At 40.8% G+C, this 576716-nt stretch overlaps 7 protein-coding genes and 1 long non-coding RNA gene across 17 annotated transcripts in view; 7 read left to right on the forward strand and 1 right to left on the reverse strand.

The window, feature by feature from the left end:
• Window positions 1-7779, forward strand: part of mal2 (mal, T cell differentiation protein 2) — a 7904-nt gene extending 125 nt beyond the window's left edge. The window contains exons 1-4 of the mRNA XM_034611858.1: window positions 1-209; window positions 2529-2699; window positions 4669-4857; window positions 6345-7779. The exon at window positions 1-209 is cut by the window's left edge and continues 125 nt beyond it. Coding sequence (XP_034467749.1) covers window positions 90-209; window positions 2529-2699; window positions 4669-4857; window positions 6345-6416 — 552 coding nt within the window. The 5' untranslated portion in view covers window positions 1-89 and the 3' untranslated portion in view covers window positions 6417-7779. The remainder of the gene's footprint in view (window positions 210-2528; window positions 2700-4668; window positions 4858-6344) is intronic.
• Window positions 7780-9771: 1992 nt separating this feature from the next.
• On the forward strand, window positions 9772-59419 carry LOC117776705 (protein MTSS 1-like). 6 transcript variants are annotated; one of them, XM_034610884.1, is made up of 17 exons: window positions 9772-10313; window positions 12699-12760; window positions 18328-18401; window positions 42084-42168; window positions 43224-43315; window positions 43431-43505; window positions 45027-45038; window positions 49927-50084; window positions 50299-50406; window positions 50562-50659; window positions 52273-52537; window positions 53929-54039; window positions 54897-55154; window positions 55389-55601; window positions 56188-56347; window positions 56430-56700; window positions 56861-59419. In XM_034610884.1, exons 1-17 carry the CDS (start codon window positions 10242-10244, stop codon window positions 57402-57404), a joined length of 2658 nt encoding a protein of 885 aa, XP_034466775.1. In that variant the 5' UTR covers window positions 9772-10241; the 3' UTR covers window positions 57405-59419. The 6 variants fall into 6 exon arrangements, with proteins under 6 accessions (XP_034466775.1, XP_034466779.1, XP_034466781.1 ...); XM_034610888.1 differs by having other exon boundaries at window positions 52408-52537; XM_034610890.1 differs by lacking the exon at window positions 54897-55154.
• Window positions 59420-62407: 2988 nt separating this feature from the next.
• On the forward strand, window positions 62408-100539 carry LOC117776851 (transmembrane protein 65-like). The gene is made up of 8 exons (XM_034611196.1): window positions 62408-62598; window positions 63011-63328; window positions 79055-79099; window positions 83140-83207; window positions 84028-84082; window positions 90724-90766; window positions 97023-97128; window positions 97918-100539. The coding sequence occupies exons 2-8, from the start codon at window positions 63052-63054 to the stop codon at window positions 98065-98067; spliced, it is 744 nt and encodes a 247-aa protein (XP_034467087.1). The 5' UTR covers window positions 62408-62598; window positions 63011-63051; the 3' UTR covers window positions 98068-100539.
• On the reverse strand, window positions 98254-117493 carry mboat1 (membrane bound O-acyltransferase domain containing 1). 2 transcript variants are annotated; one of them, XR_004616497.1, is made up of 14 exons: window positions 117209-117493; window positions 116238-116383; window positions 115722-115799; window positions 114256-114351; window positions 111589-111644; window positions 110760-110814; window positions 109561-109753; window positions 108433-108625; window positions 108239-108342; window positions 108085-108149; window positions 107853-107985; window positions 107175-107326; window positions 105342-106194; window positions 98254-98385 (listed from the first exon to the last, which is right to left on the reverse strand). XR_004616497.1 is itself a non-coding variant. In XM_034611195.1 (13 exons), the coding sequence occupies exons 1-13, from the start codon at window positions 117302-117304 to the stop codon at window positions 106044-106046; spliced, it is 1518 nt and encodes a 505-aa protein (XP_034467086.1). In that variant the 5' UTR covers window positions 117305-117493; the 3' UTR covers window positions 105217-106043. The 2 variants fall into 2 exon arrangements, 1 of the variants encoding a protein (XP_034467086.1); XM_034611195.1 differs by lacking the exon at window positions 98254-98385 and having other exon boundaries at window positions 105217-106194.
• Window positions 117494-120035: 2542 nt separating this feature from the next.
• Window positions 120036-132801, forward strand: LOC117777132 (transcription factor E2F3-like). The gene is made up of 8 exons (XM_034611678.1): window positions 120036-120624; window positions 122592-122712; window positions 124059-124189; window positions 124331-124419; window positions 126047-126205; window positions 126617-126731; window positions 127990-128131; window positions 129050-132801. The coding sequence occupies exons 1-8, from the start codon at window positions 120343-120345 to the stop codon at window positions 129340-129342; spliced, it is 1332 nt and encodes a 443-aa protein (XP_034467569.1). The 5' UTR covers window positions 120036-120342; the 3' UTR covers window positions 129343-132801.
• A 557-nt stretch (window positions 132802-133358) lies between these two features.
• On the forward strand, window positions 133359-362372 carry cdkal1 (CDK5 regulatory subunit associated protein 1-like 1). Its single transcript, XM_034611257.1, has 16 exons — window positions 133359-133496; window positions 135750-135913; window positions 136207-136319; window positions 167283-167367; window positions 199859-199955; window positions 205337-205385; window positions 212208-212328; window positions 230281-230384; window positions 260974-261140; window positions 271290-271435; window positions 295392-295572; window positions 306489-306551; window positions 342918-343001; window positions 347258-347422; window positions 360658-360891; window positions 360971-362372. Exons 2-15 carry the CDS (start codon window positions 135756-135758, stop codon window positions 360817-360819), a joined length of 1695 nt encoding a protein of 564 aa, XP_034467148.1. The 5' UTR covers window positions 133359-133496; window positions 135750-135755; the 3' UTR covers window positions 360820-360891; window positions 360971-362372.
• Window positions 362373-454029: 91657 nt separating this feature from the next.
• sox4b (SRY-box transcription factor 4b) lies at window positions 454030-459044 on the forward strand. The gene has a single exon (XM_034610483.1). It carries the CDS (start codon window positions 455067-455069, stop codon window positions 456318-456320), a length of 1254 nt encoding a protein of 417 aa, XP_034466374.1. The 5' UTR covers window positions 454030-455066; the 3' UTR covers window positions 456321-459044.
• Window positions 459045-466000: 6956 nt separating this feature from the next.
• LOC117776517 lies at window positions 466001-525425 on the forward strand. Of its 4 annotated transcripts, none has more exons than XR_004616456.1 (4): window positions 466001-466375; window positions 479306-479490; window positions 521638-521774; window positions 522021-525425. It is a non-coding gene; the product is annotated as an uncharacterized LOC117776517 (long non-coding RNA). The 4 variants fall into 4 exon arrangements; XR_004616455.1 differs by having other exon boundaries at window positions 466001-466371; XR_004616454.1 differs by lacking the exon at window positions 479306-479490.
• Window positions 525426-576716: the final 51291 nt, after the last annotated feature.

The raw sequence follows: 576716 nt of genomic DNA on the forward strand, positions 1-576716 counted from the left end.
TTGTGTAGCGCAGTGAGTTGAGTGTGGGAGCCGCAGGGTGAGAGGCAGAGGAGAGGGGGACACACAGAGGAGAAGAAGGAGAAGAAGAGATGTCGGAACAACCAGCCACAAACCCCGCTGCCACCACGTTCCCTGCCCCGACGATCTCTCTCCCCCTGGGACTGGAAGTACTCAGGACTTACTCTGGAGCTCTGGTCTGCTTAGAAATAGTGAGTATGTTGTTTTTAAAATCATATATAACCGCAAGGTTGTTTTCTTACGTTTATCTGTAGTCACTATTTCTTTATTATGAATTAATGGCCTCGTCCTGATCGTGTCTGTTGTGTCATATATGCCACTGACTATCAGGGTTTTTACTCTTAGTCTAAGTGTTGACAAAACACTGATGCTCACTGGCTTCAGCTGAGATCAGTGTTTATTTTTGACAACCAAAGCTAAAGAGTTGTTGCCATGTGTGTGGCCTCTTGGATCGAGCGCCTGTCTGTGCCTGCAGGCCTTTACAATATCAATAATGACCTGGATATCATCCACAGCAATACAACTAGAGTCCAATATGTATTATGTGTTGTGGAAGCACATAATTGATCGACCTCAGATTTGTAAAAAAAGTGTTTGTCCTTCTCTGAATATCATAAAAGACGAAGTGTTGAAACTGAAACCTTCACTCAAAATTAAAAGAAACACTAATATCATTTATCATGATAATTATCAATATCGATTCATATGAAATGATTTTATCTTAATATAATATTTGGCCACATCGTCCCGTGGAATGTGTTCTGAGCATCATCTCCCTGCATCATATTGATATTGACTTCCATTCATAACTTCTGGTTTGAGCATCAGCTTTATTGTCCTTTCATGACCTGCAAGGTGACTTCTACCCACCATGTACCAAGCTTATGACTATTCAACTTATTATAAGAGGTCAACTGGTATGGAAGTTTGAGGTTAAACAATGTGCGATATTGATACACTGGCCGATATATATAATTTAAAAAACAAACAAAATTGGCAATGATTGCTGAGATGTTGGTATCAAACTCTTATGACAAAGAAGTGACGCCGAGATGGAAAGGTGGTGGTTGATATGCCACCAGTGGATAGAAAAAGATATGATTACCTCAGACTATCTAAAGATAGATAATTGATAGAAAATACTGTGACGTACTTGCCAATCATATGGTTAGAAAACGACTACAGGTTTCTCGTTAATCATTTACAATATGCTATCCGTATGTCTGGTCAATATCCAATATAAGTTCTACCCGGTGTATGATTTCGTCCAACTAATGAATTGTGACAAAGGCACTACAAGTAGGGTGCTTTGCTCTGTATTTTTGTTATCGATTAGTCAGACTGGCTGCAGGAGCTGGGCTAACAATAGCCATGTTAGCTATGGCTAGCTTTAATCTCATCTCAGAGTTCAGTTTTTTGCATAGGTCCATATATCTTTCATTGGGAGCGATATGAAAATTATTTCAGTGTCTTTTCAAATGAATCCCTAGAAGGGATGGGGCTTAATGCAATGGCATGACACAGAAATAAAAAATAGATGTATGTATGTAAGAATAAAAAGGAAACACAAATACATAGACCTTGAATTATTTGTATTTACACTTCAGTCATTTGAACTCTGAGTTGTACCAGATGCTAAAACTCTTTTCCAACATGTTCCACCTTTTATTAGCTACAATATATGCTCCATAAAAAGCTGCATTAAAATGACACTTTAGTGCTTTTATCAGTTGTGTTACCTTCATGTTTGCCCTTTTGGAAACCACAAAGATAACATTTGCTACTCTGACATGTATTCTCTAACACAACACTGTATTTTATCCTCATGGCCTCACAAATGACAAAATCTGCATCGCGGGTCAAATTAAGTGCTAATGCTCACAGTTACATTCGTAGCATTGCATCTGAATGGCTGCAGCTGGCTCATGTTACTTCATGTAAAAGTGATCCCAATGACTTGTGTAGATTGAAATAGAGAGAGAGCACTAGTAAAGCTATCCATAGATATCTTAAAGTGGAAGTCTGGTAGTTTTCAACGTCTCTAGCGGCAGCCGCGACACGGTGGCAGCGGCTACAATGAAATCTTAAGGGGCAACTGCGACTGTCCATGAAATGTCAACTAAAAGTGTTTTTTTTCCACCAAAATTGTTATTCTGGGTCTTTGCTTAACACTAAAGTTTCATGAGACGTGGGTTATTGCAGAAGGACTGGGGGGAAAACGTGAAAATTCTCGAATTGTCCTTTAAGCTGAGGTATAGGAATCGGAATTGGAATTGGAAGATAATTGGAAGTTGTGTATCCCTGAGTACAATACATTGTACCAGCACGCATACCTTTGTCTTCCTAATGTATCATAAACTGCTGACAAGCCTGAAACCCTAAACCATGAACATTCAAATGGATCCTGTGTTTTTGAAAACTCCCATCTTGAAGATTGCAGAGCTGTTTGCCAGTATATACACTAACACCTCACACTGTCACCACTGAGAGTCTCTGTTTTTTATCCCCAGTTATTTGGGGGTTTGGTATGGATCCTGGTGGCCTCCTCCAATGTGCCCGTGCCTCTGCTGCAGGGCTGGGTGATGTTCGTCTCCGTCACCACCTTCTTCCTTTCCTCCGTCTACCTCGCGATCCTCGTCACCGGCCTGGCTGACCGCATCAACACCGACTGGAACTTCTTGGTGAGCTGTAGATAAAGGAGCCGATCAGTCTGCCAGTTTGTCAATCTTTACTATCTGTCTGCCTGTGTGACTGATTGAATAGATTTTATTCCTCCTTGATTTGTAAAAATACCAAATTATAGAAAGTGGTGATCTCTCATTCCATACAACGCTGTGAAACAGAGATTGCACCTAAAATGCAAAAAGTCCCATCAGTAAAATCTGAGATGTCTGTCAGTGTTTGATAGTGTTGTTATGGCAGCAGCTCTTGTTTGGTGCATGAACATTAGAGATCTGGTTCAGTGGCAAAACTACAAGTCAATCAATTCCAGATCAACTTGTGCTATCACCTGTCTACATACCAAACATGAACTCTGTGGACGTTAGACGTTAGACAGCTCGGTTATTTGTGTCTTAATGTCATCCATGAATATACAGTATGATGCCTGGTTTAGGCTTTTTCTTTAGACATTCAACAATCACTATTATATGTTTATATATTTCTCCTTTTAGTGCATGAAAAATATGCTTGTGTGTGAAGCTGGGGCACTTCCTCATGCTGAAATGTATCAAAACGTAAATCTAAACCATCAAAGTCTGCTGGCGTCTTCTTTTTCCCATGTTCGGACCTCAGACACGTTGTTACTATGACAGATTCAATTAGTTAAATGCAAACATATCATTGGTCTGAAGAACTTTACTGTACTTGTAGTTTTTATCATCTTGCGAGCAACGTGCAACAGATTTTTTATCTTTTCTTTGTGTCATGCAAGATGCAAAACCTGCAAGACAGCAGAAATAGTTCAGTTGCGGTTGAGTTTGAAAGACTGACTGAAGTAAAGGATATAACAGTGTCTCCTGCTTCCGATGCATTAGTTTCTGGCGCATTCGTGCCATCGATCATGACTCCACGGGGGGAAAAGAAAATTCTAACTCCTCTGGCAAAGGAGTCAATCGCCTGTTTTAGTGGGTTTACCCGCCATTTGAAAAACCTGCATATACCTGCTAATGTTAGTGTAAAAGAGATTTAATTCCAACATGTGGATAATGAATCACTTGCAATGCTAAAAATGAGTAAAAATTAAAAAAAGGCTGAAAACAATATTACAAGACAGTCTCTTAGTATTGCTGTGCAGGGTATTTTCCAATTGTGCCATAACTCTAATTAATAATATACGAACACGATTAAAAGAAATTCAGAAGCTGTCCCTTGTCCTTTATGTCATGGCGTTTATGTCATGGCAGAGGACTGTCTGAGTCTGGCCTCTCAGACAGAACCAGTCGGGCCTCAGGCTCCAGGCCCTGCTCCCTGGAGAAAGCAGGCGTGTGGGGTTGTTTGTCTTCGGCCCGAACAATGAGCGACATGGATGATGAGCTCACGCCGAAGCACAACAAAGGCCCGAGTGTAGTCCCGCCTGGCTCACAGAGTGGAGCGCACAAACCCTCACTGGCCGTCTTTCCTCTCGGACAGGCCCTCGTTCTCCTTCCCTCTCTACCTTTAATTCCTTTCACCCCATATTTTCAAATCACTTCAACCGTTTCACCGTTTTTAATTCTCTTGTGTTCTTTTGTTGTATCTGCCATGTGGTGCTTAAGAGTTTATCATAATGGTCCATTCTCTGTCACATAAGCTGGTTTGTTGTGTGAGTGCTATTGTACAGGTGGCGGCCATTGTCTGATAATTGCACTGTGGGATAACATTTGTCATTCTTCGTTCTCAAGTTTCCCACACTGAGTAGTAGAATTTAAATTTGAACTTTGCAACCTTAGGATAGTCCACCTACGGAGAATATTTCTCACATTTCGACATATTAGTATGCAGAAATAACAGTTAAAGTTTTTTAAATAAAGATAAGTGAATTATATTGGGTAAACTCCCAGAAAATGGATCGAAGTAAAGCGTAACTTTCACTGTGTTTACACCTGAAACATGAAAACAAACCTTTATTTTGTAGTAATTTACCTCTAATCCCTCTCTCCTGTTTCTCAGGATGTGTTTTACCATTTCATAGCTCTGCTGTTCTACTTCGCCGCCTTCGTGTTGGAGGCAGCGACCACAGCAGCAAGAGGAGAGGCCCACATCAACAGCACTGAATGTGGCTGGTGTTCTCCAAACCCTCGAGGCAACATAATGACAGTCCTGAATGAAACGCAGTACGGTATTAATGTGGCAGCCACGGTGAGTGCAGTGCATCTTCTCGAATTAAAGCATTTTAATTCATGTTGTTTCAGTGCGCTTGCAGAACTACCTAGAGCTTTTTTAAGACATGAACTGTGGGATAATGTCTGGAAAATTGGGTCCGGACATTTGTCGGAGTTTGTCTTTCCCATATGAAGAACACAGCAGGCGATTGTCCGCATCACACGCGTTCGCAACAGGAACATTTCTGTAATATTCAGGCGAGGGGCGGCACCTCGATAGATCAAGCAGGAGGCAGGATATGACGTGTAAATTTGGCTGCAGAGACAAAAGTTCACGGCACCCTGACACCGTCGTCGGCCCTTATTACCAAAAGCTCTCTAATCCCGTTGTCTTTCCAAGTTGACATTTTCATCTGTGTCTTCTATGTGAATGGCTCCCCTTTTTCATACGTTGTAGAGTTCAGTGTCCAGACTAGTATCAGTTAGAACTGTCCGACCATAAAACAGTATTATTACTACCATTTACTGCCTCGTGCTTGTGTGCTAACACCGACCTGACACATAGAAGTTTACATCCCTGTCTTTCGAGGCTTGGATATTATATGTAGTGAAGAATTTGAAGGAAGTTAATACAAGATTTTAAGTGTATTTTGTTTTAATTATCATATGAATTCATGAGCTATGGCTAAAAAAAATGTGCCCTTTGACCTTTGTGCTCCAATTTCTAATCAGTTCTTCCTTGAGCTCAATGGACGTCTGTGCCTCCTGCCAGCGTGGAGCCATAAAAATGATAGATATACAAATAAATAATTTTAATAAATTATTATCATATAATAAATTATGTTTTTTTAAGATGAATTATTAGTTGTATGTCACTGGACCCATGTTTGATACTCAAGTCTGTTTTGAGCTCATCAGTTGTAGAATGTGGTTATTTGGACCAGTTTGGAATGAAACTTGTTCTGTATATGAACAGTTAGTACATGTCGCTCTCTCTGTGCATTTCATCTCTTAAGATGTGAAGGTTACCTACAATGTTAGTGTCAAAAGAAAAAGAGCAAATTCTTCTTTTTAGTTACTCCCTTGCTACACTAACATTTTTAGAGAGTTTGATATCAAAGTCGAGATACGGTTTTGAAACAGTCCCCTCGAGAGAAAAGTTCAGATTATTATTTTGAGAAATAAATATATTTTTTTTACAACTTATAAATAAAAATACCAAATACTGGAGTTTTATATTGACATCCTCAGTGGGGGATTCCTATTGGTGGAACACTACTCTAAAGAGGTCATGTGTTCCAGGACATTTTTACATTTGTATTTATTTAAATTTATTATTATTATTTATTTGCAGATTTTGTACAGCTAAAAAATGATAAGGCAAATAATATACAGTGGTTTATTTTAAAGCTTCCTAAATTAAAAAATTAAAAAATTTGCTGGTTAGACTATTTTAAAATCCTCTAGTTAGTTTGTTTTTCTTTGTTTAATTCTTTACAAACTTTTCCCTCCTTCTTTTTCCAGATATTTGCATTCATAGTGACGCTATGCTATGGCTGCAGTATGGTGATGGGCTTCAAGAGGTGGATGGTGTAACCTGGGAAAAAACAACGTAAACAAATTCTACAAACGCTGCGTAACTTCAGCATAAAACATCACAACATCCACCCAAAGCTCCAGAGAAAACAACTGCTACACAGCTTTTATTTGAGTACAAACTCGATAATTTCCCGATGGGAAACTCCTGTCAGCGAGCGATCACAGCGTCAAAGCTACACAGGGAGAGTGTGGAGAAAAGGAATTCTGCCTCAGTCAAAACATCTGTCAAGATTTCTGGAAAATAATATTCCCGCAGGATTCCAATCGTCTGAGGTTTGGTTTCAAGCTCTGTAGGTTGAGTCTGCGTTGAAGGTATTTTGAGAACAACGTTAAAGGAAAAGTAGTTATTGTCCAGTTAGCACCATATGATTTGTATTCCTCTGCTGCTAACCCGATGATTTCACTGCTTTGCCAGGAAAATCTATGTGGGAAGTTTGGGAACGTTGTGCCTTTTGAGGCTCATTCGGGCTCATTTTACGAGATGCAAGTGACGCCTCTGACAGTTGTGGTTTTGTTTTCTTACCCGCTTTGTTAATCATACAGATATTGACCCATTTCCTGAGTCATATCCTCACTGGAGGAAATATTTCCCATCGCCATGACCACAAAAACCCGTCTATGTTCTGTGTATGCAGCTGAAAGGATATGCACAACAAGACCTGATGGAAAAGACCCTGAAAGGCAAAGTGATTGTTTTTACTGTCCTCCAGTTACTTTGGTGCTAAAGTGCCGCAGACCCACTCTAGATTAAACATGTGGCCATTATTTAAACCGTGAGTTTATCTGATGTTTGAATTGCAAAGGTTTGATTACTAGTTAATAGCACTTTTTGTCAACTTTTATCAGTATATACAGCATAAATAATTTTCACCAAATTGTAACTATTGTGCTATTCAGTCAATGTAGTATCTGTTGCTGTTTAAACTTTAATGAGTGCTGTGTGTGACTAACTCTAGTGACTTAGTGATAAATATAACTCGACCAAGGTCTGGATTCATTTGTTTTGAGGCTTTTTACTAAAATCTAATAATCTAATCTGAGCATCAATAAAAATGCTTTTGTCACCTGCTAGATTTCAAATAACAGTGATCGGTGGATTGTTTATATGCTTTAAGTAGTAGGTTTTTACTGTTTGCCCATTATTGTATTTGTATGGATACATCATTACATTTTCCAAATCAATAACTTTCTTAATTTCAACATGATTCATTAGATGTATTTATTGTGTACATTTGTTAGCATAAGGCTATTAACATGTTATTAGTAATTAAAAAAGTTGTTCTAAAAGAAGAAGAATCTGTGATTTTGACATGTGTTGTTTTTAATGCATTGTAGAGCTACAGAAATAAAGGTTTTTGAAGAAGAAAAAAAAGTTTCATAACAGGAATTGTTAATTGGATTGCCTGTCACAGTGTAGTTTTTGATGCCACCACTAAGAGTCGCCAAAGTCAGGAATTCTCAAACCCCACAAACAGGGGCTTCATGGAAGCAAACACAAGGGTACAGGGATGTCCTGCAAAACTTAAAAACCAGGGCAGAGATCCTAAATATAACAGAACTCCACCAGCCCTGTGTGCAACTTGGCTACACCTATCCAGAATTCCTTGGGATTGCATAATAAATCATGTCAGCCCCTTGTTACTAAAAGCTCACTGTTTACTCCACAAATTGCCTTTGCACTTTGATACCTTTGAGATCTTTCATTTACTCTCAAAGCCTCAGCCAATTAGTAATTTATAGATTAGCTTAGTGAACCCAGTGGCAACAAACAGAGTGAAGTCCATTCTTGTTTCTTTGCGTCCCGATGATTTGCTATTTTTCTCCTCTCTGGAAAATGGACTCATTCTAAACACAACCTCGTGCACTTGCCTCCATAGCAGGTGTTTTTAACCTCAGGTATTTCCAGACTGAACTACAGTCCAGGGAATGTCCACTGTACGTGCATCAAATCAGTTCAGTGACAACATTTTCGTTATAAGCATATTTATTTGCATATTAGTATGTGTTCTATTCACTGAGGCAAGCACATTACTACATCTAAGACGTTTAAAACCAAAACAGCAATACTACAGCTTGTATTTTAAGTTGTCAGATAAATGTGTGTCTATACAGCATTACAACGTCTACGTGAATAAAATACAATGTAGTAAGTGAGCAATCATCAGTGATAAAATACCACAAAATAAACTTTAAATCAGACTTGACTGTAAACACATTGTGTCTTTGCTATTATCTGCATGTAGCTGTTCTTGCAGAAACACAACAATGGAAAAGGGCTGAAGCTATTTCTGCTCATTCTTTGTAAAGAATGTGTATATATATTTACTTTCTACTCAACATATAGAACCAGAGCCTTATATTTAATGTGTAATGTGATATAGTAAAGTGCAAAACAATACATTTTTTGTGTTGAGAATTATTTTTAGGCAAATAGCCTTGACACAAAGGTTGCTTGTACTATTCAAACCTATACATCTATAACTGTCATTCTCAGATATGATATTTATAACGCATGCCACACGATTGATTCGAAATTTGCTCCTGTAATTAGAATTTCGGATTAAATTAAAGTGCATCTTAATTTTCCATTCGTACTCCCTGCGGTGATTTTGTATGTTGTAATTCTGCTTTCTACCGCTAGATGTCTTCCGTTATCCACAATTGCTTATCGTGGTTGCGTCAGTTTTCCGCATTTATCTAATGTTTATACATAAATAACAAAACATCAGCATCAACAATAAAAACTATTATAATGATAATATAATAAAATTGTGTTTTTACCCTGTAAACTGATGAGTCAGTAGAGCTCACAGAATGTGAGTTTTGGAAGAATTTGTTTTGACTATTTCACATTTTCATTTGTTTTCTTATAAAATGCAACAAAATGAAAAGCACAGAGAGACTCGTGCACGCGCTTTACTTTAATTTCCCTCCACATCTGGCAACATCAGGGATTCAAGTAGAACACTCTCACACCGGAAGTACTGTAAGCCGTCCTTTATAATAAAATAATATAGTATATATATACATTTTTTATGAGTACAAATTGTTTGCCATGTTTGATTTGTATTGCATTCAAGTAATAAAAACACGTACTTATATAGCTTTGAATCAGTCTGATGTTTTATTTTGTATTAATGGTACATTGCTTTGATAACACTTGTAACACAATGTTATTAACTTCAGTGAAATTGAAACTTCAAGAACAAAAGTGTGTGAAAGATAATATTTTAGAAGGACTGGGCTTGTCAGGGTGTTTATAAAAACTTCATTTAGCAGACATTTTATTTTGTTGTAAAACCCTAACCGGAAGTGTGCTTCATTGTCTCCGTCCCTGTGGCTTGACGCGTGTTTCGGTGTGGAGCCTGTGGAGCCTGTGGAGCGGGCGGATCGGCGGCACTAACACTGTCGGTATTTACCTGTCAGCACACGGGACAACCAGACCAGCCGAGCACCGTTGGATTGTTTCTACTTTAGTTTGCAGCAGTAAACAGCGGAAGAGCCAGACTCGTCCTCGCGGTGCCGACATGGCTCTGACCCGGGCGGAGCGGAGCGGAGAGCGGGGTTTAAATCTCTCCTCTCGTCCGGTCTGTTGACTGGAAGGAGTGAGCGGAGCAGAACCGAGCTGGTGCTTCTCTCAGATAAAGAAGTTGTTCTCCATTGTCCGGACAACACAAACGACGCCACACGGGTTTTCTACGTGTTTGTTCTTTAGTTTTTTTCTTTCTCCCTGGGGTCAGTTTTTCTGAGTGTTTTTCCCGGAGGGGGCGAACTGAAGGCGGCTCACCGAGTCGGGACGGACCGCCGGAGCTGGTCCTGAAAATGGAGGCTGTGATCGAGAAGGAGTGCAGCGCGCTCGGGGGACTCTTCCAGACGGTCATCGCAGACATGAAAGTAAGACTGGTTAACTCTCTGCTGGTTTGTTTTACACTAGTCTCAACCAACGGCTAACTACCCGGGCGAGTTAACTGGTTAACGTGAGCCTGGTGTAGGTTTGCATTCACCTCAACAGGAAACTCAACAAGAACCGTGTTAGTTAGTTTAACTTTAACTTTAGCGAGTCATTTAACTTAAGTAAACTAACTTAAACTTCTAAATTTAGATAGGTGCCACATTAACCTTTTTAATTTAGGTTTAAAAGTTGAAAAAATGCAGTTAAGTTGAGTAAATTTAGGCAACTTTCTCCTATTTTTTTTGCTAATAACAGCTATTATAGTGTTTCTGGTCCTAATATACATTAACCTTGGATTTGTTCTCATTTTTAACAACAAGCTTGTTTACATACATATTCCAAGTATGTGCTCTACTCGGAAAAAAAAACAAAACACTTTAAGTGACAGGACAGGTAAATAAACAGACAAGTAAATAAATGAATAAGTACATTATTGTTTTTATTTAGTTCTAGTTGCTCTTTTATCATACTTGACTGCACCATGCTCCATTTTTACCCGTAAACACATGCGTCACTTGCTCCAGTATGAATAGGATGCTGCTCGATAAAGCCTAAATAAGGGAAATCACCAGTCACAACAAATGGGGGCACCAACCTTTTTTTTTTTTTTACTATTTTCTGACGGAGCTTGGCCGATGAGACAATTAGCAGATCTCCCAGCTGCCAAAGGAATCCAGGGAATGTAGCTGCCAGGGTAGAAAACTACCAACAGGCTCTGAAGGCTCTGACATGTGCAGGGTCAAATGGCCAGCCATCAGGTCTCGCTGGAGTCAGAAGGTTTGTTATGAATACTGCCCAGACAGTCAGCACTTCTCTCTAAGCCATGTCTCACTTGACTGTACTGCAGGTGGCTCACAGGGCCTCTCTCCCTATTTCTGAACTGTCAGGTAACTATGCTGACAGAGGACACCAGTGAGCACATGCAAATGCATAGCGTCATTTGCCTTGTCTTTACATAAGGCATTCAAATCTTGGTCGGGCTCTTTACGTCAGATGGGGTTTGGCACTCACATTTCCCTTGAGCTTAAGAATTTGAACTGTATCTATGAGCAAGAGAGAGGAATGCAGTGACAGATCCTCGGCCAAGGTGCTAGAGTTTTTGTTATCTGCACTGAAGCAGGTAGAGCGGATAGATGCAGACAGACAGACAGACAGACAGACAGATAGATAGATAGATTGAAAATCAGATGGCGAGCAGAGGCAAGGACGAGAGAGAAGGCAGAAGGCATTCAATCAAGCTGCACCAAATTTGCCACACTCATACATATCAGTCCCCTAAATATGCCAGATTTTTCTTTCATCAAGATCGATATATTATTCCTTGAGAAATCAGTGAAAATGTCAAGACAATAAAATAAAACACCCTATTTCTCAATGTTAAAGAAATCGTAAAATTGAATTATTGGATCTATCCCCTGATCTAGAGCCTCATCAAAATTTAATGGGTTCTTCCCTGACCCATACCGCATTCTGTCTTGTCAGACACCAACAAATGGCAGATGAAAACATAACCTTCTTGGTGGAGGTTACAAAAGGAATAAAAGTGATGCAATGGAGACACAAAGAGAGACTGTACATAGAAAGATGGCTGTTGGGTGTAATGTTTGACAGCATTACATGACATTCCTCGGGCCCTCGACAGTAGTAGCACATCAGTGACAAACGTGCTCATGCTATATTCATCACTCTATCGTGTGTGGTCCTACTACCGTGTTAGCCTCCTCTTGTCGGCGCATTAGGCCACTTGTTCTTCAGGTCGGTTTTTGCATTAAAAAAAGCTCTTTTCTACTATTTCCAGCCAAGGACCTGAATTTGGTAAATTTAGAGTCCCATTGGGAACCAGGCTCATTATACCATACTATTAGTGCCCTTGTTGTGGAGGGATCTTTCCAAAAGAGGCCTGTGACCCATTTTACAACCTAACACATGCAGGACATGGTGCTGATGTTTTTTCCCCCATCAATAGATAATATATTAATAAAATAAGTTAAACAAAGTAGAGAACCAGATTTTTGGAAAGGTTCTGAAATAATTTATGATCTCACTCTGTATTTAGAATTACTGTTAAAATCCTGCTGGACTAATTTTCATCCTGTATCGTAAATTCTGAGCTTCCCTCAGGTTCACTGGCTACAATATGGAAAAACATATTTTTGGAGGTGACATAGGGTTACATGTGTGGAGAAGTGTTAGGCTTGGTTAGCTCTGTTTAGCCCTGCAGGTAAGGTGAGGCATCAGTATGGCCTCAGGTTGGTTGAACTGTTGTGTAACAGTGAGAATTCTGAAATCTGTCCTGATGATTGTGTCACTCTTGTTTGTCCCCACAGAGCAGCTATCCTATTTGGGAGGACTTTATCTCCAAGGCCGGCAAACTGCAGTCGCAGCTCAGGTGAGAGTGTGTCTGTAAGCATGTACAACCCATTTCTGTGGGTTTTTATTGATAACACAAACTACTAATAATTACAGTTAAAAAGAGGAGATATCAACATTTTCTCGTATTAATTTAGTTCTTCCAGGAAGCGATGAGGAAAAATGCCATATTTCCAACACATTGTCCTGTTTTTCTTTTTATTTTGTTGGTTTGTTTGGGTTTTGACTAGGGCTTTTATAGTTATTTCATAACAAAGCACCACCTTCTACTCCAATTGTTGAATGGCACCTTGCCACAATATAGTATAATACATGGAAATGTAGATTAATTTGTGAAAATGTTCACACAATTTTGATGTAAACATCACTACAGATACACACAAACTGTGGTGTAAAACAGTATTTAGAGTATTAACCTGGCGAGGGGAAATATCAGTGCGATTGCATAACATCCATGTTGACGTCCTCATACACTGAAAAATCTCATTTTCCTGGCTTTTACATATCGGTGTCAATTGTTCTCCGGGAAAATTTTAAATGGCCACGTGTCCTGAGACTAACGAGCACTGACAGTTCACATAAAAGCCCAATGTCTTAATAATAGTCTCCAGAGTTCAATATCTGTCCTCCTCCCCCATTTAGTCTTCTTTAAGCCTGATTTAATTTGTCTTTCCAATGCTGTAAATTTACACACCTCCTGCCAGAGTCATTCCAAGTCTTGTGCTAACAATGCATGCCAGTCCCAGCCACCTTTGCTAGTTGGTTTTAAGTGGCCACGTGTCATGTGACAAACAACTTATGACAGCTGAAATAATAGCTCATTGTCCAGCAAGTACAGTAAATACGGATATCCTGTGGTCTAAATTACTCTTTGATTAACAATGCATGGCAGTTCTCTAGCCATTTAAGTGTCCACGTGTCCACAGACAGACTAAGACTGACAGTTGTATAAAGGCTCTGGGATTAAGCAATACTTTCCAGGGGGCACTCAGTGTCCCACTCTTCCATTTTCTCAGTATTAAGCCTGATTACTGGTGATATGTTATTCAAGTGTCCCCATCATTCTGGGGTTAAATATGTGACCTTGCCATGCTAAAGCTCAGGGGAGTGTATGTGGCCTTGTTGCTAATGACTGGCTGTTTATCAGTAGGATGCCTGTGTGTCTGGACACCAGGGCAATGATGAAAGAACAATTGTATCGGTTATTGTGCTGGTGAGAAGGTGAAGTTGAACCTACAATGTCAGTGAGATGGTTTTATGCAGTCATAGTAGGTTAGTGGCTGCTTGATGATGAAAATGCAGTGGAAACATTTTTTCTTAAGTCTTAAGACTTAATTTGACATATTTGTTGCCGTCTCATACATGTATGATTCCTCTTTTTCATCCTGAGATATTTGTAGTCTTCCCCTTGGGATCAACAACCCCACTCGCTCACTGGAAATTTTCCTGCTGTATTCTCACATGGGCTCATTTGGACATTTCACTAGGGGCCTGGCCGCAAAAGTTCCAGGAAATGTTTGGACATTTGCATTCTCAAATACAGCCGCTTCGGAATATTTCAGGAAAATGTCTGAAAGCAGCTTGATTCTGTTATTCAAACTAATAAAACAATTGTCCCAGAAAAGATCAATTCCTCCCTAACAGATTGAGTTGAGTGCCATTCATAGAAAGACAACCAATGTTTAAGCATTACACTATGATTAAACTTGGCCTACGCCCTGCTCCAGGCTGCAGTGGTTGTGGCGTATGGCTGTAACGATGCCCTTGGTGCTGAAGCACTAATAAGTGTGGGCTTGCTTACGGTGACCTACAAATAAGACTTTTTGTCTGCTTTAAAGCTGCTCTCAAATGTGGCCAAACTAGCCCTTTTGACTGCAGCCTAACCCCCCACCCAACGACCACTGTAATCTGGCTGGGGACATGACTGCATAGAGGGGCACACACACACAGTAAAACACAAACACACCCACCTTCCCTCCCTGGCCTCGATAAGTGACTAGCCAGCAGTGGAAGCAGCATATGTCTGTTTGTGTAATGACGTCCTGAGGCCGACTACTCTGTAATTTAGCCCCTCTGCTCCCCTCTCACAAAGCAACTCGGAAATCAACCAATTACAGTGTTGGGGCAATTCTGTCATTTTTCTTTTGGTCCAAATATGGTCTTCTGGTTTTAAACAGCCATCACACACATGTCGTATACGGTCTTATACATGTATGCACACAGAAGAGCTTTGAAGAAAGTGGGCTGGGTGGAATATGGACTGGCTGATTTATAATCACAGTCCTCTTTTAACTTGTCAGTGTTCGGTCTGTTTGGTGGGTCATGGTTGATGCAGCTGTGCCAGAGCAAGACTTACTTCCCCGCCTCCCTCCTCCTGGGTTCGATCTCAGTTTGTGGAGAGAAGACCACCCCAAATATATGAAATTCAGCTGAGTAACTGTATGGTTACAAAAGTAATTTGGTCTCAGGAAGGAGGCTGATAGTGTTCAGACAGTAGAGTGACATCAGATTCATACAGATAGACTGGTTGATTGAGTACTATCTCATGAGTCATGCGTCTTGGTATGTGTTACCTGAAGCAAGTGGGGTCAAACACAATCTCTTTCTATGATTCACATAAAGTAGAGTTACATTCTAGTTTCTGTTGAAGTAAGAATAGAATGCATCATTGTCAGAAAGAGCACGCCGCTCTTCGACACGAGGGTCTATGACTTGGTCGTTTGTCTTGAATCCAGGACGGGGGCGTTTTAAGGCCGATGGTTGAAGTCCGGTCATTTTTGAAGTACTGTGTTGTCCGTTAAACTTGTAGCAGCTTTTGGCAGCGATGCCCCTTTCAAACAGAAGTCTAAGACTTTCTGGCTCGCTGTCACATCTTAAAATAAAACATGAGAAGTTCCCAGAATCCACTGTCAATTGAGCAAGAAAACATTTTTCTTTCCTCAAACAATTCTTTGTGGAGTGTAAAACTGTGACTATTCCCTTTCTGTTTAGTGTGCATGAAAGTGTAGTGAATGAATACTCCAGTTTAATATTTTAGGGTTTGTCTCGTAAAAGCATGGAACACATTACAGCGGAGGATCATTACTAGTAGTTGTAAACCACTGCTCACTGTACTTCAGTGCACTGGTGCCTCTGATATTGAAAGCAGGCTTGGGTTCAAACCACTTCCACGCTAAAAACCTGTTTTGAATTAATGTGTTAAACTTGACTGAACAGGACTTTGCTGTGAGTACTTGTAAAGTATGATCCATGGACCAACGTGTACATGTTATAAATTAGTGGAGGCAGATATCAGCCGGAGGTTCCTCTGGTGCCCACACTGGGCTGGAAATAGAAAGGAATCTGTGAGTGAGCCTTTGCGTATGTTTCTTTTTCCACTCGCAGGACACACCCAGGGATCTTCTGGTCAGCTCTACAACAACACACCATTTACTAGCCAATACTACATTGAGTTTGATTATGGATAAAGGAAATGATTGTTGCATCATTGACTGGAAGCTAAAACTTGGAAAACGCTTTTAATGTAGACGAATGTTAAGGCATATAACTTAGTTTAGATCAACTGTAAATTGATGAAAAGGCTGACAACTTGAGAGTCTTGAGACAGTTGAGATTTAAAACAAATTTGTAACTCAGCTTTAGTTTAGATTAATCACAAAAGTCATGGATTAAAAGCAGCGTTTCCCAGAGAATTAAATTGAATCTGTGGCTGACTCAAGGGTGCACATGTACGCGCACGAAGGATACTCATGCGTAATAGCTTCCGAGTGACAGCTACACATAAGGCATGTTCAAACAAATGCGAAAGTGCACCAAACTTGAACTCCACACGAAGCCACGCTATGGATTTGCTTTGCCACTTCCCCCTCACTTGCATAGACTGGAAGTGAACAGGAGGCAAAGGTTCACGACTGCTACATTCACATATGTGTGACCATGCCACATTCTGGATAATTCATTGGAAACACAGAAAAGAGCAGTCCATCGTATTTTGATGTCGGACCTTGGCATGTCAAATTTGTTTACTTACCACACTATTACCGATGTGTTACTGTTTTTACCTTCAAGGTAAAACACACACTGTACACTTTACATTAAAAACACTGTGGCTCCATCTGCAAGTCAAACTTGAGTCACCCCCTTCCAATATTCAGCTCGTGGTTTGCCCAGTTGTGAAGGGTATCTGTCTTGAGTGTTTATGGAAATTCCCAGCTTGGGGTTTGAAGCTTTTCTTTTGGCCCATGGAAGATAACAAGTGTTTTCACATTAAGGTACTTGGATTTAGAACAAACAAGCTTTTGTGGTTCAACATGCCTTGGAAAATGTGCAGACAGTTGTGTTTCTTTGTGTCGCATTCACGACTGATAGATAGTCTTGTCTCTGCCGAGGAGATCCGATATCATGCACATGCACATGCACATGCCCACACACACACATACCAAGTGTCTTTCATCTCCATACCTGTGATCCTAAGAGGTGTGTTGTATCTGAAGTAGACGCCACACCTTATGTTCCCTCCACTGGGACAGCCTGCCGCCAGCTAGAAAAAGTCACTGGTCAGTCAGGAGGCCAGACAGGCAATCAGTTGGGATACCACTAAAATGGTGTCTGTGATGACTGAAACAGAAAGTAATCTTACACCAATCTTATTTCGTCCTCTCCTCAGTTTCCTGTGTATGCAGTATTTTATACTGCCATTTTTCTTGGCAAACCGTGCAAGATGGTAGATAACCAGGTATGAGTTGCAAATGTGCCACAGGCTCCTGCTCCATTTTGGATCTGAACAAGGTGCATCCCACATCGATCATTTCATTGACCTGTAAAGTGTTAGTGTGGCAAACTCAGCTCAAGAGCTGCTGAGCCGCACAGATTCCAGCAGACTCCAAGTAATCACATAGACATTCCTCACACAGCAGGGCACGCTCAAGTTTTCACACACACACACACACACACACACACACACACACACACACACACACACACACACACACACACACACACACACACACACACAGTTAATGTATACACACATCATACTTAATTTTATCTTCCAATGAACATGCACATACTGTTTGTGCATACATGTGCGAGATGTTTTTTAAAGAGGAAAACCCCAATATGATGTTTTCTTCATCTTAATCCATTTATGTCTCTTCCTGCCAACATTGTATGTAATTACTGCAGTTGTTAAGCTCGCACCACATGTGTATGTGCGTGTGTCTCTGTCATAGGTCACTTTCTGGGACAAATTTCAGCCCTTTGGGAGAGTTTGTCCAAGTCTGGACAAAAACTGTGTCTCCAATTGCAAATAGGCTAATTTTTGGGACAGTGGTTTAAGTTGAAGTAAGTCTTCAGGAAATTTATTTTTACATCTAAAATCCCCAAAGGTGACCTATGATACCATGTGTGTGCATTTATTTATCCTTTGACTATCTAGTCCTGCTTCCTTTAAGAGTATTACACTGGGATCTTTGCCTTTGTGTGTACAGTCTATATTGTTATAAAATAAGTTATTTGTCTGTATTTCATATCTGTAAAGTCAGATTTTTTTTTTAACTAAATCCTTTTCTTCGTCTGATCTCCTAGAGCGACAGCAGTTGCCGTGGCTGTCTTCCTGGACGCCTTCCAGAAAGTGGCCGACCTCGCTACCAACTCACGAGGTAGGAACATGCAACCAGATGTAGAGGACTGACAGTTTCTTTCTCTAGCTATACTTCATGTCTTAAAGGAATCAGGACTCATACTTGATAGACCCTGTTGTCGCAGTGTGCTGACAGGGTTGAACCAGTTAACTCAGTGTTTAAGGGTGTGTGAGTCTGGGCACCTATGTGTCAGTGTGTTTGTCTGTGTAGCTCTACCTTGCAAGTCCAGTCTTTCACCCCACCGTGCTGAGAAGCTCTGTGGGTTGTTTGCTTTATCGTATGGGTAGTAAATCCGTCAGTGTGCTGTTTGAAGCTCTGCTGCTGGCTTTGTCTTCGACCTCTACCCCTATTTCCCTCTGCTTTCTGCTCCCCCACCCCCCACCTATACAGCACCTCTGCTACATCTGGGCTCTCCAGTAGTGTCTGCTTCAACTCTCTGTGTGTGTGTGTGTGAGAAGGGATGAGAGGGAGAGTGAGAGATTTCATCTCTCTCTAGCTTTGACACCTCCAGCCTTGCTCCATACTATTAATAGGAACTGAGACAGACACACACATTCATCACCTCACTCACTGTAGAGACAAAGAGAGGGGGGCAGTGCGAGTGAGAAATGGGAGAGTGCAGGGAGTCATCATTCTCTCTCTCCTCTCCCTCTCTCCGTGTAACACACACATTATAAATGTTTGCTGTAGAGGAGTCAGATTCACTGAGCTGAAAAGCGTTGCGTCATCTTACATCACTTTCCCTCCCCATCCTTTTCTACATAATTTGTCTAAGGTAAACACTATCACATAACGCCCTTATCGTTTCTGTGCTCGTTGGCTCATGTTTCACGTCACAGCTGAGCTCTGCAGCAGATAGGAGAGTATGGGTAATGAGTTGTACTGCAGGTAGGTAACCTGTCTATCTGACAGTTGTACCAGGCTATTATAATGACCAGAGTTACAGACCATATTTTCATTTGCTACATTATTGGGCCAGTTTTTTAGGTTTATACCTTCCTAAATGGTTCTGAAAAAATCTATACCCCTGGTAGTGGCCGGTGAGGTACTATATAGTTACCACCTGGACAACTTTGTATGGCAAATAGCTTTTAATTAATATCTTCATCCTCTTATTTGTATAGTTATGTGTTTTTAAATAATCAAATGAAAATGTTATGAGTAGCTGATATGAAATTGGCACTTGATTATTCTTTGCAGCAGCTCAAACATCAATATATCGATTTGGGCTGCTGTATAAATGGAAACTAGATAAACTGGAGTCCCATCACAAACAGTCTTTTAATGACTATCATCCTGCAGATCGGCTTGTTTGAGTTTCCCATAGTTACTAGAGAGTTTTTGAATTGGACATGCTATTGAGAGCTTCACATTCACATGCAAAATTAATTAAAAAATCCGTTGAACACTTACAAGGTAGGAGAATAATAAGATAGTTGTCTTGTTTTAAATATATTAGTAAAATGTTTTTTGTGGTGGCCATGGTTTCTAGTAGCCCAGAGCCTTGAAAAAAATGGATAGAGTTTTAGGTCATTCCTCACAGCAGTCCATAAAATGTATTTGGGAAAGAAAACTTGATCATCTGAGTATAATTTACTGAGGGGTTATTTGTCTACAAACCAAACTGCCCCGTTGGAATCTACTGTATCTACAAAAACTGTTGTTTTGCGCATGTACAGTATTGGACCTCTAGGAGTGACCGGGGTAGTCGTCTTTCTGAACATATCACTTTACTGTATTGTTCACCTACAAAGCAGAAGAGCAGAGAGAAGGAGATGTCTCGAAAGACATCACAGCCTGTGTGTGTCTCTGTGTGTGTGTGTCTCTGTGTATGTATGCTCGCGAGTAGCTTTGATGTTAAAGAGAATCTGCATGGTTTTGTGTGTAGACTGACAGACGAGTCATTTTCTTTTTGTTTGTTACAATTAGCCAGAGGCTGTTAAGGTCGTACTGTATACACACAGTTGATGGTGACTTCTTTCCTTCATACTTTCTATCTCCCCCCGACCACTTGTCCTCCTGTGTGCCATCTAGTCTTAACCAGTTTCCTACAGTCATCAATATGGTACCTGCATTGAAGTCTGTGTTTTGTGTGTGTGAGGCTAAAGTAAAAATATAAACAACTGTTCTACTCGCCACCACCGCATCATAAGCTGCTTTCAGACGTGCACCGAAGTCCGAATATTTTCCTGAAAATGTCCATAGGGGCTGAAGGTGAGATCGTAAAGGTCCAAGTTAGCTCTGAACTTTCTCCAGAACTCCAGCCCCCTAAATGTTCGAGGGAACCAATGTGACAATAAAGCAGGAAAAAGTCAGGGAAATTAAGAGCGAGTGAGTGGGCATAGTGATGATCCTTTCTAACAGACACAAAAGTGGAAAGATACAAATATATCAGGGTGAAAAAGAGGTGCCCTACAAGTATAGGACACAGACGAAGATGTCAACTTGGAAAGACAACGCGATTCAAGAGTTTCGGTGATAAGGGCCAATGCTGGTGTGTATGTGCTGTAAACAAAAACGGAAATCTAATGTCCTGGTTCCTGCATGCTCTACCCAGATGCCAGTCCTTGCCTGAATGTTTTGAAAAGTTCATGTGTCTGAGATCAGCTATAGAGAGGCAGCGTCTGTTAATGTTCTCACGGTAAAAAAAAAAAAAAAGGTAACCAGAGATTTGACAGTCTCTTAATCAAAACTTTGAGCCACCTTTGTAAATGGTTTTGCCGCTTTCGCTTTGAAGATATTGGCTGTGATGGTTGCTCATAAAGATTCAAACGTTTATCTATTTACTCAGAAGACTTTGATATTTGACAGCAATTATGCTGATAGGTGTTCAGATGAAAGTTGCTCCTTCATCAGTGCTATCAGTAAAGCAGCATGATCAGAAAGGGCATCCTTGTTCCATCCTTGATATGGGTCATAATGAAAGTGTACTCTGTGTCACACGTGAACGCAGGGGTAGATAATAGAGGCAAGACTGAAGCTATAAATTGCACAGAATGCTGTAATTTTGACATTAATGCAAGTGGTTTTTGATTTGGATCCACATCCATGTTGATTTATAATGAAAGATGGCAATAATTGTCTCATGTCTCCCTGTGGGATCTTTGTGAAACAAACAACCTTTTAGTGTAAATATGAGTAAATGCTCATCGCATGAGCTCATCATTGTGGTGTAGTAAAAATCCTTTTGGGCTGAGTTTTTGAAATGCGCCAGTGAAAGACTGTTGCTTCTTATAGTTGTCAATTGTTGCATGCTGTTTGTAGATGTGCATTTTGTTTAAGGGCTTTATTCTGACTGATTTATGAGAACCACATGGCTGCAACAAAGAAATCAGAAATCCTGAAAAATCTGAGACACTGCTGGAGTGTTTTTCAATACTTGGACTAAGTCACAGGCATACAGTTAATGCTAGAGAAGAAATGAGGATTAAGATGTAATAATTAGTGTGTACTACCAGAATAAACTCACAATGAGAGAGATGTGAATGTCCTTCGTTTTTGGGTTGAGTTCCAGCTTATTAGTTTACAGTTGAGTGAAATGAAATAACTGGAATGCCAAGTGGGGAAAGTTTGAACAAAAGAAAGAAAAGTAGACTTAAGCTTTCAAAATAAAAGCCTTTCTTTGCCTCTTTTGAGCTCTATTATTCGGGCTCTATTGAAGTCGACAGTGAACACATACTCAGCAAAGACTGGATCTGCTTTCTTTAATAGAAGAAACTACATGTACACGTTCATATTTATGATGTACAAACAACTGCTCGTGAACACAGAGCTGCACGATCGTATCCAAATAGATTACACACCTCTTATGCATTCAAGTGTTTTTTCAAAAATGCACACACGTACAAACACACACACACACACACACACACACACACAGGATTAGCTGAAACCACCTGTTTCACTGTTGGATTTGGACTTTCTCCATGCACATTCACTTTGCCTAGTTGTCTCAGTCTGATAAAGAACATTGGAGTGTGCTTTGGCATCTCACTTTGTTTCTCATTTCTACATTTGTTACAGCTGCCTTTTGCAACACTGCACAACCCATCTGTGTATTTTCCTTATTGTACGTGAAGATCCATGGTTATTCAAGAGAAGTTGAATCCAGGGCAACTGGACCTAGATGTTTCACCTCTTATCCATAATAAGGCTTTGTTTGTTCTGTCTGAACAGTGGGAGGACCCAGGTATGTAACCTCTGTGGGGTCATTATCAAGGCCACTGGTGTCACTTGGTTTGTTAATAAGAAGATAATAAGAAACCAAGTGACGTCAGTGTCCTTGATAATGACCCCACAGAGGTTACATACCTGGGACTCCCAACCAGGCAGTTATTTATTTGTCAAGTTTACTCTTAGAATATCAGTTTCTAAATTGTTCATATATATTCAGCTTTATTCATAAACAGATCTTTTAAATCCTATCCCCGTGTAGATTTGTCTTTCATCCCATTGTTTGCTTTCTGTCTTCTGTGTTTGTCCTTGCAGCCAAGTTTATTTTAGCAGTTGGCGCTAAGCATGGACAGCTTAGCTTTGGCTATTGCATTTGTTTTCAAAAGAGATCCCAAAAAAAATGTCAGCATTTTCTAAAAACACACATTTGTCACTCAACAGTGAGGTTCAACAGACGTGACCTGAACATATTTTTGACCACGTGCATTGATTTACATTCTACACAAACCCCAAGCTACCGAAATATGTTTGTGCCGTCATGTTGACATACCAGCATTAGCACTCACATGGGACCAGTCAAACTATCACCTTTAAAAACCCAATGTAAGATATTCTTATGAGACCTAAAAGGGAGAGACCTTGTTAGAAAGCAATACTTTTTACTTGTAATGGGTAGTGTTGCATGTCAACGTTTCTGGGATGTTTAAAACCTTTGTCCATCCACGGCAGGAGTTCGTTGAATTTTTAAACCCAACACATTCAAATCTGTTGTACCTGCAGCAGTGCAGGTGACACGAGGTCACATCCTTAGTTTGTTTGCTGTCCCTGAACTAATTTACCTATTTCCTGAGGAACTGAATTCAAAACAATTTTTTTTCTATTTATCACCTTTTCTTTGACCTTATTTATCCTCTGTCCATCTGTCTGTCTTTTCCCTTTTATGAACCTTAAACCTGCCCACAATGCAGAAAACATAACATGCTCTCATATTCCTGTACGTATCCATGAACTGTTGGCGCAAACTCATGCCCGCACGTACAGTGTTTGCTGAAATAGGTCTAATGGTTCAATTGGATTTAAACTGTCATTAAGAGTTAATGATTAAATACGTTTTTGGCCTGATTCCATAGAAGTGCTCTGAACAACGTCCAGGAAACTGAAAAACAAACTGATACCAAGAGGTGTCTGTGTAATTGTTGAAAGGACAAATATGATACTCTAATGAATCTTTAATAATCTCTCTATTTATCTTTATTGCTCACGATGCAGATGGCCTCCTTTGATGGTCTTGAATGAGCCACCGACTAATGCAGAGAGGATAAAGACGTGTTTGAGTGTACTTGTTGGAATCTGTTTATTAATCTTGGTCAAACTAAACGTGTGAAAATGAGCAGAATGACGCACATTGATTCACATCACAGTCTGTCCATAATCTCCGTGACTAATTATCACCTCCTCCAGTATGTGATTTCACTGCAGTGCCTGAAAGTAGTCAGCTGTGGAGAGCCCTCCTCAGAAATCCAGAGAAATGGTATGTTTTTGGGATCAGGTCTCAGTTGTCATGATGCATCTACGATCCAATTATTTTAAAGCAGTTGAAAACATTGAAGATGGACCCAGTTAATAGAGGGTGCGCAGAGTTATACACTGCATCATTAAAGTGCTCTTGCATTGTACTCTACCTGAAGGAGTAGAGCATTCCTCCCCTAATGTTTGAGCACATCATTTGCAAAAACACAGGCTACTACATGACCTGATTTTCTAAGAAATTATTTCATTGTTGTTGTTCTAATTTGTATAAAGATGTTTTGTAAAGCAAAACAAACAACCCTACTGTTGTTTTACGATGGTTACGTAAAGGAAGACCAATAGCTACAAAACTTGACATTTCATGTTCTTCATTTTAGCTCCATTTCAGCTGTTGGCTGAGACAAAACCAGAAGGGTTGAACTATGTTCCCTCCATCTGAAAAACTGAGAACTGCCCTGGTCAGTGGGGAGGAATGAAACAAAGCCCTATTGACTAAATGATGAGAGAGAGATAAAGAGAGAACAGAGGAGGCTACTCTGGAGAATAATCCTTTCTCTTGTTTTATCAAGCGCCAGTTAATTTTCCATGTAGTTTCCCGCTTTCCCTCTGTTTTGTGTCAAATCTTAATCGTGTCATGGTTTCCTTCTTTGTATAATGGCCTTGTGTGTGTGTGTGTCTGTACCTCTGTATTTATCTTGTTCCTGTAAATCAGGGTTACCTCTTTGTGGTACTCCGTTTACCTAGTGAGATTTCCACTGCGTCAGCTTCAGAGAAACAGCTGATGGCTAACAGGCAGTACAGAGGGATGAGGTCACTCCACACAACCGACCAGAGAGGGAGAGCAAAAGTTGAAACGTATTTACTCACGTCAGAGCCTTGAGAACTGGAGTATGAGTCAGACGAAAGTATGTTACTGGTATGCAGACAGGGACGTCCTGTAGGAAGGTTTGTGAGCATCTTAGCGTCTCATTAGCTTCATAGAGAGCAAGTTTTACCAGTTTTAATTTGAGACATAATTAGAGGTCTGGCTTTTTTGAGTCTACCATTGACCCATCTTTAAATCCCAGTGTCTGAATCTTGAGAGCCACCTTGGAAAAAACAACAAGGAACTAAGTTGTGTCTCATTTAGAGCTTTTACTCTGGGTTGCACAGTGGTACAAGTATGGAATTAACACAAGCTGCTTTTGGAAGTGTATAAAATGTTAGGGGGATTGGAAAATTACATACCTCTGCTCCTTTTATTGCATATTCACTCACACTTCACAGTTTTAAAAATAACTAGGGCTGTGTCACCTGTGGGTTGACAGCTGTCAGGACACTTGCTCTCCATGTAGAGTGAGTATTCGAGCATATACAGTGTGTGCTTGTAGAATGCGTGTGTGTTAAACCCAGCGACTCTGTCAGCAGCTCTCACATTGGGTCTGTTTGGACACGTCTCGATCAGCAGAGCTGAAATGGACACCTACCTCAAAGCCAGCATGTAGGAGCCTGTTGCATCCATTTGGACCTAAAAAAGATTATACAGTCGTACTTAAGTGTTTCTAGAGCAGATAATTACCCCAACTGCTGCATTCGCCTTTCCAGTTATTCAAGAATAATTAATCGTTTAAAGAACATTACATCACCATCAACAACTCTGATGACTGTAATTATGTGTATGCTACATTAGCACATTCAGTAAGAGAAGACTAGAAGACTACCAATGTAATTTTATACCCACAGTATGATCAACATATGTATTCCTTAGAAATATCTGTTTCCCCAAGTTTACAAGTAAGTGGCTTTTTTATCTTGATGTAAATCTGATCTTGCCAAGCCCTTAAATGAGAAATGAGATCAACCTAGTGTGACACACATCCTGTTTGTTTTGCAGTACACCAGCCCTGGTGCCGTTATTACAATAGCAGTTTTTTATCCAATATGTCTGTTTCCCTCCAGGGTCAGAAACAATTGAGAAAAACAAAGCATCAACCAAACATAAACATTAGTATGTTTCCTAGGAGCAGCCCAGGATGTCTGTGTAAGCTGCAGCCTTTATACAACTTAAAAATTAGGATGTGGTCTATTAGATTTACTTGAATTTCTGGCAAAATGTGCGAGATTTTTCTGTTCATCTCATAATAAAAGTGTAATAGTGTATACTGGGAATATTGTAATCAACACTAAGGTTAGGTGTATATTTAATGAAAGTAATTCCAGTGCAGATTTTTTCATTGGTATTGGTCCTGTATATGGTTTACTGCTCCTCCCCAGTCCTTGCAGATTTGTCAGCTCTTCTAGTTTTGACAAAGTGGCTGCTCTACATCTTTCTTGACCTCCATATGCTGCCTAGCCTCAGCTGATTGTGTAACCTCTCCCATTAATATCAGTGCTGCCCCTCCTTATAGAATAGCTTAGTTCCACTGAGGCCTTTGTGTGCCAACAATGAGTTCAATACCTGAAAATAACTTCCAATTTAGAGGTGTGTGTGTGTGTGTGTGTGTGTGTGTGTGTGTGTGTGTGTGTGTGTGTGTGTGTGTGTGTGTGTGTGTGTGTGTGTGTGTGTGTGTGTGTGTGTGTGTGTGTGTGTGTGTGTGTGTGTGTGTGTGTGTGTGTGTGTGTGTGTGTTCATCCAATCAAACTACATGTGGTGTTTTACTCCAAGTTAAAATGACTCTGAAACAGAAAATTATAAAACGGCAGATTACATGCATGTGGCATAAATAGTTGTTCATGCTGGTTCTGAAGTTCAAGTTGCTGTGTTTAGCAGATAGTCAGAGTAAGTGGAGCCGTAAAGCCCAGATGTCTCTAAGGATTTACCTCCTACTATTTCCAGTCATCTGGTAATGCACTTTGTACCCATCACTAATGTCAGACAGAAGCTGTCACAACTGTTATCTATTATCTATGCCTGTCTCTATTACATGCGTAGATGACATATTCACCTATTATTACTCTTATATTATCATATTCACTCTTAGTAGTTGAGGGTTTGATGTAAAGTTTAAATATGACAGCTACAACATATGACATAGAATTAGGTACATCAATATGTTATTGAATCTCTTAGTGATATGAAGCATTGGAGCAAATGGGTGTTGGAGAGATTAGAAATAAGTGCATAAATGAATCAAGATGATAAATATCTCTGTAAATCTTCGATCTTAATTAGTCCCATGTAAGAGCCCAAACACAGCACATAAATAAGGGTGTATGAGTGTTGTGTGTGTACAGTAAGTACAGATACCCAGTTGATTCTCAAAATGGCCTCTGTTCCCTCGCTCATCCTTTTTTACTGATGCTGGGCCATATAATAATTGAGAGCTAGCATAAATCCAGGCTAATTTCAATGAAAATATATACGTGAACCAGTTCCGAAGTTTAAAATATGTAGGTAGACACTCAGGTTTTATTGTGCCCTTTTTCTTTTGAGCCACTAACTGCGATGCCAGATAATCCAGTAAGTGTCACCTGAATGCAGATGTACACACACACACACACAGACTTTTTGTTCAGTGATCATGTACACACAGACTTGGAATGTACTGAACTCTAAACGTCTGTAACAGACTTATTTCGAGTTCTGTCTGTAATTTAGCTCACTTCTCTGAGCACACTCTGTGTGCAGTGCCATTGATAGGCCCCCATACAGCTCCACGGAAAAACAATCTGGTCCTTTCGTTTCTACCCCGCTCAGTTTATCCCTTGGCCGCTGTTACAGAGCAGCCTCAGATTCTGAACTAACCCACTGTCTCAATGCCTTCTCTGAAAGGGCTCTGTCCTTTTCCCCAGTTTCAGTGAAAGACCAGCAAGGCCCTGAACCTTTCCTGCCCTCTGTCCTGCCCAGACCTAGATACCAGCCCCTGGTCGAGCTCCATGCCTCTCAATCTACCCTCTGTTCTCTTCGGTTCACCATGACCCCATCCTGGGAATCTTACAGATCACTGGAACCAGCAATTAAATCAGTTAATGGGTCAAATACACAGAAACACGCATAGACTCACAGATTATCTCAGGCCTGCACACTCTGATGTTCACATGCACACATGTGCCTGCACAGCACAAGCAGAGATTTAATCATGTTGACCAGAATGCTCAAAATGATCCCAGCCTCTCTTGGACTCGCAAACAATAGATCCCTCTGACAGATATAGTGCTGGTCTTTTCTCTGCTCCTTGAGAATTTATGGGTCAAACTCTTTTGTCACCTCTCATGGTAGACTCATTGAGTTTGCACTATAAAAAACGCATTAACATAGAAAATACGAGGAACTTTCTTCGAAAGATTTATCTGCAACCATCTGCTTTAATACGAACATCTGCCCATCGACAGTGAGTTTGGCTTTAAAATGCCCTTGTCATGGATTTAAGAGTGAAAAATGTTTATATGTGTGAATCACATAGAGGGAGGCAGAGAGGGTGTTTCCGAAACACTGCAGGGAGTTTAGGTTTAACACCTTTTAAGTAAGTTTGAGGCACAGAACTAAAGAATCCTGTCCACTTGACTGTGCGTGCAAGCAGTGTGTGTCTGCCCAAGTGTTTGTGTGTGTCAGCGCTGTTTGCACACTGTTTTTGTTTAAACATAAACCTGGTTAGACCAGTGAGCTTTGGATTTGGAACATCTGACATGCATGCAAACCCAAATTCAAAACACACACACGCACACGCACACACACGGCAAACTGACCTCTTACTTGTATCTTTCTGAGGTTGAAAAAGTTGCTGAACTGATAAACTCGCTCCTGATGGGAAAAAACACATCGTAGCTTTCTCTGTTTTTAATACTCACAGCAGCGAGTTAGTGCCTCAACACTATTTAGTATTGTCCTGCAATACCGTGCACAACCTTACAGACACATGTTGGATTTCGTTTGATTGTCTAAATTCACCGATTTCTTTTTTTTTTTTACATGAACTCTGGCAATCCTTACAGTGTAAACTTATCGTCATGTTGCAGCCAGAAAACATAAATAGAACAAAGTGGTTATATTTGATATCTCCTGAGACAAACCAACACCCTGTAAACAAGCAAGTATGTTTATTGACTTGTTCCCTGTTTCCCCTTCATAAGTATTTCATCACGTTCCAGTCATTTAAGGTTGCCTGTTTAGCCTTCTGCTCCTCCCTGCATTCCTTCTTTCTGCATATTTGTTCTCCTTTTTATTGTCCCTTTCAATTCCTCTCTTTCCCTCGTGTCCTCTCCTCTGCACCTACACCCTCACCTCCCGTCTGTGTCCAGGCTGTCGAGACCAGGTGCACACACAGCCGGTCTCCGTCAGTAACACCACGACGCCAGAGTAACGGGAATAATAAAAGCTGGGTTGTGATGGGAAGTAACAGAAATAAAAAGGTGTGTTTGCGGGCTCAGGTTTTTCCACTCGCTGATGTGTCATACTTGAGAATAGAGTGCAACAGCTACACATTTGCATAAATCCACAAAGATTGTGACACACATGCACAGTGGGATACCATCATCAGCTTTCTGCAGTGTGACTGGGCTCATGAGCCATCTGCTGCGGCATGAACTTTAAAGGTGAACTTGGAAAGTGTCAGGTCGTACAGACCTTCTGTTATCAAACATTTTTATATTTGTATAAGTATACTTTAAATATTAAATATGACATTACACTGCATATTATGTATGTCTAATATATGGCTGCCATAATGTAATCAATGACTCAGTTCAGTTAAAATAATTTTCTTTCCCTTTTTTTCCATGGGGAGAAGAAAGATCAATCATTTAGATTTATCCATTTATTGGAGAAATAGCACCAGATTATTCAATGGGAAAATATCTATTAATGGTAGCTGGAGTTGAATATGCCTATGTGTTCTTATCTAGTTTTAAGTATTTAAAATTGAGGACTATAAAGTGTTGAGTGAATGTGTTGTAAACTCTGCTGAACATGCACGTAAAACGGTGTGCTTTAAATAGAGTCAATAGATATGAGTTTATCATTGAGTGTGTGGGATAATACAAGCCATTGTATTGGCTGATAGATGGATAAATAATGGTTGTGTTCAGTCCATTCAAGTTACTCAGTCGGTGGATTTGACTCGGTGAGCTCTCAGTGACTGGATTGTTCCCCATCGTCCCATAGACACTTCATAAAACACTCTGAATGAATGATGTGTTTGTGTGTGTGTGCTTGCGTGTGTAGAGTGTGTGTGTGTGGGCGGGTGGATGCATGTGGGGTGACATCAGGGTGGAGAATGTCCCCCTTGGTTCTTGTTGGCAGTAATGGGACTTTTACACAAGCACACACATGCACATTTAGACGAATCCAGGGGTTCAGACACACATATGGTGGATGTAATCTGGTGGTCATTATTGCAAACAAGGTAGTGTTGTGTTGTACTGACAAACAGTTCGGCCTCTCTAGAGTGTCTCTGGTTTAAATTATCACCAGTATCTCCCAGACTAAAGGCCTCTCAGTCTCACTCCCTACAGGGAAGGAAAGGTCACATGGTTATTTAGGCTACATCCACACTAAAACACCTTGCTTTTAAACACTTTACTCATTACTACACTTTACACAACACAATTGCTGAGTTTTTGAGTCCCTTAAATGGAGACTTTTGGAAACACTATGGACCCTGTTTCAGGAAAAAATGATGTTGTTCGCCTATTTCGTTTCCCTGGTCTTACTTTTCGCAATCACTTATCACAGTATTTTCTGTAACTAATCCATTTCCGGTTACATAGATATGTCTGGATGGAGATTGTTTCAGTTTTCAAGCACTGTTTTAAAATGAAAACGTATTTGTGTGGCTGTAGCTTTAGATACCAAACCTTGTTGAAAGCAGGTTTTTGTGATGCCCTGTTTGGTTTCAAGTAATGTGAGAAAACCTATTTAGTCAAGAACCTTCATTGCTTTCATGTGTCTGTGAATTATCCCACAGAATGCTGTCTTGTTTCTAACTGTGTTAAGGAAAACGTGTTACTGGTAATAAATGGAACGAGTGTCACACTTCTGAAACTCACATGGTCCACAAAGATACATTCATCATACGTTAAACTCATCTGTTGTTGTAGACCAATTGAATATTGACATTTGTCCAATCGTAAAAAAGTTTCATCTCATCCTCCTTTTGTCTTTTCCAAATTCTAAAACCAGTCTTAATATTGATTGTTCAAATTGATAAGATTTACTTGTCCACCCTGTTACAACTAAAGTCGATTTGACTCAGCACCAGTGCTATGTAGTTGTTATTTAATAGTATACTGTACATTTTATTCACATTAGATACATTTCGCATATTTCCTTATACAGTTCATTGTTTAGACTTATACCAAAACTACATCATAAAAAAAAATAGCTTCAAAATTGCTGCTTTCAAGTAAATCCCTTGCACAAGCCCCTTAATGGGGCATTGACACTGACAAGCCCTAAAACTCTTCTCAAGGCTTTTCACAAGGTCTGTGTCTGTGTTTTAAGTATGATGTCTCCACCCTGCTTACTTGCATTACCTGTTTTTCTCTACACATGTTTGTTGTTACAATTTGTTTTTCTTTTGCTGATATTTTTAGTAGTTGTAGAAATGTTATTCTGGGGTGTGTTTGTAACCTTTGTTCTTAGTACAAGCACCTACATTTTGAATTAAATATCTCCAGCATGTTCACACTTAAAAGAATTGGAGAATTATGATCTAAACTGAAAAATGCTGAAAAAGGCAACTCCAGCTGCGACGTCTCACACACAAGACGAACGTGACTCAAACCCTGTGACTCAGACTAGAGTTTATTCAGTTGTTTCTGTCTTCAGTTATTGCTGTTGAAATATGAACCTCTGCTGTCTTCACTGTAAATGATTAACTGTGACTTCAGACCCTTTGCACGTTATGACCATATGGTTACGTGACACTTGTCTGGTGTTTGTAGCAAACAGTGTCTCATTCGTCCACCAAGTTTAGAAACAGTGTTTTAACTTTCGCTTTTATGTTTATTGGGTTTTTATGATTTGATTGTCATCATCATAGCTACTGCCTCACAGTTCTGCATACCACACATTTGGATGGCAGTAGTCACCCAAAAAATAGCACTGAATTCATTGGTAGAGCTCCTAGTAAATCCTTTCTATCTGTCTGTGGAATGTGTGTCAGACCATCAAGGAAGATTAGAGAAAAAGTGGGGCACCAGAGCCTGGAAAAGAGCAAGAGTGGGCTCACGGGTAATCTATCCTCTCTCTCTCTCATTCGTTCTCTCTGTGTCTCTCTCTTTCTCTGTGTCTGGTTATCTTATGACATGCTTAAACCCCCTTGTTGGTGGCTTTAATTGGTTAGATTCCAGGCACTAGACTTAAAGCTTCTGCTGAGCTGTTACATGCTGTGTAGAACAAAATGCAGGCACAAGATATCAGTGAGTGAAGCTCTATGACCACAACTGGCGTTGTTGTTGCACTTGAAGCTTTTACAGGTCAGTTATATACATTCCACATTGGATGTGTTGAATGCTGACGATGCAGAAATGCAATGGCACTTGTGGTAATTGCTTTTTTTTCCCAAAGTCCACTCACTGTAGCCTGTGTATTTGTGTTCGGTCACCCATGCATACCAGAGACTGGGCATTTTGCCGAAACATACACTGCCCCTCATTGCAGCCAAATATTCAAGACCTGACTGTGCCCTTAAACATGCAGCTCTGAAGACCAAGTCATATAGCAGTATATTAGGGGTGGTAAAATACCAGAAATACGCTGGTACCAATACCATTGGAAATCCATGGATTCTTCATACCAAATTGGATTCCACAGCCAAAAGTAGAAAACAACCGAGGCTGCTGCACACACACTCATTAGCACACATGCATACACATCCATATAGTCAGTGTTCAGTAGCTTAAATTGATCTCTACAAATTTTTTGACTGATGCATGAGAACATTCATTTAAAAAGTCATTGAAGTATTTAGACGGACTGAACAGTTATAACAGTTGCCCATCAAATGCCATGAACTGTCGCTACATTAGCCTTAACAAGATAACATTAGCATGTGGGAATGTTGTCTGGAGCATTGTTACAACTGATTAGACTGTTGAAATTCACAAACAATAACGCCAACGTTTCAGGATATGAACATTTTGACAATATAAGTTTTATAACTGAAACTCACTCACCCTCAATCTGTTCATAACCACATTGAAAATGCATTGTAGCATCATTTTTGCTTTTAGCTGCCATTCCACATGTTGTTGTATATGCCTTCTTCTCTCCTCCTTTTTCTTCTTCTTCTTCGACTTTGAAACTACTGCTACTTGTAGGGTTATAAGGCTGTCCTCTTCAGTCTCACAAAAATCAATGCCTACGACATCTATGATACCTTCAAGAACCATCCGAATTTTAGCATCGACTTGACACCAAAGTCGATTATCTTTTATACGATGGAATCTTTAAGATAATAGGCAGACCTTTCATTAGTAAGAGGAAGGATATTTGCCAAGTATTTTCTGTTAAGACAACACCATGAAACATTTTTCATTATTCATTCAGTAGACATAACATTTGAAGGAATTCACCAAAATACTCTTCTTCGATCATGTACTCTCCCATGGAACACTTCTCTTTGCGCGCCTATTTATGTCTTGACTTTGACCGCCCACTGAACTGGCCAACTGCTTACTGACTAGATTAGTTCAGGCACCATGTTAACATTATGGTACCACATTCACAGACATCAGAGAAGAGGGGTGGGAGCGGAGGATTAAGTTGGGACAGAGAGAAACCAGAAATAGAGAAAACTAAACCAAGCATAGAGAGATCGGGGTATGAGATTGAGAACTAGATCAGAGAGGGAACCGCTCAAAGGAGGAAATCAAAGGAATACAGTAGAATGAAGAGGGGAGGGGGTGAAATTCCTCCATGACCTACATTTGAATTGCATTGCACTGCAGCTGAAGTCAACATGTGCACTCATGGCATACTACTGTACTTGTACAGTGAGCCAGTTTGCATAAATTAGCATATCAAATCTGCCTGGAGACTGTTTACTTGTCTATAGACCACCCGCGTATTCTTCTTGTACAGCATGTGAGTTCTAGTGATTGCAGTAATAAACTGTACTTCACCTCTCAACAGCTTGTCTCCAGGCAGAAAATGTCACACTCTTTTATTTCTCTCACAAACATTACTTATTTCATGCCTTTAAAGCAGCTTCCAGACATGCACTGAACTCAGCAGAACTTTGCATGTGTGAATGTAAATGTCCAAGTGAGAGCCTCCGATGTGAGAACACAGAAGGTGATCCTCCACTGGATTCATCAGAAGCGAGTGGGGGGTTGATGACACAAAAGAAGAAAACAAATATCTCCCGATGTAAAAGCAGTGTCATACACATAGAAGACCCTGACGAAGATGTCGAGACAGTTTGCGGTGATAAGAGCTGATGACAGTGTTGGGCTGTTATGCATGAACTACACAGATCTACTCAGGTGAGGTAAATGGACTCAGACTGTCCAAAATATCCCACAGTTTAGCCATAGAACACCCTTTGTTTGCTTTAGCTGAATGCTTAGGATGATCGTACAGCTGCATTGTCCTAAATCTGGGGGATTCTGTGAATGTGTGAACACGCTCTGAAAACTGTATTATTGCACCAATGAGAGATATGAAATGCGGACAAATGCATTTCCAAATGTGAGAGTTTTAATGAAGATGGATTGGGCACTGTAAATAAGTGGATCTGCAGTGAACATGCACACCACAGTGAAAAATTAGGGTTGCATTTTGCAGACAATAGCAATGCCGTCTTGTTATCTTAATTGGCTGCTATTCATTGCTTAAGCATCATTTCGTACCACAGGGCTTTGTGACAGAAAGTCTAAAAGAGGGCGAGGATAACAGAGTAGGGAGGTAGAGACACGGCAGCACAGTAAGCATCCAGATGAGGTGCATTTGTCAGCCATCTTTTATTGTTTATCTACGGCCTCAAGACCATGTTAGCATTCACACTGCAGAACCACAGAGGTGGCATAATGTCCTCTTTGTCGTTTCAACTCTCCTCTCATCACCTCTTCAGACCCAAGTATCTATGTCTTTCTGTTCTCTAAATAGCATCATGGGAACAGTCAATTGTTTGGAGAACTTTACACAGCACTACAGAGGCACACTGACACACTGTTACCAACAATAGTTACTACATCAAAACTCTTTGCTTCACACCTCTAAATAATCTGTGTCTGTGTAATCACTCAAAAGGCCCTTGTAACAAATCTTCCTGCTTCTACTTTTCGAACCGATTGTGACAAGGCAGAATATACTGTAGGAGTGCAGGAGGGCAAGGAAGTAAGAAGAAATAGAATCGGGTCAGAAAGGGAGAGAGAAGTAGGAGCACACAAGGAGGAGAGAGGACAGGAGAATATTTTTGGGGGGGTATACACTTCAGGAGAGTAATGTAGTGGAGAGAAGGGTAATGGGGGGTGTTATGCACAACTATCCAGGGTACATTTCACTGCATTGCAGTGGCACACTGACACACATTCACAACTGCAGTTTACAATAAGTATATTGTGGTTTCTTTCGAAGAGTACAGGTTGTGAGTATATTTGTAGAATTGCATTCAGTAGTAGATCAGTTACACTGTTGGCAAATTGCCTTTAGTAATGGATATTATCACCAAGTGACACTTCCATCTTCCATTCACTCTGCATAAAGACACCCAGATGTTAGCCTGCTGTTGTTTTGGTGCGTCGTTTCACTTTGAAGCTGACTATTGAGAAACACCAGCATGGGTTTAAACATGGATAATGATCTGTCTTTCTCTTATCTCTCCTGTCAGTATTCAGTGAATATGGTGTTTTGTAGTAAAAAAAAAAAGTGGTGTCGTTTACAATACTCATTACTTTGCTTTTAAGTCCTTTTATTGTGTACTTTATGCTCATGACCGTAGGTTCAGTGCTGAGTGTGGTAACACATGTTCCAGCGCTGATGTAGCAAATGAAAAAAGGTCTCTTTTGACTCTTATTTGGTTGAATTCAATGCATTTTATTGTGAATCAATTGATACATAACCAATAATGCTACTGCTGTTTTGTCACTACCTGGATCTGCCAATATGCAGCCATACTTAACATATATAGATGTTATATGAAGGAGAACATTTTTTTACTTTAGTTCAGTTGTAAATACTCATTTTATAATCTTTACACGATCATAAATTGGTTTCTCCTTTTTTCTTTCTTTCAATATCTCTGCCTTTTCATCATCTCCTCCTTGTCTCCCCTCTGTCTGTGGGTGACAGCTGCTGGGAGCTGTAGTCAGACAGTCCAGAGTTTGTGTGTGTCAGCACTGGTCACATTGCAGCAAGTGTGTGTGTGTGTGACAAGCTGACTCCTGTTGGTTCCCAAGGTAGTCAGGCAAATTATTAGAGGAGATTATTATAAGCCCTTGACCTTGATCATTCATTATTAACTATTAATAGTATTGTCAATTTACTGAGATCATGTCAGTCGTTTTACTAATCTCCCATTATATTTATTGGCGTTTTTTTGTCAGCTGCCAGATTCACGGAACCCCCTCACAAGCAGCCACTTAGTTGATCTTTTATTGAAAAAAAGTGTAACTGTAAACGTACAGTATTACAATAGTGTGACAGAGCAGGCAAATAAATCAATGAATGAACTGTAGTGTGTATAGCACAGCTAGGTGGGTGGCTCCATCTGGACATGCCAACTGCTCATGTGCGCGCGTGTCGAGTCTATAGAATGATTCAGGTTTCCGATCTTTCTTTAGCACAGTAACACTTTCTAACCGTGGTTTCTGTTATAGAAAAAACATATAAATATAAATTTAAGCATTCATTTCAGCCACCTCTGATAATGTGTTTACATTTTGCTTAACACTAACTTTTGGTGTTCTCGTTGAATGTCTGTTGTCAGACACCAATATAAGTATAACATTGTTTTTTTTGACTAAGTGTCTGCTGTGATTATTGCAATTTTCCATAAAGACAGCTGTGTTATCATGAGTTAATTCTTAGACATAAGCTTTAAATGATATAGATGAATGCATGTTGCTGACAACTTTATTGTATAATCAGTTGTATTACCCAGAGGCAACAAAAGTCTAGATGCTTAACATTACTGCTACATAAATAATCATTTTAAAAATGTCAAATGTCCTTTGATGCATGAAGAAGAACACCAGATCTGGCCAATTTCAAGAGGAGAAGATGTGTTTTTAAACGTTCCCAACGCAGAGTAGATGCTGTCGTAGTGTTTTCTCCAGGTCTCTAATTAACCAGTGAACAGATCGCCTTACCTCTGTCCAGCTGGGTTGTGTGTGTGTGTGTGTGTGTATGTGTGTGTGTATCCAGCTGCATGGTCTGCAGTCTCTTATCAGTGTAACCACTGGCCCATGGTTAACAGCGACCATCTGGGACCCATACACAGAGTTGGTTTCTTGTCAGGACTACCAAAGCCAAATAACTCTCCCTTCTTTCTACATTTACTTTCTCCTCCTTTTTCTGCAAAGTTTTTTTTCTCCTCCATCTACCTTTTCTTCCATTTTTTATCTGAATCTATGCAGCTTTTTTAACATTCACATCTTAAACTATACTATCCCACTTTGTTTCTCTTCCTCCCTTAATCACTCATTTGTTTCTCCTTATATTAGCTTTCGCTTCATCCGCTAATGACAAGCTGAGATCTGCGTGAAAGATGCATATGTGTGCACCACATGCTTTCTTCACTGGGTTTGCCAGAAGTGAACCGTGGGTTTTATTTTTAGAAGGGGTAAACCACAGGATCTACATGTAAATTAGTACCTTCTTAGATGCACATTACGTGTTTTTGGAAAACATGAAGATGTGTTAAAAATGTGGCAGGTTAAAGAAGTTAACAATCTTAGGTGCAGTAACGTAAAAAAGTAAAGAGTTTGGGCCATATAAAGAGGAGGATGATCGATCTTAATTGCAGAATAGTACCTACGTCCTTTTATTCAATCTTAGAGAGAGGGGTCAGTGAGTTTATTTCAACACTGTTCACGCTCACAGGGCATCTTGCTACTGCACTCTGCTATACACCTCCAGAGGACTATGCATCACAATAAGAGCCTCCCTTCTTTCTAATGCTTTCTTACAACACACACCCTCAAACCCTCTGTGTCAGCACAGTGTGACATTCCAAAGAACAGTCTGGACGGGGGTTGAGGACAGAGACAGACTTGGCAACTCGACATCAAATTGCCATCCCATCTCTCTTGCTCTCTCTCTCTCGTGCTCACACACACACAGAGACAAACGCACACTGAGAAAGAAACTATCACCTTTGTCACAAATGTCCCAATAGACATTGGTTCCCACACAAAGTTGTAACACCAGTCCCCAAGAGACAAAGCTTGGATAGGAATAAAGGAAAAATTAGCAGGGCACCATGTTAATTATACAGTTAACGTGTTGTCTATTAACTTCATGTTGTTCACTTTCTACTCTGGGACATTGTGGATTGATGAGGCCTGTGACCGTCGGTGTTTTGGAAACACAAACCATGCACACACCATCCACAATCCTGTGAAACATAAACACAGTCTGTAGCTGAATTAGCTCTTTTTTTTTTTCACACACTTAGTCCTGCTCACTTGCATTTTATGTTTTAAAAAAGTGTTAGTTACGCATGATTCGTTCCCAGATGCACCAACAAGTGGAGCTTCCAGTGTGTGTGTGTGTGTCTGTGTTTTCTGCTGTTTAAGTGTTGGTAGTGCAGGGATAATTACAAGACTCCACAACAACCATGGCACATAGCAGCTATTTATACTGAAAGCCAGCTATGCCACTACACACGCAGCATTAGTCTGGTCTCCTGCTTATGTGTGTTTATATTTTGCCCTGCATATACTGTGTGTTTTTTATGTGTGTGTGTGTGGGGCAGACAACTGGAGCTGCCAGTGCAGCTATTTCCATCCAGGGGGTCGTTCGGTGCTAGACGATGGAGTAGCCGATGAGTGCAGCCACTTTATCCTGAGAGCAACATAACAACTTTCCGCCAACTGAGCAGACTGACCTGACATGAAACCGATAACACTTTCAACTGCATGTGATGTGTGAGCTGAGTGATTAATAAATAGATAATTTAGTATATTATGCAAGTATGCAAAATCAAAACTTTACATCAGACAAATCATCTGACACACACACACACACGCAGAACAACTTCACTTTTATATTCCATTATAAGCTGATAAAATATTGAATCCCAGTTCAAGCTCATGCTGCTGTGCATTATTACACTGGACTGCCTGTCCAGGTAGTGTGTGTCGTATCCTTCCTGTCAGTCACTTTACATGTGGCAAAAAACAAGGAGGTCTTGACCTAGAAACATTGCTGGATCCAAGTCGGATTGTAGCAGGCACACACAATACACGCACACACACACACACACACACATGGATATACGGTTACCACAGCAACTGGCAGTCATGGTAGAGGCCACATTGCCACTACCTGCTGGGAGAGGGAGAAGTGCATGAAAGAGAAACAAGTTTCTTTTATACATAGAATATGTGCTGTGGCTGAATTATTTATGACAACGATTATCATGCTGCTATGGTGTAAACAGTTTTTAGTTTCGCGGCTCAGTTTTCTGGAACTTTATCCCTTTTGTGCTCATGGCATGGGAGGAGTCCATTTGCCATAACCACATTATAGGCAATTCTAACATGTTCAGACCAATCTCTGTGCAGTTTTGGTCCAACTTTCAGTTTATAACCTCTGAATTCATTGAAACGCTATTCAAATGGAAAAGGGGGAATTGATATCTGACTTGAGTTTGAGTTAGAGGTAACCTGCAGTCAGAGTGTCATGTTTCTACTCCCATAATGTTGCATGCAGCCAAGAGCATATTGTGGTTCATATCAAATCCAGTAGAGTGGGTGGGGTTGAGCCAAATATATTATCAACTGAAACCAAACTCTTCCCTCGAGCATAAGCCTGAACTCTACAGTAACTTTCTAATGAAAAACTCACTGTCTTTATTTTTCTAATTTTATTTTTTACTCTTTTTTTATTTTTTTACCACTGTGGCATCTATCAGCCACGCCCTCTATAATAACACGCAGTTATGGTAAGCGAGAGGTGGCCAGATGGAAGGATGGATGGATGGATATGGTGACTAAACAAGTCAACGCAGGAATGAATGAGCATTATGGTGTTGTATAACAGAGAGGTCTTTTATGCCATGTAGTAGCCACACCCTCTGCAATAAAAAGTACGCACGGTTAAAGAGGAGCGGATGAATGAATGGATAGAGGGAAAGCTCTGAGGTCATAATGGGCTCAGTGGGATTGACATTAAATTATGTATTGTTGAAAGATGCGGGAAAGTTGTAATTTATTGTATAAAATAGCCTAATTCGGTCTTTTCACTGAGCTCTCAAAGGCTCAGTGAGCTAACACTGGTCTTTGAGAAGAGGGAGAGAAAACAGTTCTGCTTCGGATTAGAAACAGACAATTTAAAACAGAACCTCTCGTATCGTGCTGGTTCGCACGTTTTCAACACAGACACAGAAGAGTCAGCATCTATGTGACAAGATTTATTTGAGGGGTACGAAACAAAAACAACAATTTATGCGCCCGACATTTCACTTCACCATTATTCTGTTGAATTTAGACACATGAATCAAGCTAAAAACAAGACGACACAGTTCACACAGGGTGGCTCCAAAAAAAAATCTTTCACAAGTGTAAGATGTTGTTGAGTCTGAAATACAGTTGAAATTTGTCATGGAAATTTGTTTTGGGCTGAGCCCTAATCACATTACCACCCACAAATATTAGCTCCATTTGAAAACTTGAAATCACAAATTCACTTTGAAAGCTATTCTCATTTTACTATCTTTTTCTTTTTTTTGTGGCACCCCAGTGAACAAGAATAAGTCTTGTAGGTCAAATCAATAGACTCTTGCGTTTGCCCTGCCTAGCCTCTAACAGAGTAAAAACAATTTTGTGTGTTGTAAATCTGAGTGTGAGTGGGTGTGAGTGAGTGACAGCTCTGTGTGTGTGTCTCCGCATGCAGCAGGGACTGTGCTGACAGCAGAATGGCCTGCTCGGTTGGAAGGGGATTCACAGCCACACACACACATACACACACACACAAACGGAGAGTATCACACTGTCGCTGAACAGAAAGTCAGGAGAACTTCACACAGTTTCATACAAGATCTCTGTGCCCTCTAATGCACAACCAACACCAGCAGACACACACACACACGCACACACAGTAGTGCCTCAGTCCAACAAAGAACCCGACCAGTCCCACTGAGCAGCCAGACAATGGTTCTGTCAATCAACGTCAAGTCCCTGCTTAGCTGTCCAGCCAGAGGCCTTCCAGTGGACAGCTAGTTAGCCTGTGTGACAGAAACTGACATGAGCCGCGAGCACTTTTTCCAGACTCCAGCTCCGACGTCCCATCCGGCATCTCTTGACCTGAATATGTGCACAGCTCTCCGAAATCTGTCCTTCCCACTGATTCCCACAGTTTTCGGCTGCAGTGGAAAGAGTGGGGTCAATGAGGGTTCTTTTTTTTCCAGCAGTGAAGTCACTCCCAGTTTCGATGGAAGTTAATGACTCTACAGCATTAGCTGCCTGTGACTATTATGTGCTTCACTTAAATATTCAAACAGCTTTTCATTCAGTGTTTACATTGTAGATGCAGCCACCTAGTCTTTATCAAAAGCCCATTGTGTGTTCAGCTCTGTGGAGTCTCTGTGGTTACCTGTGTAATTAGACGTCTCACTAAATGATGCAGCTGCAGACGGTCCTGATGTTCTGCTGGTTTGACGCAAATTGCAGCAAACTTTCTGTTGTAAATGTCTGATCCTTTTGAGGTTAAAGTGAATATGACACAACTTGATTTCTGTTTATTTGAGCTTCTATGGGCATCAGTGTCACTTAGGGATATTTGCCCTTGACCCTTCCTCTCTGGATTCTCTCTTTTCTTGTTTTATATATAGTTTGGTTAGTTAGATGATTTGACAGTTTTGTGATTTTTACATTAAAAGCTTGTTTTTTTCTTTTCTTTTTCCTATCTTTCAGGTGGAACCAGAGACATTGGATCAGCTTTGACCAGGATGTGTATGAGACATCGCAGCATAGAGGCCAAACTGAAGCAGTTCTCCATGTAAGTAACATTTTGCACTAGTTACAAAATACAACTTAAATCTAGTTTTGGTGAATGCTATAAGAATAACTCATAATTATTGCATTTTGACACAAGCAGTTTCTCAGTGCAATATAATGGTCTGTAATTGAATTATAATCTCAACATACATCACCTTATCATGGTATTTTGTCTGTGGGGATCATGAGCTGCTGGGAAAGAGACGATTTGTTTGGCATTTATAATGTCTCAGTGAAGTCACCCTCAACATATCTCTCTCTGTCTGCCCCTTCTCTCATTCTCTCTCTCACACACACACACACACACACACACACACACACACACACACACACACACACACACACACACACACACACACACACACACACACACACACACACACACACACACACACACACACACACACACACACACACACACACACACACACACTCACGATACAGACAAGGGACTCTCTAATACGGGTGGCATTTCAGCAGAGATTCCACTTGGATCTCCATAGCAGGGGTTGTACAGCGGGGGGCTGTGGTCACCACCCACCCTCTGACATACACACACACAGTCTCTGGAGAAATGTCTGCAAGAGGGGCAAGTCTAATTTTAGTTGCATGTACTAAGCCTGCAGCTGCCCACCTCTCACACTCGCAGCCTCTTAAACACGCTCACAAACACAGACATGACTGCACAAGCTTCTTACCTTCCTCCTGTGACACACAGTCAGACATAAGCAGACTTTTTCCTTCTCAGTCTGTTATTCTCCCTTTCTTTCCACCGGTTAATGATTGAAAGAGTGACAGAAAGGCAAGCTAGACCTAATGGTTTAATGTCTGCTACAGAGACACTTATAAACCCTGTAGAGTGAGTCTGTAAGACATGAATACAATGACACAAGATTCAAAGGTTCTTGACAGGTATTTTATAGTTTCAGTCTATAAAATTTGTTTTGGATACAAGTGAAAAGTTTAGATTTTAAAGGTTTAGTCTACTTCCTCCTGAATGGTTTAACGGATGAGGCTGACCTGAGATCAGAAGTGATTAACCTGTTGTTTTCGCAGAGGTTTCCTGGAGTGTCTGATCAACCCTCTACAAGAACAGGTGGAGGAGTGGAAAAGAGGAGTAAATACTTTGGACAAGGACCACGCTAAAGGTATTTCAAATGAATACAAATACACTGGTCCAGAAATCTGTTTACCAACAACGTATATCTCAATCATTTGCAAGCAATGACAAGTTGTTTTACTTTGTCCATCTTTGTCATTAAGAATATAAAAGAGCTCGGCAGGAAATCAAGAAGAAATCCTCGGACACCCTGAAACTTCAGAAGAAAGCAAAGAAAGGTAAAAGAAAACGTTTCGTTTTTGTTTGAAACCTGTTAATCTGTTAATGATGGAAACAAATCCTGGAACAGGATTTTTTTATTTGTACCCACAAATTAACAAAAAGAAATTGACCACAGAGAATGAAAACCAGAGGAACTTCACACTACACAACATACACAGGGTTGTTCTCTTTATTGTGCAGGAATAATAACTAGCTAAGTGTAGGGTTAAAGGGTTTTATACATTTTGGGCATTGCTTGCTAAACCAAAGTAAGACATCAATCACGCCTGTCAGAAAATCAGAAAGTGGGGAACACACTACATGATAAGTGTATTCATTATACACAGTACTCAGATTTTTTAAGTGAAGGAAGGAAAGGCTCGGCTTCTACAGCTTCAGTTTTTGCCTTTCCCATAGATGCTGTGTTTTTGCCATGAACTGGACTTAAGAAAGATGTGGTTTTCATTGACGTCTTTGAGAATTATAATCATCTTTTTCCTGGATGCCAAAATTAGACATCTCTGGTCTGCTTACGTCTGAAATGAAAACAGGCAGTTCATAAGCTGCATTGCATCAAACTTTATTTTTAGCAATCTTCTACTGTACTGGATTAAAGTTGTGTGTCTCCAAGAAGATAACAAGCAAGACTAAAGGAAAAATCAGGTCAAAAGGAAAATGGGACAGTGTCTAAACTGTATGTATGAGATTTTCATTAGACTGCTGTGTGTGTCTGTGTCTGTGTGTGCGTGTGTGAGTGTGTGGAAGAAGTTTATCCTCACTGATTAGACATGTGCAGATCTATGAAGGATAAACATTACCTTACTTGGTAAACACTCTTTGGTGAGAGTACAGGGGCTGTTTTTCTGCAGTCCTCTTGGCTCAGGCTTTCATATGCATTCACCCAGACAAAAAAATACCATCGACAAAAATAAGGAATTAGATTAATATCCACTTTGTTTTTTGGGTGCTGACGTTTTTAAGTTTGATTCAGTGAATGTCAAACGGTCCTCATGCTGATGTTCAGGCAAGAGTACAAGAACCTCATGCTTCTTCTTATTCTTATTGATCAGTCTATCAGTGAAGAAGAAGCGTTAGCCATAGCATGTTTTATCTTTTTGTTAGTACGGACGCAGCAACACATCAATATACTTCACATACTGGTATTAGTTAATGTGATATTTGGCATTTTCTGTCAAATTAATGTGTCAATCAAAGTCACTTCTAATCAATTATTATAATTTTGACTTTCTGAATGATTTTACTTCAACTAAGGCATTTCTGTAAAGTTGAACCTGTTTATGCTCTTATATGTTCTTGATTTTAGACAGGAAACACACACTTATTTTGTTTTTTAAAAAATAGATTTGGCTTAACTTTTCTTTGAGTATTATGGAGCTTAAACAGACATCCAAACACACAAACCTGCAACTGATGAATGAGTGTTTAGCGCTGGCACTTTTTCAGTTGACTTAAATCTTTTTCCTCTCCCTGTCCCCATGTGGTTCTGATACAATCCTTCGCCTTATGCTGCACTGCAGCTGATAATCTAGGTAAGTCACTGTCCAGGGTGCTGCTTACGCTGCAATGTTTAACCAATCATCTTAGTTTCATTATGAAAAAGCCATGAAAGAAATTGATTATTATGAAAAAATCTATATTTTCATGCTCAAGTCTCTTCTACAGTTATGGAACACTTACAGTCTATGTCTACAACATATTGACACACTAAGATTATTAATGCTAATTACTATCTGGTTCCTTATAGGTTTTTATATGAGCATACATAAACCCAACGTCCATCCTGAAGCCTCTTCTACTTCCACTCGTAGCTCTGCATAAGTGGCCCCATGTTTATATGCCTGAGAAGTTATGTGAAGTAAAGTGCTCTCAGAAAGGAAATTGAACAGGAAAACAGGAGCTGCAGCTTCATAACGGTAACCCAGTTGAGGGCTGAAATAGAAGAGCATTTCTTCATTGAGTTAGAATAACAGTAATGATAAAAACATGCTGCTTTTGAAGAAGAAAGAGAGGTAAGGAGGTAAAGTGGAGGCCTCAGTAGACTTGAGATATGATCGGGCACTAACTGGTCCAGTGGGTGGTTCCTCTCTGCTTTACTGGTCCAGTTCTCTACTGTTCCATTCATTTCTACAAACCGTCTGTTTCTGCCAGCTCAAGAACCCTTGTAAGTGCACTACATGCTTGTACGCTTTTGTGCCTTTGCTTTGTTCACTTACATAAACATACTTTCTCCATTTTCTTCAAGCTACTTGGCTGTCAAAGCAATCAAAAGAAGTATTACTGGATTGAAACTTTGACTTTGACTACAACCACACTACAGAATTGTAAATAAAAACAATAACAACAAAAGCACGTGATTCAGAAACTATTACAATTTTTAATTATATTTATAATATGCGTACTTTCATTTAATTTAGCAGCTATCTTCCTTCATGTAATTGAAGATAACCAGTAAAGCTTAAGTGCACCTAGATCACCCAAAGTCACACCTCAGTGTCACAGAATACACGCAAACTTTTAAATCAAATTTAGAAATAGGCCACTAGTCTGAGTCACACCACTTAAATGAAGAGCCCTCCTTTTATGCCCTGAAACAACACCCCATCTGTCAGCTGGTGTTGGTGAGTCTGTGATGTTTGATATGTGTCTTGTGAGGGTGTTTTTCTGACCTCGGACCCCGGCCTCACTAAGAAACAGCCTGTGACTGCATCCTAATGTAATTATTGGTCATGTGTAAGCTGGAGCACTTAATCTCATTTGTGTGTGCACATGTGTGTACATGTGTGGAGACTGTGGGTTATTTCAACAACCCACCACCCGTCCACCATATACATCTTGGCTCAGTCGCTGGATTTCTGGCACATTGAGTCTGGTGAAAAGAAAAATAGAGAATATCAGTAAAAATGTTTAATCTTATTAGAACGAACACACACACACACACACACACACACACACACACACACACACACACACACACACACACACACACACACACACACACACACACACACACAGTAGAACTAGTTTTCTTTGCTGCTCCGACTGCTGTGTTGATGAGCAACTTAGCTTAATATTAGTGGTTAAGTTCATCAATATACATTATTGTGTTTGTTATGATATTTCCATATTTTGGACACTGCCGTGACAGACATACACACCAGGATATCGACAGTATAACATTGTTGTAGATGTGAAACCTTTGGACTGTAATATAATAAATCATCCAATGGGAAAACAAAAAACATTGTCACAAGACCTAATTGTCTTTAATTGGTAACGGAAAGGAGTTGAATAATATGTTAGTGAGGATTTGTTCACAATTGCAGTCGGTGACCACTGATCTGCAGTAAACCCCAATGTTTGTCTGCGGTTGGAGAGAAAGAGGAAGTAGCAATCAGGGCCTTGTCATTCACATAGTTGCACAAGTTACGGCACAGAAACCGGGAATGTGGACAAATCAAGGAGCAACCCACAGCTCAGACACAGTTGTAACGTGACAGAGGCTTAAGTTGAGCACTAACAACCTCCTCTGCTCACCACAAGTTGATATTTACTCGCCTGCATTGTCTTGACACACGTGTGCCAGGGTGTGTGTGTGTGTATGCGAACAGTCTTTTCCATCCGTGCCTCTTACATTAACACTCATGTCCGTCTCAATCTGATTGAGTAAAGCATATGGCTTTTGGTTGAATATGAAAACATATTTTTCATTCCATGTGTGGTCAGAAAGTACTTTGTAAGTATTAACGCATTATGTACATTTTCACACTCGATGGATCAGCCTTTAACAGAAATAGATGTAGACGTGAAGTGATGCCGATTGTTATTGTGTCGAGCACAACTCTCATGAGCACTACCAAAACGGCAACAAAGAAAATATTTGGCTTTCCATCTGTCTGAACAAAGTTCCTCAACTTTCCAAAACCACTTTGGTTATGTCGAGAATACTGACTGCCAATGCTTGAACTAGCGGGAGAAACCAGAATGCAGTATGCTCCCTCAATTAACCTCGTGCCAAGGAGACACCACAGCATCGCTGGCACTGGAGCTTGAAAGGCTGTTTTTCTACATTGAGCTCAGCTAAAGTCTGAAGTTTCAAATGTTTTTTAGTCGTCTTGAAACAGATTTAAAGAAAAAAATTGATGCGATTACAAATATTTTGGGATCTTATGTGACATATATAATTTAGTTGCATTGATTCCCTTTTTTGTACTCATGGCAACTATTAAGCATTTTATCATAAAGATTTGAAATTCTCTAGATGCAGCTGTTTGCAGTTTTATTTTATGGATGCACTTTTTACATTATTCCTTAGCAATACCATTGATCAGCTGTGTATAACTAGTGATTACAACATCATTGACATGCCAGCACATCAACAGGATGAAAAGGAGTCAAATTAATAACAATGAGTTTGGACCTGTAGTGGCAGCCAGACCAGTGAGTAAAGCTCGAAAAAGGCAGCACATCCAACTCTCTGCTAAACCTTGTAGAATGTAATGGTATTCGTGTCTGCTCAACAAGCTGCCATTGGATGTAAATGAGACAGAAAATATATACTGCAATTTGGACTTTCCAGTCTGGCCTCCACAGTCCATCAACTCTGCCGTGGTCTCCACAGTGCAGTATAGTAGGAACTGCAATAAACTCACACCCAACTCAAATTCCACACAGTCCAACATTACACACACTAAAACCAGCTTGGTGAATGGATTCTCTTTTAGTCCGTTTGCCTCATTTAGTCAACAACCAGTAAGTAGTAGTGTAGTTTTAGTATATTTCATTAGTCAGTTTAAACTGTTAAACTGCATATTTTAGTCCCTTGTAAATCTACAATCCAGATATATTTACATAAAATGAAGATAAATTTTGGTATTTCGTTAAAACACTTCCTCAGATTGGAGATGTAGCTGCACAGACTTCTCACTCTGGTTAAACACATTGTCTCAGAAGAAATGGAACCACCTTAATGACCTAGACCCAGCATCAACATTCACATTGTACTTCAGTGAAAATATGTCATTTTGAGCTATTCTGATGATGGTGGGGGCATCATACAGACTTTCCATTTGATGTGCTTTTCCAGTTGTGGTATTTCTGTGCCTGCTGAACATCATTGGTAATTGTCATTTTTATTTTGGTCTACTGAACTGTTGGAGAGATGAAGCAGTGGAAACAGAGCTTCCCACATGTATAATGTATAGACTGCACTTACATATCAGGCAGGAAAGAGCTGGTGGTTTGTCCTTGCTATAAGATGGAGATTCTGACGTTTTACGTTTGTGGTGAAATGATTTGCGTGTGAAACTTTATCTGTGTTACTTTACTTCTGGTTCGCATGATAGAGGGGCCTCACGTCGAACGTTCAACAAAATACACTAGTTTGTTATCTTTGCCCAGACAAGAGAGCAGACAGATAGACCACAGAGTTGTTCTCTGTCGGTTTAACCTTCATGTACCAAAGTCAAGACTGTGTGTGTTTGGGTGCAAGTGCAGTTGGAGTGGTAAGATAATGGCTCGGAGGCCCAACTGTGTGTCAACTTGGGCAGTCGCCAGCCTTCCTGCCTCCAGAGAGAACTCGAGAGGGCTTGATTTGGCTGCAGGGTATCCTCACTTATAATAAGACACACACACACACACACAGAGCAAAAAGGCACATATAGTGCTGAATAAAAGGATAACCTTGGGATTGTCATGACTGTCCTAAAACCTTCTCAGATTTGCATATGCATATTCAACACACGCACACGCACACGCACACACACACAGACACACACAAAACAAGGTCCAGATGGTCTTGTAGAAACTTTGCACTCTTGTTAGTCATTAAAACACAAACACACACACAGTCGTTCTTCTCGCTGTCAAGAATCTCCCTCTCTCTGAAATGAATAAGTTTAACAAAGTCCGGCTGAGAGATAGTCAAATAGGGTTCTCACGCTTTGAGTAATGCGTCATAGACTGAAGTTTTCCAAAACAAGCAACAGAGTAGCGCACAGGAGATAGTCTTCCTGCCTCCGCTGAACGATAGACAGGAGACACTTCAGTGACAAGAGTGGCCATTCATGCTGAGGTGATAGCCCAAAAAAGTAGCAGAGACTTTCAAACAGTAGCAATTAATAAAGCATAGTCTACAATGAAGAGATAACACGTTGAGCAGTCGTAACAGATGAGATGAAAGTGATGACAAATCTAGTACTTAAAATGTTCCTTCATTGTTTCACAGTCATATTGTTTGTAATTATTCATGCATGTTGTGCTTTTTAGTATTTCTTTTCTGAAGGAAGCTCTGCTGTCAAATTTATCTCAATACATTTTTCTAAACATTGTGCCGTCATAATTAGACCAATTGTGTGTTTCCAGTTTCCATGTAGATTAATTTTTTTGTGTCTATGTTTGTGTGTCCTCTTTGTTTCCAAGGTCGAGGAGATATCCAGCCCCAGTTGGACAGCGCCATGCAGGATGTCAGTGATAAATACATTCTGCTGGAGGAGACGGAGAAACAGGCCCTGAGGAAGGCGCTTATAGAGGAGAGACAGAGATTCTGCTGCTTCGTCGCCATGCTCCGGCCTGTCGTGGTGAGCACAGCGAGGGAGGGAGAGAGGGAGAGAGAAATGAGCTGTCAGAAAGTCATCTCACTCCGCAGTGTTGTTGCTTTTTGTTTTAATGCCACAGACTGAAAATGTGCTTATTCATGCTCCATTCATGCTGCATTGCTTCACTCTTGTTTAAACTCTTAAACACAATCTACAATCCAAAAAACTCTGGTCTCTCTGTCGTTAATCCTTTTAGGATGAGGAAATTTCTATGTTGGGAGAGGTCATCCATCTCCAGGCCATCTCTGATGACCTCAAAGCCCTGACCTCTGACCCACACAAGCTTCCGCCTGCCAGTGAACAGGTGAGAGGAAACACTCTGTGAACACACAAACTAAACAAGACACTTTAATGCGCCCTACGTTCCTCTTTTTGTGTTTATTTAAGAGGCTTTGCTTAATGTCTCTTGACGTCACAAGTACAAATATAAAGTGTGACTCATATTCTCCTCCCTCTCAGGTGATCATGGATCTGAAGGGCTCAGACTATGGTTGGTCATATCAAACGCCCCCCTCTTCCCCCAGCCACACCATGTCCAGGAAGTCCAGCATGTGCAGGTAGGTTCCTCCAGCCAATAACCAGAGTACAGCCATGAATTAGTAAAACAGAGAGGCTACACATTTTCCCATTGTACCCATAAAAATAATTATAAAACCTGTTTGTTATGCTGGAGGTTATTGTAGGGTGTAGATTCTTACAAGTTGGAACAAGGAGCTCAAACAGTTTGTGATGTATTGTTTTGTAGTTGGATGTTATACAGTTTTATAGCTCATTCATACATTATTATAATAGCATGAGATATGTACACGCTAGATCTACAAAACATGCAAATCTCTCATTTTTCCCTGTTGATTATTACGAAGCTTCTTTATGAGACAGCTTATATCAGTGTGAAGGGGTGGGGAACAAGGACATAGAGGAAAACACTTAATTGTGTTGCCCAATCTATGTCTGCCACCCAGTGGTCAATATGAGCTGCACTAGTCCTTTATCTTAGTTAATATGTATCGTAGCTGCTTTGTATTTATTCTAATCCTCTTTTTTTAACTACAAGTTTTTAGTTTATAGAACTGGAGAAATACAGTTAAAGTAGACATTTTATTGGAGAAAAGAATATTTGGATGAGAGTTTAGTGAAGTGTTGAAGAATTTGGTTCTTGTTTTTGTGTCTTACTCTCACTGCTTCTTGTTTGCATCCCAATGACTGTTTTTTGCTTAAAGGAAGAAACTGTAAATCTGGGCTTGGCATTGCTTTGCATTTGTCCTGTAAAAAATCTTGTGACACCAATTTAGGGGTTTTGTGACGTCTGTGATTCAATCAAAACTGTAAAATGATGTTTGAAGGCCACCTTGGCTGTTAAAACATTCCAACTCCAGTCTGGAGGAACAATATACATTTTATGTCTCAATCATAATAATGATGATTTCTTCGCAGATTCACTATTGTCTTCTGTGACTGCAAATCTTTTGGTTATCATGCTTTAAAAAAATCACTCATGAAATCCATAAATCAAACCAAGAAAGTCACTTTTGCATTATATTTATTTTACCTATTTTGTGACTTGCCTAATACACACATTTGTGTATTGTTTGTGCATGATAGATTAGCACCACTAGCTGCTTAAACTACGTAAATATTACCTTTGCCTGGTCCTGTTGCATTTTTTGCATTGATTGTACATGATTTAGTACAATCATGACCCCAAAAAATGCTATCGTAGATTTTATAATGTACTATTTTTATATTTGCTTCAGATGTTAAATTTATTGCTGCTCAATTCCCAGTAATTTCTCTCAGTGTTGAAATAGTTTTTCCCTTTTTGTGTGAATATTTTCAAAGGGCTGTCTGAGGGCATGAAATCCTGTGATTTCCTGTCTGTAATTATTCTCATTATGATTTTGCGCCTCTTATGTTGGTTTGTGTTGTTGTTTTGACTGGCTTGGCCTCAGTCACTGCTTGCTGCATCTTGGTGTGGTGTGTTAATTGTTTCCCACCCTGTCTCCTCCACATCCCCCCCCCCCTCCAATCCTCTGCCTTCATCCCTTTTTTATCTCTCCTTTACCCAACTTTCTTTCTTCAATCCATGTCTTTGGGTGCACTTGATTCTCTTTACCCCGCCCCCCATCACTGCCAAACCTCTCCTCCCCCTTACCCCCTTCCCCTTTCACAGTAGTCTGAACAGCGTTAACAGTAGTGACTCCAGGGGATCCAGTGGCTCCCACTCTCATTCTCCTTCCTCCTCTTCTTCCTCCTCTTCCTCACACCAACTCTTCCAACACCATCACCCCCGCCATCGGTACCGTAGCTCCACGCTGCCGCAGCCGGCCCCAGCTCGGCTCTCGAGCATCTCCTCCCACGACTCGGGTTTCATTTCCTCATCACAAGACCAATACATGTCGTCCAAATCATCCTCGCCTATGCCAGCTGAAACAAAGGTAAGAAAAAATCTCAACTACCCACACGTAACCACAGCTTTGTGTCCAAGTATGTACATATGGTTGAGACAAGACTATAAAAACCACATACGCTCTATGATTCACAAGTTATTGTAGTCTGGACGAAAACCCCAAATCAGCAATCCACACAAGTCTTTTCTCACACATCTCCCCAGCATCTGTGAGAGGCAGTTAGCTGGCAGCAGTAAGTTTATGTGATCATGGTGAAGTAATTTCACTGCTATTATTATAGCATAAATGCAAAGGAAATTAGTCTGCCTCCACTCTGGCCCAGGGCAAAACAGGTCAGCCCCATCCTGCTATTAAAGAGTTGACTGCTGTGACAGACTGTGGTTGGGTTCAAGTTGCAGAGGCCTGAGCGTACTGCATGTTGTATTTTCATTAAAGGCATCACAGTTGAAATGACATGTTACAGTGACAACAGTATGTTTTATAGCCACTGAGAGCCTGTCTCTATCAGCAGGTCCCATTCTGTCACTTTTTATCCAACCAATCTGACAAACGGTCGCAGATAATAATCAGTGATGTATTCCAGCGGATTGTCTGGTGGGGTTTGGGGTTTGACATCGACCACAGCGGCTGTTTTGTTTGCAAGCCAGGCGATCAAAGTTCCCCCTGTCCAGAACGCACTGGTGTAGTTCTGAGGCAAAGTTTTTATGATGCAGTGAAGGTGGTTTGGCAAGACTGTACCTGACCCTTTTTACAGCACAGTCCTGGGAATCAGTCTGCCTCATTCCTGCTCTAGTTACATTGGCTGACGTTTGAAAGGGAACAGTCACGTCTCTTAGCAGGGACTCACTCCTTAACTCGGGGTGAATAAAGGGGCTACGGCTTACACTTAATGTGGATCTCTTTCATTTCCATTCATTGTCAGTACCCACTACTATGCAGGATGCTGTAGTGAACCCCAAACCATAATCTCTTTCTGGAGGGTAGCATGCACAAATATGATTTCCTTACAGACATGGATTATGTATCATGTTATTAAAGTTAATAAAATAACCAGGGATTGGATTGTTAATATTTCCTCAAAGATATCAAGAGTCTGTGAGGATATTTTTGCCTGTGCTTCCCTCGAACAAGTCTCTAACACAACACTGCTGATGTCCATGCAGTTAATGCTGTTATTACTCCCAGTGCACCTTCTCCACTTTAAGTCACTTGGCTGTACTCCTGACTAACTGCTGAGAACTATGGAAAGTTGCCTCTCCTCCTCTAATAATCCGCTTCTCTTTGCTTCTCTGTGTCTTCCTGCTGACATGTCCGTCTTTGCGATTCTCTCTCTCTCTCTCTCTCTCTCTCTGCACATGTCTGTCTCTCTCTCTCTCTCTCTTGTTGCCTGCTTGCTGCTGCTGCCCTCGCTGTCCCAGGCTTGTCCCAGTTCCAGCTGCTCTGAGGTGTCTGAGACTGGGCAGCTTCACAGTGACTGCAGCGCCCCCTCTCCTCTAGCTGCTGCTACTGCACCTCAGCACACTGACAAGGTGACACACACTCATCCTCCACCGTGAACCTCACCCACACAGAAACCTCTGGGCTTCCTCACACTAAACTCCAACCTTGGCTGTACATCACACTTACTTGGGTTTATCACAGAAATGTTAAAGGAAAACAAAAAACCCTCCAAACTCCCTGGCATCCGTTTCTTCAGTTTTCACACAGTTATCCATTTGTGACCATTTTGTTTGTTCTGTATTGACATGATCAATATTGCTTACTCTACGGAGCCTCCAACGGGTCACTGGGACATTTTTTAAAGGATTACTTTTGTGTTACCTCGCAATATTTTCCTTCTTCTATTCCTTCTGAGCCATATGTATCCCATATCCACTTGTGTCCCACGACAACCCTGCAGTATGGATCAGCTTATAGAATTTTAGTTTGAACTGAGCATGCAGTATTCTGATATAGTATTAGCAAACTGCTTAATAGGCATAGTTGTACAATTAGTGAAACTTCTTTAAATACTAAGATCAAGAGGTCACTCCAGAAGAATGCAGAGAGTGATCTGCATGATGCTGTCGGACTCGTGTGGAGCCTCTCACTTTGCCTTTAATGAGATGATGATGTTGCATGATGACAATGGGAAACTATTGGGTGATTACACGAAACTTATTGCGAGGGAACGCAAATTTAATCCTCAAAAAAGTTATTGCCATGACCCATAGGGGGCTCCGTACTTCCTCATTCTTTTTTGTGTTCATTTTTGAATGATTTCTCCTCAGTGATGTTTTTTGTTTTGTTTTGTTTTGTCATGTTTTTTTATCATTTCAATAATTTATCCCATTGTGTGTTTGTTTCTGTTCTCATCCGTTCCTCCCACCGATGCACACACATCCAGTTGTCCAATGGCTTTGACCACTACAGTCCGGCCAGTTCCCCCTACCTGCATAGCAACGGGGGGAGTTTGGGCTCGGGGTCGGCCACCGCCTTCCCGTTCTACCCTCCCTCCTCCTCATCCTCCACCTCCACCTCCACCTCCACCTCCTGCCCCACTCGCTCATGGTCCCGTCCCGCCTCAGCCTTGCTGCCAGACTACACTCAATACTGCACGATGGGCTCGCCCATGGTGCCGTCATCTCAGGTCCCAACCTGGAAGGTTTGTTCAGCGTAGTCCCATCCTCCATATCCAGTGTTTGTTCGACATGCAAACCTGGTTTATTGGTTTTATTGTTGTGTCATGTGTAAATACATTTGATCAGTTTCCATCTTTTATACTCTAAGTACATTCTGCAGGCTTTCAAACTGAGATGATATGAAGAGATGGAGCTTTTAAATGTTCAACAGAGAAATGTTTAGTATCATCAGTAATCGTTGACGTCTTCCTTCTCAGGACTGGGCAAAGCCAGGGCCTTACGACCAGCCCATGGTCAACACACTAAGGAGGAAGAAAGACAAGGAGACCCCGGCTATAATCGACAGTAATGGTAACATGAACAGTGACGGCTCGATCTCGTCCTCAACACCAGCTCGGGCTGTTCTACAAACACCAAGCTCATCGGCTTCTGTGGTAGAGAAAAGCAGGACTGTGGCGGCACCTCTCAAGGTCAGAGTCAGTCTCCATCTCCTAATGTTTGTCTGGGTTTGACACCTCAGCTCTGAAGTAACAATTTTTTCTGAATTATTTCCTCATCTATTCTTATTTAGATTAATCTCAACATTGGGAGTTTTAATAAGTTAGTCTTTTTTGGAAGTTTGCAGTGAGCTTGTAAAACATTAAGTCACTTTGTTCGACCTGATTTATACTTATAAAACTCCTGTACTCTGCTGCAGCCAGAGGTAAATTCCCCCCATAACAACATGAGAATTATGCAGTGATTCGTTTACATCTTTCTTTCTGCCAATACCTAATCTACACAAACACAGGACAGTCGACATTTTCTGGCAGTTGTGATGATTGAGTTTCAGATGACCTCTCATTCAACTTCCAGCAGGGTCCATGTTTTTGCCGTCGTGGGATTTAAACCACATGAGTGAGGCTCCCCCCACTAATGTTCCCATTTAATGAGTCTAATAAGTTGTACCTAATGATTTTAATGGCTTCAATAAATTAAACCTGGCTTTATCCAGACGTTCAGACTCTGTTACTAAATGTTTTTTGTTTGTTTTTTTCATTTGGGCGATTGTTACAGGCTGGTGAATTCGAGGTCCATGAGGAACTGGCCCTAGTCTTGTCCAGAGGTCTGGAGCTGGACACCCAGAGGTCCAGCAGAGACTCCATGCAGTGCTCGAGTGGCTACAGCACCCAGACCAACACACCCTGCTGCTCCGAAGACACCATACCTTCACAAGGTAACATGTACTTTCCAGAATCAGTCCAACACCAATTTTGAAAAGTGCACTCCTAACCTCTCTGTCTTTCTTCTCCCTCTAGTATCAGATTATGACTATTTCTCAATGGCTGGAGATCAGGAGCCTGAGCAGCAGCATTCTGAATTTGACAAGTCCTCCACCATCCCCAGAAACAGTGACATCAGTCAGTCCTACCGACGCATGTTCCAGACCAAACGCCCAGCCTCCACAGCCGGTCTGCCCAGCACACAGGCTCCGTACCCTGGACAGGGGGCCTACCCCGCGGGGCCTTATCCTCCCACACCGATCCACACAGGAGCTTATCCATCTAACCCTACAGGTAAAGGCTTCACTGATCCTGTCATAAACTTATATCTTTACATTTTTATCTTTTTGACCTCATCAGATGAATACTTCAAGTCTTTTTACTTCTGCTTTCTTGTATAATATAATAAAATGTACTTAAAGGGAAATTCACTTTATTTATGGATGACATCATTGTTCTCGTTGTGTCATTGCAGGCCCATGTTCAGGTCAATCGTTTTATTCCGGATCCAGCTCCTATAATGCCTCTGGCTCCTATCCTACAAGCCACGGCCCAGTTATGGTCACCCCGGGGGTTGCCACAATCCGTCGCACCCCGTCCTCAAAACCTTCCGCTCGCCGCTCAGGCTCTGTCGTGGGCACAGGCCCCATCCCTATTCGCACGCCTGTCGTCCCGGTGAAAATCCCAACAGTCCCTGATATGTCTGCTGCGGTTAACGGGAACAGGAATGCTGAGGAGAGGCGAGGAGGAGGAGAAATCCCATACTCTCCAACATTTACAGGAGGTGAGGATGTCGACACGTTGCCTGTGATGTCCTGGAGCGGTCAGGCTACGACCAACCCCCCCACCGTCCCGCTGCCCAACCAGCTGACCCAGCAGCACCTTCAGAGCGAGACTGGAGGAGAGGAGGCGAGGGAAGGGGGGAAGGGAAACATGCTGGTGGCCATTCGCAAGGGGGTCAAGCTCAAGAGAACCCTCACCAATGATCGCTCCTCACCGCGCATCGCATGAGGACATCATCACAATATTCAGAAACATGACCCTGTGTCATAAAATTGAGGCTCCCCTTCATTATATTTGTAAATGAGGTTAAAGGCTTTAAAAAAAAAGTGTTGCTGCTAGAGATGCAATGTACAGAAAAGACTTCTAATGCTAGCTTGAGAAGTCATTGGCACCTACTCTACATTTCTAAGTGTAAATTTCCATCTGTGAGAATCTCTCACTACAGAATGAGAGGAAAACATAGATATGCAAGCTCCAAGTTTCCTAGTTTGGCTTAAGATGCCACAGAAAACACATAAAACGAGGTTTGTTAACATATGGGTTTGGACCTGAAGTGGATCACAAGCCCATTTAAGGTAGAGCCTTAGTTAAACAGTCTGTGTGAGACAAAGAGAAAAGACCTAATTTCTTACATACATCACAGAATATAGGATTCTGGCCTAAGCAATAAAATGTATTTGCAAATCCGAGCCGTTAACTGCGTAATCCCAGTGTAAAACATGAGGACGTTTCTGTTGTAATAGCAAGAAGCACAGAGCAGCGTCACCTCACACTGTGTCCATGTCGTCAAGAGAACAGTAAAGACGCACTTGTGTTCAGTCTTGTCCCTGAAGACGCGGGTTGGACGAGGACGACGTGGACGTGTGTCTGCCTCTTCTCAGCGTAAGAAACACTGTCTAAACACCTCTTGTTGCCGGAGTGCATTGTACCACAGAGGGATGAACAAGCACTCTAGCTGCATAGTGTCCTGGCAGAAGAAGCACAACAGCCACTGCAAGAACAACACAGCGTCAAGAGAGCAATATCCAGGTGCACTAGAGGAGTAATGGCTCCATTTGGCAACTCCCGGACTGCAGTGGCCGCTCACTTGTTTAAAGAGACCCCTGATGGCTTTAGGAAGCTGCTGTGTTGTCAAAACCGTCCTCAACTCACAGTTCAAATACTAAAACACGTCCACAGAGCTCCACGGGGCAGAGGTGCGAACAATAGAGACATCTCGAAAAGTAAAGGACTCTGTCGCCACACGGGTGATGCGTCACTCTGTTTGTAGTTTCTTTTAGTATTAACATGATTTGTAAATAATTATACGAGTCTCTTTCCCTGAGGAGGGTCACTGCTCCTCACTCTGTTTCTTTGCCACATTTCCACCTGCTCCTCTGTGCCAACTTCATTCAGTTTCACATCTATATACGTTTATACGACGATCATCATACCCCAAATGCCTCAGGATGCGAATTGGTTTTCTTTTTCATTATCGCCTTCAATATGATTCTCATTTAATCTGCAGTATCTACGTGCCGAGCGGTGTAGCTACTCCTCAGTGGTTTGTAGTTATATATTACTCCTTATATATTAGCCTCTTCTTGTTTTGTAGCATTTATTAGCCACACTGCCGCCTGTGCATTGATCGCTTATAACATTACTATATACATATATAGTATTAAACATTTTTATAGAAGTTGATGAGGCAAAAACAGTTTATGAGTTGTCAGTGGTAATCCCACACTGTTTCTATTCTTCTGTCTGGTTGCTGTCGAACTCTTTCCTCTTTGAAACGCATATAGCTTGCATGCATCTTTTAATTCATTCGTTTTCAAGTGTCATTAAATTTTTTTGTATTGGTATCATAAACCTTTTCTTTCTAGAAACTCACATTGAAATCCGTTGTGTAATTTAAGAGCCTCATCTTTATGGGTGCATTCATTTTTTGTATCTGAACAACAGGATGTTTTGAGGATCTGAGGCTTTTCCCTCAGATTTATTCAGTTTTAAGACTAAAAGCTAAAAAGCGTTTAGTGTCACTGACTTATCGTCCGTGTTTTCATTTTTCTTTTCGGTTCAAGCACTGTGAGACCATGGCTACTATGACATGTATGAAAGTGTAAATATTATTTAGCTGCACAAGTTAGTCCAGGAGCTCACGCGTTTTTGTAATTTATTTTCTTTATCAGTCTTTAAATCATCTTTTTCGTCTTTCTCAACCTATCACTATTTTTATACTTGTATAAAATATCAGAGTTATAGAGTTGCCTCATCTATTCATGCATGTGCCGATTGTAGCCTCAGTGAAATGTCCGACTGTCCCGCTACAATTCACTTTAAGTCCCTTATTTCACCAACTCATGCATAGAGAGTATTTGAATAATAACAGAAATGCTGCAAGAAAGTGTATTTTTTTTCCTGAGCTGCAGATTCTTAGGGTAGAGAAAGGTCTGGGTTCTGCAGTGGAGACATTTTAATCAGTATTATGAGAGCAGATTTCTGGACGATGCAGGGATGCAGTTTCTATTCAAGAAAATATTTTTTCTTCGGATCTAACCAGGACGTCCTGGTTGTTCACAGTTGGGATTGACTGAGCTGAAACTGGACAGACATCAACCCTGCTGGGAAGTTTGTTGGGAGAGACATGCAGAGCCACCTTGAGGATGGTTACAATTTAAAATGTTTGCACCTCAGTTGTGAAAATGACATTGAACACTTAATCTGTTTGGCATCTTGTTAGATTTGAACAAATGGCACGGTGCCCACAGTGTCTGGCCTCTCTGGCCTCGTATGACCCGAGTCTCCCAGAGACATCTAAGCAAGAAAATCCACTTTGTTTATAGTATTTTCAACATGTCCCATGCGTTTAGTGTATTATTGTATATTATAGAGAGGTTAAATAGGAGGGAAGGCAGCGAAAGAACCGGGGATTACATCACAAAGCACATTTGGCATTGAACATACCCCCTGTGGAAAGGTGGCGTCACTGCTTTGGAAAACCCAGCATTCAGTTCTCGATATTGTTGATGATGTTAATATTCTTGTTTTTCTCTGTTTTTTTTTTTTCTGGCCATCCACTTGTCTAAAACTTGTATTGTCATCCTGTAATTTGTCATATTTAAATTGCTAGCATAAATATATATATATTATATCAGAGCTGCCAAATGTCACTATATCCTATGAATAAGAAGTTTATAGTTTGTGAGGGTTTGAACTTTCAGTTTAACCTGGTTTATAGTTTAGTTTTTATCTTATTGCTCCGCCCCCCCGCCCCCAGCCCCCACCCCGAGGAGAGTTGACCTCTCTCTCTCTCTCTCTCTCTCCTCCCATGTACAGTCTACGAGGCAGTTTGTTTCAGGAAGTGAAAAGGTTGTTATTTGTTTTTTGTGTAATGACAGCTTTAGCGTTATAATAAAAAAATATATATCAATTTTACTTTACCTCTGTGGCTTCTTGAATGTGCAGCCTCCATGTGTCCACCTCTCTAATATGAACTTTTCTTCCAAGGTTCAGTGGTTCACCGTATAGTGTCACCTCGAGGTTCATTTAATAGCAGTTCTATAGTTTCACACAGTTTCACACAGTCCTCGTCGACAGAAAGGAAAAGTAGACCAACTTGTTTGTGAGTCTTCTCTTTCATGTTGAATTAAAATGATAATATAACATAAGATAAACTTTATTGATCCCACCCAGAGGAAATGTACTTGTTACAGCAGCAGATTTATATAATAGGTAAACAAAAGTGCATGAAAAATGAAATAAAGAATAAAATTAAATCAATTAAGGACACAGAGAATACAGAATGAAATATGATATGTGGGGAAATGTACTAGAGTAAGGAGCAGTGGCACCGAATGATCGCACATGGAATGTACTTCATTTGTGCTTAATCAATGAGGAGATAGGAGATTATAAGTGTATAGCCGCAAGGTATGGTATTTGTAATATAATATGAGTATAAAGTGGTATATGTTATGTATAAATGGGTAAAGTTTCATAGTAGTAGACTAAAGAGTAGTATACTGTATATTTTATGACTATAAAGATGTATGTAAATATGATATAATAGGTATAATTTCACTACAGAAAATGATAGATGTGTGGATGCTGCACTCTGATCAGGATATGAACACTTTGTTTTTATGATTCCGGCCACCAGGGGTCGCCCTAGTCTATGCTAGTTTAAAAACCCAAACTCAGTTTAGTTTCTGCTTGGATAAAAGATTTACTCCTCCCTTTCTGAGAGGCCTGAAAACACTCATATACTCTATTAGACAAAATAAACTGAAATGAACCAGAACAGGTCGTAAACAAGTGTTAAATTATGACTAAAACAAACTGGATTTCCTCTTTGTGGTACTGACTGACTTCCCCTCTCAGACAAATAACTTCCACATGGTGTCATAGTTTCTTGGGGTGTGGACTCCAGGCGGAGGTCTGGTTGAATAGCTGAGGAGGGATGGACACACACACACACACACACACACACACACACACACACACACACACACACACACACACACACACACACACACACACACACACACACACACACACACACACACGCACGCACTCTACTGCTGATATCAATATCCTATGATATTTTAAAGATTCCTCATATATATAGTAGCACATTTAAATGGTATATGGATATTATACATTAAAATCCATTATTAAGATGCAGGCGGTCAAAACAACTCATAGTGATTCCCCATGGATGATTGTTCATGTTAATTCATACATATCCAAACAACAATACTCCTGATGCACCACATACAGTAAATACATATGATACTACTACTACTACTACTAATAATAATAATAATAACGTTGTTCTAACCAAATAAATACATAAAAACATAATAATATTATTAATAATGACTATTTATGAAGCAACTATAAAAAAGCCATAACAAAGTGTTTACAAGGAGGAAAAATAAAACAAGAATACAAAACATCAGAAATAAGAAATAAATGAATACAATGTCATCAGCAAATCATATGATACCAAATCTAAAATCACAATCAACAGAACAAATCATACATCTTACCCACTGTTTACATTTTTGCTTTTAACTGTGTTTTGAAAGGTGTAATATAAATAATTTGTTTTAATTATAGTACTTTAAAGAAACAAACTGTAACATAGTATTTTCTGATCAGAATAAAGACACGTTAACATGAACACATCTGTGAGATGAACGTAGCCTGCGTGCGTCCGTCTGTGCCGTCACAGTTACGCACGGAGCAGAGCTGCGCAGCCATTGGAAAACATCTCTCCCCTCCCCTCACACACACACACACACACACAGAGCATCCTGTCAGCCAGAGGTTACAGCTTCTCGGGTTTACGCTCGCAAAGATGTGATTATCTCACTTGCGCACAGAGCAGAAGCAGTTTGGTGGTTTTTCGGCTCCAGGCTCCAGCAGCTCTCAGCAGGTAAGAGGCGCAGCAGCGGCCGCATGTTGGGGGTTTGTCCGGGGGATGGTTGATGGTGCGGGACAGCGGAGCATCGACTGAGGTGCGTCCGATTAGACAAGTTGCAGTTCGGGTATGAGGACTCCTGACGCATCCCTCTCCACCGTCCTCCTCCATAGAGGCGCGTGACACCAGCTGGGATCAGTGTGTGTGTATGTGTGTGTAAGCGATGTGTGGTTGTTGGTGTCAGGCCCGAGGTTTGCCCTGAAATAGCCTGACCCAGGCTGAGGAAGAGGAGGAGGAGGAGGAGGAGGGGGGGGGGGGGGGGGTTTTCATGCGATCATTGCAGCGATGAATTCAAGCTAAATCATGTCATGTGTCGCGATTTGAAGACCAGGTGATAGCCGGGCCCGATGTTCTTCTTCTCCCCCAGGATCCCCTCCGCGTTGCTTCTCCCCTCCCTCATCCCCGGAGATGCTGCCCTGCCTGCGGAGACTCCTGCGGCCCGCCCTCTCCCTGAGAGCCGGCGCCGGGCTCACCAGAGCCGGGCTCGACAGCGGCCACGCTCCCGCCGCCTTGTCCCCGCTCTCCGCGCTGCTGCAGCGGCGCAGCCTGGGCACGCACCCGGAGCCCACGGAGCCGCTCGACTCGCCCCAGGGCGCCAAGGAGTTCATCTACAGCCTGCACCCGACCGAGCGCACCTGTCTGCTGCGAGAGCTGCACAAGTTCGAGTCCATAGCTATAGCTCAAGGTAGGTGATGTGGTACACTGCAACATGTTCACACTCTAAATGGGCTCATGAGCCACGTTACATTAGAGGCTGATTCAAGCTTCAGTCTTTCAGCCATAACTTTAGTTTATGAATCATAAGAAAAGCAGCTTCTAATGGCATGAGCTTCTTGGAAAATACCTCATTGATAATGATAAATGATAAATTCATGGATTGAATAGTTTTTGCACCATGGTGATGATCTATTGCAGATCATAGTCCAGTAAATTAATATGAAATCAAGGGTTTCATGGTTTAATGGTGAAGTTCTGACATTCGGAGCTGGAAAACTCTGGTAGGAGCCTTGTGTTTTATTATGTCATTATAACATTGTGAAGTTACACTGTAATCTCCTACCTGCAACTAAAGCCTGCTCAAGCATGATTGGTCCGACTAGAAATGGGAACCAGAGGGAAACCAGAAGGCTTCCAGTTCCAAACTCTTGTCCCTCGCCTTCTGCATATTCTGCATAATCTGCTTATTAAGATTTCAGACTTTATGACCTGTCCTGACCAGTCCAGTCCCCACAAGGTGCTGAGCTGCGTATTCAGCGTATTCTCCACGATGGAGCGCTTTCAGCTGCATGGTCCGATGTCGCAGCAGTTACATTTGCAGTCTGCAGCATGAGCACGGCATTGATGTTTCATTAAACATAAGAGTTGAATTATGGGAGTAAAGTACAGTATACGAGGAGGAGGAGCACAGGGGATGTCCCACATAGGGAGAGAGAAAAAGGGAGTGGATCAATACTGAGATGGAGAGCAGGGAGGAGGAGGAGGAGGAGGAGGACATGAGTGAGGATGAAGGCTTTACATCATGTAAGGCTCTGGGAGAGTGATGCTGTTCTGAGATCTTTTTCTCCAGCAGTAGAGTATGAAGTTTATATTTAAAAATAGCTTCTCGTCATTCTGTCTCATGGTTTTGTGTTTCATCGCCGCTGAATTATCGGATATTGGATTTGAAATGAACAGTGACAAACAACAAACAGCCTAAAAGCCATTGAGAATATTATATATTAAGTGTTTACTGGAAATCAATGCTGCTTCAGTGTTGTCGGTGAAAATGTCGATATGAGTCCTGTGACTTGTGGGTAAAAGATAAAGCATCTTTTGCTTTGTCTCAGCTCAACTTGTTTCAGCTCTGTGAGGAATAAGTTTGTGTTTACTCTCATTTCTGGTTTCATGCCGGACCAATGATTCCCTGCAGAGACGATTTCCCATTTCAGAGTTGCCATTTTAGTGCTAATGATGTGTTCCACTCAGTAGATGTTATACTCAGGCTGTACAGGCTGTTCCTTTAAAGCAGATATCAACACTCTGCTGAATGTTGAACATACGTGCATATGCTGCTCTGAATAGTGTCATGTCTGTACTGTCCCTGCTCACTGTACAGCGTGTGAGGCTGTGAATAATAATCACCAGACAAGGACATGCACATACATCACAGCCCAGAGTGTCACTGTTAACATTAGTAATATTATTATCCCTCTGACACTGTGGCTTGAAAAGTTCCATCTGTTTGTTTGTTTTACAAGATTTAATTTTTTTTTGTTTTGTTTTTCTCCCAAAACATAAATTAAAAAAATAATACTTTTTACTTTTTATTAGAACCTGAAAGATATGAATTTTGGTGGGTGATGCTGATATTAGTACAAACTTTCCTATACCAATGTATTGGTTGATATATATATATATATATATATATATATATATATATATATATCATTCTTAAGAGTTTGTTTTCAAACTCTTTGTTTTCAAAATCAGTCAGGCTCCTATTTAACATGTAGATTCAGCCTCATCTTGTGTCACAGCAATAAATATAAGTGAGTGATGGGAGCATGCAGCTGTCAGCTGCGTGTGATGGTATGGATCCATACATTATTGATCAGGCCCATATAGGTCACCTCTCTCCATGTGAACAAAAATAACCCAGTTATATTCACAGTTGTCACTGTGGCAGTGTACTGCTGAAAGCGTCTTCACCAACTTCAGTTAGATCTTGGAGCTTGAAGAAGTCCTCCTGGTGTACCACACTGTCTGTTGGCAAGGGTGGTCTTTCCTCCACTGGTTAGGCCCTAGATGCCGATAGGGTACTTCATGAAAGTTCTCACCCATATTGGACCAATGGAAGATGTGGCACGAAAGGGCCTAAAAACCCTCTTCACCAGTGAACATATTATGCTCATATTATAAATAAAATTTGGGTTATTGCTTGAAAAGGTTTTCCTGCTCTAATGTTCAGAAAACACATCCCTTTCCTTATAGTGTCTAGTGCTGCAGCTCCTCTTTTCAGCCTCTGTCTGAAACACTTGGTTTTAGCTCCTTACTCCAGATAAAGCCCAGTCTGCTCTGATTGGCCAGCTGGCCCTCTCTGTTGTGATTGGTCAACTGCTTGAGCAGGCGTAGGGGGCGTGGCAGAATAGCTGCAAGACATGCATAATGCAAATGTGATACGGAAGTCTTGGCTGGCTACTGGCGAAGTGAGAGAGAGGAACTTTGTGCTTTTTAACTTTGCAGATCTTTTACTGACAAAAAAACTATACAACACACTAGAGGAAAGAAAAACAACAACAAACATTTGTCTCTTGTAAAAGCAAGATGACTTGACGTTTTGCTGCAGAGCTGTTGTAATTGTTGTCAAATGTCAGCCTCCATTGAAGCTCCATACTTCTTTTCTCTACTGCAATTGAAAATAATGTGAGGGGGGTGCACTGAAGTGACTGTAACCAGAGGACGTGTACTTTCCTCTGCTCTCACCTATGGGGCCGGCCTGGCTGCAGCTTGACTTACATCCTCACCTTCATGCTATAAAAGACCTCAGGGATTCTCTTACCTCCTGTATATGGGCTGTGGGCGAGCTGAGTCAGTTACTGCTGAACTGGTTCACACACTCTCTCACACTCGCTGACTGAGAGGTGGAGTTTTTTTTTTTGACGGGCTCATCAGCGTCCATCATCTCTGCCCAGTTTGCTGGACACCTGAAGCCAAACCCTTATTTTCTTGACGGTTGTATGCAGGATGGCTGAGTGGAGGAGAAGCTGGGTGTGGTTGAATTCCGCTGACATATCTCATCACTGGACAGTTCTCTGAGGTTAATGGCGTGTGCTGCAGGGCTGTCAGTGAAGGATGGTGGTGTCCATTTGTACTGAGAGCACATTCAGCTTCCTTCCCATGCTCCATTGTGCTGTTAAATGAGAGGCACACTTTGTATTACTAAGTGAAATTAAGATTTTAAAGCCTGATCTTTATGCTCCTGTAAGAAACCCAAAGGCAGTAAAAGTCTCACTTTTAAACCTGAATTAATCAATGATTTGTTCGTTTAGAGGCCGCGCAACAAGCTGGAAACTCCACATTGACATTTAATCTCTTTATAAAGTTCATATGATGCATGTTTTAGGAAATAGTTGCCTATTTAAACACCTTGTAGTCACCACGGGTTGACTGTATATAAAGATGGAAGACAAGACAGCTCCCCAAAAGTGAAACCAAATCATCTTGATCGCCACCTGGTGGATGGCTGCACCTCCTTTTAATGGACGGGACATGGACCAAACTAAAAACGGGATGGTTTCTGTCATTTTGCATAGTTCTTTTCACCAAATGTACGTTCTAGTGTTTAAAGTTTAAATATAATATTTGATGCTATAAAACGGGGTGAAACTCATAATTGAATGATTCGACGGATATGATTGGTCGAGACAGGATCTTTTAGCTTGATTTTAATGAGAGGAAGAGTAGAGATGTGTCATACATATTTATTTATAGTCTATGATAGACACGGAACAACGCCAGCATTTATTTTGAGTTTGTGTCTCGGGTGACTATAAATTAAAAATCCATCTCTTTTGAGCTCTGCTTTTGTTCTCCTCCACCTCCTGAGTGAATGTTCCTCATTGTTCACCAGTTAGTCACTGAGTTTGTCTGTGTGCCGTTTGGTGCTGCCGGGCAGGAAGTTCCCACAGTGGGTTTATCAGAGCTTATTCTGCTTATAGCTGCCCGCTGTGGCAAAAAGAAAATATATCAACTCTGATGACGAGAGCAGTCAGAGTGAACCAGAATATTAAAGATGAAAGCTGTGGGCAGAAAAACAACGAGCTGATGCCGATCGCTCCACAGAGCTAAAGAAAACAGTTGGAGGATTTTTTTAAATAATTGTCATCACGAAGGATCTTTTCATACATTCCAAAGTTCTCTGATTCATATCGGCAGAGATGGATGATTGGTGCTTTTTAATGTCAACCAAAAATTAGTTTTTTGCTATTTGGGCCATATTCACTATTTACCACATGCAGGTTCCCATTCAGGCTACACCGTTCCTAGAGCACTGCATGTTCGCCCACATTTATTTTGTGATATTTGGGCCACATTTGCTAAGTGTGCAACTCGAGCCACAAGAAGGACAGAAGTGCTGCATCCCTGCCTGAAGTGGCCCGCATCTGGGTTGCTGTTCTTTGGAAGTGTTAGTTCAGGTCGGTTGGGCTGGTGCCCGTTGGTCTTTATCCAGTTTCTGTGTCTGAACTTCCATTTCACTGTTTGAAAAGGTTGAAAAGTTTTTTTTAAAGTCTTCTGCAAAAAAAGTGTACTCAGCTTTTTAGGGCCCGAGGGAGCAGCGATTTCCAGCGAAGGTCCTGCACCCTCGTTTCTGAGGCTTGTGGAAATGCAGCCTTGGTCCATTTCAGAGGTTTAACGACCTCTTGTGTAGAAACGACAAGACCTGAGAGGCGATGGAGTAAAATCTGAAGGAAACAAGTGAGGTTAAAGGCTGAAGGTATATGGAGGAGAGGAGTAAACAGGAGGGAAAGAAAGGATGGAGAGGGGAGAAGTCAAAGCAAACAGGGAGCTTCTCTTTAATGAGACTGCTGCAGAATGACTCAGATATTTTAATATGAATATTAATACCTGTTTTACCACTCTGGGACAATCGGGTCAGTCATTTTAGTTCAAGGCAGAAATGGAAAGAAATATCACCAAAATTGAGAAGATATAGACGAATAGACAAAAATAAAGTTCAAATAGTGCAGCGTTAAAACTCTATTACATCACTGACCCTCGAGCAGTGTGGAGCTCGAGGGGTTTTCTTTGTTGTTTCATGGTAAAGAAGAAATGATTTATTAATGCTGGTGCATTAATACAAAAAAAAAGTTATTAGAAATGAGAGACGGCTCCACTGTGGCTCCACTGTAATAATGATGATGAGGATCTCCAGATTCATTCAGTGCACCATATCATTTACACTGAATCGCATTTAGCTGATAAACATCGTAAAAACCAATGAAGCACGAGAAGTGGAAAATGAGACTTTGTTGTTGTTGAATTTTAGCACTAATGTCTGCAGCACACTGGAGGATTTTCAAAATGTAAACCGAGACCACAGATGTAAGAGCAGATGTAACCTATTTTTAATATTCCAATCGTGAGAACGCACACGCTGGACAATCCAGTCCACACACAGGAACACACATAGGGCCTTTAAACAAATGGTTTCTGGGTGGTGATTCCAGAGAAACTCAAAGAAACTGGCATGGTCAGATGTGACTTGAGAATAACACGGGAGCTGACAAAATAAAAGAGCAATAATACTCTCGTCACAATTTCTCCTTCCTTTTCCAATGTCCACCTGGTACGGGAAACAAAAGCCTTATTTACACTGTATGCAGCCATGTTTCTGCTCTAAACACAGGTACGGAACATCCAGGTGGTTTCCAGTCAGCTCGCTCTCAATTTTTTCAGCTCAGTGGCCCAATCGCTGTTTCTGTCATGCCACACGAGTCTCCCCGGTTTCTAATAAAACACGCTTGATGCTTACGATTCGAAGCCTCCCTGAACCCTTCACACTATGGGATCATTTGGCCATCCGTTCAGATCATCCTTGAAGCGGCCACGCCCCCACGATCGTCAGGAATCAAACCCGAAATGTGATCGATTATCCTCTAATATGCCGAATAGCATAAGCTGCAAAATGGCTGAAAATGTTTTTACTGAAAACTGAAACGAAAGAAAAACAAAAGAAGACAGAAAATAAAAAAAATTGGAGTCTCCTTTGTTACAGTTGAAAGCTTCTTTGCATTAGTTTGAATTTAAATCCGTATCACCGGGCGGTACATGCTGATCTATACACATTTTAAGAAGTAGGAAAAGCTTTCTTTCTCCGACAGGCAGCATATATTTGCATATAAATGTATCTTTATGTTCGAAAGACGGGAGAGAGGAGGAGCAGATGGAGAGCGAGGTGAAGGAGAGGTGCAGCAGACTGGTGAATAAATCCTCCTCTGGTCCATCTGGATCTGGTGATCCTGAGCGTTGGGTTACACGGTGACTCAGGGACGTTCTAACGTGGCTTTCCCACAAGGCTGCTGGTGGAAAGGAAAACATGAGATGAGACCACATGGAGGCAATTTCTCTTACTGCACTGCTGAGCGAGATTCATGCTGGGGAGGCCGTTCATTTCATTTTCTTCCTTTCCAACAACCATTTGTTTAGAAGTGTTCAAAAATTCTTCTTCATCTTAATCGACTCAGTGTAATGAATCCACCATTAAAGCTTCCATTTCTTTCATCCTCAGGTTTGTGCATTTCAAAGAGACGCCTAATATATTCAGCGCACATTAGATTGCTTTCATAGTGATGTTATATTCCATCTTTTACGGTGAAAGCTGCGCCCCGTCACCACCAGGCATCTTCCTTTATGTATTGAGGAAGAGGAGCAGCTTTTCTTTTCTTCATTCTGCCTCAGCTCATGCAGTGCAGTTATTATGTGAGTCTGACTCACTGGATATCGACGGCGGGTTTAAGCCTGACATTAGCCGCATGTCTCGTGAACCCTTCCCCTCCCTTCCCACTTCCTGCCTGTCGGGGTTTTCAAAAATTCAAACATTCACAACAACAACTTCCAAGCTTTAATCAATCTTTAAAAAAAACATTGTTGTCTTGTAGATTCAAATATAAATCCAGAAATGTGCTATTGTTGCTCACCAATCTCCCCAATAACCCATAATAATGTGATTGAAATGTTTCCAAATGTATTAAAAATCAAAAACTTTAATCTCATTTGCTAAAATATTCAGACGTCCCGGGTGTCACCTCAAACTGCTGCATCCTGTTTGCTTTGAAAGTCCTGGAGGTGTCATAAATGGAAGTGACAGGACATATTTTAGAAAGGCACACGCCTGGTTTTATTAGTCCCACAATTCACAATGTATGTCAGGACAAAAGCCAAGCAATGAAGTGGCAATAAATCAGGGCAGGGGCATTAAACCATTTGTGAAGCCCTGCGTGTTTACACCAGCAAAGTGGCCTCAATAAATGTGAAGAGGAGGAATTTTGCAACCACGTCAGGACTTGTCAGAATCGGCTGTATGACCAAACTGGGTAACCGGGTGCGAAGGGCCTTGGTCAGGGTGGTAACCAAAATCCCAATCGTCACTAGCACAGAATCTGCCAGACAACCAGCTCGGCATCATCATCCATCAATCAGACTCACCAGAAGCACTTTGAGTAAAAGGCACATGACCGCCACCTTGGAGTTTGTCAAACAGCAGGAATTTTGACAGCATGACAACATTTGGGCACCATGCAGTATTCATCACCTGGCTAATACATCTTCCCCACAGTGAAGCAGTGGTGGGGGGTCTTCTCAGCAGCAAGGACTGGGAGACCAGGGAGAATTTAGGGATGAATGATGAATGTAGCCAAATACAGAGAGGTCCTTGAAGACGACCTGAAACTGTCCACCTTTCAGCCCCGGAAATTACCTGGAGTATAAAACCAAGACAGGTTGGAGCGGTTTCCGGACGAGTGTCTGTCTGTCTGTCCTTGAATGTCCCAGACAAAGCCCGTAGAGCGTCTGTAGAGAAACCCGAAGATGACAGTTCATGGACGCTTCCCATTTAATCTGTGTGAGAGAATCTGTCAGGAAGAAAGAGATAAACTGGCCAAATCCAGGTGTTCAGAGCCTGGAGAGATTGAACCAAGAAGACTGAAGCTGCAGCTGCTGCCAAAGAGGTTTCTACAAAGAACTGAATTAAGAGTCTGGACACTTTTATAAATGAAGGATTCAGTTTTTCAATTTACAATTTGCATTTCTAAAACTGTTTCTATTTTACTGGTTGTGGAGTGTAAACAACTTCTTCTTTAAATTGAATTTACCACACTATAAACGCTGCAAAGTCTGAAGGAGCCTGAATACTGAATCTGGAGAGACTGTGTAATAATGAATAAAAGAAACCTATTTTTTGCATATTGTTCGTCCTTCTCATGAAACCTAAACAGATGGATCAAGGCATGAATTCAATTACACAGGCACCACGGAAGCCTCAGTAATGTTGTTATGCGCTGCGGGATGTGTTTAATATTCAAGGTTGCCTTTGTTTTGTGAGCCCGTCAGTTCGATCACGAGGTCGTGAGCTTCAGCGTCTATGAGACAGGGATGGACAACATGACCTTTAAAGACAACACATACGCACTTCTTGTCACCTCTTTCGTTTCTTGTCCATTTCTCTTCTGTCTTGCCCCTCAAATTTTTTCTTTCTCTCATTCTGTCGCTCCCTTTTACTAAATGTGCCACTGCACATTACTCATCAAACCTGCCCGCTCTTGTCCTTGGTCTGTACCTGAGCTGCTCAGAGGATTTTAAGTGACGTCTGATGTCACCACAGCCCCACAAGGCTGAAGTCAGAGACTGAAGAGAAAAACTGCAAAGTAAAGGAACCAAAAACCCAAACAATGAGCTGAAAGATGATAAAAGGCTCAGTAGAGCTGAAGAGAACAGCAGAGTCAGGAGATGGTGAGGTCGGTTTGTTGGTTTCACTGTTGGTGGTCTCTTTCCAATATATTGACATGATCTATTGCTAATTTTAAAAATATTGGCTGTAGCAGTTTTTTGGTATTTATTCTAAAATCTTAGTGCAACATTAAAACATTAATGTGGCATAAGTGTGCAGGCTCTTCTTTGTTTTTGTTGAATCACTCCGGACCGCCTTGCACCTTGTGATGTGTGTTTAGTTTTTTTTTTTTTCTCCCTCGTGTACCATTAAAAATCAGGCGACTCATCCTCAGGACTCCAGGTCTGATTTAAAGCCGGTTTTCCTGTTGTCCTGTGCTGATTATTTCAGGTTATTTAAGAGGGTCACACTCAGAGCTTCTTCCATTCTCTGCAAAACAAATGTTGTGCAGAAGCACTTTTCAAGACAAAGCTCGTTTCTTTACTGCTCCTCCTGTTTTATCTGCTGCTGTTATTCAGCCGGGACGCCGCAGTCACAATGAATGCTATCATCCCTCCTGCTGCTGCTGTGTGCAGTAACGTGTGGGCACAGCTAAACAGAGCAAAGCCATTCATAAAGATGCACAATCGTCTCACACTAGGATCAACAGACCCTTTTCACTGCAGACATTTTGTCTGGCAACAACAGAATACCAACACTTGTGCCGCTGCTATAATGTGCCAGAAAAGATCTTTAAAAGGAGTCAGGACCATGGTCAGTAACCATCTGTCTCTGTGAGTCATCTGATCCCCGACTACTTGGCACTTAGGAGGCCACATGCAATCAACTGCAATTAACTACAGATAGAAAACATGCCACACTTATATTCATCACCAGGACTGAGAAGTGTTGGTGTGACGCAGAGGAATCCTGCAGCATCTAAATCCTCTGGAGACCAAAACTGAGCTTTACATTTACTGCAAACTTCTGTAGGTGTGTATCACCATCAACATGTGAAGAGGGTGTTCACCATTCGTTTCAAATGCGTGGTCTCTTAGAGCCTTCATCCCTGTGTGATGCTGGGGGGTGTGGTTGTAAAGTGTGGATGTGAGTTATTTCAGGCAGCATTTAAAATCATTTCCCTGTTTTCTCTTTGCTCCTTTGGCCGAGTTCCAGCTATAAGACAAATAGGAACAACACTATTCTCCCTTTTTTCTTCCCCCCTCTTGTGAATTACATTTCATCAGGGGAATATTTGTACTTGATCTTTGTCTGTGTGCTGTTCAGGCCCTCTGCAGCTGCCTTAATTACCACTGTTGGAATCGACCCTGCCAAACACAGTTCACTGAGCTCAAAGGAGAAACGTACCTCACATGAAAGGTGACGACTGCTTTTACTTTGAGCTCTACTCATTATGTTCTCTCAGCCAACAAACAGTATTTGAAGCTGTGATATGACATTTAGATTTATTCCGTTATACTCCTGAGACTCGTAAAGAAGTCTGAACGTCTAAAAACAGATACACAGAAAGGTTTCAACCAAATAAACTTTCATATGCAAATCACGAGATTAACATCGACTCAAATCTTTCTACACTACTTCAGACTATAGTCCTTTCAGTGTGGATTACTTCATACACATTATGGTGAATTTCCTTACATATTAGTTATGTTATATAGTTATGTTTTCAGCCCTGTCAGTTTGTTGGTTGGTTTATATGTTTGTACGCTTTATTACACAATAACTACTCGATGGATTGAGGGAAGAACTCATTGAATTTTGGTGCGGATCTGAATCAGGGGACAGATCTAATTATGTTTCATCCCACTCTTAAACATTGCAAGATAAGGCTTTTTTTTTTTTGTACATTTTCAACAATTTCCAAGGAAATTTTTGATGGATCTAGATGGAAAAGAAATCTGAAACTAATATCGATGTGTGTGCGCACTTTGGTTCCGCTTAATTGAATTTAAGGGGACTATTTGGCCTTGGTGGATTTATGAGGATTTTGTGTAAAATCCAATCACACATTCAGGGACAGTTAAGAACTTGTCACAAAAAAAGTTGTTTTGCTCCACAAACCTGTCCCTATTCCTTTTGTTTTTGACTTACGACTGCTCCAGCCTTGGCCCACATTGTGTGTGTGTGCTGTGTAATTTCCTCTTTTCCGTCTCATATATCATAGGAGAAAAGCAAAGTGCTGCACAGTTGATGAATGGCTGCAGTTGTTCTCATTCTTCTGCAGGAACTCAATTGATCCTGTGCACATCTATGCTCAGTCACACACACACACACTCATAGGTGTTTCCCTAAAATGCAAATAAGGTGACACTGATTCAAACAGACAAACACATGCGTATACACTCACACTTGAAACCACAGAAGAGTCTGTGGTTTTAAAAGTGCTCTCAGATGATGAGAATCCCTTTCTCTCTGTGAGGAGGTGTGCAACTTGAAAATCAATAAAATCCAGAGGGAAAACACGGATGTTTCTTCGTCCACATTGGTTAGATAAAGCCAGAGACACACACACTAACAGAGGCATGCCCACAAACCGCACTGCACTGCTATACACAGACCTGCAATGAAAAATGCCCCTGGAACACTAAAGGCCTGCATTTTCAGAAAATCCTATTGGCTCCATTTGTCATTTTTATTTGGGCGAAGGAAGCTCATCATGATTTTTGCGGAGAAAGAACTTGGCTCTTTGGTTTTTCACAAACTTATCCAATTGACAAAACTCTGTTCACTATTTTTTACGCTATACCCACTTCTATGTTTTTTTTTCAAGGCAAAACGAAGACATAAAGGTGTGTCTATCTAGAATTCAAGCAATCAGAGCAAAAGAGAGCTTGTTATTGGTTTAGCTCTATAAACAGAAGCTTTTTTTCATACATGAACTCTGAGTTTGTCTTTCACATATGGAAAATGCAATAGGAGGTTTAAAAAGTAAACTAAAACTAAATCAAACCAGCAAATAAACCTGAAAATGTTTGTAGATGGACTTTTGTATTTGGTTGTATCCTGAACAAGTTTTTCTTATTGAGCCTTTTACAGTAAATTACCATCTGGTTCTCTGAGCAGGGGACACAGACCGTTCATCATTTGGAGTGCAACAGTTATTTGCTGACCACTTCTGTTTATCCATGTAGGCTTCAGGGAGCAGTTGTAGCTGACATGGTGACGCATCGTGTTGATGCCAGCGCCAGTTGCTTGCCTCGTGGCTGATTCTGCAGTAGGAGGCCACAAGATAAGAGAAGAATGAAACTTGGCTGCTTTGGTATTTAATCATGCTGCTGGTTAGCTACTTATCACAGCCCATTAAATGTTTTCACCACTCCTGTCGCTTGAAATTGGATTTTCTGGAGACGGCAGCTCTGAAACCTCCAAGCAATCAATACTTTGTACCAGCAGTTCTGGCCACCATAGATATTCATGTCAACTGTCAAGTGCTAATAAATGCCTCCGTGAAACTCAAAGGATTGGGAGAGAAATTCTGTTGCTCGTTTCTCATTTTAGTTTTCATGAACTTTTGGAATTTAGTCTCATTCTTTTTTAAATGATGGAACAATATGGCAGGAACTGGCCTCTGTGTCGGGCTACAGACGATATATTGCATTGTTATTTATTTTCAGATTAAGTGGGACAGATTAGAGGGATTTATTCTCATGATCATAAGGCTCAATTCATTTTTAATCAATTTTAATGTTCTGAGATCTGTAAAAATACATTGTTGTTTGCACATGATATCTCTTTAAATTTCTCAAATCTCTTGTGGCTTGATCCCTTTAATTCTTATGAAAAATTATCTAAACAAATATGGATCATAACAGGGTATGTCATGTTTGTAAATTATGGCAAACGTACAAATATAAGGAAACTGTTTCTTACATCTCACAAAGGAATTCCAGAGAGTGCCAGTGTTAACATTTAACCCTGGGGTTAAGATACTGTATTTCTATAGCCCATACATTCAGTCCTTGAGGGTGAGCAGGTTTTAGTGACAATCAATAACTACACCAGATTTACCAGTGATAATTACTATTGTTTTCCTAGGGGCTAATGTTAAGAATTGGTGAGAACATATATGTTGTAGGGAGAAGGTCGACTTCTTAAATGCTGCAGAAAAAGCTAAACACAGGGCACAAGAACACACAGGAGTGAATGATAGTGAGACGGAGCCCCACAGTTTGACACCTCGACCCTCCCATCTGTAAATGACTAATCTGACTGACCTTCATAAATTATTGGTGTGGGATTGACTCGTCTGATATTGATTCAAACTCAATCATTTAACACCTTTTTTCCTCACTTCTGCTAAAATGCCGTTTTCATAAGTCGGCCGATTTTACTTTCTTTAGAAACCTCTTTCTCTTTTTACTATTGAGCATTTAGTTTGTCCCCAAGGGCGTCAGATAATGTCTATTTACAGACAGAAGAGACTCAATAATATACTGTGTTTACTGTCTGTAAGTCAAAATTAAAAAAATAGGCTGTCAGTCATCACTGCTTCAAGACTTACAGTTTTTTAATTAAGTTCTGTTTGTGAAACCACCGTTGCAATAAATGCTTGTATCTGAAACAAGAGGAGAAAAAGCAGATCCCTCTGTATCGTATATCAATTGTTAATGACATCCACAGCGAGTTATTTCATTTCTGGAGGCGTACAGATAATAGTGTCATGTGACTGCTGAGAATAATCCAGCAGCGGTTGTTCAGAGGAGGCTTCAGAGAGGACAGTTGTGAAGTAGAGGCAGCAGTTACTCTGACAGCGTTTGTTCACTGGTGACCATGGGAGGATCACTGCATTCAAAGCATTTAATTAAATCCCCAAACAACCCCTGGATGAGTGATTAGTGGAAAGAAACACGTTCTGCTGCCTAAACGCTGGAGCCATTAGTCTTCTGCAAACGTGAAGCTCGCCTACTGCCAGTTACTTTCTGACTGGTCGTGGGAGAATTCATGCCTCTTCAAAAAACCTGCGAAATGAGATAGTGGATTTAACAGCGTTCATGAGGACATTAGAGAAAGAAAAGCACAAATGGAGGAGGAGATTCAGGTGAAGGCAATGACTTTGCGTGAGCATGAGCACTGACGGTGAACGTACCGAATGTGTCAGCAGTTTACTGAGGTGGACAATTGTGCGTTGTTGTGTCAGCAACATGAGATGAGGGCTGGAGTAGGAAGCTTGTAATGTGACACTGACTCCTGAATGGAAATGAGGGGGAAGAGAAGCAGATGGGAGGGGAGAGCCGACAGGGTGGAGGAAACAAGGCAGATGGTTATTTTCTTCCATTTGATTTTATTTTGCCGCCTGGATTCGGATGTGATCAAGTGGTTAATTTTGCCAGTTTTCTCTATTAAATCATTTAGTCGTTTTCCTACTTCAGTCTTACCTCCAATTTGCAAAACTGTGTTCACAATTTTCATGCTGTACCAGAATCAAGACACAGAACCTGGAATGAGTTTGACTTTTAAATGAAATTCAAGCAATCACTGCAAAGGACAACGTTAATGGTTTTCAACCAATCAACTCTGCATAATGTCTGGAAAATTTGGTCCCCAACATTTGCCTTTCATATATATAAAACCTAGCTGGAGATCGTCTAAGTCAGGTGCTTTCACAACAGCAGGAAAATCTCCACAGCGTTCAGGTGAGGGTTGGCGCCTGAGTAGAGCATGTAGGAGGCAGGACATGACATTTATATCCCTCTGTGGAAATCACACGTGAAATCACACCAGCGTTGGCCCTTATCACTAAAAGCTCTTAAAACCTGTTGCCTTTCTAAGTTGACGTCAATATCAGTGTCTTCTACATGCACGGCTCCTCTTTTTCATCCTGAGATATTTTTTAACTGTTTTATTTTTTCAGTATTGCGTCTGCCACGTGTTAGAGAAACGTCATCCACACAGCCACTTGCTTGCTTTGAGTTCTCTGTACATTCTCCTGCTGTATTCTCACATGGGCTCACTCAGACCTTATCCAGAGTTTCTCCTAAAAGGCTGGCAGGAAAAACTCCGGAGAATATCCGAAGCAATTGTGTTCTTGATGATTTCAGGAGAATATCCAGTTTAGTGCATTTCTGAAAGCTGCTTCAGTGAAAGCAAAGTCAAAGTGTATTCAAGATAAAAAAGAAACATGTCAGATGCCAAAGAAATCTTTTCCTCAGATTCGTATATTTTCCCTCATTATGAAAAGCTTGGAGCTGATTGTGCCTCTGCATGTGCGTGGTTATACAACACCTGTAGAAGATGAAACAGAATTCAGTACGTGGACTCATCATTTTCCACTTTTACATCACAGCAATTTGTCAGTTTTCAAGCAGCCTGCAGAGGAAATAATAATGACTTGTCTTTTCATCCCTAAAACCAGTTTAATAACCTCTTGTCCACGTACGAGTTCACAGTAAAACGAGCGTTGCGTTGATTGTGTCACATCCAGTCTGACACGTGGTTTATTCTGGGCCCTCTCGTCGCAGCTCGACGTCACAGCCCGTTAGCTTCAGTGTCACGCTGTCAGAAACCTGTGATGAGATCTCACGTCGTTTTATTGTCACACATGTTATGTTAGATGCTGTTATTGCTTGAAAACGTGATTATATGAATGAAGAAAACTAAAATATTTTACTCCGTCCCACACACACACACACACACACACACACACACACACACACACACACACACACACACACACACACACACACACACACACACACACTCTTCTGATGCAGAATTATCATTTTCTGATGTCACCCTCGAGGAGTTGGCAACGAGGGAGCCGCTCCTTTCTCCTCCTTCTCTCTGACTCTCCTAGATCCCCTCTGACACGCTGCGTTTCTCCCTCACTCCCCCTCTCTCCCTCTCTTTTTATCTCTCACTCTGTCCTAAAGGTCCCGACCGATAAGCTTTGCCATTTAAGAACTCTGTGACATTTCTGCTGACTTTAAAAACCTGGTGAAAGGACATGTACCTTCTTTATAATTCATTTTCTTCTTCTTTTCTTTTCAGGGCGGCTGGAAATCGCGCCACCTACTTCAGCACAGTTAAGATATGGTAATAAGTCTAATTTATTTATGAATCTTGGTGTGTTTGTGTGTGTATCTCATTGTTGATAAAGTGATGGTTAAGGTAAGTATATTATTAATATTGTAAGACGACCACCTATTGACTTATCCTTCATTCAACCAGGAAGAGCACTGAAGGATTGGTCTTTATTAGAAATTACTGAGCAGGTTGCAGTGGTTCATACATCATCTTTGTTTCCATGGCGACCCCAAATGAAAGCAGAGAACGTGCTGTGCATGAACTTGGCTGATAGTTAAGCTAAGATAAGCTTTTTGTGAACAGACATTAATTAGTTATTGCACCCGACTCAAATTGGTACTGTAGGATAAAACATAAACTTAATTTAATACGAATAAAACTGATCAGCAGGTTTATTTACTTTTTCACATTAGTTTCCACTCATGTGTGTAGTTGTCTTCCTTCATGACTGTAATGACAAATAAAGGCAGATGGTTTTAAGAGGAGTGAAGGAAGCCATCTACGTCAAACTAGAGAAACTATCTCTGAACAGAGGAGGAGGTTTAAGACACCACCTATCACATACAAGCCACATGCAACACAGTCCTGACTTCCATCCCCAGGAAGTTTCACTGCAATTCACACCTTCACACCAAACCTCAGCGACTCCTAACGACCCGACAAGTCAAATACCTGGGACTCAGTAGTCAGTTAGATCTGAAGTAAGCCTCTTGGATGAGAGGGGAAACGTCTTCAAGAAACTCAACCAAGTCCAGTTGACCTGTTTTTTAGCACTTGGAAATGACAAATAGAGCGAAGTAGTCAGCAAACCCCAAAAGCCCTTGACCCAATTCTTGTTGTTTTTATGATTACCTGTCTTCTATAAATGATTAGGAACAACATATTGCACATCCATCTCTCCATCCATTCATCCCATCTGTTCTTTCCATTCATTCATTCTTCCATACCACTTCAGTAAAAAATAGACTGAATTTGTAGATAATGGCCTAACAATGTTCGGATACATTTATTTACATGAGACGTGCAATTTAAAGCTCTTGAAGTAATGTTTGTGATGTGCTGGGTTTCTATGTGAAGAGGCTCAGTGTAGTACAGTGACTTTCAGAGCATGTGCTGCTAAGAATATAAGGTCAAACACTCACATACACACACACAACAGAATATTGGTGCAGGCATCCTTCACTTTACGCTGCTCAGTTACGGACATGACCTCAAACCTCTGAGACTTTCCAATCTCCTCCTCCTCCTCCTCCTCCTCCTCCTCCTTGGAAGCTTGGAAACACATCGTCATTCATCACCTTGTGTTTGTCTTTCTTGCTCACAGCTTTCATTAAATAGTGAGATCTTTGTGTGTCTGCGGGCAGAGACACAAATACAGAATCTCCTCTGGTCTTCCACTGCACTGCAACGCTGGTTTTCCTGCTTTGGCTCCTCAGTAAAGAAAACACAACTTCAAGCAGCCGTCACTACAGCAACGGTGTTGAACACAGCGCTCATGAATTTTCCTCAACTCAGCAGAGTCTTTGTGTTGCTGTGTGTATTGTTGCCTGGTTTTTATCTCAATGGAAGTTATGCATGTTGAAAAAATTTGACTTTCCATTAGTGTAAAAACACTGGAGTCATAACACTGTGACCTAAAGATCACGAAATAAGCTGGAAAACTGATTGTGTGTGTTAGGGCTCATTTAATGAAGTGTGCATGCAATTTGGAGCATGTTGATGTTTCATAAACTTCAGTCTCATATGCCCTATGTCATTTATTTATATATATTATACTTGTCAATATATTGAATTATACCAATTAAAGTTTTAGACTTCCAAGTGTGAGCAGTAACAGACTTTAAGAGTTGACTCCCCGAACAGCTTTACAATTAGTTGTTTCATTCGAACTAACATAGCCAGAGGAGTCCATTTTTAATTTCCTGAAAGAATTGTCCTTAAAGGCTTTAATATGTAAAACAGGTAATGAAGTTTGGAGCAGCTGAGTCCAGGGGAGATAAGGGAAGTGGTGGGAATCCCTTTGTCATAAAACCTGTATATGGACACTCTTAGTTTGAGAATGAAGCTTTGAGTTGATGTTTAATGTTTTAAAATAGAAAGAAACCAGAGGAGTGAGAGGCAAAATATCTCCGCTGCTGAGACGTGTTGAGTTCGAGTTAGTTTTTCCTGCAGAAGTATCCAAACTAAACACCAGGATTGAATTCAGACGAGCTGAAGTGCTCTTCAGAATTCAGTCAGAGTTGGTGTGGCATTTCAAGACGCCTGTGTTCAAGATACGAGTGAGGAGGTGTTTTGTGCAGCGGGGATCAAACGGGGAAAGTAATACATCTCAGTATGTAGGATATTGAAGGGGAGCTGCTGCAGGAAAACCACCATAAACACAAAATTTATTCAGCAGTTATTGTGCGTTAAGCAAACAATTACACTTTCAGCAGCTACTTGAACCAGTGTGAACTTCACTTGAACTTCAACTAGAATAGAACCTTCCGCAGGCTGACATTTAGAATTCCCTTTCACAGCACCAACAGTACAATATATATCTGATATGCCCACACACACACACACACACACACACACACACACAGGGCCTGAATTATGAATGCATAGGGACATACTGTATACATTGTCGACATATTTACATTTTTATAGCTTCCTTTAGCCTGAAAAATAAGATGCTTGATATCTATGACATCGTTTACACTAAAGATCATCGTTTGAGATTCAAGGCTCAGGTTTTGTTTTGCTGCCGTCCTCCGAAGTGGCCAATTGTACCAACAGCCTTGAACGTACAGGAGAAATACGATGTGATAACATAGCCACTAATTTACTGTTTCGCTGTATTTTAGTATGTACTGTATGTACGTTTTGCAGTGGTTAGAACGGTTGCCTCACAGTGAGAAGGTTCCTGGTTCGATTCCTGGTTCGGCCGGGGGTCTCTCCGTGTGGAGTTTACATGTTCTCCCTGTGTCTGTGTGGGTTTTCTCAGGCTTCCTCCTTCAGTCCAAAGACATGCAGATTGGGGTTAGGTTAATTGGAGACTCTAAAATGTCCATAGGGGTGAATGGTTGTTTGTCTCTGTATGTTGGCCCTGTGATACGCTTGTGACCTGTCCAGGGTGTCGTCAGCTTCTCACCCAATGTCAGCTGGGATTGGCACCCCCCACCCTTAAAGGATTAGCCGAATATGTAGCAGACTCATGGATTTTACTGATCCAAATTTCCTTTCTTTCTCTTTTTTCCTGTAACTGTTTTCCTATTTTTCATGTACCTTTTTTTTCATACGTCTGAGAATTCAAGGTTGAGAAACTTTAAAATATGTTCTTCACCCTGTGGCCTTGTACCAAAGTGAAACATTGATCCATAGATAAAGAACTTGAAGCTAAACATGGCCCTCGCATACTGATGGAGGAGACTGACATCTGCATGACTCCAATTACTTCAGCGTCACCTTTACCTCCGATATTTAGACTTATCTTACAAAACATTACATTCATTTCCAGGGATGAATTTTATATTTTCTGTGATCAAATGGATTCAACTAAAATCTGTACACTAAGATTAGTAACAGCTGTTCTTTAGTATGTCTCCAGATTTTGTCACCAAATAATAGACACTCATAAATATCAGTCCCCTAAATATGCCTTTTTTTAAGGCATTTCTTTTTTTTTAAACGCCCTATCTGGCATTTTAAGAAGTCTTGGACCTGCCCCCTGATTCAGATTTGCACCCAAATTAAATGGATTGTTCCTTGGATCCTGTCCCATCCCTCCAAAACATAACCTCCTTGGTGGAGGTGATAAACAACTCATAAATATTAATTTCCGCTTTTATTGTTTCCCCATAATTTTCCTCTGAGCACAGCTGCAGTGTCTATTTCTAGTGAAATCTTGCTCTGGTATCCTCCGTGTTTATTATGTCACGGTTCTGCTCTGCCAGGCTTAATTATGTCTAAGAAGTTGTTATTTATGAATGCAGACCTAAACACAATCTGCATGCGTTGTGTTTGTTTTGTCTGTTGCTGATTTATTGTTTGTTTTTGCTATTTTACAGTTCTGCTGCACAACGCAATCCCTTTTGTTGGATTTGGATTCCTGGACAACTGCATCATGATCGTTGCTGTAAGTGTTAAATGCTGTGGTCCCCCGCAGCTTAGTGGGGACACAGATTTACTCAGTGCTACAGGGGGAACCAGTGCATTCAGAGAATATGTTGTATGGGCTCATGGTGCTGAAGGGAACTTTGCACAGTAGAGTCGAGGGAGAAGGAGAAAAACAAACCCTGTTTGTTTGATCTATATCTGTAAATATTTCTGTTTTCCTGCAAACTGCCTCTCGTCTCTGTAAACTTGCTCAAATAATGAGAACAGAAGAGGAATACATTTTTCTGACTTAATTTAAAGTGTGCTTGCCATCGGGGTTATTTATGTAACTCAGCATGAATTCTTATTCACCCTCTGCAGGGATTTAGGAAGACAAATGGACAGAGAGAGACTTATACACAAGAGAAGCAAACTAAAGAGAATAAATCTACAGTAAATAGAACATTATGAAATGTCATCACTTTGCTCGAAAAGCAATAAACTGCAACATAAAACAAAATATTTAGGCCGTGCAAGTTTAACGTGGGCTCAGCCAACACATAGAAAATGAAATCAATAAGTTATCACAGCTTCGGGATGGAACTAGCTGCTCTGTAAAAAGAATGTGCATTTATTAGGGTGGCATTTATGTGACTGTACAAGCCTGAGTGTTCCCAGGCCGGCCAGAGCCTTTATTATGGATTATAAACACAGTGAGATCATTGAGCACAACTTTACCGCCAGGATCGTAAGACACAAATGTTGCAGTTATCCTCACCACTGTGTTTTCCATTCTTACAACCACACCTCTGTAATCTGTGTGTTGATCTATGTGTTTGTGTGTATGTGTTATTTCTCAGGGCACTCATATTGAGTTATCCATCGGAGTTGTACTCGGCATTTCAACTATGGCAGGTAAGAGAATCCCATTCAATTTTAATGTTCATTAAATTGTATTATCGGCTTAGAAATATGTTGAATCTTTTTCCAAAGACATGTAGCAGACTTTGAATCTGTACATAGAGATGTTTGGATTTGTTTTTTAACTGTTGTTTTCCTTGTATTTGCTATTTGGATTTATATCTCAGTTGTTTACATGTTGAGGCTTCTTTCCTTGTGTGTCTCTCTTACTTGACTTCCTGTCTTTGCCTGGTTTTCCCACTCCTGTAACTGTCTGCACCTGCACTACCGTGTCTCACCTGAGTTCAGTCATCCCCTGCCTCTTGTGTGTATATATTCTCGGTGCTCTTCACTCTTCTCTGTCAGTTCATCTGTTCACATCTCTGGATTTTCCTCAAGCTTCACTTCTACTGGTTTGTGCCCATTTACTTTCTGTAACGCTTTTAATTTGAACTTCTAGTTTGCGTGTTTATCTACCTGCTTTATTACGTCTATCCAGAAACTAAACTAAAATATCCAGTACACAAAGGCTGCCAATCTTTAAGAGCCAGAGTCTGTTCAGTAGCGAACGTGGGACGGAGCCGCTGTAGCGAGGTCCCGTCAATAATGAGTCAGTCTCAGCTGTCAATCTTGAAATCTTGTTTTCATAACATCGAATAACTAATTAAAACATACATCAGTGTGATAGGAACTACCTAAATATCTTTGAGAGAAGTTTATTCAAGTGTTACTTTGACTTTGTAGTTTGGTCCATGTCACATCAATTAACATGGAGGAGACAGGACTTACGACCTATACCGCAGCCACCAGGGAGCATTTTAGACGCTTTGGCTTCACTTTGTTGGAGCAGTGATGTCTTAATATACTCTGTGGTTTAACCTCACAGACTTTGTTCTGGTTCAGTAACACATTTTGCCTGACCACACTCCAAGTGCTGTCCACTGTTTGCATCCTTATTAGAGTATTGTCTGCCAAATTATTATGGACTCAAAACAACAACCGTAGAACGAGACATTTCCAATTCCAGCGTGGTCAGAAGACTCATTGTGAAGCTGTGATTTAACACTAACAGTCTGACCACTGCCCTGACACTAATCCAAAATGAATTGAGATGATAATGAAGCACTGAGTGATAATGATAATTTCATAAATATGATAATGGTGTTCAGCATCAATTTGAGTGGATGGCGTCATATCCACTTAGTTTAAAGAGGCACATTTGCATTTTAATATTCTCACCGGTTCCTATTCTGTATCTGCTGGTAGAGACACTGAGGTTTTTACATTACATTACAGTGAATATGAACAGCACTGATGAAGCAAGAAGATTGTTGCTATTTACATAGTCAATAAAATTTTAGCAGCAGCCAACCGTCCCACTTCCACCCTGCCTAACTCTGCAGGTGTTATCGTTCCTGTTGTTGCTGCTGAGACTCGGTAAACTGATCTGTCTTCAAGACTAAGATGAGTCATAGCTGATGCAGTAAAGGAGGAGAGGATGTAGAGGACTGACATTTTTACCTCCATCACAATACTTGGTTGAATCATGCCGTATGGGTCCGGAAAGAACCCATTCAAGTTTGGTGCAGATCCGGGGACAGATCCAGGATTTCTTTTCTCTGGAGAATAATTGATATTTTGATAGCGCTCATATAACATTAATATTTATGAGTGTGTGCACTTTGGTACAGATGTAAATGAAAATATATAGTGAATTAAATGTGGTTTCACACGGGGACTGTTGGGCCTTGGCAGAGTTATGTGCTTCTACTTTATATTGCTTTTGACTGAGAACTTGCAGGAATCAAATAACCTGACCAGTGCAGATTACAGAGCAAAGAGAAATTGATCCAAGGTGTAAAAGGTCTCTACCTTTTACACCTCTCTAGGTCTCTACCTTTTACACCTCGGATCAATTTCAGTTGAGGCAGGCTTTGAGGTTCTTAATGTGTGTCCAAGCAAGTATGACTTGATCCTACTCCAGATTTCTAATTCAAACCTTTAATTTGGGATCGAGATTTCAATTTTGATGAAGCCAAAGAAGCAATTTCAAGCCTGGTGGGATTTATAGAGCAGAGAGTTATCAGATTCCAAACTCTGCAGGCAGAAAATGTAGAATCCAATTTTCAACTTCAGGCTTCAGACAGGCTGCTCTCAGTTTGACAGGCAGTATGTCATCTTTGCGTAGCAAGATTTGCCAGTGAACTCTTGCTACAGAAATCCCCCCTTCAAAGAGTTATTTGTAAAAACTATAAAACTTCCCGAGAGCCTGTAGAGACACTGATAGATTCATTCAAAACAGAAGGAGCTTCTGTTCTTTCCTCCAGCACATAGCCTCAGCCCCGTTTCTCACTCAGACACACTTTCACAGCAGTTGTTACTGTTACTCATTCCCGCTACGTCAGGGACATTCTGGGGTCTTTGCAAATCAACAGGCTGCCGTTATCTCACCCGGTCCACAGTGATTTAACACTAGTGTCAAGTCTGTAGTCAAGTCCACCAATCACTCGGTCTCCAGGAGGCAAATGTGTCTCAGCTGACAGGAGTGAAGATGGAGGCTGCGCCGGGTCGAGCTAATTACATCATTTAAAGAGAGGTAATGATGTGGAAAATCTCCAAAAAGGACCCATGTCCTTCTCAACCTTCACAAGTATGTACCATACAGTCTGTGGTATGTACATTTCAATTTGATCCACATGAATATATTAGTATTCACATATTAGTAATATATGTTGTGTGTATGTGACAACATACAGGCTGTGGCCTCATCGTGTATCATGGTGGCAGCTGATCATGGATTACTATCACAACTCGATTGCTAAAATATACAATATCTCTGCCCACATTCAATCCCCTATATAATTACAATTCTCATTACAGCTCTGCCTTCCATGCCCGCCCCCCCCCCCCCCTTCATCTTTCTCAGACATTTTCCTTTTGCTTGAATACAAATAAAATGTGATTGATTGATACCGATCTCCTGTTAACATCGTGGATTAACAGGAATAGAATATAGTTATATATAGTAATAACTTGAAAAAACAATGTCTATAATGAGCTCACATGCAGTAAATACACACATAACCTTAAGTGCTAAGTGTGTGTGTGTGTGCCTGTGTAGGTTATTATTGCTAAAATAATGAAATGCTGCAGACATCAATGGGTGTTGCTCACCCTTTTGTTTTTCAGGATGTGAACATCACAGCTGGTAATTGAGCCTCGGAGACAAAAGCAAGAAACCCCAATAAAAAGTTCACACTTTCTCATATTTGTCATTTCACATTATTTCACGGCCCATTTCTCTTTATAGTTGGGAAATCGAGGCATTCAGTTGGTCGAGTTCAGCTTCAGGACTAGACATTTTTGGAAAGTTCCCGAGAAAGAGCTGTCATAAAGTTAGTTTATTCAGTTAAAGGTTCAGTGTGTAGAATTTAGTGACATCTAGTGGTGAAGTTTATATTCAATTTCTGCAAATAGATCCCTTTTACTTAAATCTTAAACACTGGCCCTTAAAGGAGCGAGGGGAACAGGGATGCAAGTCTTTCCTATTGGCTAAATCTCCTAAAATCTAAACATTTCTCTCCATCCTATCTGACTAGAGAGATTATTAAAACTTCCCGTGTAATGACTCAGCCCAGCCAAACTCCTCTACTGCCTCCTCACTCTCTGCCCTTCTCTGGGCTTTACTCCGTCTCCCTTGGATTTACTCCATCTCTCTTTAATTTAATTTGTGAGATCAAACGACGGAGCTTGTAAAACCATGTGAACGTGTCTGTGATGTGTTCATCTACATCTTTTGGAACTGCTCCACTTGTGCGTGGGATTCCGTCTCTCACCAACCTGTGGATGTGGGCTGAATGTGAGAGACAGAATCAGAGCGAGCAGCGAGTTTAAGACCAACAGCCGACCGTGGCTTGTAATTACACCTGAGCTGCCTGAGCACATAATCAAGCTGATTGGATCTCCATTACATATGGCTCCTCGGGGGGGCTTGTTCGTAGACATGATGTGTAACAGTGGGATATATTGTTATTGTTATTACTTAATAAATCTTTAATCTAACCTAATAAACTAATCAGTTCTTCTTTTCATTTCCAAGTGAGAATTGAAACAGCAAAGAGAAATAAGTATATATAAGTATTGATATTACTTATAATGATTTTAATTAAAGTCTAAATGAGAACTCTCCAGCCCACATGGACTCGAATCTACCAAAAGAGTAAAGCTGCTGCAGTGAACATAAAAATACCATCTGCCACAAAAACTCCCAATCTATTTTGTTTTATTATCCATCCTGGAAAAACAAAAGACACTGCATTTAAATGTGTTACCCCTAAGTTACCGTATAACGAACATTAACTTCATCTTTAATCTCACTTAAATCACATCACAATCAATTATTTTTCCTCAAGGACACCATCGTATTCAATGACTCTAGCTGCTTTCAGACATGCTCTTAAGTCGTATGTGAAACTGGTAGAAAACAAATATCACAGGTAAGAGCTGCCATACACGTAGAAGACACCGACGAGGATGTCAAATTGGAAGGACGAGGAAATTTGGGAGCTTTTGAGATAAGGGCAGCGCTGAAATTGTCAAACAAGTTTAAGCGACAGTAAGAGCATTTATACATCATGTCCTGCCTCCTGCTCAATCTAACCAGGCGCCACCCCTCGCCTCAATGTTCTGGAAATGCTCCTGTTGCTGTGAACGTGCCTGACTCAGATGATCTCCTGCTTCATTCTTCCGGCAAACTCAGGAAATCTTTCTGGACATTTTCTGGAGTTCAAGTATAAAAACAGCTCAGACTGGGATCCTGCTCATTTTGCACAGATCCATTGTGTGTTTTGGCTCCAACTGACTGGCCAACAATTAGAAACTCTCCCTTCTAAAGCTGTGATGAGGTCCTGGAAAGAGTGCGCCAGGCTAACATCTGGGATTAGAGCCAAGTACAACTGACCTACAACTTATTAACATTGATGCTTTGGAGCGGCAGGCAGGCGAGTCTCTCTTTGACAAGGTCAGGGTTGCAGGTCTGCTGGGACACAGTAAACAACACTTAGAGATCGCCGCAGCACACATCGATTCCCTTCATCAGACTGTGACTCTGCAGAGGCTTATCTGACTTCCTCTGTGCCCATGAATGTGGCTGAAGCTCCTGTGGATGCTTTGTTCAGAAAGTAGCTGCAGCCGCTGGGTGCTTGTTTGGAGTCATTATTTACTGTTTCCAGCCTCGTTGCCTGAGGAGCTCGAAGATTAGTCTGAAGTGATAGATACTCTCCTCCAGAGTTGGATGGAAATTGTGTCTTGTAGCACTAACAGCACTGCTGCTTTATTTCTGTTCCTCTGAGGGTTTTCTGTGCCGCCGCAGCAGCACTCTGATGTCAGGGTCATGGACAACAGAAGGGACACAAACAAATCACCTCATTCTCTCTTGTAGGAGCAGCTGTTACGTTGACATGGAAAACAACAGAACAAGCAGATTCCTCAAGGCATTTCCTGGTCTCCTACCCCCCTTTACTCAGCGTAGTGACAGAGACCAGAACATACTGAGTCAGAACGAGTGTCCTGTGTAAAAACCAACATGATAATAATAGGTATTTAATGGGTATTGTGAAAAAAATACTGACCCATATGTAGGCTTTGTCTTTTGTATATAGAAATGATTATTAGGCTTTATAGTTGTTTATAAAGGTTAAATATGCTTACTAGTTTAAAATGCTGCTTCTTGTTTATTACCCTCATCAAGGAGGTTTTTGCCGCTGTTGGTTGGTTGGTCAGATTATGTAGGATTATGCCACAACTACTGAACGGCTTTCAACAGAACTTGGAGAACGGATGGGACCTGGGTCAAGAAGGAGCCGTCAAATGGATGCGGACAAAGGGACGGATCTAGGATTTTTTTCATTTTCTTTGTGGGGATATGGCCAATTTCCCAGGGAATAATTCATGGGTCTTGATGAAAGAACTCAGGGATATTGAGGAGACCTGTCTAATGAGTGTGTGTAGTTGTATAGGCTTTGGCGGAGGTATGCACTTTCCTGAGGACCACTACAATCACTGCTGTCGTCCGTGAAGCTAGTGGCCTCTCAGGAGCCATGAGGTGTAATATCATCGAGCACCACAGGGAAGGCCTGTGAAGATAATTGAAGTGCTTATCTCTCTCAGCTCCTGGCCAGCACCTCACCCTCAGCTACAGATGCGTGTCACTCTATGGTCGCAAAATGAACACTGCAGTTCTCCCTCACTCTACACGTTATTGAAAACACTCCCACACACCGTCTTCCTGGCAGTGATTTATTTATTTGTGACGTTTTGGTGCCAGACCTTCATCAGACAAATGGCTTCTGAGAAAGAGCAGCCACCTTAGTATCAGTTATATTCTTTTATTATTCCAAATCAATTCATCCCGATGGGCCCGTTGTTCCCCTTATGTGTCAGATGGGTCTCCTCAGGTATTATTACTTGCATACATTGACATTGAAAGGGCTGAATCTAGTAACCTCTCAATGTGAAGGATGCTGGCAGATGAATCCTGGAACATTCCCGTGAATTGTGCCATCTCTCTCTCTCTTTGTCTCTTTGTCTCAAAATCCTGTGTCTTCCTCCTGCTCATTTTATCCTCTTGTCTATTTCTCTTCTCACATTCTCTGCAGCTGCTGCCCTCGGCAACCTGGTGTCTGATCTGGCAGGACTAGGGTAAGAATATCACACACACACACACACACACACACACACACACACACACACACACACACATACACACACACACACACACACAAACAGGCCGCTATTATATTTAATCAGGTTAGAATATTTTAATTGCTTTTCACTGACATTAAAAAGGTGGAGTTTTACCATCTCACGCTTCTTCCTTTAGTGAAGGCGATGTCTTTAAAATGTTCTGTATTAATAGGTAATTATAGATTTTAGCCCAGAGGAAGATAAGCATGAGCAGCAAGGGAGGAAATGAATGAGCCAGAGGTTTGTGTCCCAGAGGAAAAAGACTGAGGCTGAAGGGAAGTTACCATTAATAAGAACAGACCAGTAATTTAAAGTGATCAGTGTAGTTTGATAAATCAAGAGTGTGAGCGAGGGAAGGGAGATCATACAGCCTTCCTTGACTGGACATTTCGAAGCTGATCAGGAAATGTGACAGGTGTAGAAAAACGGTTGAATAACCAGATATCAATGTTAAACTAGTTATTATCATGTTTCCATCCCACAAAACAACCTCATTTTGGATCTGTTGACACTATCCCTTGATTATTTGATAATTTGTGTGCTCCTCGTCTACTTTATAACAAAGGCTCTTATGGCCCGAGCTCCGAATTGTGTCAGGATCCCATTGTTCTCTTAGGTTTTCATCTTTCTACACATTTTAGATGGCAAAGAAAATGTGTAAACTCACAAAACTTTCTACACTTATCTGGTTTGGCAAAATTTTTTATATTTTATGGGTCTCGTGCATGGGGATGAAGAAATGGCTCAATAGCATCCAGCAGCTTACAAAAATATAAGCCCACTGTTTTCTTTTTGCCCTTGATGTATGAATTCACTTTAGACCCTTAGCCCAAGAGTACAAATCTCTTATTTTGAATTTATTGGTCAATGTTTGGACTCATCCAATTGACACAGACTGTAAGGATGGTGCTTATCAACTCTGGCTCTAGTCTGTACCCAGATCAGTCTGATGAACATGTCAAGTACTGAAACAAATTCAGGTTTTGTGTTGTTTAGATGGACGGACATCTTTTGCACAACCGCACATTGTATTATTCTATCTCCAAAACAAGTATTTACCCCTGTGGTAATATTTAATCATATTTTATTGCTGACATACTAATATTTGACTAGATTAAAAAAATATATCCAGCCAGAATGAAAGTACTTTGTCACCAAGCCCAGATTCAACTATTGTTTTGATTCCTATTTTCCTCCTTATGGTTTCTCCATTTTTATTTTCTTTCCAAACGTTTGCTCTGAAAATGAATTGAAATAACATCTACCAGTCCTGTTTCCAGCAGCCCAACACAGCTTTGTGTAGTATTTGGTTTGGTTTGATCAAAAAGCAAAATGAGTCAATGTGAATCCGCTGATTCTTGACTATTACCCCCACCAGAGCCTCCTAGTGGTGACAGAGACCATGATCACCTCACCCTGCTGCACAGACAACCACGGGCTCTCAGCAACATTTTGGTTTTATCTCAGTGATCATTATAACATAAGAAAGAGATTATTGCTCTAGTTAAAATTCAGGGAGGGTCAGTGAGTAGACAGACAGCACAGAGACTTGCTGCCTTTTCATCGTTTCAGCGTGATGGATGAGCCAAGTTGTTGTGGCCTCTCTGAACGCTCCCAGAAGACACACTCGATAGTTCTTCTGTGCGTGCGTCTGTGTCTCCCACTCAGTCATAATTGGGAAGTGGAGCCCTTGAGGCCAGTTTGTCAAGGTGAGACTCAATTACACCAGACAGGAGAGGGTTTTTTTACACTGTGATATATTTACATCAGAGAGGCTGTTTGTCTGGAGTGTTCCTGGGCGCCTACTCCAGGTTTCCCGCACAACAACACCTACATCACAGCTTTTGTTCATTCAGACAAACAGCTTGAGTCTGCACATATACATCCTTTGCTTTAGATCACTCTGGGAACTGGAGGCACTTCAGTTTGCAGTATCAGTATGCATCCTGTGTTGTTCTCAACCTTTATTTACTGTTAGCAGTTAGTAAATGACAAAATACTTGCATTATGAGACTTTTCTTACCCGTAAATGTATGTGTTTTGTAGGTTGTTTCCTATAATTGGCTTATAATACATTCTCACTCCTTAGCTGTGTCCCCATTCAGGGGCTGCATCCTTCAAATCCAACCAACAACTGCGTGGATCCTTCTCTGGCCACTCTATCCTCTATATATAGAACTTTCATTTTGGTTTCATGCAGTCAGAAAATGAGAATAGTTGTCATGCAGAAATCCCCGAGCTCAGTGTTGTACCTCTAGATCAAAGTGGGTGGAGATATTTACAAAAATATCTACTTCAAATATCTAGTTGAAATATCTAGTTCAAACAACTCAGGAGATCTCCTGAGTTGTTTGAACACATTCAGTGCAGTGGTTTTTTACAAATGAATTGCCCTCATCACTGGTATTTTCTAGTTTCTGTGGATGTAAACTGACATTTTATAGATGTAATTTACAATTTGGCTCGTTAACATCTTAAATTCATTAACTTGAATCCTTCCTATCAAATAATTACTAATACATATAACTTTTTCAGACACACTTAAGATTATAATTTGTTCCACATGATTCTATCAGTCTGACTGAGGACATCGCTATTCTACAAGTGATAAAAAAAGTTTAAACCAATTTAAACTGTAATTTTGTTACTGTCAAACTTTAGATTGTTTTGATGATTGTGTGCAATTCCCACTGTACTGACTCTACAGTTGATGGAGAGACAGGAAACACAGAGGTGAGGCGTGTCGGCCGTGGCTCAGGGGTTAGAGTGGTCATCCTCTAACCAGAAGGACGGCAGTTTGATCCCAGTCTCTCTCATTCCTTATGCCTAAATGTCCTTGGGCAAGATACTGAACCCCAAATTGCCCCTTCTCTTAGAGAAAGTCCTGCACATAGTTGCGCTGTATCAATGAAGCAATGAATGTCAGACTACTGTAAAGCTCTTTGAGTGGTCATCAAGACTAGAAAAGCGCTATATGAATACAAACCATTTACATGTACGAGAGCAGGGCAAAACAAAGAAGACTTGACTCAAATCCTTGTTCCTGTCCACATGAACTGCCTCTGTTCAACGGTGGGATTTTCTCTCAGTTGTGTAACTACACAGCACAAACAGATGTAGCTGTCAACACAACGTTCCCCCTGAGTCTTTCTCGTCAATACTGTAGTGATTACATCGCAGTGACTGTTTGTGAATCCTCGCACCAACGTCTGTTTCCATCATTTGACTGACACTGACTGAGCTCTGCGGCTCTGCCTCTCTGCTCCTGTATTGAGTTTCGGGTGTAATTACCTGTGATGAACATTCCTTTATTTAAACATTATTAAATTATAAAGTTTATTATTTTAATCAATTTTACAAGCTGCTAAGCAGGAAATGCTGCTAAACTGATTATGGTTCAATATGCAGTCACTAAATCTACAAATCTTTCTATATTCATATAAATGTGTTTATGTGTAACTCTAACTCTCTCTACCTTACACCTTTTGAATTCTGTAATAAATTGTAGAATATCTCATATGATCTTTGTATCATAACATGTGGATAAAGACAAAATTACTGAATGATTGACGGTTACATTTCTCAGAGATTGTTTTGTCCGGATCCACGTGTGATACGTCATTGATCCCTTCAGGGAAAATCTCATTCTGCTCGTCGTCCTCTACAAAGGTTTAGAGACAGAATCTGTCATAGACCAGAGGGAATTCAGTGTCAATGAGATAACTCAGGAGGACGGAGACTTGTCTGTAATCTGAGTTCATCCTTTTGAAGGATAATCTTGTTAATGTCATCCCAACACTCAACTACTTGTCTCTTACACCAAATATACCATCAACAACCATCATTCATCACATAGACATTTGTGTTCCCTATAGTTTAGGAACCACTGTTTCCTGCAGTAATGTGAGGGCAGCTGAGCCTTTTAATTGTGACGATACAGCACTATTGTATTATTGTCCACATTATAGGAAATGCCTTGATAATGTTTCTTTCTTTAAAGAAAACAAACTTCATTGAAATGTTTTGATTTAGTTGTTCTTGGGTTTCAGACTTCTACTTCAATCTCATGTTTTTGAAGAATCCCAGGTCTCATCTGAATGTATACTCTCAGTGAATTTCATCATTTGTAGGGTTTTGAATAATGCAGCGTTTTATTTCTGATGCCAACCTAATTTATTTTGCCTTCTGCTGTTGCAAGTGTGTGAAATTGACTTTAAGGCAGGAGTGTGTGTCACTGTTCAGTCGTAAGCGCACACATCAGAGGTTGTATATGAACACAGCGGCTGGCTTTTGAATTTTTGATGAGTTTGTATTTCATTAGTGTAGTGAAAGCAAAACAGTTTAAACAAATGTGACATTATTCATCTATATTTCTCCCCTTTCTGCTCTATTGTGAGGAACGGCTGTGAGCTTCAGCCTCACACACGCACGCACGCACGCACGCACACACAAATACTGTTTCCCTATCTTTGCTTTGAATATGCTCTTTACTACTTATCAATCCCCTGAGTTCGACAGCTCAAGCTGCAGCTTATTTGTGAGAGCAGTGAACTGAGGATCCATTAGTGTTTATGACTGAGGCACTGAAATCCTGTACTGACAGTTTGTTTTTGAGCAGACTCAGTGGACACATGACAAGACACTTAAAGAACAGCAGCTTTCCAGATGAAACAATTACTATTATTATTATTTGTGTTATTGTTTTGGTAATTAAGCTGTAACTGTGTTTGCCTTTGCAGTTTGTTCAGTGATGTGTGTATATCAGCCCGTTTGCCTGTGCTCCTCTGTGGTCTGGTCAGAACTAATTGAGGGAAACCACAGCTCATAGCACTCCACTCAAAATGAAACTTTTATCATCAGCTGAGGTTGGAGAATAAAATCTTTGAATGAAGTTATGTTTGCACAGATTTTTGATTGTGACATATGCCAGAAGCTAAGGTGTTTTTAATGTTATATTTAAATATTCAGATTCTACAGTATTTGTGTGCTTATGTTCAGAATTTGTAGTTGCTACATCGTGATTTCCCAAACAACAACATTAAAACAAATGTTCTACAAATGACAATACAATCATGAAATTACAATTCTGCCTTCTTATTAAACTTAACCTTATTGTGTCATTACATATGTCTCACAATCTTTATGTTTTATATCTGTGAGGGTTCTTTTTTTAATTTATTCAATCATTTATTCATAGATTTTATTCATTTTACTGAACTTTACTGTGAACTTTATATCCTAAACTTGAGATAGAGCTTTGTCATGGACATAGAATAGCAATCTTTTGTCTTCTGTGTAAACCACTGCAGAGTGCTGAAACAGATTTGATCTGTTCACACTGAACCTCTTCCTCTTCCTCTCCCTCTCCTCTTCGACACCCCGCTGGGTTTATGAAAGATGGCAGCGACAAGAAGTCAGAACATTAATTTGCTGATCTGTTTTGTTTTGTTTGCCGTTATTATCGATCACTCTTGTCATTAACTTTGACAACTTTGCCCTGACGGGGGAAGCGTCGTCCCATCGGTGGTTTAATGGATCATGACTAGAAAAGAATATCAAGAGGAAACTATTAGGTGAAAGCAACAAAAGCAATAGAACATTGACACACAATAGGAATTTTAGCATTAGTCCAATCTCAACATGGTGTGGGCCCCTTTTGTTTTCCATTTTTAAGTCTTTGTGGCCATTTTTCTTCTGACGCTCTTTTTCTTAACATTTGTATAAAATCTGAAGCTTTGAGCAAAGGGCTTCACATTCATGTAGCACAGACTGTAAATAAAGTTGGACGGCACGTCTCCTCGTCCTCCCACTATCCATAGTGTGATGAAACTTAAACATAAGACTTAAACCTTCTTTGAGAAAAATGTATTTAACATGCACTTTGTCATAGACCATCCACTAACATGGTGGTCTATGACCTATGCCACAGCCAGACACCAGGTGGCGATCGAGACACTTTGGGAATAGAGATTATATATAACGCCACCAGTGGTTGTCTGAACACGTTCCCTCACAAATTGAGTCTGTAATTGATTCATGTTTATTGTAGTGACCTTTTAAAAAAGTTGCAATTAATTATTTTCTCAATTTATCACAGTTTCTCCCAGCACCTTAAGGGTTCAGTGAACAGAGGTGACTCATTGTTTCAGTCCTATTGTTAACTTTCCTCTTTCTGTTTCTATTCCCTGTCTGTCGCTCCCTCTCTTCACAGACTGGCAGGTTACGTGGAGGCCTTAGCGTCTCGGCTGGGGATGCAGATTCCTGACCTGAACCCGAAGCAGGTGGACATGTGGCAGACCAGAGTCAGCTCTCATTCGGTTTGTTCCTACTACTAAAGCCCCCAATCTATAACTGTCTGCCTATAACTGTGTAATCTGCATCAGCTCTCTAAGTGCCTCCGTCAGTCTTCTGTAGAACAGGACCTAAATGCATGTCTCCTGTTTTTTTTTTTTTACGTGTGTGAAGGACTGAGACTAAACACTCTGTCTGAGTTGATATTAATTAAGCAGGGAGAATTCGATTGGTTGTATTGATTGTGTAACGTATCGTAATCCACCCAGATCAGGTTTCCGTACAGTGACAAACGGAGCAGAGGAAATTAGACCTGAATGATTTTTTAATATGCTGTGACTGCTGAAGTGTGTAATGTATTTAGCTTTAATAAGCTTGAGTGATTTGTGCTGCGCTAAAAGGCTCCTGGCTGGTTGTGAAAGGCCCCGTCAATTGTTCAGACCTGTTTTATTTTTTTTGCAAGCGTATAAAAAAACACGTTGAAGTGTAAAAGGAAATCAATGTGTCAAACAGTTTGTACATTTAGAGCAGTTCAGGCTTGGTCTTCAGCCTTTCAGTCTTAAAGTCTTAAGCAGAACACAAGCGGCATGAAAAGGTTTAGTACAAAACAACGATGATGAAGTTCATGTGCTGTGGTGAATTTAGACCAAACTAATTAAAATTCTCAGGCAAAACAAAGCAAAGTAAAAACACCACGGTTACTTTATTATTCATGGCTGAAATTTGTTTTTTTTTGTGTTTATGATTTCAAGCATGCTGTTCACATGTGTTTTGCCAGAATAAACTTCTCCTTGCTCCCACTCTCTCATCTTTAGGGTAAAGCCATTGGCGTTGGCATCGGCTGCATCCTGGGCATGTTCCCTCTTCTGTTCCTAAAGGACGACGACAAGAAAAAAGAGGGCCAGACGGAGGGGAAGGAGAAATCGGAGTCGCCACCTGCTCCGACTGAGAGCGACGAAAACTGAAACTGTCAACTTGCTGAGGACAAATATTATTTGGAATCCGTTCGAATACTTAAACCTGGGACTGTTGGCCTCGCCTGGTGGACCGAGGTGTGTGAACACCTCACACAGTCTGATGATGTTTGTCACTTTGCGAGGCTGATTCTAACAATGGAAGGTATTCTGAAAAGGGTTTTAGATATTATTTGATTGTACATTTTTAACTTAAGCACAGAGACCTGACCGTCTCTTGAAGAGACATGAGACTGTTTATTCATTGGACTGCTGCTACGTCAACTATTGCACCATAACCTCACCTCGTTTTTGACTGACCGACACAGGCTGAAACTGATTTATCTGACACACACACTCTGCAGTGGCCTCTTTCTCTACCCTGTTAAATGGAGCAAGTATAAAACGAGAGGGTGAGATGGCAAGCAGGTTAAATGAAAGTTAGGGCCCCTCGAAGTATCACAGTAAAGTTTGGAATCTACGCTATCGGAGATAATTCAGAAAAAAACATGCATTTAGTAGAGCACTTACCTCGCCAAGGCCCCACAGTCCCCTCATGAAACAACATTTAAATTCACTGGATCCACATATTTATTTGGATCTGCACCAAATTATGCACACTCATAAATATCATAAAAATCCATGAATTATTCTGTGTCAACATAACTCTTGGAAGAAAAAAAAACTATCACAAAATGCCGAAGAAAGGAAAGTGAGAAAATAATCCTGGATCCTCTCCCTTGATTTGGATCTGCACCAAAATTAAATGGGTTCCTCCCTTGGTCATGACCCACCTCTCAACACAATTTCATAGAAATCAGTTTCGTGGTTTTTGTGTAATCCTACTACCAAACAAACATTAGAAACATAACCTCCTTGGCAAAGATGATTAGTTGGTCACATGGCTTTTTGACGTCGAAGGTTTTGTGTATATCGTCAGTCACTAATAAATGAAGACTGAAAAGATTCCACACCATCACACGGTGCATTTCAGCTTGATTCAGAAGCATTAAGGACATTTAAAGACCTCTCCTGTGTTTCCTAATCAGTCTTTGAAGGTGTTGAGTCATACAAAGAGAGAAATCTAATTTGCATACTATATATATATATATATATATATATGTTATATATATAAACACTGTATACAGTATCGAGTAGAGTACAAGTACTGTAACTTTTCAGTTTTACAAATATATCTCAGTCTTAAAAAGTCTTGCCAGTCTGCCTCATCCACGCTCCAGATAGTTTTTTTGTTACTTGTCGGTGATTCATTTTATATTAAATACTTATGATTTCGCCCCTCAACATTCTAATATTTACTGTGTGCAACCAGATGGACGCAGTGCTGCTAAAGAGCAGTCTGTTACTTTCTCCAGAAGAGTGGAGCTGGATGAGGAGAGAGAGGGAGAGAGGAAGAGCAGCAGCGACAGAAAGATAATAAATCCCATCACTGAACCACCTGAGACCTCTGTCCCATTTGGCTCTGACCCTCTGGCCCCAACATCATGAGATTGATCTCGTCCTGCTCTGCACCAGTCGACATTTAACCGAGCTACAGCGAAACCTCTGCCAGGGTGAGACAGCAGCAAGCCTCTGCTCCAGCTCGTGTTACACTATGATTATTGCCCCGTTTGATTCTGTTAGAAATCTGCTGCTGCTGCTTTCAACACTAACGCACAACTACATATTCTCCCTCTGCACCTTGATGAGCAGTGTCTCTGCTCTACTGCCCTCTACTGGCTGAGATTTGAAAGAGGTTTGTGTTGTATTTCAAACACATACAGGTGTCATTCATCACCTGTTTATCTCCCCTGCTTAGTATTCAAACCACCTCAAAGTCGAGCTTGAAGTTATCACTTCATAACTCTATAATTAATGTTGTTAATCGTTTATTTTGATCTGCAAACTGTAATCTGCAGCATCTGCTCGCCTAGAAACACTGCAGCAGGAGGGGCGTATTCAAGATGATGAAATACTTCCATCAATCCAGGTCTTGATTCAGCTGTTTACTGATTATCTAATTTATCTTATCACTTTTTTGGAACTGAAAACTGTACACCTTTTAGACTGTTTAGAAGTTGAAATGAAGCAGCCACGTGTCCCAAAAAAACCTATTTATTTTTCTTCTAATATTCATATATGTTGCCACTGTATATTCTCTTTATTTATCTCCGGGGACAATGCTAAGAAAAGAATATATTTGTCAACACAAAAACATATTTGTCACTATATTTCCAGCAGCAACAAGAAGGACTCACCATCTGATTGCTGTGTGTGACAGTGCATTACTAAACCTGCTCTGAAAACACTAACACCCCCACAGAGGAGACTTTGCCCTGTATGAGATTGTTTTAGTTATTTATATTGTGCAGAACAGTGATAAAAATGAAACAAAGAATTGAAGATTTATGTAGTTAGGATTTTCTTTGATCTCATTGCTTGATTTCCTTGCATGCACTGCTAATAAAAAAAAACTATTGTACATGTTTACTTTGTAATAATTGAAAAAGTGTGCTCTGGAATAACTTGCTGCAGCAGGATATGAGGTGGTGGAGGGGATGGAATGTGACTGGCTGGATTAACAGGCACATTTCTGATTCGTATATCTTGAATCTCATGATAAACACACATAGTTTAAAAAATAGGATTTTATCTTTTATCTATTTCCCTGCACAGATCTGCTGGGATGTCCAAAATGCAGAGATGGACGGTGTTTGGGTCGGATCAACAGAAAGTAATGGATAGATGACTGTTTGATAGCAGCAGAAGAATATCAGCAATTTACCTCCTTACGATGCATCATTCACGTAAATTGCCCGTCTCTGTGCTTTAGAACCGTCTTCATAGTCAATCATGGTAAAGAAATATATATAAATTTGGAGCTGTTACCTTTTTCCTAGATTCCCTGTGCATCATCTAACTTATTAGTATTAGTGGGAGAAAAGCAAAGAGGATCTTTAGTTGACAGAAGCTCCGAGTTGATATATTATCACGAGTTAATGTGGTTTTATCTGTTATAAAACCTGGTGAAGTGTTAAATCAAGAAGTCTCGCCTCATTAGTGCAGGGGCATTAATGCATATTTTGGAACCTTAATTTATTTCATATCTGTTGTTATTTCTGTATTAGTAAGCTGGCTGCTTGGTTCATAAAAATGCAGGAGAGATTTCAAGTTATTTTTCAGGTCTTATTGTTTTCAGTGTTTAAAGACCTTGTCTCGTATTAAAATACTTCTTCATTCTATGGTCACCACTTAAAATATATTGGGTCTTGTGCAATGAAAATGAGACTGGTTTTCATTTTTAGCTTTTATATCCTGTTGCATCAAAACCTCTGAAGCTTCATCTTCTCTAGAACTAGAAATAAATCTTTGGATTTAACTCTTGGGTTTTACCCACATCACTGAGGTTTGAACTGGTGTCTACACCAATGGGAATTTCTCTTTTCTCTATTGCTCCAACATAAATTCTGAACTTAAAAGTAAATTTTCATACAGATAAAGCACATTGTCTTCTTGGTTGCATCACTTCCTGATTTATGTCTGATATACGGCATTTTTTTCGTTGATGCATTAAATATAAGTAGCTCTTTACATGTGTAAAAAGACGAGAGAAGTTCTAAGGGAAAAACTTGAATGAGAGAACAGAGATTGTTTCTATGAATTAGTACATGGCTGCAAACATGAGGTCCGGTGTGAACTTTACACTCTGCATGGAAACATTACACGTTCCTTTTATTAATGGATAATGACACTTGTCTCTTTCTATTTTGAGCATGTTTAAATGTAAGTTTAAATCAAAGAAATTGAGGCATGTTTTATTACAAACTGAGGCTGGTGAGATTTTTGAAGTTAACAAATGAGATATCTGCTCATTATAATTTTCAGTATCCTCTTAGCTCACAGGAATACGTAGGAGATTTTGGTTGGTGAAATTACTTTTCCTGCTTGAGTCGACCTCTGTTCAGGTGGAGTTGACCTGATGCTGCTGTGAATTAAATGAGTTCAGCAAACTCCACGAACCAATTAGATCAGGGGTCTTCAATGTTTTTCAGGCCAAGGACCCCCAAACTGATGGAGAGATGGAGCAGGGACCCCCTACTATATACAGTATATGTGTGCATTGCTGACTGAAAGATAACGTCTTCTGCCTCCATTTATCCGTTCGGTACAATATGTTGGATTCATGTCAATGTGTATTTAAAGACATTTAAATTTGTGGAATTTTTTTTTTTTTTTAAATACAAAATTGTCTAATCAACCAAAAATTTCACGGACCCCCTGTTGAAGACCTCTGACTTAGACTCAAGGATGACCTGAATTGAATTTGATTGAATTTGGTGTTCAAAGGTCAAAGGTCAAGGTCACTGTGACCTCACAAAGCACATTTTTTGACTTATGAATGCAATATCTCCAAAACTACTTTAGGGAATTTTTTCACATTTGGCACAAACATTAACTTGGACTCAAGGATTCATTCACTTAATTTTATAGCAAAAGGTCAAAGGCCAAGGTCACGGTGGCCTCACAAAGTGCGATTATGTTTTTCTTGAACATGATATCTTAAGATCAGCTTGAGGGAATGTCTTCAAATTTTCTGCCTCGAACCGGCTTCAGCTCAATCCGTATATTTCACTGTTGCGTGTTGTCATCTTCGTCCCATTTTCTTTCCCTCCGGTTGTCATTAGCTTTCCTCGAACACACACTGGATGAAAACATGCACATACACACACACACTAACAGGTATATCTGAGTCAGACGGGAACAGCCAGGGGACACGAGGGACAGAGAGGAAGCGACTCTGAGAAGATCATCAGAGATTAAACAGCTTGGGACCAGTGTCACGTAGAGGAGGTTTGACTTGAGTCCTGTGTTAACAGGTTAAAAACAACAAATACATCTCAATGGCACTTTGTATTATTGCACAGAGGTTTTACTGGTTTCTAAAAGACACTATTTTTGATTACATGGTTTCAAATCATACATGTTCGCCTTCAATTTTTAAATAAGACAATTCAAACTCATGAATAAAAACTCTGATTCATTTCAGCTTTATTTGTTACTCATCGTTTTTCTATACTACTCACTCTTTCCTCCATAGGAACAATACTAAAATGGAACAGTGGGGTAATAAGAAAAAAATCACACACACAGTGCCGACTCTCACATTCAGTACAATTCATCACACGTATGTAAAATACATACAAATATCTTCATAATCAGTATTAAGTCATTGAAATAGCTGCTCATTCTGATAACACATTCATAAATTATATTTCTATACTAATGTCCCTGCACTAAAACACATGCAGACACATGAACATGTTATCTAGAACAAAAACAATAAAGGTTGCAGCTGTAGCAGTTAGGCAAAGGCATACTTGGGAACACAAACACACACACACAAACACACACACCTCTTGAGGAGTTTAGGTGCAGCCAGTGTTCGATCCATCTGGGTGTTAATAATTTCAGGCGTTGAAATGACTACAGATCCCTGTTCACTACTGACACTTCATTAACTTCGATTGAGAGGGACCAATGTGCAGTTAAATATTAAAATAATTAACAAAAAAGAAGAAAGTGATTTGGTCTAATTGGCTGAGGGAGACTGACATGAGGTTAAATTGCACATAGCTACCAAAACTGGTTTTCCCCCTAAAATCTGGAATATTTCCCCTGTGGTATATATTTAATAATAATTGTTAACTCTATAGATAATTCTATATGCATTGTAACTAACCTACATGCTAGCCTGCAGCAGATAGCACCTTCAATAACCAGGCCACTGTGCAGTCGCTTGTGAAAACTCCCAGTGCACCCGAACCTCTCGTGAATGGAGACTCAATAACGAAAAAAAACCAGACTCATAATTAATGATACAACAAACGTGAAGGCTTCGTTTTTGCGAATCACAAAAATCAACGTCCGGTTCACCGTCTTGTGATTGTGCAAAACTCAAACCCAGGTGAAGTGACAGGATTGTGAATTTAGTTGAGAAACTGTACTATTAGTGTTGAGCTCATGGTCGGTGTGAGTCTGCACTGGGAGACGCTGCAGTGTGGCCGTTTCAGTCAGTCCCACATGGTTCACCTTCATTACCTTCATTCAGCAGAGTTCACACAGTTCACACAGGCAGCAGGCGTCTCAACCTGCGGCTGCGGCCCAGCTCCGGGTAATCGACAGTTTTCTTAATGTGTTCTTTCTCAGTAACAGACCAGAGAATGAACACAGCACCAAGCTGCCACTGACGAGAAATACATCTGAGTTCGAAGTTTCTACTTTTTGGTCATATTTTCCACTTTATGTGGACAACTTCACAAAAAAAAAAAGAGAAACTTCTAATGTATTTCCTCTCAGTTTGGCCGCAGCTTTCTGTTCAATTACTCTGCATCACTATCACAGGCTTCAGGCACCGTTTAAATAATAAGTACGAACACATTATGAACTGTGTCACTATTACATTCCCCACTGATTCAGCACAGAAGGACACCACTTAGAGTAAAGTAGAATGATTACATTATTGGAAAAGCCTTTTGTTTTCTATTCTCTATGCTCATATTACAATGTGTCTGTGACTACTATTGACTACTAGTTCCAACTATTGACCTTATTCTGAATAAGACATTATTGCAATTATTATTTTCCATTCCTAGTCCTACATGATACAGAGCACAGTCTGATTAGGGCTCAATATGTCATCCTACTACTTGTTTACACTCAAAATCGGTTGTCGTTGTCAGGCAGTTGTTAACGGTCATGTCGATGTGGCAAAGGGCTGTAAAAACTCCAATAGGACGTTTATAGGCAATTAAAACATATACATGTCTACAAAATGTGACAAAGGTCAGAATACTCCAGGTCTTAACTTGATCATTGCTTATTCTGAGTATGATCTTACTCAGTTTAAGCTCATCAATGCTATTTACATGGCAGTGTCTTATTCAGACCATTTTCCTAATCATATAAATATCAGAATATTGGCGTGAGATGCAAACTGACATGAGCTAAAGCTTGTCGCTTAACTTATTTGATGTTTTACATATTTTTAACCTTTCCTTTGCCTTTTCACGGCTGTAGCATGATCCATTGAAACTAAAACAAAGTGTTTAGAGAAAGGTCGAGTCTCCTCACCAGGAGGAACTGTCATCTCGTCTTAAAAACACTTTTATAGTAGTGGTTTCAAAGGATCGTTTGAGAGCTGCATGGGCTAATATGTATTTCAAGTGACTCTCTACCCAGTGGGAGGAATAACGACACAGTCCACACTTTTATATGGCAAGGCCAACACACACATACACACACACACACAGACACAGAGACACACACAGACACACACTCTGGGCATAGTGGGTGCAACGGGTACACAGGCTCTCTCTCTCCCCCTATGGCATGCTTCTTTGTTGCAGCCTCACAAGGGCGGCCTTTGTGCTCCAGCAGAGTGTGACCGAGTGCAAGCGTGTCTAAGAGAAAATATGTGCAAATTTGTTTCCTAGTGCCTGTCTATGCATGAGTTAGTGTTTTTGTGTGTGCGTCGTGATATTCGTGCCCTCTTCATGAGCTGCTCTCCCACTGCGCTGGCTGACGTCCCACCAGTGGGCAGGACGGTGGTGATAGAGGACAGGGGAGGAGAGCGAGTCTCCTCTCTCTCTTCACACTGTGACATTGTTGTCGGAGCGGGCGGCCCGGTGTCGAGATGGGCATGGAGGGGACAGAGGGTGGGGTGGGGGGGAGTTGAGGGAGGTCAGTTCTTTTCCTGGTGGTAGGACCAGAGATGTTCCTTCAGCAAGTTTTCTTTCCAGTCTTTCCACTGAGCTTGTCTCATGTATTGTCTTCATCTTATAATATGGCAGAAAAGCTCCTCCCGTGTTCATCCAGTGCCAAAGGTTCAAATCCTGTATGGTGTCTCAGAAATGGTTTCCCTTGGAGGATATTCACACCGTGCACTGAGCGCCTGTTGAAACAACGTGACTGGGGGGGGGCGGGGGGTTTCAGTCTACTTTGTCGTTGTTGTTGGAGTGAACAGGCTGGCACTGGGCTGAGTGTGTTTTAGTGGTGGCAGAGGGGTCCCTGGCTTTGTGTTTCTGATGCAGGCCGATCGCAGCCAGAATGCTAATGATGTGCACGTGGAAGTACATAGACCTAAGAAAGAGAGGAGGAAACAGCGAGTGTAACGTTGTCATTAATGCACCAAACTGATGTAGAACATTACAGAGTACAGCAGGAGACAAAATCTGTTAAAAACCCAAATGTGGAATATCTGTCAAAACATAAAAACATCATTGAACATAATATATGCGAGTCGCCAATAGACTGCAATTATTAGTCGATAAATCAGTTAGTAGAAGAACATAAAACAACAGCTGAAAATGTATCTGCAAATATCTTGTTAATCAATTTAGACATTTTTTATGAAAGAGCATCAAAATTCTCTGGTTCCAGCTTCTTATGTGGATATAATTTCTAATATTTTCTTCTTTACCTGAAAATCCTTGCGCTTTTGTTTTGTCTGACTAAGACGTCTGGACACTTGGTCCTCGGGAATTTGACCCTAACCCCCATTGGAATTTATCAATATTTTCTGACATTTTGAAATTAATATAATAATTTTTATATATATATATCATAATTAGTGATATGAGAGAATTATGATTTCAGATTGTGGGACCCTCAGAAATACTTTCTTTGACTGTAAAGTGAGCACATATTAATGAATATCCCAGATACAGACAAGAGGCCAACAAACATATGGATATAATGTATAAATGGAAATCAAATCCTCTCCTTTAAAGTTTTGTTCAAACTTCAGTTTTGACAGGCATACAGAGACACATTCTTCACATGCTGTAGAAAATAAGATTGTGATCTCAAAACAGCAGCAAGAAGAGGAGCTCCTTTGTTTGTTGCATTTAGCTGAGCAACAAAAAAACCCCCACAGAACTGGTGTGTGAGAAAAGCATCAACAGTCTGCAAGGTCACAACTTTTGCTTCGGTCAAAGACGTTGAACTGGAGTCCGTGGATAGATGATGGATTGTTTTTGCATCACACAAACTCATGCAGTCACACGAATGCATCAAGCGTGAACCAGGTCTGATTAGATAATTAAATACGGGGGACGTACCTGTAATAAACCAAAGTGGGCTCTACTGCAAGAAGTAAGAAAGGCATGACGGTGTAGCAGATGGCGAGCTGAGTGGCCACCCAGGTTAGGATGTCGTAAAACAGTTTCAAGTCTGTGGAGGACAGGAAGTTGTGACGAACCGACTTCCTTATCTGGTGGGGAGAGGAAGATGGAGCCAGACGGATAAATAACTCTTTTATTTCACACTTGATGTACTTGAACTACACTATTGATGTTAAGTTATGTGAATATATATGTATGTTCTTTTTATCTTCCTTTAAATGTTTTCCTTAGTTTCAATGAATTTAGACTAAAAGGTTTCTGTATGTTATATTTTGCTGCGGTGTAACATGTATTTTCTTCAACAGGTCAGTGAGATGCTGCTAAACCGTCTTTACCTCACACACTGAGAAGAGAGAAACAGCCAGACCCCAGTTTCGGAATAAAAAGTCAATTCAAGCCCTTCATACACAGGCACACGTCTTTTCTGACAAATACACATTTCTAAAACTTCTTATATATTATCAAGAATGCCGTTACAATAACAAACTTTATATAAATATATAATTACAAGGGCTGGGAATGTAATAAAGCTATCAAAATTACATTTGGAGAAAATACTGACTGTCCTATTTATAGACTTTTCATTTTGTTTTCCAGAGGGGGTGAGGTACTCACTGCTCGTGCTGCCATGGTGATGGGGATGGCGGTGATGAATGTAAAATAATAGCCTGGATAAACGCCGTGCCACAGGGCAGACAGGATGAACGTCAACGCCAACCGGTGCTTGGGGGCTCGGTCGTAACACACACTGAGGAGATGAGAGAAATTAAACATGTGCATGAGAGTGTATGTCAAATGGAAAGTAATTGTTTTCTGTGTGCATGAGTTCATATTTTGCAGAACTCACGTTTTGAGCCAAATTCCTGTTTGAATATTCCAGTTGTCAATGAAAGTCTTGAAACTGGTTGCAGTCTAAAAAAAAACAGGGAACACATAACAGTGACTGGGTGCTCTTATCGTCAGTGGTGGTCTTTGACCCAAATTAATTTCCATGACGGTACCTCGATCCCCATGATGTTGAGGTTGCGGATGAGATCCCATGATGGCTTTCCATTTTCATCCATCCCCATGAAACCATAACCTGCAGCGTTGTTCACAGCATCGGCTGGAAAAGAAAAAAATCACGTCTTACATGGCAATAACAATAATAGTGTATGTCCTCTTTATATTGGCAGTGCACAGACCCTGTGCTCACCCAGTGTCCAGGCGAAGTAGAACTTGGGCCTGGCTGCTTGTATGGAGAAGAAAGCGTAGGTGAGCCTGGTGAGGAAGGGGGCGTGGCTGACAAAGTGGGGGTCCACGTTGTACGTTATGGGCAACGAGCGAGTCACAGTGAGGAAGAACAGCATGCAGCCACAGCAGACGAGCAGCTTCTGACACACAGCGTTCTGCAGGGGAACATGATGGAAACGTGCATCACGAATAGACATGATGAGAAGTGGGCGATACAGGTCATATCAAAATCAGGTCCAGCTGGCACCAGAGGAAATTAGTAGTTATAATCAGTTATATGTACTTTGTATGTTTTGGATGCAAAAGTTTGATTATTTACACCTCTTTTAATTATGCAGATGTTTTGTGATGATTTATTTTAGCCATGGCCCATTATTATAATTCTAATAAATATTATTATCATTATATGTAAAAATACTGCTAAGTGAAGAATGCAATACTCCAGTTTGTGGCACCAGCAAAAAGCCTCTGTAGTTGTAAAACCATTTATTTATTTTTTATTTAGGATACTGAATGTGGTAATGCCTATATTTGGTTATATTTGGTATTAAGTGTTACATAATTAATGTTCACGTGATGCATGTTATAGGGTTTTAGAGCAGTTTCTTTTCTTCAGTTTTTGTGCAAGTCTTTAGCTTCAAACATAAAAAAAAAGCAGAACAGAGACAGAAACAAAACACTGAACCTTTCACCATATCCCTTAAGGCTCAGGTGACATGTTCTTTAAACTGGAACATATTGGACCTGTACACGACTGGATGCACAAATTCTGTTGGCCCTCGGGGACACATTGATTTCAGCAAGTCAACACAAGCCATTTCTTTTTCTGCCAATTTACGTCTACACATCTTAAGTTACAGACCAAACAACAAGGACCAGGGTTAATTACAGCTTTAGGAGGAGTTTAATTAAACAATAGGCCGGGGACACTTTCAGACAATGCAGGAGAACAATGGAGCGACAGTCTGCTGCATGTGTGACTGTAAAGTCTTAAACTTTAATTAAGAGAGGACTGTTCTAGAAAAGAGGCACATGTTATATTCCCAGGATGTGCATTGACTAATATATAGATAAACTTTCATGACCTTACCAGAGGTGACGGGTTTGGCGTCTTGTCGTAGCCGTTCTGTCCGTTACACGTCCCCGAGTGCTGCCTGAGCCTCTGGCTGACGTGTCGTCCCTCGATGAAGTCTATGTAGTCCTTATAGTTACTGCACGGCCCCACCAGGACGCTCAGGAAGTTCAGATTGTAGCTCAGGTACTCGATGAGAGACGGCTTCACTCTGCACAAAGAACAACAGAAGAAATCGCTGAAAAGAGAACAAACCTGGGAACAGACCTTTTATTTTCAGTAATAAAACAGTGATCAATTCAGGTGAAATGCAACAGTGGTGCTCTATGTGTTTGTTTGAGTGAGCTGGAAATGTGAGGAAAGCATGCCATGTATTTTTAAATAATATATTACAATTAAAAATGGTGTAAAACTGTATTGTTGATGACAGATGAAAGGGGTACATACATGTAAAAAAAGAAATACTTTATAAAATTTCACATAGAGACAATCTAAATGTTATAAATTAGATTTTGTTTTTCTTCCTTTGGCTCTGATTAGAACAGTTACAGCCTTTAAGGGAACCAGGGTTTGTTCTGGCAAATACTCAAATCTCAGGAAATCATAAAGAAATGTGCTTTTCAATAAGTTTATTGATTTCTGAAATCAAGTTGGTTTCCACTTGCTGAGCTTTTATCTATATTACTGGTTATTACATTAAAGCTTGTATATACAAGTGGTACAATTGAAACTGAACCCTACAGAATCTGCACAAGCATCTTAGAATAAAGTATCAAACATGAGACAATAACCAACTTTACATGTCCAGGGTTACGGGACGAGAACAGCACTAAGTGTTATAAGTGCTTACTTGTACATTTTTCATTTTCTTTCTATAGTGACATGCATGGGACACTGATGAGTGTAGTTGTATTGATTCACATGCATAACAATTCAGTGTTTTTCATGCAAAACGATGCCTCCTTTCTGAGTTCCCAGCATGCTTTTTTTTTCACATGAATAATCTATTCACCATGATGTCCTTGTCATTGTCCCTGGTGGCTGAAGGAAAAGAAAGTTATTTATATTTATTTATTCTTTAAAATAAGGCGTTCATTCAGAGGCAACCCTCTCTGCTCACATACGCACCCTTACAGTAGGTTTGGGTTTAGAGTAAAACTAAGTCACACAGCAACATATAAAAGTCCTTTGTTTGTTTTACCATATTTAAAACTCACTTTATCGCATGGAGCTCCTGCTCCGGGGTCAGCTGTTCAGATTTCTTACACGTACCTGAAAAATAAGGGATGAATCATCAGTATTAAGCCTGTTTGAAAACTTTTAATTAATCTGACACCACCCTGTTTAATCTTTTCTTATCTATTATCCCCTATTACAGGATGATTCAATTTCACAGTAATGGGCCTTTTTCATGGGAGCCCCCTTGTCATTTCACAGTAGGAGAGGTACAGATATTGCCAGTAAAAATCCCTGAGGGCTGGATCCATTTAGCTGCTTCAGTGCCATGATTTACTGCAGAAAGATTCACTTGCTGTGTCACGAGGACAATTATAGCAGCATGGACACCCCTCCCCCTCAACGGTCGCCATCTTGGCTCCGTTGCAGAAGGTCAGAGGCCACCAATGTATTTTCAAACATGACAAAATGGCAGCTCATTTTAAGGTTGAGCGAGCAAAGTAGATATATCAGACACAAGGCAGTGAGTATACTGTGTAGTGATTGTACTACATGTGTGTGTACTGACTAAAGTACTTGTTAGAATTAAGACGCAATGACTGTCGCAATAATGCATTGGCAGGAGCATTGAAATTGTTATGAGCAACACCTGAGCTTTTCCTGTTATATTAGTTTAGAAAACCTGAAATGAAAAAAACGTATGTTTAATGTCAAGTAATTGTGGAAGTTTGTTGCCTCCACCAGTAAAGGCTGGCAACATCGGTGTGTGTGTGTGTGTGTGTGTGTGTGTGTGTGTGTGTGTGTGTGTGTGTGTGTGTGTGTGTGTGTGTGTGTGTGTGTGTGTGTGTGTGTGTGTTTCCTCTATCTTACCATCATGGAGCTGGAAAGCCAGTGTGGTGATCTTCTGAGTTACTATCATCAGAGGCCTGAGCAGAAAAAGCAGAGGAATAAACTTAGTGAATCCTGAAATGAGAATAAACATGTAGTGTATGAACCTGAATATCTTTTCACATAATACCATTTTCAAATTTCTAACTTACACAAAACTGTACCATGGAATTTGACAGTGTCACTAAGAAATCTACAAAAACAGATGTTCAAGGTAAAGAAACCATGATTTAAAATGTATTAAAAGTAAAACGTAAAGACCATCACAGCTCAGCAAGCAAGTCATTTTCTATACTGACCTTAAACAAAGCACACCCAATAAAACACTGGCTAACTAGAATGGCACTCAGAAGGGCAGTCCCCTTAAACTCAATGAAGCTGCACCAAACGACACAGACTCATTGAAATCAATTCAAATACACCTCCTTGGCTGAGGTGATGAGCCACTGGAGGAAGCAGCAGAATTTATTTTACCTTGAGAATGTCCTCGTTCTTTTCCAGCAGTGCTTTGTCAGGTCAATTATTAATATCTAAATGTTCACTTAAACACTGTCTCTCTTTAAAACCAGACAACCTGATCTCCATCTTGTGAAGCTGATGTTATTGAGAATGTTGCCAGTTACATGACTTCATCCATCAGATACTGAGTTGTTTCCATACCATTTGATATTATTGACTTAAAGGTCCAGTGAAAAGGATCTATTGGCAGAAATTTTATAAAAAATAAATCCTGGTGAGATTTTCACTAGTTTGTTTCATCTAAATTATGCAAATTGTTGTTTTCTTTACCCTAAAATTGGCCCTTTATATATAAATACTTTATATTTACATCTGGAGTGGGTCCTCTCTACGGAGGCCGCCATGTTTTTTACAGTAGCCCAGACTGGACAAACAAAACACGTTTGGAGTTTTTCTGAAAACAGAAGGCTACCACAGGCTCTCTGTCATGTTTGGAAGGGGAGGGTGAGGTGAGGGGTGTTCAGCTGCAACATGGAACTTCACCACTAGATGTCACTAAATTCTACACACTGAACCTTTAAGAGAACATACAATTAGTGTAGAACAAGTCATGTGTGAGTTTCCTTTAAGTCGCACACTGGCAAGTGACACATTTATGGACACCACCAAGTGAGATAACTGCGGAGGACGTTCAGGTCCTGTACTCTCAACTGACAGATTCACACCCCCACTAGTTTCATTCAAAGATAGAGACCTCTCTGTCCAGAGAATGTGAGTGTGTACGTACTGTGAGCACAAGCACACATTTAACTATCTCAAACACACACACACACACAGGAGCCAGTGTGAGGGGCCCGCATTGTGCGCACAGCATGGAAAACTAAGGGGGAGAGGGGCCTGGCCATGAGGCTGGCAGGGCTGGCTCAGTGAGAGCTGGCACCGGGCTTTAGAGAAACGCTTTCAGGGTGCCAGCTGGTATGTGCAGCATCGCACCACTGCAGCCACCACACTCTGTTTTTCCACGAAGACCAAAGTGTTGACCCAGTTTAGCTTCTGTTCTGCAGTGTTTGGAAGTCAAATGGGAGAGCGACACAGATTTTAGATTAAGTGCATGACACCTTCCTACAGGGAAAACAACGAAACACAATCCTGACCCTTCCCTACATTCGCTGTTTTGCCAGAAAGAAAAAGAGTAAATCTCAAATTTTGCTGTACTTGATAATCTTCATCATACGATCATACGAGCACCGTCTCTGTGACTCACAGCCATTTATCTGTCCAATCTGAAAGCTTGACGCAGCTGAATCTTTATTCAATACATGACCCCCACCAAAGGCTGAGTCAGAGGCCTGGCTGCTCGTCACCAGAGTCACGAGGAGAGCGACTGACGCTGCCAGAAAATTCATCCACAGGAGAACTGGGTAAAGACGCTGCTGAATGCAGGAGCCAGAAAACTCAACTGTTAACTTTAGAAAAACTAAGACACACAGAAACGTTATTTCCAACTTTTTTTTCTCTAGTAAAACCACCAATACCACCTCAGGCATTATTCTGCAGAAGCACACGTAGGTGTTGGCAGCTCCGTGTTTAATTTGTGAATCATGGGAGGACTTTCAATGAGAGGTGTTCCACAATGAGATAAGTGGCGTGCTAACAGAATTAATCTTTATCACAGCAATAGCATCCTAGCAATGTGGAAGCAGCTGTGGCGGAACAGCTAACAATACATTTTCAATATGTAATCTTTCACTTAACCAATAACGAGCAATGACGGACGATTCACTGTGTGTCTTCTGTTAGAGGAAATCCCCTCCCACTGTGCTAACTTCTTCTTTCTGATCCTTGGAGGAAATGTGGTATTTAAATGAGGAAAAACTCAGAATAAAGAGACGCATATTTAAAAGCAAACTGTTGTCTCCTAGTTTCTAACACAGTAAAGTTACAGAGCAGGAGGCAGCGAGCACCTTAACTCTCTACCCGGCTGGAAAATGTCAACTGTGAACAATTCCCACTGCTGCTTTTTAATCAGCGTGTTGTATTGACACAAGGCCGGGGCGCAGTTCAACTGATAAAGTAAGAACTGTTCGAAAACTGAGGTGATGAATACGCTCACATCAGTGAAGGTGCGGCACAAATTAAGACCGAGAGGAAAAGAGATGGTGAGGGGACAGATTTTTTTTCTTTTCTTACCCAGAGAAGTCAGTGGACAGTATCCCATAGTTAAATATGACGACGCGGCTCACTTGGCACACTGTCAGGAAGCCCATAGCCGTCACCATGGAGTACCTGCATGTGGAGGGATGAAAAACCAAACAAGATGAGCCACAGAGTGCAGCTTTGTGTCTTTGCCAAAGTAATACTTGTTACTTTAATTTTGAATTCCTTTGGAAATGTAATTAATTCATCACAACATCATTTAACTTTAATCATTTTATTTTATTACTTTTTTGTGGCACCAAACTTTATTGGTGCACTTGTACATTAGAAACGAGTCTCGCTGGTAGCTCCTACTACAGTCTCATACAATACTATCCATCCATCCATCCATCCTTTATCTGTACCGCTTATCCTTTGGGGGTCGCCGGGGGGGGGGGGGGGGGGGGGGGGGGACCCAATCCCAGCAGAGATAACATTAACACTCACATTCACACCTATGGTTAATTTAGAGTTTCCAACCTAACCCCATTTTGCATGTCATAGGACTTTGGAAGTACCCAGAGAAAACTCCTTCAAACAGGGGGAGAACATGCCAAGTCCACACAGAAAGACCCCGGAGGGATTTCAACCTGGAACCTTTTTGCTGTGAGGCAGCACAGCATTGTTTAGATATAATTTCTTAGATGTCAGAACTACTAACAGCAGAATGATTACAAAGTTGACACTGTGTTTTTCTTGCAGGTGTTCAGAACAGGACTGTTTATATCTTCCTCTGCTGGCAGGTAATCCCTTTATACATGAATACCACAGCGACCTACAGTAACCACAACACACTTATGTTGCTCCATTCATGAAGAGAATACAACATTTCCGTAATGTGCTTGAGCCAAGTTGTTTGAATATAGGCCAACACACACACACAAACAAATGTACGTTAAACCTCAGACAGGAGGGAGGACACAAAAAGACTTGTGCACACACCGTCCATCTGTGTTGATGTACCAGACTGGTCTGGCTGGCACGTCAGGCTGATCCTTACAGGACGAGTTTTACATTAAGTTCATGCCTTCAACAGCAGTATTTGAGTTCAGGTCACATTTTAACAGGAGGATAACTAGCACCGTGCATTACATTGCTGTGCTGGAATGTGTGGGAGGGAGTGAATGAATGGGAAGGTCCAAGGGGATGAGCAATGAATAAAGACTTTTTTTAAGATTAAAATGAAAAACGTAGTACCACAACAAATACTTCATCAATATTAATGTCATTAACTGGACTCAACCATCTGCCCGACCCACCACACACACCTATGACTTAAATAGTTTCTGGGCTGATCTTGTCCGACAAGTTTTGCCTCAAGTCAACAGTAACTATCTTTTCACCACTGTCACTGAAATGAGACGGTGCTTAAACATTTCAGTGCTGCAACATTTTGTGTCCATAACATAGCCATATCCCAGACTTTTATGCCGGTCTTCCATTGAAAGGCAAAGACTCACCTGTGCACACTGTCGATATCGGCTTTAACAATAATCACATAGCTTGTAACCACCACTGTCAGGATGTGAGTTGAGTACCTGTAGAAAAGAACAAACACTGTAAGAGAATGTATATCACCAGTATTATTTATTTCAGATGATGGGACTTTGTTCTGTATGCTGATGTTACGATGGTGTGTGTGCCAATAGACCCTTAACACATTTCCCCTTGGGGTCTGTTACTCAAGCCACCACATGTGCATCTGCCTTCTCTGCACTTCTTCTGTCTGCAGCCTCAATGTCCTCCTATGATTACAACCCTGTGGTGCTGGACCCTGCTCACTGGACGTCTGTGTATTCGCCAGGAAGGTAGACCATTGATAACTGAGATGTGCTCAGTGGTAAACTACAGTCACATATTTCCCCCCAGCACACGCTGCTCATCAAGTCACAGCATTGGCTCAGAGTAGAAAATATGAATGTGGTGCAGCGTCATATGAGAGGGGTGCACTTTGTGGGGACTGGATGATGCCGTACCATCCGAAGCAGAAGATGAGGAAGGCGACGCCGAGGAGCGTGGCCACAGCGTGTCTGACCAGGGGGTTGGCATGGCGAGGGCTGAGGTAGAGACGGAACCAGAAGGCGGCTGCCAGGGCGAACAGCTGACATGCCAAAAAGTTCACCTGTGTGGGCGAGACAGAGACGAGGATGGGAGTCCACTGCTGCTAAATATAGTCGACAAGCCACGTGCTTTGAGTAAAAAGACTAAGACAACTCATAGAACTCACATAGGCTGTAACTGTGACAGGTTCTAATAACTTGTCCCACTTGTTTAATCACCATCAATAATAGCATCCCAATACTATAAGGATGTACAGCTCTACAGGTAGAGTATCAAACAGCTCACTGTAAACTTTAAGTAGACCAATTTTAAAATGTTGTCATATAAGCTTTTCTTTATCTATACAGAGTTTCTATAACATAAGCTCAACATGTCAATAGTTACAAAAACCTACAGATCCAATATATAATGTGAAATACAATATTGCAGCATGTCTTGTGGATTAAAGAGTGAGTAAAATATACAACAAGACATGTTATCAACCTTAATATAGCATCTGTCCAAATGTGTAATGCACTTGCAGTTTTTGTGTTGGAAAACTAAAAATAGACACACACAGACAAATATCCATAAATCAAAACTTTGTCACAGCATCTTTGATGAACTGGCATCAGGAGAATTTAAAACCCACAGCCAACAAAATAAAAAGTTATTTTCAGGCACAAACATCATGAATTTTCAGGAATACACAACAAAAAGTCCGTTTTAATCATCCAGCTTCTCAAATGAACAGCACTGTGTGTGTTTGCTGTGGGTTCACTGCAGGTCTCAGTGAGAAGAAGTGACACAACACTAGATAACAGGCGTCTCATTCATTACTCTGAGAGCAGTACATCATGTGTGTAATACCCAACGTTGTGACTCAGCTGCAGACAGAGAATCGTACCTGATCCAGGGGGAAGTCCAGCTGGTCACTGACGGGCTGCAGCCACTTGGATCCGGTCGTTTCAAACGCAGCGTCCGTTTGACGCTCTGCCATCATCCTGCGCTGTTGTTCAGAACCTCAGTCTTCTTTTCTTATTTTATTTACTTTATTTAAAAAATAATAATAACCACCTACTGTTCACTCATTGTTTTCCCGAAAGCCTCCGTGACAAGTCAAACCAGTCCACAGTGTGATAGTCCGGGCATGGCACTCCCAGCTCTGCCTCTCCTCCTCCTCCTCCTCTTCTTCCTCCTCCTCCTCCTCTGCTCCCATCCTACTGAAACGCTAAGAAAATTAATACAGTTTCCGGTAATTGCTACAAAAATAAAAGCAGGGGTTGACAAACGTTCACGGTTAGGTTTTATATCGAAGGCTTTAGAACAAACAGAGAGGATTTTTTTTAAACTTTTGTTTGTTTTATTGCTTAATTTGATCCATTGTCTTGTAATAACTTGTTTAAATCTTTACTTGCATAAACTTGTTTTTGGAAAAGTGCTATATTATTATTATTATTATTATTATTATTATTATTATTATTGTTATTATTATTATATCAGGAGGAAGTTATACTAAAGTTTTTTAACCCCTCACAGATCTGCTTCCATACAAGGACATGTTTAGGGTGTTTCAGTAAAATGGGTGAAAATTATATTTATATATTTAAAGAGACATTGGATTAATCGTAATATTTTCACATATAAAGTTACTCTGCTGTACTTCCGGTGATGATGATGCTGTCTGTGCAGCTGGATGCAACATAAACTGACAAGTTGGTTGTTACTGGACATTTAGAAATGAGGGGTTGTGTTAATGGTGAAAAGTTAGTCTATAAACAGATTAAGAAAACATAACATCCTCTGTGTTAAACCTTACTTAAGTAAAAGTCCATAAATGTTATCATCGAAAGGAAATGAAAGTATGAAAGGCAAAAGTTGAATCATTAATCAATAACACTATTGCACACATATGTTGTGTTGTTGATGTGGTTCGAAAAGATGCAGTAATGTGTAAGTGATTACACATTAAGTGATTACACATTACTGTGGAGATTATTTAAACTACTTCATATAATGTTGTGCGGTTACTCTAGAAAATACATAACATTTTTAAGACGTGTTCATCAAGCGTGTTACATTTGTGTGTAAAAAATCTAACAAGTACTGCTGTCAAATAAATATAATGGAGTTAAAAGTAAAACATTTCCCTTTGCAACGCAATGGAATAATTGTATTATGAAAATGGATGAACACAATAACATCAGAATTGCACTTTAATATAGTACTCACATTTCATTTGTTTATTATTTTGATGAGGGACAGTGCTCAACAGACAAAATAGTGTAAATGAGCCAAGGTTAGCTATAAAAGCTAATTAATCTGTTGTATTTCAAGGTAACCTGAAATAAATTAAAATGACCTATTTTATATAACCTTTAAAAATCTAATGTGCATTATACATCACATCCACACTACCTTATAGTTAAACTTATAAACACCATTTGCCACAGATGGGTTTCTACAGAATTGGACACCAGTTTGCAAACTGAGAACAGTTTCAAAATATGAGGAGATATGAAAAGATGATGACATATATAGCAACAATAGGATTTTTGACAGATGTTCAGCTTTTAGTCAGTGACCTTTTTTTTAAATGAAATTCTGGGACTTTGCTCTATAGTTTAACAAAGTCCCTGCAGGCCTGTACCCCTGCTATGTAAAATTTAATTGGGTATGCTGTCCTTCTAGATACGTTTATTATTGTCAAACTCCTGCTCAGGGTGGACATATAAGTTTTGCTTTGAGTCCAACAATATGAACATTTGTATTTAGTATCATGCACACTTTTTACTCCAGTAGTGTGGCCAACTCATTAAAACTTACCACAGCAATATGAGGAGATGTGTGATTTCTTATAGAAATGCTGATGCTTCTGTGTTGCGTGACCTTCTGTGACTTTGCTTTGCAGTTTGACAAAGTTACTTTGGGCCTAATATATTTGGGCTATCTATAAAATATGTGTAATATTTCTACTTGTTGTCAGCTTCATCCTAAATTTTGCTTTGAGTCCAACATTGTAAAAAAGTATAATGCATATGAAATAATAAAGGGATTATAGACTCCCAGAGATCTGTGTAGAAAACACGATGCCCTAAAAACAAACATGACACTGCCACTGTGGCACACTATGAACAATCTAAGGGAGCCTTTTTTAGGGGGGGAGTAGAGTAGTTTATTTTGTACTTTAATTCATCTTTTACTTTGTATTTAGTTTTGTCTCATTTTGTTACCACATAAAACACTGACCAGTAGAATAGTTTTTAATGATCCAGTATTTATCATGATGTTGTCATTCACAAATGTAACATCCCACAAAATAAATTTGGAAAATTAGGTTTAATGTCACGTGAGTTGCTAAAATACCCGAAGCTGCTTCTCTTGTAAACTTTAGAATAGACACAAATGTTGTAGCATTACTTAACTGCATCAGAAGAAAAGTACAGATACTTCAAATAATACTGAGCTGATGTAAAGTAGATTATATTTGTAAGTACATCGTGTTTTCTGTTTAGTTGTAGGTTGTTTAATTTACCACTTCACTGTCTGTTGGTCAATTGCGCCACCTAGAGCCCTGCCAGGGAACATGCGAGGCGTGACTGGTGACGACGCCTGTTTACAACTGCCAATGAACACGTGGCGCACTAGATCCTGAGCCGCCATTGGTCGGCGCGGCCGTGAAGTGGGCGGAGACTCGTTTCGGACCCGCCAATAGCGCGTGGCATGCTAATTCTGTTTGAAAATTTCCCGGGAAATCTGAGTTTCGCGGGAGGGCTCTTGAGCGCGTAAACCGTATCCCTTCATTCATCAGGCCGTTTCCTGAAGCCATTTCTGGACGGGAGAAACGAGAGTTGCGCTACTTTTTAATCCGTTGCATCTGCCTAAATGCACGTTCTTAAAGAAAAATACTTGACAGAAGTCGATGGATCAGACTTCCAGCTTCACTTCGGTCTGATTATTTTTGAAACTATTGCGGCGGATTAGCGGCCACACGGGCTCGAAAGTACGGAGACGAGAAAGGGGTTACCCCGAGTACGCAAGATGAGAAGAGGGCTCTCCTCGGCTCCGGACAAAGTGATTTTAGCGGGGGTCGGGGGCTCTGCTCTGGACAATAATATCATTTTAACCACGCTCTCGGATCGTTTAAACCCGGGACAATCCAACGCGACGTACATCCAAATAATCACCACCTCACCGCCTTGCAACGTTACACAGACATCAAATGTGTGTTTATCCGAGCCGCAGATAAACAACATTTACACAACTCCACAACAGGCTGCAGCAAACGGAGGGGGACAACGACCGGCTCTGGGGAGACCGCCGGTAATAATCTCTAAACACAGCTCGTTTGAAAACATTAGCTTGCTACTACTAGCCACGAAACACGGCTGAAGGTTAGCCGGCTAGCTTAGCCGAGCTTGTTGTCTTCGGGCAGCTAACGCTACTAGCTACTTAGCCAGGGCATTCCCACGACTCAGCCCCAGCGAGGCGGCTAACTAACCACCGCTAGCTGAGTTACCAGGCTGGGCTGGTGGAGTGGTTCGTCGGCTGCATGGAGGCGAACGGGCGAGTTTGGGTTAGTTTCGCGTTTGTGAGGACGCGGAGCTGTCATGTAATAGCGTGCTAAGCTAACTTCATGGTGCTTGTTTGAGTGCGCTTAACCCCGGCAGGCAGATGGAAACATTGGTAAGAGATGAGTAACGTTAGCGGTGGCCTAGTGGCTGCTTTCGTTTTGGGGGGTTGGGGGGGATTTGTTGGGCAGCTCAGCTCCCAGTTAGCTCATTTTTCTCGCTTCCTAACAACACACGAGGGGCTAAAGTTCCCCAGCTAAACATTGACCCCAGCTTGGAAGCGACTGGGCAGATATTCCTCCCAGTCGTCCCCTGAAGATGCGAGCCAAACTTGGATGAAGCTTGGGAGAAATGTGTTAGCTCCCCATGCTAGTCGCTGTGTAGATTATCAGAGGACAACATTAACACTCGTTGTCGCCCTTGACCTTAATTTTTATCACGGATGTCTCGTGTCCCTTCTCTTCTGTGAATAAAGTGCCAACGCTGTGGTGCCTTTCATGCAAAAAGTAAAGTGAAACTTGACTTTGTTGCTTTTTGGTGCTGCTGCACGTTTCCTGTAATCTGAACATGCACAAACCACACAGGAATAGTTTGATCAGAACTGTTGGGTGTTGGTTGGTTTTGTTTTGTTTGTTTCATCTCTAATGAAGCAAAGCAGAACGTGTGTCTCAGGCTGGAGCCATGAGCAGGCAGGGGGTGAGGGGAGCTGCTTGCTGATATAAAATGGCTGACATTTTGGCTGTCAACAGAGGGCATATTATTTCCTTTATATCAGGTCCACATCAAGGTTTAACCACGAGTAAAACAATATACCATACTGCAGGTCAACTGACTTCTCATCTACCTGGGGTTTAGAGGGAAATGCAGTAAAGCAGTACTCTGAAACTGGGGTGTTGCTCAAAGACACTCAAACAGGGTGGATTCTTGTCAACACATGCATCTTAATGGTTGATGATTATAATTAATCACCAAGACCCCACCAAGTAGCAGTGATGATGACCAGAAGGCCAATGTATACTGGCCGTAGGAAACTTATTCAGTTTTTCACTAAATAAACAGTAAATTGTTGGTTCAACAATGTTCGTCGTCCATTAATTGCAACATAGAGGATCAAGGATGTGGACCATGTTGCTTAAACAGGCCTATACTTGTTGGATTCATGTTTTTAAGTGTACTACTGAATCTGAGACAATGGACATATTTGGTTTAGTCATGGTAAGCTAGGAACTTGGCTGAAGTGAATTTGTAATCATTTTCTAGAACTTGTTAAACACTGGTGACCCATAACTTTGACTTTGAGATGAATGCAGACATCAGATGAACAATAAGCTCACACGTGGCTTTTCAGCTTCCATTGTGAGCGCTATCACCACCTTCGTCCCTCAACGCGGAAAAGAAGAAATCTTTCGGGTTTCATGACGTATCAGACGTGTGTGGGACACGATGTCACCAAGATACAGTCGGATTTTGATGAAAAACTTCTAATGTCCTGACAGATTTGATCTTGTTCTCATGGTTCCCACTGGTTATAGGAAATTAAATGGAAAAGACTGCAAACATGCCGTCTCTATTATACTTGCATTGATTTATGTTCTATCCATTATAAACATTGAAGATAGAGTCAAAGCTAGAGTGCACCATTGTTACCTGTGAGGATCCATCAGATGAAGGCAAGAACACCAATACCTGCTTTTAACCACATCTTTTTTGACTTTCTAGGCAAAAAGGCGGTTGGCGCTCGATGATTCAGATCACCAGTACCAGTCAGAAACAACAAGAACTCCCAGAGGCAGAGGAGCGGCAGCAGCGACCAATGGAGGAAGGTTAAAGACACCCAGAAGTAAGAAGCTATAATAATATGAAATATAATAACTCACTGACATCCAGTTAATACGTTTAAGCCAATATTCACAGCACAGTGATTCAGGGTCGTCCTGTGGGAGAAGTGGACCACACCAGTCTTTATACACAGTAACAGGCTCGTTGCGGCTGCTTTGCACAGTTTAAAAAAAAATTTAACAGATTTACACTCAGCTGAACATGAGTGTTGACCTCATCAACAAGATTCAAAGAACCAGTTTATTCTCAGTTTTTGCAGCATCAGCACTTTTTCTTGTGGTTCATAGTTTCCTGGTATAGTTTTAGTCTTAGAACAAATTGTATCACATTTGAGTCGCACGTAAATAGTAAAGTCTCTGTGGTGTCTAAATTATGTCACAGCACCAAATACAACAATTTAAATGTAAAATTGGTTTGTTCCAGAAAGGTCATTGGAGCTGAAATGAACACACACATTAAAAAATTGTTGATTTAGTCTCTCTGTGTAAACAAAGTTTGGCCACAACATAAAGCCCTCATGAACCCTCAATGGGGAAAAACAGACATGAAATAAATCTTTTCAGGGCCTCTGCCTCCTGCACAGTTTAGTGAAGTTGGATATTATTGGAAAAAAGAAACTTTGCACCCGAGTTGCTGTGTTCATGTTGCGTGGTCACCCACTATATTGCAGTAATGTTAGATATCACTGACTCCAGCCACAGGATGTTGAGGAGATTGAGGTCAGGGGGCTGCTGCGACCCCTGTGCTCCTCTAAAGTACTGTAACTGTTGAATGAGAGGAACTGGTGAAATCAGCTCATAGCTACCGATAACAAAATACACAAACAGCTGGTAAGGATCCAAATGTTATACTTTACTTAAAATGTTTCCAGCCGGTGATTATCAATATCTCAAGTGAACTTCAGTCCGTTGCTTGACCTGTCATGCAGCCTTTGTTCCCCTTTTCATGCAAGTCACACATCCTCAGCTGATTGCGACTGATTGAGTCATTTGCCTCCACCATTTCCTGACGGGGAAAAATAAAAACACAAAATGACCCCATTTTGTTTTCCGAACATTATGATGTGTTTTAGATATTAAATATTTCGTTGTGATCAGGGACAAAAACTGCCACGTTGTTAAACGTAATTCCTAAGAGTTGAATCTGCAAAGTTGGATTTGTTTATACTGTTTTTATTTTTGATGTCTCAGAGATTATGAGAATCCTGTGATGTGACTCATTCACATTTCTCCTGACTTCATGGGATCTTTGAGTTTGAATTTGTCTGCTAAAAGTTAAATATCAAGTACAATGATGTTAAACATTGTCCGTCCTCTCTGTTTCCCTTTGCCTGCTTCCTCATCACAGCACCCAAATCTCCACCAGAGAAGACGCGGTACGACACCTCCCTGGGCCTTTTAACGAAGAAGTTTGTGGACCTCCTTGCTCAGTCTTCTGATGGCGTCTTGGACCTCAACCTCGCTGCTGAAACCTTACAGGTATTTTGAATCTCTTAATGTTTCCTCTCCGTGCATTGGAAAAGAAAATGGGTACTATCAGGGATAAGGTTTGGTTCTTAATTTAGTGGTTGTTTATTTACACAATTAAATAAAAAAACTGTACTTCGTTTCTACTTTCAGGTTCAGAAGAGGCGGCTGTATGATATCACCAATGTACTCGAGGGCATTCACCTCATCAAGAAGAAATCAAAGAACAACATTCAGTGGATGTAAGTGGTCATTTTCTCTCACTTGGTCGTGTTCAGTACATAGTTGATTATCATCTTTTTCGGACAACGTTTTTTCATACCCACAAAAATTGGGAAGAAATGTGAGTACATGATGTGACAATTCCCCTGGTTCCTCTGTGTTTTCTTCCTCCACCTCTGCTCCTTTCTTGTTATTCATACTGTGTCTCCTTCCTTTCCTGCCATCATAATCATGACCAGGCCGACTGTCACCAGGCTCAGCTCTGTTGCATGGTGCACTAATATCAGAAAAGTATCACAACACCCTATAAAATAGATCTACTGAACACAATTTCTAGTTTCAATCTAGTGAAATTAGATCTAAAAATGTAATTTACGGCCAGGCTACTGGATGTGTGAGCGGCACATGTTCGTCGCGGAAAGTCTTGCTTTTCATTTTGGCGCCCATGTTACCAGGTTAGAGAAGCCACACTCCCCTGCGTGAGCCACACTGCCCCTCTAGCGATTCAGGGTCTCGCTTACTTTCTCACATCCTGCAGTTCAAAGCAAAATAGACGGTGAAAATTCAAACGTTTTCAACCCGTTTCAAAATAAACGCAATCAAGCATTTCTGTTGACTGAATCCATTCACTTGCCTTTTAATGTGAGATGTTTGCAGGACCGGTAGATGCAGGACTTCATACTATAGAGTCCTGGTATTTGGTTCAGTACATGGACCTACTTTTATTTGAGGAAATCCTGTAGTCGTACCAGAAACTGCAAGAGTTTCAAAGAGACGCCTGCTACATGCAGCAGATCAGCGACACAGCCCTCATGCACTGCACATGCACCCTGTGTGGCCCCGGGTGTTGATGAAAGCTTGGTCTCTCACTTGTATATCTAAAAGCTGTATCCTCAAACATTACAGCAGTCCAATGCAGAGAGTTTGATCAAAATGCTTTTCACAGTATTTCTGTCACAAAATGTAACTGAGCAGATTGTGCCAGCTTTGCAGTTTTAAAGTTTTTTAAAGTCTCAGGAAAGTTTTTCTTGGGTTGATGTGTTCTGAATGGTTTTGGCCAGTAAACCGCTTCGGTGTGTTCCTTGGGCTTCAGTGAACAGGCGGGCAGGTGGCTGCGTGCAAGCTGTTGCCACATCATAAGGACACTGTGCCACAATCTGCTCAAGTAGAGCAAAGTTAATTATATCTTCATCTGTCCATTTATCACGAAGAGCACACGATGACTAGGAATAGGCCATAAAGCATCCTTGAAAGTATTAAGTGTAGTAGGTGAACCCTGAATGCTTTTAGTATATTGTATCTCTAGTTTCTTTTACTTAAGGCCTAGTGTTGATTTTCCCTTCATTGGTTCATTGATTAATTCACTGTATTAGTCACTTAACCTGCAGATGTCCATAGTTGAATATTTGACTTGAATGACTGTGTAATGAGAAAGCATTTAACAGTTAAATATATTTTGAATTGCTCTTATTTTATGACCCACAACAGATTTGTTACTTTGACTTTCTTCATTGTTAGTTGTGTCCTGCGAGAAGATAAACTAAGGAAAATATTTCCCTGTTGACAATACTGTTTTCAAGACCCATAAGTAAAAAAAGTTCTAAATGTGTTTTAATTTGCTGTGTTTCAATCTTCTCTCACCTGTAGGGGCTGCAGTCTGTTAGAAGTCGAGGGAGCGTTGAGCCAGAGACAGAGGCTGACAGCGGAGGTTTCTGCGCTGGGAGAAGAAGAACAGAGGCTCGAACAACTCATCCAGAGATGCAGCCTGGATATGAGACACATGAGCGACTTGCAGAGCAACCAGAAATATCCTTTTGTCTTTAGTTTACATGTCATCAGAAAGTTAAAAATGACTTTAGTTACTTCAGTTACCTCAGTTTTTAAATGGCCTGTAGCTAAGAGCTCATGATTCTGTAGGTAAACACCATCTTTAGAGAGCATATGAAATATTTTTCGGCTCGTCACTTGCCCTTTGAGCAAATTGGGAAATCTAAATATGGGCTATGCAAATAATATTAGATTGATTGCCACATAAAGAAACTTATTTTTTTTACAGTAAAGTGATTCATCCAACTTACACCAGCATGTTCAGAACCAGTTTGGATAGTTGCCGTCTCGTAATGAACATATTGGGGCATGTGTACACACATTGGTTCAGTGTTAGTATCAACATGTACTCACGTTGTGGTGTTACTTCTTTAACCCAGTCTTCTTCACATATGCCTATGTAACATACCAAGACATGAAGCAGCTGGGAAACCTCAAAGATCAGACTGTTATTGTTGTGAAAGCGCCAACAGACACCAAACTAGAAGTACCTGACCCTGATGAGGTGTGTATACACGAACAATGCACAAAAACATTCCAAACAAAGGCAGTTTGTCCTTTTTATTTCGATGAAATTCCTTGTACCTGTTCACTTCTCATCTGACCCATGACTTGTATTTCATTGAAAGAAACAGTTTGTTTGTCTGACCCGTCTTACTCAGAGAACATTAGTATGAGTTTTAACCTTCCACCAGGTGTTGTAATGTGTGTGGGACATGCATGTCTGAAAAAATAAATCTGCCTCCAGATTCTTAACAAAGTGAGGTGCATGGATCCCCATGCTTCCAGGCTTTATACTAAGAAGAAAGATGTGTCTTTTACTGAACTCAAGCACATAAGCTGCTTTCAGACATTCTCTGAACTCCGGCGATCCTCTGCAGAGGTGTATGTGCGAACACAAATGCCAGAGTGAGAGCCTCCGCAGTTTCTGTAGACTTTCTCCGCCTGGCTCGCTAGTATAATTTCAGCAGAAAGTCTGCAGAAGTCAATGTGAGAACATTGCAGTAGATCCCCCGCTGGATTCACAGCGAGCGAGTGGGGGAACGCGACAGACACACAAAGCAACAAATATCTGTGAGTGAAAAAGTGATGTCACTCACGTAGGAGACACCAACGAAGATGTCAAGAGAGTTTGTGCTGATAAGAGCTGGTGTCAATGTGCAGTAAACAAAATCAGAAAAGGAATTAATCTATACATCCTGCCTCTGTCAGCTGCACCACCACTCGCCTGAATCCTGCGGAGAATTTGTTGTGAATGCGTCAGAAAACCCCCCCGATATGTTGTGTATGTGTGAAAGGAAAACTGCCAGAAAGTCCAGACCCAATTTTACAGAGTTCCACCACAGGACATTTCTGAAAACGGCTACACTGGCATCAAATTTGGACTCTGTGACAGATAGTAAAAAGTTATATTTCTTTAACTTTTGACTGCAAAGTGGTATCTAAATTTTCAAAACTAACTCAAAATGGACACAGCGCAAGTTTGAGGAAGTTAAGTTCCCCCTTACAGAGTGGTTTTACAAGACATTCGAGAATGACATCTCAGTATCTAAAGCTGTTGCATGGTCTATAACAAAAATGCTGTCGCAGTTTGCACAGTTTTGTGTATCAGTTACTATGTACATACCTTTGAGGACCATGTGGAAACCAGACTCCATTTTCTAACCCTTCCAGCATCTGTCTTTCCATCATATCAAGTGCACTTCTGTCAGTTGTCTAACTTGAACTCAAAGATCTATATATATATATTCTTTCCCCTCCAGAGTTTGTCCGTCCATCTGACCAGCACCAAAGGTCCTATCGAAGTCCTGCTGTGTCCAGATGAGGAGAACGACCCCAGGAGTCCTGTAAAAAATGGAAACACAGACATCAACGGGAACTCTCCTTTTCTCAAAGTCCTTCAAGGTTTGTTTCAGATCAACATAGGCAGGTAGCTGTGTTTTACAAGCTGAGGTTTGTTAGACTTAACTTCATCTGCCTCAATGTGTCAGTGGTCAGTTTTATATATACATTATAGAGAATTTTATTTATTTATAAGCAAGAGAGTTGGTGAGATTTTGTCTGTGGCATATCTGCAGCGTTTCCTACAGTATTTATTTCTGACTCTTTCTGATAAGTGTTTTCTGTGTAGCTCAGCACAGGGTCCTTTAAGGCATGATTTTAAGTCATGGGTGTCACGTTAACATTGAGCTTAAAGTACAACGGCGTTTGATCATTACTTAATGATTATTCTAACTTGACATATTGGCAATATACCACTTGGTCTAGTGTTGCTAGATTACCAATCTGGGTATTGACAAAGCCTTTAGGTGTCATCATCTGTATCAAATTTACTGACAGACTAAACAACCAGTACTGTGGCTATAAAGGAGAATTGATTAATTTTCTAACCCTAGTACAAACATTTATGTAAAGTGTTGATACAGTCCTCCATGCTTGTAAAGTCTTACCATAAACAAGTTGAAGTGAATCCACTGATGCCAGTCTTGCCGTTTGGCATTTGTTCTGAACAAAAAAAATCTAATCTTGAATAAAGATGAGCGTTAATTGTGCAATATTAAGCTAAACTGTTGTTAGAATAAAATGTGGCCATGGCTATCTAAGATGGCTGGTTAACTCTTTAATCCAAACTGTTAAATAAACAACTTGCTTGTATCCATGCTGCTGTTCATTAAAAACTCTGATTCACTAGTACAACAAAACAAACAATCTGTGTGACACCCAGAAGTCAAATTTGGTTTCTAGTGCAACAAGCACTATGACACATTCAATCTCATGGCCAGGTAAAGATAATAACCAGTTGACTCCATTTTCATCTCACAGATCCAAGCTGCACGGCCAATTCTCCCGGCAACACCCTGGCACTGCCTTCCTCCACCTCAGCAGTCTCTGTGACGACTCTCTCCCCCATTTCGTCCCCTTACACCAGTCTCCTCCAGCAGACAGAAGACCAGATCCCTGCCTCCTTGGGGCCTTTCTTGAATCTCGGGCCTCCTCTTCTGGACCAAGAGGACTACCTTTTAGGTTTGGGAGACGACCAGGGGATTAGTGATTTGTTCGAAGCCTATGACTTTGATAAAATACCCTCCTGCCTGGATGACCTCCTGTGCAGCTAGCATTAGCTAACAGTAATTCAGATGAAGCGCATGCGAGTGAGGTGGAGAAAAGTGAGGGTTTTGATGCCTGTGACTGACTGTGTAGTTAAAGGAAGCCAATTTTAAATAGATGGGAGAGGAAGCGATGAGCACCCCTTTCAGTCCCGGTGGGAGGAAATGCCATGTTCTCTTACGGTGTGCGAGATGAACAGCCTTGAACCATTTCACACGAAGAAACGACTGATCAGTGTGCAGACATATCCATTAATCCAGGTCTCAGGCGATGTAAGGCCTCCAGTGTAGCTGAGCATTGGTGGACATCTGAAAGCCTTTTCTGTCTGGTTAAGCATAAACAGCGAGGGGAAGGATTTCCACCTTGCTTTGTTGTCTGAGGTTCACGTCACTGTACCGAGAGGAGTTTGAAAATACCCCCACATTACCTGGCATTAACACACATTCTCTGTGACTGGGCTTAGCATCAATGCCCCTGAGGTGCATTTACAATCGGTTAAACACTCTGAACCTTTGGTAAAACCCTCTCAAGAGCAGGGAAGATGAAAACTGTTTACTGTTAAAGGATGCTGCATCTGAGGATTTGTCAGGCTTGTAAATCTGTGTTTTGGCAACGATAGAATGTTGTTAGTTCCCACTGATGCATCTTTTGTCAGTTTTCCAAATTCTTCCAGGTAATCCATCCTGAGACGTAACCGCGAGTTTAAAATGTGTTAATGTCAAGTGTTTTGGGGCAGAAGAGATGCTAAAGACATCTTAATGATTGGATCTGTGATTGACTGCTCATACTGTTGGCTGTTTAATAGGCATTTTTCATTGTTCAAATGTAGAACATTTTAGAGGTTAAAATAAATATGAAATGGAAAATGGGGCAATTCTGGTGCGAATCATCCATGATACAGTTGTTAATTTACCTTTGGGTTAGACAGGGTTAGGCTTTGGTCACCTCTCGTGTCCAACACTTGTCAGGATAGTTCTAAAGCCTATGTACATTAAAGCACTATTTAGAGTGGCATGAGGGACTGTGTTTGATGTGCCCCAGGTAAATTTTCAAATTTAAACTGTAAAAAAAAAGCAATGGTTTGTGCGGCCTAAATGCTCTTAATGAAGACGAGCATGCAGTCTTTTATTTTTTTACCTAACCTGATCAGCCTTACACCTGCTGATCGATTGGCCATCCTGCAATGACAAATGAAAACGTTGAACAAAGTGATGTCTAACCTTGCATAACAGAGGCCAGAAAAGCCCTCCCTCCTGGGTAAATTTGGATTAAACAAAAACACCTGATGTACAAACTTGAAAATCGTTCTGAAGTCGTCCATCCTTATCCCTATTTGTGAATTCAGGACCGAAACTCCCTCTTTCTTGCTTCTTTTCCCACGTTCCTGCCATAGTCATCAGCAGAAGCTGCCATAACAAAAACTTCCCATAAAGCCTCCTCAGTTAGACTGTGTGCTGTGAAATTACACTGTGGTTTGAGCTTATCACAAACATTTGACTTCTAACCACTTGATGCGCACGCTGCCTACTCAGTGTGGACTGAAAGCAGTGTAGGAAAGAGGACAGGTGAGTATTAGTCTTTTTAGGTTTAGTAAGTGTTGAATTTTAATAGATTTTAATACTGTAGAAATATCTAATTATATCATGGTCACCTAAGAAACTGCCACTAAATGAGGCTTGATTGAAGGGCTCTTTTCACCATAACAAATTCAAATTCAGTACAACAAAGTCTTGGTAATATATTGGGGACTTGGTGAAGTAAGAACTGAAAGGATGTGATTATTCCCCCCCCCCCCCCCCCCTATAAGTATGAGGAGAATCTGTTGCTTTTCACGTCTAATAGCTTCTTGCGTTTGACACCATCCCCGATAATAACAGACAACCAACATCTTGTGTGAAACCCTTGGCTTTTAGCCGCAGGACCTATCGCTGCTGTTAGTGCTAACTCCTCCCCGACCTGATTGATTTGCGCTTGAGTACTTTGCGTATGCAGCATGTGTGAGTCAACGTCTAAAGATCGAGCTTGCTAAAGAGTAAGCCTGCCATGTGTAAATTGATGTACAGTTTTCTAAATTTTTCAGTGCACAAGGTACTGTAGGCTACCTCTCACTTAATGTTTGACGATAGTAATAGGGCGTAGAGGTAAATGCCATAGTGTGTTGGAGTGTTTGAATTCCCCCTTTTGTCATAGCAACGACATTATTTTGATTTTGTGATATGGGATATTACATCGCACTTTTGTGTTTTGAGGTGTGCGAGATTCCACTCATGCCCTGATGTAGTAATGAGAATGCCTTTGCTCTTAAAACAGCCTCTTGCTGTCACATCTTAAATTTGAAAACTGGGATGCACAGTCGATAAATGGTTAAGTGGAAAAATGTGTTGCAATATTTCTTTTGGTTTTGTTTATTTCGATGTTTTCCATAAGCTTTTTTTGTCAGTGTTTTTTTTTGCATCTCATTGACCTAATGGATAAGATTTACACATTCAATAATGCAGGTATTTCTTAAAAGTTAGCCTATCATCCCTTTAAGAGACGTAGCCTGTGTGTCTTTATACACCACTGAACCAGGATTGGTTACCTGGTCGCCCATTGCTGACGTGTGAAGGGAGCTTTGCTTCTGTGACACCGTGTGTCCGTTTTACTTTCAGAATGATGTGAGGGAGTCTGACTAACTTTTCCTATTTTTGGGGCTTTTCTGCCATTTTCACTTTCAGAGTTTTGAAGCCTGTCAAAAGAAGTAGTTTCTTTACTAGTAACCCTGAACCGTATCCATGCATTTGAGGAGAAAACACGGTTTCCTAGTCTGCAGAACTTTGTGAAGTTTGTGCCCCTATCATACGTGACTGAAATCGGACTTAAACACACAGAAATGCTGTGTTTCACAAAACATTTTCCTATAGACATATTTATATCTGTATTTTATATGTATTTATGGAAAAGTCTAATTTGTTTCCCCAGTTTGGCCCACTAACCGTATTTCTTGCTATTTTCTCAGTCCCTTTACATCAGGAATGAAATTTCATTCACTCCATCAATTACAAGCGACCAGAATCTGGTCATAATATTTTATCCACTTTTATGTGATGGAAACATGAATTTGGGAATTGGGAGATTGTACCTTTCCACTGGTTTCTAATGGAATGTTAAAAGATTGTAATGCACTGCTAATTAAATGTGTTATGGGTGACTCTTAAAATGACATTTCTAATATGCGATTCTGATGTGTGATTAGACCTTGCAGAAAGTTATCGTTAGGCTAAACGGTCAACTATAGTCCAGATTGAAACAGCATTGTTGTTCCTGCTATTTTTCTTATGGCTATTCTTAAGCTGTTACCAAATACAATAGACTGATCCATGAATATTCTGTAATGGTTATGTGAAAAGTTAACTGTTTGCTGGGAAAGAATTGACTGTAAAATTATAATATTGATGCCTGTTTCCACTAATTACGAGAAAAAAAAACCGAGCTGTAATATCGCATTACATTTTCTTTTTGCAATCTGAAGGCATGGGTGAAAGTATCTGTGTGCAGTTGAATGTTAAACTAATTTGATGTTTTTGACGTGTGTTGTTCAGTTATATAAACGGTTTCTTTAACATCTGTTCAAATGAGGAATATGAGTTGTATTTGTTGCCGGGGGGGGGAGGGTGAAATGGATTTGTTTTTGTACTCTGGGCGTTTGTAATTGAAAATTTGAATAAAGAATATAAATAAGGAATTAAAATCTTGTTTAAGATTCTTCTTTAGTTTGCAATTTGTTTTTCAGGAAATTTATACAGAGGAAAGAAAGCACAATTTGACTTGGATATCCATATTTATAATCCATATCACATTTATGTATATATATTGAAGTTTTTGTTTTATTCTCCTGTGAAGCACTTAAAGTTTGTATAGGAAGGTATTATTATTATTATTATTATTATATATTGCTTCATATATCCTTCAAATTATATAATGCAGGATTAACCTCCCACACGGGCGAAATTCAAACGCGACTAATTTGTCCCTCTTTCCCCACCGTCCCTACGCTCAAATATGGCGGTTTGAGAGTTGTCACAATGTTTTGATGGCGTAAAGACTATATTGTTTTCATTTTCAGACCACACTAACATTAGGAATCCGATTTATCTGAACCAAGAACCACGTTACAACCGAGGTAAGAGACTTTAACAGCGTCTTAACCAGTCTTTCTGCTCAAATTGAAGGGCACGTGGGTAGTAGCTAGCTAGTGAGGCTAGCCATGCTAACAGGTAGCTCGGACACGTTAGACGTCAAAATCAAACTCCAGGTTGTCAAATAACCGTCAAAGTAAACCTGAACACACGTTTCTGGCTTGTATCAGTCAGCGGCAGCTAACGTAAATCACGTAGCGTGTGTGTTCAGCTAGTTTATAGGTGAACGTGGGGTGTAAACAATGACAACATTAGCTGGGAAGGTTAAAATATCATCACAGGCTGGTTAACTTCAGTTTATATCAGAATTAACAGTCCACACCTACGTATCACCTGTAATTATGTTATTAGCTCCACGTGTAGCTAATGGCTACAGCAGCAGGTGTGATAGAAGCTTTTATTTTAGGAGTTACTTGCAAGAAAGTCGAATATTTTCTATAAAACGACAAACACAGTAATTATATGACGAGGTTTCAGTGCCTTAGTTTTCACATTTCTAACTTAAGTGTTAAGAGTTAAACTAAATGCATACAGACGTTTCAGTAAATGGGATGTTTGACTTACTTACCTGTTTGAACTATGGCTTCAACTTCAACTTGTTGCTGGTTCAGCACAGTAATTAAATACATTCCTACACACAGTATAGAAATATGTGAGTCTCAGGTGAACTACAAGATGAGTTAAAGTTTATTTTTGTGTTAGAAGACACAGGTGCTTTGCTGTCATTAGAATGACTAGTTAACTCCATTTGTTTTGGTTGTGTCCCCAGCAGAGGTTTAGAGCTCATGAGACGGCTGCTCTCTCACTGTCAGTCTGCAGATTCAAACGCTTCATACACAAACCTGAGAATCAAACTGTTGTTCACCGAACTGCTGGTCAATCCGCACACCTTCTACATCTCTCTCTATTTGTTGTTCACTAGTGCAGGGCCTGTTCTAAACCTGCCTGTTTGGAACTGGCTGTTTGCTTTGCCTGAGGTGATGCTGGTAGCACATTTCTTTAAGAAACTGTAAAGGGGACCTGTAGATATTGAGCTGCAGCAAGTAGAGACCTGCTGCTGGACAAAGAGCTGTTCACCTGTTTATTCAAAAGTTCAGTCAAGCTCGACTTTTGTGGCTTTTGTTGAGTTCTACTTGTGTCTTTGTCTATAACCTGCCAAATAATAGGAGAAGAGAAACCAGATCGCTTGCCCCCTTATCCAGAAATTATAATAAAGCAAATATCTGCAGCCTAAATACAAAATTACAAGTTACAGACTAAATATACACTTTGGCTCCTACATTAATAGTATTAAATGCATTGAGTGTCCAAATCACACAAATCTGAAACCGCACTTTCCTGGCTCATTATCACTACTGCCAAGTGTAAAGCTGATTCCATGATATAGGTTCCACATACATAAATATAGACAGAGATTATAAGATAAAATAATTCATGTCTATTTATCAGGAAGATATTGTTTACTTAACACAATTTCTAATAACAATGCACATAAGTAAACCAAATGCACATATCAGTTATCTAATAATTTCCACTGTAATATAGAGCTGCAGTGATAAAATGGTTAGATAAAATAATCTGTATTTATTTGACAATTGACTAAATTTATTATATAATATAGAAAACAATTCACTGGATTACCTCAAATGTGAAAAATCTTTTGCTTTCACGTGTCCTTTAGTTATTTAAATATCTTTGCATTTTGGATCATTTTTGTACAGTGTACTGGCAATTGCAAAAATGGATAATTTATTCACTCTTTCCTGATGTTTTAGAGACCAAATGACTGATTAAATCGAGACAGTAATCTGCAGACTAATCAGTAATAGAAATATTAGTTATTGCATTCCACCTTTACTGTGTTAGTCTGACTTTACATTTACAAGAAGTCTGATTAATATATTAATTGTTACACTTACAGTGTTATTGTCATTTAATCTAATGTTGGTAAGCAAGCGTTTTAAGAATCACATTTGTCTTCATTAACGTAATAAACTCACACTATCTTATCTTACTGACCAGATTTTTTATATATAAGAAATGATAATCAACGTACTTTAGAGATTTTAACAGGTAATTAGTTATTATTGCTCCGGTGTTGTAAATCATTTTACAACATGACTTTTTATATAATTACCAGAAAGAAGTTTCTTTGGGTGTCTAAAATCAGTTTTTGTTTGAATTTTGACTAACTATATAAGAGACTAGAATAATGTAAAGTTCTGTCTATCTTTCAGAGCATCATGCCGTCCACCTGTGACTCTCTGATTGAAGACATCGAAGACATGGTGTCTTCTAGTGACCCCACTCCTCAAGAGAGACTGACTGCAAGAAAGAGCATCATGCCAAGGTCCAGGAAGAGAAAAGAGCTTCCGATCAATGAGGAGCTCCAAGCTGACAGGTCAGTCTACTGCTGTCACATACCAAAGAACCACACCAGCGACTGTTAAGGAGCAGACCCAGACCCGAGCGGTGTTGGTCTGGTTGTTTGGTCGGCACCAGAATTTGGTAGATGGCTTCTGATGAGCTTAGCATTAAGTTTGATGTGAAGGCACCGTTATCGTCTCTCCTGCTGTATTTAATAACAATAGATGAACAATGACAATCCCAATCATTTGACCTTTCTGTATGTTAATTTTAATTGCTTTTATCATTTCCACACTTCATATGACAAAGCACATATTTAATTTTTAGTTTGATCCCTGGGACACAGAAGATCTGGATGAAAACATGGGGCTGCAGTCACAACAGCTCAGATGGAGAGTACATGGCTGGACAGCTGGCTGCCAGTGGATACAAGATGACCGGTAAGAATTGTCTAATTGTACTGGTTTATAAATACAATTACTGGAAGTCATTTAACAACAACAACAAAAGTCACACTGCTGTTATTCTTATTTACTTAAAAAATATTTAATTTTCTTATTGTGTACAATGGATGTCATTACTATTTCTAACCACAAGGGGGCACTCTTGCCTTGTCAGTAAGCTCTACCTTGAATTCAGCCCCGAGTTGAGTTTCCCAGTCTGTTTACTACCATCAACAAACTCAACCAAGCAATTATATTTGCTAAGAAACGGTTTATATAAGGATTTGGATCATGTTTTTTTTTTTGTCTGCCAAACCTCAAATATTTGTCTCCCTGCAAATGAGGCTTGATGTTCCCAGTCTTTCAAGCACTCATCTGAGAACCAGCCTTATCTGGGATTTTTCCATGAAAACACTGACTAACATCCATGACCACTTATTTTTTCAATTGGACATGTTTAATGGAATTTGACTTAAATATCAGCCCACCTACTATTTTCCAAAATGGTTGTTAAAGTAAAATCAGTCACTGGCAATGTCAACATTTGGTGTAATCGGGCCAGTTATATTTTGGCTTTCATAATGTGTGATAAACGATAACATTACTAATATACTTGCCAGTAACTGATCATCAGTTATTTAGACTAAGAGTATTATTTATGTTATTGGCAGAAATCTTGATGTTTCTTTCTGATGCTGCTGGAGCATTTTTGAAGGTCTCACTGTAAAACACAGGCTGTCAGACTTGAACACTGTTTTTGATTTGAATATCAAAAGACCGATGATCTGCTCTTTTAATTAGGCATACCCGTCAAAGTGTGTTACTTATTAAGGAATTTAACATGTTTTAAACTGATATTTTGATTTAGTTTTTGTCTATCATGATTATGATGATGTTGAAAGTGAGGATGATGATTATTATCATCAATAGAAGTAACAGTAGTAGTATGTGGTAGGAGTAGTATTAGTGTTACAGATACACTTGAAGTACTATATTGCATCGTTGGGCTGTAATACATCAGAGAGTTGACTGGTGTCAGACTGAAGAAGAGTTTGTATCAACTCTTGAGGCGTTTCTCTCAGCATGGGGTCTCCTCAGCCATGGAAAGACATTAATCACACATTTCAAAAATGCTGATGTATTCATAAACACACATATGGCACAGTTCACTCAAAAACAGAGGCCTACAGTTTTCCCTCTTATCTTGTAGTTTAAACCCTTGATCACTTTATCTTTCCACCTTTCTTTGTTTTCACAGTTGTTCTCGTGTCCCTCGAGCTCCGTTCCGAAACAACCTGTCTCTCTCCCTCCCTGCCTCTCCTCACTTTGTTGTCTCCCACCCTCCCTTTTGATAGCAGATCCTGTGTTAAAGCATCTGCTAAGGCTTGATGTTTGCTCCGCTACTCGTCTTGTCACAGATCTAATTTGAGCCTATAATTTTGTGGATTGGTGGCAGTTGTCTTTCAGGAAGTGAGTGAGTGTGGTGAAAAGCAGCCATATGTTGTTTTCTGCTGGATTTCTATGTGTCGGTCACAGAATCTGACGACAGTACGTCCCCGGATCCCTCAGCAAATAAAGACGCATTCAAAATGGTGTAATAGAAAAATATGTCAGGTTAAAACTTGCTGTTATGGATACTGATATTTAAAATCTTTGGAAAGGTTTGTTTTTGTCTCATTCTCTTCACTTGAACCATCCAATGATCACACAAAGATCCTGGTTCCAGAAAGTGTTGAGAAACATTTACTGTCGCTGTTCAATATAATTAGATTTCTGTACCTGAATATCTGCAGCTATAAAACAACCTCTCCCACCATCCATCTTACAATACATAAAATTATACAATTCAATACGAAATGAATGTCACTTTGACAGCCATCATTCTTCCACATTAAACACCACTTGGTGTCTGTATACCTGTAAGAGAGACACTAAAACAGAATAGCAGAGTCTCAAGAAAGTGGGTCACAGTTGAACTAGCTCAGTTTTGATGGCTTTCGCGTTGCCTTAGCTTCTAATTTGCATTTGAGTACATTCATTTGCAAGAGGGTTTGATCATGTTTCATTTTTTGATGGGACATTGGTGCTTGTCTGCTTGATGTGTACCTCCTGAGTTTGTAGGTTTACCAGGAATAGTAAATACTTCTGTGATTGATACGGCTCAGTGCTGCAGTGCCGTAACCAAAATGTTTCATTGGAACATCTCTAGTCCTTTGTTAATTACAACTTCTTTTAAAATGATTTTTACCTCACTATGTAGATGTGTTGATCTGATACTCTCCCACACTTCATCCTTTTTGTCCTTCATCCTTGTCTTTCTCTTCCTCACGGCCCTCTCAAAAAGTGCTTTAATGGTCAGTGTCTCACTGCTAAAGCGAAACCATTTCTGTCTCCTCCTTGTCTAATATTTATCTGTCTTCTCCCCTTGTTTGCTTCTTCTGTCTCTTTCTTTCTCCGCATCCCTTTTCGTTTATTCTTCTCCCCTACCCCTTCATCCCCTCTCCTTCTTTCGGGGCGAGTATGTTTTTCACTGTGAGATTGTTGGAAGGAAAAATTGCTCGTCATGGCCAGAATCAGGGGAGATTACACTCAGAGCAGGTGGTGATTGTTTTGAATGGTATGAATGCAATGCAATTTCTAGAATGGCATGAAATTGTTAGGAGGGCAGTGAAGAGACTGGAATAGTCTGGAATGACAAGGACAGAAATGGGTTCCTGAAGGATGTGGTGTTTGGTCGTCGGCCAGATTGAACACGAGGACTTTGAGTAATGTTATGTCCTGTTAACAGAAAAAGAAAATGGTGATATCGTATGAATATCAGAGTGATGCCTCCGTAGCATCTGTCGCTCTGCAGACCGGAGTTTGGACAAAGACAGAGCTTCCACTGCCTGTGAAAACATGACATCACCCTCTCTCCCCCCTCGCTTCCTCCCTGCCTGTTTCTCTCTTTCACACGTCTCCACTCCCCCCATCCCTAACTCTTTCTCAAACCATGACATCACCTGATGTGAGATGTAGTAGCAGTTCTTGCGTTGGCCTCTAGGTGGCAGCCTTAGCTCATGGGTGGAGGTTTTTGGTGAACAGATGCATCGCTGCAGTATCAGGATGAGGTCATTCCTCTGTTCTTGTTTATAGTTTTAAAAGTAGAAACTTTTAGACCCACGTCTTCTTTATGAGGTCATTGTTTATGAAGGCTGAATACGTCATTCTTCTGTTGCAGAGCATCGTCACCCTTTTTTTTTTTTCCAGCATGTAGGACATGGGCGTTTATTCATTGTTTTCATCAAATGCTTAATCTCAGTTGCTGCTTTCTTTTGGCATTTTTCACCCATATTTGAATTCAAATGGAAGATATTCTCTTGCTAGTTGATAAATAAGCCACCAGTTCACTTATTAAGTCATGTATATAAAATATGAAATATCGAGTAAATGTGAACCATGTAAAGAGAAGTCTCTCTGTTCTCGTCTCACTTTTTGTCTTGTCCTACCTGTTTTACAGTGAAACAACAACCTGTGTCATTTCTCTCTTCAGCTTTCATTGTCTCCACACTTGTTTTTGTGCCTGTACTTGCTCCTGTGAGCTGCTGCTGTTCCTGTGTACAACCAAAGAGGGCACTGTTTACCCACGATTGTACACTGACACGAATGAACCACATTTGTGTAGCAGAGCAATGTGTCAAATAGTGACTTCATAGAAAGACGTGCCCATGTGCCTACACACACACACACACACACACACACACACACACACACACACACACACACACACACCCTTCATGGAAAGTCACACCAGGATATTTTTGATTGTTTTTGGCTGCTCCACTCCCCTCCCAATCTCCTCTCTGTCAGCCAGCCGCAAACACAGCTATTCAGTTATGATTTTACATACCGGTTAGGCAAAATGACTCCCTGGTACACAGTGTCAGCCAAATGAGGCGTTCTCAGTTCCTGGTTCAGACACAGACGGTTGGAGGATGTTGGATTCGGAGTGAGGGTGTGCGCCTGTTTTGATAAAATGATACGAGGACTTAATTGTTCAGCAGGTATTACAGGTGTTGGGACAGAGCATAATGGAGGTGTCGCCCACTGTGTAATGTTTTTTGGGAACTAGTGCAGTGCCAGCTGTAATTAATTTTTTTAGATCGATATGAAATTCAACCTCAGGTTTAAAACGGCAGCTTTCAAATTATTTCACCACAAAATATTTTTTTGAATCCCTTAATCCTCAAGAAACATATGGCATAGTTGTAGATTTAATTTAGGTGTATTTGCATGAAGTGACATTTGCAGCCAAAGATTTTTTTTACTTTTTACAATTCTGCAAATTAAATATGATATTCCTTATTGACAAGATTTAAATTTAGGCAGAAGCGGCATTTAACTGTTACTGTGATCATTCTGCGTTCGTCTTTCAAGCACTTCTGCTACTCTGTGTGATTGTATTACATCACTGTAGAGTATTCTCACTCTGAGTGTGTGTGTGTGTGTGTGTACCTCGCATACATCTCATTCATAAAACTGAGTGTGTGAGGACCTTCTGATTGGCTGACTGCGTGCTACGCGACATTACACGCCGCAATATTACAGCCAATGGAAACTTACAATCTTCTCTTTCTCCACCCCTCTCCGTCTCTCTCATACACACATACGTACACACACACGTTGCCGCACACAGCCAGCTCACACACTCTCCTCACACATGGTTGCAGACGTGGCGGGAATTGATATTGTACAGAGAAAGTGTGTGAGAGACAGTTCAGTTTTCGACAGCTGTCATTCTGCAAGAGTAGACATAATCATCTGGTTTGCGTACGCGTGTGAGAGAGACTTACTGTGTGCTCGCTCCGTCTTTACACTGTCTTGCAACAGTGTGTGTGCGTGTGACGGTCCCACTTCTGCTGATTGAGAGAGCGAAAGGGGTGAAGGGAAAGGCAGCGTAAGGAAAGACGAGAGGCAGAGTCAGTGGGGATGGGAGGAGGATGCAGGGATGAAGGGCACAGCCGACGGAGACACATGCACTTGATGAAGCCAAAATCAGCCGATGCGATGGTCGAAAAAAAAAAGGGAAACGATCAGGGAGAGCAGTCAGCTGGCAGGGAAAACAAACTAGATTCTGGCACATCTGCAGAACCGGGCAGTAGAGAGATGGATATGTGGAGAAATAATGGAGTCAAGAATGACACTGAGAGGGGAGTAGTTTGAGGAACTAGAAATGATGGGAGAGACATGAGGAAAGAGAAACGGTGCATTGCAGAAGGAAGTTTGCAGGTCTGGAAATGGAAATAAATCCTGTGACACAGCTTTGAGTAAAATAACAAAGAAACAAGCTAAATAACAAACTTGATTAAATGGAATTAACATGACAGAAGTAATCATTTTTAGGATTAAAGAAGTTTTCATCGCTACATGTACACTTCAACTTTAAATATATTACACATGATAACCTCGGAGCAGATGTTTGACAGGTAGACGGGCGGCTAAATATAGATGTGTTAATATTAGTGTGGGAACATGAGGGTTAAACAAATTTGAGTATTAAAGTTGTCATTGTATTGATATTTTACAATCAGACAAAAACAACTACTGAATGACATTTGACTCTTGGCACACTTTCACTATAGTTTTGAACTGTCAAAAGAACATATCAGGACTTCAGGACATTTATGTATTTATTTATGAATGTGTGGATTTAACAGCAATATTGTTGAAATATCTGTGGGATAACCCTCTTCAATTTCTGTTAAATAGTACACACACACCCCCACCCCCCCCCCCCACACACACACACACACACACACACACACACACACACACACACACACACACACACACACACACACACACACAGAGTCTTTGAATTGGTCTAAAGGCCGCAAATAGACCCATGAGTCCAGGCAGTCGTGTGTAACCATTTAGAGGCCAGGAGATTAGAGTGATCCTTAGCACTGCGCCTTGCGTGTGTATGTGTGTGTGTGCACATGCACATGTGTATTTTGGTGATCCTACAAGGTGACCCACATGTAGGCAGCACCCAGCCACCATTTAGAGGCCATGGGATTAGGGACCCCGTCCATTCCTACCTTAAAATTCCCTTGAGAGAAAGAGAAGAAGGAAAACGGGATATCTTGTGGAAAGTAGGGATCACTGCTCAATCTCATCCATTGATTACTCTGAGGAAAGGAATTCTGACAGGACCCGAGATTGACCCGAGGAGAACCACCATTGCAAGAAGAAATTGCCATTGGAATGGAAGACCACGAAATCTGGCTCAGGGATTTATTGGTGTCATCTGTGATGTTTTTGCCACATTATTTAGACTAAATGCCAAGTTACTAATTGTGTCATAAGCAAATAGGTGAACTGGTAATGTTAAAACAACTTGACCTGTCTCTGTTGTCTACATGCCAGATCCCTGCTCGTGATGGATAGAAAGATTTTTGCGAAAGGATAGAAAGATCTCCATTATAACTAGCACTTGTTATACAGTATGTGAGATGTATGAGCAAGGAAAGAGAATTATAGACAACTGAAGGAGAAACCATCCCTTGTTCCTCTGAGAAATAACAAAAAAACTCAACAAAATTGATTCTCCAAAGGTTGGTGATTCCTCATACTTGTTTCACAAACCTGAGAGAAGCAGGAAAGGTTGGAGAGGAAGAAGAATAGAAGCAAGAATTGCTGCGTCTTCCCTCCGTCCATTCATTTGTTCACTCGCACTTTCACGCGTCTAATGAAGAAAGCTAGAGATAAATGAATGTACACGCTGGAGAGGAGTTTCCTTTTGCTGCTTCCCTCTAGAGGAAGGACGCCTATTCCCTATTCCCTGCTGAAGCCAGCCAGCCAGCCAGACACTGTTATCCCAGGAATACTGCCTGCATCCCACAGGGATTGTGAATACCCTGAAGGGATATAATGGGAATATCATGGAGGAGATGTGAGTAATGGGATAAGTCAGGAGCTGAGGGAAAAGTGTGGGGGTGGAGGGGATTGAGGGGGGAGGGACTATGAAACATGGATGATAGGAGGTTGTCTGGGCAGGGGATGAGAGGTGAAGCCAGATTTCACTCACATCCAGTGTTAAACCTTTGATCAAAGCAGGAACAATGACCCTTAATGGTGACCGAGGTGGCCTAATGGTCAAAAATACAAGCTTATGGCCCAGGATTGACTATTCAAATCTCAGACCAACACGCTTACACCACATAGTAGACTGAAGGAGTCATGTTTTCCCTCTCTTTCAAAAAGTTGCATCACGTGACAAGACATTTTAACCCCCAGTGAGCTGCTCATCGGGCTATACAACATGCTGGTGTAACACTGGGCAGCTCCTGGTCGTGTGTAACTTCCAGTAGAATAATGCACCATTACACAGAGCAACAGTCTTCCCAAACTGGTTTCAAGGACATGTCAGTGAGTTCAGTGACCTCCCCAGTCTCCAGAACTGAATCCAGTTGAACAACTTTGGGATGTGGCAGAAGAGGAGATTGGCCGTCTGAATGAGCAGGTGACATATGTGCAGAAATTATGTGACGCAACCAGGTCAACATGGAGCAGAATCTTGAAGAAATTATTCCAACATGTGGTAAATGGACTGTATTTATTTGCAGTTCTTCTCCTATTGCACATCATTCACACACTGCTGGCACAGCCGCCAGGGGCAGTTCAGGGTTCACTGTCTTGCCCAAGGAGACTTGTACATGTGGACTAGAGAAGCTGGGGGGCGAACCACCGACCTTCCGGTTAGTGGACCACCCACTCTTTTCCCCTCTATCTTCCTCATAGATTCTGGAAACTACATATGAAGAAGTGAGTGTGTTTTGAGAGCAAAGGTACGACCTACGCAGTATTGTATGGTGTTCAGGAAGTGTATAGGGAGGTGGTCTAATAGTAAACAGTTCTAATTCATATTAAGTGACATATTTAAGGTTTAGGGCAATAATCAAACATCGATTTAATCTCTTTTGGCTGTATTTATTTTTAAAGTTATCATATGAAATGTTAGCATACATATTTTGAAGATATTTCAGATTTACAACATTTTTATCCAAGTAGAGTTGTTTCATCAGATCTCCTTGTGTAGAGTGTATCTCTGAAACAAAGGTAACGGCTAAATGTTAAGTCAGGTGACTCATGCAGAGTTTTGAATTTTGATCACAATTCTTATCTTAATGCTTTGATCATGGTCAGCCATCGTCAACCTTACTGCCCACATACGTGTTTTCACTCATTTTTCTTGTGTAGCCCTCCACCCAGGACGGTGTGGGCTTCTGAAAATCGAGCAAAGCTTCACCCAACTTCAACCTGATTACAGGTCTAATCAGCCAGAGTAACAAACGTGTATGTGCTTGGTCTTCAGTGACAACTAACAGGCTTTGGTCTGGATTACACAAAATGTAAAAGTATGTAAACATTTTCCTGAGAAGTAACGTGTATTTATTTATTAATTACCCCCTTCTCAAAGGGTCCGTCATTCTACAGCTATAAAGTTGCCTTGACAGTGACCTTGATGGCTGTAAGACACAGCAAACAACGTGTTAATGAGGGTCACCACAGGACAAACTGTCCAAGTTTCAAAATCTCATTGTTTTTTATGCAATTAAAGTGCGTCTGTATTTGTTCACTGGAGTGATGTCAGGGAATCACTTATCTTTCTTATCTTAGAGGACAACCGGTGCAATGTATGTATGCATGTCTGACTTCTTGACAGTCTCGCTGAAAGGACCAAAGCAAGATGAGCTATATTCTCTCACATTTGACAACTAATTGTCACTTTGTCTCTTTTTGAATAATTAGCTTGTCTGTTAATTTCACAAACTGAAAGAGACTTTTTATCCTTTCTAATTTGTCCTCTCCTCTTTATTTTCCCTGTCATCTTGACTCAGCAAGCAAAACAAATGTAATTTCCCTCATGAGGAGGAAATGAAAGCTTGAAAGACATAGTAATTAACATGGCACGCCAGGCTGTTGGTGTAGGTGGAGAAAAAGTGTGGGTGACATATGGATAAAAAGGAAAGAAAGTGAGAGTTAGGCATTCAAGGACGTGTAGTAAAAGACATTTCAAGGCGACATTAGAGGCGTCTCGCTCTCTTTCTCTCTCTCTCTCTCTCCTTTGGCCCTTTTTGTGGAAGATAACTGCTGCTCTCTGTCTGAGTGTTCAGTGATCAACCATCGGTGGCATTACTCACTGACCACCTGCTGAAATGAAAAGCAGGGGTGACCTGTACCGGTGTGTGAGGATGTTCATATGAGGCCACCTGCTGAAATGAAAGTACTGGCTACCTGCGAGTGAACAGAGAAAAGCGTGTGCACGAGTGCGTGTGAGAACCACGATGAGCAAATGATTTAGAGAACGGTTGAAGAATTCCGAGGTCCTCACAAGTAATTTAATACGACACACCAGCGTGTGTGTGTGTGCGCGGGCTTTCCTTTTAGTGTACTTTTGTCCTTTTGTAATAAATGACTTCTACATGTGGCTCTGTCTGCTCTCTCCTTCATACATAAAAATGAATCAGCCATGTGCTAGATTTCCATGTGAGAGCACAGATATTAGATGAAGTGGATTTAAAAGCTGCGGATGATTTGAGCAGTGGGTTTATTTTGAATCATCCCCGGACAAAGTAACCTTGATCACCAAGCAGAAAAGACGACTTGATGAGAAGCAGTGGCAGGACCTTGCTTGACCAGAGAGACACTGTGAATGAATACTGTATAAGTAATTGTGTGTGTGTGGGTGTGGGTGTGGGTGTGTGTGTGTGTGTGTGTGTGTGGTCTTCTACAGGTTATAGGCCTAATAGTTTCTCCGCTGTGCACTCTGCAAGCCACAGTGTCGGTCATAATAACTGAGCTTGAATTGGTTTGACAACGTGTGTATGAATGTGTGTGTGCACAGGAACTTTTGTCCCCTTTCCATCTCGTCGACTACCACTGATTCACTCATATTTTCTGACTGTTTTTCGTGCTTGTGCACTCTGATTCAGCCTCGCTCTCCTCTCTCATGCTGTGGTTACATTAGCACTATAGATCTATACAGGGGGAACGCTAACAGAGTAAATACAGGTAATGTTTAGCCAGGAAAGAGATCGATGGCCGTGTATTGAATAAGCATTAAGTGTGCCCACAAGCCATTTCCTGGTCATTTGTGTGTGAATGTTTGTGTTGTGTTTTTGGATGTGCGTGGTTCCTAAAATGTGTCATGTCGTGTGTTTGTCTCAGCACCGAATAAGTAAGGAATCCCAATAATCTGTGTTTGTAGGATTTTACATGGTTTGATTTAGACATAATGTATAGTACATTAACTAATATACAGTAAAATAACCAAATAAGGTCAACCAAAAGGAAAAGTGTTTATTTTTATTATGAGTGGTAGTTATTTATTCTAAGCTTCTGTTCCTCTCGCTCTCATTTACATTCCGGGCTCAGTGGCTGGATCAAATGCACACGCACACAGATACATGCGCAAACAGAAGTGTGTGAAGTTTATTGATAATCCGAGGCTTTCCACATGGCAGACAGATGGCTCTTCTAATCTTCTAGACAGACACTGCCTTTTGATATCTGATCTGATCTGATGATTACTGTGTGAGAGCTTGTGTGTGGATATCTGTGTTTGGTTTCCAAGGATGAACTCAATAAATCTGTCCTCAGAGAGCCCCTGCTGACTCGTGTGTGTGTGCGTGTGTGTGTGTGCTTGTTCGACCCCTTTTTTGCATGTAACTTATTTTATTGTTGCAGTTTGAATTAGTATATATATATATATATATACTGTTGTCATCATGAGATGTTTGACCAGGAATGTTATGACATATTTCTGAACTTGCCTGTTTCTCGGTCACATATCAGTCATGCTTCAATAATCCGTATCATTTATATGTTCGTAAATGAAAGCATGTGAATAGTTATATCATCTTTCCTTGGAATGGATACAGTGGAAAATGAACGAAAACGTAGGAAGAGAAAAGGTCATTATTTTCTCGAGCTTAAGGAGTTTAGTTGGGCCTACACCAAAGATCACTATTTATGTGCTTAGACTGTACATGGGGTCGGCTCCTCAGGACCAGATTCGGACCCATGAGAATCACGCTGCCTTGGTCACATGTGCTGATTTTGGGGGAATCAACTCTGATAGCTCCATTCTCCCCCTTGTACACTACACGACTCTAAAATTAGTCGGGTGACTCAGAAATCACTTCAAAATCGGGCTGGAATTGCGCAGTGTATACTCTGCTTTACTCTTGATCCGTGAGTATCAATGGCTCAAACATCAACCCTTTTTACTTTAAAGCAGATGAGCACATTTTAAGTAGATTTCTGTCCATGTGGTTCACTATAATCAATATTTCTGCCTAAGCTAACATTGTGTACAGATAGAGCAGATCCACTGTGTGCACTTTCCTAGATATGTCCCTTACATCACCCATCTGTATTACCGCCACACGTTGAGTGTCATGGCGCTAAGTGCAGTGATACTAGTTCATAATAATGTGCTATAGCAGCACAATTGTCTCAACTTGATTTAGCACCTCTGACCTGATATCTGATTAAAGGGACTCGGATGTGTGTAGAAGCTGGATTAGCATATAAAAAGACAGTGACAGGACATCAGATAATTCTGATGCCATCTGTTTTCACTGGAATCTGTTAGAGGGAGATTGTGTGTGTGTGTGTGTGTGTGTGTGTGTGTGTGTGTGTGTGTGTGTGTGTGTGTGTGTGTGTGTGTGTGTGTGTGTGTGTGTGTGTGTGTGTGTGTGTGTGTGTGTGTGTGTGTGTGTGTGTGTGTGTGTGTGTGTAATATGCAACCCCCACCCTTCTCCACTTTTTTAGACCTGTTAGTTGTGCTAAAGATATTCCCTCCTCTTCTCCCATTATTTTCAGGTTTTTTCCCCCAGAAAAAAGCAGACCCATTATTAACAAAGACCACGAACAAAGACATTAATTATTTATAATCAAAAACAATTTAAATTGTTTCCATTTTGTTATGATTTATTAATTAGGAGGCAAATTCTCTGGGATTTGGCTTCATGTCCGCCCCACCTAGCTAATCTATTCATGCACAGATGCATAGAGACACACATGCGAGCAAGCATGCACGCGTGCACAAAAAAGACGTGCACGCAGAAATGCCGTAGGCAGCTTTGTGCTGTTCAAACGCTTACAGCAGTTCCATAGGATTATCCATTGCATTGTGATGCCTCTTGTGATTTCTCAAAACATCTGATTTTAATAAAACCTGCCATTTGGTTGTTCAAATAAATAGCTGGCGTTCAAACAGCAAGATTGAGACTATGCATATTTAATGAGGCTTAGCTGTTAAGAAGTGTTGTGGAAACACTATGCTTCACTCAGGGTGGCCGTCAAGAAATGAGAGGAAATGGATAACATACTTTTGTTTAAATTAGTAAAATCATGAGACGAACACATCAGTTGTAATTTTATTTAATGTTTCTTATTCAGTTTGGCTTTTTACTGCACATTTTGCCAATAATATTTTTAGCTGTTTTCAGACCCAAACTCCGGAAAATGTCAGAAAATTCTAGAGTTCAGCTTTTACATATGAAGAACTCAGTAGTAGATTGTCCAGGCCAGACAGGTTCACAACAACGTAAAAAACTTTGGGAACATTCAGGGGAGGGGATGGAGGTGAAAGGACATGATGTATGAATTGCGCTGTGTTTGCCCACAATACATCAACACCTGTGTCGGCCCTTATTGCCAAATACTCTTGAATCTCGTCTTTCCATCTTTGTTGGCATAACATCATCAATGTGCCCAGCTCGCTGTGATTTTTGCAGACATTTTCCTGCTGCATTCTCACATTGGTTCCAGAAAATGTCCAGAGCAACTGACATTTTTGTTCTCACATACGGCACCTCTGGAAAACAGCTTTACTTGATTCTCACTTTAATACTGTCATGAGACCCTTGCATGTCCCTGCAACTATTACTCTGTCTATGCACTGTTTTTGACAGATGCTGTATTCAGGGTTATTACAATCACAACAGATTATTGGCTCTGAGGTAAAACAAAATGCATGGTGTTTAAAATGCTAATGCACAAACAGAACAGCCAGCGTGATTGGTGTGTATGTAAATGCACTCAGAGGTGGTAAGCTAGACCAGCAATTTAGGCTAGTGAGCGGGTGTGTAAAATGTTTAGGTCCCCATACTTTTAGCAGAACAGCGTCGTCTGTAATCATCAGTTTACCAACCGACATCCCCATTCCTTTCACTGCCTTCACATCAGCAACAAGGCTGTGTTTGTGTGCGTTGAAGGGTGGAGGCTGCGATTAAGAGCTTTGCATTGTTCGTTTTCAATGTGGTGACATTGCAGGTAGAAAGCTCAGGTGATGTGTTCAGGGCACGACGTTGGGTTTCTCTTAAGAGCATTATAGTGATTATTTCTAATGTGGTGGAACAGCAGGTGGAGATGTCGCAGGGTGCGTGTGTGGGTGCACGTGCCATTGGTGCATGTCATCCGAGGAGACGTTGCCAATTGAACAAGGTGGTCCACGAAGCTTGTGTCTCTGTCTCTGGCCATCTTTGTATCTGTGTCGCTCTGTCTGTCATGGCGACTCTCTGATATCTATCCAACTTCCTTGTTTTTTTCTCATCCGTCTCAAAGTTGTCGTCTTCTTCTATCTTTCTCTCTGGTGTCTCCATATTTCTACACATTTCTTCTCTCTCTTTCTTTGACCTGCCTCCTTCCCACATCCATATTTGATCCCTTACTCTTATAGTTTTTGTATTTTTTCCTCTTCTTTCATCTTGACACTGATCCTCTAATCAGCAGTGAACAGTATCTGGGGTTTACTTTTCAAATTACATGCCGTGCCTCCCAATTCTCCTTGTATTCCCCTCTCATCTCCCTCCTCTCATCTAATGTCTTGTGCATCTTTTCTCCTGTCTTTCCTCTCCTCTCCTCTGTCCCCTCTATCCCTTCCTCTTCTATTTGTGATAGTTGGGAGGGTGAATATAAAAGTACAAGAGTCAGGGGAGAGCAACATGAGCTGGCTTCAAACCCACAACATCATAAGGACATGTTAATGTGCTTCTGCCTACGAAGCCACCAGGAACCCCCCCCCCCCCCCCCCCCCAGAAAAATAAAAGCTGCCTGCGTCTGGGCTATTTGCATATAATTTGCATTTGAACCCCAACTGGCTGTTTTTGGAATGCCAAGAGGCTAAATTCAGTATTTATTACCCGGGCCCATAACTAGTTCTCAGTTTCCTCTGGTATTTGCATCTGATTTGCATGTCCCTCAACCTGGATCAGGGAATAAGGGGCCAGATGACCTAAATTGTTTCAATTCCAACCCGAAATAAGGAAGCTGAGCAAGGTCTAATTATTGCTATTAATCAAATTAGGACGCTTAACATGCGGAACGTAAATATGTGAACGTTTTATTGGCTGAAATATCGTGTGTGTGTGTGTGTGTGCGTGTGCGTGAGAGAGACACAGCAACAGTTCATCAGATATAATACTGTGATGCTGACGTACTAATCTCACCAGTACATACAACTCACTATTTTATTCAGTATATTCTGAAATTGTTCTCAGTGTTTTGTCTTCACAGCCTCTGCAGTCCTTTATTAAACATGCAGTGTATCTGAGAGTAACCTCCTCCTCTCCATGTCAATCCCCTCTGAGCAAAGATGATGCTTTCCACTTCACAAAAGGTCTCTCTGTCCTTCTGCTGATAAACACACTGATAATGAACAGGACGCTGACACTCGAGGGGATTTAAATCAAGCTCATGTGGAGTGTTTTCACCTTAACAAGCTAGGGGAAGTAACACACAGCAACTGAAATATTGTTTTTTGGAAATTGGTTGCTTGATTTGCAGTCTGCTCTTTACATACATAATTCATATAAGCTAGTTATCTTTTAAATAACAACGTTTTATTAGCAGTTAAGAAATCAACCTGTCTCCATTCTTCACTCAACAACATAACAGTTGCTGAACTGCACTTGTGTAAAAGTTACTCAGTTTAACTTGTACCTTGTTGTACATGTGAGTTTTTTTTAAAGCAGGTAAACCCACTAAAAGGAAAATCGACTCCTCTCCCATATTCCAGTAGAGGAGTTTGCCTCTGCTTTTTTCACCCTGTTGCGTCATGTTCGACATTACGAATGCACAGACAACTCAGGGGCTCTCTCACCTTCCTGTCTGTGAGTTATTTGACCCGGGAGTCAAGCTGATTGTATTAGTGAGTGTTAGATGGTTTTGAGACCAGAGGAAAAGGGCCTTCAGCCTAACTCGGGTTTGTTGTGGGAATTGAAACTCTCCTGAGAGAAATAGCATATTGCAGCAGTCACTAAGATAACCCAGGAGGGACATAGATTGTCGCCTCCCCGCCTAACAAAATACCTGCCTGGGTGCGTTGGATGAGATGATTTGTTGGATTGATTGTGTTTTTGGCCGAATGGAGTCATCATGGAGAAATGTATCCAGCGGAAACGCTGATAAGATACTGTAATGTGCAGCAATGTGCTGCCGTACTTTTGCAGTCTCTCTCACTGTTTAATGCTCACTGCTAGTTTTAGCTTGACACCCAAAAATGACATCATCATCATCACGTATCTTGCATTGAGCTTTAGGGGCAGTGCACAAGGAGGGTCCAGAGTTACGTAACAACAGTGGCAGGTGTTAACCTTGTTTTCTTCCTCGGTCAGTTGAGCTTTTACATACAGGTGGTTGTTACTCTTTTCTTTACCTCTCTCTCCCTCCTCCTTTGTCTCCCTTGCAGGTGACAGGCGGGTGAAATAGAATGAATACACATACACACACGCACACATTTCTGGATTCCTCAGACTGCTAACACATCCTCTTGTGTACACAGTGCGTGTTCTTCCCATGGCCTATTTTTTAACTTAACATTCAACATGTACACCCACACACACACCTTATTGAATATAAACTGCCATCTCCTAGGGCAAACAGCAAATATAATCACATTTGTAATGTCAGAGAAATAGTGTGTCAATATTTGCGGAGTCTGTTATTGTTGTGAAATGGGGAACTGACTGCGGTTACCATGGCGTGCATGATTCTGACAGTTGGCTTTGAGGCACACACACACGCACAGAGACGAATGATCACACACTTGCTGGTTGAAAAAGTGGTCTTAAAAAATGCCCCTTTAGTATATGTATTATTTTATTTATGGAAAGAATAATAATTTATTCTCAGTTTAAAACATTTACATTGTACATGGTGATGACGCGATTTATTCAAACTGTGGGATAGTAAAGAATAACTAGGAATCAATAAACAGGTCCAGATATATCATCATTTTCAGTAGATATGTCAGATCTATTAAAAATAGATGTGCTTTAACATCATTAGGTGTCTGATTGTATCACAAGGAAACATAACAGCAGTTTACATGGAGACAAACTCCTAATACTTGTGAAGAATTAATGAACATGACGGTCTTTTCTTTGAATAAACATGGATGTACTTGTTGATGACCTTGCTATAGGTATTTTGTGAGTAGCAAAGAATTAGATTAGTTACTTGTGTGTTTGAATAAGCATATAATATTATTGAGTTCAGTGTGAGAAAGCCAGGTTATTCTACAATTTCACGTGATTTGAACTGGATGACAAAACTGCATTGTCTGTCACTTTAAGTTTATCAGTTCTGACTTTTCTCTATCCCCAGCCAGTCTCAATGCTATCTTCATATTTCAGATTGTGCTAATGATGAGAGGACAATTAATCCTGGTCTCCATCTGGAAAGTGAGAGATCGTGTCATGTTTCATTCTGAGGTGTGTGGTTAAAGTGAATTCGCTGGTATATTACTCTGTCAGTCAGTAACCTTCCAGGCCCTTCTTTCTTCCAGAAACACTGACCTTTGTGCCCTTGACTCTAATAATCCCCCTCTCGCTGTATGAAATATCTTTCTTTCCTGCACTGATGATCATAATGGTTTTCTGTCTGAGCTGCAGACTAGTGATTGGCCCCAATTACTGCATGAACCCAAGGCTTCAAATCATCCTATCTATGCAAGGTGAAACACGTAATGGCAAAAATCTATTTAGTCCAGGTTTCCATCCCCTTGCTGTATGCGGCTCAATAACTCACACTTACTGGACATTTAAAATCAGAGGAAAACCACTGCCACATGTTTATCATTACTTTCCTTTGTTGGACATTTTTTCCACATATGCCTCTTATCATCTAGCAGTGATTCCTTTTTAAGTTAACAGCACAAATGTATTTATTTCCCCAGTTCACACACACCACCCATTTCTCATATCCCATTTAATTACAGAATTGTCTCAGCTCTCTGTTTTCAAACATACATTGGCCACTTCTAGTGGATTAAACACTGGTAGAAAGGGGAAAATGTGGCTTAATGTTGCTCTGCTTTGGATTACCAGTCCACTAGTTGTTTCTACTATTTTTATCTTTACAGCGGGGGCCCGTGTCTGGACCCAGGTGCACCCACTGGGTTTCTACGATCAGATATAAGAGAGACAGATTGACTCCAGCCTCTTGCCCTGTTGAGGCAAACTTCTACCATCCAAATTAGCGGTTGGCTTGTCTCACAGCATTCATCATTCCTGCTCCACTTTCAGCTGAGCTTGCCTGCTATTTTTCACTGAGATACCCCCACTTAATCTTCTAATGCTAGATCTCTCCTTTGCGGACCCTTGTTATTTTGTTCTCTTTCTGTCTAACCCGTTGCATTTTTATCATTTTCTCTTCTGTTCCTACTTCCCCTTTTCTTTCATCCAGCTCAGGCTCTACAGGCAACTCCCTAACTCTTTTTTTCCATTTATTTTATCTTTTCCACCTTCCGCTCCACCTCCATTTAAACTTCTTCCTCTTTATTCCTTTCCCCCCTCTCAGTCCTCCATCCTTCTCCTTTCCGTTTCTCTCTCTGACTTTATCTGTCAGGCTGACTCTGCCTCTCCAAAAGAAATGGACTCACAGTTGTTAAGTACAGGAGATAAATCCCGAGTGAATAGATGTTTCTAAGATGTTGTCAAACTGTTGGTGAGAGTGCTATGGTGGGCCCCTGCTGTGCTCAACTTGGCATACACTCCCCGCTTCTTAGCACACACCAATGCACAGTGACACACACACACACGTGTAAAAACACACACCCATACCCTTCTGTCTTTGGGAAGAAGAGGGTATGTTGCACAATTTCTGCCACTTAACTAAGCTGATGTATGGGAGAGATGCTGTCAAGGCCCCCAGTTAGTCTGAGAGGACTGCAGTCTGGTATATTTGGTGAGCGTGAGAGAAAGAGAAAAGAGAGGAACTGTAAAAAGAATGACAGCTTAGATCATGTCCACACCCATGCTATATGTGAAAATGTCTTTTCTATTTTGGACTTATGTCTGTATTAATTTAGCATAATTCCACTTGTGACAACTAAGCTCTTTGAAGACAACATAACGGACAAATTTGAATAAACTTCAATGTTTCCATCATTTTCTTTAAGCAAATGTTGGCCCAAATTTAACATAGGTTTCAAAATCTGCTGAATAAACTTGTACACAGTATTAAATATATAACAAGTTTGGTTGTAAAAAGGCTTTTGAGCCAGAAATGTATATTTATCAGTAAACATTTGACACAATGGATTCAATAATCTGGGGGCTCATTTATTCCTGTTTTTGAATGCTGTGCAATCAATCGAGATGCAAGTTGCAGTTTGTAAGGAGCACTGCCTTTTTAACACTGCATTTACAACAAAATTAGCAAATATATGCAGGTTAGTAGAGGAGTTTGCCTGTTATACTCTGTGAATTATGTTTGAACGCGCCCCAAACCGACTTGGTTTGGTACTGCATGTAATGTGGGAGTGATTTAAGTGATCACAGTAAATTAGATTGTACTCATAAAATACATTTTTTATGAAAAGAAAAGAATCCTGTTAAATCTTCTGCTCTCAGTGTGATTTAAGTGATTGACATTAGATCTGATGAATCCAGTAAGAATTCCAAAAAGGAAATTACAACATCAGGACGAGCAGTGGACAAAGATGGATGCATGGATTGAGTTCCAACAGGACAAACTACAGTTGCAGTAAACCTGTACAAATACTGGGTCATCTGCTGCACTTAGTTCCAGTTCTGTGCTGGTGTTGCTCTGCAGTTGCATCAGAAGATTAACTGCCAATGAGAAAGAAAGATGTGTTTTTGCTTCAGTGCTTTTTGTTTGTTTGTGTGGTGTTTTGGTTATTTGTAAACATCTAACTGCTTTCTTGTCAATTGATATTTGCGCAAATTTTGTTTAGGACAGCAATTAATCATCATTTTCATTGTTGATTAATCTGCTGATTCTTATCTTGCAATCTGTTCAAATAATTATTATAAAATACACACAAATTTCAAGGGTATAAGGATGTAAGAGGTTTAATTTACAATCATTTATGAAAGGGGAACCGCTCACATTGAAAAATCTGCAGTCATGATTAATTGATTATCAAAATAATTGCACAACATTTCTGATAGACTAAGAAATAATTATTGTAACTCTCAATACTTCAGGTATGTATTATTTATGTGCTTCTCACCTCGTCTAAAAATAAGGAGTGATATTAGGACACATGTTATTAGTGGAAATGTATTAATAAATCTCAAAAAGGCGACAATTTTCCACCGGTGACTGACCTGTGTGTGTGTTGTGGAAAGCTGTATTTGTGTGCGTGTGTGTAGCTGCAGTCAATGTTCCCTTAATGACAGTTGATTGCTTTATCATCCACGGCTGAGTGGTTGCTCTCCCTGCTAGACACATAGACCAACCGCCAAAACCCCAAGGCCCCTCTGTGTGTGAACATGAGTGTGTGTGTGTGTGACTGCGTGCCTGTGCGAGCGCTTCCTTATAAAACGTGATAGGAGGTAAAACTCTTAAATTATCTGTGGCCCATTCACAATTTGCCACGTCAGAGAGTCAAATGTACACACACACACACACTCACACTCACACACAGAGACTCCCTGAGGAGAGGGAACCTTTTAGACAGAAATGTTGTCAGCTGGGAATCTGTCTTGTTGTCCTAATCTGACATGCCCAACTTGTCATGCCTCACCCACTCTCACATCACATGCTTTGTGTGTGTGTGTCTGTTACATTTGCCCTTTATGAGTCATCCTAATAGAGACTTGGTTATGGTTATAAATTCTCAGATTGCACCCTTAGAGCCCCATCAGTTGTTATTTTTCTGTCTAGTGGCCTCGTCGTTTAAATAGCAAATGCACTTGTGCCCATCTGAGCATCAGTGGGATTGTTGCTCTTAAAATGAGGTGTGGTCAGGCGCATCGCTGGCACATTACTATCCTGAGGCAGTGGAAAGCCAATGTGACCAACAAAATCCTGGTCTGAAGATGGTGCAATGTTCGCTGCTATTTAAAGGGGAAAACTAATCAAGATAGTTATATGTGCCCACATAGCCAGGTGCATTAAGTGCACACACTGCTTACTTAATACACACAAGGATGATCTGCTTGTGCAACTCATTCTCCTTCAGAAAAATGGCATCTCTGACCACAAATCTTCCCTTTCAATAACAGTCTGCTATGTGCAAGCACACCTGCCTTTTAAAGGGAATAGGAGAGGGCATAGGTGGAGATGGGAGCTGCCTTGCATGTCACACCAGAAACACTCCCATGATTAATTAAGAGACTAAGTACAACTCTGTTGAACCATGCGTTTGGCACAGCGACCCCTTTTTCCAGTGTTACACCAGCAAAAATGGATTTGGAAATGCACTTCAGCCGTGTGCTGCAGACACTGTTATTCCTTAAATGTTGTCATGGCCTGCAGCTGATTTACTGCTCTGTTGACTTAGCTCAATCATTTTGATAGGTGGATATTGTTTGAGCAATTCAGACTTGACAAAGGATATTTTTCTTTCTCAGGGCCTGGTCACACATACATGAATACAAAGTGAATATTGCAGGTCAGAGTTCATCCACTCATTGAACTTCAGGCGGAGCCACTATGCAATATCCTCCACCACAGGAAAACAATGTTTCATATGCCCCCCAGCTTGCAGAGATTGGAGGTGAACGGGAGGTGAAGATTCGCCAGTGAAAGATTTGTGTATGTTTGACCGTGCCCTTATTGTCACCAAGATTATTGTGACACAAGGATAAATATTTTTGTAACATAATCTGTTTCTCTATGTAGTGACCCATTTTTATTCAGCACCAAATTGATTTAGAAGATATAAGACAAGGGGTATGACCTTGGTATGGGGTAGGACTCACAATGGTTAAATACCTTTGTTCCAGTTCATCCAGTCCTTGTACCTGTAGTTGTACCTAAATTACCTACAAAGCATTGTCAGTCTTGCTTAGCAGCAAGGAGTTTTATTCGATCCGGTTATGTCCTTGTAAATCTCACTTTCATGACACTGATCTCACTCTCTGACTTGATTGTGATACCCCACACTGTGGAGTTGGGTCAGTGCCCCACCCTGCCCTGCAGCCCACCTGTCCTCCCAGCCAGTTAGCCTGGCATCCAGCTGTCCGGTCAGCCAATCAGCCAGTAAGGCCATGCGGGGCTTGTTAGCTCAGTCAAGTGTATCTATTCACCCCAAAGCCACCCTTTGCCCCATCATGCTTACCCCTATAAACCACCACTGCACTGTATCCCAAGGTCAGCATGTCCTGTGTGTGTGTGTGTGTGTGTGTGTGTGTGTGTGTGTGTGTGTGTGTGTGTGTGTGTGTGTGTGTGTGTGTGTGTGTGTGTGTGTGTGTGTGTGTGTGTGTGTGTGTGTGTGTGTGTGTGTGTGTGTGTGTGTGAGATGAGAGATGGGGCAGTGGAGGAGGAAAGATGATGTGTTTGAGATGGAGGGTGGAATGGATGGAGGGTAGAAGGCAGAAATAACAAGGGAGAGATGTGTGTGTGTGTTTGTGCGTGCGTGCATGCATGCATGTAGGAATGTATGGGAGGGGGTATTTGTGGGATGGGATTGAAAGTGGGTCATGGTGTGGTCTGTGTGTGAAGCACCAGGAGCATCATATTGACCCCTAAGGCTGCTGTCTGCTTCTTCTCTCTCTTACTTACACACACATTCACAAATACACACACACAGCCAGACGTCTTTGCCCTCATATATCATCTACCACGGCCAAAGACCAGAGGGGGATCCGAGACACCATAGATCTGTTTCTGTGGTCTGGAAAACCTGCACATCTCAAACACTTCTCTGTTGTAGTTTAGTAAAAGTCACTCGTACAGTGGAACATTAGAGGAGATTTCATCCACATTGGATTGAAACTACTGCAAAGACAGTGTGTGCAATTTACAATTGCATTCAGTTCTTGTTGCTTTGTTCTCCTGTACAGTGATAGATGGAACTAATATGTGTATAGCTTGTGTCAGAATGTCAGATAGAGTTTGGGAATTTATGTAGCTCTGTCTGAAATGGAAATTGTGAAAATCCAGTGAAAATCCAGTGAAAGGGAGGTTATGTGTTTGTAGAGTAATCACCACAGAAGCTCTACAGTGCTAGAAAGCAAGATTTCCATTTCATTATGAGTTGCAATCATATCAACACTGAAGTATTTAATTATTTAGATAACAGCGCCATTTACTGAACGTGTTACTGAACGTATTTGTAAATTAACCTATTTAAGGAACAGAGTTAGTTTATACAGCATTATCGCAGTGCAGAGGTCAAATAGGATGTATTCTCAGGGCTTGAGGATTACTTTTTTCCCCCAAAGATACAGGAATGTCATTAAGAACTTTAGGGTTGCAATCTTAAACTTTAGCTTCTGTTACACATCTTTTGAAATAACGACTAAAATATTTCATTCTTTGTGTATTGTCTGCTATCTTTAGCTGCATTTTCACTCTGGCTATTTTGTGTCCTTTTTAATTTAAAGCCCCTTGTGCTGATGAGTGGATTACATACATTTTTAAATGGACAGCATTGTAGTTTAAAGTATTGAATTTCGCAGGACATGTGTGGGTGTGTGACACAATGCTTCATTCCATTTCAAACACACCAATGGTGTATGATCCATTATCTATACCTTCTTTTTCGGAGCAGACTCATTGGGCCTCAGGAATATCCTCAATAGACAGTGCTACATTTTTTTATTTTCACAACAGTGGAGGCAAAGAAGACCAGACACATTATTGTCCTGTTTAATGGTATAAATGCTCTTAAAACCATTTATTTCCCACTCACTGGCTTTTATACAAGCTATTTTAAGCAAAAAACACTTTTCTTCTGTGGTCTTGAATCACCATGGTTGAGGTGAAACTCAATTGTTCAGCTATAAGAGTCAGTTCCTTGTGCTGTGTGTCACCTTTCTCTTGGACTTACACACCTCTGTCAAGTCTCCTCTTGGTAATCGCCTGCAAACCTTTATACATTGATCATTTTGCTATCCACATTTCCAGAATGATAACAATATATTTTACAAAAACAAGATGCTGTTAAGGCATAGCTTGAGCATGAGCTCTGTAGGGGAGGAAGTAAGTGAAACAACACACAAAGACTCCTCTCTCCAGGCAGCAATCCAAGTTTTTAAATGTATTTTATGTTGCAAAGATAAATTACACCTAATAAAGACATACACGTTTGTTTTAACCTGCTGCTTTTAAGGAAACAAGTGAATTCAATTCCATTCACAACGTTCTCACTTTAGTGTGTAAAGGGTTTGTCTGTTTACAGTGAACAACTGCAGCACATTTAGTTAACAGTTTTCAGTTGTGAATTAGCACATCTGCATACAGTGGATACATGGGAGTTGAGGGAAATTAACCTTATTCCCATTTTGGCTGTTATTGTTTGTGTGTTTCCTCTGACCGTGCAGCTGAGCCTCATCTGTTTCCCTGTAGGGTGCCGCTCACACCTGTGGGCAAATTAGCAATAGACATAATGTGCAAACACAGCAGAATACATCATTTTACAGTGTTGCATGAAACAAAATATTTGTATAATTTAAATTTGACAGACCTGACACATGGATGTTGTGTTTAGGCCTCTTGCGTTTCATACCCACTTATCTTTGCATCTGCTTTTTACCAACTCCCCTATTCACTCTTTTCCACTTTCATCTCTTTTTTTATAGTATTTCGTTCACATCTCTTGTCTTCTCACTCTGGCTCTTTTTCTTTCTTCTCATTGTTGCTGACATCTTCGCTCATCCTTAAAACCCTGTTAGGCTGCTGATGATCAGCTGCCTCCACTTCACACTCACTACTCTCCTTTTAATCCTCTTTAAGGTTGACCCTCTTCCATGTCTGTCGTTCCTTACTATTCCTTTAATTCCTTTTGCTTTATCTCTTTTTGTATACAGTAGCTGCCATCTGATCCTCACTCCCGCTCTTTGCTTTGTCCATCTTTCCACCCATACTTATTTGGTGCATGCACCTGCTCCCATAACCCTCTCTCTCGTTTCTATGTATGACCTTGTGCATATGTGTGCGCACACACACACACACACACACACACACACACACACACACACACACACACACACACACACACACACACACACACAAGCGTACACACACACACACACCCCCAGGTGCTGCCTTTTCATCACCCCAGCCTCTTGTATGATTGGTTGTGGGTAGAATTGAGGGTGAATAGCTCAAACACACACACACATGCACACAGATGGACACGCCGGAATAACCTCATGGATTAGATTTAGTCATATGAGTCAGTCAGCGGGGATGTTTTAAAGTGATGAGCTAAGGTACACCTCCATACACACGTAGTTTACCTCCTTATAAATACACACACACACACACATTGAGGTCAATTTCCTCTTATGTATGGTGGTAGTGGGGTCAACTGCTTGAGAGTATTGGAGGAGAAACTCAAATACACACAAAAAACAATTTATTTGGGGGTCAGATGGAATAAATTTCTTATATTGAATACAATTATAGAACAGGCTCCTGGGCTGCAGACTGAGTGAAAAAGTACCATACTGTTGTGTGTGTGTATTTGTGTGTTTGAGAGAGAGACAGAGAGAGAGAGAGAGAGGGAGAGACACTGAGACACACTGAGACATGTGGAGGTGAAACTCTCTGTGTCCTGCTATACAACCACAAGCAGACAGGCACTGAATAAAGCACATTCCTCTGCCAAGGCCCAACAGTCCGCTTAAATTCAATCAAGCTGCACCAAATTCGTCACACTCATAGATATTAGTTCCCTCATCATATGTCAGATTTTTGATCGTTTGTTGAAAAATCCACACAGTGTAAATTAGTCTGAAAATAATACCAAGACAATAATTGTGAGAAGAGCTGGTAAAATCATCATATGTGTTTGCAGGTAAACAATTAGGTTTGTTTTATATGTTTTTTTTTTGGGGGGGGGTACTCAATGTTACATCTGTATAAGGCAGAATATAGAAATATTACACAGCATCTAAAATTATACTTAAAACCTGATCTCACTGTAGGAATGTTCTCTGTCACCTCTTCACACACCCTTCACATCTATCAACTCTTGACACACACACACACACACACACACACACACACACACATCTGCATTAGATCAGCATGTCCAAACACACACATACTGGGATGCTTGTCTCACCCTCTGGGCCTTGTCTTCATCAGATAGAAGATAAAGCCACAGTCTGTGCACATGCTGTCCTCACTACCAATCACATAATTGCCAGATGACCATGATATGCAAAATTAAACAAAAGTCCCCTGCCATTGGCTGCAACCCTATACATATGCAAATCATATGCAAATCTGACATTTCAGAGATTTCCCAATAGCAGCCTTGTCATTGTGTAAATGGAATTTATGGCCTCTAAAGTGCTGAGTCATTGAAGGGTATCTCCAGTTGCTTTCCCACACTGAAAAACGCACATGTTGGGACCAATGAATCAATAACATAGTCTCCTCCACACGGTCAAGATACGGTGTTCTGTGTGATGTTATGGTTTCCTCACTTGAGTTTAACTCTCACACGGTGAAGAATGTTGCAAATGTGAACGATCTGTCTGCACAGTCAAGTCATCTGTTTTTACACTGTTTGTATTTCATATCATAGTTGGCCAAGTTCCCAGAATCCAGTTTGTACGTCCCCTTTTATCTGTGTTTTGGAAAGGATAACGTATGCAAATAGTTTATAAAGATTCAATGATCAATGATGCCATAAAATCTTGGACAATGATAACATAAAAAATATCTATTTAACATAATAGTTATCTATTTTCTAGAATGGAGAGCATCTTAGAAATGTGCCATCTTACATTTTTAACCGTAACTGCTATTACTGCTCTGCAAAGTCTGTGTTATTGCCAATGACAACCATGACTGTATATCTGTGACAGGGACGATAACAGTTATGTCTAGATCATTTCCAAATAACAAAGTTTGCTCAGCAGAAGCAGCTGTCACTGAGAATGTGACAGCCACTGTCAGTGCCACCCACAGACTGTAGCCTTCTTCCTTTTACTGATTTTATGGAGGAATAAGAATTAATCCAGGCAGTAAATTGTGGTGTGAACTGTGGAGATGAAGGATTTCTCATGCCGGCTCTGGGCAATCAATGTCAGTCGCTACTCTCCCAACTGGCACCTGATTCACCTCCGCATAAAGTTACACTAGCATCTTCATTAAAATTGTGAGCGTATGAGACTTTTTTGGAGTAATTTTTTTACATTTCAGAAAACCCACAGACTTGCAGTTTTCATTTTTGTGCATTTTGAGAATGATTTGCAGGCATAACTTCTGAAGTGCAGCCTGATGATATTTAACACCATACACGTGAACATACTCAAAGGAATGTTCTCTAGGGAACAGCATGATTTACAGTTTGCCAGGCCTTAGCAAGTGCTTTGCGGATTTTTCTTGCTGTTTGCTTTAAATGTGGTATCAAGAAGGACCTGGAATTTCTGAGCACCATCTTTTGAAATTGAAGAGGTGGCATGCCCTCATAAAAATGTGTTTCATATTCCCTGTCACAATAGTTCTCTTTTAAGGGTAATTTCAATTTATGTCCTTCAAGTTTAGGTCACAGTATTATTTTCATCAGATTCTGTGTCGCTGGGAAATGTCACCTCCCAACTCATATGTATCTACTGTCATGTTTTTAATGTTTTCTCTCTAGCCATTATAACCTTCTCTTGGGCAAGTTAAAGCAAACATACTCTGCTCCCTTGTTGTGGTCAGATTTCATTGTTTGCTTTTGTTTTAACAGTGGTTTAAAACAAACATAATTGTCCTGAGAAGAGTCCAGACTTTACCACTTCAGTACATTTGACTCTGAACCTCTTTGAAAACACCATCACTTAGTCATGGACTGTCAGTAATATTTGAGTTGTTTAGTAAAAAAAAAGATGAGCGTAGCACGTTTTAACAAGGTGAAAGTTCTCAGTAGTTGCCAGTGGCTTCTGCCATCCATACATTTTTCTTGTGTTCTTTTCTGACATAGAAGCAGCTCCTGTCTCAGTTGATTTCACTGCCTGGTGGAGGCTTTGAGCCTCAGTTCCCTGGCAGCAGTAATTGCACTGACGGGGACATGTGGTGGCTACCAATGTGAAACTGGCCCAGATTTCGGCTGCCTATAGTTTTGACTGTGTCATCCCTTTGCCACTGGACACTGCTTATCAGCTAAGACTGGTGCAGGATCAAGAACAGCTGCTGCCGTTGTCACCTCCAGGACTGAAAGGGCCTTAGAGGTTTGAATCTGAAAATTAGTCATTAGTGTGGGTATTTGGACAGAATCCATGGCTGCTTTGCTTCAGTGATGAAAAACAAGGATTTCAAAATCATGTGAACAATGAGCTGTTGTGTAGCTCATGTCTTGGCCAAGCACAGCATATGGTTATGCTCTCTTAAATTATGCCAGGAGTATTTTAAATAGCATTGTTACTGATTTGATCAATTATCAATTATAGTTTGAAGTTTTCAAAGTAAAAAAAGAAAAACATTTGAAAGACTTGAAAATAATACCTTGTTATATATGAAGTGACATTTTACTGACTATATCATTAATAAATTAAAAATTAAAAAAACTCATCCGAGGATTAGGATCTAAGTAATAGTCCGTTGTTATGCTAATTCATTATATATGAGTTGGTTCATTTAACAAACTGTCACCATCCTCCGCAGGCAGATCTCTGCATAACACCTCCCCTGTCTGTCGTTCGGGCCTTCTTCTGTTGGCAGAGGGGGGTGTCATCTCTTATTCACTTACATCTGGACATCAGAGTTTCCCTCTTGGAAATTTCTGACCACCCATTACTAATTATTTACAATTTTGAATGAGATTGTCCAAACCTGGTGTGGAAGCAGGGGTGACGAGGCCTTTTTTAAGGGTGACAGCTGCCACACCATTCTTCCCCAGTAAATCCACCCTGAGGCTGTTGAAACCCTGTGTGCTTCCGTTTTGCTTTTTAGTTATCTTATTCAGTGTAGTTGTAGTGTATTTGGAAGTTGTGCTGACTCTAGAAAGGATAGTTTAGTGTGTGTGTGTGTGTGTGTGTGTGTGTGTGTGTGTGTGTGTGTGTGTGTGTGTGTGTGTGTGTGTGTGTGTGTGTGTGTGTGTGTGTGTGTGTGTTAATGTGATGGAGAGGTTGTTATTGTCGGTCTGGAAATCCTCCCTTAGGACACAGAGGAGACAGCAACCACACAGCTGAGATCACTCCCACTAGTCCTGTGTTAATGTGTGTGTTTGTGAGTGTGTGTGTGTGTCGGTTGCCTAGACAAATAAAGGTACACGTAATGGCCAGCTGAACTTATTCTCTCTCTCTCTCTCTCTCTCTCTCTCTCTCTCTCTCTCTCTCTCCTTATGAGACACACACACACTAGTTCATAGATATCTTTGTTGGGACCCCTTACTCTACCCTAAACCTTAACAAAACCAGAACCATGGACAAACTACGAGGGTACAACATTTCTTTTAATTACTCACAATGAATCACAAATAACTTTTGACTCTGGGTAAACGATCAATGTCTTGGTTGCACATATATGCTAAGACAAAAGATCTATTGCAGTCCCAGCACAATCACCTATGAAATAATTATCAAGGTGTCTTCAAATGTCAGTAAGTTTAATTAAAAACCTTGTATTATGCTAATTGTCAACAGAGTTAAATAAGCATGATAAGGTAAAGCCCTAATCTGAAAGAGAAAATTCAATCCACATCTTTAGAATCACAATGTTTTGATACTTTTTAAAGAACCTTTAAGGGCATCAAGGTTATATTTCATGTTTTAATGATTCAGCACAGCAGTTTGGGCCTTGGGGTGTTTTAGATGATTGTATCAGGCTGTAAGTTCGACTTAATGATGTCTCATAAAAGAAAAAAGTACAGCTGCATGTCTCAGAAAAGCACTAAAACAACGTGAGTCACATCGGCAGGACACAAATCATGGGTTTGGGTTTGTTTTGTTGATGGTGTTGCGTCATGTGTGTTGCAGGAAATCGTAATTTCTATGAATAGAGTTATCCTGAACAGTTATCCTAAAGCTAACAACAACTGTGTGTGTGTTTTGGTAAAAGTGAAGGCTTGAAAAGCAGATTTAACCAAAGGCAAATTGTGGTCTGGCTGGTAATCTTTGCTTTCTCTGCATCCTGGGACCTGCTGTGTGAAAAATACTGTGCGTGTGTATCAAATTAATTAATGCAGGAAATACTGTGTGTATTTGTGTGTTTGTGTGTTTGCTTGACTGCAGCTGGGAAGCTGATTGTAAGTGAAATACCTGGTTCAATGTAGCGTAAAGGAGCGAGCTTCTAGCTCCCCACCCCTGCCGTGCCATATCCCCTCGAGTATATGTGTCTGTGTGTGTGACAGCTCTCCTGGCAGTGCCATGCAAAGCCTGCCACCATCGCCTTGAGTAGCAGCTGAGCTTAACATCGCATGGAGCAACACACAGATGTGTGTGAGCGTGTGTACATATCTTTCTATGTTTGTTTAAAGGCTGTTTTAAGAGTAGGACTCACTATGAGAGTTAGACTTGGGTTTAAATTTGGGTGTGGGTTGGGCATTTAGTTTTGATAAAGTAAGGGACTTTAGAATTCATTGTGTCCTCACAACTACTGTGTGTGGACATGTGGATCAAACATGTTTAAATTATCTTTTATTCGTCTTAAGTTTAATAACTAAGTAAAACAATATAGGTGTGCTTTTGAGTAAAGCAGATGGATTGGCATTGACCAATCATTTCAGCTACCAGCATAAATCCACATGTCTGAGGAGGCCATGCAAAGCAGAGTTGCAGCTTTTAAAAAAAAGTTTTATAAAACTGCACATATACCTGATGTGCTAGTGGTGCTGGATGGGATCCCTCTGGTAACTTAAAGGGACTTAAAAAAAAAACTTTATTAAGAAACTACATTAAAATAGCTTGTGTTGCTACATTGTTTTACATTTTTAGCAAAAAAACAACAACAATAAACTTAAAATCTTCAGGACAGAAACATGCCAAACTATTTACAGGCTTTCAAACAAATTGCCAACAAAACATTTAGAAATCAAATCGAATCCGTACCTCTTTTCTTCTGGCCTTCAGAAACCTGACTTCAACATTTTTGATTAGTTGCAGGGAAGCCAGAGTGAAACGAGTGACACAGACGAACACAGGTGGAATTAAAGTAATTAAACAAGATGAGAACATGCACAAGAAAAATAAGAGAAAACTCATACCTGTGTTTCTAAATTATAGCTCAAATTCTCATAGAGACCTTTAGAAACTGTAAAGCTTGTTAAAGATTATTCTGTGTGAAGGACACATCTTTTTTTTCACAACTTAAAATAGAAGTGACTGGTTGAAAATTAGTGAAACGTGTGTGATCATTACGGTGTGACACATTGACCCACTGTGCTGAAACCAATTACATATTTCTGGGTTATGTTGAATCTTGTGTTATATGATTAGTTGTGACTACATGTTGATTAGTTTTACATATTTATATGTGTGTATATATAGTGTGTTTTCTTTGTGGTTGGGATTATGTTTCATAAAAATCAATGAACTTTCTCTCTTCCTATAGATGACCCAGCAGAAGCAGACCTGTGGTTGCTGAACAGCTGCACTGTGAAGAACCCTGCAGAGGACCACTTCAGAAACTCAATCAAGTAATGAAAATACACACTTTGCCATCTTTTTGGTATTTTATGCAGTCGTTAGAAGAGTTTTAGTTTTATAGAATTCAGATTCAAATATAAGAAACAAACATCGCTGATTAAAGTAATTAAAACATGTTTTGGCAGAAAAATCAAGCAAGACTACTTTGATTGGCTGCTGGAATAAGAACTAAAGGAAATACAAAAACATTTTCTTTCCACTGTGAAACCACGAGATCATGTTCACAACCAGGTCTGAATAGTTTCCATGTCGTTTTGTATGAAAATATAAAATTCAGTCAGAATTTATTTGCAAATTCAATGTGAGATTAATTACATCAAATCACCAAATAAATATGTAAAATATGAGACGGTTAGAATAATATGAATAACAAAATTCATTTGGTCTACAGCAACATATCCAGCATAGCCAAGGAAAAACACAAATGAATGTGGCTTTTTATCATTTATGCTGTTTCCATTCAGGTTTTGTTACACAAAATGCACTTTCTCTTGCATCAGTTTCCACCTACTCACTGTTCCACTGATCTCGCTCACTGTCGAAATACAGAGCGAGAGAGGCACGCACATTTGCATAAACACAGAGAAATTAAGCTAGAAACTGTTTTACATTTTGATTAATCTCCCTCCATCAGGGGCACACACACACACACACACACACACACTCACAAACACACACATACACAGACACACACACCTGGCAGGCGTGTGCTTTTGTGGTAGCGAGAGAAAACTAGAGTTTGAGTAACAAGGTGATTCTCTATGTAAAATCATGGTTATTGTAGCTTCAAGCTTTACTTCAGTGAATATACTATGAATATATTGACTGTTTATATATCTACTATTCATAATTTATATCCCCCCCAACTCATGTATGATAAAGAAGAGCTTAATTAATTGGCACTAATGATTTTAGTCACTTTTTGACTTTTAAAGCATTTATTTGCTCTTTTCATTGTCTTATATGATAATAAATTGAAGGTTTGGGACTGTTGGTGACGCTAAACAAGATTTTGTTAACGTGGGTTTTTAGGATTTTGTATTTTTTGACATTTTATGGGCAAAGTTGAATTTATCAACTGTGAGAAATGTTTGTAGGGAGAAGACATTACTTGGGCTGTTTCAAGCGCTGTCAAAACAGAAGAGCAAACCTTTAGTTCCACAGTCTTAGCTCTGCAAATAGTTTTGTTTGTTTTGCAGCAGGACAGTTGTCTGACATGTGTGAATGGACAAATTATAGGCTTTTTAATTGGCTGTCTTTATAGACAATTTGCATTGTGGCTAAATGCAAAAAGAAGCAATCTATCATCTGTCGTACTTTATATTCTGGATGTTTGAATCATCAGAATGGAGTAAGTTATCATAAGGCAATATCACAGTTTAAAGGGTGAACGGTTTCACTTGGCCATCTCGATCAGTGCAATCATCCTGTCTTTCTGCTTCAGCCACTTTCTCTTTCACCCTTTCTGTCATGCCAATTTTCATGCAAAGACTTTTTCAATTGAAATGCACAAAATAATAACACACTTCAGGACTTAGGAAATGTCTTCCTTGTTGATGCCAGAGTTTTTCTTTGACTGGAAATCACCCAGCTGTAATGCTAATGCAATTAATGCTCTATTCACAGGGAGGCATACACACACAGGCATGCGGTTGTGCACACAACCCCCCCCCCACACACACACAGTGAATAAAAAGTTTTTTCTGCTTTTCATCACTTGCTGCTTGCATGATGGAGACACAGAAATGAGGGGGTATGGGATCAGACAGATTCCAAATGCCCACTGAATTTTCTTTTTCATTTTTACCCCTGAGAGACGGAGGCAGGCACACAAGCTGCCCTCGCGCTCAGTCATACACTAGCCATTAGGCCTTCACCTCCTGGTACCACAAGCGCCCGCGCGCACACAGAGACACACACACACACACACACACACACACACACACACACACACACACACACACACACACACACACACACACACACACACACACACACACACAGTCTCCATGATTTCAGAGGACATTAGATCCACTTACCTTGCTTTCCTTCAGACTTACTCTAACCTTAACCAAAGTTACTACTTGCCAAATCCTAAACCTAAACCCAATCTTAACCTAACCTTAAAACATGTCTTCATAATGTGACCGTGTCAGCTGATTTAGGTCCCCACAACACGAGTGATACCTGTAATACACACACAGATAAAGGGGTAAAATTGATTAATACATTTAAAACGTTTTTTAAAAGACATTATTATTCTCACACCTCCATTTGCGGCGCACCTGTGCTACTCTGTGGTTGATGAATATGTTTGACATGCACCAAATTTACATGGTATCAGTTAAATGCCTTTTATTGTGTTTCTGTCTGCTATCAAGATGTTCTCTGTAAACAGGATGGAGGTTTGCTCGTGTGTTTGATACAGGTTTCATGGGTAATAATGTATTAACCTTCATCAGGCGTCTGCTAATATGCTTCTGTGCAAGTCTCTCCTCTCTGACTCTAATTTTGACTCTATCTGAGGTAATTGGACGACATTACGCTGCTAAAATATCAAGCTGTGTGCTTGCTGTTCTGTACACACTTGTCTATAATAAAGACATCATTAGTAATGCGGTTACGCTTTGTCACAGTTTAAAGTTAATGTTGAAGGAGACCTCCCTCTATGCTGGAGTTTCTTTTTAATAATATATCCCAGCAAGGAGGGAAGGGGAGGAAACACTTTTGTGATTTCCAGTCAAAGGAAAGATCCGTCTTGACTGACAGTAAATATTAACTCTCCTCCTGTGAGGTTTGGGTTTATAGTGGTTTATTACTATTATTTTGTGTTTTAACACTGTCCACTGAAATTACAATTGTGTGTGTGACTATAGGATGTTTTTACTCCTTTTTTTTTACCTCACATAATTAACTCGGGTCCTGTTTATGTTAAAAAACCCTTTGTAGGCCAGTTTGTCCTTCAGTCCCACATTACTTGTGTGTGTACATTAGTGTGTAAAACAAATTGTCTCCCATGGCGGTGGCGTGTGGGACATTATGTACAAGCAACACACACAAATGCATGGTCACAGAAGCAACCGTGTCCTAGTAAATGAGTTGAGGGGTTTGAAATGGAGGCACAGGGGCTTTCAGCCGTCTTCTCTCATGGTTTCGAGAGACGCAGTGAAAAGGCAGTTTATTACTTCTGGAGGACTGGGGCTTAGTTGGCATCCATGCCAAGTGTGTGGGAAAAAGAGTTTCGTGGGTGTGGGTGTGTGTGTGTGTGTGTATGGGGTTAGTCAGGTGGATGGATGCCCAGGCAGCTTATGTGAAAGTATTTTGTGTGTGTGTGTGTGTGTGTGTGTGTGTGTGTGTGTGTGTGTGTGTGTGTGTGTGTGTGTGTGTGTGTGTGTGTGTGTGTGTGTGTGTGTGTGTTTGAGCATATGTGCCAATGTTGTTTATGTGAGAACTAAGCACATTTGAGTTTCGCATCAGTGCAAGTTAAATCTATAGTGAGTATAGTTATGATTCTCTTTTGAGGACACGTAGAAAAGTCAAGTTTGTTTGTTTGTCTGTTGGATTCAGCTTTTTCAGGTAATAATGTACTAACCTCAAGAGCCGTCTGCTAATGTGTGTCTGTACAAGTTTCCATCTCTGACTCCATTTCCGACACAATGTAAACCAGCATGTGTTTTAAGATATTCTCTGAATGAGAGTGAATACAGATGTTTCATGAAGTTTGTGATTCATCATGAATAATTTGCTGAAAAAAAGAAGAAGCTTGTCCTTAGTTTTGGTTTAGGGTTAAGGGTAGAATAAGGGGCTTTGGCTGTGTGGTAGAGCGGGTTGTCCACTATCCAGCTTCTGATGTCCCCATGACAAAGTGGCCCTGGGCAGGATGCTGAACTCCAAATGGCTGCACTAAAAATATAGCTGTACTGTATGAATGTGTATGTGTGTGAATGTGTGACTCCTACTGTAAAAGCGTTGGTCAGTAAGACGATAAAAGTGCTCTATTAATACAGTCCATTTACCATTTACACTCAGGCCAGTTGGTTTAGTGCTGTAAAGTCTAACCTCTAGAATTCAGTGGTATTAAGATAAGATAAGATAATCCTTTATTTGTCCCACAATGGGGAAATTTGCAGTATTAAAGCAGCAAGGGTCAAAAAGACAATAATAAGTAGCAAGCAATTCTTAGTTACATACAACTTGTGTAATGATAGAAACATGTCTCTCATTTTATATTATGTCTTATTTTACATTCAATTCTCTTCTTTATAGTTGTACCAAAAAAAGCTCTTTACAGCAATATTTCTCGTCATTTGGACGCTGCTGTGTTTTCTTCCACACAACACAGATGCAGGCAGGAAATTTGAACGAGGGAAACACAAACAAACATGGAGGAGAGTGAACATGACACAGAGCAGGGTAATTGTGAACAGATGGACTCTGTGCAACCGAGACAAAATGAGGAGCTACTTCTGTTGCATGGACGTGGTTTGGGTTTGAAAAGTTTGACACAAAACACTACTAACATCTTTCACCACCTATGTAAGAATCCTATCATGCATGTTTATCTGGATATTAAACTACTTCTATCAGGAAATGAGATTATGGTGCCATCACACAGCCCAACATGCAGGGGTGAGTTGACACATGTGGGAGATGGGATTCCTTCCAGCTTTCTTTTTAGAGTGATGGCGTTCACTGCCCTGATGTTCACTCGGTCAGCAAGACTTCTGCATCAGGAGCTAAGTAAGTGGCCTTAACTGCTAATAGTGCAGCTTCTGAATGCTAAGAAGTCAATTAGTATGTATATTTAGGTGCGTATGTGTGCGTGTGTTTAAAATGCTGAAATCTATAACGTAATTCAGTGTCAGGGACCTCTCAAATCAATGAACGCGGAATGCATTACAGAAACAGTTGCTCAACAGCATGTAATTAAACTGCTCTGTGTTTTCAAGTGTGTGTGTGTGTGTGTGTGCATGTGCGTGTTTGGGTGTGTGTTTGTGTGTGTGTTTGTGTGTGTGTTGAATTTCCACACTTGGCTGTCTCTACTAATTTGTATGATCAAGGGAATGTATGCTGAGCGAATTAGAAGCCAACTCGGAGTTCTGTACTTCTATTTTCAAAATACTCCAATTCCCACATTATATTTACATTCATTTCAATACTGTTTTAATATTCATGAACCAACCATAAGAAAGAAAAATCATTAATGTTAATTGAATAGGGACGCACAACACAGAATGAAGTGTTGGAAGAGGGCCAAAGTGTTGTGTGCTGTTCTTATACTGAGTATTTATAACAGATGTGTAGGCTGGGTGGTGAATATGTATTATGCCCGCTGGCTATAGGACAGTCTATTGTCGATTTAGAGTTGTCTTGGCAGAAGTTTCTTTCTAAATTTAAGGCCACTGATAGTAGATCACATGTTGCCAAAAGTGAAGTGGGAGTGTAGTGTGAAAAGTTTGCTGCTTTTCATGCAGGTCATAGCTCACGAATCATATGACCAGATAAAACTAAAGTAGAAAATATCTTTTGTGATCATATCTGAAGAGTACAGCTTCTTTGTTGCAGTAAATTGCTGCTTTTATATCCATGAAATGTTGCTTTTCATTTTTATTCTATTGTGCACGAAAGATTCTTTATTCTTTATTTTCATGGCCTTTTAAATGTCTTGGATATATTTTTTGTGTAAAGACTTCATTTTCGTTTTAGAAGTGTTGGTTCTCTAATGCACTGTCTTCTGTTAAAGAATCCTTGCTGACAGCCATCATATTATTACTAAAGTTGGAGGTCATCACATATTTTGTATCCCCAGGAAATGATCCTGGGGTTTTGCACTAGGTGAGCTAGCGTACGCCCGTGCAGCAAGGTTTGGGTCTAACCCAGCCCTTTGGTGCATGTGAACCCCTTTGTCTGTCTCTGTTTAACACTTTAACTATCCTGTCGATACGGTTGAAGTTCCCCAAAAATATCTTTACAAATATCTTTTTAGCAGTAGGATTGATCTTAACATCTTTAAACAACTTGATAAAATGTTCTTATGGCACACCATAGATTTATACTGGAGTTACAGGTGGTGTAAAGTGTTGCAGCCTAACCCAGCATCTGCAGGGCAAGTGATTTTATGTCATTGATTCCCGGCCACATATTTACCAGAGGCAAAGGTCATGTTTGGCAAATAAAATCATTAAAGGGGAAAATCCACCCTGAAACAAAATTTGCATATGTTATCCCACAGCCCTAATTTTTCAACCTGTGACAGAAAGCACACCAGAGCTCCAAACCCGGAGAGAGCTGAGGCTGCAATCTGTCAGATTATAGAACTTTCAAATGGCAAAACCTGAGCTGCTCCATTAATTATAGATTGGAGATTGGCCTCAGAAAACCATAAACACTGCTCATTTGTCTGGTTTCTTCTTGTAGGAATCAGTCAAAAGTCTGACATTGCTGTGTGGTCTGAAGTGTTTCCTTTTTACACTACTTATAATGCGAGGAGCTACTTGGCCCCACAACATGTAGTTTTAAATGAACTGACACAGTGAAAGTGACTGACATTAAGGCCACAAGTGTTTCCTTTTCATCAGGACATGACAGCATGGAACAGTATAAACAATCTGAAATCTGCAGTGACCTTTTAGAGATGTTTACTAAAGGCAGTTTTTTAACACACACACACACACACACACACACACACACACACACACACACACACACACACACACACACACACACACACACACACACACACACACACACACACACAGAGCTTGCTGCCTCGGGCTGGTTTCGTTACAATTTAGGGATTGGCATTTAATCCGTCAGTTCTGCGGGGCATTGGCCTACATTTTGGGGTCTACGCAGACGATTATATTAAGTTATAGAGAGGGAGAGACACAGTGGCACACACTGAAAAGGGGGGGAAAGAAAAAAGAAATACATAGAGAGAGGGGTTATAGAGGGTGTAGCTGAATTCAGGTGTGATGATATGTTGGGCTGAGTGAGCCTAGGGCTGTAGGAGAACCATGCCAGGGCCAGGGCTGCCTCATACATCTACAAAATTGCACTTAGGCCTGGGCAATAAAACAACATCAATGATTATTATGATATAATTTTCATCAATAGCAATATAACAAATGTCCAATAGATATTGATATAATGCTTATGCATTGTGCAAACACATTGACGGTATAACACATAAATAATGTTCCTCACATTTGTAAAATGTTTTGCTGTTTATCAATTGTTTATGATCCTCTGCTCATAAAAAAGAGTTTAAAACCACAACCTTCACTTAGGAGCAAAAATATGTCTTTTAACTTAAAGACATAATAATGTGACATTTATTGAGATAATTATCAATATCGACTGATATGAACGATTTTCATATTTGTTTTGGCCTGGTAAGTAAGATGGAAGGCAAATGGTCTGTTATGTGTTTTCAAATGGGCCATTCTTTCCTTTTTGTGTACTGTCATTTTGTTATTGATTTGACGTTTGTTTTTAATTTAGTTTATATGACATTTCCATTTTCATGGTGACAAAACAAACTGCAGTTCACAGTTGAGCAAGCTTGCTGACATCAGGTCTATGTAGATGAAACATGCACAGAAGTAAAGCAGACCTCATGAGTCAGGTTATTAGCAGCTCACGTTTCTTCTGTTCCGTTGGCATTGCTTTGTCCTATTTTGTTTTCTTCTTATGCTGTTAAGTCAAATGACCTACGGTCAAGCAGGATTCAGTATGAAGTGAGTGGTCACAACAAGTATTGTTTTCCGTTGTCACCAAATACAACCACGTCACATCTGTCATTTATTCAATGTTAAGATCCTCAGACTTGAGGCTCAGTTCAGTCCCACATGTACAGAAGCTATTATAGAAGTTGTCTTGCTCATATGCTCATATTTCACTGCCCAAGATGCAGATAGACGTGACAATGAAGTTAGCTTAACCCCGGATAATTCCCCTGACCACAGTGCTGAAAGTTCTCCACCACTATGTTAGATCCTCCTTATCCACCTCCAGCTTTGATGTAATTAACATTAACATGAACCTGTAACAATACTTCTATAAAAACCAGGTCAGCGTTGTGCATTCCAGACCAAACAGACTTATCCATTTAAAATCATTTAGCTGCTGTCAGGCTGGATTCCGCTTCCTTTGTATCTGCTTAAACCTTAAGACATTTAACCTCAACAACAAACAGTCAGACCCAATTCTGTGTGAGGAAATCTGAAAGTGAAGTAACGGTCTTACCTGTTTTAAGCTTGTTTATCAGAACAGGTGATAGGCAAAGCAGGCATCAGAAGGGATGAATGTAATGTGATGAAAGGCTAATAATGTTAAAATCCCTGCTCCTAACAGACTTGGCGTTTATCAGCTTCTGTCGGATTTAAAAGACTAGATATAATGTCCTCTCATTTCTGCAGCAGGTCTTTTATACGGCTCCAGTAATGGAGTTTCAAGTCAGAGGTTATTATGCTATTATCTGCTCACCAGCGGGACAGAACATTAATATGGACATTGCATACAGCAGCAGTCGAACAGAGGAATCTTTGCACTGTCTGAACAAGCCATTAAAGTAACTGTGGGGAGGCCACCGCAATTTCATCCTAAAATGCTCTTCAGAATTAATTACCTCCGCCAAGAGTGTTATGTTTTCATCTGCATTTTTGCTTGTTTGTTAGTTAGCAGGATTACACGGAAACTCAACAGATTTCCGTTCAATTTTGTGCAGGAGATTGGTGTGAGGAAGAAGCCATTAAAATATCGGTGTGGATCAGGGGGAGGATCCAGGATGTTTTCTTTCACTTATTTTAACATTGTGAGATAGGGTGTTCTTCAACCTTTTACATTGATTTCTCAGAATAAGTCACTGATTTTAATGAAATAGTCAGACATACTTAATTGACTGTTATTTATGAGTGTGTGAACTTTGGTGCAAATCCCCCCAATTTTGTTTTTTAAGATCTAGTTTATTTAAATTTGGTTTCATTAGAGGACTGTTGGGCCCTGAGTGAAGTCTACTTACTGCCATTATAGTGAATATATGTCTAAGACATTCATGAGACAGACATATTATTAAGTGAAATGTTGCATTTCCCTCTTGTGATTTTGATTTGAAGAGCACAGCGCCAGGATAAGAAACACCCCTAATATACTGTGTGTCTTCAGCTAGAAACCATTTGCACATGAAACATAGAAAATCATAGAAATGCTTTAAGCTAATCTCCTACACACTATTTTTAAATACGCCTTGAAGAACTGTAAACATGCGTTGCCTTCAGATGCAGTCAGATGGTGTCACTGATGGAGATAATTAGTGGACCAACAGACCTCTGGACCAGCACAGCATCTGTAGTTGGGATTAATTCAGACAGGTTTTGTACTGTCTTGAGCCAATGTCTGAACATCACTGGGCTTCTTCAGTTCATATATTCATTGAATTATTCCATCCTATACCACATTTATATGTGCATTTTGATGCTATATATACACACAATGTGGTGTGTGTGTGTGTGTGTGTGTGTGTGTGTGTGTGTGTGTGTGTGTGTGTGTGTGTGTGTGTGTGTGTGTGTGTGTGTGTGTGTGTGTGTGTGTGTGTGTGTGTGTGTGTGTGTGTATCTGTATATCTGTGTCACTGAATTTTCCTCACAAACAACCTGTCACATCTGCTCTAGAAAGTGGGTTTGAATGCATGGCTCAGCACAGTATGGGGCTCTGGTATCCGTGTGTGTGTGTGTGTGTGCGCTTGTGTGCACCCGATTGTATGTGGTCAAAATGTATGCCTGCTCACAGTATGGGACAAAAGGCAGGAGCCATCAACCTGTTAAACCTTCATACTGGCTCCTGTTTCTGAATATCATCTCTGTTTAAATGCCACTGTTGTACAAAACAATTAATTTCCCCCCAAAATTAAACCAACTGCGTATAAATAGATTAGAAAAAAATGGAAATGTTTAATTGTATGTAATAATTGGTATCTCTCCAATTGTGTATATATAGTGAAGTTCTACATGACTTATACCCTCCATTTGTAAATAACAGAAGACATTTTCAGACATGACCCTGAAAAAGTGAGCAAACTTGGGTCTGGATAATTTCCACAGTTTTCCTTTTCACACATGAAGAACGCAGTAGGAACAACAGGAAAATATCTGGAACAGTTAGGTTTAGAGTGGTGCCTGGGTAGAGCATGCAGGAGGCAGGACATGACCATAAGTTGCACTCTGGAAAGTGTTTTTGTTTACAGCATATTGACACCGGTGTTGGCCCTTATCTCCAAAAACTCTAGAATCCGGATTTTTCCCCATCCTTCGTGTATGGCATCTCTTTATTATCCTGAGATATTTATATTCTCCAGTACCCCGTCTGCCGTGTGTCAGAAACATCATCAACACGTCCACTTTTGCTGTGAATTTTCTCTCATGGGTTCACTTGGTCATTTTTTGGGCAATTTACTAAGGGACTGGCAGAAAAGTTCTGGAAAATGTCCGAAGCAGTTGACTCAGACACTTGCGTTCTCACACACAGCCCCTCTGGAAATTTTCAGGAAAATGTCCTGACTTCAGTGCATGTTTATAAGCAGCTTGGTTGGATTATTGATACTGATATATTTAACTGATTTATGGCTTGCTGCTTTCATTAATTCAGAAAGTGGTAGACATTTAGAAAGCTAAAAAAAATACACTATGTTTATGTCTGTGATGTGTGGTTTTACTGCCTTTTTTGTCTGGAATACTGTCTGTTACACATTTAAAACTGATAAATCCACTGCAAAGCATCTTAAGCTCTCTTCCCAATTTGAGGAAAGCTTAAGCCTGCAGGAAAACAAACTGGCATTCTCCACTGTCCCTATTTTGTTGTGTTACTCCAGGGACGTCTGTGCATGAGTGGTCCCTGAAATAAATGGCTGCATAATCACAGCCTGTCACATTGTTGCTGTCCTCATAAGGTCCCCTGCAACAGCAATCACAAGCCGTCCCTGCCTTTCATCGGTTCAGACAGCTGGGCTCTTAAGGCCCCCTACTGGGCTCCAGCCTTTTCGCTGATCCCTGATTGTGGATTTAAGCCATAAGAGGCAAGTTAATATAGGATTGAAGATAAAGGGGGGGACCTCTCACCCTGGTGTTTTGCAAGTAACTTGGTTTCTATAGTTGAATCGCAAGTACAATTTTGTAAAGGGATTGAGTTTGGTTGAGGGGCTTTAAAGAATCTCTTATGAATATAGAATGACTTTATGATCGCGTTGGCCATTTCAGCTTCTGAAGAAATGTATGGGCGGTAAAAGTAGGAAAGTCAGGTCGTCACCTTTATGAATTTTATTAGTTTTCAGAGGAAAAATGTCTTAAATCTCAGCCCACAATCGAGTCAGTCAGATTTAATATGAAAGCCAAATTATCGACATGATTTTCACCATGGTGACTATAATTGACATAAGGAGAGAAGTGGTGAAAGGTTGTGTTTAAAATGTAGAGGGGGAACTTATCCCTGACTTTTCTTGATGAAAGAGGTTTTCAAATAATGGAAATATAGCGTTCAGGCAAACGCAGCAAAGACATTTTGCTTATTTTGTGCATTTTCTGTTATTAATAAATTCCTGAGCAAACCTAAATGGTACCGATCAAAGGAATGTAATTGATTATGTTATTTATTTGTTCATGAGAAAATAGGTTGCTAAACAATTGTATATTGCACCATTAAAAAAAGACGGAACAGAATTAATGCAATATTTATGAGATGATTTGTCATTAAATACCACATTTCTGACGTATGTTAGACTGTATACAGAGACTGACAGGACAACCAGAGAAAGAAGATATCATAGCAGCGTACGTTTCAGCGCGCTATGATACGACAGGATTACCAGTGTTTCATGTTAACAGTTTTTTCTCCTTCTGGCGAATCAGTCTTGGATGTAGGGTGAGCTTTAAAGAAATGAAGGGGTGCTAAATCCCTCGGTTGGGGAGGGGGGTTTGATGGACTTGTCACGCGATTCTTATACTCCTCAGGAAACACTGATGTCTTATTAAGAGATTTGGATACCACTGACACTCGAATTGAACAGCTGGAGAAGGATCGGAGAGGCTTTACATTTCAAAAGACAGTTTCTGTAGGACACTTGAATAATGACTCCAGAATTTGTCATTTATCTTTAACGTTACTTATTTCTTTTGGCTTAAATCTCAGATAACTTGAGTGTACTGTTACCTACTGGATAATCAGTTATTTGCTTCAGTTTTTCTCACCCCCCCCCCCCCCCGTGCAGTGCAGAACTACGGTATCTTGCTCTGTCTGTTGTTGATCGCAGAAAAGTTTTGTCTCTGCAAATTTGGCACATTAGCCTGTCATTATGTTTGAAAATGCTAAATTCTACATCTGCATTCTGTGTTTCTTTTCCTGAATGTTGCCATTATGCTCTAACACATAACGATTACACGTGTTCCATTCACCCTGACCTACAGACATATAGCCAGACAGGATCGCCGTGAAGGACATGTCGGTATTTTGTTATTTTTATTTGAGAAGAAATTAATTGCCATGACATTTTGTTCTATTCATGAATTGCCTTGTGGGCCGGATTGAACTGTCTAGCTGGTCATATATGACCTGAAGGCCGGACGTTCGCCCCCCGCGATGTACCGTCTGCGCTCAGACATTAACAGATGAAAGGTTAATGGATCATTATCTCAGTGTATCTATTGCATCTGTCGTCATCAACAAATGCAATAGTTACATGAGGTATTGTCTAAATAAACTATCCTTTGTCTCAGTTTTACCTCGTCCTTAGTTCCTATTTAAAGAAGTTGGTCATCTTTGTCCTTAGTGGTGATTCAGGGCGGGAGGCGAGCTGCCTGTCAGATTACATAAAGCATTGTAACAATGAGTGTACATGCATTTGTTAAATTGGGGACATGTTACAATGACAGTCAAAATGTGATTCTCTACCCTTTGAGTGAATTCAGATAATTGAGGCCCCAATCTGTGTGATGCTAGTTTGTGTTAGGTGCTTGTTTGCTCCCATAGGGCTGCAGCCACAGGGAATGCTACTGATCATCCTCCCAGTAAATGATTGAAAGCTGAACCAGTGACACTTAAAATCGAAACCTGATCTAGCTGAACCGAGCTGTATGTCTTAGGATGGGACAGATTATATAAAGAGGCCTTAAACCGTCAAACGATAACCAGAACTGCTCAGTTACTGATACAACACTGTCATGACAGTCCGTCATAAGGACCCTTCAGGCCGTTAATTAAACCACATGTCAATAATACCATCACAGCTTTGTGTCGTGTTTCTCCGACATGATGACCCAAATCACCACAAAGCATCACACCCACAGGCACATCATCACACTGACCAGTTTCTTATCAGGCATCCGTGACTGACTCGGACTCTATGTGTGTGGTACGACATCTGACAAGGACGAGGATGAGGAATTGAAGACAAAGGCTACAAGCAACCCGTAAAGAGTGAAGCAGCAGGGTGGGAGTGCGAGATTGAGAGACACTGTCAGTTGTCTGCTATAATAAGAAAATGGTGAAATATGTTGTGGAGATGGGAGTTCTCTCCGCAGAAGGCTGAAAATGTGTTATTTTTATTTGGCCTGTATTGTTGTTCCTGGGAGGGAGCTGAACATTAGTGAGTGATTGTGGCTGTAATGCTCATTATGTTGTTTGATAAATCTGCAGTGATCCTTTGGAAAGGTCATGTTAAAGAGGTCAGGGGTCACCTGAGAGGTTTTGGAGGTCATGCTATCCTCTGCCAGTGATGAATCACCTGGCTGTGTCTATGGGGCTTTGCACATACATATATATAAACGTGTGTGTGTGTGTGTGTGTGTGTGTGTGTGTGTGTGTGTGTGTGTGTGTGTGTGTGTGTGTGTGTGTGTGTGTGTGTGTGTGTGTGTGTGTGTGTGTGTGTGTGTGTGTGTGTGGAGCAAGGATCCATTGATCAGGGGGACTAAGTGTATTGTCCATATGTCTTCATCTGTGTTTGAAGTCAGGGGGTGTTCATATTGGGGTTTGTTTTTGTTGCTTGGATTGCATATATATGATTTATTGTATTTTCAAGATTTTATAATGGTTAACAGGAAAATTTGTAACGTAATCATATCGTACCTTTAAAGAAGACTTCACAAGTCAGCTAGCATTGTCTCATAAAGCAGTATTTCAGTTTTTTCTGTGTTTTTGGAGGTATCTAAACGCTTTAAAACAACATTTTACTGATTATAACAGTGAGTTTCAGGTTCATAGTGCTCAAGTAATATCAGTGGGCGTTCCTGATCAATAACATGAAATGCTCCATTTGGTATGAAGTTATTTCCCATGACAACCCTGCGTGTGTGTGTTTCCACTTCGGACACGTGGGAGGTCAGGGCTTTGCCTCCCCAGGACCCTACTTGCCACTATTGTGACAGGTGAAAAATTAAGACACACACACACATCCCCATCTCATTGCTTTAACACCTGCTTCACTCTTTGCTTTCTCAGTCTTTTACATTAACATTTATTTTTGTTACCTCAGTTTTGTCATCGCTCAACATGCCTGTGTGTGGGTGTGACAAACTAAGCATCTGTTGGCCAGAAGGTGTTTTTCTTTTTGTGGTGTTTAAGATGTTTTTGCTCTGCCAAATTAATTTTTTTAAAGTCGCAAACCATTGTTTGAGAGTAGTCCTTTATTTAACCTCTTAGTAAAACAGTGAGAGTAGGTAGAGCAGCACCCGGCCTGTTAAAGAAGAAGTTTATTTTATTGCTGTGGATTGATGATCACCACCTTATAAATTGTAAGGGACATTAGAATAAAGATTGACAGCAACCGGCTTGAGCAAAAGATAACATAGCTGCATATAACAAACTTCCATGGTTAACTAGATTGGAACACAGTTGGATATATACCTCTGTCAAGCCACAACAATCCCCTTTCCTGACCCATACTGCATTTTTTTTCCACCAAAGCCCCTTTTTCTATTCATTTTTTCGAATCAAAAAGCTCAATAGCACCCACTAACTTCTGGCTTTTGTCTGCAATGGGAATGGATATAATCGTCTTTCACTCCCGGGTCAAATGACTCTCGGCTCTGGCTCCGATCGGCACTGACAGACACTTGACAACCCCGTGAGCGCACGGGGTAAGAGTGAGATGAGAGAGCGCCTCGGTTTTCAGTGCATTCACAACGTCGAACATGATGTACTTCACCTTCTTTCAAGCGTGTTTACCCATGTTTTTTTTTAAAAAAACGTGTTGGTATAAAAGAGGTTTCGTGGAAATCCACTCAGTAGTTTTAGTTTTTGTGTAAACAAACCAACAAACAAATGTGCAGGACTGAAGACAACCTCCTTGGTCAAGGTAATAATTTTGTCAATTTTTTGTAGCGTCTCTTGAGTGGTAAACAATCACAGGATTAATGTGTAAAATAAAAGTTATACAGATACTACGCTATTAATTGAAATGCACGACTTTCATAGTCTCGAAATTGTAAAGAATAACGTTAAGGCAGAACAGTCCAGTTACAGACTCACTCACAACATTTTCACACAATGGATTCGGTTTTTAAATTAAAGCTTGTACTAGGAAAGAAAAGACTGCACTTTAGCATATGAACACAAACAGACACGCACACACAACTTGCTTTTGAAATGATCTTGTTAATATCAACATTATGTGTTGTTGTGCGCCCTGAACATGAAACAAATTTATTGCAAAACCGATGACCTTGATATCTTGGCAACACCGTTTTCATATTCTGTTGTAATAAGGCCGATTAAACTGATTTTACAGCCAGAGAGATAGATGAAGACAAATTACAGAGGAGGAGCAGAAAGAAGAGAGAACGGAGAGATAAAAAGATGGATGAAATGTATAAGTAAATGAGAGTGAGGTTATTTTGTTCGTAATTAATGAAAGCAGAGGACCCACCAGAGTCATTTCGATTCCACTTTAATTAAGTTTAGTTATTTCGAACAAGTAACACATTCCTCATTTGGGAGCAGTCAAAGAGGCAGCCAAGAGGGTAGAGGTGGATGTTGATGTGTTTTCAGGTGCTCCGGTTATCTCCTTCAGGTAATTCTTCTCCCAGCAGGCGATGACAGGCTTTCACAAGGTCACACCATTACCTCTCTCTGTCTATCATCCTCTCCCTCACTTATGTTCCACTTTTGTACCCTCACACACTCCGGTGAGTCTAGTTTTCTCATCTTTCACCTTAATTCTTCCACCTTCTGCCTTGTCATTTCTCTCCCTCTTTGGTGTTATGTTTCACAGTTCAGGTCCCTGGGCCAGTGAGATATTGTAGTTAGCTGTTGTGTGTGTGTGTGTGTGTGTGTGTGTGTGTGTGTGTGTGTGTGTGTGTGTGTGTGTGTGTGTGTGTGTGTGTGTGTGTGTGTGTGTGTGTGAGAGTGTAAACATCTGGAAAACCATACTCTGAGAGCCATGTCTCATGTCAGGGTTGTGTCTTGAAATGATTTATCAGGATTGAATTGGCGCCCGAAATGAAAATGCCTGTCCAGCATTTTGTCAAAGTAGTACAAACAGAGAAAAACATTTCAGAACCACAGTCTGAAGGACTATTTTGTAGTTGTTCCTTGATCCTATTACTTTTGGATTTCTTTATATTTTTTTCACAGTATAAAAGACTTTAAATAGCATTTCATATTTTTAATACAAATATGTCTCGAAAATTAAATCAGCGCTGTCACTGTGATGTAAAATTGTAAAAGCACTGTAAAAGTCATACTGCCTCATACGCTACCTGTGCAATTTTGCTGCAGTGATTTAAAAGCTTTATATATAATTCACTGTAATCTGATTCAGAGAAGGAGCGTGAATCTCATTAGCACCTCATTAGAACTTACATGTCAACAGAGACGGAGAGAGAGAATGATGAGGAGGGGAAGAAAAAGCTGAGCTCAGTTCAGCGCTGAATTGAACTGACTAGAGTCTTGTTACATTAGCATCTCACACCCCTGTTGGAGACGGGATTGTTGCGCCTTTATTCCGCTTCATCGTTCTTTATAAAAGGTACAAACACGGAACAGGGAAACATTGTTGTTCCATGTTTATGCCATAGTGGTAATCACAGAGCCAAGTTCTTGTCTGTGTAAAAAAGGCAGAGCCGGTTTGATGGAACAGATGCCAACGTCATATTTTACGTTATATGCCTCTGATTCCAGAACACTGGCATGCTATGTAAAATCACACATGAGGGCAGTTATATGTTGGCTTGTTTAGGCAGAGACTGTGGTAAACATGCCTGTCTGGAGTGGGCTGTTTGCTTGGCCCAGCTGCTGCACAAAGGGCTGTTCGTCTGTTTAATCAAAGTTCAGTGAGTCACGATTTAAAATGCAGAAGCCTGAACTGGAGAATCAGTATTTTTATTTCAGAACATGACTTAAAACGTATAATGAAGTTATGTCCTAATATGCAGTTTAAGTAATGCTGAGCAAATGTGGCTGTTTTTTGCATCAGCAGGGGGCACAGACAACTGAAATAAGATTATTTGAGTTATCATGTACTGATGATGAAGAAACATTTATAAAAATCAGTTATGAGTGAGTAAAACTAACAGAGGCATGTTCCTCATATTGTTAATCCAGATAATGATGATGAGACATTTTCACTTTGCAAAGTTTACAGAACCCCAATGTTGCATCCATGTCCAAAATATGGCCACATGGTAACTGAGCAGTGTGTTCTTTATATGACACCAGTGGTTCTAAAATGAAAAACATTGATGAACAAATTAAAATTCATTAGTGACTACAACTAACAAAACATGTTCTATGTGTTCAAAAAGCAAACAGGACTTATGGTTCTGTCTGTCTGATCCAGGGGAATTATGCCTGGACTCAGATGTGTTGTTTTGGACCTGATGCAGCCATTTTTGTGATGCGTTGTCTTGATTGATGTCACTTACATTGAAGAGTCCCAGTCCCTGCTGCTACAGAAAGCTGGTCACCTGTTTTATTATAAATTTGCACCAAATAAAAAAATAAAAAACGTCCTCGAGCCCCCAGCAACACTCTAGTCAAGTTTGATGTAGATTGGATGAACAATTCAAGAAATGAATTTACATACAGATTCCTCACATTAGATATATTACAAAAGATTTAAGGGATATTTAAAAAAAAAATTGGCTCAATCAATTCATCGTTTGATCAAGCAAAAATAAGAAAATGAAGATGGATTAATTCCATGAGCTCTACAGTTGTACAAAAATGCCACCGATTTTATGTTTCCAGCTTCTTAAATGTGAGTATCTGGTGCTTTCCTCGTCTATCAATAAATATATATTTTTATTTGTTTGACATTTAGTTCACGTGTTTCCCGGTGAATGCATTAGCTCTGGGTCTTGGTGGTTTAACATTGTTACTCAATGTAGGGAAATGTCAGTGTGAGATGTAGTTGATGTGACAGATGGCATATGGAGAGTACCGGACTGACCCTCTGTTCACCTGCGCTGACACAAGCGCATACACAACACCTGCTGCTCCAACCCGCGCCCTCCCCGGCCATCTCTCTCTCTCTCTCTCTCTCTCTCTCTCTCTCTCTCTCTCTCTCTCTCTCTCAATTTCAGTCAAACTGCCTCAGTGACATGAAAGACTGGGGCAGTAATAGGAGAGAATCTCTTTTTCCCCCCTCACATGTTTGTCTTTCGTGTTTGGACTAGTCTGAAACAGTGTTTCTTTGAAATAAGGGAGGCCATAATGCACTTATTCACTCTGCGCGTGTTTGTGTGTGCCTGAGAGAGTGACCGACTCAGGTGGCAGGTGTGTGTGTGTGTGCGTGCGTAGCAGCCAGCACACCACCTGCCGTGTTCCTATCAAGTATCTTTAGTTACACACAGAGGGATATGACACTGAACCAAACCCTGTGCTACTGTAACATAATCAGCCTGGACCTATTCACCAAATACACTGCGGACACTTCAGCAAACACGCAAACGACACAAATGTATACTCACTATGTACAAATCATGCACACACACACACACACACACACACACAAACACACAGGTGGCCTCACACAAGCCTTTAATGTGTGTTTCAACAAGCTGTTTTTACCTGCCACATCATTTATTAATAACTCTTAACTGTAAGAGAGAAAAGGGCAGGGAAGAGGTGTGCGTGCTCTCTGGAGGAGCACCTGTAAGCTTTTGGCATTTTTCCTTTTGAAGCGTGGTCTTGTTTTTTTTTTTTTTTAGCTCCTGATCCCAGAGGCTTTTTCAGCTGGTGTTAGCGAAACAAGCACTGACCTGGAAATTACTGAGCCACTGAGATACTTTATCCCCGCTGCAAGTTAAAGATGACATTCTCTCCCTCCTCGGAACGAGCGCTCTTCCTCCCTGCACCTCCAGGGTGAAGAATGACAGCCGACTTATTTGAGAAACTTTTCAGTGACACGCACGCACTGATGAAGATACGGACACACTCTCTCAAAGTCTCTCTCAGTGCATGTCACGTCCAGATTCCATAAGTTAAAGTATAGAGACATGCTTGATATACATTAAGTCATGCAAGATGACAGTGAGGACTTTTTGACCTTTGAATGCCTTATGCTTGATCCCTGAGGGGGAATTTTAGAAGCGATGTGCATTGTGGAAGAGAAAGGATTCGAGTAGAGAGCAGATGACGGCATGACAGCTTGGTCAACTTTGGAAAAACAATAAGATGCAGGAGACAGAGAGAAATGTTTTTTTATGTGGAGAGGCTGAATCCGAAGATGATAATGAATCTGTAGATGAGTTAACAGCTGAATTCTTTAACCACTACTTAAAGGTTTCGGTTTGTTTACTTGTAAGTTGATGTCTGTGGTTTTCTATGTGTGTTCATATTTATCTTAGTATTTTTGTTAGTGTGCACATATGTTCCCTGAAGATGTTGCCAGCAAAGCAGCTTGAACTTCATTTAAGAGCGCTTGTTATGTCTAATTTAACTTAACCAGCAGATGGAAAGGCTGCTGTATACTAGCCAAGAAGCAATTTCACCAAAGATTATCTGGAGTGACAAAAGCCTGAGGCTTATATCCAGGCCATAGATGTATACATTCGGTATGTTAAAAGAATGATGGATGCACAAAAATATACATATATATTTTCAGCAAGATGCTGTGCAAAGCATGGGGTCTGTAGGTCAGTACCTTAATATACCAGGCTTAGCCCTTAACTTGTTTCATACACAGACAGACTGGTTGACATTGAAGGAAGGAATGTTGCTGCAAGGATTTGGCATCTGAAGAATCGTCAAATAGTTTCCAGTGAATATTGAATACAATTTTAGCTTGAATTGCCCATCCCCAGTTCTATACCTCATTGTGGTAGTGTCCCTTTCCGTGGGAAGGTTATTTGAGCATATATTACATTTAAAATGTTGGACATGCCATAAACTAGAAAGCTGAGGACACTCACTGATTAGTTGAATGCATAATTGTAATTATTTTTACATTTTGTAAATTAGTTTTACGATGTTAAAAACCTCGAAATATATTCCTGCAGGTGTGAACAGCCTGAATTGAACACAGTGCACATGGTGTTAAATCAGCCTTTCATCTGTCACCTCTGTGTTTATACCTCAATCTCTACTGCCAATGTCGTTTGGATAAAAACCAGATGATCAGATTCATTTTGATGTAACATATAAATGTATCATCAATGTGACTTTAGTGTTCGTGTAATGAAACATTTTCAGTGTGCTTCAGACATCAGGACCTGGATCCTCATTGAAAATGAGCTCTACTGGTTCAAAGTGTGAAAAAAAGAGAGACGTTACAAATTTGGTTCAACAAAAGAGGCTGAAAGCAGCTCTATTCATCCCCAACTGGAAAAATATTCACAATCCCTCTAACAAGCAAGTGTGTTTTAAAAATCACCTCCTCATTTTGTAAAGCCTTTTTTCTCCTAACAACCCCCGCCCATTCCCTCTCCTCTCTTTTCTAACGTAATGAACCTTACCTTGAACCTTCCTTTTAATTGGTGTCGAGTCAGACGAGGTGTGTGTGTGTGTGTGTGTGTGTGTGTGTGTGTGTGTGTGTGTGTGTGTGTGTGTGTGTGTGTGTGTGTGTGTGTGTGTGTGTGTGTGTGTGTGTGTGTGTGTGGGTTAGGGGAGGAAAAAAATGTGCTTTTTTAAACATTCCATAAATTAATTTTTACCAAGTAAGGGAGTCCTGCATAGCAATTTAATCAGACAGTTTGCTTTGTGCAGGCTGCATCCTTGGCTTTAAATGGAATGTTATTTAGGATAAATAAGGCACCGTGGTTAAATAAGAAGGCCTTTTAGAGGGACTGATGAGGCACCGTGGAGCCACTTCAGGCTGCAAGGGGGAGAAGGCATCAGCCAGGGAAATTAACAGGCTGAATAGATGCTTAGACTTTGTAGCTCTATAATGAGTCTCCCATAGTCGGCATAGTCCCCTAATGCACGTACTGTACATGTACTCACATATCTGTTTTCACATGCATGCTCACATATCATGAATAACTCACAGTGCACTGACTCCTATAAACACAAGCCGGTAATCTACAAATATGCAAAACCCATGCATGTAAGTATAATGACGACATATGTCGATTAAACCGAAAATACAGTCAAATGCTAAAGTGTGTGTTAACATACATTATTGCAATTTAGTTTTTATTTGTGCTCCAATTTTTTGTATTTCCTTTCTTTATTTAGTCTTTTTAATTTAATTACAGAAAGCAATGAGAATGCAATGTGTCATGGATGATGTATTGGAGTGGTTATCTTGATGACCAGGTGATAAATGAGCTACCAAAGTCCTTGATGAAATGTATGTAGATGAAAATATGATGCTGTGTCTTCGGTCCACCGACTTCATATTGTAGGACAGTGAATTAACCACGAAGAGACGATCACCAGGCTATCACCATTTGGTGTTGCTCTGAGCCAAGCCATAATATCACAGGCCAGTGCTGATTTCTCAGGCTGAGTGCACGATGGAAAAATGTTTGCTACACTGCAGCTAATGCCGAGTATGGAGCTGTGGACTTGCCACGGTTGTGAATACATGTATACAAACATACCGTGTGCCTCCATGGTACTTTAAAGAAACCGTCTCTTACAATATATAACATTTTATCCGAACACACTGATACTGTGACACTGCTTAGTCTCATCCAACTATAGGCCCTTTTCTCTGATGCAATGAGAATTAGATACTTCTAAGTAAACTGTTGTGTTCAGTGCAAAATAGACAGTTGTCCTACCTACAACAAGCTCCCTGAGCTAAAACCCACCTCTATAGACTATAGACTCAAAATGTGTTTCCATGATACATTTGTCCTCCTGAGGTCTCAATATACACAAAATATTGGTCATATAATTTGGGGATCTCAGACACAATGTCGACTTTAACTCCATTGTGCATTCTGTTTACTGGCTGGCTGTTTTGTTTCTGATGGAATCATGGGTGTTCTTCAAAGCGTACCGTGGTCAAAGTTCAACATTGTTGAAAACCCTTCTCGCGTAGCAAAGGCCATTGAAAAGAGTTTCAGAGCGCAGTGGTGCCGTTTTCACGTTTTATCTTAAATTGCCTAAACGCCTAATCTTAAGTGAAAAAGATTCCTGGATCCACCTGTTTCTCGAGATTTGCTCCGAATTTATTTGGATTCTTACTTTGATCATGTCATACCCCTTCAAAACATTTCATTGAATCACATAACGTCCTTGGCAGAGGAAATGAAATGTTCTTCTCTATGTCTAAAACTATATTTCCGTCTCAGGGTGCCAATTGCCATTTTTTCATCCTTTTTTTCAGTGTGGACAATCATCAGAGGTTTCTTCAACATAGTTTTGACGAATCGTTGGGGCATATACACTGTTTTCACAGGTTAAGATTGGACACTGCTTTCCAATCCATACTTGTTAGAACAGTATAATTAGTTTGGCTTTGTGTTGACTGAAAATAAGAAATATTCCAGGTCACTGAGCATTTGCTGTTCCACTTTTCCAAACCCTTGCTTGTAATAATTTATGACCTTGAAACCAATCATGATTGTTTATGCTTGGACTAATTTTGTTTGAATTCATTCAACCAGGATTGTCCTTTCACCCCTGTCATCTTAGCCAGGATTTCCCCCTTGTCTCCACTTCTGGCTCAGAATAATTGCAGAGACACACAAACATGTGCACATGGACACACCTATACGAACACATGTAAGCATGTGTATGCACTGGAAGGAAAATGCATGTATGCCTGCACACATGCTTATTCGTTTTTCAGATTGATTCACACAGAGGTGAAAGGCCTCATGGGGAGTGGCTGTGGCTCTGAATGATAAATGCCTGTGTGTGCCCTGTGACATGACCTGTTTTGTCTGAGACCCGAGCTGCCACACTAACCGCCAATGCTCCACATACAAGCTAAGTGCATTTAAATTAGTTTAAATAGATAGCAAAACTTAAAAATCATCATTTAGGCAGCACAAACTGTGTATTATCTACAACAGTCAACACATGAATCTGATTCCCAGTGAAACGCTGCACACTGTTTCTTCCTCTAGTCTTACAAATATATCTGACTTAATCTATACATGCTGACATTTGTTCTAATAAAGATAAAGAATAAAGGTATATGTTTTTTTGGTGATAATTCCATCAAAAAAACAATTGATGAACAAAACAATCCTGTGAGTGAACTTGTGTGTGTTGTTTGTCAGGTGTCTCTGGTTGAGGGGTTGCTCCTATACCTTTGTCCCATAACGGCCTCTCCTATAGAAAACAGGACTTTGCATTAGAAATGGGACTCTTGGGACTCTTAGTGGGATTCAGCGTCGGGTTTCCCCCTCTTCACTGCTCATTCAAGTGCTCATCTCTCATGCAATTCCCTGCACATATGTGTGTCTGGATGTGTGTTTTTTTTCCTGCTTTTTATATCAGCATTTTCTCTATTATGAACCATTCAAGCGGCGAATACAACTCATTTACAGTGATGCAATATTTATCACATATTCAAGTCATTTTTACAAGACAGATGTCATCCATTTCACAGCACCGGGCAGGTGTGTGAGGCTTTTTTTTTTTTTAAAGGCCATAATCTGAAAGCCTTGCATTTCCTCTGACCAGCCTTTACTAGGCCCATGTTGGCAATTGGGCTGCATTCTATCTCTGATATACCCGGAGGCTGTGCGAGCCAGTCATAAACCAGCCACGTTATAGGTGTATTGATTGGTCAACAGATTGCCTGTATCCTGTAAAACGCAGCTCTAACGCGTATGCCTTTATTAACCACGCTGGCCATAAACTGAATAAAACTGAAAACAAGTCAGATGTTTTTTTTATTCTATTGTCTTTTATCAGGTCGTCATGGGGTTTCATTGTGGTAACTCAGATTAGGCTTTAGCTCTCTGCTCCTATCAAACCAGTGTTCAGGCCTTTGCATCTTGTTTTAAGGATCTTTAGGGTCACTTACTACAACTCACTTTTATAGACCTGCTTTCATGTAATTATATTGTATTGATTAGATTATACATCCCATTTCCTGCCTTTTTTATTCCGACCTTACCTTGCTTTTATTTGTTCTGTTTTTTAATTTGAGTTTTTCACTCATTCAGTTTTTCTTTTTGGACACCAGCTCTTGGTATCCTGTGAAACACAACAGCGGTTGACGTGTGTACGCTTGTGTGCGTGAGAGAGAAAGAGAGCGATCTCAGGGGGGTTCAGCAGCTTTACTTCTCGAACCTCTCTCTCATCCCTCAATCACTATCTTCCGTTACAGCATCCAAGCTCTCGTCCTCCCTCCTTTATTTCCTGTTAGTCTCCTTTATCCTCCCTCTCCCTACATGGCGATGAAGATGTGCACAGTTTTTTTCCTTCCTTTTACTCCTCAAGTCTTACTTTCATGTTTCTCCCTTTGTCCTATAATTTCACTCCACTTCACTGTTTTTTAAAAGATGCATGCTTTTTTCAGTTTGATGTGGACCGAGACCACCTCTTTCAGGACATACCATGGTCAAGAGGCACCTTTCACACCTGTTATTTTGGTTTGGCCAAAACCAAAGATTTAGACCAGTGGTCGCCAAGCCATCTAATGCATTTCCTGCAATACAAATGTCACTATGGAATGAAGACGTGCATCTTCTGGTTTGTCAATAACAATCAAAGCCCTCTTAGAACCTTAGAACAAAGAAATGGATTCAGAAAGGAAATAGTAAATATTTATTACCACATTCAAGGCAAAGCCTGTATGCAAAACATTGTGCTGCAGTAGCAGAACCTATTGTGGAACTGAGAAGCTAAATATTGTCAATTGAAAAGATGCTGTAAATATGAATTGATATTAATGTAAATATTGTGCATAACTGCCTTTCTTTTAGTATATTTATACTTGTACATTGAGCCTTTAACAGAAATTACAAAAATAACAAATATGACCCTCCTAAGTGTTTTTTTTGTGGAAGATATGGAGGTGGTAGATCTCGGCTTACGTTTGGAATTAAAAGGTGATCTTGGGCTCGAAAAGGTTGCTGACCACTGGTTTGGACCAATCGAGGTGCGAAAGCGCCATAACCCATCCCTGCCATATTTACATGTTTTCAAGATATCAATGCCAATAATATAAAAGTAACATTTACAGGACATATGGTTATGTTTGACCATTTGGGGATTTGTGACTATTTGATTTCAACATAGTTGGATTGATTTTTGCATAAAAGAAAATATTAATAATTGACATATATATTTTTACATTACAAGTATGTGTTCCTTATTTAATGCCCTGAGCTAGATTACATCTTCAGTTTTCAATAAAATGTAGAATAATGTTGGGATATGATTTTGAGAGTTTTCTAGTCCACACAAACCTATTTTTAGACAGGATCATATCATTAGGAAAGGTTACTGTTTAACGCTGAGCTGACTTTGAGACTCACTGTCTCTCCCTCTGTGTCTTGTTATGTTTCCCTGCCTTTTATTTCAGTTTGACACTCACTACTGCCTCGCTTCCTTCTGCTTATCGCCCGTTTATAAAGATGTCCTTTTGACAGTTTCCTGTCGATCACTCAATCACACAATTTATTTCCTCTTTTTCTCTCTCTCTGTTACATCTCTTACAGACCCCTGGTCTTATACATTAACGGCTTTTATTTTGTTCACTTTGTCAGCAGTCAGATCCCTCGGACCCAGAGTTGGCTGCTGTTTTATTTATACTGTTTGTATTTTGACAGTTGTTTGAGGAAACTTTTCCAGTATGCTTATTCACAGAGGAGAGGCTGTGTTTTACATTAGAGTAACTATGCGTGTTTTCTCCACATTTTTTCGGTTTGGGCTGTCAGCCAGTAATGGAGATGCATCTCCTGCTAGAATGAAACACTCAAACAAAATTAAGAACACAAATAAAACATTAAATAAATAAACACACATCATGGCCTCTTAATTAGAGGTAAGTATCAGAGGTAAGTTTAGATATTGGATTGTAAAACAACCACAGAATTGAAATCCAAGTCCTTGATTAGATTGTTGTATAAATGGAAGTTTGTGAAAGTGGAAAATATCCAAAGTAGATGACTGAACACATTTGCTCTGTGACACACTCATGCACACACTCATGCACACACCAGCTCACATCTTAATTACTGAAGCTTGATGGGTACTTAACCTTACCCCTTGCTGCTTATGCTAATGCAGAGAGGTCAGGAGTGTGCTGATTGGCTGGCTCGCTGTCAACTCAGCCAGAAACAACTGTCAGAGTGCAGATGAGGGGATGAGGGAAAAGATGAGACAGAGGAGCAAGGACAGGGGAAATATGGGAGGGGGGAGAAAGTGGGGGTAGAGAACGTAGGGATGTAATGGAAAATAAATCAGTTACACTAGGTTAAATTTGAATGCAGTGATTTTGCTGTAGGACAAAAAGTTTAGCTGAATTAAGTAAAGAAAAATCCAAAAAAGGATATTTAAACATTAGACAGATGGCATTTTAACTCGTTTTCCGAACAGTAGAGGTCACAGAGCACACAGTACACTGAGCTAATCACGATGCAGATCTGTACATCCTAGTTACACCACTCTTACCAGTATGACCTCATCCTTTAAGCAACATGTTTGTTAGGGAGCATATGGCCAGCTCTGTGTGTGTAATGAGCCAGCCCCCCACCATGTAGTGCTCTGTAGGGCTGAGGGTGTTTAGCAGCAGGAAGAGTCATTGAAAGGACACACACACACACACACACACACACACACACACACACACACACACACACACACACACACACACACACAAAAAGTTGTTCTCCATGACTTCAGAGGACATTACCTTATATTAGGTGATGCAATCACAAGTGGACGTCTGTTAGGTGTGAATGCACCCAAGACTCATTGGGGATGCTTTGTGTGTATGTGTGTGCGTAACATTTGCATACGACCACATTTTCTTAGCTTAACGCAAATGTGTCCTGAAGGATTGTCTACTCCGCTGACGTTCTCTGGATAATGGGAGTAATACAAATCTGGTGACAATCTATTATTAACCAACATTTACATTTTTTAAAGGATAATGAGATATAGTCTGTTTGATAGCATTTAATTTTCAAGAACAACCTAATCACAATAACCAAATACACAGAACAAACTTTGAGTTTTACAGTTTTACAGAACTGAAGAATTACAAATAAAATATAAACAAACCATTCTCAAGAATTAATATGAACTCAGTTGCTGCTTTAGCAAAGCCTGAACTCGAGCCTCCCTCCTGGTCTGCGTGTATCTGAACTGGGTGCTCGCTAGCTTGAATATGATCAGACGCATTAAGGGAGATTACTGCAGAGGTGATTCTCATTAAGTTTTAGTTCTTTGCCTTGGGGAACATTTTCACTTAGGGAAGTGATCAGAAGTCGCAGGATTTGTGGGATTTCTCGACACTGCATGCACTCACCCCACCAGGAGTGAATCTAGCAGCATGCGGTCCTTCTGTACCAGCGGTGCAGCTGGGACTCGTACTAGTGACAGACACGATTGGTGGCCTACATGTGGCGACAACTTAAAATGACAAGATTCGCCATGATGATGGCTGCAGAAATGAAAAAAAAGAAAATTCATGAAAATAGCTAGCTCTACTCGAAACACCAGGCACAACGAACAGTCATGAAATGCACTTAATCAATTTGTTTTATTTAGCTAACCACTTACTCTATTCTTTATCTTAGTACATGTACTTGATTTGTTAAAAATGTTGGCCATATTCTTTTACATAGATTAAGACGTTTTCAGACATTTGTTGCAGTTGTGAGAACATCAGCATTGTGGCTTATTTATATGATAATGTCACTGCATTTCCACTGCAGTCATATAAATCCTATGCTATAGAAGATCCAGGCAGGAAGGGTCTCCTTTCACTTCAAGTTTTGTTGTAAGAAAGTTGAAAAGGCCCTTATATAGGTCATGCACTGTGGTCCATCTTAATGCCGAGAGTTATTTTAATGTCATATTTACTACAAGGGGCTTCTCCAAGTCAACCTGATCAATTCAGTTGGACATTTAGTCCGCTCTAATTTGACTGATTCACTGTGTCCACTCAGCTGTTAAAAACCAGTATGTACAGCACAGCCCTCCCTACCATACATGTATACCGCAGAGGTCATACATGTATGCATAGATGACTGTTTGCTGTTTGCCATTACCATCCGTGACCATTGGTATGTGTGTGTATGCATGTGTGGTCTTGAGGCTATAGAGAGCATGGAGTTGACAGGGGGCCATAGAGATTTAGGGCGAGGTGCCAAGGAAGCCAAGGAAACGCGTGTGTGTGTGTGTGTGTGTCTGTGAGCACACCTCGTCCTCTGATCTCAGGGGACATCTGCTCTGGTCCGGGTCACTGGCATCGAGCGCTCAGTCGGGCTCAAAAGTATCACCACGGCAACTGCATCACATAATCCCATTCCATCTCATCCCATCCAGGAACTGTGTGCGACGTGATTGGCCTGTTCCCCCCTGGGGCGCTGAGGCGACGGATCAGGCAGCGTCTGCTTACTCGCTGTGTCAGCTATGGCTCTGGGTGTGTGGGCGGGGAGCAAGTAGCGCATTAGAGGAACGTTTGGCGCATTTTGGCAGGAGACGGCGTGAATTATGCAGACGCACCCCTACTGTGTGTGTGTGTGTGTGTGTGTGTGTGTGTGTGTGTGTGTGTGTGTCTGTGTGCTCAGTGATGCCAGTGTGGGTCCCTCATGAGGAACAGTTTGGGGGGGAACAAGTTACTCTAAGCAGATAAATCCCTTTTTTTGGCTTCATCCGTCTCACTTCACCCAGTCTTGAAAGTTTACATCATTCCCCCTTTAAGTATTTACCAGCATCACGATTCTACTGCTATACAGTGCTCCCTGCCTCTGTGTGTTTTCTGCATGTTTTTACACCAGAACAGAGATTCGAAGTAGCTGGATATTATCCCTTATTTTCTATAATAAAGGCCAAAGGGCTGTTGATAAAGCTATAAACATACATGTACAATAATAACATGCATTTCTGAGGATCAATGGAAGTACAGTTTCTCTGAACGTGCTGTTAGAACACTTTAGTCTGTGGTGAGGCGTCACATCCAGCAGACTTTCTTCCTCCTCCATGTGTCATCTTTTTTGGCATCTTAAGTGATTTGTTGGTACCTGCTCAACACTTAGAGGAATTAGATGAAGAAATAAAAAATGAGGAGACTAAAATAAACCTGAATAATACAAACAGCTCAGAATAATAATCAAAAATAATCATAAAAAAGTTTTCACTATCTGCCTTCATCTCTCCTCCCTTCATCTCCCCACTCATCTCTCCTCGCTTTGTTTGTCTGCCTTCACCTCTCTCTCGCTGTGCTCGCTCGCTCACCCCCTCCACCTCCATCACTCTGCCTGTCTTTGCTTTGCCGAAGAATACAAACACAGCCTGAATTAAAACACAACTGACAGTCTGCATCCAGTTTCTTTGCTCCTCCCATGATTCCTTCCTCACTTACATACCTCCCCACTTTCATCCCTCTCTCCCTCCCTCTCTCTCTCTCTCTTACTCCAACTGTCAGGAGGCTTCATTATTAAAGATTCATGGCGGAGTCTGGGCAGCTCTTCCAAAAGCTTTTGTCAGACAGACCGAGTGTCTCAAATCACACTGCCACTAACTGGAGGTGACATACAGACTCGCACACATCCACATGCGCACACTCGAAACACGCACACATACACTCACTCTTGTTGTGGTTTGCTACAGTATTTACTGTCTGCCAGGCCTTTTAAATTCACATCTTGTAAAAGAAAAAGATTCTTACTGCTGGTTTTCATTTCTATTAATAAGTAATTGTAAATAAATACAGAATGTTTTACCTCACATTGTGTTATACAATATAACATGGCCAGTATCATGAAAATGTTTTATAATAAAGGTTCATATTTATGAACCAATTGCAACAAATGTCGGTACACCCTTTAATATTCATATTCCGTCCTTTAGACTTTATTGTTGATGACAGATTTGATCCTCCTTGTCATGGATGATGCCAGCGTAAACAAATCTGTGGTGAGATTGTCTGCCATTATTCACAGATGATTCCTTTCAGCTGTTGTTTGTTAAAGCAGTCTTCCCCCCCCCCCCCCTTGCTGTACCTTCTGTTTTAAAATACTGACTCCAAAGGTTTTCTATTGGATTGAAGTCAGGGAACACATTTGGTCAGATCATAGTTTTCTCTTTCCTTCTTCTGTAAAGACTCTTGTGTGAACTTTGCATTTTGTTTGAAATAAGGCCCTGTCAAGCTTGTTGCTGATTGGGAGTCATTCCATTCAGTATTTGGTATATGAATTACATTCCCAGTGCAACCTTTACATTTATTTTTCAATGCACCACATTAGGCCGCATTGGAACAAATATATTTTATTTTAATCTGACCAAAGAATATGCAGCCCAGGCCTCTTGTCATGTTCTTTGGCAAAGTTTTATCTTTTAGTTTTGTATGCATTTCTTTTCTTTTTGGAGACCATCTAAAGAGTTTGACTTCTTGCAATGTCCTCCCAGCTTTCTGCTCAGTCACTGAGACACCAATTTCCTCTGATAATCCTTCCAGATAATCCTGTTATTGGCAGCATGTCTCTTCCTCTAAGGCCGAACCACTACAAATGTGTTTCGGCTTATGTTCAGTTGCCTACAGATACTTGTGTACCCTATCCCATTTTTATGAAGTCTCACAATCTACTTTAGTGAATGTTCAGACAGTTTGAGACCAACACCATGTTATATTAGACCATATCAAAACAGAGAAAGCTGTGTTGTTATTTTATAACCTGGCTCATTAAAATTGGCCTTAACTGCTAATCATAGTTGTGCTAATTTAAGTTAAACTGAAGTTTCACTTTGTGGCCTGCATTTTTAATGCAGTCTACTTAGCCTTAATTAAACATTAAATCAAATACCCTACACTTTAAATAAATGGTATTGTTGTGGCTAAAAACAGAGATTTCACCCTTTCCCTACCGAATTTGAATCGGATCATCTTTGAGTCCAAGTGGCTGTTTTGCTAGACGTAATGAAATTTGCTCTAGGCGTTCTTATTGCGTTAACATGAATAAGACATACAGATGGACGGGCTGATGTCTGTACAGACAGGCAACCCAAAAACAGAGTGCCTCTGGCCATGGCTGTTGCTGGAACTGAGGCATACAAAAATCTGTTGTTCCTCTTTTTGATAATCAGACATAACAAACAAACCAATTATCATAGTTACACAGTCTGAATTTACACTGTGGGATTTACCTTGAGCAAATTCTTTTTCTCAAGGGCATTCCATGAGGGAATAGCTCACATGCCACTGGGGAAAACAAGCAGTGTTCTCCTTGTAGCAAGAAACTTTCCCAAACATTGTTTTCCTTTGTCACATTGACCAGAAATGACAACCAACTGGCACTACAAACACCTCAGTGTTGTTTTCAAGCTCTTTTATTTTTTAAATAAAAGCTTGAAACTTTCTGATTGACTTTGCTTCTAAACTATATTTAACAGTTTTAGTTCAACCCATTAAGACCTAAGACGGCAAATAGAAATGCACTCTAAAACCTAAGCGTTGTTTGAAAACAACCACCTAAAACCTGCAGCTTTTCTGAAAAGCTGACAGAATTGCCAACATTAACAAAAACTCCCTTTCATCATTGTTTTCCTCAAGGAAACTGCTGCTGCAATCTTTTCAGTATCGCTTCCCTCCCTTAAATTGTCAGCCATTGTCTGACACGCAACTTCAAAAAACTTTTTTGAAAACCAACTAACTGTATTACCCATACTCTGTTTCGCCTTTCTCCCAAGTCACGATGTGTTTCATCAGTCACTCGATGACATTGTATAAAAAGTTTCATCCTGCTCTAAAGGGAGAAGCACACAAACCTCACATGTGGTCTTAAAGGTATATAAACCCATATGTAGCATCTAAATGGGTTAAAGAAGGCTGAGACTTAGTTGTGCACAATGTTGGTGCAAAAATGCCATTTTATTTACCAATTTTAATCATTTTCTTTGTATTTGTTTTTACAGAAAAGCTCAAGAACAGGAGAAAAAGGTGGTATTAGCAGGTTGCGTTCCCCAGGCCCAGCCACGTATGGACTACCTCAAAGGACTCAGCATCATTGGGGTATGTATCCATATTCATGTTTGTGCATTTGAACTTACTTATCTGACAGCAGTGACCTGAATTTTGTAGGGATATGCTCACACAAAAATATATTTTCTGCCTGGGTCCCTTTGTTGGCCTTTATTTGTGTCTAATGGGTTCACTTTGAGGAGTTCGTACAGGCGCGCACACACACACACACACACACACACACACACACACACACACACACACACACTGAGACTAAGATGGATTGACCTGTCATTCACCTTGCTGCCAACCTGCTGTGTCTGTTCTATTCTGGCCTCCCTGCCGCTTGGTGGATCAATAGACATCCCTGGGAGACAAAACTCCAGACTGCTAAGATGAACAGGGTGGGGAATAGAAAAGCAGGAAGAGTATATGATGGAAGGAGGGAGAAAAGTACGAGACAAAGGGGAAACGGGGAGAGGTGGAATAGAGCCTGAGGACGCTGAAAAGAAAGAAAGGAAGCATGGAGCATTTGAGAGATAAGGCCCAATGGAAAGAGGAAATATGACATTGGCATGAATAACATGGACACCTGTTTAACGAGTCTGCGCCTGCATATACGACATAGATGCCAAAATTAACCGTGTCTAGAGCAGGTCGTCAACCGCAGTGCTGCATGTGAACAATGTTTAAAAGACAACTGAGAGCGCTGAAATTAATTAACTAGAATGTCTCTGAGCGTTACAGGTTTTTATTTTACAATATGCCGCCCCAGTTCATTTTTGATAAATGCTACCAACCCATGTTTCCTACATAAAACTGTCAGCATGAACTTCTCAGTCGGCTTTAATGTGATTAAACAGTAAGTTTCCCACTTTGAGATGCAAACCCCTTTGACACCATCCCATACATAATGCATGGGTTAGTTTCTAGGTCCAACGCCAAACAGGTAAAATGATGCTAAAAGCTGTGCAGTGCTTCTTTTATTTTTTGTATAAATGTAACGGTTTAATTTTTATGTGTTTTTCTTGGCTGTCTTGTTATCACCATATAGAACATTTCCCACCAGGGTAGAAACATCAGGTATATTGACCTCTAAGCTATCTGATGTATTGAAAAAGACAGGGCCAGTGACTGATGTGAAGACCTCATGGCTTAAGGCCCTGAGCAAGAACAGTCTTTCTTTTTCCCCCTTTCTTTAAAGGTATGAATGGCAACTGCACCTCTAAATGTTTGATAGTGTTCTGTGAGAGAGGTGAGGGTTACAGACACCGAGAAGCCAACGAAAAACAAAAATGATGTTGAGGCTAAAGGGAAAACCTCACCATCAGTGGAGTGACAGAAATATGCAGATAAAACAACATCCTTTTAATCAGTTATCCAAATCCCTCTTCTCTACAGTTTTCTGTGACACATAAACGTGATTTTGGCTTTTTGCTAATTTTTCATTACAGTCCCTCAAGTGTTACGTATTCACACAGAACCCTCTGGTGTATGATAAAATGTGATATAGAATTTTGAAATTGTCTTGTAATGTTTGTTTCACCTTAGTTATGACAAGAGGGAAGTATTTTAATAATTGATGATGGGTTTTTATTTGTGTTTTTCTTTATGCTGTCACTCTCTACACCCTGCAAAGTCATTGAGTCTACTTTATTTAAAGTGAAGGGCCTTGGTGGGGCATGAATGAAGTTATTTTTTGTCTGTTCAGTTCTGTATTCAAACAAAATCCCATCAGACCTTCCAACATTAATAAACAATGAGAGGTTTTCCAAAAAGTCCTTGTAGTTGAGCACTGTGTATTAAGACATTTAATCCATGTTAAGCAGAGCTAACTAATTCCTGCATTTCTAAGAACGCCTACTGTTCTAATTAGATTATATCATTCAAATCACCACAGAAAACCTTGATCTTGATTTGAAATAATGCTTGAGTTTATTTGCTTCCATTAGTAAAACAAACTGTCCTGATGAAAACGGGGATAAATCAAACTGTCCAATGTTGATTACTACCTCCTGCTTAAAAATAATGGGGTTGGGGGGGTGGGGAGGTGTCTCGAATGTTAAGTTAAATATCCTTTGCCATAAATAATGTAATTGAATTTAAGTAAACATGCCACTGTGTTACACAATTACATTCAAGTCAAGTGGCATGTATGTGTAATACAATTACATTCAGATAAACTGGTTTATATATGTAATAGCCTTCAGGGCGAGGCAGAAACAGCTGGGAAGTTTACCACTGCTGGTCCTTTCATTGTTATGAGTAGATTGGATTATGCGGTGATACACACAAACACACATTTGTGTATTCCCTTGCCCCCAACCTGAGCCATCACATGTAAAATGCCCAGCCCTAAAACAAGGTCTCACTCCTTAAACAGCCCTATGGAAATTTGAGAACCGAATACATCCCTATAACAATGGCTTCGACTAAAACTGTTCTCACAGCCATAGAAAGACAAGCACACACTGACAGATGCAGGCATGAACAGGCACACATGGTTCACACACCCTGACGGAGGTATACGAGTGTGCACACCCCCCACTTGTATATCCCTGGTAGTTACAATCAGCCTCACAATGGCAGTGACAGTTGGTGGGTTATGCAAATTACATGCAAATAAGCAGTTGTGAATTTGTATATAGTGATTGCACTAACGGCTAGATAAGGGGAGTAGCTAAAAAAAGTGCCTCCTGTTGAATTCATTCGTTTTAATCGAGCTGTGTGTGTGTCAGCTTTGTGTGTGTTTCTGTTGTGTTTCGCCGTCTGCAATTGCTGTGAAATGAATGGCGGTGTATTGTGCGTAAGGTACACAGGCAAGTCACGCAAGTCCACAGTGTTTTGCATGTCTGAACCAGACATACCACTGCCTATATCAGAGATGCGTTTCACACACATGCACAGAGCTCGCAGGGTAATCTGAGAATTACAGTGGGTCAGCAATGTTGTAAACATACATCACGCTTCTCAGTATACAGTGCAATTCATTTGTTAAGTATTCAGACTCTTTAAAAAATGTTTTATTTTGCAGCTCTGTGCTAAGAATAGAAATAAAGAAAAAACAGAGTTTAAGAAAACTGTACAAATCAAGAAATCTGTCTGATGTTGGTGATCATGACAACTGTTCATTTGCGACAACGGGCTGGTTCACAAACAACATCTGATTCTCCAGTTTATGGTTCTGCGTACTTAATCAAGCTTCACTTAAATTGGAACAAACTGGTGAACAGCTCTTTGTGCAGCTTCAGGGCCAAGCAGCCTGTTTTAACTTGCTGTAGCTCAATCACTGCAGGTCACACTTAAAGTTTCAGAAAGAAAGCTGAAACCAGCATCACCACAGGTCAAGCAAACAGACCAATCGAAACAGGCATGTTTAGAACGGGCTCTGCACTCATTTATTAAAAAGGCGAATCTGAAAACAATCACCTTGACATAATTATTCCGCGCATTGCTGTGAAACTTACGATCTCTTTCTGCTATGATACTTGTAATCACTGGAGCTCATCAAGAGTGACCATCTGATTCTCTGTCACGTCTCTTACCAAGGCTCTTCTCCTGATTGCTCACTTGACAACTCACTTCATTCACTTAAGTCAGGCTCCAGAGAGAGTCCTGGTTGTTGAAATGTGTCAAACCTGATGGTTTCTTTTACCGTTTTAGCTCATTCACCTCAAGATTCACCGTTTATTGCATTGTGAGATGCTCCTCTGTTCACCCCAGTTGTGATGAGTGGTTCCCTGTGTTACTACAGCATTTGAGTCAGCTTGAACCAGTGTGGCCTTTTCACCTCTGACCTCAAAAGTGCTGCTCATTGGATGATTTGCTTTTTCATCCCATCCTGAGTAAATTCTATTGGCTGTTGTGTGAAAATCTCAAACCAGCCCATCGGGCAGCGACATTCAGGCAATGGTCAAAGTCACTGAGCTCATACTTTACCCCTATTCTAAGGTTTGAAGTGAATTTTACCTGAACCTCCTGACACAGCTGCCACACGATTGACTGATTAGATAATTGCAAGAATAAGCAGTTCATGGTGAACTGCTTGGTGAGTCTATATATATTCCTTATTCAAACAGAACTCAATGAGCACATTAAGTAGGATTTTAGTGATTAGAATTGACTGGTGAGATCTGAAATAATGGTTAAATTATAAATGATACCTCAACCTATTGAGGGCAGAGGGACACCCGCTGCTCTTCTGAATGGAGCCAGATTGCCTGGCTAGAGGAAAATAGTTCACTTCAGTGTGTAACATGCTTATAACTGCTGCCTGCAAAGCACAGCGTGCATCTGTGTGAGTGTGTTTGAAAGAAGGGTTACACTGGGTAATGGGCCTGGAGGCATTGAGAGCCTGCACTAAGGGTTTGAGCATAGACCTCTAAGAATAGAGAAAGTGAGAGAATTAGATGTAGAGGGGATGCTGGGAGGAATAAAAGGGAAAGTCATGGCATTGAATTATTCTTTTTTTTTTTACTTTCCCCCACTTCTTTTTCCCTCTGTAAACCCTTATATGTCACATCCACTTATTGTCTCTCCTAAGGATAGTAGATGAGTAAAATGAGTGCTTTTCTCAGAATTCTGGCTCTTTAATATCCACTCAAAGCTTCTATTCTGGCTTCTATCTGTGGCCAACATGTAAGCAGCATCTTGCTTGTTTTTAGCTCCACCAAGGAGGCTATGTTTTCATTGCAGTTTGTTTGTTAGTTAGCAGGATTACTCAAAAACTACTGATTTCGATGAAATTGTGTGTAGGGATGAAGCACGACACATGTAAGAACCTATATCAAATTCTGAAGGGATTCGTATAAATAGGGAGATCGTCTTCTTTTAACTTTCTTTAACATTGAGATATAGGGAATTAGCGTCGGTGGAGGTATGTGCTCTCCTAGTGTTCTTTTAGTCTCTCCATCATTTGGTGGTGGTTTCAGAGTTACCTATGGAGCTGCAGGATTTACATCACAGGGGAAATGAGGAGAATATTTTGATTGGTCATAACATGATTCAGTTTTATTCTCTCATATTCGAATGATGTGTTCTTGCTGAATTGTTCCCTCTATAATCATATGTCTGCCATTCTCTCTGCCTCTTTCTTATACTCCCTTTGCTCTCATCCATGAATGCTCACTCCAAGACCGCGTCTCTGTCGATACATAATATACGTGGTTTTACAGCTACATGGACACGCAATGGCATTTAAGAAATCTATACCACTTCATCCTGGCTGGGAAAACAGCAGCGTCTTCTTTTGCACTTGTTTGTCCGTGTGCTTATACCCCACATCGTCTTTGTGTATATTTACATGCCCACCTTGTTTAAGTGTGGATCAGTTTATGTGTGTTTGTGGGTTGTCAATATCAGGCTTTTGTTTGACCTTGTGGACTTGGCTCGTCAGCATCAATAAACTTCTCCCATGTGTGTCTGTATTTCAGGTCCAGCAGATTGATCGAGTGGTGGAAGTCGTGGATGAGGCAATTAAAGGTATTTTGACGCACACACACATACAAAGCACACACACACACACACACCCAGGAGCAGCAATTGTATGAGTGAGCGAGCAGCAACGCATTGATCAGCTAATGAATGAATGAGAATCCTTTTATTATTGGAATGGGAAATGAAGTTCTTGAGTCAGCTACACATATGAATGATTTTCAGTAAAGCAGTCTGTCCACTTATTGACAGAAGAGCAGGACTGAGAATGACTGGACTGTCAAAAGCAGGAATATATCATGGTCCTGTAGAAAAGTACCTAATCAAAAATGATGACCGTGAATTATTATAAGGTTTTAACAACATTTGATTGTGTCATTATTGATGGTGATTGTTTAAAGTGCAAACATTTACAAGAGGGGTCCTAAATTAACACCCGTGAAACATGGGCGAGTAAATCTGAGAGGACTTTCACAGCACTGCAGGGTAAATGTTTGGATCAACATGGCCATGTAATGAAACACTATGCCACACCATAGTCTGTATATAAAGATGGACAACATGACAGCTCCCCAAATGCAAAGACAAAGCGCTCAGATTGTCTCCTGTTGGCTTGCTGCAGTATAGATCATAAACCCTGCCTCCTCCATGTTAGTGGATGGGGCATTACTAAATAGTCAAAGTACATGTTAAATTTTTTTTTCCCAAAGATGGTTTCTGTAATTTTAGTTGTCGTCACTGATGCAAGGTATTTCGTAAATTTTTCCAGAAAGTTTTTGTTTTTAATCTGTTATATGATGCTATAAAAACTGACTTACGATTGGTCAATCGCATGTAACTGCAGGACCTTGATAATGTGGCTTCACTCTGGATTGCAATTGTGCAGACTCTGGCCCCAAAAGTGCAAAATGGCAGTGTTCATATATCGTAGTTTTTCCTCACTCTTGTTGAGGATTAAGGACAGGGGATGTCGCACCTTGTTAAGCCCTTTGCGACAAAGTGTGATTTGTGAATATGGGCTATACAAATATATTTTTATTGATGGAATGATTGATTTGAGGGATGCAGGTCACTATCATTTGTTTGGTATCAGGCTAATCAAAAGAGATATTGGATGAAACATCTGGAAAAAAGAAAGTTGATAAAGCAAGGTTTGAAGTTGTACAAGGCCGGCTACAGTATTATGCAGAAGCTACAGTGAAGAGTTGTTTTGTGTGTCTCCAGTATGCCGAAGACAAAAAAAGAAACAACACCTTTGTCATCTGAAGTAAAACATTGAATCAGGAGGACATTCATGACCATGAACAAAGCGAGTGCCACACTGCTTGTGCGTCTGCATCCTTGAATCAATCAAAGTCTCTATTCTTGTCCCTGAAGTTCACTTCATAGCTGAATTTTAAGATCAGGACTTATTGAATTGTATTTTGGTTTTTATACTTGAATTGAAATTAGATTTATATGCCAGAATAATAAATATATATATATATATATAATGTATTTTACTCTGGTTTCTTCAAGGCTGTATTCAACATAATTTTGATTTTTCTTTCATCTACTAGCCATCTTGGCCAAAAGGTTAGAAAGTTAATTTCGGTCTACAAGAGTCTGTTCTTTGTGTTAAATGTCCAAGTGCAGGGTGACTTGATTTACTGCTTTTAAATTGTATGAAAGTAAATGTATGAAAGTAAATGCACACAAAACTTAACTTGACTACGTTGATGAGTATGATCAGTGATTAGCCCTGACGTGTATTTAAAAGCCGAGTGTTTTTCGAATCTCTCTGTCTTGCTGTCTGAGTAGCATGTTAAGTGGTCATCTCCGTCTGAGTGGCTCACAGCGGGACAGACTCACATGGCAGTGATTAGGTCATCCATTTAAACTGTTAGTGAACCAACGCACTCAACAGTTTAATGAAGGTCAGAGCGAGTTTACAGTGTGAGAGTGTCCAGTCAAGCTGTCATTCACCCCCAGCTGTTCTCTAATAAAGAACAGATTGAGTTTACACTGTGTGCTGTGTGTGTATGAGTGACTAGTTTGCACTGCAGGCCTCACTCTAATGAAGGACAGCTGAACTGAGGATTAATTTTACAGTGTGTCATCAACCCTAAATCGTCTGGCTACACACACACACACGCACAAACAAACACACACACTCACTTGTACACCGTGACCTTTATTTCTTCTTTCTTCTCTATGATTTTTCTCATTCTTTCCTTTTTCTTTCCCTATTCTTTCCTCCACCCATTTCTCATAATCTATCTATGTCTTCCCCTTTTCCTCTTACACTCGACCCTCCTTCCCTCCCCTTTTCCTTCATCCGTGCCCCCTCCATAGAAACTAATTTCCCCAGTATCATTACAGTTCTTTATGACCTCGTATAAACTGAGAACTGTTATTTCAGCTCGGAGGCCTGCGCATAAACCTTTAAGCTCCGGGATTTGCCTGTTGTAATGGCTACTAAAATACTTACTTCAGTGAACGGCTAATAGACACAGTTCTTTGCTGAACCAAAAAACGCTTGCAGGTCTCTTTTCCACATGAGTACTAGTAGGCTTTTATGACCTTGGTTCTTGGTTCTTGAGGCATGAGGCTATCTATTCTGGCTCAAAAAGAACGGATCCAATGTCACTGCACGATCCCTCACTACTGTAAATACTGCATCCATCTAACATAAAGCTCAGGTTACTGCCTGTATAGTAAATACAAGAGCTGGTCTCTATCCTGAAGTTATCTCAGGTGGATTGCTGAGCATGCACACGGTACTTAATATCTATACAGCCACTCACATTACAAGTGCTGCCCGGTCTTGTGGTGCTTGCCACTGTGTAGAAATGTTTTTTAGCTGTGCCTGATGTTAATTTTCTTGCAAACCACGAACACACCTTTGGCTTTATCTTGTTTTCCAAACCAACCAGTAGATCTGCAAAAAATTCTGTAATAGCACCAATGGATACACATTTTCATCAATAGCAATATATCAAAGGTTCAATATATATGGATAGATTGCTTATGCATTGTGTAAACACAGTGAGGAGGTATAACACATAATAATAACACTTGATTTGTCAAATGTTTTGCTGTTAACAGTGTTTGTCATCCTCTGCTCATAAAAAAATACTTTAAAACCACATCCTCCACTCAACAGCGAGAAAAATCTTTAAGCTTAACATAAATAATAATGTGACATTTTTCGTAATAACAGTTATGTAAGTTTAGCCATATTGTCCAGCCCTAGATAGAATGCAACACAAAGGCTTGAAATGTGTTTTTCATGTTTTCAATCTTTAAGGATTGCACACTTCCTTGAAAGTCTTACCTTTGCACCTTTAATAAATATTTTACGTACCTCTTTCTTTATAGTGCCATTTTGATTTCTCAATTTCTTTAGTTGCTCTCCCAATATTGATCTTCCATCACTGCGTTGATAGCCTCAGATGATGCTATTTCACCTGATATTCTTTTATCATCAAAACAGTTTAGATTTAGTGTATGTGTGTGACATAGACACAGGGGGCTGCAAAGGTTAGACAGGCTAATGTATCTACTTAGCTTCAGATCAGAGGCTATATTGGATCCATATAACCTCACGATCCTTATTTCACCAGTATAAACAGACTGTTTGTGTTTGTTAATGCTGAGAAATACATCAGGAGTGTGAAGATGTTATTGAATGGAAAGATTGAATAAGGGAGGAATTGAAGAGCAGGTTCCAAGAGGCAACTTGATGCATTCACATATGTTTGAAGTCATCTGAAGGCGCTGTGAAGATCGTTTAATGCTCAGTGACCTCCCATCTGGAGGTACAAATGCAAGCTCTGTAGTGGAGCTAGTCATTGTCAAGCATCAAAGCCCCGTGTATGGCTTCTAAAAGGAAGCACTCGTTTGAAATATTTGCATTAAGGCACATTGTAGAATTTATAAGCAATGCATTTGATGTGCATCTAAGATATTTTCCATCAAAATTAATTTCCCTGACGTTTGGCCAGAAAATAAGCAGATTTATTTTTAAAGATGATGGTACATATCCAATTACCTGTTATGTTAGGAGGATAAATGACATTGGCATTGCACTCCTTCTCTCCAATTTACCTCTTTCCCCCTCGATCCTGCCTGCTGCTTTACAATCAAACCAGGGAGCACAACAAGACCCACCACTTATGAGACATCAGACCCAGGTCAAGAGGTCATCCTTTTAGCTCCCCACCTCCATGATCCGGCCATCCATCTGGCTCGCCACTACATCTTTCATCTGGGATGCATTTTTTTCTGTCATCATCAAACCATCCATCCATCAACCCTTCCATCCATCTATCCTTACTCCCCTCCCTCCCTCTCCCTAGCATGATATGATGGGCCGTTATGAGTGGATAGGAGGATTTATGTTGGTTTGTATTTATGAAGGAGAGAAAGGAACAACGGAGAGAGAGAGAGAGAGAGATCAGGGGGGGAAACCGCAGGGGGAAAAGAGGAGGCCAGTCAGTTACAGGAAAATGTGGTATGAGGCGCTGTGTGTGTCTCTGTGTCTACGTGGGGTGGCCCATCTCAGCAGTTGGCCTCTCTAAACTCCGTAATTGAGATGACAATTATGCCAGCTTTCTTCAGTCTTCTTCAAGAAGTCAAGTCACTTATTTTATCTCTTCTCATTCCTGGTCCCCTAGGGCCTGAAATTGAATTTGGCTTTTGATACACTCCTGGTGTGATTTCATGCTGGTCGTGAGATTATACTTTGAGTCTTGGGTGGCAGGCACACTCTCAGGGGTCCTGTTAAGTTTTAGAGGGAAAGAAAAGACAGGAATATGTGGGAAATGACAATTTACCAAGTTTTATGAGAATGGTCAATGTCATAATTTGGGAAAACCATCTGGAAAACCAGCACCACACTGGAAATGGCTTTCTTCAGACAAGGCTGTGTAAGCAATTAGGTATGGGTAACTTTATTTTTCCCACAGCTAAAATGATCTGAAACAAATGTACAATATCAACAATCTGGAGAAAACATTCAACTTTTACCACCACCCAATAGACCTTAGCTGAAGCGAAATTACTCTTATGGCTATTTTCAGTCAGGAAAAAGGAGTCGATTGTTTTACCGCATTGTGCTTAGCTATTGTGGTTACGCTTGTTCTGTGAGCTGCTGCTTAGTTTATAGATAAATATAAAATCTTTTCTTAATTGATTAAGTCCACTTTATTGTGGTCTATAATTGTGGGATTTTGTCACTTTTTCATTCTTCATAGCAGACAAGTTGGTTCACATGTCTTATTATTATTATTATTACTATTATATTATTTACTTTTGTTTGGATCTAGTGAAAGGTATAAACAAGATCAAAAAGACATTTCTAAGTTGATCAGATTTATGCCTTGTTGCATAAAAACCTGGAAGCCAAAGCTCTTGTAGGCTTTGATCTAGTCAACATATTTTACTCATCATTATTGATATGTCCTTAACTTTCTTCTCTCTCATACATTTATTGAATGAACTTCTGATTCAATGTTTAAAGCAACAGTTGAGGAGCAGGTGGGACAGTTAATCTCTGTTAAATAATGTATTAATGTATGGATGAACTGATCGATCATCAAACAGAGGGAGAGATGGTTACAGAGATATTAGAGAGCACATTAATTCAAAGTCCTTGTTTTGCTACCAAAGGCGTTTGCACAGACAGCTGGCCCGGAGGAAAAAATGGCCAAACGTGCTCCAAGTCCCAAGCTGTTTTCCACCAGGGAAGTTTTCTCATTTCCTTGCTTGTACTGGGATATTACGACCAGTCACGCCTCACCGATTGGCTCTTTGTCCTCCTCTGGGCCAGATTGTCATTTTTATCTACCAATTGATAGCCATGCTTCCTGCCCTGAGCCCACCCTCCCAGGAGACCCATGTAAAGTGGATGAAAACAGGAAGACAATTCCATCCCTCAGCGGCTCCATCTCGCACGTTTCTAGCTGGTAGCCTATTAGCCGTTCGGGAAGGAGAGACTCCAGTATCCCATTTCCACACACCAAAGCCTGGACATCTTGAGCTATTAGCTATTAGACTCCGTTATCGATTCTCATTTAGTTCTGTAACAATGTTATATCCACTGAGTGATACTTTTGGAATTGTTTGGGTGCAGTTGGTAAAAGATGAAATATCCCTCTTTATTTTGAAGATCCCTTTTTTCTTACCCATCCATCATTGTTTTCACCTCTGTTAACTACTCTGGTAAAATCTGTGGAGTTTAGCTCAGCACAAATATCATGTTCTTTCTCCTCTTCACACTTTATTTATTCATGTTTGCCTTTAATTGATTTCTGGTGCATCTGGTGGCAGGATTATTCCATTTCCTGCACAGTTACACCAGTTAATTTCTCCCTCTTTTGACCAAACCATTACCACATCTGCTCTGATATTGCGAAATACCTCTTCCCCTATTTTCTTCACTTAACCATCATATTTATTAGTTGTGAGAAGTTAAATCAACGCTTTTATTTGACTATCTAAAGCTTGTTATTGCATAATAGAAAGTTTCTAGTTGTTTGTGGGTGAGAAGCTTTATGTAAATGTGTGTGTGTGTGTGCATTTGAGTGTGTTGTAGATATAGACAAAACAGTAAACTTCTCTTTTTATTATGTGTTGTTTTATTTGTTTTTCTCTGTGCACACAAACACTGAATATTGTCATCCAGCAGATTTTCGAACTTATAACACAGTAATATATTCTTTTTCAACATGGACATGCTTTTACTGTATCTGCACACCCACCTTTCCACACACAGCTCTACAGGCTAGTGTGTCACCTTTTCAAGCAAACAACAGAAAAACACACACTGGCCGCAACTGTTTCAATTAGAAAACAAGTATGTAATGAAGTCGTGTTTGTTGTTTTCAGGCCACTCGGTTCGGCTGTTAGGTCAGAAGAAAGATGGAGGCCGGAGGCTCGGAGGAGCGAGACTGGACCTGCCCAAGATCAGGAGGAACCCACTCATTGAAATCATCTCCATTAACACTGGGTAGGACACAGACACACAAACAGAAAACCTCCTGCATAAGATATTCAGCTGCAACTGTGAATTCAATCTGTGAATTCAATTTCACTGCTTGCGTGTATGTGTGAGTGTGTGTATAGCGTCTTCCTTTTGCACAACCACTTAAACAGAGCCCCTCTGTGATTCTAATTTGATCAATTTCACATGGTCTGCTTGAGATGTGTGTGTCGTAGTGTGTGTCTGTGTGTGTGTGCATATAGAGCCACATATTCTTCAAATGTAATCGAAACCCAACAGGTGTCTTATCTTTTTGTCTCTGCTTCCATTTTATTTCCATCATGAAGCAGATACAGAGAAAAACAGAGTTAAGCTGCTTTTACGCAGAGATTCTGCTTTATTCCAGATTAACTTTTATGTTTAGAGTCCGACCGATATGGATTTATTTGGTCTGATGTCGATATTAGCGTCAGATATAACTGCCAATACATATGTCGAAGAAGGAAAAATACAGCACTGATTCCAAAGGTGTCATTATCAAGCCCTTAAGAAATGTACCTCAGGCTTGACCATAAAATGTATTATAAATAAATATAAATAAAACAAAACAAAAATGCAACCAAAAATATGGAACTTGAATTAAGAAAATACACAATCGATCAAGCTCTAGTTACGTTAAGTCACCTTTGATTGTGTAAACTGAACCAAACAAGCCTGCATACCATGTGTGATTTTACATAGCATCTTGTTCCAGAATCAGAGGCGTGACGTGTAACACAACAGTGTCTGTGTCCATCTCTCTGGATATCCATTTTACACAGACATCCATTTGGCTCTGTGACTATCTCTGCTGCCAGGGTAAAGGCATAACAACAATCTACTCTCCAATGCTGTATTCTTACTCTTTATACAGAACTGCAAGGCGGAATAAAGCTACAACATTGCCCTTGTGTGAAACCTGGCTACAGTTACAGATTGAGATAGTTCCTCTTCCATCTTAGCTGTAATGTTGCTGATACTTAGTTTGGATAAGAATACTCACTAAGATTACTGTTGTATATGGTCAAGTTTTATTTTACCATAAACAGCAATAACCCAGATTTATAGTGTAGATAGATAGTTTTAGATAGAAAAGCACAGACATATACACACACACACACACACTTTTATGGGCTAATTTCATGTTGTTTACAGATCTGCGCGTCTATACTAACCCATGTGCTGTATTCTCAGCGGGCTAGTTAAAAAGGGTTACGACAGACTAATTCCACTGTGCTGGGCCTCGACTGATGATAATCCATCAATCATCCCCCTGCATGTCTTCAAGGTTTATACACTAATGGCTCGACACACAAAGCAAGGAAGTAAACAACTTGTGGACACAGCACTAATGTCCTCTAAGACCAGGGCTTTCGTTGTATAAATAAATAACCATTCACTTTTTGTCGTCATTTCCTCTTTTAAGAAAACAAGATTAAGCTTTTTCTAATCATCTTTGAGAAGTTGCATACATTACATGATCAACAATACATCTCTTTGTTAAAGCCTGTTTCGTGTGCAGTTGGAATTTCCATTAGTGTCCTTGAACCTCTTGGGCTAATTGCAGCAACATTCTGGTCCCTGTAACAAAGTGACCCACTGACAACCAGGTTGTGACCGGTTTTCAGGTCCTGACCTGTTATTTATTACTGCGTTACTACCATAGAAGGTATTTTTAGGATTATTTCGGGTGTGAGAGGGATGCATTGTGTTTCTGTGTTGCTGAAATTGCCACATTTCACATTGTGTCAATAAATGTCATCCATTTACCTTTGCCTTGAAATGCATTACATTTCAAATACATTCATTATAATCGATAAAGGCGGCTTATGTTATAAATCTAGCTCTTAGGTTTTATTTTTCTGTCTTTCATGTTAAATTTTTACTCCAACCGCCACACTCACACATCTCATAAGGCAGCGAGTGTTCCCAAATAGTCAAATGTGTCTTAGACGTGTAGAGCTCATTGGTCTTTATTTGTGGCTAAAGCTTCTTAGGTTAGACTTTCATTTAATACTAGAAAACCTGTTAATCCAACTGCTTCTGCTTTTCAGATAAACACCTTTGGTCACAACCAAATTTAGCTTGTTTAAAAAGGCTAAAAGAGAAACATTTGTTTAGTAAAACTGCCAGTGTACTGTTTCAACACTTGTTTTCAAAGTCTTATTCACAACTTCCTTGTCAACCATTCCCGAAAAAATTGGCCACCAGTGTCATGTGATTGGTTTATTCCTGTATTGTAGTTGTTATGAATAGCTTCAATGGAGGAAGACACACTCTCTTTCTGGCCCTTTCAAAGCCTCTGTGTGTCCTTGGGATAATTGTTGATAAATGGATCTCGGCCTCTTTCAGTGCCTCTTTCACTCCTTCCTCGGTCACTATCAACCGAGCGTGATGTGAATATTTCTTGCTTTTTTGTGATTGTGGACCTGCCTGACTGACCCTTTTTATTTGTCTGTGCCTTTGTTGGCCTTCAAGCCAAATCTTTTTGATGTTGTGGTATGCATGTGCAGATGTAAGTCCCTCCTCCAGCAGGGGGTCTGTATCTGATCCAGATGAATTTGATGTTGTTTTTCAATAGGGTCAGTCTGGCTACAAATAAATCCGCCTTCACTCTTTTAAATGAAACTCTTTTAGAAAGGCCGACGGGATTACGCCAATACACTATGTTGACGGGGTGAATCGGCTGTTGACAAATCTCTGCCAAAATAACACTTGTGTCGCTGAAAATCCAGGCTTAATGTGTGCTTTTGTGTGAGTCGGTCTGTCATTAGTGTCACTGATTTGACACGGTTCTCTTAGCAGATGTGTGTGCGCGTATTTGCACGTGTGAGCGCGCCGCGGCAAACAGAACGTCTCCTTTATGCTCTCTGATTTCCGACGATCTGTTTTAAATAGTCCTCTGAGGTAGTAGTGACATCATTGGTGACATTTGTCAGCTGATGAAAACAGAGAGATCTTTGTCTGACACACGCACTCGCACACACATGCACAACATCACTTGCAGTTGTTCTTCAGACTGCCTCTGCGTCAGATGAGATCATTTTGAAACTTTTAATTTGTAGTGTGTCTGTGTGTGGCCTTTTTAACGTCTCAAGTTTGTCGCCAGATTTTGTGTGAACATGTGGGATACATTCATGTAAGCGCCCTCTCTCTCCCCTTTCCCTGTGTTTTCATGCCAAATGTCAGGTTGACGTCATGCTGCAGGACGGAGGGCTTCCACAGGGGAGCAGCAGGGCCGGGAAATGTCTTGAATCTAAAAAAATAGAAATATTAATATATATTTAAATGCAGTTAATAGATTTTTTCCCCCTAGCATATAATACAGGATTATATGGTAAAGAGTATTAGTAATGCTTTTTCATTTGTATCAAGTCAGTAACTTCCAGTGCAGTAGATTCACATTAAACATGAGATTAAATCAAACAAATGCTTAGATTTGGGCCCTGAAGTCAATAACAGATTTAGTACCAAATACAGAGTGATAGTACTTTTAGAGAACATCTCTTTTTGTCATTACATCTGCCAAAGAGGTTATTTTTTATTCAGTGTTTTTTCTGTTTGTTAGCCGGATTACGCAGAAACTACTGGACGGATTAGTTTTAGTGAGGAATCTGAATCTGAATTTATTTTTCACTTTAACATTGCAAAACCTGTTTAAACCACATTTTTGTTGATTTCTCAGAGGTAAGTCATGGATCTTAATTAAATTAGACATATTTAGGAGACAGATATCTAGGAGTGTGTGCAATTTGGTGAAAATAAATACAAATCCAGATCAGGTGGATTTAAATATGGTTTCACAAGGGGACTGTCGGGCCTTGACGGGGGTGTTTGCTCTACTGAGTGTCTTTCTTGTTACCAGATGCTGAGGGGAAAAAAGCAGCTGTTTACCTCTCTTCTATCACAGCACACTGAGCACAATAGCCGGTGTAAATGGATGGGGTCAGAGGTCGCGCTCAGTGGGGCAGGTTAAGGCACATATGTGGACGATGGTGTGATTGGGATGAAACAGACACAGTTCTTCTTCTTGGTCGAATAATCAGCAGAAATCACAGGTCCACCAGAGAAAGTGCATGTTTATATGAAATGGAAGTGAAGTCTCAGAAGGTGACTCTTTGACTTTGTCAACCACAGTCGACAATTAGGTTCACAGTCAGTGTTAAATTAAAGCCACTGCCTCATTTCAAATTGCTCTGCATACAGTCAAATATATAAATCTACTCTACCATTTCCTTCTCTTTATTAGTGCAAATCCACAAAACAGCCTGGCACAGTGTTTCACTTGGGATTACCTATGAAAATTTAATTTCACGTTCAAATTGATTCACAATATTAGTTTCATTAAGTTGCATATTAATTTCATTTGCACCTATTAAAGCCAAATTAGATTGACTTTTTCCTCCCCCACCAAGTTAATTTTATTCCCATCAGAAAATAAATTCAGCTCAGTCCAGCCAGTCCTCAAATGCCCTCTGGCTTTGTATTAAAGGAACAATGACAGGTTCCTCCTGGGCCATTAGCACATTTTGAGTCATCTCTACTTGACACATTAATGAGCCGTGCTCCTAATTCGGTCTTTAAAGTCTCAGTCCAAAAGCAGCGTGCTGCGGCAAAGTTGTGCCTTTTTTTTTTACAGACCACAATTTGAGTCCAATTCATCATTTGAAACATAGTTACTGTTGGCATTTTTCGGATAAAGTTAAATTAATCACATTTAAAAATTTCTTAATAATATAAATAATAATATTTGATATCAACCATTCAATCTCACCACCCTGAATAGACGTCCAAACAACATAATCACTTCATCCTTCTGGTGACCTTGAAAGTTAAAATGCAAAGATGAAGTGACACAGAAGTGACCATAATCAAACAACCAAGGTTTTTCTCTTTTTTTTTTTCAAGGAAGTTATCTACTTTGAAGCAGCTTTTGAAAAAGCTAAACCTCTAGCATAACCTCTGTCATATTAAAGTTTGTATTTGCAACAATACAGCACAAAGCTCTTTCACAGATTTTGTATGTCTGTATTGAGCCGTCAGCGAGAGCTGTAAAGCAGTGGCTGGAATAGCGGCTGATAAGAAGCATTTAAGAGAGAAATACTTGAAATGCTTAAAGCATTAGACAGCCTTTGATAAATGTACCTCTAAAACCTTGTGAAAGTTTGGATTGGCAACTGTACAACAAAAGCTTTTTCACGGGTTGTCTATAGTTAGTGAATGGTCAGCGATGGATGGAATAGTCGTTGATGAATGCGCAGCATGAGAGAGGAAAATACTTGAAATATGTAGTGTTGTCGTTTTTCAACATAGGGCTGAATCAGACATGGTTGCTTTGAATTTGTCCGTGTTCTTGCTTCTGCAGCTGATGTTGGGCTGGTCTTATGGTGCGGTCACCAGCATTTAGGTTGTCTCTTATGTTGCTCCTTCCATAACTTCTTCATGCAAACAGATGAGCCTGAGGGTAGAGTTCATTTTCCATTCAGCCCTAAACTGGAAAAAAGACTTCATGTCTTTCTAATGCTCTGTGTCACAGTTTTAGCACACTTGATGGTAGTAGAGAAGCTGGTGCCTATGTGACTGTTATGCCCCAGGCTACACTAATGGTCCCATCTTGCTCTCTGTGTGTGTGTGTGTGTGTGTGTGTGTGTGTGTGTGTGTGTGTGTGTGTGTGTGTGTGTGTGTGTGTGTGTGTGTGTGTGTGTGTGTGTGTGTGTGTGTGTGTGTGTGTGCGTGCGTGTGCGCGCGCTCTCTGCAACAATAAAAGCCCTTTTGTGAGCAAGTTGAATCGTGATGCTTCAGCATCATAAACAAGGAATTTACTGCCACTCAGTCAGGATGGGTCATTAAACCTGTGTGTGTATTTGTTGCTGTGTCTGATTGTGTGAACCTTTGCCATTAGACTCCTGGCATTAAAAAAAAAAGCCCTTTGTTCCACTGTTACAGTTCATTTCATTCCATTATCGGTGTCTTCCACGTTCTGTATTTAGTCACATTTTTGGCAGTCACAGTCTCTGTCATTGTTATTGCGATGTGTTTAAGTCAGGTGTTAATGATCCTCCGCTCTAACCTGAGCCCAATAACCAACTTCATCATTTGTATCCAGCAGGTAGAGGAGATGGCTCAGAGGGAATAGGCAGTGGAAGCAGGTTTCTTGTAGTGTGAGCGCACTCTCTCAAATACATGAGTGAAGAACTGCAGGCAGGTGAACTGCTGCCTTGATGTGTCATAGCCGCACTGGCAGTTCTTAAATCACAACTATTGGAGGTTGAATTAATATTGACATCAGATGTTTTCAGACATGTTTACCCAAAAAATCTGAGAAATTAAAGTTAATTTGTTAGAATTTTTCCTTGAATACACGAGGAGTGCAGCAGGAGATTGTCCCAGTCAGGTGCGTTCATAACAACAGGAACATTTCCAGAACATTGAGACAAGAGGTGGCACCTGGGTAGAGCATACAGGAAGCACAATGTGATGTGTAAATTACCCTGCAGAAAGCTCTTTTTGCATGGCTTTTGTTTACAGCACATTGACACCGGCACCGGACGTTATTGCCAGAAGCTCTTGAATCTCGTTTTTCCAATCTGACATCTTCTGCACTATGTTTGTCATCCTGAGATATCTGTATTCTTCCAGTTTCTAGTCTGTTCTGTGTTAGAAATCAACACAGCCCACTTGTTTGCTGGATTTTATGGACATCTTTTCTCCTGTATTCTCACATGGGCTCAGTCGGACATTTGACTACGGGGACTGGCAGGAAAAGTATCCCAAGTAACTGAAATTTGTGTTTTTCCCACACTCAGCCCCTCTGGATAAATTTCAAGATAATGTCTCATTTTGTGCATGTCTGAAAGCAGCTATGGAGGCGAGGCCTGCCCCACTGTGGAGTTTATGTTGTAATGAAAGTCAAGTTCAGTGTCTGTGATCATGCATAGTGCAACATTTTTGCATTGCCATTCCTAAATATGTATCATTTTGATTTCATTTTCTTACACATTGTGTGACACAGTGAAAACATATTGCTGATATTGTTCTCATTCACAACCTGCACATTATTCTCCACAAAAAGCTTGTGGGGTTACTCTTACTCTTTTTAATAGAACCAAAGATGTAATACAATAAAATCCAACCGTCTGGATTTTTGTTATTGAGGGGTAGAAACATCCTATTCTCTTTGTCACAGGCCTCACCCATGCAGGGAGTAGAAAAGATAACCTTGGAGCTCATGCGCTATTTTATTCACTTCGCTTTGTTCAGCTCCCTCTTTTCAGTTCCCCCTATTTTCTTTTTTTCACCTTCTGACACTAATAATAACATATTTATCTACCCAACAGAAAGTTAATTTAATCTGGCCATAAAGCCATGTTGAATATACCCTGTTGCCATTGCTGGGGTTTTAAATAGATATTTAATACCTTTTAAACATTCATATTTTGAATGCTTTACTCAAGCTAGAAAGTATTAATCTCTCATCTTTTTTCCCGTGTTGGTTTCTACTCTGTTTGTTTTCTGGGGTTCAAAGAGGCTACTGGCTCATCCCTCACACAGCATTATCTCTGCCAAATCCTTGATTTGTACAATCACAAATAATCACTGTAACAAAATACAAACACACACTGTGTAAACACAGCCGCCAGAGACAGTGAAAAGTGCCTGCGTGCTTGTGTGTTACTTTGCGCTGTGAATATGTTTATGTTAGCTAACTGAGTCTTAGTGTGTTTGCTGCCTGTTTCCTGTGATTTGTGTCTGGCTGCCACAACTTCACTCTCCACTCTCCAGGCTGACACGGTGGAATAATAGCTCTTATCAACGTTGCTCCTGACCTTTACATAGATTTGTGTTAACCATTGTGCCCAAGGTGTAGCGTTCACGGCTGTGGCCGGCTGAGGGAGAAGTAAATCTGAGGTCACAGACGTCTGGATGCATAGAAAAACAATAAGCCTCAGAACAAGCAGGAACAGGGTGAGAAGTTGACTGTGAAGCCACAACCAGAGCAGCAATGTGCTGCATATCAGAGGTAAATTTATTACCATGAAAACAGTACTTTTAGTATTTTACTAGTCCTGTTTAGTTGTTTCCAGACATGTCCTCCAGGGGAACTCCGGAGATTTGGGTCTTGACTTTCTTTTCACAAATGATCAACGCAGTGGGAGATTCTCCACTCGCTTTAGCAACAGCAACAAATGGTATGGAGGATGCAGGTGAGCGGTGGCACAGCAGGCAGAGACAGGACATAACATATTTATACCACCGACACGTCACCGGCTCTTATCAACACAAACTTTGTTGACATGTTCGTCTGATGTCTTCTACATTTATGGCTATGCTTCTTGATCCTGAGATATTTGTTTTATTTTTGTTTTCGTCATCAACACCCTTGCATACCCCTGTGAATCCAGCAGAGGATCCCCTCTTACCTCGGCTCTGGAGTTTCTGCAGACTTTCTCCACCTGCCCCCTTGTATTAAGTTCACAGAAACTCCAGAGGCTCTCACTCAGACATTTGCGTTCAAACATTCAGCCTCTACAGAGAAACTCCGGAGGATCTCTGGAGTTCAGTACGTGTACGGAAGCAGCTTTTGTGAGCAGATGTTAGTCCAGTTAGTATGTGAGGGCCAGAATGAATGTTCACACTCTTTAACAGTGTAAATGGAGACAGGAAAACATTTTACTTGAAGTTGGTGATGAAAATGATGGAAGAGCAAACTGAATTTATCCAGTTGCTGCCAAACAGAGAGAGAGAGAGAAAGAGCAAGAGAGAGTGAGAGTGCTGCTCACAGCTCTATAATGATGCAGTCATTCAAAACACAAAGTTAGAGATCTTTTATGTTATTATTAGTGTAAATACACATCTTGTTTCCTTATGAAACAGTCTAGTTAATTAATGGGAAACTCTGACAGAGCATTGCACAGCTGGAAGAACAAAGAGCAGCAGCTTACAGCACACACTCTCCATGTTTTATCTGTTATCTGTATCTTTCTGATAAGCTTCTGTTTACTTTAGGAAAATCAAAACCTTCTTTGTTTGTCTCCTGTAACATGTGACACAAACATCAGATCGTCTTGAACAGACAAGAAATCTCTTTACAACACCACATCCTGTTCGAGCTGCAGTTTATAACTACTGTTTGATACTCGTGTTTCATATCTACGGCACTTTTTCATACCGATCCACTCTTGGGTTATTTTCTCACCCCTATGTGCAGCACTTTCTTTTTGGAGATCAGTTGAACTCTTTGTGATACAGAGGCCTCGAAACGGCGGGGTAAAAAAGACACAGCCAAACTCATTGGTGACACACTTTGTATGAAAAAACGCTGCGTAAAGAAGAGTAGAGTCACTTTAAGGGTGGAAGAGAAAAAGTGTCAGCGTGAGAGAAAAAGGGGAATTTGGTATAAAGAGGAAAGGGTGGGGGAGTGGGAACTCATTAGCTGGGTTAAAAGCAAATTGAATCAGGCCAACTGTATGTGGTCTTTGTTAATTTGAGTTGCTCTGGCAATTGCAGTGAGTAAGGGAATAAAGCCTAAAAGAAAAAGGAGCCAGTTTATATTAGATGCCACAGAGAGGCACAGGAGAAGTCTCTTATTTTTCCTCTTTTTCATACCAACGCACTAATCGAAACAGCTATATCTACTCCACTTTAGATAATTTGTCCATATCTTACCACCATTTTAAAAGCAAATGCCACTTTAAACTCCTTTACTGAACTGTATTTTCATTCTGTTGATCGCTGGTCAATGATCTCACTCTTATGTTCTTTTGTGTTGTTTTTCCTCCCTGAGGAAAATTCATCATGTGAAGGAAGCAGCTCCACAAACAGGGAGGAAATGTGCTGATGGGCTTCAGAGAAGTAGAGTTACAGAAGAGTGAAGGGTGTTAACACCAGGGTTTCTGATCACGTACATATTGTGGATTATTGTAGGAATGCATGGATGCACAATATACACACAGCATCTTTTATTTGACTTTTAGGCACACATACAAACACACACTTTTTGTTTTGTTCATGGCACATGATCATATGCAGACACTCTTCAAGTGACACACACACACACTCACACTCACACACTCACACCTTAACCACAGTGGCCTTTCCTGCTGTTTATCAAACCAGTGTATGGGTAGTTTTCAGCTCCACTGGTCTGGACATATTATTCCATTTCCCTCTTTCCCACTGCTTAACACACAAACACACAAATACATGCCCTAGAGACACACACATGCACACACGTGCACTCCATCAACTGTCCTCCCTGCACTACACACACCAGGAGAGACTCTGCTCCCCACAGTAAATCCTAAAGATTGATGTGTCTCCTTGGACAAAATGAGATTGTGTGTCATTACAAGGCATTACACTACAGAACCCCTGAGTAACTGAATTAGCCCCAGTGTCATATACATACACACACACACACACACACACACACACACACACACACACACACACACACACACACACACACACACTGATCATCTAACAGACTATTTACACAAACCAGTTTCCTACATGTTTTCTTTCTAAGAGTTAAATGGTCCACAGTTGTCAGACACAAACATTAACCCAGAAATCAGGCTTTATTTCTGTGACTCAGACATAATGTATGTTCTCTTTAAGGGGGGAACAAGGTCACTGGTAACATAATCTTAACTAATGGTATCCTGTGTAATTACCTAAAGACATCTCCGCAGATTCCTATGTCCTGGGGTCCTGTACTGAAGCCATCTTCACTGTCAAACTGTCAATAGGGTTACATCATCGTCAGCTGCAGAATAGTTTTCTCTCTTGTGAGCTGTGGACAGAAAGAAAACACAGAATGTTGTTGCACCAGTGCCTCTGTTGATCCTGGTGCTTTAAAATCATTTTTGCTCAATTCTCCCCTTAGATTTAGGGGTTGATCCCACTTTAAAACCAATGAAACGACAGAGCACGACTTGTAATGGACAAATAAATCTCATTCTGTGCATCAGAGTTACCAGAACTATAAAACACAATTTTTTTGTATTTTATGCTGGTGTCAGACTCCAAGATGTTGTCTGTTCAGATGGTTACGGTGTCAGATTGGGCGATATATGGTTAAAGATTCTTAGCCGAGAGACTTGACAGACTATATGTTGCCCCTGACCAATCTCTGTTTGCCATCTTTTACGATGTGCATGAAACCTTTATTCTTTTTCACTGTTTGATCTCGTCGCCATTGACATCATCATGGTGCTTCATGTATTGCGGCAGAATGCTGCGTTCCTATTGGTCAACGTCACAGAGTTGACAACACCCATCGTGGAAGGATGATGTTAGGATGTTGTTCAGGTGATGCTGCCACGCTTTTTGTTCATTATGACAAATACATGATATAAAACAATTGGTTGCTCTGAACAATACTCATTGATGGTGTCCGAACCCACTCAAAGCAATACCTCTTCTGGGTCATGCCGTTATCCAGCTGATATCGTGTAGTCTAATCCTGGTTTTACAGATCTGTGAAACATGAAATAATACATCACAGCACAAAATGTAGAATTTCTCCTGAAGCCTTCTCTTAACTTCTCTGATACACGTCCAGGTTTAGTGAGTCACACACTTATTGACCAGTGACTCAGTAAAATAGTCAGTGTCATTATTCAGTGGTTTATTAAATGGTGATCAGGTCTGGAAAGTAATCTATTAGTGCATTTTTAAAGTCAGCTTGTTATTTCATGACTCACTCAGTTACACATTACAGGGGTCACTAAGGCAGAGAATCACAGAGAATCAGCTGTCGGAGCATTAAAGTCACACTTCAGATCAGCTCCTCTACCACTTCTTCATCAGTAGACTGGTGGTTCAATAATAAGTTAACATCATACCATTCTTGTCCAGTAACAATGGGCGGACTGATCTAGTACAAACACTGTCTTGAGGTTTTTCCACAGACAAAACAAGAAGTTGGCAAAACAGTCGCGGCTCCTTCGTAGACATGAGGCGGTAGTTTCACACACAAGCACGTGTCATGTCCCTCCAGTCAAAACAACAAGCAAGGCTGCTGTAGTAGTTACTGAAGTCTAAGGTCAGCATGTGACACACACACACACACACACACACACACACACACACACACAGAGCTGTTTCAACGTGCAGCAGTGGGAACGCGAGACTAAATAACAAAATTCAAGAGGTCAGACACAAAGGCTGAATTGAACACTGAGAGAAATGGGCCCCAGCTGCATTGGGACACACACACCCACCCACACACACACACACACACACACACACACACACACACACACACACAGGTCTCGCCACAGATGAAAGGAGAGACACATTCACACGCGCACACACACTTATCCAACACGCACAAATGCAAAAACAATACTATGTGAAATAACGGTGAGAGAACTTCTAAGTCTGACCAGAGATACTTATTGAAAATAAGCTCATAAGTCTTTTTCTGTGTAAACGCTGTGAACAGTAAGTTCAATTTTAAACTCTTTAAACTTGAAATCCTGTCAGCCTCTTCTAAAAATCCTCTTACGTTGTTTGGAATAAAACACAATGTGTGGGTTTAAGTACAAATTGTAAGATTCTGTCTGTCAAATGCCTATTTTGAGAACTTTGAGGTATCAATCAAATACAAGCATTACGTGACAAACTTGCATTGATTTTTGTACACAGAGACATCCGCCATCACGTACTCACCACATCATCATCTAATTACATCCACAAACAAGGGCAGACGGTTTCTGCAGTTTTCTCACAGCTGTATTTATCTTGCTTTTTATTTACTGCTGCAGCTCAGTTTCTCCTTAAAAAACATCGCATTTATTTGCTTAAGAAGCGTGCTGTGCAGGAAGATTAAGCTCCACAAGCAGTAAGCACTGAAACTTGTGTTTAATCCCGAATCCCGATTACAGTTTAACATTCGAACCCCCAACAAGATATAATGAGAGGTATCGTCTTTATCCGAGTCCCACAAGATCATTGCTGTTCATTCAAAGTTCCCATGCAACTTGAATACAAGCAGGTTCTCTCTTGTGACAGTGATATTAGGACTAAACTGGATTTAGCTGCCAACCTTTCTCTGAATAACTAATCATCCTCTATTCTCTGCGCCTAATAGGTCTCTGCTCCTTTGTGTCATTATTCTTTGTGCCTTGACTCCACATTATTTTGCAGCCTCCAACTTTGACTTTGAGATGACACTAATAGTAAACTTACAGGCCGGGCGCTTTGTTCGCTCATATGATCACAGTTTTATGATTTTGTTTTTGCTCATATACTCCACCCGGCTCCCACTCTTAACAATGAGAGCAATGAATAATCTGGCTTTACAATTTACAAAGCGCTCACACTTCCCTGAACAGTTTAAAGCTTTGTTTTCATAATTGCATCTTCAAGCTGACAGAATACATACCCCATGAACACACACACACACACACACACACACACACACACACACACACACACACAACGCTCTCACATTAATGCACACATGGCCCAATTTGTTGGTGCACAGAGCAATTTTCTAATTAATGTGAAGACCCTAAATGCTTATCAGAGGTAAAACCTTTTTCCTGCTCAACTCTCTCCCAAGCTGTGTCTTTAACATGCTGCACATGGGAGCTTGTCTGAAGGGAATTATACTGTGTGTGTGTGTGTGTTTGTTGGTGTCGAGGGAGGTTTACAAATGTATAGAAAAACCTCTGGGCTTTCCTTTCTTTGTTACCTTTTCAAGGCTGCAGCCACACAATAGTCTCCCTCTCTTTTTCCTCACACGCACACACACTGGGGAGGTAGCCTGTCTCATTGTAACTCGTTGATGAACTACACTGTTGTCAGGTACAACAGCTACCTCTGTGGTTTAATTAACTGGGACGAAACAGGAGGGAGGGAGGACAGAAAGAAAGAAAGAAGGGAAGGGATGGGATGGAGGCTTGATAAGGAGGAGAAACATTTGGTTTTTAATTCTTGAAGACATTTTTTTCTCCTTTCCAGTCACATCACTGAAGTATTGTCATCAAGAGCTGCATTATTTTAAACTGCTCTTTACAAGCTGCTGGATGGAATCAAAATACAACTTCTCCTCTCCTCTCCTCCAGCAGATGTGTGTGTGTCAGAGAGAGTGACACTGCTCCTTTCCTTCAGTCAGTGTTAGTCTAAGGGTGCTGACTACTTGTCGCAGTCTGTTTAGGCTGATGGAGAGGTCGAAACTGCTAATGCGTTGTTGTGATACTGGATGAATGTTCAGCAGCAGCACACACACACACCCACACACACACACACACCCACACACACCCACCCACCCACCCACCCACACACACACACACACACACACACACACACACACACACACACACACACACACACACACACACACACACAACTGGCCACTGACTGTCTCTTGAGATTAATGTTGGTGTGATCCACTCAGCTGGGCCTGATCACATTAAGATGGATGGACCCCCTGGTGGTGTAAGTGTGTGTGTTTGTGTGCGCGCATGCAGGGCCCCATCTGTCTGTGTTTTCTCCACAGCGAGGTCCTGTGACCTAGCTGCCATCTTTAGTGCCCTCAACTAGGATAAAGCAATACCCTGTGAGCGAGAGATGGATTGATTTTTTGCCATGGTGACATTAAAAACTGCTCCTGGCGTTTCAGATGTGTTTCAGAATGATTATGAAGATATTGTAGGTGTTTCACTGCGTATTTAATGGAGATGTTACCCGGCCCGGGTAAATGGGGTGAAAAAATAGGGACCAAAACCCGATCGGTTCTTCATACCCCAAACAGGATCGACCTGTTTTAATAATTCATCTTAGTTTTTCATAGATCACATAGTTTTGTATTGCTGCTTTGTCAGGACTTTAGTAATGGATCTGCTCTATTTTCTTTGACGTTTATTTATTTTTCTGTCAGCAGGATTTCCCAAACTACTGCACATATTTTAATGACATTTTCTGAAGGGTTGTGGCATGACCGCATGACCCAAAGAAGAACCCAAGTTTTGGAGTGGATTCGGATAAACTGATGGATTTTTTTGTACACTTTCATTTTAAACACGTGGCACAGGGTACATGTTACCAGCTCAGTAAACAGGATGGTTATGATTTTGAGCTTTTGGGTTTGAATTGTATTATGTTAGTAGTCCAGCGTTTAATCTATATATTATATAAAGTATGCGTGTGTCTGCTCGTCTCTGCCGCTCTTCACACACATACATCGCATTTATTTTTATTAAGTTATTAATCAATGACGTCGGATCATGAATCCAGATCGTTCCAGTCACTTTAACCCTGAGGTCCTGTTGTGTGTGAGAGATGAACTGAGTGTGCACTAAATGTTGGACTTTTTTTCTATGTGTTTAAATGCGTGCCCCATAAACACTGGAGCGAATCAAACAAACACAAAGTAAACTAAAGTACTGTTCAGGTCCTAATAACTTGTTATGAGTATTGGTGTTTATTGTTAAAGTATAAAGTGAGCGCAGGTCAGCAGGAGTGTGGAGGGAGGAGACTCTGACATGGTGCAAACCAACCGCTGCTTTTACTCTGATCCTGAAGCAGTGGCGCTAATCGTTTTGCATTGGAGGTCCATTGTTGAAACCCTGTATTCCAACTTCTTCTCACCCATCTCTGCTTCACTGCCTGCTTGTCTGTGTGTGAGTGAGTGGGGGCGGGGCCTGTGTGTGTGAGTGTAAACTCCGCCTCACTGACTGAGAAGACGCAACTCACTAAAATACACAGAGACAGACCAGCTGAATGTTTGCTGCACCAGTGGGACCAAGGAAAGTTTTTAGGTGAACTTCACAGATGTTGTTTGCGTGTTGTTTGCACTCTGGAGCTTTGTAGAAATGTGAATCTGTAGTGTCGCTACTCCTCATAGAGCGAATAACCACAATAGACTTCAGTCGGTGTGTAGTGGAAACTTGAAGTCAATGGGATTTCTGTATTTCTACACGTCGCAGCGACACTCATCATAGATGGATGTCATACTCAGTACTGATTGTAAAGTCCTTCAGGCAAATGTGTCTTTATGATGTTGAACAACTCTATATAACAGTTTGACTTGACTGTACTTTGACTAAGTACATTATATTTTGAATAGTAAGTGGAGTAGTGAAGTATAATGATTCAACTTTAGCCGAGTGCTCTTATTGATTCAAATGAAATCTGCGTGACGCAACGTACACACACTTCATGTAAACATGACAACAACTGTATCTCGAGTCCAGCAGCAGTTGTGTGTTGTTTACCAGTTTTAGCTTCAGGGGAATCCCTGTTATTCCGCAATGAGGATCTGTCATGGACAGATACAGGGTTTACGCTCATTATCTGCACCAGTCTGATTTCATAGTCTCACAGTAGCTTCCTTATATCACTGCATTTGATGGTAATTAATCATTACTAAGATGTTTCTGTTATTGCACTGGGGTGTATAATCCCACATCAAACACATTTTATCATTGTGATACTTTACTTAAAAGGCCCTTTGTTCTTGTATTAGCAGTGCTGTTAATAGATGGTCATGCTGTTTTCTTTTTAAGTATATTGGAGTTTTTAGGGAAAACACCACTTGGCTTTCTGCTTATGGGAAATGTTTTGTGCTTTGCATCACTGTTATTTTACATGTGGCTCCCTTGGGAGTTGAACTCTTGATGTGGCAGCATTAGTCACCCTCAGCTGAGTTATAGAGAAAACCAAACCCCTAAATTTTAAGGGTGGAGTGGCCAAGCTCACTTTTTTAGCACCACACTGGAACACATGAGGAGACAGGAATGATAAATCCTGACAAATGTGTGACATATTATTTACTTGATGAGAAAGAAGATTTTTTCCTTTAATGTAATCCCTGCAAACACAAATTTAATTAATTGCATTAACTTGTGTTCACTCAGCAGAATCTTCTAGCAACAACTGCAACTAACAACTGTTTCCAGAAATGTTACACCAAAAGTGAAATAATGAATGCGAAGAAATGACTGCAGTGTGTATTTTTACACCAGTATGACAAATTGGAGGTCAGACATTCAACCCTAACGGAGCAAATACCCAAAGTCTTCTCAACAGGGGCCTTTCTTCTCATTTTCAATAGTGATTTTAGAAGAAAAGCCCCCTTCATCCTAAATAAAGACTTGTCCAGAGTTGATTACACGCGATGCTTGTGGATCTGGTGCGAAGCAGCATTTCTCGTTTTTTCTTCTTCGTATTTGGTTTCTTATTAAAAAGTTTCTTGCTCCTTTGCTTTCGAAGTCAATTTGAATGAATCTTTGTCAAAACAAAACAATGCATTGAGTCTAATCTTGCCTCTGCTTGTCTCGGGCAGAGAGAGACAGCAGCTGTCCACTGTTATTTGGGAGCGAGCTGGAGTCCTTATACAGTTTAGCAGAGAGAGAGAGACACTTGTTCTCCCTGCTTCCTTCTCCATTTGTACCAGTAGATTTCATTTAGAAGTCTCATGTCATCTTCATGTTCAATCAATTGATTCAATTGAACATTTCAATAACTGGATTGGTCACTTTTGAGATGGTACATTGTAAATGATTTAAGTCTTTAGCTTCATGGAACGCACAAAATAATGATCAGAAACAAATAAATACTTGTCTAGGCAAGTTTCGCAACCAAGTGTAAAGCTTGAAAACATAAATTATACATAAATTGAATTAAATGACATTTAAGTAACAAGTTACATTAAGTAACAAGTTAAGATACATTGAACTTTATTACATTTTAATTAAATTAATTTGCAAGTGAGCAAAGTTCAGCCCTGTTTCCAACTTCTTACATTTTTGTGAAATATTAGATTGTTTGATCGAGTAAGCGCCAACACCAAAGTGCAATGTGTTGTATTATTCATCTGAGTGAAGTGATGATGGATGAAGAAACTAATCTCATTCTTTCCTTTAAACAGTATATAATATACAGCCATTTTCTCTGTTCTCTTTTTGTCTGTTTCTGTGTGTGTAGGTGTCTGAATGCTTGTACCTACTGCAAGACCAAGCATGCCAGAGGAGACCTGGCCAGTTATCCCATTGAGGAACTAGTGGAGAGAGCCAGACAGTCTTTCCAGGGTGAGTACATTATCTCTGTGGCACATCAGGTGTAAATATCCTCCATCATTTCAGAAATCATTAGAAATAGGGACTTAAATGACAATAAGGGTCACAGAATATCCAGTGATTGACTAGTTTATAGTCATCAATATATTTATATATATTTGTGCTGTCAAACAGTAAGTTCTGCTATTGGATTTAGAGGTTTACTTTATTCTTGGTGAGAAGTTCTTTTTGTGTATCTGTGATTAAATGTGGCTCTTGGAGCTGTTGTCACTAAGTTTTATGTCACTTGCAATTTACTGTGTTTGTTTGTGTTTTCATCATTGGCTCCAGTGTGTTGCAATGATGTGTTGTCCGTGTTTATGCCGGTTTGTGTGTCTGTCCTGTTAAGAGGGGGTGAGGCTTTAGTAACACATGTTGATGTTTTTGTTCTTGGGTAGAGGGTCCGGCCAGTTGGCTCTAGTTCGATGCCAGATGAACAGCTGTTGTGCCCTGGCATCTGTTCCTTGAGAGTAGACTCCCAGAATCCCCAACTGCACAGCAGGCCATGCGTCTATTAGAGCCCCAGGCGGGTCAGTCAAGGGCAAATCTGCACATTGATAACACAAATCTTACTTTGACTAGGTTATAGTACTTACTCTTTTATGTGTTTGTTTGTTTTTTATTGTCATTGCCTGTTGGGTTTTTGAATGGTGTTAAGTCTAAAATCTCTATTGCATCTGTGTAAACAGAGAGAGAAAGTAATTCATTTGTATCTATGATAATATCAACCAAACCTGCTCACGTAATTCATGTCAGATGCTTCGTTTGGGATCTTCATGCCCAGAGAATAACAACCTCAGGTCAATTGTCTCATCCCATTAACATTTCATTGCTCATGCACATGATTTAAATGTCGTTGAACCTGAGAATTTGACCCTGAATGTTTTAGAAGAAGCTTGTTTTAAATATGATCGAATCACAGCTGGTTTCCCTCGTTGATTTTACAGACAAACTTATGTCAGATAATCTCGCAGATCGGTTAGATTAATGATTCATCTTGCAACTCGAATGCACTTGTGAGTGGAATAAAAAAGACTTTAACAGTGATGCAGATAAAAAGCTTAAGGGAAACAAATGTGCTACTTAACATAGAACATTTCCTGTCTCTGCTCCTTCTGAACATCTCATTGTTCATGGTGATACTAAGCTCTCTGCTCAGACATTTATCTTCTCTAACAATGTTCTCGCAACATGTCTGCATCTGTGCAATTATCCCATTTGATTAAAGACTCTGCTACATCTTACTCTCAGTGCATCCTCCACACTTGTTGGTGCAACCCAGTGCTCGGGGAACCTTTTTAATGGCTGACTTTACAGCAGCAAATTCACATTACTGTTTCAACAACGGACCCATTTTCACTTGAGAGGGCAATGCTCTGAGGCAGTGGGATTGAGTCGTCGTCAGATTAATGTTGGCACACAAACGCATACTACTTAAGAGTCGTGATTTGCAAGACTCGTGAACACCATGTTGTTTTTATTCTGGCCTGAGGCTGTTTGCAAACTGACAACATCGCTGTGTCCAAAACACACAGTCGACTGTGTTGATACAGGTATCAGCACGAAACTGAAATATTAACCTGAAGTCTAGAGATGTAAAGATGCTGGAGAGTATTTAACAACTCAGCCACACGGCCAAGGGTTAGGGTGTCTGGAATCTTTGACCGTGCGCTATTGTTGGGCTGAAGATCACTTCAGTTTATATCAGGCTAATGAAAAGTGAGAATATACCCTTGACAAGGACATGGCTTTTTCCAAATCCCTTCCAGAACTCTTTAAAACAGCTGCATCCATACCACTGCAGTGCCCGGGGGTGGGCAGTGAAGGGCAAACTCACCAGCTGCTTGAACTTAGGTCCGTGTGTATGTGTGTGTGTGTGTGTGTATGAGTGTGTGTGTATCAGAGAGAGAGATGTGGGTGACAGTGCAGGGTAAAGATACACCTGCCCTTTAAACTTGTTTGAGGAAAGTTACATTTGTAAAACCTACTGACAAGAAGTTTGTTTTGTGACTCATTACTTTTATTACTGTACCTGCAATGTAAATATTTACCCTTGGTGCTGCTTGTTTGAAAATTGTCACAAAAATTCATCCTAATAGAACTTAGCCACAGCCTCAATGAACAAATGAGTAACTAAATAAATGAGTTAACAAGTGACAAAACCAACATGTGTTCAAACAAACTCTTGACAAACGGGGGGATGATTTACGAGAGTTGTTGAGTACAAAGCAGAAAGTTCAGTTTAGAGGTCAGATATGTGCGTTTGTAATTCGTTAAAACACAGGAAGCATGAGTGTCCCAGACGGTTAGTTGTTTTCAAAACAGAGAAAGAGGAAGCTGGAGGTTAGCGCCTGTCATGATTTACACACAGTTGGAATGAGATGGAGACAGAGATGGGTAACGAGAGAGGACACAGACGAGGTTTCACTGTCTCCCCACTGTTCTCTGTGGTGGATGCAGCCAGAATCTTTCAGTTTTACAGTCAGTGAACCTGTAAAACATTTGATTCTCCCTTCAGAGTGAGCTCTTCATATGCCTACATCTTCATCACTCACATGTTTTGGTGCATCTTAAAAATGTTTAATATTGTGCATTATATTTACTAAAAAGGTGATACTTGTGGAGGGTGTCGATGATCGTCTTCCCCATAAGTGAAGTTGCTTGTACTGAACCATACTGAGAGATACATGGTATTTGTACTGTGTAGTTACTGAGTAGTAATTTACTCAAACTCAAAATGAAATGTTCTAATATTTTGTGATAGTCCTTTTTCCTGTTGTAAATAACTGATGGGAATATTAAAGTTTAAAAATATAAAAAATACATATAAAGGAATATTAAAGTTTTTAAATGCACCTGTACATACTATCCTAATTTTTTAGCATCTTACTCCTTGCAACTTTTATCATCTTATATAAACAAAACACATACATATTTAATGGCCAATGCCCACAGTGAGACTCGCTGTTTTCCAACTCAGTTTCCTGATGCTCGTTGACCACCTTATAGGTGTGTGTCTCCCACACACACACACACACACACACACACACTCACTGGCGAGTGTGATAAGCGAGTTTCATCTCAGGAATAATTGGGAAGAAGCCATCTAATATAGTTTTTGCATGTCACATATAATACATGTCTCTTTTGTTGAACAAATAGAATCATCTGCCACATTTATGAAGCAAAGGGACGCTGTTTACTCTGTCAAATATTTTTGTTGGGTTTGGAATTACATTATGGCAGTGCAGCAGTGCCCCTGTTTCTCCCTCATTCGGAGTCACCTTTTTCTTATCTCAGACAAATTGAGCCCTACAAACAGGCCCTGAAATTTGATTTGCTATTTGATGTCTTTTGAATAATAATAGTGGAAAAAGCTGCAAGTATGAATGCTAATTTTGATTGGGCAGTCAGCCCGCATCGGGGGTATTTGATTGGTTTATCTGAGGGAACTTTGAAAGGATTTATGGGATTTATTCAAATGCGATTTGAGGTAAATAGCTCTCTTTCCATCTGGAAAAAAGAAAAAGTGAGTGAGTGCACAGCTTTTAAAATAATCTGAATTATTCAAATGTATGAATGGATAATTTTTAACATCAGAGAGGTCTGTTAATGTATGCAGGTAATGGAGGCTGGGGATGTCATAGGAAATGACAAGTGTGTGTGTGCGTGTGTGTGAGTGAGAGAGAGTGGGGGTCTGCATGCCTTGTTTTGTGTGTGACAGAGACAGGGAAACTGTGATTGTGCGTGGGTTGGTGTGTGTTTGTGTGTGTTTGTGTGTGTGTGTGTTTTATCAGAAGTGTGTAAAACAGCCAGAAGTAGAGAAATATTTAATCATATTCTTGTGGGTGAGCAGTTCTAGAGATGGCAGTATTCTCCACGAGGTGAGAACAGTAGATGGAAGGTAAACAACCTACATCCACCAGCAACCTGCCAACAAACCAGTGACTGTTCGACTCCCCCGGTCTGTCCTCTTGTCCTCTAAATTTAAACACACCTTCAGCCTCCATCCTTTCCCTTCACTCACGTCTCACTGTTGTTTTTATGTCTTAAAGATCAGCAGTAGAGGTAATTAGGAGCCCAGAATATTTTTGGATATGTTTATTTCTTATAAAATTGCATGTCACAGCATTTTTTATGTCCTTGTTCTGACTGGTTTGTTTGATTGGCATTTTATTTTTACTGTTTTAGAGAAAGTCTTTCTTTGACGTTGTGTTCAGTGAAATCCTCATATTAATCCCCTTGTCAATGCATTAGTTGAACTGACAGGGTTGACACTGGGATGTGAGGCCTGTCTGTCAGCAAGGTTGTTCTTCTACTGCGATGGACAGGCTGCGATACCCTGTAGGGCAACGCAAGGTGTGGGTCTGTTTTGGGACAAGATGATAAATATTCAGTTGCAATACAAATCAAAATCTAACTGTACCTGCCACATGAGAAAGTTCTACTGTCCAAATCCAGCCGTAACATGCAGTATTATGAGTAAAAGCTAATGTGGCTTGACTGTAGTTTTAATATTCTCTTTTCCTAACACCTCTGTGTGATAGAACATGACTAAGTCACTTTTTTTCTGCCCATTCATATTAAAATAGATTTAATCCTATTATTCTGTGTGAGCAGTTGAGGAAATGACAGCTTCCTCTATGAGGTGAGCACTGAAGATACAGAGTTAACAACAACCCTCATGTCTTCTCAATTTAAACTTGATTGTATTAAATGGAAATTGGCTTTTTCCTCTCCTCCTACCAAAACATCTGTGGAAACTATAGTGACCCTATGCTGTGAACACAGTGGCTGCCCCTGAGAAATGGGACAGGAGACGTTGGCCCAGTCAGTCAGACAGTGAGCAGCCAGAGCTGTGTACGAGACAGAGTTCTCTATTTTTGTTGCGGTCCTCAAACCCCCCACTGTGGCTGTCGCCCTGTCAGTTTAAACTGTCAGTGGTGTTTTTGAACCGGCCCTGTCTAAAACAGGATGTGACGCTTCATAGATACAGACTCACTGCTATCACTCCCACATGACAAGCTACATTAGTGTGTGACATGTGTCTAAGCAATCACGACACAGCTTTAATGTTTGGGAGCTGCGCTGAGTGTTGGCATATGACAACCCAAAATTGAAATCTTAATGACCACAATTGCATTTTTTTAAAGGCTGGAGATTTTGTCCCCTGTGAAAAAAAAAATGGTTTGATGCACTATATTCCATTAAAAAAAACAAAGAAAACCAGATGTAAAGCCTGGATTTTGCACATGCAGCTGACAGTATAATCAAATTCTCAGTTGCCTGTTTAATTTTCACATCACCCGTCCTTTTTCATACTAACAGCATACATCTAAGGCAAATATATCCACTAATATCCCCAGATATCAGCTGATTTTTCTCTCGTTTCCACATGACTGATTGCATCAGTGTCCAACACAGATATTAGCAGAAATGACACTGCTTAGCTCCCTGGCTCCAGCTGGATGACATATGACAGATAGCCATAGATAGACAGATATGCGGGCTTGCTTGTTGGCCAGCTCCAACATCTGTGACAGGTGTCAGCTCCTGTTTACCTCTGCGGCTGCGGCTATGTGACACATGGGCAGAGGGGGCTGCCAAAGTTTGCCAGGAACGATACACTCTGGGTCAGCGGTTCCCCCAGGTTGGGTGTTAAAGTAAAATGTTTGTGGGTACGTCTAATTTACACCTTTTATATTAAGTTAGAAGACAAAGAACCAAGCCTTGTGGTGACAATCAGCAGAGAAAAGGCTGCAGGATTGAGAGCAGGAGACAGATTTAACAGATTTACAGGGTCAAAGCAGATGTAAGAGTGTGCATGTGTTTGGTAGCTATTGATAATATCAGGTGTTTTCTCTGCGGAGTGGAGAATGTGTATAGAGGTCACAGGTTCAGAAATCAGTCAGGTTAAAAAGATGGAGGTAATAAGATTAAAAGAAAACCTGCCTCTAATTTGTCTGTTATTGATTGAGATTTGGCAATAGAGATACAGAGAGAGGAGCAGAGAGTCTTCATATTGATAGAAGCACATTGATCATAGTTGAGTCACTGCCATCAAAGTGCCGACTATTGGAAAGGCTGTGGAAAACCGCTGAGCAAGCAAGCACTAACAAATTCTCTGTGTGTGTATGGAGGCAGTCAAATTCATTATCCTCTGGGAAAGCTCGTGTGGAGAAGCTCCAAATAGATTTTCTGAATCTCCGGCTGTCCGATAACTTGCTAATGCTTTTCAGCTACACAGTAGTTTCTTCATGTGCTGTTGCACTGAGAAATGATCCACAGACAGTGTTTCGAAAAACAGGCTGCTGAGTTCAATCATTTGGTTTGTCACCAGTACTAAAGCATCAAGGAGTGATAACTCGTCTTAAGTTTATTCACTTAATTTGCTTCAGATACAGCTTTATTTGTCACTTGATAATACAGGTTAAACCTCACAGGGGAGCAAGATGCTGTACTTGTAACATAAAAACTTTAAAAAACATAAAAAAGAGAGCAGCGTTAAAAACTTAATTATTGCTCTGCAGTTACATACATTTAGCATGACACAGTCAAAGGTAAGGGTTGTATAGGGCTTCAATGTTAAGATATTTTCAAGGTTTGATAACTGCCCCATGAAATATTACAATTTCACAGTATTTTACATTATATATTATGACGCCGGTAATCTGAAACTGAGTTTATTAACTATTACAAACTCAGGAATTATCTATGCCCTTTACTTAAGTAAAAGTATTTATACCTCACTCTAAAAGTTCTCTATTACATGTAAAGGTCCAGCATCGAAATTATAGGTGTAAGTGTTACCAGGAAATCGTGAGAAATATCATCACAAGTTCTCTAAATGATGATTGAAATAGTTTCCAGTTTCTTGTTGGTTTTGCAGCAGCTCAACCAGACTGATCCAGTCTGCGGCCATTACTCACAGATACACTCACCTATCTCAGCCCCCTGAGCTGAGAAGGTTTGTGTCTGTTTCTTTATGGGGTCACAGCAGGGTCAGTGTGCTTCTGCCAAACGATCAGACAACGCAGATGTAGCCTGGAACCATCGTGTGGAAAATTAGTTTGATTTAGCATTTTATGATGGACATTTAAACATGTTTTTTTAGTTAGGGATTAAAGTTATGACCAGAACACATTCTTTGATCTGCACGGATGGATGGTGCTCTCAGAGATGGGCCAACATGTTTGATGTGTTTCCTCCTTTGGCAGCCGGGCTTTACGTCCCCCTTTTATGCAAGTGAATATTCGTCCTTAAGGACAATGTTCGTTTTTGCGATGTCCAAAGGAATCCCATGCTGCAGATTTTCACTTTTTGGTTGGGATGGAATTGGATGATATCGGCCTTTCTTCTCTCTGCCAGTTCCTCTGCTGCATGTGTGTGTTTGGCGCGGACAGGCAGTCGAGGAGGAAGGTTGATGTGCACACGCAGGAGAGTTTTTTAAAATAAATGACGACAAATTTTCATTCTGCGACCAGAGAATGCAACTTGAAAGCTCCTGCACAGTGCAAAGCTTAATGCTGAAATATTTATTAGATAGTCTCGTCCAGCCTTCTTTGTGTATATGAGCCTGTATACCTGCTCTTATCACTTGGACAACCCAAAGTTCAAATGAGCTCGCAGAAAGTCCCAATGAAAGTCAAGTGTTTTGTTAGATAATAGTCTGTACTGAATACATGCTTGTGCTGGAGCATGGTTACAAGAAACAAGTATCCAACAGAAGACACTGAGGAGCCTGTTAGATCTCAGCTTGGTGTGATTCCTCTGTGTTTGCTGGCTTGTTCACACAACAGTGTAATGTGTTCATCAACAGGTACTTTAACCGGCAGTATTTGTTGAATGGGTGACATAACTTACACAGTCAGTGGTGTGGCGAGCTGCTATGAAGTGACTGAAAGCCTGTTGTATACAGGTTATGTTTCCCATTCTGTGTAGCCACGATCGATACGGCGTCGAGAAGCGTTCAGTTTGTTCTGCTCTCCAACTTTCAGTCTGCTTCTTACTGCTTATGTCTGATCACACAAACACTCGCTCTTTCTCCTTCTCTTGTCTACTCAGTGTAAATATTTCATTGGTTGTGTCATTATTGTCAGTTTAATACAGAGCCAGGCGCCTCGCTGTTTGGTAAATGCTGCTTGTCTGGATTTAAACACACTTATTCACATCATGCACAAGGATAGGAAGAACACACACAAACACAATTTCCTCAGGCAGTCTCTTCAGGCAAGGTTTGGACAACCCAGCTGCAGTCTCACCTCCACCACAACTCATTATGCATGGCCATGATGCCGATATTGTGTGTGTGTGTGTGTGTGTGTGTGTGTGTGTGTGTGTGTGTGTGTGTGTGTGTGTGTGTGTGTGTGTGTGTGTGTGTGTGTGTGTGTGTGTGTGTGTGTGTGTGTGTGTGTGTGTGTGTGTGTGTGTGTGTGTGTGTTCTCAGTGACAGCCACTGAGTCACTTACGATTTGAGAGGAAGACAGTTCTTTTCTTTTCTCTCTACCTCCTTCAAACATATTAAATATGTTTTCTTTGTCTTTTGCTCTTTAAGTTGAGCTGAAGCGCGGCCGTCCCTCATTTCCCTGCTCCGTCTTCCTGTTTGACCTCTTTTCATTCTCTTCACAGGATAGACAAAAAGACAACAGAGGGTGGTGTGTGTGCATGCACGTGTGGGTTTGTGTGTGTGTGCGACTGTGCGTGCGCATGTACCGTCTCGTCCTGTGATTTAGTGCCAAGCTGGCAGCGGAGGCTAGTGAATAGGGGGCCCCTTTCACACAAAGGGAGCACGGGATACACACAAACCCACGCGCACACACTCGCACAACTCACAGCCAGTGCCAGACTGCGGGCCACCAACTGCACACCTGGCATGGCGCTATTATGTCACCAGAGTGTGTGTGTCTGTGTGTGTGTGTGTGTGTGTGTGTGTGTGTGTGTGTGTGTGTGTGTGTGTGCGCGTGTGATTGTGTAAGTCCAGCAGACACCATCTGCTCTGTCCTCTGTGAACTCGTGTCCACACCTTTCCTACTTCATTACACTTTATCAAAATGTGATAAAACCTTGGATAAATACCCAATTTTAGTGGTACAACAGTATTTACCCTCTAGTGCTTAGTCCTATTTAATATTCTGCTAGATGAGCGATACATCTATAGCTCTATGTATTGTTTTACAGCTGTTTATTACTGAATGTGTGTTGTTGCAACGCATCATTTTCCTACCACTAAAACTTGCACAGTCAGGTGGACAGTGAGGTGAAGCATGTACTTAATAATGACTCCATTAATAATACACTATTTGTTTGTGAAATACATAAAACTGCTACTAAAATCTGTATTAATGATTTATTTGGGACTTCGGGACTTTTCTCACTGTAGAATATATTGTTTTTAAAGTATTTTCACACACTAGTAAGAAATAAGTCAAATGCAGTAAATGTATTTTGGGAAATTAAGAGGATGCAGACAGTGGGATTCAGGCAATGGAATCAGCTGTAGACAAGAATACATGGTCCTCTGAATACTGATTATTAAGTTGTTTTTGTGGAAACAATTTTTCTTCTTCTATCCTCCATCCATTTCTTCTTCATCATATTCCTCTCATAAATAAAGGTGGTGTATACAACTGTGTTTTGCTGCTGAACAACACTGTGGGGGAGGGGAGGGCAGTAACACATTTAGTCAATAGGTGGCAGTAAGACACTAATATTTAGACTCAGACCATGTGCTCGGCTCACTGGCCTTGTTTTTGTCTCCCTGGCTTTGCACACAATCTCTCTCTCTCTCACACACACACACACCAAGAGTTGGCTTGTGCCTGTTAAAATGTTTAACTGCTGTAAGTCCTCTGACTCACATTTGGCTTTTAGTTTTTCCCCCCTAAAACGCCACCGTCTATGTTTTTGTGTGTATGTGTTTCCTCTCCCACGCTGTGAAAGCTCTGTTGTTTACATACCAACTTCCTCTTTGTTAGTCTGTTAGTCACACATTTTTTTTTAATAAATGGAAATAATTGATATTGTCAAGTGATATATGTTAATATAACCTGGTAAGTATTTGTAATGATCGCCCACTCGAAGACAGTTTTCACAGGTATTTTAGGAAACCCCCTGTTAGTCCTGTTGTGATCCTCCTTTGTGTCCAAACCCAGATTCCACTGGAGGGAAAGGGAAGAGAAATGTGTTTATAAGGGTACTTCAGTCCTGATATTATGATGATATTATCATCATTTCAGCTGTCAGTATATTAGGTCAGGATTATTTTACCTTATAGCTTAAAATGCTGATCTTGCATGTGATCATGGTTTTCTCCATAAAACCAATCTGCCTTTTAATCTCAACTCGTTTTTTTCTCCCTTTCCTTCTGCATCCTATCTTTCTGCCCCGCTTATCTAAAACCTAGTCATAATCTAAATTTTGGTTCCCCATATCTTCCCCCAATTTCATTTTTTATGGATCTGACTCCTTGTAAAATGTTTAATTCCCACTTAGTTTTTTCAGAGATAAAAATCCTTTTTATACAGTTTTTTTGTGTGTTTGTTTATCCAATGTATCATTTTTAATGTCATCTACAAGGAACCCTTTGCTTCCTGGTTCATTACCCGTCACTCCACTCCACTACAAGGTTGTTTCCACAAGCCTCTGTGAGTCATGAGGTTGACATACACACATGTCAACACACACACACACACACACACACACACGTAAAGGAGAAAAAAACTATCCAAGTGGCTCAAGTCCTCAAGTTTGCGTCTGCTTTGAAGTCTAGACTTGGAGTTTGCAAGACTGGAGAAGTAAAGATTAATTGGGCCGTTTAATCTACACAGTCCCTTGTTTGAACCCTTTCAGCTTTTTGGCAGTGCCACGAAACCAAAGCCCTTTAGATACCTGCAGGGATTAAAGTTTCTGCCATGTGGCATTTTTCAGTCATGTGGATTTCTGAGCAGGGAGACTGCATTAGATCAGTGAAAGATACATGATAAAAGGTACAGTTGGATATTAGGTGGCACTCAGTGCTGCAGTTTAATGACTGTTTCAGTGTTTGTCATGGCAATGAACATATCCACAAATGAATGCTGATGTATCACGTGTGTCTGCAGAAAGATTTCATTTCAAAAGATTTCATTTAAAAGCTTGTTTGCCTACATTTATCACAGTCAAGCAGCCTATTTTTCCATCTAACCATTATCTGGAATATGCAAGTACAGGTAACTTGACTCATTGAAAATAAGTCAAGTACTTCAAGGTCTGAAATGTTAGCACATTATTACCTTCAACAGTTGATAACAGTTGCACACCCAGAATACACAGACCAACATTTACATTAATTATGTTTATTTCTGACCTGTGCAATATAAGTTGAATATTCACTCTCCTTTTTGCTCCGTTTCTGTCTCCTCCAACTTCTAAATGAAGTATATAGCTGTTAAGAAACCACATGTTTTATTATGTTCATCATTAACTTTGTTTGTTTGCTGTCAGATGCTGGACAGATGCTTTTCAGAAAGGGAAAACAATTCAAACCACCCCGGCAAAAGCAGTGAGAGTGAATCAGAAGAGTAAAGTTCTGACGTTAAACAAAAAGCAGTGAAGTGAAAGATGTGTCAGTTGTTTGCTCCGCTACCAGCGACCTCCACATTACACATAGTCACTTGGTCCATTTGTTAATATCAAAATATTGATCAGAGAAGCGTGTTGATTGGATATTACCACAGTAAACTTCTGTGTTATGTAAGCTGTTAAAAAATTGGGAGAAAATGTACACTAGTTCGCATTATATATACTAAACAATAATAATTGACATTATCTTAATTAAAAAAACAGCTTAATTTCCTTTCTATCTTACTATGGCCTGAATACATATATATCAGCCCATCCTTTGTCTCACCTTGAACTCTTAACAGACAACATATTTAACACGTTTATCGTCACATGTGCTTATGATTCAAAGACAATTAATTTTTTTATTTGTCCCACGCTAATAGTCTGACATGCAGGGAAAAGGTGAACTCATTTTCTCTACTCGGTTTCCTGAGGTACCGGCCTCCTCCTATCTCTTACGCCCCGCACAGCCTCAAACACACACACACATCGCATGCACATGCACAACCACTTAACACACACATCACAATTAATTGGTTACTCCACCTGTAATTAACTTGAACCTTACATCAATGTTTTGATCAACACAACTCATTTACCTGGTAAAGAGAGGCAACTCAAACGGGGGAGGGGGGGGGGGACCAATGAAAGCCTGAGGAGACTGAAATGTGCCAGAAGGAAAGGAAACAGAATAAATTGTGATAAATCAGCAAGCATGCTTCTTTGTTTTCCACTAGTATAGCCCATGGAGGTTGAAGACAAACTGAAAATGAAAAGCCAAACAGATATCGAGATGATTTGGTTCTGCTCAGTGTAAAAAATTATGCAACTGCCCCACTTTTGCTCTGGTGTTTGTCTGTTTTCCTGTCTGAATCCATTTCATCACTCCCACCTCACTCCCTGTGATGGTTCTGTCTTTCAGTTCCTTACTCTTCTTCCCCCCCCGTCTCTCTCTCTCTCTCTCTCTCTCTCTCTCTCTCTCTCTCTCTCTCTCTCCCTCCCCCTCCCTCCCTATGTCATTACAGCTTCCCCTTCTTTGATCTGCGCTCGTTCATTTTCAGTCAATTCCATCTCTCTCACGTTCTTATCTCTCTATTTTGCTTCAGATCAATTTTCCTTGCCTTTCATTCCTCTATACCTCTCTCTCCCACTTAATCACCTATTTGCCTTAATCAGTCTCTTTTTTAGCTTTTCAGTTTTATTTTCTCCGGTGGTTTCTTCCCTTTCCTGGCGATCTCAGTGTTTGTGTGTAACTCCTCCGTCCATCAGCAGCCGTCTTTCTTTCTCTCTTTTCCCTCACCCACTTAGTTTGCTGCCTGGTATTGAACCACTGATCTGTATTCAGATGGATAAATAACAACATTGCTTATGAAAAGGCTAAACCCTGAAGTTCCTTTCTCAAGGCACATACCATCAGCAGCTCGTTTCATCTCCCATTTAGCGGAATGAATAGAGAAACCCAGAAACAAAACGTTCACCCTGCAGTTATTTGTATTTGCATTTATTTATTCCTCATTTGCAAATTAATTTTTCATGATCCATCGTGTGATGAGATTGTTCCATGATGTGTTGAAATGAGTTATTAACCATGGTGTTATCTGTTCAAGTGGTGTTGCACTGCTTGTTGTGCCAGTCTCACACAAATAAACGATCCAAGCTTGTGTTTTGGGGGAAGTCGTTTAAATGTAACCTTCATTTGATTCGTCTGTTAGCATAAGTGATAAAACCCTTTCGAGCAGGTAGTGTTGCTGCCCAAAGTGTTTCCTCTTGACTTTTTTATTTCTTAACTTTTATACTCTCAGGTAAACAGAGCATGACACAGGGCATGTGCCTGACCAGGGCATGACACATCTCCATCTCACATCAGTTCACAGAAACCACAAATTACTTGAGTACTTCTCAGTTTGAGCAAATGTAAAATACACCTTTCTCCTTGATGCAGCCTGTTTAGGATTAATTTATGTTTTCACAAAAGACACTGCAACTAGTGAAAAAAATACATATATATATATATATATAATTATCAGCTTTTAATATTCATCTCAACTATGACATTTGTGTATCATTTCATTTGATGGCCAGTTCAATGATATTTAAATCAGGGGAGTAAAAATAACGGTGAATACTTCGAGACACAGAACTGCAGCACAGGAAGAACCTGCTTGAGCAAATATGTCCTTTTTCTATTGCTTAAATCTGTTCACTGTCTTGTTCAACTCACCTTTTTCATTCTTGTTTCGGTAACCAAATGGTATGTAGATAATAGTAATGGCAGACATGAAATAAACTGCCTTTAATTTACAAAATATATTTAGAAAAAGACAGCCATATCCTCTGAGTATAATTTGCAGCTTGGCACAGTGTTAGTGTGTGTTTGAGTGCACATTCTTGTGCCTGTTTGTGTGTTTGTCCCCCTGTGGTATATGTATATTTTGATAGCATCAGGGGGTCTCTTCACACCCCCTGCAGGAACCAGTTCTCACATAGTGGACCACCCGTGGCCTCAGCCATGAGCCCCTGGTGTTGGGTGACATGAAAGGGCTAAGGGGGGGGGGGGGGGGCAGCTGGTGCACACGCACTTACTTACACAAACACACACACTGAGACGCAAATGCTGGAAACTACTGAATATGTCCTCGAGTAAATGTTACTTCTAAATCTTGGAACTCTCCCTCTGTGCGCTTCAGGTTGTACATGGCATTGCCCCTCAACACACAACCCCTTTGTGAGGCTAAAAATAATAACTGTGCGTTAATAATGACACACATAACAACCTGCACTTAGAAATGCACATTGTATATTCTTTATGTGAGAGTAGAGAAAAAATGATTGAAAATAACTGTTGGAGATGGATATGTTTTGGCTTGGAAATGATCCATTTTGAAAGGATACGCGACTACACTGAACAATAGCATTACTTTTTCTTGCAGATGGGAACAGACTCACAATGCATTACAGCTTTTTTGGAGTCAAAGGCTTGGATGTGCCTCCTGAAACAATTTAGTGATTTAATGAGCTTTATTGTTATTTTTGCATTAAAAGTCTCAATTATTTTCATTTTGGAACATAACACTCCAGAGAGAAGCCAAAAACACGATCCAAAAAATAATTAACCAATTTAAAAAGAGCTTTTACAGTAGAAGATGAAACTAAATGCAAAAAAAAGTCAGTTCCAATAGCTGCTTAATGTTTTGTACAACTTACTTCCCACAGCAGTTAAGCTACTGTTTGTCAGTTTCTTGGAAGTATGGAATCCAAATAATGAGTCTATGCCTACACGTTGTGTTTATTTTGTCTGTGTTGTCTGCGTGTGCGATTCCATGCACAAATGCAAATCTTGCAGATCTGTTACTACTTTTCAGGATAAATGGATCTGCTGGGCAGGAGAAAACTCAAGATGTAGGACTCTGTGAGAAATGTAAACTAAGAGGATTTTATGAATAGCTCAAATATTTTACAATAACATGACAATTAAAAAATATTCGCCGTGCAAACATTACGGTATGTTTGCAGTTGTTTGCAAATACAACCACAAATACATTAACTGATTGAATTTTTTTATTTCCCGTCCACTCTGAGGACCTTGTTGACTCTGAACAGCAGTTTCCAGTGCAGCAGGAAGAGGAACGTTTCGAAGCATAGAAATGTTACACAAGGGTGACATTGAGTTTATAAAGATCCAGTCCTGTTCAGGGACTAGTGCAGCAGTCTTCACACTATATCATACTGAGATGATCTCCTCAGTTTCTGATGTTCAGGCCTCACTGTAGATGGATAGATTAGTTAGACAGGGGTGAATGAATTTAAACAAAATAATTGTTTCCATAGCAGAAGTCTCAGACACTGCAGCTCAAAGGTGTTCGAATGGGAAGTTCACAGAATGAGAACATAGTCAAACCAGCTGAAGGAACCATATGATACTAGCATGACGAAAATAAATATTCAGTGATAGGTCACTCAGTGATAAAAAAATTATTGGATTTGTCATTTTATGCACGTTTTATTTATTGAATTATTTTGCCCAAACCAGGCATCTCACATGAGATCTGTCGAAGATTGTGTTCTTCATAGTTTACTGACATGGGGAAAAAAAGACCATTAATAACTGTAGCAGCTGAGGAAAATATCTATTTTGGATTTTCTTTCTGTTTTTAGTTAACGTAAGAATAATTGTCTTCTCTACCAAGTGCGAACTATGGCAGGTGGCGTATCATTTGGACGCTGTTGAACAGAATTAGAAATTTAAAGTAGTTTTTACACAACACTCCATTGGCAGCATGACAAATGAACCAGTACACAGAGGAAGCACAGCAGAGAAATCCTCAAACTGAAAGAGCCTGAGAGTAAATACCAGTAAACGGCTGCAGAACATGACAGAAAGATTAAAAAAAGAAAGATAGAAAAAGGAGAGAAGAGAATTAACAGAGGAGGTGTAACAAGAAAAAGCTGAAATATTCAACTGAAACTTGGTGAAAAGGACAATTAAATGGAGAGCAAACATGAACTCAAAAAGATGATGTGAAAAAAATGGGGGTCTGTTAAATAGATGAGTTACACTCACAGATATATTCACACTTTATTATATGTACTGTGTTCAGTGTATAATATTGATTAAAGACTCTCCCTGCTCAAAATTAGAAGAAGCAGTTCCTATGTACAAGGAAGAAGAGATGATCCTGTTGCCTCCCATGAGGTGTGCAGCAGCGTGTGTGCGCGCGCGCCCGCACACACACACACACGAGTTCCACAGTTGGATACATGTCTGTACATGTCTGGTACATGTTAGGACACGTCTCTACTTCTGGTTCTCGGCCTCTTGCTGAAGTGCTTGCTGCTGCGAGTCCTGCACAGTGACATTATTTTTAATTTAATTAAAAAATATATTAAAATAATAAAACAGTAATTACTACAGATATATGACAGTATTTGTTTTATCTTTAAGGGAAATAATCATTTTCAAAATTTGTTTCTTGTGCATAAAACTGAGGACGTACATTATCTGACTCTCACATGCGTCAAAAGGCATCTTCATTCCTCTGCATAGAGAATCTTCTTGTCCATCAACAGCTGTTTGTTCATATCTGTTCCCTGTAAGTCACATGGCCTGAGGAGGCTACAGAGGATGGCTGAGAGGATGAGGGTGTGTTCATGTTTTGGTGTTTTACAGTGACAAACGTATACCACCTAGTGTGAGTTACTGTGTATTTGTGCATGTTTGCAGCTGAGATAATTCAACTAGTGTCGAGAGCAGCGTTTCATAAGATCCCAGAACTTCTTCTTGTATTCTCTTCATTGTGAATATGGATTGAACACATGCAGTCTCTGTCATTATAGATTATGTATGTAAAAGTGTTGTTGTGTGGGAAAGGAGGTAAAAGAGTTGGAAAGGTATTGAGAGGAATAGTTGCATATTCGGTAGATAAGGATCAGATGCACTGCATTCGGCTTATCTGTTGCTCAGCTTGTTATTAGTCTATAGCTTTAATACGGACGCCACCAAAAGTGTTTACTTAAAAATATTAATATTTACATAATAAGACGATGTTTACAGATCCACTCACTAAGTTCACATACAAGTTTTTACATTTGCACATTTCTAAATACAGTTTTACAGTATATATTAGAGTCAGTAACTTAATTAACACACAGACGCACACAGGGTGTGTTTTAAGTTAGTCTGGGTATCCACACACACGCACGCACACACTTACACACACACTCACACTAAGTGAATTAACAAACACAAACATGATGCCTGCTAGTGGGTTATGAATATATTAGCATAAATACTGACCAGACATATTATTATTTATCACATTAGTGGCCACACACACACACACACACAGTATGTCACAAAATTAGGTCAACGGCCTTGAATTAGTTTAGAGTTAAACCTTATTATGTCTAATTAATAACTCAACTGTAGTACTGTGTGTGTGTACGTGTCTGAATATTGTGTGTCAATGAGGATATATGTCAAGCATTTAAGTGTGTGTGTGTGTTTGTGCCTGTGTGTCCACTGCTTTGACTTCTTTGACAGCTGATATTAACCATTACCACCTCAATTACTTTTTAATAAGAAGCCATTTCCATATGTAAGGCCAGTGTTGAGACACATGTCTACAGTGTGTGTGTGTGCGTGTGCGTGTGCCTGCCTAATGCCCAGGGTGCCTTGCAGTTCTTGAGGTCTCTGAAGCATACAGAAATGGGATCTAGCCCCTATAGCTTCCTTTGACACTCTCTGCGCTCTGTGTCTTAGCCTCCCCGTCCGCTAATCCGAGCTCCCCATCAGCCATTCCTCCTCCCCTTGGCCTCAACTCATGTCCTTTTAATGACATACAGTACATGTTCATTATCTTGATAGACTGACATCGGGTTAAATCTCGAGACAGTTTGGATAATCCCTGTTTGATAGATAGCTCCATGCTTCGTACAACGATTTAACTCCCAGTAACACGCTGGAAGATTTTTCGCTGAAAAGATCTGAATAATCAGTAGATCGATAGGTGACAGTTTTGATAATCAGTTCAACTTTCAAGTAATTAATCAAATAAACATTTGCAGATGACAGCCTCTTTGAAATGTGTTGATTTGTTTGATAACTCAGCCCTGGGATCACATTAACATACAGTTTATCAACACGTAAATTCGGCCTATTGTGACAGCTGCATCTTTTTGCTTTCCTGTTTAATTGCGTTTGTTGCTTTTAAAGTGACACTAATGAGAGCATTTCTTAATGAGAGGAGATTCAAAAAAAGTTGATTGCTGACCAAATCATTAATAACGACAGTCTCCTGAAACAAGAGCTCTCACACAATCCCATTTATCATCTCCGTTTTTCAGTCGTTATCTTTCCTACTACTTTGTTTTCTCATCTGTGTTGCTCTGTAATAGTTGACTCGCTCTAAGAGGCCTACACAGTGGCCACAAGCTTGGACATTGGGAGAGAGGTCGGCCAAGATGTGAACAGGCTTGTGTCTTTGTGTTTTTAGGTTTTTTCCTTATGTTATTTGAATCTTTGTACTTCGGTAATAATGATGTAATGTCTGTTGTTCTGCTTCAGGCAAGAAAAAGATATAAACACTTTGAAACCTCCTGTTTCCAGTGGAACAGTTAATTAAGCCAACATTAATAAACAATCAATTTCCCTCCGTCTGTCCTGTCCATTAGTTATAACTCCTCTGAGTTCACAAGGAAGTTACCAATGACTTGCAACTGTACGGGCAGTTAAAGGCCTCATCTCAGTCCCTGAAGATTCCCCTTTTCTTCTATATGTGGCAGTGCTTCTGCTTTGGTGGATTCACAAGATGCTTCCTCTTTGACAACACACACACACACACACACACACACACACACACACACACACACACACACACACACACGAAAAGATGAAAGAGGGGATATAACTTCTCTTATCATGATTGTATCTTATCCTCTCACCCAATTACTCCCTATACATTTATATATACATACTTCACACACACACACACACACAAACAGGCTCGCTGCCAATTACTTTTGATATTTCCATACAATATGTTTGACCCATATAAAGTATGCTATGGCACTTTCTCATGTTTCCATAAACATTGTGTGAGCACGCACTTACACACGCATCAAAGCTTTGATGTATTGAGACATTCTACATCACATGCACAGAGGGTCATGCCTATAGTTCAGAAACTCTGTAAAAGTAGGTTAAAGCTGACATGTTGTTGTTTAAAGGATTGTGTAGGCTGTTCATTAATACCATGCATATGCATGTACATCCACGTGTGTGCATGTGCACAGACATGCACACATGCATGTATTTTCTGTAAACATGCCTGAGAGAGAATATTTGCATATATACAAGTGTGTGTGTTGGGTTAATCCGTGATGATGATGATGCTACCTGCCAAGACACCCACACACCGTATCAACAGTTGTTGCTCTAAATTAAGCTGCTTAATTACTGCAATTAAACTCTGTGTGTTGTGTTTATGTGTGAGTTACTGTGTGTGTGTGTGTGTGTGTGTGTGTGTGTGTGTGTGTGTGTGTGTGTGTGTGTGAGAAAAGGTTAATTTCCCTCGTGCCTGTGAATCAAAGATTACTAAAGTTGAAGAATTTGACTGAGTGCTGTTGAATACAAACCAAAAGGAAAATGACAAGAATCTTTAAAGAATGTATTTATATTTCATCAGCTAACATTCATTTTTTAATGGAAGCGGATGTCTCTGTAGCTAAACCCTGCTATATTCCCAAATGTTAGAAATGTAGCAGCATTTGCTTGTTCTGGTTAATCACATGGAAACCAGGCCACACACTGAAGGGAAAATAAGAAAATATAAAATGTATTAAAAAAATCTTAGCTTTTTTTAATGTAGGAAACATACACATGCTCTCGGAAACTGAAGGCTATAATACAAAAAAAACTATACTGCTATCTAGGGTATATTATTTTTTATTTTTAAATGTGTTTTTTGTAAAAAGAAATGGAAGAGGCACAAGTTTGACATCAAATGATATAAGTAATGACAGATTTTAAGGAAATTAATGTATTACTCTCAATAGCGGCATCATTTTCTTAAACATGCACTGTAATATTTCTGAATGCCTCTTATTGAGCCAACTTTTCATCCTCTTTGCAGCCTCTCTGCACACAGTCCTTAACTTTTCTCTCTCCCTCCAAATTTATCATTTCATTTCTCAAGTTGCTGTTGTTGACATCTGCCCCAGAATTATTTTTTATACTGCTGAGTTTTGGGCGGGGAGGTTTACTCAGGAGGCAGACAGCCAGAGGGGATTGGCTGATCAGACAGAGGGGGTGGGACTAATGTGGATGAAGGTCAGACAGGCCTTCCAGTCAATGGTACTTTAAAAAGTGGTTTATGGTTATAGATGGTGTGTGCGTGTGTGTGCGCGTGTGCTGTCCATGGAATGCTTGAAATTGCTTTAAATACATTTAAATGTCATAGTTTAGACCTTATGTGTTACAGGGCAGAATACATCGCACGTCTACATTTGTTGTCTGTTCACTCACTGTCATGTTGACCAAATGAGTTGATCATCAGCTAATGTATGCATCACATTTTTGTTTGTTTGGCTTGTGAGAAGGTTTATGCATTGATGTATTTGATTTGTAATTTAATGGCAGTCACCCAACCGTTAAAATTTACTGTTGATTATTAAATACATTTTAAATTATTTTTATAAAGACCAGATTTTCTCATTTACTGACACTGTTATTATTTTACAATTATTTGAACCTTGTATATTTACATTTGTTTTTAAAATGTCTCTTTCGTGTTAACTTTTTTTTTTGTTAAAGTTATCTATGTAATATAGAATAATATAGACCATATAACATGGACAAAAACGCTTAGAATAACGGCCTTAAAAGCAAATGGAAATATTTCTGTTAAGTCACTGAGTCAAAGAGCAAACAAATTAAAATGGATTTAAACTGTTATTGCTGTGCATAAGTCATGCATATCCTGATTGGTGGCATGGGCGGTGATGTTTAATAGATTACAGATTATATGCACATAAAGATGATCCTATTATGCTGCATTAAATCCTTATTTTCCATGACACAAAGCAACACATAGCAAAGCATGTTGTGTACATTAAGCTGCCATACTGCATGGGAGGTGTGTGTTAGTGTGTGCTTATATATTCAAGCTGTCATCACATTAAAGTGTATTAAAAAGCATTAAACCATAAGTGACCAAACTTTGAAGTATTGAAGAAACAGTTAAAATTGAGAAACAAAACAAAAAACATTTAATTGTTTCCTCTGTCTTCCTTCCCCGGTCTGTCTTTCTCCATATATACTGTAACATGCTTAGCCATGTGCTGACTTGTGTTATGGAAAATAGTTTTTTTTATGCTGTTTAATAGGATCATCTTTATGTGCATCTAATCTATAATCTGTTAAACATCATAGCCTGTGGCAGCCAATCAAAATGTACTGTATATTATGCTAAAGAGATTAAGATAAGTAGACCTTCTGAAGCCATATAGAGGGGCATCATGTTATGTTTCTAATCATGTACTAAAGCCACATACAGGACACAAACATACAATGACCCTGAACTATGTACTGCTCCACTGTGTTCAAGCTGCCTTAGAGTTGGGTCGATTCCCCGTTTTGCCTGGTAAAGCGCTCTGATTTAATGTGAACCAGTTCAACTAACATCTGTCATGTGTGGCGTTTGCGATTGTCTGAGTGGGTTTCCTGTTTGGGCTCCGGGTTCCTCCCATAGTCCAAAGACTCGCAGGTCAGGTTAATTGGTGAGTCTACAAAGAACAAATACATCAGAAGAAGATGAATCAAAATATGTGAACTCCAGCAGTAACACATGTGACCGTGTTTGGATTATAGAAGCTGGATATCTCTGGCCAAGAAAGTCAGCCCCTACCAACAGGCACATGTTCAAAAGGCATTAATATAAGTAGTACACACAGAACACATGGAGTTCTAAACGTGCACTTATGTGTATAAATAGTTATGTCTTTTTGGGGGCATGGTTGAGTTTAATCAAGTCAGCTCTAAAAACATACCATAACAACATAGTGGAGCTACTGCTCCTGTGTGTAAAACCTTAAAATAAATGCCTCCCCTGAATAAATAGACAAGAGGCAGAGCTTTGGTCACATAAACTGACTCAGAACCTGCAGTCACCAAAACAAACACATTAGTGGCTGAGAGACCAATGTGATCAAATGTTTTTTACATTTTAGTGTGCTGGTAATAATATTGCTCGTTGTCACAAGTGTGGTAAAATGTTCTTGTAAAGTGGAGATGAGTAGTAATTTGGTTGAGGACCTATTGAGCAAACAGTTAAGGAAAATACTGTGTTCCACAGTCGCTCCATGTTTTTCTTCTGCGGTCACATGGCCCACAAAGCATGCGGTCTTCATTGTTTTGTTTTTTTGATCATGTGTATCATTAGCCGGTTGGTTCTAGAGTTAAAACCTGATACTCAAACATCAACTTCTTTTGTCGCCACCATTACCTTGTCGTTGAAGTGCAATGAATGCTGGGATACGTCAGCCAGCCCTGTGGCCTCGGAAGAATGCGGCCCCCGAAATTGAGACACAGCTAAATTGTCTGCTCGCCTAATAACATAATATTATTGGTAAATACCATTGTTGTTGTTGCTTTTCTGAAATATTTTGTAATGATATTTAAAATGTGTTAGTGTTGAAGTGACCAGAGTCAGCATTTACTAACTAATAGAAACAGGCATGACATGAATATGTGTGGTCAGGTTGTGCTGCTTGTGTGTGTCTCATTTATGGTTTAAGACCCTTTTACCGTTTCAACAGTGGCTTTTACTAAAGCTCCCAATCACCTGAATCAATTGGTTCTGTCACACTTCTTCAAAGCAGCTGCTTCAAAGCCCTCATCTCTTTTCTCCTCCCACTCTTCTCATCCTTTTATCCAGGGGCGGAGCAGAGACAGGGCCATTTGTAAACAGGGTAATGATATACAGTCCTGGCCACAAGTATTGGCACCTCTGAATCTCAAATACATAATTCAGAACATCTTTAGAATTAAATAATAACCAACCATTTTTATATATCCAGAATATTTTAATACATTTCATATATATGTATTTATACGTTCTTTTGTTCAGTTACCTTAGACATTTTATTAAAATATTCTGGTTTTATAAAACAGCTGCAGTAGCATTTACTTCTGATAATTTTTGAATTATGTACTTCTGTGGTGCCAATATTTTGAATCGGGACGGTATAAAGAGGTCAGCTACAGTAAATGCTAAAGTGATTCAGTACAGCAGCTTATAGGCAGTTTAGCCTCGGAACAGTTTTGTATTGGTGATTGTGAACGAACGAAAACTGCAATATATTTTTCAAAATCTATACTACAACCTTGAACTGAATGTTGAATTGAATATCAAAAGAAGTACATGCTTTTTCATTTTAACTTTGAAATGTTAGATTTTTGCGTCTAGTACGACTGAAGTCAGGTCTTTAGACTCCACTCAAAAATAAAAAATTTGACTATATCACCTTTTACTTGATAAGTCCTGACAATGTCAATCCCAAAAAAGATTAGTGTGGGCTGGTTTACATAACCAGTATAAACCAAACCAGTTCTTCCACCTCGTGATACAAAATATTCATCCTTAGTAGATAGTGTACCCTCTCACCTTCTGCTTGAACTCTTCCATTTTTGACCTGTGAACATTTAGAAGAAAATGAAATGCACTGAGTGGTAACACTGGTACATCAAATCATGTAGAAGCAAACATTGACCTGAATTCAATATACAGACATGCATCAAAATAACCACCTCATTTAAAACTCTTCAGTTCCAGGGCTTTTTTTGGAAACAAGTATAGGGCAGAGCTGTAGTGATGATTGTTTGATATGTGCATGGCATTAGCCGGGCGTGTTGATGCTGTTTTCGTTGGACGAAGACAAAGGCAGCTTACATGTACACACAGCTGTTTCCTTTTCGCTCTCTAACTAAACAGGACCTCTTTTTTATCGTCAACTCTGTTTCGTTTACTCCTCCCTTTGCTGTCTTTTCACTGCTGTGTCACAGTTAAGTGAATTTTTATAGCTTTTAGGAAAAGTGCCCGACCCCTCAACTGTTCTGACATCAAACCACATCCCATGGTGACGTGGAAAAGAAAAGGTCAGGTTGAGGGTTAGTTATAAAATGCACACAGGTCAAGCAGAATGGAAACTTGTCTGCCCTGCCTATGTTTCAAAAGACACAACTTTTATTTTTTGCTTGATAATGGTAATGAGGACACAGTGGGATTGTTCATAATGTTTTTCTATGTTTAACATCTTGTTGGTTATCTGCCTTTTGCGTCAGGGTTTGAAGTCAACATCAGAATTGCTCTTGCTAATGATGCCTAATGTCTCACTTGCTCAGGGGCTCGTACTCCTTCCTCACTAGACCAGGTTGAATTGAAACTTTTCAAAGTCTGAAAATAGTAGGTTGTCTTAATACGATGCCTCCTTCACTATTTGATTTAATTTAAATTATTACAAATTTACCAAAATTAAAAGTAATTACTTGTAAATGATTAGATTTATACATATACATGTGCTGATTAGGGTTGACACCGGTCCTACACGGCTGGTACCTACAGGACCGAATCACACCGTAGATTTTGCTGCCCCATTTTGGTGCCTGAGCTATAAACTGAAATTGTTGCTTTTCTTTCAGGCATCATAAACAAGCATATCTTTAGTTGACATTCCACTTAACTCTGGTTGCAACACACTCTCTACATTGCTCTGGTAGTCCCTAAAGTTAGCCCACAACTAGCTATTAACATCTAACAGTTAATGTTGAATTTCAACTTACAATTTGCCTTAGCAATAAAAAGGCATTTTTATGGAGAATCAAAAGTATCGTGGTTCTGACAAATGTTAAAAGTATCAATTTAGCTACGATACCCAGCCATAATTTTGACATGCCTGATACATGGACGCAGTAGACACATTACAGATCTGCTTCACTGTGAACCCTCTCTCCACAGCACACATACCGAAATCAGAGGAAGCAGCTGCGCTTTGTATCAGAACAGATAGAAAAGGAGTGAACAAGCTAACATTTCCTGATGAATCGACCTCCATCTCTTTGCCTTTGGCCAACAACAATACCATTGGCACATCCAACACAAAGGGGACTGGAAAGCACGTCAAAGGGGGAAATTACTGGTTTCGGTTGTTGAGTTTATTGAGACGTCTATGTATGACAGTGGCCTTGACTTAACACCTGAGACTTTTCCAAAGCATCACCATGTTCAAAACACAATCCACACAGTAATCACGAGAGCTATTTCATAGCAGACAATACACAAGGTTGCCATCTAGGTGGTATTGTGTGAGTAGAATCTCACAAATGTTGTTTTGGAAGGAACTAATTTCGCTTCTCGGCCAGTTTAATTCTGGTCTGACATTGCATTAAGAGATCACCTGGCCAACATTCTTGTGGGACAGAGATGTGACGCTGCTGGTGTGAGGGGGTAGGAATACAAACAGTCAGGATGCAGATGATGCAGGCAGGAGTAAGACCTTGGCAGAGGAACTGGTGTAATTGAGTCCAAACAAGCTGACACTAGCTGCCATGGGAATGGGCTGTCACTACCTTCCTTCAGGCTAAAAATAACTGAAAAAAATGTTACATATGAAAGGGAAAAATACAGCTGCAAATCAACTGTGGCATTATTGTTCCTAAGAAGAGACACTCAATCAATACCGATCGATGGATGCTGATAATAAGATGGCTGCATTGAGCTTGATCTCCAGGTCCTCGATTAACGCAGAGATTGCTGGGCATTGAAACATTTCCAGCTAACAATTTTTTCCATGTTTCAAGTCAAGTCTCCATCGGTTTTTATAACCTTATAACTAGAATCTTTACCAGATGAAGGAATTTAGTTATTGGAACGTCTGGTTCTTAACAAGCTAAACAAACAGCCCCTCGTGACGTTCTGTTTTCGCCCCAAGAGCATCTGAGAAACATTGTTTTTTAACATGAAACAGCCTTTACAGGGTTTTTTCTTTTACCAGGTTTAATTACCAATTCTGTTTTTGTATTGGAGAAGAAGAGACCTCTGAGGATAATTCAGCTCCTGCTAAACACCTCCGGAACACTGAGGGAATCCATGATTTTATAATTGAAATTAAATGATAAAATTGTACAATAATAACATGAACTCTTTAAGGTCAGAAAATGTAAATGGGATCCTGTTTGTTACCAACTTAAAGAAAATATTGTGAGGCAGCAGCCCAACCAGCTGGCTGCTATTTTCACCACTGCAGTGGAAACCCCTGATTCAAGGGGTTCAGTGGCCAACAGTATGGGTACTTCTTATATATATATATATATATATATATATATATATATATATATATATATATATATATATATATATATACCAATGTGTTTTGGGGCCAATGCAAATCCTGAAATTAGGGTATAGAGGACGATACAAATATATATTAAAAAATATATACATTGGCAATGATTCCAAAGAAAATGAAGTTGAGGCTTGATATTTCACACTCCAACCATTAACTTTTTTACAAGTAAGCATATGTTGTGCAATAATGCATTAAACGTGATACCATAAAATGGTGTGCCTTTCGGCATTCAATAAATTTGGTTATCAAAATAAAATATTGAATATTAATATAAAAAATATTAATATTAAATAATAACTTTAATTGATTAAAGTTACCTCGGGGCACCTCCCTTCAAAGGAAGGGAAAAGATAGCCAATTTATTGATTAAGTCTCATAAAAGTACTAACTACAAATTTGGAACTCTGATTAACAATTACATTAATAACTATAACTAAAATTACCATATAGATAGTTAGCTAAGTTGAAGGATATAGAGTTCTTGACAGTGTAGAGGTTGGCAAAATTCACTTATGCAACATTAATGAAAAACATTTGTGAAAGAAAAACATTTATTATGAATATAATAAAGTAAAAAAAAACACAAATTACTAACAGTGTACTTACTAAACAAAGATAGGTATGTGAGTATACGTGTGTGTATGCTGTGTGTCTGTGTGCTTCCAAAATGGCGGCTGGCCACTTCGAAGATAACACCCTTCCCCCCTTTGGAGTGTTTACGACATGTGGCGGGGGTCAGAGAGATTAGGTGCTGCGATATGCGTGTGTCTGCGTGTGTGCCAAATTAGAGAAAGTTACTAGATGCATGCAAGGAAAGACTGAAGAGCATAACTAACATTAACTTTCAAATAACTTGTAACCAAAATATCACAGCAACACAAATCAAATAAGGAATCGAATAAACAGTCATTGCTTAGCCTAGTATGATTATTAAGCCCAGTTATGTTACCCGTCCATGGAAAGGGAAAAGAGGTTGCTGTGCAGTTCGCAGTTCTGTGAAATCGTCTTGCTGGTTTGTGGCTCCTGCCTTTGTGGTTCTGTTGGGCTGTGCAGCTCAGTTGCTGTTTGAAGTTCTCCGGCAGGACATCGCGTCGCTGCTTGAAGGTTGGTAGAGACTTGGATTGCGAGGAGGTTTCCTTGGTGAGATGAGCTGGAAGCTGCAACTCTCCTCCATGAAGTTGATTTGAGTCGAAAGAGTGAGCTGGACCGCCACCCTTCTCCTCTGAGAGGATTCGTGGAAAGAGCGGTGTGCTCCTCTCGAAGAGGTGAATGGAAAGAGAAGATGTGAGCTGGAGAAGCCAAACTTCTCCCTTCGACGGGTCGCATGGAAAGAGAATGAAGAGAGGGGGAACAGGCCTTATATTGGCCTGGTGACCTTACAGGTCATGGGGCCCAGAGTGACCAATAGGAGTTGAAACTTGTGTCTCCTGTCGGTTTTCACACCTCTGTGTAACGTTGAGGCACCCTGGGAGACTGAGTTCTGGAGGCTCTGGTTTTCCCCAGAACAAAGGACATGCGGCTTTAGGCTTTTGACTACACATGTAGGCCCGAACTGTGTTTCACAAAAACCATGTCCGAACACATACATAGAAAAACACAAATACAACTAAACTAAATAAAAATATAATTAAGAAAATAAATGTACAACTTTTCTGCAGTGTTTATTTTGAAAAATAGAACTTCTCATGTAGCACATATTGCCAAACATACATGTGAATACTGAAACGTCTGTGAAACGTTCATATCAACCAATCAGTGAGGCTCTAATCTGTATTTTATAAAGGCTGACATAACTAAGACAAAAACTATGTTCCAAGTAAATTAAATCGAATTGGTTTCTAAATGATAAAGAACAAAATAAACAAGGCTATTATTGAGTATTGGACCAAGATGAAATAATTGCATACAAGACAAATGAACATCATACCCTGAATGCATTGTTATATAGTGTGTTTATAGAGTTTTTCCTTTAGATCTGATCACATTTGATTGATGCATCTTTTGGACATGGCCGGCTCCAGATATCATTAGCGCATCTTAATGTCAATGATGATGAGCTTTGGAGACTCTCGTACTCTGGACAATTATACTGTCATCATCTTTAATCTATCTGGCCCATACACATCTTTGAATACACACACACACACACACACACACCAACCATCATTATCATTAGCTGTGCAGAGACAGACAGAAAGATGCATGTGGTCATTCATAGAGTAAAGATGGTGTTTGCCTAATTGGACATTTTGTGTGTGTGTTTGTGTGTGTGTTTGTGTGTGTGTGTGTGTGTGTGTGTGTGTGTGTGTATATATATTTGCGCTTGCAAGTGCAAATGTATCTCTGTGTGCCTTCATGATATGATGTGTCTTAAACCAAAGCAGACACTCAACCATTTCCCAGACCTACAGCCAAATGACAGTTAGATCATTAAGCTCTTGCAGTGAGCGTTGCTCTAATTTAGCATGAAGGCAGTGTATCGTCCCCTCGTGCTGTATATGACCTTCACATTCCTTGAAGGTATGATTAGAAGACGGGTATTTTTAAAACTTGTCAGTGACTGTCATGAGCAGGGCTCCACCAAAGTCCAGGAGCATTTAGGGAGTGACAACAAGAACATGCTAAAGGTGATGACTGAGGAGATCATATTTGAGAGAAGCTGCTGTGATGTTCGGGTAGTTTTGTAACCTGAGCTCTGCAATTAAGGGGAAAAATGTATCACAGTAAGTGTCTCCATATTGATGTGTTTATGATTTATAATTTTGTAATTCAAAAGGATTTGATGTGTTTAAAACATTAAGAAAACAATATAAATGTTTTATTATTATATTACATCAAATATAAAGGCAATAATATGTAAATCATCAAGAAAACTATACAAAAAGAAATTGAAAGTGGGATTTAAATGGAATGATATAAAAGAAAGTTTATTAAGAATGCCTTTCAAAAAGTTTAAACATTAAAATCTAGAATAACATAATGGTAGTAACTCCCCCAGGTTGCATTCACTACCAACAGTGTATGAGGTGGTTAGGTTGAATCCAGTCAATGGAATGTAAATGTAAGCTTTCCCTGAAGTGTAACAGTAGCTGCATAATCACACTTAAAAAGGTCCTCTTTCGCATTGAAGGTTGTAAATAATAGTTATACAACACAAACAATCCGATGTAATGTATGTATAGATATGTATGGAGTTCACTAAGTTTTCACTCTGCTCCAGGGCAGCCCCTCATAAAACACAGAATAAGCACGGTCCCATTGTGGCCCTGAGCATGTTTTGTACATTACAAATCGGCAGCAAGATACATTATATGTTAAAGAAAAGTAAAATAAGAAAACTACTTGCAGGTAGGTATGTTGAGGTAAAAATGCTGCTGAAAGAGGAAAGAAGCTCGATCTCTGTCTGGAGACGTCTTGATGTCTTGGATTCAATTATTTTCCAGCAGCAGTCGTTATCATTCATCGAGCGCCTTTGTCTGCACTCGGCTCTAACCTCTCTTGAGAGATACAGGGGTCTATCAGTTTTTTTCAGGTTGAACTTTTTAAGGAATTACATATTTAATTTAAATAGTTTACTACTGTCACAAAATTCTGTGTACGGCCCCAGAATTTGTAATCCTCTAATCAATCAATCAATCCTCTAATCAAACAGTCTTATCACATCAGTCTGCATCAGGATTGGGAACCTTCAGAGATCATCACTGAGGCCTCTGATGTTTTTATATGCTGGTGTTTCTTCTGCAGGTGGTGTTGGCCTACATGTAAACTATGGCTTGCATTTGCTGCCCGTGCTAACTATCCTATCACTTTTCTCTCAAAATGACTACTTTACTGCTACTGGATACATCATATTGTCCATCAGAAATACACTGGACAGTGTTTTGAAAGCACACTCTATTCAAAATCTTAACCTGAAGGTATCACCACTGAGATTTGCAGAGCTGCAGTGTACTGGCACCAAAACAATAGACTATAACTCTGAAGAGCCATGACTGTAACAAAAATCATTCAAATAGGTTATTAAACCTGGTTTATCTTTGTTTGTTTTTTTGTTTTGCAGAGGGAGTGTGTGAGATCTGGTTGACCAGTGAAGACACAGGAGCTTATGGTCGAGACATAGGAACAGATCTGCCCACGTTGTTGTGGAGACTGGTGGAAGAGATTCCTGAAGGAGCCATGCTGAGGCTGGGTATGACCAACCCACCCTATATCCTGGAACACCTAGAGGTATGTACAGTACACACACACACACACACACACTTTATTTTTATCTCTGAAGTAACACTAAACATAATCATGCATCAGTGATTTATAAAACTAAAATACTTATGAACTCCAGAGTTTTTCTGTTTGCCTCTGCTTTGTTTTTGTCTGTATAATCTCCTGTGCTATCCCTTTCAGTGAACAAATAAAATCATTCTATTAGATTTAATAAACTGAATGCCTTTCTGTTTTGCTTACCAAGCAGTTAAGCTGCAGCGCTCGCAGTCCATTCATTAGTGCAGTCCATTCTCCTCTTTTCCGTAATGAGTCAATTAAGGACCATTGTGTCCTCTTTAGCAACCTCATTTTATCAGTCATTAATGTCCTCCCTAATGGAACAATGGACATTGTTATCCCTTCTATGGCTCTCAGTCCCCCACTCTGTCTGTTGTTGCATGTCTGCCCCGTCCGTCACACATGCCCATTCTATCATTTGAATCTTATTGCCTACTTTCCACTGTCAATCTATCTTAATTTTAAAACAATCTTTGTTTCTGAAAGTGTTCGAGTAACAACATAGTTCCATGTTATCGCCATTTCCCAACACCCGCGCACAATAGACGCATCTCGTCCCTGCTTTTAGACAATAAACCAAGTTAGAGTGGAGAGGAGCTAAATGGAAGAAGGATGTTTTGGAGGAGTTATCTGTTGAGAAATGTCCTTTATTTGTTCATATTCTGTGGCTAATTATGTGGATAAATAAAGACACATTAACAAGTTTTAGTTTTGTGGTCGGTCAAATTTCATTGTTGTGAAAAAATTAATAAATCCAGACAGCAGGATTGAGCTAGTACTAGGAAAAGAGTTTCCTCCCTGCAGTTATGCAATTTGTATTTTTGTGTGAATGCTCTAAATTGATTGTATTTTTAGGGAATGTGGGGCTGTGAGAACAAAAGAGGGAATTTAGTATTTTAAGAGCATTTGAACGGGAACAATTTATGAACACTGGGGGTTTTTCACACAGTTGGGTCCAGACTTTCTCTGGAGTTTGCCTTTCACACTTGAACAACGCAGCAGGAGATTCTCTGGTCAGACACATTCACAACAACACAGACATTTACCACGTGTGTAGCTCAAGTCTTTAATCCTGAGATATTTGTATTGTTTTGTTTGTTTGTTTTTTTCCAATTTTGCATCTGTTGCGTATTAGAAACATCATCCTCCTGCTATTTTCAGGGCTCATACGGTCATTATCCAGGGTTTTTATTAGGGGGCTCATCCTAGAAACTGCAGAGAAAGTCAGTTTAACAGTTTAAATTTCCCTATAATCGAAAGAACTTCTGTAGGATGAGTGGATGCACATGGAAACAAAGTGCATAATGATAAAAATGAGCCAGTGTGGCACACGTCTTACTGTAATAAACTTCTACTTTACACTATTTCTGCAAAAATGTACTTCTTCGGTCAGCTAATGGAGATTATAAAGAATAAAAAAACAATTATTTGTGTCCTAACCCAGGACATGGCCAAACATCCCACTACATTTTTTATGGCGACCTAACTCAGACTGTACAGTCAAAGCTGTGCACTGTGCATGTGAGGAGGCAACTTCAGAGGATAAATAAAGAAGGAACAGTCCAAGAAAAGTAAAACATGAATGGACAGACTTAAGGTTAACGAGATGAGTGAGGGATTATTCTGATTTAATAAAATGTTTCTACTTACTTTTTGTTATTTGTTTTAAAACATATGATACTGAAAGACTCCGTTTCATCCCTGAGGACAATAATGTGGAAGTATAGAGGAAGGAAATGGAGGATATTGGAAGTCTGAAGTAGGGTAATGACAACCTAGAAAACTTTTTTTTTTTGTGTTAAGTTCACAACAGATACACCTCTGAATCAAACAATCAAGGAAGACTGTAGATCTCAGATGGAATTAGGGTATAAATAAGGAAAAAGGGGGCTGAAGGCCCGGGGATAGAGATGAGGGGTAAAAAGGAGTGAGAAAAGTGCTGTGGGAAGCAGCAATGGAGATTGTAATTAACCAGGGGTTAATGGAGGTGGCTAATTGTCCCCCACATGTATAGGTAGGCTTTCTGCTTGGCTACATTACAATTAAAAAACCACCCTCCTAATGATAGGGAATAACAATTAACTGATAATTAGAAATATACTAGGACGCCACACTGGCTTGTTCTGTGTGTGTGTGTTAAGAATCATTTCATATGCTACTGGCCCTTTTATTGTTAACGTCCATACTTTGAATTGAATTATATCTTTTTAGGTTTGAATCCTCAGTCAATTAACCTACATAAGGAAAGATAAGAGTGCTCGTCTTTAACTTATCATTGTCTTTTGTTGCTCCTGTGCTCCATTTACCCTTTCTCCGCTTCCCTATGAGCCCCTCTTCATGTCTTCCCTCCCTTCCTCCACTATTTCCCTCTTTTTTTAATCTTACTCGGACTGTGGTTATAAGGCCCAACAGAAAAACTCACCAGAAAAAAAACAACCAATTGTTTAATTGTTGTTGGTTAACTTTTTACCAGTGGTTCCTTCACATTCTTTTTGTCCGTTTTAACCCATTAACACTTATGACACTGAATAAAAACAGTCTCTAAAAGTCTCTAAAACATAAACACAAGACCACCTAAACCTGAGGGTTTTCTGAAGAGCCGATAGAGACATGAAATAAAAACATCTGATAGCTTAAACATTTGGCTTTTATTATACATCACTGCCATTTCAAGACACTTTAATGGTTATTTTCATTTTTGTTTTATTCAATGAAACTCTGTAATCTGATTCAATATTTCTCCCGGCGCTTAGATCGTCAGCCATTGTCGGAAACACTACTTTTAAAAACTTGTTTGCAGGCCAAGAGTGCTAGCAAGAAGGCGTTTTGCCTGCAAGTACTGTCACATGTCTTGAAAACGATGACATTATGGATGAGATGCACACGTCTCATCCAGGTCTAAAGGGACAAGCACACACACACACACACACACACACACATTTATATATATAAATACATGCATGTCACAACTTTTTTCTCCTCCTACCTACTCTCCTTTACTTCTTCTCTCCAATTTTTCTCATGATGGTTGTAATCACAGCAATACGAGAGGCAGGGTGATGATGATGAAAGCCAAATCTCGGAAGTAGATTTAGCCTTCATCTTCTGTAAAGGCCAAATTCATATCCCACTGTCTTTTCCTTTGAAGGACACTGGCGCTTATATAACAGCATCATACCAAATGGCTTTAATTGAAGCTGAAAAGGCCAAGGAACCTCTCCACTTCCCCCTAAAAGATGATCCTCTCTCACACGTACTCACTGAAATCACTGTCTGTCTCCGTCTCCCTCAGTCACACAAGAACATGCAATTTCTTCCTTTGTAGAGCCTGTCTCTCTCTCCCCCCCCCCCCCCCCCCCGACAGATGCAGACAGCTTCACAGCACCATTTGCTGATTGGAGCAGTTAAAAGCCCAATCGCCTCTCATGGGCCACTTGTCTCTGACATTTTTGTTGATTACATCGTGCCTTCACTGGTTCCTGTTTGAGTGGCTGCATGTAACAATGCGACGACTTTGTTCCTCACCTCACTGACATTTTATCCCCATCACGCTTAATACTGCACTTTTGAGCTCAGCATTTTTTTGCTGCCGACTTTCCGTGTGTCCATCCGCCTGTTAATAAATAACTAAGGGGCTGTCAGTAGGTCAGCTGATTATATAAGGTGTGCGTGTGCGAAGATACCAGTGCATGCGCTCGTGCGAGCATGTGTATGCGGATGAGTCTGGCATGCTAGCTGACTGAGTAAATGAGGTGTGAAAGTAGGAGTCAGTCAGGCTGAGATGAATGAAATAGCAGTTGTCTATTAAACCTCCTCCCTCAGAGCTGATCTCAGTTTGAGCAGAGAGACATCCGATATGTCATTCACACCTACACAGTCAGCTCTGTGAAACAGTGCTGTGATGACTGAAACGTCATGAACAAGTCATTTCACTTTGCATCTCACTCCACTTTACTTCACTTTAATCCGATCAAGGTTTTTATAAGTAGAAAACAAAACTGTAAACAGATCTTTTGTTTTGGGGAGTTGGTTTGCATCCAGCTGTAAACAACATGTCTAACCGTACATTTTGAGAAAACATAAATTGCTATAAAGCGAGCGGGTCGTCCACTAGAGGGTCTGCAGTTCGATCCCATTCTCCCCCATTCTGTGTGCCTGATTGTCCTTGGGCAGGATACTGAATTTCAAATTGTCCCTGATGGCTGTGCTGGCAGTAAGTGAAGGGACATGGGACGAAACATAACCTGTAATTTTACTATTAAATCACTATTTGTTTATCTATTTACATTCCATCCGCAGTTCCCTGCAACCACACTGGGCCTTGGAAAGGTTGACAAACTACCACATACCCATAATGAAGTTAAAACTCCATCTTCTGAATCGGCTGATATTTTTCATACCCAGGACATTCACGTTCACGCACATAATTACACACACACACACACACACATACCTGCACAGATCCCTCACCTTCACACTCAGATGTGCACACATGCACAGCTGTGCGGGCACACACACACTTAGACACACCCTCTCAGACCTTTTTCATTTTAATGAAGCCTTTGGGAGCCTCTTCACATTAGAGGCCTAATGTAGCATTGTGTGAGGGACCCGGCACCAAATGAATGCTCACGCTGAAGCTATTCTGATGTGACTCTAAATCATGGCTCCTGACTTAATTCAGTGAATTAGGTTTTCCGAATCATTGTGTTGCATTTTGACTTTTGAACGGTGGAGATTTAAATGCTAGCTGGCCATTTACAATTTGAAATTCCATCAGTGATCTTTGGTTCGGCCTTCATATTGTGCTTTTTTTCCCAGTTTATCAAAGGTGAAAAGAATAATGGAAAAGAATGAACTGAACTAGTTTCAGTTTGCTACAGAAAACATCCTTATAGTTGTTTAATGCGTTGTTGGTTTGGGTGTATTTTCGGTTCAGTCATTATAACGAGGAAAATGCCACAACACAGTCAAGTGACAGTCTTAACAGTCAAACGTTTCACACAGCACAATAGGTTGCTACATACACTTAATTTCCCTTTTACAGTACAGTACATGTGCTCTGTGTGAGGTGCTTCAGGCCTGGTTTGCCCTCCAGGGAGAATCTGATGCCGCCTTGAGTGTTTGAAATGTTTAATACCGTGGGGAGCTCACTTTCTCTCGCTGCTGCTGAATGTTGCTCCCACCGACTGCGTGTTTGCGTGTGCGCCAGTGCACACACATGGGGACCTGACATACTATCCTGGGAACGGCTTGTAGGATCTCTCCCTCTGCAGACTCCCCTGGGTGAACTCTGTTAATACTGTGATATGTGTGGGTTTGTGTGGATGCAGTCAGGGTGATACTTACTCTGTGTTTGCTTCAGTAATTTCACTTGAACCAGACTCTAACCCTTCCTGTCTGTGCGTTGGTACTTTGGGGAATCCTGCTTTTTTGTGTGCTGTTACATTAAAGTCACCAATGTGTCCTTATTGCAATGCTAAATATGAATATGATAATGCGTGTACCATATGCTAATATCGACACAGTACACTTCTATAGCAATTAGATTAAAGTTTTGTTTATCTAGCTAATATAAATTAATGTATGGCATGCATTAACGTAGACTTGCAAATGGCAAGTAAAACATGTATTCCCGACGTGTATTTCTCAAAGAGATATTGCGTTGTAGCTCCTCCACACATTGTCCTGTACATATCCAGAGGGGCTGTATTTGAAAACGCAAATGTCCAAGTCAGTTGCTCTGGACATTTTCCGCAACTTTTCCTTCCAGGTACCCTGAGTATAATGTCTGGAAAATGACAGAGTGAGCCAATGTGACAATACAGCAGGAGAATTGCCCGAAAAATTCACAGCAGAGCGAGTGGACATAAAGCTGAAAAAATACAAATATCTAAGGATGCGTAAGAGCTGCCATAGATGTAGAATATGCCAACAAGATACGAGAGCTTTTGGTGATTATGGGCCGGTGCCGATGTTGATGAGCTGTAAACAAAAACGTGATTTCCATAGCATAATTTACACGTCATGTCCTGCCTCCTTTATCCTCTACTAATGCTCCATCTGTCATCTGAGTGTTCCAGAAATGTTCCTGTTGTTTTTCAAAGCGTCTGACCTGGACAATCTTCTGCTGCGTTTTACATATGAGAAAAGGCAAATTCCAGACAATGTCCAGACCTCATTGTTTTGAGAACAGTTAGTTTGTTTTATTCTTTGCGTGATCATCTTTACTAATACGTGATTTGCAGTTTTTATAAATGCAAACAGCGACAACTTGATCCTAACAAACCAGCAGTTATGTGTCTGTCAGTTTCACACAAAAAATGTTTTGAATCCACATGAAACTCACTCAGAGAATCAAGGTTCTCTGTTCCAAAAACAAGCTCAGAGGGACGGATGAACAGGTAGTGCAATAAAAAAGAGTGAGAAAAATTCTTTCAGAATATTCCAAATGAATTTTCAGGACTGGGCTCACAGTGACTCACACTTTTTGTCTTTGTGAAGAAGGGGGGAGTTGGTGTGAAAGTGTGAAAGTCTTCCCTCACTGAGGCTGCTCCGAGCCAAACCACCATTTATCTACTTCCTCTCTCCTTTTTCCCCGTATATATTCTTTTCAGTCCTATCTGATTGTCAGGGGTGGATATCAGATCCTTTGAGTTAAGCCAGTTATGTTTCGGGTTTATGTGTCTATCTGAGCTGATCAAGCAGAGATGAAAGGGTTGTGTGTCTGTTTGTGTGAATGAGAGAGCGATAGGCCCAGAGGGGGGAGGGAGAGAGTGGCACAGAGAGTGAGAGAGAATATTACACTGCTCTAAGCACTGTCAGGGCTGATAAATACAAAAGCTAAACAAAGTATGAAAAAATAAGTAAGAGATAAAACACTAAATTCTTATTTGGTCGTTTAAGCCTCTTGCTTTGAGACGGATGGTTCACACAGGAGCGTAGACATAAAAGCAACACTTTAATTTTTGCCACTGGGCACCGCTGAGCCATATCTTCGTCACCACAGCACCATTTTCACTTCAGACTCACTAAACTGTCTGTCAGTGGCAGACAAACATGAAAAAGGCCTCAACTCCGCAGGGATCGGTAACAAGAGAGATTCATATCAGTGTGCTGTTTAATCATGGGAGGACGGGACGCACACTGTCAGACAGACGCACACACATGATGAATGGCTTGTGCGAATGAAAAGTCCTCCCCTTATAGATTAATCCCCAGTTGTCATCAGCAGTGTTGTGATACTCAAACTACCGTGCCATCTGTTGAGACCCCATTCACCCTCGCAAAACACATGCATGTACTGTATGCATGCCCACACACACATACACACATGATCTGTGGGATAGATTTTGGTCAGCATGGGGTGTAATTATTGTCAGTGGACCAAATGACACTGGAGAATCATTTAACACTTTGTGTGTTGTGTGAAAAATGTAAACTATAACACACACACACACATACTCAGACACACATGTACAGTAATAAATCTTATACTTGAAAATGTATTACCTGGGTCTTTATAAAGAGACTGGCCACTTTGAAAGGACTTCATTTTAAAGACCTTGTCATTTCGGTCTGCTATGTTATTAATGACACTTTACTTACTCACTTAAATACTTGTTCACTTGAGGACTTAAAGCGAGTTTCACTTCAAAAATTGTTTGAAAAGGCACATACAGAGAAAGTGTCTATAAATGTGTCTATAGGGCAAAATCACACAGATCATTACCATTTATAATAATGTGTTTTAATCATTTATATGTTATCTGATCAACTGCTGACTAGGGAGGTGGCTGTTGCTCATTCCTGTGACGTTGATGAATTGCAATCAAATGGTTGTTGACTCTAATTAGATTCACAAATTTCATGTTCAATAGTAATACATTTTTGAACAAGCATACGACTCTGCAACAGAGGCGGCCTGGACTCATCAACATGTGATGATGTGGATCACGACAACAGGCATGTTAGCGTCCAATACACTCCAACGGATTGTCCAGTTCAGGCTTCTGTTTACTGAGTCGAGCTTTACTGAACTTTGAATGAACAGGTGAACAGCTCTTTGTGCAGCAGCGGCCGTGCAGCTTCAGGCTTCTGTGGACTGAGTGCTGCAGCCGGCCTTCACTTGCAGCAGCTCAATTACTGCAGGTCACTTCTACAGTTTCAGAATAGAAAACCACAGACCAAGAAAACAGGCCATTCCAAACAGGCATTTGTACATCAGGCACTGCACTAGTGCTGAGAAAAGTAGAATAAATGATCAGAGTGGTAACTTTTACAATGCATGTACCTGTTTTTCTGTCACCCAATCTCTCTCTCTCTCTCTCTCTCTCTCTCTCTCTCTCTCTCTCTCTCTTTCTTTCTCACACACACACACACGTATCAGGCTGATTTCCGTCACCAATCAAGCTCCATTTTCCGACCAAATTAATTCTTTCTAATTTGGGGCTTCCAGTGGTCAACCCCCTGTGGTGCTGCAACTGAGCTGTGTCTGTGTGCGTGTGTCTGTCTGAGTGTGTGTCTGTGTATGTGTGTGTGTGTGCGTGCATGCACTCATATGCTTTTGTGTCTGTGTATGAAGTGGGGAACATTCCACAATAGATCTTAATTGAGAAGACGGACCGCAATCAGCACATTCTTGTAGGAAATCATTAAATCATTTCTTCCTCCCCTCTCTTTAGCTCTCTCTCCTTCTCGTGGTGATTAGCATTGGTAATGATAGCATCCTGATTATGTCCATCAGAAAAATCTGACATCTGTACTCTCTCCACTTCTTTTGCTGAGGAAATTAAAGTGAGAATGAAAGAAAGACAAAAAAACCTGCCAGCTCTATGATTAATGTGTTTGATTAAAAAAGACAGAATGTCACTGCTGCAGTTGTTTCTGGTAAAAGTGGGAAAGGAAAAGACCAAAAAGAGACAACTCCTGTTTTAACCAGCTTATTTTATTCCTGCAGGAGATATACATTGACTAAAAGGTATACATTACTGTTGATGTAAATCTGTGATATCAAATTCGATTAGATAGATCTCATTATATATATATGAAAATATTTGTGGAATGAAACTGGAAGAAATAATACATTTAAATCTAAAAATCACATCTGCTGGAATCCATTGAACATCCTTGTCTAAAGAATATCTGGCGGTGGCCTTTCTCCTGAAGTTAATATTTCCAACGGCACTAAACTTACAACCTACTTTCAGTCTTCTGTACAATAGAAACTGGCAGCATTATGGCCAGTGTGTACTTTTCCCCATCCATCAAATCCTTCAACAGAAAGCTACTAGCCTGAAATAATTATACGCTTAGTGTATACAGTGTATTTAACCCTCATCATTTTTGATCTGAGCTGTGAACCTGCGTGCCTCTGTAAAAGCTCTTTACTTTTTTTTTTTACATAAAGGACTCCTACTGAAGCAGCCTTGACTCTGTAGACATTCCATCCAGTAATACGGGTCCGCGCTGAATTGTCTGAGCTGCTTTGCTTTTATTTTTCCGATATATAAAAAAAGAGAAATGGATGTAGGAGAGAGGCGGTGAATAGTGGAAGGTCTTAGGTGTAAAGAGCACAGAGAGAGGCAGGAATGTTAATGGAACCTTCATTTCATTCAAAGTTAACAGCTATCAATCACCGGAGCCATTTGCATTGACTAACCTTATGATTAAATAATTGCAAAGTTGAAGTTTTGGCCTCAAACACATGACTCCAATGGCTACACCACTTATTAAGAACGTCTGTTATTTTATCCTAAGTATACCCACAGTTATTGGTAGACTATTTGGTAATTAACGCTAATTGTAAGAGTAGTTTTTAAATTACAGACTTTACTAAAGTGAGACTTTTGTATACCTATAGATAAAAATGAATCAAATTGTGTTCTTGTTCTCAGCCTATCAGTGTTTTGCGGTTAATTAAACAAATATTGGTCAAACGTTTGAATTGTCTTTTTAATTTTTGAGACTCATGGTGACATATCTAACTTTCAATTAAACATATATATATAAATCTGTATTTATAATTTTTGTCTCCATATATGAAATCCTAACCCTTTTTCTTCCTCTCTCCATCTCTCTCTCTCTGTGTCTCATTAGGAGATGGCCAAGATATTGAATCATCCGCGTGTCTATGCCTTCCTTCATATTCCCGTGCAGTCGGCCTCAGACAGCGTACTGATGGACATGAAGAGGGAGTATTGCGTCGACGACTTCAAAAGAGTAGTGGACTTCCTCAAAGAGAGGTAAGGCTGGATGAGGTCTCATCGAGGAATCTGGAGTCTGTTGCATGTTAGTGTCATGAGGACACGAACCCACCCTCATTATACGCTCGTTAGTTAAAGGTTTTGAGTCTCTCCCTCTGACTCATCATGTTTTTACATCATGTTTTACAAAAAGTGGTTGTACAAGAGTGACTTGGGCTCCACTTCTTCCCTAATTGAATTGTACAGTAATTTTAAATGGATACAATTACCCTGTTTGCCCATAAACACACACCCAGCCTATAATAATAAATAGGGGAAACCTTTAGCAAATTTATTAGAAAAAACTGAAACCTCACATAGACAAAAGTATTCAGACCCCTTGCTGTGTAGCACTGTAAACTCGGGTCGTGTACTATGTGTTTGCTTTCATTGTCCTTTCGATGAACTTGAATGGAGTCCACATATGGAAAACTGAATTGATTATATATAGGTTAGAAATTCACCTACTAGTTTTTCGATAAGGTCCCACATCTTACTCCTTCTACAAGTGCAACTTACCAAACTACAGTCAGGACTAAAACACAAAATCCATGCAACCTTCCGTAGACATTTCCAAAGCTTGGACAGTTCCCAGGAGAAAAGTGGCCTCAGTAATTATTGTATGTGAGTATGTCTGTTCACACCTCCCATTAGTATGCGTCTCCACATGTGCCTCAACCACTTGTGATTGGATTTCACTTCCCCGCTCAGTATAATAAAGAGCGAGCCGGGAGAATGGGTGAGGAAGGGGCTGAGCGGATCGATAAGCTGTGCTCGGCTCTGCAACGGAATAAGGTTTTACTCATTTGAAATGGAAAAAATACTCAGGAGAATAAAAAATACTTTAATTTCTAAATGAAACTACAGCAAGCCAGAGGTTGTCAGTTGAGATGTCATGTCGTGGGTGCATTGTTGTAGTAGTCTGTGTAATCCGTGTTACATGGTGTTGAAGCAAACTCTGTTTACATAACTTGTCCAACAGCCCTACAGTATATTTTATTCTTTTCAAGACAAAAAACCCATTTGGTTAATTTTTGTCTGCAGTGATGCCCACACAATGTTTAAAAATCTCCAGTTTGTAAAATAGTAGTTATCAATAGTCTGTCTGCTCAGTGCAGTAGCAGAGTCGCATCCCATAGTAGCAGAGTGTTATAATGATGAGAGGAGAGTAGACCTATGAGGCAGAGGATTTGGTGTTAACGTGAAGCAATAGCAGCCTATTTGGCAATATTTCAGTTGGCAGTTCACAGACACTCCAGATCCATTTCGACCGAGCCTGAGAGGATCTGCCAAGAAGAATGGGATAAACTGCCCAAAGGTGAGCAAAGCTTGTAGAGGAGACTCAAAGCTGTAACGGCTGCCAAAGTGTCTGGATTAAGAATCTAAATGCTTCTGCGAAAGAGAGAAATACAAACGAAACATTTTTATTTGTGTTTTATGGCTCATTGGGTGTAGACCGATGAGCTAAAGGGCAATTTTATCCATTTACAATCCAATTTATGATGATGAAGTGCAAAAAGTGAAGGATGTGAACACTTTCTGGAGTCACTGTGTATCTATCCTGACCGTTTGATAATATTTGTGCTGAAGCTCCTCATATTGACTCCTTTAAGTTGGATGTTGCCCGACATCGGAGGCAGAATTTGTGAGAAACATGAAATTAGTCAGACATTTAAACATTTATAACTCAAATATGACATTTGAGATGTCAATGTAGCAGCCAACAACTCTTTTCCATGTAAAGGTATAGACAAGTCATAGCGTTCTGATCAAAGAATCTCTTCATGATTAATCTATGTTCCTCAAACTATGCACAGCGACCAACATACATGGATTTTAAAGCTAAACATGTGCATTCCTGACATGGATTAAATATAAACCCCCCCCTCCCATAAAAATCCACGATTCTAAAACATGCACATAATGCATGGATTTGACCTCTGACCCCTTGCAAAATAGGAGAAATGATGCAATCCTAATCTTTTACTTTATGAAAGATAATCTGTCATCGAATTTGAGTATGATTACTTATGGCAGTGCACGTCGGAGATGGTGGATAAATATAGAATTGATTCTACGATAATGCGCAATGAAGGGATTCCAATAAAAATGAGTTTGGGTCACATTTCTGCCTTACATCTCTACATATTATTATATGATTGATCAGAAAGATGTTTATGTATGTGATGGTACAGTATATTTAAGCATGTTATTGCTTTTTCCACATGATAACCTCTTATTTTCATGAAATGAAATCTATTACATGACGGATTCTCTTCCATCCAGATCCAGATGATCATGAACGTGCAAAACAATGCAGCTGAATATGGGAAGACTTTTCTCCAAAGAGTTATGTTGGTCTGGTTCCCAAGTGTACATGTCTTTAGATGGCGCAGATTAAAATAATTCTGTTAGCTTGGTTTACTCTAAGCAGATGAGATGCATGTTCTGCAGCAATCAATAGATTTTGTGCAACTGCTTTACATGGGTCAGTTTTCCTAATAATACGTTGAAGAATCTGTCTTTCTGTCCGTCTGTGCTTTGATTTCTCGATAAACGCTTATCCTATTGCAACAAACCTGGCAGGTGTATATGTTAGTAACTGAGGAAGTGCAGAGTCCAATGTGAAGTTTGTTGTGCTTGAGGAGACCCTACCCCTAACCCTCCATTTATTAATAAACTGCTCCTTCTATTATCACGGTAAATTTTGAGAGCCAACCCCTTGAAATGGGTCACATAAAAACATAATTACTTGTAAATGTAAAACATTAATCATGTTTCCGGGCGATGGGATCACTTCATTATGACTCTGAGCCATTTGCGATCTAGTACAACACCACCAGTGAAGCCTACAATATCAAAGAATGAAATTTACACCTTTTTGCCTCAGTCCTGATAAAACTGCAAATTGTAAGGGTCGGATTTATTGTTAAACAAAATATTTTTAATGTTAAAGTAGTTTACCTTTTCTGGTTAATTAGTGTTGCAAGTGTTGGATTGGATTTGTTAATTTTGTTGCTTCTCTTTAGACTTGTTCATTTTGATAGAATCTTGTTGGCTGAAGTGTGATTAAAATGCACATTATTGGTCTTTACTAAAACTAGGACCAAATGTTTTTTTCTATTGATTAAAACATTTAATTAGGTTACCATTGGACCAATTGAACGCAATTGAACCGAAACTAAAAAGAGGGAAGTTGACTAAATATGACTAAAACTATCTTCGACTAATTTCAGGAATGAGACTAAGTTCACACTTAACACGTCTGTCATTCTGTCACACCACCTCTCTCTCTTTTCACTTCTCACTCACCTCCCTTTTATTTGGCCTGGCTCTGTTTAGAAACCCAACCTAAGCACCAGCCACTGAAGCTCTTAATTCCCCCGCACACTTCTCCTACTGGAAGTTCTACACAGAGCAAACTGCTCCAGGTTTTTCAGGTGTTACAGTTGCATTGTCGGCTCTTTTCCAATTTAGTGTCAGCTTTTTCCATACAGTTTCAATTGGATTAAGATTGGGATTCATAGTAGGCCACTTCAGAATGAGTCAATGCTTTCTTCTCATTCATTCACGGGTGCCTATAGATTAATGTTCTTCTCTTTAAAAGCTTAATTTTTACTTCTGTGTTCTCAGAGCAGACACAATTTACTAATAGGCTCTGGTCTCTGTCCACAGCACAGCACACTCTTCCAGAATTAGGCATTTTTTTATGTTTTGACGTTTTCCTTATTGTTTTTTAACCAATTTTACATTTACACTTTACATCTTGCAACCACATCAGGCAGGCAACAGTCCAATGCGCCTCACCCTTTTAAATGATATTTGCAATCATGGTCACAGGAACATCAAGCTATATATATTTATTTACCATTGGAAGCTTCTGATTGGGCACAGTGTGTGGTCTTTTTTAGTCTTCTACAGTTGAGGCTTCACCATTTCTTCAAATCCTCCCTTTTAAGTTCGCTCTGAAGGGGCCTTGGGTTGAGGAGTGATGCTGCAGTGTTTGCTTTAACACTGACTCAGATGCTTATCTCTCTGCTGTGCGTGCGTGTGTGTGTGTCGGTGTGTCAGTGTGTGTGTCTGTGTATGTATGTACATTCATTGTTCAGTGTGGAGTAGAGGTCTCTCTCCATGTCTCCAGTTGTTTTTTTTAGTGTTCAATTGAAATTTAAACTCAGTGACACTGGTCCGGCAAAAATCGTAACGCACTGTGGTAAATGGTCATGGGAGACTCACGCGCGCACACACACACACATGCACAGACCCATACACATACACAAGCTTGCCACACGCAGGGTATCATGTCATAAGATATTGTTTGCATAAACTGTCTGGCTACCCTTTTGTGTGTGTTTGTGCGTGTGTGCATTACTCAGTTTCTGGCTTCTGTTACTTAAACACACACATGTGTGATGCTAGTTGTGTGAAATCAATACCAGTACACATCCAGTGGCCTCTTCCATTTGGCTGCTGCACTCATGGCTGGGGCGTAGTTTGAAGTCTGGGAGTGAGTCCAGGGCTTCGGACAAGCCAAAAAACACAACCAGTGTATGAGTGGGCTTGGCTGTGTGCGGGAATGAGTAGGGGTGTGCTGCAGTGTCTATGTGTGAAATGTAAACAAACTGTCTTCTTTTTGTTGAGGGGCCTTTTTAAAGCAGCTATGTCCTGAGATGTTTATCTTTCAGAAGAGAAGATGAGAATAGAGATAAAGAGTAAGAGACTTGGCGTGTGTGTGTGTGTGTGTGTGTGTGTGTGTGTGTGTGTGTGTGTGTGTGTGTGTGTGTGTGTGTGTGTGTGTGTGTGTGTGTGTGTGTGTGTTTGTTGTAGTAGCCTTTAGAGGTCAATTACAATTTTTTTCCACTTCCTCTACAATTACCCTTTGATTATTTCTTAACAAGGCACTTAGACCCCGACCTTTTAATTGGACCTTGTAAGACTTAACAGCTTATGGAGCAACAACATAACACGTAATATCATAAGTTAACTTAATTTGAAATAACTAAATATTAATTTAAAAATATAAGATTGTTTCATTGCTTTCCTCAAAGCAGATATAAGCAGATATACATACTAATTATTATTATTACTATTATCGTGAAAGTATTTTACATATGTTCAGTTATTTGTACACTTCTCTGAACTACATTTTTTTAGTCTTTTTTGTAGAACTTAAAACTTTCTTATTTTTAAGTCAAATGTTGTCATGTTAATGAATGTTTTTTTTTTTTTCTTGTTCTATTTCAAAAAGCCTCCCAACATGCTCTGTGTGTGTTTTGTGGTTTGTGTGTAGGAGTAACAGTCATGAAGAGTAATTACTAAGCCGCGGCATTTCAAACTGATGCTTTCATGAAATCCTGAACAACTCAAAGTGCAAAATGAAGCTCTGTCATTCTGCGGTAGTGAGTCAGCCACGCAGGTGACTATCAATGTAGGTCTCCACAATCAGTCTTTCATGTAGCCACATAAAGTTCACCTGAATTGTTGAGACAGGCAGGAACCTTGTGTAGGTATGTGTGAGGTCAGGGCTTATCTGACTGACACACACAGCAGGAGATAAATGTATTTCTCGATCCGAACCACTTAATGCCACCAGCACCGAAGAGGCCACGAGGGGTCAAACACCTCTGCCCTCCCTTATCAGAGAAAACTAGCACACAGAAAGGCAAACACACATCGGACCTCCCTCCTTGACATCCCTCTCTGCTGACGATCTTGAACCACACTCTGAACTTAAATTTTGTTTTCTGCAGACAGATAATTGGTTTCAAGTGTTTCTTTGTCTGTTCGTCTTTGCATCTCTGTGCAAACTGACACCACCGCTGCTGAGTGAGTAAAGTCACCTGGTCACAAGTAGACTTAGAACCCCGTAACTATCTTTGGAAGTATAGGAAATTAACAAGTCAGGTCGATGTGGAAAATATTTTTGGTAAAGTTCTGGACAAGATTAGAAATTATTGGTGACTCTTGGCAACATTACGGCTCAAAGAATTCGTCATGGAATTTAAAATGCCCTCTATCTTTAATTTTATATGAATATGTTGACTGTTTTATCTTTACACCCCCAATTGTCACGCTTTGGTACGTGCGCCCAGGAATCACTCTCAAGTTTTTTTCAGACCTACTGGTAAAATCCAGGGAATTGGCTATGGAGTTCACCCAGAGTTTACCTTTCACACATGCACAACGCAGCTGGAGGTTCTCTGCACAGAAGCGTTCACAACAGCATCAATTCCTCTGCATTATTCAGGCGAGAGGTTGAGCAGCCGGGTGCAGCAGACAGAGGCAGGAAGTGACATATTAACTCAGATGCTGAGATCATGTGTTCATGTTTACAGCACCTCGACACAGACGTCAGCTTTTATCATAACAAACTCTCATGACATCTTCGTCGGTGTCTTTTATACGTGTGTGACCACTTTTCCACTGGGAGATATTTGTTTGGTGTTTGTTTTTTCATTTTTGCATGAGTCGCGTTTTAGAAGCGCTCGCTCACACATTGACTTTATTTCAACGGACTTTATGCGAAGAGGTCAGGTGGATAAAGTCTGCAGAAACTACGGAGCGTCTAACACATTTGCATTCACACATGCACCTCCTCCGGAGAAAATACGGAAGAACTGCGGAGTCCAGTGCATGTCTGAAAGCAGCTTATGTCTGCATTTGTAGCTGAGAGACAGGGGTCTGACAAGAGGATGTAAATTGATGCAGTCCTTGTTACGTATTATATCATTACAGTAAAAACAATCTAAAGAGAGCTGTAGTGTTTTCTTGGTGTGTGAACTCGCTGCATGTGTCTTTCTTTCACTACCTCCAAAACAAATGCACATACTCTCTGGACCAGGGTTTATCGACAGGTGACAGTGGAAACACTAGCGCTTTTGTCCACGGAGGCGCTAAAATCAACAAAAATTAAAAGCTCCTTGTAAGAGCTTTAAACCTTAACCACAGCTGCAACAGAGTTTAAGAGATTTTAAACTAAAATGCAGCCAATTCTCGGGTTTAGGGGCTCGGGAAAAAAAGTAAAATGTATTAGTGTGGACAGAGCCTTCTACTGTAGTCTGCCTGGGATAAAGTAGTTGTTTTGGTTGAAAGGTAACAATCATGAAGCAGTAAGTGTTGTGTTCACAAAAACCAAAGCTTTAAATGTCCAGTCAAAACAACTGGAAGAGATTGCTGTTTAAAAAATAATCCCCCTGGTTTTCTCTAGCACAATACTGCAATTCTCCTGCAGTGCAATACAAATCTAAGTTGCACTAATTAAGTATATATTTGCAATTTCTCCAGAAACAAACCAAACGCTGCACTCTGGGGAGAGAAGGGGGGGAAAAAAGTAATTTCTCACACTCATGAACATACAACAGCTCTTTCGAACAATTTGATTTGTTCCACAGTTAAACACGTATCAAGTTTAAAGGTCTCTTGATGGTTGACTGCCCAAATCTCCTGTCACTGAAAGCTCATTCACACTTATCAAATCTAATGGTAAATCAGGGCTTCGCTGACCCTTATTGAAGCATGTGTAGGCAGACTGGTAGAGGAAAATCAATTCTGTGTTTCTTACGGTTGTAGTCATTATGAAAGACAGATTTTTTTCCCCCCCACCTTGGACGAGCTGGAGAACAATGAAAACCCCACTGAAGCACAAAACACTGTTGGTATGATTAAATTCAACGTAGGTCAACATTATTGACTCTCTGAGTGAAGAATGTATATTTTTTTCATTCGGCGTCCTTGAAGATGTAATTTGCAGCAATTATTTTTAAATCGACTAGACCTAGGTTATGGTTATATATTTTATTGACTTTTGTACTTGCGTTATCTAAAATCTTTCCAACAATGTTCAAACCTAAAGAAATCGACAATATTATTCAAGGTAACAGAACGGTTGATTTTGGTCGCCTGTTACTCTCTTTTACTCGTTGATGAAGCAACACACTGCTAGCCTGTTAGCCTGTTAGCCAGTTGGCTGTTTTTTCTTCCACTGTTTTTATTGGTGACCCTCAAAGGATCACGATTATTCATTTCCGTTTGTAACCTTTAAACCTAAAAACCTTTAATGATGACCTCATCCGCGAACATGATTTGTATCCCAGTCGTGTCAGGTAGATTTTCATTGGCGATGATGGTGAAGACAACAACTCCCATGATCCCCGCTGCTTCACGAGGTCATCATACCAGGAATTTTATTATTGTTTTGATTGAGAGCCCCCTGTGGCCGAAGTTGCATATTGTATGTTTAATTGTTGCCATATATTAGTTAATTCTTCCAGGTTTTTGTCATAGTTTAAATAAAAAATCTGATTTGATTGTTCTCTTAAATATTTTTGCGTAATTTCACACTTGAGGTTTTGATACAGAGCTTTTCCACTGAAGTCGTCCATATCCACAGAGAAAAGCTGCATTAGATATAATTTCCTTTGAATTACATAATAACTAATTTCTCCAACTTGTTATAACTGATTGTTTCATGCCGTGCATAATTCTAACAATCAGTCACATAATTATTTCAATAAAATGGTTAATTTGTCCTCGTCTGCCGACACAGACCATATTATTTTCACTCTTTTCTCCCGGCTTCTATCAATTAAAATCACATAATGAAGTACAGTCTTTATGTAATGATGTATGGAGGAAATCCTGTTATGGTGGAATAAGGCTGTTACAGAGCGAGCGAATGTGGTCAGAGGATTTTCCACAGTTGTTTCGTAGTTTGCCGTAATATAAGGGCTGATTTTCCCTCAACTACTCTATAGGATTAACTGTGTTTGAACCACAGGGGCCAAAGATGAAACGCCTGGAAAAGAATGGTTCTGCGTCTGTGGGTTGGGAATTGGTTGTGTGTGTGTGTGCGCGCGTGCGGAGGAGCAGATTCTGGCAATATTAATGTTGAACTTAAGGGTTCATAAAAGAGGAGGAGGGGGTGTAAGCCTTCGTGTTACCAGAGAGGGGTAGATGATGGGGGAGGGCCGGGCGCTGAGGGGCCCTTAGACCCTCTGTGGTTTCCCTCAGGGTGGTACGTCGGTTTCCCTGGAGGTTCTATGTTCCTGACCTCTGAAAATTCTTTCAATCTCAGGCCATAGAGGTCCTACTCTGTAGGAGACACACTCACTTTCATGTGAGCTGTGTATATGCTTATTTTTATTCCAATTTCCATATTATTAAAAGAAAAAAAAGGAAAGCATTCAACAAAGTATTCATCGTATGGAAGTTTTCAGATGTTTACAGTTGCGGTCCCACAGGAATGAGGATTTCAAAGGTCAACAGGTGATTAATCTGTGTGATCCCATCAGCTGACTGATACAATGACCCTTGACCTTCAACCTGACCTTCAACCTCAGACTCCACAGTTAATCTCCATCTGAGCGTATGGTTACCATTTTATCCTGTTTACCACTGCGTCTCTGGATTAAGCCATTAAGATATTAAAATTAAATATTCTGATATGCTTTCACGGTTTGTGTTCCCCTCACATGCTGCTTTGTATGAAATCACTCCGACCTATAACACGACTTCTATCCTCATCAATCTTTTTTCCTGTCCTCTTTTAGAATTTCACCCTGTTTACCCCTGTTTAGCAAACAAAAACATTCTCACAGCTGCACCTGGTTTTCATTTCATAAACCTCAATTATTTGACAATTTGTTTCATATTGTCTTAATTGCCACAGAAAAAAACGTGAGAGAAAGAGCTGTGATGTGAATACTGTCTCTTTTCTCTTTGCCCAAGGATGAACTTTCTCATGAATTCATCAACGCGTAAACACAAAAGGCAGCAGAGTCTCCGGGTGGTCTCTGGACTTTTCAGCACATTATTAGTCCAGATTTAACATCAACTATTATTTACAAAGAGAAAAGAACATTTTATCACTCTGCATGTTTTTAAATATACAGCTGGTCCAACCCCGCTGGTGATTGATTGAGCTGATATTCGTAACTTACATTCACAAATCACAGGGGTCAAATGTGGCTCTCGACCTTGTTGTTGTTATTACATGTCACTGCCAACATGCCAAATGCTTTAATCAATTTCACTGATGTGCTGTTTAAACAGGATGTGACTAGTGACTTGGTTTTTCAGCTGCATTAGGATTTATGTACACACACGTAGCAATAAGATAAAGTAGAATACACTATAATGTATCCAGTGTATGTGTTTTCCCCACTCATAAAGATAATGAAGGAGCATGATAAGTTTGATTAAATGAATTATAATTATATTCAGGTTGCATTACTCAGAGGTTATCATTCAGTTATGACCATGAAAACCATACACATGCTTGATTTAGCATAACTTCATATTTGCAGCCTGTCAGTGTGCAATGACTCTTATCAAAGTAATTGTAACCTTATTATAGCTTCCTTTGATTGATCTCCAAAAAATTAACTCAACTCGTGTTCAGTGTTCACAGAGACTTGATCCTGAAAAAGTAACAATGGAAAATGTTTTTTATTTGATCTTACAACAGGTATGAATTGATTGCTTAAGCTCCCTCAGTATTTAAGGCACCGTAAAGTGTTGGTAGTGTGGTGCAGTGGCGGCAGAGTGACGCTGTGACTGTTGATATAGTGTTCTGATGATAAGCTTTCTGTCTGTCTCAGCCTCAGAGTGTAACGACTGTTTCTCTCCAAACAGCATGGCCCCAGGACATTTGTGTGTGTGTGTGTGTGTGTGTGTGTGTGTGTGTGTGTGTGTGTGTGTGTGTGTGTGTGTGTGTGTGTGTGTGTGTGTGTGTGTGTGTGTGTGTGTGTGTGTGTGTGTGTGTGTGTGTGTGTGTTAGTCATCTCTAATAGTCACGAGGAGTGACATGGGTTATATCAAACCTCCCTGGGTTACAGCAGGACACATGCATCAGTAGCGTGACTACACAGTGTGGAGTCAGTGTTTCGCTCTGTCTGCCGCTGAAGACATACCTTCATTAGTTCACGCACACGTACTTGCACACTTCGAGGTTTAAGGTATCGGCCAGGGCTAATGTTTCACCGGAATAGGAGGTGGGGCGGCAGTTCCCTGAAGGCAGGTGTCTGTGTGTGTGTGTGTGTGTGTGTGTATGTGTGTGCGCTTGTGTGTTTGGGAGAGGGGGTAAAGACAAGCGAGGGAAAGAAGAGAGGCGGGAAAAGAGCAGTAAGCAAGACAGGTTTACCGCGATAACCTGCCACACTGGCGCGACCTGTCAACATTTCCACCCTCCTTTTGCTTCTCCTTTCTCTGCAGCTGATGATTCAGCGAGTTAAGTCAATGAAGCAGTGAAGGTCTTTCTGTGCGTTTGGACTCTCAGTCTTTTATTGAAACCCTTTACTCAACCACATAGATACAATGTGAGGACATGTACAACAACATGTTTTTAGTCATCGCAGGCACCGTAACATCTCATGCACAAACACGCTTCTGTGTTGTAAACTCACCATTCAGAAGCTGCATTTATGAACACAGGTTTTCTCATTCACATTTTGAACCAAGAACCAAGCAGATTTGGACTAGTGAGCTTGTTGATAAGCTTGAATCCAGTTTTGCTACCGCTGATGTAAATTTGTTAAACTTGAGGCCACCATATTTACTGACACGTGTCTCAGAATAACACACTCTATCCTTATGGACGGCCAATATAGTCACCAACAGTAAAGCCACCTCCCTGCATTAAATATATTTATTCAGAAACCTACCCACCTACCTATCTAACTGTCAGTTACTTGCCTATATACGTACTTCTACTTACCCACTGCAGCCAACATGGTCACCAACAGTACAGCCATCTCCGCGCATTTAAAATATACATCCAGAAACGCATCTACATACCTACGGAATTACCTTACTATCCTACCTACCTACCTACCTACCTAACTATATAATTACCTACCTACCTACCTACAACCTATATAATTACCTACCTACCTACCTAACTATATAATTACCTACCTACCTACCTACCTATATAATTACCTACCTACCTACCTATATAATTACCTACCTACCTATGTAATTACCTTACCTACCTACCTACCTACCTACCTATATAATTACCTACCTACCTATGTAATTACCTTACCTACCTACCTACCTACCTACCTATGTAATTACCTTACCTACCTACCTACCTACCTACCTATGGAATTACCTTATTATCCTACCTACCTACCTACCTACCTATAGAATTACTTACCTAGGTACCTATCTAACTTCTTACCCAGCTACCTACCTATCAATCAGCCCCACACATGTATCTACCCTTACATACTATATATAATGTATAATTTCCGACCTTTGATTTATAGTAACATCACACATACATATGGGGATCTGTTTTTATTGTTTATGCTGTTTGTTTATGTTGACTAGGTCTCTGTGTAGAGGTGATTTAATCCAGGAAGGAGAGATAGAGGGAGGGGGCTTTCCTGCCCACATACCTGTCTGTGTGTGTCAGTGTGTCTAGTGCTGTGAACTGGCTCCGTTTAAACAACAGGAAAGAAGCCGAAAATGACTCATTGACTTCACAACAAGCTGAAACTGAGGTGTGTGTGCGAGAGTGTGTGGCTGTCTGTGTGCATGCACTGTAGACAGAGAGAAGCACTTTGTGGGTAATGGCTCCCGGCAGTTTCTAACACATCCTTGACTTATTGATACTTCCTCTGGATTATTCCTTATTTCCTCCCCACAAGCCAGAACAGGACAAATACAGCTTTGTGATAATTACAGGAGTTAGGTCTTCCTTCATTAAGTTGTGTTAATTTATCATTAGGCCTCTCAGACCACAGTGCTTATCCTTCCTGCCTATAGTATAGAGAGAAAAGATCACAGAAACATTTGCAGGAGCATTAGGTGAGTGTGTCTGAATCTGTACAACATGTCCAAGCAGAAGTGAAACGCTGTGTTCACAAAGAGCAGGTGACAAAACAACTCGACCTTCATACAAAGCTTGTCAGAACAATTCAGAAAGCACAAGGTGTTCTGTTTCCTGTGAATTACATTACTCTAACGATCCTGACCCATCTTTCTTATCCGTGATCAGTTTATTTCATAACAAGTTTTAGACAACATTTGTGAGACATCACAGAAGTGATGAGTCAATATTAATATTCTCCTTAACTAACCAACTGTAGTTTATAATTAAGTCGTTTTAATCAGTGGCTACTTTACTGTTGGTTTGACTCATGAGCCTCAATCTTATCTGTTTTCCTGAAAGACTGAGGTAATGTTTGAGTTACAACACTTTCCTCATTAATACATTGTCTTTATTTGAATAAAAGATTTCAAGGTATTTGTTTTCTCATAATCACCCCAAACTAATCTTATTTGTACACTAGTATGGGAAAGCACACTGAGTCGTTTCCCACTAGACAATATACGCCAAGTACAAACTGAGATCAGGACAGCCTGTTCGTTCTCATGTTGTTGGGTAAGATTGTTCTGCCTTTGAGTTTAAAACTGCTGTTACACAACCTCATGTCAAGGTTATTTTGTTATTATTATTTATGAATCATAAATTCAATTTGGCCCCATTCAGAATAAATATTTCTCATCTAAAAACAACCTCACACACACAGTGAGCTTAGTCTCAGACTGCTAACACCTGCATTTTCACAGGGACGCGTCACTGCATGTTACGTAGCGTGGCAGTTCAATGTGAACATGTAAACAACCTCTCTCCAAACATAATGGAAAGTAAAGTAACAAGGCAGCGAAGTGCTAACTTTGCATGTGCTCGCACCCTCCCAGTGATCACACATAAGCAAACACAAGGTCAACTGATACTCGGGCACATCTATCAGCACAGTCACTGTCTGACTCACCTTTTGGTCTCTATCTCCCTCTCTTTCTCTCTCTTTTTCCCTCCCTCCCTCATATCGTATTTCCCTTTGACTCAACCGCCTTTGAGAGATTATTCTCTACCACACAGTTTCACTAACAGTTGATGGAGTATAATTTGTTTGCATGGGATTAGTTTAGCCTGTGCGTGTGTGTGTTTGAGAAAGCGAGGGAGAGTTTTTGAATTTGCCATCATGCAACAGTTATTTGAGCCTCCAGTGGATTTTCCCTGGCAGCGAGCTCTGCTGTGTTACCACTGACGTGTTTGTGTGTGCGTTTTTAAATTCCTGTTAACTGTAAACAGTCCACAGGGAGGGAAACTTGCCGCCTAAATATTAAGCTCGAAGGTTAAGTAATGTTTAGCGGTGTTGAGCTATTAAACCCTAAGGGACACACTCTTACCAGGAACCTTTTCAGGTTATCCACTGTTTCAGGTATTATATGAAGCTACGTAACCCGAGGCAGTTAGACTGTGAGAGGAAATGTTGTTGCTTTTAATGGGCGTGTTTGCACGTAATCTTTCAAGGAATATTGTTGACAGTTAAAAAGGCCTTCAAAGAGGTGGGAATGAGAAGGCTGCTCATTTTACTGGAAATCACACATTAAAAGAGGAATTAACTAGTTTCTCCCTGACAGGTTCTTCTTCACTCTCAAGAAAAGCCCATATGATGCTTAATGATTCATAAAATCATTAGTTAGTTATAAGCAATTAGTCGGTTAATTACTTGTCTAAGAGAAAACAACCAACTTCAGCATCAATCAAGTGTTTCTCAGGAGTGTTCACCCCCTGTTTACTGTTGCTACTGCTCTCACAGTTTCATGCTTTTGATTTAATTCACTAGGCCTAACTGTGAGTAGATTGTGAAAATATGTGTCTGCGTTGCTAAGATTGGCCACACTTGAATTGGTGCCCTGCTAACCTGTAAGCAAACCTAATTCCTCTATCAGCTGGAGAAGCAGTTTCTTCATGTAAGCTGGCCTGCAAACAGAGATGAATAAATAGCCCATTTTCACCTAACTACTAATTCCAAATGTCTGTCTGTATGTGGGACGCATATCTGGATAGTGCAATGTCAAATTTGGTGTGATTTGGGCAAGTGAGACATTTAATACAAGTGAATAATATGAAGCATGAAATGAAACGCATTCACTATAAAATAGGTGCGAGTACGGTTGAACAGCTTCACTGCAGATAAACAAGGTAGGATGAAAGCAAAGTTTTCTAATTTCACTCCGCACCATCCAAACAGGCAGGTTTACAATTGGCACTGCACTATTGTGATCCTAGAAGACTCTTTTTAGACCTTGCATCTCCCTCTGTACAAAAAGAGACTTGTTTCAGCAGTGTATGTCATTAACAACATTTGTAGCTTCTAGCTGTGAGTAAGCAGCTCCATGGAGAGAATGCTTAGACTTAAAGAATTCCCACCATGCATTTGATTCAGAGGCTTTTTATGTCCAGCATTTACCCGGTGCTTTGATGTTATCCATAGTGCAGGTCAAGTCAGCGCGTCAGGATGGAATGATGAATCATATGCTGTGGGTATATCAATGAAGGTTGGATTAAATTGAAATAAAATGTAAAGATACGGTCCATTTAACGCCTGGCTAGACAGTCACGAGTGTCACGCCTTTGCGTGTGTGTGTATGTGTGCGTGTGTGTGTGAGAGTGGATGGTTTTGCGTGTCGTTGCTCTTATTACTCCTCCCTCAGACTAATGAAATGTGTATGTGTGTGTTCTCCTTACCCTTCTCCAAGGCTAATGAAGTATGTATGTGTGTGTGTGTGCGTGTGCCTGTGTTACTGTGTGTGTTAAATTGAACTGCAGTTCTGCTCCGGTGTGTTCGGGCTGTTTCATTAAATGATAAAGTTTACTGATGACTCCAGTGGGATCATTATTTACTTGGCTCTCCATTCATTCCGGAGCAGCCACCTCCATCTTTACAAATGACCTGCCACACTGAAAGACAGAGGTTATTTTGCATCTCAGTTTTCCAGACGAATGACTTGCTATTCACTTAACAACATGTTAAAGTTCTATTCAGAACCCTTCAGTGCGTTTTCACGTTTGTTATGTTGTAGCCTGTGGCTCTTAGGAACCGTAAATATAGCAGAAATATTTTTGTAGCCTTCTGCAGATCTGCACCTCAACACAATCCTGTCTGATCTCTGTAGTCAGTTCCTTTGACCTCATGGTTTTGCTCTGATGTGCGTCGTCAGCTGGTTGACCTTATTTGGCAGTCGCGTGCCTTTCCAAATCATGTCAGTTGACTCTGATGAAGGTCCAGAAGCATTACAAAAATTATCAAGAGAAATGGGAGGCACCTGAGCAAAATTTCCGGTGTCAAACTTAATGTGATATTTCACTTTTCCGATTTTGATGTATTTGCTATCTTAATTAAAATATATGGAAATGTATGGATGGATTTTTCATTTCCCAGTGAATTATGTTCTGTTACTTATTGTTATTAGTAGATTTATCAGTTCAAAACCTTTTACACTGGTAGAGAATGAAGTCTTGTGGTCAAACTGTCAAACCTCAGTGCAATTTTGAATGTTTGGCTAATCAGAAAAAATTTGGCTTTTAAAGAGGCTTCTTAAGGAGATTTGAGCTAATATCGCCTGTTTCAGTCAGCAGCTCAACTGAGGGGCTGCATAACAGACAGTGTGAGATACAAAGGGAGTCTTTTTGATCTGTGAATCCTGCAAAGCTCCTCTAGTGTTGTCCCAGAATGAAAATACAGAGATCACAAAGCAGTTGAGACTGTTCTTAACTCAAGAATCCTCATGTAACGTAGCGGCGCCTGCTCGCACGTTTTTGCATGTGTGGGGTTTTAAAAGTAATTCCATCATTCACTTTCTAAACCCAGAAGATTGACTGAGAGAAATCAAGGATTTCAAGCAAGAATGAGCGAAAGATTCAGGTTGAGAGAGTCTTACCGACAGTTTGACAGCTCCTCGTAGGCCAGCTGAAGCCATCACCTGTCTCCTTCCTTCTCTTAACCAATCATTTCTCTGTCACCTCTTCACACTCAGGCACACTGCCATCAGTTTGTCTTCTTTTGCATCTTTCAATCATTGAGTAATTCTACAGCAAAATGCCAGAATGGATCCGCTAGCTTGTCTCACATACTCGATGCATTAATTCATACTTTCAGCTGTTTTTCATTTATCCAAGCCGTAGTTGAAACTCATGGAACATATGTGCTCATGATCATGAAACTGTAGGTGCTGTCAGACATACACTGAACTACAGAGATCCACCGGACATTCTCGTGAGAGGCTGTATGTGTGAACATCCGGGTGAGAAAGTCTGAAGGAGCAGATGTGAGAACACAGCAGGAGATTCTCCACAGGATTCACTGCGAGCAAGTGTGTGTGTGTTGTTGACGTTTCGAACCTGGACAGATGCAAAATGAAAAAAAGAAAACACATATCTCCCTGTATGAAAACGTGGTGTTATGAACGTTGAAGATTCAAGAGGGCTTTGCGTGAAATTAGTCAATGCCGGTGTCAATGTGCTGCAAGCAAAAACGTGACTGGCTGCACCACCCCTCACCTGAACGCTGCAAAGATTTCAATATTGTAAACACGTCTGAGCAGAGAATCGTCCACTGCGTTGTGTTACCCAACAAACAAACTGAATTAGATGTCATCATTACCTTCGCCCAACTCAGTTGTCAGATGTAAAATGTTTTTTTAGCTCACGGCAGCTGTCATTCCAGTGTCGCGAGTCAATTTACAGTCATTGAGGTTTGCATTAGAGCCAAAATGGCAGCCATTGTTTGGCTGTTTGAGCTTTAATCTCTTTGAAATCCTCCCGTTATCTGACCAGTCACCTGGCACCTCCTCAAACCAGTCCTGACAGTACCCTCCTTCATCCCTGATGGTGGAAGTGGGTGAGGAAAGTGAGTGATAACCAAGCCGACCACTTTCCCTGCCTCTGTCCCTGTAAATTGAGCTGCTACATGACAGTGCCATTACCTCCAGCTGCCACCGTTAAACACTTAAGTATCTGAGTGATTACTCTCACTCCTCACAAGTGTCCCCTGTTCTCTCCCTATGGTTCCTCCTGTTCCTCCTTTTAGAAAAGAATTGTTTTCTATTAGGCATGAAATACAATGTGCATACAATGTTTTTCATTTAGTTAGTTTACGCAATGATACATTACATGCATAAATGTATAGCAGCCTCAGAGCTATGATAAAACAAAGAAGTGAATGATAGGGTTGTTGTAAAAAAAATCAAACCTCAGAACGAGCTAAAGTGGAAAAACAAGCAACACTAAAACGAATCAAGACGAGACGCCGAGAGTGAACTGACCTGGATAACACAATGTAAATAACAGCTGTTTATTGAACATCACTGATTTTTTTCCATTAAATGTATTTCCAGCAGCGGTGATGATGAGCGTTAAGAATGTGACAACTCTGTGTTCCTGAGGGTTTGATCGCATCTTCAAAAGTGGTTTAATCTCAGGCAATCACTGCAAACGAAGATACGCATGACCTTTAAAAGTGCGCGGATGTGTAGCTGCGTGCAGGGAAGGAATCATTTGAGGGAAATGACTCGATGTGATGGCAGATTTTTCTTTTAGAACAGGCTCCTAGGAGTCAAGTTTATTTTGCAAGATATCTGTTGTACAGATGTTTTCTGATTTTTGAAGCCAACTTCACTGTTCAAATGAGTATGTTTTTTTTAAGTGTGACCCAGTAACAGTCAACACATTGGCAGCAGTTTGTAGAAATATACCATAACCTTTGCAAAAAACACTTTGTGCTGCCGAATAACTCACAGAGGGAAATGTTTTGATCATTTCAAAAGGTGATTTTAGTGCGTGTGTGACTGGCGAGTAGCTTTTGTTTTAGCAATGACTGAAGCTATTTTCAGACATGGGCTCTAAAATGTCTGGAAAATTGGGTCCAGACATTTTCTCGAGTTTGCCTTTTTTATTTCCATATGAAGAAAGCAGCAGGGGGTTGTCCTGGTCAGACGCACTCACAACAACAGGAGCATTGTTGTGCATGTGGAACATTTAGGTGAATGGTGGCGTCTGGGTTGAGTATGCAAGAGGGGACATGACGTATAAATTCCACTATGGAAATCACATGTTTTTGTTTACAGCTCATCGACACCAACATCAGCCCCTATTGTCAAAACCCCTCAAATCTCATTGTCTTTCCTGAGATATTTGAATTCCATCCGTTGAAACGTCATCAATACACCCACTCGCTGGCTGTGAGTATTTCAGAAATGTTCCAGCTGTATTCTCAGGTGGATATTTTTGGGAGATTTCACAAGAGCTGGTAGGAAAAGTTCCAGAAAATGTCTGGACCAACTGACTCGACATTTGGGTTCTCACATTCAGTCCATCTGGAAAATGTCAGGTTTTCTGGTAAAACTGTAGTGTAGATTGGTAGTATTAAGGAGACAGTTAAACGACCAAAAAAAACAATGGATGGGTTGACGGTTATTGATATAGATTTTATATTATAGTTTAAAGAGATTTAGCTTGTTTTTCTCTTAAAGGTAAACTTCACTGTTCATTCTCGCATAAGCATTGATTTATTCAAACATAATGTTCGCACAATATGTTTCTACAAAGTACAAACTTTAATCCTTATAGAATTTCACATCACCCCAGCTGCTGTTCTCTCTGTCTCTCTCACTCACACACACACACACACACACACACACACACACACACACACACACACACACACACACACACACACACACACACACACACACACACACACTCACACACTATAGTTTAGTTGAGCCGTCAGCTCACATGCAAATGTGATTTTATTTAGGAGTTGTGTTTCCTCAAGACAGCAGCTTTCCAAACTATATACATTTGACAACAAACCTCCCCACAGCACACTGCCTCCCCATCTACATCTCTTCATCTCTCTCTCTCCTCCTCACCTCGTCTCTCTCTCTTTCTCTTCACTGTCCGACTCCTACGCTGCAGCGGCCCCACTGTGCCACACATTATCATTTCAGAGAACACACACACACACACACACACACACACACACACACACACACACACACACACAGCGCGTACGCTGCAGCCCAGATGGGTAGCATGGTCTCTTTCCGACAGATGAATAGGTAAATATTTACCTTCCCAGATTGTCTTTCTTCCACGCTCATCCCTCCATCCCTCCACCCATCGCCTTCCTCTCTACACCTCCGTGCCACACTCATCTGTTTGTTCCTTGCTGTCGTTTTTCAGGGTTCTTCTGTCCCAATGGTCTCGCCTTCATCTTATCGTGGGGGCCTCTCACAGGCATCTGTTGTGCAAACACGCTTGCATACACATGCACATCTTTTGAATATATGATGAGGAGGATGACTGGATGTGTATTGAAACATACACACACATGTACGGACGTGTGAGGGCCTCCGCAAACAAAGAGTTGATAATAATTGTGCCGTAGACAATGGCATGTTCTATGAAGCTTAATTCAGCCTATTGAGGCAGATGGGGGACCGACTGTGTACTTATCTTGAGTTTTAATTAAATGACTTTAGTCTCTCATGAACACATTTTCCCTGTGTAAATGCTCGCAGTCGGGTATCACACTATGGCTCTGGGAGGCAGGGATCCAGTCTCGTTGCCTCCATGGGGCAGGAACACAAACACGCCCTATTATCTCTTTTTGATTTAGGGGCTTTAGGTGATGTACCGACTGCTTTCTTTGTCTGAGGCAGTGACAGGCATCTGTTGTGCAAACACGCTTGCATACACATGCACATCTTTCACTTTTTTATAAATAGCGACATAGGGATCACACATTATCTCAAGTAAAGTTTTTTTTAGTTTACACAAGTATGTGTGTTGTAGTCTTAACTGTATTTTCCCTGTGTTTCGTCTCTACTTGAACTGAGGCTGTATGATGCTCCCTGCATCACACAGCCTCACATTCTTGATTTTTGTTAAACAATACTTTCGCTGATATAGTTCTGAAATCAATATGTATTGATGGTGAGTCCTTCCTCGGCCTGACACACCAGATAATGTCTCATTTGATAGATCCTGTTCCGTTGTGCTCTGTTTATCTCCTCTCCACACACCAAAGAGACTAATCTTGCTCTGTCAGTGTTTTTAGGTTACTTTGCTTACATCTCTCGCAGTTTATCAGTTAGATCATTATTTTTAAACCTTTTTTTAAATATGTATTATCAGAAATGTTTTCATGTCCATTTTCTTGCAGGAATTTACATTTATCTTACTAATGTTGCACACATTTGAAATCAAGTCATTTTGAGCTCTAATTAACATTGGATAGGTTGCATGAATATATACAGCTGTTGTGACATTTAAACAGAAATGTGATACAAATAAAAAAAAATATTACAATGTGATGGGCTTGTTGGGTGAAAAAAAACCTGCAAATATTCTCCACTGTTTAAATTATGTCCAGTACTTTGTGACAAAAGTTTGCTGACGGTCAGACAAACAAAACTGTTTCTCATCTTTGACGTTCTAAAAATAGCCGTCTTCCTGTGTCGGTCTAATTGAAAGCAAGTTGAGCTAGAGCCTAATCTTTATCTATGTGTGTCTCTATTATTCACACTCTGCTTTTGAAAGGTGAACAATAACAAGATACATTTCTCCTTTCTCCTTTTTTTTTACCTAGGAGAGTATCAGTGTGGTTCTTGTCCATTAATATCCCACATCACACCTCCGTCACTCTTAGATCAGAGGGACACAGAGGTGTTAAAATCACTGTGTGTGCGCAAGTTATTTTTCCGCATTGGCCTCCACCTTAGGAAAATCCACAGAAGCCAATTCACACCAGTCTCTCTTTCTTCTCACATTATTCTATCTTGGTGTATTAGTTTGCTTCCTTAGTACAAGACTGAAAAAGACACCAGCCACCTGCAGTGTATACGTCTTTACCACGAGCACCAAAGGGCCGTATAGCAAATTAGATAAACAAGCCCCAGGGAGATGAGAACGACAGTTATCTATTAAGTCCAGAAAAAAAGTGCTTATTTGTTTACATATCCAATCTTATTCACCTTCCCTCACTATACTGTCATTAATAAAACAGCTTGAGGGAACACATTATAGACATTTTATACTCATGTGATGAGAGAATTAAATAGCAATAAATAAATGATGTGAATTTATTCAAAAATATATTTTATCCCTCTAGGAGAATAATGTATTTGACTAAACTTACTCACCTTCAAACCTGCTTCGTTCTGATGAAAGCAGTGTGGGTGCACACTGTCAGAACCACAGCTCCAAAAACTGAACTATTTCTTCCCATTTCATTACACGTTGCTTGATTAATTATTGTTGGAGCCTACAGGCGGCAAACAGTCCTTTGTTTACCCACAAAGTGAAGGATTAAAAACATGCATTTTGAGTTCAGTACTCAGGGGGTTTAGAACCACGGCTTGAGGGCATCCCAAGAATTTAATTTTAATCACAAATAGAGCATTATTCATTCATTTAGTCATTTAACTATTCCGTGCTTGGATTTTTGTGTTTTGTTTTTAATTTATGTAGTTTTGCTTTTCCATAGGGTAGTGGTCAGGCAGATCTGAGAGGTCAAGGATGCCTGTGCCTGCAGGCCATTGGTTAATATTAATGACCATCGGCCAATTGGAACTCATCAATAGGTCAGAGGTTATCATAGGGTTGCAGATGCAGGAAGTTAATGTAATTAAAGATGCATCATGTTGTCGATTGCAGAGAAAGTGTCTCTTCCAGTCCTTTTCTCAGTGTCTTTGTTGAGCTGTCTCTCGCTTCGCTGGTCTGTCATGTATGTTTGTCTATGTGTGTTTGTCTCTTGTTTGAATGTGCATTGTGTGTACACCTCTGCAGCCATGTGTCTTTAGAGAGGTGTTTGTTCATTAATGTGTGAAGGAAGGTGAAGAGAGAGATTGTCAAGAATAAAGATAAAATAAGGGAATGGTCTTCCTCTTCCATTCCATCCTAAAGATTTTTCAGAATAAATCTGTCCGTTTTTTGTTTCTACTTAAGTCATGACTTCTTCTTAGATATTTCTCACTAAATAACACGACACATTATAAATAACATTGAGAGGCTCCAGTTTCCCTCCTATTCCACTGCATTTAGAGGTTTGATAGAAATCTTGTAATCAATAGTGTAGCTCACTTGTATTGAGAATGATTTCCAATTAATTCTGCATTTGATACCTGTTTCAGTCTGACTTGACTCGAGCAGGAAGGCAATTGGAAAGCCAGCTTATGACGTTTTTTATAACATCACATTACTAATTTCCCTCATTTATGACAACTGACAGCTACTGAATACGTTTGGGATCAAGACTCATCATTGAAACCATATGGCATCATATATTTCAAAGGGAATGTCAAGTATGTATCTTAGGATACATGGTTTTCAGACAGACATCAGTGACTTAGCCTGGGAGATCTTCTATAAGCCATCCGAGTGCTGTCAATACAAACAAAATACATAAAACAAATCAATGCATCTATTCCCAGACCCCACCAACTACAATTAATCCAATGAGCCAGCGGGTCAATAATCAATAGCTAACGATTGGCAGCAGAGGTTGCTAATCAGGTTTTGATTGGCTGAAAGAGTCAGTTGGGAAAGACTGTAACCTTCTGTTCTGCTGCAGTGCTTCACCTAGTTTGTCAAAGGCATTTGTCAACGATGGGAAAATGTCAGTGAATCGCAAACTGCAGAGTAATTTTAGATAATTGATCTAAAAGTAGTTTGAGGTTAATGAATGTCAGACTGAACTTTACGATGTATGCTGTTTGGCTGTTTGTCTTTTTTATATTATGAGATGTCCTCAAGAGTTTTGTCTGCGGTATAGGACGTGGATATCCATGATTCTTTCTGATTGAATTATAAACAATCAAAACTAAATATTTAATGTGGAGTAACACAACAATACTATGTGACAGATTGTGTGCAACCAAGTGCTGTAGCGTGGCTACACGCGTTTGTCTTAATATTAAAAAAGGTTGAGGATCAGACTCGCTATTTCCTAGCAACACCAGAAGTGAAACAGATGTTCAGCCTTTCTCGTCCCAGCACCAGATGTTTTTAAACCATAATTTTACAGCCAGGAAATAACAACTTTAATATGTGAGCCTGAACGCCCACCTCTCTCTCTGTCTGACTCTCCCTTAGGGTCCCAGGTGTAACCATCGCTACTGATATAATCTGCGGTTTTCCCGGTGAGACAGAGGAAGACTTCCAGGAGACGGTAGACTTGGTGAAATGCTACAGATTCCCCAGTCTCTTCATCAACCAGTTCTACCCCCGACCTGGTACACCTGCCGCCAAGATGGAGCAAGTACCAGCACAAGTGGTGAGTGTGGGACAAGGACAGAAAAAGACTCTTTCAATACCGTTTTAATAGTCATCTAATAAACATCATATGACTTTATAATGATTTTAAGATGGATTAAATTGGAGGTAAAACCAGTATTTAAAAAAATTAATTAATAACAGCTGCAACTGTATAATGAGTAGGAACACACACATACTGTAAAGACATTTATTATTTGTAGATGTGTGTACATGCTGTGTGTGCATATACTCTATTGCATGTGCACACACAAATTTGCATGTGTGTGTGAGAAAACACCGACCAGCCTCCTGTCATCTGAAAACGTAAAAGCCCGTTCCAGTTCTGTCATGACTTCTGTATGACTATGAATTTTAATATTGCTAATCCTGAAAGCCGTAAGAAGTGTGTGTGTGATAAGTGCGTACGAGTTACAGTGTCTCACTGTCCCCTCAAGACGGACAGACTGACACAGTCGGTCCTCATATAATATTATACATATACAGTGTTAATGTGAAAATGTTAAAGCCTGAATTTGAGTTGAAGGAGACTTATTTAGCTTCTCTTTCTTTTAGAGTGTTTTATGTTTTTTTTTGTGTATGTGACAGTTCAGCAAAGTTAAAAAGCCCAAAATCTGTGGTAAAGGAAGCTCCTTTGCACATCGGAAAACCCTGCTCCTGAAGCTCGTAAAATGACTCATCCAGCAGATTGTGGCCAATCAGAGCAGACTTGGCTTAATCAGGAGGGAGGTCTTCAGACAGGAGCTACAATCAAGTGTTTACAGAGGCTGAAACGAGGCGCTGCAGCAATAGACTGTATGAGGAAAGTGATGCATTAGAGCATGTAAAACTTTTCAAGTTATAACCCAAATCTAAATGATGACCCTGAATATGAGCATACTATGTCTCCTTTAAAGTTTTACTGCTGGGAGTGAACTGGAATCAGAAAGTCCAAATCTGTTCAGAGGTGATAACACTTTGTTGGGATGAACAAACATCAACTGACTGTGAAAGAATAAGACATCTGCCATCTAAGCCAACATGTCCTCAGCTGCTTTATCTCCTTAAACCAACATTATCCCAATAGCCAGAAAGGGTGGGGAAACCTTTTTCTTATATATGTATTAAGATAATTTTTTAGTATTTCACCACAACATAAGTCAGATGTTTCAACATCTAAATGCCATTAGAGTAAGAGCTCTAACACATCGTGTCTTCATTATATCTTGTTATCCTCTGTATAACCATACGACTCCTGTAAGATTCTCCCTCTCATCCTCTCTCTCAGTCCGCTGCTAAATGAAATAATTAGTGGCTAATGAAGCAGTAATTGTTAGCAGAGGTGTCTGTGTGAGAGAGGCAGATTGAACACATCACCATCAGCAGCTCCAGCATTTCCTTGACCCTTTGCCTCACAGGTTTCTCACTTATATTATTGTGCACAGAACCATATTCATCTATAAATTAAATAATAATTTAACTTTAATACTATGTATTAACGTTGACACTTTAATTTGATATAATACTACTAAATTACCAAGTTACTGCTTAATCAGCACTAACTTGTCTAAGTAATTATTCATTCTTATGTTATCGCTTGTATCTGCTTATTGAATCTTAATGACACTTTTGCTACTTGTGCATTCCCCTGAAAAGTTTTTCTTTTTTTCCACTTTGGTTTGACCTTTGCTGCCCGACACTGTATGTTCTATATCTTCTCGCATTTGTGCCCCCACACTCTTTACCATCAAAGTGTTGACACATCTCTTTCAAGTGGAGCGTCTTCATAAGTCATTCTCTTTTTCCCTCCTCCCTCCTTCCTCTCTGAGGAGAAGCCGAGTGTGTCTTGGAGGGATCAATCCCCAGACAACCACATCGCTGCTTCGCTTCTTCTTATCTTTCACCCCCCCTCTCCTTTCTTTCTCCTCCATCTGTCTCATCCGACATTTATTGTCAGCGTTTGGAGGTTTGCATGCATCTATCCAAGGCTTTATTCTGCAGGCAGCTCTGTAGCATATCACTGGTTTCTGTAGAAACCTTCTATTCTCATATCACCATCTTTTACGCATGAAATAAAATTGATAGCTAGTTTTAATTTTTTTATATTAATGACGGTGCTAAAGCTTTGATTAGAAAGGAGCAGCTTGCTTCACCTCATCAAAATAATATATCCTTCTTCACTTTGTCATCCTCCATTTCTCCATTTTCACTGCTCATTGAGATGTTTTGAATTGAAATGAATTGTGCGGATATCTGTTCTTGACAGATGATAGCAAAAGGTGAGAGACGGAGTCAGAATAATATGTTAAAGTCCCTGTAACCACTACACCTGCTTTGGTGGTTAAAGCTGCACACAACATCACATCATCAGTCACCATGCACCTGTTCTTACACACACTCACACACACACTCAGTGAGTGGTGGCAGCTAGGCGATGTCTAGGGCATGTAGGGTCAGTCATTAATAAAGTGCACCAGATGGTTTGTCTGGAACACAACTGTGTTGAATAGCCACAGGAGGGATGGATGGAGGAGGAAGCAGAGACAGAAGGAGGCCTGAGACAAAGAGAGAGGGTAGGTAAGGAAGGATGGAGGAAAGGAAGAAGAGTAAGGAAAGGGGATGTGCATGGAGGACATAAAGTGCTGCGGGCCCTAGAGGGGCTCCATCATCCTTAGAAATTTGACTGGCCACCGCAAGTGCTCACTTACTAAATGTGGCAGCTCATCGGTTATGAGGATGTCACTGATGGAGGCAGTGATCCTAAATCTTGGAAATGTTGACCTCAAAAGCAAAGTGCAGATATTTTTATATATTATTATCTTCGTTTTGTAAGATTGAATAAGAAAAACATAAATATGTTGAGACCAAGCTGTTTTCCTGCACTTATTCAAACATAATTTGTCATTGGAAAATAAAACATTACTCAGGGTGCTGAAGTCAAATGATAAACTCATTTTGGGTACTTGCAGCAGAAAACCTATGTGATTAAGGATCGATGAACGATAAATGAAGGATAAATATTAGTGTGCAAAAGTGTATTTTTTTTATTTTTTACTCAGTTTGAGTTGCCAGGTTTTTTTCCACATCTGCCAGTAACAACACACTCTACAGAGTGAAGTAAAGTGTGACATAAAAATATTTGGACACCCTTAGTCCAAATATTTAGTCAATTGGTATGCAGACATTTTTATTTTTTATTGTGTTTCATTAAAATATTGTTTAGCCTCACCTGTCTGATTTCCAGCCGTGACAAAACCACACATTTGAATAGAAAACTACATAAAGAGATCTATCTCAATGAGTCGCTGAGTGAAGCAGAGAAAACACACAGTGTCCAGCTGCGACGAGGTCCAGGTGTTTTGTGCTATCTGTGGGTCTAACTTATTAACTATGGTAATAGATGATGTATGAGAGAACGCGGGACAAGGGGAGAGCAGAGGCAGATGTAAAGAATTGGAGACCACAGGGGTGGAGGGATGGAGAGAGGGAAGGGAACACGTTGAGAATTAAGGGATGTGAATGCTATTAGCTCGGATCTCCATAATCATCCCCAGGTGACTAGAACTTAGCCTTGATAAATGGACTTGGTGAGTGGAGCGTGTGTACGTGTGTGTTGGGACGTCTATTGGTATGTAAGGAAGAGCTGAGAATGAGCAGCTGCAGGGGAGAGAGATAGAAAAAAAAGTGATAAAGAAGGAGATTAGCTGTTCTAGTTGGGCAGTGTTTTTAATTTCCCCAGGTTGTAATTGGTTAAGAACTCCATTACCCACGAGGCACCAGTGCAGCAGCTGTCAACGTGAAACAGCTGGCCAGCCACTAGTAGCTCCATCTTCTTGGTGCACTATCATTTATCTACGCCTGGATGTACACACAAACTCTAGCGCGGACACACACACGCGCACACAGACACAAACATGCAGCTCTCTTTGTTTCAAATGCAGACAGTTACTCCCTCACACACACTATCAGGGGAGATACTACCGCTCGGCTAAAGGCAGTCTAACAGGTATTAAGGTTGAGTTAATGGTTAAGTTGCTGCCTGAGACCGGGTAGGTTTGCACATGATTAATGGACCTGGTCCGCTAATAATGGAAGGGATAACACACACTGCATTTTTTAAAGATCGCAGAAGGGATAAACCCAAGTGAGAACTTTGTCAGTTGAATCCGATCTAACAAATATTCAACAATAAGATTCTCTTTTCTGTGTAGTTTTTTGAATGGGGTTCGATGGGACAGCAATATGTTAAATTCACATTAGATGATAAATCAGTCAAGTTATGCCTCCACTTTTATGTGTTACAATTATGCTAAAGACAGATTGAAAATGTACAATATTTTCATCAACCCAGAGGTATTTTTGTACTAAGTCACTGCGAGCTCTAAATTCACCACGTCTACGCACCAGGCAGAAGATAATGTTACATCAGTGCTCAAAATGTCCCCAGATGTAAAATTAAATAACCCATGAATAAATACTGATGGGTTCCAGTCTTTGCCTTTCGGGGGCAACTCTACATCACAGTTTGTTTTTTTGTTTGTTTGTTTGTTTGGTTTTCCACACCCAAGTGCATTTTTCTAATATGTCATAATGTTCCTAGAGGGTTATAACTAGCTGGAGAGACTGACTGACTATATTCTGCAGGGTGTAAATATGAGGATCCCGGGTAGGTCTCAGTATTCGAAAGTAACATAAGTATAGCTTGTATTAAAGACGAACTTTCCAGAGGAACTTCAGAAAGATAATACTGGAGAATAAAACCAATTTAAAATAATTTTCCAAATGAAATCTATTTTTTCAAAGTTGCATTTACTTTTGCATGTGAATACCTTACTTTACTTTTGAGTGAAAAGGGTAAAAAGTTCATTTAACATCATCAACACAAAGCAAATTAATTTAAAAAAGAATCTCACATTTTTATTTTATCAAAAAGAAATCCCAGTAGACTAAAGAGATTTGTTATTGAACGTGATTCTCCCAAGGGCACTCAACTGAAATGAAGTTTCATAGTTCACAGTTGGTGAGATTTAAAATGATGGCAGCTCCTGAACGTTACTAATTCACTGACCTGAATGTGTCTCAATGCCATGATGAAATGACTTTAACTTTTTAGTCTCTTCTGATGCAACACGGTCACATTTGTAGAGCGTCTGTGTTGAGTGTGAACAAAGCTCACGAATATCACACTCAGCTCCGCATTGCTTCAATCTGACCTAGGAAGCTAGGTTTGTTATTCTCTCTCTGCATATTAACAATTTACAGTTTTATGTACACCTTAGTAAAAACGAACATTCAGGGGATCATATACAAGTCATCATACAACATATTGTAACTGGACCATGTTATATAGTATAGTGACCTCTGTAGACAGACGAAGGTCACGCACATGCAGAGCCTCGTCACGGTGACCACCCTCACTGTGATGCTTTAGGAAGTGTTAATCCTTGGCACACAAAGACGGAAGCAGACTCAGATTGTGCCTTTAGGGTTTTTTTCTGTGATGATACACACACACTTCCACACAGACCCACTCGCCGTGGGTGTAGACTCTATAGCACTAACATCTGTCTGTCATTAGGGAAAGACAAACAGACACATACTGGTGAGCCTGAAGCTCGTTCAGTCCAGGCTAAGGCAAGATCACTGTTACCTTGCCCCACAACATACCCGCAACCGGGCAAACTGACACTCACAATACAAAGGATGTCACAATACCAGAAATTCGTTGGTGCCAGTACCTTTGAAATTCCATGACTCTCACACAAATGTCCCCGATAGTCTCGCATTGTGGGGCCACAGACACTCACACAGACTTTGACAGACTTTGATGCACAGTAGGACTGAACTTTTCTGCCCAGGGGGTCTAGCAGCCCAAAGAGATTTAGCTGCATCACCTGGGGCAGCAGATTCTACCACTCATCTTTTTGGCCGAGGCACACAACATCATGGATTGTCACCTTGACATCGCCAGATATTCGAGGACTTTGTACTGGAACCCCCCGGCCCAAGGCTCCACACCACATATAGCTGGAGCAGTCTGAATTTGCAGTTTGACTGGTTTCAGCTCTGACTGACCATCGCCAACTGCATTTTCCAGTGAGTTTTACCAAGCAACACTTCTTAGGCTACAATCTTTTACCTGTTATTGGCTTGGCCGTAAATATATCTTTGATATAAATATATCATCTTCTTCATAGCCATCCATCCGTTATTTTTACCACCTGTCCTATTTTTACCACTTGTCCTTCTTGAGGGTCACGGGGTGGGCTTGTGCCAACCCCAGCTGATATTGGGTGAGAGGTGGGCAGTGTTGTGCAAGTTCACACCTCTCATGAACTAGTTCAAAGTTCAGTTCATACAAGTGAACATGAATAGTTCACGTTCATAGTTCACCATTTAAATTCTGAACTAGTTCATAGTTCAGTTCATTTCATAGTTTTAAGGTGGAAAGTGAGAATGAAAGACTTAACTTGTTTTTTAAAGAAAACTTTATCCATCACTACCCCTTGCCTTAAACTGTACTTCATATGTATCAATTCCTAAAAGAAATGTTTTTTTTAATTATTTTTAATTATTGCTAATTTTGCCTGTTTATTTATTCATACCCTGCACGAGTTTGTCTACCTGTTGCTGGGAAATCATACCCTTGAAGGCTGCAGACAATGTGGTTTGGGTCATTTGGGGCTGTTGGCAGGGGGTCTTGGTCTTTTTTTGACTTTCAATTACTTGGAGATAACTTTTTAGGCTAGCTGGATGCTTCAGCTCCACATGCCGTTTTAACTTAGATGCGGATGAGGCTGACGTCCAGACTTTCTTTTTCAGCGCAGGACGACACAATTTGCACAGAAAGGTGAGATTTTTACTGTCGGAATCTTTATCAGACAGTGTGTAAAAATCCCGCAAATAATAATAAGGTGCATCGGATGTAGTCGCTGAGTCTGCGTCTCTGCTTTCACTTGCCATTTTTATATGAGACCGAGAGCTGTTGTCTTGGAATACGTTGCTTGTTTGGACTACATGTGTGTGCGATGAATCATGGGTAACGTAGTGCGAAGTCGAGTTTGTCGGTTTAGGTTAGGCTACATCGCGGACATTTTCCGGGCACTGAGCAACGACATGGTGCAAGCATTCGATTTACACAGCGTCTCTCCTCAGGAGAAGGAAAACACTCCGTCAAGTTTTAGCTAGACCTCAGATAATATGAATGTGTTCACCGTTCAAATTCATTATTTGTCATTAAGTTGCGTTCAGTTCATCGTTCTCATAAAAATGAACGTGTTCAATGAACGCGTTCTTTTGAACTCGTTCATGCACAACACTGGAGGTGGGGTACACCCTGGACTGATTGCCAGCACATCCCATGGCTGACAAACAGAGACAAACAACCATTCACACTCCCATTAACACCTACGGACAACTTAGTCTCCAATCAACCCAGCCACAATCTGCATGCCTTTGGACTTTGGGAGGAAGCCAGATAACCTTCTTGCTGTGTGGTGAGAGCGCCAACCATTGTACCACCATGCTGCACTTCCTATGGATATCAAAACGTCTAATAAACACCAGAAAAGTGTCAAATATGAGACTTCAAATATTGTATATGGTCGATTAGTGTTATTGTTTTTCCTGAAACCATAGTTTTTTGCATGTGTGATCCTGCCCCCAATGGGGGGTGGGGGGGGGGGGTGTTGTGTGTGTGTGTGTGTGTAAGTATATAAATCCATGTAATGTCACTTCCGGTTAGACGTTGCATCCGTCTCCGGCAGCAACAACAGATGGACGCCGCTGTACCAACCATCGTTCATCATCACCATAGTGACAGGTCCACAAACACACACATACACACAGTGTCTGTGTACTTGCTGGGTTGTCACTTACACAATCTCGACGGCATGCTAGATTAACGTTTTTTGGTTGATGGGCCATTCATATGCACGCACGCACACACACGCATACAAATCTGTACACTGACAGATTGTGTGCAGCTTTTGCAAATTAATAAAGTTCTTCTACACAGTAGAGTAGGAAAGATGACAATGGATTGCAGGTAGAATGTATGAAGAGCGGAACCACTGACATTAAACAGGGTGATCATAGTTTGTTTTGAACTATTTTTAATAAAGATTAGAAATATGTATTAAATGCAGGTTCTAGTTGGATTCCCACCCAAAAAAAGTGTTTTTAATCGTGAAACATTGTTGTATAATTACATAAAGAGACCGGGGTATCAGCCAATTCTATCTTCTGACTTGTAAAACAAAAAAGGTAAGGCCATCAAATTAATGATTCACACGTTTAAACTACATTTATCGATGCTGACACTTCCCACCTGGAACACTGAAGGCAAAAGCCGTGCACAGTTAAATTAAATCTGCCTCCTAGTCTGGTGTCTATCAGTTGTACTCCATCTCAACATGTTTACAGCAGAGCCCCCTGCCAGTGGCTACAGATCAGTTCCACTGCTACAACTCAGGGTGTAGGTCTGGCTCAAAGGCACCCTGGCTGCAGGTGTCGTGGAATAATAAGAATGTTGCTTATCCACCCTCCTGCAGCTGTTTCCACACTTGGCTTGAAATATCCACCTCATAACCTCCATGTAAGTGGCATCATCACTTTAGAAAATGCTCAAGTATTGAGATGGGGTGTCTCTTTCTTTAATCCCTTTTATGGTGGCAGATTTGTGATGGATCTCTCTTTCACTCAACATTTTGTATAATTCTTTTAAATCAGTTTTGTTCCCTCCGTCTGCTTTTGCTTTTCTCTTTCCCATTCTCTCTAGGTTGTCTCCTTTTTCTTTTTTGTTTTTCATATTGGCCTTTTACATTGTATTTGGCAGGTTTTCACACCTCTGTCCATTTTTAGTATACTGTGTTTGTGTGAGTCAGTGTGCGAGCGTGTTGGTATTTGTGCCTGTGGTGTGTGTCTGTAGGCCTGTGTGTGCGTGTGTGTGTGTGTGTGTGTGTGTGTGTGTGTGTGTGTGTGTGTGTGTGTGTGTGTGTGTGTGTGTGTGTAGTATTGAGCTGGATAAATTCTGCTGGGAGCTCATTGGGGGTTGAGAAATCCTTACCTGCAGTTACATCTGTCTTACAATTCCTCACACTCACACACACAGTCCAGCACTGCTGAATAGGGAATGATGGTGAGAGTGATGAAGGGATGGCAGGAAGAGAGAGAATGGTGTTGAGGAGCAATGATTAGAGGATTACTCTCACCTGAGGTGCTCCAGGCAGAAAGAGTGAGAGATTGAGGAGGGGGACAGACTTGTAAGGGGTTGATGGGTGAGAGAGTGGAGACAGAATGATTAGTATGAGTTTTCCTTCACTGATGAAAAACACAGGGAGTAAGGGGAGAGGGTGGGCACTGAGGAATATATGTGGAAAGCCAAAGACAACAAGAGAGAAGGGGATTTGGAGAATCTGGAGAGCCCTTTGGCAGAGAAAGCGAGAGGGAATCTGGATGGCAGACGGACAGGGCCAATGATTATGGGATTGTGAAGAGCCCTAGGTGAAAAGAGAATGAGTAAGAGATGGATAGGTGTGGAGCATGGGGGAAGCAAAAGCAGTGCACCAGTGGAACGGAAAGAGTGAAGGGCAAGGTGGGATAAGAGGCGCAATAATGAAAGAACGGACCTCACTAGAGACGAAGAAAGTCAAAGCTGTCGTTGGCCGAGGGCGTGGAGTGCAATCGTCTTTAAACACTTCACACCTAATACTCTTATTTCACCTTTCTCTCCTCGTCTTTGCTGTTTTCATCCACTCTTCTCTTTTTCATTGCCTGTTTTCCGACACTTTTCACTCCTGCTGTTGTCGTTAAAGGACATTAGCACCGCCTGATGTAATTTCCTTCTAACTTTTGAAACTTGCGTCATCGTTGTCAGCTTGACCACAACTATATGAATCAAAGTTGTCCTCCTCCTCCTCTCCATCCGTCTTTCTCCAAATCCTCAAGTCGTCTTCGCCTATCCCAAAGCAGCGCTTATGTCATCCTGTAATGACGCCTGTGTGTAATAGCAGAACGACTTGTAAGTTGTCTGCAACATATGTGCAGATCTGCCCTAAGGAAACTGAACCCAGCCCTTTACATGCGAACACTGGAGAAGAAGGGAGAAGGAGTAAGCATGACAATAAATGCATTCTCCCTTTAGCTACAGTAGGACATACGTATATCCTTCCCCCTTAGCCAGACATGGCCTAATCAGCGCGCTAATTAGCGCTCTTTGTAACTGCGTCGGCCTCATGTAACTGATTGCATTAACAACTGCCACGCATCAAACCGTCATGTCTCACGCTTGTGCATCTCATTATACATTAAGGACACGCAAGGTTAAGTCCAGACTTTGAGTGGGAATAATATAAGAAAATGAGAAATATTTTCTACTGCAGCTGGTGGTCAACTCTCTTTCTCCCTCCTCTGTTCATCCTATAGGCTTAATGAATTACTGTAGGCTGTGTTCTCAGCCATGTGATTTATTTCCATGTGTTTAAGGGAAGTTAATATCATTGAAGATGTAATGAAAGTCCATATTTATACCATACGTTTCTGTCAAGACCAGCTAGAGAGTAAAATAATCACTAGGGGACAACATTTGAGATAATAAATACTAAAATAAATAAAGTGCATGGTTACTGGTTCCACAGCACCACCAAAAACTGAATTAAGGGAAACAACAATTCAGAGGAATTCACATTCAAATTGTCATAAAAAAGGTAAATGCTGAGTAGTTGGCACACAGAGGGTGACACTAATGATTAGATGAATCTACAAAGGTGAATGGGTTTTAAATTACTATTTACTCAATTTAACCATATAATGTGCATGTTATCGAAATTATGTGATCATTAAGCCTAGCTTGTTTTTCTTATGTATTTTTAGCTGTGTTGTAAATTCACTTTATGGGTGGCTTTTAAACTTCATATGTATGTTCTTACTGTCTTACAGAAGAAGCAGAGGACTAAAGAACTGTCCCATCTCTTCCACTCCTACAACCCATACGACCACGAGGTAAGACATCTTTAACTGTGTGTTCCTGGATCACTTCCCTGGTTTACATTTTTCCATCTCTGTCTTCGTGTTTCAGTTTTTCTCTTAAACTGATGTTCTATTTTTGTCTTTGCAGTGCAGTTAAATGTTTTATCTGCTGGTTTCTTAATGGGGGGGAACACTGAGTGTTTGGCCTCAGTCACCTCAAAACCAGAAGCGTTCACTTGACATAACAAGTAGTTGTACGTCAGCATTGCTGAATTGTCTTGATGAGTTAGTTGCCTCCTCAAAATGAACCCCTCTTGTCAGCAATCTAGTTGATGAGGTTTTTCTTAATTATATTGTGAGTGTGTTTGTGTTTGTGTATTTGTGAGATTGAATTCTGAAGCCAGAGATAAATCTCCTCAACTGTGTGTGTATGTTTGTGTATATATACTCCTGGGTTTGTGTGTGTATGGGGTCCCATACATAGTGAGGTTAACATCTGACATACTTACAATGATGAGATTATTGTGTCAGAACTGGAAGGCCGGAACAAAACCTTGTCGCAGGCCCAACGTCACAGACCCGTGCCCGGTGGAATCCAGGGGTTAATTCGTGACTCAGAGCAGTACAAGTGTGTGAGTGTGTGTGTGAGAGTTCCTCCTCTGTCCTCCTGTAAGTGACAACTCCATGACATCTGCCACCACATATTTCTGCTGTCATGAAAAAGACAAATTACATTTTGACATATTATACTATCTCGGGTCCTTGTGCATGGAAGGCTGTGGCCAGCTACAGCATAGTGCATGTTGGGAACATGTAGGGGATTGAAGTCTTTCTAGCAGGTATCATAGTGTGTCATTCAGCAAAGCTTAAGCATTGCCACATTTTTTTTTGGAGAGTTTATTCCTCTGAAGGAGTTTGTTCCTGTGGTGGAGTTGTTACACGTTACACATTAATTAAAAGGATATGAGACAGATCACGTTTTTACTGTGGCAGGCATGACGCTTTGCCTCCCACACACACACACACACACACACACAATTACAGGCACACTAATGATAGTACACATGGAACACACATGCACATGACTCAGAGGATAAGCACACACCTAACACAAACACGGGATATAAATTGAGTAAAGTTAGCAGAGAATATCTTATTAATACATTAACATTTCTGCATATAAATGAGACACTTTGTATTTGTGAACATGCTTTCGCCACACGTATGATTCCCGGGGGAATTGAGAATCCGTCGGTGTGACAGTGTGCCACACTGAGCCTGCTGTGCTGAGCTGCCCCAGCTCACAAGTACCACTGAACATTAGTTCTGTAAGACTGTTTTTTGTGTTTGCTGCTTTGCGTTACTTCTGGGAACATGATTATGATTATGCTTCTTCAAAAATTAAAAAAATGTCAGATTAATGTCTCTCAAAAAGTCTTGGAAAGATGGTCTGTATTTACATATATCTCTCCTAGTCTTGATGACCACTCAAAGCACTTACAGTCCAGCACAGTGTACCATACAGTTTTGCCATTCACAAACACATTCATATGCATCTATCTGCAGCACTTTCTTTATCATACATCACTCCTACACTTGCCGCCGACCTTCTGGTGAGTGGACCACCCACTTAACCTCCATAACCACAGCCACCATATCGGTGTTCAGGGTTGTCTGGCTTTAAGCGAAATACTATATAACAAAAACATCTAAAACTGGAATCTCAAAACAGGTTGTCATATTACACAAACTAAAAGACAGTTGAACAGAGACACCTAAAACAGGGTCTCACAACAAGTTGTCGCGTTACACAGAGGTCTCACCTTCCCAAATTACCCCCCCCCCCCCCCCAGCAAAATCCACTTCTGCAATGTCCGTCTGTTTGCATGTGTATTTCCTATGTTAGCACTTTTCGTGATAATACAGAGAATACAGGGGGTTGGGCGTTCCATTCTCAAAGGACAGATTTTGTGTGAGCTACCTCTTTAAATGTTCTGTATTGTCTCACAAGTTGTTAGACCTCTTAATTCACTCTCAGCCTGTGTAACAGTTTGAGATCCTCAGGGACGAAGCCCCTGTCTGCTGCAAAGTTAGTGCTAAGGATGAAGCGTGGCTGCAGTCCCAGACCCCCTGAAAGGCTCTCTCAGAGGAAACAAGCTAGAAAAAGCTGTCCATTAGAAATCCCCAGATACTTTAATATTTACCCTTAAATTTCTACATTCATTTGTAATATGTTTTTTTCATTTGTATTTGCCACATTCTGCATCTTTCTTGCTTTAAAACACATCATTGGTCTGATATTCCATATCTTTCTGATGCCCAGCAGAGTAAAATGTCATCTAACTCAATGATAACCTTCCTTTTTCACTATTTTGTGCATGGAATGTGTCAAAAGGAATCCTGTCATAATATATGATACGTGATAGTCCTCATACATAAATATTTTCATATGTCAAGCAAGTTTCATGTAAATCTTCCACACGGCTCAACTTCCGGCCATGTACTTGTCAGCCTATTCCTTTTTTCCATAGATTGTGTAGATGTGCAAATAAATCCTCTTGCATTACAGGCCCAGATAGCCGTGAGATATGATTTAATGATAATAAATCTAATGTCAAGCATGCTTCCTTCCGGATCAACCACGGTTTTGCCTGTCCTTGCCCATGTCCATTCACCGTGGAACACGTTGAGGCAAAATAGCTTGTATTAAGCCCGTATAGCCGTTAGATAGAAATAAATGAAGTCTGATAATGTCCCTCATTTTATATTAAATTCCCTTGGGTGTCTGGCCTTTCAGCTTCCAGTTTATGTAAGGATATTATGTCTGTGTGTGTTTGTCTGTGTGTGTGTTTGCGAGAGAGAGAGAGATAGATAAAGAGGGAGGGAGAGACAGAGAACACACAGAGGGAAGCGAGAAATTGGCGTCTTTACAGCCATTATTGTTAATACACAACCTCCTATAGGTCCACAAAGGTCATTAATAAAGACAGTGGGGGGTGGGGAGGATAGAGAGGCTTTATTATTCCATCGCTCTAGGCTACAAACCAAATGAAACAATGTTTTTAAATGAAGTAATTGTTGTATTTGTACCACGCTTGTTTCTTAATCTCCCATGGCTAACTCCGAATCACATATGGGTAAAATGACTTGCTGAAACACAAGCAGAAATGGGCCGTCAATTAGAATAAATATTTTTTCTTTGTTTGGTTTATTTTCTGTCTGTTCTCCATTTATTTAAATTTTTCTCTCATCCTTTCTTCCACTTTGCCTCCAAACAGCAGCGAGTTAGATGTTTTCTTCTGTGCCCATATACATGTAGACAATTCATCTGGTGTCTGTATGTTTAAGAGACAGAGGTGTGTGTGTCTGTGTGTGTGTGTGATGATTAATGTGAAGTATCCTATAGCCAGATGGTGCTGAACAAGGCCCATCCATCAGCAATGAAAAGACCAGTGGGCAGAAAGCTGGCAGAGCACTTTGTCTAGGGCCAATGCCCTGCACTGGACAAATACACATGCACGCAGGCGCACCCACACACCCACACACACACACACACACAAGCTCTACACTCACACAGACCCTCTAAGGCCCTGACTGTGTAACCCACTGAGCCATGTTAAGCCTTGTGTTTTGTTTTGGAATACAGGTTCCTTCTTGTTTTTTTGCTGCCTGGGTCCCACATGAGTGGTGCTGCCTCACCCTTGAAAGCAAACCTGGTATAGTCTTGAAATGTACAATGTACCTATTCTGCCCCTAAGACAGATTCTAAAGGTCACGTATTATGTTTTCACTCCCGTCTGTTTGTTTGTTTGTAAACAAGACTATGCAAATCCTACTGGATGGATTACCACGACACTTGGTAAAAGGATGCAGTAGGGGTCAGGAAAGAACCCAGTACATTTTCACGGGGCTTATCCAGGAATAGTTTTTCCCCTTCTTTAACATAGCATTTTTTAACCTTTCCTTGATGTCTCCAATAAAAATTCATTGATCTTGACGCAAAAATCCTCTTTGTTTAGGAGACTGATATTTATTTTTTCATTTGGTAGAGATCCAAATAAAAATCAGGATCTAGTGAATTTAGATGTTGTTTCATAAAGAGGCTGTTTGGCCTTGGCGGAGGTATGCACTCTACTGAGTGCCCTTCTCTTTAATTAGGAGTCTGTGATCTGTATTAATTTGAATTTGACTACAAAAACTGTCAGCAGGTTTATGAAAACACCTGAAGTTTTAGTCTTCCGTCCTTACCTGCACTCACATATTTATAGATGTGGTCATCCACTGCAGCCACTATTTTCTCCCTGCGGTCATAGTTGATTCTTTAGTGAGTTTTACTGGAGGACTCTTTTCTGCCTAATTGGGTGAATTTAAAGTGGTAACTGGTCTAAAACCTGTTTTCTGTATTCACTTTATCAGTAATTACTTCTGCTTTGTTCATTAATGAGAGTCAAGGATAGTTCTCTTAGCTACCAGCATGCTTGTCTTAGTCCTGTTTGTCTAGACTGACCACATGGTATTCCCTTGTGCAAATGTGTAGTTAGAATATAAGTATGAACAGACCACACATCACGCACAGACAGACTTTTCTGTCTCTGCAGCAGCACAGTGTCATCTGGTGTGAAGTTTTGCTCCCCGAAGGGGTTGCCCTTCCAGGTTCAGGTTGTGAAACTCCCATCATGCTCTAGTCCTTCTCTGCAAACTCACTTTGTGTGTGTGTGTGTGTGTGTGTGTGTGTGTGTGTGTGTGTGTGTGTGTGTGTGTGTGTGTGTGTGTGTGTGTGTGTGTGTGTGTGTGTGTGTGTGTGTGTGTGTGTCCACGCACTCAGCTGCTGCTGGCAGAGCTAACAAAGCCCCTCTCACCCCACATATTCTCCTGAGAACACACACACACAGGCGCACACATGCATTCTCCATACTCTGTTTATAGGCCTGAATGACAGGGGTGACAGTTTTCCCTGCGGCAAGAGAGGAGGGACAAGCTGTCAACATGGCCCGCTGCATCTGCCCCACCACACAAGACACAGAGTGAGCAAAACACAAAAAGGGGGAAGATGGAAATAGAAGGGGGAGGTGGAGGTGGCTAAATTAAACGACTCTTAATGAAAGAGTAACGCGAGGCGAAAGAAAGACATTTTCAAAAAACTTAAACACTTAATTACACTCAATAAACGTCACCCCTTCAGTTATTCCGAACTCCCAGTTTGTTTCAAACAAGTTGACATAATTATCATTTTTTTTAAAAAAAAGAAAAATCTTAATTAGTCTCACAATTTCCTCTCTCTCTTTACCACAGATCTCTTTTCCATATTTATTGCATGTTGCTAAACTCAGAAATTAGCATTCTGTTTTTTTTCTTCTCTCTGTTGGTATTTTTAATTACTTTTATTTTGTTGAATGAGTTTTTTAATCTGCTGCTGTTTGGCACCATGGTGAAAAGCTGACCTCCCTCTGTGTCAAACTTGACATTTGTTTGCCACACGTTTCTCCTTTTCTTTTAATTAACTGATTGTCCAGGGCAAGAGAAGGGGGGTAAAAAGGATAAAGAAGACAGAAATATTGGCTATTGTGATTCATATTTTCTTACTATTCTCTCTTAACTTGTCTCTCCTCCCATCTGTCTCTGTTTAGTCTGTGAAGGTATTGAAAGTCTTCTTTTTGTTGATTTCTTTTGTTGCTTCCCCACAACCAGACAATAGATTTGATTGCCATTATTTATGTACTGATAACAATGAATAAAATGTGCCATCTCTAATTATGATGGACTCAATAATACATTAAGATATGATTGTTGTTGTGCTAGGTTCATTTAGGATGTATTCTGAGAAAATATATGACTCTGTGAGATGTTTTCTCAAAGGTATTTCTCTCCCCGTTACACTCCCACTCATGGCCTTATCTCTTTCCTTCACACAGTTTGATATAAGGTGTGATATATGAACACGTGTATCACATACTCCCTGAAATGAAATCTCAGCACACATTGTAGTGCAGTGCAATTGTTGGCTGTTTACTCTCTATCTTCTCACCTCATGGAGTATCATGCCATATCCGCAACTGCTCACCAAGAAGAATATGATTAAACCAGAATGGAACTCAGAGAGAACATACCTCTGCAAAGACTTGTAGTCCTCTTAGGAAACCACTTTTAAATTCACTAGATCTGGATTTTTCCCATGATTTGAGCCACATTGCACACACTTATAAATACATTAGTCCCCTAAACATGCTTGTTTATGGATGTTTTCAAGATTCATAAATGATTCTCTGAGAAATCAACCAAATTGCCAAAAGAAAGAAAGTGAAAAGGAATTCCTTTATATGCCCCCTGATCCATATCCACACCAAAAGTGAATGACTTCTTTCCTAAACCCATAATGCATCCTTCCACCACGTTTTGTGGTAATCCATTGAGTAGTTTTTGCACAATATGGGTAACTAACAGACAAACAAATAGAAAAAAATATAACCTCCTTGGTCAAGGTTATCTATTTTAGAATGAATGGGAAGTACAGAAAATGACTTAATTGTGCATCATTTATCACTGGTATAGTAAGATTTTTTTTGTTTATTATAGTTATTATATTATAGTATAGCCTGGTTAGTTCTTACTCTTACTATTCTACTGGATGTAACTGCTGCAATATGGACAATATAGATATCTAATCTGGCAGATACAGATGAGACAAACATTCACAATTTATTATAGGACTGGTCACACATTAACATCCGTCATTATGTGACAGCTGAGAGCAGCATTTGGTACACTTTATTGTGGGTACATTTCTCTCACAATTTATAATGACCTCTCTCCTGTGATGATCACCTCTGCCCAAACTTGTGTGAGGCCTTGTGTTGCCCTACAGGGTTTTGCAGCCTGTCCTTCTCTTAAGGACAGAGCCTTGACGGCAGACAGGCCTCACATCCCAGAGTCAAAGCTGTTACTACAGCTAATGCACTGACAAAGGGGATTCATTTAAGGGTTTAGGAAACACAATGTCAAAGAAAGACCTTTTCTATAACAGTAAAAATAAAAGGCCAATCAAACACTAAACAATCATCGGTCAGAACAAGATAGTTTTCAAATGAGGGAAACAGGAATTCCCCTTGTCTTTACATTTTGCGTGTGTAGAATTATGAAAAAGTTAATTTTGTATTAATCTTTTATTAAATTTGGAGATTACCATGGCTATTAATGTAAATTACATATACTTAAAATGAAATTAACACCTACTAAATACTGCCACTGATCTATGGGAGCAGAAGAACTGGGAGAAGTGAGAGGAGACAAAGACAAAGGATGAGAGATGTTTAAATTTAGGCCAAGATGGGAGACACACACACACACACACACACACACACACACACACACACACACACACACACACACACACACACACACACACCTTTCTCCTTCCCTTCTAGACAGAGGCTTTGCTAATGATTCCCCATAACCTGTTCACTCGACACACACATACTATATGTCTGCCCCTGATAATTGTGTCCCCTCTCTCGTCAGTTATCTGTTGGGTGCTGCACACATAGGTGCCAGATGGTGTTCACAGAACTAATGGATTTTCCTCTCGGGACCGAAGGCTCCTTAAGCCCGCGGAGCCGACACATACCTGCTTCTGTCACTTCTGTCAGTCTTGTCATCATTTATCATGTCACGCTGCAACCATGCTGCAACACATCCCGAGCTATGTGGATGCCGTTTCACAGTAAAAGCAGAATGGATTTGGATTGTTCGAAAAAAGTTCAAAAAACACCAGCATTCAGGTGCCACTTTTCTTCTTGGTACATTGGAAATAATGGCCATCTGGTTTGACTCTGAAACCCTTAACATAAGCTCATGTTGCAAGTTTCATACTTTTCTTTTGTTACTGGCAGACCCAGAGTAACTTAACCCTTTTGTGGGAACCATAAGCAATTTTTCTTACATATTTCAATTAAAAGCATGTCTGCAGCCTGATGGCTATCTGATGCATATTGAGAGGACCTTTTTTTTTTTTAATGAAAAAAGACGACGGACAAAAGAAATTGGTTGTGCAGCTCATAAATTTCTCCCTGGCGGCTTTAGGGAGGATAAGATGTGTATAATATCGGACCGTACAGGGTAATATTACACCCTCTGTTCGATCGAAGCCAACCAGAAATGGAACAATTGCAACAAGGCGTGTGTGTGTGTGTGTGTGTGTGTGTGTGTGTGTGTGTGTGTGTGTGTGTGTGTGTGTGTGTGTGTGTGTGTGTGTGTGTGTGTGTGTGTGTGTGTGTGTGTGTTCCTCTATGATTAGTTTTCAGTTGCTAAACATAATCCAGTCTAATACAACAGTCCTGCAACATACCCTACATTCATGTTCAGTTTTAGCTGAAACTCCATTGGAGGTGAACATTCAACTGTATGAGCGTTTAGAGGCTGCTGACTGATTTGAAAGGGGTGGACAATCAACACTTGTCAACATCACAGTGTATTTTAACAGCACCACAAACCACATCCTCCAAAAAGATATGTGCATAGACAACTGGACTTGCTTGTGTTTCTTGAAGACATTTCACAAATCCAAGAGGCTTAACTTCACATGTACAACTACAAATACTGACCATACCATCATCTATTATGAGTGGATTTATCGCAGCACTGTTGTATTATACTGTAGAGAGATGTTCCTATAAACTGACAACAAAGCACATTGCTTCTTGTCAAAACCATGATTTTCCTCTGCTCATGTACAGTAGGGCCTTATAGCCATGTATGCATGATACATGCTCTCAATCTGTCATCGTTACACAACAGGGACTCGTACAAAACATGCACATCATGTATTGTCCCAAACACACGTGTGAGCCTCCACAACATTTGGTGCCAAACAAACATATGTCTTTGAAATATTCCCTTTTTTTATTTTATGCAACGCTACACTATAGCTTCATTGTATTTGTTCCAAAGACGTACACAAACATCTCTTGCTAAGCATGGCACCATAAAATATTTTCTTACTGAGTATTGTTTTAGGTTTTTGTGTTTTTGTTTTTAAAGTGTTAAAGGCTCTCACCAGTAGCGTTTTTCTTCCTGCCCATCCTCAAAATAGCTCATTTGCTTTATTAGTTACAGATATTAGTGTTGTAGTGGATGTCAAAGGTGTTTATAATGGACAGCCATGATCAAGACACCGGGCTGCCCAGATAATCTGTGATACACGCATGTAAACATATATTTCCCTTTGGCATGATATCAAATTATGATTACAGTATACCTATGACTTTGTGGCATTTTATTTAAGGCTGTCTTTACTGAGAAGTCAGTCTATTGGTTTGCATAGTTTGCTCCCGTTATTAAGAAAGCATAGTTCATTTTTGTTCCCTCACACAGTGTTGGCCATCATTTAAAACCTATAGCAATCAATATTTCCATGTTAGTCAGTTGCAGCCATTAAACTGACCATAGTTTCACTCAATACAAGGCCATGTTAACATCACCCCTACTCTATATACTCTACATAACCTAATCATATCTCGGTTGTCTTAAATTTTGTTTCTGACTACATGTAAATAGCCAACCCTACCCTGTCTGGACCCGTTGGGCCTGTTTCAGCCACAAGTTGTGAAAGGATACTTAGGTTTGATCGTTTTGGCTGAATTATTATCTGCTTGATTTATTATTTACACCTATCATACCTGCAAGTGGGGAAACATGTGGCTGAGGTCGGGTTCAGACACAAAAAACAGAATGCCTGTCGGCTTTGGCTAGTTTGCTCTGGGGTTTGTTCACTTTCCAATACAGATCCACACTCTAGTTGTATATATTCGCATGAGAGTAAGCACGACATGTTTCAGTTGCACTAAGTGGTACCTTGTTAGTATCAGAGATCAGGTCCATGCAATATGACCAAAATCTCATATCCTGATAGAAGTAATTTCATATCCAGATAAAGATCCTTATTGTGAAATGTTAGTCCTACTTTTTCCTAACCTTGTCAATTGGGGTCATTCTTTATCATATTGTGTGACTTTTCATATTCAAACTACGTCCATGTAACAGGAGTGTTCTCTCTGTCAGATATAAGCTCCTCCTGTTCTCTGTCACGTTCACCCTACTACATGTGGAGGAACACAATGCATCATCTTTGTGTCGAAAAATGTAGCTGTAAAGAGTAATTTATGTTGTGTTGCTCTCTTTTTTCCCCAAATTGTGTGTTTTGGGATGTTATTTAACTACTGAAAATTAGCATGTTGCTTTACACTGACAGCAAAACAGCCATTTAACCTACAATTAAAGGTTGCTGCTGAAAACATTAGGAAGCTCTCTACTGAACCTTTCTATCTGCCTTTAGTTGTCCCAAGGTTTTGAAGAAGACGAGTGAAAGAAAATTGAAAGCTCTACTTTGCAAGCTTTAAATAAGCTAACATAGTTTAACGAACTGATTTTTGAAATTGCTTAGATTTTTGCTTTTATTCCAAAATTCCAAAACAATATTTGCCCCTTTCTCTCGACATCTCTCACATTCTTTTCTTCTTTCTTTTCGGCCTCTCCCCTGCTCGCTCCCTCTCACTCTCTCACTCACACTCCGTCTTTCTCAAAGTGACACAGTGTGTGCTGTAATGGCTTGTTGATTGCTTCCATTTGTTGGGCCAAAGGCATCAAGCCTGTGTGTTATTAACACACATCAACACGGACAGGTACACAGACACACACACACACACACACACACACACACACACACACACACACACACACACACACACACACACACACACACACACACACACACACAGCAGTGGGCCAGAGGAAACCATGGTTTGCAGCTACCTCTTTTTAACAGCATGTTATGTGACTGACATCTGAATGGAGGGGCGATGGGGGGAGTGTGTGTGGGGAAGGGGGAGAGAAATGAATGTGGGAGGGGTATTAATGCTTGTGTTGCTAAATGGCTTCCTAGACAGAAGTGTGAATGCTTTCTGATTCAGTCAATAGGCCTCTTATTCAGCCCAGCTCATTTGGAAAGGTCCTGTGTGTGTGTGTGTGTGTGTGAGCGCGCGCTATTCCCTCGATATTTTGCAGCTGCTTGGCTGGCTAAGTGGATTCTTTCTCTTCTTTAAAAATAAATCAACCACATAGTGTAACGTTATATTTTATCTGATGCTTTACTCATTACAGGAGGAGAAGCAGCAACCTGTAATGACCAAGGGAAGAAACTAGCTGAAATCAATGACCTCGCTCTTAACGAGGGGTCATCATTAATGATGTAGGGGACGGAGTCTCAGTTCAACATAACAGCTTATTATACAGAGTGTGCGTTTGATTCAGTGCATGCGTCTTTCTGTTTACTAGAGCAGTGTCCCTTCCAAACCTGGTTGCAGCCTTCTTTCTAAAACTGTGACCACTGATCAACCAGATTTGGTTTTTGCACAGATTATATTCTCAATGTTTTGCATAAAATTTAATAGAATTTGCTTTTTATTGTTCACACGTGTCAATAAAATATACTGTGTCAGTAAAAGTTTGAATGATTTATGTAAGTGCTGTTTTTTGGACAACTCTTCAAATACAAGCTCTGTTATTCTGCCCAGTACACATCCACACATTGCAGCAAAAAAACTAAAGTGATGCTTTAACTGTGAAGGCAACTTGCTAAAAAGTGATTCTATGAATGTTGGTGCCATGACGAAGATCGGCACCCATGAAACCTGTGAAAGTCTGTCCCAGTTCAATATGGTGAAATCAAAAATAATCAAAATATCAAAATTATATGGTGGGAGAAATGTAATTGCTGATTTGCCAGTTTTGGCCCAAAGGCCACCAGTTGGCTTCCTGTCCTGTAATTTATCCTAGGACATAGAAGAAGTAGTTTTCTACACAGTTTGGTAAGCCCCCACCCCCACTGACTGCTACAGAGTGCTGTCATCTGTTTTTTGGGCTAATATTGAGCGTACCACGTGTCCAAATTTCACCAAATACGCCACTGCACTTCCTCGGCCCAATACGAATACACATTCCCAGTGTGAAGATGATAAGATGAACGGTTCACAAGCTATGGGTGCCACAGACAGAGAGGCAGACAAATGTTTGTGGAATTAATAGGTAGATGGACGTGTTTGTATGTTTTTGCCCTGGTTGATTGAGTTGTTTTCAAATTTTGACCAACATCCACCACCTTTCTGTGTGTTTTTGTATATTCATGTATGCAGCCTCATCAGCCCTGGTAACTGTTTGTCTGTGCCTGATTTCTCAGCAGAGCCTGTCGTTAGAAATATTAGAAGCCTGATTCACAAAAACTCGCTACAATCTATATGGAAATTCAGATGCATGGTTTCAGGCTTCACGTCGAAACCACGTTAGACTTTTCTTCTTGTTTTTTCCCCCGGCTTTCTGCCTGCCTTCCTTACTCCTGTTTCATCCCATAATCATCACCCCTAATCAGACCAACCCTACAAACTGAACTTTGTTTAGTACACAGACAAACAAGAGAGAAAGAGGGAGCTATTCAGGTACATAAATTTAGTTATTTACTATGTGAATGCTGGGTGTTTTAAGACCGGCCATCATGTTTACTCCCTTTCATTTAAATCCAAGCTTATCACGGTATCACACATTCACAGTCACACACACTTTGTCAAGACCTCTCTGCAGGAGTAATCGACTTTGCCTTGATAAATGCAACCTACACCGGTTCCTTTGTTAGCTATTTTAGCTTTTCATTTAACAAGCTGTGCAGGGCTTATCTTCCATTGTAAATTACATGTTAACACACTTTGAAATCATGCATTTGTTTATTGATTTTACTTGGTAGTTGCAGAGCTTTTATCTTGAGTAATGTGTGTTTACAGGTTAACCACTTGTCCGAAAGGAACTTCTCCATTTTAGAAACGTGTCTCACAAGCTGCTTATTTCCATGTTTCTTCTTTTATTTATTACTTAGAGACTTATTTTCAAAAGAAAGAGGAGTCTTATAAAGAGTCACAGTTGGCATTTATAAGCTTAGAGTCAGTTTCAGTAACCCTCTGTAATTGTCAGGAGGGATATAATTTATTTCCTCTATTCTGAAAGAGTGTAATTTTCACAGAGACCAGCCTGGGTAAATGCCACAGACATTGCACAAGTTGTTAAACCCTGCACCATTGTTTTTCCCTAAGATAAAGAGGTTTAGTGCCAGAGTTTGGTCGACCCATCTATCTCTTCATATGTGTGGGAAACCACCAGAGGCTAATAACATCACTCTGACTTTTCACTCCACATCTGCCTTCCATCTGTTAAGTCAGCAATCACTAACTAACCACACTCATTCTCGCATGTGCACACACAGCAGCTCTTACAAAGGACCATATAGTGACTATGTGCATATAGGGGGTTTACATTAGGGCACCAGAGCTGGGGATCTATTCAGAAACTCCCTTTTTCTTTCTACTTATTTGGACAACTTTATTTTTACTTTTATTCAAAGCCATCTTTAATGCAGTGTGAGTCTGCTGAAAATAGTAGGTTTCACATAAGGAATCATAACATCTAAATGACATCCAAGTACACATGTATTTAGGTAACACCACATTTAAATAACACCTTAAACACCACAAAAAACAGGGTGCTAATGACCAAACAAAAGGAAAAGCACAAACTTAGGTCGTGTAAACACGTTATTGGATTTCCAAATTCTGTTTTTGGTGTGCATGCCAGAATTGGAGAATAACGAGTTTACAACTCAGCACATACATGTTCTAAGACAGACAAACACAAATGCAGACACGCACTGCACACACAAATGAGCTGTGTGCGTCTAGGGCCAAATCTGGGATCACTACTGTAAAGGATTTATTCTCATTATAGCTGAGTTACAAAAAGTGGGGCACAGCAGGAGGGGAAAAGTGATACATTAACTGACTGCAGGCGTGTGTGTGTGTGTGTGTGTGTGTGTGTGTGTGTGTGTGTGTGTGTGTGTGTGTGTGTGTGTGTGTGTGTGTGTGTGTGTGTGTGTGTGTGTGTGTGTGTGATTGAGGATGAAAGAATTTTGAGTTTAAATGAAGGCAGTAAAAAATAGTGACAGCAAATGTGTTTATTGTGCTTTTTAGCCACGTTCAGTTCTTTGTACTATTCCTGTGACAAGGATTATTCCCAAGTTGTCACATCCTGATATCTTTGAGAAACTTGTAAAGCATCCGCTTTTATCCATAAATAGTTGAGTAGATTCGGAGCATCTTGAATCATTGTTTTCAGCCCTCTGCTGCATGTTTGATGAGATGGGATTGATTTATACACTCACGGCTAATTTTATGATTCTACATTATGTCACTGTGCTAAAGGTGACTGCAGGGCGGAGGCTGCTGCTGTCGCTTTCTTCAGATGTAAAGAACTGGAATTACTCAATAATGAAAGTAATGGCCCTTCTCCCCCCTTAACTTCTTCAGTGGTTTCACCATCAACACTTTCTGTTCAGAAATGTTATTTTCTTGTTTTTCAATTCCTATCATATCAGTTTCAACTTCTAAATTGGAGACCATCTTGCGAGATAAATACACCGGCCATGACAACACGCTATCAATATAAGTTTCTAACCCTGACTACTTATTACTACAAATTTACATTAGTACTCAGTACTGATGGGTCGTAGGTGAACTCATCTTTTAACGGAGCCTTCATTTGCGGTTCAACTACACATCTGCAAAGTTTCGTGACTGCCTCTTGCAGGGTTTTGATGATATCACGTTGACACAATTGGTTCACAGCCATGTAAGCACCTGCCTAAATGCTCAAAACTGCCTCTGTCGTAGTTCCTTCTGCAGTACGTGTGTGTACATGTGTATATAACACACACACGCACATGCCGGCCAGTAATCATTTTCCATAGTAATGTTATCATTCTGAAACAGAGAATGTGAGATACTTCTTTAACAGTAAAAAAGAAATGTGTTACTGGTCTGGAGACACACCAATAACACCACTGCAGATATATAAATCTGCTGTAGACATCTAATCAATAACCTAGAATTCTGTGGACACAACAACATTTAGGTGCAAACATAGAACTGAAGTCAACCGTGCTGGTGCTGAAAATGATGGAACGTCCGTTAGAAACCAATCAGATGTTTACTCAGTGACAGAAAGAAAGTTTGAGGAAGTAAGTATCATTACTAACTATATAAACCAGATATTTTTATTTCCTAAAGTTCAGCAATAATTGTATAAAATCGCCCATAATCATATAATTTGTCAGAATAGAAGGTAGAAAGGAAGGCAGAGAAATCCCAGCTCTTTTTTTGCAGAATTATAACATTTTTAAATACTTACGGCTCCATCCTTAAAATATGATGGTGTTTTTTGTAAAGTATATGGAATAGTTGTTATAGCTGTTATTATCAAGCTTATTTTCCCACTGTGGCATTGCTGTATGAGGCATACAAACACACCAGTGTCATTACTCACTGCTCTTTCAAAACACCCTGGACAGATTTGTAGAATAAAGGAGAGCATCGCCGAAAGATAAAGGTTAAAAAGAAACTGCTAAAAAAGCTTCCACAGAACGAAGAGAAGAAAAGTGAGACAAAATAACAAAAACAAACACCTCAGGACAGAAGAATGAACTGAATATTTATGGGATCGAACAAAAGAAAAGAAAACAAAGAGCCTTTTCAACAGCGCTGGCACCTATTCACATCTGTGGCCCTACTTTTCATTTTTCTTCATAATCTTCGGTGAAGTCGTCCCTCAATGTGTTGGGTATAGATTAGTGTGTTTGCTTGTTGTGCTGAAGGCCCGTTAATTGGGTGTTTGGGGCTAATAAATAGCTGTAATTAACAGGCATCGTTAGGTGAGGCAACGATGGAAAAGCTCGAGCAAACCGGTCACGGGAAAACAAAGTGCAAAGTACAAAGTGTTCATCGGGACATTTAGAATAAATGAGTTGCAAGGTCAGTGTTATTGTGAGCAATAAGGGTTTAACTGTTGAAACTAAATCGTCTACCTGCTCACTGGGTGTAAGGTGGTTCTAATGATTAATGATAGAATGTATGAAACACCCTGAAAAGGAAATGTAAACACTTATTTGGTGGGTTATCACAGTTATAGTGTAGAACTATACCACTGTCAAGCTGTATAAAGGGACTCATCGTGTATCATTAGGTTTGCTGACAGTCTCTAAACATAAACTACTGCTTGTGTTGCAGATGTAGAGACAGTGTTTTGCAATGAAATGGTGAAAGGAGAGACAGGATGTATTTTGTAAAGCAGGTGGGCTGATTAATCTAAATAGAATTTAAATACTTTCCTTGCTACATTTTTCACACACGAGATGAGATTACATACAAAGTCAAAGCAATGATGCAAATTTCCTGTCACTGGGGCTAGAGGATAGTGAAATTAGCTTCACCCACTCAAGTTGGTGATATTTGAGAATGAAATTCCCTGGAGCGTGATCCTAGCAGCGACCCGAGCTCGTCATCAAACTGGCCACTGGTCATCCTGGGGTAGTGCTGGAGACGGTAATTATCTAGAGGCAGCTTCTGGAGAAGACTGTAAAATTCCCCAAGAGGTTAGCACTTCCGGGTATTCTTGTGGACCCACACATGATGGCGCGGGCTTCTGTGGCGTTTCCACCACAAATATAGCGCAGCAACTTCTCAGCCAGTAGTAATCTTCGCTTTTCCGGAAGAGAACAGGCGGGTTGTGTTTACTTGCTGAGGTAAACATAATTTATCCTGGGGCAAAACTCGCGCAAGTAACACGACTTGAATATTCACTTTGTGTTTGGTGTGAATGCAGAATTTGGTTTTATCCCAGTCAATACGGCGGATGGTCCTTGTGATGGTCAGTATCCTTATTTTGATCATGTTACACTTCTCTTTTCAGTCATACTCTATGTCCTGTCTTGACTCACTCAAGAACCAGACTCACACCTCTACCGTTCAGTCATTTCTCGCTGTGTCATCCTTTCCTCACTTTCCTTCTGTTCTCTTCCTTCTTAGCTCTTCTTAGAGCTGGACTTGTTGAAGCAAGTTGTGGTTGTTTGAAGTCCTGCCCATGAAAAAGTGGACTTTGAGCCCATCAAACAACTGAAGCATCAGGGATTTTCTTTCTTTTGATTACATCAGTTTGTTTTTTCATCTTTGCCTCTTTTTTTATGCCTGAAAAAGCAAATAAAAAGGTGAATGGGTGCAGGTGAGGCTCAAACGTTTGATTCATGTCTGTTCTTTTGACACACCCACACCTTGATGGGTCCTCCTGCGCACTCAAAATAATTCTCTGACGAGTCACTTTAGTGCAATAAATAATTGTGGCATGGATATTGATCTGACTTGTATTTGGTGGTTTGAATCTTTGCATGTAACAGAAATGTTATGGACAGAACCAAATGAAAGTTGGTGTTTCTATTTACCTACAGTGGCATTAGTAAGGTATTTTTTGTATATATTAACACCTCAAGATATTAACTATTCATTAAACACATCTTTTAAATACATTATTATCGTGGTTCAGGTTCTAACATTGATCTACTTACTCTGTGATGGTATGATTAGCTGTGCGTTTGGTTTAATAAGCAAAAGCATTTTACCCTTCGAACTCATAATTCTTATAGTACTAATATTAACTTATATAACTATATTTCACACTTGACTTTGCATTAGACTAAAATTTCCTAATCTTCACAGAGAGAGAGGGCTGTGCAAGTGAATGATTTCCTCATTCGGACCAACTCTGTAGTTTGTTCACTCAACATTTTCCTCCTCAGGTTGCTCTCTCTTTACCGAATTAGTTTCACATACATTTACATAATTTGCTTAAGAATCATAACAGACCCACGCACTATCTCTCTCTCTCTCTCTCTCTCTCTCTCTCTCTCTCTCTCTCTCTCTCTCTCTCTCTATCTGTCTCTATCAGTCACACGTGTTTCTGTCATATTGTTAAAGTAAGTCCGCCTTTCAAAGGAAGCAGCCGTGCCCTCAGGGCTTTTCAGACAACTTGATGACATGATGCTTCTGTTGAAAGAAAGCAGCAAGGATCAAATGCTTAATGGGCACCTGCATGTGTGTATGTGTGCGTAAATGTGTGTCTTTTCTTGAACTTATTCTTCTATTTGAAGTCGTTCCAAGTGATCTTTCCATAGCGTAAAGAGCATTTGTTGTAAATTCACACTGCTGTTTGCAAGGTAAATAAAAAGTACAAAAATATGAGGCACCAGAAGAAAAAAAAGAAGGGGAACCAATTATCAAAGCAGATGCGCTGTGAAGCCTGCAGGGTTTTCTTTGCTACAGAAAATGTGTCCCTTTAATCATTACAGGCACTGCATTTGTTTAGTGTGGCCAACTTTAATATGCAGATCAAGATAAAAGTGAAAATGTCTGAAATTGACCAGGTCCCTAAATTTTGTTGAGTGGTGTGAGCTACCAAACAACAGAGAGACTGAGAGAAATCTGTTTTTAATCAAGACAATGGTCATTTCATTTAGTGACGTCTTTTCTCAAACCTAAAGGACATTAGTAATAGTGGATTATTGTAGTAATCTCTTGACTATGGCTTACTTCACCTCTGCATTTCATCTACCTTGCTGTGTCTCTGCAGCTCGTTTGTCCACAATGCACCAGATTTGATGCTGTGGCACTGACATATTCAGACATTGATATTGAAACTGCTTTGATTTAAATCAACAGGTTGCCTCTCCTGGTTATTCCCTAGACATTTGGCCTCATATATAATTAGTTTTTATTGAGTTTCCTTTTCCATCTTTTTCAAGAGGGTTTTTGTTTTCATTCATTTTTAGAGCATTATTTTAATTTCACATTCAGATGTTGTAAAATATTCCCTTATAACCTCTCTCAACTGGTTGTCTCCACTCAGATATACCATTTCTGCAAAAATGTCCTGTCCTTCTCCTCTCGCTCTTGTTGTTTCTATACACTCCCTAAACTTCTGCTTTACAAATTTCTGCTCTTGTGCTGGGATTTTTGTGAAATGACCCTGTCAAATAAAGACCCTGTCAAATAAAGAAATGTTTCTCTCAAAATGAAAGACCACGCTCTTGAATAAAGATAGGAAGGAAATGCCGTTTAATTATCCATAGCTTAAGAAGTGCATGTGTGCGTGTGTGTCCTCCTTGTCTCTCATAGACCTGGCACCTCCTCATAGACGTAATGACTCAATTGTCATGGGGAACAGCGAATAGAAATATGTAAAATAAATGGGGGGGAAAATACACTGAGGCTACAGTTCATGTTGGAAGCATTCCTGTGGCGAGGGCTGTCATAGATGGGGAATCAGAGCAGATTTGGGATGTTTCTTCTTTCTTTCTTATAAGAACAGCAAGAGAGAAGAGACAGAAATAAAGAGAGCGAGGTAGACCAGTTCCAGTCATCTCCTCTCATGCAGAAGTGATGCGCTGCCTTGAGCGCCATCTTTTCCAGGAACTCCAGCGTAAACAAATTAAGTCAAAGTATCCCTACGGCTCTTTTTTTGTGTGTGTGTATCTTGAAATATCCTACATGTGCATCTTTTTGTGCGTGTTCCTTTTAAACCCTCCACGTTTGGATCTTGTGTGCAAGTCTATGTGCATATATGGTGTCTGTATCACTACGGCTGTGCTTGATATGTTTCCGACACAAAGCCATGCCTTTCCGCGCACATGTGCGTGAATATTTAGTGCGTTGTGACTGCTGTCCTCTTAAGGCGACGTGTGTACAAGTCACTGCGAGGCCACATCGTAATCACATTGTTCGCAGAATGTTTTTTTCTTCGGGACAACACATGTAGTGACAACAAGTCCTCCAGCGAGAGTTGAGCTAAGACACAACCAGTGCATTTTATTCCCCTTGAGCAACAACAGTATAGGCTATAGGATAACACGCTGTCCTCTGATAAATATATAACCTTTTACACATCTGGCACTAGCTGTAGGAGAAATTTGATAAGTATTAAGGACACGGGCTGATTATTTACTAACTGTGGGCTAAATTGTCAGTTGTGCTTGGCTTATGCTATTTGACAGATAATGTAAATGAACTTCGTTATTTGTGGAGGTGACAACTGGCTTTGGGGCTTCTATTGAGCCCAGTTTGTGTTTTCCAATGCTATCCATGTAAAAATGTGGATAAGCTCAGTTTGCTGGAAGTGCAAAGACAATCTGTGCTACAGAGGATGAGCAGCTCATTTCATTTAAATGTGTGATACATGTCGATGCAGCTGAGCTTAGTCTCATAGTTAGTGCATTGATGCTGAACTGCTGTTGGATCACTTTTGTGTACTGTTTGTTTATTGTTCCACTGTGCAACCCTAATAATATATATATGTGTGTACTATTCATCATGACATGTCTGCCGATTCATCTGTGTTGGGGAGTGAGATTCCCAGATTGGAACTGGTTCAACATCATCATGAGTATCGACATAAAAGTTCACAATACCATAGCCCTGATTAAAAAATATTTACCTTATGAACTTTGCAAAAATTGTTTCTGACATGGTTCAGCGTAGTTATATATTAGTAGAGGAAATGTGACCGTAAGCTTCTAACCACATGTCCTCATCCCTAAACTGTTTCTCAAGTGCGATCTCATCTTCACCGATGTCTGTGGCCAATTATCATCAATCTCTTACCAGTTTGGGGCGTGTCTGGGCTGGTCAGGGCCCCATTATTATTGATGAAGAAGAGCTACACATTCCACCAAATTGCTTAAAATCGAATAGTTTGGAACAGTTAAGATCTTTAATGAGACAGACAATTTAACCATACGTTTGCATTTTGCAAAATATGCCGTGCTTTTATGAAGAAAAGAAATGGCACCACTGTTTTCTGTTCACTGCTGAGATAAAAGGTCTGCAAGTGTGAGGCAGGTCTGTCCTCTGGCAGCAATTGCAGCACATGCTTTGTTGTTAGTCCTGACCATCGTTAAATTGTTAAATGTATGAGGTGTTATAAAAGAGTAACTGCAGACGAAGAACAAGAAAGAATGACTGGCAAGATCCAGGCCAGGTTTTATTTGGTATCTGGTTTTTATCAGAGAGACTTGTGATGAGGACAGAGGTCCGGACCAAATTGAAGAAATCCAAAAGAAAAAGCATAAGTGAGGGACCATCTGAGTTGAAGTACTGCAGCAACAGATGTGTGACCATTTCATATTTTTAGAAGTATAATCAATGCATGTATCGCATATTGATTTGCATAGCGTCATATATTATTTTGCATTGCATCAAATCTTAGTGTGGAATCGCACTGCCTCTCAATATGGGTGAATCACGTAGAACTAGTGGTTGCTTCCTGGATCGTTGGCAATGCTTTGCTACACTATAGTGAAACTGTGACAGTAAGTTAATGTCTTCTAATTTATTATTTTTGTAACCAGCTGGTTTGGAGACTGTATCTTTTTCTATCCATTCTTATGTTGTTTTGACTTTTAGTCTAGAATAATGTGATTTTTAAAAAAAGTATTTTTAATTTGTATTTGTTTCCCTTTTGTCCAGAAGCCAGGGCTCGGAGCCAATAGTGTGTTGTCTGTGTAGGTTCACACATTTAGTTTTGTTTGTTTTCAGGCCTTAGAAAAGTCAGAAGTCATTCAGTGGCTGCACTAGTTTGGTGAAGCATTATGTTATGTGATAGCTCATTTCATGAGTAAATAACACTTTCCAGAGCTGTACATGGAATGCCTCAGGTCTTTACTGAGGACACAAGTTGTTTATGTATCTAATGTACCATATATGAGTGAATAACCTTTGCTCGGAAGTATGGATCGAATTGAGAGCAGTGTGGAGGACTTGTGGAGGACACAGGCTAGTTTATTAATTTAATGTGCTATGGAGTTATTTTCTCTTGCATTGGCCTGTTTACGGGTAAATGTGTGTTGACATTAGAGCACAACAGTGTGTGCCCGTTTAGCAGCCCAGTATATGGAGTTGGCAAAACTGCCATAGGCTTATATTGGGTACATACACTATCCTTGTTTATGTATCAAATTCACCACAGGCCAATATGCCAGTTGATGCGTTCTCGTCCACTGCCCATTAACAAATGTGAGTAGAGGCAAAAATGGATTTGTTCAGACAAACAAGGTCACGACAGACTCTCAGGGCATTAAAAGGTCATTGATACTGTTTAAACTGCGCTGTATGGAGGGAAAGTCAGTCGTGCGCACAGGTTGCCATACATATTTTGTGGATGAATTTTATTACAATTCTCTTCCCCTGAAATATGCCCTCAACTTGCTAAACACTGTACTGTCTACTTTCAGCATTTGTATGGTAGATTTGAATCAAGACGTAGAATGATCACATTAATAGCATGTATTGCTATTGAAGGCTTCGATAGCTACGTACTTTCAAGTGTGCACCTTTACACACTTAAAAACACTAAGCCTTATTTAAGAACTACTTCTATTGAGAATGTGTTCCTAGTTGAATAAAATGTGGTCTATCTGCCACACAAATGTTGACTTCCTTTTTCAGCAACTGAGATAAAATGACACTGAATCATGCTTAATCTTTGTAACACATGTCTATTGCCATAATTAACATCAGAATATATTTTCTGAAGTATCACTTTGCATGGAACTCCATGCAGCCTCAACACAATTTCTGTGGTGCTCTAATCTGACCCTCACCTCAATGCAGTACAAAACAGGCAACTCTGTCTGCTTGATGCACGCACCTTAGTTTTATTTATATGTAATATAGTTGAAATTAGCCTGAAAACTATTCTTTGATATATTACGAATTGGTGGATAGGAACACTTTTCCAACGACATACCTCTATTGGTGATTGCAGGGACTTTTTTGTCTTAAATTGCACAAATTCATCAAAGCTAATATTTGTGTAATGTGTGTGTTTCTGTTAAGGTAAGTGATATACGTACATGTCTGTGTGTATGTGGGCTTTTGTTAATGAGTACAGTAACTCCAAGCGTCTGCTCTTTGTACAAATTAGTGGAGTGCTCAGTGCCAAATGCAGAGGGGTACATGTGTGTGAGAGGATGTTTGTCAGAGGTGATGAATATAGAGTCTAATTTTGGATCAATATTCAAATCCCACTCAAGCCCCAGCCATGTGGCTTGTCACACACATGAACACACACACGCCGACTCACAGCATTGGCCGTTTGATAGCCCTGCCACTCAGCCATATGCCACCCAAGGGCCTGGCATCTGTTGCCATACATGCACACAGTAACAAGAGACAACAGCAGAAGTAAATCACTTCCTCTGTGCTGCCACATATATACATTTGCATACATGCACAACATACTCAACAAGAAAAACACACCCTCTATGAAGCACTCCCTCTTTACCTGACGTTTGAAAAGCTCATTCAATGTATTCAAACAGCAGATTTGAAACAACACAAGGATGGGCCTGGCATCCTTGTGTCCCTGTATCTCTATTTGTTTAGACAGCAGATTAGAGCTTATGCCAAAATCAACTCCTTTAAAAATGTACTCAAACACAGACGCACATATACTTATGAGCACTTGCAGAGTCACAGCCATAAATGTGTACACACAAAGACACAGACTAGTATAATGCATATTGGAGTAATGTTGAAGTTGTATAGAGCAGCCACTCATCTGCATATGTGCCATGACGCTGGCTCGTTAGATGTGTATCTGATATGTGGTGGAAAGTCACATTTATTGTTGCTTGCTTTCTGTAGATTTACTGTAGATAAAGGCCTTATGGTCATACTCGAGGATATTGATTGTTTTACGTAGAGACAATAGATTCGTAACTTTCAGAATGCGCTTCAGGCTCGCACACACTGACTCCGCTGCTCACTTCTCTCTCTCTCGTTCAGACACACACAAACGCACACAAACACAGAGACACACAAACCAACACCGACTCAGCTGAAGTGATCACCACATACTGATCGATACTTTTCTTAAAGGAGGACAATCTGTCTTTACAGCTGCATACATTCATCAGCCCGTCCTGCTCACTCTCTTCCTCTGAACACTGTAAACGGACTATACTTGATCACTATAACCGAAATATTAAAACAACATTTGTATAGGAACGATTCTGTCCTAAGCTTTTTGATCCATATCAACAGGAAATCACTATATCCGGGATCATAAAAAGGCAGTTTCCACTGTATTAGTAATACAGTCTAAATGAAAAAAGTATGAATGTGCAAGTGGTGATTCTTCAATTTTTGGTATTAATTTGTCAAGAACTCTGTGTAAAAGGATGTTAAAAGACAGAGCTCACAAAAATGTGTTTGCTATCATCATGAGTACACTCATATCTCAACATACCTAGCATTCTAGTCTGTAGTGGTAGAAGAGAAGAAGAGTAAACTGGATTCCTATTATGAGTCTATCCTTGATTTATGCCATTAGTAGCTCAGGGCATTGCCCAGAGTTAATGCTACTACGTTTCCCTCACATGAGCTTTTTCTGGTCCTGGATCTTTCTTGTCTACTTGTGATGCCTGTTGCCATGAATGGCGCAGCTGTGTGCTAGCAGGGTAGCCTTTTAAAGCTCTGCCTGATTACAACCTGCTCCCATTGATTCATGTTCATTATGTCTGAGTGTGTGTGTGTCTGTGTGTTTGTGTGCACAGGCTCTGAGTCAGTTCAACCGGACCCACCCGCCATAAATCAATCAACACCATTGAAGTGCTAATGTCCCCCCTCAGTGAGCCTTTTGCTCATTCATGTCCCATCTTGCTGAAGCCAATCTGACTTTTACTGATGATTTTGACTCATCTGTTTAGATTTATTTTTTTTCTTTTACATTTTTTTATATTTCAGTGTTTCTCACCCTCATGTTTTTAACTTTGCAGAGAAGATATGCAAAATAAAGGGAAAGGATGAAAAGATTTAGCGATATATTGTCGTTGCAGTATCCTGTTCCACTGATGAGTGTTTGAACCAGCCAAATTAGATTCAAAGCAGAGTTTTGCTATATATTTGATCAGTAAAGAGATTGAAAAAGATTGTTATCCAATGTTACCTGTTGGGCAGGTGGCCACCCACTGCTGAGTCCTGTCACAGGTTTCTTCTGTAAACAGGGAGTACTTACTCTCCCCTGTTGCCAGTGCTTACACATTGTGGGAACTGCTGGGACTCAGGAGGTAGAGCAGGCCGTCCACTAACCAGACGGTTGTTTGTGTGATCCACAGCTCATCAAGTCCACGTGTTGAAGTGTCATTGGGCAAGACACTGAAATTCAACATATATTGTGATTGCTGTTTCATTAATATGTGAATAAAGGGGGGGAAAAGCTTATTATTTATGTGCAATTTTGTGAATGTTACTCGTAGTGTGAAGTGTTTTGAATGGTCGATAACACTAAACGATATATAGAGGCTGTCAACTTGCCGTTTAGCTTCTCTATAGTATATCAGGTTCTTTCCATGCTGCAGTGTGTCCATACCAGTGATACCCCAAGGCTTTGCAGAGTTAACTCTACTACGTTTCTCTCTGCACACTTCACCCAATAGGAACTCAACATTTCATTGTTGCCTCTTCTTCTGTTTTAAGATCTGTCAGCATTTACTCTCTATTTGTTCCATATAGCCAGACTAACCACAGAACGGTCACGGTCCGTGGTGGCTTGTCTGAATTTCTGCTTCTCTTCTTACTGTTTCTCTCACATTCCTCCCTGAGCAATTGCACCATGTTTACTTCTTGATGATCCTCTGTGACATTGTTCCTGGTACAAAGTGTGAACCTGCCAATTTTATATAAAGCAGAAAGTACAAGATCACTAGATAGTATTATTGCACCAATGTTCATTGTTTAACTATTTAAAGTAACACCTATTTTCAGTTTAAAACAACAGATTCATGTATTGTTACCCAATTTACCATTTAGTTTCTCTATTGTTTGTAAGGTTGTGATTTAGAGCAATACAAATATACTGAATTGAATTGCCATTTCTTCCTTTTCTGCCTAAGATCTTACATTTGCTTATAAACCCATTATAGCTATATAGATTTATGAGAAATCTGTTGTAGGCCTCCTTAAAACTTTTCAACCTGTGTATGCTAAGCATAAATGACACAGTTAGGCCAACTGCTTCATGACATTAAAGAAGAAGCTGTTTAAAAAATCATGAATGTCCAGTCAGAGCATGTTTTATACTGAAGTTAATTGCATTAGAATCTGCCAAGCGGCCCTTTGTGTGTGCATGTCAGCTCTTTTTGATCCTTACAGCATCTCTGTCTTTGTGGATTAGACCAATAGGAGCTATAATATGTTCATTTATTCCTTACAACTGTCCAGACCCATTCTCTGTCTATTTGACATTCATTCCTACACATGAAGCTATAGTCTGCAAATTGCCCATACATTGGGCAGTAAGCTCACATATTATTCCTAGCATAATTTGATTGGAATCGCTGTTCCAGCCTCTAAAGACCTTTATGGTGCCGTTTCTTAATGCTAACTTGAACGTTATTATGTAGGTACATATTTTCCTGCTATCAAATCACTGTCTTTGTCTCTGAGACATGAATAGAGTCATACTACAGCCATAATATCATGCTATACTCACACATACATTGACTTATTAACACACACTCATCCGTGTTTATAAGTCAACTCTGTCTCAGCCTATGGCCAATAAACAATATACTTTATGTACTATTTTATTCACATACTCAACCTATGAGGCATTTTTATTACTGCTTTAAGGTTCTATTTGCATTAACAAAATGAATGGATAAGTGTTTAAAATTGAGTACATGGGGAATAAATGGTGAGAAACATCTGAAAAAAAGTTGTCCAGATATGCACATCCTAGGGTTAACTCAAAGGGATAATGGGGAAGTAGGTTCAGGTATTAAATAGAATCAAGCAGCTGAGCCAGGTCATTTGGTATGTTAGACTGACATTTGTACAGTTTGTGGCTTCTCTGTCTTTTCTTGCTGAATTTGCCAGATTGGCCAAAATGTCTTTCGGATGACCTGCTTTTCAGCATACGGTACTTCTGTCACCTCAGGGCCACTGTGTGCCTATAGGGAGCAATATTCTGTGAGCATCGAGCTTCCCCTGCTGTGTGACCTTCTATATATACATATGATCTGTACTGTCAGCGCTTTCCAACCCAATGTTCTTTCCATGCTGCACTGTGTCCATACCAGTGATACCCCAAGGCTTTGCAGAGTTAACTCTACTACTTTTCTCTCTGCACACTTCTCCCTATAGGAACGCAACATTTCATTGTTGCCTCTTTCCTGTATCAAGATCTGTCAGCATTTTCTCTCTATTTGTTCCAGACTAACCACAGAACGGTCATGGTCCGTGGTGGCTTGTCTGAATTTCTGCTTCTCTCCTAACTGTTTCTCTCACATTCCCCCCGGGAGCAAATGCACCATGTTTACTTCTTTATGTTCCTCTGTGACATTGTTCCTGGCACAACCACAAACTGTGAACCTGCCAATCTTGTATAAAGCAGAAAGTACAAGATAACTAGGTAGTAGTGCTGCACGAATGCTCGCTGTTAAAACCAATTTTGGTAACACCCATTTTCAGATTAAAACAACGGAGTCACATGTATTGTATAAAGAAACTTTGGAGCAAATTAATAGCACACTGAAAGTGAGTTTACAGATGATCTTAAAACAGTTCGCCATTACCTCAACATCCCAACGTTACAAGTGATGATGACCTCCACTGAATGGACTTTTATGGTCCCTCGACGCTTGCTGTTTTATATGTAACCTTTTCCACATGTCTGCCCCTTCCCTTTACCTCAGACCTCCCTATGTGATTACTGTTTAATACAGAAAAAGTACAAAAGGAAAAAAGGTCTGCAGGAAGAAATCAAATGCATAAAGAAAATCAAATCAATTCTTCCCTCTCATTTCTCTCCCTTTCTATATGCCCTTGGTTCATCTATTGTTTTCTTGTCCTTGGGTACCTGAGTGAGTGGGAGAGAGAAATAACAGCAGAGTACTTGACAGTCCATCATTGCACCACTCCAGAATATGTCCCACATCAGTAGGACATATGAAGAGGACCCAAGCACAGGGAGGCTGCACACACAAACACAGAATCATTAGCCCATGAAGAGAGCCAAGTGTCTAAGAGCGAACACTACAGCCCCGAACACTCCAGCCCCCTGTCAGTGCTCTGTGCGCACAAAAGAGAGACAAGGCAGCAAAACATGAGGATTGTATACAAAACCTTGAATGCCATATACAGTGGTAGCTTTTCAGGCCTTCCTTGACATTGATTGACATAGACTGAACTCATTTCATTTCTTGTTCAGTTGAGAAGAATAGTACCGTTATATGAATGATGAAAAGACATGAAGCAAATGCAAACTATTTTCTGGGTTTTTATTAAAATTTGTAAGGTGCACAGGAGAGTAAAAGCTTTACTTGTCACAGTTGATCCTGTATCGGTTTGACTTTAAAAATGAAATATATTAAACTCTAAGTAGACATTTTTATTTGGTAGACTTCACTAGAAAGGATTCAGTTTTGGTTTAATACAAATAGGTGGACAAAATATTAGAATTACCCCTCACTATAAAACAAAGCAGTTCAACCGAGCTACAAACTACAGCCTCCAGAATGGCCATTAAGTTGGATTAACACCATGTTCGGCAAAAACAGAACTTAACTACAATGTCACTCAGTTGAGCGCATTTCTCTGCCAAGGTCCTTAAATTCAATCAAGCTGCACCAAATTGCACACACTAATATAAATCAGGCCCCTAAAAAAGCCCAATTATTCCCAGGGAAATTGGCGAAAATGTCAAAAAACAAACCTAAAATCCTCGATTAACTCCTTCGTCCGGATCCGTACCAAATTTTCTTCCTCTGCCCATGTCCCATCCCTTTTCCCAAAGTTCCATGGAAATCTATTAAGCAGTTTTTGCATAATCCAGCTGTCAAGCAAACCAACAAGCCAGCCAGCCAACAAACAAACTGTCAAAAAAGACAGGGGGCAAAAACATCACCACATGATGGAAGAATGAGTTTGTTCACAATGACTGCAGCGTCACTATTTGAGAACTTTTGTTTAAGTTTAGTTTCGAGTCAAGTTGCTGTTAGATGTGCTGTGTGACTATCCACTGTTCCGCCTCCACACTTTTTTACGTACCCCCATGCTATCTGCACAGCACACTACCACATGTATTTCTACTGACTGTGGGATGCACTACAGAGGCAGAGTTCAACACCACCAAATACATGTGTGCATGCATTTGAAAACATGGGTTTGGATTTTTGGCATTTTAATGAGGGCACCTGTATATTTACACCCACATCTTTCCTCACATTTGATTGAAAATCCCCCACCCCTCATACTTGGAAAGGCAGTTTTACTCCGTTACATCAACACTGCTGTTTTCTCCTTCTCTTCTCTCATCTTGCAGCACACACAATTATTTCGAGTCTCATCAGTTTTTCCAGCCAAATTCCAAATCATTCTGTGACATTTTGATTTTGATTTGCACAACTGCTTAAAGTCAAGAAAAAAAAATGAAGGAAGGAAGGGGACATGCATCAGAGGTCATGAACCACTTTTAACCCAATCAAGCTTTCGTACATGATCCTCGTCTTATCCCACAGAGCCACCGGGATGGCCTTGTAGCTCATGTTTTTTTCTCCCTTATCATAACACATACATACATTTCTCTCATTCTAATAGGACGACTGGAGGGTTAGCCTTGAACGCCAATCAGACGCGTTCGCTTGATAGGCCTCCCTATGCATGTTTGATTTGTTGTGTCTTCAGGTGTGGCCTTCAGTGATAATCATAATCATACTGCTATTGCCAGGGCATTAGTTTCAGCTGCAATTATAGATTAATGTGGATGCATAGATGTCTGCATTACACATGTACTTACTCCCCCTTCCTTTCTCTGTCCATCTTCCTTTCTCTATCTCACACACACACACACACACACACACACACACACTCACACACACACACCAGACCTCCAGGCCCACTGGGACATAACGGACAATCAGCCTGACAATCACAGCTGAGCTCTGATTGATGCTGCAGTTGCATAAACACACAATTTCAGACACATAGACGCTGTAATGCCAAGGGCTTGGTCTCCCACACCCTCCTAACACACACACACACACACTGAAGGAATAAAAAAGTCGTATGGGATGTTTTTATGATTACCAATCACTGGTTTTGTGAGATGTAATGACAATTGTAACCGTTCTAACAGAGGAAAGGAATATGTGACCAATCAGTCTGGAGGTATGCTGTGCTCTTTTTTGGGCTAACACACGTCTGTGGAATGACATTGTAATCCCGGTCTATGAATCAACTGCCTTATGATTCTATCCAGACAATGATTTATTTAATCTAATGATAACTTTAATTATTCAAGGAAAATTATAAACAGACTTAATTTGTAAGTGGCCTTACAAATCCCACCCCTGCTCCTATTCAAGTTCCACCTACAGATGGACTTAATACTGTTGCACTTTCCAGTTTTATTCTGTATAAATACTTTCTCCGTGACTTTTTTCTAATCTTTGCTTTAAGGCAAACTCCTGCATATGAACAAGTTTGTGTTTTTGATAATTGTGGGACTCTGTGTTTTCCATGTGCGCGTTTGATATCATATATTTTAGTACCTGGTGTTTCTGAGGCTTTCATTATGTGTTTTCTGCCACGACTCTGTTTTGATGTGATTCATTCCAGCATCTGAGACACGAAGCAGCCCGTGGGCTACTGTCACAGGCCTGCGTGTTTGTGTGTGTGTTTGTGAGCGAGACATCTATCTTTCCTCTCTGACAAACTAGATCTGTCACGCTGGTGGCAGACTTGACTGTCTTTTCTGTTGGTTAGCTGGAATTGATGAGGCAATCAACCGCGGATGTGTGTGTGATTTTTGTGTGTTTTCTGTGTAACTGTGCCAGAGTACAGTATGCTTTTGTGTACACAGACGCAGCATGTGTGTATTGTCGCGAAGCCACAGAGCACATGGTCATGTGACATCATGATCTTCAGGCCCATGTTTCACACATGGAACTACATACATCACTTTCATGCAATGACTGATAAGTCAGTGGTGCTTTTGTTTTGCTCTAAAATGATAGATTATAGATTTAATGCAGGCACACAGCGTTATGTTCTGACAAAAATCTCTTGAATGTCACCAGCCCAGTTATGAGGGAGAGGGCAGAGCCAGAGACAAGGGCCTCTCATAAATTCTCCAGGTTATGAGTGTTAGGGGAAATATGACGGTTCAACACCTGTGATATTTCAAGCAAGTCTGTGGGAGATATTGTAAATTGTTCTTGAAGATCCATAAGAAAGGTCAAGAATTTACCCAACCCTTAAGCAGAGTTGAATTCTTTGGCAAGTGAAGAAGACCTTTATCATACAGTGATGTGTTAGAGAGTGTTTTTCATCCAAGTGTGGTCTTATCTTGATGGTGTTCTCACATTCTAATGCATTTTCATGTTTCCATATGCACAGTGTGCAGTTATATACCAATTCAAGAAATCTCTCTCTGTATGTGACTCGCATATCTAGACATTTCCTGTCTATATCAAACATTGACATCTACACACACACACACATTATCTAAGGTTTTTTAATAAAGATGTCATGTGTCCTACAAAAAGTACTTGTGACACACACACTGACTAACAATGTTCAGATTATTCTGTAGCAACTACAGTATTTCCCCTGCTTTGTACCCTATCATGTTTCTTTGTGTAATCATCAAGATTTCCCAGACCACATGAATTGTTCCTAATCATCGTTATTTCAATTTCATCAAACTTTCAAGTGTGATATGACATCATAGATTGTCGGAGCCAGTTGTATCAGATTGTAAACCCAGCGGCTGTAGATAACATGTCTTTTTCTTTTCTTTAGTGCTGCCAGTTAAATAATGAGTCAGTCTTGTGGCTGGAGAAGTACCTATTTGCTCTCACATATGAGAACCTGAGCCTGATATCATAACAGTTCTAAACGGCTGAAAGTAGTGGGGCGGAAAGGTATTTGAATGTATCGCAGAAGACGGGTGAGTTCAGTGCATGAACGGACAGATAAGAAGTCGGTTTATCAACTGACGAAAGTAGCTGTAGCTGCTACCGGTGGCTCAGTTAGAAAGAGACATGATTGTGTGTATATGTGTGCGTGAAGGTGTAGTGATTTCCCTGGATTGACCTTTGTACAGGGCAAAGATTTGAAAACTTTTTAGAGGCTTGCCGCTTTATTATTTGCACAAATGTTTTCTTGGTCATTTTTCTTTCAACCTTCCTTTATTCTGTCTACCGCTCCTATCCATCTACATAACTACTTCACTCCGACTTTGTTCTCATGTTGCTTGCATTTGACTGTTTAAATTATTTATACTCTGGCCTTGTTCCAAACAGAACATTCAGATAACCTTCACGACTTGATTTTACATTTGTCCCCACAAACATTTAACCAAAGCCACCCGTAATCCTGTCAGTCTTTGTGGCAAACACTGAAAAGTTTGAGTCTCTTGTACTTTGAATTTGACTTTGAGGGTAAAACAAAATACCCAAATCAGCAGGGGTGGTTTTTGTTCCTCTTTCAAGCAGCTTATTCAAAGAGAACCTCTGAAACATCAGAGCATCTCTCTTTAGCCCTGTTAAATCACTCCCCACAATGATTATTGAGCTGGTAACAAAACAAAATCTCTTTCTACAAGCGGCTACAGAAAGCTGTGTGTGTGCGTTTGTGTGTAACACTTGATTTGTGAGTTTAGGTATACAGAGTTTGCATGAAAGGGGTGGGTAATGATTTCAAGAGAATTAAAAAAAACAGTGGGTCAGAATAAGATTGAGTGAATTTATGGAGTGATAAATGTATGGAGAGTGGGAAAAGGGAGTTCAGTTTTATTATTGCATAAGCCTGCCAGCCTCTGCTGGAACAGTGGGGGGTTGAGTTTAGACACGGCTGTGTATTGTTCAAACACTGTGGTGAATTGCACAAATGATGAAAAGTTGTAGCCCTGTTTGTTCTGAACTAAAGGCTCCACCTGTAGAAAGCAGTCACACAAATAAAAGCTCTTTAATGTAGATTTTCTAATTTAGTCACTCCACTGCAGCTTCCATCATGGTTGGGACGATTCATCTTGTGATGTGAAGTCTGATCCTCAACTACACTCAGTTACTCTGAATATTGGGTTAATGATTTATTTAGCATTTTTTTGTCAGTATTAAAACACCTAATGATTGCTATCATCCAGCCCGATCAAGTATAAGGACAATTTTAAGCACATTATTTAGCCGCAATTCTAACTTCTCATATGAGCACGTAGTGTCTTTACTTCTTTTTATTGAATATCTGTTCATACATTAACCTAGTTATTGACATTAATAAAATAAACATATCTCTATACAAATCATAGACTCAGTCAGTTGTGGTAAATGACCTTGAAAGTGAATGTGACTTTTCCTTCATTTGAATATTACCTATACTGTGTTGCTTGTGCAGCATTATCACCCTGGTGTATAATAGCTGGTATTTATTTGTGGTTTCTTTCCCTTGACTATAATATGAATAGTGTATAATCAGTCCCATGCAGCAGTTTGATATAAAACATGATCCAGTTCTATGGTAAACAGGCAACAGATGCAGCAAAGATATTTTGGATGTTGTTGAGGTGAAATGCTCCATTATTTGTGACACGGATTGAAAACGGTAATAACAATTCACAGCCACAATTCTCTCATTATCCTTGTTATGAAGTGGATTAATTATCAATTAAACTCATGATCCCACAGATCTGTAGTGGATCTGCTGTGCATCATGGGATGTTATTCTCTGATGGTGAAGTAAATACACATCTCACTTTGCAAAGAGGAGCGCACACACACACGTTATTTGGTATTCTGTGATGATTCATTCTTAACAGATGGGGTAAATATAAAATATAAACACAAAAAAGAAAGACAAGCAGCTACACAAGCAAAAACCAACAGATTTATTACAAAACAACATGCACACCCAAGCACAGAGTTCAGACCTAACCAATGATTTCCAATACGAGTTTATATGAGTCATTGTCTATGCTGGGGTGTGTTCAAGCATGATCATCCTCTTATTTACAGTTCAATCAACATATTTGGATATACCTTAATCCCACATCATTGCTCCAGATTGGTTGTTTAGGTGTGGATTAACTATTATTAAGGCAGGCAGATCCAATTCACATCATACACACAGAGCTTTCAGTCCAAGTGTGAGACTGAAAATTAATTTAAAACTTCCATATGCTTTTGAAAGCATGGCTGCTGTTTGAAACTGCTGTATCACTTGGAGTAACCTTTTCCTCTCAATGTAATACTGTCTGATAAAACAAATTATAATGCATAGGCAAAACAAATTATCATCAGTAATCAGTATTTAATTCAACGGAATTATAATATGATACAAAATCTGATCTTTTGTGCTCAAAGTGTTTATATAAGACAAACAGTGACCCACTTTTTGTCTGTCTGTATGTGGATGGCATTTCTCAAGAACCCTTGATCTTATTGGCTTCATACTTGGCATGTGTGTTGTTCAGAGCCCAAGCAAGTGCAGAGTCCAATTTGGTGCAATTTGGACACACAATATGTTCAATATTAATATACATTGACCAGAGCTCTGTGGCAGTGGTGGCTAGGACTCAACGTAAGTGACGTTGTCGATCTAACAACAGCACGTTCACTGACAATGATAACTGATTCTCCTTTAAAGAGTTCTGCGTGCTAAACAGGTGAACAGCTTTTTGTGCAAAAGCAGTGGTGCAGCCTCAGGGTTCTGTGGACTGAGTCCTGCAGCCTGTCTTTACTCTCTGAGGCTGAATCAGTGCAGGTCACTTTTACAGTTTCAGAAAGAAAGCTGCAACCAGTATCACCACAGGCTGAGAAAACAGCCTATTCCAAACCGGCATGTTCAATAGCTTTCTTAAATATATGTCCAACACTATTAAAATGTCTTTATTTCATGTGCAGGATTTGTGGCTTACACCAGGGACATCTGTCTTCAGTCCAAAGGAGCAAACAAAAGTCTCAAATAAAATGTTCACCATCCAATAATAATGTTCAAAGAATATTTTTGTTCCAGCCTCTTTTTCTGAAAATTGCTCTGTTTGCAGGAAACAGTGATTTATTTGGTCTTGTTTTAAGTCTGTCAGCATGCCTGTGCAGGTGTTGGAACACACATGCACAGTAAAATCAGTAGTTAAAAAAAGGGGAAAGAAAAGAGAGAAGGATGTGAGGGAATTATAGTGAAAGGAAAGAGAGGTAGAAACAACAAAGAGCCCAGAGATAGGAGAAAGGGATGGAGGCAGAAGGATAAGGACATGAAGGAGGGAAGAAAAAGAGCACAGGAGATGGGTGTCTGCAAAAATGGAAGCACCCTGAGCAATGTGTCAGAGCCGGGACTTCTAAGGCTCTGACATATTGCCAAGGAAATGAGCAGTCAGCACGGTTTTACAGTACAGGGCTCATCACTGACAGAGTTAAAATGCAAATACCGCTCATTGAGCCTACAGGACACTCTGTTCCCAATGTTTTCAACGGCATGTAACTGATATTTAAAACCCAGGTGGTTCAGACTCTGCAGCTCTGTGGTGTTTTCTTACATTAGAAGAAGGTTTGAATGTTTTTTAATGGTAAAATAAATGAAAAGTATCTCATCTGCGTCACTGTTATCCGTTGACATGAATGTACTTAATGAGTGATCATATTGTACAGTAATAAGGTGTATGATTAATCATTCAGGACACAAAATGAGATTCATCAACAGCAAAGTGTTGTTTTTCTCCATTCACAAAAACATAATGACTTGAGTAAAGCTCCAACCATGAGCCGCAGTCTAATATTTGTCCAAAGTGAATGTCCATGGGAACAAGTGATAAAATCTCTCAGCAATTCAAGTCTGAAGTGATATTGTTCATGCTCGCAGTAACTTCAAACCAAGTTCCCATTTTCCTCTTCTTTTCTCCTCCTTTGAGTCCACAATATTCTTCAACAAAAAATCGACTTTCTGTCATTGTACTCAATTCAAAATGTCTTCATTCAGAGGCCTTGTTGTGGCATGTGATTTTCTGATGTCCTGAATAGCCTGTTTTCTGTAAGAATTTAAATTGTATCCTGTACAGCCTTGTATTTTTTTTTCTCCTCTTTATTCCGGTTTCTTTTTTGTAAGGAACTCGGTTGAATTAGTGTTCACTCTCCTCTTTTGCCAAAGCGTTCAAAGTGAAGTGGCTTGGGAACCTTGAGTTTGCAATTAAATGGTGAACTGCACTAACATAACATGGGGAAAAAACATGCAAAACTTTGATTGAATTGGGATCTTGATGAATAGAAGCATTACTTGAGGCAACTACCTTGTGTTGATTTAAAAGTGAAGACAACACGCAGCCCTCATAAGAACATGGTCTGTGTACCACTGGTAAAACAGTAGACAATGGTTGCATATATATTTATTGTCTGAGCAAATTGAGATTGATTTTCTTTTGTCTCTCCTTTACTCTCTGTAGGTTGGAGAGAGGCAACATGTGTTGGTGACAGAGGAGTCGTTTGATGCCCAATATTGGGTGTCTCACAACAAGTTCTATGAACAGGTAAGATGTTTGTCAAACGACTTGAATGTATCACTTTTTTACAGATAATCCATACAACATGTTTTCCTTAGAAACTAGAATAACACTTCACATATGAAAAATATTGCATATCATATAGTATGACAGGTTTACTTTTGACACATTTTATGGACAAAATATGCCATGTCTTTTACACTATTGGGGATTAAATACACATGGTATTTTTTTTACAGAAAATCATAAACAAATATCACACATATTTATTGGTAGCAATATCATTTTTTTCAATTTGTAATTTTTATTTCATAATAGCTGTTTACAACAATGTGTTTTACAGCATTGATCTCCAATGACACTCAGTCGCACATACATACGCCATGGCCCAATAGTCCCCTTAAAGTCAACCAAGCAGCACTAAATTGCAGATATCAGTCCCCTAGACATATATGCCTGATATTTTTCATCAAGAGCCGTCAGTGATTTCCCTTGGAAGTCTGTGAAAATGTCCCAAAAATGCCCTATCTTGCAATGGTAAAGAAAGTGATAACAAGGTTCCTGGATCTGCCCCTTTGCCCAGATCCGTGCCAAAACTAAATGGCTTCTCTCTTGGCCCACGTCCCATTCTTCCACTGTTTTGTGGAAATCTGTGTAGTAGTTTTTGTGTAATCCTGCTGACAAACAAACAAACTGACAGGGGTGAAAACGTAACCCTATTGGCGAAGATAACAACCACACAAGTATTTAAAAAACGCTTAAAATGTATTTAATCCATCTGACGTTTTACTTAATTTACAGTAGGACACTACACAACTATCATGCATCTATTTAAGCTGAATGACCTGACTCCTAAAAATAACATTATATTTTCTATTTCAATACATGAAGCTATTATTACCATAGATACATACATGTTCACTTTTTTACTGGTAAAAAATGTGTATTTTACAAATGTTTGTTGATGCACATGCATTGGATGAATCCTTAAATAGTTTAGTTGGCCCACACACTCCATCCACCATCGAAAACATCCAGTAAAAAAAGCTGTTAATTATTCTGCATTCGATGAATATTTTTTCGTATGTGAAGCCGATCCAACTCTTCCTCATTTTCACACTTACTTAATCAGACCAGAAGCTTTGCTTTGCATGTCACAGGAGTACTCACAGCAGGTGTCAGAAGCTTAAGCTTGTATTGACTAAAGTAGGTTAGCAGTAATATCACACATACTAACAAATACACACACACACACACACACACAACCTGCGGTGGTCATGAGAGCATTTGGCGGCTGATAGCGGCAGTGCGTTTTGCTTTTTTTAAACGTACTAACATTAAGGTCAGCCCTAAAGACATGAACATTCCATCCCACATACACACACGCACACAGACACACACACACATGCATGGCTTCAAAGACCCTCTCTCAACCTGTGAAAAATTCACTTTAAAACATCTTCAAATAAATCAATTTCCTCCTGCTTTAACCATCATCAAAAACATGTTTGAAGTTATGCTTTTTATTAGCGGGGAGGGCACGGGATGGTAATAATTTTTCCTCCCTTCCACTTTCCTCTCCTCCCCTCTTCTCCTCCTCCTGTGCACCTCCTTCTGCAGGCTATAAACTAAAGTTACAAGTGTCACTCAGTTCATGTGTGTCATACCGGTGCGCACTCCTACATACATGTGCACATTCAGGCTTGCGTGTCATGTGTGTCGGTTGACTGAACTTGCGAAGAGAGCGTGTTTACGTGTGTGGTGTTTCCCCTTCCCCACTTTTTTTTTTGGACAGTAAGTATTAGACATGTCGTCCTAAATCACCAGAAAACACTCTGTACCAATATCCTCTCCAGTCTGTCCCCCTAAGGCATATGTTCCTATATCATTAATACCAGATATCTGCACCCAGGTGAGACATACACAGTACATGCACCTGAGGTTGAATACATAATACATTACAGAGGCCTGACGTACACTTTTAAATTGTATATTGACAACCTCATGTCCTTTCTTTTCTAGCTTTTATCTCCACCTCTACAAAAACACTGTACATTGCTATCTAAAGTACCCAATAGCATAATTATGTGTAAAGCTTAAACCTCACCATAAACCACTAAAGATAAAAGTATTACTAACATTCAATAGGTTAGTAAGTGTGCTGGATGAAAACAGGACAAAGTAGAGAGAGAGAAAGCAAAACGTCGAGCTGTTCAGTTGGGTGGAGCGGATGGTGTGGGTGGGTGTCGGGGCGTTGAGTTGAAGGAGAGAAAAAAAATAGGAAAGTCAAGGGTCAGGAAAGAAGTGGAAAGAGTAGTGGGAGCAAAGAAAAGGACAGAGTGGGGGTGGAGGGAGGAAAGCGAGGAATGAGCTAGAGAGTGTGAACAAATGGCCTAGTTTCACTTTTACACCATCAGATGGATATCTATCCTGACGGGTATAATAGGCACCCAACCCCACCTGTGTGTGCGTGCGCGTGTGCGTGCGTGTGTGTTGGGGGGGGGGGGGGGCTAAGTGAGGAAGTAGGAGGGGGGTTTCCAATGAAATCAGACAGGGTCTTTCATCATTTAATCACCCTGTAATGGGCCTCAAATGACCCTCACCTACACGCTCACGCTCACCCAACTCCCCCACAGCCCTGCTGTTTTACCTCTCTGCTCCCAGCTTGCTAGCTACTTACACACCCATTCTCTCACACACACACTCTCACACACACACACACACACACACACACACACACACACACACACACACACACACACACCCTCGCAGTGGCCAGAGTGTCGAGCAGCAGGTGTGTTGATTAGGCAGGTGTGGCGCTGGCTGTGTGTCTGTCTGGCCCGCTCTCCGTCTCCTATCATATTCCACCAGCTGGATAGAGACTGACAGATTAACACTGAACCAGGTGTAGTCCTGCCATCACAGCAGTAACACTCCCTCCGCCCGGCTCACACGCTACTCTCTGCCGAGTCAGTAGCTTAGCCCTGCAGAGTCCTGTGATGGTTGGACAGGCCACCAGATGATCTGAGTCAGCACGCAGTCCAAAGAAGTGCACCGGGCCAAGATATTGAATCCTCAGCTCGTCCCGGGGGCGCTGAGGATCGTGGTCGTCTAGTGTTGCCTAATCCCCGATCTGCCTGTGGAAAGAGGAGAAGAGGATTTACCAACAGGGATCAGTAAATTATCACATTATTATTAAGTTATTACACATTTTGGAATTGTGTAATAATCTAATATATTGATTCTAGTATAATATAAAGGCTCAGCTGTGTTTTTCAGGAAGGATCACTTTCCAAATCTTAAAGTGGTTATTCATGTACACAGAGGTTTTTTTCTTTCATTTGGGATACAGCATAAATCAAACTCACATTTTAGTTGTCGTCATAATTTGCACAAGCTCCCATAACTGTGGTTTTAATTCCCATCAATAATCACAACGCCAATCATTCTATTAGTGTTCACCAGAGACACTGAATCTTAAAGCAAGAGCTGAAGAAAAGGAGAAAATCAGGAAAGAAAAGTTTGCCAATCCGTCAGTTTTGTGTTTAGTTTGAAAAAGGTTTTGAAAGAAAAAAATCATTTGCACATGATCTTTATTTACAAGGGTAAGTCATTAAGAACAAATTATATTTCACGCTAAGCCGTAATTATAACTCTTTGTTTTCTCTTCCTTCCCGCTGTGATCAGCCGAGACTTATAGTTGCCATGGTGAAATAATAAGACAAACCAGGAAATCCCACTGGTTTATCTCACAGCTGTTCCCATAGTTTTTGACCTTCAGGGCTTCCATAAATGGAACTGAAAACACTCAGCCCTGGGGTTTTTTTGTACGCATGCAGAGACTGGCTGAAAAACAATGAGGGGGAGCTCTGGAGAAAAGAGTCCAGAGCAGTGGTTAATTGAAAATGTAATTGACAGGAAACATGCCGGGGGTGATTGACGTGTGATTGCCAACTTGTTGGAGTAACTAAAGTGCAGCCACTGAGACCCTGTTCAGCCCTGATATTAACCTGTCCTGAGTGATCAATCACAAATGGACAGAGCTAAGTACGGGTGTGAATGCACCCATGACACGTTGAGGATGCATTTGAGATCCGATCACTCAGGCCACATCCTTTTTGCCTAGTGCCTGAACGACACATTGCTTTTGTCCTTTATCTCATAATTCCCACAGCGCCCACCCTGTAGTGTTCAAGTTATCCATTGTGCTCTTTAATTTGTATTAATGATCGATTTTTAATTTGCAGTGACATCATGTGTGATATGTTGCTCCTGGTTCGCAGGTGCTGGTCCCTAAGAGGGATGAGTTCAAAGGGAAGATGGTTGAGGTGGACATCTACGAGGCAGGAAAACACTTCCTGAGAGGCCGGCCAGTGGACGACAGTAAGCTGTTCACCCCCTCCATCGCAGCACCACTACAGAAAGGAGAGGTGTCTGGCCTGGTGCAGGTAAACACACACACACATACACACACATGCATGTACACTGACATACACAGATGAGCCAAATATACGCGTGTGTCAACAGTTATAACTTTACAACACACATATAATTAGATGTCAAGAATAGATTCAAATAAAGGAAGGTTATTACATAAATGTAAGTCTATGACATGGAAATAGAAAAGAAAAGGTTCCTGAAGAATACAGGTACATTGATTAAAAACACTTTTTCAACACACACGGTGGGGGGAGGGGGGGGGGGGCATTTGTATCGCTATCCTTCACATTTATTCTTTAGAAATCTCTCAGACCATCCAGTTAGTATCTATACACAGAGTACAGGATCAAATCTAAAGAGGATGGATCACAGTAGAGGAAATATACAATACACTGTGGATAAAAGTCTATTCAGTGCACTTTGATACTGCTGCAAATTAATAAATTAAATCCTCAGATTAATGTCTTCTACGAGAATGTCTTCTCGGTTCATCTATTTATCTTTGATATTTTCAGCAATGCTGCATGGGCATATGTTTTTATATAAAAAACATAATCATAATCAATTGCTATTAGTGTAATCTATCTTAATGACAGAAGCACAAAGGGAGGAAGTCGCAGGGAAAATTAATTTAGCTTCTCGTCAAATTTCACAAAGAATTATTCTATCTTTGCTTTTGCATCATTGTAACCATATATCTGACTTTTTACACCAGCAATAATACGTCCTTTTCATCGTTTCCATACGTCATCAGTGAAGATTTCAGTGTATGGATGAGTGTTTCCAGATAAATCTATGCTAAGCAAATTAGTAAGTGTGTGTGTGTGTACACATTTTTTAATCCCTGCTTGCTTCTGCAGTTTGTGAAAAAGCACCAGTGTATCAGCTGTGAGATAAGTAATTTAAGATAAGCGGTAGTTGGCTAAACTGTCCTCTTCCTTCCTTCCTTCCTTCCTTCCAACCTCATACGCATGCACGTCTATACACACACACTCACACACTCACACCATGATAATGTATCTGTTTCACTGCATGTTATTTTTCACTCTGACTAGCTGTAGCTTATAGCTCAGGACATGGAGCCACAGAGCAGAATATGATACACTTTCTAATTTCACACTTCATCAGCCTTTACTGCCAGACAGAGAGGGAGGGGAACCGAGGAACAGAGACATGAGGGAGAGAGGGAGAGGGAGACTGATGAAGAGGAAAGCATGCAGAGAGACAGAAATGGTCGGCAGAGAACGAGATAAAAAGAAAGAGAGAGAGAGGTTTCACAGCAAGCCAAGCGACACGTCACTCAGCAATGAAAAGTTCAGCAGTGGGGACCAGACCTTGTAAAACCTGTTACCTCATAAAGTCTGTAACCCATCCAACACACACACACATGCATTTTCACTCACACGCCTTTATTAACAGACCCTCAACATGCCAAGGCCTTAATTTTTCTTGGCAGCTTTTCTTCGCAAGTATAGGTTCATCCACATCACACTCCTACACACACTGACATATACTTTGTCTGGTCCTGAAACTGTAAATACCTTCGTCCAGATATTTCCTCACATCAGTACCGAGGCCTGAATGTGTCTCAGGAGGTTTGGGGGATTTTTTGAGGAAAATGAAGGTAAAGTCATCATCTCTACCCTTGACTTGTTCCAGAGGAGAATTTATGTAGAGCTTGACATTGCAGGTGAAAAGAGAGAGTCTTTGTCTTCACCGCTCTCAGTTTTTACATCATGAAAGAGCAACAGCTGAATAGAACACATTATCACTTTGTTTCTGTTTTAACATCTGGTGCTTTGAGGTTTTCATTTGACTCTAACATTTACGATGGCTGTTTTTTGTTTTTGTTTATGGGTAAAGTCAGTGATGAACAGGGCTCCAACAACATTGGCAAACACAGTAGAGGAAAGTCTTCGCAACATCAGCAAAAATGAAAGTTGTACCCACTATACAGCACTGACAGGAGATAGTAAAGAATGTTTACCTAAATAACCGCAAAACTTTATTTAAGGACTGATGTATTTTTGGTTACATTGGCCCCTGTAATCGAATATATATACCACAATGATACGGAGTTGTCCTGACTTAATCAAATTTAGACCAGATATGACATCCATCTTCAGGAACAAATTGTAACAGTGGAGAATTATTCTCACTATTTGGTATTTTCAGCTTCCTCTGAAACTGCATTCAAGATTTATTCTAGTGGGGCCTTTTTGCCTGCCGAAATGTAAATGCTTCTTCCGTGTATTTATTTGTTTCAGTCACGACAGCGGCTGTGAATGTGACATGTACAAAAATGTAGTTAATAAAAATGGAAATTGTAGTAAGATAAAAGACATTGAAAGTAAATGAGCACTTTCTAAGGTATAGTTTGAAATATAAGATCGTTAGAGGAAGTGAGAAAAGAGTAGAGGCAGAACGACTGAATGAGAAACATAGAGACATTTAGAGGTTGAGTGTCTGTTGTACTACAGCGGAGTTGGAGAAATTCATTAATGCTCGTCTCTGCTGTCCACAGCATATTGGCAATTAACACATTGTTATATTAAGTGATCTCCAGTGATGCCGCTGATGATCTGTAATCCATAGTCCTTATGACCTGCATTGTCGCCTCTTAACGATAGCAGAGTGGCACTGGAGCAGAGTGCTAATAGATAAGTGACCTAATGGCTCGGAAACACAGCAATATCTGCAAGCTACACACACACACACACTTTCACTAAAGCCCTGAGGTATTCTGCTTCCAGTATAATAAGTAAGCAGGTCGGACTGTACATATAGTACTCGTGCACACACGTGCGTCCAGTGCAATCTGACAAGCATGCCTGCGCACACACACACACACACACACGCACACACACACACACATACTGGTGGCTGGACTATACATATTTGAAGACCATCTATTTTCTATGAGTCTCTGCATGAGTCCACCACACACTGAGCTGGATGTGAAAGTGTGAGATGAATGTGTGATTAGGGAAAGGCAGATAGACACTCACCCCCCAATGTGTTGCAGCAAGGTCTATAATTACAGGCTTTTGGTGGAGAGCGAAGAGAAAAACATAAAGAATAAAGAGAAAGGGGATCGGAGGACGGAGTCTGAGCTTTGTTGTTTCAACCAAGATGCAAAGGATAATTTCGAGAGAAAGTGAAAAAAAGACATATTGGTGGATGAGCAGGTGATTGGATAGATAAGGTCTGTAATGTCCATTTGTCGAACAAGGAACTATGAGAGATCTATTATTTTAGAGATGGAGAGAGCGAGAGATGATTGCACAGTAGTCACCACCATACCGATGTGTGTGGGAGTATGAGGCAATATGGCCGAATGGCTAGATGAATGGATTTATAGAGGAGTGGCATGTGAAAGCTGTGAATGGATGGACCTGAAAGTGGACAGATAGGTAAGGATGCATGGATGTGAAACATGATGGCTTAGATGCGCACAATTGATGGATGAGCAGATTAATAGATGCATGGATGTGTGAATATATAGACAGGCGTAGGAAATATGGATGGATGGGAAACGAGGATACACTCACAGTGGTATAATGGCACTAGTCTATGTCCGTGTGCAGCCAAAGAATGTTGATGCTGCAGCTTGACTGTGTCTAAAGCCATTTTGTTTTGGTGAGAGTAGGTAGAGGGGAAGGGGAAGGATGGCTGATTTTACACATTTGACTGGATTACACTTGGTTCTTCACAAAGATAAAGAATTATTATCTGCATTGAAGTTCATTTTATGGGCTCCCAAACCCCACAAATATACATCTTAGATAAACTAAAGACAATGATCTCCTCCTGTGTTTGGCTGGTCACCATGTAACCTATATGTGCTTTTCCCTGTCTTTCTAATGCGTGATTCTAACAACCCATCAGGAGGTTCGTTAATTGAGGTGCAGTGTTAGGTGTGGGAAGTTCGGCTAAAAAAGAGCGAGTAATCCACAACCTCGCTAGTCAGATAGTCTGCCGGCACACGGGTTAGTGAGGCATAGGATTCATGTAAACTGCATTCACTGCAGGGACTGAATTAAATGTTGACGTGCAGGAGCTAGCCAATGAGAATAGGCCTTGCGTTTGAAAGTGGCGAGCTTGGTAGAGTTTAGTCCGTCTCAGTGATGATGTTTGCCGCTTCTCAATGACTCTAAATCTGAATTAGGAAGTGCAGAAGATGCATCCTTACCCGCAGTAGGCAGGGATGTTGCTTCGCCTCAGCATTTCATGTAAAAAAGTACGAACACGGAATGGGGGGGCGTCATTATTTTTCCGCCTCTATGCCGACATCAGAGATAGTCACAGAGTTTAACCACATCTGTGTAAAAATGAGAGCTGGAACGGTAAAACAAACACGCATGGCGTTCTGTTCTACGTCACGGCTGTGATTCTGGAACACCGGCATGCTATCTAAAAGCACACACGGAGGCAGCGCTATACCGACTTTGTTTGATTCAGTGTAAACAAGTAAAGGCGGCATAACGACAGGTTTTCTTAACGCCAATGCAGTGCAACCTCTCTCTCCCTCCCTCCCTCTCTCTCTCACCTCTCTGTCCGCCTGTCAGCCCCTCATTCACACAAACAGCACTTTCCAGCGGAGAGGAAGGCCAGTAATGAGTCTTTTAGTCGGACACAATAGCAGAGAAAGCACTCAAAAGCATGGTGAAGGAAAGAAAAAGAGAAAGTATCTTCACCAGTCTTCATCCTCAGATGAAATTAAATGATAAAGAGGAGGTGTGTGTGTGTGTGTGTGTGTGTGTGTGTGTGTGTGTGTGTGTGTGTGTGTGTGTGTGTGTGTGTGTGTGTGTGTGTGTGTGTGTGTGTGTGTGTGTGTGTGTGTGTGAGAGAGAGAGAGAGGCCAAAAAATGAATCAAGAATGAAAGAGCGAGAGAGAGAGCGAGAGCAAGGTAGATGGAGCGACCAAGAGACAGGGAAGCAGCTTGAGTGCCATCCAATAATCAGCTCTTTTCACAGCATACTTTCTCAAGGAGACGGAGAGAATAGGAAAGAGAGAAGAAAATGGCTCTGCTCCTTCCACGAGACAGCAAATTGACAGTTCCTATGAAAGACGGAATAGAAAAGGAGAGCGCTGAGAGAGAGGGTGAGGGAGAGAGAGAGGGAGGAGAAGTAATACGAGTAGTGAACAATGTTCCATCATAACCATAAATTGACAGAATAACAAGAAAAATGTGCTGGCCTTTCTTTTTCCTTTTCTCTATAACTATTCTTGTTTTGTTTTTTCAGCCTTACTTCTGTCTTTCTTTTTTCTTTATATTTCTATTTGTTTATTTCTTTCTTTGTGTATTTTGGTCGTCATATTTTTGTCCTGTTTGAGTCATTTCTCTCATTCTTTTTTTTTTTCCTTTTGTCTCTTGTCTCATCCCGTGTGTGTGTGTGTGTGTGTGTGTGTGTGTGTTTGTTTGAATTGTTTGTTGTGAAGTGGTGGCAGGAGAGGAATTTAAAAACAGTGTATGGATGTGGTCAATTTATAATCTTCTGGTATAGGCTGAGTGTGTGGGATTGCTGGTACTTTGCATCATAAGTACATACAGGTTCATTGCTAAAACAAAGCTTACACACACACACACACACACACACACACACACACACACACACACACACACACTCTCACACACACACACTGATCTTTGTAATCACATACATACACCGATGCACAGTCCCCTCGGTGTGCCTGGCAGACTCCTACTTGCCGCAGGCTATATGAGACACAATAATTGTGTCAAAAAACATGCCCACATAAACATATACTCAAACAGGCGTAATACAAAAATGTATATTATACCAAACAATTGAACTGCTCTGTGTTGACATGCAACTATTATGGATTGTTGCTTTGATGTTGCGTTATGTGCACATGTTGTCATCGTCCTTATTGTCAGGAAAGAACACAAATCAAAGATTAGGCTGTCTCTCTCTGGTCGGGATGCAGTTAATCCTCTCAAGTCTATTTTTAAACTTTTTTTTATTTAAAATGTCAAAAGGTTTTGCTTGGCCTTTGCGTGACTTTGTTTACTCTCGTTGCAAATAATTTGTTATGCCATTAAACAGCAGGCGTAGCTATTTTAAGCATTTCATTTAGCATGTCAAATTGTATTACATGGCCTGTGCTTTGTGTATACTTGAAGAACCAAAGTCAGGGTAACAAAGGAATAAATGTTAAGCCATCAAAACCGTCACATCTATTTTCAGCATTCTTACCCAACATGTCAAATGGCATTACACAGCCCCATTCTGTTTTGTTTATTTAAAATGTCAGAGGGTCTTAAATGCCCTTTGCTCCGAGCTTTGTTTTGGAACCACAGATGGAAGATGTAAATAATAAAGCAGTTAGCCAGCAACTGTTGGGCAGAAAGAGAGAAAATCATGTTTTGCTAATGAGGGATTCTTTTTTAGGGAGATGTTTTTGGCCTTGTTTTCCATGTTATCACAGAAATAGTCTTTTCTCAGTGTCGACCTTGTAAACAAACTTCTCTGAGCAAAGTTCCTCAGCAGATGAGTCACACGTGGCTTTTTGTGTTTTATTTCGGATTTGACCATCCTCAGTAAGCTCAACATGTTTTCTCATCAGTGTTATAGCTGTTTTATAGTTTAGGAGGAGTATCGCTCAATAAATAATCATTGTTATTGCAATAGTATTTTTTAGTTTCCAGAGATGAGTATGAGTATGTAGACTGTGTATTTTCTGGACATGCAGTATGTGTCATTTCAGACATGCACAGAACTGCTGACATTTTACTGAAATTGTCCGGAGGGACTGTGTGCAAGGACGCAAATGTCCAAGTCAGTTGCTCTCGACGTTTACTGGAACTTTTTCCTGCCAGTCCCTTAGTAACATATCTGCACCACTCCTTACCTGATCGCTTCAGACAACTTCCTGTTGTTGTGAACACGTCTCACCTGGACATCCTCCTGCTGCATTCTTCACATAGGAAAGACTTTCTAGTCCTTTTCCCGGCTTAATAAATGTCCCTTCTCTTATTTGCATGAGCACCTGGAGTATGTGGACATTTTCTTGATGTACAGTTTGTGGCGTTAAGTGACAACAGAAATGTCCTTCTTACATTAATGACGTGTTATTATCATTTCCCTGCACTAAGTGCTGCCCACAACACATCTAGAGGGTCCAGTAGTAAATTCCAGACTCTGATAACCTCCCCATGAACATGCAGACCTTTACTTTGACATGTTACCAGTATTTTATCTTACCAAGGGTTTCCATGACACATGATAGAACTGAAGGCTTCAACACCTCCTATATTCAAAATAACACTGACCTTCATTTAAGTTGATCAGCAAGTGTTTGTTTACAATGCGTGTTTATCACCACGTTACGTCTGTGTACCTTTTGGTCTGGAAGCGCCTGTTTTCTGTAATAGTACCTGTCATGTGTTTGAGACATACACGTGCACCCAACAACTGACTGTACACAGATGTAGTGTTCTTCTGTATTTAGTTACTGTAACTCTGACCCTATTTGTGGAAACAACGTAACACATCTATACTGTAGTCACCGTAGTTTAATCAGTCTGATGCCTGTGGAAAGCAAATGTCCATCAGCAGGTAGGTTCAGGTGGTTTGTTGTGTTTCTCAGACGGCAGCAGAGAGTGAGCAGGGTGACACACTCTCATGACGGGTTGGGTTTCTCTTATGTCCCAGGTAACTTGTTCTAGATTGTGTCACATAACCATTTGGCTTGAACACCAGCCCAACTTGACTAACTGGAGCCAACGGCTAGAACCTAAAAACAGGTCAATATAATCTAATACAACAGAAGCACCACATAAACCAACAGTGAGCAAACACTTACCTTGGACACAGAGGATATTTGTCACTTTGTGATAGTTTTATGGGAGAAAAAAACCAATGATATTGATTTTCATACCAGTGTCCTGCAGACAAGAGCCACTGTTGTGTTTCTTGCTTCTGTTGACTTCGCTGCACTTTCTATAAATAGTCGGAGGAAATACTCATACTGCTCATGATCTACTGGTAAATTCCCAGTTTAACACCTCCACCAAGGTTATTTTGTCATCTGCATTTGTTTGTTTGTTAGTTAGCAGGATTACTCTAAAGCTACTCAACTGATTTCCATGATATTAAATGGAGGGGTGGGGCACTTTCGTAAATAATTCAAGATGGGGTGTTTTTCAGAAATTTTAAATCAAAATTCAGATTTTGTGATTTTAGATGCAGTTTCATAAGTGGTCTGTTGGGCCTTGGCGGAGGTGTGTGCTCCTTTAGTGCCCTTCTAGTTAGATATAGTATAGTTACATATATATTATAGTGTTGTGTGTCAGTCAAGTTGGACAGGTTTTATACATTCAGCTTGTGTGTGTGTAAACATGAAGAAACAAGCTGTGTCAAAGTGTAACTCGTCGGATTACGAGACTGTGCAGTTTTGTATCTGTGTAGATTGACAACAGGTTTACATGTGTACACATACACTGTCGTGACAGAGGGTTTTTACAGTTTTACTGCTCAATGGTGGAAACTCCAGATGACGGCAGAGAAAGACTCTGATTCATGTCCCCCACTGAGCTTCTATTACTCTTGTTGTTTTTCCCTATAACTTCTACCTAGACATTTGCACTGGGACTCACGGTGACAGTGAAGTTCCGACAAAGATATTTATCTGAAACAGTAAAGTTATTTATTATCACTGTTTCATTTCTTTCCCATCTTTTGGTCCAGTTGTAAATACGGCTGAAGCTCATTGTTTCTGACACTGTGGCTTTGTCAAATCACCCGTGACTAAGCAGCCTGTCACTGTATCTGTTTACACATGCTCACACACACACACACACACACACACACACACACACACACACACACACACACACACACACACACACACACACGCATGCACCCCGTGTGTCTCGAGTGACACTGACAGCTGGTGAGGATCATGTGAGAAATGTGACCACTGCACATTGTGCTTTCTGGCTTTTGTGGTGTGTCGTGTGTGTGTGTGTGTGTCTCTTTGTGTGAATATGAGATTTAAAAGAGACAAAAAAAGAATAGGTGCATGTTTGAATATGAAGCAGAAGAGAAAAGTGCGAGTCTTGGATGTTAAGGGAGAAGTATCTGGCTGTGCTAGCCCCTCTGTACCCCTGGTGTAGTGTTAGATGATTTTCAAGAGGATTACTTTTCACTGTTCTACCGCTGTGAGCAGAGAGACAGACATTATCCACCTCAGTACACACACACACACACTTACTCACAGACACATGCAGGAACTCACTGCAGCTTTCAGGTGCTGATCACCAAAAGCCACATCTCTCATCTCTCCCTGCCTCCCCCCTTTCTTCCTCTCCATGCTTCCCTCATTTCTTTTCTGTTTTTCACTTCTCCCCCCCACCTCTCCTCCTATATCTCCCACTGTGCTGACATGCACCTACTGGCACTTGGATTTTCACTTATCCTCCTAACTAGTAATAGATTTTAGACTGTACTTTTCAGTCTCTGTCCTGGCACCCCGTTGATAAAGACACCTGCAGAGAGACAGATAAGTAGACTCAACTTTTCTTCTCTCTCTGGTTTCATCAGTCCTTGGCTCTTCTGCTTCTCCTTTTGTCTCAGTTTACTGTAATTATTCACAGTGGTCCTTTTCTTTCCCACGCAAGCAAAGCCGTATATAACAGAGTGCTTTTAATTTTATTGTAGTTTTGCCATTCGCCTTCATTCTTTCATGGTTACAAAAGTTATGAATGGTGGAAAACCAACATCTCTTTTTCTCTTTGACATTTCACTGAAACCTTATGAGCCGACACTGAAAACCTTTTAAAAGTTGATCCGTGTAACCTCACTAAATAACTCAACTATAGTTGTGCTGATGAGTTCAGATTGTGATTTTAACCCAGTTACACAAATGGAGTGACGCTTGTGAGCTCGTTCAGGGGGTCGACTCGAGCTGCACTGCTCTAATCATGTGACATGCCTCACTCTCCACAATCCTCTATCAGACGCCGTTTTCCGACATGAACTCCGGACAATTGGGTCTGGACTTTCTACGGAGTTTTACTTGAGATTCTCCACTCGCATGCGTTCACAACAACACAGACATCTGTGGAGCATTCAGGAGGCTGTAACGTATTAAAGCTTTTTTTGTTTACAGCACATGGACACCAAAACCTCTCTTGACTTCTTCTTCTTAGACGTTTACGTGTGCGGAACCCATGCGTTCTCACAATTCAGCCCTTTTTGGAGAATATCAGGAGACTATTTGGAGTTCAGTGCATGTCTAAAGCATTTCGACACAGTCTATTTTAGCTGCAAAGATTTACTATCGCTCTCTTTACTTTTGAGTGCCTCTGTTGCGCTGTGTCAGTAGCGCTGCCTGCCCCTCCACCACCCCAGCATCCACCTGCAGGCTCCAACAGGATAAAGATATTTTTCCCATCTGTCCCAATTACATCGATGTTACTGTATCTGGGGAAGTGATGAAGTCGGAGCCAAGAAGCCGAACTCTAACTATGATCTGACTGAACTTGTAATGAGGCTCATTGATATGATTTACAGTAAAGACACTGTGACTTGATCTGACCGCCACCTTGTTAAAAAGCACCCTATTGCTTTTCATGCATCAAAACATCAACAGCGGATCGGTTTCACCATTAAAGTCCAACAATGGTCCCAACATTAGGCAAATGAGGACGCGCCGGCCAGACCTCTGTTACCGATTCTCTCTCTACCTATTGTCTGACATTACTGTAAGTGACCTATGGATGTGTCACGTAGGCGTTGTCAGTCATAGTATCCATCCTCCATTGTGTGCCGTAACAGGGAAACCATTCAGTGGAAGGGGTGAGAAGAAGAGTGGGTGGAAGATAGTGTTCGCTACCATCAGAGAGGACAAGGGAGCGGGAGTAACATGAGGGATAGAGCGGCAGAGTGCGCAGCTGCTCATACAGCTATGTGCATGTGGCATGTGTAGGTGTGCGCTGACTCTCAGTTACATAGGAATACATATTGTACATACAGGTAGGTGTTTGGATTCCACGGAGTCTGTCAGTCTTTTACTCTCACTTCACAGGTCACAGGTGCAGGAGGTGTGTATACAAACTCCTACAAGAAACTTTTTAACTTGATTATCGAGTTTCCTACTCATGGAGGAACTTTTTTTTTAATAACATAAGATGACAAGGTAACAGAGAACGTGCTCAGCCACGTATTCATCATGGTAAACAGAAGGATTTATATCGGGTAAATCTTAACTGGGGTAAAAAAAAAAAAAAAGATGAAGGATGAAAGCTAATTGACTGATGGAGGATTTTCTGACAAGACTAGATGGATACCCTTGAGTGGGAGTGGGAGAACGAGGGAGGATAGAGAAAGAGAGAAGGAGTCGGTGTGGCTTTGGTAAATATCAAAGCCTAACCTCTTATAGTGATCCCCGGTGAACTTGATTAAAGGTCATTCTAGAAAGCCGCTGATCAATTGCTCAATATCATCCTGCGCACCTTCCTCTGTGGTGATAAGACATTTTACCAGCTGCCATGCAGAAGGAGACTTATAGTAACTACCACAAGGTCGTCCACATCGATCTCCACAGAGCTGTTGACAAGGGCTGCTTCTCTCGCTCAAATTAAAAAGGACCACGTCTTGTGTGGGGTTATTTATTTATTTATTCGATCAATCGGTTTTGCGTGAAATCACACCTCAGGTCTCGGCTCTCAGACATTAAGATAAAACTAAATAAATGTGTAATCAAACAGAATGATGATCAATGAGCGAGGGTGGAGGCCGGGGAGAGGCAGGGCAGCTTATCAATATTCAGTGTTGCCAACTGAATTATATTAACGCCGTCAATAACTGAAACATGTCAGCTTAGTTTTGATGGTTCTCTCGTCACCGCTGCCGTAACATTATAACCTTTACTTCCTCGTGTGTCTCTCCCTGACTGTATCGCTGTGCACCTTCTCTACATCAGCCAGATTCAATAGAATGCAATTTGTAGTAATTGAATCACAGCAAACTGCATTAACTGCTTTACACAGACACAGTAGCATAATAATTGAAATGGGCTCATTTGCATAGGCAAATGGCTGGTTTTATGAACGCTTTCATCCACAAAATATTGAAATAAGCAGTGGATTCCCAATTCTGTTTATTGTTGATGAGTTGATAATTTCCAAATGAAAATCGGCTGCAGAGAGGGAGCAGCTGCAGAGAAAGAGAAGGTGGGGGGGAAAGGGAGAGGGAGAAAGTGGAGGGAACAATGATGTCCTGTTTTTCCACCTTGCTCTCCTTAATTGTGGTACCGCTCCAGTATCTATGGATCCTAATATCAAGTGGCATCAGTAGATTTATTTCTAAATGTACTTAAGTATCAAGAGCAATGATCCACGAAGGGCGTTAATGTACCACCTCACATGAAATGGCTCTTTTATAAAGATCCATGGGTTGAACAAATTGTAATCTGGCTGATCGATGTGGCAAGAATAAACTCCAGATATGTTCTTTCTCTTACCCTCCTGAGTTAATCTTTTTTGTCCCCTGCTCCCCTGTTCTCAGTGTTGTTCTTTCACAACTCATTAATTATCCAAAACAAAACTCTGATTTCAGACATTTGCTCTCTGCTGTCAAATGACTCTTTTTGATGTGACCAGTTGATTTAATTGAAAGATAATTCCCTAATTATGAATTATGGACTTTTGCTGCTGCACAAACCTGTGGGGGAGGGCAAGAGGGGGGCTGTGTGTGTGTGTGTGTGTGTGTGTGTGTGTGTGTGTGTGTGTGTGTGTGTGTGTGTGTGTGTGTGTGTGTGTGTCCATCTTTTAGTTGATCAGTTGACTCCTTGTTAGAGGAAAACTAGGAGGTAAACATGACGGGAGGATTCATGCTGTGTTAATTGAAGTAGCTCATTTTTAACCATGAACACTTTTGCAGTGCTGATTGATGAACAGTGCACATTACTTGAAACAATAAATACTTATTACCTTACATATAAATTATTCTCCTAATGAGCAGGAAGACCCCTGTAATGGTGAACACCTTTCATGCAGTGTGACTGAATTACTGTGTATTTGATATCAGATCCAGGAATCTATGTTCCTCTGCTAAGGAAAGCAAACTAACCAAGTCCCTCACAAAGAAAACAGTACATTATTATAGTGTTAATAATGTCAGGATGATAATAAATGACTGACACATGAAGAGCCTCTACCCCTTGTTGATCTCAGTCTCACCTGGTTGTATTTCTGTGTGTTTCCCTCCACAGGAACAGATTTCCAACGGCATCCAAAGTTGTGCTTCTATTTCCTCTTCGTCCACTTTGTTGATCGGCTCGTACAGTCTAGACAGGGAGGCTCTGAAGAAGCTGGGGATCGGACTCGCTCTGGCTGCAGCTGTCTTGGCCTTTATCTTGGAGAAGGTGTTCTGATGTTGGATCTGTGGGCCGGAGGAGGACTGTGAACATGGGAGAGCACAGCGACATCAGAGGAAACCGTGAAGAGGCCGAATGCAGCGACACAATAACTTTTCTCCTCAGATCATCTGTAACAGGCTCCACGGGATCTCATTCTATGAATTCTTCTGAAATGAACAAACCGAGGACGTCAATCACACCCACAAAGTCACAGATCTTGTTATGTCAGTTGTTTTAGTACAAGTTAGTTTTACTTTTTAATTACAGGACGTACAATCATTTTACTTTGTTCTGTTGATTCTACTAAAGTTACGTCAAGTGTCTTCTTCTGTCAGTAAAGTAGGAGTAATGGGCAAACACTTTTTATTTAGATTCCATTGGTACAAATTACATCTTGGTTATACTACATTTTAATTGGAATCTATTTCAAGCACAGATTCTGTTTCACGTTTATGCCTCATTTTGAGTTTTCAGGCTGTTTCAGGGCGATGCTTCATGTAGGCTGTGTGATAACTGCAGCCTGGAATTAAATAAACTGCCAGAGAAGTGTTTTGAAGCACGTTTCTGGGTTTTTGTTGCTGTTTCACAGACAAATGAAGCACAGCTCAATTATTTCATCCCCAGGAAAACACATTCTGGAGATTAGGATCACCAGCACCACAACAAAGTCTGTCACTTTGCTTGTAGATTTCCAAACATTGTGTACTATAGCGCTGCCCGTCCCTCCTTTGATGCATTGAATTGTGCTTACTTTACAGGATGTGTTATTTAACTCTGTGGAAAGCAGTAACATGCTGTATAATTCTCTGATTAAAGGTAATTTTACCCTGTGTTTCAAAGTATTTATTTTTGTGTTAGAGACGTTGACAGCACAGTATCAGAGCTACATGATGAAAGTGTTTGAAGTTGTTTTAACGTTTTACTCTTTGGTTAAAGCTTTTGTTTAAAATTGTTTTATTTGTGTCATTTCATGTTTTTTGCCTCATCAAAGTCAAACGTAATTAATTTATAATGTACGTCTCATTTTACCTGATGAGTTATGACATGACTGGGCCAGATGGACGATGGAGACTTTATGTCATCCGACAGATTGGTTTGTATTTGATGAGCTGCTCTGGTGCCAAGTATAGAAATGTTTCAAATATTTTTACTTTCCTGCTGATATCCACCTCTGAGATTCCTGCTGCATCCTTGATACTCTGGATAATCCTTAGAACATCATTGGTTTTCATGTAGATAAATATTCCAGTTATAACTCATCGGAAGATCTGTGGATCATCCAAACCATCACAAATAATATTGAAAAAGCTTGTGAATGAGTGGGAGCAGAAGCCTCAGAGCCAGATTTCTCAAAACCTGGACAAATAAAACTGACACCACTAGAGATAATTGAGATGTATTTTCTTTGTGTGTACTTCAGGTGAACTGACCCTGCGATACAACTATTCTGTTGATATGTGGACTTCTGTTTGACATATGTATTGTTTGAGTCATTATTGAGATGGACTGTATTTAGCTTTTTATATGTCACAACCACCAAAAACAGTTTAATAAAGGACAAAATCATATTTTCATGAGTGTGAATTTATCGACTAGTTTACTGAACAAACTTCAGACTTTTTACTATAAAATAAGTCCCATAGAATGAATATTCCAAAAGTCCCCTGTCTCTTTCCAGCGCTCGCCTGTTTTCATGCATAGATTCTGCCTGTTTCTTTTGAGGTACAACGGTCCCAACATGTGCTCGGAAATCTCAGACAGTTAATAATGCATGCCCCAATTTATGTGTCGCATGGCACTGGCACATGTGTCTGTGTCACTATGTCTGCATTTTTATCTGTGTGTGTGTGTGTGTGTGTGTGCGTGCATGCATTTGCATATATTCCCAGTCACAAGTGTCTCTTTAAGCTTGTTTGTGAGCTTGTTTCTGTGTCAGAAGGTGTTTGTGTGTGTATCTGCACACGCCTGCACTGTCTCATGTGTTGTAGATTCCTCCGATGCTTAATTTAGCAGAAAGCCAGCGTGTGTGTGTGTGTGTGTGTGTGTGTGTGGTTCAAGAGTAACAGGACTCATCACTCTCTCATTCAGAAAGCCCTGTTGTTATATATACCACTGTTTGCAGCCTACACACACGCCACCTTTGTATTATTTAAGTAAATGATGCATGTCACACGTTGTGTTAACACAGTTGCATGTGTGTACCCTGACTTTTTCTCACCTCGCCGATGCATGTCACACACACACACACACACACACTCACAGCATAGTTCTGCTGTATACGGGCAAATGATGCACGTCAAGCAAACTTGCACACAAACAGGCACCAAAGCTTTATATTACCAGATCAAATGATGCGTGTCTTACACATAGACACTCACACTAGCTTTGTATTATGTGATCAAATGATGCGTGTAGCTATGTAGCTTGTTACATCCATCCAGCAGTGCCCTATATTATTCTGCAGCCATCCATACTGTGTGACAGTTCTTTTGATGCTTTGTAAGCACATTTCCTCCCTGTGTATGTCAGTTACACTGCAATGTTCTCCAATGAAATATGGATGCAGCGACACCCTTTATGTTTGGGAGATCATCACTTACTATGAAATATTGAGGTGGGAGCCATAGAAAGGAGATCATTATTCACTTGGCATCATTCACTTCAGTTGTTTCTAATAAAAGCAGGACTTTCTGAATTCTTGTCTCGGTTGCAGCTGTTGTCAATTTGTCATCTGCATAGCGACGTCCTTTGGATGTGAAGCCGAGCGACTCCGGACACGAGACAAATGCGCTGGAGGTTGAACGCGCTCGCCTGTGTCTCTCATCTACATTTCATTTCATTGATTTCAGTTTTTTTTTAAGTTTGAGTGGTTTGACTTGAGAACATGTTGGTACATGTTGGTAAGAGGAGTGTGTTTTATGTTTTAAGACGATTAATGTAAATAAATACTTTCCTGAGAGTGCAACTCCGTGAAGTATCTCAGGATAAATCTGATGCAAGTGCTAGATCAGTGTAAGGTCTTGGTTTTTAAACTATATGTGATTCATTTGATTTGAACCAGGTGGAGAACATCCATACATTCTGTGAGACAGTTTGATCAGGCTGCAGAGAAAATGTATACGTGCAAAAACAAATTAAATCAGAAATACATTAAAATAAACTAGAATGGATCCACCAAAGCCCAACAGTCCAGTTAAATTCAGTCAAGCTGCACCAAATTGGACACACTCATCGATATCAGTCTCCTGAATATGCCTCATTTCTCTGGGAAATTGTCCAAAAAAATCTAAATCCGAATGGAAAGTGGAAAATTGAATGGCTTCTTCTTTGGGTCACCCTCCACAAAAGTTTATTGAAAGCAGTTGAGCAGTTTCCACACAAACCAACAAACAAACAGCCTTGGTGGAGGTAAAAGTCTAATAACAGCATTTTTCTGCGGTAAAATAAGATGGCACACAATAGTAGAAAACGTGTCCTTCAGCATGTTTCCTTCTGGCTGTGTGCTGACAAGCATCGTGGCAACTGTCAGGAAGGCAGCGTGTTCTTAGAGAAATGGAGCAACGGTTTATTTTTTAGTTAGTTGAAGGAAAAGACAATTGCTCTATGATAAAAAATGAAGAAATGCTGTCCAGTGGAGTTCGGTGTCTATAAAGGAGTTTTCAAGAGACCACATTCTGAAAGAGACAATATTACGTAGACAACTTTAGTGATGAGCGAGCTAATAGCTAAGAAGCTGAAACCATCTTGTGTCAGTGTGTCTCAAAGAACTGTGATACCGAAGAAAAACTGAAGGACACCTCAAGGAATGCTCAGTTTTTCTCTCTGACACAACAAACACAGATCAACTAGTCTTTGTGTGTGAGAAGAATTTAGCGTCTTTGGAAACAACACACTACTCTTCTTAAGGTGAAGGTTTGTCAGCCAGTTGTAGCATCATCATCATTATCACCAGACATCAGACACGTGGCCCAAGAGGAGCAGTTCCAGCCGTCTCATCAGTGCAGCATGTGTTCATTGATTTAATATGACCATCATAGGACATTAGGAATGTTTTAAATGAGCCTTGATGGGAGAAAGGTTCCTCACGCCTGCTCTGAACTCACATGATGAGTTTAAAGGTGAAAAAGGTTGTGACAGCGGAGCAAGACAGCACTTTACTTGTACTTTAGCAGACGGAGCATAACCGGGGTTAACCGACGAGACGCAGCAGGACAGAGAAGAATGAAGACATCTCTGCATTTTCAAAAGTACATGTGTTAATAAAAGAAAGGTAGTGAGTTAATGCCTTTTGTCGCCCAAGTGCAGTGAAATCTCCACCAATGATTTCAGGGTCTGTCTTGACTAATGCAGCTACTCTAATGTATTTATTTGTGAATAATAAAAACAACCATAAAATGATATGCACTTCTTTGCTCAGTTGGTGCCTTCACTGATGTTGAAGCTGTTACTTTTACAAACAAGTATGAGCCAATAGAACCCATTAACAGAAGCCCCACTGCTGACATGTAATACATTCAGTATAACTACAAACATAAAGCATCCGAATGAGGATTTTTATCAGGAATATTCTAAAGATACAACATAGTATGAAGAGACCAATCTTTAGTGTATTTATGTTAGATATGATTTTAATGTATGATTTTCTAATATAGGCCAATGCAGAGACTATAACTATGTTCTTATGAACATAGTTATAGTCTGTAGTCTATAGTTATATAGTTATAGTCTATAGTTATAGACTATAACTATGTTCTTATGAACATAGTTATAGTCTGGTGAAGCACATGTATGTAGCAACAATGTGAAGCAGTTTCTCCATCAGTACCTGCATTTCTGTAACATAGCACCTATAGAAACCACATATTGTAAATAATTGAACATTTTCACACCTTCCTGTATGGAGGGAGCGTGTCCTCTGACATGTTCTGTTTCTGAGGTCAAAGAAAGACACACTTGAACCGGTGAGATCTGGTGAGATGTGGTCAGGGACCTGAAGCCCCAGGACCCAGGACTCACACCATCAGTGATAGAACAATGCACAACATCAACAAGCCCGTAAGACAAAGCTGACTTCTCTCCTAGTTTACTGGTTATTCTTCATACTGAGCTGTTTAGAAATCCCTGGAACCCCCCCCAAAAAACCTTGGGATTTAGAATTCTGGATTAACTCACATTTAACATGTGAGATGAATTCGCTGGCAGAGGAACGACGTGATGCCACCGACTGGCACGAGTTCAGCCAATGCAGAGAATCCTGACATCAGCCGCTGCCTGACAGAGCTTCTCATTAGCCACCATCTCACACTGTGACCTTTTCATTTCTGCCTAACGAAGTAGATTCCTCACCGTCTTTTTAATTTCGCTGAAGCTTCGGCTTGTGTGTTTGTCTGAATTTATACATGAAGCCGGATGCATCGCGTGAATAATAAAAACAAGGCTGGATGGAGAAAGTGAAATCAGGAATATCGGCAATCACACCTTAAACTTTGACTTTAAACATGGTTCAATATGAACGAATAGTATATAGAGTCCAGTGGTCTACTTGCTTATTCAGGATTAAATATATTTACTATATGTTCAGGATCTTTTACAGTTTTGCAGTGGATGGTTTGTTGTATTTTTAGCATGTGGAAGCAAAAAAAAGGAAGAAAAGATCCAAGATATGAAGAAATTTTGATTTATTTTCTCGTTGAAGTTTGTTGTTAGCACCTTTTTTTCCGGGCAAGCAATCAGTGTTGACTTTTGCCAGGTTTAGTCTAATTTAGCTCAGTCAGTGTAGCATTCATCATGCTTCACATCTGCTCCATGAAAAACATCAACTTGTTTTTTTCCTCCTTGTGTGTTTTAGCTCAATATTTCAGCAGCATGTGTGTACGTGTCAGTCGAAGCTGCAGCGGCTTCACGTGACGATACAGAGACAAGAATGTTGAAGGTGCTATTGAAATATTTACACGATCAAAACACTTGTATCACTTGTTTGTTTTTAACGCTGACACTAATTGACACAGGATGCAGTGACGAAAAACATGGAGATACTTTGTGTGCGTGTGTGTGTGTGTGTGTGTCTGTGTGTGTGTGTATGTGTGTGTGTGTGTGTGGAGGTCTATCTTGCCCCAGGGCAGACACAGAGTAACAGCAGTGACTGACACTACCTTACAACTGAGGCCTGGCTGAAACAATGTCTATTAATAATGTGTGTGTGAGTGTGTGGTTGGTGTTTGTGTGTGTGTATGTGTGTGTGTGTGTGTGTGTGTGTGTGTGTGTGTGTGTGTGTGTGTGTGTGTGTGTGTGTGTGTGTAACCTAATTAGCAGCCACTACCCTGGTTTTACTTGAGTTTGAAGAAACAGAGGAAATCTGTGGTTTCCTCTCCCGTCATTAACAGTCACTGTTTGATTAAACTGTGACTGCATACACACTCAAATTCTTTGTTTAGTGTGTATGCAGCACAGTTTGGGTGAACAGGCTGATTTGCCCTTCGACATCACACACACATTGTAAAAGAGAATGATAATTGTATCATGAATCAATGTTTTTAGTGAATTAAACAGTTTTTCACTGTATCATTTTGCATTTTTCTTCGTTGGCGTATAATTTGGCGACATAATGATCATTATATCCATCCTTCCGTCCGTGGGTCCGTCTGTAATTATTTTTCACATCTCTGAGACATTTCTGGAGCAGAACTCAAAAACCCTTAGTAATTAGGGCCCGAGCACCGACGGTGGGAGGCCCTATTGTATTTCGAAGGATTTTTATTTCCCTTTTGAGGCTTTTTCAGGGCCTAGACATGCTCACATTCTCACCAAAGTTTGCAAACCCTAAAAAGTAAATGTATTCTGGAGTAATTTGAAATGGGCGTGGCAAAATGGCTCAACAGCGCCATCTAAGGAAAAGCCCCTCAGTTAGCTTTCACCGATCTTCACAAAAATTGTAGCCCAGGTGTATCATGACCAGATAAACAAAAAAGTCTCGAGGAGCATTTTGAAAAACGCAACAGGAAGCCCGCCATTTTGCATTTTTACTTTGACGAACTTGTCCCAGGGCTTTCATCAGATCAACTTCAAATTGAGGTGAGTGTCATCACAACAAGATGGAGATAAAAACTACCTCAAAGATCGATTTTTCGTCACACGGAGTGACCGTGGCGTGGCGTCAAAGTTTGATTACACGCCATCAAAACACGAGGTTCTGTATCTCGGACATATTTGGTCCAATCGAGTCCAAACTTGACATGTAAGACAAGATTCCCGGCCTGATGACATCTACACAGAAATCATGACTTAAAATCACAGCGCCCCCTGTTGGCAACAGGAAATGTCTTATTTTTTCCATGTCTTACACTTGGAAGTATTCCTCCTCATCCACTGACCGCAACCATGTCAAACTGTGTCAAATGGGTCTCAAGACATTGATAATGTAGGCATAAGATGACTGTGACTTTTCATCAAACGCCATATTAGTGGCGTGGTGTCAAAGTTCATCAACTCGCCGTGACACACGAAATTGCTAAAACTTCATTGTTCGAGGTTCAACCTCCCTCAAATTACATTTGTGTAGCAACAGCCCCCCCCCCCTGCAGACATTCATATGGTTTTAAGCTCAGTCAAGTCATAGGTCCATGGTCAGAATTGTTACATTTCCTCAAACCGTGTAAAAGTTGAGGTGCGGCGAAGGATCATCCTTCGCCAAAGGACACGATGTAGTCATAACTCCAGTGTGCATAGTCCTATCACTGCCAAACTTCTGTCTCATGATCAGAGTCCAAGCCTGAACAGCTCTATGTGTCAATATTTCCTCACTGTCAGCGCCACCTACTGATTCGCCATAAAACAGGAAGTACTTTGTAAATCCAATCTGCATTATCCAACCGGCTCCGAACTACTGACCTATGATCACAATCCTGACCTGAACACATCCATATATTAATATTAGTTCAGTGTCATAGTGCCACCTACTGATCAGTGTGAAAATTAAGTTGTGGTAACATTGTCGCAGGAAGTGAAGCGTTTGTCCTTGCCACAGTGCGCAAAACGCATGCAACACGGAGACGTGCGCTTGGTCATTGATCGCTCTCCCCACTAACCGCAACAGGCTTCAAAATGCGTGTGCTCGGGCCCGTTAGTGCTACAACGTAGCCCTAGTTTTTTTATTAGAACTTAACAATTATGTTCATCATGTTGTAAATTGGTGCCTTTAACATCTTGGGTTTCATGTAACTATGGTAGCACCAATTAATCTGCTCCTTCAAATTTTTGTGTGGTGAGGATGATGTTTTCTCTGCTTCAATTAGATTTAGATTAACAAATCCATTCCTATTAATTCTGAGCAAGAACCATCATTTCGTTGTCTGGCATCATTTTGTTGTCAGAGGAATATCAGTGTGCACCTTATGTTTCTGATCAGAGCTGCTTCATCTTTTATTTTATTACTCTAGCTGCAGTAAAAATAAACATTTTGTAATAGCAATGGAAATTCTGTCATTTTATTGTTTTGATTAAGGCAAATGCCAAAGACTAATCATGGAATTGTGTATTTGCATAAGTATTAACCTAAAATGTGTGAAAAACAATATCTATTATCCCACAACTAGGCCCCAGTGCAATTGCTGGATGCAAATGGAGCCCACATGGGTGTGACCAATTAATTTTTGTAATTTTGGTGACCAACATGCTTTGTCGCTTTCTGTCTCCACCTCCCACCCTCCTCTCATTCTCTCCGTCTCACCCTGCCTTCCCATTTCTATAGGCTGAGGTCTGCTCACTGTGTGCTAAGCACTTCAGTGCCTCTGGAACAGAGGGGAAAATGACTTGGCAAGCATATCCATTCCTAATCATATGTGCTGCGTGTGTGTGTGTGTGTGTGTGTGTGTGTGTGTGTGTGTGTGTGTGTGTGTGTGTGTGTGTGTGTGTGTGTGTGTGTGTGTGTGTGTGTGTCTGTGTGAGCCTTCATGCCAGCTTCGTCCAAGCATTTACTTTGGTGGCCCTTGTGCCTGCATTTGGTGATTGCTGAGTTTTTATCTACATACACATTCAAACACACACACACAAAACCACAGACACATACAGACACACACAGACATAGACACAAACACACACCCCGTTGTCGCTGCAAAGCAAACTGGGAATTCACAGCCTGCTGTGAGAGGCAGAGATTGGCTCTATTGAGTGTCTTGGTGGCTTGCCAGTTCTGTTTTAGTGTGTTTGTCTGTGAGTGTGTGTGATTCTGTGTCTGTCTGTCTGTCTGTGTGTGTGTGTGTGTGTGTGTGTGTGTGTGTGTGTGTGTGTGTGTGTGTGTGTGTGTGTGTGTGTGTGTGTGTGTGCGTGCATGTGTGTGTGTTTGATGGGCTTACACATCTTTGACTTTGAGCGGGTTAGGGTGTTTGTATTCACCAGTGGGACGAGGGACCAAAGTCAACATTTTAGCAGCATTGTTGTTGAAAGCTCTTTAATAAGCTCACAGAGACGTGGAAGTGCTGCAGCATTACTTGGTGTTAAAAGCTGTTCTTAGTTTGAAGAGAGTTTTTAAAGGCTCTACTTTTCTGTTGAGCTTTGAAGAAATACTTGTTTTTATGTCTCTTGCCATTTGTCTAGGTTGTATTCTGTTTGCTTAAGAGAGAGTGAATTAAATCTACGTTCAGTTCATGTGTCTGTAAAAATAAAAAGTTTCTGTAAATTATGTGATTCTCTGAAATATTCTGAAACGACAACCAATCTCTAAAAACCCAAGTAAAAAGCAAGTGAACTTTCCACACTGCTCCCAGTAAAGGCCACATGCACCTTATGTATATGTCTCACTCAGGTTTTTCAACTGATTTAACTGAGAAATCATCATTTTCTGTTTGTGCAATTGGAATATCACATCTGTGCAAAACTGTTTAGATTCTGTTTACTTCGTACATATTTCTACCTCTTATAATTCCCTGTGTTTACATTGTACATTTTACTCATTTATTACCTTTACTCGGTGTATTTCACTTTCCTTTTTACTGCTGTAACATTTTTATCAATGCATTTCTTCACCGTGGGACTAATAAAGGATTATCTTATCTTATGTTATCTATTCTTCCTGAAGTTTCTCACACTCCTGTATGTTGTGTAAGATGTTTTAATGGAGAAAGACTCTTGGCATTTAAATGCATCTCATATCCAGATTGTATCCAGATATGATTTTAACCTGATCACATCAAGTGGTGATAATATTAGTCTCCACTGTCAACATTGAGATCTGATCACTCTGACCAGCTCACGTCGAACCCTCCTCATATTTGCATCTGTCTAAGAAAATAAAATAAGAGAAGAAGATGGTAGCCATTTAGAAGCTGCGTTATTTTCTCTGCTTGCTTTTCCGATAAGCGTCTTGTGGTTTCACCCCCGAGTTTCTGTTACAACATGATCCTCAGTGCATCTACACCTGTCCCTATATGTGGTCAAGCATAACATGCATTTATTCCTTCTCACAAATACTGTCGGTGTTGGCAAACTGACAACTCCCTTTTTAGAAATGTACAAAAGTAACTTTTAGAGGAAACTTTGGTGATTATCACAGTGTGAGACATTTATCAAGTTGTAGCTTAATGAACCGTGAGAGCCACTTTTTCATCAAACAGCAGGCGTGTGCTATTAGACAAGAATCACAGAAAAAAAGTGAGAAGTCACCTAAAGGTCTCACGGCTGTTTTCCGTTTCTGCTAATGTTTATTAGAGTCCTTCACGTGGCAGCCATGAAACTTTTTAATGATGTTGCCATGGAAATAACTGTGCATCGCCTGTGACTCCTGAGGGCCAGTTTTTGTTGCCATGGTGAAGTGTTCCTGTGGCGATGTCCGCGAATGAAACAATGCTCATTTACATGACTACATTGTTAATGTTTAATGACAATGGTCTCACAGGGAGATCAGTGTTTTCTAAGGCTGAGCCAGGTTCCTGTGCTCTTGACAGATAATAATCTCAGACAGAAACACTGTACGTGCTGTGGACTGGAATTGCTAAGTGTTACGGTAAAAACACGTTGCATGTGTGCGGTGAAATATGACCAACATTCATGCACAGCCCTGAACGTCTGTGCAACAGCCCGGCCTGGTTTAACACATTTCAATGTCTGAAACACAGCTCTCTCTCCTGTCTTCATCCAAGAGCGCAGGCTTTCGTTTTGATTGCATTATTTCTTTATCTCACATTCAGATTTTGTAATGTGTTACCCTTAAAAACTCAGACCCTTCTCTCAAAGAGCTTCTGCTCACGTGCAAATGTTCTCTGCTCCTGCTCAAAACTGCTCCAGCTCAAATGTGCCTCGGTTTGAGTCCTTCTCCTCACACTCAAGCTGCCTCTTGCAAAACCTCTGCTCTCAGATTTCTGCCCTTGAACTTGGGTTTTTGTGTCAATGTTCCCCAACCAATAGAATGTAAGGAATGACGATGACCAATGAAATCCTCAGCACTCTTGCTTTACTTAACTTAGCGTCCTTTACAGGCAGTTACTGTTTAACCAAGTCCAGTGGATCCCTCACCACAACAGTATTTGACTTTAATGGTGCTTCTACTGTCTTCAGATTGAAGTGGACAGTATATCTGAGTGCTGGCAAACAGTTTGGAGCAGAGTGAAGCAGGTTTGGACATTAGCAGTGAAGGAGGGGACGGGGTTTTGAGGAAAAGCATTACAACATCTGAACGTAAAATGAAGGAATAATGCTCTCATACCAATGGACCATTCTCTTCAGCTACGACAGGAAACACTCTGTACTAAAATCTCAATCCATTGCGACTAAGTAATTATATAGAAAACTTTTTTATCAACACTAAAGAGCAAATTGGCAATGACGTTCTGTTGGGCAATCGATCCACTGTTTTGATCCAAATTTGATGGATTGCTGTAAACTTTTGTACAGAGTTGTATGATCCCCAGAGGATGAATCATACTGACTTTGATGAACCCCTGAATTTTCCTGTAGAGCTGAGATGTATCTCATCTAATGATTAGATTGGATCCTCATTGTGGACAGAGACATTATGGTTGTTCGAGATATGTATCCCATTGAGTTTGGTCTGAAGTTTCTTATAAAGCCAACACCTGGTTGACATTAGCGACATTAGTGTTTATGACTTTAGCACACACTGTGGTAGAAACAGATTCAGGGGCGGTAACTTTAGGAGGCTGCGTTTGACGATTGATTGCATCACAGCATCTTGACCAAGCTGCCCAACTTGCGTCTTTCCATCCCCAAGTGAGGAAGGATCCATTGGTCAGGTTTCTCTCGGACCAACCTTTCTTTGCGCAGTGGTGACGAGGCTAACGAGCTAGCTATCTGGAGTGGTGAAGCTGCAGTAAGTGCAGCCGCTCAAAGCTGCTAACGATGCAACGGTAAGAGCAGGACAAGCTGCTAAAGCCAACAGGAAATCCTCCGTACACCAGACTTTCTCATTTTGGTTGGGAGGCTGAACCAAATGGACACAGCTTACACCTTGTAGACATTACCACTGTCAGAGTATTAGCATTCTGAAGCTTGCATTTAGTGCAAATCATCACCACATCTTAGTACGTTTTCACACAGCAGCTAGCACGGCTGTTATGTCGAAATCGTCGATAATTTTCGTTGCATCTCCTTAAAACTCAGTGTAAGTATATTTTTCTTCTCTTTTAGTGTTTAGAAGTAACCTGCTTATAATTACAGGCACCATTATTTCACCCTGTCCCCCCCCCCCCCCCCCCCCCGATACTTTGATTTGACCTTGTCATAAGATCTTTAGACTGACTGAAGAAATCAATGGAAAGACATGTCAGGATTTCGGAAGGAGGCTGCCAACGGATGTTTGATGGAATTATAAAGACACATGCACACACGCACACTCAGGTTAAGCACATCCTGTAAATGATGGTGGAGATCATTTATTGGATGCCAATTAGAAAGACGGGATATGGAAGAGGGTGTGTGTGGGTGAGGGAATTATTATGTGATAAAGAGCAATTAAAGTACATTCGAGAGAGAGAGAGAGAGAGAGAGAGAGAGAGAGAGAGAGAGAGAGAACAAGAGTCTCAAAGAGTGAGATGACTGGCGGTTTTCTGCCAACACTGATTAATGGTCGCCACCTCTAATTGAAGACATGTCACACTGTTTGAACCACGTCACAGTGAAACGTGTGGGCTCAGTGGGCTTTTTCAGGAGTGGACGGGTTGAGTTAATGACTTGTATCACGTCTCAGATTGTGTTGCGTTCACGTGAACTTCTACCCAGTTTACAATGAATATCTTTGTCCCCTCTAAGGACAGACGTCAAATCCCAAACTATACAAACTATATGAATTATTTGCACTTACAAAAAGCCCCAGTGTGTTTTTGTCTTACAGAGACAAACTAGATCTTGTTGAGAGTGAATTGACTCAACTGTTGTAAATCTGAACATTATGACTGAGAATAGGCTCCAATATTATTCTACAAATGCATGTCTTATTTTATGCTTCATATTTATTTACAAACATATTCTCAGTTGTTAGTTTAGGAAAAAGAAAGTAGATTTCATATCTCCGCCCAACATTCCCTCTTAAATTCAATCAAACTGCACCAAATTACACACACTTACAGATATCTTTTCCACAAAATGGGAAACGGTGAAAAAATTGGTCTCAATGTGGAAAAAAGCCAAAAGAAAAACTGGATCTGTACCACAATAATCAATAATTGATAATCAATAATTGGGTGCAACAAAAAACTACACAACATTTCAACACACTGTATAATTACCAATATGTCTGCTTTTGCTTAAATGCCTCTGCATGTAGACCCAACCAGTGCTTTCTCCATCTAGGTATGAGCATTTCTACTAATCTCTGACCCACATGGCTCCTGTGGAACAAGCTTCACTGTTACATCACATTTCTATCTACAAATATGTATGTACATGTATCTCATCAATGGACCACATTTGAATTCCTGCATCTCTTTGTATTACGACTCCAACCCCAGGAACCCTCTCATTTTCCAGTCTCCTCTGCTTTGTTTGGACTGAATGCTGCGTGTCAGCAGAGAAAGTGACATCATGACAAAAAGTCAGCGACTGATACGACGGAGCATCTGCAGCCGAATGAGAGAAATGTGGCATGTTGCATAACAGCTCTCCAGCCGCCGCAGCAGCAGCTCATCACTCTTTCTTTCCCCCGCTTCCTCTGCGACTAAATCATCCCTCTTCCTCCACCACTCATCCGTCTCCTTCGCTCTCTCATGTCTTCATTCTTAATTTATTGTCAGTCACACACACACACACACACACACACACACACACACACACACACACACACACACACACACACACACACACACACACACTTGTATACTTCAAGTACTTTTACTGTACAGCTCTGGTAAGCGGGACCAGTTATTTAATAGGCACATCACCTGATTGTGTGTGTGTGTGTGTGTGTGATAATTGAGCGGTGACAGGTTAAAAGTGACTTAATATCACAACTAATTACACACACATGCAAAGCTTTCATGTCTGTTTTGCCTGCTGCTTGTGAAGAGTTTTTTCTTCTTGAACGCAGCCTTATTCCTGACAGTTTTCGAGGCAGGCGGTCTCTCCGAACCCGTGGCAAAACAACAATCACACGTATGGAGTTGAGAAGTCATTCGCGGGGCAGCCTCGCAGCGGGAGCAGTCAGAGAATACAAAATGAACAGAAGAGGAGAAATAATAATGGCATCCAAAATGCCCTTCAGACATTTTCATCACATTTTTGTGTCATGTTTTTTTTCCCTCCCTCGCTCGTCCCTCTTGCTTGTTCATCTCTTCCTCACTTTCTTCCTCTTTTCCCCACACCCTCTCCTTCTCGTCTTCGGCAGCTCCAGTTAATTTAATGTCAGCTCTGCCAAGACAAACAGATCTGAGCTCAGGAGAGCGTGAGAGAGGAGAAGAGAGAAGACGGGTTCAGACAGGAAGGTAAGGTTGGAAAACACGTTAAAAAGAAAAAAAAGAGATCAATAAATGTACAACAATGGTAAAGAGAGAAAAACAAAACTCAGACTGACGGAACTGATATGGGAGAGATTGCACTCAGCCTTCCCTGAATCCTTTACTCCTCTTACAGGAGAGGCAATTACAATTTCACAGGTTGAAATTAAAATCCCCCATGGTGTGTGTGTGTGTGTGTGTGTGTGTGTGTGTGTGTGTGTGTGTGTGTGTGTGTGTGTGTGTGTGTGTGTGTGAGAGAGAGATAGAGCAAGCTGTCAAAGTGATTTCAAGCTGTTTATAGCCTTAGCTCACCAAAAGGGGGAAAGATTCTAAATCCCCCTCCTCCTCCTCTTCTCTCTTAAAAAAAAGAGAAAAAAGAAAAACTAATTCCTTGAATATTAATTGCCTGGCTCGCTCTTGACGATCGGCTTATTTGTTTGTGATGAGGCTGCAGAAGAAAAGTACCCATAATCCCTGTCTCTTTCTCTTTCTCTCACACTGTCTACTGTCTGCATTAATATTTCTTTCTGTCCCTTCCCTCTGCTCTCGCCGTCTTCCGTATTTGTCGATTTTTTTTCTCTGGGAAAAAAAAACATTGACAAAGTGTCTCAAAGTTGCTGTAGCGGTGTCATCTAACACCAAAGTTCTGGTATCTAATTTCTGGCCCTGCTTTATTTACATCCCTAAAGATTTATGGCCCACGTCAGGTTTCATTTTCAAGCCCCAGTGTGTAAGCTTGATTTATTCCCATTATAATAGTATCTCCACTTTCCAGTTCCTCTCTCCGATTCCTTACGGCACACTGTGAAGGCTACAAGCGCTATATAATCTCTCAGAGTGTTCCTATCAGTCATCAGCGTTTATAGGGTATCAACCTTTATTCATCCAGGGAAAGTCAACCGAGCGCACTCGCTTTTTATTACAGCAACACTCCGGCTCACTTTCACAGCTGGGGACGAGAGAGTGTGACCGCACTCTCTCGCTATCGTCCACTCAGACGCTCTCACAGGCAGCTGAGGGCTGGACGTCTTGCTCAAGGGCAGCTGGACTGTGGCGGGAGGAAGGAGGGGAAAAAGGAATGGAACGAAGACTTGGTCGAACTTTCGATGAATTACACTTAGTAATTTAAGTTTATGTGAGTAATTGGGTTTGATTGTAATGACATCACAGAGTCACTCTTCCTTCGAAATCAAAAAATCTGGGGGAAAAACTGGGAAAGTCGGCAAAAAACGTTTGTCAACGAGTTTCTGACATCATCACTCGTAAACCAATTAAAGATTTTACAATCACCTCTAAATAGTAGCCTTTAATGTGAACTTTTACAATGTTGCACTTTTGTCACTTGTTAATCTTTATTCAGATATATATTATCAGATTCTGCATATAAATATGGAGGCGAGAGACAAGATTTATAGGTCTTCTAATTTCTGTTTCGTTTGACCAATCACGTTTGAGCAGGCTTTGGTTGCCTGCAGGTAAACAGTCTGTGTGAAGAGCAAAGAGCTGCAGCACACTGAGCCAAATTATCGGCTATCTGCTTTTTAATTTGTCCTTATTCATATGCAGATGAATTTTATGGTATTTTGTGACAGATATGCTGTTAACAGAGATTCAACCAAAATGTCGTCTGCACCTAAAACACCTACAAAAAGTATCGCAGTTTGTATTTTGAGGTGGAGAAATGTGCAACTTGTGTAATAAAAGAAACTAGTACAGATTTGGCCCTACAATGTTGACCATTACACCCAGAGGCCAACTTGTCAGGTTCTAGATTGGTCAACAGCATGTCAGCATCTCTCACAAGCACCTAGTACCAACACCGACATTTTACGATTAACATGCATGTGTTTTAAATTATTTTTATGGTTTTCTCACCTGATCCTTCGTCTTTGCTCTTTCTATTTATACAAATATTGGAAAGAGGTGTTTAAATGCTCTAAACACATGAAAACATTTTGTTTACAGCGTCCATTTCCCCCCCCAAACTTCACAGCACATGAAGACACTAAAGTCAGAACAACGACTTCCCGACTCAGGAAGTGGGACCTTCCGAGGAGCATGTGATTGTGCAGATTTCACCACTACCTGTGGATATGGTTGTATGGCAGAGAGGGTTTATTAGCATGCAGATGCCCCATGTTGGTTTTTTCTTGCTTGTAAAGATGTCTGAAAACATTCAAAACACTAAGCATGTCCCACCTTACAGGCTGTATCACTCCAGTATGTTTTCCTCCACGTCGAATTTATAGATATTAAAGTGAAGCAGGGCACTCTTGGTCAGACTTACCTTGGATTGCAATATTAATGGTTGAGTTGAGACATTAATGACATGACTTGGATTTTTTTTTCTGTAATTCTGTGGTTTGAGTATGAGGGAGCTGCAGCAGAGAGAGCGGAGCATCAGAATTTTGCCTGGAGCATCCAATCTGAAGCATATCGTTGAATTACCAACATGAATTCTTGTCTCGCTTTATTTCTCTAAATTGGAGCATTGGTGCGTTTTTTTCTTCTTCTTCAACATAAACAGCCCATGGATGTGTTCTCTAACTGACAGTGCAGACATTTGCTGTAACAACATGTTGTGCTCTGTGTGCACAGTGTTTCTGTGTATGTGTGAAAGATCAGAGTAGGAACTCAAACTGATTCACTTATTTTCCTCCTGGCCTCCCTCTCCCCCCCCCCCCCCTGTCTCTGTCCATTAAGGGAGTAGAACCATGCAAGTTTTGCCTTTTCGGCTAAAGTTGACACATTTTCATCTCAAGCGTCCGTCCCTTTGCTCTTCGCTGGCCCCAGGTGAATCTGCATTCCACTTGACTTTGTGAAACATTCATGTCACCTCTAAAATTTCCCTTCAAGTTGCATCGGGATGCAGCGGATACATCGCAACAGCCCGTAGTGCAACTGGAGGGTGATAAGAGCGAACCTGTTTCCATCCCTGCTGCAGAGCATCAGGTTTTCTCTCTCTCTGCATGGGCAGTGGGGAGCAGCAGATAGAAATCCCACAGCAGCTGGGAGCTGAGTGATTACAGAATGCTTCGAGCAGGGAGTGGAAATTGCTGCGGCTCGTCTCCGCTCACACACTCTGTCCGCCGCACGCTGACTTGGGACTCGAACAAGGTTGACTGGGTCAGACCTCTGGCAGATCCCTACTCACTCACTTTCATCTACATCTTTAAAGATGTCCTCAGGATGTGAACCAGTTTAAGTCCTCGTGTCTAACGTGTAGGGCTCTTCAGCAGAGTGGATGACAGGCGTCAGGGTCGTTCTGTTGAAGGACACTCCGACTCTCTGTCACTTTTCAATAGACTCCTGTGCTAACCACAGGATGTATAGGTAACACACAGCACTTACATACCAATTAACACACTTTTATTCAGCTCTAAATAGTAGCTTTTAATGTGAACTTGGCAGATGTTACTTTTGTCAATGAAGAATTGCATATCCATCTCTAACAAGCGTCTAACTCTTCATTACTATGCAAACAAAAGAAGTAAATGCTCTAAACAGACAAATACAACACATTTTATTTACAACGGAACAGACACACATACACTCTTCTTTAAGGGCTAGCCAGCGGACACACTTTGTCACAGACTCCTGTGCTAACCACAGAATGTATGGGGGATCTTAGAAAAATTGGTGATGACAACTTGCGTCAGTCTATTAGTTGTTGTCATTCAGTCGATAAACTCGTCCCCCCTGTCGACTGCCAGTGACAGCGCCGGCAGCGCCATGGGCTTTTACTACCAGTCCTGATGTACCTCCATAAGTGAGCAGTGCTGTGGGAAATCATGCTCTCCTGTCTGATCATTTATTCTGATTTTCACCATCTGCCACACCCGTCTCACCCATGGGATCTGTAATGTAGTAACTGGTCCTAAATGTACTGGTAAAGGTAAGCAAATGCATTTCTTTGGTGCAAAATCTCAGTTACTACAGTTTTTACAGCGACCCCTGCACAAGGAAATGATCTAATCACTCCTGGGAGATTTGATGGCTTCTACAGCAAACCCAAACCATGTTAGAGTAATGTAACATTTGAAAATACTCCACATGTTGTGTTAAGTGAGAGTGCAGTGCTTGTGGTAAATGAGTTTTTGCAGGGTGTTAATGTAAAAACCCAGCTGAGCAGGGCTCACACTTTACAGAGGACAGGCTTATGGAAAATATATTTTACCCAGCATGGGATGGTGTAAAAAAACAAGCTTGATATCTCTCTCTCTTTCTCTCTCTCTCTCTCTCTCACACACACACACACACACACACACACACACACACACACACACACACACACACACACACACACATACACACACACACACACACACACACACACACACACACACATACACACACACACACACACACACACACACTCTCTCTCTCTCGCGCTCTCTCTCTCTCTCTCTCTCTCTCTCTCTCTCTCACACACACAAACATTCTCTCTTTCTCTCTCTCTCTCTCTCTCTCTCTCTCGCGCTCTCTCTCTCTATCTCTCTCTCACACTCACACACACACACACACTCTCTCTCTCGCTGTCTCTCCATATTGAATAATATTGTTAAATATTAATCCAATATTAGATGTTGTACTACTAATAACAGCGCATCTTGCTGACCTGTGCTTTCTGCTTTTATGCTCCTTGCAGTACTTGTCTGTGTGTGTGTGTGTGTGTGTGTGTGTGTGTGTGTGTCTGTGTCTGTGTGTGTGTGTGTGTGTGTGTGTGTGTGTGTGTGTGTACTCAGTCGTGGTAAGGGCATTAAAGTGTGAAAGCGTTTCTAAATTGCTCTTAAATTGCTCTAGGGAGGGGTTAGGTGGATATATGCCCTGCAGGGCTAATGGAAGGAGCATCACTTTCCCATGTAGGAAACTGCAGTCATAGCTACACATAAAATACAATCTCACTGTGTGTACATATACGCAAATGCACCCGTCGTCTCAGCCAGACTGATCGTCCTCCTCTGATCATCTTCCCCTTTCTGCCCTCCTCCACCTCCTCCTCCTCTTCTTCTTCCCCTCCTCTTTTTGTAACGCATAGCTTCATTCTTCTCTTTTTCTTTCTCTCATCGGTATGAAAGAGGAGAACTTGATTTCTCCGACTCTTTCTCTCGCTCTCTCTCTTTGCCCCCACCCCTTGTTTTTTTTATCTGTCTCCCTCCCCTCTCAGGTTTAATCCTGTTAGTCACAGTAGATATATGGGGTCCTGCTCACTCTGTTTAACTGTCTTCCAGAGAGACGTTCCCCAGAGGGACCCTATGGATTCAGTCGCACACACACACACACACACACACACACTCTCAGCTCACATATGCACACACTTCTGCCGAGACTCATGCATTAACACAAATACACGGATGCATACACGGTCACTGGTGTGAATGTCTAGATCAGAATAAGTTTGAAATGAGGATTTTTATGAAGTACTAAAAAAACTAGAGGCTCCATTTAAAGTACATTACACAGCACATTATACATGTGTATATGCTGGCTTTACACAACATATCCATAAAGTTTGGCCATCGACTGTGTCTTTAATGCATGAAATGAAACACTTACCCAGAAACCATCATTGTGACCACACACTCACATGGTCCTAAAATCATCTTAAGTGCATCGGTTTCCATTTCTATTTCTTCTCAATTGTTTCTTCTGAAATCTTCTCTGGTCTGTTGAAGACTTTCATGCCAACACATACAGTTCACATACGATTTCTGACTTTCTGAATGTTCTTGTCTGTGTGATCGGCTGAGTGCAGTTATGTTGTGTAAAACACATTAAGAGGAAGAAGGAGATAACAGGGGTTTGATTTAAAGATTTTTGTGAAAGTTACTCCACTGTGTCAGATCATAGAATTTAGAGTTCTAGAATGGATCAGTGTTCATCTGAGATTTTTCAAATATTAGCATGTACATCTCATGTCTTTGCAGTTTCTGTCCTCCATACACAAGTAAAGGGTTAATGGAGGGTGGACCTTTAGGTAGTTGAAACACGAACCTGCAAAACAACCAGGCATTGCTCTGTTTTCTCGATTTCCAATTTTCCAATTTTTGCATTGAGTTTACCCGTAATAGTCATTTCTGTTTCTTTTTGTCATTCTTCTATATTTACGTCTTCTCTCCTCTTTCCTTCCCAACTATCTGTCTCTCTAGTTTGCAGTAGGGGGCAGTTTTTTGCCTCACGGACCAACAACAGAGGTCTGTGTTTGTGTGTGTTAGTGTCTGCGTGTGTGTTTGTGTTGTGTGTATGTGTGCACATGGGCCCCATTCTGATTCAGGCCTCGTCTGTGGGCCCCCCTCTCATTTTAATTAAAGAGCAGATGCTCTACCCCTGCCCCGTCTGGCATCCCCTTGTGTATGTGTGTGTCTGTGTGTGTGTGTGTGTGTGTGTGTGTGCGCGTGCTTGTATCGACCTAGCGTGGCCTCACCGTGTGCCAGTTTTAAGCTCTAATGTGCCCAGGACCGTTAGTGTCATTTGCGTGGAAGATCAATTAGTCGGCGGCAGGAGGGAGGAAAGGAGGACGTCTACACAGACAGTTCTGACAAATAAGTTCAAAACTGTGAATTGTGTGAGGATGTCAAATCACTTTTCATCACATAGGAAAACATTGGGTATCTCTCTCTCACACACACACACACACACACACACACACACACACACACACACACACACACACACACACACACACACACACACATTGATATGCATACACACAAGCACATGCATAGAGCATGTTATACTGAGGATTCAGATATAATATACCTGCATGATACTGAGTGGGAATACAGATGAACATAGATTAAGTTTTGTCACTGGTTCTATACAGGAATCTAAAAGTTCCTAACTAATTCCTATGGGCTAAAAACATCAATCAATGCAATCAATGCAATTTTATCTGTATAGCCCATATTCACAAATCACAATTAAGGCTTAAATAGGTGTGACATCCTGTGGCCTTAACCCTCACATGAGTAAAGAAAAACCACGAAAAAAAAAAGCTTTTAACAGGGGGGGGGGGGAAAGGTAGAAACCTCAGAGAGATAAGTGCAAAAGATGTGTGGCTGAACACATGAACAAAAATATAATATTGTGTGTGTGTGTGTGTGTGTGTGTGTGTGTGTGTGTGTGTGTGTGTTGGGTCACATGATTAAGAAATTGTATGTCTGTATAATGTAAAGTAAAAAAACGACAGAACTACAAAACTCTTCAGTCATGTGAGAGGTGTCTTTCAGAGCAACAGCCTGTCTCCAGCTCCACCATCTACCTTGTTGACCTGGTGTATCGGGAACACCTGTCCTCACTATAAGGAAGCTCAATTCCTGACTCATGCTGTTGACTTAGACGCTGTTCAAACCAGGTGTGTGGGGCCATTCTCAATGAAGAGGAAGTGAAAAAAGAAGGAGAGAACAAGATGAGGTGGAAAAGAGACAGCCCACACAGTGTAAGTGAAGCAGATAATGACAATTAAGTATAAAAGTATAAGTGAATGCTGTCATTAGCATTGACTAATGGTAGAGACACTTGAACTGAAGTTATTAAGTTATTTATAATGGCTTATATATTTATATTGTGCCAACTTACAGTATGTCTGCTAATGTGAACACTGGCTCTTTGTCGGTTTTTATTGTTCTTTATATTTATATTTTGGAAATTAGAAGGTCTTAATGAGAGAGAGAGAGAGAGAGAGAGAGAGAGAGAGAGAGAGAGAGAGAGAGCGAGCGAGAGCAGGCTGGTATAAATACAGACAGCAGGGGGGCTGATTCTTAGAAGTTTCCTGCTGTTGCATCAGTTGAAAGTCGGCGAGTTGAGTCAGCTAAAGGCCAGCGATTAACTTTGGTGATGAACGTGTTAGAGGCTGGACACAAACAAACTACTTCACTGGCAAGTAAAGAGAAGTTTCAGAGGAATGCATTTGGATTCATATCACATGTCATGTCTCGCTGCTGTAACACATCACAAACAATATCTCTCCCTCTGTCTCTCTGCCGGCGTTCACGTCGAGCCCAAACTGGTGAATTTAGATGTGATGGAGGTTGGCAGGGAGCATCTTCTGGGGCTCGGGATTATCTGTGTTGAGTTCCATGTGAACTGGACCAGCACAGACATCTTGCTGTGGGCAGATGGATGGACCGACACTAATGAAAAATGTATCGTCCTCGCTTATTAAACAAATAACTGCCACTGTTCCCTTGGATGAGACTTTGTCATGGAACTAAAGCTGCACGACCTTCATCTTGCTGCCTAATCGTAAGGTCCTCTTGTCTCTGTGTTTCTGCTCGGTGCTTTTATTGACCCTGATAAATAAGGCACGGATCTGAAATGTGACTGTGATGACATCGGTAATCTATTTCCTTGAAAAGGCTCTTAATGGAGTTGTTTGGCAGAAGAAATTACTTTATTAGTAAGGTTCAGGGTGTAACAAGGTTTTCGCTACTTGCCTCTGTTTGTCCTGTTTTTCAATGTCATTTATCTCTTGGCACGAACATAATGGTGAATATTTTCTTTTTGTATGCCGTGTCACAAACAGTGGAGTGTGTGTGTGTGTGTGTGTGTGTGTGTGTGTGTGTGTGTGTGTGTGTGTGTGTGCTTGTGTGTAAAGGCACATTTGTTTACTTGCATTGGTTGAAACTTCAGTGGTTGATGTAACAGAATGGTAATTGAAATGTTGTTTTTGTACGTTAAACCCTGTTTTCAAATGTGCTGGATTACGCCTGTAGTCTGTCTCAATCTCTCTCTCTCTCTAACACACACACACACATACACACACACACAGATACACACAGAAACAGACCTTTAGGCACCAGGCCCATGTTGCTACCCAGAGATTTGGCAAATCACTCATAGCTCAGGATCTATGTGTGTGTGTGTGTGTGTGTGTGTGTCTGTGTGTGTTGCCAGGGCATTACAACATCTCTAATTCCCTCAGCCAACCAAATCACAGTAATAGACGATGCTCCAGTTTGTTAGATGATGATACACTGCATAGTGAAGAAACTGCGATTTTTGTAAACAAAATCTAAAATCATTCAATAGATGAAAGATGAGAAAAACATTCTTTTCCAGTCTTTAATACTGTGGGAAGTTGTGCTCGCCTCTCGATATGTGATCCAATGTAAAGAAAATCTAAAATATTACTTAATGAAAATTTAATGAAAGCTACGATCTCTCTTTCAAACCCACACACACACACGCACACACACACACACACACGCACACGCACACGCACACACAGTCAAATGTGTGCACCCTTAGCCTTTTCTGCTCCGTTCTGTTCTTACTCCTATAGATCTTTTGATGTCTCCTGTGCTGTGGATCAATGGACTGACTTTCTTCCCTGTTGGATCGTACACTGATCTGTTGTCGAAACAGGGCCAGTGGCAGGTCTGCTGGGAGAGTACACACACACACACACACACACACACACACACACACACACACACACACACACACACACACACACACACACACACACACACACCAGATGCTGACTGGAAACTGCACTGTGATATATTGACAAGCTAGAATTCTGCTGAATGAACCCTGACCCCCTGAAAACCAATATGGCTGGCAGATTGACCTGGGGGAAGTGATCTGATTGGCAGATTCAATTTGAATTTTGATTTATTGACATCCTATCATTGGGATCTCTCTGTGTGTATAATGTTGTCAGAATAGTGTATGTGTGTTCAATCATTAGTTCACTGCTCGTCAAAGGATAATAAGCATCTTTGCCAAAGATGGAGAAAAGTTTACGCGTGGTTTTTCTGTAAATAACAGCGTTCCACTTTATGATGAGGCTGGCTTATGAAGTGCATTTAAAACATTCAACACACTCAATTCACATATAGAATATTTTATACCATATACAGTATAAGCTAGACCAATAAGGCATCGGTGCTGCAATGTATATGTAAATGTTGAATAATTTAAAAAAGTTAAGTTTATATCCCTTTTCAACCTACTGAATAACACGGGTCAATATTGTGTTTTTGTGTGTATATTTTCATCAACAGATGTGTGTGTGGATCGCTCCTCCACACACACACGCGCACTAAAGTGAGGTCTCCCGGTTCAATCCCGTCAGGACCCGTCAGGACCCGTCAGGACCTAACAAGTGGGGCCGTGTTTGGACAAAACGTTAGATATATTCAGCTTTGTGTCGGGTTCGGTCTCATTGGCTCGGCTTTCTACTTGTATTATACGATGAGGGAAAATATCAGGCTCGGTTGGGTTCGGAGACAAAAATATAGAATGCCTCTTAGGTTTGGATGGAGCTTGGCTAATTTTCTCTTGGACAGAAAATTGCGGCCTGAGTCACACTTTATTAAATACACAAAGATACACAGCTATGTCATTTCCCATTGGCTGAATAGGCAGCACACGAGTAACCAAATGTCCTAGTTAAACAGACTCGTGTGCACATCTATAGCTGTATATCTGTATATGTTGTCGTTGCATGTAAAACTATTTTTAAACACAAGTAATTACACAAACATGTTCATGTACCATGGTCAAATTACCAGACCCTCTTTTGAAATTCAGTTTCTCCCCAGTTGTTTCCTGTATTTATTGGAGGCCCTAACTCACACCATGACACGTTTGATAAATAACTACGATCCTAACAGGATTTAGGAATGTAGTGGGTAGAAATTTCTATTTTAGATAACCTTCTGGTCATCTATACACACACACACACGCACACACACACCCACGCACGCACACATGCACACACCCTCACCCACACACACACAAACACACACACACACACACTCAATCAGCAAGCCAATTAGATTCATATAATATTAGCTGGAGTGGGTGATAATGTTTATTGTTGTAAGTATAAATGCTTGTGTCTCATTAAGGGAAAATGCTGTGGGTTAATGTATGGTGCCCTGTGTGAGAGTTAATCCTTCATATCAGTAAGTGCTATTTAACTTGCTGTTCACATGCGACACATTTACAGCTTTAGAAGCATCTGGGATGATTTTGAGAATTAAACATATTGTGTATTCCTCTTTCATAATGAGGTGTGATAAAATGATAGAGAGAGACATTTATCTTACAGATATACAGTCATTTGTCGACCATATAAAGATGGAATTGTTGCAAACTGTATACAAACATCTAAACAGGACTCTTCTTTACTTGTGCCACTAAAACTGCGACCTTGCATTTCTTTTTGTATTTCCGAGGTTGCATAACAAATTGTTTCAGCGGCTATGCAGCCATTACAGAATCCTCTGCTCGGAGTGTCCTGCCCGCAGGCTTCACAGTCAGGGAAAATTGGGTGTAAAATGTGCTTTCGGACCCTCTAACCACATTACTGAATTGTATCATAAGCAAGAGACTGTCTGTGTTACCCATAGAAGTACATTTGACAATATTGTTACAGGCCTTGTAATTCAGCCAAGTGAATAATAGAGCTGCTTTTGGCTACGCTGTCCTTTGAAAGCTGATGCAGCTCGGTCTTTGGCACAGGAAGGTATTTAATAGTGCACCACACTGGCTGCCAGTCACACCTGGGACATGCATGCTTTCTTTTGATTCCACGCTACACACATTTTATTACTTGTCAAAAGAGATGCAGCTGAAGCACAATATTGCCCAGAAACCAATGTGGACAGTCACAGGGCTCAGTGTCGGTAAATATTACACAGAATAACACATAATTAAGTGAATTGCAGCAGTTCCTCTTGTTACATGTCCTGATTTGTTCAGATGTAAAACCATAAAGTCACCTTCGCACAACAGATTATTTGGGCCATGTTGAAGAACAATTTGAATAAAGTTATAATTTTAGGCTACGCAACATTTTACAGGAGATCATCAGAAGATCAGTCTGTTGCCTGTGTTGAAATGATGAATATGGAGCATCTTGTTAAGTTATACATTAGTTTTTACATTTCACAAATAACTAATAACACATAATATTTTGACACATCAGCACCACAGGAAACTGAGTCTACTCTGAATAGAGAATCACACAGAGTTAAAGGAAATACTGAAATAGTGGAAATGTGGAGGAGGACATGTTTGGTCATAGTTCACTGTGAGGTTGTCGTTGGTTACATGTGTGATATTAAAAGGTGTTTCATAGATTCAAAACCAGATTGGTTAAAGATTTTGGATCCAGAAGGAGTAAAATTACGACTTTGTTTTTGTAAAATTTCAACTTTATCCTTGTAATATTACAGCTTTTTGTTCTCATAATATTCAACTTCATAATGTCACGACTTAATAATTGAAATCTTGTTTTTCCTTCAACATGGCCCTCGTACTCCGTCATAGCTTTGAGCCATTTTAAATGATTGTAGAGTTTATTTCTGCTTTGGCTGACACGATGGAGAAGATGCTCCAGAGGCAAATCGATGACGTGGCTGAGAACGGATTCCATGAACAAACTCCGCTGCACCTGTTTCTCCTTTTAAAGAAGCAGTTCGAGTTTGGAAGTACCGACAACACACGAACCTGCCAATTTCCTTTCCATTGTTTATCCGGTATAATGTGCATCAGATGACTCTTAATCCAATGGCAAATGCTGGCCGGGCAGATGTTTGGTTCTGGAGACAGCGTGACGTTCATCAGAGTGTTTACTCACTAAAACCTCAGAACCGCGCTAATGGAACCATTCAAATTAGAAAACATCCAGGGAGTGGAAGTAATAGATAAGCCTCTTCATATTTGAGGATCCACTTGTTTATTTGACAACGGCTGCACGGTAGATTGCACTCAACACGCAGTTTGCATGATTGACTAGTATTTGGCAAACAACACAGCCCGGTCCTGTAATTCTTTGCATTTAAGAAGCGACTGAGAGACTTCTGTTTTCATGAGGGTTTTTCCTACTTATATTCCAAATACTGTATATATACATAAGACAAAATCATATTTTTCTATTATTTCACATTTCCCAGCTCTTGGTGTGTTTTTAATGTAACTCCCTTTATAAACGGATAAGGCAGCATAGTAGTGTGTCCCTTTGCCATCTCCTCTGGGCATTTAAAAGATCTTTATCGAGTTAACATATTTGAAAAAATGTCAAATCCTATCTGTTAGGTGCATCAAATATGGCACCTCTACCTTAACCATAACAATCTCTCTGCCGATATAGAAAAACCTTGATGTGAACTTAAATGTCAAGCGCTGAAATTATTCGGCTCCCAGCAATCAATAGGTGATGTTTGTCTAAATGTATAACTTTGAATGACACGAGCAGGGTGCACTCTGTGTGCTCCACTCTAGCCCCTCACTGTAGAAAATGGGATATGGGGGAAGTGCTGGAGATTTTTGCAGAGAGTGATTTTATGTGTATTGTATCTTTGTCTTCATCTCCTCTATGGCTCCACACTTCTCTTCAATTTCTCACCAGCAAAAATCTAAATTGACACAAATTGTATTGATTGATTTCCCCCCTCACAGAGAGAGGGAGATGTTTTATTTCCCTTTGTTGCTTTAATGTATTATTTTTGCATTTCTTAAAATTCGACTGAACATTGTGGACTTCATTAACCTTTTCTCTTTTTTTTTTTTTGCTGGAAGAACCAGGGCTATTATATGTGCTAAATGACATTCACACACACACAAAAAGACACGCTCTAAAAACATAGTTGCACTTGATCAGAGCAATAATAACCCAAGGGACCGAGCACAGCAATTAGAAAAGGACGACCAGCAGGGAACACTGCTCCATTTTTTTTTTTACCAGGAAGATACAAATATGAGGAATTTGGGACCTTCCTTAATCTTGCTTTGTTGCAGAATTAATTTACGTTCTCTGACCACTCACTGTCACAACCTCAAAAGGGTGTTTTGCTTGATTAAAGCAAGTAAATGAGGACTTTAAAAAAATTTTTTTTACTTCAAAGTGTTTCTGGTGTCAAATTTGTTGAGGACTTGAAAGCTGCGCATATGAAAGATATTGTGTCCTGGTAATGCCAAGTATATGCTCGTATATTTACACGAGGGTAGGTGATCAAATTTGATCCCCCTGTCTGAGAAACCTCAAAGCAGTTGTTTTGGAAAATGATATTCATTAAAAGCAATGGGGAAAAAAACAGAGTTGCACTTGATCAGAGTAATAATGACCCTGCAGGCAGAGCAGAGCAATTAAAGGAGAGTCCAGGGGAGAGATGAGAACTATTAACAGCCACAGAGGACCCCCTCGCTCGCTCTCGCTTGCTCTCTCTCTCTCCTCGTCTCACTCTTTTCTCTCCCTCGGCTTTGCACTGATGAAAACATTGCTAGAAATACTGGAAAAGCACTAATTACAGAGAGAGGGGGGGTTGGTGGAAGGAGAAAGAGATGAAGATCCCCTGAGCTTCAGAGACATTTCCTGTCCAATTTAATATGTTGCATCAGTTAGTTTTGATCTGCTGTTTCTTGCATAAAATTGTACATTTTTACATCAAGCCACGATTCCACAGGGTCTGAAGACTGAACCCAGGCCAAGGCGCGTAAACTGCAGTGGAACAGGAAACTTGGCGGAGGACAACCAACAGTGTGGGATGTTCTCTGATTGTCCCTCAGATAGTGACCTTGTGCCTTATGTCTCTGTAAGCTAATGTCCAATTAATAATAATCATCAGGTTTCTTGCTGCTGAGAAGATACTAATTGATTATTTCATCTGGCACGAGTTGATCTTTTCCTGTTTTTATGGGAAAAGAGGGACCAAGTTGGGAAACTGTAAGAAACACGAAACTCGTTTAATAATGGGAGTCCTCTTTCTGGTGCAGTTAAAGTAATCACTGTAAAGTCTCTGCTGCTAAGCAACCTGTACTGAGGCATCTGTATGGTGCAAAAGCAAAGTGAACCAATGGTACAATATGACAGATATGTGACTTTTGTATTAAAGCTAGGGTTGGTGATCCTAGAAGACTTAGCAAGGGCAGGCTACACTTTGATGAACTGCAACCGATACATCATTTTGTTTTAGTCTTGACTACGACTTGTAGTGTTGTAGTGGGTAAAGCAAGAGCACAGTGTAACTCCGAACATGTCAACCATGTGAAAATTCAACAACGTGGGACCCCTGAACTCCTCACAACCAAAGTGACTCATCACAGCTTACATCATATCACTCCACCAATGTTAAACGTCGCTCATATTACATTGAAAGAATGCCACATTATATAGTTCCAGTTCTTAAACAAGGAGCAGAATACAATATGTATACTGTATCCAGTATATAAGTATCATTACATAAATTATGTAATTTATTGCTAATTAAAATGGAGAAAAATAAGGTAACCTACAAAATTAATCTAAAAAAAATTTAATCACATCTTAAATCCTTCACTTTCTTAAGAGGAAATATCTTAACTTCAAAGTTTATGAAAATTAATTAGTATGTATAATGTATCATTGCTTAATACGATTATACAGGTAAGTTGAACATTTAAGAACCGTAACAGTATTAGGTTTGTGGTTTAGATTTCTCAGACTGAGTGGGCTGTTTTTACCAAGATGAACTGTTTGTGATTTCTTAGACTGAGAAATGTTACTGATAATATGCAGATAATTTATTAACATGAAATTAATACCAATAAATAGTAGAATTTGTGTCTTTAAATTTGACCTTTTTACATATTAGTTAGATTTTTTAAATATAGATGAGTGGTGGATATGCTAAAGCTCAGGTCACAATAATATTTATAACCATTATTACCTACATAAAATGAATCATATTTTAGAATTTCTAAGGAGAGATGACTATGCAAATATAATTAAAAAGTAATGTTGTAAATGCTTTCTTAGGGAAACAGCGATCATTTTATTTTCTTAAAGCTCATAAGTCAGATTCACAGTTGTGATGTTGCAGGGCTAAACCGATCATCTCACCCCGGCTCAGTTTGAACTGAAAGCTGTGACCAGGTCGTCTTACAAGTGAAAAACGACCATAACCTCTAACACACAAAAGTCTGACTTTGGTTCCACAGGTCAGAGCAGTTAGTTCAGGAAGCCACAGAGACTTATTCTAAATTGCCTGTGTGGGAAAGGTTACCTCAACAGGGTCAAGCATCAGCATTATTTAAAATGTCACTGATACAACGTGGACACATTCCTAGTGTGTGTGTGAGCGTTGGTTTATGAGCAACCATGGCAGTGGTGGAGCTATCATGACCTGGCCTTAAAGTCACATTTAATCGGTGTATTCCCTCAAGTAAATAAAAAAGGTGACATTTTCTCTTTGGTGCCTGGACTGGAATGTTAAAAACCAGTGGGCCGAGGTCCCTGAAATGTCAAGGAGGAATAATTTCCACCACGCACTCTGCCAGCTTTTGTCCCCTTGCCCCTGCTCTGCTCTGGGAGACTCCGAAAAGGTCACCTGCGCGTTTGACTTATTTTATGTCAACATTTGGCTGAGAATCGATGGCTGCTTTTTCCGTGATCAAAGATAAGTAGGCCACCGCTAAATTCCAGCCCTGTACTTCTGATACCGCCGAACGATGAGGCACAGATGTCGAATCACTGCCTGCTTTTTGCATCATCCACGGTGTTTCTCTCACAAACAGACACGCGGATACACACATACAGAGAGTGGAAGCCCCCTGGCACAGTAAACAACTTTAAGCACCCTGGAAAACAAACAGATAAAAGCACGCCTTTAACATGAAAACATGACAATTTCCCTCTAAGAGCCTCTCAGAAAAATAAAATCCTGAGAGAGAGAGGGAAAGAAAGGCATTACAGACATGAACAGACATCATCGACAAAAATCCAGGTTATTTATCATCTGGCGTAGCTCTGTGGCCGGCTTTAGGCCAAATACGCTGCGAATTACCTGCTGCAACATCAAAACACTCTCATGTTACCATTCAGCCATTGTAGACCTCAAAGCATCTCAACAGAAGCAGCGTATTTGCCCATTGGCTCGTAATGAAATGATCTCGGAAAAAACCCAAGACTGGAGCTGTTTCCCACTTCCTCTCTGTATTTCTTTCTGTCTGTGTGTTTAATGGCACATTAGACAATGCTAATCAAATCCAGACCGATCGCGTTTGATGCATTCATCGACAAGGATTTGTCAGTGCTGCTTCCTCTGTGAAAGGGACTTAAAATTCATAATAGACTAGAAACACCTCTCCTCTTAAACCGCTCCTTGTTTTGGGATTTATGACTTATACAATTTCGTAGGCTGAGGCACAAAGTCTCTCTCAACCTTTGATGTTGGCGTTGTGGAGGTTGATAATCTACAGAGGTTGCTTTGGTAATAGTGCAGATATGCAGAATGTGCTCGATCCTCAATCCGAATACAAGAGGTGTTCTTTTTATGTGATAGACTCATCAACACAATTTGGACTTCATGTTTAATGCTAAGAGTCGGATTAGAATGTAACTGTCGATGGGAAAATGAGAGGGAATAAACCAGAGAAGAAGCTGAAATCCAACAATGCAATAGCAACTTGCAGCAGATACAAATGTTCATTTTCCACTCAGAGCTCTGTAATATCATCTGGAGGAGACTTTTAGGAAACAGGCAAAACAAACAACAGCCGAAAAAAAGAGAAAGATTTGAAAACACAACCAACTCCTGACTGAGTCAAACTCTATCAGTGCTACAGGGCATCGCAAACAAACCAATTAGAGAAGCCTCTGCAGCAGAGCCTGAAATTTAAAAGCAATAAACAATCAGGCAGATAGACAGCCTGCAAAATTAGACACACACACTAGAGGTCTATTATCTCATCTCCCAGTTAACAAGCAAGTGCTTGATTAACAAACAAGGGGCTTAACAAGCTCTGATTGTTTAACGATGGGTTGCATTAGGGAGATGATTTTTTATACTGATGATTTATTCCAAAGTGAAGGAGACGATCTGAATGCCATCAATGGATCACCACTACATTTGCAGTAATGACACTTCTAGCAGGTGCATTTGATGCCGCTGCTGTTTTTTTCCCTCCAAATTATCAGCAGCAAATATTCAAATATTCTTGAGTGTAAGTTTTATTCAACAAACATTTTTGACTATGTTGCATTCATCAGGGTGGAAAAAGTCTGGTCACAGAATTACAAACACAAATGTGTTGTTAAAGTCACCAGGTGTGGTCTAAATGTTAAAGGTATTTGCCCTCCAACAAAAAATCTAAGGTTAATGTCTTATTGGAGCTTCAGATATGCAGGAGCGTTTAAAGGGGATTTGGGGGCACCAGGCAAAAGGGACGCTACCCCACAAAAGAAACACATGATGCTACACCACATCATAACAATATTCAAATTATTATTTTAGCATCAAAATTATAAACAAGGTAAGACATTAGAGTCTTGTTGGGGAAAAAAACATTCTTGAGATTTCGAGTTATATTATGAGAATAAATTTGTGATATCATAAGAATGAAGACATAATTTACAAGGGAGTCATAACATATGGGAATTAAATAGTCATTTAAACAGAAAAAAGTAATTATATTGCAAAAATAAAGCTGTAATTTGATAAGAAAGAAAATCTCAACACAAGGAGAATAAGAAAAAGAAAAAAAAATTAGGAAACAACTAGCAAAGAGAAGTAGTGATGATGTGGTGCAAATGAGCCAAAAGATTAAGTTTTATGTTATTTATAAAACGTAAGTATAACTCAACAAGTTGCTCTATATTCCTCATTTTAATGCAGGCAACAGACTGACTGATCTGCTGATATTTGACATGTAGCCTAAAATTATGTCTTAATGTAACATTACGACTTTATTCTCATTCAGTTATGATTTTATTCTCCATATTTCAGAATTTGTTTTCCCTTTAAGTGGCCCTATTTCATCATAACAAGGTGCATACTGTGCATAGCGAACCCCCAACACCATCCCAAGCTCATCATACACACACATCTAGACGTTGTTCAACCAAACCCTCTAAAATGATGAAGCTTGTGGCAGAAAGCAGATGGGGATGTGGTCTTGTTAGGGGGTTTTCAACCTTGTTGTCGTTTCAGTCTCTTGTATATGTCCAATTATAGAATCTAAGGAGGTTCACACAAAGTAGTTGTTGCTTTGAACTCATGTAATCACCCTTTCTTTGGGTCCCCTCTCAGCTTGGTGCTCCAGGAAATAAACTGCTTTGTCTGACTTGTTGCAACGCCCCTGTGAATATGTAGTAAATGAGACAGGTATGTGGTATAATGTTGCGTAGTGCAAGTAAAGCAACAAGGAGTTTAGCAGTCATACACACATACACCTACATTCTCTGATCATCACAAAGTCTGTTCTCTCCACGAAGCAAAGCGATGCGACTGACGTAAACTGAGTGGAGCTTGTGATGAAGTCCAGCTTCTGAAGCTCCTCTTTGCTTTCTTCTTTTGTTCTGCTCTTAACCATCAAACAGGCCAGTCACCAAACAGAAGATCCCTGCAACGAGAGAGCTACAGAGATTGATGCCCTCAGGCACTTCAGCCACTCTCATCTCCTCCATCAACGTCAGCCATGTTGAAAAACACTGCATGTGATGGTTTCAGAGGCCACGAGAACCTGGAAACATCTGCTTGGTTGTTTATCCGCTTTATAAAGACAATTAACTGTAAGGTTCTTAATAGAGGAGCGCATCTTAAATGGTGTTTAGGGAGCTCTTAATTAAAATATCCCTTGAAGCATCTACCTACTATCTATCTATCTATCTATCTATCTATCTATCTATCTATCTATCTATCTATCAGAACACTTTCATGTAGAAAAGGTGACAACCGGTTGCTTCATATTTTTTTGTGCCACTCACTATTAATATATTATACCATAAGTCAAGTCAGGTCTCTGCCACGTCTTCAAAATGTTCTGTCCTTCTGAATCGGCTCATTTGTCACTGAAATGAGTTTTATGTGCTTGTGACTCTGAGAGAACATGGAATAAAGAATCTGTATTTAATTTTCACCAGCAAGAGACAGCCTGTTATACAACTGTCTAAACAGAGTATCTCTATAATCCAATCACTAATTACTGTTTGTGCGATCACAACTTTGTCTTCCTCTCTGTCAACAACTAAGTAAAAAACAACCTGGTGGAGGTAAAGGAAAAAAATCAGCAGATTTAGTAATTTCTGAGATGTTATCATGGCAAAGCATCAGATGAGGAGGAAGGGAGAAAATGTGACATATTGTGGGATGTAGGAGTTCTGCCTTACTGCTCTGCTGGTACAAATTCATCATGTTTGTGACAAGTGGAGGATGATGTTTTTAATTGCTACAACCTTCAGTGGCACTGAAGCCTGGCCTTGAGGGACCAGGCAGAGAGCACGTGTGTATGTGAGGAACATGTACTGTACGTGTATCAGAGCGCATGTATGTGTTTGAACGTGGCCGCAGCTCCAGTGCAATCAGCATAATTGCAGAAGAGATGTTTGTGTGTGATGCGAGTACCCGTGCTTCTTATTGGACCAGGATAAAGGAATATTACAGCGTTTAATTAGTTGCAATAGATGGGATCTCACGTCTCAAGTCTGACATACAGCGTGCTGCTCCGACCTTTGAACCCCAAAATGTCAGAGGATCAATCCATGACCTCGTGTTAGACAGAAGGACAGAACTGCATTTGAAATCGAATTATTCAAATACAAAGCAGATAAAACAGAAATAAACCCACAGAAAGAATGTGCACCTGTCATTTACTGCAGAGCTTTCCTCTCCACACACATTAGGGCCCCTCACTAATGAAACTCACCTCTCTCTCTCTCTCTCTATCTGTCTTTCTCTCTCTGTCTTTCTCTCTCTCTCTCACACACACACACACATGCACACACATACACACATACGTGCACACACGCACCGGCCCCCTTTACTAATGAACCCAACCTCAAACACATTTGCATCTTTCTAAATTAGCTTGATTATTTCGAAGTAATTAGCATAAGCGTATGGAAATTAAATTGGCTATAGTGGTGTGGTGACTTCAAGGTGTTTTTCCATGTGATGTGTGGGTAATGGGCTGCATTTGATGATTACTTACAAGATATGTATTCATCCCGTGCAGTGTAAGGCTGAGGTGTTTTATTTTATTTTATTTTAGATCCCAAAAGATTAAAAGTGTTTAAAATCTGATAGAAACTTTATTGAATTACATTGAAATGCAATTAAAATTGAAGTTACAGTCATAACAGATTGATTAACAGGCAGGTCAAAGAAGAAAAAGTTTGACCGTACCCTCGCTGAATGTGAAACAATTAATTTAGTGTTTAGAGTGAGGAAGCAGTGTGACATTGCTCTTCATTCTTACCCATGATGCCCTCTGGTTCTACTCATCTGCAGTAATAGGGCCTGAAATCCCACATACACTAATAACCCCGGCCATGGATTATTAATTCATATGTTCAAAGTATTCTCTCTGATTCTAACCCCCACGACCACCACCACGGCTAATGCGAACCCCGTGAACTTCCATTCTCTAACGTTCACAAAAGGCGGCGGCTGATGAAAAGGAAATTACATTATTTTTGAAATCTCTTTTTCTAAAAACGAAGAATTTAGGGTGCTCACTGGCCATGTTAAATGGCCATGTAATTAGAGGTATGTTTCTGAGATGTTATTTTTATGAGATACATGTTTTAACAGGGTGATGAAAATTTAATTACTTTAATGGTGCCATCCCAGAGGTGGGGCACTCAGTGTCTTGCTCAAGGACACATCAACAAGGATCAGGGTTTAAGATTATTTTTCTTCCTGTTAAGTGAACTCACGATTGCAAAACACTGCACAAAACAAGTTGACTACTATATAAGTATAAGGAGTTACAGACGGGACCTTTGGACAAAAAATTGAATGGAAAAGATGCAGTAAACCAGTAATGGATTAAATGAAATATATTAATAAACCAAAACTAACATTTTTCCCTAACCCTAACCAAAGTGCTTTTATTGCCTTGACCTTACACGGACTGTGGATGTCAACTCTCTGCTGGGACAGTCGTGTGATTTGTAAGCCGTCGTCCACGCCTCTAAATGTAATCAAGCTATGAATTATGTTACCACCACAAGGTCATCGGGCAAAGTTACAAACATTTTCTACGTCCAACCATCACCCTGATCGTCTGTGATGGCAAAACATTGCACGTTTGATACATTCTGTAACTTTTCTGGTTTTAGCAAAAGCTGCAGTGCCTGTTCTAAAACCTGCCTGTTTGGAATGATCTGTTTGCTCAGCCTGTGATAAAACAGGTTGAAGCTTTACTCTTCAAACTGTAAAAGAGACCATTTATTCAAAGTTCGATGTGTGCTGGTCACCTGTTTAGTCAAAGTTTATTAATAATGAATGTATCATGTGTCTAAATCGCACCAAATTTGACACTGCACTTCCCTGGGCTCTTAACTATACACATGCACAGTGTGAAGGTGACAAGATGAACAGTTCTTGAGATATATGAGCCACATACAGACACACACACATACAGACAGACAGACAGACAGACAGACAGACAGACAGACAGACAGACAGACATATTTCTAGAGTTAGTAGATAGATGTTCACTGTCCTGGACCTGAATGCAAGAAAATAAAAAGTATGTCAATTATGGCAACAACAACACATGACACAATCAACGTTTAGGGCCAAACCAAACCCGCAGCTAATATTCTTTTGGTCCAAATTTCAATCGGATTTAATGAGCAAGCCATCCCACTGATATCATGTTATAATACACGTGTCATCCAGAAGGGATGAAAACCGTGAGCAACTGTGAATTTCGCACTTATTAACACAGAAATCTATACAATTACCAGATTCACACTTAGATATAAGTAAGATATACATAAGAATAATTTCATTCATCTCTCTCTCTCTCTCTCTCTCTCTCTCTCTCTCTCTCTCTCTCTCTCTCTCTCTCTCTCTCACACACACACACACACACACACACACACACACACACACACACACACACACACACGTATGCCTGCACACAGATATCACTGATATACGATACCGTCTAGTGCTATACATTGGGGGTAATGATAACATTTATGAGTGTGATACTTTTTCACAGAGGAGCGCTGTAGGTTATTGATGAGTCTCACTGTGTACCATTACTTATGAATGAAAAGAAGGCGAAAGAGAAGAAAGAGGGAGAGATAGAGATGGGAAGAAGGTATGGATGTTATAGCCTCATCTCTTGAACTATATTTCATCAAAGCTCGCCGCTGGAGACTCTGGTTGTCATACACAGGGCTCAAAGGGCTTCCTTAACTCAATGTATACTTCTTTTTTTTTCTTTCAAACCCAAGGTTACTGTCATGAGCTCTTTGATTGATTTGAGAGTCTGTAGCTGTGAAAGTCTGGGAAACTTCTGAGCTGGTTGACAATTATATACATAAAAAACATACCTGTTTATGGAATATAATGGAAAAACCTGCAAAGCGTTTATATTCTTTTGGCCACAAATATTTTCTTTCACCTCTTGGGATTCCCAAGGGGAGGCACTCTTGCACTTGTTAACAAGATGCACGCATGTAAAATCGTAATAAAACCATGTATTAACAGAAAAAAAAAAAAAAAAAAGCTTAACAGTCCTGCTGTTTCATCTCGAGGCTTCATAAATCACTGCTGGATAGATAAGTGGAATATATATCTGCACTCAGAAGTCCTGTTCTATCTCGCTTTTGAACCAAGAGAAATGTAATTAACCACAGCAAAGTCAGAGCTAATTGGAAAAAAAAGTGGGAATTATTTTTATGTATTTCATGTCAGTGTGGCTGCATGTTACATATGAAGTTAATCGGACTGTCTACTGTTTAATTCACTTTGATGAAAGGACGAGGAGGGGTGGGAAGATAGACGGGGGGAAATACAGTATATGTGGACAAGATAACCCCAGAACACGGGTGGAGAAAAGAAACAGATCCAGAAACAGGGGGAAGAGAAAAAAAGGGACAAGCAAAATGGAAAAAAAACTAAAAACATTTAATTCAATGTAACAAGAAAAAAAGCTGATGTAAATTCTATTTTAACCTGTGATGTCATGTCCGATTATTAATCACTATAGAGCGTAACAGTGACCTCCCACTTTTGGAATGAAAAAGTAAATTTCTCATTCATTTCCTCCATTGACGTTTTTGAAAACCCTTATAAAAAGGGTTTTAAGCCTTGGACCAGGCTGAACAGCTACGAGATGAATCATGACCATAAAACATTAGGTACCAGGTAGTCTTATATTAAGAGTGAAGGAACTACGCATCCCATAAACCATTGCGAGTGATGCCTTTACGAAGACTTCCAGCGCACTTCTTGAATGGAACCTTGTTAATACAGTATATATATATATATATGTTGCAATATAATATAGTTTGTTTCTTGTATGTATGTATAAAGAGTTTCATATGGTGTATAGTATAGTCATATATTGTAGTAACACTGAACAATCTGATTGTTGATTGTAGCCGAACGTAGCGCACATGTTTTCTTCACGGTTGTGGGAAACAGCAAGCTCCACCAACAAGAGACATCCCTATCACACCTGAGGATTGTGGGTAGTTAAGTACTTCTCCTTGACTTGTGGCGTCTGCAGGACAATATAACCTTGTTTCACAATCGTGTAGCTTGTGCTAAGTCAACCATGGATGGTTAAAATATTATGGCTGAAATCAAAATCTTTATTTCAGGAACTACACTGTTGAGCTCCATTAATGAACTGTTGAAGAAAATATACTCTCTATTGGAAAATGTATCTGTCCCACATCGCTCGCAGTGAATCCAGCGGGGGATCCCCTGCTGTGTTCACACATCGACTTCTCCTGGAACTCAATACAGACTTTATACTAGGAGGTCAGGCGGATAAAGTCGAAAGTAGAAACTGCAGAGCGTCTCACTCGGACATTTGCGTTCACACATGCACCTCCTCCGGAGGAAATACGGAGGAACTGTCCAGTGCATGTGTGAAAGCAGCTTATGAGGGGGAGACTTTGATGTTGGCAGCCACCCCCTGAAGAGGTTATTGTTGGAAACTCATTAAAACTTGTGCATATTGTTGTAATACACAAATGAGTCAGAAACCGAGTTATAAAAATGTGTTTTTCAAATCAGACTGACAGCTTTGACAAAAAAGGCAGCGTCTTACATTGATTATAGTTATGGCTTATTACTGTTTAAAAAATCATCAGTCTAACACTGCAAGAGATTTTCAGCCAGTTTTTGTCCCCCCCCCCCTTCAAAAGTTGTGTGTTTCCTGTTGCAATAAGTGACTGATCTCAGCAGGTCTGTAGACGAGGTTGTCGTACAGCAAGACAGTTAAGAATCTGCTTTTAGTATTGGAAAGTGAAGAGAAACATTGAAAATGCAAATGAACTGTTCATTATGCACCTGAGGGGGAGAAAAAAAAAAAGGAAAAACAAGACGAACTGTTTTCATTCAACTGGTTACTGTTGATTTTATTTTAACCCAGTTTTGATCAAAAAAAGTTTGAAACTGAAAATTTCTGGGTCCTAATTACGGCTGATGCTAACATTCCCCAAATAAATGAGTGGAGGATGACAACATGAGATGGGCCACACGCAAGTGAGAACATGTAACCTTCAGCCCATAGAAATAACGAGACTGTACTAAACAGTAAAGTGAGAAATACTTTTTAACACAAGAATATGTAAAACAAGAAGTAAGACACAGAACAAATCAGACAGGCATGAATGAACTTAGGTTCCCGAAGTTAAAAGAGAAATAAAGAAATTAATCTAGTGTTGTCACATATTAACTGAGCCTCCTTCTGTCAAATATGAAAGAATAATAAAGTCTACATTTATATTTATAAAGGATAATTATAAAATAAACATAACATAACATACCACAAAATTAAATTATTTCCTAAGGTCAAACATGCTTCACAAGTGTGTGGGTTGTATGCATTTATTGAAGTTATCTGTGACATCTGTTGTCAGTAACTTCATGTGTCAGTAATGTGGTAGTTAATCCTTAGTGGTAAGGAAATAACTTATTGCTACTTTCCTTTCATTGCATTTCTTATCCAACACGAGAGTTTTATTCCTTTTGACACTCGAACAATGTTGATTTCATTTCTTGTTGACTGTACTCGCTCACTGACTCCGACTGAAAAGACCTTGCCAATCTCAGCTGTGCTATTGCATCTCATGAAGAACATCAATAAACACTCGTCTTTGAATAGCCGAGGTATTTCATCACTTTTCTTTATTAATGTGGACACATCTCAGGGTTTCTTTAAGCCAGAGGCGTTTGGCTTAAAAAAAAAAAAAACTCCTCTTACTTCTGACATATACTGTATAGACTGATGGCAATAATATCACTCAGGTTGATTCATTGTAATAAGATGATTAATTGCGTCCTGTTTTTGTTCACTGTGTGAAAATAAAAACATTAACAAACTATAAAACATCAATTAATCAAGAAATAACAAATCCCCTTCCAAACTAATTAACTCTATTAACTCATCTTGCAATTAAAACCAGTTAAAAGCTTCTTTGAGAAACTAAAACAGTCGGGAACTTTTTGGAAGACGCCTAATTCTTAATATCACAAAGCTTGTAATTGGTCTATATCGTCCCATTGCTAAATCTTCTATTTGAAACTCTGCTCTCCAGCTAGTAGAGGCCTCCAAACACGGACTTCAAACTATACGCCCGGTTTCAAAAGTTCAACAATATGAAAGGAGTGAAAAAACATAAGCCCTCTTAGCCTAATTGCTCTCAGTGGGAAGTAAACAGTTATTAACGTATGGCAAGCAGCAAGCGGGGATTTCAAACTGGGAGGGAGATGGGAGGAGGAAGTTGCAGGAACATGTCAGGAGAGAATGAGATGAGATGAAGGGTGAGAGAAAGGAGGAATGGGAACGGGAGACAGAGGTGGAGTGTGCGAGAGAAAGCGGGCGTCGCTCCTGAGTGACAAAGCAGCTCGCATTTTAGGATTCTCGGCTCTAAAACAATTCTTTCATGTTCTCCCTCTCCCCCCCTGCATTCTTATTTATCTGCCTCTCCTATCCCATGCACCTCCTCCCCTCAGAGAAGTCCCCCCCCCCCCATCTCAATTCTCTCTCTTTTTCTCTTTCCTTTAATTTTTTTTTTCTTCTTTGAATAATTTACTGCAGCAGGGGAGAGTGGAAGTGCGTTTATTTTGAGTGTGTTTGCGCTTTAAACAGAATGCTTAATGATTGCCGATGGGAGAGAGACTGCATTAATCCCATTTATGTAGAGACCTTTTAGATGTACTGACACCCTTGGCAGACATGCAGGGCCCAGGCACTGTGTGTGTGTGTGTGTGTGTGTGTGTGTGTGTGTGTGTGTGTGCATGAGCGGGGCATGGGGGCTCGTTCACCACATGCACACAAATGATCCTCCATCACATTTGCGGGAAGAACCCCCATATCACTCCGTCTGACTCCGTGTGTGTGTGCGTGTGTGTGTGGAGGATCAAAATGCCAGCTCTGTGCATATACCTCCGCCCTCGATCAAGGCGAGGCCTTTGGGGCATCCCCCCCCCTTCTCACTACAGTTGATTTGAAAAACCTCCTTATGAAATTCACAATTTTTTTTTAAGTATATGTATTTCATGTTATTTCTGCTTTTCCAGAAATGTGGAAACAGCTTTGAAAACTGACGCATTTATATTTGTCCAAAGGAGGCACATATCATTGAATATAACAGCGTATTTTTAAAGTGTTTTTCTCGGTGAAGTGTTTTTGCTGCAGGCTCGGGCGAAAGAGAGTCAAAGATGGCTCAAAGGCATTATAGCATTTGAAAAAAAATATACATATATTGCTGCCTTCAAATATAACTCATGAGCCTATGGTTACCACGTGGGAAGTTGTGGAGAAAGTACGCTTAGCGTTTAGGTGGTTTAGTCATGAGAACACCGCTCCTAAGCAGTGGCAAGGCATGAGAAGCTAAACACATCATGTAATGGAGAAAATGCAAACGCATAAAGATTTTCAAAACTAACCATTGACAGACAATAAGAATGTTGACCAATAAATACTTTCAGTTTAAAAGTGACTAGTGCAGCGCCTGTTCTAAACCTGTTCTGTTGGCTTGTGTTAATGCTCCAGAGCTACCTCCGAATTATTCCTCGTCAGAAGTGAGTCCTCCTCAAACAGTTCTACAATATCCTGTCACTTTGTATTGTTGGTGTCCTGGAAGTTGTGTACAGTCTATGGCGCAGAGTGAAGTTAGAAAACGTTGCATTCATCCTACCTGGTTTATCTGCAAGGAAGCTTTTATAGTCAATATTTTTTATGAAATGAAATGCTTGTTAAGCAAGCAACACAATCTTCAGACCCGAGTTCACAGCATTTCAAAATAAAAGCTCTGCAATTCAGCTCGATTTAAAGCATTGCAACAACAAAGCAAACGTGCATTTAACTTTATTTAGACAAATAACCAAACAGGAGATGATTCTATGAATGTTTTTTTTGCCATGATGGAGATCAGCACCCGCTGCACCCATGACTGTGACCTGTGTCTGTGTCAGTCCGATGTGGTGAAACCCAAAAAAACAAGACAACACTATTTATCAAAGGGATCGAGTGGTGATTTTGACCTGTGGTTTGACCCAGTTGCCAACCGCTGCTGTAGTTTATCAAAGGCCGTAGAAGAAGAGTCAACTGGGTCCGCAGGCTGACCATTAAGGCTGATGCCGCTTCCCTGCTCACACACACACACTTTATTTTATTTTATTAATATCCCGTGTCCAAAGTGCACCAAACTCAGCAATGCACTTTCCATGACCACTAAGAATACACATGTCAGGTGTGAAGTCGATTACATGAACAGTTCGCAATAGACAGAAAAACAGACGGATGTTTGTGGAGTTGGTTTGTGGATGTTGGAACCAGCTCAGCAGGTATTGTCCGCTGTAGGTCTTTGTGAATAACAAACAGTCAAGAAGCTTTTATACTGACGAGACTGTATAAAGACTGTATAGTCTGAAAAATGCATTAAAAGGTTTTCATTATGAAACTGTAGCGGGTCAGGGGACGTCAGCAGACGGTCCTTAAACGTGGCCCAGGACACATTTGCGTTCACACAGGTAAAAGAGTGTGGCCGCATGCGTCCCAGTCCACCTCCAAACGAGCGATCGGATCTCAAAAGCATCGTCAATGTGTCCTGAGTGCGTTCACATCTGTTAGTACAGAGGCATAAAAAACTCCCAGGAATTATAGGGCATCTTGTTTTGAGAGTGAGAGTAAAAAATATTGGTGTTGGTCCCAAACGTAATCTTAAAGGCCTTGTTATTTTTTATAATTCTTATATATACCTTGACAGTTATATATAAGGCCATACTCATAGTTTAATCTCAGCCATTAATCCTCTCCTGTCCGCCGCAGCACTTTAAGGAAAACTTTTTTTTTACAGCTCTGCAGCTGTGCTCACCAGTAACACTGCCGGTGCAGCGCTGAGGTCTCTGGCAGCGCTCCTTGTATTTACTCAATATGAAGTCTTCATTCAGCGTTTGCCTCTGGTGTTGCTTGGCGAATTTAAAAGCATATGGCACATTCCTATGCAGGTCAGCATATGGCAGCGCAGAATTTAGATTTATTTCGGATTCAAAAAAGAAAGAGAGAAACAGAGGAAGAGAGAAAAAAAACAAAAAACACCCTTGGCTCTCTTCTCCACCCCCCCCCCCCCCCCCACTCTGCTGCTCTCCCCTCCTCTCCATCCATCTGTCATTTCCCGTAGATGCTCTGAAAGTGAAAACAGAAGGAGAGAAAAAAAAAAAAAACGTGAAACATCTGATGAAGCCCACGATGCTGTGTTGGAGCTGATAGCCCCGCAGTGTGGCCACTTTGTGTGCGTGTGCGTGTGAACATGCGCTTGTGTGCACACTTCTCTTAATGTGAGTCTTTGTGTTTATTGTGAACAGACTTGTGATTCTGCAACAGAGAGCGGCAATGTCTTCATTTCTTCTGGCTTTTAACAAAAATATGTGGAGCATCATTCTTCACCACAGACTCTTGTGTTGAGGTTTTAATGAAACTGCTGTGGCAGTCATTTTCAATAATGTCATTAATTTAATGCAAAACTGCTTTTCATACTAAACTTAAACTTGTATTCAATACACATGCAGATGTATTGACCTTCTAGCTGAAAGCTAAACCGTTTTACAGTTTATAACACAATATGTCATATTAATTAATAATGATCCATGAATAGTTGTTTCAGTCAAATGTTGTTGATTATTTAAATATTCGTGTGCAGCAGGTTTTCTGATCAGTGTCATAAAGGTTAAAGTCTCATTTGAATGAATTAAAGAGAGGAAAGAAAATAAATTTATATTGTTAAGATACCACATTTATTTTTAAACCTGAGTCAATTCTATAATTTAGTGCAGTATCAAAGTAATAAGTAGTGTAGTTAGTGGTTTTGTGAAAATATCTAATACATAATTCAACTGTAAATTAAAGTGAACAAAGACTAAAAGAAGTAGTTGTGAAGTAAATAAAACATTTCTGTTTAAAAAACTAAAATGTTATCTACATATCAAACTCAAATATACTTCACTTTCATATGTTTATTGTTTATTGTGTTATGGTTGGATGTAGGTGTCCACTCCATCAACACTACATGTGTCTAAGTATATAAATGATAATTGTTTCGGAGAAAACATTTGACTAAATATGATTTTTCTTTTACCGTCAGATGAATTTCTGTGATTGACTTAAGCATCAAATATAATTTATACAGTATTTAGGTTCTTCTGGGAGTTTGTGTGTTTTCTGTTATAATCCAGTGTGAACACTTCGGGCCTCAGATTCCTGTTTCGGGGACATTTGAAATGACTTTAAGAAAGCTGTTATGCAGATTACGTGAGGCTCATAATGTCATGATTGCAGACAGTGCTTTCACATACACTTCATATACTGTATGTTCTTTCTTTTATGGCCTAACACCCTACTCTGATTACTCATAGAGTCTGAACAGTGATTATTTTAAATAGCCCAGATGCATGTGTCTGTGTGTGTGTGTGTGTGTGTGTGTGTGTGTGTGTACATGCTTTGAAATCAACTTTATGCTAATCCTGTTCCACGCCTTGACAGTCTTAGTGAGGAGAGACATTTGCATAACTAGCTAGTGCCATGAACAACAGGGGGTCTGTGTGCTTCACATACAGTAGGTAGGTGTGTGTGCGTGTGTGTGTGTGTGTGTGTGTGTGTGTGTGTGGGTCGTCGTGTTTAAAGTGTGTACGTGAGAGAAAAGAGCTTTAAAGAGACAGACTGTCAGTCTTCTCCCTCGTTTGCTATTAGTTAGAAGAAGAAGCTCTGTCTCCTGGCTGAGTCTCATTTACACCTACGGAGGTGTGGAATCAGGGAGACTGTCACGCACACACACGCACACACACACACACACACACACAACCTTTTCCACAACCACAAAGCATATGGGCTTGGAGAAGGTGCTTGACTCGTGACTCGATCTGACATCAAGTCACAGCAAAAGGTTCCTTCAATCCCCTGTGATTATCTCTTCTCTCCCCCTCCTGTTTTATCTGCACTCGCTCACGTCATAGAGAGAGAAACTAAGTAGATAACATATAGATGGATGGGTCGATAGTATAGAAGCAGAAATTAATATGTATTTCTCACTTTCTTGTTTTTTTCTCTGCCTCTCTCCATTTCTCTCATCTTATATTTGCTTTTGCCTGTTTGTTTATAACATGGAGCCAAACTCCCAGCAGGACACTTGAGGCGGCCAGTGCTAACACACACACACACACACACACACAAGCGCACACACGCGCACAGACCCCGTAGCTGCTGCTGGCACCATGCCATCCTGTCTGGGCCTGTCTATGTGTAGGGGGCGAGCTGTCTGCCCTCATCAGTGCCAACATGTCGCCTATATGTACACTGCTCCAGGGGGACCCGTGTGTGTGTGTGTGTGTGTGTGTGTGTGCGCGTGTGTGTGTATGTTTGTGTGTGTGTGTGTGTGTGTGTGTACGTTCCCGTCTGTTCAGACCTCTACTGATAGTATACCCAGTGACCATGTGGGGACAACAAAACTCATTAAACTGGTGACCCCAATCCTATTTGATATGTGTATCCACATTTTATGGCCATCCACAGCAACATACACATGCACACTAAAAGCATAGGCATGGAGACAAAGTTGCACAGATGCAGGTGGATGATGCACATGCACAGATACGGATAAACCAAGATGAATACACATACATATTATGTGCACTGTGCATTCAGAGAAACGGTCGACCTAATTTAAATTGCTCCAGAGACTATGCATATGTTCTGTGGATCATGTTGAGAAGAAAACAATAATGGACAAAACTTACCTACCATAAAAGAGCCTAAAAGCGCATCATGTGTTATTAATCGGAGACATTTCAAACAGCATGATATATATTCCTGCTAGAGGCCCAGGAGCAATGCACATGTTCATGAATAAACTATTCAAACAGAGCAATTCAAAGGTAAACATCAACTTTAAACTTTGTAAATAAGCTGTAGAAGTCCACATATGGGTTTTTGCAGATTAATCTTATTGTTGCATAATACAGAACTGGTGCACCACTGACCGCTTTTATCTGTTTCATAACATTCCTGAGACCTACTAAGCACAAACAGCTCTGCAGCAGTGACCATCGATGGATGTTTGGGTTTTTCTTTTATACTGAGATCAAACCTAACAGAAAACTATCACTGGAAACTGATTTGTATTGGATGTCCCTGTGGTAAGATACAGATTAAAGGGCCACTCATGTTTCCCTCTTGGGAAATTTAGATCTTAAATATTTGCAGATGAAAGTAAATCTCTCACAAAGTTGGATTCAGATTGGAAGCACATTGGAGACTTTTAGACCTAAATATAGATTTCGTGTGGATGTTGCACTCACATTTACAATCACAGCTGAGCAAAATCTATTTCCTGTTCTCCCTATGTGAACCAGCTGCATGTTTTCATTGGTCAGATCAGTTTTATTTGCAGTTGCAACTCTAGGAGAATGATAATAATGATGAAATATCTTATTTTCACGACATCTATGAAAAGAAACTGAGCAGTGGTGGTGTCTGTTTAACTGAGGATTATGTATCAGTGGTCACATCAGGTTTGATTGTTTTATTTATTTCCATATTTTTCTTTTTCTGGGATTAATAAAAAACATAAATGCTTCTTTTAATATGTTCTCTGAGTCAACGGAAAGCCAACGAGCTGTCTAACTCCACAGCCCCATAGTGCTAATTGCCCTTCTCCCTTATCTTGACTGGCATTTGCACATAGTACTGACACATTGGTCCTTGCTGGCATTTGCCGATGAGGCAGAAGGGCAGTGTCATACACTCTCATGCACCCAAGCATAGACGGACACACACACACACACACACGTGTTCACAAGCTTGAGTTTGAAGGTGTGCACATTCCCGTGCACAGGTGCATACAGAGAGGTAGATTGCAGCACACATACATACAAGCTTTATTTGTCATGCTCTTTGTGGCTTCTGTGTCCGTGTGAGTGTGAGAGAGCAGGAGAGGCGGGGTCTTCTTGTCCCTGAGGCAGGAGCATCGGGAAGTATCGGAGTCGACAGTGAGCGCGCTCAGTAGGCTGCATGGGCCATGGAACACTGATCTTTATGTCAGCTCAGAGAAATTGAATCACCCTTTTCTCTGTCAGCCATTGTGTGTGTGTGTGTGTGTGTGTGTGTGCGTGCGCGCATGACAAAAGCCATGAGAAGACAAGAAGACCCGGCCTTGCTTTGAACTCTGTCACTTTGTTATAAGTCACTGCTTTATGCTGTCTGTATTCTGCTCTCTGTTTGAGCTCTTGCTCCGGCTTCTCACTGTCGTTTTCCCCTTTATCTGTTTCCCTGCTTCCCTCATCCCAACTGTCTCCCTTCTCTATAAATACATCCCAGGTTTGTTGAAGACGACTGAATAAAATAATACATCCAAAAGGTGCATTTAATATTCTTTAATTACAGCAGCAGACGGCAGGTGCTGTTCCACGCTCAGATATATCTCCCCGAAGGACGACGCATGTGGTCTTGTTACAACCTGAAGCTCTAATCACCATTAAAAGGGGTTTGATCTCAAAACACATGGGAAGGATCCAAGCGTTGTAGCTCCACTCGTCAGGCAACTCGTCACGAGGCTGAGACTCTGGTGAGGTTGAAACAAAGCCAACATCAATCCATCCTTCTATCCATCCATCCATTCCTCCATCCATCCATCCTTCTATCCATCCATCCATTCCTCCATCCATCCATCCTTCTATCCATCCATCCATCCATCTATATATCTATCAATCTGTACCATCCATCCATCTCTCTGTACCATCCATCCATCCATCCATCCATTAATCTATCTGTACCATCCATCCATCTCTCTGTACCATCATCCATCCTCCATCATCTATCAATCTGTACCATCCATCCATTCCTCCATCCATCCATCCATTCATATATCTATCAATGTGTACCATACATTCATCCATCTATTCACCCATCCATCCATCCATCCATCCATCCATCCATCCATCCATCCATCCATCCCTCCCCCAATTGATCCCACCCTACCTTCCATCCATCCCTCCCTCCCATAAATTCCATCCCACCCATCCCGCCCATCCATCTGATCTACTTACTCTCCAAATAATGGGACTATTTTCCCGGCTACAGCCCATTACCCTTTGGGCATTTGGTGAGAACAGTTTAGTTCTCCTCCAGTGATTATACTGACAGTTCTCTTTCATTATTCAGCAAAGCGTGCTCTCTTGTCACTAAGGTGAGAACTCTGACTCCATGGACCTGACCTTAAACCCAGCAGCTGCAACATGTGGCCGACATACGCAGGATGTCAATACCCAGCCTCCACAAAGACAGCCGATAATCATCCATTAACAGAACCATTTAAACACAGACTGGGTGGAATGAGAAGAGCTGGTGTGAAGTTTGATTCAGATTAATGATTTTTTTCTTCTCAATGCTTCTTGTATGACCAACCCTGCTCATTCCCCATATTCTTCAGCTAAGGAGTCAGTAGGTTCAAATATATTATAGGGCCATACATACAATAAAACACAGACAATAACTTTTTCCCATTATGTTTCATTATATCCTATATTATAATATTGCTGTTTTACTGCTTCTGTTATGTATGTTTTTATTCCTTTATATCTATTTACCCCCTGTTGTGTTCATTTTCTGCAGCATTGACCTGATTGGCTCGCCGCAATCAGCGTCGTTTCATCGCATCTCATGTTGCATTTTAACGTGTTAAAGATGTGTTAATAGGAGCACATGTTGGCTCAGCATAAGGTATGTTCCCCGAGTGCCTGTGTGGTGCTGAAAAATCCATCAGGAGCTTCCGTTCACCCACAATAAAGTAGAAAATTAAATGCCCCTTTAAAACTGTGCATAAAAAGAGATCTTCATTTAGCTGTAAAATAATTTGATGATGCAGTGATAAGATTCATGACTACACAAGGTCTGCAGTTGATTCCATCAAAGATTAAAAGCGGGAATTTTGATTACACACGTTTTTCTTATCCCCTGTACCAAAAGCTTCATCACAGCCAACATTGTTCACCATCCATAAAAACGGCTTTCTGTCCTTTCCAACACATCCAGAAATGTCAATTAACAGCACTGTCCTTCATTTGAATATTTCTGATTATTATGCAGCTCCTGCTCTTACATATTCAAAACGAGGTTCTCAATCCAATTAAATGGGCAATGTGCTGTAAAGGCGTGGGCAAACATGATTGAAGGCAGAGCTTAGGATGACAAACAAGAGCAATCTGAGGGAGATGGAAAACCGCTCGCTGCGAAGTTAATGGAAGACTGTGTGATGATCACTATGGAGCAATGGGTGGAGGTGTGTGTGTGTGTGCGTTAGTCTTCGTGTGTGAGGGATACAGGAAAATAAAGAGACTAAATGGGAAGTGTGAGACAAGGAGAAGAGAGCAGTATAGAACTCAAGGTATAAGTTAAGAAGAGAAAAATATGTTTGAGATGATGTTCGTGCATTTGCTTGCAGAGACACGTCCATGCGCTTCTATGTGTGTGCGCGTGTTTGTGTGTCAATCTGCCCTTTGCCTTGTTCAGCTTCCAATGCCACTGCTCCATGTGTGGGTGAAAGAGACTCATGTGGACCATATTTAATTTGAAATTCAGATACGGAAGCTACAGAGAGAGGCAGGCAGTAATTAAAGTATAACATTTTATTTAGGACACACTTAACAAACAATTTAAAGTCCGGGACAAAAAAAGCAATTATGCTAACAGCGGAGGTACGGCATGTTATGTTATCCAGAACGAATGTTATTTGGAGAGGATGTTTAATTGGCTTGTTTAAAAAGAGCCAAGAGTCAGAGGTGCCCTTTACTCCTCCAGTCAATGCATCATGGCAAGTAGAAGCATATGTATGCTATGGAAATATATTCAAAATACAAGTATATGCAATGATCTCTGTTGCGTCGACAATCCTGCCCTTCATCCGCCCTTGGTTCGCAAAACTAAATCAGTTTCTTTAAAATCTGTGCTCAGGAGTGGCCCGATGCTATTCTGTCAAGACTATCTGTCTGATGAACGCCTGGGCGTCCCACCGGTTCGCTAAATATGCGCAGTGAAATGAGCTGAAACACGGGCCTTAATTAAAAAGTGGAGACTCACGAAGATGTGATTAAAGCAACGCTCAGCGGATTATAGTGACTAAAGCGTCTCCGAAGGCGCAGAGAAAGAGAAAGAGAAAGAGAGAAGGGGGGGATGAGAGAGAGAGAGAGAGAGAGAGAGGAGGATGAGTGAGTGATTAAAGTGCCACTCTCTTTTTTTTTCCTTTCATATTTTCCCTGTGTTTATACCACAATGCCTTATACAGAAGAGAGTGCCTTTCACTGACATGCCCAGTTATGGCTTCAGGCTTCATGTGAAGCAACTTTCTGTAATTCTATAAATGAGATGTTGAAGCTCCATCTCCATCTCACAAAACTCTTCATCTTAATCCTATATACCACATTGATTTTTTTTAGCAGCACACACACTCTGGTTTGAGTTCAACTTCTCCGGGTTCACTTTTATGGATTCCTGGCGACAATAAAGAATGGACTCTGTTGCAGGGTGGACACACAGTACACAAACTGCCCGAGGCTGCATGTGAGAATCATTTCTGTGGTGGTGTGAGCTGCACTGTCGGGTAATTAACAACGTACTTTGTCCTTTTCATTGGAGCCAGCACTCAGACAGTAATGACTCGGGCCCTTTTTATGGACGCTGCATTGTTAAGCAGCCATAATGATGCTGTTATTAATAATGTAAGGTTTATTATGGACAAATTCCTCTCTTCTCTTCTTTTTGTTCTGTCAAAGTGCAGTGTGTTATTCCACATCAAGAGCCATATAATAGAGACAGAACTGGCTATGATCTGTTTTATCTCATTCGCTCGGTATCAAAATACTGTCCCCTTTATGTTACCATGGAAAACCTTTACCAAACAAAAAGGCAATGACCATCCAATAAAAATTTATAACCGTTATCAGGTATTGTTGCTCACTTTTTGAGCATCTACCTAGTAATTCCACAAACTTTTGTTTGGAGGTGGAATGCATATCTGTAGAACGTTTCATCTTAAGGGCTTCATATGTGTATTGTTAATGGAATTGTTAGTGGAATTTATCCGTCGTCTGATAAATTACACTTGAAGCCGAAAACTAGATGCCCACAGGTTAAAACTGGCACGCCAGAGCATTTTGGCAATTAGATATTTGGTATTTCACCATATATCGGACATAGACAGATATGCATAGTCACTTCCTCTTTCCATCCATCCATCCATCTCTCTGTACCATCCATTCATCTATCCATCTCTCTGTACCATCCATCCATCCATCCATCAATATATCCATCTGTAACATCCATCATCTCTCTGTATCATCCATCCATCCATCCGTCTAAACCATCCATCCACATATCTATCAATCTGTACCATCCATCCATCCATTAATCCCTTCCTTCCTTCCATCCATCCCCCATTAATCCATTCATCCATCCTACCCCCATTAAACCCATGACTGTGTGCTTCCAGCACCATATATCGGAAGCAGACAGTCATGGGTGTTGTGGCTGCTGATGTCTGTCATAGCAGCGATTGTGACACTTCTGTACAAAACTGGGACTCAGATGCAGAAGGAAGCAAGGGAGACAAAAATAAAGTTCAAAATAAAACTTTACTTAACAATCCAAAGGTCATACACGGGAAGGCAGTCAGAGAAAGCAACCAAGTCCATTCAGGGAAAAAGCACAAAATCCAAAATCCGTAATCCAGGCAGAGTCAAAAACCAGGCAAGCAAACACAAGGACAGTCACTTCCTAGTCACTTGCATAGTCACTTCCTCCTCTATCAATTTGTCTATAAAGTAAAAGCACTCCATTTTTTCCCCGTTCCTGTGATGCTTCATACTGAGCTGAATTACAGAGGTTTTATCTTGAAAAGATGTTAAGTTGGGTCTGAAATAACCGACAAACAATGTGTGAAAAAACTAAACAGAAGTTAAGCCAATCATTCCAATCTATGAATAAACCACACATCTGAACAGTGATAAAGTTTCATTTTATAAAAAACTTCTGTAAAAATCTGGTTGATCATAACTCACTTTTACAGCTTCAGAGAAAAAGCTGCAACCAGCATTACCACAGGCCAAACACAAAAACGTACACTGCGCTAGTATAAGAACATGAGTCACAATAGTTCAGGATCAGAAGAAGATGCAAGATATACCCATCTATAACATTTATGTCTCAAACAAAGTCGTTCAAAATCTCTCCTTTGCTTATTCTCTCCATCTGTCTGCTGCTCTTCTTCCTCCTCAACTTCTTGTCTTTCTTCACCCCTGTTCTCCAGGATGACCCACCATATGTATATGCAAATACCCTCTATATGTTCCTGCATCAGGTTTCTGCGTGCACGGATGTCAGTTCCCATATTAATCAAATCCTTTTGTGCATTATCAGCATCCTAAGTGGGGTATAGAGTTAGATAACACGGCGACAGACAGACACTTCTCTCTGTAGATAATCTCTTTAACATCAGTGCGATTAAAGGCTGCATCTCATATCCATAAGATCTGTGATCCAGCAGCTTCTTTATCAAATCCCTCCCGTGTAGGATGAAAAGTAGGAGGAAAGGGTTGTGGGAGACTTACAAGGAGGGAAAGAAGGATTGAATGAATTGTGGATTATTAATAACGACTGGATTCTTTTCTTTCTCTCTTTTTTGAAAAGGGGAGAGAGGAGGAAGATACAGAGGGTCAGAGAGGGGTGTTTGGAGGAATCAAGGAAGGAAGGAAGGAGTGAGTGACAGAGAGAGTGAGGTACGTGGAAAACAAATGAGAAAAGGGTGAATAAATTGATACTGGCAGCAAGGCAAGAGGAAGAGGAGTTACGCAAACAAGGAAAAACCAGGAAAGGGAACCATGAAGGGCACTCAGATGGGATGAACGAGTGTCTGAAGTAAAGGCTCAAAGCTCATCTTATATTTCTTATTGAGTGAAAGCCATTTAAAACTTCCTTCACTTAGGAAGGGACACGTCTGCAGGTCTGAACCGAGGCAGGAGAGGCTGTTGTTACATGTTACGATATGATGATGCAGCGCAGGCTCATCACACACTCACATCGCATGCACATAAAAAGACGCAGTGTACTTATGTGCTGTCTCTCTGCATCAGCCTTTCTCCTCATCCACTCTCACAGCATTAACGTTGCACCCCATCGCCAGCACTCATTATACCTGCTTCCCAACCCCCACATCTCCCGCCGACACTGACTGATTAACAACCTCCGCAGGCCTCCCTCACCCCTTCTCACCACCTCCGCCGCACCCACTCCATCACACTACACCCTGTCCACCTCTTTTTTAATATTTGCACATTCAGTTCAGTTGCTCATCTGTGGACGTGTCACACTTAAACGTACAGGACGGTGACGGAGAGAACACCAGAGAGAAGACACAGGATGACGTGTGACAAACTCGTGACACGAGTGCATGCGTTGTTTGCGTGGCATGACACCTTAATACTGGGGATAAGCTGCACGACTGTCATCGTGATCGTCGCTGTAGGTCCGATTGTTTGCACTGAGTGGCTAGAACAGATTATCTTGTACTTGTGTGAGGGTTAAGGACTTAAATCTCCAACAAGTGTACAGGTTATGAAAAATGGCCTTTGAAAGAAAATCAGCAATCATCGAATTGAGCTCGGCGAGAGACAAAGAAAATCAGGGAGTGAGAAACCTGGAAACTGTATGAAAATATTTTCCATAACGGACATGATATGGACCCTTAGATCTCCACTAATTATCAATGTCATATACTGATCATTAGCATGTATTATAGTATAAAGTATAATATTCTCAGCCCTGTTTGTCTGTAATAGGTTTTCATTTTAAAAAGGTCTTAAAAACTAAAACAATCTCTGTCCACATGAGCACTTTAGCTCTGTACCAGTGATGATCCTCGTCCATACTAACACAACTGAAAATACATATCACATGACCCTTCATGTGCACTGGGCATGTTTTTGCCAGTGTAAACAGGAAGCAGTTTGTTTACTCTGCAGACGATTGCTTAGTTGCTGTAAACAAGCGAACAAGGAATAACAAGACTAGGGATTTCTTTTCCAAGACTGATGAAAAGGTGCAACCGTAACTTGAGTCTTGACTGATTAGAACCAAACAGGAAGCAGATGCAAGTAACTGCATCATCAATTCCAAATATGTCTGTTTTAGCCTTTTAAGACGCAACCCAGAAGTTTCCAAACTAAAACGGGGGCAGCAGCGTTTCCAAACTTCTTAGTCCGAACAGACTGGTGTGGACGTCAGGCGGAAATGTGGCAACAGCGAAGAATGCAACCTTATCAACAATTCATGATACATACCAATGGTTGAGGGTTTGACTCACTCTGAAATTGGACAATCCTTTCTTCTGGTAAAACCTGATTTGGGTTACATCCAAAGATCTGCACAATTGCATGGATGTAGAGCAGTCGCAGATGAAAAAACACCCTCATCATTTTTTATAATAACACATTTAAAGGAAATTTGCAGACGTTGCGGTGATTGTTATTTTTTTATATCCACATATAAATATACTTAAAAGAAAGATGTACATAATGTCTGAGGGAACGGACGGGGAGAATGTCCTAAAAAGCCTCCAGGGGATTGAAAAGTGACAAGAGATGTGTGTTTCCTTCATGCTTTTTAGATAATTTGTGTTTTTCTATGCATATACATCAATCTTTTGAGCCTCTTTTTTTGACTCACCCTTCATACCACACCACCACACTAACAGGACGGCAGCATTAATCCACCATACGCACTATAACTGCATTTATCGATTAATACTCTGCTGTAGTTCACCAACAAAGTGAAACTAGTTCATTAGAAAGAGTGCTGTACCTTTTCTCAGCATGTGCTCTTTTGTCCGTCTTCTCCCTCACTCTCAGAGCTGTAATGCTGTAGCCTGCCTTAATAAAGCATCCATTAATTCCCTCATTAGATGGCGTGCTGCTTTGCCTGACGTGTCACCTGTCTCGTGTTCTCACCTGCATCGCCGCGAGAACATCCAGCGCTGAAAAGGTCAAGGTGCCATAGCTTAAGTGAGAGCTTGCAGCTGTAATGCGCAGACGTGACTGTCACGGCCTGTCGTGGTCGCTGTCAGCGCGGCACGCACCCTCTACACTCGTGCTCTCGCTGTGACTGCGGCTGGAAGAGCGCTGTCTTCACCGCAGACGATCTGATAGAGACAGTGGTTCATCACACTAGCTGTTAAATGATTAGGCCATGCACCTTGGCAGATACCAGACAATTGGCTCTCACAAAGTGTGACTGTGTTGTTAACGCTGCCTGACAGACGTGACATATGCAAGCCAGCCATCTCCTGGCAAAAAATCTTTCCTGTTCACGTTTGTCGAATAAGAATAATAAATATAGGTTGTGGTTTTTTCTGTTCTTCTGTGCCCTCAGACCCCCTGATGTTTATTAAGTGTTTTTCCCCCATCGGGAGTTGGCATTTTCCCCAAAGAGATTACAGTAATATAAGTGTCTTGATTCCAATGTAAACACACGACTGTTCGATGAAAGCTGCACATCTTAAAGACAACTCTTCGTCACGGCGTTTCAGGAGTCGCAAAAACATCTGCATTTCACATACGCAACAGTCCCACAGTCCCAGTTTAATAAACCTTTCCCTGCACATGAAGAAGAACTATAACATTTGAAATGTACAACTCAACAATCTGGAGTTTGTCTCAGAGTAAAGACGTGTTACACCATCTCTTTCTTCTCACTTACAGTACATAAACTCCCACTGAGCACGAATCCCTCCTTAAGTCCTGCAGGAGGTAGAAGAATTATGATCATAAAAATGTCACCACGCGAGAGAGACAGAAAGAGAGAGTGCAGGGCTTTTTGTTCGTCAATTAGCTCTTTGTGTACAACACAGTGGAAATGAGAAACAATTAGTATCCATGTAATCAAGTGGCCTGGAGACGTACAAAAAAGTGTTGTGTTGTCGAAGTGTACGAGTCACACAAGTCTGTGATGTGTGTGTGTGTGTGTGATTGAGGCAGTAGAGGTGGAACAGCTAAAAATACTTATAGGCAGGAAGTTAGCAGGAGTGTCTGCACAGAGCGCAATGAGAACACCACAGCGACGTGGATTCACCTGATGAGGTGTCTCACTCCTACACACACACGCGCACGCGCACACACACGCTGAAACTATCTAAGTGACTTCTTTCTCTCATAATGGAAGCCTGTTTTCTCTCTTACTGACACTGTGACCTTGTTAAAACACGAGGGAGCAGAGAAGATGATATTATTCTTTTTCAGATGTTGCAAAAATCTGACGTATGAAGAGAAGAAAGAAATGAAACAAAACAACTTGCATGGATGCCTGCTTTCTACTGGCGGTAGAGGCTGAAATTTAAAGATGTCGCTAACAGGATAATACTGCAGAGATGTAGAGAACACTGACTGTTCTCCTGGAATATATGATGATTGTGTTGTTATAAACCAGAAAAGATGTTTGTTGAAAAGCTGCCTCCTCTTGATTTGACTCAGGGTTGTTGTTGCTGTAATTTACATTTTCAAAGAAATTCTAGCATGTAACATGATAAAGACACAATAACCCCCCAAAAAATGCTTCCTGTACGTACGAAAAGATATTCGTCTGCTTCATTCGATGTAAACGTCAATGCCTACATACTTCCATGCGTCCTTTACGTTGGCGAGGTTGTTAGGCAATACATCCACTAGAGGGCAATGCAGAGTTGAGAGTTTTTGACAAAAACAAGCATGGCGACGGTGGAGGAGGTTGCGATCATGTACTTCTGAAGAAAGAGTAAAAAGCAGCTGAGTCCTGTGCCTGGTAACATCATACAGACGCATCTAATTTTTGTTTTAATCAACTCTTAAGTCTCTTTTTACAAAGTTCCGCCATTGTTGAAATTTCTTTCTTGTGTATTTTTATTATTTGGCTACACTGCCCCCCTATGATTTCCTTTGGTACTACTCTGTTTCATCTGTATGAATAGACTTTCAGAAGACGTGCACAAGTACAGACGAAACGAACGCAGAGTGTAGACTGAAGGCTCTGTCCTTTTACGTATATGTATCTAACATTGAGCATAAATGAGCCTTAATTCACAGTGTTATATAAAGTAAAGAATGCTACTTAACAGTTATGGGGCTGCGAACTACATCCAACCATCCACAGATTTTAATCTGTATACAGTCTTCCTCTCGTATATAAAAGGCCCTCTATTGGAAGAGTGACGCCAGATGTGTTGAACAGCGTGATCAACCTGCAATATTCATAACTGGCTTATGAATTTACACAGAAAGCGGAAAAAATCAGCTGTGCCAAAACGGCACTTAACCACGCATGTAAATGTTTTTTACCTGTGGTGTTAGCATGTGAATTTAACGCTTTAGATGCAAACTCTAAGATAAAAACATAAAATATTCAATTGTTTTGCTTGTTGCTGTGGCCGCAGTCTCTGTGGGTGCACACTGTGCTCTGCTGGGACTTGAGATGAAGAAGCGGGGTGAGAGTGTGAAATGACCGGGAGGAGAGCTTCGATTAGAAAGACGAGGAGGAGAGTTGAGATCTTTCATGAGCACAGTCATACTCCTCTTCCCTTCAAACATCTCATTCTCCATCTCTCTTATTTCTCTCCAGCTGTCCCTCCTACCCTCCTTCATCCTCGCTTATTGCCTGGCTGGCTGGCGGTACTATAAATAAACTGAGCTAGATGTGTATGATCAGAAATGAATTTATCTGCCTGATGCGCTCCCTGCGACAATTTCCAGGGCAATATGTAACTGTTTGAAGTCTGAGGCGGCGCAAGGTGGTGGCTAACACAATCTTATCAACCCGGAGAGGGCCGGCCTCCCCAGTCTGTTGGATAATATTCACTCTCATGGCTTCAAGAGGTTTATCAGTGTGACAGACATACTGAGTAACTGAGTAAAGCCCTTCTCTGTATCCGTCTCTGCCTTTGCACAGATTCTTACACCAAAACACACGAATACACATGTTTGTATGTCTTGCCCTGTTTAATATATACAGGTATATATATATATGCATTTTTTATGCTTACTTGCATATTAAGCCTCCCACTAGGAGTAGATGGAATTGGACCTGCACAATCAGAGACACACTGCGTGTCAACCTCTTAAAGCCACAGTCACTCACGCACGCACGCACACACACACACGCACACACACACACACACGCACACGCACACGCACACACACACACACACACACACACACACACACACACACACACTCTCTCTCTCATTGGATTGGTCCCAGCGTCTGCCATCTGCGTGTGTTTGTATGTTGGCCTATTGTACCAGGGAATGTGTTATATTAATGTGTGAAAGAGAATGAATGGGTGTTGAAATGAGTCTTTTGATATTTGGAAAGTACAGAAGGTCAGGCTGTTACAGGCTGTCAGGGCCAACGTTGTTGCTTTGAAGAAAGTTTAGACCAAAAGTTTTTACTCAAAGTTCATCTTGGACTCGAATCCCTGAAAGTCTCGGAAGCCAAGATGTTTTTATAAGTTTATTTTTGATGTGAGGAATTGCACGTGGTTTGAATCAAAGAGGAGAGGAAGAAAATGCCCCCATACCTGTAGATTCCGATCCTTTCTGTTGTCACTCGCTTGAAAACACTTGGATCAAAGGTATTGGCAAAGTGAGGCTGAGAAGTTCAGACTTGTTAAAACTTTGATTTTCTTCCTGGAAGTCCCCCATTGATTGCTAGATGTACTCATATAAAACACTAACTCAATCAACGCTGGAGGCTTTTGGAGTCTCTACAGTAAAAATCAAACCTAAAGGTGTACAGGTTTTAAAATCACTCAGATAAATGTACTCCATTTGAATCAAACCTAAAAACCTGTAGCTTTAATTATAAGTGAAAGTATGATGATGTGGTCTGATGATGACATTTAAAGGTTTAGTGCCATAGTTTGCAGAACCCTCGTTACAATAAAACTGGTGTCTCACTGAAATGAGATATAACATTTCCTGTGATTACAAGGTGATGAAATACTGTAGAGGTCGCGTGGACAAAGCTCTTTAAGTATAACAATGTTATTTTTAGTCAAATATTTTCTCCCTTGAGGAAAGTTTGTGTTTCATATTAAAATACTGCAAACTCACGCTCACTTTTGAAAGTCTTATGTCTGACCCACTGTATCTCCTGTATTTTGTAAGAGCCCATGCAGCAGCATCCACAATCTGTGCCTTTACAGTATCACCAGTTTAAACTGATTACTTCTTGGTTTAAACTTCTACAAGGAGGAGTACTTCTTAATTTTCTTTTTTTAAAACAGGAGTACTTTGTGTCAGGGCACAGGGACCATAAGTTACAAAGTAGTATCTCATAGTAATAGTTACACGTTTGTACCTATCACTGGATTTCTTTTCACCACCAGTCAGTAGTATCATGCTATCCTGTATTGGTAATTTGATGCAAAAAGATTGAAGGGTTCTTTTGTCCAGTTAAAAGTCATTACTGGGGTCTTGCTGGGGTCTGTGTTCTGAAAAGTTTCAATTGAAACATTTGTACCAATTGTTGGGTTGTTACATTGGTGGCTGGCCAATCCATCCATCCATCAGCTACACAGCCTATTCTTTGAGGGTCGCGGGGGGGGGGGGCTGAAGCCAATCTCCACTGATATTAGGCGAGAGGCGGGGTACACCCTGGACAGGTTGCCAATCCATCACAAGGTTGTCATATTGAGACAAACAACCATTCATATTCACCCCCAAGGAGTAATTCACAGTCTTCAATTAACCTAACCTGCTTTGCTGTATGGAAGGCAGCTGGAGGGCAGGCAGGCAACATGCACACCCCACACTGAAAGCCCCGGCTGGCCTTCAGCTTCAAAACCAAAAGATTCTTGCTGTGGGGCAACAACACTGACCACTGTGCCACGGTGCCCCCATTGTTGGCCCAGTTTTACATTTCTGCAAACTCCAGATTTCTATCTCAACGGCATCAGAATAGTTGGAAGCGTCACACGAGATTGACACTGATGGTGGTATGGTCAAGGGGAACGGTTATCTGTTACACTGTATATATTCTCTTTACATGGCAAATATTATTTCTATTATATTAATATTTTTGTAGTTCCTTGTGTTTATAGTGCATGTTTACTTATTTATTATTTTTGCTGATGTTTATTTATTAGACTGTCGTCTTTGCCGCAGTGAATTTCCCTGTTGTGGGACTAATAAAGGATTATTTTATCTTGTCTTATCTTATCTAATCTAATCTCATCTCATTTTGTCGTGTCTTGTCGCGTCGCATCTCGTCTCATTGTATCTCTTCTCACCGCGTCTCGTCTTATCTTATAACTCGCAATGTTGCAGAATGAAACGTGTATCACCTGTTTTGGGTAAATTTGGTCACTTGAGACACATGACTTTTGCAGGTGCTAGTGGAAATTTACAAAAAAAAGCATATTAAGGTTAATTATGCATTTTGCACTGATGTAGGGGTAGTATCAGGTGATTTGTATCAGGCATAGCTAATTTAACCTCTGATACAAACCACCTTTGATACTGTCCCTACAGATTGGATATAAACAAAAAGCTTTGTTAAAGTTAAGGTTGTGGAACATCATTGTTAGAAGAATCCTTCACTCACCTCCAGCTTCCTGCCACATACTTTTTTCACTGAACACTATGCAACCTAACTTCCTCCTTTGCTCCCGATATGATTACTACAGCTACCAGAGGTCACCTCACAATAAAACCTAAGTATGGGTCATAATAAGCTGCTTGCATAGATGAGCTTCAGGCCTATTTTTTTACCGGATTGTCTACATGTACAGAATGTAAAAAGAAAAAATGCTTTTAGCTCTTGAGGCCGCTTGTGATTCAAAGAAGGAACAAATGACAAGGTTGAGGCCAAAACCTTTAAATGTTAGTTTTATCTTATTTTCCTGTTCTTTCTATGAGAGTGACCTTAGACTACATTTTCATGTTTCAATCATATTGCAAATGAAGCAGAGCATCGAAAGGCATCTTTCTCTATTCGAAAATGTTTTGTGCAACATTTGTGCACTCGGCTTTTGTAAAAAGAGAAATATACTGTATGACCTGGACAAATATATTATTCAGCCATCTGACATATGCTGAATAAAAGAATGTTTTTCCTCTAAAACCCCGATTTCACTTTGACCTAATCTTATTGTGCATTTATTTCCTGCAAGTAAGATAGAACCGGTTTTATGCCTATCTGTCAAGGCCTTGTGTTAAAATGTGATTTCACACATAGAAATCCATACATTTGGTCAAGGCAGGACATAACGTGTGGAGCAAGAATAAACACACTTCATGGTGTCAACGCTTTTCATGCAGAGAAATTAATTTGATCGCATGCTGTGTTTCATCACATGCACTCTTTTAAGACTTTGAACTGATATGTACAAAGGGTTGTTACAATAAGAATAATTACATCCACATTTGTGTTTTATATTGACAATTCCCTTCAGAAGGTACATTTCGTAGTGAAGTAAGTATTATTATTATTTACATTTAGAGACACTTGAGATTTTTATTTCCAACCTGCTCCTGGCAATACTTGAATAAGGACAGTCAGATTTTCTTTTCAAAGGCGCTGAAGTATTGGCTTTTTAAGGGAAAGGTGACGTTGTTTCATTTCCCCTTTACATTTTCTAATATCTCACCGGAATTTGAAATAACCTTCATCCCTAAGTCCATTTAAGCGCACGGATGGCCCTGAAGCACCCGCCATCATCCTGCAAATGGCACACATGCAACAACTTGTCACCGCACTCAACACTTTGTGATAAATCTCAGCGAGGTTGCGAGGCTGCGGATACTGATGGCCCGCCCACACGCGGCATCAGGATGTCTTCATTGCTCAGCCACGTATTAGCATCACCCAGATCAGTTGACCCAAAAGTCAAATTGTTATTGTTGTCGTTGATTGGTGTGGTCGTTCTCTGTCTGTCCTGCGTTGCTCTTTTCCTCACAGCAAGACAGCAAGACGCAAACATACAACTAGACATAAACAAGGTTGTTATTCACTTCTACCGATAAACAATATCAGTAAGATTTGTTCGTGCCAAGCTTTATTGCAACATTTTTGCGTCACAAAACCCCAGATCACTCCTCCCACTAACAATGACCTGTCTTCTGAGTACATTAAACATTGATATACACATTAAAATGCTCATGTTATTGCTTTGATAATGACAAATCCATAGATCCACTTGAAATGTACCTTGATAAACCAGTATATATATATATATATATATATATATACAGTATATATACACAGTAATTGCTTTAACATTGGTTCCTATTTTCCTGTATGTATCCCTAGTGATTGCATTTTGGAAAGACTGCCTCTCGCTAATCCACTCTGTCCCGGCCAAAACAAGACAGACACACACACACACACACACACACACACAGACAGCTATGTCCACAGACATGCATAATGCACAAGTGCACACAAATATGCAGGCACACATGGACAACACACACACACACACACACACACACACACACACACACACACACAAGAGAAGAGGGCTTATTTAAGGTTATTATGGGATATTAGTTTGGCTCGGGAAATGACAGGGCTTTGAGCAGATGCTGCTGTTGCATAGCAACCAAGGTAATTTTCAGCTAGCTAGCACTGCTTCATTTTAGGTGATAGAATTTTTTTCTTTTTTTCAATAAAATAGATGAAGTGTAGATATTTTTGTCTGCCAGCCGTGGAGAGAAAAAATGGGGAAGTGAATAGAAAGATATGTAGTGTATTTGCTTTAACTTGACTATTAACTATTAACTTGCATATTACCAAATTACTTTATTAAGATATAATACAATTTAATTAATGTAGTAAAAACTATTCCCTGTTATGGGTCCATGTGGGTGTAGTGCTATACACTCGTGTTGTTGTTGTTGATTGATTGTATCAATGAATAACACAATCACTGCACATTGAATTCAAAAAACGTATTTAAACATATATCCTTTATTTATCATTTTAATTACTTTACTTAAAACCCAGCTAAGTTCAAAATCAGTACTTTGAATATGCAGTGACACAATGGTCCCAATCATACAACCCCATTATCTATCCAAAACTATATTCATTTACCATAAAACTATATTCAACTATATTTACTTTACAACTATAAACACTCCTGAATATTGGTGAAACATTTGAGAGAAATTAGACACAATTATGAATAATGACACCTTGAGAGTTGCTAAGCATGATTAAAAACAAGAGGGGGACTTAGCATTAGCAGAGTTAGCATCCCAAATGTGTTATATGATGTCTACCAGCTACGGATGGAGAGTATAAAAAAAACCATTAGGAATGAGTAAAAGAAGTGAAAGGGAAAGAATGAGAGAGAGAGAGAGAGAGAGAGAGAGAGAGAGAGAGAGACAGAGAGAGAGAGAGAGAGAGAGAGAGAGAGAGAGAAAGAGAGAGACTGTACAACATGGTGCTGTAGTGGCAGATAAGTGTTTTTCTGGTGGGGCAGATTAAAAGACGACAATTTCCCGATGAATATATTAACATTTTATGAGGCGAATCGGGGACTGGCAATCTCTCCCCTTGCATAAATAATGAGCTGGTTTAATATGACTGCCTGGTTGGGAGTCTCCCCTGACATGTGTGAAATTGAATGGGACGTTATGTGTATGTGTATGCATGTGTCTTTGCAGGATGTGTGTAAATTGGAGTAACAATGTGTGTGTTCAGCGGATGGGGTATGAGGGGTGTGGGTTGGGGTGTTGGCTGGTGGTGCATGTGTGTGCATGTGTACGTGTGTTTGTTATCGGCTGTTTGGTGTTTTGTGTGTGTGTGTGTGTGTGTGTGTGTGTGTGTGTGTGTGTGTGTGTGTGTGTGTGTGTGTGAGCGTAGGCAGGATGGTAATGACTGAGTCACTGGCAATACACTAGGATATTACACAGATGTACACACTCTTGTACACAGGGGCACACAGGCACCTTGCTGATATGCGCAATTAAAAGCTTTTCAGCTGCAAATTAGACAGTAGAAAGCTTTCCACATTGTATTTGCATGAATGTTTAAAGGAGTGCAGCACAGCTAACATTCACACTTTCTCATCTCCAGTGGTGCAATACATAGTTATATCCAATCTTTAGGGAAAATGCATTGAAACCAATGATTTGTGACCTGGTTGGTTATATATTCAGGGTGTGTACCTAATCATTTCTTCTTCAGGCCAAGTAATATCAATAATATTTCAGAAATAAAATAACACAAGTGTACAGCAGCCTAAAATGGAAAGTCATGGTAGCATCTGACATCACTAATTTAAGAAACCTTAATTTGGACAGATTGATTTAAAGTAGTGACGTGAAAAACACCAGAAGTCACAAACCAAAATTCAAGTTAGATATTATAAATACATTTAATCAAACACAGTAATTTGTCTTAAGATACAAGGAGCTGATTCCAGAAAATGTTGTGCTCACTCGTAATGTCTTACAAAATTATAATTGATAGCATATCATTTTTGAGAAACAGCATAAAGGCAAATTTTCATATTGTGATGCGTTTTGAATTGTGTTTCTCTTGTAGTTTTAGTTCAAAGTTATCTCTTTTTCCCTTTCTTTTATATTTTTCTTATATTTCCAACATCACAAATTGTCACCACCAACCTAAGCCCAGACCTGGTGCCCTGGCGTGTCGTCTACTATGTATAATTGACTGTACCTTGGGAGGACACTGTTGATGAAGCGAATGAAAGGCTGGGCTACGTGGATATGGCATCTGAGGCAGAACAATGTGGCTGGAAAATAATATTCCGCCCTGGTGAGGTTAGCTGCAGGGGTTTTATTGCAACCTCCACCATTAGGTTGCTCAAAAGGCTATAGGAATCAACAGACAAGCCCTGTGCCAGATCATAACAGAAACAGCACAGACTGCAGAACGCTGGCTCTGGAACAGGAGGAAAGACCCCAACATGGGCCCCAATGTGTTACAGATACACACCCATGTCTGATCAGCCTATGATGGGCCTGCCTTAGAAGGGAGTGTATTGTGATAAAAAAAGGCAAAAACACCCATTGACACAAAGGTACACAACTGATGATATGTCCCTAAGATCCTCTGCTGGGGATCCCTGATACCCTATGTTCTAAAAAAAATGTAGATATAATATTGTTATTATTATATTTGTATTGAAAAAATAACTAGATCTAAAAATATAAACTGACAATACATGATGAATGGGGATTTCTTGCAAATGCAAAATGCACTTATCCTTTATATACATGGTTTCTGTATGTGTTTCGCTGTGATAAGAGAGAGTTTACTCTATTTCATCGCTCCGTCCTTGACATTTTGCTGCTGAGCAAGTTGTCGCATCTAATACAAGTTTAGTGTTTCATGACACTAAAGTGCCAATGGACGATCATATAAACTGAGTGAAAAGGCGGCAACAAAACAGACTGAAAACCGACAACATGTGTGAGAAGGATGTTTTTAACTGGAGCCATTGAAAGTTCAAGGAAAAGCAACAATACGGTGTTCAAGAGGTTACGTACAAGTAGCGCAAAACAAACATAATGTGATGAAGTGGTTGGAAATGTAATAAAAAATGAAAACCTGTCTTAAAGAGCTGAAAAGAAAGAAAGGATTCCGTGTTTTTTTTTTTTTTTACGTGGATACAAATGAGTCGACCACTCAGAGAGACCCGAGTGTGTTTGCTTCAGATGAATATGGTTTAGGTCAAAAGGTGAAACCGTGCTGAATCAGATACAAACATTGTTCTTTGCAAGGAAGAAAAAGTAATGTCTTTACACAGGCTGTGAAGAGGAAACCTTTTTAATTTGTTCCACTGCTTGTCTATTGACTGACTTCACTTTTCTTGTAATATTTTTAAATAAAATTTGAACTTAATAGACTTTTCAGTCATTGTAAAAGGTGTAAGTGCAGTTCCAGTATTATGAATTTGTTTAATGATGAACATCATTGAAATGTCCAAGGTAGCATTCTAAAAGATGTGATAGAAAAGCTTAGAAAAATGTCACTTAACTTCAACTGAAAAAAATAGTTTCAGGAAAGTAAAATGCCTTTACAGGCCTCCATCATTCCCACTATACTTTTTTGTCCTCTCTCCCTCTTTCTCACCCATCTCAGCCGTCCCTCCTCATCAATTTCTTTAGCTGCTTTCAGACATGCACTGAGCTCCGGACTATTCCCTGAAATTATCCGAGTCAGTTGCTGCGGACATTCTCTGGAGTTTCACCTGCCTGCCACCTAGTAAAAACTCTGGATAATGTCCAAATGAGCCAATGTGAGAAGAAGAGGAGAAAACAGGAAGAGGAGAAACAGGAGACTCTGAGGGGGATTCACTGCGAGTGAGTGGACATGTTGATGATGTTTCTAACACACGACGGATGGAAAACTGAAAAAACACGTCCTTCTTCATTGTTCACAAGTAAAAGGAAACTTCAGAGAAAGTCATGTCTGGAAACGGCTTTAGTTGTATTTATTGCAAGAATCAGCTCAGGAGGCGAGGGTTGGAAAAAGGAGATGAAAGGTGTGTATGGATGGAGGAGAGTTCATCGACATTTCTGATGAAATGAAACGAGTAACCCTCGGAAACACGTCTGCAGCAGAATTTGAGTGGAACCCAGCTGATTATTTAGAACTGCCGCAGCAAAACCTGGAAAATGTTCTGGTTTTAGTGTGAAAGTACCAAGTTTAAACTGATTTCGATGCGTGAAAGTACAAACATTGGTGTGAACTGCGTCGCTTGTGGTTTGCTGGCTCTGTTGAGGAGGGACTTTCCTGGCACAGGTGCAACCCAGAAAGCCATAACAAGCTGACCAACAATTCTCAGTGAGAGTATGAACAAATCGGCAACTGTGTCAAATGGTTCAGTTTTTGCATTTTACAGTATTCTGTCTGGCTCTTTCATATGAATGAAAAAGATCTTGAACTGAGAAGCTCCTGCCCGGCTCGTCATTTGCTGCCACACTGCATTAGAGAGAAATGAGAAAAGAAAGAGATATAAGGAAAAAACGATTCAACTGCTCAAATCAAAGCGACGCTGACTTGAAAACTTAAGAATAGCACAGCTTTGATACAAAATAATGTACAAGCAAAATGGATTAATGTATGCTCATGATAAAAACAATGAGGTCTCTTTCACCTTGAAACAAGTTGATGAGAAATGGCAGAAGTCTTCCGGAGCGTTTCGCAGCAGTCTGCCATTAGACATGCTACGAGCAGCCATCTCTTATTCCCTTTACGCTCTGTGTTACTTTAGCCCTTAGCTCCCAGACTCTATTAAAGCTCTGCAATTTGACGCTGGGCTTCTCCAGAGGATGAAAGATTAGTGGGATGGGGTCAAGCAAAGTTCACATATAAAGGCCAGTTTGGTGGGGGGTAGAGGGAGAGGCGGGGGGGAGACAGGGGGGAGACGGAGGGAGACACAGAGAGAGCAAAAGAGGGAGAAAAGTCGGAAACAAGCGAGCGAGATCTTTCACCTTGCTTCAACATGATGAAATATCCCAAGACATCAGTAACTGATCCAGCATAAAGGTTAGGCTATTATTAGGTTGAGTGTGTGAGTGTGTGTGTGTGTCTGTGTATGTGTGTGAACTCACATCGGCTTGCCTATGTGAATGGGTAAAGTTTTTACCTTGACAGGGATAGGAAGCTTTAACAATACAGAGGGGAGCAGTGTGACTGTGACCTGCTGTGATGAAGTATGACGTCCTCCAGAGGAAGTGCAGAGACACGGAGAAGCAGCTCAAAGTAGAACGTGACCTTGGCAGGTCATTAACAACATGTAACCGTGCGATCATGCTGTGAGCAACTTTGTTGAAGGGTCACTCCATTTTGCCGCGCCGTGTGAAGAGCCAGGGAGTACGTCGAGTATTTGGAGGTTTGATGAATAATACTGCACTTTACCGCTGCCGTATTTTATAATGTAGATAACAAGTGATTATCAAATACCACCAATAAACCAAATCTCGCAGATGGATGTACCAGTTTCTGAGGTGAAGACCTGTGGTTGCTCAAATATATCTCTTTCACACCGTCTCTTTAGCAACTATACGCAGTTTTTTAAAATGCTGGTAACCCCATAAAACCTTCATGGAAACCGGTTGAGTATTTTTTGTGTAATCCTGCTGACTAGCAAACAAACAAATACACGCAGAAGAAAACATGACCGTCTTGGCAAAGGTAACCAGTCAAGCGTTATAGAATGTTGTCTTTTAATCAGATAAGGTATGCAGCAAATACAAATCACTTTGGGTGATTAGTTGACATTCATAAATACATCAGCAATACTTTATACTAATTTCTGCTTTTTAAAAATCATGTTATTGTATTGCAATTTAAACAGTAGAGTTTGCACATTCCACACGAATCTATTTGAGATACTTCTAACAGAATATATATATACCAAGGCCTTGCTTGAATTGTTAGCAGTCAGTTAACAGTCAGCTGGAGGTAAGACAGAGCTTATACACCACAACAGACAAAGAATACTAAGGTATGCGAAGCACAAAATGCACAAGACAAGATGTGCCTTGTCAAGTATGGTAATAAAGTACAACAGAGGGAGCCGGGGTGACAGAGGGAGAAATCAATCGACACAGCAGGTACAGTGGTGTGTCGCCGGCAATTGCAAAGCAGCAGTGACAGGATGAGTTGTAAAGAACATCTCATTGTCTTCATTGAACACGTGTACCTGTTGCATTGAAACAATTATCCACGTCCTCTGCTTTATTATATGTGAAAGCAATTGCAGCCTCTGTAATTGGCATCTGTGTAAATCACGCAACAGTATCTTGATTGTTTTCCTTAGCAAGTGATACTGTATGTTGATACAGCTTTGTCTCAATATTATGAGATACTTGAAGTTCAGATGTGTGTGTGTGTGTGTGAGTGGGGGGGCATTTGAAGTTTATTTTCACAGACCGTATCAGTGGAAGATGCTTTCAGACATGCAATTTAGTGCACAAATATCCCATGTTACGCAAAAGTAAATATTTATTTTTTGTTTTCCTCATACTTCATTCAAGGGAGGGGATAACATAACAAAAAAGTAAATATTTCTAACCATGACAATGTCCTGCTACATTCTTCATATGTGAAAGTTATTAAAATACTCATTAATCTGGACATTTTCCAGGAATCATGTCTGAAAACAATATTACTTTGGCTGATGGATCCGAACTTATGTGCACCAATACAGCTGTTGGCTGAAATATCTATTTTAGAAGCTTTTTTCCCTGCTGCCATTCTTACATGAAAACAATCAGTAAACACGTGTTTGTAAATACATTCATTAAGGCTCTGTAAGTAAATAGAGCAGAGAACTTTGATGATGTCATTCACCTGTGTTTACCTGCTGTTTCAGGTCACAATGGCTGTGTAGCTAAAAAAAGGGTCGAAAGCTGTGTCTCAATTCAGGGGCAGCATCCTTCGGAGGACCTCCGACATTTGAATAGGGGACTGGCAGGAACACTCATCAACTGACTTGGACTTGCATTTTTACATACAGCCCTTTCAGAATATTTCAGGAAAATTCCCGGGATTCAAAAAGCACCCGACATTGTACCTGTCTAGAGTTTATTCTCCCTCTTGCCAAATGTCAGATGAAATTGGTTCAAGCCCCCCTGTGATGCTCGAATGACAAGTGATATAGAAATGGATGGATTTTTAATAAAATTAAAACAAAGTCCTAGACCCACAGAGACCCCCCCAACCCCCCCCCCCCCCCCCCCCCCCCCCCCCCACCACACACACACACACACAGTATTTCGTCAGAATACTCTTTTATTCTGTTTGCATGTGCTCTCCCCTCCTCTGTTAAATTCTTTATCCATCTTGCTGCTCGTCTCTTTTATCATCTCTTTGCTTTTGTTCTACACTCTTCTCTTTCTTGTCTTCTTCTTTCATATCTTTATCTTCCCCAACTGTCATCTCTCTTGTGTTCTTACTTACATGAGTTGCTGCGCTACCAGGCAGAGATAGACAGGTTTTTAATTATATGTACTTTTGTCTAATGTCTAATTTGCATTTACAAAAGGCATATAACCATATTTATTATTACATATAACCAAATTAACAAGATTAGTTCTTATCAGCTTCTAACTGGAGGCAAGCTAAACTTAGATTAGGGAAAAAACTTAATGATTTAGCATTTGAATATGTTGTATTAGGCACATTTTTAAAGGGATTCAAGAGGAACAACTGAAATTCTTTATATTCAGGTGAAAACCTCAACATTTAGCTCATCAAATATAAAACTTTGCATGAGCACAGGAACAGCTCAGGTGCTTTCTACGTCTGCTCTTTAATGCTTTATTGCTTCAATGCTTGCTTTGCACTAGCCCACAGTTTCCTGTACATGTTAAACTAGACCTTTCATACATCAATTAGTTGTACTACTTATCCTTTGAGGGTCGGAGCTGACATCGGATGAGAGGCGGGGTCCACAAATTGTCAGTTTATGTACAGACAAGCAACCTTCAACTGTCTAAATAATACGTAATGCAGGTTCTGGATTTAGTTCGTGCTGTTCTCTAAGGAGCATTTGCATCATCTGTTCTGGTTAACCTGGTTTTCCTCCCATGATCCCGCAGGCTTAAAATGCCCAAAGGACATAACAAGAGTACCCCGATCACCTCTGGTGGTTGCAGAACAGTTTTAAAGTCCCTCCATCTAAATGTAAAACATGCTTTTCACTGGTCAAAAACCCCACTAACATCTGGCTTTTGTCTGCAATGGAAATCAGCAAATTTATCGGCAGTAGACCCGGGTTTTAATCGGCTCCGATTGGCGATGATGGAAACATGACACCTGGTTGAACGCACTAATTTGGCAGACAGTGTGGTGAGAGAGTGACTCAGTTTTCAGTGCATTTGTGTGGTGGAACATGATGCACCGGTGGAAAAAAACAGAGTCTCCTCTAATGGCAAATAATAGGAAAGGAGGTAAATGTGGGTAAACCCCCTTTTTAGCGGGTTTACCCACATTTGAAAACTGAAAAGTGACTGGGATGCAGGCCAAGATGTTAGTTCAATGAGGAGATTATTTATTACAATAGATGTAGTTAAAATGGGTGTAGCAAAAATGTATATTTCTTTGTTAATTGAGATATGAATATAATATATGCACAACTTTCAGTGTCTAAAAAGAACACAAGTAAGCCAGTGTGTGAAGCCTAACTCACTCTATTGTTAGTCTCAGCCCAGAGCATAGTGTCCCTGCCTGCCTCCAAGAATGGGTGTGTATCTTGTAGCTGTGTACACATTCTGGTGTGTACATGATAACCTGCACCTGTGTGTGTGTGTGTGTGTGTGTGTGTGTGTGTGTGTGTGTGTGTGTGTGTATTCCCAGCTCAGCTCCTGTCCATTGTCAGTGTCAGAGCTGGTCCGTTGGGCCTTTCAGTGCACAGGTGGCGATAGACTGGCCCCTAATGAGTCCATATGGGACTGTCTGGGAGTGGTGTGTGCTTGTGTGCTTGTGTGCGTGTGTGTGTGTGTGTATAATCATTAAATTCACTGTGTACTGTATATATTGATGTGCTAATTGTGTGCATGTGTGTTTAAGAGGTAAAGCCCTGCTATATGTGAGAGAGAATAACTTGTGTGTGCAGTTAAGATCAAACTTGCCATAGAGGGTGAACTCGACGAACCTGCCAAACACTTGTGTCAATGATTATGTTGTTTTCCAGGCTGTTAGTCTGGTTTTATTTCGTTTGCACTCAACATACAGTGAGTCTCCTCACAGGAATATCCTTTGGGCATGTCTACCTGAGTGTATGCCCACCCTCTGTGTGCATGTGTGTCTATAGGTCCATGTTATACTGAAAGTGTTCTTGCTGTTTTTATGCTGCTTCTCTACCAGCAGCCCAAGGACACTACATGATAGTGTGCAACTACATTCTCACTCATTCTGTTAATAGGAATACTTCAAACACAGACTTGACATATTTACAGGCAAACACACACACACACACACACACACACACACACACACACACACACACACACACACACACACACACACACACACAAAATAAAAAAAGAGCTCATTTAAGGGTAAACAAAACAACAATTCGTACAGTTTAGATTAAACACACTTGTGAAAACATCATTAGGATTATTTTATATTCAATTTCTGCCAATAGATCCCTTTCACCTAAATCTTACTCAGTGGACCTTAAAACTTAACCTAACCTTAACTAAACCTAACCTGAACCTGAACCTGAACCTGAACCTGAACCTAAAACTAAACCTAACCTTAGCCTATTCTTCATCTAACCTAAACCTTACCTTAATATTAACCTTAACCTAACCTAAGCATGTTTTCACCTTAACATTTTATGATTCATGTTATGGGGACTTGCTTTTTTACCTTCTTCTTTTACCTTACTACATGCTCACATACTGGTGTACACACTCATTCACTCCTACCCACACAAAAAAAAGCTTAATTTTGCAGTTACTCTGTATAGCACTGTGTATTTAAAAGGATCCACACATAGATTCTGTGACCTGCACTGTTCAATTACAGCTGCACTGTGGATTGCATTATAAAACACAATACCTGTGTTGCCTTGTGTTTGGGTGCAAAACAGTTCAATAAAACAGTAGCTGATTAGACATAGCTGTGCTTCGGCTTGTAAATGGTGGTTAGAAAATCTTTTTTCACATCAAAAACATGTACAACCACCATTTGGTTAGTTATTACATAACAAAGCAGATTTCAGTTTAGACGTTGCTGTGCAGACGTATGCAGCAGTTACGTCTGTTAAACTGAACTTCAGTGAACAAACAGATCTGTTATGTGTGTGTGTGTGTGTGTGTGTGTGCATGCATATCTTCTTTTCCATCTGAGTTCAACTGCTTTATCTTTTTATCTGTTGACACAACATAATATGTGTGAGTCAGATGGTTGAGTCAGTGGTTTGAAGCTGGTTTGACCTGTCTGATACATGAAACCTGCCTCTCACCTTCTGGAGGAGATAACAAATACAAAGAGGACTTCATGTCTGTAGAATATCAAAACTTTCATGTGACAGTTTCTATTACTTATGGCACAGGGGATCTTCAGTAAACACTCTTATGTGTCTGTATAATATCAAAACACTATTTTATACAAATCTGCCTCTGCATGTGTCGCACACCCCTTTAAAATGTGTTGGATGTTTTATTTAGAATATTAACCACGGCAAAAAGGAATAGATATATGTACGAACAACCAAACACTTTAGTCAAGGAACTGTGATGTTTTTTGCAGTTTTATAACCCGAGTTTTTGTAAGTATAATATAGTTTTTTTGAATCCTGTATATGCTATTTTTTTTTTACGGTCATACTGTTTTGATTCTTGCCTTTGTGTACAGCATAAGAACGACAAAAACATCACTGACATCAGCATGTGGTCAAAACACTTTAATCTATTACATTTTTCACACATCTGGAGACAGATATCTGGTACAGATGTTTTTATTTATTCATCAGCAATGTTACAAATTGATTGAAATCAAATGACAAACAAGATTGCAAATGAATGTGCTTAACAGTCTGCGAAACAGCACAAAACAACTCACAACTTACCTGGTAGATTGTGATCGGCTGTTTTCCTCTTTGGGTATATTAGTCGTTAAGTGAAGGCACAATGTAATAAAACTTGTCTTTTATACCATGCCCTTTGAAGTCATTGAACAAAGAAGATTAAGTGACAAGTGAGTAGTATTATACAAAAATGTGTTTGTTAAATCTTATTGTTGTAGCTTTAACACATTCTCATCTGTTGCACATGTAGTTATGGCTACTACATCCTGGTAATACTCCATCACAACAATATAATACAACAGTCCTGCCTTTCACACAGCAGATGTAGATATTTCACAAATATAACTGTGAACAATTGATTAAGAGATTCCTCCCTTTCTTTCTTTCTTTCTTTCTTTCTTTCTCAATAGTTTTAAGAGTACGTCCTCTTGTTAAGTGTGATGAGCCTTACCACTGTCTAACATTTCCCATAATGAAACAATCTCCTGTCACACATCTGAGTAGGAATAATGAATTAAGAGGAAAATTTGGTCTATTACAAGCAGATGAGGGAGATGAAAACGACCATGATGAGGATTTAATACAGCACTTGACCACCTACTGAGAATAGAGCCGAATCAAACGCAGGGAGGAAACGCGGCTTAATGTGAAGACGTGACTTATAAAGGGGAAGAAAATTGTTGCTTTATTAGTGTAATGCTCGACAGTCAGTTCACCATAGACGTGATTCATGGACATTATGATGTCAAAGTGAACTCCCTGGGGTACCACTTATTCCTCTAAACTCAGGCAAAGTGTGACATTATGAATAAGAGACTCATGCCACCGGTGACAATGTTGCGATTAATTTAGCAACTCACCGGACTTTTCAGAGGATGCTTATCCGACCTTTTGTATCCAAGAATGAAAAAAAATTATAAAATGAAATGCAAATTTGACAATCTGTGTAGTGACGACACAGTGCCTCTCAAAGTTCTATTGAAGCAGAAATGTGACATTTTGACCTAACTCATGTAAAACACACATTGTTTAAATCAAGTAAATGGCATGTATTGAATCACATAACATTGATGCATTCAGGATTTAATTAGTGCATATATAGTATCTACCAATATAAATACCATAGAATTGAACCATTGAAATGAATGCATGGTTTTTTATGCTTGATTGATCCAATAGGCAGCAGGCAGTTTGAGATTCCATTTCTGAATGCCTCATCTGCTTTTTAATTGTTAATAAATACATTTGTTATTGCCAAAAAAGACACCGTGCAGGTCAGACAACAAATAATAATAGTAAAACATTTTCTTAAGTCTTACATACTGTATGTTTGAAGCAAAAAGCACTGCTTTGATATGAACATCTGCAAATGTCAGCTTTTCAGAGATGGAAAAAAAAGAAATTACAGAGTAGAATTTGAAAAGACTGGAAAGAAATGGTGAAAACAACATCCACTTTTCACTGAGAAAATGTCAAATAGAAAATTGTTTGGTCAGGACCTATGTAGAGCTTTAAGGTGAGCGTAAAGTGCCATTCCACAAATAAATGCTATTTACTCTAAGAAGCATAAAACAGAGTGCATTCCACATCATCTACAAAGTCGAGCAGAGAAACTCCAATTTTGCAGCTCCTTTTGGACTGTAGTTGACAATTTGCATTATCTGCCATGACGTATACCCAATGGGGACAATACCAACCACTGATACTGCACTGTATAATGTTGGACGGTTTTCTTCAAGCTCGCCAAGATTTCAAAGACATTTACAACCAAGGCCAGGACACATGCAGAGTGAGAAGAACAGAGGAAGAATTGTAATCAGGCACAGTAGCTTGGGAATTCGGCCACACACATACGGACAGCAAACACCATACACAAATGAATGTGATTCACCATAAGTGGCTCAAAGCATGGGAGCCACTGGGTAGTTGCCATTTACAAATAATAGGCCTGTCATATGATGTGGGAAGACGGCGTGCACGGGAAGCTACTGGTTCATTGGATGCATGTTTATGTAAAGGTCAACCTTATTATGTTGATATAGGAAGAGCACAGTGGCCTAAACAAGCTTGTCAACCGAGACAAGCAAGTATCTGTCAGGGTTACGGCGAGTGGGGGCAGAGTCAGTGGTGATTTAGGCTACCTCAATGCTACAAAAAGGGGGGAGAAAAAAGCAGTCCGTTTATAAACTCACATCATTTCTTGTACGAAGATGTGAGAGCAGAGATGTTGGAGGCAGGGCTAAGTGCCGGCTGTACAGGCCACAGAGAGAGGAGAATAAATGCTACAGTGAAATGGTAAAAGCCGTGCGGATGAATATGAAAGTCCCCTTTAAAAATCAATTACAACATTAAGAGACCGGGAAATTTCACGAGGACCTTATAACCATTGTTATTGCTCATAATTAATATATTCGTGTCGGCCTCTGCTGATTCGTGGATAAATTAAACGTGCGACACTTGATTGTCTATGCACGTATAGAGCTGCTTTCAGACATGCACTGAACTACGGATAATGTCCTGACATTCTCTGGAGGGGCCGCATGTGATAATGCAAATGTCCGACTGAGAGGCTCTCCTACCAGCCCCCAAGTAAAAACTCCAGATATTGTCCGAAAGAGCCCATTTGAGAACCCAGCAGGAGAGAGGGCACATTGATGATGTCTCTAACACGCGACAGATGCAAAAACGAAGATGTCAAGACACATCGGTGATAAGAGCCGAAGCCAGTGTTGCTGTGCTGTAGTCAAAAAACATGTGATCTCCGCAGCAGTATTTGCACTTTACGTCCTGCCTCCTGTTCCATCCCTGACCTGAACGCTCCAGAGATTTCTGTGTTGTGAACGAGTCTGAGCGGAGAATCTCCTGCTGCATTGATCATGTGGAAAACGCACACTCCGGAGAAAGTCTGCACCCAATTCTGCGGACATTCTCCGGAGTTCATGTCCGAAAGCATGTTAGGGTGTTGGTTTTACAATACTGCAGTGTTCGACTGACACTGGTTTATGTGTTTTCTGTCACTTACAGTAAGTGTACAGGTTTGTGGATAAATTGTGTAGTTAATGTATCATTCAGGCATAAAGGATGTTTTTAGCATATATATTCACTTTAATGTCACTCAGGTCATGTTTTTAAAAATATGAAAAATGTGAAACGCCCTCACACTATTCATCTTTGTGGGGAGAGCCGAGAACTAGCACAAAAATGGAAAAACCAGCAATAATATCTGAGTGATTTTGAATCAGCGTCTCTTCGTGAAAGCTCTTCCCCTGAATGCTGCTGAGAGTAGGAAATAAGAGTGCGTCACAAACACTTTCAATTTCCCCCTTCTTTTAAGAGTTTAAAGAACTGTAGGATTCTGATGGAGCTTATTCAAGAAGGTGAAAGCACTGTAATTCTGCCTCATGAATAATTCATCCCCTTCCCCCCTGCACCCTTGATTTTCCCTGACAGGTGCCTGTGTGTCCTCTTCCATTACCCATGTCATTTCCTCTCCTTCAACTGCAATCGCCTCTCATGTCCTTAACACTGATCCCCGAGGACTGACATGCAAGTGGAGGGAAGGGATGGAGTGGGAAGGAGGCAGAGGCAGGGGGGGGGAGAGGGGGAAATTGTGAGGTGAAAACTATAAAAAGACAAGGTGGAGGAGAAGGGGACGGTTACAGTCGACAATAATATCCTCAATGCTAAGGCTTGTCTGCATGGACTCATGGACTAGGCTTACAGAAAAGGCAGGCAGGAAGATATAATAAGCCATACCTGAGTCAAAAAGCAAGTATGGTACCTTGAGGTTGGACACAGAATCAAACCAATTCAGCCACGTAGACAATCACACTTGAATTGACCGCCTTACCAACAGAAAGCTGGGGGAACCAGCTCGTAAGCCGCCATCGTCCAGACAGCTCACCAGAAAAATAGATAGATGGATAGAGACGCCGCTGCTTTTGGTACCATCCTTCCCCTCCAGTGACGCTCGATAACAGCATGCAGCTAGACAAAGTAATCCACCATAAAAATACAGTTAGAGCCACCCGGAGATAGATAAATGCTGACAGGGGAGGAAGAGGAGGGGAAAGATAAATGTGCGTGTGGACGGGGATGGAGGGGTGGCTGGCCGTCGAGGGACGAGGGGTTAAAGAGTGCGGCGCAGAGAGAGAAAGGCAAGGAGAGGACGAAGAGAGGAGAGGGAGCAATGGAGGAGATGAGGAGACAAAGGGAACAGAGCTTGTAGAAGAGGATGAGGAGCAAGTGTGAAAAGTGACATATATTCTACGTGATAGTTTTTGTGCCTGTTTGTGAGCCGCAGACTGGGTTTTACAGCACAGGCAGCTGCTTTCCCCCAGACAGCCCAGACAATGGCTGATTAATGGTAGGATGAGGGGAAAAAAGCACGTAAAAGAAGAAAAGGGGGATGCATGAAAAAGGCAGGATGTACAGAGTAAGAAATGAGTGAAATTAGCTTCCTCATCCTCATCTTTCTTTTCCTGCAATCTCATCCTCTTGCTTTCTGCTGCTGCTGCTGCCTCTCTCATCCCCTTCTCTCTCTCCCTCCCTCTCCCCTCCTCTCACTCTGTCTTTGACTCCAGACAGTGTTGAATGTAGGTCAGCCTGTCTGGAAGCTCCTCTCCCTCTCTCTTTCTCTTTCTCTCTCTCACTCTCTTTCTCGCCATCCATTCCCTCTACACTTCTCTGCCTCTCCTCCTTCCACCGGGGCTGCGATTTCTCCGGGCTTGGTGCCGGTTTGCTGGACATCTCGCCGGGCTGGATACCACAGACCTGGACGGGATTTATATTGCACATGGATGGTGCCGAATCTGCACAAATCGCAAGGCCCGGCCGCATCTATATCCTGGATTGAGAGTGGGGAGAGATTTCCAACCGCTTTTATCAGCAGCAGAACGCAGGTTGAGTCCGAGCATAGCCAGAGGACAAGGGGTCAGCTGCTGCAAAAAATGTTTTCAAAGCACATCAAGGAGATCCCTTTGACATCGCTCCTACCTTCTCGCTCATCCAAAAAAAGACCCGTGGAACACTGCAAAATCCACCAAATATACGTCCAGATTTCCTCTCCTTTCTTCCCACTTTTTGCTTGTCTCATTTTTTGGGCTGGCAAGTCGAGTTGTGCATATTCCTCCTGAAATCATGATACTCGGAATCTCTTCGAAACAACTTTCAGCGTGAGGCAAGAAAACAGAAAATCCATGAAACGTTTTCTTCTTTTTGCAGCAGCTCTCCATTCAAAAATATGAAAAATGCCAAGCTGTCGAGGTTTTGCTCGCTCCTCGTCTCTTCCCTTCCAAAAAATATGGGAGCGGAGCAGAGTGTGTGTGTGAGTGTGTGTCTGCTTCCCCTGCCTGCCGCAGTGCAAAGCGACTGGCTTGGAGAAGTGAGGGAGGCAAAACGCAGACTGTTGCTAACTCTGTGGTGGCAGACTGGCAGAAAGTGTTTGTGTGTATGTGAGTGTGTGTAGCTGGCTGGCTGCAGTGTTGCAGCACAGCAATCAGCTGAGGCCATCAATCAACTATCAATCACTGTCAACCGGTCTTTTGTCATAACAAATCGCTGTGTCTATATGTGGGTGTGTAAGTGGGTGTTCACATGACTGTCATCACCTCATATACCATGCGGACATGCAACACACACACACACACACACACACGCAAAGAGTAATGCCTGACATGACTAACCTTTATCCTAATCAAATCTTAACCTTAACTTACCTATGTCTTCAACTTAAAATTCACTCACTCACACGCACGCACACACACACACATGCAGTCTTGTCTGCAAAACTAACCTTAATTTACCTGAACAAAATGTATTAAATTTAGAATTCACACGAAAAACGAACACACACACACACACACACAATAATGTCTCCATTATTAAACTTAATCCTACTACTTATTATCTACTGTCTCGAATGTCTGCGTGCATGACTAAAATGAATAATGGAGTGTTGCTCTCTAGAATCGACCAGGTGTTCCCAGTCTACTTTAGCCATGATCAACAATATCTTAGAAGCAGATGTTACGTTATTGCAACAGATGCTTCTTCACTTGTTTTCACTGGCTGCCGCCTAATTATTCTATGGATGAATGTATTAACATGTGGAGTGAGCGATGGATGTGTCTGAACCTGTCCAGCTGAGAGCAAAGGTACATGTGCGGAACTCTCCACCACCACCTACACATCGCAGCTTTGTGGTTAAGAAACAGATCACAGGCGGATACGGGTGAACATGGATGACAAGTTTGAATTAGTAGACAACCAAGACAAAGATTCAATGCATTGACCCATCTTGGTACCAATTATGAATGTGTGGTATTTATGACCTAAAAAACAAGTGATGGTGATGCTCAGCGGCCTCGGATGAACACTAACATTGCTTTGTGCTTGTTTGTGTGAGATAAAGGAAATTGCTGTGCCCTTGCTTCTACAGTGTCCAGCATGGAAAGATGAACAGAAAGAAAGAGGATGATGCAACGCACCTGCCATAGAGTGTATTATTCCCCTCTCACCTCCTTCCTATTCGTTTGCCCTCCTCTAACATTCTGTAGCCCTAGAGTACCTAGTGTTCCCCTTTTGTTTCAGCTCAGGTCTGAAGGTGGTGGTGTTAGTACAGGCTGTAACAGAGCATTGCTTGAGCCCAGTGGGATGGGGATCATTTCTGTGCAATGCCAGTGATACCATCTGAAGTAAATAATAATTCTTACCTAATTGAGTAATATTTACACAATATTTAGTTACCAGAGCGGCTCCAAGACCAGCGGCAGCCAGTGGCCGGAGGTAATATATTCGTAGCCCCATTCTTGTGAACACGATATCCCAGGAATGCCTTAAGGGGATTTCTTCAAATTTGGTACAAACTTTCAGTTGGACTCAAGGGTGAACTCATTGGATTTTGGTGGTCAAAGGTCGCTGTGACCTCACAAAACAAAAATAGTTTTCCTTGTGAATGTGATATCTCAGGAACGCCTCAATGGAATCCTATCAAATTTGGTGCAAATGTTAAAGTAGTCTCATAAAATAGGTTTTTGGCCTCTTAAACATGATATCTCAAGTCTGCCTTCAGGAAATTTCTTCAGATTTTGACCAGTTGTCACTTAGACTCCAAGACTAATTAGACTTAGACTCTAAGACTGATTAGATTTCAGTTGTCAAAGGTCAAAGGTCACAATGACCTCATATGAGTATGGAAAAAGAAGTATGTAGACTGAAACTGCACTGGTTGGCACAGGCATACAAACGTAGGGGCAGTAATTCTAGTTTATTTAGCTTCAAAGTCTAGTTGTAAGAATCCAACGAGTCATTATTCCAAAAATGCAAAACCAGATAATGTGACACACCTGAAGTTGGTTTTGCTGCATGAAAGGATGCTGACCTTTCTCTATCCATTCCTTCTGTTTCATGAGCCTCCTCTTTTCTTTTTCTACCTCCTGGGCTTTCCTCCTCCAGGTCTGCTTCACCACCATCTCCTTTCTGAAGCTCTCATCCAGACCATAACATTAGTTTTTTCGCTGCCTGTCGTTTTGATTCAGCTCTTCTTCCTTTTACGCTCAGTAGGGCCAAGGTCTACAACTGTGCCTTTGTCCAAGCGTCCAGCTTTCAAATGACCTGGATGATCTCTATCTCCTGTTCTTTCACTATCTCACCTCATTTTGCCACCTGTCATGCACTTATTTAGCTCAGTGGCCGACTCAACCTTGACCTCTTTTAAGGTCTTTTTCAAAGGCCGCTGTCATCCTGTCACTGTGCTCTTTCCAGGCAGCACTGATCTTGTCATTTTCTTCCATCAGAATGTGGTATCGGTCCAGAAGGGCCATGATCTGCTTTTCTCTTGTTCCCGTCTTCTTATTCTCTATGTCAAAATCTTTCAAACTAGCTTTTAGACTGACATTCTCTACTTCCTGCAGAATGTCTGACTTTGTTTGTGCACTCTATCAAATTGTTCTGGTTTGTTCTTGAAATCCCTTGTCAAACTTGTTCATATCCTGTTTCTCCTTAAACTCTTGTTTTCATTAACCAGTGTTCCTTTCTTCCTCCTTGCTTAGATCCTATCTGGTGAGGTTGTTGTTCTGTCCCTTCAGGGTTGCTTTTACTGAGCCCAGTCTCAGGTTGTCTTCTTTGATCAATCGGAGGCCTTGAGTAAATATGCACATCTGTGGTGGGAGGCACCTCTGAAACTTGGTTTTAATGGCTTTGGGTGCTTTGTACATTACTAAATATAATACATTGATTAGGAAATAAGGTTTCTTCAGTCCTCTGATATAGAAGGTCATATATAGGAGTGTCTGTTTACACATGGGTTATTCTGTAATGGTTAATGACTAGGCTACTTAATGCATGTCCACTGCAGGTACATATCAATCAACATTCCTGTGTGTTACTATACATGTGTCTGGGCAGAGGATTTGCGGACCGATGGATATTGCTAAACTGGACTAAACAGTTAGTGGTTATTTAATGCATGGCAACTGGGAATGCATGATTTTTCAGGATTTTAGATGTAAAGCACGTAAAGGTTACATAGGCAATATTCATTGTCACTGGGTGACCCAATAATACCAGTGTTTTTGACTTAAACATTTTTTTGTTGCCCCTTCCTCCCTTTTACAGATTCACAAATGATTAAAGTCGTGCACAGGCGAGCGCTGGCTCTTGCATCTTCAAACGCAGCACACATTCACCAGCCCTGCATGGTGGCTAGCAGCTCGTTAGCATTGTTCGCACGGCCACATGTTGTGCTGTGTGTAGCCCATAGACAATTAGCTGCTTTATTTCTGGTTTAACAGCAGCGGGGTGGACAGGTGACAGGTGTGTTTACAGTGTTTGTGCTCTGAAAGACGTCACAGTGTGGATTGGGGCCAAAAAAAGTGTATTAATCCAGGTGTCATGTTTAAATTGCTGCCAATTGGACTCACATGCACTGACACATGCACTAACATGAGTGTCTGGGTTGGCTACCAAAACAAAGAACAGAGAAGCTTCACAATCAGAGCGAGTGCGACGACGTCCTCTGCTCAGGACGCCAGTACCCAACTATACCTTTACACAGAAAGTAGTCGTTAGCTGTTACTTTCATATTGAAATCTTGTATATATAACCTTTAATGCTTTTTTTATACAAATTTTATCAATTTATAGATAGACATTTTGTCATCATGTTTTGCATCTTTATGACCATAAATTGCTTTTCCAGATACAGATTTGGGTTTTGTCTAATTGCTATAGTTTTGTGTTGTTGTTGCAACATCTTGAATATTGAATGTGAACCAGTCACTGGCAGAATGTTTTTGAATTATATTTACCAAAGATCACCTTCTCACCAGTGAGGGCAATGCTGTCTTTTCCTTTTCTATTTCCTGAGTTTCTGGATATTGTGGTCAATGACCACTGTCACTGCTCATGTTATCTATCCTGTTCCAGCTAATTTCAGTGTTTTATCCAACAGAATGTATATCTAATCCAACAACACTGGAGTGATCTATGGGACAGCACTGAATTTATCACGTGTCAACTTCATCTATTGTTTTTTACAGACACCTTTAAATATTTATGAAATGACAGGTTGAATTAATTTGAAATATTGTCGTTTCTGTCTGGGAACGAAACGGACAAGATTTCCAGGTAATCACAACAACACTATGGGTTAGCTGCAGCGGTGTGATATCACAGAGTTGAAGACATGTCTTTCACCTGATGAAGACTGAGGGAACGTAAACATGTGTGACAACCACCTTTAAAACTTTTCTCCATCATTTAATCTGTCTGGCTCTAATTGCCCATTTTTCTCTCCCTCTCTCTTTCTGTGACACACACACACGCACAAGCGCACTTGTTGTCAGCCACATCCACTGCCTGCCAGGTGTGAAGAGGGAGATGGCAGTCAGTAATTGGTGAGAAAGCACTTTGTCACATTGCTGGATGGAGGATAGATTACATCCAATATGTTTCTAATGTGGAGACGACAGAAAATAGAAATCATATTTGTGTCTGTTACAGAAACCCAAAGGCAAAATCCAAAAGTGAAAAACAAAATGTAATAACAATGTTTGACTGATATTTTTAATTTAATGCACACGAATTTCACAAAAATGCTCATTTTCAAATAATCGAAGAATACTAATACTAATGACAAATAAAGAAATTGCATTTTATACACTGCATAATATTTACAACATATACACTGCAGGTGCAGATAGTGATAATTAGTAAAAACACCAAACGAAACACTGTCACACCGTTTACATCCTCTACATCTGGGCCACATTCACCATGTATCACACCGTTAGGCATCCGTCACCAAAGGTTCCCAACAAAGTTTCCTGTTCAGAGCGATTCACAGATCTGCTAAGAGCGACATCAACGATAGTGGTTCAGAGAAATCTTAAGAGGAACAGTGAGGTCGACAACGTCAAATTAATTTAATCACGGTGTCAGCAGTGATTGGTTGTCAAGTGACTGTGTCAGTACATGAGAGAAAAGTATTCACCAATGCAGAGTGTGAAAAGGAACTAGATTGGATAACATTATACTGTATTATGATATATACAAAAAAAAATCTGATTTAAATACATCAAAGTTAATATTAAATAAATGTTAAATTGCTAAAAAAAATTATTAATATTTTAATTGAATTATATTGGAAATTAATAAAATAAAATAAAAGTTAAACTGAGAATATATTTAAAAATATATATTCTTCAATGAATTTAAGATTTCAATTTAATCATTACTAAATGTGGGTAGAGCAAGATAAAAAAAAATGTTACCTCCTGAAATTACGACAATGTTAAAACGCTGGTGGAGCTTTGGAGCTCTAACTCTAACAATGCACATATGGTTTTCTTCTTCTGTATGTCAGAACCTCAGCCATTGTACTAAACACTCATGAGATAAAACTAAAGATACTATTCTTTCTTACTTTCGCTCCCTCTCTCCTTCTCTTCTTTTGACCCTCACTCTGATATTGACTGACTGCGCCATCAAGCCCCTGAAAGAGCAGAGCTCAACTTCCGTTATGTCAAAACCATCTGTGTGTGTGTGTGTGTGTGTGTGTGTGTGTGTGTGTGTGTGTGTGTGTGTGTGTGTGTGTGTGTGTGTCATCCATGCTCTGTAGGAGACAGTGAATCTCTGGAGATGTGAACCACATACACATGCTGCCGCCTCATCACCTGAGGTTCACTCCTGGGATCCTTCCATGTGTGTCATCCATGCAGTCAGCCCGAGGGTTAGGAGAGGTCTCAGGAGAGGTGTGACACACCCACACACCCACCCACCCACGCACGCATGCACGCACACACACACACACATACAGAAACACACGTGACCTCCCAGGAGTAAAGGTTGGAAGTGACAAGGTGACACCATGTCTCTCTGATACCTGGTTTCTGTCAGAGCTCAATGACAACTGGTCACCTCTGACTGGACACACACACACACATGCGCACACACACACACACACACACACACACACACATATGCAAATACACACAGATGCAAAAAACATGCAGACACATACACATTCAAACATCAAATATACAGATGAACTCATGTATATGCACATAAATACATAAATGCTGGACGTTCTGATTAAAGCGACTCTCCATCACTGCACTGCAGACTGAAGTGGTCTCTGCTGTGACCAAATGTCCACTGCACTGACAGAAAGCACAGTGTCTCACACCATGTCACTGTGAAGGTCAGATGGCAAACGTCTGAAGTACTTTAATACGCCTGTTCTACGTGATTCTGTTCACTCTCAGAATGACAGCGAGATTATTATTCCTTTGTCAGGAGTCAGAGCCTTTGAAACCCTGCTACAGGCTGTTCATTACAGTCCAGTCAAAATGTGTCACTTATGCATACATTAGATTACATTATATTTCAGTCAGATAAAGTTAAATGCTATTAAAGTTTGATACGTTATCAGTACACTCACATGCAAGACAAAATGTGAAATAAATTGCAAACCTCTTTAAAGCTTTTTCAGTAAAACTATGTCTGAGGATGTTAAAGTAAATTTGGGTAATTTCATGTACCACGTTATGGAGCAGACTATTTAAAATTACGTTTAATATACATAGGTGTTGACATTTTATACTTAATCCATTGCTTTGCCATCCACGTTCTTTATATAAAAGCAAAAATGTAGATTGGCGCCAAGTTACACATGCTCCTGGAGCTAACTGTGTTGCTATAGCAACAAATACATATTTTGGGCAAAGACAGGAGGCTGCAAGAAATGAAAAATAATGGACAACTTGTGTGTAATGTACTGAACCTCTGATGCTACAACTGTTAAAATAATATGGTTATCGAGTGTTCAATCCCTCAGATCAATGAATCAATACAAATGACATCATAAGAGCTCATTTTTTAAATGTTGTGATCGTACACACAGGGGGTTTGTCACCATTCACCTGCTGAATGTGTATGTGTGTTCACCTAATCACGACCATGGTAGTTCAGCCCTGCCTGTGTTTGCTCTCCCCTACAGAAACAACCTCAAGATGCAACAGATGTTCAAATTCACCTCTCTGAACTTCACAAATCAAAGCTGCACCACTAATAATGAGCTCTTGTCAGTTGAGAAAGAGGAGGAATTGTGAGGGTAAAATACGCACAGACACACACACACACACACACACACACACACACACACACACACACACACACACACACACACACACACTTACCAAACACACAACACCAATCATTAACACAGCTAAGCTAGGGTCATACTTTGCAGCTGCTCTTTTTGGATAAGATAAGACTTTGACTGCTGGGTGTGTGTGTGTCTGTGTGTGTGTGTATATTTACATCTGCATCTTTGTCTGTATCTGTACCTGAAAACACCTGTTCAAACAAAGCATTAGAAATACGACTGAATAAATACATTTCATATATACAGTAACCAGCCATCTGTCAGTTGTAGGGTTGTAAAACACTGACTGTAGTGAACATTGACTTTGATGACAGTAAAAATATCATAAATCAAAGAGCTTAATCGTATGTACTGAAGTTTGGCGATACACGCCGCAGGCTTCATTGTGATGTGCGTGCGCGGTGTTTTCATGAGGGAGTGTGTTTATTTTTCCTTGCCTGCGCAGCGGCAGAAAAGGAGCAGTACGGGTTGTCCAATGGTCCATTGCAATTTTGTCGTCAGTGTTTTCCACCGTCTGCCGCCAGAGTCAGCAGAGTCGTATGCACAGTGCACCTGAGGGTTTTTTCCCTGTTTTTATGTCCACACCTCTGATCGCATGCAAGCCATTTTTAAAACAGAGTGAAGCTATTTCTCACCAGAATCTTTAATCCACCACAGCCTCCCTATATGAAGGCCTTCTGTTTCTGCTGATGATTTTCCTTTACAGCCACTGAAGGAGGCAGGCACGCGGTCCATCTGAAGTCTCTAACATGACAATACACACCACATCCACATAAAGGTGATAAAATAACGATGCAGATTTCTGTGTGCATTGTTTTGCTCATCAATCTTGGTAATCTACACATCCTGCCAGGCAAGTGAATCAGTAGTTTTAGAGATCATTTAGCTCCATGAAACAGAATGAAACGATTAAAACATTTCTCGCCTCTTTCAATTACCCACACCCCCTCAGGATGCGGAATCCCCTCTCTGTATCCACAACACCGAAACATCTGTTCAGACCTGGTATTAACATCTGTCCAGAGAGAGCTGATTATAAGTGGTCAGCATTAAGTTTGTCTGTTCACATCTGACATTAAAATTTCTGTTCCCAAAGACCAAATGATGTTGTTTTTACCAGGTCTGACTATACAAATGTGTTGTCGTTGTCCACGTTTTTGTGTGAGTATGTGGCGTTGTGTGTGTGTGTGTGTGTCTGTGTTGGCATGAGCAAGCAAGCGAGAGAAAGAGCGGTAGATAGAGAGAGAGAAAGGTGACAGGAGGTGCTGAGGGAATCGATGAGCTGTGTGTAGCTCTGCTATGAAGAAAGATTTTCCCAATGAAAAATACCAATCATTATGTGTTGGTCAGCGTTGATGTTGCGATGGTGGCCACAAACAAATCAACATATGATCACTGAGAAATGTAAAAATATGATTCATTCATTGTGAAACGGGAGCGAGTCAGAGGATGTCAGCTGAGTGGCCCAGAATGAATTCACACAGCAAATAGTGAGTGATCGGATCTCAGGATGTATTTGTGTTCAGATCTGAACTTAGTGCTGACCACTTGTGATCGGGGGAACAGCTGTATTTCGCAATTCTTTACAGGGTCTGCCCAAGGGATCATCCATCACACTTTTAATTGCAAAGGAGATAATGGCTGGAGAGCAGAATCTGATTTTTCACTGGATGCTATACTGTGTTGATTTTTTTAAGTTGTCAATTACAATGGCAGAGATTTCACATTCAAAAACTAAATCATTTCAAGTTTTAACATCTTAAACAGCAGCTGTTAAACTGTATTTTAAACTTAATCTTCTGCATCTCTTTTTCTAATATATTATTAATGTCTGGAGAGCCAGTTGTCTTCATGTATCATCTTTTAAATGTTGACTTTTCTAGGTCAACATCTTTTGTAATGATCAACTAGTCAAGATTCAAAGTTCTAGCAGGCTAAACTCTAAGCAGGGTTTGTGACAGCCGGTCAATATACAGCTCCATAAATATTTAATATGGGAAGATTTTAAGTTTTCATGAAACCGACGGGATGTACTCTGAGTGGGTGGCTGACCATATGGTGTCAGTGTTCTGAATAACAGATGACCTCAGATCAGATTTATCTTGAGAGCGAGATGGGGAGAGGAAAAGAAACAGAGATGGGGGGGATGCTTTGGCAACAGTGTTCATCTCACTTTCATGCCAATAAAGTAAACTGACCTAAACTGAGCAGAGCAGAGCCGAGAGAGGGGGGGGGCGAGAGCGAGAGAGAGAGAGAGAGAGAGAGAGAGAGAGAGAGAGAGAGAGAGAGAGAGAGAGTTGAGAGACAGAAAGTTGAGACGGAGGAGTGAGAGACAAACGAGAGGAGAGGTAAGATGGAAAGAGAGAACAGAGAAGGAGCAAGACTTCCTGCTACACCGCCTATATAAAGACGGGATCAAGTTCTTTACCAAAATAAAACTTGCATACCAAGAGTTTGACACGCTCTTAGACCAAAACTGAAAAAAAATCTAAATTTTCTTGAAGTAAAACTCACATTCGACAACATATAGAACAACAAACTTTGTCTTTGTTATAGCTCTCGCCATTAGACCACATTTTCTCCTTATCCGTGTAATTTTCTAAATTTGTTTAAACCAATTATTTCATTATGATATGTGGTATAATAATTCAGTTGTACTGTGTATCCACTTTGATAAGGCACAAAACATGTTTTGACTAGTTTTCGTCAATTTTGACACTTTCATGGTAAACCTTGTCTAGCACGCTTCGGTAAAAGTGAACTTACTCGTCATTCTCTGTCATTCTATTAAAGTAAAACTGAATGTGGGTGAGAGAGAGAGAGAGAGAGAGTGCAAGAGAAGAAGTTTGTAAAGTTAAGTACATGGGGGAGGAGAATGAGCAGTGCAAAAGAGAGAGAGAGAGGGGGAGAGAGAGGACAAAGACAGGGAGGGGGTGGGATAGGGCTGGGTGGTGTGGGGGGCACCCAAAAGAACACCTGTTGAGATTAGGGCTGGCACGCGACCCACTCCAACTCGCGTGGCAGCTGCACCTCACTGGAACAATGGCAGTAAAAAAAAAAGAAAAAGAGAGAGACGGAGAAAGCGAGAGGAAAGTTTGAATGCACTACTTATCCTTTCAGGTCATGTGTGCGTGTGTGTGCGCGTGTGTGTGGCATACTAATGTGTACACAGACAGAAGGAGAGGGAGGGGGAGATGGAGAGAAAGAAAGAGACAGAGACGTGTGGGCAGCCAAGAAAAAGATGTGTATTCAAGTGAACTAGGAGGCCAAAAGTAGGTGAAAGGTCTTATTTATCTTTTGGTCGTAGAATAGAATAGAATAGAACAGAATAGAACAGAATAGAACAGAATAGAACAGAATAGCAGACACCTGCTCATGGTCCTGAATAAGGTGTTTGCTTAAAAGGCTGACCAGCTGTCACTTTAGGTGCGCTGAGATTCCGAGAGTTTATCGGAGGAGAAAAAGGTCTGATGAGAAAGATGTACGACACTTTCCCACTATTGGGGTGCTTTGCTTTACCTTGGTTCAGTATCGCTTTAAACCTTGGAATATGATTCAAAGAACTTTATTTTCGTGAATTCCTCCTTCAAGGTGACAACACTTCTAGAGCAGAGATATACACACTTTAAGACTTTCCTGCGATCCCTTAATTAAAATGGCATCGAGGAGCTCTGTGAGTTTATGAGTTAACGTTCTTATTTCCATTGCAGTTCTGCTCCATGAACACACAAATTGGAGCCCAATTACCCACTGCTTTACTTGGATGCACTGCAGATATGAGGCCATATTGAATATAATTGTACCCAGTGAATTGCATCCAGTAATGTTGGTGACTCTACTTTCATACTAATTTCCCAGTGGTGATCCAAGTCACCTCTGACTCTCCTTTCATTTAGATACACAGCATCTGACCATTTGTGTGTGTGTGTGTGTGTGTGTGAGTGAGAGAGCTCTCTCTCTCTCTCTCTCTCTGGTGGGGGGCGAGAGAGGTACGAATGTCTCTCTCTCTCTCTCTCTCTCTCTCACACTCTCTCTCACACACACACACACACACACACACACACACACACACTTACTCTATCACACACGCACACACACACTTTAATTTTCATCTCCGATTCGTTTCATATTTTGATGACATTCTCATGCGCAGAAACGTGTTCTCTTAGAAGCTGAAATTATTACAGAGGTGACTGATTTCAGACTGAGCTGATTCTTCCCCACATTTATTTATTCTTCATTTATTTCACTGCCTGCTCTACCTTACCTCAGTCAAATATGGCATTCATATTTAACTCTCTCTCTCTCACACACGTATCGCTTGAATGCCTCCCTATCTCTCAGAGACATTATGTAATTCACCCCTGGTAAAAATTCTGGATGCTCGGTCTGATCTATGTTACCCTCCCTAAATTCTCTGCAACACTGACGAGCAGAGTCCTCACTGGCTCAGCGACGCCATCTAGCGGCCGCCCCACACCCCACCGCTGCCTTCACTTACAGGGTCTGCTTGTATCCTCATCCCCACCTTAATTGTTGTAGCTCGTGGCTGATTTACGAGCGAAATAAACGATTTAATATCTTATAAAGGAAGTCTGAAGTTATTATTAAAAGACATTTAAAGATTTTAAAGTAAGAAATTCAACATAAGAATGTGTAATGGTAATTATTGTAACTTTAGCTGAACATTCTGCGCTTCTACACGTGTCTAAATAAGTGATGAAAAAGGGAAAAGAAAAATCTTAGATATTAGAGAAAATGGTTGTGTTATTAATTCTACTCGTCATCTAGTTTTTACACAACTTGCATCTTGTCTTATGGCAAATTTGGCTCAGTTTCGTCCGTGCGTAAAAGCAATACCACGTGCGTAAAAACGCTGTGCCGTGCGTTTTTTCGCTGTCTTGTTTGTGTCACTCTAGAAGGAAAACTGCACCTGATGTCTACTCGGAGGTGTGCGGTTGTGTACGTGTGAGTGTGTGTGCTCGTAAAGGCTGGTGTTCGCACACCCACAACCAACTGATTCTCTACAGCCTCTCTTCTCTTGCCTCTGTCTGTCTGGTGTGCCGGAGAAGGGGTTGGTTCGATGTGTGTTATGTGACAAAAGACCGCCCAACCCCGCCTCACAGAGAGAGAGAGAGAGAGGGGGGGGGTGAAAGCGCGGAGCGTATGCAGCTTGGCTTGGAGCCTTATCTCACACCAGCCTAACGATCGTGATGTGTCCAGGAGACGTTCCCCTGTTTGTGACGCGCTCAGCAAGAGCATCAACTGTTGAACGTGGTCAATTTTTTTGCAGCGTGTCGATGATATGTGACCTCGGTCAGCCAGTGGCCACCTGCTATCCAAAACAAGCGCCAGTTAAAACAGTTATCAACTCTATCAATTATTTAAAGTCTCCTTTTTGCTATTCAAAAAAAGACATAACCATAATAACAACATGATAATATATTTGCTTTGATGTTAAGTTAATTTACTCCAGACTATGGCTTTGACTCATTGTAAATATTGGGTATTATATAACGACTACTTGTGGTTTTATATTATTCATTGTCAGAACTGTATGAGCGCACCATTCATAATGCCAACAATAGGGTAAATATCACAGTGTATATTTCTTTTAATCAGTATTACCTTGGAAACACAGTGGTACAAACTCGGTGTTCAAGTTTCCATACGGTACACTATACTTAAGTTTCCATATAGCTGCATGTTAATGGTCTACACATGGGCTGCTGGTACCAGAGTAGAAAGGGGGGGGGGGGGGGGGGGGGGGGGGGTGGGTCCATAACATAAGCCAGTGTCTCTTTAAAAAAATTGAAGTTTCTTGTTGTATTCTGGAATGAGGTCAGACACGAGGCTCCTCATTGCACGCGCTGATTATTATTAGATTCCATTTTTGGCCAATCGCAGCCGAAGGGGGCGTGGGCTTGGCGCGGAGGCAGGGTAGCGACAGCCCGCCATTGGTCGATTTTTATCGCCGTTGTATCTCGGGAAGGGATAAATGCAAGCAAGGGGGGCCGGGTCTGGAGGGCTGCTTGAAACGCACGGTCTGCAGATGGAAGGCGGACAGTGTGACTCGCTCTAGGTTTTTCTATTTTTTTTCTTCTCCCCATCTCCCTTCTTCCCCAGCATGCATGGCTTTGGTTTCTAGCAGAGGGGACAGAGTTGATGCAGAGGCAAGCACTTACTTTACACACTGTGCGAGGGAGACATTTAGTAAGTGCCCGGGCGCGCACTGTGCCACTCAGTCTGCGCTCTGCTGCTCCACAGACTGTGTTCAGCCAGCACACGGCTGAACTGATTTTATAACCCAGGAGGAAAAGAGACTGATAACAGGGTGACACACAGAGGAGAGAGGGCTACACCTTCCGAGCTGTTCCTACACCTACAGACCCTGGAAATTAAACTTTTTTTTTTTTTTTTTAAAAAGGCAACTTTGGACTGAACTGCCACCGAGTTTACTGCACACCTCAGGAGTGAGTTGATTCTTTCTTGCGCTTTCCCTCCCTCCCTCCCTCCCCCCACCCCCCCCAAACTCCACAGCTCCAACTGTGAAGAGGGGGCAAAATAGCTGAGTTTGCTTTAAAGTGCATCGCAGGACCAAGTGGAGAGGGAGAGAAGGAACAAGTACGCCGCTCTCCCTCCCTCTAGCCGGGCAGCATGGTGCAGAAGATGAGCCACACAGAGAGCACCGCCGAGGCGCTCTCCTTCTTCGCCGGGGACTCGAGCTCCGACTCCGGGGCGTGCATGGATCTGGACCCGGTCGCCTCGCCTCTCTCCCCGGGCTCCACGGCGTCTTCCACCGCTGGGGACAAGCTGGGGGAAAACCCGGCGTGGTGCAAAACTCCGAGCGGCCACATCAAGAGACCCATGAACGCGTTCATGGTGTGGTCGCAGATCGAGAGGAGAAAGATCATGGAGCAGTCGCCGGACATGCACAACGCTGAGATCTCCAAGAGGCTGGGGAAGCGGTGGAAGCTGCTCAGAGACTGCGACAAGATCCCGTTCATCCGGGAGGCGGAGCGGCTCCGGCTGAAGCACATGGCGGACTACCCCGACTACAAGTACCGGCCGAGGAAGAAGGTCAAGTCGAGCGCCTCCAAGCCTGGCAGCAGCGGAGACAAGGCGGAGAAACTCAGCAGCAGCTCACACAACACCAGCACTAAGTCATCCTCATCTTCCAGGAAGAGCGGATCCAAATCACCCAGCAGCAGCAAACCCCACAAATCACTTTTCGGGAGCAGCAGCAGCAGTAGCACCAAAGCGTCACCGTTTGCCTCTGAGCACCCGTCAGAGCACCACCACAACTCCCTCTACAAGTCCAAGTCGGTCTCCTCCGCGGCCAAGCAGATACCGGACGCCAAGAAGCCCAAGCGGGTGTACGTGTTCGGCAGCGGCGCGGCCAACCTGAGCGTGAGCCCCACGTCCTCCGTCGCGGTCCCGGCCAGCCCCACACTCAGCAGCTCGGCGGACTGCAGCGACCCGCTCAGCCTGTACGAGGACGCGGCCAGCGGCCGGGAGGACGGAGCGGACTCCCCCGGCAGCAGCAGCAGCCCGGGCGGCACTTCGGAGCGCCACGGCGGGCACACATACAGCAGCCGGCGGGCTTCCTCGCCGACCCCCTCCGGATCCCACTCCTCAGCCTCGTCCCACTCCTCCTCCTCATCCTCTTCCTCGGAGGATGAGGAGTTCGAGGACGACCTGCGCGACATCAACCCGAGCCCCAGCTTCGACAGCATGTCGCTGGGGAGCTTCGGCTCCTCGGTGCTGGACAGGGACTTGGATTTGAACTTTGAGTCCGGCTCCGGGGGCTCCCACTTCGAGTTCCCCGACTACTGCACGCCCGAAGTCAGCGAGATGATCTCCGGGGACTGGCTGGAGTCCACCATCTCCAACCTGGTGTTCACGTACTGAGCGAGTGAGCCAAGAAACACAAAACCCGACACAGGTAGGCTTATGTCCTGCGAGCAAAAAAAAATCCCACCACACTCAAACAGGGGAGCAGTGGGTGCACTAATAGTTCCAGTGTTACTAGACAAGTCCCACTGAGAGCAGCACCCTGTCCACTCCTCGTCCCTGGAAAGCTCAACTTTTAGAAAAGCGAACAACGTGCTTTTAGTCTGTAGGGGACTTTTTCTCTGGATGCGTTGGGGCTGTTTGGGACTTTAAACAGTGGAGGAAGTGCGGGAGCACGAGGAGACAGTTTCCTGGTTGTGAGCCGCTTCGTCCTGGGCTGTTTCTGAACTTAAACTGTGATTGATTTGCACGTCAAAACGCGCTCCGCCGTTCACTTAATCAATGTTGTTGCTCAATTTGAAAGGAGAGAAGAAAAAAAAAAAGGGACATTTCAAAAAAAAACATTCTTGCACCCACCACAAATCGCCAAGTGAACTTCACCACTAAAAAGGTACAGAAACAGGACTGAGGTTTTTTTTATTATTATTGTGGTGTCAAGGAATTTGTTTTTCTTCCTATGAAACCAGGTGGGTTGTTTTTCTTCTGGAAAAGTTGGATATTTTCTCAAAAAGCAAAAAACATGTAAAGCATGACCGCCTACTTTGTTCCTATCTTGTGCTGAGATTTTCTGTAAGACTGTCGAGCAGTTTGAAAAAAAAAACAAAAAAAAACTAGTATTAGGATTATTTAAGTGGATAGGTGGCGCTCGCTTCGGTTCTTCTCTTTTTAAGGACACACACAAAAAAATGGACATTGAAATAATCACCAGCTGTTGTAACGTTTCAAACTTCAGGACTCAAACGCAACTTCAAATCTGTGCTGAACTTTATATACCACGATTCAGGACCAAAATTCTGTCATGTTTTTGATTTCAGATGCTAGTTCTAGAGAAATCCTCACCCATTTTTATTTTGTCTTTCATCCTCTGAGCTTTGTTTTGTACATGTATCCAGATGCCATTTTATATGGGATGTTGTATTTATATACTGGGCCAAGCGTTTTTGACTTGATCATTTGTTTTTGTTTTTCTTGTATACATGATCTGATCTTGTGTTGTTGTTTTTGTTCCTTACACAGTCGTCTGTATGTCTGTCACATTTCCTTCTCAGGCGAAGGGCTAAAGTTTTAAAAACACACAACTTTTTTCATTTCTTTTTTTATATTTAAATGTACACACACTTTTTGGACACTTAAAAGAGAGGAAAACAGTTTGATTATTTTCTCAGTGTATTTTTGTACAAATCTATATAGACAAATGGGGGAGTCAACAATCGGTGTGTGTAGCCTACTAATACAGCTGTATTGGATTTCCTCATTTTTAAGACCCCGACAGGCTGGTTTTCATGCTGCCTTCAAGTTCTCATGGCACACAATCTCACGCATGACTTTTGTTGCCTGTTCAAATGCTCTCTTTCTTTTTTTTAAGGACAGCCAGCAAAACACCTTAAATCACTATGTTGCCTATTGTTTGATTTATAAAAAGGAAAGGCACCATGCTACTTTTTAACTTAAGTGACCGAGCAGAGGAGATGATGCAAATCAGGTATGCAATTGGTGTTTTAACTCACTAATTCGGCAAAAGTTTTCACTATTTTTTACCAGCAAGTGCTGACAAGACCTCTGTGGTGTCCAGTCCCTGAGCAACACACTGTCAGCACGGGGCATGAGACCCACTTCTAAGAATGCAGTTGCAACATTTCCGACAGCACTTGAAGGCAGCACCAGTCTTTGTATCAGCCTACCTTCTACGTTTACAGTGCTAGTCTGCAGGCTCCTTAAAGACACAGGAACGCATTATTTCTCGAGGCTATTCCTGTGGACCCTGTGGGTTTAAACAGCTTCACTATCTCGAGCAGCCACTTGTTTTGCTTTTTTCTCCTTCCTTCATTTCCTGTCAGATATCTTGCCTACGACAACAAACGAGGAGATTGTAGCTTTAAATTTGACTTGTTTCTTGATGTTTTCATTTACTGATGTCAAATTTGCCAATCAACCACTGGATTGAACCGGCTATCAATATATAGCAAGAAAACAACGATGACAACATCAAGCATATTCAAATTTCTGACTTGAGTTCCGCAACACCTACTTGTACTGCGTTTCTCATTGTATTTGAATATATAATCTTTTCTACTTGTCGGCTAACATTAGCTAATAATTGTTTTAGTATCTTTATGGCATGGTGAATAGCATTTGTATTTCAGATTCAGGTTATTAGCTGTTGTGTTTTTTCAGAAAAAAATGGAAAAAAAATGAGGAAAAAACGATGAAACGTGAAACTCGATCTTTGTATATTTGACTGTATCATAAAGCAAAAAGATTGTGTGTTTATGTATGTTGTTGCTATTGAGGACAGGCACTGTCTCGAACTGCTATCTTTTACACATCCTTACTTACATTTAAGGTGGTCAGTTCAGGACTCTTTTTTTATATATATATAAAAGCATTTTTAAATATATTAACTTTATTTTTCATCCATCCTGTGCAATATGCTGTGTAGAATTATCATTTATTGTCTCTAATCATGCCATAAACAAAGGACCCTCCCTTTCTTTTCAGAGAAAGTGGGGGGCGACTCATGCCAGCTAAATTGTGTCCATTCACTGCCTGTCAGATTGTTGATATAAACTTGTGTACAGAACTTTTTCAAGGAAGGATAATAAATATCAGCTGGAACTGAAACTCTACAACTCTTTTTCTTCATTTTCTCTCTCTGTGACTGCCAGCAGTTAAAAGTGACATATTTATGTGTTAATATCAGATAATTAAGTGGGGAATGACTCAGATTAACTCATCATTATCATTACCAGCTTCTTACGAGCTCCTTGATCTTTTGCTATTGCTCTGATGAAAGATACACAGTGAGAGTAAGAAGTAAGATCACACAGGCCTAACATAACTACTGATTCTGCTCACCACTGCACCAGCTCAGTCAATATCGGCTTCTTATGACCGATGGGTCATAAAAATGTCACCTAATAGCAAACCTCTCCATATGGATTGGCTCATTAAAGTGGGTAACATGGAATAACCAACACATATGGACTGTTTTACAAAACCAATAATCACCTCCATCTGTAAAGGACATTACATGGTTGTATGTTCGGTAGTGTGAAATGAGCAAAAAAATATATTTGACATTGTTTAGTTACCAACAAGTTATGAAAAGGCCAATTAGCAAAACGTTGTGTCCATGTCTGAGTGCAAATGACCCACCAGGCCTCTGGGAAGCTCGTCATCAAGCTATGAAAAATCAAACTGGTTTCCCCCAGTTATAGCACAATAGGCAGAGCTGACTGTGAGAGAGTTTTATAGCAGACTCCCCCTCCTCTAAACACTTGGGAGGGTCCTGATACTGTTAATCCTTTGGAAAGAAGCTCACAACACCGGTGTGGAGTCAGGAAATATATGCATTCATATACAGTGCACTCGATAGGAGTGAATCAATACGATTATTTTAACCCTATAGTGACACATAATTGATGGGTTTTTATGGTAAGCCCCCCCCCCCCTATAAGGATTAAGTCTCATGAATTTAAAATGCACCTTAGTGGGAGAGTGTTGATATGAGACCGGATGATTAAATGGCCATATGACATGACCCAGCTCAGAAATAACTGGCTCTATACAGAGCAACAGGGGACAGATCATTTCAACTGTGTTGCACAAATTTCTTCACCTGGAAGCAACGGCAGGTAAAACTTTATTTAGTCCGTATAAACAGCCGTAATCTAATGGATTTTGCATAATGCAAAGCCATTTAGATACTTTGTGAATACAGCAAATAGTTTAGTGTCACTTGCAGTAAACAGAATACACAGGTTGTAATCCCACTAAAACAGAAGCACTGTAATAAACCGGTCCCTCAGAATATCTCAACAAATGATGAATTCTCAGATAGCACACAAATCTTTACATGTATGAAACATAATAATCAACAATGCAGGGAGATAAAAACAATGGATACACTTCATAATATCCACTTTTAAGGAAGGCGTGTACAGCATGCATCCCCTGTAAACCCCTGGATGGTCAGTCCTCATCATATTCATGGACTCCTCACAGCCTCATCTGAATCCAAGGGTTCAGCATGAAAAGCTGCTAACGATATGAAAGTTCACAGCAGAAGTCGACTATTTACGTTCATACCCTGGTAACATATTAATTCTATTTCATTCTAAGTATAGAAGCCCTATTAAATGGACTCTGAAGCATTATAGGCGAGTAGTTGTACCACAATCACATGACTAATCCCCTGTTTGACACACTTGCTACTTATCTTTATGCTTGTTGCTGTATATTTCTCATTTTGGGGGAAAGTAATAAACTTAACAGCACTGTTTCATTACTAATGAGTTGCTAATGTTGTCTACTCATTTTTTCTCAACTGCCTAAAATTCATCCCTGCTGCAGAATCAAAAGTTGCCCCTTTTACATCATTAGCACAAGCTGTGCATATACAAGGACGACTGATGCTATATTCAAAGTGATGCTTTATTCTATTTCTATTCTATTCGAGACCGTTGTGCTGTGTGCCGGCTGTCTGGTGTTCAGACAGTCATGATTTCCCCTCCCCCTCTCCCAGACAGACCCTTATTGTGGGGGAAGGGCTGGTTTAGCAGCAGTCAGCCAAGGGCCCTCCAGCATAGCTGACAAGCATGTCTGTCTGTCTATAGTGCGTGCATCTGTGTGTGTGTGTGTGTGTGTGTGTGTGTGTGTGTGTGTGTGTGTGTGTGTGTGTGTGTGTGTGTGTGGTTTGGTGCATGTGGTTGAAATTCTATGCATAAAATTAAACCACATGACATGGGCATGCCCGCAGTAAGATCAGACACTGTTTGTATCTCCTACATGAACAAATGTATTTATTTGTATTAATCTTGTTGTTCCTTGTCTTCTGTCAGGCTCAATATTATAAAAGCACAAACAATGTCACTGTGTAACATCTTAAAACCAGTGTCACATCCTCTAGTTTTAATACTTTAAAGGAATCACCAGTATACCAGTGCGTATTGGTTGGTTCTAAATTCCTTGAAACAGTAGCTTTACACTAATTTATTCTACAGCTTCGTAGCTTTTTTTAATTGTGTGAAATTGCAACAAAGGTGCCACGACTGTTAATGTAATCAACTATATGGAGCCATTATGTACGGTTATAGCACCAGTTAGTCATTTCAGTTCATAGATCTATGCATCTTTGATGAAGTAATTGGATACAAAATTACTTTAAGATAGCAAGACTCAAGTATGTGCTTTTATACAATTCTAATTGTTTCCATTGTGTTATGCAATGCACAGAATGAAGCAAGCATTTCATTATGCGTATCTATCACACACAGTATGGAGCCAAATGCCTCTTTGGTGTTATGTTAATGAGCACTCCTGCTTATGCCAAATTAGTTTCATTGTTTGTCTGTAATGAGTAGGTAGGTATAGCAAGGCATTTTGTTTTCCATAAAAACGTCATTGGCGAAGTCAGGTGCACTTTATTCACCACATACAATGTTGTGCACATAAATAAGTCTTGGAGTTATGAGTTATTTTGCACAGTAGAGGAGGTAAAACCAAGCAAAAGACACACAACGGACGACGCACTTATAATCCGTATGTTCTGTGGTACAGTAAATGCTCAAACGTGGTATTTTCGGGTGTAAATGACATACACCTTGCTTATATGCCAGTACCTTGCATGTGCATTAGTGCATTAATCCATACCTGATTTTCTGAAGCTGCTATACAGTACCATGTGCTTGCAGTATCACATATAATATGCATTTTCTCACAGCTTAATTGTCCGTGTGTAACTCCTGACATTTAATGTCAGCACAGTCAGCATGGGCGTTCCTTGTAATAGCAGGTCTGCATAACCAGATTTCTCAAACCGTCACAATGATAAATATGTATCATGCAAGGAGATAATATCTTGTGGTATAATCTTGCAAATTTCCCAACAGTTCTAGCACTTCTGCGTGTGTGTTAAGCTCCACTAAGCTGTATGCAGCCTGTTCAGTGTGCAGTCTCATGCGTGGCTCAGCTGACTCCTCAGCGGGAGACGTGCAGGCAGTGGCCAGGGTGGAGCGGAGCAGACTGACTGCTGGAGTCAGTGGCCCAGTAAAACCACAGCAGGGGGGGATAAGAGCTCTGCTGGTGGGGGGCGAGAGAGGTACGAATCTCTCTCTCTCTCTCTCTCTCTCTCTCTCTACGTCTTTTGCATTTTATTTATTTCTTCTTCTTTTTCTGCATAAACATCATGTGCTTCTGTTGTTTTCATTTCACTCACGTTCTCCAATGTGCAGTAGCAATTCATTTTCATTGCTTATCTCTATCTGTCTGGCAATGAATGGAGGACACATTGGTGGTGGTGGTACCCGTTATCTTATCTATAGTCTATATGTCTCTGAGATGTGTTTCTGAAAAGACAGGTAACTTTGGGTGACAGTGGTACTTCCTGTCTATGAAGGGCTGGAATAACTATGTGTTAGTCCAGTGGACGCACACAGCCTAAGTTTTTGTGCTTAAAACTGTGATTGCACGTGTTTGCATATGTGCATCTGTATTGTGTGTGTGGTTGTTTGATTTCTCTGCTGGGCCTGGGAACATTGCAGAGGTGGACTTACACCTGGTGAGGAGGAGACACAGTTACAGTAAGAGTTCCTCTGTCTCTGCTTGTCTTTCTCATACTCTACTATCCCCTCCCCCACGTCCCTTCCCAAGGCACATGCACGCACAGATGAAATTCCATCAGCGCTGCCACCGCTTGCTTCAGCACCGAAATAATTTTGTGTTACTTTCCCTTTTTCGTGTTAGTTTCGCATCATGCCTTTGCTACATAAGGGGAGCGCGTAGATGGCGGTAATGCACCTTGACGTTGGTTGCCACTCACCAATAAACTGAGAGATTAAGAAGAAGAAGAAGAAGAAGAAGAAGAAGAAGAAGAAAGGTCATGTGCAGTGTTTCAAAAATCACTGGTGGATATGATGAACACTCAGAACGGACACATTTTATTTTACTTGTAGAAAAACCTTAACAACTCTTCTCTATTTCCCTCAATTGGACCAGTTTCAGGATGTAATATGTTGGCAATTATCCGCATGAGTCATTAATACACTGGAGTGATCATGAAAATATGAATAATGTTCAGTGGCTACATGAAAACCACGCTCATGCATTTGGATTTATTCAATGTTGTCATATAATCAAACTGAAATAGATTAAAAGCTGATGGTGGATATTATTAAATACTTCAGTCCCATGTAAAAACATAAAAAAAGATATAAGCTATGAATCAGTAAGGTAAATGAGTTTTTCTCATAATCACAGGCCTTTATGACTCCAAATGATGCTTTTCACTTAACAAGGTTCCACCTTGCAGCAGCACCAGCGCTCATCTTAGTCATTATCTATATTGACGCGCTTCTCTGTGCATTACAAAACAATGAGACCTTTTTCTTTTGTCTCCTCCTTTGTTCCCCTGCTGCTGCTGCTGTCCAGACACAAAGGTGGTCTCCAGGCACCGGTGCAGCCAGGAAAGTTTCTGTTGGATATGTGCACATAAATAAAATAAAATCTGAAAAAATATTAGAAAAGGTAAATCAAGGAGTGTTTTTTATGTGACAAGTGTTACTTCTGGAGTCCACAGGTTTAAGCAAGGAATCGAAAGATGGAGATGGATGGATGGATATATAACTACAAGATGCTGGCAGGTGGCAAACAAAGACACGACTCTGTAAACAAAAAGACGTTAAAATGTTGTAAAATGTTAAAGTAATTAATTAAATAAAAGTACTATATTAAGATGAATATTATTTTTCATGACAGGTTGGCACAGAGTTCATTAAATGGGTTGGAGAAAGCAAATGAATTGATTGAGCGAATTTGGCGAGTTTAAATATATAAATACATACACTTGTGCTACACCATGAATCACAGTGAGTATTCAGACACACACTCGGCCCGTCTATATTGTTGTGTGCATAGTTGTTTGACTTTGAGAGGGCGGGACTCTTTGGAGAGCGAAATGAACTAGGCGCGGCCAAAAGGAGCCCCATCCATCTATCACACGTGTAGACAAAGGGGGACTCCACAACACAAAGCTGGATGTGCCCTCTCAAAACTTTTTTTTTCTCCTCCACGACGCACGGCGACGCGCGCAGAGCAAGCCGCCCCCCCAGGTGAGTTGCCTCCGAGCGGGATACTGCCTTTCGCCTCGCGCCCCATGGAGCCGAATCTTTTGGAGTCTTATTTTTCCAGTTAAAAGTTGCTGCTGCAGTTGGTGCGTCAGCGCTCAAACTTGAGCACAAAGCAGGAGAGAGAGGGAGAGAGACCTAGAGGAACACGGGCAAGCGGGGGGAGAGAGAGAGAGAGGAGCGGTCCCCTTTTCCTTTGTCTGATGCGGGGCGCTTTGAGGAGAGAACTTGAGGGGATGCTCAGACACGCATCTTCCACAACGCGCACTAATACGCAACATATGATACAAGAGAATTTACCTGACACTGAGCTCTAATGTAGGTGAGATGGAGTTTGTGCTGCTGCCGTGTTTTTGTCTCTTGGGGATGTTGCGACGCGCAAGACAAAGCAGCCGCCTGTCAGAAGTTTGCGGAGAAAAGGAGCTTTTACGCACGCTGCAGAACAAGACAAAGTGACGAGGAATAGTTCATTAATAGTTGTAAAATAGTTTATTTGTGTGGAGTAGTTTCATGTCAGGGGCTTTCGTGGTCTTAACGAAGTTGCCAGCGCACTGTGGGAATTCAGAACAATGCAATCAGGTGTAAACTCTCCAAGAAACAAAACAGTGGCACAGAATTCAACTTGTTGCACGAATACGCATGAAAGTGTGGAGGTGAAAAGATGCCACGAGGGGAATACAAATTAGATAAGTTATGAAAATCACTCAGAAACTTGTCATAGTTCATTGGAAAGAGAGCAACAGGTATAAGTCGCTGCAGCTTCTTTGTTACAGTAAAAGCTCCTTTGTTCTCTGTCCATACAAAGAAAAGCAGAAGGAGCGCAAATCCACAAGGAAACAACTTTTTCTGAGAACTTGATTTGATTTTCACGGAATAGAAAATGTTTAGAATATATTCATTAAATCTGCAAAGTGCTGGATGAGCTTTTATTTCCTTTTTTCTTCTTTTAAATATTTAAAAAGTGCCGGATCACCTCCAGAACAAAAACTGCTGACTGAAGTTTTCTAAGAGTTTTTGATTTTGATTTAATGTCTAAAATATAACAAATTGAGTTCCATTTTTCATAATTTTAAAACTTTCTTTGTCATGTGAAGGTGTGGCCAAACAACTTGTTTGAATTTGCTGCATTCCATTGTACAGTGGCCCTACCCGTAACTTTAGATTTACTTTGCAGGATTGATTTAGTATATAAAAGAAAATTACTTTTGAATCCTGTAAAACATTTGGTTTTGGACACATTTGTTTTCCCTCATTTTTTCCAACTCATTCATACTGTTCATACAAACTTTTATGTATACGCTTTTACTTATATTTCTACCTAAAGACTTAGTTAACATATAATGTACTATTTAATTGTCTTCTTTAAAATGTCATCAGTTCTAAGCAGATTTGTTGCATGAAGTTTTAACTACACTTCTTTTAATCTGATTTTTTTTCTGGGATCTGTCCGTAGGTGGATTCAAACTCCAGATTAACCAGCAGAGTGCTTTCTGCCATGGGAAGTGAAGGAAATACAAATATGTGGAAATCAAATGGAAGATGTACGGAGTCACCTATCAAGCAGCCTTTAAAACGAGGAGGAGGAGGAGGATTAAGAGGCTGAGCTGTTTTCTTCTGGAGAAGGTGAAGATTCAGGGATTTAAACTCCAGCAGCATCAGTGCCAGGCGGGATGTGTTCTCGGCACACTTGGAAATCGAAAAGTCATGGAGACACTTTGAGGATTATAAAAAAATGTGCCGTGTCTCCACAAGACACGTCGCGGGCCGGAGTCACTGGAACAGCAGGATATATCATGTCTGATCCCCATCGTCGGCCCTCAGCCGGGGTAGGTAAGATTACTTTGTCCTGGGATGTGCCACTTGTTCAGCCACTTGTTTGTACGGACTGCCCAAACCCCAACTAACACAACACACACACAAATTATTGCTGGGGCTGTTTGGTTGCTATGGTCGAACATTTAAACATGCCTACGAATTGCAGCTTGTCGCAACTTATGCAGGAGTTGGATTCAGTACAAGCAGAACTCAAGAAAAACTTTATGAAAGTTCCTTTTAGGAAAAAACGAACTAAATGATTTCTCCTCTATCCTTTGCTTGTTAAACAAACACGGCAACATGCAGGGTTTACTCGTCACACTTGCCATGTACTTGATTACACAGTTTACTTGATCACACATGGCCAATTAAAGTGCCTAAAGCTCCTCATGAACATGCATGACTTGTATGTATTATAATAATTAAAATATGTGGACGATTACAGATTATACACATATTTGTTCATAAGTCACAGTGTTATATGCTTCTACTTCATAAACCTTTATTTTAATTAATGGCAAGACCAATTCAAATTCATTGTGTTGCATGCAATGTTTGTGTTTCTGCAGATTTACACTCAAATTTGCAGTTGGGCCAAATTCATTTGTCAATCATCAGTTCTTTCTCACGTTTGCTTTGAGATGTTCTGTGATGTCAGTGCTCCATGATCGACTGTACTGCAGTGAATTGCCATCGGATCTGTGGTGCAGTTTCTATTTTCTTTGTGAGCAGCCGTGACAAAATCATATTCCCTCGAAACCCTTCTGTTCACTGAGGAGACGGAGCGGGAGGGAGGGCGTCTCACAATTAAGATGGAGCTTTTGTATTCTGCCTATTTCTGCAGCAGTTCAATTAGGTCAAACCGGATAGACCTTGGAAAAAGTCAGCCGCCTTCTTAACCTGCACTTCATACTGTATGTGTGTGAGGGAGAGGAGGAAAGGTAGACTCACCCCTTTCACTCTCTTTGCAGCCCCCTCTTTCAGTGATGTCATTGAGAGCCAATGAGAGCGTGCAGTGGTACTTGTCAGCATCCAGGCTCCACCTCCAGCCTCTTTGTGCATGGCAGCCCACATGGTCTTGCAGCATCACATTTTCACCATGCGGTACTCTGCTGCAGAGGAGAGGCAGGGATACAGAGATGTTGCTTGTGGCTGTGTGCTGTGATGATGAGCCACCGTGTCTGCTCGAAAAAAATAAGCAAATAAAAAAAACTACACAAGAACGCCTGTTTATCATTGTGAGCAGACGCATGGATGCAATTTGAAGAGTGAGGAGTATATTGTTTGTTGACATAAATGAGCCATGAGGTGATTCAAATTATAGACAATTAATTATTGAGATTACCTGGATTCATTTAGTTTAACATAAAGAAAGAAAAAAGTGAGCGTCGATCTTAATTTAACAACAATTTGCCATCATTTATAAACACCAGCGCATTAAAAGACTTTGGGGAAAAAAAGCATTGACCTGCCTCTTCCTGTTCTTGTGGCACATGCTCAGGTCACAGCCCGGAAATCACTGGATCAGTGTGAATGTGGGTCAGTCAGCACTGTGACACACAGGTGGGGCAGATATAGGTCAGTGGGGGAGTGTGGGTGCTGATGAGTCATGCATCTTCGATAAGCTGCCACAGAGGCTGCAAGAGAGGAGGAACAAACACGGCGGGTCAGTTACAGAGGGGGAGTGTGTGCAGCGCAACTTAACCAACCACCAGACTCACAGGGATCGTAACCTTAAAGTCACCTGTCGTTCTAGCAATTGTGTATGTCGAACGTACCGCACTGTTAAACACAACATTTCTCTGCCTTCATCTGCAAGCATGGTAGCTTTATATAATAATCATTTTCAACTTTGCCTCGTCTTTTAAAGCTAGGGTTGGTAATCCTGGAAAAGCCACCAACAGCAGGCTACACTTTGAAAAAACTGCAACTGATACAGCCCAGCCGCTCCCACCAGCCGTCTTGTCAAAGCTACGCTCACTGCCTGACAATTTTTGCAACTGTTAGAAGACTTTTCTGTGACTCGCTCGCTAACTTCTATCGTCTCTACTTCAGCGGTGTTTATCTCTCTGGCTTGTAAAGACTCAATCTTGCACAGTGAGAGCGCAGGCAGGGTCCACACAGGCAGGCAGGTCTGTTAGTGACAGCGAGGTACGCATTCGGTTGTGTTTGTTACAGTCCTGCAAGGGCCACGGACACAGGCTTTCCTTCTTCTTTTTTTCCCCAAAGACCACATTATGTTCACTTATTTATAAAAGGTGTTTCACAAACAAATGACCCACCCTACCTTGAACCTTGCTTTTGCCCATTCAAAACCTGCCTGTTGTGTGTATGGCATTGTTACAGGGAAAAAAAAGCAACATTCTTCGATTTCATCATTGACATTATTAAATGATTGTGTCTTAAAGGGATAGTTCCCAGAAAAATGAAAATTCACTCATTATCTACTCAACACTATGTCGATGGAGGGCTGGGTGAAGTGTTTGCAGTTTGCAGTTGAAGAAACTGGGGGCCGATTCTTAAACAAAACAATCCCAAATGTCCACTACCGGAAGTAGCAATGCTACCGCACAACCCACGCGTACCCTTGGGCGAAAGCTTGTGTGCAGTGTGTGCGTGAGAACATGAACACGGCTCCAGAGAAAGTTATAAGAGGACTTAAGTTTTTTTTTCTGTTGTATTTTTAAGAAGGGGTTACCAGTTACTTCAAACACTTCACCCACTCCTCCATCGGCATAGTGCTGAGTAGATAATGAGTGAATTTTCATTTTTATCGGTGAACTATCCCTTTAAACATAGTTACAATGGTAGTATTCAGTGAAATTTTAAATAAATGGAGGGTTAGAGTATCGACAACCGCTCATCTAAAAAAGTTCACAGTAGAAAGCTGCCCTTCGTTGGGTTGTCAGAGATATACTGACCGTTTGAAGTTGATTGGGTGAGAAGTTGTTGAGAAAATTGACTTGTGGACAGACGGACAGACGGACGGATGGACGGATGGAGATTCCTTATTTTGTAGCTAAGATTTGTGAGAAGATCTGATGCTCTGCAGAACTAACTCTCGTTATAACATTTGGAGCGCTCCACCTATGCGTCCCTTCTTCCATCTGTGAAACTGTGGATTACTGAGTGTGTAAACTCAATCCCAGAACCCGTTTAGTGAACTTCCGAGTAAAACAGAAACATCAGGTTTAGCAAAACGAATCATTTTGACATGCCCAGCACTGAGCTCTTAATAGGCATGGCCCAGGCATGCTCTCCGCTACAATACAGTACGCCCCACTGTGTGCCGCCTAATTACATTGCTTATCTGTAATGCTATTATCAAGTACAGTGCAGTTTTCACCACATTGGCCATTTGGTGGAGGCTTTATGCGAGCACACTTTTTTTGTGTGTTTATAAATGTCCCAGTGGGAGTGGAGCTTCTAAACCTAATCCACCGAGTTACAGGGGACAACATTAGCACAGCAATCTGTGGCATCTTCCAGCTCTCAAGTCTCAATATCCCTCTAAGCTGGCGTGCTCATTAAAATGGGCAGTGGCTTCACACCATCTCTTTCTCTGCAGCATATGTGCAACTAAATCTGTGTCACTGTAATCTTCCATCCATCTGTATTTGCTATAACACTAATATAAAGTACTTTATTCTGTTTCTGATGAAGACAGATGAGGAGGCATTTCGCTCTTCTGGAGCACGGCGGCGTGCACCTTTAGGCTCAGTGACACCAACTCCGCCGACTGAACCACGTTTTAAATGTGCATCATTCTCATCCAGTTTTAATACTGTTATGCACAACACGTCTGTGAGCCGGACTGATGTTATGCAAACTGCATTAGACCAGAATACAACATTAGGCCTAGAATAACTTATCACTGGCATAAGCCTAATTCTCGTAGACATGCTGTGGTGAGCCTCAGGGATGCTATCAGGTTTAGTTGTACCAATCCTTGCATGTGGGCACTGCAGCTTGAGGTCCCTCATAGAAATCACTATAATACATATATGTGTGGACTTGTACCAGTTAATGTTCAATTAACTTCAATTAATTAATTGTTATGTTTTTATAGTATCATTTATTTGATACACTATTGCCGAGACCGCTCCAAACATGACTGGTTGGAATGGGCTGTTTGCATTGATCCTACCTGGTTTATCTGCAACGAAGCGGTTGTGCCTCCATGATCAATTGTATTCTGTATTGTGTATTAAATGAATCTGAATTTGCTTTACTGTTCACATGTGTAGCTTATACATACGTTTGAACGTTGGCTATATTAGACGTCTGTTAAGCCATTGACACAAAGTTCTCAACTTTTCACATAAAAGCTGTGTGCTTTTACTTTTGCAAATTTCTAAAGAGGAAGTGATTCTATGCATGTTGCTGCCATGACGGAGATCAGCATCCGTGACACCCAAGAATGCTGGTGTCAGTACAAAAGTAATGAAATGATGAAAATGACATGGTGAGCCAGATATTATTGCTATCGTTTGTTCCGATTTTTACTATTATTGAAGTTCCAAATCGCAACAAATTCGACACAGCGCTTCTTTGGGCTCTTAACAATCCACATACCAAGTGTGAAGCTGATAAACTGAACGGTTCTCGAGATATGTGTTCCACATACAGACAGACAGACAGACATATTTGTGGCATAAGTAGATCGATGAAAGACTCTTGCTCATCTACTGTGTCTGCGCACACTATGCTTTTAATGAATTCAGACAATTTTTTTTCACTCTGAAGTGTAATTTCTGATGCACTGATACAAATGGTGACAGATGGACTAATACATTTTGAGCTGGATCTTAAAAGAGGAACAGCCGCTCAGACAGATTTTGAACATGTCATGTGCTGTGTGCCTAAAAAAAGACTAAATTGGTGAAAATGAGGAAGCACAGTTTTACTAATAATAATGTTTAATTCTCTCTCTCTAGCTGAATTACAGTGAGTCAGGAGGGTAGAGTACAGTACAATACAGTGCAGTAAAACATTAGGGCCCACCATCACTAATCGTGACGACAGTCCTAATTCTCCGAGCTACAGGCATTCTGTGGTCATCCTGTTGCACACTATCAGAGCTTAGCTTTACCATTCGGTGCCTGTAGCCGCGAGATAAGTTAACGTGCTCTGCTGGCATGCTAATACTATACCGGCTCTGCGGGGACAGAATTAATTATTTCTTTATGACTGCGCACGAGGCAAAGTGTTTGAAGGAGGGGAGGGGAGAGACCGAGAGGGGGAACACAGGGAGAGGAGTGATGGGCAGGGACGAAAGGAGGGAAAAGAGAGAAACAGATTGAGATGGAAGCTAAAAAGAAAGAGCAAGAAAAAGAGAGGAAAAGGAGAGGAATAAGACAGACAGAGCTGTTATAGTGTTCTTTATATCCACCTGTCTTAAGTGTGTAGTAAATCTCTCACCCTGACAGCGTGGAGTGGAGTTTTATTTCTGACTGAGGCTGAGTTGATGAAAAAACATGGACTTCCAGTGCTTCATTATTCTTTACAGCCAGTAATATGGATACCTGAGAGGCATTTTACATTTGTTCCTACAAGCTCGGCAACAACACAAGTTTTATTCGTCCTGCTTTGACCTGAAAACTAGTCCTTATCCTAATCCACCATCGTGACCTTTTGCGGGATTGTGGTATAATAAGAAACATCCAAATCCTCCAGTGAGAATTTGGAGGTTAAAAAATGATGCAATGAGTGAAATCAATCTAAAGCACATTCACTCTATGATTTCTAGTGTGAAAATGAAACAGTTTTTAATAGCCGCTGTCCTCCGAGGGAGAACCAAGGCAGGACTATGTGATGCAGATTACTATTTAGTTATTTTATGCTTGGGTTTAAATGTCAATTCCTTGTTTTGTGCTACATTGTGTTTTTCTAAATATATTTTTCTGCCTGCTGCACATTTGCCCTCCGGGATTTTCGTGAAGTCAGAACCAAACCGCAGACAATAGCGTGACAAATCAATCGGAAAACACATAATAACTGTAAGCGTCAAATCAAAATTCAATGGATGAGAGCTTGCGTGGCGCAGCAGGTCTAAACTGCCCCCGTAGATATTGCTTTTTCTGCTGCTCCTCCTCCGTCCCGGCCCAGGTATACAGATATAGGGATGCAATTTCCAATAACAGCTTTAGCCAGTTGTCTGTCTATTACAGGTCAAACTTATTACCTCCATAAATGCACAGCATGTTGCTGTCTGGGGATGGACTGATAATCCCTCTAAAGACTGGGGTTTTATCAAAGCTAAATCTGCTCCTCTCACACACACACACACACACACACACACACACACACACACACACACACACACACACACACACACACACACACACACACACACACACACACAGGGACAGGCATGCATCAGGAATACCCACATGGGAACACACACACACACACACACACACAGTCACACAGACTATATGCGTAGACACACACGAAGCTGCTAGACAGACAGACACGGGTGTAAAGACTGGGATTTTATCACAGACAAATCTGTTATTGTCTGGTAGTTAGGAGATTATGAAGCAGTGATTTTATACACACAAACACACACACACCCATGTATCATTAGAGGATGATGCTCACTGGCTGAAGGCAGTGAAGTGATATCAGGACCGGGAGCTTTAATACTGTGACTGACTGTGGTTTTAATACGATGATAAAGACTCAGCAAATCACTTTGATGACAGCTTTTATTGTATGGACTTATTTCTTTTTTTTCATTACTCTGATATAATACATGTCCTTTTCACTCACAGTAGCAGTAGCAGCAGCAGTAGCAGCAGTGCAGTCTTCATGGCGTTTATTGCGTCTCAAAATTTGCGTACGTAAAACCGAAAAACGAAATGTCGGAGTTGGAGAAAAAAGAGGTACAATGAGCCAGAAACTTCTATGATGAGCACAAGTAAATTAAGCATAAATAACACATGAAACAGTGTTTTTGTGATCATATGATCCACTAAGTTTACAATGTGCTACAGAAGAACAAAGGGGTTCACAAGATCAGCGAAGGTAGTTATCTAATTCTATCATATGTTGTTACTGTTAACCGAGGTGTAACCCAAATGGTCCACCTTGTCATGCAAGAACGCAACACGATTTTCTTCCACCCCCCCCCCAATCACTTTCCATCAGTGATTTCTGAATCTCTGCAAAAGATTTCCATAAATGATTCTGCCAAAATAGCAATTTGGTTTGTGTGTGGCAAATGGTCCATACAGCAATTTAGAAAATTATCATGCAACCCCTCCCCCCCAGCAGCGTTTTGCTGACCTTGTAAAGCCACGCAGGCTCAGCTTTCATGAGATTTACAAAAAAACGTCTAAGAGTATCACCCGAGAATCGATTGACCCGCCTCAGATACAATACCAGTCATTGAACGTTGCAGCTGCACAGTCTGTCTCCGTTTCTTTCTGCTATCGATAGTCCTGGGCAAATGTGCAGCTGTTTTACCTGAGCGTCTGCCATATTTATCAGTTTGATAATCAAAAGCGAGGGATACTGACCCAGTGAGAGGAGCACTGATCCAGTCGGGTGGATGCTGTGCCTGAGTGAAGAAGAGAACTCACAGTCATGTATTGTATTATGCAGCCAATTGCGATGACATCTGTCACGGGCTAATTGAGCCGTAGCGCTGCCAGACCACAGCGAGTGAGGAAAAGCCAGCGCTCTGCACGGGGGTTACAGACAGCACAGTTGCTGATGATGGATACCTCGGAGGAGACTAAGGCCCACAATAAGTGAACGGGTAGACTGTCCTCTGTGCTCAGTGCTCAGTCTTATATGGCTGAACACGACCCGGCTATGTCACTGCTCCTCTCCATACACATTTATCCCTTATGTACCAAGAAAAAACACGAGGACACAAAGTATTGGCGTTTAATTTTCCAGAAGCCAGCTCCTCTTTCATCGAGTAAAAAAGAAAACATAGTCATTTTTTTTTCATATTTTGCTCCGTACACTCGCTCTGTCAGCCAGAAAGTGGCGTGTCTCTACATTACACAGAAACCTAGTGTGTAAACTCAAAGGAGAATTCCACCCTGCAGTTTGTTTGAAACTGCCATCGTCTGATTTCCAGAGAACTTGCAACATTTTGACAGTAATTATTTCAACATATTTACTTTGCAAAACAAAAAAAAAGATCACAGCAAAGTAGCAAATATTTCATGAAGTGATGAAAGCACAACAGAATATCTGATGCCATAAGGGAATGCAATGAATGAGCACAAACTCCAGTCCTCCTGCCCTGGAAGCGTCACTTTTCTTTCCCTCTTTTTTTAGATGGTACGATACGATCTCTTGTTTTTTCTCTTGACTTATTTATTCATATCATACAAACAGGGTTGGGTTGGATTTCTTACCGAACACATATTACAAAGCATTTTTTGCAAAGTTGCATATTCCTTTTCATTCCATGTAATCTGAATACTTTTGGATTACAAAAAATGCTGCGATCTGTACTACAAAAACGAATGCAGCCATGAGTTCCACCAATATTTTGTTTCTCTCCCTTGAAACTTCTCCAAACATTGGCAACGCAATTAATTCCAATAAGCCAAGCCAGGTCAAGCTAAAGCAAACAAAGGGAAATCCCAGGTTAGACCCCATGCCACATTTTCCCCTGCACTTAGCGAGATAAGTGCGTCTTGCATGAGCCGCGCACAAGTTTATGGATCAGATTTGTCAGAACAGATGTGAATTCACACGAGATACACAGGACACATTGAGAGCTGACTAACCAGACCACATCTGGTGTGGGCTGGGCCACATATGACCCCGTGGTTAATGGAGACGTGCTCTGTGCCAGGTGTGAGCAGAGCGTTTGATCTAGAGTGTTTCTAGATCTGAAGTTGAAGGTTTGCATATCACAGCAACTTTATATTTGACTTGCAGTGACTTAAAGGTCATATATATATATATATATATATATATATATATATATATATATATATATTAAGCAGCCCTGAGCACATAATGAATGCCTTTACCTTTTAACAGCTTGTGCTCCATTTAGAGGCTTAAATTGCAAAATTAAATATAAAGCAGGTGCTTAAATGTGATATTGTATTGTCCTTCTACTATGATGCTAATCCACAGTCATCATGCTTTTTCAGAGTTTAGTGCTATTTCCATGGTGATACTGGGAAGAGTTGTAATCTTGTTCAGATTCAGGTAGCTGTCAGATTAGAGTTGGGTGACATATTAAACAGGAAGTATTTGGACCTGAATATCGAGAATAATATCTCCTGTGTGTTTGTCTGTGTGTGTGTGTGTGTGAAAGTTTATGTAAGGCAGTGTATGCAGTTCCTACAGTTGGGCCAGTGATAGTTGAGCAGGCTAATCCAAAATATTATCTCGTGTTGTATCTTCTCTTTGCTGCGTAACACCTTGTCAGGACTGTGTACTACTGCTGGATCAGATCTGTTGTGATGGAGATATCTCTGATCCTAGCCGGATGTATAAATGCATATAAATCTGATTATATCCTGTAACACTGGCTGAGATACAGTATCAGAGTTTAAACTGCCCCCGTCTCTGCCTTTTGTGGATGGAACACACCCGTTCTTCCTCTGTAAATGCATGCAAACAACTTTTTTTATTCTCAGATTACTGATCTCTGCCTCCTGCAGCTCTGTGCGGTATCAGTCTCATGGAGAGATAACAGATCACATGTAGACAGCTAGTGGTAAAAGCCTTACACAACAACATGGCCTCTGGACCAGGATTTATTTTGATATTCATTGTAGTTTAGTTTCTATTTTTCTTCTAGTCCAGTGAAAGCTGTGTATACTTAACATACTAGTGTATGCACAGTAGACCTTTGATTTTGTTATTGAAGGTTTATCACAGGCAGCTTCAAAATTATTGAAGTAATATGTAAAACCTGTGAAAAAAACAACTAAATCACACTGTCTATTTGCGTCAGAATATTTTTTTATGCATGTCCATAAGTATCTATCCATCTTCCCTTTATCCTCCTATCCAAATTCATATTACAGACGTAAACATTTCAGACACCTTGTTAAATATATAAATCTGTGGGATGACTCAGATTCTGTCAGTGATTGCTTAACTTTTTTCATGATCTGCATGAGAGATCACTCATGTCTGGGAATCTTTGTGTGTGTGTGTGCGTGTGCGTGTACATGCGGGGAGGGCCATTTGTAGCCATGTGATGGTTGATGTAAAAAGTCGGGTTTCCTGGAGGCAGATTATGCCTCCGAGCATGAAAGCCTTCCTGTAACAGTATCTGCACTGACACGATTTTCCAGTCCAGTGCGAGGCATAATCTGAGTGCCTGGAAATGGGATGAATAAGCCCAAGTAAATGCCCCGCTCTAAATAATGTAGCAGCTCCAATGCAAAAAAAACTGCGTCTGCCCGGGATACATTTGGATACGAGCCCAATTTCTTTTAAAACATGGAATTGCACACAGCAGTTACGAAGGAATTTACATTAAATATGAAAGCATTTTAAAATAATGAGCGCACAAATAAATATGCATATTTTAGCATGAAGCGAGCTCAATAAATCTGTACTTTCACCTGCTGTAATCCCCTCTAATGTGAAAAAAAACAAAAAACAAAACAGATTGCAATCTAAAGCTGAGTCTTTAATAGACAATATAAAAGATCCAGTGAAGAATAAAGGCTGACATGAGGTCTTTTCACATGAGGTCAATGTGTAATCTCTGGTGGAAATGTGGCTGAATAAGGCCAAGTCATGCCCTGCTCTTATTATTATGCATCTAATTATTATGCGTCAGCCGTTAGCTATTCTGTGCTGTGCTGTGCAGCCAGCGCCAGTTCACAAGGTCAAATTCATGGTACTTGTAAATGTCCTTGCTGAATAAAATTAGACTGTGACTCAAACTGTGTGTACTATATGTGTGTGTGTGTGAACTGCTGACAGTCATGGGCACAGGAAATATCACAAATGCACACACACGCACACACACACACACACACACACACACACACACACACACACACACACACACACAATCATACATGCATACCCTGCTCACACACGGTGTTTGGTGTACAGCCTGTAGCAATGTTCACAACACCTCGTCATTAAGCCGCGTCTCTCAGTAACACTAACAAACCAGCACTGAATCACGTTGGACGCAAATTTGCTGCCAGACAAGGTCAAGGCTTCATCTTTGGCCGAGAAACGAGCTGAGTAAGAATGAGTCATGCTTTCAATTATGCATCAGCCTGACGGACAGGCAGTGTTTGCTTTCAGATAGCAGTCAAGAGAGGCTAGACTTACAGGTGACCCTGTAATCTGTTGCCATGCTGTCTTTACTTGAAAAACCAGAAAATGGTGAGAAAACCAATCGAAAAACTGAACGCTCTCGAATAAACAAACAGTTATAACTAATCTGAATTAATTAAAACCAATCAATCTGACTTTCTACTCCTACTATTACGCTCCACGTATATGCCCACAGTTCCATTCGTACTAAAATGACGGTCTGCGTCGGTCTGGCATTGCTCGCATGCGTACGTGATCCCACATTCCATTCCATTCCAGTAGGTGGGGTAATGCGCAATAAGGTTGTTTGTCAACCTCCGTTTAAATCAAGAACTTCCATCAGGAAGTACTCATCCCGACCAAGCGTATAGCTGTGACTTCTCTCCAGGAGTTCACCCCGTGTGCGTGTTCTTATACTCCTTCATAGATTGGTTGTTCAATCATGGGTATCGGAGGATCTCCTCATGCAGCTTCTTTTTAAAACCAGTGTCCATGTTGTTCATCTTCTTCTTTTATTTGCAAACAAACAAACATATGTTGCACTTGGAGCATGCACAGTCAATGCATACTGTCAGCGTGGTTACAAATACAAAACATTTATGTCACGAGGACCATAGCGGACCCTAGTGGACGGACGGATGTGGAAATCACACTGAAAAAAGATTTGTTTACCAACTTAAAAAAACGACTTTAATTGATGACACAGAAATTAATACGTTTTATTAAAATCAAAGTTATCAAGCGTAAAATAACATGTTAACATTCATCTGAACCAATTCATTCATTTGTGTGTTACCGGTTAAATATATTTTCTACGTTGGTAAACAATTTTCTTTTTCCAGTGTATGAATTTGCCTTTCATGTTCCCATCTCTATCCCTCTGGTGTGACTGCTGTTACCAGAATATGTTACTTTCAGGCTAATATCTTGCTAGCAGGACTAATTTGCTCTCTTTCCAAATTAAAGTGGCCCCATGTAAACACCTTTATTGGCCTTGAGGGATTTAAAGATGTTCACATGCAACCTAATTGTCCATTAATATGACTCATACATACTTTTATTCCAAATTACCTGCCTTCGCATCACCACCTCAGGCAGCCTCCAGGAACCTGACTGGCCCAATTCTGGCTAAAATTAAATTCAGATTCATTTGAATATTCGTGCACACACAAAGTTAATCCCTGCGCGGCGATCAGGCTACATTTCAGTCGGGCCGGGGCGCATAATCCACTTCCATCCTGGACAGAATAGATATGTGCGAGTGTGCGAGTGTTTAACGTGATTCTCTGTTCAATTGTGAGCCTCTTTCTTCCCCTGCTGTTTGTGTTTGTGCTGCTGATGTTTGCACGCAGACAGACAGAGGCGGCTTCACCAGCTACTTAGTAAGCTCTCTGATGTCCTCAGCTGTGTGTGGTAATGAGAGCTACTGACACAGTGAACTGTGGCCGCTCAGACATGCAGATATCCAGTGTGTGTGTGCGCGCACCCCCCCCCCCCCCCTCCGCTCTCTCTCCCCATCTCTCTCTCATTATCTTTTTTGCTCCTCCCTCTAATTTATTCCATTTCTCCTCGCCCCCCTGCCTTCCTGTCCTCCCTGCCTCTTTATCTCTCCCTCTGACTTAAATTTTCTGTCTGATTTTTCTCTCTCTCTCTCTCTCTATCTCACAGACGCACAGTGAGATGCTGCTGGGCCTCAGTAGACAGTGAGAGCACGGAGCCAGCCCCCTCTTCAGTTCACCGCCAGTTCACGCCGCTCCACACTGACAGAAATGATGCTGACAGAAATGCAAATTTTTGACAATGACAGCGGCGGTGCCAGCCACCAATGTTAACATTACGCCTCAAAACTTCAGGTACCAATTTGGATTCACTTGAAAGTGTAGTTCCAGACTTTTAGACAAGGGACTGTGTTATTCTTGTCTCGGAGGAGTTCGGAGTGTTAGACTGTTAATACGCTGCCACTTTCTGCTGATTCATCTGCTTCAGGAGTTTCCGAACGATCTAAAAGTATCGTGTGAGAGCGCAAAACGCCACATTTGATTTGATGACAGTACCAAACTGAGTAGCATCATTACTTTTGTTACAGAAGAAAGTGCATTCTGGGACAAACGTCCTCAGCAGAAGGTATAGGCTGTGTCCAAAATCACACTAATCACCATATAGTCCACTATATAATGAGTTCGCCATTTTGTAGTTGGGCGGCAGGAACAGACGGACCTGTCGTACAAATGTTAATAAAAGTGTATCACAGAACAAACTGCGGCAAACTAATTTATTTCTACATTTAAATATGGTCATGCAATGTGCTTTTAACCTAAAAGTATTAATATGAAAGGGTAAAATAAATATTTAGAATTATGACGAAATTACCGGCGCAGAAGAAAATGTGCCAAGTAGTGTCCGAAAGCGTTTTTCTCTTTTGCAGATGAGCTCATTTTATAGTCCTCTAAATAGAAGTTAGTGGATCAGTGGGCGATTTTGGACACAGCCACAGAAATAATATAATTATAATGTCCTTGTAGAAAAATAAACTTTATTAATCCAACAAAGTTGCTGCAGTCATCTTTTACAGCGTGCATGGCTGGTAGGCTGGTTGGCTGACAGGCCGGTTTACAGCCTGATTCACAGGCTAAAGAGAGAGTGGTGGAAAAGACGAGTTGTCCTTGTCATGTGTGGAATTTGTTTTTTTCTCTTTTGGACTGTGCCCCTTAGACGCGCATGCTCGATTCCCTGCCGAGTTCCTCACTCCATCAGTCTTTGTGTTTGTCCATCTCATCATCTCAGGCTCCCACTGGTGCTACCTTCTCTGTCACTTTTTCCTCTCCCCTCCAGTTACACTTTGACTTTTTTTCCCCTTCCTTCCCTCCCGCCTCTCTCTCTCTCTGTTTCATGCTGATATGCATCGCTGTCTTTCAGTATTTGCACTTTAAGTTTCCTTTCGCCAATGCGGTTCGCCTGTCACAGTCGGGAAGCCTGTCTGTCTTTTCCTCTCTTCCTCACTATTTCTCTTGATCTCGGGCTGCCTCTCTGGCTGCCTGCCTGTCTGTTTCTATTTCTCTCCCTTTGCATGTTTCTGCCAGTATCTCTTTGTCTGCCTCTTCCACCCACTCTCCACCTCTGCATTACAGCATCTGAGCGTTAATGCGCTCAAATATATTCTTACCAAGAGATGTATTTTTCTCAAGAGCCTCTAACACTCCCTTCTTTCCACTTCCTCCTGTGATCCACTACAGTTTTCAACATCTATAATAGTTTGTTGATCAGGCCTTCTTGTTCTTTTGGCTGCTCTATGCTGCCTCTGTTTCTCTCACTGACTAAGTCACTGTCTTTCTGAGTGACGCGATCATCTGATCTCTGTGAGAGTTTCCTGCTTCGGAAGGTTTCACTCCTCACATTACCTCAGCCTTGCAGTGGAAGGATGATGAATTATAACTTTTCCAGCGGGTTTTGGATTACTTTGCTCGTTCCTCAGGTTGCCGTGCTTGTTTAACTTCACCACTTACGCCAGAGGACGATTAAACCGAGATTCCAGAGTTGGGAAGGGTACTTTAATTGTCATGTAGTCCGTTGCACGTTGTAATTTTAAACACATAATTTGCAAAGGTGCAGTTTGCTGACTTTGACCTTCAGCTGCACAAGAAATAGTCCTGCTGTAATTTCAACACTGTTGGGAATAAAATATGCTTATAGTGTTAAACATGTAGGAATCTTTTCTGGTCTTTTCGGTTTCTCAGACAGACCACACCTGATCAGTTCATGTTATGGCTGACGGAACCTGATGTTTTGTAAGAAGTAAATGTTGAGCAAAGATCAGTGATGCAGACCCTGTTCAGACCTGGTATTCACATCTGTGCTGCATGATGTTATCACAAGAGGTCAGAGCTGTGTTCAGGTCTGAACGCACCCAAATGTGTGATGGTCTGGGACGCATGATGCCACAATCTTTTCACTGTTACAGCAAATGCATCTCGGGCCAGATATGAAGAACTGCACACTCAGCTGACATCGTCTGACCCCCCTACAGTTTAAACACATTTTTACACCTCTCAGGGTCCATATGTTGATTTGTTTGTAGCCACCGCCACAATATCAACACTGATCACCGCATAAAGAATGATGCTTTTCTTAAATGAGAACATTTTCAATGCATAGGTGCACACATTCATTCTTTCGGTCCCTCCAGACTCTCTTTCTCTCGCGCCAACACACATACACACAATGTGATCAGACACATCCGTAAACTCAGACTGGATAAACACACAATGTGGTCTTTTAGAACAGAAATGATTTACGCGATTATGTGCATATAGAGCGGGGAAGTGGGATCACAAGTGGTCACAGGAGACACATTAAGGATGCATTTTAATACCAGGTGTGAACACATGTACCTAACGCTGACCACTTGTGATCGGATCTCACAGGAGGATGTTCACATCAGGTCATAGTGTGATTTCACTTTATCTTTACCAGCTTGTGTCCCTGGGTGTTCACTGTATCTGCTTGTGTACGTCTTTTTATGTACATGTCTGTGTTCTTCTGGCTTCATCAGTGTGTGTGTGTGTGTGTGTGTACTTACAAATGATGTGCTCGCCACTGTGTTTACAGAGCGTGCACAATATCCCCCATATACTGTCCTTCTGAGTGCGTCTGTTAATATTAGTCAAACCATCGACCCAGTCAACCCGCATGAGACATCGTCTCCTGTCGTTGACATGGGATTTCTTTTTCTACGATCCTCTTGGAGCCATTGTCTCAAACTGAGGAGCCGTAAAACTCAATTTCCCATGGAGGAGAAAGAGGAGGAGGAGGAGGAGGAGGAGGAGGAGGAGGAGGAGAAGAAGGAGGAGGAGGAGGAGAAGGAGGAGGAGGAGGAGGGTGGTGGCATGTTGAAGTCCAAATGTTCTTATCTCATGCACTATTAAGTGAAGCAGTGAGTTGTGTGGGTAACATAGTTTAGAGTCCGTCTGTCACAGCCTCGGGGTATGTTGCTCCGAGTGCCCACACACACACACACACACACACACACACACACACACACACACACACACATAAACAAGACACACATGCACACACACAGATGTGCAGATGTACGAAAGTATGCATATGCATAAACACACTCGAAAAACAGACGTGGCTACACACACACACACACATACACACACACCTCTGCCACCTCAGGGCTCCATATCTCCAGTCCTATACGGCCTTGGTGCAGGTCAGAGGGGTCGACTGAGACTCTCGCTTCATTAATCACAGCTGGGAATCGAGCAGCTTTTTATGTACATTTTTCCATATGTATTTACCCTTTCGTCAACTTTGACTTGAGGATAACGTATTGAGCCAAAGCTGTCTTTTATTTTTATTTTTTTCTATGTGATCCAGGAGGTAATGTAATTGACATGCATCTAAACATTTGGTATCTAATATGTGACTGTGTTTAGTGTTGCATTTATATTTCCCTCAGAATCAGTGTTCTGTATCGGATGGTTATTTGTTTTGTCTACCTCGCACACAATTCAGCTTCCTCATCCAGTCTTAAGCATCCCCTTACGATCGCAGTTCACTGTCAATATATGGGCGTCACAGAGATTAATCACATGTAGCAACATAAAAAAACAAGCATGCACCAGAAGTTTAAGCACACACAGGCATAAACACTAACACATAAACTCACATGACACGAGGAATGGCGGTAGCTCCCCCACCAGAGTAGTTAAAAGTGAGGGATTGCAAACATTGCACCCGGTTGTTGATGTGATAATCATGACAAAGAGCAACTGGATCTTTTTGTCGCACTACATGTGGCTGCGTTGGGGGCGGAAAGTGACGAGAGTCAGTCAGTTCATCTTTGTATCTGTGTGTGTGTGTGTGTGTGTGTGTGTGTGTGTGTGTGTGTGTGTGTGTGTGTGTGTGTCAAGCTCATTGGTTATTAAAAAGATACAAAAAAAACAAATCAGCAGATAGAACAATGCTTAATTCTTACAGCGACTCATTTTGGTGAAATATTTTGACTTTTCAATGTGCAAATTTCCATGAAAGCCCATAAGCACTTAATCTCGGGGTCTAAGCTGCCCGCATGGGGATTTGTGTTTTCAGCCATTTTTCACTGTGTATATTAAATATATATAAACAACAACAATTGACAGCTTAAAGTTGACTTATTTTGTTTTGTTTTCACGAATAATGACCCTGATTGAAATCTTTTATCAGGGTTCCAATCGTCATCTTTCAAATTATCTCATCATGTTTAATGTGAAAGGCCTAAAAAAGGGAAACACATTATTCTCCATTAGAACTTTGATGATGCTTATCTGGTCTTCACAACTATAATTCATAGAGATGCAATCACAGAGCACATCTGATCAGCCTCTGGGGGGCAACAGACAATATTTTGGGGCATTCAGTGTAGAATGCGAACATCTGGGCCAAGACTCCATCTTCTACTGTTTACAGTCCTACCAGCAACGAGAGAAGCAAGAATAGAGTTGGAGTTAAGCGATGATATCTACGACCAGATTTTTTTCACAACTAGCATCATTGTGGCTTTGCCCTATTCCCGTCTTTTTGTAAGTGAATGGAGATAAACTAAAAAGGCGATAGCTGATTGCTCTCCACACAAACGGGTTTCCTGTGCGCCACTAAAGCCTGCTCCAATGTGATTGGTCAAACTACAAATGGAAAGCAGAAAGCTTCGGGCCCCAACATCTTGTCAGTAGCCTCCAGACTCTGCAAATTCACATATACAATCTGTTTATAGATATGAATACACATGTAACACAGTGGGTTAGCTATCGAAATTACCCCAAATCAGAGAACATTCATTCAGAAGCAGGATTGTGGTTTATTGTGATCAGATTAAAGGAATGAATGTTGTACAAGTATTAGCAGTGTGTCAATAGTGACTGCACTAACAAACACACACACACTGTCGTCACCCACCTGAAGCCTGAGAGAGAGAGAGAGGCAGTGCTGAGCAGTGTGAGGTGCTATCACTGATGTCACACTGAGTATTGTGTGTGTTTGTATGTGTGTGTTTTGCCCTTGACTGCTGGCACTCCTGCAAGCTCAATGAAACGATAGAGTGTGAGAGAAAGACTGGATCATCGGTTTAGCATTTTGCCCAATTATACACTCTTTCTCACGCTTTCTCTGACTTTCACACACACACACACACCCAAGCACACACACACTTTGTACTTCTATTTTTGTGAGGACACTGATTGACACAATGCATTCCCTAGCCCCTTACCCTGACCTTAACCATCCAAACTAAATGCCCGAACCCTAATTCTAACCCTAACCCTAAAACCAAACAGCCCATTGAAAAAGTCAGGACCGGTCAAAATGTCCTCACTTTCCAAAAATGTCCTCACCCTGTAGGGACTATGCTTGAAATGGTCCTCACAAAGACATAAGTACAGGAACACACACACACACACTGCATGATGTACTGCAGGCACCAGAAACTAACACCTCTCAGTAGTCGACTGTAGATGGCCAACATCAGGTGTTTCTCTCATATGGAAAGTTGTGGGTGATGTGTGTGTGTGTATGGGTGGGGGGGTGTACAGGTGACAGAGAGGGAGGTAGTATTTGTGTCTCTTTGTGTGCATGCCAGAAGAAGTGATGTTTGATGTATGTGTGCATATGTGAGGGTGACAGTGGGTGAGGGGTGTGTTTGTGTCAGCACAATCAACATGGAGGAAGAGGAGAGAGGAAGTAAAGGATGTCTGAGCATATGTGAGCGTGTTTGCTTTGTGTGTGTGTGTGTGCCTGTGTGTTTCTCTTTTCACACATGGACAGTTTTTTTTTGTAGAAAAAAAAAGGGGGAAAATCCAAACACTACCTGTGTGTTGCCGATAAGGCGATAAAAAGGTGTTCACATTGTATTAGCGGCCCCCTTGTGGCTAACTCTACACAACACTTTATCCACTTATGGAGTGAATATGTGCAGCTGAAGTGTTGTGTTACCTGCGGGGTTTATTTATCAGTTATCAAGCGGCCTCTTAATGTGATTCTCTCTCCCTGTGGCTTCAGGCTGAGCTCATTCAAAAACGCTGCGCTTCCACCAACTAATCCTCAAAACTTCAGAATCAGTTTTTCTGTGTATTTTTTGGACTCACACCCACTTCATGCTTTTGCTGAGTGAGTAACACCGAGCACGACAGACTGTGTGTGAAGTGCTAAGTGAGCAGGAGACTCAGCGACAGCCTCTCTCTGCCCCATCGCAGCGCTCGCCAAACAGCATGCTGCCTTGGCACAAGAACTGTCCTTTTTTTGCACAGCTAGTGGTACCACTGATCAAACGTGTTTTTGCGACTGCGTCTGAGATCTGATATCAGCGTGTCATTCAAACATCGCACACACAAACTAATTCGTACGCACCAACAACGTGAATCTGCTTTGCTCAAATAGAGCGAGGAGGTAAGCAAGAACTTCTGATGGCCCGGTGAACCCTAAAGTGGGTTTATCAACAACGCACTTTTGCAGCGAAGAGGAGGAAGAGGAGGATGGGGGAAGAGGAGAGCAGAGAGACAAAGAGTTGAAAGTGGCAATGGGGTGTTTTCGTGTTGAAAGTTTACCTGAGATATATCTTCAGATCACCTCCCAGCCAGCTGGCACTCAGCTGACCTAAAAACTAAAAGAAAACAAAAACACGTCGATATCAGACGTGGGGGTTCAGAGAGAGGTTGAAGCTCTGAAGTGATGAGTCGAAGCAACTTTATCTCTGACTTAATGTTTGTACCCATCCCTCGTCTCCTGTGTTTTTCTGTCAACCTTTGTCATACTGTATACTTTGCAGAAAAGCAGCGCTAACAAAACAGTAACCACAAATGAAAAAATACTTTTGCAATTCAGAATTGGAGTCATCACATTTTGTTTTGTCAAACTTTTCCATCATGCAAACTGAGAGAATAAGCACAATACTTGACTTCACTGACTACATTTACTAGACAATAATATTTTGAAGATCAACCTTGTTCAGAATAATACATTCTTTTCATTATAGTGTTTACTTGAGTTGCTAGTAGAATTTTCATCATATTCCCTTTTACATGGTACAGACCATAGACAGATTTTGACTCACAGCAGTACATCCAATGTTATTCCGCCAATTTTAATACACCTACCCTTCCTTCAAATTTTGCAAAAGCTACAACTCCTTGTTATTGTTCTGTCTAGTTTACAACCAGGACACGAGTCATCAGCAAATGGTAACTGCCATATGTCGATGTCGCAAAATGCTTTGAAAACTCTAATAAGATGTTATAACGCGAGTATGACGTGTACATGTATGTATACTGTGACTTAGGTTGAAATACTCCTCATCTTTATTTGATTATTGCTTATTCCTAGTAAAACCTTATTTGGGTGAAGGTGAGAAAATGCTGTTTACATTTACGTGTCTTATTCAGATTATTGGCTTAATTATTGGAATATTGGTGTCACCAAACATAGTCATTGTCAGAAAGGTGAGACAAGGAACCAAGATTGCTGCCTGTATCTGAATATGCATCATGCGAGTTATGCTCAGCTCTTTAATTAACCACATCTCAGCCACATCACAGTTTTCTAACATTATCTGTCCCACGCTATTTTGATATGACCCAACAAGCCTGACTGTTCAATTAATTAATCCCGAAAGTTGCCATCACAGCCAAAATTTCAAGTGAAGAGACGTCCCGAGGCTGCTTATATCATGGAAATGTTTCACCACAGCCTTCTAAATCTGGACGGGCAGGCCTAATTAGAAGTTGCATTTGGTTGCAAAGCTTTTTGGCTGCACCACTGAGTTTTTATCCAACCTTAAAGCGCACCAGAGGGCTGTCTCTGTGTCTCAGCAGAATTAAATGCATTCCATCATAAGTGTTGATGCCGCTTACAGCCTTGAATGTTTTTTTTTTTCCTGCTGCTCTTCATTTCATGCTACAAAAATATTTTTAATGCGTTTGAAAAGAGCAGGGCAAAATGGAAATAAAAGGTACAGATGTTAAACGCCAATCTTGTACATAGTTTGAGTAAAATGTGCTTTAATGGTTTAATAAGTGCTTTATTTAGGGTTAGAAAGAGCAAAGGTACAAGACTGTGTACATCATTTTAAGAGTAAAGGATCTATGCATCCCAGAAACCATTGCCAATGAACCCAGTGTGCCTCTTCTTGAATTGAACCTTGTTGTTAATATACTGTTGGAATATGTCGTAGTTTGGGTCTTGCATATATACGTATATAACATTTCATAAAGCCTATCATATATAGAAACCTGGTATTGTAACGTTAGCGTTGTCAGGGAAAAGGTAGAGTGCTTCATTCCCAACTACAATCATGGGAATTCTCCACCAGCTCCACCAATCAGAGATGTCGCTATTACACTTGAGGATTGTGGGTAGTGTAGTACTTCTCCTTGACCTCGCAAATAAAACGTGTTTTTCTTAAAATGCAGTTGATGGACAGGTTCTTCTACAGGAGCACATTGTTGCTTCACAGCCTTGCAGCTTGTGGTAAGTCTACCTTGGAAGGTTAAAATATCATGGCTGATACTCAAATTCTCTATGAAGGACATTTTTACTTTCCGGAACCATCCTGCAGAGCTCCATAGGTTAACAATGGCAATAGCGATCTTTAGACAGAGAAGATGCTAAATAACTAAATCCATCCGTCACAAAACACACCAATAAAACATAACTATCCTTTCTATGCGTCTTTTAACCTTCATCATGTGAAATATTGGTCTCATGCGATATTGCTTTGCGCTTACAACGCATCTCCATTGCCAAAAGCAAAGTTCAAAGTGAAGTTCAGCCCATTAAATGGATCCAAGTTATCCTCAGGCCCCCTTTCAGGGTTTTATGAGGGTATATTTCACTGACTCACTGGCACAGCTGAGCAGGGAAATCCTTCTCTTCACGGTCTAGTTGGGATGACTGATGCAAATATGCTGCTGCTGAGTCCAGACACTGACACCATGATCACACTGACCCACTTAGAGAGAGAGAGAGAGAGAGAGAGAGAGAGAGAGAGAGAGAGAGAGTCATTGAGAGTAGCATGAGATGTATGAGCATGAGATGTAGCATGAGAGAGAGAGAGAGAGAGAGAGAGAGAGAGAGAGAGAGAGAGAGAGAAGTCATTTGTGACTTACATTTATTTTTGTGACCCTGCACTTTTTACAGTAGTTTCCAAGACCATTAAGCTTTTAAAGAGGCAACGCTTTGATGTGGGAAGTAGGATGTATATTTCAGGTCATTTAGGATGTATGTAGTCAATGATTAGACATTTTTCTGGATATGCAAGAAACAAAGAAAGAAGCTATAGATCATTGATGTATATTGTATATTCTATGTGCAACCACATAGCTTTCCCCTTTGCTGTACTTTCCTATGACACAAGATCTTTGCTTTGCATGGAAGTTCTGTGCCGGCCTTCTTTTTGACATTAAAGCAACTGTTGTGATTGTGATCTTATCTTATTTTTCCTGTCAGGATGACCAGACTGTCATTGCCCTCTAAAACAACCCATATAACTGGTCCGCCACCAGGTTTGTTTAAGTTTTGGCAGCTAAAGCTGCTTCGTCCAGATTAGGGAAAGAAATCACAGCTGACTGTTTGTAGAAAACAGAATTAGTTCTTTTGTCTTTCGTGCCAAAGTTAGGACAGTCTTTTATGCCAAGCTATCCACCCTGACGGCTTTTGTGGTATTTCAAAGAAAAAGTTAATACCCCCTGAAAATCTTGTTTTTGCTGACCTCCAGTTGTACTCCGGGAACCCCGTGACGTCACTACTGGGTGCGGTTACAGGAGCAACAAAGCAAAAGTCTGACCACGTCCGACCGCAGCCACCAGAGATGAAGGGTGTGGCCTGTGGAGAAACTGGCTCGAGACTTTAAACGACAACAGAAAAAGGTTTTTAAAACCTCTTGTTAAATTACGTCACATGTCACTATGTTTTGCCTCTGGGCGTCATTATTCACATGGCCACAAGGGGGGAAGTGAAAAACAAGAAGTTGATAGTCCAGAGAGAGAGAGACAGGAAGCAAAGGCTTCTCTAAACCATTAACTCCTCCTGTTGTCACTTAATAATATCATGTGTAATGTGTGGTTATTGTCATTACATGAACACCTTTAAAAGGTATCAGAGTCATGTGACCATCACCCTCACCTGTGTCGGCGTAGGCCTCTACTGCTCCTGTTTGCATTCCATGTGAGCGATGCAGGCCTTCCTGCTCGTTAACCTTTCCTAATACGACCTGCATGTATTAATAATGCTCAGTGGGAAAGGTCAATCGATGTATGTGTGTGTGCATGTGTGTGTGCATGTGTGTGTGTGTGTGTAATTGTTTGCCACGGGAATGCTTATGCAGCCTGTAAGTGGTTCTGTATAGGAGGTATATGGGCTTGTCAGTGAACTGGTGAGGGCAAATTGAATTTGCTCTTAATAATTAACCAGGACTAATGGTTTGATGTTACAGTGCATTTGTTTGTCCTGGCTGCAGGCTAATGATAATATGCAATCAAATGCACTGCGTGTCATGATGTGTGTCCTTTGCTGTGCAGTCGCTGCTGGATTAACGTAACCCCCCTGCTCTGCTAGTTGAATTTATGTGTAGCTAGTGGCCACATATAATATAGATTTTTACTCTTAAATTAAGTTATGATAAAAAAAAAAACACCTTTGCACAGAATAAGCTTGGTCATGGCTTTAATTGCTGTACAGAGATAAATTATGTAATTCAATTCCGTTTGACCTTTAAGGGTTATTATAATGATTGTAAATGTATATGCCTGACCTGAGTGACCAGGTTCGGGGGGGTTTGAATCGATTGTCTCAATGAGATGTTGCATGCTGAGTCCACACTGACCTTTTTAGTGCGATAGTGCTCAGAAATGTGGCTCTGAAAGAACAGAAAAAACTGATGGCCCCTTTTTTTCTTTCGTGCATGTGGAAAACATCCTGCAGAGAGACACCGGATAATAGCCCATAATGAGATGATGGCCACAAAGTGGACTCAAACTCTAAAATGTTATTATGGCCCCACTAAATATGTTGTTTGTTAATATTGTTTTTCCATTTTTTTTACACTGGGCGCAGCATTGTTGCTTCATAATGGTCCTTATTTATTATAGGGCTCATTAACCGTCTTAAAATAAAAGTGTCAAATGGTGGTTTCATGGGGAGTTACATGCATGTGTCTATTTCCTGGACAACAGTGGCCATTCGCACTGTGACCTCCTGCACTTCGGTTGTCACTGTGAGTTTGCCAGGCCCAACATTTGAAGAAGTTTCAAGAATTAAACATAAAACAGTTACAGCACATAAACCCACCGACACCCCCAAATTATCCATTTTACATTTCTGTTTGCGTAAAGAATAAACACCACAGTGAGTTTTTAGAGGTTTCAACAATAAAACTTAACTATGGGTTGTAATAAGAGGACGACCCACTGGCTCGATGTGCCGGAGACAGTCTCGACGTGATGGTGGTATTTATCTTCTCATCTACGTCTTGGCAGGAAAGTAAACAAGTATTTCACACACAAGCAAAAATATTTTATTAGGAGATTAGGATGCAGTTTAAAAAATGAGCCCATCCCTTAGAACAACAACGTAATTTCTCGAAACTCTTTGTGTAAAAGACTAATATCTGGAGTTATAAACATGACAAGAACTCACAAGTGGCTTGTTTTTTGGTAACCTGTCATCTCTGGTGAGAGACTGGCAGCGCGGAGAGACGAAACACACCTGATGGCAGTCCTTGTAAAACCAGTGAAGCGTGACTGTCTGACGTGAAAAAACCCAGAGGGCGAACGACAAAAGAGCACAGTTGGTTACGCGATAACAAATAGCATCATGCCGGTGTCAGTTAGAGCTGCAGCTTGTAGTTTGAAATATTCACACTCGCCCCCGGTGCACCGAAATAAGTAAACAAGCGAAAGGTCAAAAGTGGAGCGAACACCTTTTTGTGTTTGTGGAGGATTTGTGCGCTGGTTGAAGACAGTCAACAGAGCCGGTGTTGAAGACGGTGCACAGACAGTGTATTTGTGTCAGCATGTACGTGGTCGTCTGCCAGGTGAACGTGAATGATTCACTCATCTGCTGCCTCACCCTCCAGGCAGCAGTTCCACCCAGAAACTCCCTCCGTCTCTCTCTCTCTCTCTCTCTCTCTCTCTCTCTCTCTCTCTCTCGGAGGTTAAGATCTACCTGTTGTTAACCAGCCTGTGTGTGTTGTGCAGATCGCTGTCTCCTGGTGTGTCAGAGCTGAGCAACGCTCACGCAAAGTTCAGCCTTCCTTTAATTGCGTGCCACCAGAGAACCCAATTTCAGCTCCCAACCCATGTTTTAGCAAAACAGCCGACACAACCCAACGCAGATGAACATTTCACGTTTTCTCGGTGTGTGATTTCCAATCTGACTGGGGCCCGATAAAGCCGACGTCGCTGCTGCTCATTCCCTCAGATCCCCTGCCTCCGTCTCTCCTAATCAGATTTCTCTGGTTGGGTTATTTATCATCGCCGGCTCTGACTGTGAGTGATGCTTGGCTAATGGGTTTAGCATTCAAATCTGCTGGCTTGATGCGACAGAATCCCAACAAGGGTTGTCAGTCCTGTGGCGGCGTTGGCTTCGCAGTGGCGTAAATAAGAGGCAAATGACATTGTTGAAATATGCATTCGCCGCACGCTTGTTTTTACATTTTGGTTCGATTTGTATTGATTTTAAAGGTGTTGGAATGGAAAGAGGAAGGAGAGGGAGACAGTGAGGAAGGAAGGAGTGGTGATTAGGAAAAAAGAAAAAGAACATGAAATGTGATAAAATAGACAATCATCGATTCATGCGTCAAAAAAGAACTATTCATTCTTTTTCTTTTCAGGGGTGACAGGACAGGGGAGGAGCGTGACTCACCACATGTGAAACAAACAAAGAAAAAGCAACAAAACAAAGTGCAGCACGGAGACGCTGTGTGACGGTGCGGTGAGCGCACGCACACCAATGACACTGTGCGGTGCTGAATGACAGTTATGGTTATGACAATAATTATAAGTCATAAAGCGACAGCTGTGAGAAACTCTGTCCTCCGTCTTTCTTTTTTTTTTTTTCACGGCTGCATCTGCGCCGCGTGGTAACATCACGCCGTATGTGGCCGTCACACCGTTTTCCATGTGTTTTTTTGTTTTGTATAATCTGCAGCGATGACAGAACTGTAAATTACAAGACAGCTGTTCGTCAGTCCTCATCCATCTCTGTTCTTTAGTTCTGTGATATGTGGTTGAGTGCGGGGTATATCATTTTGTAATGTTTGATCTGAGACCATGAATTAACTGAGGCAGAGATAATGAGACAGTGTGTGTGTGTGTGTGTGTGTGTGTGTGTGTGTGTGTGTGTGTGTGTGTGTGTTTGTCAGACTCTTCAGTCTTCACTGACCTGCCACCTGTTCTGTGTAAATAGAGCCATATGTGTGGATGAAAAGCTTTATGTGGCTCAGGGGTAACATTCTGGACACCCAATGTCCCCTCATCCTCAAATGCTGACATCACCTCTAACAATCTGAGGAAGGAAAGAGGGAAGGGAGGAGAAAAGGGCATTTACTTTTGTGTAAATCTCTCCTTTTATGTTAGACACTGACTTTTGTTCATGAATGTTGTAAACACTGTTTCTGTCCGTCCTGGGAAAGGGGCCCCTCACTCATGACTCTTTCTTAAAAGTTGTTTTTCTCTGTTCTCACTCTAGTCGAGGATTTAGGGCACAGGATGTCACACCTTGATTGATTGGTTGATGAAGGAGAGAAGGATGGAAGGAAGGTAGATAGGATTGAAGGAAGGTTTAAAATACTCAATACTAAGTTCATTTTAAAGACAATTTGATGATGCAGAGATTTGGACTTTTTTCGTTTTAACCATCAAGTTAGGACATGTAAACCTAATCTGATGTTGTGCAGTTTTGTTGTTTGTTTTTTGTTGGATTTTGCATCTCCAGTGACGTTAACAAATCACAGCTCATCGGTATGATCTGATGTGACGGCAAAGTTGCGCAAACTGCTAATCAGGTAGATTTTGACAAGGTGTGAAGAACTTTCAGAGCAGCGATAGCGTCAATGGACAGGTGGATATGTTTGTGTGTGTTGTGTCTGATCTGGGCATGTCTCAGCTGATGTTATGCTCTGTGCTGACAAACCAACAGGATGTGCGTGCCTCTTACTGGTTAGGAAGTAAAAAATCACTTGACTGCGTTTCACAATCCATTTAATGTTCAAGTTACACAACACATCATATCACATAATCATAGATTAAATCGCAGATTATAAAGGACACGCATATTCTTTAACAAACACTTTTACCTCTGCACTCTCTGACTCTTTTCACTGCTTTGTAAGTCCTTTCAGTCGTGTGTCTGTCATCTTACTTGTGCTCTCTACTTTCTCTAGATCTGATTATTTTTCCGTCTCTTTTATCTTTGAATAAATCACCAGCCTTATTTAATATCAGCGAATTCTAATTACGTTAAATTATTAATAGTAATCCTTCCTTTTCTTTTAGTCATGCACTGACGCTCCTTGTATCACTCTGACTACCCAACAATATCTTCCAATATAGAAACAGTTTGCATCATTCAATAAAAGCTTATATGACATTTAATTGTCACAGCGGGTCCATATTTTGAGCTGTCGTGTGGACTGATGGGTCGACAAAGCCTCCGCGTTCACGTATCATTTTGAGTTAGTGGCAGAACGTGCGTCTCAGCATGACTTCAAGTCTCCCATTTAGCTTTGTAATTACCTTTTTCCAGCTATGACTATTACTTGGGAGTACGTGGAAATCACCGCAGTGCGCTAACTCACCCACTTACCCATGCAGACACACAAACTACACATGCACAATCGAACTGTCGGGGCTCTGTCGCGTTTTTAATTAAATTAAAGCTCCACTGTGAGATTTATTTGTATTTATCTGTTATGATTTGTCATTTATTAATTGCTGGAACTCATCCATCTCGCACATTGTAAACTATAGAGGAAAGGAGGTGCTGCCTTGACAGCATGTTTGTTCTGTTGTTGCAGGGATGTGCAAATGCATTAAGGAGCCACTGAGAAATCGCATTGTTCATCCAGCTGCACAGGGGGTGAAGCTAAATGACTGTGAGGAAATCTCTAATTGAATGCAGAAAATTGTTGTCTTGTTACATTTCTAAGTGGAAATGAGTTGTGAGGAGAGAAACGTTTGATATGATGTAATAACTTTTTACGGCTTGAAAAATGACTCATCGCTCTCAGTCTCACTAGAGCATGAGAATGTCTATGAGACCCTTTAAACAGCAAAGTATTTTAATTTAGTAAAATTAAAGAAATATTATCCATTAGATCATTGACACAACTTAGAGTCTGAGTCATTGACGTTTATGTGTGTACCTTTGGTTACGTATCAAAGATAATCAGCGTCCATACATGCACACCTGGAAACACATGACCAGTCACTGGCACTGCAGCTAAAAAACAGCTGAGAGAGAGAGAGAGAGAGAGAGAGAGAGAGAGAGAGCGAGAGAGCAGAAAAGCCTCAGTTTCTGTCAATCCAGATTTAAATGCAACCTCAGGGTTTTCAAACTGGAAATGGGCCTGTAGCGTTTCCAGAAGTCTCTCTTGTAGGGGCTTGAAAACTCAGCTGTGTGGATGCCAGTTGTAAACAGAGAAAAAAGGGATGAGCTTTAAAACTAAATTGTAATAGTGTGGATGCAGCCTTTATTCCTGATTCATGAACAAACCAGAGTGTAAAAACGACTTTGTTTACTTTATATAAGGGCTTTCAGGACCACATTTCGCCATGATGACACACACACACACACACACACACACACACACACACACACACACACGCAGAACTTATACAATCACAGCCTAGTGTTTGTTTCACGGGTTAGTTATACATCCAAGTGTAAATGAAACAGGAGAAGCAGACAGTTCGGCAAATAGAGGTGAATTGAATAAAAGCGTCTTTCTCTTTGTAATGCATCCGCAAATCCAATGCGTCTGCCCCGAGTCACCTCTGCAGCTCACTCTGGGGCTTCCTCTCCTCCCTCTGTGTGTCGAGCTTTCTTCTTCTCGGACTTCACTTCTCCCTCTGCGACTGTTCTCCTCTCTCGACACGGTTTACAGTTATTAAACTTGAAACACATTCAAGAAGTGAATATTACACACGTATGGAGTGATCATACCTGCGATCCATCAGCAACACCAAGTCTCTAAACTGAGATTTATTTACATCAAAATGTCACAAGCTCTTACTTTAATAAAGATTTTTGACAGACTCAAGGACGAATGCTCATCCACTCATTTCACACAAGAGACAGAGTGACGGGAGCAGAGGGACGGAGGAGAGTGGGGAGACAGAACGAGGAACTGACAAAAGTCATGAAACTCAATTTTGTTTCATTAAGACTGTCAGAGAATCTCATTTAGTGCATTTTCTGACAGAACAAAACTCATGTGCATGACGGAGAAAAAACAAAGCAAGGACAGTCTATCAAAACAGACATTTATTTATAGGAATTGCCACCGATTATTACTCCGAGCATGTGTTTTGGTTGGGTCAACCAGTTCCTCTGGTGAACCCATGTTCTTTAATTTACATCTGTCTCTCTTTGCCTCTCTGTGCGACGTCAGGGATGTGTGTGTGTGTGTGTGTGTGTGTGTGTGTGTGTGTGTGTGTGAGAGAGAGAGAGAGAGAGAGAGAGAGAGAGAGAGAGAGAGAGAGAGAGAGAGAGAGAGAGAGAGGGGAAATACACAAAGACAGAATGTGCACTTGTGTCCATGGTTGAGTCCATTCCTCGTGTGTGTGTGTGTGTGTGTGTGTGTGTGTGTGTGTGTGTGTGTGTAATTTTGTGACAAGAAAGCCACAGATTATTGCACATGAAATGTTATTCATACAAAGCAGCTCTAGCGTGACTATCCCCCTGCTACAGCACTCAACAGCCTATTGGAGAAACACAACAGAACAAATCTCGGTGAAAATAACTGCAAATCTCAAGCGGGATATTCTCTCTCACCTCTCTTCATTTCTGCTTTTACTTATTTTTTCTGTCCTCTAAGGGGGGGTGCTAGATTGTAGGTGAGAATGAAAGTGTTTCTTCTAATTAACAGGAAGGTTCTACGTCTGTTTACGTGTAATGGCTTACTGTAGCGTACGATAGAGGTTGATGTGTTACTAGAAATCCTTACATGGAAAGAAGACATGTGAAGAAACGAGTGTCAAAACTATGAGGTTTGGTTCAGTTCAGTCTTACAGTGGAGGGATGAAAGACTGAGAATGAATACAGTCCTACAATCAGCTCAAAAGTAAAAGACATATAATCAGTGGTAGTGTTATTCTGCAGATCATGAAGGCTTCTCTATCTTCTTAGTGAACTTTCATACCTACTTTGTTTTGACCCAACCAAAGTAGCAGGTGTGAAAGGCATCTAGAACCAAGGTCTGGACAAAAAGACCAACATTTTGTCCAACAGAAAGAGGTGGTCTTGGTCCTGGTAGAACTGAACCTGGGTTCAGTTTGTTTGCAGTGTTACAACCTTGTGTCCTTTGATAGTTTTGACTTTCGGACCAATTGCAAGAAGATGAGAGAATAGAAGAAGAAAAAGAAGTGGAGGCCTTACAGGTCTCTGCAGAAACAGTGGTGCCCAGGCTCGCAAGATGACTTAAAGTGTTTGCCTATGTCGAATATAATGTTTGAACAATGAGGGTGTACATTTGGGGCATTGACTACAACGACTGACAACTTGTTGAAGCTGGTTGTAAGACCATAATTATATCACAGTAACAACAGTAACTGACTAGTTCATTTTCTACATTTAAACAGAAAAATTTGTACCCACTGAATTGGTTTTTCTGGAGTTACAGGGGTAAACTTTGTTGCAGCAGAATCCAATACAATTGAAGTCAATGGTCCTTCTCCAGATGTGATAAAAAAAAAAAAAAAACACAACATGCCTCCATACTGCTCGTGTGGTGTCATGCAAGTGTCCGCAAGCCCCGACATTCATATTTGAATCGAAAACAGGGCATTTACACCATGATTAAAGCCTAAATGTCCACAGGAAGTGGTTAAGCTAGCGGCCATAGCCACACGATGGTGTGTCCGAGGGTCCGTGAATGCACCTCGTAGGAAGAAATCAGAGGACATTTAGTCTTAAAACATGGTGTAAATTATGCTGTTTCGAGTCGAATTTGAATGTCGGGGCTTAAGGACACTTGGACACCCCTTAAACTCCAAAAGTGTCTTGTGGACTCAAACACTTCACCCACCCCTCCATCGGCATAGTGGTGAGTAGATAATGAGCTAATTTTCTGTGAACTATCCCTTTAAGCGAGATGATCATAGGACATAAGCAGGAAATTCCAACAACTGCGGAACTTTGTAAGCTGAGACTTTGTCAATTAAGAAACTACAGTTATCTATCTATAGGATGTTACTTCACCCACGCACAGGGACAAACAGCTGCTTTTGCCTCTTTCTTACGAGGCACATCATCACAACCCCTGTCGACATGTTTGTTATTGTCAGCAACGTTTGACTCTGCTCTGCCCTCTAGTGGATGTGCTGCTTAACAACCATCCCAACATGATGGACGTATGTGGCCGCTGATACATGGTTTGAAATGGACGTATTTCTATTTGTACATAAAGGCAGCATAAATGAACCTCCAGTGAAGATAAACTGTATCGACAAACAGATGAACACACACACACGGACACGGAGTTTACAGACCCATCTCCCCACTGAATCACACACCCGTTGACAAGACAATTATCTTCCTACTCCCTTTACATCTCTCATATGTCTTCAACTTAACTCCAGAGTGTGACCACATGCAAGTCACAATCTGCCCTGTGCTGCTTTCAAATAAGGACGCAGCTGATATTTGATGTCTGCCTCTGCTGCACAGGCGATCCCGTTCTCCGGCAAATGTCTTTCAAGTGCCACACAGACATCAAACAGCATTTGGAGCTGACTTGGCTCATTGCACGCGGCACACTTATCATGAATCACTAAAGCAGACTCCTACAAACGCCTTCTAAAGTGGATATTTTCAAAAACCTCCAGGTTCTGTGGACATATAAGTATTTGGGAAACAATGACATCACAGCTAACCTGGCACATGCCCGCTTTTGCTTTGTGTGATGAGCGTGAGGCAGAAACGACAATGGCGGGCGGCTATATAGCGGTTTCTCTAGGGTTGGTTAGCATGACTAGGACTGATTACAAGTTTGCAGCGAGATTTTGCATTACTGCATTACATTAGCATTAGCAGCATTCACAGGTGTCTGCCCCATGCAATACTACTTGGACCACAGCATTCTTCTCTGGTACTTGACTGATCGTTGATGTAAACTTTATCTCCACTTGCTGGCCTGGCGAGTGTTCATAGTCATTTTTTTGCAGTGGTGTATACAAGGCCATAATAGCATAAGGAAAAATCGACAGAGTTCAATATGCTGATGTGGCGCCACAGCAATCAAATTCTGCTCAATCAAATTATTAGCCTGATTAACAAAAGCTACCATATAATCCAGTTAAAAAACCATAATAAACAGGACTTGATTATTTTGAACCCAATGTGTTTCTTGTCTGTTGGTACATTTTCTCAAAGTGCAGGGACGATTGGAGAGATAAACGGCTGTAATTTCATTGCAGTGAAGAAGCGCACATAAACAAGCAGTCCTCATTCTTACTTCATCACACTTCTGTTTCCCCCCCCGCTCGTGCATTGTTTCCCTTATTTAACTGGGCTCTCCCCCTCTCAGCATGTCGTTTGCATCTCCTTCTCTCCGTGTCAGTTACATCCTCTCATCCCAGCTCCTGTGTTTTTTTTCTCCTTCGATCTTCTCGTCTATTTCGAAGCTGGATCTTGTTATTTTTTTTCTCCTTCACTTTGTTTTTTCTCAGCTTCTCATCTTTTTTATTTTCTTCCTGGTCGCTCTCTGTGATTTCTTCCCTCAGCTGTTCTGGGTTTGTCTGTGAAATCTCTGTGATCTCTATGTGAGTTGTTTATAACTCCTAAATGTGCCACTTCCCTATCATGACTCATTTTCCCAGAGTAACAGCGCAGAGAGGAGCGCACTCGTTTTCATGGTTCTCTGGCACACTTTTTTATTTCACCCTAGATTATTTTTATGGCAGTTCAGTTTTGTCAGATGTTATATAGCGAGAAGTGATAGGTAAGATGGGAAAAGCTTTTCTCTGTATTTTCCCCGTGGTAATGGTTTTAAGCTGTGGTTACATATCTTTTACTTCTTTTTCTCACCCTTTGATTTGTGCTGCCGCGGTGAAAATGCTCCTGGATATCACATTCAAGGAAAAGAAACCACTTTTTTTGTGATTAAGTAAATTGAATACGTATATTATTGGATGTAAGCTCCTTGTGTCATAACAACAGCTCTCATGCTCCAAAAAGAAAAAAATGTGAAGCACAACCACAGCTCATTGCTTGGATAAAACTGTGGTAATATATTGATGCAATAACAAAAGGCAAAACTGTTTTGTGGTAACGTTCGGGCCGGTGTGTTGATGCTAATGTTGTTATATCTGTGTATCGGTACATTTTCAACCTGCATCACTCAGTCAGAACTTCAGGCAACAAGCTGATTCATAGCAGTGATTATTTCCATACACATTTTGTTGAGGTAGTAGCTCAGTTCTGCTCAAATGAATAAAGGGGTAAAGCATTACAACACATTGGAACAATGCATTTGAAGCCACACATTTGCACGGGTGAATATTAAAAGGATTTTTCAAATTTGGTTTTCCTTCAGAAGTGCTGCTCGGTGGCTGTCGCCCATCGCTCAGCTCATACAAGAGAAACATCTTCACTGTGTAGAAACGAACCATATTTCAGTCTAACACTATAGCCTTGTATCTGAAAAGAGAAGACAGAACAGACAGCTGAAAGAATGGCCTCTGTATTCTGCCTTTGACGCTTATGATGCCTGCGACTTTTTAACCCCAGATTTCATTGGACGAGGGGGTCCCCCCTCTGCGTCCGTCTCCTCTTTCTCATTCGCTCTCTCCTACGCCTGTCACACACACGGCTGAGCCCTCCCCTCCCGACCTCTCTTTCTCTGTCTCATTACCTCTCCCTACCTCTCGCACAATATCGTTCCCTTTCTTCCTCAGTTGCCTGCAGTAATTTTCAGTTGGTGAATGTGCTGGCTCTGTAGCGTGTGTGTGTGTGTGTGTGTGTGTGCTTACGTCGTGTGTGTGTGTTTGGAGCAGGGGTGGCAAAGACAGCAAAGATCCTGTGAGGAGGACGAAGCAATAGAGAGAAACAGGAGGAGAGTTGAACAAGAGAAAGCAGCGATGGAGAATTGTACAGCTAGATGTTGATTCTGCCCCACTGACCTTCTACCCTCCTGGTCCTTACTTATTTCCTTCCTGTGTCTTTTCTTTTGAACTCTGTATTAGTCTCTTTAGAGTGTCATGCTCCATTTAGCCCTGTTGCCTAACGACCCCTTAAGTCCACATATTTTGCAGCAAAAGAATGCACGCTGAGTTTGGCAAATATATAACTTTTTGGAATCCTCTCTCTTTGTTTCTGTGGGTCTCTGTAAACATTCCTTCTCTCTGTACCTCAGCTGTCTAGTATGACCGCCTCCCTCTCCTCTAGCATGTAATTCAAGAGGGAACAGTGAAAAAAAAAATCCCCCGGTAGTGTGACCCACCGTTGAACTTTTGCTAGCTTTGACAGATCGCTGCAACACAGGCCTTTCATTTCATCTGCGAAAAAAGGGTCTCTCCCTCTCCCCGCTTTTTTTTTTTTTTTATGTGTCGTGTCTTTCACCGCAAATGGACGGCAGTAAAAAGATCAAGTCCAGCGCCATTAACGTGTGTGATATGTGAGCTTTGTGCGTGTTTGTCCACCTCGGTCCCCCATTGATGTATATGATGATTGTGTGTGTGTCTGCATGAGGCCCATTTATGAGATAAGAGCAGCTACGGCGGAGATAAGGGGGTGCGCAGAGAGGCTTTGTTTTGGTCAGACGTGGCGAGAGGTGTCACAGACTGTTATAATGATTCATTTGGTCACACTTTAAACACCTCTTACTGTGAAAGTGCACCCTGAAACAGCCCATGAGATCCCTGCGAGTGTATGGATTCCTACACTTGTAACTGAAAGCAATTGTCCATAGCATTAAAAAAAGGAGAACCAGAAAGATGCCTCAAGCAACTTAATCTTCATTGAATTAATAATCTACAAGTAGATTTTTCTTAAAACGAAAGTAAATAAATGATAGTTTTGTTTTCAGATGACCCTCAGTCCCTAATAGACACAGATATGGCAGATTTACCACAAGACCCTTTGGGTGTAGGACCTTGTTTGCACTGTTCATATCTTTTATGTAATGACATTCAGAGATGTTCTGATACTAAAACCAGGATCGGAAAGGCCCCTGATAGACGCAAATCTGTGTACTGATACCAATATCTCATCTTTAAAGTATATTAGTTTCACCCAGACACAATATTACTACAATCTTCTTTCCCCGCAAATCACATCTTCGCTGCTCAAAAACAGCATTTGCACTGCACTGCGACTGGAAAGAACAGTTTCTGTAGTAGTGTGAGCCAGAGCTATCTAAAAAGTCATTGTAAAATGGAAACTTGTACCGTATGCAAGATTTCAGTCACTAATCCAAAGGTATTTTTTAAGTAATTGTTGGTATTACTGTTTTTCAGTTATGACTGTCAAACTAGATAATAAATGGTATTCATTGTCTGTATGTATTTGTTTTTCAAAGTGGTTTTACCTGAACCAGGCCATACAACAATGTTACAAATCATTACTTCAATGCAGAGTAAGTATCATACAGCTGTTGTGTAGTATAAGCTGATATTTAGGCCGATATTTAAAGCCCAGGTATCGGAACATCTTTAGTGATATTAGTATCCTGTATCCCTGTGCATTCAAAATTTCATGTTCTGACATGAATTTGTTTTTAAAGTTAATTTCTTTTCATCTCTGCATAGAAAAAAAGATTTAAGGGCAGCTATACCCCAGAGCTATACAAGAACTTAACATTCTCATACATTGACACACAACACAGCACCTTATATATAGGTATATGATTGTATCGTATTCGTTTATTTACGTTAATTAAACTCTTGCCCTTTAATTAGTACAGTTTCCTTTGGTAAAATGTCTGTGAATACAACATTTATTTTTATTTTAGTGAACAGAAGATTTCTTATTATTAATGGTTCCTATATTTAGAAATGCACTTTGGAATTATGCACTGTTGTTTCATGGTGGATTAAGGAGCTGCTAAACCACACTTAAATCTACCAGTTGTCCACCTCAAGTACTTTCTTCATATAAAGCCGTGAATTGCCTGGTTTTCAAAGATGTTTTTAATCATAATTATTATCACTATGAAATACAGTACAGGGGCCTAGTGAAGCATTTCCATTATTTGTAATGGTAAGTTCCATTATAAATCCTTGCCAGGCCAGTATGAACATAACGGTCCTTTTGTTGTGGACAAAATGAAAGGTTATGGCGATGGAGAGGGAAAATAAAGGTTATAAATGAAATTGAGTATTTCCTGCATGAGGACATTTAGGAGATTGAGATTGTAATCATTAAGGTTGTGGCTGACAAAGAGTAAAATGCGCACGGGGTCTATTGTCTACCCTAAATGAAAAAGTAAGGACTTGACATTGCAAAGGTTAGAGTTATGGTAAGAGTGAAGCAAGGAAAAGAAAGGAGGGGTGTGGATAGAGATAGATGGATGGGAGGAACGAAGGTGGAGGGGGAGGAGATGATGGAGAAATGGAGAAGGAAATAAGGGAGGAAGTCGAGGGAGGGGAGAGTAAGGGAGAGCTGGAGGTTGGGAGCTGACAGTGAGAAAGACCTGGTCAGGTTGCTCTGAGAGGTCTCAGGAAGGTCAGTCATTTGATACAGTGAACTGACCTGTCCACAGGGTCTCTCTCTATCTCTCTATGCAAAGTAGGCTCTCAAGATGAAGCGCTGGCAAGACGCCTCACTCCTTTACCTCCCCTAAAATTCTCCTCCCACCCTGTCCTCTCCTGCTCTCTCCTGTCATCTTTCCCTCACCCCCGCCTAACCTCTTACTGACTCCCTCCCACGGTTCGTATTTTCCACACAGTGTTGCACTGAGCAAACTACACGTTGCAAAGAATACATCGAGGAACGATTTTCATGATGTTTTTGGGTTGTCTCCCTGTACATCTGTCCGTCTGTCCCATTCTTGTGAACACAATATTTCAACAACGCCTTGGGGGAATTTCTTCATATTTTGTTCAAACATTCAGTTGGACTCAAGGATTAATGGATTAGATTTTGGTTTTCCAACGTCAAGATCGTCGTGACTTCACAAAGAACATTTTTTGCTTTGTGATCACAATATCTCCAGAAACGCTTTGAAAGAATTTCTTCAAATTTGGTACAAACATTCACTAGAACTTGCTGATTTGATTATGGTGGTCAAAGGTCACTGTGTCCTCACTGAGCACATTCTTTGCCTTGTGAACAGGATATGTCAAGAATACCTTGAGGGAATTTCTTTAACTTTAGTACAAACGTTCACTTGTATTTCCCAATGAATTGATTCGAATTTGGTGGTCAAAGGTCAACATCTATGGGACCCTTACACAACATGTTTTTGATCTTGTGAACGGAACATCTCAAGAACTCTTTGCGCAAATTTATTAAAATAAGCTACAAATGTTCATTTGGACTCAAAGATAAACTGATTAACTTTTGGTGGTCAAATGTCAAGGTCACGGTGACCTTATAAAACCTTTTAAGCCTCGTGAATGTGTTACTTTAAGAATACCTTGAGAGAATCCTTTCAAATTTGGCACAAATATTCACACAGACTCACACATTAACTGATTGGAATTCAGGCGATATCGCAAGTCTGCCTTCAGGGGATTTCTTCAAAAGTTCACCAGTTGTCACTTGGACTCAAAGATGAATTGATTAGATTTCAGTGGTCAATGGTCAAAGGTCATGTTGACCTCAAATAGTCTGGAAAAAGAAATATATCTACACTGAAACTGCAATGTTGGGAAAAGGCATAAAACCACAGGGCAGTAAGCAAAATAGGGTCTTCTGTTAATTTTGTATTGAGTCCACCACTCAATTTATTTCTGTGGACGCAGTATGTCCCTCTCTGTGTTGTCTGTCTTCACTTTAGGGTGACTCTCAGGGTTTTATCCCTGTCACCAAACAGCCTTGTAATGTTAGGAGTTGGGTTACTGGTTTTTATGTGGTAATAACAGATGATGGATGAAATGCTGCAGTGACATCTGACAGAATTGTGTTTGGCGTGTTTTGTTTGAGATGGTTCTTTTTATGCCAAAATACATTTCAAAATAGCTGACTGAGGTTTTTCGAAATGTGCACAAGAGTTTTATTGAAAGCGCTGCCTGGTGTGCAAGTTTTTTTTTCAAACTTTAGGATATTTAGCTTTCCGCTTCGGTTGTGTGTTGGGGAAATCTAGCAAGTTCCGATAATTTATGTTTATGTTTGTTTGAAGTTTGCTGGCTGGATTTCTCTGGTCTCCATGTCATTGATTAGAGGTGTTTCACATTTGAAGAGGGCTGTTAGAGAAGAAACAGGGTGTACTTAAAGGAACGGGAGGAAATGAGAAGAACAGAAAGTGGAAGAAGAAGAGAAGGGACTGGAATAGGGGAACAGGGGAACAGGGGACATGGAAGGGAAAAGAGGAATGAAGAATCAGAACAACAGTTGAGGAAAATTGCAAGCAAAAAGAGAAAGAAGACGGTGGTGAACAATACTGTACATGAACTGCAGATTTTTCTTCCAGTCACAAGAAAGTTTTTCCATGTACTTGTTGGGAGATTTATTGCGGTGAAGAGGAAGAAGACTAAAAATACAGTGGACAGGAAATGAATGTTAGATACAACAGATGGATATAATAATCCTATGGTAGAGTACACAGTGATCAAGTCTGTTCAACTTTGAGGTTTCATGACACTATTTGTGTATGTGTGTGCGTTTGTTACCTCTTTACGACCTTTTCTAGCATAAACGCTGACTTTGTCACGACCAGTTCACCTCATGGGGACCAAACCTTAATTTCTGAGTCCTGGTTGAGGTTAGTGAGTTAGTGGTAAGATGTGTAATGGTTAAGGTTTTGGTTAGGCTGTTCACAATGAATGCAAGTAAAAGCAAAATCTTAAGGATAACTGTGAAAACTTTTCTTCTCCATTGTTTGAGGTAATTTCCAGTAAGGGTTAGTGTGTATGTGTGGTCTATTATTCATTTTGTAAGGCCCAAAATCTGTGTACAGTCACATAATGGGGACTTCTCTTCCTTGTGGAGACAAAAATCAAGTTCCCACTATGAAAATAATTACTTTTTAAGGTAAAGACATGGTTTTAGGTTAAGGTTAGTGTAAGGGTTATGGTTGTAAGTAGTAGTAGCAAGTAGTAATTATGATTAAGGTTATAACAGTGTAAGTCTCTAGGAAATAAATGTAAGTCAACATAATGCCCTCTGAGTCATGGAGACACGACTGTGTGTTAGTGTGTGTGTGTGTGTTAACGTTGCACATTTCACATGCACTGAACCCTTAACCCCTCGCCGTGCAAATCCTTGGCTGAAGATCTGCGTTGCTTGGCAGGACACTCAGGAAACAGCAAGTGTTTGTGTATGCGTGATTGCCTGTGTGTGCGTCTTCCTGTGTGTGTGTGTAATTGCTAGGTGTGTGGGAGAGGTGTATGTGTGTGGTTGGTTGAGTTGAGGTTTTTTTGCCTTTTAAAAAATTGAAAACTCTTGCAGCAGAGCGAGGCCACGTTGAAATATTGATATATAAAACACTAAAAGATCAACATGTAAACTATTCACTAACTTGTTTCTTGTTTTGAGTCTTTCACTCAAAGGGGAGAGACGGCTTCAGAGACTTGATGCTTCTGTGGACTATTGTTTTTTGATCCTAATACAAACTGATGCAATCCCTGCTCTACATGTGCATCACTTCTGTTCCCCTCATCCTGGCCCTGTCAGTGCTCTTCATGTGGAGAATCATTTCATTCCATGAGTGGGCTCTTTTCGTGGTCCACTCCCATAGTTTGTGTCTGTTTATCTTCAAAGTTGCAAAGTAGCTCCAAAGAAATGCCTCCCTGATTACAGGTTTTTGAGTAGGTAATCTGTTATCTGTAGATTACATTCCAAAAAGTACCCCCCCATGCCTGTTCACACTATAAATGCTTTTATAGAGCCTCGGGGATTGTACAGTATGAGTCTTTCATCTATAAGGCTTTCAGCTGTGTTAGCTCTGCCAATAAGACATGCTGTTTAAGACTTGGCAGCTCGTCTGCAGCCTCCACACTAAATGGTTTGCAGCTGACTTTTTTTTTTTTTTTTTTTTTTTTTAACGCACAGTGGCTTTTAAACTTTTCAAAATGATTTTTGTTGCAGCCAAAAATGAATTAGTGGTGAAAGGTCACTGACCTGTAATCCTACAGTGTGTGTCAGTCACCCTGCTCTGTGTCTACGACTTCAGAGGTTGGGCATGCTCTGCTGGAATCACCCTGCATGTTACTGTGGGTGGAATTTATTTTCCAAAGTAATTAATGTAGCCATTTTTAGCCTCAAATGTCACCTTTGAAAACCGATACAGTCTTTTAAAGTTTTAGCAGGAGTCTTGGACCAGGAGCCGACTTTTTAAAGGCAAAAGCAAAAGAATTTGGTCTGGTTGAGAGATCAAAAATAATAAAGTAGTCATATGGATGTCTTTTACTTTCAAAAACTGAGCTGTAACTTTTTAACGTTTGTGAGTTTATTGAGAGATAAATAAAAATAAATACTGGCAGATTTTTCTAATTATTGTTAGAGAGAATGATTAGTGTGTAACAGCCTGTGAGTGTTTTTACCGGTAGTTGTAGGACCTGCTATGGGAGACATTCCTTTCTACCTGACATACAGTAGCTCAGTCACACGCACGCACACGCACACACACACACGCACACGCACACACACACACACACACGCACGCACGAGCACGCAAGCACATGCACACACCTTGAGTTTTAACAAGATTGTCCTGCTGCACTTGTTCTCTGTAAAATCGACTACTAATATATATCAGGAAGGGAAGTTATAATAAAGATAATCGAGGTCAGTGTGTATGTGGGTGTGTGTGCTCAGAGAGAGAGAGAGAGAGAGAGAGAGAGAGAGAGAGAGAGAGAGAGAAGGGGAGGGCTGCAGTTTAATTATTTACAGCTGAACCCCCCTCTCTCAGTCTACCCTATAATCCAGAGTTAGGTTATAAACACAGTTAAAGTTTCCATCTCTCGCCCTCTCTCTCTCTCTCTCTCTCTCTCTCTCTCTCTCTCTCTCTCTCTCTCTCATTCGCTCTGTCTCTCGTCCTGGGTGGCCACACAGAGTGCGCTTATGCGTGTCTGTCTGCGTGTGTGTGTTCGCCTGTGTGTGTTGGTTTTTTGTTTGTCTGTTTCCGTGGATGACTGTCTGTGAGAGTGTGTAGTTTCGTGGCTACGCTGGGAACCCTCGCAACCATGATTGTGCTCGTTTTTAGCTCAGGGTGGCCGCACGTTTTCGAACTAAACAGAAACAAATGACATCACTGCATGATACTTGGAGAAATGTCAAGACTGCCCTCGCCGGCACGTCCCTCTGCTGTGCCAAGTAGTTTAGGTGTGTTTGGCAGATGCAGTGCTGATGCAGCAGTTTTAGCTCAGCAGCTTTGATAGAAGACAGACCCGTTAGTGGAAATTGCAGGGAGACTAAAATCTATAAGTCTAATGGAAATCGCATACAAGGAAAGGATGCAAAGGAAAACACATTAGCGGGTGATGGATCCGTGATCTTTATGTCACATCTTTACCAAAGCCTTTGAATAAAAGAGAAAGTTGGTCAAACCCTAAAATACTCAGAACGGCATTGCTCAGCAATCTATTCAACTTTCAAGTCTCATGTTTAAACACATTGTCGAAGTCAAAATATGGCTTTGATTTGATCCTTGTGTGGACATGTAATGGTTTTTATTGAGGTCAGAGGTCAATCTTAGCCACAGAATAACCCCACAGCAGCACCCTTCATTGCCTTCTGCTGTTCAACATTATCTCTGCACGGCTAATAAACAATTGGGATTGAGTTTTGATTTTGCTCTCCTGCTGTGACCACAAGTATGGTGTTATTTATTCAAGCCCATGATTAAAACCACTCGCCATAATTGAGATGCTGCAACCTTGCCCCATTTCCAGGAATAACAAGGCCACAGACATGGGATTTGGGAAAAGTTACTGAGTTAAAAAAAACTAATCTTTTCCAGATCTTTTAGCTTGCATCCTGTTGTTTAGACCGCTAAGGTGATGTGATAGTAGCCATGTGTCCCAATTCAGGGACCTAATTGTCCGTATCATTTTGGTTCGGGTGTGCATGGTCCATGAAGACCAACTCCTCCGTGGGTCGTTTAGACCGTGTCGGCCGAAGAGGGCGGTCTTCGCAGGCCGCATAGAGAGTGAAGGCCGAACCAAAATTAAACAATCTAGTCTACAGATATTTTTCCGTGATCTACAGAGATTTTTCTGTTAGATCTTCAGTTGAGTTGAAGCGTGATACTCAAGCATTGAGAGTCTCATCGCTTGCTGGTTCCATTACCTCTTTGTTTTACCTCTGGTTTGTCACCGGAGCCAAATCAACCCCAGGATAGGTTGGGCTGGGATGAATCCAGCAGTTGTCGGACGCATTTGAAGGAGCCTTTGAAATGGGACAGCCTAGTCGCGCTGCTGTAACGCAACCGGTCTCTGAAGGATGCCGCCCCTAAATTGAGACACAGCTTGGGAGTCTTTGATAACAGTTGTGAAACACACACTTCTGTCTGTTGAACGCTTTCACTATTGAACAACAGTTAGTTGACTTAGCAGTTTCAGCCGGGCCTCTGTGAGCAAAGTTGTTCAGTAGTGGCAGTCAAAAGCTTTGATACTTGTGCAAACCAGAGCTCAGCAAAAACAGTGGGGCGGGGAAGTTTTATGGCGTCTCTGGGTTGTCAACTCCGTTCAGTTTGAATAAAAACAGTTCAGCGAGTCTGTGTGGTTTGGTGCATGCAAATAGCGGGTGTGCCTTGTCCCCTCACTCTTTCCCCCTCCCTTTCTTGATATGCTAGGCCCACTTTGTCCAGGAATTCTTGGTTGAAATTGGTCACAGGTGGGAGGCTCTTTATAAAACTGAAGTCTGCCATTTAGGTTAAGGAATAGAGGAAATAAAAAAAGAGAGAGCTCGGATATAAATATTTTTAATAGCTGCGTTGCACACCCCGTGAATTGGTTTGTGTGCGTAGGCGGTTTCGTTGTGTTTCATTAATAACTATGTAATGAGAACATGAGCTAAAGTAATGAAAACTCTTAAGGTCAGGGTGCAGACAGGGTGAAGGGGGGAGAAAAAGAAGGAGAGAGCGGCAGCGGGATGGTATGAGAAGCTGCTGACACCACCCTTTAGTATATAGAGGGGTCTCTATATGATCGGTGGGTGGCCTAAAACTTTTTTTGCGAGAGACAGGAGGGTAGTTTGGGCTTGATCTGCGGAAAGTAAAATCAGCCAATCCTCTCAAGTCCTAAATCAACGTCAGAATGTTATTGATGTGCTGTATTTTTCAAAGGTGAGAGCTTTGAGAGAGACACACTCTCGCTCTGTATCTATTCCTCTCTTACACTCTTTCTCTCTCTGTATGTGTGTTTATACCTTGAGCGCTCGTCTCACTGCACAACTATGTGAAAAAATAACCTGGCTTGGCTAACTCTCCCCCAAAGTTAATGATTTAAAAGAGGTGCTGGCAGACTAAATGATCACCTTCTGAAAGGACCCATTGAAATCCCATATGTGAGCCGCACATATCTGCCACAGAGGCCGAACAGCCAAGAGTGATTTAGCCGAGCCTCGCCCCAATCCCCCCCCCCAAAAAATATATATCCAAAACTGTAATGAACTTTGGGTGAGGAAACCCAAGAGTCGTAAGCTGTTTTGTCAAGAGGAACAGATTATATTTGATCAAATAAGAAAGAATGATAAAAGCTAGAGTAATGCAAACACGGAGGGGTGGAGAGCTGAAAGACTCTTTTAAGGTGTTACCTCCTTATGCGCTCTTATTTCCCAGTGAGGGTGGATTCAGGTGTGTGCAGGTTAACCAGGCGAACCTTATATCACTTAACCGGTGAATTAGATGCTTCGACTTCTGAGGCTTTTACCCCCACGTGCACCTCTTTTGCCAATCCTGCCGTATGAAAATCATGAGATGAAAAAAAAATCCCTCAGATGAAAGAGCAGAGAGTGAGCCCAGTGTAATATGACAACTAAATTGACGGCATCGGGCTGACTGAGCCGACTCTTCTGAAGGTCTTATGAAAGGTTTCTTTGAGAGGCCGTGTCAGCAGGTGAATGGAGGTGAAATATGTAGGATCCCTCCCTCCCTCCCTCCCTCCTCCTCTCTCCATCTCTCCACCTGTCTTCTGCTCCCCTCTCTCTTTCTCCTCTGAAAAGAAAGCCTGTCTCTGCTTTGGTAGCCACAGGTATTATTGGCTTCGCTGGTGGTCAGAGACCTTAACCCTACACTAACCCTAACCCTTATCATATCTATCTACCAACTAAGGGTGTAAATTAGCAGCTTCATCACTATACAAAATAATATCAATTCTTTGGACAACACTTTTTGCCGATATCACAAAATCTGTCACAATATGATTTAAGTCGATTCAGTGGCCTGCGATCGAGATGAAATAAGATTGAAAGCCCACGTTACAACCATGACTTTAGGATTTGACTTAAGCCTTGACTTCAACAGAATTTAAATAAAAAAACATGATGCTTATATTGCAGCTTCCAACTGCGTCTGTAGCGAGGGCCTTTTTTATTCTTTCCCTCATTGCACCACCTTTTTTTTGTTGACGTCCATTTCACATCTACAACGATTAGTACAGAGAAGCAGGTACAGTTTCTTCAGTCCTTGCTGATACCAAAAGTGATGTCCACTGGCAGATTGAGTACAACCAAACTTTTTTGACTTGGCGTGCACCGTTCTCAGCTAGCCCAACAGGTCTGTCTCTACTAACACATGTACGATCCATCATTAATGCTTTTAATTAAGGAGCATAGAGATCCTCAGATGGTTCCTGAATGGAGATTACAGAGCGGGACTGTTTCAGGGCACAGAAGTGCGGACAAGCCCAAAGCGGAAGACACGCACCTCTGCTTGTTTTGTTTTTGTTTGCCTTTTTACGGCAGTATGTTTCTCAGTAGTGACAATGGATAGGACTTCATTGAGTGCTTGCAACTTTAGTGCGAGGGAGGCGGTAACGATCGAGGACGCACAGACATTTCAAAATAAGGGCACAGCGACAATTCAGAGGTCTGATCAATGTTTATCTTTTCTTTTTCCTTTTGCATCGATCTGGATTGATGAATCGTTACACCCTATCTATCTATCTATCTATCTATCTATCTATCTATCTATCTATCTATCTATGTCAATGTGTGTGTGTGTGTGTGTGTGTGTGTGTGTGTACACTAACAGAGGGAGTTATTCCACCGCTGCTACCAGCTACCTTTGATGGTCCTCCTTGATTTATAGCAACATTAAAAGGCTGTTGCCGGCGTTTGCATTTTTATTTTATGTTTCCTCTTCCATGCATGAAGAGACTCCGTGACTTATTAGTGCGACAGATTCTGCAGAGGACAGTGTTTTGATGTGTGCGGAGGGGCAGGTGGGTGTGTAGGGGGCGGATCAGCGAGACCGCAGTCTGTGCAACACGCATTTCAATGATTAGATTGGAAATCGTACGTCTTACTTTTCCTCGAAAGTTCTGTGCTTTTGAGAAAAAGGGAAAATGGTTTGTGCTTGAGCAAATATGACCCATGATTCTTTTATGAAAAAAAAATATCAAAACTGACTATAATTTATTTAAAGTTAATTTTGGCGCTAGAGGCACTGAAATTAACTGACCTGGATGCACATTAATGACAGCAGCTGTGTTTACTCTAAGTGTATCCTGAACGGGAAGTGAACCTCGGAAACTCATCACTGGCTTGAATGACAATTCTGTTCGACATCTTGTAAAAACAGGTAATAAATCAAATTACATTCATGTTCAAGGACACGCGTGTTTACATTATATATATATGATTTCATTTTGGTGCAGATGAAGTGAAGCAAAAGACAAAAATGGAATCTGACACCACCTTGCATCAGGCCCCTGAGCTAGTGAGAGACAATATGTTGTTCTAATATGCTAATGTTGCATTAAAGATTCAGTGAAAATGAGTGTGTGAGATGATCACACCATTAAAAGTTAGCATTAGCGATGTAGTATGTTAATCAGGCCAGATGGGACCATTCTGTTTGCGTAAATCAACTCCCTCTACCTCTTTGTCGTGGAGACCTGGAGAGATAATCCTTGACAGGCCTTTGAAAAGGTTTCATTACAAACAGTATTTGTGTGAAAGATATTGGCTCAAACATTAATACAGAATGACACAACTTAAAAAAGACAGCCTTAGATATACCCTTAGATATACCCTGGTAGTTTGAACATTAGTCTGTGATGTGCAGCACATTCCAGGGTTTATTACATGATTAAGTGCAGTAATTAATTTTTCAGCTGATCCACTTCCCTGAACCTTCCTTGCTTGTGCGTGGCCTTAAGAATGTACTGTTTACTGCCGGTCCCCACAGTGGCCATTACTGTAATGAAATCTTATAAACCTAATGCCCAAAAGGTACTTGCTCACACTATTTCCTACCGTCTCTTGTAAAACATGCTACGCTGTAGCCAAAAGTATGTGTAAACGCTTACGAGCACCTCCTCATTAAGGCAGTTTAAAATATAAATAATGACAATAAAACAGATATAAACTAAGGAAACAGCTGTCCGCACCATAAACTAACTAACAGCAAAGCCCCCTCCTGCGAAAATCTATTATTTTTATCCCCTGACTGCTGTCATTATCCCAACAACACCGAACAAGCTGTCCCTTTGAAAAGAAACAGTATCCCACTTCAGCCAAAATCAGTATTAGTTTTCCACCACTGTCCCCGGGCATGTTCTGGCTCTCTGGTTCCAGAATTCAGGGCATATTCTGAGATCTTTAACCCAGAAACAAGCTTTGTTTTGGGCTTTAGTCCAGCTCTGCTCTTGGGAGGTCCAACAGCTCCTCCAAACCCCCTCTAGTTATATTTTTTTTGTTTTTTGCTGTGAAGGGTTTTTATTTTCAATCATGCTGTCCCAATCCCCGGGACAATTAGAGGTCGTACCAGAGCAGTTTATAGAAAGTGCACAGCAACAGAATGTTGTTTTGGAAAAGTTGCGCTAGTCCCTTGTGTGAATGAATAGGCTCGGACAAAAAAAATTGCTTTGTATAATGCACAAGCAAAAATAGGTTGCTTATCTTTTAATAATTTTTACTCAGCATAAAATGTTGTTTATCCAAAACCCGCAGGAGTTGAGGTGGACCAAGGAAATTACATGTTCTCCACAGACATTCATTGAAATTCCTCATCAGATCTTATTCAAAAAACGTGAAATGTGAATAGAATATGCAGCATTTTCATCTTTCCATTGCCTGAGCTCATTATGTCGATTTGATCCACAAGTAACATCAGAGATCTGAGGCTCTGACACATGTAGGGTGCTCAGTATCACGCTGTGCTAATAAATCTTTACCACCTGTTGCATGTATGCATGTAAGCTAAATTTACTTTCCTGTTTTATAATCCATCATCCAACGTCATGTAAGTGTGGGCTTCAAACTACACAGCGTGAAATTTGTAATAGCAGCAAAATTCCTCACATTCTTTCTGTGTGGCCGACATTATTATCACACTGGATATTTGTCTGACCTTAAATCATGAGAAAACCCAACACTGTCAAATTACAATCAGCCATTGTTGCTCTGCAGCTATTTAGCAAACCTATTAAGCTCCCGTCTTTGAAGTTTAAAATAACCACTGTGCGATTGTTCACCTTTTTATCTGAGGCCCTGACTCCTGCGGCCAAAGCAAACACTGCTCTCTCTGTCTCCCTCTCTCCTTCGCTCTCAGCCATTATCTTGTCAGCATGAGCTCATTGTCTGAACCGGGCCCGGTGATGTCATTTCCTTCATAAACAAGTCGAGCTTCCTCTGGAGGGTCCATATCAGCTGAGCTTATCCTGTGAATGCCCCCGTGGGATTTAAGTTCATTAGACCCATCCCCATATGCAGCGAATCTGTTTAACTCTGCATTAGACCATAGTCAGATTGACAGTTTAAGGGTGGTGAGAAAGTTTTTTGCTGAAACACTTTTTTTTCCTTATTTGTTAAAATCCTCAGGCCCCGATAGCCATCAATAAATAAAGTTGTCTGAGAAAAAAAAAGCGTTTCTTGTGCGTCTCAGAACGTCTTGCTTTTCATTTGATCAGGTCAGAGCAGCCACACTGCCCACATGAGCCGCGCTGCTCTTCTAGCGAGTCGGACCGCACCGATTTTCTCTGCTCTTCACAACAAAATAGACAGAGAAAATTATCTTTACCACCGTTTCTGTTGCAGTTTCAAAGTAAAAGCACTCTTGTGTTTCTGTGTGACTGAATCCATTCGTTAGTTTTAACAAGTTTTTTTATCGTAATCACAGGGCCGGAGTATCACACCGTACAGTCCTGGCATTTAGTTGATTATATAAGCCATAACAGCAGCGCCGCCATCACGCCCTGTACACGCAGCCGGTGTGGTCTGACATACCTGTCACTGAGTCGACCCAACCTACCTGCCTGTGCGCACCTGCCCGTGCTCTCACTGCACATGTGTTTACAAGCGAGAAGTCAACGATAGAGTCATTGAGTTTCCCCACAGTGCGTGTTCATGGGTTTTGGGGGCGTAGCTTTGTAGAGAAGGCTGATGGGAGGGGGTCGGATGTATTGGTTTCACTTTTTCAAAGTGTAGCCAGCTCTCGCTATTCCAGGATTACCAACCCCAGCTTTAATAAAAAAAAGGTTACTGGTGCACTGCAGCACCACAAAGCCCTGGTTGGTGAGTCAGATGTTGCTTTAACCCACTCTAGTTTCTCTGACTCACACAACAGTTTCGCTTTTCACGTTTCACTGTAGGATTTAAATGAAGTAGGCTTTTATTTTGACAGTAGAGTGGATCAAGTTTGCAACCACAACGCAGATTTAAGAAAAAAAACAAAAAAAACATCTGCTCTACTAAATGTGTTATTCACCTCTTCACTTTCTGTGACCATTTTAAAAGAGCCTGAACTCCTGTACATTTATTCAAGTCAAGTTTTTATTCCAGCTAAACAGAAAGGTGAAGGGAATGACTACACTGTGAGATTATATTTTTTAATGAAGTGAGGCACAGGTGTAGCCTGTCTGCGTCAACACAGGCCGGGTCACCGCGTTCAGCCAAGGTAATCACAATCTCGATGAGCAATAAAGCTGCTGCATGCTGGGGGAAAAGGGGGCCCTGTTTTCTTTTGCCAAACCCCTTCCTCGCTCTGTTTCTCAGCGAGGGTTGATATGGGTTAGGAGTTTAAAACTCACACACGCCCATGTGTTTTAATAGCTCTCCACCACATGTGTTATCAGCTGAGCCATGAATGTGGGAAAGCCCCGCAGGCATGGATGACATCACGCCCTGTGTAAAACTAGATATGGTTTTAACACACAGGGGTGTAACTGGGGGAAAATGTAGGAAACGGGAGAGATCGTTGAAAACAACTGAAACCAGTGGAAAGAAACAGATAAAAGATGCCCACTAACTGTTAGAGTGTGAGTGTTAGCTCCGGATTTTTCCAGGGCACCATTTGGAACGGGTCAAAACTACCACTTTGTTGGTTTGATCTGTTAGAGACCAAAGCTGGGGTGATAACACCAATATCTGAACTTTACTGTGGGCTCGGATTTGAATTCCAGCAAGAGCTCTGAACTTCTCACACTCGCAACAGCAGCAACCTTTCCAGTATGAAAGTAATGTTGACATTCTGGCCCTTTATTGATGTGTTTTACTAGGAGATGGCTTAAGAAATTGATTTTTAGCTTCAGATTGATTTTTACATGTGCTAGCCCTTTAAAAGCTCTTCCATACTCAACCATTCAGCATTGAGATCTTTTGACTTGAACTCCTCTGCATGTGTTATCAGTTAAGTCATAATGAGCAAGAAGCCCAGTGGCAGAGTGACTGTAATTTATGGTTTAGAACGAGCACACTGGGGTGGAACTGGAAAATGGCAGAGGAATCTCTCGAATAAGTGAACATTTAAAAAGATTGACAACAATGGAAATAATGACGGCCACATTTTTTCCGGAGCAGGGGATGATGATATACTGTAATTGACTCGCATTAGGAATTTCAGCATGTTGAAGTAATTGCTTTTGACGAGAAAACAAACAGTGAGCGCAGTGTGTCATCGTCACTGCGTCGGGCAATAGACAATGGGCTGCTCCAGAAGAGGAGTCTCCACAGTTTAGACTTTACTGGAGGATGGCCTCCATTCAAACTGATAACAGAATAATAGCAACTGCCTTGTCACAAGAGGGAAGCTTTAGTTAATGCAGGGTTTCCATGTGGCTTAAAAAGTAAAAATATGACTTCTACTTAATATGTTAAAGTAAGTCTTGATCATAATGGCGTTCATTTAAAATACTTCCATCAAACATGAAATTATTTTTTAAATGTTTTGGCGGCATTGTATAGTTTCTTTCTCAACGATATTAGATATCAGCATACTGTAATGAAAGTACAAGCACAAACATACTGTCTGTCACTGCCTGTAATCTGCAAGATAATGTGGTGCTATGGGTAAGTAATCCCGGGACCGTGATATTCCTTTATTATCTTTGCCACTTGACATAGGACTTAAATCTAATCCAATGTGGTCTTGAAAAGTCCCAAGTTTAACTTGTTGAAACCCACAGAAAACCTGTAATGGTGTAAAAACGGCTGTAAGATGCCAAAAAATTAAAAATGTAGCTTAGCTGTATTAACAGTCACAGAGCAAAATATGTGAAGAGGAAAATTAAAAGCTTCGACAGTTGACAATGTGAGATTTATTATATGATCAACTTCCAAATTATTTCACCCATTCAGATTCTATGACAATTTTATTATAATATGAGGGTCTTTAAAATGATCAGAAACTTAATAGTAGGGTATGATTTTCTGGTGAACACCGAAAGAGCGAGATATCAAGTAATAACTCAAAGCAAACTTAATTTCCCCTTCAATTTACAGTACATGAAAGATATTAATATTAATAGGCACATTAATGAAGACGCTGCAGTCATGTCAACATTGGTTCTTCCTCCGCAGCTCTAACAAAAGAGAAGTGGTAAACCATTGCTGCTGTTAAACCAAAAGTGAAAAAGCTTGAGGGAAGATTAGTACATCACTGTCATCACCACTGTGACCACTGCACTGACCAGCGCCATCATCATCATCATCATCATCATCATCATCATCATCTCTCAGAGCACTAAATGAAAACTCTGTTGGAAACATGACATCATTTTTTCCCCCCCACCTTCCTCTCTCTAACTCTCCAGCGTGCGACTGACGAGCCGAAGAGCAGGGAAGCAGTTTTGTAAATGATGTGATGTGTTGGCATCTTTGCTGAAATTGTCAGCTGCGTCGTCTACATCTCTCAGAAAAAGGGCCCCGTAGGAAAGTTGACATCATTCCCATGCTGCAGAACAATAATTGGCATCCCTTATCCTCTGACATAAAATTGACATATGTGTGGAAGGAAGAGGGGGGGGCGGGGACTCACTGGCCCTTCTGTGGGAATCGTCAGCTGTTTGGCGTTCTGGAAATAAATGGAGGGGGGACTGAAGTGTTTTAGCAGCAGAGCAGCAGGACTTGCCAGAGACACGGTCCGTGAACTGTGACTGTAGGGGTTCAGACCTTCCTCGTGAAATGCTGTCACACAACTCTGTGCAATGTTCCAAGTCTATATCTACACTGTGATGTCTAAAGTCATTTAATAACCCTCTCGGGTTTGACTTCAGTCTGCCCCTCAGGCTAAATGACATAATTCCCAGACATTGGCAGCGCAGTGTAACACTCGAAACTGACATAAAAGTGGGGGAACAAAAAGGTGGAAAGCATTTGAAAAGTCATGTTGGAGAGCTCAAGGTTAAAAACGTAAAACCCGACGTGTTTTGATCGAGAGTCTTAAGCCTCCTCCACACTCCGAAAGATTATGAATAAATTAGAAGTTAAGTAAGACGCAGGGGTTCATCTGCGGTAAGTGCTTGAGGGAATGATTCAGCTGAGTTCAACTAAAACCAAACCAGCAGAATGAATTCAATTCGGACTGGGTAACTGCAACCTGACTTAAATAGCCATGTGTAGACCTGCTCGGGTGAATAAGCAACATGAAAGTGACATCATGGTGGCAAATGATGACCACAGCGCTAGAAACGTGTGTGTGCTCGCTCTCTGTCAGCGGTTTCCTAAGGAGAAAGTGTGTGCGTGTATTTGTGGTAGATGATGCATTGCAGGGAAAAAGCCAAATGCCACGGACACATTTGTGTGTGCACTGACACACACACATGACTACTGCAGAGCAATGGGGTGTGTGTTCACGCGGAGCTAACAGCGAGGTGATGTCATCAAGCTCCAGCCATATGCATTAGTTAATGTGTCAGCATGTGGTGTGTGTGTGAGGACTGTGTACACACTGCTACAGTGGCTGTATGTTAAGAAGTCTTAAATTAATGACCCTGCACACAGGCAAGATAGCTCAGGGCATGGATGGATTTTCACAAAAGTTGTGGGAATATCATATGAAAAGTGACATAGAAAATGACATCATTTTTTTAAGGTATGTCTATTTTTCTATAAATCGGAAGAAAAAAAAAAATTATCAAGTGATAGGGATGACATCATCATGAATGAAAATGACATCATATGGTGGAGTAATGCATTGCAACCAATACAATTGGAGACATGATAGATTAACCAATCATTCATCATCATACGGTGACATCATGATGACGTCATTATGTCCTGGTATTATTATTATACAGTACATGAAAGACAAGAAGACATTTTCACAAACAGTTGTGCATAGGTGTATGTGGTGGTGGTGGGGGGTGCATCTGTTTGGGGGGGTCTATGATGGAGAGGAGTATTTTTTTTTGGGGGGGGGGGGGTTGGATGGAAAGATAGGAGATAGAAGAGAGAGAATGATTAAAAGAAAAGAAAATGTTATTAGTATTATTACAATATAAAAAAGTATAGCATTCCCTGACGTGGGTATATACAGAATACGCAGGTTATGTATCGTCCTTCCAATGCTTTTCATTTTATCCTGAAAGTACAAAACTAACTTCCACTTAAATAACGTACACAAACTTCAGCATACTCAACGTGTTAGTATCAGTGTGTGAGTTTGTCTTGTTTGTGTATTAGTGTATCAGAGTCACTCTCACCCACTCTCACACACTGTATCGGGCTAATTGCTCATTTCACTCTCTTCCGCGCCTCCTCCTCCTAATGACCATTAGACGCCGAGTGGAAGCAAATCGTCAGTCTCCTGAAGGATCTCTGCTTCTGTCTCGATATGCAAAGTCACATCACATCGTCTCCCTGGCTGATTTTATTTCCTCTAATGTTGGTGGAGGTTTGAAAGAAATATGTAGTAATATAAAAAAAAAAGATATTAAAGCTTAAAGAGAGGTTTGGTTGTAAGCTTGATTGACGAGGAGTCTCAGCCTATTACTGGCAGCTGTGCTGTTCCAATCAGCCCCCTCCCCTTTTTTTCAGCACTTTTTATGATGTTATTTATGCTACTAACAACTAACGACTTACTTTGGGATGTCACTGGCTTTCTTTCCAATACACCATTTCTAAGTATAACATTACAATATTTGCTTTTGAGATCCTCTGCCTTTTTGTGTGAAGCACATATACCCAACCCAAAAATGGAATTCATTTCAAACAACAGGCCATAAACACTCAGTGTGGCTCAGGATGTACTATCGTAGTTAAGCGGTGTCATCTGGGGTTCTCACGATCGGGAAAAGAAGGATGAGTAACTCCTTTCATTGTTGGGACCTCAGGACTTCGGTAACTCCATATAAAGGCCTGTGGGTATTAACAATCTGAATCACTGATATAAAATGAATCACAAACCATAGTAATGAGAGCAGAGCTTGGCATCCACACACCAGCAGGATAAAGCGTGAGGTTGACTCAGTCCTCTGTGGGGTGATGGCATCACTGTCTGAATAATAAAAATGTGAAGCCTGGAGTGCTGTGTATACCTTACACTCTCTTTAGATGTGTCCCTCCGGCACAATGCGGCCTGGTTTCTGACTCACGTGAGTCACGCTGATGTCTATAGAGGAAACACTGGGTATTGTGTGTAAATCAGTGAGGGAAGGAGTTTGCCAGATGAATCATGATACAAAACCACGTGATTCATTTGCCATGAAGCGAGTTCTGTGTATCTGATTCTGAAGAACAATCTGACAGTCAGATCTAATAGATGAGAGAGTTAGGTAAATACTCAGTGAATTAGTTTGTCCCTAAACAGTAAGTGAATGTCTGAGGGTGTGCATGTCTGGTGCTTTGAGCTGCAGCACTTCCATAGGGATGTGAGGGTATTACATGACAAAGTTTTAACTGAGTGCCGCTAAGATGCTGAAAATCCAGTGAGTTGGGTGAACAGCCACAGACCTTCATGGCTATTGATTTGGCTCACCTGTCTATCTTTGTGGCAACATACACACACACACACACACACACGCACGTACATGCCGTCACCCGTCTTCCTTCCTGTACCATGCCAACGCTTCCTTGTTTATCCAGTTACCATAAAAACACAATCAGCCACAAGTCAACACTGAGTGACTCCAAACAAGCCGGATTATTGCTCTAATTAAGCTTTAATAAGCCCTTATTAAACGGCCACAGGCCTCGTTAGGCAGTTCATTAAGTCATTTCATCCTTTTATTCCTTCATTAAGTCTCTTTTCTTCTCTCCTTTCTTCTCAGGGAGTGCGGGAGCAGTGAGGTCTGGGAGATCACGACCTTAATTCTCTCTAAGACAGACAGTTTAATTAACACTGGAGGAATCCTCACCGGCTCCAGACCTCGGCGATGGGAATGTTCGGGGGAATTGGATTGCCAAGGTAAGGCACTAAGCTAATGTGTTTTTTACTGGCAACATACACTAATAACCTGTTAAATTACAGCTACTGGGTGCTGTTGTATTTATGATGTAATTAGATGGTAATACTGAATGCGTAAAAACATACAAAAATTAGTAATATACATGTAATTTTGCCGTGTTTTAGAGAAATGGCTGATAATGAAAAACACTGGTTTAATTTAATGTTAGTGCATCTTTTACAGCTTTTTCTTCTTTTTTTTATCAGACTCCACCATAGGAAATAAGGAGCAAAGGTGAAGAGCTACTGAATATACTGGAAAAGAAGATATAAAACTGTTAAATGTAACTGACAGTAGGGAAATTGCAACAGTGAGTTACCTCTGCAGATGCATCATTATGCATTTGACCCTGTGCGGTTCTCAGACACTCATATTTAACAAGTGTCTGAAAGTTCAAAATGGTTCTGTCACATCATTAGTGTACATTGTTTGCAGATGAGAAATAAAAAGTGGTGACATTAATTTAATAATCCTGAATGTGTGAGTATGATATAACTGAGCACAGTTTGAGACTCTCACTCTCACTCACCCTGAAGTGTCAGCATGTTTGACAAATAATCATTCATAAGCTCATGCGACATTATAGTGTTGGAGGTCTTTGACATTTCTAAAGGGTTTAAGTTTAGAACACAGTTTCTCTATCTGCTTCATTGGTCTACACTTTCAAATTAACGTTTTGTTTGTGTCACTGCCTTCACCTCAAAACCAAAAGTATGTCAGTGTGAGGATGTTACATAGTTCAAAAATACAAGTTTTGTGGATCACATGTTGTACATTTTTTGAAACAAATATTCCGGGAAAGGTTGAATTTAAGGTGGTTGAACAGAAAGAAACTGCAACACAGCAAATAGTAGATCGCAATATATGCAAGAATCAAAGGGGCAAACACACACACACACACACACACACACACACACACACACACACACACACACACACACACACACACACAAACCTTCCCTTTGAACAGTTGAACAGTGCAGTGAACACCCTAAAGCTCAAACGCTAGATTACAGTTTGTAGCACCTGCATGTTTTAGTGAGTCTGCTGTCGGGGGGGATTTCCAACTCTGCATGTGAATATTCAGAGGTGAACCTTACATGCACAGACCTTCCTCTCTTTTCATGTGCCAATAACCAGCACCTGAAAGACTGTTTGCTCTCAGCACAGAAGAAAGTTTTACCTTGCATGCCTCAGTTCTTTCAACATAATTCAGCTTCTTACTGCATGAGGATCAATGGGACTTAAATAGTATTATATGACACAAACCAAATGTGCAAGTCTTAGCAATGCTGGTTGGATGCAGGTGCAGGAGTGTATGCAGACTGACAGGGATAAGTTACTGCAACAGTAACACATGGAGACGAGGCCAAATTTAGCCATGTGTTTGGAAGAAGATGTTTTCGTGTGAGTGGTTGTGTGTGTGTGTGTGTGTGTGTCTGTGAGTGTGTGTGTGTGCGCGCACGAGCATGCGGTTGCATGTTTATTAGTAGTTTGGTCCCTGCTGAGGTGACAGATGTTCATGGCAGAGGTAGGCATGGATGAGACGCGATGTCCAAATTAATCCACTGGTGTGTGAGGAGGAGTACTCTTCTCCATGGAAGTCAGACAAGCTGCCCTTCAACTGTCTGTGCTGTCTTCACGGCATTGTGTGTGTGTGTGTGTGTGTGTGTGTGTGTGTGTGTGTGTGTGTGTGTGTGTGTGTGTGTGTGTGTGCTGCCATGATTTAGTGCTGGCAGCAAAGACTTCCACCTTCAGCCATGAAGTGATTTGAGTTTCCCAAAGCTTCAGCAGATGTCCAAACCCCAGAATCCACCCTTTGCATCCCCGTGTCTTCTCTGTTTTAGTTGTTGTGTCACATATCTTTGAGCTCCTCTTGCACTGCTATATTCTTTCTTTTCTCCTTGTCGCCTTCATTTTCAAACTGAGGCAGCGGTTCATTTATTCTTACTGACTTTGCAACAATTTGCAGGAAAACACACCTAATCAAAACCGGATCACTAACCTGAACAAGAACCTCAAAAAAAATTTCCCAAAGAGGCAACAAAACCACACACATGCCTGCACACACACCACAGACTGTTGATGTTTACTAAGTACGGTGCAGATAAACATGCATGTACCTTTGCACAGTCAGAAAGACAAGGAAGTGTTGGTTAGCACGAGATGCAAAATCTAACCTTTTAGAAGAGAAACACACACCCACACACACACGGTTTCTCACCGTTACATGTCAGCTGCTTACTTACACAATTATAACCATTAAAAAGCAGAAGCACTAACTGCTCCTTTTTCTTATGTATAGGGAGAAATGAAACTTGTGAAATCTATTGTTAACATATTAGTTTAAAGTTTGTAAACATTTGGGATGATCAGCCAAAACTGTTGCTATGATTTTAATTTGAATCAGGAATGCTTAATATCGCCTAACTGTACGTTTGTGACACTTTGAATGAATGTTATAATGTCTGTCCACCATTGATAATGATGATTATTATAAATAAGAGTGATTATTCTAAAAATAAGTATTTGATTAGATAAATAATCTTAGTTTAATACAACTCAGATAAGTCAAGATCTGGGAAATAGGGGCTGAGATGTTGGACTAATGCTGAACCCACATGAACATGGTATTCAACTTTGTCTGCTGAGCAAGTCAGGCCTTGGCTGCGTGTTTTAATTAGCTGTAATTGTTTCTGTAGTCTGCTCAATGAAAGCAATCAAAGGCAAGCAATTACAAGATCTTGGTCGCCAGCCCTGGGGGCTCAACTTCAGACTGGGAAACATACGCGCGCACACATGCACTGACAAACACACAAACTAACACAGACGCACATTATATACAGACAGTCACCCACACATTTCCTGTGCGTTTCATGTAAGACAGGCTTTTCTTCTTTCTCTTGTGTTTGGAGAGGAAGTGCGGGTCTAATGACTTTTCCTATGCGTCACGAACACCACACACGCGGGAGGCAGGCAGCGGCGCTGCACGTGTGCATGTGAGAACCTTTATACATATATGCATGAGCCTGTGAAGGGCTCCACACATGCAGGTTTTGTTATGCACTTGTTAGACGCTTCATTTGTATTTACGAGTTTGTGCTTTTGAGAGACTTCACATTGTGTTTGTTTTTTTGTGAGAGAAAGTTATGCATGTTTTTTTGTGTCTTCACAGAAAATGTGTACACTTAGTTACCGTTGAGTATATTTTTAACGGGAAAAATAAGTTTGTCTCTGAGGGATTTTACACATATGCTTGTTGTTCCACTTTGTGCATTTGATGTGACCATCTGGGCTTGTGAGACACTTCTGTACGTACTTGTAATGAAGTGAGACCGCACACTACTGTATGTGTGTACAGTTTGTTTTTGCAAGTTCTTCTCACTCGCTTCTCGTAAACACCACAACCACTGAGACCGTATGCAGTTTGTAAACTTTTTTCATTTTTTTTTGGACCACTCACAACTCCTCTGTATCGATCGTAGTCAATATTTTATTCCTTCTGAGAATTTGTGTGTACCGAGCTAAAATTCGAGTTATAATTTGTTGCAGTAATGTATCATATATTTATGACACTTGGCTCTTTCCAGCAGTGTCCCATAGCAATGAGCTCTCAAAGTATGTTGTTCTTTTTTCTGAAAAATTAAAATTTCATGAGCATTTTCAGGGTTTGAATATGTATCTTGTGTGGATAAAAGTGATGTAAAGAAAATACCATACTGTACCCTGTCTCCATCCCTCCACAATAGATCTACAGGGCTGGTACTAACTGTAGATTTCAATAACAATTGAAATCACACACACACACACACACACACACACACATAAACACACGGTTGTGTCTTCATGATTTCAGAGGACATTACATTGATTTCTTGCAGACTTCCTGTAACCTTAACAAAAGTTACGACTTCCCTAACTGCACTAATCTCAAACCAGCACTTGTTGGAGCTCGGACTCTTTCGAACAAACAAACAAATTAACGTTTGTCAGTAATTGTCGTTACAAAGCTTATCTCTTTAAACATTTTATTTTTTGTCTGCAAATTTAATGTTAACCTAAACATCATCTAAAGCTAACCACTTCCAACCTTATCTTAAAGCTTGTCTTCCCTGTAAAAGTGAAGGATTTATGATATGGGTCTTGCTTTTCGTGCCCACAAGGAAAACAAGTTCCCATAACATTACTGTGTAAACTTGTATTTTGCACCTTAGTGAAGACACTCATTGGCATAACCGATTCCCTTGTCCCTAACACTAACCTTAACCATCACCACAGAATGCTTTACCTTAATGCTTTCCTTAACTTTAACTTAAATCTATCCCTAACGCTAAAACTAAGTCTTAACCCCTGACTGATCAGAAAGTGAGGTCTGGCCAAAATGTCTAGGCTCAAAATTATGGTCTGGTCCTCACAAAGACAACTGCACAAGTACTGTACACACACACACACACACACACACACACACACACACACACACACACACACACACACACACACACACACACACCATTACATGCATTACGTCATTTGACAGATCAGCACACCTGTAGTTATGGTTAAAGACTATTGTCCCGACAACAATACAATTCTCTTTACTTTTCCAGTTTAAAGATCATATCAGTCAATTCACAAATAATTTTACTTTTTTTCCATCCATGCAATCAGACCCAGTTCTGCTCAGTCACCTTTGGGGTTAAAATATCTCAGGCAATCTTAAACAATCAGGTTTTCTGCTCTAAACTACATCTCGGAAAAGACTGAATAATTCGTCATGCGGTTGCCAGAGCGAACCAAGGTTAGCTAATCCCACAAAGCTCGGCTGCCCAAACTGCAGCTGCACTGAGCTTCAGCAGTTCGTCCAAGGCCACGGAGAAGTGTGTTGCTCGAAATGAGTCCCCATTCAAAGACCAAGGTTAGTGCTCGGCTATGAGGAAGTGACTATTGAAACATTATTTAAGGTGAAATGAAAAACATAATCAAAAACAGTCTTTTGATTGGATCCAAGGCCTTTGCTGAACTCTTCCTCCAAACTCATCACTCCCTTCCTCTACCTTTACTCCCCGGTGCCAGCTCCATCATTTCCCTCACTACATCTTTGACTTACGAACACCCACTCTCCTTTTCTTCTTTCCTTATCTTCTCCCCTCTCTTTCATTTTTTCCCTACTGTTCTTCCCTCTTTTCATTCTCTACTCCCAACTTCCATTAGCAACAATGGATCTCAACTCAATGTTTCCATTTTCTTTACAGCATGCATTTCTCTTGTATTGCCTTTTCTGTGTCTCTCAGTCTCTTTCATCTTAAAGGCCCCACATTTTACACCTTTCTGGGATTTCATTTGAGGTATTGGTCCCTTAAGATGATATATCAGTGGTTTAAAGTCGAAAAAACTGCTGCAATGTGTATTTCCATGTCCTCTCTTCTGCCTCTCTCTGGAGATGCAGACAGAACAGGCTGTTTTCGCCCGGCCTCTTGAGCCCCTCCTCTGATTGGCTCACTGCACTTTGTGACATGCGACCAGGCCCATCACCGTTCTCATTCTGGCGCATTTGACGATCCCTGGCTATAAACACAGCTGAAAGTCACATTATGTTTGGATACATCTGTAGAAGACCAGTCACATATTTACAGTTGGTTACAAAAGGATGTTTCTGAACTGTTAGTAACACCGTCCTCATGTTTGGTCAAGTTTTAGCAGGACAGTCGGCCAATGTGGGAGTAACGTCCCGAGTTACAGTACGGAGTTTCAATACACAGCGACACAGCACGTCAGAAGAAATAAAGCGTAACCGCTGGTCTCGAACAGTAACATTCTTAGCAGGAATGTGCACCTACACATTGTCTTCCTTGCATCCCTCCACGCTGCAGTGTTTCTTCAGTGTTGTTTGTTGTGGTTAGCCTGTGGTAGCTAACAAGCTGCTAGCTCAGCAACATGTCTGCTTGGTGTCGTGTTCGGTTCGGGTGGAGGGGTGGTAGTGGTGGTAGTGGGGAGCGGGGGTGGTGGTGGTGGTGGGGAGCAGGGGTGGTGGTGGTGGTGAGGAGCAGGGGTGGTGGGTTCGGAGGCTGGACTGGTACCGGCTGGGTGGGACTGAGAGACGAGTGCAAACCCAGATAACTCATACGGGGGTGGAAGTACGAAACGCAACGTTTCTATAACATATTTCTTAGAATGGACTGAGTGAAAAAGTCTGCGGAGTGACTGTTCTCATACTTTGAGGGTCCCTGCTGACCCCCTTCAAGTGATTACGGATAATAAAAGCCCAGAAAATGTATAATACACAATATGGGCCCTTTAAGATATATTTAGATTTTTAAAAATTGTTTTGTTTTACTTTTTCCTTGTTTTACTTTTTCCTGGTGGGTCCCCAAAAACTTGTCGACTGACATAACCACAGACAATATCAGTACACCCAACAAAAAACAGACTACAAAAATGATTACTGAATAGTGCCAACTGCTACCAAGCAAGTAAATGTCCCTGGAAAGAAGAACAACCACTAAATGTTATATTATATTATATTATATTATATTATATTATATTATATTACATTACAAGAGTGAGACAGCGTTGGATTTTGAAATGTTTAATCTTTCTCGACCTATTTGTTCCGCTCAGTTGGATGAAGTTTGACTTTTGGTTTTGGTTACAAAAAGACTAAAATGTTGGTTCCTCTTTGACAGAGAGAAGAGTTGGCAACAAATTGAACAAAAAACAAGATTGAGGTTGACTCAAAGTGATTAAAACCAAAAAAAATCTAGACTCACGACTACTAGATCTAACAACAGATAGTGCATCCACATGTGGAGAAGTTATGGTGTTTGTCTTTTGTCCAGCTGTTGGTAATACGGGCAGATGTGTTTTTCCATGTCTGCTTGTTGATGTACACATAGTATTTTTAGCCTCTGCCCTGCTGCTGGAGTCAAGTGGCTGGAGTTGCTGCGGCCGCCAGCGTCACTTGACAGACTTGACTAGTACGAATGAGTCACTCCAGAGCTGCCGGTTCTACTTCTGATCTTTCTAAGTGTGATTAAAAATGTATCTATTTTGTTAATTGATTAAAATGACCTTTGACAGAAAATGCCTTGTTTTCTTACTTTACAACAGCCTTGGTTTGAAACTCAACAAAAATTGGTCCTGTCTTGGATTGTGTCAGACACACTCGCACGAGGATGTTGTCTCACCCCTGAAGATGAGCAGCTGAGTGGTAGAACTTAGTAAAACATCCCATGAAACTGAGCGAGACGAGCTGTTGGACAATAGTAAAAGTTTTAATGGGACACCTCTGGCCGAAGGAACACAACTCATGGTGATTGACGGAGTACAAGAAAGAAAAGACAGGAGTTCTATAACAGAAATAAAACCAAGTAGAAACATTTAATTGTCTGTGTACTGTAGTTCTCTTCTCTCACATTATGAAAAAACAAGTTGAATATGCTTTAAATAATACACTTTAGAAACTGTAAATATACAAAATAAGATTTCAATTCTTCTTTAAAGGAATAGATATCTTCATATTTAAGTCCACTAAGATGGTTATGTTTTCACCGGTCCATTTGTTTGTTGGTTTGTTTGTAAGCAAAATGACACAAAAACAACTAGACAGATTTCCATGAATCTCTGTGGCAGGATGCGGAATGGGTCAGAGAAGAGCCCATTCAATTTTGGTGCAGATCCAGATCAGGGGGGTAGATCATTTTTTCAACATTTTCACCAGTTTCCGAGGGAATAATTCATGGATCTTGGTGAAAAGAACAAAAAAAAACAAAATCAGGCATGTTTGAGGAACTAATATCTGAGTATGTGAACTTTGGTGCAGCTTGATTGAATTTACGGGGACTGTTTGGACTTGGCAGTTGTTATTTAACCTAGTTAGTGTATTTAAATGAGAGGTTTTTATTGTATTGTGTTTCAATAAGCATATTATTGCAGTTAAAGAGTTACTAAGTTACAATGTGTCTGTTTCACCCATAATTTAGTTAATACGTTTCGCCAGTATGCATTTCCAATCAAGTATTTTCTGGAACTTCATTTTTTCATCGTGCTGAATATGAGGCAGATGAAAAGCACATGGTTTTTACTGGGTTTTGAATATTAAATCAGCCCAGTAATTTAATGGGGCAGCAATTTAATGCAGGGGATGACTGGGGCTTTGCTTCTTTGCCAGGAACATGTAAAGTTCTCTCGCTTCTCTCCCTCCCTCTGGTCTCCTCCCTCCACCGCTCTCTTCAGCTTCAAACCCCCTCTCTCGCAGCTCCACATCATCAGCAGAGAGTCGACGGTTGCAGCTGAGCTGAGTTCAATTGAGGTCAGACAGACAGTGTGCGCTGCCCCGGGGAGATACACACTGGCTACCGACCAGATAAGCTGGAAGGACATGTCCCGTCTTGCTCCTAGTTTTCTGAGAGCCTGCTGCCTCCGCCGAGCTTCGGAGGCTTAGAAGAGCTCACGGGAAACCAGATCCGACCATTAGAGCAAATAATAATAACAGTAATAATAACAATACATGAAATACTGTCTCTCATTTCTTTCCAGCCCTCCTCATCTTCTCTGCATCTCATCTCCCACACACACACACACACACACACACACACACACACACACACACACACACACACACACACACACGCACGCACACACTGACCCAGGTTTGAATGATTTATTTATGTCAGCATAAATTACAGCAATAATCTGCGGTGAGAATCAGATACTGATTCAGTTCTAGCAGCGATGTGCTGTGGTGCCTTGATGCCAGCTAATACTGATCGCTGTGTGTCTGTTTGTGCGTGTGTGTGTTTTTTAGATTCACTTGGTTTTCCCTGACAAGCTTGATCTGGGTAAACAAGGAGTCAGCCAAATAACTGTGAAGTGCGAGGGATGGGGGGGGGGGGGGGTCAGAAACTGTATGAACCAGTGAGAAAGGCAGAGGCAAATACTCGGGCTAAACCCTGAAGACATGGGCAGGAAGCTGATATTTTCCCAGACTTACTTTACTTTTTTTGGAGGGGGGAGGGGGGTCTGATCCGACAATTGGAGCTTCCTCTGAGGGCCTAATAATACAACACAGCCATTGTGCAATGTGGCATTTCCCGTCGCCTTATTTAGCAAGAGATGCATGCAATCTCTCCCCTCCCAGTGTGGTTGGGTGAAGTTTTCACTGCCATCAGATTGGATTGTAACACCACGTTGTAGCAAGGCACTATTGTAGTCTGTCTCAGATGAACATCAATACACAGAGAGCAGAGTTCTAGCCAGTGGCCATAACAAAGTTCTTCATTTCTTGTGGCCATTTTTGCTCTGGTGCTGTAGTTTTGATATTTTGTATTTCTTTTTAGATGGCACAGTTGTGCGAAAATATATCATAGCTGCAGTGTTGTGTGAAATCAGAAAGACTGTGAAGCCGCTACACACACGCAAGTACACTGAGACTATTCTGATGTTCAGTACATATGCAAACTAGCAATCATTTAAAAACTATTCTATTATTATGGATGCTTTTGCAGACACACAGCCATAAATAGACACAATGGATGAATACACTTGAAGACATAGTCCAATTTAAGTGGTTTGAGAAGAACGCGCGACACTTCATTACACAGAGCGAGGGAAATTGGACTTTTTGTCCTTAGCAGCCACTGTATCAACTGTACACAGACATTAGCTTAATGTTAGTAACCCTGTGAATGCAAAGGTGTCTGTGTGCAGGTTTAATGGAGCAGTACGCTGTCAACATCCCTGTCATCTTTGGAGGTTTTGTATAAAATGTCATACTCCTACTTACATCTGTGAGTCTAATAATTCCAGAAACCTCTATCTGTCCTTATATCTCAGACCTGGCATGTAAATTGTTTAGGGCCAAAGGAAGTGCAGTGTCCAATTTGGTGTGATTTGGAAAAGCAAGGCGTTCGATATTCATCAACTTTGAATAAACAGGCGACCAGCGTTCTTTAACAGCGTCGGCTGGGACTCATCAACCCGAGTGACGTTGTTTATCACAACAACAGAGTTTTCACGACGACGGGCACATTCAAGACAACTGACTCTCCAGTGCGGTTTCTGCATTTTGAGTCACGTTTCACTGAACTTTGAATAAACAGGTGAACAGCTCCTCGTGCGGCAGCGGCGGTGAAGCAGCCGGTCTTTACTCGCCACGGCAGAAAACTGCAACCAGCATCGACCCAGGCCAAGCAAACAGCCCACTCCAGACAGGCACGGTTAGATTGGGCCCCGCATTAATTATTACAATAATTAATTGAACTAATCATGCATTGTTTTCCACAAATGTTATAATCCCAAAGCTGATTCGCTCACTGCTGGTTTAATAAAAAAAAATAACAGTAAACCTAAATATTTTATTCTAACATGTGGGTTGATTCTATCGCTAATGCAAAGCACATACACACTATCGAATAAACGAGGACAGGATGCATAATCATTTTCATGGGCCTCTGATAGATCTTCAAAACATTGCTCAGTAAACAGCTGAGATGCTGTAATTGCATTTTTTGGGGATTAAAAAGATCCATAAGGGCAATATGTGTCTTATTTGTCCTGTGGGATGGGGCTGAGTTTTATTAGATACTGAGTTGCAGGCAGGCAGGCACAACACTGGATACAGTCCCACACAGACCTCTGACAAAGGCTGAATGTGAGATGAAATTTCTTGTAAAGATGGATGGTTTTAGTAGTGTAGTTGACACAGCCTTATAAAAAATATAAATGATCTTGCAAATGAAATATTAACCCTAGCATTGCCTCACTACGCTTTCCCTATATTGCATCAAACGCGGTGACTTTTATATAGTGTGGTGTTTCGCTGAATTTTTAAACCCACAAACCTTCTCTTATTATTCACCCGTCCTGGACACACACACATGATCAATGGTGGCCCGGGAGATTAGGTGATAATATAAAATCACAAGCAGAGCATTACTCTTACATGAGTTGGGCTGATTTCTATGACCCAGGTAGCACAACATTAATGAGACAGATCACCGTGTGTCCCGGGCGTATCCGTTGGTCATCCCCACAGGCAAAGCAAACCTCGACCTGTTTCATCAGGTTTACCAGTTTGTCTCTGCGTGCCGCTGTCGCCTTGCATGCATCCTTATGTGTTCATCTGGCTCTCTGAGCTGTCTCGCCATTTGTCTTCATGTTTGGCTAACCATGCATCTTTCACTTTATCAGTGTGACTATCATTGATGTGTGTGTGTGTGTGTGTGTGTGTGTGTGTGTGTGTGTGTGTCCATGGGTGAAATGACCACTGGGTTTCCCGCTGTGTTGACCACATGCTCCACTCGGTTCTTTTTGTCCTCCGCTCCTCCTTTTAACCCCAACTGGCTGCTCTACCTTGACCACCCATGTTGTTCTGTCTGGCTTTTGTATTTCACTGAATGCTCACATTATTTAGGGGCTTGAGGGCCTCATCTGGGGTCCCTGCAGGTAAAAGCTGTAGTCCATGAAATGAAAACCTACTGAGAAAAATAAACAAATGTAAAGAGGCCTGCAAGACAAACATTTTTTTGTGCCAAGCAATTTCTTTCTGGAATCTCTGTCAGCAGATGTAGATCTGGGAACCATCGCATAACCCCAGATATTCAACTTCACTGGTAAAGGACACCACCTAAAGAGAGTCCAATGACAGACTCCAACTGAAAAGAAAGGAAGCAATGTCACAGTACAACCACCAGAGTGACAAAGAAATCCGAAACCTTGAAAGTGTCTGGTTTTTATATTTGAATGTGAATGAGTATTACCCCCATCACTATCAGACACATCCACAAAATCCTTCATATGTATACTGCTTATACTTTGAGGTTAATATGAGGAAGGAGATAATCCCATTGGCCAGTGGGCAAGAGGCGGGGTCCACTCCGGACAGGTCGCCAACCTACAGAGAAAAACAAACATTCATGCTCAAGTTCACACCTACAGAGGTGTTTCCAATTAATCCAAAATGATCTATGATGATCTCACCGTGTTCTTATTTATCTGAAACTATTTTCTTTGCTCTTCTCATAATAAATAAGAGATCTCTAACTAGGTGTGAGCAGTGCTATTACCACGTGTTTGTGCTATAGTTCATAATTTTGTTATTGTCCAGGCAGACAGTAAGACCTCATAGTATCAGCTGCAGTTGTTTCATGCAATTCAGTTCTTTCTTTCATGTGAGAACTTATCTTTCACTTGTTAGTCTGTGTACCTGTCACTCAGAATCTACTGCACCAGAAAGTCACCTTCATGAGCGTGCACGTGCACCCCTGTTACCGCAGTAGATTTAATTATTTTTGGACGGGTAGAGTCTTCCATTAACCCCAATCTGCATGTCTTTGGACTGTGAGAGGAAGCCAGCGTACCCAGAGAAAACCCACGCACACAACAGGAGAACATGCAAACTCCACACAGAAAGACCCTGGCCGCATTGGGATTCAAACCGGGAACCTTGCGGTGAGGCGCCCCTGCTAACCACTGCACGACCCTGTTGCCCCATCCTCTCTCCGCCTGATCTCAGCTTTGTTCCCTCTCCTTTCATGGTCACATTCCCCAGTAGTCAAAGACAATAAACAAATGATTTGATTTGGCTGGAGCTTGTGGCTGCAAATACCCGACCTGCTGGCCATACGGTGGGTGAGAGTCTAGAGGAAGTGGCTGTCTGTGTGCATGACCTTACCTGTCTGAATGTCCGACATTGTTTGTGTTTGTGAACTTGTGCAGTTCGTGTGATTGAATGTGCAGCAATACCCATTTGTCTTTTGAGTATGAGCGTGTATTCCTGTCCAGGTCTCTTTGCCCATGTCCTCTCATCAAGGCTCTAATTACCTGTGCGTGGACTTAAAAGGACGGGGGCCTTTTTTCTTCCAGTGCAGCGAGACAGGAGGACAATCGGCGTGTGTAGACTGATGTGGATGTTTAGAAGGTTTGCCACAGTGGCATGGAGCGAAAAACAGAGCATTTGGCATGAGGGGTGTTTTTGTTTTACCTGCTTCCTCCCTCTGTTTTAACAGTTTACAATGGATTCCAGAAAACGAGGGCCAAGGTTATATGGCAAAATATCAAAAGCCAAGGCTTGTAGTTTGTGTGATGCACTTGCATAGGACATCTTTAACGGTACCTTTTGGAAGACCGAATTACTGTTATTCCTTTAAAATGTGCCAATGAATTCTTGGTTGCAAGTTACTGATTACGTGCACTCGGAACAATTTACTGATTAAGTTCATTCAGAACAATTGAAATAAGTGCTTGCACCTCTTTGCCCTGCAGTAAACATTCACTTGTGCCCTCTTTAAACTTTCTTCCAGGCTCTATTTAAAGGGCAGACGCTAGTAAAACTACCCAGCTGTCTGCTCTCCCTCTTTCTCTCTGTAAACTTAGCCAGCTGTCTGCCCTCCACTTTTGACCTTGTTTTGATGAACACCGTTGTATGTGTGTGTGTGTGTGTGTGAGTGCACGCATGCATGTGTGTGCATACATGTCAGTGGGCTTTCAGCGTGACCCCTGACCTTTTGTGACTGACAGGCTAAATCTAGCCACCCTGCCTCTCGCTCTCTCCCGCTCTTGTCTCCTTTTCTCCCCTCTGTTTCCTGACTGATAGCCTGTCAGTGGGACAAGTTTTCAGGCGAGCACAATATGTGTGTGTGTGTATGTGTGACGATGGGTGGGGGAGTGTGTGAGCACCGCCGAGACAGGCGGGGAATGGGAGTACGTTCAAGTGTGTGTGGGTGTGTGTGTGTGTGTGTGTGTGTGTGTGTGTGTGTGTGAGAAGGTGTGTGCACAAGCTTAGGGGGTCACAGAGGAAGACAGAGTCCAGACATCTCAGAAATAACAACCCATATAGTCGTGAAGCTGTGTGCTTGATTTTATGTGTGTGTCTGTGTGTGAGTGCGAGTGTGTGTGTGTGTCATCGGAAAGAGTATCTGGTAATTATTTAGTCAGGCTTTGACCTTTGACCCCCCCCCCTGACCTCCCACATCCTGTTCAACCTGGGAGAAGATGGACACACATTCATGCATATGCACACCCATCCACCCTCACACACACAGACACACACACACAGATGCACTCAGTCACACACACTCTGGGTTTAGGGGATTTATGTTTGTGTGGGCTGGAAGTAAATTCGGGGTTTAGTGATTTTTCAGTAACGTGAGTAGTTTAGGGGAGAAAAACATGAGTGGACTATCAAGGAATGTGCGCGGAATTGATCTAACGTGTTTCAGGGATAATCACACACACATTAAGGAGATAGAGCTGATGTTTGGCTTTATTGCAATAGCTTCAGCATTTGTCTGCATTTATTTTATACCTTTTTAACAATAGGAACAAAAACGTTTTGGTCCTAGATAGCCAGACAAAAGAAGGAAAAACGGACGATCTGAAAAATCGAGAATGAAGTCGACTTATTATTGAAAGCTTTCTGATGGTTAACATTGTCATTGCTATTTATTTATCCTACTTAAACTGGGCATTTTTTATTTCATGCAATAAAATTGTCCCAAATAGTCCAAAGTATCACCCTGCTGGAACCTGAAGTCCATTTCCCGCCAGTAAATTAAAGGAGAAGGAAAAACAGTCGCTCGGGGCTCTTTCCCTGCTGGGTTACATTACTTTGTTCTTGTGATAACATCTACTAAGAACCTCACATTAGCCTTCATAATGTCCCTCTTGGCTCTGGGCAGTCACATGTGTCCAAGTTTATTGGGTATTTGGGTTCAAACATGGCATATAGAGTTTGTCATGCTGTGTATGCATGGGCTCTTATGTCCATTTGCAGTGTGTAAAATATATATGTGTGTCAGAAGATACAAGTTTCTTTTCTTTATTGCACATTAATGACTGTCAATTAGCTCTTATCTCATCTCTGAGTCACATTCTTTCCAGTGTGCTCACCAACTCCTTGACCCCTGAATGTGCAGTTACAGCCACTGATGATGGTTTAGTTGAGGTACAGCACGTATCTTCACGGTTATGAGTGAATCGTTGGTTAACCAGGTTAATGTCATGGTTTTGCTCTGGTTGGATTTTGATGTCTTCATAAGCCTCATGGCTGCATCCATATCCTATAATTGCAAAATATCCATCATCCCAAGATGCTTCAAAGTAAAACATAAGGAAAAGGAATGTATTGGCCCGTGATGACATTTATTTCCCCTAGTCCTCCTGAGTTATCAAACACTTCACACAATAAAACAGAATGCAGCAGCATAGAAAACAAAATAAAAAAAACAATACAGCACTGAAGTGGAATTCAATAAAATCACTTGAAAGGGCAGACTCAATTATGGTCAGGCCTGGGTTTAGCTGCAGGGGGAAAACTTTGTTTTTAACTGCTGGGGCCGGGTGAATGGGTTGACTTGGTGCTTGGGCGAGATGTTTGTTTGGGCCGTGTGTGTCACAGTGAGGGTGCGGGTGTGTTTGTGTGCGGATGTCTGAGCCCCTATCCTGATTCCAGGATGAACTTGGACTTCCTCCCTTTTCAAGTCGTCTGTACAGCCCAGACTGACCCAAGACATTGTTAAATTAGTCACCTCTAAGCCAGCTCGGCTTTCCTGTGAAGTTTATTGTTCTTATAACATGACTCTATATTAAGAAGCCAATGCAGCAACTGCAGTTTAATATGTTTCACAGATGGTTTGAACTTGGATTCAAGCAGCGGTGGGAGGTAACAAAGTACATTTACTTTAATAGATCTAATTTCAGGTTCTTTTCACGTTTACTCTGCTACATATATCAGCAAATGTCTGTACTTTCTACTCCACTGCATTTTTACATTGTTCACATTGTTTTTATATTTTTAAACGTAATAAATTACAATGGAATTGGTCTACCGATCCAATCAGAGTGGGCAGGCACACTAGGCCCCGCCTCCTGCAGCAGCATCACTGGTGACGAAAAAACTGAAATGGATTCGAAAGAGACCACTGCCAAGACTCATAATGTAGTAGACTTGCATTAGGGAATAGGCTACACTCAGCAATTACTTGTAATACTTAAAGTATATTTGAAAGAAAGTACTTACTTTTACTCAAGTAGAAAAGGTAATGCAGCACTTTTACTTGAGTACATTTCTGTCTTTATATGAAGTATGAAGAACTGGAATAAAACACCAGTATGGACCAAATTACAGATTCAGAGCATCTTTGATGTTCGAGCGGAGGGGTTTGGACATATAGTACAAATTGCTTTCTGTCACTGGATTTGCTGAAGTCAGAAATGTTGAACACTAACACTAAGGGGCATTCAATTCATCTTGGCAACGTTCTTTCATGATTTAACTCTGTTATTCTTTAGTTTTTATGTTGCTTTTTTGTTGAGTTACCACTTCTGCGTCACAATATGTTCCCATGTCAGTTTACCCATCAGCGTATAAAGTGGTATGGATTTGTATTGATTGCGCTGAATGCCGGCCACTTGGGATGTGCTCCAAGTTCCCAGAGGTGTTCGTTGTCGAGGCTGCAGATGTGTACTTGTTCAATGTCACCTCACAGCAAACCTGACCCGGGTGACTTTTCCCCTTTGGGAGGGTGAACTTTGACCCTTGGAGGAATGACCCTTGATCTTAACAGGTCCTAATGGCGCAGAGAGGGACTGGTGGTGACGGGAGACAGATGAAAAAACACATACATGTAAAGGCTGACACACACGTGTGCTGGTGCGCAGACACTGGGACACACTAATAGTGTGGAAAGTGTTGGTCTGCAGGCCTGAGGAGTGACAGGAGAACCATGGACACACACACACACACACACGCAGAGGGCTCAGCTTACACAGGAAACTGCTGAGACATGCAGGTCATGTCTGTTTCCATGTTTATGGACCCGGCAGACTTACAAAGGCAGGAGAGCAGACACACACTCAATATGTGTAACCAATTTTCTTTTCTATATGCTCTGTCGGACAAAGTTGTGGCGAGGACAACACTGTTTGACAAAGTAGTTGCTGGTTTTTATCGGCCCAGAACTTCAGGTCAACTTGACTTTGTTTTATTACCGCATGTGCACAAGACCCCAAACAACATCCATGATTAGTGCGCATGCAAACACCTTATATACTGTAATTGAGTTTTCTGAAGGTTAAACTGGACACAAACTAATTGGTTTAGGCCTCAGAGGGCTTCATCCTCCTAAAATAATGAGCCTCGTAGTTTACCCTTTACTAAAGCTCCCCAGTAGACCACAGATGGCCTTTCAATTACCAAGCTAAAACATGCAGAATGGCAATGCATGGCATTATCAATGAACATGCTAGTGGGACCACCACATTCTCAGCTCCTCATGAGTAAGCAGGCCACCAGCTCGCGCACACACACACAACCATTTGCAGACACATTCAGGCACATATGCAGACAAACACACAAGCATATGGCGTATATGCACACACTCGCACGCACGTATGAGCACACACATGTGCGCGCACACACAGGCACAGATTACTTTGCTTATTTGCTTAGCAAGCAATCTTTGCCGGGGTCACCACGACTCACCCCTGCACTGCACCAATCTATAAAGCCAGTCCTGCGGGACCCACTCAAGCCAAGGTATTTGTAGAGTGATCTGAAGTTTGGTTCTGTGTGGCTGCTGACTTGGACACAAAAAATAAAAGATGAATGCAGTATGCAGCGAAAAGCGACTGTCTGGTCTTTGATGGTGAAACGATCAACTCATACATCGGGCCATTGCTCCTCTGATTTTGCCTTGATGACTCTTCCTGCTATGTTAGCTGATAGAGGAAACTAGCAAAATTCAAACTAAGAAAACTGACATTTTAATAATTATGATTTGCCAATGGAGAGTGAAAAGTGAAAAAAAGTGAAGACTAAAAGGTCTAGAAGTATTATATAAACACGTTTAAAAGTTTGCTTTCAAAGTAAACTATAGTGTTACTGAATATAAAAACAAGGTTGTATTACGGATATTTTCACAGCTCTATCACGCTATGATATAATTACGGATCATACATAGTTTTCTTTTAGTAGCACAGAAATATGCGGTGATACTTTGTCACTGCAATGAGGAACAAACTAAACCATCATAGTTACTGAATTGATCAACATTGTTTCCAGAATTCTAAACTATTTATTCCAGTTCTTTACCCAACATTTTCTGCACATAATGTTATGTATTATACTGCAAGTTTACATGGTGCTTTTTTCAAACAGCTTTATACGTGTATCTCTCATTGGGCCATTCATACACACTGCAAACACACAAATAAGCTACTTTGCAAGGCGCTGGAGTGACCATCAGATCAGAGTATCCAGTTTCAATAGCCCAGGGACACTGAGACACATGGACAATAATTGAACCGTCGACCCTGTGATTAGTGACCCACGCTACCATCTGAGCCTCAGGCTCCCCCATGTCCAACAGAAATTAAACCAGTTACCGGTTGTTTCATGTGTCCATTCAAGTGTTGGAAAGTTCCAATGCTCACTCCTGTAAGATTCTTTATCTAAAGCTGCTACAACTTCTATTCCCAGTCAGTCATTGAATATGGTTTGTGCAAAAGTCTGGGCGTAGAAAAATGGACCAATTCATTGTGTCTGAGTTTCCATCATCTGTTAGTGGACTTGACAAACAAATGTCCAAATGTCACCAAGTTTGGTGGATTGCTTAATCACAAACTACAATGTATATGGCCATGGAATGATCAAGTTTTACATGTAATACTGAACTATAAAATATGTTAATGAACAAACACACAACTCATGATGGTGAACCTCTGTGATGTTATTATCAGTGGGACGATTTAATGTTACTTTTTGATGCTTTACGTGTGAAATGTTTACCTAAACGTGTCTTCTTCCAAACAGGGTCATCCCTGTGACATGACGGGATGAGGAAGTTGTGAAACGCTGTATGGTAGTCCTACTGTTTAGGAATATATCATTCTCTATTGATATGCTAAGAAGACATTTGGGATCGGGGTTTTAAAGGCAGATATCCACCAGGGAGTTGTGGGCTTGCTGAGGGTAGCTGCATAATCAGCTCCACCATCAGCTAACTGATGTTCTGCATAATAGAGATGGGATTTCTGGGTCAGTGTGTGTGTGTGTGTGTGTGTGTGTGTGTGTGTGTGTGTGTGTGTGTGTGTGTGTGTGTGTGCGTGCGTGTGTGTGGCTGTGGTGGTGGGGGTTTGTCCTTTTATCTGCATAGATGTGTGCATGTCTGCATGTGTATGCATGTGTGGAGACTATGTCTGTATGTTTGTCTCCGCATGTGTAAATGTGTGTGTGTGTGCATGTGTGTGCATGTGTGTCAGGGGCAGTGACCTCTTTCCCCACAGGAGGACAGTCCCTGTCTCATTAGGTAAGAGAGATTGAGAGTGAGACGGACAGACAGGAAGGGAGAGAAAGAACAAAACAAAACAAAAATAGTTGATGGAGAGAAAGAAAGACAGACAGCAGCAGAGGAAGGCAGGCACAGAATGTAGTAAGGGGTCAAAGGTCACACATCCATTACCACAATGAGCAGGAAGGGCCATGGCAAAGGAGGTCATGACGTTTTCTGATTCACAGAAAAAAGACACACACGCACGCACACACACCTCCCACTTCATGGGGTATATGTCACAATCCAGACTTGACTGTGCTTTAATTGAATCAAGACACAGTGTGTGGGTGTTTGAGGTTTAGGAAACGGGAAGAAAGGATCTATGGGAGGATGATGGAAGAGTGTGCTTGTGTGTGCATGTGTGCGTTTATATAGACAGAAAATCTGATTGTCAGACTTTGTATGTGTAAGTGCACCCGTGGCTTCATCTTTATTTGTGCGCGAGTAGCATTGCGTGCATTTGTCTAGAAATGTGTTATACATTTGAGTTTGGTATTACTCAGACCTCTAGAGTCGTGCTCCAGCCATGGTGCCTGGCGACACAGAAGGCAAGTTATTTCTTTTTTGATTGGGTATAGGTCTTTTTCCTCCCAGACAAAGCGAGGGGTTATATAAGAGCAAAGAGAAAAAAGAAGAGAGGAGGGAGAAGAAACTACAAAAGCAAGTATACGTGAATCAAAGGATAAACTGTAGCGCGGGTTAATGTACAAGTAATATCTTATCCATTAAAGGATATTTAAGTTACACTTTGTAGGAGAGTGTGAAACAGAAAACGATTGGGGGTGGGAGAGAAAGACAGAGGCTGAGTGATGGAGAAATGGTGAATGAATGTCATGATAATCCCCCAGAAAAAAAAAAAAAAAAAAGCAATAGCACTGAAGTACAAAGCAACCACAACATAAGCCCTAAACCTCAACAAAGTCCACCACCTTGTGATCACAGAACGGTGCAGTTCAGGCTCCTATACTTATTAGAGTTTTAATCTAAACTCCTCCTGTGTTCATGTTATAGCACTTAGGTCTACACATGCCCCAAAGATCAGGTTCTTACTTGTGGAATCAATCTGCGCCTTTTTCCTGACACTAATACTTTCATAGTGTCCCAGTGGCCCGGCGTTTTAATTCTCTCACAAAGCTCTCAAAGGTCCTCTCTTCTTTCCTTGTCAGAGCTCAGATTGCTGAGTTTACACTGCCTATTTAAAGGGTTCCATTCAGATGTGTTGTCGTATCACTGCAAATGTTATTCATGGTTTGTGTATTAGAAAATGAGTGAGGTGACTGGGTTCAAGATGAGAGCAGGATCGATGGATGTAGGGGAGAGGAAAATGCGGAGAAACAGCCGAAGGGAACCGGAGCGTCGGACCGCGAAACAGACAGACACCGAGGGCAGAGATAGAGTGAGAGTCATAGAGAGAAGGAGTAGAGAGGGGGAGAATTCAAGAAACCACAACAGAAGCCATAAGCCCACTAAGTCCCCTTCTCCTTACGATGGTGGGGTGTGGTGTGGTGGGAGACCTGGCACAACTTCGGAGAGTGCAGCCCTTTTCTAAACATCCCATCTATACACCCAGTCAGGGACAAAGTCACAGCTAACCACATCACAGAGTCTGTGCATGTGTGTGTGTGTGTGTGTGCGTATGTGTGTGTGTGTGTGTGTGTGTGTGCGTGTGTGCGTGCGTGCGTGCGTGCGTGTGCGTGTGTGTGTGCGTGTGCGTGTGTGTGTGTGTGTGTGTGTGTGTGTGTGTGGTTAGCTCCCAGGCTCACAGAAGGCATACGCTGCCTGAGCGTGTCGGAGCTGTCTCTTGATCTCATCTGTCTTTTTATTGCCTAATCCCTGTCTCTCCACTCGTTCCTCTCCTCCTCCCTGCGCACACCCCTGTTTCTGCCCTTCATCTTCTCTCGTCCATTCGCTATAGATGGGTTTCAGATAGAAGCCAACCCACCATATGGGCCATTCATGCACTATCCTGATAGGTTGCGAGCGAGACCATGGTTCGCTCATGAATGTTTCATTCTGGTTTACATAACAGTGGCTCAGCTCTTTGGTAGCGCACGCTGAATGTATGATTACAAAATGCTGTCTGTTCCACTCAGCGTACTCTTACTCTGTCTGTCTGTCAGTCTCTCTCTCATTCTCTGCCCCTTTAAATTTGCCTCTAGTTTGCTTTCTGTCACATTTCATGAAAATAACATCATGCAATCGAGACATATCTCCATCACACTGAACCCTCTACCCCCCTTTTTTTCAGATCTAACTTGCTTCATGGTCAGGACATGTTTCATTACTTCTGCCAAGGAGGTTATCCTATAATTGCATTTGTTTGTTGTTAGCAGAATTATCCAACAACTATACTGGGCAGATTACCACAAAACTTGGTGAAAAGATGCAGTATGGGTTGGAAAAGAGCCCATTACATTTTGGTGCAGATCTGGATCAGGGGCTGATCCACTGCGAAGTAGGGTGTTTTCAACATTTTCGTTGATTTTTCCCGACAATAATTAATGGATCTTGATGATAAAAAACAGGCATGTTTGGGCCATAAAATCCAGAATCTGGAATAGCGAGTTTAAATGTGACTTCATAAGGGGCAGGTTGGGCCTTGTTGAGGTATGCGCGAGTCCCCTTCTAAGGTTTTCACCAGTTTGTTAGCACAATTACTCAAAAACTTCTAAACAAATTTTCATGAAATTCTGTGAAGGGGTAGAACATGATTCAAGAAAGAACCCATTACATTTTGGAGCAGAAGTAGATACATCGTCAAACAGAGTTTTTTCCACTTTCTTTGACATGGCCAGACAGGGTGTTAGCCTTAGCGAAGGTATGCACTGTCCGAGTACCCTTCGTGTTTGTGATGTAATTGCATCCACAGAATGAAATAATAGATAAATTAAAAGAAAGACATCTGGCAAAATTAAATGATAGTGATCAGCAAATAAATAAGTGCACACATTCAATAAAAAAATAAATACGGAGCAAAGAGAAAGCACTCAGAGATCACAGATTAAATTTGTGATGTTCAGAATGAAGGTTTATAAATCTGCATCAGAGCAAACGCACAATGAAGAAGAGCTAAATCCTAGAAAGATCTCCTCTTTATTTCACCTTAAAGTATCAATCTATACCGTATATAGCAGTGAGGCAGTGGGTGCAAGTGCATAGATGATTCGTCTTCTTTCTGTCTTGCCTAGAGGCAGCAGGAGACAAACTATCTTGCCATACTTCTGTTTTCCCTGAACAGAGAGAGGGAGCCTTTTTATTTTCTGGCAAGGTCGTGAGGCTTGTAGTAACTTTTTCAAAACTTTAGTCATATTTTATTCGCACCGTTTTTGGGATGCACATAGAGATAGTGTATCCGTGTTTTATTTGGTCCCAAGTAGAACTCACAGAGTGCTGTGTCAACCTTTCTAATCCTGCTGTTGTGCTATATGTTTCTGCAGTAACATGAGATGAGACGTGACTTTTATGTCACCCTTTTATGAATTTGTCTACAGTTACTGCAGCAGGTATTAATTTGGTCCTCCTTCAGGGCAGCTCTAGTCGCTCCCTGGTGTCAGTCTGTCTGACTTTTAATTAACATCCTGATCAACTTACTGGGTTCAGAGTTTCAACTCTTCTGCCTCAAACAACTTCCTGCCATTAATGAAATAAACTACATCAGTCTTTTGACTCCAAGGGCCAGATTTACATAAGAGAAGGCACGGCTCAAATTCCAGTCAATTTGCTCGTACAATCTGCCTGTAATTAGGGTCTGATTTACTGAGGCAACAGATAATTAGACAATCTGTAACTGGGACTGCCTTCTAGGCGGATTCTCTGGGCGAGGGAGGATCAGCTTTTCTGCTGTGTCGTCTCCAGCGACAGTTCACACTGAGAAACTGAAGTTTTGTGAGACACCTCTGGAAGACGCTGCACGTGAGATACGTACTCTGGTTGGCTGAAGAGGTTAAACATGGTTCTGGTCATAAACATCCGATGATTGTATTGTTACATTCAGACAACTCCTATAATGCTCTTTATTGACGGACTTTGATTCAAACACAATCCGTATTTGACTGTATGTAAAGATGGACGACATTACAGGTCCTCAAAAGTGAAGCCAAAGTATTTTGTTCGACACTTGGTGGCAGGCTGCAGTATAGGTCATAAATCCCACCTTTCCCATGTTAGTGGATGGGATGTGGACCAAACTAAAAAGTCATAATCACCACTGCGCAGACTCCATATGTGCAAGGTGGCAGCGAACGTATCCGGCAATACTATGGCTTCATTTCTGGTTAGTGGGAGGAAGTGGAGCATGTCTTCCGTCTATACACTCTGATATTCATTGTAAAGACTATAGATGGGGCGGTTGAAATGCTTCTGCGGTGCTAAGTGAAGCCATGACTACGTACCGTACGAGTCAGAGTCCCTCTCACCAGCCATAAATGTGAAAAAAGTTAATGTGTTTCCATGTCGGTCATGTGCTATTTCTGCACCAGTTGTGGCCCTAACCTCATCTTCTTCAAACACAGCCTTCAATGCAGTGCATGAGTCAGGTTCTTCTATAAACACGGTGCTGAGCAGACAGTCACCCACAAACGTCTGCCTACGTCTCCACACATTGGCAGATATCCTGCAGCAGGGGTTCCAAACCTCTCTTTAACCTACCACTGGAAGCAGTTTGACTCTTTCCATGACACCAGGTCGTTAAAAGATATTAGGAGCTGTATGAGAAGAGTGATGATAATAATCTCCTTTATATTCTCTCTTGTTAATGCCATCTCGTATCTCACCCCACTCTCTCATCACTTATTTGGTCAGCGTCTCAGACACACACTCTGTCTAGGCGTTTGCAGTGGTGATAACTGTGCATGAGTCAGGCCTTCCTGTATGCTTTGTTGAGATTGTCTCCCTTTCTCTCTCTCCTGCTCCGTGTCAGGTCCTCTCGGCCGCTTAGTAGACTGTGAAGCTGACAGACGATGCCCATGAATGATGAATGATGACTGGAGGTCTGTCTGGTGCCAACAGAATGCATAATACAGCATGGATACAGCGATTCCAGCTCTTCCCAGCAGAAACATGGCACGGTTACCGCATCACCGGCAGATCTACCACTCAGCCGAAAAGTGCTTCTGTTTGACACAGCATTCAGGTATGTTGTCTCTTTTCCTGGAATCCTAAACCATCCAGTTATAGCAGTAGATCAAATATTTCTGTGAGGCAGCTTTAAAAAAGACTGAGCTGGCGAGACTTCAATTACACTGTAAAGAAACAGATGATGTAACTTTCTCTAAAACATGAAATAATGTCTCCATGTGGAGGCCATGCCAAACTTGGCTATTTCTTGACATTTAATATCTCATGATGTGAACAATACCTTTGAATGAATGAAAATTCCTGATTTGAACCTGTTGACTTGTAAAGTTTTTAACTCTTACAAACTTATAAAAGTTGATTTGAACCCGTAATCCAGTCTACTTAAAGCACCAAGCTGCTATATAGTGTACCGCTGACTCTATACTTCACCAGCATCACCACATTCCCATCCATCATTTCATACTTTTACAGACATTATGAGTGTTTGCTCTTGTTTTTGTGTTACAATAACATTTCTGACCTTTTCAAGAAGAAGTGGGAGTTTATCTGTTTCCGCACACACTATATCTGTGTATGTTCAGGGAGTGGGCGGACACAGACATATAGACAGGATTACACGTCTGCATCTCTGTGCGTTTCTGCTTCTGAATGTGTGGGCACAGCTATACCCAGGGTGCACGGGCATGTTTCTGTGCACGTGTCTTGTATGGCAGGCATGCACTGCAGATGCCTGTAAGCACCGTACATGTCTGTGTGCCAGTGCCAAAGCATGTGCAGCTATAATGCGTGTGTGTGTGTGTTCATGTGTGTCTGTGTGTTCCTAGTATGTAGGTCACCAATATATTCCTGATGAGGTCTAGTCCTCTGGAGAACTCTACAGATATGAGGGTCTAAATTAGACACTATTATCTGTGTGTGTGTGTGTGTGTGAGGGAGTGAGTGAGCATGTGTATGTGTGTGTGTGTGTGCATTCAGTGAGAGAGAGAAAGAGAGACAGAGAAAAATAGACACCATGATTAGACAAGGGCCTCATAGGCATGCATGTTCAATTTTGAGCACATGCTTCTTTTTACACGTTTGGAGCAGTATTGCAGGTGTGTTTGCGGGTGTGTAAGTGTTAAATTGCATGCTATTTCCAGCATAATCTATGTGTTTGTGTGTGTGTGTGTGTGTGTTTGAGTGTTTGTGCGTGCACAGGCATGTGTGCATGTGTGTGTGTGTGTGTGAAAAACGACACACCAGTATCATCTGTCAGGCTTGTTGCCTGTTACCACTGACCTCGGACTGTAAACCCCAACCCTCAATTTTAACGACTGTTGGCTCAGAACGCCTGTCCATATTGCTGTTCGCGAGCCAAACTGCTAATAAGCCTCGAGCACCACTCCAAGAAAAATATGTGGCCAATTGCACAGCAGTGTCCACGTGTGAAGGTGCTACAATATGTAGAATACACATGCAGTATCCATAAGAAGTGTGTTTGTAGCATGAAAGAAGAGAAAAAAAGCTGCATTTAATGCACCGCAAATTATGGATTGCGTTTCTTGAGGTGAGTTTTTCAGGGCAGCTGAATGTTTTAACGAGACATGTTTTTGGTCAATCAAACACGCTCACAAATAATTCCATTCATAGCAGCTATACTTCGATTAAGCACTTTCATATGGGTGCCATTAAAGCACCAAGGACAAAGATAATGAGGTTTCTCTTTGGCATACAGACTTAGGCATCTTAATGTCACATCCTCGATAAAAAAAATGTGGCGTTCTGCATAGCCGCTGATCTTGGACGGTTTTGTGAAACATTACATGTAATCCCCCTTCATTTCAGGATGTCTACATTTCCAGCCAGCCTCCTGTCTGTAAGTCACCGGGACAATACCACATGCAGTCAATCTGTCAAAGCAATTCAGAATTTTGCTCGAGCTCAGCCCCAAAAAGTTATAGTCAAACCCGGGAGAGATGAATGGGAGTGAGAATGTCTACCTTTGAAAAGCTTCATGCTTTGACCAAATCATATGCTGTCACTTCTAAGCTTTAGAAGGCCTGCACTTTTCATCAAAGCCCTTGATGGCTACCTTTCACAGTACTGTCGAATACACCCTCAAAAGCTTCCCTCCCTCCTTTCCTCCCATCCCCTCCCAAATCTCTTTCTTCTCCCCTCCGATGTCGACTGCCCCTCTTCCCTGCCTTTTCCTCCCCCCCCTTTCTCAATCCTTCCATTCCCCTTGTCCTTAATCCCTCCCTCCCTCCCTCCTTCCCTTCCCTCCTCAATCAAACCCTCAAATCCCTTCACGTTTTTTTCCCTTTCTCCGTGCATGTGTGACTTCAGTACTGTCAAGGTAGATGAAACAAGAGAAATTCAGATTCATCACAGCCATAACCTGCCATGATAATAATCCGCGACTATTCTTCCCATGTGGCAGTAGGCCAGTGTTAGTGGCCTTTTTGGGGTTTATTTGCATATTTGTTTCCCCTTTGTTTCTTTTGATGAATTATTTACCGCAGAGTGAAATGACAGCAGAGATCAGTGATGATTGCTGTCATGGGTGGATGGGTGCCTTTCCTCCTCTTTGTAATTATTCCCTGTTTTCCTGATTTTCAATCAAGTTTTTCCACTCATGTTTCCCCCGGTGACAAGAGACGAGAAAAAGAAAAACACACATCCATTTTAGCATTGCCAGTGGAACCTTTGCACTGTCTAGCGGGAACTCGGCTGCCTTTGTTGTCGTAATGATTTCGGAGCAGGAGAAAGCTGGGAAAGAGAGGAGCGAAGGGAAAGAGAGCGAGAGATCAAATGGAAAAAATACTGTAAAACACAAATGTGCTGGGAGGGCACACCCCCCCCCCCACACACACAGGAGAGCAGAGCGAGAACACACACATCCTGCTTTTCATCATTCAGCCAATCAAGAGACTTGATAAGCTATAATTAATCGGCTCAGTTTTTCATCCCTTTGAGTTGAGATTGAAAGTCAAAGTCAAAATGAACTTCCAGGTGCTTCAGGTTCAGGCCACAGATGTATTTGCACACAAAGCAATGTTGTAATCGCAGTGAGTTGTGCCCACACAGGGGCCTTGATTGTAAGCCTCACAAACTGTACTCGGTGTGTCCCAGGGATCTGCCACATGCACAAACTCATGCACACATGCAACATACTGCCACTCTGTCCCTGCATTGCCCTATCCAGGAATAACAATGCATAATTCATGTGCCGGAGTCTCGTCTGCAGACAAAAGTCAGCGTTTGCATTTATTATTTATTGAAAACAGTTCACATGATGAATCCTTTAACAAACAGGATCTTCCAGTAAGCACTGCACCTACTTCTTCTTCTCTTGCTGTTTGTGTTTTGGCATACATTTAAGTGGGCTCATTAGCCGAGATGAGGATGTAAGGAGAGGAGAGGAATGGCAGCAGAGAGAGAGAGAGAGAGAGAGAGGGAAAGGGGGAGTGAGAGTAAGGAAATGAGGCTAAAGGATAAAGGGAGGGTTTTTGTAAAGGTATGAATTAATGAGGGACGTGTGCATCACCAGCTAATTAATTTAACAATGAAATGCTTAAGGGAAAAGTTTTAACTTTTAGGACTTTGTCACAATGATACAGTAAAGGTTTGCTATCTCTGCCCAGTGGGTATTGACTTAATTGCAATGCAAAACCTGGAGGTAATGGATTTGTGTCAATGTATATTATTATAATCTTTTTATGCTTGTTGCAAGAAAAGTCACCAGCACACACACACACACACACACACACACACACACACACACACACACACACACACACACACACACACACACACACACACTCTCTCTCTCTCTCACTACTGTCACAGTTACACTTGTTGTGTGGTTCACCGTGAGGATGGGAGGCAATTTATTGTAGAGCGAAGGGAGCATTTGCGATCCTATGCTAATGCAGTTATCATTTATTCTGGAGCACATGCCTTTTTATTCCCCTTCTACGCCACCCCTTCACCATCCATCACTCATCTAAGGCATGATGTATTATCTTTGCGGAACGTTTCATATTCAGTCTCCCCCCTTAGATGGGTGGACACACACACGCACTTATTTTTGTTAAATCAAAAAAATCAAATCTGCTCCAGCAAAGGTTGAATAATTGATGGGTTATGTTAAAAAAAAAAGGAATGAAATAATCATAGTCTGTTGGATGTTGGAGGAACATCAAACCCAGAGTCGGAGCTTGGCAGACTGGGCTGAGCAGGGTAAGGGCCTTATGTATTTGGGACGGCTGCCCTGTGAAATAATAATGAGTAGCAAAGAGTTAGGGGATTAGGAGATTTTTGTTCTGCACTGTACCTGACACTCTGTGCGTGCTAACCCACAGAACAACCGCAGCACATCTATCCGGCATTAATACAGCAATATTTTCATAAGAAAAGGAGTAATTGGTCGGTGGGCTGGGGTAAACACTTCATCAGGCCTGCAGTAGAAAATGACACCAGTATCACAAGTGCTGATATAATGGGACAATCATAGTAGAAGAAGAAGAAGCTGCAGATCCAAAGGATCCAACAACAGCTTAAAAAGTGAGTGAGCCTTATACAGCAAAAAGTTATTTCATTTTGATTATCTTAATGGTAGGGTTGGCCATTTTTTCTGAAACACTTTTCTATCTTATTTGAAAAGTTCTTCGAGTCCAGATAGCCATCAATAAATAAAGTTAAAATGATTGGCCGGTATACCTGTCTGTCACAAACTGACCCCGCCTGAGCTCTCGCTGCACATGACCAAGCCTGTGAGACACACTGCTGAAGCAGAGACGACAGACAGAAGTTAGCGAGTCAGTCATGGAAAAGTCGGATTCTAACAGTTGTCTGTCAGTGCACGTTGATGGGTTTTATTTGGGCGTAGCTTTGCATGAGGGCCGATGGGATGTATCGGTTGTATTGTTTCAAAGTGCCTGCTCCTGCTAGCTTTGACAGGATTACCAACCCTACCTTTAACTCTGTTTCTCAGAGAACAAGAAGTCGAAGAGCTGGAGAACATTATCTATTAATAACAACCACCACCGGCAAAATAAAGTGTGCACAGCCTTACAGTAAGTTGTGAACATACATACATGGCACATTATTTGTCATTTTACTATGCTATGAGCTCATGGTGATGGTAAAACGTAATAATATGTGCTTGGTTGCCACTGTGGACTAGTGGGGCTTGTTTTCATGGCTATAAAAGTCATCCATGAATATATACATGCTGTATCTCTCCACATATGCATGCACATGCGCGCACACACGCACACGCACACACACACACACACACACACACACACACACACACACACCATGCATCATTGCTTCAAATGAAGATAAACTGTTTTTATGTTTAGGACCACCTTTTAAGATTGTCCCCATTTGGGATGCAACAACAGTGCGTGATGAATACATTCATTCCAAGCTCCGGTGAGAGCTGTGCAGCCGTGCATCTCTCTGACCAATATCTTTTCATGATTGTGTGAAGCCTGTACAGTATAGATTTTCCCATACAGCAGCAGCAAAGGGATAAAAACGTTTTTTTTTATTATTATTATTATTATTGCTGTTTCAATTTCCCATTCACTATCTGGGTTTTTTGTTTAGCCGACAAGTTCCAATTTGGGTTTCGCAAATGATCTCAGGGAATGAGATGCAGAAGGGTCAAGAGGTGCATTAGCTCTCTCTTTCGCTATGAGGGTTGGAATTAGGGTTTTATAGATACTTAGAGATAATATACATACAAATAAGGGACACGGTGTTAGCAATGAGATGTGTTGCCTGAGAGGGTGAGGAGGGAGGGAGATTAACAAAAAGGGTCCTGCAACCTGGATTAATTTGAAAGGAAAATGCTGATTTTAAGTCAGAGTTGTTGCTTAGAAAAAGATAATTTAGCAAAGAAGCTTATTTAAGGTGCAGACCCCCAATTAGGCCTCTGATTGAGTGAGGGCACGGGGAACACGCTGGCTCTTCAATTCAGTAGAGGATAAAGTATGAAATCAGCATGCATCAAGGTTCACTTAATACTAAATTCTGTCTTCCTCATTTCTGCTTTTTGCATCCAAACTCTTCCTTCCATGCCATTTCTGAGGCCTCAGCCTAGCGAGAGTCTTCAACTCAGGGGGCTTATTTTATTAATTCACTGTTTCCTCTGTTAAAGGCCCCCTTCTTTGTAGTCCACATTGCAAGAAGACCACCTCATAGGGATTTTCCCCTTCACCAGGTAACCACAAAGGAAGAAAAGAAGCACATTATCCACATGTACAACATACCCCCGAACACACACACACACACACACACACAGACAGACACACACACACACACACACATAGACACGCTTTCGGTGCTATACAAAGCTGACCACCAGCACAGCAGGAAACACACACGCATGCACACACACGGCATATTATCTTTATGAGGTGTTATACACCAGTGACCACCAACACAGGGTCTCACTGTTCTCTAATCCACACTCAAGCTGAAAAGACTGCTCCATGCAATGGAGGGATTACACTGTTGGATTAATAGGAGTTTTAATTTGAGTCATTGTAAGAGCCCTTGATAATAAGAATATGTGCAGGAAAGAATAGGGCCGCTTCCATATGATATAGTTAAATGTGCTACAACTGCACATTTCAGCTCCTGCAATCACTGTGACTCTCTGTGTGTGTGTGTGTCTGTCCTATTTTTTGTGTAAGTGAAGATGAGCGTTCAGCTTTGTAAGACGTTGAAACCAACTACAGTACAGCTACATTATCTAGTCGCAATATTACTACAACTAAACTAACTTTACTGTAATGTTTGGAAAATGTTGTCGTGTAAAATCAGCCTACTTGTTGGCTGCAGGTTAACTGTGCTCTACTTTGTAGTAAACACATACTTGTTATTAAAAGCTCTAGTCTGAATATATTAGAAATGATCCCTCATGAACATTGCTAGTTCAAGTAAACAGGTTCGGCAAGACGAGCTCCTCAAATACCCAACATCCACTATGTCATGATGTTCATTCTCATGCCGTTATGATTATATTACTGCCGCTATAATTTTTACAACCATAATCATAGTTTTATTTTCTTCGTAGTCATCAGAATGAAGACTTAAAGCAATTTAGATAAAACCAGCAGGCAAGGAGCCAAATGACATACAACGTAGTTTGCTATATGCAGTTATGGTATAGTGCATGTACGCTGACACACACACACACAAGGGGATACAAGTGACCGCTATACAGTCAGGCGAAAGCAGACAGAAAAAGAGAAAAAAGGAGGAGAAGAAGCCAACAGACAAAACACAGTCTGGCCCAAAGATCATTTCCAGCAGGGTGAAGAAAGCTTGATGAATAGATGGATGACTGGATAGAAGGAGGGAGTGGAAATGGGAGCTGCTTACCATTCCTAAAGGCAACAATAAAACCATGGATTTAATCATAAACAAGTGTAAACAAAGGCAGGCTTAGACAATAACACTGCACTTTTCCTTGAGTCATTCTCCTCTTGTCTTCTTCCTCTCTGTCTTTATCCTACCAGAAACCTGACAGCTGTTCTCATCACATCTGCCTCTTTGTGTGAGAAAATACAGCAGGAGCCGTATAAGCACAGAACAAAAATAAAGTGAAAAGTTGTGCGTTAATTTAATCAAGTTGGATTAATCACATTTTGCACAAGGCCAGTCTGGTGCATTATGATTTCATCTCAATGGGAAAGAGAATAGAACAAAGAAACACTAAAATCTCAGTGGTCGTTGATCCATTCGACTCAATAAAACCTTATTAAACGTTGCCCTTCAAAACTGGAATAGCTTTCCGAAAGTGCTGCTGGAATTCTAATCAATCCCTTGCATTAAAAAATAAAATTGAAAACTCTGCAGATGTCTCAAACAGCAGAGGAGGATCTGAATGTTGATGATTTCCCGCGTCTGTATCCAATTCAGAGGTTGGGAAACGATTTGAATTCCTTAAGTGACATAAAATAACAACACCTGTGTCATTGTGCCTTCATTCTGCTTCACTCTGGTCTCATTTAGTTCAAATAGACAATCACTGCTGAATCCTTACAATCTTGATGCTTGTAAGGATTCAGCCTGATGCTTAACAAATATGAATGAATGTGAATCAAAAGAAGAGATGGGGCAATGCATACACTGCGAGCATGTTGTAGCCGTAATATTATATATACATTACTGTACATACTATATAATATACCTCTCCTGCCATAGTTTCGTAATTACACAGTTTTCTTTACACAACATAAAATATCTTTGCAGATATGCAGCACTCTTTGCCGCACTGTCACTCGCTCTCTGTGTCTTTCTCTCTCACAAACCCGTTGACATATTGGCCTTTGGTCACAGTCAGACTGACCGTCAGCACCGGTGCAAATCCAGCCTGTGTCAGTAGAAACATCCATTAAAACATCCATAAATGTTTTATCATCCTCTGCAGGCAGGATTCAGAATAAACTTTTTTCACTAAACATGATCACACAACATGCAACCGGTTCTCAGTAGACAGACAGACCTTGGCTTAACAGCGGCCCTGGTGTGGAAGAATGCTCTGTGTGTTGCCTCCATCTGTTAGATCAGCTCCAAAAGTTAACACACACACACACACAAGTGAAACAATACCCTGCTCATGACACTAACAATCATGTAAAGGGAGCAATACAAAATTAACTTTGTGGAATTGAAAATGGTAATTTTGAACCCCTCACTTGTTGAGCATCAGCTTCACAGAAAGCAATAAGCAACACCACATTGAAATAACTGTTTAAAGCTCTAGCTGCATGCATCATGTCCTTTGGTTCCATGAAAGGTGCTATATAAATGCAAGCCATTATTATTATTATTTTCATTCTTGTTGATATAATTGTTAAACAAGATATAATTACATGGATTCATGAGGCAGGGATGACGGTTACAAATGAGCATAACCTATAGCACCAGACAGGGAGAAATGTCTTAATATTTTATAAGGAGTGGATTGTCATTTGATTAACATTGTATATTTTCAGTGAGTCAGGTTAAGATGGAGTGGCATTGTAACAAAACTAAAGTTTTTGAAATCGTCCCCTTAATCTTTGTAAATGTAACTTGTCGATGAGATTTCTGTTGACATACATACAAGCAAACAAAGCTGAACACAACCACTTGTAAACAGAAATATTGGCCGCATGCTCCTTGAATCCTCTGCCTGAGCAAATGACAACAGAAAAAATAACACTTAAGTTGCAACTTTGATAGAAAACAAATGTCCTTCCACAAATAATACGTCTACAGATATGTTTTATCATACCAGGATGTCTTTGCTGGGGGGATAATTATGTAAAGCTTATTTTGAATATACAAGGTGAAAAACACAAGAGCTGCATAAAAACATAAGTGGCAAAATGCAGTAGCCGAGTAGCCGTCCCTCATGTGGAGACATACATTTGAATATAGCTGGTAACACTGTAATGTTTTAAGCACTAAATTGGGATGTGCTTCAAGATCGGCAAATTGGGACATCCTCGTTGATATGGAGATGCTTTTGGCGAGGAAAATGGCACGCCTCATGTATTATGCTAAAAAATACACATTTGGAAGTGGAGTCTGATGCTGTGAGCAGGAAATTGGGGTAAATTGGCACATTCTTCCAGCTTTACATGAATTGTGCTCGAGCTATTGTCAGGGCGTTACAGGGTGACAGACACACGGGCGAGGCCTGACACATGTTTTCTGAGCAGTTTAAAATTCAAATGCTCCTCATGTGTGAATACAGACACCTGGGGTAATCAACTGGCTGTGTGTGTGGTGTGAGTGGCATGCGAGGCTGTGTTTACCCATAAGCCCCTCTGTCCCTGCCTGTCTGGTTGACTCCCTGGCTATCTGGTGTCAGGCACTGTCATGTTTGCTGACTTATTACGAATTATGCTGGGAGAAAAAAAATAAACACACTGTTTGCTGCAATTTCATTAAAAAAAAAAAGGGCTGAAATTACAGAGGCAAGGTATTTATTTCATTTTTGTGCACGTGGAATGGCTGATTTCAGAGCAATTAAAAATTCATTCATTGGTAATACCCTCCCACTCGTCCTTCTCCAGCTCCCTCAACCAGCAGCGCACTCATTTTCTCAATGGTATCTCTGTCTCTTTGTGCCAGTTCACTTCATTTCATTGGCATGGGGTGTGATTCACTGTCTCTATCTCTCTTTGTTCAGTTTGTCTCTCCTTTCATTCCGTGCCTCGATCCCTCTCTCGCTCTCCCTCTTCAAAAAAATAAAAATAAAAATCTGGCATGAAATCGAGACAGGAGAGCGCCCGCTGTTTTTTTTTCTTTTTCTGACACACTCTTCCTTTCTTAAATCAGATCCAACAGAGGCGAAATCAGGTTATTACCTTTGCTGTGTTTCTTCTCCCTCCCTCTCACCCATTCTTCCATTCAAGGTCTGTGAAATTCTGCGCTTTGAAAAGAAACAGAGGGCAGCCGGTCAGTCAGAGGAACGGGTGTGAGTTGGATTTGAGAGGGGATTGCTGCATAAATAAAGGAGGAACAAAATAAATGCATTCTGAAGTATGAGATGGACATCCAACAGGGTTTGTGTGTGTTTGTGGGCATATGCTTCCCTCTCTCGCGCTCTCTCACACACACACACACACACGCAGTACCATCGTGTGGGATGGTGTCGACTGCCTGGTCTGGTTTGTTTTGGTCAGATATTTGTGATTCTTTTTTTCTTCTTCCATTGCCTTTCATGCCAGTGAGCATCTACAGCAACATTTGTCTGTATGTGATCTTAGAAACACCAAGACTGCGAGTGAAACAACTCTTGTACCGCGGCGGGCTAGAGAGGGAATGAGTTGGAGAAGTGGACGGCCAGCGAAGGAGGGAGGATAAGAAGACGGTAAATGTTTGATAAACAAACCTCAAATAACTTCAGATAACTTCTCGGAGGGAGAGAGCGAGAGGGAGAGAGAGAGAGAGAGGAGGTGTGGTGGTGAGGAAAGAGGTGGCGACAAATAGGACTTGACTTTCAGTAAAGGTGAGAGCTGGATGGAGGGATGGAAAGAAAGAGAAAGTGGTGATTTTTATACATGACTTACTTCAAAAACTGTGATGGATGGATGGATGGAAGGGAAAGGATGAATTAAGTTATATTAAATAGGAAAGGCTAAAAGTTGAAGGTGGGTAGCCCGAAAAAGCAAGGACGGTCAGTAAGCAGCGCGGCAAAGAGTCGGGCACACACGTAAACAGCCACGGCTAAAGACGGATGATAAAGATGGAGGAACGACCGTATAAGTGATGGATGATGAGCGGTGGTGATGGATGAGTGAGTGATTGGAGGAGAAAAGAGGGCGGGAGAGCTGTAAACAAGTCTGAATAACCTCACATGAGAGGCAAAACCACTGGAGGAGGGGTGGATGGTCGTTATGCGAAAGATAGAGGAAAGTAAAGGGAAAAGTAACCTCCTTCAGTGACCTTGGTGAGAGACGAGGAGGAAATGAATGAAAGAGTGAGTGAGAAAAACGACTACGATCCTCAGCAAGTTAATGAAATGGATTCAAGAGAGTGGAAGGAAGGATGGAGGTCACAGAGGTGATGTTTAACAAATGCAAGATTAAACAGAATCGTTTCATTGAGGCCTTTGTATGTTGAGACCATGTTAGTTATGTCTTTCTTTGTCAGGCATTGCTGTCTCATACACCTTTGACACCAAAATTAGAAGGTATACGCAGGTTTTTAAATGAAGGAGAACCTGCTAAAAAGGCGATTGATTCCTTTCCCATAAAGGAGTTTACCTTTCTGCTTTTCTTTCCCCCCGTGAGTCATATTCAACATCATGAACGCACTGGAAACTAACACATCAGAAGGGGAATCACAACACACAGCAGAAGAAAGCACCATGGAGACCAGTGACAATATCACGGTAGTTAGACTTTTATATCTTCTACTGCAGTCCCTCTTTCAAACTCAATGGTGACTGAGTGATTGTAGATCACTTGCAACTTACACCATATAAAGAAAAAAAAATCCCTTTTGCATTTCGTTCCTCAGATGTATAAAACAATAAGTACATCAACGTTCATGGCTTCTTTTAGTGGCAACACCCAGAAAATCAATGCACATCAGAAAATTGCGTCAGAAAATTTCCAGCATCAGTATCTAGACTGCCAAACTGAAGAAAAAGAAATATGCGCGTTCACCCGGGTGTCATGTTTCCATCACTGCCGATCAGAGCCGGAGTTCATAAAACCTCGTGCCTACTGCCGAGTCATTCCACCCGGGTGTGAGCGTCGATTGTATTCCATTCTCATTGCAGACAAAAGCCAGATGTTTGTGGGGTTTTTTGTCAGCTGGAAAAGAGGCTAGAGTAAGTAAAGGAATGATTGAGAACTGCAGAAGGGATGTCAGTGTTTACACGTGATGAGGAGTCACATGGGCCCTGTAGTGACACTCTTCTGTATCTCTGCCCTGCCAGAGACAGCTCCACAACAATGTCACAAGACTTGCAGTCAACATAACAGGCCGGATGAACACACTCGGCCACTTGTCCAGAGGAGAAGCAGGAAAATGGGGCAGGGTAGTGCAGATGTTAGATTGAAATAGGCTCATTTAAAACCTAAACCTAAGCAAAAACTGGGTCTTTTTTAAAGTGCGCATGTGATTTATTCACTTGAAGTAAATCTAGAGCCCAGCCTTGCCTGCTATGCGGAAGTTCCTTTCCAGTCCAATTCACCTGATATGTTTTTTGAACTGGAGGAAAGCGACCTGGTTCAAAGCTACACAAACATATGTTAAAAAAAAAAAAAAAAGGCATGTGAAAAGAAAATACACTTTATTAAAAAAAATTCCCTGACGATGCCAACCACTGAGCAGCTGAGCCACTTCAAGCGTTTCACTTGTAGAACAAGGTGGGAGTAGTGTTAACTGCGTAGGTGTGGTGTTTTTCCTCGAGTTTGTTATTGTAAAGTCACTTTTAGCACTTGGATTCCAGGACCATGTTAGATTCAACTCCTGTGTGTGTGTATGTATGTATGTATGTATGTGTGTGTATGTGTGTGTGTGTGTGTGTGTGTGTGTGTGTGTACACTGTACGGTGTGTTTATAACTTATTTATTCAGGTTAATTAGAATTAAATACAGATATCACACTATTTAATCGCCGTACCCATTGCTGATGTTGCAGGGACACTCCCACTTTGAAATCACACTATTTGACCATTTCTCAAACTCGTTTAAAAAAATATTTGTTCTACATATGTGTTCTAAAGCCTGAGCAAATCTTAGTCTGGGATTGATGAATGAAATGAATTCATGACTTCTCCAAATGACCTCCATTCCTTTCGCGGTGAGCGCTTCACAAGGCTGTGCTGTGTTCATCCCATGCAGCAGCCCATCCTCTCACCTGTGCAAATTACTGTGTGTAAACAGACTGGATCGCTGCAGCTTCATGTGGTTAGCCACTTCCCTCGCCGGGACGGGGCCTACTCAGGAGAAATAAGCCATTTCCTGTTCGCCGAGGGAATGATATGCCCCAACTGTGACTTACTGTAACACTTTCCAGGTGGTGGGTGGATTTTTATCTCGCTGGAGAATGTACAGTATTCAACAGGAAGCACGGTCATCAATTTCGAGTTAAACACTTGCTGTCATTGGTTGAATTTCTTTGAAAATGTATACAATCTTTTACTATAACATAATAACATATGTATTGTGTAAAAGAAACATCCTGGTTTGCGGATTCAAATATTTCCAATTGGGTCAAGATGAAACACAGGATTTGGTGATAACATGTAAAACATTCATGGACATAATTCAACTTGGTAATCCAGTTTATTGATACAATATGGCAGCTTTAGGGTCATGTAATTACAGACATATGACACTCAGCGTAAAGTCAACTTGACTCGAGCCTTTTCATTTCCTATGCACCTGTTCTGTGGACCCGTGTGACAAGAAGTGAGAGCTGAACATGAAGCTGAACACAAACAAGCTCTATTTTAGCACTTTTCTGGTTTCCCTCAGATAAAACACCTCATATATCTGCACCCATGCAGCCACTTCTTCAGATCATCTGGAGATCTGGCTGCTGGTTGCGAACACAGCGCAGAAGCTGCTTCACTTGAAGCTATGAAACGTTCCTCAGCCGCAGATGTAAGTGAATACTTGTTTATCAGACCGATCATCTCGGAGATCATGCGAGGAAAGACACTGTTCCTAATTGGTTTATATCATATCTCTTAAAAAATGTATGGTTCCCTGTCACTTTGTCACATAATTTGATGTCTTTTTAATGAACGATATTCCAAACTCGGGCAGAATCCCGAAGGCTGCTGATGACATCTTATTTTGCAAGCTGACTCCTCCTGATCTTCTACAGTGATATGCATGTTGCACATGCAGCATAAATGATCTATCAAGTTAAAAATATACAGATAGGGAGGTTTAAAAATACATGCTCAAGTTTTCTTTTTACGATGATGCAGTAAGTGTCGGATTAATTATACAGAAATAATCAAACATTTACCACTCGTTCAAATATAAAAAAAAATACATCAACATTTGAAGTGTATGAGTTAGTGAGATCATAAATACACAATGTGTCTGAGCTTAGAGAATATCTTATGGGATATGTGTTTTTATCTATGCTTTAGATAGATAATTTATACATCGTATAAACTTTTTAACCAGTTTGTAGAAGTGGCCTTTCAAGGTCATGTCAAACACTGCTCTAATTTCCAAGCCTGACCTTGTCTATGTGTGTGTTTGTGTGTGTACAGTAAGTCTGTGTCTGTGTGTTTGTGTGATAAAGAAGCATTCCTGCCAGAGTGGAGGCATGTCCTGGCTAATCCACAGGCCAAAGCACACAGGCGGTTAAGTTTCCATGACCTCAACTCCATGCTGTCAAAACACGCACACGCTTACACACATACAGATACACACACGCACTCGAACACACACACACACACACACTGTCGTCCTCCCTTCCTGGCGTCTTTCATCTCTCTCTCTCACAGCTGCCTCCTCTCTCTGAATTGCAACATTTTGTCAATTACCATTCAGTTCATTGTTAACCCACAGAGGAACAGCGTACTGCGTTCTGTCGTGCCACAGGAGTTCTGTCATCTTCAGAGCAATTACGTCAATTAGCTCAAATTTAAATGGTTTCCAGTGAGGAGCACCTTGGCTAATAACAGTCCAATGAAGGGACAACGAACCAATTAATTTCACTCCTAATTGCTCAGTAGGTACAGTCAGTCAGTTTTAATCTCCTTCAGCACACATTCCGCACTCAGTGGCCCGACTCACCGTCTGTCAATCAAATATAAACTCGCCATTCCGCCCCCTGAGAGGTGGAGGTGCATTCCAGTGTGTTGACATCATGTCCATGCTGCGAGTCAGCACATTTGGCTTCCAACATAACACTGACACAAAAGAAAAACAACCTTGTTGACTAGAAAAGCACCTCATGGAGAGAGAGAGAGAGAGAGAGAGAGAGAGAGAGAGAGAGAGAGGCATTGGGGCAGAGGTAAAAGTGAAAATATGGGAATCGGACAAAAACTTTACACAACATTTTTTAGTTTTTGAAGTTTTTCAAATTGTGTAATTCAAATTAGGTCCTAACAACAGTAAATCACAGTTAAAACTGAGGCTACATCCATAATATTATCTCTGTCCACACAAGCTTTTTGCCTCCTTATCAGTTTTAATCCCTGTCCATACTAACATGCCTGAAAACCACTTAACTTCTCCTAAACATGTAAACAGTTGTATCATTGTGAAATGCACAACAGCTGCTAGTGAAGACAAAAAAAGTCAGCAATGCTCTGAATTGAGTATCCATGTTGAGTTCTACACAGGTTGATGAGACTAATTTCAGTGGTTTTCTTCTTACGTGATAGGAGCCTTACAAAGAGTCAGCGAAGGCAAAGTAGTGACATCTCGTTTCTGCCCGTTCAGACTCAAACTTGGGGACCAGCAGTGTTTTCAAACTTCTCCGTTTGAGCGGCTCTAAAACTACTGGATGTAGCCTAACGCTTACATTGATCAGTTAACACGTTAACTCCCTGTTAAAGTCTGTTTTCTGTAGAATGATAATGGATTGAATGGACCAGTCTGCCACATCTTAGCTTAGTCTTTGCACTGTTTCACAAGATCCTAATGTTGTGATTGTGTCACATGAGATTTACACCGTGTGCAGCTTTCTGTTCCTCGCAGTGAACTCTTGCACACATTTACAGAGAAACACATGGTATAGAGGGAGGCACAGGGCTGAACAGTGAGATAATATTGTAGCATCTTGCTCAAATCAATCCCGTGCACATCCCAAAACCATTTGACCTGCAACAGCAGTGATGTGATCTGTAATTACATTTCCATTACTTTAGAAGTTCAACATTCTCCTGAGTTGACACATGCAGCAGTTTTACCGAGTTTCATGAGCTTTAAAGTCTCTTTTGTCATAGGTTGATGCAGCCCACAAAAGTTAAAAGTTCGATTTACAGGATGACGACATTTTTCAGTGATAGAGCGCAGCTTATGAAGAAATAATGCGCAAAGAAATATGCAAGTCTGGGTTGTATCTCAAAGTCGGAGAAGCTTCTCAGCACTCAGAGAAAGTGGGGTATCACAGACAGAGCACAGACGCGCTGTCAAAAGAGTTTCCCTTGCGAGTGATGTTAGTCTTTGAGGCTCAGAGGGCAAATCTTAAAGTGCAACCAGAAGAATGTATTGTTTATATTTGTGCTTTCATTTGACCAGAACAAATGTCAATTTATTAAGCTGCAAATTGATAACCACAGGGAAAATGTCTCTGCTACAATTACTCAACTCAGGAAGTTAGGGAAGAGAAATAATTGTACTACATGTACGGAATGTGAAGTAGTGTAAAAGTAAGGTTAAGGTTAAATCATAAGAGTGGGAAAGTTTAAACATACATAGATTAAACAAAATTTATTAAAATCAACCGTAATGTGCATTAACTGAATGAAAAGTGAAATGTGGATCAATTGTGGTCCAGATGTGGACAAGTAAATTAGCAGTTAGCAGTAGTGGGAATAGATTCTGGAAGTTATAAAAAAAATGTTCATCTTCAGCAGAAAGAGGAATTGTATATCTGCATGGCCAGAGGAAGGAAGAACCTCCTGTGGTGTTCAGCAGAGCACTTAGTCATTCAGAGTCTCTGGCTGAACTTGCTCCTCTGGTCAGACATAACACTTTGTCAAGGATGGGAGAAATGTTCCATAATGGAGACAACTACAAGTCCAGCTCACCAGGACTGACTCAGCCTTCTGAATCAGGTTCTTGGGTCTGGTGGTTTTTCGCCATCCTCAAGCTTCTGCCAAAGCAAACCACAGAGTACAAAATGGACATTGAAGGACAGGAGCCTCCACAGGAAAAAGAACAAACTCTAGCCCTTATTGTAGTGAGCTGCAGTTCCTGGTCCAGTTCAATGTGCTGTCCATGGACACCTATGTATTCTTTCTCCTGTAGAATCCCCACACTATCTCCTTTCTTGCAACCCTAATGACAAAAGGAGTCTTTTCTTTCTTTTCTTCACCCTTACCCCACCCCACCCCTCCAGGGCCTATAGGCTGTCGGCCCTGGGTGGGCCTTCTTCAGTACAGGAAACAGACAGGGGGCCTTCCACACCTCAATGTTCTTCTTCAGATGTGCCCGAGGTTAAAGGGGTGCTGGAGTGTGACACACAAATTGGGGCACAGGCCTTTAGTACTCTTCTCTTGAGGCTATGCCGTCAAGACCAGTAGCCTTTGTCAGGTGGAGTCTATTCAGCACCCTCCTTACCTGGTCAGAGGAGAGGGACAAGGGGGCTGATGTTGCTGGGTGGCTGTTGATCAGATGGATCAGTGTGAGGCTGCATTTAAACTCTATTCAGCTTGGTGGCTCTATCAATGATGCCATCTATTGTCTGACTGCTGGGCATTTAACCAGTGACGTTCCCCATGCCTCTTAGCAAAAGTGCAATGTGAACAAAGAACCAACTGACAAGAATCCCATTTGACATCACGACATGCAAACAATATATATATATTGCATGGTCTCATATTATTATTTTATTCTACATTGTGTTTTCAGCACGTTGCAGTTTTAGACTTAAACCTCCACATCGCAGTGCACACCACATACATGTGTTAGCGATCTACTTCCAGCGCTAGCAGTAATTCAGATATGTGTCTTTATTTACTCATTAAACAGTGTGTTTTCAACGGGACATTCTGTACAAAGTGGTCAACGGCATTCCCTTCTTGGTGCAAAGCCATTCAATAAAAAAAATGCCAAATAGAGCTTTTTGTTCACACATCCCTACTTATTTTGTTGTTAAAATTGTTGTCCTCTAAACTTCCTCTAGACAGCTGTATAGAAAAACAAAGCTGTTTTTCAGTTGACGCCATTCATTGACGTACACGCGATATTGCTATAGCGTATGGGGGCATACGGATCAAGAGGTAAAATGGCCAACAAGTGAATAAAAGGTTCCTGATTTGATCTGTTGCTCTTCCAAATTGTCTTGGAGCAAGATGTGGAACCCCCAGCTGCTCCCGATGCTGTGTCATCTGTGCGTGTGACATATTGTCAGTCATTTGTTGAAATCTATAGCATCATGATTGCATGCTGTGGGCCTCATGTGGCACCATAACACCCCACGATGTGAAATATTGTTTGAAAATATTGTTTCCCCTCAGCGAAGCTTAATTGTTCCTCTACCAATCTGTTTGTTCCCTTTTTTTTCTCATTCTGGTTCCCACCACTAATTAGGAATGGGTTTTAACTGCAGATGACTTTAGCGCGGGATCAGAACACACCCAGCCATTATAAAAAACCCAGGGACCCATAATGTGGTGTGGGCTTGGCCACCAGAGCCATGGGGTGGAGAGACAGGAGGGGTGGGGTGGGGGTGCTTGTGACTGTTTCTCTCGGGTGCTCTTTGAATTGTTGGCTGTGGCCTTTTTCTCGCCTTTGGCCCTGTCATGAGAGGTTTCTCCCTCTCTCCCTGTTTTTGAAATTGTTTTCCATTTTGTTGTCTCTGCTCTCCGGCTCTTTTTTCTCAAAGTCACTCTGTTTCTCTCTTGTCCCCCCAGTCTCACCTCTCTCTCTGCCCTCCGTCCGTCCGCTCTCACGCGCTCGTTCTCTCTCGCCACAATAAGACCTAATATGAACTTTTGACAGGAGCTGGGATCTTTGCTTTATTGCCTGTGTCACTGAGAATGTCCTCATAAATCTAATGCCCTAATGCCTTCGAATTTTCCTCTTAGACGTTTCGATCAAGCACACGCACGCACACACACACACACACACACACACACACACACACACACACACACACACACACACACACACACAGAGTGGCTCTCTCACACTTTTTCTCACGTACCCTCACGTACACTGAACGCATAAACACACACACACACACACACACACACACACACACACACAGATGTGACGTGTGAGAATGAGGGCTTTGAGGTTGTTTGTGCTCGCATCAGACACAGCAGCTCCAGTGTTTGTTTGCAATTTCCACTGGCTCCGGTCCACTCCGCCAAAACCCCATGGGAATTTGTGGATCAGCATCTTCTCAAAAAGCTCCTGGGCGTCGGAGAGTGTGTAACTGAGCACAGAGAGAGTGCGGCGAGTGCAGAGAGGTCATTATTTTTTATGTGGTATTTTCTGATGTATTCTGCGTAACATATTTTATAGCAGTGGGTGACGGGGAAAGAGGGGAAGACAAGAGATGACATAATTTAAGAGGCAGTCCGACACTAAATAACCATCATCATGTTGGAGGAAAAAAAATCTTTTCAGAATGTATTAAATTGTGTCTGTGGAATGGCATTTTATGAATCACTCATCATCTCACTGAATTCATTATACATGCATATCATGCATATTTATTTTGTTTGCTTTTATTTTCATTCTATCACTCACACGCAGGCCTCTAGAGTTTCTCACTACACATTTAATCAACATAAACGCTAAAATAAAACTCCACTCAAACAGGGTGTACTTTGCTGTTGTATATGAAATATGTTGGCTGTTGGGTTTTGAACTCTGCATTAGTTCAACTCTGGTGTTAAGATTCAGAATACTGCCTGCAGGGATGCTTTTAATCAGCATATGTATATACACAGTGAATACCTTATTAATGCTCTTTCTTTGGCTCACTTTGTTTTGCAACGTGCAGAAGTCCTAATGTTTAGCTGTTTAGTGCAAGTGGAGAATAAGGCACGTATGTAAACAGGGTTATTCTATCTCACAGGTGTGCCAGAGGGAATGACCGGGTCCCGTCTAGACAGGACTGTTGGGGTAAGTGTTACACTCTCTCTTTGTTGTCTGTTACAGTGCACAATACCTGTGTGTCTCCGCACTTCTCTCTCTGTTTCTGTCAGTCTCTCTTTCTTCTGCGGCCCAGATTTGTTCTCTCTTGTTGTCTGTGTCTTCATCTCCCTCTGTCGTCCTACAGCTGATTACATGAATAATTTACAGCATGTAAATCCTCAGCAGCTGCTCTCTGTTTGCCCGCGTCGCCCTCCTTGCTCCGCTCGCTCTTTTCTCTTTCAGGTTAACACGGGATGATTTTCTCAACCTTGTCCCTCTGGTTGCCCCTCTCTCTCTCTCTCTCTCTCTCTCTCTCTCTCTCTCTCTCTCTCTCTCTCTCTCTTTTGGTTTCTCTGCCTGGGGTTATGCTCTTTCTCTCTAATTACACATATCTCAGTTGCAGCCCTGTGTCTTCCCATGGGTTTGTCTTTCTTTATGTAAGAACTGGCTGAATTACATTTCTCTTTCTGTAATGATGGGAATTTGAACTCCGACGTCCACACTTGCTTGTTCGAGTGTTTGTGTGGGGACGTAAATCTTTCTCTGTGTATGTTTAAAAGGCTCCAATCCAGTTTCAAATCCTTACTATCAAGTCAGTTATGTCGTTGTAATTACACTTCTTTTGCAGCTATGACTTATGTATAACTGGGAAGATTTTTTTTTTTTTTTTTTTACTGTCAGCCCAAGCTGTAATGATTAAAAAAAGGATCTCAAACTGTGCCGTCAAATTATTACTCCTTTCTTTTCTTCTGTGGTCCCTTCAATCAAGTCACTAGGTCCCACTCCAAGCATATTTTTTTCATGTGCACATAATTTTATTTCAAAAGAAAGAAAAAATTAGCGGTTCCACACAAGGAAATCTATCAAAAAAAATAGCATGAGGCTAATTCAAAGACGAAACAAAGCATTACCTTTGGCTCTGTTAAATAATTTCCTTTTTGCCCATTCAGTTTCCATTGTTGGAAGCCAGGGCCGATCTCTCCAATACTGCTACTAATCTAACTTCAAGTGGTTGCAGTCATGTTAAAGCACTTTTTAATTGTGATAAGGAATATGCTTTCATGCTTAAACCCTACTCCTCTGTTCATTTGGACAGAACCCATAAATATTGAGGCCTTTCTTCATTGGCAATTAAAATTAGAATTGGTCACATTTTTCACTGTCAGCCATTTCCTTTGCACACAAAGACACATATGGCCACACACACACACACACACACAAACACGCAGAGCCAGTCACTGCCACATGTACACACGTATATACAGTTTGCACAAATACTGAACACAGTATGCAGAGTGCCAACACTTAACACAAAAGCTTTGCATGATGTCCTTTGAGCAACAAAACCTCCGCGAAACTAAAACAGCTCAAAGGCTTTTCCAGTTTTGCTCGTCTGGCAGAGTTGATGATTCACCGCAGGCTTCCCTGTTGTTCCAGTGACACATGAGATGCAGGCAGCGCCGTACTGTCCGGAGATAACACAATAAGATGATTCTTGAGTGAATCACTTGTACTCTTGCGCTTTTGACACGGAACATCCTTGAGACTTTGATGTGTACTCAATATTATGAGGCGGTGAAGCAGAAATATGCAATTCTGTTGTGACAAAATCTATTTGGATAAGAGTGCATGGTATGGAACGAGAGTGGCATGAAAATGTACTATTGGTTGCAGTTGTTGGGTAAATTGGGCATTTTTTTGTCTCTTGTTCTTTTTGCCTCAAAGTGATTCTCTTAAGTTGCCTTACAGGCCGAGACTCTCAGCTTTAACATTTTCTCCAAAAATGAAAGAAGAATAAGAGAACAAGATTGATCAAATGAGTTGTTGTGTTTCTCCAGAATCCATAATCACTTTAAAAATATGTTTATGGTATCATCTCCATTGCACAGATAGATCCAGGGTGTATTTACCCTTTCATATACCTCAAAGAGGAGCTCAATCAATGAAATACACTTTCTATTACTTTCCAAAACTCTTATTTACACAATGAGTTCAGTTTGAACGGTTCCAAGGTCTGGAAAACGAACTGGTCCTGCCACTGCATGCAGAGGCAAGCAGCTTTGCACAAATTGCTTTATTTATTTTTTTACAAGATCATCAGACCCATCAATCATTGATTAATACTGTCATGAGTGGCATGTGCAGAAGGCAAGATTGATCAGTGAAACACCCGTTAAATGGCTCATCAGTTCGACAGAGGAAAAACTCCACCAGTGACATGAAGTGTTAGTAACACTGCAGTCAGACTGACAGCTCTACACTTCAGTGCAGTCGCTCCCCGGCACTTCACCAGAGCACAACTTTGCACTGCAGTCAGTCAGCATCTTTGGACGTGCTGCAAATTGTTCAAACCGACTTTCTCACTGACAACAGTCGGAGTGGGATTTGTTTCCAAGTTTGGAGAATAAACTATTAGTTATGGTGGAGGAACAGAAGAAGCCTGACTTCGGTTCGTTCCCCCTCACCTCAACTGAGTCTGGGTATTGAGTTTTGGCTGACATACTGTAGCTGGGCTGGCTCGGTGCTTGTTTAGCAGTCTGAGCCAAGCATCCAGTATGCATTTGTGTGTGTGTGTGTGTGTGTGTGTGTGTGTGTTTATGTGCATGCATTGCCTGTCGGAGCTTGTCTTTCTCCAGGATTGTGTGCAAGTGTCTGTATACGTGACTATATGTGCTCGTACGAGATGGTATGACCTGGTTGAGTGTCGACAGTATATATCCACACGGAGTGAGGCTGTGAACCTCGGTTGGGTTTCTTTTTTTTTTTTTTTTGTGGTTGTTGTGCACTGTGGCCTCATTACCCAGGTGTTTACCCCCAACCACAGGAAGCGCTTGTCAGTGACGACTGTCTGCCGGCAAAAATCGCCAGAGGGAAAGAAAGACAGGGAGGGAAGGAGAGAGGGAGGGAGACAGATGAAGGGGGTGTCATAGAAATGCAGCTTGAAAATGCTGAGTGGCTATCTATCTGTCTCTCTGTCTGTCTGTCTCTCTGTCTGTCTGTCTATATATACACGTGTTTGGGTGTGTGTTTATGAGTTTGCTTGTGCCAGTCACCCTCTCACTAGGTCAATGGGTTCCTGCACTCCTTCACCAGTGGAGGGAGAGAGGAGAGAGGAAAGGAGAGAAGAGGCGAGGACAGAAGAGACGAGGCGAGGAGAGGAGACATACAAGCTGTTGACACAAATTTATGAGCCGATAGTGTCAGACTGCAAGCACAACAACAACCTCCCTGTCTCTGCCTGTCTGCTCATGGGGAGGGAGAGAGAGAGAGACAGAGAGAGACAGAGACTGACACAATGAATGGAGGGGGGGAGGGCTGACAAGAAAGTGAGGCAGCAAAATGAGTTGAAAAAGAAAGAGCAGAACAAGGGAGAGGAAAATAGGAGGCAGAGGAAGACAAGAGTGAGAAGGGGGAGACAGGAAAGGGATGTAATTTAATTTCGTTAGGGTCTTTTCTCTATTTTCTCCTGTTACAATGCTTCTTTTTTTCCCATCCCTTCTTCTGTCCTCTCCTCCCTCAACATCATCTTTGTATGAGCTGAATTGTTCGTTGTGCTGATCGGTGACCAATTTTGTTTTGGCTTGTTTGGTCTCATGTGAGTAAGAAACCATGTGTTCATGTTTTCAATATAAAGAAAAGAGAAAGCTATTTTCGGGTCTTGCGTGACCATCGGGAAGATGACACGGACTGTACAGAGACGACCATGCACGCAAATTCGGGAAAATAACATTCCCTCCACCATATTGTTGTGTCACATTAGCATCTCAGAGAAGGCTGAGGATTATACATTCGGTGAGATAAGGCTATTACAATGTACTGTGGACGATTGTCCATTTGTGTCCTTCTTAGCTGGAAGCATAGTATTGTTTTCTCCCACTTGTGTGTTTATGTGGACAAAATAACTCAATAACACATGGGCAGATTTTCCCCAAACTTGGTGGGATTATTACTGCAGATGTTTAACTCTCAGAGCTGATCGGGTAAAGGCCAAGGTAATTAAATGGCCAGATATACACATTTCCCAAGATATCTCAACCGATAATAGGACTATCTACATCTATCAGGAAATTATTACCCATCATATGATGTCATATGATAAGCAACTTCATACAGGAGAGGGAGCCAGAAAATGACATCATGCATAATTCAACAATTAAATTTTCATCGTGTCTCTGCATTGTGTGAGATTATAGACACCACCTAAAGCTTATGTAGTTAAAAAAAGTAGATAAAAAGAATCACAATTTATGATAGGTGGGAATGACATCGTAATGACATCACTATGAAGTCAGGATATGATGTCATGCAGTGTAGTGTAACATTAACTTTTGGAAGCAACAAGATTAGAGACAAAGGCTACAGTTTATCAACCAATCATGTGGCATCATAAAGTATAAATGATGGCATGATGACATCATTATGAAATGAAACATATATTGCAATATAAAAATGTTATGTTAGCACTGCCTGATATATAATGTGTGTGTGTGTGTGTGTGTGTGTGTGTGTGTGTGTGTGTGTGTGTGTGTGTGTGTGTGTGTGTGTTGTTTCAGAGTTAAGGCTTGGTTTTAGGGTTAGGGTTACAATTAGGTGTAGGTGAGGGTTAGGCATTTTGTTTTGATGGTTAATGTGAGTGTAAGGGGCTAGGGACTGCATTATGCCAATGAGTGTCTTCAATAAGATGTACAACTGTGTGTGTGTGTGTGTGTGTGCGCGAGCGCTCAGATTTGTCACGATGAGTCACGACTGAGAAGATCCCCAGATGACACACAGATATAGTTGGACTGTCTGAATGTTTGACATATGAGTGATACAGACAGTCTGGGTAATTTTTATCTATCTGCTGTTCTAAGCATAATCCATAATAACCATAATATCCTCTTTTACAAGTCCATTTGTTCATTGGCTTGTTTTAGTTCAAGCTGTGGTGACATAGTTTTAATACGTTCTCCTCACTTGGCTAATAGAGTTTTTAGATACAAGTCAATTCATAGATTGTATAACCACCTTGTTACACTTGTGCCTTGTATGTTCTCAGATCTAAGAACACACTGTACATGTAGACATTAAGCCTCTCTTGAAAACACAGTGACTTTCAATTTAGGATATTATATTATGGTGCCTAACATATGATACCCTGTTAAATGTTATGTTTGCCATAATAATAGTCATCCGGATGTGAAGTCTGCCAGGCTGACATGATGGGAGACAGACAGCCAGACAGTGCTAAACATACATATATATACCCCCTAGGGATAATATATACTGCTCAAGATTTATGTGTCAGTTCCTGCTTAATGATATAGTATTTTAAAGAGTGGTGATTTGTGAGGCCCTTTTTTCACATAGACACACTTTAGATATGATTTAGAGTAAGGCCTCAGTTGATTCCACCCAAAATGCTGAGTGAAGAGCCCATGTTGGGTTCCTGACAAGAGTGAACCTCGTGTAATGAGGTAATGCGGTCTCTAAACCTCTGTTATGATTAGCTGGTATATGTATAAAACTGAGTTGAATGTTGATAGATAATGGTCAAAGCAAATGGGCTAAAATGTGTGTTCATACAGTGAAGGGGACATGTGGGACCTGAGACAGATACCATGTTATCAAAATCCCAACAGGCCAAGTGGTCCTGTTGAAGGTCAAGACCCTCTGTTGAAAGCTTTTAGGTCTAATTAAACTGTAATATATTTGATAGACTATGAAGACGTGGCCATTTGTACATATTGTAACACTGACTGCAAGTGAGAGACTACAATAGCACTCAGTGGGACTCATACCTCCGCCAAGGACCAGTAGTGAAAGTACACACACTCAAAGATATCAGTTCTCTTAATATGCCTTCATCAAGGTCCATACAAACTCAAACAATGCACTATGTCGCAATGTTCCAGAAAGTAATAAAAATCTTGGATCGGCCTCCTGCTTCCCGAACTGCACCAAACGAAATGGGCTCTTATCAAACCACATCCTTCCACCATGTTTCATGCAAATTCATCCAGAAGTGTTTGAGTTAACTTTCCAACAACCAACAAACAAACTAACAGGGGTGAAAACGTAACCACCTTGGTGGACATATGAATCACACAACATATGAGACATTGCAATGGAATTAGCAAAGAAGAAAGCTTGTGTTCACTATGAACAATTCCTTTATGCATAGTCTACTTCTGCTAGACCAGGTTATACATTACCTTTATATACATATGTTTCTGTATTCTCTTTCAAAAAAGGTTTGCTTATATTTATACACTGTATTTGTGTGTGTGATGCAGATGTGGAAAGTGATCTATATGGAAATTCTGAAGAAAGCTGAAGAGGACAACGGCCTGGTGAAAAAAAGAAAAGGGAAGTTAGGACATTTGCCTCTTGCTGCGTATGTGGAAGTGGTATATAATGCATATGTGTCACTTAAAGAATCGGATGGTTGTCATCTCCATTGTCACCTCCTTCCTCCGCAGCTTCAGTGTTTTATTTTCAGCGTACAGCAACATCTGGTGGCTTTGGAGGAGGAGTGATACGTTTTAAATGTGCAACAACCAGTGGTTCTCAAGTGTTTTTCGTGCTTTTCACAGGATGTCGCTGACTGCCAAGAAGTTACACAATCATTATGCAGGGATGTAAATAAAATCAGCTATTGACGCAAAGTTTGATCATGTTTTTCAAAGCAATTATGTAATGCGGTGTTAATGACGTTTTTTATGAATTAAATATTCAGGATTGTCTTAATAGTGTTTCCTAGATTGTCCTGTTTCCTGTTTATTCACAGTCTATATTTGATTCTGCATTATAATAAATGCTCTTCTTTACAGGACATTAGTCTTCAGTGTCTCCCTAATGCTTTTCATACATGAAAACATGTGGTCAGAACATTGCATGCGTCTGAGGCGTCGTACTGATACAAGAGCTTTGACAAACCCAGTTTCTGCTACAGTTGTATGTGCACGGTGTCTGTGAGGAAATAATGACGGTCACAGGGGAGCAAAGACAACATTAAGGACATGTACTCATACAATATGTAAAGCCCCGCGGAGGAACATGCCCAGACTGCGGTGTCCTCATGTGAAAGCACATGTAAGGCGTTTCACTTTTATCACTGCAACATAGATTATTCATGAATATTGTAAAGAAACTTGGTAATGTAATGCTGAGTTGTAATGTTGCACTTCCAAAGCATCGCATCACAGATGAAATAAAGCCTCCTGCTACGATACGTTCGTGATTTACTTACATCCTGCATCTTCCTGTTTTACCTGTAACGATGGAAACCTTTCAGCAGTAATATATAGTAATAATATATTCATGACAAAACTTACAATTTTTTTAATAACATTTACCCTTAAGTCATTTAATAATGATGTTTGATTTTGTTTGAAAATCTCATTAATGGCTTTAACTGTTTGGATTAGTCATAAATAATTTGTAATTGAAAAAAATATATATTAAAACTTTCTTTATGTAAGAAAAACATATTTCAGCAAGTGTTAGACATCCAAATTACTATTAATTAGTTAGGTTAGCCCTGTCACACTGCTGGGATCAGTTCTTTATATCTGCCTCCTTCCATCTTTGTCTCTGGTTGCTAGCCAAAGTGGTCAGATAGGGGCCCCTATGTTTTCCATGGACAAATTATCATATTTCCTTTGCCTCGGCCCCCAGTCAGTCTGCCAGACAGGAAAATCAAGGACATTGGGACATACCCTTAAAGGGAAGGCTTCGTGTCTGTACAATGTGCCGATGATATATAACTGAGAAGTTTCACAAATGAATACAAACCAGGAGCTAAGTTTCCCTATAACGGCCCCCACGAGGGAACATGTGCAGTACACATTGTATTGTTGGAAGTGAGTGAGAATAGAATTTACTTGAATGTACACTACCGTTCAAAAGTTTGGGGTCACTTAGAAATTTCCTTATTTTTCAAAGAAAAGCACAGTTTTTGTCAATGAAGATAACATTAAATTAATCAGAAATACACTCTATACATTGTTAATGTGGTAAATGACTATTCTAGGTGGAACGTCTGGTTTTTAATGAAATATCTACATAGGTGTATAGAGGCCCATTTCCAGCAACTATCACTCCAGTGTTCTAATGGTACATTGTGTTTGCTAATCGCCTTAGAAGACTAATGGATGATTAGAAAACCCTCGAAAACCCTTGTGCAATTATGTTAGCACAGCTGAAAACAGTTTTGCTGGTGAGAGAAGCTATAAAACTGGCCTTCCTTTGAGCTAGTTGAGTATCTGGAGCATCACATTTGTGGGTTCGATTATACTCTCAAAATGGCCAGAAAAAGAGAACTTTCATGTGAAACTCGCCAGTCTATTCTTGTTCTTAGAAATGAAGGCTATTCCATGCGAGAAATTGCGAAGAAACTGAACATTTCTTACAACGGTGTGTACTACTCCCTTCAGAGAACAGCACAAACGGGCTCTAACCAGAGTAGAAAGAGAAGTGGGAGGCCCCGGTGCACAACTCAGCAAGAAGACAAATATATTAGAGTCTCTAGTTTGAGAAATAGACGCCTCACAGGTCCTCAACTGGCAGCTTCTTTAAATGGTACCCGCAAAACGCCAGTGTCAACGTCTACAGTGAAGAGGCGACTCCGGGATGCTGGCCTTCTAGGCAGAGTGGCAAAGAAAAAGCCATATCTGAGACTGGCCAATAAAAAGAAAATATTGATATGGGCAAAAGAACACAGACATTGGACAGAGGAAGATTGGAAAAAAGTGTTATGGACAGACGAATCAAAGTTTGAGGTGTTTGGATCACACAGAAGAACATTTGTGAGACGCAGAACAGGTGAGAAGATGCTGGAAGAGTGCCTGACGCCATCTGTCAAGCATGGTGGAGGTAATGTGATGGTCTGGGGCTGCTTTGGTGCTGGTAAAGTGGGAGATTTGTACAAGGTAAAAGGGATTTTAAATAAGGAAGGCTATCACTCCATTTTGCAACGCCATGCCATACCCTGTGGACAGCGCTTGATTGGAGCCAATTTCCTCCTACAACAGGACAATGACCCAAAGCACACCTCCACATTATGCAATAACTATTTAGGGAAGAAGCAGGCAGCTGGTCTGCTGTCTGTAATGGAGTGGCCAGCGCAGTCACCAGATCTCAACCCCATTGAGCTGTTGTGGGAGCAGCTTGACCGTATGGTACGCAAGAAGTGCCCATCAAGCCAATCCAACTTGTGGGAGGGGCTTCAGGAAGCGTGGGGTGAAATTTCTACAGATTAGCTCAACAAATTAACAGCTAGAATGCCAAAGGTCTGCAATGCTGTAATTGCTGCAAATGGAGCATTCTTTGACGAAAGCAAAGTTTGAAGAACAAAATTAATATTTCAAATACAAATCATTATTTCTAACATTGTCAATGTCTTGACTATATTTTCTATTTATTTTGCAACTCATTTGATAAATAAAAGTGTGAGTTTTCATGGAAAACACGAAATTGTCTGGGTGACCCCAAACTTTTGAACGGTAGTGTATATGCATTTTATTTGATTGCGATTTAACTTAAAGCGTTTGATTAATCGTTTGTGATCTACAGTAGTTGATTTGTCATTGTGTAGTATAGATGTAAATGGAATACAATTTTTAATTTTTTTCAATTTCTTGGCCAGTTGGTCATACTCTGTGTCTGACACTGAGAAACTGGTTTCATACGATGTAACAAATTAAACACAACCACCTCTGCCTTCAGCTCTGTCCAACAAATGGCCGTATTTCCACAAGCTGCTACTTAATCCATCTCCAACAAGAGTTTATGTAACATAACATCAGGTTCAAGAAAAAAATAGGACCATCATTATTTGTGAATGAATAAAGAGCAGATATTTACATAACATGCATGCTGAGATATGACTGCAGATCCCCTTGCTCCCCTGTTCCTGACTTATTAATGATTTCAAGTATTACATGTACGACGTAATACTTCATTCAAAGTAGGACAAACTATAAGTTGCAGAATAGTGTATTAACACAATATATGTTTTCTATAACTTTTTCTCTGGAGTAAAAGAAAAAAAAAAGATCCTTACAGAATATATTTTTTTGCAGAACACACTAAATCTAAGATGCAGTTATATTTTTGAGCTGAAGTGCTTTTGAAAAATATAACATCCACTACTTCATGTTTTTCGTTCTTGGTAAAACATCATCCTTTATGCTTTTCACTTTCATTTCCCCTGCTTCTA

The sequence above is a fragment of the Hippoglossus hippoglossus genome, chromosome 16 (assembly GCF_009819705.1).
Source record: "Hippoglossus hippoglossus isolate fHipHip1 chromosome 16, fHipHip1.pri, whole genome shotgun sequence".
NCBI lineage: Eukaryota > Metazoa > Chordata > Actinopteri > Pleuronectiformes > Pleuronectidae > Hippoglossus > Hippoglossus hippoglossus.

Excerpts from the sequence above, each read along its gene's own strand:
- LOC117777132 (XM_034611678.1), top strand. The coding sequence starts at position 120,343 with ATGAGAAGAGGGCTCTCCTCGGCTCCGGACAAAGTGATTTTAGCGGGG. Across the intron at positions 122,713-124,058 it reads AAGGTTAAAGACACCCAGAA|CACCCAAATCTCCACCAGAG; the intron begins GTAAGAAGCTAT and ends TCCTCATCACAG. Across the intron at positions 128,132-129,049 it reads TTTTCTCAAAGTCCTTCAAG|ATCCAAGCTGCACGGCCAAT; the intron begins GTTTGTTTCAGA and ends TTCATCTCACAG.
- LOC117776705 (XM_034610884.1), top strand. The coding sequence starts at position 10,242 with ATGGAGGCTGTGATCGAGAAGGAGTGCAGCGCGCTCGGGGGACTCTTC. Across the intron at positions 42,169-43,223 it reads AAACTGAAGCAGTTCTCCAT|AGGTTTCCTGGAGTGTCTGA; the intron begins GTAAGTAACATT and ends TTGTTTTCGCAG. Across the intron at positions 50,407-50,561 it reads TTCCGCCTGCCAGTGAACAG|GTGATCATGGATCTGAAGGG; the intron begins GTGAGAGGAAAC and ends CCTCCCTCTCAG.
- cdkal1 (XM_034611257.1), top strand. The coding sequence starts at position 135,756 with ATGCCGTCCACCTGTGACTCTCTGATTGAAGACATCGAAGACATGGTG. Across the intron at positions 261,141-271,289 it reads ATATCCTGGAACACCTAGAG|GAGATGGCCAAGATATTGAA; the intron begins GTATGTACAGTA and ends GTGTCTCATTAG. Across the intron at positions 271,436-295,391 it reads GTGGACTTCCTCAAAGAGAG|GGTCCCAGGTGTAACCATCG; the intron begins GTAAGGCTGGAT and ends ACTCTCCCTTAG.
- mboat1 (XM_034611195.1), bottom strand. The coding sequence starts at position 117,304 with ATGATGGCAGAGCGTCAAACGGACGCTGCGTTTGAAACGACCGGATCC. Across the intron at positions 108,626-109,560 it reads CGCCAAACCCGTCACCTCTG|AACGCTGTGTGTCAGAAGCT; the intron begins GTAAGGTCATGA and ends GTTCCCCTGCAG. Across the intron at positions 106,195-107,174 it reads CCCACTTTGGTTTATTACAG|GTCTATGTACTTCCACGTGC; the intron begins GTACGTCCCCCG and ends TCTCTTTCTTAG.
- LOC117776851 (XM_034611196.1), top strand. The coding sequence starts at position 63,052 with ATGCTGCCCTGCCTGCGGAGACTCCTGCGGCCCGCCCTCTCCCTGAGA. Across the intron at positions 63,329-79,054 it reads GTCCATAGCTATAGCTCAAG|GGCGGCTGGAAATCGCGCCA; the intron begins GTAGGTGATGTG and ends TTTTCTTTTCAG. Across the intron at positions 79,100-83,139 it reads TTCAGCACAGTTAAGATATG|TTCTGCTGCACAACGCAATC; the intron begins GTAATAAGTCTA and ends GCTATTTTACAG.
- sox4b (XM_034610483.1), top strand. The coding sequence starts at position 455,067 with ATGGTGCAGAAGATGAGCCACACAGAGAGCACCGCCGAGGCGCTCTCC.